Below are 537,555 nucleotides of genomic sequence, written 5' to 3' on the forward strand. Positions count from 1 at the left end.
GTTCAGTGGCTGGCCTAAAATGTAATTATATGACCAATCTGATACTTTGAGCCTATGAATATAAAAAGGAAGATTTAAACTTTGCAGCTTTCACCACATTTCTCTAAAGGCCAAGAGCAAAAGCACACATCTGACAACCTCAGACTGTGGTAAAGTTCAGTTCTTACACCTATCCAGACCCCCAAATCCTTGGCTCTTGCTCTTCTTTAGTTCTGCTGGGTTGTCATTATTTTACAGAAAAAAACCAGGTTTTAGAGTATTTTATAACAAAATCACTGCTTTTGAAGCCTGAATAAATACATGAAGAGAATACCTGAAGGAAATACAACATGTCATTTAAATGAAAGATATATGAAAACATGTAATGCCTATTAACGATAATATCTACTTGGAGAGCTGATAAGTTTATGGTGGTGTTTTACTACTCCAAGAACACTGAGGAACTCTCCTCCTGTACATTTTAATTAGTATCCTACTACCTATAAAACACAACGTTCAGTCTACCTTGCTATCTCTTTTTACTAGGCTGTGTAAGAGTTAGGGCCTGATATTCCCAGAACCTCCGTCACTTGTGAGGGATTCTCTTACTTAACTGTGTTTATCACTAGCTTTAAATAAACCTGTGAATGACATGAAACATGGCAATACAGCTCCACCGCCAACTCAGCCAAATGTAGTTTTCAAGTGGAATGGATCCCAGGACTTGATTTTAAAACACCTGCCTGGCTTTGGTTCGATGCTCACCCACTGCAGCTATCGTGGATGAGGCTAATGGCCCAACCCAGCTGTGAGCGAGCCCTTTGGGAGCCCATAGCTCCAGTTATCCCCAGAGGTTGCTGCATTGCAGCTGTCATACTGCTGAATTACAGTCTTCCATAGGAGGCTGCTTGGGCCTGCAGAGCTTTTATTCCCACTGTGGTGCTCTGCAGGTGCTACACACTGTGATGGGAAGGCGGTAGTGTGTCATATGCAACAGTAAGAGAGTAACATTAGGTTATGCCCTTATAGCGGCTTTTACCCAGAAGTGGGTGAATGTTTGACTTTTAAGGGGTTTATATTGTTCTGAGGTTTTTAGCCTAGCCTTTAGAAGGGAACTCTAAGAGAATGCTACACCTGAAGTTGCCTGCTGCTGTTGAGGAAAAAGCCCTCCTCTGCCTTCATAGACAGGCACTTGTGCAAAAGTCTGGTTCCTGAAAGTCACTGTCACATAGCACAGCTGAAAACCTGGGAAGGGCCAGAGACACGTGAAACGATGCTCTGTTACAGCCTGAAGGCCACAGAATGACACCAGCAGGGCACCAAGAAACAGCCCAGGGCTGTGCCAGCCCTGAGCGCAGGGAGCTCTGTTGGGGCTCCACTGGGGAGAGGAGCTGGGGCCGGCGGGCGCGGGGCACACCTCCCCGCTCTGGCCGAGCAGCGGCGGCGGAGCAGCAGCCCCACACCGCGGGGACGCCAGTGCCAGCCGGGGCTGCAGAGCACAACAGGCAGTGCAAGGCCAGGTCAGAGCATAATGCAGCTGTGAAAGTCTTTTTTTCTCCCTTCTCTTTTTAACCCAAACAGCTTTAGTTTGCACGCAAACATTACCGAACATTAAGTGTGAGATTTCACAATAGATAGCATCAAGTATCTAAAGCATCGTACTCACAGGGCTTGGCACTGGAGGTCTCCTTGACCACTGAGCACCCCTGACCATCACCTGGGAACAGCCTTTGACTGAAATGCCAAATACCTAAAGCACGACAAACCACCACAAGAGATCCACGCTGAAATGATAGTGTTTACACACATGTACACACCAGCAGAAATCAGAAACGTAAAACAGACTGGAAATACTCATCGCTTTACAGTGGTAAGAAAAGAGGCTTCAGGGGAGGGGAGACAAGATAGACCCAGGTTATTGGAGCTGCCAAAAAATTGAAGAAAATGTTTAATAGTCTTGGAATCTATTTATTGGGAAAACTCTCTTCATATACTGCATGAACGATATTCAGCTATTAAAAGACAACCTTCTCCTCTTCCTTAAACTGCTATGCCCAGGAGTCTGTTCGACTAACAGGCAGAGGAGCAGCTCAAAGCAGGTCCATCTCCACAGAGAATCAGAGTCCCCCTTCACAGCACCCCAAGGTTTAGTAAGATGGCAATTCAGCTCTGGGAGCTGATTTTGTTTCTGGAGCCTTCAGCCTTCTCACTTCAAATTTAATCAGTCAGAAATAATTGGCCCTTTTGAACAGCAGGAAACTTGGTTGCTGCTGAAGACGTGCTATGCTGCCAAGCTCTGCCTGTCCAGCGGGAGCTGCAGTCCCGCTGCATGGATGAGGCTCGCAGCCCTCTGGGACACCCTCCTCCTCCTTGGGGGGGATGCTGCTTGGCATCCCAACAGCCTCCTTGGGACCTGAAGGGAGAGCAGTGCCCACTTCCATTGCATTTAATTGGAAGAAAGGGTGACATGCAACAGGAGAACAACAGGAGAACGTCAGCTCATGTTGCATCAGCTCTGTAAGGGAGATCCCCCATATTGTGAAGTGCTGGGTATCAAAGGATGTCCCAGGCAGATCCTCAGGCTCTGAGAGGTGTCTTGTACCCTGACTCTAGTAGCTGTTTTAATGTGATGAACCCTGCATTAAACCACATAAAACGAGTGTGCCCTTCAAAAATTTTCACCGGAGATATTAAGCATGCTCGCACAGAGGGCAGGTGCTTGTGCACATGGCAAAGAATCACCGATGAAAGGCCATGGACTCTGACTTTAGACTGATGCCAGGGACGGTACCAGCCCTGCAGGAGGATATTGGTTTCCAGGAAAATACCAAGAGCCTTTCCCAAATATGAGCTTGCAATTAGGAGATGACAGGGAATGCCTTTCAAAATGATACATGGTGCTTTTGTACCAGCAATGGTCTTGTGCAAGAGATCTCAGTGTTGCAGAAATCACAGATAATGGGAAAGAGGATGAAAGGGAACTTGTGCAAACATTGTCTGGAGCACAGGAATGACAAATGCCCTGGGGAGGGATCCTTTAACCACTCCAGCAAACTCCATTATAATCAAGGTGTAGGCAAATAAAAGGCCATTGTATTCACGAGTGAATCAAAAGAACTTTTGAAATGCTAAGAGGATTTGAGGGGAAAAAAATAGAAAAATAGGAAATTTTAAGGGCAGGCAGGACATTCATTGCATATGGTTGACAACTAGCTTTTGTATTGGGAACAGAGACAGAAATTAGTTAATTTCTTAATGTGTCACTTCCAGTCAAACGTCATTGTCAAAGCCAGGATGCTTTGTTAGTAATATGGCACTAACATGGTAACTGCCCTGCCCCAAACTGCCCTAATAGTGAGGAGGTTCAGACATTTCCTGATATCAGAGGAACATAAAATATATCTGCAAGACACAGAGGAAAGACTTTAACATTCTGGGACAAAAAAAAATGTCTGCGAGAAAGGCGTGAGCCTCATATTTCTCTTTGCTTTTCCCAAGACCTGGCTCAGGCACCTCACTCTTGTGTGTGGTTGAGTTAGTTTGGCCAAAAAACCTGAGTGAAAATAAAATATACCAGCGCAGTCAAAGGAATAAAGGCAAATTATTTTCTCATCCCAGGAACTGGCCTTAATACACAGTTGAAGCTGGATAAAATGAGGTGGATGAGAGACCTAGGTACGTTACAACTTGCAGCAAACTAGCCACAAATGAACATTAGCTTAAAGATTAAAGCTATGTTAAAAAGTACTTTTTGTTCCACGCCTTAGAGTGTGCTTCTTTCGACTTGTCTTGTCAACTCCATTTCCATTTCTTGGCTAACATGACAAACTGTACAAACTGACAAAAACCTTATGACTGAAGCAACAGCCACAATTTTATGCTGTATAATTTTAACTTTGCATTGTTCACTGTGTCTTCATTGTGTTGTAACTTATCTGATATACATTGCAATTGCCTCTGGGCAGGGGCAATAATAAATTATGTACACATTCTGTAAGTACAAAGGACTCCAAAGGAACTAGTTAAATTAACAATATACAGCAAGCACAGTGTTCATTAATCCAAAGAAAAAGTACTAGTTGCTGTTCTTACAAAAAGTTCAAATTGTCAGAAAACATTTGCAAAATATTCCACTCTCAAATTGCTTTGGCAATTGCAATGGAAAATCTCCGGGGTCAGAGTCTCTGCTAAACTGGGCAGAGAAGCCAAGCCAAGGCAGCAACATACTTGAGGTTGGGATACGATCTTTTGACAATTCCTGTAAGGAACTATCCTTTTTTGCACAAGGGAACCTCCTGCAGTAGGATTTTGCAACAGTCCGTTTTCTTTAGACCTGAGTATCAGAAGGGGAGTCAAGCATATGGTGGAATGACTCTGCAACTGCAGCCTAAGACTGAACAACAGGTAATGTTTCTCAATTAGACATGCTAATCCTCCTTACAAAACCCAGACAAGTATGCTGTGCATTCATAGATTTAGCTGAAGGGCTTGCTACAGCAACCTTCTTATGGTGCATAGCTGAGACAACCCAGCTGTGTTCCGGCCTGAAGGGATCCTAGGTAATAAATGAAAAGTAATCCTTTTATATTCATACAGTGAGATTAGAGGTATGTAACCCCTGCAAGCCACTCGTTTCCACTAGAAGTGGTGGTACACCTGTAGTAGGATTGGTTAGTGTGTAAGATGAGAAAAACGGAGGTATTTAGCTTTTGCCAAAAGAAATGAAGACTGACAGGTAAGTGAGCCTGCTCTTAGACAGGAAGTAACAAATCCATTTGGGTCTTTATTGTTTAGAGGTGCTTCCCCATCCATTGCTCTCCTGTATTTAATAAGCCCAGGGCCAAATTTTAAATGTCATCCTATGCAACTCCACAAATATTGTGGGACAGGACAGACTGTGGAACAGAGCCAAGACACTGCAGCACTGGGAGCAGAGTCCAGAAGGTGAGCTAAACCCAGCCTGGATTTGGTTATGCTGGTAAAGGGAGAACTGAAGGAGCCCGGTGCCATTCTCCTTCACAGCTCACCATGGCTCCCTCGGCTGCATCCCTCTTCCCTACATCTTTCCAGCATGCTCTAGCCACCTCATCTTCACACGAGTTTGTGATGACAACCTGCTTCAATCAGACTTGCTGTACAACATTCAGAGAGCCTGGAAGGACAGCCTTTAGACTTTTATTCAGCCTAATTGCACCATTTTGCACTCACTGTCTTTTAAAGCTTTTTAGCAGCTGATAGGTCATCAAAATAAAATTCTTCTACACAGAAATAGTAATCAGCATTAAAACCCAGATTCTCTCTCAAAATCAAATTGCAGGAAAAGATTTGAATTAAGGGGTACATTTGAAAAAATATAGGAGCTTTTCACTGAACAATGCTAATAACAGGAGGCCTTTAAACCCTATTGAAACATAATTAAATACATGTTCACCTCAAAAATGATTTTAAAGAATTAAGCTTTCCTAAAGCCATTCAATAAAACCCCTTGGAACCCATTATGAATCCTTTCAATAACATTTTACAACTATTCAGTTTGGGGCTTTTTTTTTCTTCCTGTTGGCTTGCTACATTTTCTTGAGAGAAAAATGTCCTAGTGCCATTGTGTTGGCTTTAGGGAAAAAATCGAGTGCTATAAGCGAATGCAAACAGTCTTTTGTTTTCCCCTCATTACCCAATAGGATAAGAATAGGGGTGTAATTGAACAAGTGACCTCACATTTGGACACACATAGGAAAGAATGAAATGTATGTTACTGTAAGTTCTCCAGAGTCCACATAAGCAAACCTCTCCAGATATTGCGCTAAATGTCAGATCCTGCTTCTTATGAAGTCAGCAGGAGGTTTGCCATTGTCTTCTGTGTCAGCAGGATGGAGCCTCTAGTATTTGTCTTCAGATGTGGTGACTTGTCCATGTCTGCCAATGTCAGTAGAGCTCTGGCTACTTAGATTAGTTGAAGATCTGCCAAGACATGTTTATGCTCTATCGCTATTGAAATCACAGCATGCAGGAATTAAAAAAAAACCAAACCAAAACAAAAAAAAACAAACAGAAAACCAACCAACCAACCAACAGGCCAAACCTCTTTGCTGAAGGAAGTCCTGGAGCACTGTCCTGCACCTTTGGGAAGGGACTGCATGTGCACAGAGCTGAAGAACATGGAAAATATTCGGGTGCGGTAGCGGCCAGAACAGGGGAGCCGCTGCACAGAGCACGCATTTGATTTGCTTGCTCCTGGTAGCACACTAGCTGCAGCTCTTCACAGATGGATAGATGAGAGCTGGAGGGGACGATGCAGTGACCTCTTCTCCTTCTCCCAGGGCCCTGTGGGGCAGAGGCAGAAGGGGGCAGGTGTGAGCGCTGGGCATCAGCGAGGGACAGGGAACACCAGGGGACAGGGAATGCCAACTGTGCCTCGAGGGACAGAGAGACTGAGCCAAAATTCTTGCTACCAGCAAAACCACTGAGGTGGCTGGGAGCAGGGACTGGCTGGCAGGGACAGCATGGTCGGGGAAGGGAACTGCATACAAACCTTTCCATTTTGTCTTTTTTTTTTTCTTCCTGTTCTGTCTGCCCCGGTCACTTTGAGTTTTCTCTGTTTAAAAGCTTAAACATTCTCAAATTTAATTTTCTGTTTAAAAGCGTTCCAGTTCTCCTCAAGAAACAAACTGTAGGGCAAAGTCTTGGCAGATCTTCCTCAAATCTCTGGTCGTTGGAGTCCTGTCAGAAGTACCAAGAGATATCATCTGCAATGGTTCATGGAATTTAAGATTTTTTTGAGGCTGTTTTGTTTAAGCAAAGCCATTCCTCTTTCTATTACCTAAGCTGGATTGTAAACATAGTTTTTTTAAAATTTCAGTGCATCATTGTTTTGTTTGAATGTGGCTCTTTGGGAAAAAAAAAATCCTGCTGTTGTTTACATCTTGCTAAGCCTTTTTATTCAGTGCCAGACAAAAAGCAGATAGGGTGCAATGCTTAATAAGGACAATAACTACACTTTATTTTGGAGTCAGTCCACCACAGAGCAGAGATGAAGTCCAAACAGCTGTGATGAGATCCATATTCATAAGGATCTTCCAAAAATGTTTGCATTGCCATAATGCCATCTGCTTAAAGAATATGCTCAACACCCCAGTGAAGTAAAATAAAAATAATACTCGCAGTGGGAAAATGGAAATGTAGATAGTAAGTGGCTTTCCTGAGGTCACAGGACTTGCATGTGGTGCAGACACCAACCCAACCCTCCAGTCCAGGGCTTAACCAGAAGACCAAACTTCCCCATTAGCTGCTTAATCACTATATACATAATCACAGCACCAGCAACAGGGAAGTTGAGGACTGCTGTGACAACAGAATATGAAGCTGCTCACAACTAAAAGTGTTTCTGCTGACCCCTCAGACGAGAGTGAGCTGCTGACAAGCAGTGGCGCTGGATGCCAGAGCTGCCATCACCGGGATGATAATGGGATCAGCATTCATTGCCATCAATAAAGCCACTTCCTCAGAAATAGTAATAGCTTTAAACTTTGCTGTGTTATATCTCATTCCATGTAAAAACCCAAAGTGATAAGAGCTGAAATGTAACTAGCTCCACTGAAAACCATCTGTGACTTAGCTAATCTGCCACTGAAGCAATAGGGAGGGATAGAGGAAGTCCAAGAACTTCTGGCTGACCACAGGTGGAGAAGGGACACCCTGTCCACACCAGCTACCAAGGAGGAGACCGCATGTGTGTGCACCTGGGATGCTCCATGGTGATCAGCCAGGCAATTCACACATCTCCGCCTGGGGAGGACCGTCCATACCCTCTGGAGGTCTGAAGGAAGATAAAACCATTTCCCTACTCTGGGTACCCCAAGCCCTTGTAACTGTGACCCACTCGCAGGAACACATGTCACCTCTGGTAGCACAGGCGGTGGCCTTCCCACAGGCTCCTGTCCCAGCTGCCATGGTTGCACCTGTGCTCACCGCTGGCACTGTGGGAACCACTCCCCAAAGCAGAGCCAGCTCAGCGACTAACTCACTCAACAGGGACCTGTGTCCTAACAAAAAATGGGGACCTGGCAGACACAGAAGCAGCAATGTTTTCTTCCTCTGCAGAAGGGACCCAAAACAATGATGGCAGCGACCCAGACCATCATCAAGGAAAGCTGATGAGACTGCTGAGGGAACGACAGAGGACCTTGACTACACCAGGGCATATTCAGGACTATTGGGTCACAGGGTGAGCGTGTTACCCCAGCATCTCTAGCTTCAGCAAAAAGGGATTAAAGGCACAGAAAGAGAATATAAAGGCAAGGATATTGCTGTGACAAAGGACAGAGCTGAAATCAGGGAGAGACACAAAAACATGCATCAGCTTTCCTCGGATCGTCATTCAGTGAGCTCAATGCCTCGGCTGTGCCTGTATCATTTCTCCATTTTTTTCTTTTCTCATTCAGATGGTGGAGAACCTGCAATAACTGTTAAACAGGTTATTGTTAACAATGCGAGGGTGTTTCCTGCTCATACAGTAACTCATTGCCAGGCCAATAGACCCTGTGGCTTTTGGCCTCACAGGATTTATTTGCAGTGGATACCTGTGGGTTAAGACACTTCTGCAATTTTTGAGCACGAGGCAACTGATCTACTTGAGATTACTTTTTCCGAGCAAGATGCACTGTGTCTGCCCGCTGATTATACAGGGAGCTTCAAGTGAGCACGTCAGCCATGGCCATCCGTGCTCAGATGATGGACCCTGCCAAGGAGGAAAGATGGCTCTTGGTTTCCTGAGCCATCACTGACATTATTTCCACCTGGGGTAGAGAGGAGAAAAAAACCAAAGTCTGTCCTTTCAAGCTCACAGTGACTTCTGTGAGCCACGTTATTTTAAAAGCACCACCTGCTAGGCATAAGCCTTGTACTTAACCAAGTTCACAGATTTTTCCTGGAAAGGGAAATGAGTTGCTATTGCTCAGCATAACCACCAGGAAATGCAGAGATTCCTTTCCTAATTAATACCATCTTGAAGTAAACTTGAAGTAACGATTAGATAGGGTCTCAACCCCTCTGAGATAATTAGAAATATACCTACAGCTTCAGTGCTTTGCAATCTGATGTATAAAGGATTAATCCAAACATTGTACAGTATACTGCAGTGTCATCATAGTAATAATTTATAAATAACTGACTTCAGCTTTACGGGACAAAATGGTTGCAGTGCTATGAAACCTGTGCAGACACTAACTGTGCCATATTTGATTTGAACAGTTTATTACGGGTGGGCTGTTGTCTTCACTGGTACGGTTCATCTTTTGTTTGTTGTTAGCCCAAACTGTGAAGGGTTTTCTTAAATCATCTGAATCAATGCAGTGTTTTCCACCTGTTTCAGGGAGTCAATAGCTCTTAAACACCTTGGATCTACTGTTTGGATCCAGAGCTGCAAAATTTGCATGTGAATACCTCCAATGATCAATTAATTCAGGGCAGATTTTAGTTGGCTTAAACTCCCTTCCATTAAATGAAATGGCCCCATATAAATTGGTTTGATCATTTCATGCTTGCACCATTAAATGCACTGTTTCATAAGGAGCCAATCTTACTCATAGTCTTTGAGGTGAATTAGATTTTTTAAACCTTGCAAGCAGTACGTGTTCTTCCTACCAAAATATGTGCCTTTGCAAGGGCATGGACTCCTCCACTACTGGAGGAGTTGGTGCTTACAAATATCTTTGTGTCATTTTGCTGTACTTTGAAGAAGTTACTCCTGCAAAGCAAAGGCACTCAGTCGCATCAGAAACGTAAACAGCTGCCAAAAATATGCTTGTAATTAAGGTCCAGAGTCAGGAAAGCATCCCTGTGCAGAAAGGTTATTTAAGCATATGTTTAAATTTAAGCACATGTTTAAGTCACATGAAAGGAAGTTACGCTTCAGCATTTCTCCTTGCACTGACTGTTATACCCACTCTCTAGTGGAGAAATCAGTGGTTCATCCAATGAACTGAGTGCAGTGCCTGCATTTCCTGAGAAAAGGTGCCACATGCATTTAAATATTTTCCTAGGTAAGGGTGGGATTTCAGTATATGCTCCAGTGAGTTCCTAGGTCAAGGTCTAAAATCAGAAAAGATGATGAAATACGAATGAGTTGGCCATCATCCCCAAAGAAAAGACCCTTCTTTTGAACGCAACCCACATTTTTCAGGGAATCGCTGTTCTCTATAGTTCTGAAACAGCTGGGCTCCAGCTGGCAAGATTTAGTTTGAGTGAAGTCAGTGGCTGCCACCTGATAAAATACACTCATTTCCCAGGATGAAAAATTAGCAGGCTGCACAATATTGGGTTTGATGTAAATATAAGGGTATGCAATTTCAAAACTACATACTAATTTGTTTTAAATTGGTATAATTATAATTATGACAATGAAATAGCTCCTGGGTTTTGATAAAAACTAACTTTTTTTTTACTGCAGGCTCTATGTCTACCAGTATTTTTTTTTTAGATAAGCACATCCTCACTTAATTAGGGGTAGCAATTGCTTTGCTTTGTAAAAATGTAGTCCCATGATCAAATTTTGATGGATTACAATAATAAAGATCATGCTGTTTTATAAAGGACTTTCAATGATTCCAGTTTAGAGTCTGCTTTATAGTGTTGTTTGGTTAGCTCATAATCCTTCCCATAAAGTTTGTCTGCCCAAAACATTTATTTCTTTACTTCGTTTGTATTTAATTGCCATAAATCACTGAGCTGTAAGAATTCCAAAGATATAGGGATTGACTCCATTCACTTACCAACTTCATGCAACTGTGACTCCCCTAACTTTAGCTGTATTTAGTAGTTTAGCTGCACTAAATTTAGCGTTCGGTTCACCACCATACCCAGACATCCTTCTCTACCAACTTCAGAAATGTTTGAGAATTTTTTCTTCCATTTTGACCAAAATATGAGTAAATTTGAGAACAAAGTAAAAGTTTTCATGCAGTTTTTCTTTTCAAAATTGTCTGGTTTTTTTCACTAGAAGGGAGAAAAGACCTGTCTTATACAAATATGTCCTCTAAGTATGACAATTAGCTAATTATACAGTTGATTAGTTAATTTCATAGCTTTAATATTTGAAGAAAGAACATGAGTGAGAAGTTATTTCTGTATCCAGATTAATACTGTATTTTCACTTTGTTTGTCCCAAGGCTAAGAAAGTGAAACATAAAACACACATATGAGGTTTGCTCGGCACTATATTGTATCAACATCTGGTCTGAAAAATCCACATTCATGTAATTTGTACATACAGATGAAATAATAGACTAAGGCTCCCCCTGACACTTATGTCATGACTAAGAGAACACAGTCACAGATATACCAGCAAAGAAATAGCCCTGTATCAGCACCTTCTTTTGCAGCATGGCTTGCACACCTCGTCACATGGTGCATGAGCAGATTTAGAGACTGTCCCTCTCAGGACTGCCCTTGTTCCTATTCACTGTTAGGTCTTCTGTGCACAGCCCACAACTGTGTGGTTTCAGCAGTTTCTTGCAGCACCACCTGCAGCCCACCAGCATCCCAAAGGTGATTTGACCCCACTGGGCTGAAAGCTGAGAAGACACATACAGTGGGAGGAGGAAAGGAAATAAAGTGTCAGAAGCAGGCAGCTGATTTTTCTCATCAAGTACCAAAACCAGAGAGAAAGATAAAAAGCTGATAGGACAAATTATTTCCAAAAGAACAATCTGACCTGTTGCTGTTTCTTGCAGGGTTTTACTGGTGATAAATATGGCCTGGCAATTGCCACTGAGGGCAGAAGTCCCTGCAGGAACCTCTCTGCAGACATCTGGGTCTGATTATTGCAATCTCATCCTCTGATTTACAACCAAGGTGTTAAGTTTTCTCTGGAAGATGAACAATTTGTTTGCTCCTTGGAGTTTTGGTCTATGTTTAGACAGTAATTCAGCCCATACTTCTCTCCTTCAAAGCCAATCAGAATAATCTTTAATAACGAAAAAAATAAGGAAAAAAATCCAAGTCAAACTTATTTCCAAAGATCACTTTAATTTCATCTGCTGTGACTGGTGGTCAGATCAGCACTGCTCAGAGAAGGATGCACAAGCCTTGTAAATGGGAGTTAAGGATTTTTGCCTGAGCCAGCTCTTCCCAGATGCAGCATCTGGTTTTCAGCTTGTAAACAAATTTACAGTTTGGTTTATTAGAGCACAGGGAGGTCAAGTGACCTGCCAGAGGTCTCCCAGCGAGCGGTGTGTAGAAGTGGGTTTGAACCCAGGTTCCACCTGGTTCCCAAACTTCTACTGTCTTGTTTGGATGCTTCCCATCCATCAACCCTGCTCCTCCCTGCCCACTCCCCAACCAACAAACCAATCAAACCTTCTTCCAGACCAGGTTTACAGGTGTGGGTTTTTTTCAAGATGGATTCAGTAAAACCTGAATCTGTACTGAAACTGTGTTTTGAGTGCACTGGAGTGGGGGAGCAGTACCAAAGCCCCTTTTGTGATGCACCCTCCCCACTCAGCACTCTTACAGACACACTCATGAGCAGGAAAATCTCTGTAGTGCCTAACCAAGGAATACCCAGAGCTGGTAATGGCAAGAAGGATCACTGCCCCCCAAACATGCCGAGTCTGGGGTGAGCCAAAGCCCCAGCAAATGCTGGAGAAATATGTGTTTTCTGTTTCTCTGGGGCAACCTGCTTCCCTTGTTGCACTTTGAAACATTCATTAGCTGAATGCCTGCTTCTTGGAAGTGGCATCTCTCTGACCTGCCCATCACCACTCAGCTCTGACCTGTGTCCCAGTGTTTCCTCACCCCTCAAAGCCACGACTGAGCCCATCACAGGCCCAGGCTGAACTGCTTTTGAAATCAGTAAGAGATTTTAAAGTAGTAAATTCAAGGGGAGTAGAATGAGGAACAAAATAGTTTATGTTTATTATTATTATTATTAATAATAATTTGACAGTAAAATACACCTGCTCCCCCATCATACAGCCCAGTGGTCTTAACAGAGTTGTATTCTGGGGTTTTGCTCAGCTCAAAGCAATGCATTTCTCTCTGGAAATGTAGAAATCTTTTGCCACCTTGGCAGTGGACGTAGAATCAGACTGAGAATCAAAAAAGTCAAAACAAAATCCAAGGCTTCCCATTAAACCACTTTGCAGTATTGGATAATTCACAGCATTTCTCTGTGCTTCAGTTCCCTCTCCTGCAAAGTAGAGCTATTGAAAAGTACCTGCCTTCACCAAGCACTGGGTTTTCCAGGTAAGGAGGACCATACCAGTTATAATCCTTCTGAAGTTTACAGGGTTTGAAGCACTCCCTCAAAACTGAAATTATGTTCCGGCGTGGGGGGTGGGGGGATTGACCGTCTAATTAATGACTTGATTGTGTAGGTGCCCAGTAAGAAAAGCAAACTCAAATGTTAATAAAACGAGCCTGGGCATGAGCACAATAAAGAGATATTGTCCTTTGCACAGAGCAGTAGGGCATGAGGCCATGGACAGTCTTGCCTGGCCTCCACCTCCATCACTGTGGCTGTGTGTACAGCTGGGCTCTGACGCCGTCTGGGAGCTAAGCCAGCTTAAAAAACAAACCTATAGGTCCAGTTTTGCTAAAGAGTTCATTTGAGCCAGGAAACTCAAGACAGGAGTTTACCACAAAACAAAAGGACTGACATTTGCTAAATAACTGTGTTGTGCACCATATGGCTTTCTACTTAGCCTGAATCTTGTGAGGAGGGGTATTCAGAGCTGCCCTCCTGGGTGGGGATGAAAACTCATAGTGGAAACACCGGTGCCAGCTATTTTGCAAAATGCTGCCTGGGACCACCTTTGTGATTGCCAGTTGATTTGGAGTTTATCAAGGATGCACATGTGGCTTTGGAGATTCCTCCCAAAAAGTCACCACAGCGGCTATTAACGATCCCCTCCTGTTATTTGTGGTTGTGTTCACATTTTTGTCTAAAGCACCATCTAATAGATGCTATTTTACAAATGCTACACTGCAAAAGCAGAAAAGAAGACCTTAGGTCATTTCCACATCCTAGTATGACACTAGATCTAAGTGAAGCCTGTGACTCTAAGAGTGCCTGAGACAAACACTCTTCCTGCTCCAAGTGCCAAACAATTTACACCAACAAAACCTGTTTCTGACCGCAGCATACAGGACTGTGTCAGAGTGCTCTTTCCTCAACAATCCGCATTCAAAAGGGACTCTCAAGTGACAAATTATTAAGGCATGCAAACCATCTAATTCAGTCTATCCCTACTGAGCACAATTATTTTATTTAAAACAAAACAAAACAAAACAAACAATAAAACAAAACAAAAAACTAAAAATGAAATAAATTGTTGAGGTTTGTTTTGTTGGTTACACCCCACTACATTCACAACCAAAAGAAAGGTCTTGTTCTACTTTGTCATAAAGGATGTTCCAGCCCTTCAAGGTCACATAGCAATTACCACGTTTCTTAATCTCCCCCCCCCACCCCCAACATGACCTGTAGATCCCAGTAGAGCTCAGCCAGGTCAAGCCTCCTCCTGACCACCCTCTTCTCAGTCCCTGTGGTTCAGGCAGCCAGCCCTCTCCATATTGCAACATGCTCCCATCAGATTATTCAGGACAAAAGAATTCCTAATCTGGATTACATAGCAGGAAAAAAAAAGGGTGATTTCGTGGCAGCTTTCAAACTGGCACATGCCAGAACCCTGTGTGCAGAGGCAGCACTGCTCTGTTGACCCATGCTAGGAAGGTGGATGGCTGTGGCAGATGTGTCTTGTTAGCAGCAATGCACAGCGTTAAAAGGGGGTTGTGTCCTCCCTTTGAAATAAGCAAGTTTAAAGTGTAAAACATCTTGTAAAGTAAAGCCTTAGAAACAGAAAGTGCCTAAAAAGGCTTAGTGTTTGACATTGCTTAGTTTTAGATTATGAATAAAAAATTCAGGTCTCTCTCCAACTTAGAAAGCAGAAGCTTTGCACGTGCTTTTGCCTTTATCTCCATGTTTGCCCCATCAGGGCAGTTATGTGATGCATAGCCTCGCATTGCTCGTAACTGTCTTCTGCTTTAGTTTTAAACAACAAAAAAGAATAGGTACATTTCTCCTGAGTTTAGCTCTGGACTTTGAAATACAGATTTTGAGATGAGAAAGAAATACATTCTTTTCCTAACTACGCCATATTTTTTCTGTGGAGGAAGTGAACATTAGCCAAAAAGCAAAAATATAATCCACGAGTTCCTGTATTTTAACTGTCTCTCATCTTGAAGTAATAAACAAAGGTTAATCAAATACTTACTAGCTGAGTAAATATTTTTGCTCATATGTATAAACCAACCTAGGTCAGATTCTCATGATTTGGCTCTGCATTAATATGTCTTCGAAAAGCTTTTCAATGTTGTAGATTCAGAATTAGTTTCTTCTACCTTAACTCCATATGCTAAATCAAGGAACTATGCATATATACATACATACATATATACAGACACTCTATATACATTGTTTTTTACAGACCCTCCAAGAACTGTTTCTTTTTCCTCTAAACAAAGCCCATCAGTATGTTCATGAAAGTGTCCCTAAGGAACTCTGCAATAAAAAAATCAACATACATTTCCAGTCCACCTTACACATGGTGGGGACGTGCCAAAAGCTCCATTTAGGCAACATGCTCCAGTACAACCCCCCTTAACGTTCATGTTCACTCCTATCTGGCTCTCAGCAAGCCCAGGTCCTCTATCTCTCCTACCACAGGCCAGCACAACAGAGAGCCCTGTGCTGTAGACACTGTCAGAATTAATCATTTGCTCCAGCTCTGTGGAGGTTGTCATTTAAGCCCTCAACTTCATTTTATTCAGCATTTCAAAATTTTCCATTGCCTGAGAACTACAGTGAAGGCCCCAAAGGGCATGCCCCCACATTTTCACCAAAAGCTATGGAGAAGGGTATGGAGAAGTAACTGCCTGTTCCCTGAGGACCTCCCAAAGGAGACCTGACCTGCCAGAGAGCAGACACCCTGCCACTGCCCTACCTGGAGACAGCACCAGACAATGATAATGTCAAATAGCGTCTGCCAGCAAAATTATCTGTGCCTTCCAAAGCTGTGTTGCTCAGTCCTACAAAATCTGTGGCCATGCTTTGAAAGTTTTCCTTTCTAAGAGCAACAGTCTCAGGTTTATTCCAAGCTCTTTCCACGCTTTGGCAGGACCACATATATTGTGGTTGGGCCGAACTACTTTAAGCTAACAGTTCTGCTGTAAACTTTGCTTCAGACAAGTGATTGCTTTATGTCCTGAAAAATACGTATCAGGCCAGACATTACTTCTGGAAACCATATCTGCCTCCTGATCCTCTAAGACTCAGTTTCTTCATGGGAAAGAAAAGGGGGTGAGCACTCTTAGGCTGAAAAAAGAAGTCTTTCCTCTTCTCTGCAACCATTGCCAAGAGGTATATCAGTACTCTGGGTACCAATAGACTTCAGCATCCCTAGGAAGCAATGAAGCATGAAGCATGAAGCTCTGCTTAAACCTTTTTGTAGGGGAGGTGTTATACCGTGTATTCCCTGAATATGGTATGTGTTGTGGAAACTGCCACCATTTTCCCCAATTAAATTAGCTTGTTGAGGACCACAGCCTTGCAAACCAGCTCTGTCACTCTGTCAGCAAGTGGGTGGCTCTGGGCCATACCTGAACCAGAGATTTTGGATCCTGAAAGCGAACATGCACAGCGAGTGTTACCAGACCAGCCATCCACTCCCAGTCTGTAGACCAAACCTCTTGGTAAGCCATGTCAAATACAAGATCTTCTCATCTGCCTCTGCGGGGGGTACTGTACCAAATCCATGGATGCCAGATGGATCTGAGACTTTGGCATCTGAGACATGACCCCATGCGAAGGCTCCCCCAGATTGAGGAGGGACATTTCTTGTCCAGGAGCTAGCTATGCTCTTTTATTCTCAGTGAGGAGGAGAATGCATGTTTTGTTTCACAGACAAACTATTAAAACATTTTAAAATGGAAGGCTAGACCCAAGATAGTATTCTGGTGTTTATAAAATACAATATCAGGTAGATGAGACAAAACAGATTGATGAGAATCTCATTTTTTCCAATAATCATCAATAATTCGAGGCTAGGGTGAAAAGCTTGCACAGTTACCCCATTCCTCCCTCATCCATTATGCTCTGCTCCTCCTCCATGGGCCTCAGTGAATCCATTTGCCCCAAGGGACCCAGAAGCCAACTTTCCCTGCAGCTGTTTTTACTAGACTAACCTTTCATGGATCCAGGCCAGACCACAAGGAAGCAAGCCACGCCATCTGCCCATTTTATGCCTTATCGTGGAAAGATAGAACATTACAGGTCTTTGTCAGCAGTGGTCTAGCTTGGCTCTATCCCCAGCCTGGGATTTACCCAAAAGCCACTCCTGGGAAACCCTCACATGACTTCTCCTTACAGGATCTCAATTTGAGCCAGCTTTCCCTGGATTCCCACCCCCCACACCCCCTGCCCCTTATTTGTCCACCTATTGATTTGGGGAAATTTTTTTTAAGCCTTTTAATTTCCCACTTTGTGGCCATATTTTTAGGAGGACATGACTGCACCTTCTCAGTCATGAGAACTGACTTCTGACTGCCACCTTCTCTGCAGGGTTACCCTACCATTGAGACTGAATCTTCTCCCTCCTGTTACTCTTTTTGCAAGTTCCAACCCTAGTTCAGTCTGTAACCATAAGCCTATTTAAACAATCTATATGTACATGAATGATGTTCTAGCTGTTTCTTTGGGCATCCGTAAGTCAATCAGCAGCACAGCCTACGTGTAGAGCACTCTAACATGACCTTGGTGGTAAATAGGTCTAGAATGGACAAAATGAGTGATCAAAATGAAAAAATGAATGTGTATTGCCTTATCCTCCTTTCCTGGCTCCATATTCTCCTTCTCCCAAGCTCAGTCTCAGCTCTCTCCTCCCACTTGAAGCCTCCTGCTTCTCAGCTACAATTTCTGCCATTACAGCTCTCAAGGAGGGCAGCAGGGTTAGGACGATATCAGCTCTGCCTGCCATGAGTGAAACGGGCGTACAGGACCTTTCCCAGGCACTGTGACGGTGTGGGTCACAGTTCTTTGCCCACGTGTTGCAGGGAAGTGCTTCTGGCAGGTGTGCCTTGGGCAACCCTCAACCCCCACTCATAGAACACCATTACCGATCTCTTAGGAAGCAAGTCAACCATGCCATTTTTCCAGCTTTCCTACCCTTCTTGCAACTGGCAAGTAAACCACTTTTTTCTTACTGACTCGTTTGACTAATCTGGCTTTTTTTTCAGCTATGGTCACTTTATGGGAGAGTGTGGTTGCAGAGGGAGCCAGTCCCAGTGACTAAACCAGCTGCCACGGCTCAGCAGGAGAGCTTGTTTCTGACCTCTACACAGTCCCTCTGCAAGAACATCCCCTGCACACTAAGATCATAGGCCACTACTTTTTCTGTGAGCTGCATTTTCTCCAGTGGTTCTTCCAGCACTTTCTAAAGAAGCTGAGCTGCTATTAAAGACATAGCCCTTCAGGGAGATAGGCAACCAGCAGATGTTTGCAGTGGGAGAGTGTAACATTTTCAGAACAAACAAGCATCTATTAGCCAATGTTAATATATTTCTAGCAAGCCCATACCAGTCATGTTATTTCTCTCTCCTCAACAATGGCAAAAAAAATTATTTCTATCAATTTAATAAGCATGCAGTTTTCATTCTCCAGTCCTGACACTTCTGTCTGATTTCCTGTTCCAGTTATGTTATTTTAACTGTTTCTGAATCCCTTGGCTGGGAACGTGATGTGTGGCCATAGGTTTTCCACCGTAAACAAGTCAAAGGTCTCTGACCATTTACCACTTGACTTAGGCATGGGATCTCCACCAGATCCACCCAGCCAGCAGCTCTGGTGGATCCATGCAAGCCCCCATGGTGGAGCTGGTGTGCTGTCACCACACGGGTGCACAGTGTGGCAGCGTGGATGTAGGCAGGGGCAGTGCACAGCCTGCCAGCTCGCACACCCAGGCCATACCTCCCCTCGGCCTCCAGCAGCTCCTTTGGGAAGGTATTGCAGCTCCGCCACCCTGTTACAGATTCAGAGAGGAACCTGCTGTCCAGTGCTGCCATTTTTAACAGGGCTTGAACAACAAGATCAAGGACATGCTTTTAGACCAGCCTGGGGAGGCAAACAAAATACATTCATGTGCAGGAATGGCAGGGGTGGCAGGGGCTTGCTGGCTTGCAGTGTGGACAGGGGGCTTCTTTCTTTCGAGCTATTTGCCAGATTTGTGAAAGTTCGAAGACATAGTTTTTTGGAGAAAGCACAAAGACACCTTGTTCTCTGTCCCTCCTGGGTGCATTGTCCTCTCCACACCCATGAGAAGCCATGGTAACACCTCTCAGAATCAGTAACCATTGTGACTACGTCATCAAATGCAAGAGCTTCTGGTTAACTGGAAGGACATAGGTCTGGCTGAACACCTGGGTCCATCCACCTGACTGAGCTCTCAACACTGGAGGCTGAAGGTGCACTCAGCAGACAGATCCACTTCAAGCAGAGGGTCAAGGACACTTGGAAACTGTATGGTTCAGAAGCCCCATTTCCCTAGGAATCAAGAGACTTACCATGCATTTCCAGAGTTTCCATCAGTATGTGAATGACAGTCAGAACCACAAGCCCTGAATCAGAGGCCTTTGTGTATATATGTAGTGGGTTGACATTGGCTGGACAGCAGGTGCCCACCAAGCCACTCTATCACTCCCCTCCCCAGCAGGACTGGGGACAGGGAGGAGGGAAATAAAATAGAAAAAAACTCATGGGTCAAGATAAAGGCAGTTTAATAAAGCAAAAACAAAGGCCACAGGCAAAAGCAAAGATAAACGAAAGATTTATTCTCTGCTTCCCATCAGCAGGCGATGTCCAGCCACTTCTGGGGAAGTAGAGCTTCAGTTCGCATAGTGGTTCCTCCAGAAGACAAACTTTGTAATAACGAATGCTCTCCCCCGACTTCCTTTCTGTTAGCTTTTATTGTTGAGCAGATATCATATGGTATGGAATATCCCTTTGGTCAGTTTGGGTCAGCTGTCCCAGCTATGTCCCCTTCCAAGATCTTGCCCAGCCCCAGCCTGCTGGGTGAGGGGGGGGGGGGGGAATGTTGCAGAGACAGCCTTGATGCTGTGTGAGCAATGCTCAGCAGTACCCAAAACACTGGTGTGTTATCAACACCTTTCTAGCTACCAATACAAAGAACAGCACTATGAGGGTTGCTATGGGGAAAATTAACTCCATCTCAGCTAGACCAAATACAATATATCACCAAGTGTCCCTGTAAGGATGTATGTTCATTAGGTCTCTAAATCCATTGTATGCCCACAGCCCCTCTCTGGTCCTGGATGTCTGTCTTTCTCCTTTCCTGGCTTGGAAAAAAGAAGCCCTCCTCTGAGATTTGACAGGCAGTAGGAGCAGTTAGAGGAGTAGTTAGTAACTAAATTTGGATGTGCAAGAAAAGACTTATATCCAAGGCACCGACAGCAGCTGATTTCAGAATGCTTTCAGTTATGTGTTCAAAGTTATCTCCACAGGATCTCCTCTGAGTTTTACTGTATGGCTGAGAAGATTTTCTTCTGTTGCTGCTAATTAAAATGATAATCAACAGAAAGTTGTGTACAGTCCTGCAATTAAGCAGTTTATATCTGTTTCATCTAGAGATTTCCTGGGGCATGTTTTAGTTTAGATATCTCTCTGATAGTGAGGTGACACTTCTTCCCACAAAATCCCCTGACATATATCTCCTTTAATAAACCTCTTAGATCCTCTTCACCTTTCAGTTACTTGCCTTCATCCCTTGAAATTCCCTTTATATGCCCTCTTTAAGGAGGAATGTTTCCTGAAGCCACTAGAAGCCTTTTCTTGTCAGATACTGGCTTGGAACGGGGCAGTGTTCTTCACCTCAACAAGGTTTAGCATAGCCCTCCTTGCATTTCAGCTCCCGCTGTGGTGAGTGCAGAAGCCCCAGTCTCTTGACCCAGGTTGTAAGTGGGGTAGGTGGCATGCTGAGTAATAAAAGCCTTGTTTCCCCAGCTTTGCCTCTCACTCCCTCTTCCTTTCCACCACCCTCACCCAGCACAGCTTAGAGTTATGCCTACACAGGCTTGCACTAGACCCTAAACCCAGAGGGAGAGCTTCCAAAGGGCAACGCTGGCAAAACTGGTCTGTGCTCAGAACTGATGCATGCACATTCACTCTATTGAAATGCCTCAGTACCAGCATCTTTCACTTACTGTCAAAAAATGACATATTCTTTGAGGTTTGCAGTGATTAGTATGAAGCAGTATCAGCTTCTAAACAAATATTAAATCAATCTCGATACAGTGTTGAAAGTGAACAGAAATAATAGAACCAAGTTGTATCCAGCAGACACAAATAGCAGAACTCAACTTGGCTCTGCCTGATGCTCAAGATGGCTTTGCTTGACAATTTAGTCTGTAAACTAAGCACTGTCATTTGGCACATTCAGAGATGTTTTAGCCATAGAAAAGAGAACAGCAAGGACTGCTGTGAGAGCAAGGGACACAAATACCAAATAGAAAGCAATACCAATGTTGTATTCCTCTTTGGCCAGATATATTCCTGAGTCCTCGCCAGACAGCCAAACAAGATGCCATTTATCCTCTGCAAACATATGAATTATAAAGTTCTACAAGCAAGAAGTGCAATTATGGCTGGATTTTGCATACAGAGCGCAAGGGAGAGTGATGTGGTTTCCAACAGCTTCCCTTGTGCATTTCTGCTGGAATCAAGCCCATCCAGCCAGGAGACTACTGGGCGCAGCAGGAAGACACAGTCTATTTTGGTCAAGTAGGAGGTTCTGCCACCATTTCACAGGAAGGGATGGGGGCTGTGGCTGAGCTGTTCAGCTAGCAGCAATGGCCCATGCAGAAGGCAAAAACCCATGTGGGCTGCTACAACAGCCAGCTCCCAGGGGAGTTTCACTCCCAAGGAAGGAGGCAGCTGAAATGGCTTCTCGGCAGCTGGCGTGTGTCACCTTCAATGCACATATCAAAAAATATTCAACCTGCACCCAAAACACACCTTGCCTTTAAGACAGAGCAAAAAAATAAGTAATGGCACTGACACAAAGATGATCAAGATGATCTTTTTCAGAGACAGCTGTTCGATATGTAGGTCTGAATATAGCCATAGTCCATATCTATAGGGTTTAATCGAAGCCATGCAAAATCTATGCATCATGACTGACTCTCGAAAGATCATGTTCTGTAATTGTGTATGCACAACCACTGGAGAAGGGGTGAAGGCAAAGAAGACAATAGCTAGGAGGCAGCAAATGCCTCCTACAGAAATTAGGTCTGGAACAAAAGTGCCTTAGGAGTTATGCCTAGCAGCAATGAAGACAGATTAATGTACAGTAATTAATAAGCAGATAGGAAACACAGACAGATAAGAAAGAGGGAGAACTTGGAAAACACTGTTAGCATTGAAGCAAAGTGCCCTTTTAAGAGATGTTACAAAAAAAATACACAGTACACTTATATTTAGATACTACTTTGAAACGCTAGAGAGACATCTGCAAAACTGTAATAATAAAAAAACCCAAGTGTTTGAATTCATTGGCTTGGTTCTCAAAAATGTGTTTCATCGAAAACCACAAAGAAAGAAGAGCTATTAAAATAAGCTCTTCAGAGGGTCCTGCCCTAATAAAACAAATATGATAAGATGAGCAAGAGTTTATGACCCTTTTGGAATTTGATCATGATGTTCCAGGCTCACAGCGAGTATAAAGAAGTTGCATGTTAGATGATGCCCAAAGGATTATTCCTTCTAATGATAGCTGTAAACAGTATGTCTATTTGAAACCCTGAATAAGAGAGGGCAAAGCATACTGTGTGACTCAAACACACAGTGCTTGCTACAAAAAAACCATCAGCATTGTTATATCTAAAGCAAGCCCAGGCAGCTTGTGAAAAATACAACAGAGCGCGAGAACTTGCCCAACAGTCTGTCGTTAAAGTTGGAGTGCCCTGCCCCAAAAAGTCTGAGAAGATCCCCATCGAGATCCAAACCGGTCAGGCAGCTCCCACATCTACATGTCAGAGTCAAAACCCATGGCTCTGAATTGAGTTTTGAGAGAGATTGCATTTCGTAGTTTGGGTCCGGGATTTAGCTGCAGGGGGTCCCCACTGCTGCTGGGAAGTTCAGCTCAAAACCACACACCAAATCTGACATGAGAACGCGAGAGGAGAGAATGTGGGACCATCTTGGAGGATTACATATGATGGCAGCAAAACAGCAGTGGCAACCCTTTGTTGTGCACAGAAGCATGAGACCCATGATCCCGTGGTGCACAGGTCCCTGGGCACTGGGACTCCTGCTGCACCCCAGCACGAGCTGCCGCTGCCACCACCAACACCACCACTGTCACACACTCTGAAGTCATATTGATGCTGAAAGCACCACTGAGGCCAAAGCCAGGCCCCGGCACTGTCCTTAAAAAGCAGAATTAAAATAAGCCTGGGACTGAACCAGCTGCAGCGGGTGCACAGAAGCATCATCTAACTGGGGCTATTCAATTTGTTATTCCCAAAGGCTGCTGGGTAATTTTAAAGAGGCTCAGCTGCTTTTTTTTCCCTTTTCTTTTTCCCCTTGTTGGTTGGCTGTCAAAGTGGGTGACAGGAGCCAGACCAAGCTTGCTGGACCCAAGGCTGCCCCTCCGGCCAGTCCGCTCTGGAGCTTTCTTTGCCATGGGCTGCTGCAGGGTCCAGTACCCTGTGCTCCGCCTCTGAGCACATGCATGCCTCTGGTGCTGCATGGGCCCAGCATGTGAACATTGTGGGAGAAATAGGCAGTCCTAAGCCTTTTTTGCCCTAACTTTCTTACTTTTTGTAACAGGTTTAAAACTTTCACATTTTTTACAACTGAAATGCCTGGCTAGTGACTTTTTTAGCAACCAGTACTGCTCTTTTTTGATGTGCACTTTTCAGCTAATCTATTACTTTTGTTGTTGTTGTCCTTACCTTCTGCATGGTTACCTGGTCCCTGCTGATGCTGACTATTCAATCACAATTTCAGACCACTGTGTTGTCAGGTCTACTCTGTGTTACACTGGTAAACTCTCATTGCTCATCATACCGCCCTAACCCAGCCATACTCCTCACGTTTACAAGGGGAAAGACTAAAGAAACACAATTTTTTTCGAACTTTCTGTTTCACTTCTGGAAACGTGCAAAAAATGCGGAAGGAGCAGCAAAAGTTGCAAGAAGGAGGAGTTGAACAGAGGCCCAAGGAGCCCGCATGGAGGGGCAGGGCTGCAACACTGAGTGCCATTGCAACATCTCCGAACTGCCTTAATGAGGGGTCAGTTTATTTTTACAATAATACCTCAATGTAATTATTAAACACGCTACAACTGATACATCCCCTTCACACCTTCAGAGAAATCTGTCTGTCTACTTTTGATAATGGAAAGTAGCCAAGCAGATCCCTAAGCAGGTCTTTCTTGTGCATGGTGGAGCAGCGGGAGGACTCTTGCAGGGCTCCATGCCAGCTGGCAGTGCTTCAAACTAATAATCCCACACAGCACTTTCCTACAGTGCACTGCAGGGTGTTGTAAGGCTTCATTAGCTAAGGCTTGTAAAGCATTGTGAGTGCTTAAATAAAAGGGACTGGTTTAATGTTAAATATTATGAGGATGTTTTTTCACCACGCAAAACTTACAGTTCCAGCCCGGAGAAGTGAGCTCTTGCCCTCCCCTCAGCTCTGGTAAGGAGAGGCATCTGCCACCAGCAACAGTATCATCATCACTGTCTATGAATGGGATTGCCTGTGGTGGCCTGAAAGCACCAGTGGTACACTGGTTTCTTTCACAGCTAAAGAAATATTTCATTGATTTCTTAACAGAAATCTTAATTTTCTCTACTGGTAACACTATAGCAGCTAAAACTATTTGCAGGCCAGTCATGTTTTTACAAAAGACATTTTATTAAATTACATTTAAAACCTTTATAAAGAGCCATAAAAAAAAGTAACAAAAAGGAGGTAAGAAGGCTATATTTTAGTGTAAGTGAAAACTATTGCCATTACTATTAACAGAACAATTCACACTGCAGTAAGCTTTTACTGGTGCATTAAATAAATAAATGACAGTTTAAATTAAAACATTTAATCAAGTGCTAGCCTTTTCAAACCTTCCTGCACTTTGTCATCAAGGCTATATATCCACAGACAGCAAGGACCCTTTTTTGTCCAGAAAATCAGTTCTAGCAAGCAGAGGAAGCAGCCCACTAACTGTAACCCTAGCAAATGGTCATTCTGCATTGTACCCTCCAAAAAAAAATGAAGCCAGATTATTTACAGGAAGTAGACCTGGAAAATTAAGAGAATCATTCTGGCACCAAAGAAGAACCATTCATTCATTTAAATGTGTTGGAGATCACTACTATAAATTATAAGGGTCAGTTTTCTGCTTCGTTTTACCAACTTATGTTCATCCATTTCCCAATAGTCACCAAAGTACACTATCTTTTGCTTTCCATAATATAAAAACCTGTAAGCTTAGAAAGCCAGACTTATTATGGGGGTAGAGACAAGATCTTTCTCAGGAAGGAGGGATGACATGAGCAGGGCTGGACACCTGGGTTGGGCCAGGGAGCTGCAGGAGTAGGGCTGCTCTATGCTGAGGGGTACAAGCAAGGCACAGCATCATGTGCAGAGCGCTATTTTGGGGAGCAGAGGTGTGGCCACGTTCCTCTTCCCATGGTCCTCTCCCCTTCTTTGCCATTCCTCACTCCTCACGAGTAAATTGGCTTAATGACGTCTGCCATTAGCGGCAAGAGCTGATTTTCCTCTCCCCCTTTCAATACTCAGCAGCCCCTAAAGAGATCCAAAAACACCGATTCCCGATGAAGTTTACTGTAGCTGGCATTTCTGCTACCTCTGATATTCTTAACAACTTGTCCATCAAAGAGGAAAGAAACACCAGTTTGTTCATATTTCTGAACCACACAGCCATCCACACAGGATCTACCCATCAGCAGCCAGGATGGCTTCCCAAAAGCATAGTCTGGGATGGGTTAAGTCCAGACAAACTGTAAAGTCAGCCTCATAACCCAGGTTTTGGGAACATTCATGCAGCTGCTGAAAACACTGCCCACATTGTCTCCCTTTGTCTGTTGGGCTGCCTCTTTCTTCCTTGCAGACACTCAGACTTTTCACTTCATTTCACCCCAAACACTTTTATCATGGTTTTATGCAGCACAAGCATGTCAAACAGAGTAGTCATTACTTAATTACTCGATATCTAAATGAGAGAGTTTAGTCAAACATCTCAAGTTTTCTTAATTATAGCCAACTTTATATAAACATCTGCTAGCAAACACCAGGCTTGCAGGCTTGCAGGAAGTACACCACAAATGACGGGAAGGCTCGGGAGAACAACCTGGGGTAACAAAATAAACACAGTGGTTCATCTCAACTTGCTAATCTTCTGAATATTTTCATTCTTGAGTGATTTTGACAAGCATTTTTGAAATTTAACCAGAAGTCTATGTATCATTGGAGTGTTTCACTTTGCTCCTACAACAGACCAAGTACTGAGACAGTATTTTTATTTTGCATCTGGTTTCTCAAGGAATTCTGTCATCAGTGTTACACCAATTCCTTCTTCCATAAAGCATAGCTAGCAAGACCTAAGCATTTTAGTTTGGCCTCCTTTTCAGTCACAAAAGGCTCTCTTAGGTACAGGCAGGGCTAATTTTATAGAAGACTGCCCTATCAGAACTTTTTTCTGTTACACAATGTCCCTGACCATGTGTATCAGCCTCCAGGCACTTCCTCCAGACAAAATCAGGCTTTTTTAAATGGAAGAGGAACCTTGTCCTCTACCCTATCTCAGCTAGATGCTGAAGATCTCTACCAAGACTACACCCACCTCTTCCTTGCTGATTTTTCCTTCCAAAAACAGACCTTAGATCTCCAGCATAAGTAGGCATGGGTGGTAAAACTGTTCCTGACACATCCAGCCTCTGGAAAAGCTGGAATTCAAATGGTAAAAAGCTAAAGCATGGTCCCTCTCACATGCTTTGGTCACCACAGGACACCTATAAGGGAAGTGACCCACATAGCTGAAGTCCATGGTGCTGGGGAAACTGGGTGCCAGCACAGCAGTGGGGGACTGTGGGCAGAGCTCTCACTGGACTCATCAAATCTTTAGTAGAAGGGGCCATCAGAAATGTAGATGTCAATCTATTTTGCGATTTCTCTTTTCTCCCCCAATCGTCCTTGATGGCAGCTCTGTCACTCTGCAAAGTGCAGCCAGAACACAAAGTATATTACCAAGCTAATTTTTGTCTTATGTTGTACTTTCTAGCAGCAGCACTAGTAAAGAAATTATTTTATCAAAACCTTTCTCAGTGTATCCTCAAGCCTTTTTTTTTTTTTTTTTTCAGTAAGAGGATGCTGTAGAGCCTTAATCCATCTTTTTATTTTGAATCTCTGAAGGTTAGTGTCACCTCAGCTCCTTGTAGCTGATGACCCTGCAGTCAGCTGTGCTTCTTCTGAATGCACTGGCTGACATTTTTGCTTGTAGAACATGCACCCTGTGGAAACCCCTCATTCCTCATTTATGGCTCAATCCTGCCTCTCCTCAGGGGAACCCCTTCCTGCCTTTCCAGTGGCAACAGGAGGCAGCTATTGCTATACCTGCCAAATTTAGCATCAAATAGCCCTCTCATTAAATCTTCACCAGAGATAGCTATGGACATGAAGTGTTTCTACCCAGTGTAGGTGCCCATGTTCCTCGGAGAGCAGGATGGCCACTGTGTGTTTTGCCCAGACAGTGGGCCGTGGAATATTCACAAGACTGTCTCTGTGCCTAAGCAGGAGGAGAAGGAGACATGAGGTCCCTCATTGCTCCATGTCCTGACCAATTCCTATCCCATTATGTAAGTCTACATGAAATTAATTGGCTTTCTGCAACCTACATTGTTTACACTTGATAAAGATCCGTTAGAGTTACAGAAAAATATATGCGATCATACTTACTAAGCACATGAATGGCAATACACAGAGATATATAGTATATAACTGTGACATACCCAGCTGTTTCTAACAGCATTACATGCTGTCCCAAGGGACACTTGCAGCTACACATGCAATTCTCACTCTGGTGTAACCTGGCCCTGGTCACCATGGCAGGTAACTTCTCTTGGTATTTTGCCTGGTGGAATTACAGTATTAACAGTCTAGAAAACTATTAAAAACAAAAATAGCAAGGAAGCAGTCTTGACAGAGTAAAACCTGTGCCATTTCCCAGTGCTTCTGGAGTGTCTTAAATCACCCACAGAGAAGGAACTTTTTCTTGTTTGACCTGGCTTAATGATGGCCCCAGAAAAGAACTAATTAGCCTAATGCCAGGAAACTTAATGTGTAATATTGAGCATGACATTATTAGCTGTGCAAGTGCCAAAGAAGTCTTTTTTTTTCTTTTTCAAATTATTATGCGATTTTTGTTACTGTTGATCAAATTATGCTGAAAGATATTTGACCTACATCCATGATCTTATAAAATTGACATTTATATAGCTTCTTCCATGCTTGATCATCACCAAATACCTTAACAAAAGAATTCTTTACAGGGGAGGAGAGAGACATTTTTATACTCACATGGAAGGCAATCAAAATAGGTAAAAATCAAGCAAAATTTTAAATTCATTAGGTCTGTTATGTCCATAGTGCTTCAAGGTGAAAGAGAAATCAATTCAGTCTCCTAAACCTGCATGGACTCCATCTGCTGTGGATGGAGAGAGAAATTTTAGTATGGAAAGTAAGCAAACACATGAGAAAGAGTTGAGTATCTCCACTAAGGCACAATTTCACCCCTGCAGTCTCCTTTAATTGACTGAAGAGGCTTTGCCACATGGCTCCCTGCTATTACCTGCTGCTTAGAACATTGTCCTGAATAATTGAACCTCTAGATTCAATCATTGTGATGGACACATAAACACACATGCAGAGGAAGAGGAAGAATTACAAATACCCTCATAAAATTTATGTCTCCCATCTTGGGAATTCTTTAATGTTTCAAGGTTTTATCCCATTAGCACTGCATCAGAAATGTGAACCTAAGTGGCTTTCCCTCCCCCACAGTTAAAAAAATGATGGTAGCCAATTATTTTTTCTGTGAAACTTGCAAAACATTACTGCCAACTTGAGTTACACTCATGTAGGTAATGGTGGTAATCTCCTTTAAAACATTTATCAGCTTACTGTAAATTAGGTAACCTCCCTCTACAAAAAGTGACAAATTTATATTCAAGAGCTGATGTATGTGATACTTATAGAAATGTATAAGGTGGGTAAAGGCATGAGTCCAAAATGTGCTCAAGGAATTAATGATTGCAAAGCACATAAAATCCTTAAAGAATTTGTCTGGCCTCCATATTGTGAAGGACAGAAAGGCTAACTAGCTCTAAGCACTCTCCCTACTAAGAAAGGAAGACCTTTTCAACCTATGTTTTTTTTTTTTTTTTAATACTTTAGCATATTGATCGAGTGTTAAACTATTACCCACTGGTCAATAATTCATTACATTGGCTAATGCACTTAACCACTAAACTAGCTGTGGCAGACTCCTTGTACAGAGCATTAAAGCTCTGAAATTAAAAGGGAGTGGGGCTGCTGAATTCTGGTTGCATCAGAGGCCCAGAAGACCCAAGTTCCTTCCTGAATAAAAGTGTGTAAAGATATTACAGTCTAATCCTATTATTTTATATTTAATTAAAAAAATCTTGCAAGTGAGGTGCCTATCTAATTGCAACATGCAGAGGCTCAACCTACTTGGTGAAAAAAAAATTCTTGCAATAAAGCAGGGGAAAAAACCCAGTAAAATAAGAAAGAACTCTCACTCCCAAAACCCATCTTAAGGCCCAAATGTTCTGCTTTGCTCAGCCTAAGAGCAGACATAATCAGAGCCACCACCACAGCAAGTACTTTTGCCGCGGTGAGCCCCTACACAGTGAGGATGTCAGAGCATCAGCTGCCACGGAATGAGAGTAACATGTGGCTGTTCAAAACCAAAGTGCTCTCTGTCACGGTCATATTACATCTTGACATGAAAGGAAAACACTTTAAGTTTCATGTGACAGATCTTGGGAGAAAAAAAAAAAGACACAGGTCTGAAATGCAAAGCTAAGCTGTCTGGATTTTTTTTTTTTTTGTCTTTCTAGTTTAGGCAATGAACCTCCATGACCCCCTTCCTCCCCCAAATCAGTTATTCACACAGACTCACTCTTCCCCAGGAATTAATTTGTGGCAGTGAAAGGAGAGCAGATTGCTGTGCCTTTGGGTTAAGAGCCTCCTGCTATGTCAGGGACATTTAAGACAAGTTGCCAGTGACATCTTCAGACCTACATTTTATACTACATTTTTGTGAGCTTATATGGGGAACCTGGGGAGAAGACCATGCTGGATGTGGTTGGAGCGTCCTTTTGCTGACCTCCTCCAGAGCTGTATCACCTTGGGAAGTCTGGTCAGTGTAAGGATGTGCTTGGATGACTACAACTTCGATGAAAAGACGATTTTAAGAAATAGTTTCTTCTCATTAGTTTTCCCATTACCACTAAGATAAAGTTGCCTCTTGGTTTCTGATGCTCTTTCAGACCTCAAGTTCAGTTAGATACATACCCCTGAAAAATGAGGAAATGAAGAGAGGAAATCTATGCTATAGTTGCATCTTTTAACATCCATCCCTGTTTTAACAATGGCCTACCTCTAGCAATGGAGATTCCAATTACACTACGTATTTTCAAATCAGCTGGACAAAATTCTTCACCCAAAGTGGAAGGTCTCTTTGTATGAGTAAGGCTGATTATTAAATAAATATTAGAAAAACTCCAACTTTTAAGTGGAATATATTCAAGTGTAATTCCATTGCTTCAAAACAGAGAAAGTAGTTTTCCAATCTGACATTAGTTTGCCAGAGATTTTTCAGGATTTTATCAAAAAAGAGTTAGACTCTAGAAGAACAATGAATACCAGTCAGTGTGGTTTCATGGAGAATAGGTTCCATAAACACTTTTACTTCCAAAAAAATATATATTTTAACTAGTCTGTGTTGATGCAAATAATTTTCTTACTATCACACAACATTTTGACTAAAAAGCTTGCATTGTCTGGAATTAGCCAGTACTTTCTACTGATCTGAAAGTGTCTCACTGATAACTCTCTAAACTGTGATGTTAATGAAAAGATATCAAGAAGCAGGGCCATGAGAAAATAGATATTAAAAAAAAAAAAATGTCTTTGGTCCAACATTAGCTGACATTATCAGTGATCCAGGTGACCAGAATGGCAGGATAAAATTCTTGCCAAGTAAATATGCAAGCATCAGAAAGACTGGTGGGATGGCAAATAACAAGAATGGGTTGGTCTTCTGGACTCACCTGAATCACATCACTAAATGGTCTCTATACCATGTAAGGATAGCATTTTACAGCATTGCATCAAGAAAAATTATGAGAGAGATGGTCTGATAATTATGTGCCCAGCCAGGTGCTTCCTGGAAGAACAGAGAAAAAGCAAAGGAGAAGGGTTTACCTAGGCTTAAAATTCACAGATGGGAGCTGATAAATGTGACCTTGCAATAAGATACTGCTCCACAGCAGGGAGGGTAATTAAAAGGTAGAGAGGATTACTGGAAGAATCGGTAGACTTCCAGTCACTTAGTCTTTAAAATGAGATTCTCTGCTTTTCTAGAGGACTTGCATGCTTTAACCCTCTTCTCAAGAAATTAAATGGCCTCTATGCAAAGCAGGTCAAGAGTAAATAGCCATAGTTGCTCCTCAGGGCCTCACAGCCTGCGAATAATTTATTGACAAGTCAGATGTTAAGTTTACAACATGGCAGAGAGGAAAAAAGCCAGCTTGGCTTTGGGCAGCATCTGTAAAATGAACAGGCTGGCTTTAGACATCTCTGAACACCAGCTCAGGCCACCACCTCCCCCAAAACAGTCTCGCTAAAATAGAGTCCAGAGAGACACAACAAAAGCCATCCTGAGCAGGAGTGATTTTAGAGCAGAAATTCTGGTGTGTGACCAGATCAGACACAGTGCCACTATAATATCTTAAAGAGATCAGCACTAGGGTGATGCAGAAGTGTTTCAAGCACTTGAACTACAAGAAATACACTGTAATTAAGAAAAGCAAAATGTTAGGGACTTGTAGGTTTTGCTGTGGACTTGTAAAACTGACAGAAAAAGAAGTCCTGCATTTTGAGGACATGAACCCAATGGTTTAACAAGATTTCATGTTTAACTTGCTTAATAAATGCACCATTTACAGCATTTCCAAAGCCCCTGGATTTCAGCAGTGTGTCGTGCTCCCCGCATCACGCTGACAAGGGATCTGAGCATGGAGCACCCTCCTGTCCCTTGACATGCACTACACGTTACACCAGGTCATACTAATGAGTATGGCTACAGCCCCTGAATCCTCCTGCTCGCTGATATTGGAAATGCAAAGCGAGCTCATTGCCTCTGCACAGCCCGTAACAAACCAAATCTCCCAGGATAAATGACAGTCAAGGCAAAGCAGGGCCCTTTGAATGAGAGATACCATTCAAATTCAAAGTGTAAAAAAAGAAAAATAGAGGTTGATGTGCCACTGAAAGGGATGCAGAGGAATACAATACATGAGCCTTGAATAAAAATGAAAAATTAATCACATTATACTGAGGCTGTGGATAGAACGCTTCATCCTTTTTTTGTATTCTGATCACTCAGGCAGGCATAAAAATGACCTTTCTTGCATGCATGTTTTCAGAAACCTGTTTCAGGCAGATGTTTATTTTATCTGACTGGATCTCAGCTGGGCTTCAGCACAGATGATGCCATGTTTTCTATTTAAGGACTGTTCACTGAAAAGTTAAGCCGGGGCAGTGCAGCAGGTGTCTGTGTGCAAGCACTTCAGCTTCTGCGTCCCCGGGATCATTCGATGCTTTGTGACTCCAGCGGAGGCTGCCGGTGAGCAGGAAAACTGCCTGTTCCCTGGCTGCTGTTTGACATGTGTTGCCGGAGAGCTCTGGGTATGGTTTGAAGGGTCCTGTGCTGGTCCCAGGCCCCTGACAAGCAGCATCAGAGGGGCCCTCTGACAGCTTGTTGGTGTGGCCTTCCAGTGTCGGCACCACATAAGCCTTCAAACCATCTCTTTCTCCTACTAGAGTGAGGTTTCCTCAACAAGGAACAGGAGTTAAAACCAACAAAAGCGTTTCCTTCCTTTCAGCCCCACTTCAATGGACTCTAGACACCTTTTCTACTGTGTTTTGCCTGGAGTCCAAAAGCAGAGAAAGCTGTCTGATGAAAGTAAAAGGATAGAAGACCACCTCTTGCTATTTATCTTACCTCGTACAACATATGAAACCCCCTGAAATGGGCTGAAATACCAAAAGGCCTGTCTGGCTCAGTATCTCCTTTCCCACAGCGGCCAAAAGCAGGTGCCCATGAAAGGTGGCAGATAAGGATGCACCAACAGGATACTTCACCCAACTAATGTCCCAACATCTGGTAACATGTGGCTGAGGGCCACAGTGAGCCAGGGATGGTTTTTGTATATTGGGTAATCCCCAGTGCATTTATCTGTCATTAACATATTCAATCTCCACACATGAACTTGGGCATCTACAATATCCTGTGGCACAGAGTTCACAGTTGAGCTATACATCACAAGCAGATTAACAGTGAGCAGGGGAAGGTTCATGTTGTGGGAATCACCTCCTGTCTGGTTTACTCCCACCACCTGTTAACAAAGGGGTGTATGAAAGAAAGTTCTTGAAAAAGAGATGAATGTACACCAAAAGGTGGAATGCCACAAAGAAAAAAGGAGAAAATGAAGTATTGCCTTAATACATTGCTGGTCTCTTTCTTGCCTTTGGTCCTAAGAGGTATTGGAAAGCTAGAACAGTAACATTTGCATTTTGTTTGAGTTTTATTATTATTATTATTACTACTACTACAGCAAATATCTGCTTAGTTTGGATCAAAACCCTAGGACTTAACCATACTATGTATCCCAGCTACTATAATGTTATTTAGTTAGCTGGTATCTTGCACATTTTCTTGAAGAAACGGTACTCATTTTGTTAGGAAAGTTTAAGTTCAGGATTACAACATACAAGGAGGAAACAGGAAGACATTCAAAGGAAGCAAAGTGTTTGAAAATTGAGAACGATGGGCTAATCAAAGAAGAGAACATAAATTCCTAAAATCGTAAGGACATTGATGAAACGTGAAATGGGTCAGAGTTATCAGTGAAGCTGCTTCTTCTTTTGTACTTAAAAAGACCTTGACTACATCTTGCTGTAACTGCCTGCCTGGAGACCTGCAGCAGCCTCAGTGACAAAATCCCAGCAAGCGAAACGGTGGAATGAAAGGGGGGCTTTACTGACTTCTAATAAGTGAGTAGAAGAAGAGTGGTAGAGAGACATCTGCCAGTCCTAATCCACTTATCAGCCAGGATTTTGACTTTGAGGAGATTTCATAGTCTGGACAGACAGAGGAAAGAAAGTGAAGAATTAAAAGATGTCTGTTCACTCAATCGCTTTGTTATGAATCTAAAGGATTTGACTGGAGGAACTCATCTGGACTTAGATTTTTCCAATATAAGTACCTTGATTTGTTTGTGGAAAATTATAGAGCACAGTTCACAGAGCAGTCAAATTTCCTTGCATGTGTCGTTTGGGATTGTAAGGTTGTTTTCAAAACAATTGTAGCCCTCTGGAGTTTTCCAGCCACAACCCATGTCTTCATATAGTGAATCATTATTGCTGCCATATCTGAGAGCCTGTAGGCAAAACCAAGCACAGACTAATACAACCAGAGCCAGTTTGCACGCTTGCAAAGAAGGAGCATATATATGTACAGACAGATGCATAATCAAGGGGCAAAAATAACTCTGAAAAGACATCACTACTGTCCCTAAGAGGCAGTTGGCTCTTAAACAAGATCTTTTCACCAGTATATTCCAGGATTTAATTACATTACTATGGATGACAGGAAGTCATCTTCCTTCATCCATGTGGGGATACAAAGATTACTGAAGGATAGCTAGACAGCTGAGCGTATTTTAGCATTAAAACTGTTTTATGCCCAATTAATAAATGTAGTTTTAAGAGAATAAAAAGGAACACATTTGATTATACAGAGACAAAAAATATGTATCAATACTGAAAGATATTCAGCACTAAGGGGAACTCAGACAATTGAAAAAAAAAAAAAAAAAAGTAAAAGAAAGCAGGGAAACTATGTGATACAGTCTCAGTAAATACTGTGAAAGCAACCCAAATGCTTTTTCACATGATTTCTGTAAAACTTCTTTGGCTTGCAATATGCTACTGCATTTACCAGTTCTAGAAAGAAACCATATACTTTCACATCAACTACTAGATGTCAAAATAACTGGGGCAGTTGCATAACAGTTACTGCATCACAGGGGAAAAAAAAATCTAATTTTTTTGTACACACAATATGGAGCAGAAGGGCTATTTGTGTTTAATTTCTATAATATTGTGAAAGGGGTTTAGTGTTTCAATGTTTCAGAGTACTTTTTCCCAGTTTGTTAAGGATGCTTTTCTCCTTCCTGTGCTTTTTCCTGTATTTTGCTGACAGCTTAATTCTTAGGCAGATGGACCTCGATACAAGACCAGGGTCAAATTTCTTCTGATCAGCACTACGTCATGAGCCAGATGCAACAACTGCTTGGTTAGGAGCTGTGTCCCACATTCAGCAGGTCAGACTGGGAGTTGGATGGTCCCTTTTGGCCTGACCTGGAGGGTGTGATTAATGCAGCCCTCATAGCATACCTAGCTCAGGTCAGCTTCAGCTGAATATACGTTTTACTCTTGGCTTGCAAAGAGCACCTCTAACCTCCAAAACACCCTCAAAAGCAAGGCTAATGCCACAGACGTGCTTCACAAAGAGCTATCACATGCTAGTAATTTTATCCACCAATATTGCTATCCATGTTCAGCTGCTTATAACCCAAAGGTAAGAAGCAGCTTATTTCAGGCTCCTGGAGTAACATCCCATTCCCTAGAAATGTTACTTGCTGTACAGATTATTCACTGAATGAAACCACTGTGTTGACCTGCAGCATGTACGTGACTATTTCCACTCACCCTCTTCTGCACATAACATGCAGCAAGTCCAGAGTTTAAATTCCATTAAGAAGTTTACTCCAAAAGTGTGATCTGTTAATAGGATCATGAAAATGCTTAAAATACACAGTGAACTTTAGCATAAGAGAGCATGGCTTTTTTATACAGACACATTTTTATTATATTTCTTAACTTTTAAAAAGTTCTAAGGAGAAATTATAAATCTATGTCTACACTATCTAACAAGGCAATTTTAATCTTTATTTTAAAAATCAGATTTATCAAAGATAACAATGCTTGCTGGAAGTATCAAAGCACAGAATTACTTACATGTCTAGCTGCTGTGCCCTGAAAATAGGGCAGTAATCCCTGGTAATCCCTAGGTATTTAAGATTACCATGGAATAACACTAGAAATAGTTTAGCAAATGATTTAAGAATGCCTCAGACTGTAATTATGTGCAGATAAAGGTCACTGGGTAGAATATTCTTGGTGTGGTTTGGAGTTCATAAAACAGTGAGAGTCTTAGAATAAGGTACTTTTAATTCCATTCTGCATAATTGAGGTGGAAAAGTAGCAGCATGACAGTATCTGATTTAATGTCTAAGTAATTGGTATGCCTCTAATAGGCTTTTTCCACTGAACAATAGGACAGGCAGGCAGTATGTGATGCAAGGGTCAAGAAAAGAGAAAAAAAGAAAGTGAGAGTTCAGAAAGCTCAGAGGGAGAAGCACATCTCTAACTATTTGCTCCTTTTCAATAAATGAAGAAGGCAGAAACTTTTGCCAGACTGTGAGGAGACTTCTTTGTGCTCATCCTTTCCAAACATTTTCTCCTCTTACCCTGAGCCCTTCCCTCCTACAACATGTACCCACTGAAGAAGCTCCCTCTGGAAAATAAGTTCGAAACAGCTGCTCCCCTGCTTTGCAAAACCGAGGCTTGTCTCACTATTAAGTCACTGGCTGGGGACGCTGGGATTTTGTTTCTTTACGGACACCAGCTTCGTGCAAAGGCAAATCTGTGTGCAGACCCTACGCCCCCAGCTCAGAGATGGAGGCAAGGCTGCTGCCTTTGCCTGCTGCGTACCTACAGAGCATCACTGGTTCGGAGCGAGCGGGATCTCCGGCCCAATCCCCATGCGCAGCCGGCCCAGGCTGCAGCATGTTGGTGCACCTCTCGTAGCACCGTCTATCAGAGAGCAACAGCTTATGCTACGTAATGCATGGCAGCATACGCGGTTTTCCTTGCCTTTATGGGGTAGTGGTCACTGCGGGCTGTACGCCCATGCCGCAGGCTGGCGGGCACTCTCAGTGCCGAGCGGCTGCTCGCTCCCACCCCAGCACACCTCCTGTTATTGTCTATTCAAGCACATGTTGAGAAAAATCTGCACTTCTTTAACAAAAGTCCCGCATTAGCATGCAAAGATGGGATCTCTCACGCTAACAAAAACCTTTGCTGCTCGTTGTTAGTGGGCACGCTTTGGGGCTTCGGCAGGGTCCTGTTCACACCCCCAAGCACCCGCACCCCAGCACCAAGGCTAACTGACCACGCGCACGCCCTGCAAAGGCTGCAGGGGGAAGGTGAGCAACGCGCAGGCACCCGCGGTCTGAAAGTCCCCCACTAATGTCAGCCCCTTCCTCCCTCTCCCCACAATGAACACGGCACAAGAACCACGAGAGAAGCTTGCCTGCAAACTATTTATGAACCAAAAAAAGGTGAAAATATCAATGAACATGGTGTTCACAAATCAGCTGAACAAGCTTTAATTATTAGAAAACACCTACTGTCACTGTGATCAAGGTTTGGGATGAAGCTATAATTATAGCATTAGTTTTCATTCCCAAAAGACTAATGAATCAAGGAGCTGACATTTAGAGTGATATTTAATTTTTTTAAGAAATACAAAAGCAATGGCATACCGAATTTGCCTTTTTTCAAGTCACAGGAGTTTCACTAACATCCAGGGTTCCTCTGGAAAAGAAATAGATTAATCTGGATTTATTATAAGGAAAAGAATTCATTATAGTAAAAATAATGTTTGGAGAAATTACATGTAAATTATATTTTGCCAGGAAGCCAAAATGCCCTGAATAGTCATTATGGTAGCACAGATGTTCTCCTGCCACATTTCACTTCGACTCTTTCTATTCAAGTTGCTCTAAACCAGATAATTGAATAAGAGGCTATAACAGCAGGCTAAGACCTTTCTGTCTAACTCTGATTCACAGATCTTTCCTTTCCAGCTTTAGTCACAAACCTGTTATTGCTGGGCCATATTTCCTGGATATTGAACATAGCAAATGCTATTTTAAAAGAAATATGTTTTGCAGAAATACAAGCGCTGCAGCTGTTACAGTGCCTTTTTTTTAAGCCCTCTGCACTGCATACCATTAGCATTTCATAGAATTTGACTGAGAAGTTCAAAACGAGGGCAAATGTGCAGTTCTCAGAAGATCAACTAATTCAACAGCTTGGAAAGAGTAAGTGCTCCAAGAAATCATATTAAAAACTTATGAAAGTGCTGAGTCAACAGCAAACTGCATACAGAGTCTGTTAACTGGTTTCACAGAAAATTTATGCCTGTGTCTACAAAACCTTGCTTTTTGTTCACAAGAGCTATTAAGGATTTTCATTTCAAAAGGGACTTCAGAGATCAGACCTCTGCAGCCCTTCTGAAAGTGCCTGAGGGTCTGGTGCCATTATTTGCTTAGGGGTCATATGATTAACTGATTTTGTCAGTTTGCTGTGTTAACTCAAAGAAAAAACCCCAAAACAAAAAACCCCAAAAAACAAACAAACAAACAACCCCAAAACATCAGCTCCCTCAGCAAACCAAGAACTTGGAAAATATCATGGGCAATTGACAGAAGCATTTCCAATGGTCCAAGTTGGATGCTGCATTTTTAAAATTAAACACAAACAAATACCACAGCCAAGGGCTGCTTGCACCACTGCCATTAATATTTCATCCTTTTTCACACAAACCCTTCCATTCAAAACTATTTGACAACTCTGCAATTACCTTCAAATACAAATTGACCCCAAATTACTTTATTTTGCCAGCAAATCAGGCACCTGGCAAATTTTAACCATCTTACTTGGGGCCTTTTAGGAACAACCACCCCAAGTTCTGCCTCCATGTAGATATTGCCCTCAAATACTGCTTCAGGATAAAGCACGCTTATTTTACTTGGACTCTCAAAAACTTTTGTGACTGACAGAGCAGACCTTTACCCTTCCATGCTAGCAGAGCTTCATGCATATAAACCTCTTTACATGCTTCAAGCATGTAAACCCGGGACAGAAGTAAACTTCTGTCCTAAAAACAACACATGGCATAGTTCTCTGCCCCATCCCCTTGCACGCAACCCAAAAAGAGGGTGCAGCTCACCATGGCTGGGGGAGGGCAGGCAGATCCCCCAAGGTGTTGCACACCCCAGTCTTGCTTTCCACAGCCAGGTCAGGATTGAGCTCGTCCATTTATACCACAGACAGATAAATCGATAGGAGCGCCCTCGTTCACATGAAAGCACATTGCCCTGTGCTCAGTCAAGACCAACAAACGGAAAAGGCTGAATTTTGCACATACTGAAGCCACCCCATGTGAGCCAGACCTTACATCAGGAAATCAATACATTTGTGAGCAAACCATCCTCAGCATCGAGTTGTAGTCCGCAGAAATCACCTCCGTAGCTCCAGAAGTGCCAGACTGATGTGTGGTCCTACAGGGAGTTTTGCAATGAAACCTCGTTGGGGAGTACAGGTTGGGGCTGTTATTTCTGAGGGCTGCATATGGTGCATCTCCAATAATTTGTTCTCTATCTGCCAGACCTTTAAATGAGAAAAATCTCCTCTCCTTGCCCCAGTCACCTGTCATTTTGTGTTCAGATGTAGTCCTTTACTAAAATGCTCTCAGATTCATTATTTCTGCTCTTTCTTCCTTTAACTGGAGTAGCTCCTTGTGGCTGAAAGAAAACATTTGAGCTCAGGTGATTAAATGGAGTAGCATTTTACTTGCCAGCACTTCAGTTCAGAAAAAAAAGAAAGTGACACCAACAGAAGTTTGAAAAGCTAAACTATGCCATGGGTTGTTCTTAGGACAGAGGTTTACTTCTGAGCAGTTCCTGGTATTATATTTTACAAAATTTCACTCACAGCTGTTTAGTTAAATTGTTTTTTTACTTTCCTTCTGAGACACCCAAGTCCCAACATTGCCCTTTGTACTCAAGCAAGAAGCTCTGAGACACCAGCAGGCATCTTATCTGAGAAAAATTCAGTCTAAGTCCTAAAAAGCTCCTTTGGACCCTCCTTGCCCAAAAAGGAGAGCGTCTGAGGAGTCTGGCAGCAAACAAAGGAGGAGTTTGGGCCATAAGACACAATTCTTTTGGAAACAAGCTGCATCCTCTAAAAATAGTTGAGAGACATGTCATGCTGGACCTTGCTGGTACAGACTGAGCCTGCTTATCCTACACAACAAAAACATAATTTCCCTCAACTCTGTACTTGTAGTTTTCTGCTTTCTATAAAAGGATTCAAGAAGAGCTTCCCAAGCTGTGAGGCTGTGTTAGCTTTCCAATCTAAAGGACTTCTGGGCATAGATGGAGAATATTTTCCTATTTTTCTGTCTGAGAAATGTGCATGTACACAAATGGCTGATGTAAGGAGAGCAGTTCCTTATGCTTCCTCCTGTGATTTATGTCTCTAGATTTCCGTGGCGTGGCTAAGGGGCGCGTGGCTGAGGGTCTCGTGGCCGAGGGGCTTGTGGCGGAGGGGGTCATTGCTAGCAGCTACTTGTGAGCGCAGAGGACTGTGTACAGTGCTCCTCACTGCTTTTTGCCTGCAAGCTGCTGTGCTTTTTTAATATTTGCCAAAATGAGAATTTTGGGGGTTCTCCACAGCAGTGAGGCTGTCACATTCTGGCCCAAAGGTGTCTGATCCATGAGGCAGATAAGTGACCACTGTGCTGTTTTTCCTCTCACATTTCATTGCCAAACTACCTCCGGATACCACAATTCTCAGCACATTTCCTGCCAGAAATAACTGCAGCCCAGGCTTTCTAGAGTACCTAGGTATGTGCTTTTCTACCACCCATTTCAGCCTGTGCATCATTCAGGAAAGATACCAGGGAAGGACATGTCCAAAAAGTCTGTTTGCTACCTCAGTCCCTCCTTCCGCCTTATTTTATAACCTGGAGCTGCCACGAGAAACTTGCAAATCTGCATCTTTGCTGTGACTGGGAACCCTGTTTCCCAGCTTGAAGCATAACCACTGCAAAAGAGCTAGACTTTAGTTATTTCCCGCCCCCCAGTGCTGTCCTGCAGGAGCACTGTGAGACTTCAGGCTCTGGACCTCATCGCTGGCAGGGATAAGTTGCAGGATCTAGCAGCCACACGGGCATTAAATAAAGCCACCCTTCACCTTCCTGACCTGATTGTTAGGAGCGGCACTGGCCCACAGCAGGGACCAGCAGGGCTCAGGCAGCCCAGAGGAAGGCAAGGCAGAGAGCAGCACGTCCCCAGCGTGCAGCCTTGGCAGCCAGCAGCCGCTGGCGTCGGCCCTTCCTGAGCCGCAGCTCACGCCCAGGCTCTCGCATTTGCCTATCTATCTGCCATGGGCTTGAGTAACCCTTTTTGTGAACCCATTCATACCTTTGGCCTCACAAACATCCTGTGGCAACGAGTTCCCCAATTTAAGCGTCCATTGTGCAGAGAAGGACTTCCTCCTCTTTGTTTTAAACCCACTGCCTGGTATTTCCACCGGGTGCCTCTGACTGTGAGATCCCAGTGAATAGTCGTTCCCTGGTTATCTTCTCTATGCCGTTCATGGTTTTTTATTAACTTTTGTCATCTTTTTCAGGCCCCAGAGTTCCCTGCCATGCTGAACACAACTTACCTGGACCAGAGAAAAGCACTCCAAAGACTCAGTTCAGTTACACAGAAGCCCTCGCACTATTTTATTTCTGCTTTGTTCACACAGATTTCCTACTTATTCGTTGCCCTCAACTAAACACAACAAAGTTGAAAAATGGGAGGCCAGGAGTGCCACACTTGCAGCTTAACTGGATTAGCAGGACCGCTGCATGTGTAGCAAGTGGGACCAGGGATTTCCAAACTTAAGCCTGCTGAATCCCCATAAACACACACACAAGGACCATACTGCTCAGAAGCACTCAGCGCTCCCCTTTGGGACCAGATGTCCCAAAGGTCTGCTGCAGCTCAGACACCAGAAACCAGCAGCCACTTCCCCTCACCCCATGGCAGAGAAAAGACCCCACTCTGGAAAACTGAGCTTGGACTATTGCAACCAGAGTTTCTGCACCTGAGCACTTTGCCATCCAGACCTTATTCTAGTGCCTACCAACACAGCCAGCACCCTGAAACACTTGGTCCCAGCTATGCCTCCGGAAAAACAGACCCCATGATTTTAAAAAATCTGTCTGAACAGAATTGTCCATCAATGGTGAATTACAGCAGTATCACCATGGGGGTAAGCAGCAACTGAACAGTGATAACAGACACATCTCACCACAATGACAGGGCAGAAGGAGAGGAGTACTCCATCAAGCAGAAACAACAGGGGAGTTCACACAGATGTAGACTAGTTTGGAGACATTCCTGGTTTATATGAGAACCATCATAGGCTTTTTACTGCTAGGCATGTATTTGAAACTGAGCTTTGCAACTAGTTTCTCAGTTTCCTTTCTTCTGTTTGAATCTGTAGAAAAGTCAGGAGTATTCTGACTTCAATCACATTTTATGGGAATAAGTGCCATCAGAAACTTAGCATAGCTTTACCGCAAGAGCAAGACTGTGTGTGTTTGTATGTATGTATTAAGGTCAAGAGAGAAAAATCCATTTAAAATAATTTAAGATCCTTACAAATATCAAATAGCAAGAGAAAAATATTGTGTTCAGTGAACAGGATTTAAGCTCTAAGCAAAAAGTAGCAGACTATTTTCAAACTGTAACTGTGACATTTAGAACCCAACAAATCAAGGTGATATGCACAGTGCAGTTAAGCTAGACTGACTATTTAAACGCAGACGAGTAGTACATCTTGTGTTAATTGTTAAAGCGCAGCTCATTCAGCCATCACAAGATTTCCAGCCAGGAATCCCCAGCTGGTTTATTTCCCCTTTTTTGTATGTTCACCAGATCATTGCTGTACTCAGCACCACACTTCCCTCTCTCAAGGGCAAATCCTCCCTGAAAATAAGCATCAGCAATCCCCTGAACAGAGCTATTGGAGTCATTGAATTTGACACGTGAGGTTGGTGGCAATGCCATGGGGAGAAACCTCTGGTTCAGCTCCTGCCTGCAGTTCCAGCTGTGCTGCAGGGGTATTTCCTCAGGCCAGGACTGGAGGTGTTGGTGCTGGTAGGTACCAGCACTGCTGACAGCACCTCCAGCAAACATGCCTCTTGCCGCGTGCATGTCGCCAGTTTGCAGAACAGCCCCTCCAACACCTTGTCACCCATCACAGTGAGCTGCAGCAGAGGGAAGGAGACTTGTGTTTAATCAGCTTCCTGGAGAAAGGAACCATCAGTCTCTGTATTCTAGCAGACCCTGGATTATATTGAAATGGTATTTCGACATCAGGGCTGGCAGAAAAGGGATATGGTTTGGAAGAGCCCAGGCGCAGCCACGCAGTGCCCATTGCTGGCTGGGATGCCCTTGCTTATACATTGCCCGGAGCAGGGTCTTGCTGTGGAAGGCATCTGCCGAGCAGGGTCCCACAGGCAGGTCACAGACGGGTGATGAAACACCCACAGCAGCAGCAGGTTCTTATGGATCAGATTCATCGCAGCTACCTTAGGATCATGCATAGGCATTTATTTTGAAAGGGATTATCCTATGTTGCACCTGTATTACTTAATAATGACCTAGCTAAAGTTATGATGAATATGGCAAAGGTGAGAAGATCGCTATGCAGATCAGATACCCATCATTAACTTAGAGAGCAATAATGAGTAAGGTTAATAGCACTGGTGAGCTGACAGAGTTCAATGTGCTGAATATAGATGAGATAGGCAGCCAAAGTTCCCAACAATTTTGCTGGCAGATGTGCCTTTTCTTCACACACAGGAGACAGGAACCCACATCACAGCTCCGTACTGGATCCAGCTGAGCCCATCAGTAGGACAGTATTCTTCAGTTCAGACCCTTCCCCTTCTCTGCCCCTGAAGACTCCTACTCTGTGATCTCCAGGCACTGTCCTGTCCGCAACAGTTTTATAACACACACACAGTGGAAGCCCTTTAAACATTTCCCATTGCTTCAGTGCGCAGCAGAATAGATTAATCTCCCAAAGATAGGACTTGTAATGAAGCTAGCACACCAAGGTAATATAAATGCCAGAGTGATCAGGAGTAGGCGAAGGTGAATATCACAGTCTACTGATTTATGATTACACTGGTTGACCTTGCTAAAATTTTGTAGAAATATATGTTAGTTTAGGAAAATCTCAACCTGTCTTCTGGTCAAAATGTTCCTCACATGACAGCAGGTCTAAACAGGCATTATTTACTACTGTTTTTTTCCTAGTGAATCATTCGGTGTTATTTCCAAATGCTTACTAATAACGTGTTGGACCAAAGTAATAACTCCCTGTGGATACCAAGGAAATAAAGTGTTTTACAGTTCTATCCCACCTTCCACCCGGAGAGCACCTACCACTTTATGCACACATGAATTTACCCTCACTGCCTGTGAGACCTGGGGAGAAAAAAAATGTTGGAAAGATTCACCTCTAACACAAACCTGTAACTTCCTTGTAAAAATATAATATAAACATAATTTAAATCAGATTTTTTTTCCACAGGGATTTTCCATTACCATTTCTCTTATCACTAATTTTAATTGCAAAATATACTCCAGGTTGACAACATAAGTTTTAGTAGTGAAGAGGCTTAATAATACTCATCCTAACAGGGCCTTGTGTCACCTTGATCCTTCTCCAAAGATAGGGCATACTATATCTCAAGTAATATTCCTACTTACACAGTGTTTCTAGTTATTCACTGCAAAGCCATTAAAATAGTTGTATATAGCATACCGTGACATGAAACAGTAATTCTCCAGCATTTTAAACATAACCAGCCTCTCCTTCCAAGGAGAAACCATAGTTCATCTGCCTTTGGGTCAGCGAATGTCCCAAACATCTTAATATCCAAATGATGAGCACTATGGTTCAACAAAAAAAAAAAAACCCTCAGATAAAAACCTGTTTGCCTTCCAGTAGATGCCTGAGGGAGATTTAAATCATTCCTACCAAAGTGATCAGTATTCCACATGACACTTCACAAAGGAATTAAAGAAAATCAATTTCCTTCAGACCTTCCTATTTCTGAGCTTTTTTATGAGTCAACGACAGCTGAAGTGTTTGCATCATTAATGAGGTCTTTCAGCACATAATACCTCAAACGCTGCACAAGGGCTCTCTCGGGATGGATAAACCAAACTCACTAGTTCTGATGTCTGGACTTCAGAGCAAGAATCAGGAAGCGCAGCTGCATTACACCTCTCATACATACATACACATATATCCTTTTTAAACTAGCTTGTATTATGCAGGATAACATTTTTTGCTAGCTCTCTGAGCCCAGCTGCATTGATATGAAATAGCTCAGACACCATAGGAAACAAGAAAAGCAAAGGCACGACTACGTGCTAGACATTTTAAATCTTGGAGGCAGAGCCTGAAGGAATAAAGGTAGCTCTTCAATGTTTTACAGAAACACTGTGCGAACTGTAAAGTGCCTTATGGCCAATCTTTTCCTCTGTAGTAGCTACGTCTACCCCAAAATTGGAAGGTTTGGCTTGGGATGTCTCCAGCCTAAAAATGTAACACAGCAATTATTAGCAAATTTCTCAGCAGAGGTGTGCAGAAAAAAAAAAGATTTATGGAGAGACCATTACTCGTGCTCGCTGCCTCTTAGAATAACTAACCAATAACCCTGCTAAGAGGTTTCCCTTACTGTGGTACCCTGCCTTTTGGAAAACAGCGCGTGGTGGGACCACTGCCTGCGGGGCAGCCCTGCCTGCTCACCAGCATCTCCCACGGGCTGCAGGAGCCTCCTGCTGACTCACGGGCACAGAAGTCGCAGAGGTCTTCAAATTCCCTGTTTCTTACTGGGAGGAAACTACAGTTGTACTCACACGCCTCTGCAGCCTCCAGCTCTCTGTGGGTCGGGGATCGTCATCTTGCTTCTCGTGTCCGGCACACGGCTCCTCTCCTGTGATCTGCTCTTTCACCTCAGCTTTTGAAGACAGCTTGCTGTGTCCTGGATTAGTTTGCCAATCAAAAGTTCACTGTCGCACTCTTAGAAAACATACTTTTTCAGGTTTTCCTCCTTTCAAACATCTTAGTCTTTAAGAAGCCCTGAACCAACTTGGTGCTTTGTGCAATACCGGGGAAATTTCTAATATTTAAGCCTCAAGGCTCCAACAAAAATTCTTCCAACAACTTTACCTGTACTGCAGCTAGCCCACAGCTCTGCAACAGCTGCATGGTTTGCTCTGCTGGTAATTTTTCGTCCCACTCGCCAGCTGACTCGGTGGTGCCGGGCCCCCTCGCCCTGCTCCTTGGCACAGGGAGTGCATGGTAGGAGCATAGCACACAGGGCAGGAAGCGCTTCAACATGCAGAAAGTTCAAACAACATTCATCCCATGTACCTAAAAACTTGTCTGGCACAGGGATCCATCGCAGCGATCACAGCCCTGCTCTTGCTCCACCAAGCACAGCCATGGGACAGGTTCGCAGCAGGGCAGTCACCTGCAGGGTTGCACCAGTAACTCCCTTTGCAGGCTCTAGGCAGGTCCTGCTCTCTTGTCAGCTGGTTCCCTTGAATGAAGATTTCAGTCGAGTTTATCTTGTCTCAGCTGAACTCACCTTCTGTGCCTGATTCACCGCACTTTCATACCCCCATTATGGCAGAAAAATGCCACATAGATATGCAAAACTGGTGAAGAAAAAAGACCCTCCAGACCCAACAGTAATCAAGTCAGGGTGTGGTAGTATCACCTCTACCTCAATGTTTGGTGTTTGAATTGCTGTTTATGCAAACTGCAGAATTTAGTTGGGTTTTTTTTAAAGAAACATACAATGAAAGAATATTTGCGTAAATCCCATTTTACTGAAGGAAAGGCTGTCATCAATGGCTGCAGCAACAGCTGGCACACAACCATTCAACAGGAGCTTTACAACACAAATACTTTTTAGATAAATACCCCTGTTTGGGAAAAAGCCCTTGCTTGCTGATGCTTTAGCCAATGCACTTCATTACAGCAGCCTGAGCATCCCATTAATTGGCTCGATGATGCAGTCATTAAAATAAATGAGCTACAGTTCTGCACAGCTAGCAGTTGAGGAATCCATACTGCCCTATTATCTGACAGTGAATAACAAACTGTAAATAATGCAGACATGTAATTAAGCTGACTAAACATTAAAAGAAAAAAAGATTAATTCTAAGGATTCTCTTGGTTTTCCCCTTCTGCCAAAAGTTGTTACCTATCAGATATCCCACAGATTCCCCAACAAGCCCTCCAGAATGATTTGCATGAAACAAGTCTCTTGAACATCATAATTAGTTAGATTAAAGGTTTTAATGTTTTTTTCTTCATGAATTAACTAAATTAAAGGCACATCTAAGGGAACACAGATAATCCAGCACAAGAACTTCCTACCGTCTTTACAGTTTGATTATCATCTGGCTGCTGTAAAAAGGAGGTGAGGCAGGCTGGATACTTATAAGGCAGTCTATGTGATTTAAGCAATTCCAGACACTTATAATGTGTAGTGGAAGATGCAAACCTAACATAGATCTATAGTAAATTCAAAATGCAAAAATTAAGGTAGGGTCAAGTCTTAGTCTTGCACGGAGGTTAGTCAGAGCATGTACTAAAATTAAGCGTTCTGTGTACTCTGTGCAGGCTGGTCCAGCTGCAGGCACACAGATTCCCCCCTCCTCTACCCTGCAAAAAAGGATGTTCAGGTCTTTCTCTACAGGTACAATATCATCACTGAGGTAGAGCAAAGGCTAAGGGTGGGGAAATACTCTGTTCTTCATGGGGACATATTTGCATACCAGTTACACACCTGCTGGCATCAGGTAGGACCAACATGGGCTCAAATCACCAACTTCAGCCCCAAAGCCTACCACCCAAGCCAAAGGACTAAAGTGATCATTACTAGTTGGACTGTCCACCAAAGTATTTGAACTAGAGCTGGGTTTGAAGCATTTTATCAGGAAAATTTCACACAGTGAAGGAAACCTGACTGTAACCTAGTATGAACTCAGTTCAGGGAATATGACTCCAAGGAGAACATTGTCCAAGTCCAGGATTATCAAATACTCTGGTGAAGGTAAGAACCATCCTACAAAGCCATTGCCTGTGACTTCAAAATATCTTTCTGCTGCTGTTTTTTAGTTGGATCTACTACTAGCATTTCAGGATCCACTTTTTGTTGGTTGGTTGGTTGGTTTTTTGTCTATCAGTCAGGCTCATTAGTTGAAATTCACAATGATTTGTGTGAATGAGGAGAAGGGAGTTAGGGTCTCCTGTACAGAAAAGGATTTAAGAAATTCTTTTTCACTACTTCTTCAGAACTTGGCTCTGACCTCCTAATCCTGAACAAGCCTTTTCCTTCTTTTTAACCAAAGCACAGATCCAGGAGATATATGCTGTTTGGGTAGATCTGAGATATGTGTGCTCTTTGGCTAATAAAAAATTCTCTGGATGAAGCACTTGAGGCAACATGTGCATGACTAGGAAACAATGGGCAGGCATATAAATATGCATAAGTGTATATTCAGACTTCATTTCTCATATCCTGTGGCTGAGCATTACCAGCCGTGGGGCAGGAGGAGGAGGGGGAGGAGAGGGAATAAAACCAAGAAAACCCATGGGTCTGAGGATCCTTTTTGCTGCCCTGCTATTCAGTATCTCTCCTGCCCTGAAGGAGAGACATCCAGTCTGCATTCTAGGAAACACCTGATCCAAAGCCAGGAATAATGTATATATTTGAGAGCAATAACCCACCCTGAAATGTTCTTGCATCTCTTAATAAATGCCAATTATCCATACACTATGTATTGTAAATGAAAAAAAAGCCTACATAATGAGGCATGTAATACTCTCTATGGTTTGCTGGAAAAAAAAGTCTTCTGGGAAGTATCAGAAATACACAACATACCCCTGAATTCTGGGAAAATACATAAGTCTGATTTAGCTGAAATTTGTCTAATATATGGAGGCAAATACCTTACAATTGAAAGCACATTTGAAAGATCACAGGGACTTATTTATTCCAGCAGAGGTCAGGAACAAATTATATTCCAAAACATGTGCTCCCTACCTGCTTGTTTCATAGCTTATGGCTAGCTGACATGCAGAGCTAAAACCTCTCATTTCCAGTCAAAAGGAACCTCATTTACAGAGCAAACCTAATTTTAAGATCTTTAAGCACAAGCAAGTTGGACAAGCATGTCTCTGCCAATTTATTCTCTGGAAAGGCAACGATGTCCTGGAAGCTATACAAGATTTTATGCAGCAATTGCTGATCAATCCCTTAGACACGTAGAGTATGCCATTTTGATAGGGTTTGCTGAAAAATCCTAATGGCTGCCAGGAGAGGAATTTCAGAACCATAGACAATAACAGTCCTCATTAAAACACTGGATTTGCCATGCTCATTTTAGATTCAATTGAAGAAGCAATGAAACCACTTTCTATATAATAAAAAACATTTTAGAGCTGCCTCACAAGGCATCAAATTGCAAAAGAGGTCAGGGCTAAGCCATTTCACCTCAGAGTTTCCACTCATTGCGAAAGCAGAGGATGGAATATTAGTTTTGCAGGATTTGGACTTTGGAGACAATAAGTCAGGTGAAAGGGTTTGGAGAGGAAATTGGAGAGAGATGGGCTTTCTGAAAGCATAACTCCTTGGAGTTACAGTCTTTGGATATACTAAGAGCTGTACCCAGTGTGTACTTTTTCCATTTTGTTAAAGAAAATGTACATTTTTCATTAACTGAGAGGCTAATAACAACAAGCCCAATTCATAATCTCAGTCTCCATATGCATGATTCATAACCCTGTAAATTCTCTTCTTTACAGGTTGTATTTTCTCATTGGTTCCAGAATTTCTGAAGAAGTTGACTGGAGTTTCCAACTCTGCACAAAACAAAATCCCAGCACATCTAGGAACACAGAAAAATGTGACAATTATTACACTACAAAGAAACTCCAGCAATGATCCTGCAGGACTCCTGAGACTGTTGTTTATGACTTTGTCCCAGTTTTAAAAACGGGCACTGGGCAGTGTAAAGGCTGAAGAGAAAATGAAAAAGAGACTACCAGTAACTGATAGATTAGAAACCCTTGAGGATGAGAAGGCACAGTAAAGCTTCAGCGAGATGGAGGAAAAGTCTATTTACACAGAAAATATACATAAATATATACATTCCTGTTCTGGTGGGGCACACAAGTAATACTCAGGAAAAGTAAATCCATCTTTTAAATCAGGTCTCTGCTGATTTAGCAAAGTATCACACTCCTCTTGTGTAGTACTTGGGAACCAAGGAAAGGGATGGGAACAGATGGATAAACATCAGCTTTTGATTGTCTTCCACTGGAGCAGTACTGGACCATTGCTGCAATATGTAGTTCTTAAAAATAATAATTGAAAAAAGAAATATTAGCAAGATTTTAAAAGATGCATCCTTTTGATCCGAAGAAACCGCTCATCTTTGCTGTTTCTCTGTCCACCTATTCCCTGCTCCTCAAGGCTCAGAAGACGCATCATGGCCCATTCTTTTCCTCTCTCTTTGAATTGATGTTTTTTTCAAGAATTTATGTAGATTATGTATGAAGTGAGGTGTCCCCGGTTATTTTCATTGGCACTCTAAACCCTTCATGTTCCCCTTTGAAATCCCTGCCAGTTCATTTGCTCTCTGCTTTCCTATTTATAAATTCTTGTGCTGAATTTCTGGAATCTTCATTTGCATTTTGCATTTTGCATTTCAGGGCTTGGAGGATGAAGTGGGGATTCTTTTGGAGTGGTTTTCCTGTTTGTTTTCAAGACCAGAGAATACCCTGTATCTAGGTTATTTGTTGTTTTTCCACCAGATCCTTCTGTGCTTTTTGGCTTTTTTGGTTTCACCTATCTGAGAGGCTGCACTGCTCTGCTCTTGGACTGGAACATGCTATCATATTCCCTTCAAGAGCTTGTAAGAACATCTCAAGGTTAAGTTAGATGCTAGCCCAGGCAAGGACACTATTCATTTGCTGTGGTCACAGCTGGTAAGTAGTTATCAAGGATTCTTTCTTCCTTCTGTTTCAGGAAATATGTATTTCTGCTTTCAATATATCCTAATCATGTAAAGCTGCAACTTGAACAGATCTGCTCTGGGCATTTGCCCATTGCACTTTTGAATATCACCAAATAGTAGTCTGTGCACTCACTTGTAAAAACTTGGATTCTCAATCCATTCCATATGTGCAATAATAATAATGAAGTAGACAGTATTTTATATCAGACTGAATACATTTATGGAGCTATTGACAGAGGTCATCTCATTAAATGACATGTGGTCCCCAAATAATAAACCCAATCAACAGCTGAAGGTGTAGGTGCCCATAAACCTCAGGAGCCCTCTGGCTGAGTGTTTCTTATATGCAGGAGTTTCATTCCATGCACATTTTCTATATATTAACTATCCAGTTACCCAAATCTTAAAATGGGAGCATCCATAAGCCCTGATATACAAATATGGTAAGATTCAGACCTATGTAGCATCAATAATCAGTCTGTCATAATTCCACCTGCTGCACCAGAACATCATCTTCCCAAGAGGAATCATCCACCAGCTCAGGAAAAACGTAACACCAACTCCATCCAAAGAAAACAGTTCTGAGTCAGCTCTTTGCTGCACGCAGTGGCTGCGGCTTGTTCTTATTCTGAAACCCTCCCCTTGCCATGAAAAAGCCAAGGTAAAAAGAAAAGCCTCCATATGGTTGGGATACAGATTTGTGATCGTTAATGATATTTGGTCATGTCTTGAAGTGCCTTGTTTTTCACTGCTATTCAAATTGTGTTGCTCATTAGTCTCTGCAGGGCTATGGAATATGAGAATTAGAAAGACTAGATATGGTAGCTGCTTGGAAGAAGCAATTCACATCAGGTGCATAAGCATGCCCTCCGTGTAGCTGTTGTTTCTCCTGCTGGCCCTTTCTACTGCTCAGTCTTTGCAGTCTCAGTGGAATTGCTGCAGACCATCACACAGCCTGTGTGATCCAGGGACCCCACACAGCTGTCCGCAAAGAGTGGGAGAGACAGAAAGCACATAGTCTAAAATAACCACATTCAGTCTGACTTGTATGGGCTGAAGTGGTATCACTACTCATGAGTGCCTCAGTCACCACAACTGAACCACAAAAAGCTGCACTGATAGGAAAGTAACATAGATTTTAATGTAAATTATTATTCATAATAATAACACATAATAACAGTATAATAATAATATGAAGAATATGGATTAATTGTCATAGGCTTGCACTAAAATCCTCTAATTGGTAATACTTACTCCATTTTAAGTGGTCGCTGCTACACATTAAGGAAACAGACATTATACCACAGACCCCAGCTGGCCGTGATGCCAATGACCAAGACGAATGGCACGCAGACCGTCCACCCTCTGAAAAAGTAGTTAACCACACTACTCACTGAGTCTTAGCAGAAGATGTCTGGTCAGTCCCTCCATTAAACTGTCGGTGTCTGATAAAGGCAGAAAGCACAGAGGAGGTTAGAGCAGGCTCTGCTTTCTGCTAATGTTAATGTCTTCTCACCTCCTGCCAGTCCAAAACCTTCTTATACTTACTAGAAGACAGAGTCAAGGGTCCCAGACTTGCTGTCCTGCATCATTACCCTCACCAACTTCTTGAGCTCCCAGGACACCTGGGAAGTCAGTCCTGTGAGACTGGGGAGCAGCATGAAGTCTGCTGTATATTCAACATCACACGCAACAACTGAAAGCTCTGCATTTGCAAACAGGCTTCACTTCAGAAAAAAAAGAGTTGTATTCTCCCATTTTTAGACTATCTCCATGCTCAGTCTCAGCACACACACAGAGCTGTGGGGCATAGAAGTCTCCAGACAAGTCAGCTGGCAGACTAACATAGAGATCAAATTTACACCTAAGAATGATTGAAGAGAGAAGATTGTTGTAGTTTCACTGGGAATATCAGAAAGGCCTGGGGCAGCTCAAAATGTGAGATCAGAGCCATCAGGGAGCAATAATATAAGCCTAAGAAACTGGAGAAGGAAGACAGAAGTGGCTGAGGATGTACTTGAGGCAGTAGATCAAAGAGATGACTTGTGAATGAAAAAAGTCAGATCCAAAACTAATTGAGTAAAGGGAAGAGTAGACAGACACAAAGACTGAAGCAAGTCTGGTTTCCTTTACTATCTTCTGTTTGATCTGGACTGTGCTTACAGTAGTTACCATGATTATCCTGGGGATATTACGAGTAGGGCACTGGAGGAGATGGTGGCGTTAACAGACAGAATGATTATATCAGAGGTAACTGTTTACTAGACTAAGCTCTATCCTCTGCAATTGAAGTGGCACTGTTGCTACTTGCCTATTCTCTTTCCCCATTCAAATAATACTTAGGCAGGGATTATAACAGGAGGAGCCCAGGAGCTTTGAACCTGAGATGCTTTGCTTTGTCCTGTAGGCACGGAGTCGGAGGTCACTCCCTGGGGGCACTCAAAGGAAGATGTTCCACGGGACACTGAGCTGGAGAGGGGCCAGGGAGACTTCCAGACGCTTCACAACATAAAATTGTCTCTAAGATTTAAACCACTGAGGAGTGGGTCTCTGTAAAAGCAAAGCTGTTTCATCCAGATCTTTTCAGTTTTGACACATAGTTACATAAATCATGTCAAGAGATGAAGCAGCAGCCAATATCAGGGTCTCTTTTTTCCTCTAACTGTTACACCCAAGGAAGAAGGGGGGGAGGGGTGAACTAAGACCATTATTTTAGTTCCTAAAACATTTTTTTCCTCAATATCCTGTTCATGCCTTTCCCTAGTCATCTTTAATTGTGGTAGAGAAATCTTTTGTCTTAACTATCAGAAGAAAAGCCAAATTAAGAAGCAAACCATTTAGAAAACATAGCAATAAAACAGTGATAATAGGAATAAAATCTCAACAGCTTTCAATTTAGGCTAGACTGAATGAGATTTATAACAAGATCTGGTCCATCCATTCACAGCAGCAGAAGCTGAGGCTTCCACTACAGAAAACGCTTTAAGGAAGAAAAGACCCCCACAGACATCAAAAGCCTGCAAGAGAGAGACCACCCCTGCAAGGTTAGCTGCCAGACCAGGATGGCTGTGATCTTGCAGGTCCCTCCACACGAGTGAAGCATGTCGGTTAGACTTCTTAGGTACCTGAAATCAGGAACGTGCTTGCACACCTGGCTGAATGGAGCTGCTGGTGAGAATTACAGCTCTCAGAGCTATTGCCCCAACAAAATTGTAAGTTACTTCAGGGCCAGGTGTCACCCAGGCAGATTCATTGCAAAAACTGTAGCAACGGGTGAACATTACTGCACTGACTGCCCCAAACCAAGGAAGACAAAAGCAGGCAGCCTACACCATAGGCAGACTAGATTAGGAAACACCTTTTTTTCCACCTCACCATGTCTCCCTGTCTCCCTCCCCCAGCTCCGCAAAACACACTACTGCACAGACATCCTCCATTTGACATTTTCATCCATAAAAGTCCTAGGAGTTGATTGACAGGCTTCTCATATACCACACACCCTGCCCCAGCTCATCACAGCAGGAAGACAGAAATAGGTATGTCAGCGTGGCTGCATCTCAGCCCCATCAATCAACTCAGCAGTGATTTTTGCGCCAAATGAAGTCTTTCCACTCATTAGATTCCGGTGGTCTACGATGTGCCAAGAGTTTGACCGTAACTCCCTGGTGTATTTGGATGGCTTCTGTGATTCCCAGGTGGTCTCTCATCAAAACATAACCCAGGCCTGGGTCTGGTTAGCTTCCCAGAACAGATGAGACCGACACAGGCATGGTCTCCAAAGATAATTATCTGTTGAAGAACACACAGGTTTTGGTGTAGAAACAAAGGTTGGTAAACAGCCACCACCTGTGGAGTCAGAGATAAGAAGTCATAGCAAACTTGAAGAGATAGGAACAGCAGAAAAGGCTTCTATCGTCTTTTTTCTTAACGAAAAGAGTACTGTAAAAGTAAGACCTTAAAAAGCAATAATTTTATTTATTTGGAAATAAGAGATACTATCTCATATAACTTAATGCCCAGCACCTCTGCTCTCTCCCTCCCCTGTTCTGGCCATCTGTGCTCTGACACCCCTCAGGCCCAGGTGACTGCAGAATTAAGACAATAATTCTTATTGTGACAGTAAGATAAATCTCTGTTTTTTACAAAAGCCCCTTTTCAGTGGAATTTGATACCATTTTGTGATCTGATTCTGCAAGAAGAGCAGCCAGCTGAGGCCCGAATCAATACAGAATTCACTAAGGACCTGGGCACCGGCTTGATCTCTAGGCAGAAGAACAAGGTCTTTCTCTTTCCCTCCCTTGTTACCACACCACCAGCACAAAAAGGTATGAAGCATGCAGGGGAGATTTAATAAATCAGTAGAGGGACTTGTAGCTCTTCTTTTTTTTTTTTTTTTTTTTTCCTTATGGAAGGATGAAATGTAGGAAAAGGACCACAAGAAGCAGGGAGGGAGAACTAGGGAAAGGCAGCAGATGTTGTAAAAGATCTACTTTCATGTTCCCTGTGCACCAGAAATGTGCAGACGTATGTTGGCAGAGCTACAGTCAGAGTCCATAGCGAGGCTACATCTTACACATCTGGAAGCTATTTGGCAGGGTGTAGAGTTCAAATGTTTTCTGCTTCAGCTGGTTTCAGACACACCTTCCAGTGCCGGGCTGAGCTCGGGACAGCTCAACCTACAGGCCCATTAAAGAAGGCGTTCACTGCAGCTTCAGCACACTCGCTTCAGCTGTTGTCAGAAGAAGGCATGGGGCTGGGCTTTGCCCCCCCCCCCCCCCCCCCCCTTTGGCTACAGGGTGCCAGTAACGCTCAGCAATGAGAATGATAATAGAGAAACAGGGAGGAGAGCAAGGAGAAGAAAACGGCACCACAACTCAGCAAAGCCTGGCCTCATATCAAGAAACAAAATGTACTTGGACAAAATCCAGGGTGTGAGTTAACTTGAGAGCAGAGCAAGCCATTCAGGAAATAAGAAGGTCTGTGCTGCACAGGAACACGGAAGGGTCACATTAGAGCCCATGTGCTTTTTTGCAGAAATCCCTCCATTTTAAAAAATAAATAAATACAAGCAGAAAGGAAAGGTTTGGTCTCTCTGCCCTAGAAGAAAAGCCATCTTTAGCCAGCAGGAAAGAGGAGGCACATTGCTGAGTCCGGGGCTGCTGACACTGCACTGACCCAGCATGGGAGCTCCCAGCAGTCACCAGAGGTTAACTCTACTTTGGTAAGAAACGTTTCCCAGCAGAGATGCACTTCTGGGACCGCCCCAAATTCCACCTAGCATGATCCAGTGCCCGTGAGCTACCTGCCGTGCTGAGTGAGGAGAGGTGGTTACCAGTGTGGTGCGTGATTTCCCTCGTCAGGATGAGGCCCCTGGGTGCAGCACAACTTGCAGTGACCAGCCTACCTGGCAGGTCGCTGCGACCAGTTGATCGCCCCACTGCCCAAAGCCCGGCTGAGGATGGACACCCAGCAGGTGTGTAACAGAACATGGCAGAGTGAGGCTTTCCCCACCTCACGGCACAGGCCCCAGCTGTGCTGCTGTGGGAGCCAAGTCAGGGACATTTGGTGGTGAAGAAAGATGTCTTATGCGAAGAGGAGCCAGGGGCCAAGCTTCACCCTGTGAACTGACCTTCGACCACCCAGCCAATGTTTCCCCCATTTTCTCCCCTCTGAGTCTCAACCATGCTCAGAAACTTAAAAAGCAATACACTGATCCTTTCAATGCTTAGCACACTTCGGGCTTTCATATCTGCTTAATTTAGATGTAGAGTATCTTACATACCTCCAATTCTGCCTTCATTTTCTCTGTCCAGAGCCATCCTGGAATTAAGACAGGGAGAGAGGAGGAATGGGACGAAACAGCATCTAAAAGTAGCGTGCCAAGACATTATCACTGAACAACGCTGTCGGTGGCAGGAACATTTTGCAGCACAGCACTGGTCTTGCAACACCTCCACCTCCAGCTCCCCCTGCCCTCACCTCACTGTTTTTATTTGCACTCTGCGCTCTCTGATGGTGCACGCGCCTGGATGCAGGCGATGTCGCGCTTCTGCTTTCTTCAGTCCGCTTCGAGACTCGGAAAGCAGCAGTATTCATCCACTCATTTTGTGGCTAAGGGCATGGACGCTAGTGGGGGTGACCCAGACCACGTGGCAGAGGGACGAGGGGGCGGGAAGCCCCCTGTGCCGTGACATGTCCGCATGGCCACTGCGGTCATCTCTACCCCCAGTCCAGGTGCCCAGCCACATAGACCCAGTTTGGAAACATCCAGCGGCAGGGTCTGCCAGCTGGTCTCGTGCTCGGAGGGCACTGGTCATCTGCCAGCCCGGCCATCGAGTCCTGCACTGACATTTTCCCTGGGTTAGCGTTTCCAGATATTTTCTCAGCCTGACCCTACCGCTGCTCTCCCCCAGCCTCCTCCTTCCCTGACCTCCCCCATGCTATCGCTCCACAAACCCTGACAGCTTCTCCAAAACAAGCATCCACCCCCTCCCCATCCCTCGCCTGCCCGTGCCCTGTGCCCACTCACCCGCAGCCCTCCCACCCTGGTGTTGATGTGGAGGAGCTGTGCTATTTCTTTAGCTGACATAATGAGAAGGTCAGTCAGGGATGAAAAAAGCCCAAGAGAAACACTGAGATGTTTTATATCAACTTCAAATGAGCAGCAAGACAGGACTGTCAAACCCCTGGTCCCATATGTCAAAAATACAGCCAAGTCAGAGGAAGAACACACACTTGTGGCATAACAAAAATTGATTCCTGGAACAAAGTTAAAATATATCTGATTATGGTGGCTGGAAAATCCCAGCAGACTGTGACCCAGATAATTGGTCTTTTCCCCACAAATAGCTTTACCAGAAAATACACGTGAACCATAAATATCAAATTCACTTCTTTTTTCAACCTGGTGTACCTAGCTTAGCAATGTCAACATGACATGGTGCTGTGAAGCTGAACAGTCTGCAGCGGACTAGGTGTTTAACCATGACGTCCAGCTGCTCTGCCTCCGCACAGTAGCTCACCTGCACTATCCCCAGCCTAACGGAATAAAGGAAAATCGTTTTGAAATGGGAGAGCACCCACTGGAAGCACCTGCAGTACTTGTGTTGGGCTTATGTGTAAATGCTCTGAATTACAGAGCAAGATGCAGGTTGTCACCTGATGATTTTTCATCTAAAAGAAGCGAAAGCACCTGCAAACCAGGGAACAAGCACCAGTCCTCCAGCCTTGCAGGTATGGAAAGCCAGGTAGGAGAAAACAAACAAACATCTCAGTCCAAGCTGGGGCCAGGAGCCCTGGGACAAGGATGCAGCATGACCTCAGAAGTGTGCGACCTTTCCCAAAGCCCAGAAGGGGGAAAGGGGAGGGGCACTTTGGGCACTAGATCAGCTGTTTTCCTCAGGACAGCTTCAGAAAAACCATAACCCCAGCAGGCTGATGTGCCTGAGCTCTCAGTCACAGTACAAACAACAGAGTTACCCCAGCTTGGCAACGGTGGTGCTAGTAGCCATGGGGTGTAACGGTCTAAGAACATAAAGCAGCAAGGTCTGTGGACAGAGGGTAATATATTTTATTAGACCCACTAAAACAGTTGGGGAAAAAAACCAGACCAGCTTCCAGCACGCTAGCTTTTTCTCAGGTCTGAAATGGAAGTGCGTCATCCCAGGGGAGAGCCGTGACCCACAGGGAGCACAGAGCGTCTGAGAAAATAACTGGATGCTGAAAGTCAGTGGATTATTCACGCATATTTGAAATATTAAGTAGTGGGGTGACTGTTGACTAGCACAGCGCTTGGCCAGGGGAAGGGGGCACGCAGCTGCCTGCCAGGGTCTCTGCAAAAGCCAGCTGGAAGCAGCCCCACTGCGACGGGAAGGGCAAACCCTCCCGCAGCCAGTCAGGCTGGGGCTGGGGCTGGGAACCTGCGCGCCTGGGATGCCAACCAAACCAGAAGCTGAGGAGCAAGAGCTGCCCAGGTTCCCAGGCTCCGAGGGATTTCCCAACAACATGTCCATGACAGCACATAGCTTTGCTCGCACACCTGGTGGAGGTTATGTTTATCAGCAAAGCTGCCTGGCTTGGTGAAGCAACAAAGGCCAGTGCCTTGCTTGTGTTAAGGCTGATCTGGGAGCCTGTGAGGAGTTGCGGCTGCAAAGTCCGTGGCAATGGGGCCCTTTGTGGGTTTTAGAATTCTGCAAAAAAGAGGTTTGCAAGAGCTAATGCTGTTTTTTCCAGCTGTTGCTCTACAGGGCAACTTCTTTGAAAGGGTATGGAAGCCCTGTATCCAGTCTCAAGTACACCGAGAGAAATAAATGTTTTCTTCCCGCTGAGACAAAGGTCCAGTGGCACATGAAGAAAAGCGTATGCTCACTTGGAAAGATGACAAAACCCAGTGCATTACTATTGTTCTGTCTGTGTGGAGGCTGCTGCAGCTGCCCTGCCTCATTCTGAATTCTCTTTCTTGCAGCCTATACAAAGGGAAAAATGATGAAAGCGTAGCCCAGACCTGCTCCCACAGTCAAGAGGCAAACAAGAGTATGGAAGGAGAGCTTGTGCCTGATTTTGAACCCCTGTTTGCTGAGAAAGACAACTGAGTGTGACAAAAAGTTTGAAAATACTTGGTCTGGTAGAAATATGTAAGTATGCATCCTTCAGATCAGGGGATGAAACTAATCAGAGAAGGAAGAGAGGAGGCAGCAAGTGGTAGGGCTGAACAAATGCAAACTGAAATTTTTGCCATTGGCATTGAGCAGCTCCAGTTCCAGTACTGAATGGTGTTTTCTATCCTTCAGTAGCAAGAAACATCCCAAAATTAGAAAATCACAATACAGTCAGAAGTAATATCTGAAGTTCCAAGGAAATGCAGGAATATGGATTTTTTACTCATCAGGGGTCCTTGGAAAAGAAGGGAAAAAGCTATACTGAGTGAAAGATGGACTGTTGAGTTGCATGGCATAATCTTTACACATCTTGTCTCCACAATACGTTTTCTGCTGTAATGAAATCCCAGGAGCTGATGAAAAGGGAAGGCTGGCTGCCAAAACAAGTGACGTAATGTCATTGCAGAGTGGCCCGAAGTTCCCGTTGTTCAGTTGCACTTGTGAAGCTCAATATCTCAGGTAGGAATTATAGCTGACAGCTAGTTTTCTTTCATATATAAACCTTAAAAATAATCTTCCTCTGTTCAGTTCACCAGAAGCCAGTTTGCTGTTTTTTAAAAATTATGTATCTGGTGTTAACCAAATCAAAAATAGAACCACCAACCACCTTTAAGTCACAAGGCCTTCCTGGAAAACCAAAAGACATCAAATGATCATACTGTCTATCTTTTACCCTTTATCTTTCCTAGGATATTATCAGCTGCGATGCTCAGTGGCACGTCCTCCTCCAGAAGAAAAAAACTGCCTCAGACTCAGCTCAGTAAGAAAAGTGTCTGAAGTGCTACTGCAGATGCAACCATCCTCCTGCTTCATGAAATATCAAGGGGAGATTGGAGCACAGGTTTTGCTGCAGCCTTGCCTTCAGCAGTCAGCGCTCTGGCCAGCTGAGGCTCATCTTCAGGATTTTGTAGGCAAAGAGTGTTTTTCTGATAATGGAGCACTGACACCATGGAATTGATACCTGGTAATTTGCCATTGCTACACTCAGTGATTGCCCCAGAGAGAGATTGAGAAACAGGACACGTTACTTTTGTTGGTTGCCAAAATCCATATGGAAGAGAGATGTGGCTCTCTGCAGAGCTCAAAGATGGAGAGGAGATGCTTCTCCCAGCATGACATGAAAGTTTTCCCATCACAGCTGAGATGATGGAGCTGAGAGGTGTGCTGGGAGGAAAGGCAGCTGCGCCAAGATTCAGTTGCCCTTCAGCTCTGGTTTTGGCTGTTCTGCCCTCTTAGGCTCAATGAAATTTAGGGCAAGTTCCTCGCAGTCTCAACCCATGGTCACAACCTGACTTGAGTGACTGCCACAGAGGAGACCCCTTATATATGACTTCTAGTTTCAGTCTTGCTTCACATCCAGCGCAGTCCTGTTTGCCACAAAATTTTATCATCTTGCTTCAGACACGCTCAACCCTGTCCATTCCTGTTTGGAAAGAAACAGCCTGAGCTTGGATTTGAAGAGGAAGCATTGTCAGAAAGGGAAGTTTCCTTCACCATTAGACACTAATACCTAGGAAGATAACTAGAGAAAATGCAGGCTTCGAAAGCAAGTGTTCTTATTACCCACCATACCACAGATAGCTATTCTCACCTAGTAACCTAGCCCAGCGTTACAAACTAGCTGCAAAAGAGCACAGCATGTGCAATCCAGGCGAAGCCTGCCCAGCCCTGCCCGGTGCTGGGTGCTGGGTGCTGCGTCACAGGAGGGGCAGGACGTGGTGTCAAACCCATGGAGCAGCCCCGTGTGTCCTGTGCGCTCTTCTCATGGATGCCAGATATTGGCCGATGCTTTAAAGTTTATATATACTATGTTTGCCACACCATTTTCCTTGCAGTGCCATGGGAGCTGTTTCCATTTAAAGCATGGGTTGTTTTGCTATTGTTTAACCCATTCCTCTGTACTATTACATTTTTCTACTTTACATTATATTGGACCATCTTTACTGAAGCATAGAGGGAATCTTGCTGTTTTACCCCAATTGCTGACTATCATTTTACATAATACAGAGGATTTGCTTTGTAAAAGCATCTAGAGCAGCCAGAAAATTTGCTGTAGAAATACCTGAGGCATTGCCAAGGAGCGAGGACCACAAATCCTCCCTGAGACAGTGAAGCAGGATGACAGCAACACCAAGGCCTCATCTGGCTCAAAGAAAAATCTATACCTCTTTATATCATTTCTACAATGGAACCTCAACAGCATTGTAAATAATTGCAACCACTCTTGCCATAGGCAGTCCCATTGCTTTTTTGTTTCTGGACTTTTTTCTTTCAGAGACCACGGAAAAAGAGCTAATGGGTGCAAGGGGTAGTTACGAATAGAGCTGCAACAAAATAGGCAATTTCAGAGATGACCAAAATTCAGCTGTTCATAATTCAAGTCAAATAGTGTTAGCCTAGCAAAGGTGGGAGAGAATTTTTAAACAAACTGTTTCAGTGTTTTCCGAGTGTAAAAAATAGAATATTTAATTTGAGACAAAACTAATACACTTGGTAGCTCCAAGGTAAAATTTTCCTTTTTATTACATTTCACTGGAAAAAAAGGACATCCAAACCTGTTATTTTTTTCCTCCCTCCCCCTGCTCCTCCCACACTTGGCAGCTGAAACATAATTCAGTCCAGCCTTTCATTAGTCAGGCCTTTCATATTCCTTTCCCACTATTCATATTGTCCGCGTTAGTACTTTCACAACAGCTATCGTTTCTAATCAAGATGTAGGTTTCTCACCACATAAGCCTCAACAAATATATAAGACAAAAAGAAAGGACCATATCAAATTTGTTTTACTAATCAGCTTTATAAAACAGTGGGGAAAAGTGTAAAGAAATCAAGAAAGGGAGCACTGGCAGTTTTACTTATATATTCCATATGTGAATTATGACTTGATCATTTTATAATGTTTTATATGCAAGTCAATATCAGCTATGACCCCATTTGTCTTTATCATTATCTGATGACTGTGACCTCATAAATGGCTCAGAAGAGACAGTCTTCAAGAAGAGCTGCAACACATAGGGGTTCCTTCCAAAAGGGCACCACATGCTTTCATCTTCCCACCTTCTGGGTCTGCAAAATGGAGGCTCAGGTCTTTAGGAGCTGCAGAGAAGAGAGACTATGAAACCAAGGAGAAAAAAAGAAAAGGAAAAAAAAAGGGGGGGGGGGGGGGGGGGGGGGGGGGGCATGTTTTAGGAAGCAGAAGCTACAGAGAATTACCCTGCCTCATTAGCCATCAACACCTTTCCCTGACTGCATCATCTCTACTTGCAAAGGAGAGATAACAGGACTGTAACAAGCATGGAGGAGGATTTCTCTTTATCTGAAATGTTAATTACCGGCATGGAGCTCTCCGAGGGTCTGGTAGCTCACTCTCACCACAAAGCTGATCTATAAAGCCATGCCATGAACCACCTCCCTTGGGCAGCCAGCTAGAAATCCTATTCCATTAAAACATCAAACATTTTCATCCCATATCAGAATGAAAACTAGACCTACAACATTTCTGTGAGAAAAAGGCAGAATACTGCAGTCTGAACCTTTGCTTAAAATAATTACCAGAAAAGCAACCGGCTGAGGTTAAGTCTTGTTTCTGCCTCATTCAGAAAAGGGTCTGAAATCCAGATCTCCCACACCTTGAGTGAGCCCAGTGAGACACAAGCATACCAAGCTCCAGGCTTTGCAAGGAAACCCTGATGTGCAGACAAGAAATCCTGGTGTGACTGCTACTGTTGAGGGATCCAGGTTTCAGGGTGCCCTGCAGCAAGGATGGTGCCAAGATTATGGGGCACGCTGCAGGACAGATACAGCCATCATCCTGCTTAGCCTCTGTGAAGCTGAAGAGCTTCAGACAGGTATTCTTTGGGTGAGAGAGAGAGAGAGAGAGAGAGAGAGAGAGAGACTTTCCCCACTTTTTTTTTTCTTGCAAGAAAAAGATTTCACTAAAACAAAAAATAAACTATCAACCAGCTCTAGCTGCCACAGAGAGAAGCCTTGCCTCTTGCCTGCAGTACTAAGTCAGCCAGAGGGTTGTGGTCCACACCACAGGGTGTGCAGGTCTGAGTTCCTGTGTTTGAACACCTGGGACACCAGGGTGGAAGTGCTGCTGCAAAGGGAACCTACAGCTCCAGCTTGCAGCCCACTAGCATTCCTATACATCAAGGCTTCAGTCTTCAGAACTACCCTACAGCCTCCTTGTTCCTTCCCCTGGGGAATAACCTGACCCTACAATGGCCAACCCTGCTCAGGGAGCCTGGAAGCACCCCAGGAGATGCGCATTGACTTCCACATCTACCAGCCTACCCTGAAGCAAGGTGCTATGTTTAACCTGGGAGGTCGCAGGCAGCCAAAGGCCTCTGGAGGTTTCTGTTTTATCTGGAGTGGAATATATGGGAAGATATTAGCAGCATTAAACTTTCAGCCAGTAACACGGATATGGACAATACACAGGACAGGCTTATGAAGAAATAATTGGTCAGACCACTGCAGTTGCTTGATCAGCAGGACTGCAAGCCTAGTGGAATGTAGCAGATGTAACATGAAGGTACATCCTAAATTTGGCTTCAGTTCTTGGAGACAAACAGGGGACCCGCTTTGTCTTGTTTAATGTCTTCAGCATTCATTTGTCAGCAAATGGAAGCTGCAATCCCCAACTAAAGAGGGAAAGCAGTGCAAGAGAATTAGATCATTGTCTTCTAGGATTTAAATGCACTCACTTCAAATGCATGATGTGATGAAACGGTAACTGCATCAGCTCCACACAGCCCCTCTCTGATGGGAATCTATGGTCTGGAGATGATTCTGTGTTACCGGTGAATCAACTGAATTGTGCTTTCTTTTACCAATTTCACTGTAAATTCTTCTTAGGGAGGAGTTTGTGGTTGCAAATGAACAGTTCAGTTAGTAAAGATGAGGAAGAAGTGGAAATGACATGCCACAACTGTCAACTAATCCTCTTCTGTTATGGGACTGTTTTTTTCAGGTTTGGCAGCCCACACTGATCCCATCACTTGTCTGGGGAAGTGCTCTTTGAGCAGAGCGTGGCAACATGCTGAGCAACATCCACAACAGAAACTGCGCACAGCTCTTCTGCATTAAGCTCTGCACACAGCAGAGAAAAGGCACTGTGCAGACTCTACCACTTCAGGAACAGACATGTGAGAACAGAGGCCCATGCTGTGTCCGATAAAGTATTTTGGGGACCTGTGTTGCAGTCCTCCGCTGACCACTTCCAGTGAGCAAATGCAGGCAGTGGGGATGTCCCAGGGCAGTGCCAGAGGAACAGAGGAAACCTGGAGGTGGAACCTTGTTCTTTGGATGGAGCTAGTTGGTGGAGGCTTTGGGAAGCTTCTTGGCATTAGGCTTAGTTTCCTACCTATGTGGTTCAAAATCTGGCTTGCTAGGACAACTTTGGTTCCTCCCTTTGATCTTCTTGATGGGGAAAAGCCATGAAGTGAGGAAGCTTCCAAGTAGAGCTGTGCAAGACCTGTCTCTCCCCCATCAGGCTGGAGCACATCCTTCAAGTTACCACTTCTTGAACAAGGCAGGTTCTGCAGCAATATTTGGTTTCCAGTCATCAAAACATTCTGGAATCAACAAAATCAAAGCAACCCAATATTATTCTGACTTATATTTATTTTACTGTAATATACAGTGTTCAATTGGGGGAACAGTGGGGAGTTTGTTGGAATGCTCAAAAATAACTCAAGTATCTCACCAGAAAAATGTAAGCTCTTCTACTATTCTCCCTTCTTTGTGAAATTCCAGGAAAATCTACCTGATTTCATAGAACTCTTCAATTTTAATGGAAATGGTTGAAATTTCTTCTTCCAGCTGGATGTGTCCATGTCCCACGAAAAAATGTCTGAAACTTTTCAGCAGGAAACTCCAGAGAAATTGCACTAAGGCTGGAAGCATCATATTTCAGATGCTTATTTAACACTTTTGTCTTAGCCCTAGTAACTGCTTAAAATTTAATTATAGTACATATATAAGAGAAGCAGCACAAAAAAATATTATCTGAGAAGGTAATTCTTGCTTCAGCTAGAGTACAAAGTTGTCTTTGGTGGAAGAGCTAGCAAATCCAGTCTACATTTCCACAAGCCCAAACCACTAGATCCCACCTGGAATTTTCAAAACTCATTATCTCTCTCCCCTATACCTACCCACCTTTTCTTCCCTTTTACAGGCTACATCTTGCTCATCTGTCTCTTTACTAAGAAAAACCACCAAAGCCACATTCCTCCTACTATTCTTAGTTTTTTGTTTCCCCTGTAGGAGTCACAATTCGTATGTTACCACAAAACAGACTTACAGAAATTTAATTGCCAAGCCAAGCTGTAGCTTGAATGAAGTTCCCAACAAGTTGCATTTGATAGTTACATTTGTTTAGCCAGACTATATACTACAAAGCCTAGTATCACTTCAGCCAACAGACATACAAAAATGGGAAGCCGATGGGGAGCAGTGACGTTCAGAGCTCATGATAAAGCCACATTAGAAATGGTGAGATTCCAAACATTCAGCCCATGTCAGACTGCAGCCACAATTAATTGCAGAAGAAACTCCTCCCCAGCATGCAAGCTTCTTATTTTTTCTTGCATTTTGCACCACCATTCCTGAGAATGAGCCAAGACACCTATTGCTGTGACATGCAAAGATGTACCACCTGCCACAAAGCATACCAAGCAAGAGAAATCTGAAGCTGGGTTATGTTCTCTTTCAGTTTGCTCAGTGCAAAATGCTTTGAAATATTTGTGTGGTAGAATCGTAGAAGTATATAGCTCAAGAGGATTTGAAAAGCTATGAACTTCTTACCACTGTCCCAAGACAGAATCAGCTGCTCCAGTGTCATTACTGGGAGATGTTTCTCCCAATTGTTTTTAAAAACTGGCATCCTATTCCTACAGTTCACCATCATTACCATCAGAAAGTTTTCCCATTTTCAAACCAGAAACTTCTTCACTGCTGTTTGCAAACTGCCATTCCTCTACTCTGCAGCAGTGCTGCAGCATTGAAACATTACTCTCTTCCCTCATCAGTCTCCCATTCTTTGGGCCGAAAAGCCCTCAGTCTTTCACTATTAGCTGTTACTTGCTGCATCTCTCGGGACTCTTAATGCTCTTTTGTGGATTTTTTCCAGTTGGTGCCCAGCTTCTCTGCTGTTGACACAGCTCTTAAGCTGGCTTGTCCAGTCACAGGCTCAGCACATCCTCCTACAGCTTGTACCGCTATCCCTAATGGCACTTTCCCCCCCTCCCTGCAACTGGAGGATAACATTGCCTCATGTTCACCTTGTAACTAACTATACTCGCCAGATTCCTTTCTGCCAAACTCCAGCCCATTTAGCCCATCCCTACCTGTGCCCATTCATCTCATTGTTTCTAAGAAAGCAGAGCTTTGGACTTGTCTTTACTGAGTTACACCATCCTTTTTCAGCCCAAATCTTTAATTTGTTGAGATCCTTTAAAACTCAAATCCCTCCTGAGATGTGCTTACAGCACTCTCACCTTGGTGTCACCTACAAATTTAATAAATTGTCTCTACTTTATGAAAATGTTGAGTAGTAATGGACAAAAACCCACCTCAGCGAAACCTCTCACAACAGTCTTCACTTTTGATTCGCCAGTTTTACATCCTCCCTGTTGACTAGGGCTGGTTTATTGCTAATGACTTCACCTACACCTCCCCTCTGATCATAAAACCCCAGTCCGGTCTTTCATATTGACTTATGGTGAGTTAGAAATAAAGATATCACTAATGAGGGATGAGATTTTTCTCAAACATAAGCCATCATGCATAATTGGAGAGAGCTGCAAAGACCTGTGCCCAAGGAATTGCCAACCCAAATGAAGAAGCCTCACATTAAAATCAATCAGTAGCCACCGTTTCAACGTTCTTTCAGAGGTTTAGCAGATTTTGTCTTCAATACTTTTAATAAATCAAGTGCTAAGGTATTCATACAGTTCTTTCTTACAGCAAGGGAGAGAGACAAAAATCAAGCAAGGGGAAAGTAAAAGGTCAAGAAAAGGTAAGATATCCCCCAACCACTGTAACAAAGTCTAGAGATTAGTCTTCAGGGAAAATAGAGCTACTGGTGCTCTGTTGTTTGATATTTTCACTGTAAGCAGCATTTCTGGTTCAGCTTGGGCTTTTGCATTGTGCCAGGTATTTAAGACCTGGCTCTCTCACAACTGTTCCTCCCTAATTTAGCATTGCAACAGCTTCTTCACACAGTTTATTCCCTGAAGCATTAAACACAATTAAAAGTATTAAAAAGATCAAATGTACATTTCTAGGGTAATCTTCTGATATTTCTCCATTGGCTGTCTTATCTTTGGCTTTTGCTCATACTATTCTTTTTGTCTGTGTAAAATCTGACAATAACTGTATTTGAGAGTGTCTTGAAGATCAATGCCTCCACAGAGAATAATTGAATTTTTTCATGAACATACCCTTGGAGTGAAAACAATATGAAAGCTAAAGCTACAGATGTCTGATGATTCTATGAGGGGTTTTTTTCCTTTTTCTTTTTCTTTTTTTTTTTTCCCTTTCGTAATAGCAGATTCTTTCATGTCACTTGGCCGAGGCTTCTGGTCAATAACAGGTCACAGTGCTGGCCAGGCTGGCTCCCGACTGCTGCACAGGTGCCCCAAGCAGCTACTCCCCTGGCCATCAAGCGATCCAGATAAGCTGCTCAGGCAAACTCAGTCCCTGCCTGTGGCATGGCCACGGGTAAATTTCCCCACTCCAAGGGCAAATTTACCTATCCTTACAGTCAGCAGTGCAGTGTTCACCCATTTCCCACAGTCAAGACTGGGCCAGCAGATGAGGCAGTCAGTCTGTCCTCATTTACCACCGCACCACTGGTCTTTGCCCCAAAGGCTTTAAAGTCTACTTTGAAGCAAAGCATGAAAGAGCATAAACAAACGAGGGAAGGACAAATGGAGATCAAAGGCGACCAAGGCAATGAAGATCAACTGATGATGCATATCTGCCCTTGCCCAATTTAATAGTTACAAATCATCTTAAAAATCAGCTGACCTTCCAACAGGTTCAGGGTTAATTACATTGTGTGTGGTTTGGTTTTCCTATTTTTAATCAGATTTTTCTCTTTCCTCAGAGGTGTCCCAGTAGAAATAATTCTGAGTGGAAACTACCTGTAAAAGGCCAAACTTTTGACCTAGTTCAGGAAGGGAAGTCTGAAAACAGCACAGGGGCATTCAAGGGAGGAGTGGAGAAATGAGTCATTTAGGGTGCAAGCCCAAGGAAAGAGGGGAACAAAATCACAGAGGAGATCAGATTAGGAGCTGGTGGCCTAAGATACTTGGAGATCTGGGGATACAAATCCAATCCCAATTTGCTGGGCAAACAACACACTCTTGGGCCAGGGCTTCCCAGCTGCAAAAGGAAAGCAGAATTATCTGGTTTTTCTACTAGAGGTATATACAGAGAAACCAGAGAGATTAAAGAAAGTGATGTCTTCGAATATGGCGGTTGACAGCACAGTACAAGAGTAAGGGTAGGAGCCTGAGGAAGAGGGCTATCACCATGAATTTGCGAGCCCAGTACTGCATGGAGTCCACAGAGCTGTGCAGAGCTATAATAAATAACAAGCTGGAGACAAGGAAAGCTAGGAATTTAGAAAAGCCATAAAGTGACCCTGTCTGCTGTGACTCACCATTTAATAAAATTAAGATTTAACCTTTTCTGTAGTTTCATGTGGATAAGTCACAACCGTCTAATACAGATTCAGCTCAGCAGATCTCTACTATCATTTCTTGCTGTGAAATCATATTATTCCAAACGCTTGACCTCATTACTATGGCAGACAGATCACTGCTGTTACAGTACCTTTTTATGTATGATATGCACACCATTGCTTCTCTGCTCTGTTTACTATCCTTTTTCATTGTCTCCATCAGGCACAGAGTAACAAGAAACCCTACTGGTGTAATTTACTCTGCTCAGTATGCTATTTTGCTAAAATATTTTTCTTTTATACGGCACCCCCGAAAAATAAATAAATATGAGAATATTACTATGGTTGAAAAATCAAGCTAGTTAGGTAATGTCAAATTGGCAGACATTCAGCATCCTTCAATTACCCCCCTTGTACGTATGCATTCTGGCATAGCCTTTAATTAACGTGATCATACCATTTTTTTTCCAGTGAAAACATGTCATTAAGTACCCAGGGTGAGTAAGGACCCAGTACAGAGTATTCTGCTTTCTCCTTAATGTTTAACAGGCTTATTTTCTATAATCCTCAAAACTCCACTCTGAAGACAGACTAATTAATTTCTGCCTGTTTTTCTCCCATGCCACTACAGTACCTGAGTGCTTCAGAAACAACATGTTAATTTTCACAGCAGCCTGGGGAGGTGGGCAAGGGGTAAGGAGGTGTGGGAGGTAATAACTTTCATTTTACAAGCAGCAAGCCAAAACTGTGATCCTCAGTAGGGACCAGACTCAAAAACAGTCCCCCTATTCCCATCCCACCCCAGACTGGAGAAGCATAAATCATGCACTCCCAAGCCGGAGCACAGCACTGGGCTTCACAGGGATGGCACAAACTTTGGTCGGTGGCAGAGGCACCAAGACAGGCTGGTGCAAGTCCCAGGGCATGTGGCCCCACCAAGCCACCCTGAGGGATGCAGCGAGCCTGGGGAGCCCCAGGGAAGGTGTGCACCAGAATTTATGCACAGGATTTGTGCTCAAAAATGGCCAAGCTGTTTTGGCTGAAGTTTTCCAGCAAAATCAGCTTGACCCAGAAATCTGGTGAGGAAGTGCCCAACTCAGGGTCTCACTTTTTATCAAAAGTTACGAAGTGACTGAAAACAGAATTTGACAATCAGAAGCACCAGAGAACTGTAATAATAAGCTCTAATCCTCATGATGAGAAAAAAAAGTAGCATATCTGGCCATATCCAAAATTGAGATTGATTTTGACAGTCTGACAGCATAGCTTTAATTACTGTTTATAGCACAGCACTTTTGTGTACTCACATAATCAATTAGCAGAGCTGCCAGCAGTTAAACACAGCGTGTTCGCACACCAGCTCAGGGAGATGGACCGGGGCGGTCTCACCTGCTCTCGGCTGCAGACAGGCCAGCACTGCTCTGGCCATCGCCACCTCTGCCCAGAGCCACCTCCTGCCCTTACCAAAGTCAGGGGCACAACCACGAGGGTCACATTAACATACATATCCATATGCACTGGAAAACCTTGTCACAACAGCTCAGGGCCACATCCAGCGCCAGGGGCTTTCTGATGAAGAAATCAGTCTGTAGGAGTTCAGTAGGAGTCCTGAATCAGTCTGTAGGAGAAATTAGTAAAGGACTCCACTTTAATCTTGACAGGTGAGTGGAGCAATGTGGGTCCACCTTGTCCAGCTGGTGGCAAAGTGTGGCTGTGAGGTTGAAGGACCCTAGGCAGGATGCTCTTCCAGCCGTCATGTGTTTAAGCATCACAGTCTGCCACAATGAGACCCCCCCTTGGCACAGTGTGATTACTAAACAGCAGTAACAGTCAGAGACCCCGGGGCACAAATTATTTTCTGAAGCATTGGCATGACATTTTTACACAGCTACTGTGAATAGAACAGACATGATTAGGTCTGAAATACAACTGCTTAAAAAAAAAAAATTCGAAAGAATACATATGTGAAAAGCTGCCAGCTCAGGCACACAGTCAAGTGATCACCAGAGTCAACTATATGTGGCAGATCTGTGCTGTAGACCAAGTGCTGCAGTTGAAGGCCTCCCTGCTGAACCTGAGAGGCCTTACACTGAACATTAAAAATCCTGCATTGCATGACATTAATTCACTGCTACGACACTCAATGGCATCATAGAGTTGCACCACCACTGCCACTTTTTACTCTGATAGCCAAAGCCTGGAAAGCCTCTGCAACAAACCTTCATATGCCCATATCTCAGAAACCTTCATGATCACCTTGTTTAACCAAGTGGCAAAGTCTCCCCTCTTTTGCAGCCTCTCACCAGGCAAAGAAGGTGCCTTGAAGACATACTATACTTACTCTCAAAGAGAGGGAGGTCAGTATAGGCATCAAACAGCACCTCCTCCTTTCTTCCTGAAGCAGCACTGAAGCAGGGACACATCTTTCTCAAAGTCAATGGAAAACCAGACAGTCCCCAAAGTTAAAGATGTGCTTATAGGGCTGGAATGAAAAATATGCTTAGAAGTTTTTCAGAGTTAGAGCCAGAACCAATTCCCCCAATTCACCCCTTTCACTTGAGACTCATCACAGCAGCAGAGAGATGGCAGTTTTCATTAAATCCTTGTTATCAATGTGAGATTCAACACATCCTTAATTACAACACTCTGGCATCCCCACAATATTTTCAAGGAGAATGCAAAACCTTAATCCCCACAGGACCATACCAGCCCACAGCAAACAGCCCTGGGAATAGCACACAACACCCTGTGAGACACAGGTAAGACAAACTGTTCCACATTATAGCAAGCACCAGCATATTTTAATCTTGCTCCAAAACCAGATGAATGAGAGACATTCATTTGAAGGAATTAATGTAACTAATTAGATTCAAACACCAAGGCAATCCATCTGCAATTCTTACCCCAATTTGCTAGCTAGCAGGTGACTGCTTGTGCTCTAAGCAAGCACAGACTCTTGCTGAGCAAAAATAAGCAATTTTCTGATTATTCTCATGGTAAGCAATCATTTTAAATCTAAAGACAAAGTAGAGACTTTTCTTTAGAAGATCTGTCTGCCAAGCTCTCTGAACACATGTGGTTTTTAAGCAGGCTCGGACAAAATATTTTTTATATATTGATCAAGTGACACCAACAGGCTCAGTAAAGTCTTCTGCCTCTGTTTTTATGAGGTGAGAATAAAGAAAGTTACATTTTGGAGGAAAGGAGAGTAGCAAACCATGGCTACCAATATTCAAATGACAAAAATGTCTGAGTGAATTCCAGATGTCAGCCATGTGTTATGGTTTAATAGTTCAGCTCTGAGTCACAAGCACAAAAACCTGTTACGAAACACATCCCTGCCCATGTGTGTGTGTGTGTGTGTGCACACCAGTGTGAACTACTTAAAAAAGAAAAGTCATATTTTTGTGGCATTAGTAGCACTGGAGAAAAGCAGTCAATCATCTGAGTTGAGGTGGGAGAAAATTAGCAAAGTTTGTCCTATGCTATGGACCAAGGGTGTGATAATTTGTAGTTTTACCATTTACAAAGAATAACTTAAAACTGAAGAGAAATTAAACACCCACTTCACAAGCAAGTGTAATCCTTTCAAATCCTAAAAGTCCAATCACACACCGTGTCTTGAATAATCGCTAGCCTAAATCGCCCACACCCCTGCCATGTGAAACTCACGGAGGTCCAAGTAATTCCTAGAGCAGATCTTTCAAACAGTGATATTTATATTGTGGTTTATTAAATCCTTTTCCTACTTTTTTCTTCTACATAAAAGGAATAAATATCCACGGCACCGATGTTTAGCAAGAGTTTATCGTCTTTCTGGCGAAGAAACATAGAGGACAACCATTTATTGCTCTGTGCACTGTTTGTGGCCATGAGCAGGCACCCCTCCAGGGTGTTTTCAGCTCTGCCGGGCTCTGGGTGGTGGGCTTGCAGGGGAGCTGGCAAGAGAGATGCTCCCTCTCTGCTGTGCTCCAGCTTGGCTGCCTGCCCAAAGCAGGGACCTGCATGCAAGGGGAATAATCTACTTTGGCTCATCAATTTTTCACTCATCCCTTCCTCCTGGAACCAGCATTGCCTGTGCTGTGCTCCCACGCGCTGCAATCAGCCTGCTCCCTCCCTCCCTCCCTCTATCTGGGTGGCCCTCCCAGAGGCAGAATAAGTCAGGATCTTTGGGACCTGGACGAATTGGTCTTGGGGAATTTGCACAGCAGTGAAATCCATAAGGACCTATGGACACTTTGCCACCCCCGAGAATTACGTCCCTGAACACCCACAGGCAATTGCATATTGCATGTTTTCTTGGCCGATTTCAAATGCCCATTTGTATTTGGACATGCACATGGCAAGTCTACGCACCCACACAGCCACTCGCATGTGCAAACCTGAGCCAGATAGGCCAGCATGTCAACTGTACACATACGAGGTGCGCGGTAACTACATGCAAGGCATGCACAAATAGACACACATTTTTATCAAAATTAGGCCTTTAAAGCTGTGTTTAAATAAGCCATATTAGAGGATTTTAATGACTCCATGAGAGGACGAGTCAGGTAGCGGCAACAGATCGACCCAGGCAGAATCGCTTCAAAGAAGGTCATGCTGGTAGGCTGGAGAGCGGAAGAAAGATGAGCAAACTTTAGCCAGAGGAACCACAGCAAGGCGCTTCTCAGCAGCAGAGCCAGCTGATGGCTGCCTACTCCTTGGGGCCTCCCGGCTGCACCCCTCAGGTGCTGGAGAATGGTTGTCAGATTAAAGAAACTGAAGTTATGCTGATGCTGTCTCTGTCCTGGTCTTGAAAAGCGAGACAGACAGTGCTTGCTAAGTACCTGTGTGCCGACAGCATGTCAGAGGTTTCAGTCTTCCCCAAGGGTGCCTGCAAAGAGGACAACCCTCTGCTTGGGAGCTCACAAGAGGTTTTTATATTTCCTCCAAAGCTCCCTCCACTGTAAAGTGTGGGCTTAGGAGTGGGGAAGGAGGGATATTAAAGCACACTGGCAAAAAACAAACAAAAAAAAAAAACCCAGAAAAACAATCGCCAAACACATTTATGCTCCAGTCTTTGCAAATTAAGATTTCACACGGGAATTTGGACAGGTGCAGTGTTACCAGATCTGGCAAGGGCAGCCCCCTGCCCTATATAGCTGACCCTTATTTATCTTGCTGTGGTTTCGACTTAGCTAGGTCCCACAGCAGCGAGGATTTCAGACTCCGTCTAGCTGAGAAGTGGCAGCCGGCTCTCTGCTGTGGCAGGCACAGGGAGGAACCAGCCCCCAGCACCGGGCACTTGCTCGGGAGGGAAACCGCTGCCCACCGGCTCCGTGCATGGCCACACGCGCAGGGGCAGGCACATGTTGCCAGCGATGCCTCGTCACGGAGATACCGCTTATGTCCTGTGTGCAAACAGAGAGCACCAGCTTCTCGTGACAATGCCAGCACAGCCCTAAACAGCTCAAAATCCACGCAGCAAGCAAGAGGTTTTCAGGATACCCTCTTTTCAAGCATTACAAATATTGCATATAAACCTGGCCCTAATTTTGACAACTCCTGTAGAAACTCCCCAGGTAAAAGCCTGTCCCTGAGCTGCTGCTGTTTGTAGGGACTGCAGTGGGAAAGTATGCCCAAACGACAGGGACAGGAGGAGCTGGCTCCGTGGGCATGATCCGGTCAAAGGCCAGGTCATGCCATGGATTTTGCAGACGTACCTCACGGAACAACAGCATTTGCACAATTTTTTGTCTGCAGTGTGACTCAATGGGAAATGGGGCTGATAGGGGCGAAGCAGAGAGGGAACGAGTGGGTGCTGCAGCAGGGAGCAGGCAGCGTGTGGAAACAGACAAAACTAGATTAAAAAGGACAGAAGTGCTGCACGAGGGGGTCATCCCAGCTCGGCAAAGGCAGGCAGCTGCGCCAGTGGGCTGAGGTGTGCAGACCAGGGCTGTGGGCAAGGGCTGGTGGGCGTTGAAGGGCCACCCCCCCAGGCACATGCAGAGTGGGCCCCAGGGACACGGGGCATTGGAGGTTTCCTTAGCCATGGCAAAATAAGTCCTCTTGGAGAGGTGAGGCTGGATGCACCCCTAGGAGCAATTTTTGCAAGGAGCCTTTTAATGATGCAGCCCGGCAAAATGTGCATCGAGGTCCAGCAGGTTCTTTTGGGGTTTTTTTTGGATGATGATTTTTCATAAAAGCCTACCCACTTCAGAAATACAGTCATGGAAATAAAATAAAACATGCAGTAGCATACTGTTCTCAGGGGGCTGCTGTCAAAGCCATGTTAGAATAGCTCCATCTCGTGGAACTCAGCTGCAGGAGTGGGGGCAAACGACGAACCGGGAGAAAAGCTGTAGGAAAATGTTGGCAACTTGCTCCTTGGCTCTGTGTGCCAGCAGTGGCTTTGGTTCCCATCTGCAGGGGTTTCGCTAGTCCCGTCCCTCACTGAGTTTCACTCCAAGCTGCAGGTTTGAAAAAAATGAAAAATGTCTTTGTGCAAAGCCAACAGAAATGGTATATTTTAACTGACTTCTGACCTATAACTGTAATATTTGCATGGTTTCTGTATGATCATGCTCAGAGCTCATGGGAATGTCTGGGGCTGTGTGCTGGCTTCAGGCTCTGCCACACAGAGCTCCACTTCAGAACATCTTCCAAACAGACTCCTTCTCCCTCCATCACTCCCTACCTCCATCGGTTAATTTACAGCTGCATCTGCACCTTGCTCAGCATTTCTTTCTTGTCTCTGTCATCTAGTTTCCCCTTCTTGTTTTGCAGCTTGTTCCAGGAGTGTCTGTACCCCTGCGTGTGTACTCGTAAATCAGAGGGAACATCTGTACTGCAGAGCTCAAACACATTCCTGTCTTTGAAAAAGTTTCCAGTTTAGATAAGCAACCCTTTCAATCATGAATATGAAGCAAGTACACAGCATTAAATCAATGAGATTACGTTTTAAAATAATAATTACTCCCTCTTTCCTAATGTACTGTTGGATTTATTCTCCTGTTTATCCAGATTCTGAGTTTTACCCTTTCATAACAGAGGTTATCTTTCAAGTCTATTTAATCCATGTCCTGGGGGACAGGGGAGACAAGAAGTGGATTTCAGCATCAGGAATATGTCCTTTTGGTTTTGCACTGTTACAACCACTTACCACCATCTAGGAAAACACAAAATCTTTCAGGCTTAAGAGGTCTGACAAACATCCCATGAACTGCATAAGACATCAACAAGCCACCAGCGTAGATCACTGAACACAGATGCAACAATCTCCTCAGGTGAAACTGCACTCACCTGTAAGGTGCACAAACACATAAATAATGCTGAGAAGATTAATTACCCCTTGGACTTCAGGGGAGCTCTGCATTGCCTTGCCATGCTCAGGATATCCCAGAGTGCCTTAGCAAACGGTGCCCACTCAGCACATGGGCACAAGAGCTGGAGCTCACTGCCAGGAGATGCCAGCAGAAAGACACAGCATCTTGCACTGCAGAGAACCCATACCGCTGGCCGTGATGAGGTCCGGGCTGACGGCAGTCTAGAAATGGGACCTAGGAAAGAAAGGCCATGGAAAGTGCTGTTGAATGAAAATCTAGACACGGTCATGGTTAAAGGAAGGCTCCCCAGAGTAACTGGCCAGGTTTTCCTCTGGTAGTGGGTAACCCACTAAATCTGCTACAAACTCCAGCTCCTTCCCCTCCCCTCTGGCCTTTTCTCTCTGGGCAAGAACCTCTCTGAGCCCTTGTTTGCTCCAAAATGCCGGGCATGACTCCTCCACACCAGATAACAGAGGATTTGGCCCAGTAGCAAACCATATGTGGCTGTTTGTGCTGCTTAGGCAGCTGAAAACCAGAAGAGAGAAGAGGTAAAAAAAATAAAAGGATAATATGGGAGGTGAATTTTAGAAATCTCTGGATCACAAGAATTTCACTTTCTGCCATTGTTCACCCCACCACCTTCCTCCAAAGAGTTATTTCCACTCATGTAAAAAAAGACCATCTATATAGTACTACTGCCCCTCCTAGCCAGTGTCATTTAATCAGGCCACGCAAACCCTGGCCAGGGCAGGCTTAGCGCTCACAAACAGCAGCATATTGAAAGACACTGCTATTTCTGTCACACCAGCACAACTTCAGGAAGTGCCTCTTTGTTTATTAAAATGTAGGGCCAGTGCCCAGCCGCTTGCGTTTCTTTAAGACCCACTCTTCTGTGATCTAAGGAAAATAGACATCCCGTGGTGTGCTGCAGCTGACAGAGACGCATGTCTCTGCCCCCGGGTAGCACAGCTCGGATCGGCACGGCAGCGTGGCAAACTACAATTCACGCACCTGCTGGGAACACTTCTTTAAACACAGTTTTGTCTCCACGAGCTGGAGATGACAACCCCGACCAACAGCTGCCAGAGCCAAATGGGCAGCGAAGCAACACAGCGGAGGGGACGGGGGCTGCAGCACCAACAGCCTGCGGATGCTGCGGAGGATGTTAGGCAGAGGAAAGGGTCAGTTGTTCTGAACAGTCAACAGCAAAACAAGCAACGAGTTAAATTAGAGCAAGGAAAATACAGCTACACCAAGAGGAAGAAGCCTATAATTGACGGCAAGAGTGTGATTAGGCAACGGGCCCCGGTGCCAGAGGAAGCCTGACTATCAGCCAACACCACCCCAGAGAGACTTCGTCGTCATCGCCTGCAGGAGGATGGACCCCAGCCACGGGAATGAGCTGCGTGACCCATTGCTGGCTCCCTTCCTTTTGGGCTAGGGAGATTAGCCATGCCAGGCCTTCCCTGCTATGGGCCAAATAGTGGGGTGGTTGTTCAGCTGCTCCCAGCCACCCCAGGAGAGCACAGACCGCTGGGGTATGGTCTTTTGAGCATTTCACTGCTTTTTTTAAAGCTATTGCAAAAAGGAAGAGAAGGCTATTGCTTGCTTATGCTTTATTATGAAAGCAAATGGTATTCTGGAGGGGTGGTAATATGCACAGAATTAACACCAAGCCAAGCCGCAGTGTGAAGCTCTGATGTGCTTTCTCTGACGGCAATGAAACCTTGCCAAAGACTGAGTTGCCGAGTGAAACACTTTCAAAAGACTAATCACCAACCCGCAGACATTTACCACTGGCAATACTGCAGAACATTTGTCCAGCAATCTTTTAGAGGGCTGAAGAGTCAACCAGCCTGTCTCTGACCTGGATCTGACAAACTCATCAAGTCTAAACATTTGGCAAATTCTCCTTGCACATACCTTTGCAAATGGTGACTAGGTCATTGGTATATATATATAAAAAAAAAAAAAAAACACATGAAAGCAGATGTTAGAGCAGGTGGAATTTCTGGACCAAGTATCTGATGGAAGAAGCAAGCTGTGGCTCCAGGTCATTGATATCTGCCAAGGCCAGTGGGTGGAGGAGGCATGGCTCCAGCGAGAACTGCTATGGGATTGCTCTGCACACACGGGACTACTCGCCTCGTTGCCACATTGTTAGTCTGGCTGAGTGGTAAGAACTTCCCCTTTCAAAACCATCTGATAGAAACAGCTCATTAACAGCACCCAACCGCAGCCTTGGCTCCGAGCAGACACACTGAGAATGAAATCCTGAATTTTAGCAGTGAGGTTGGTTTGTTCTCCCATCAGCAAACTAGCTTGGTCAAGGATTCATGCTTGGCAAGAAAGGCAAGATTGCTGCAAGGATATGGACTTCAGAGCCATGTCTCTGAAGCATGGTGAGGACAAAGAAACAAATGTTACCCTGTGGCAAAATATATTTAGGGCATTGACATATTCCTGGCTGGAGCAGCATGCATTTTACCTTGTTACCTCACACATAGTCATAACCAGCATAAGATATTAGCTGGCAGCTGCATGGATGCTCATCAGGCAAAGACCATCAGTGCAAAATGAGCAGATAAGAATTTGTTAATATGAATGGGGGAGAAAGAGGAAATAAACTTGAGAAGCGAATTCAAGCAGTCAAAACTGTGCAGAAACATCATTTTAGGTTCCCAAGCCATCTGGCTGAGCAAGACCTACGTTTTTTTTCCTTGTCGTGGCGGTTTTGGGTGTCTCACCCGCCCTGACCAGAGGTGCAGCCTGCTGCTGCATTTCAGCACTCTCAGAAGCCCCAGGGGGAGGAGGAGAGGCGGCTCTCACCTGCCCACACACTGTCACCGGTGGCCACCCCCCACCAGAGGGCCACGGAAGCCCTCTCTCAGCCGGGACATGGCTTGGGACGCTTCCAACCCACTTTGGATGCAGCTATGGCACCTGGGTCACGGGTGCTCCTCACCAGCACTTCTTACTTGAAAGCGGGGGGAAGGTTTCTCTCCTCTCTTCCTGGAGCTCTATACGTGGCAATTAATGTCGGTTAGCAACAGGACTTCCTTTTAAGACGCTCTTTTGTCATTTCAAATCCTCTGTGCCAAAAATTCTTTAAATAGCCTGAACACACACCGGCTCCCTTAGTTTGGCTCTTTTTCCTTATCTCTGCCTGGTTTCCTCCTATTGCAAGGTTAATATCTGCAGCCGGCTGAAGCAAACCAAATCCAACAAAAATGCGACTCTCAGGGATCAGTCCACCCTCTCCGTGCAAGGGCTGGGAAGCTCCTTTTCCCCAAAGCCATGGCAAGCTACACCTGACAGAGACCAGCTGAGGAAAGGGGAAGCTTGGAAGGGTATTAATTCTGAGTTTTTTGCTTGCTACTCATGTCAGACTTACAGATGCAACCAGATTTCTTTCTTATCAGGCTAAAATCTGGTGTGCAAGACTTGCACAGCCCAGTTTGTCAGATTCTGTAATGTTCAGAGAGAGGAAGAACAGCTTGTTACTAATCATTGTAATCTGCATTTTATCTTGGCTTTGTGGTACTGATACAACCCATGGGGAGCAAGAATAGTGGGTATTTTTCTAGCTTAGCAGGGAACAGAGGCTGCCCTTCTGAGATAGGCAAAAGTCTTACAGTTGTTTCACAGAGTAGCAGGGGGTTCCAGCACTGAGATCCTCAAAAAGCCTTCTGAATTTTTGAAAAAATCACAAGCTACTAGAGGATAACACAACAACAGTAGTTATACAGAAACAGTATCTGCAGGGAGAGTACAGGAGACGTCCCCCTTCGCAGATGAAACGTGGACGTACAAGATGTCAGTAATTAATCAGTTGCTAATTCCCACCAGCAGTTTCCTTCCCGCATAGCGCCTTTGTCCTGACTATTTTCAGTTTGTGTTTGGTAGGACTTCACACAGCTTCACATGCCCCAGCCGTGGCCAACCCAGCTTCCTGGCCAGCAGGCAGGGCACAGGATGCAGGCGCAGGGGCCAGGAAGCCTGGCGTCCCCCTGGCCTCTAGAAAGCTGCGATCATCAGCTGAAAGTTTGTTCATCCTGCCTACTAAAAAAAATAGCACCGATGCCCCCCCAAAGCCAGGGGTTCCAGGACCTGGCGCAGCAGCAGCACCCTGGCTGAGCGCCCTGGCCATCAATCCTTTTGAAAGCTGCCTCAAATAAAATCCACATGAGAACATGACATCCATGGAGAGGTGGCCAAAGGAGCGCTCACTTTATTTATTTGGGATATTTCTATATACAGTGCTCACATCACGTCCCTGGTCACACCCTCCCTCTTTTTCAAGGGGCATCTAGGTCGCTACCTGTGCAGGTGGTTTGCGCGAGTCATGGAAATTTTGGGTTGAAGCTGTGGGGTGCTTTCAGCATTAACCTTAAACATCAGTGACAGAGGACAGAAGCTGGTGGTTTGGTCCTCCGCCAAGGAGCAGCGGCAAAGCTGATGAAGAAGAATCCCTGGGGTGGGGGGATGCTGCAGCCTGGCCCCTGGCTGCCCAAAATGCACACTGGACAGGCTGGCGCCCAGCTGGGGAGTGTGTCAGGGGCACAGTCCTGCAGCTCGTCCCCCTTGTGTTCCCATTACCCCTGAAGGCAGGTGAAGGGACACGGTTCACGTGCATGGAGAGTGTGGGCTGGAGAGCACATTTGGCGGCTGTCTCCTGCCCTCGTTTAGGGTTTCAGAAAGATCAATTGCAGCAGCACGAAGCAGAGTGGTTTCACATAAAGTCTTGTAAAGTCTGACATTTTTGATGGCAGCTTTTTCTCCCTGCAGGTGATTTATGCTCCTGCTGCACCACCTTGTTTTACGCTTTTCCTCGGAGCACAGCCTGAGCCTGCAGCACCTGCTGCACCACCAGCAGAGCCCACGCAGGCTTTCCTGCTGGAAAATGCGGGTTTGTGGCAGGTCAGGGCAGGTGGTCCCAGTCCTCCCCAGCTGCCATGTCTCCTGGTGGGGCACCGTGCAGCCGCAGTGGGGGAACAGGCACAGCCCAAATCCCACTGCCTCAAGGCAAATCCCGGTCCAGGTTCTTAACATCCAGCATTTAAAGCAACCATTTGGATACCTATCCTGTGTTTGTGGTAGCAAATAAAACAACAAGCAAGGAAAATCTTGAAATCCATACTTGAAGGAAATGACTGAAAATTATTTTAATCCTTTGATCCTGTATAAACAGGTATTTTGGAAGCCCTGCTCTGTTGAGTTGCCAATCCCTTCTTCTTCAGAGCCATGGAAGACCCAGAGACTGACATAATTCACCTCTTAAATAGGAGAGAATTAACACCTCATAGGAATTCTGAGGGTCCTAAAGTCATTTAATATATATACACAACTCATGGTACATTTTTCTTTTTTTTTAACGTCTTAGATTGATTCCCACTTACTCCTACAGTCATTACACATTTTTTGCAAGGCAGCCCTGGAAGTGGAGCAATTTCCTAGGTTCATCCCACCTGCAGCACCCCTCGGGAGCCAGGCTTTTTGGAGGTGCTTTGCTCAGTGCTCTGGCCGGGAGCCTTTCCCGACACGAGGCCCAGGCCTGGCGCGGGGCCAGCTGGGTGGATTTGACACCAGACAGGATTTCCCCTCGACCTGACCAGCCATCTTCCTGCCTGGGTGGAGAGGCTCCTGTAGGACCCAGGATCCCACCCAGAAACGGGACCCACTTTTCTTCAGCCGGGGTGGGAACTGGCATCCTGTGATTTCAGCATCGTGCCTACAGCCCACGTGATGCCCACGTCCATGCCTCTTGGCTGGGCTGAGGAACACGCCAGCACTTCACCATCGTGGTCCCCACTAGGACTGACAGCACACCGCTGGTGGTTTTTAAGTGGGGGAAAGGCCACCGCTCGTGGGTACACGCGGTGGGGGTGTCACCGTGTTTTGGTGAGCCTCATGAGCCATTCCTCCTGTCTAGCTCAGAAATCAGTTTAAAATGGAGAACCTGTGGGGGATGTACAGCCCTCTGCGGGGCACTTTTTGATTGCAGGGCAGAGCGGCTTGTTTGTGGGGTGGTGTGGGGCCAGAGGGGCAGCACAGGGGGAGTACCGTGCTTGGCCCCCAGCAGCGTTCAGCATCTCACAAGCGCTCAGTGACACACACTGTGGCACTAAAGCCAATTATTACCACTGGTGTTTGCATGCTCTTAAATTTCCCATGAGGAAAAGTAGACCAGGAAGAATTTCAACCAAGCACAGAGGAAGTAAAATTATCAGCAGATAAATACTCATGAGGGGACTCTCCCAGCGATGCCTGTGGTCTGACAGACCCCCTGAATGCCGTGATGGAGAAAGGATCCACCCGGCACTTCGGAACAGCAAACGCCAGCATGCAGCGAAGGAGTGCTCCCTGTTAAGCATGGGAGTTGAATCAGCCTGCAACAGCCCTGGTTCCTGCAGTCGCAGAGGGGCTGCAGCCTGCCCGAGCCTAAGCCCACAGCGGGTGCCCATAGCAAAGCCCCCTGCCAGCACTGAAACCCTCTCCTGCTACCTACTGCCATAAATTCTTACCCCTCCCCATTTCGCTTTAGAAGCACAAAGAGCTAAATTAATGAGATAGGTACACGTAATGAATAATTCAGATACCTCCAATCATTAGTCATTTTTACCAAGCTCAGCAATTGCTTGTGCACATGGATGAGAAGAGGAACTTCAGTCACCCAATACAATTTCATAATGAATTCTTCATATTATGAAATTGAGACAGGCCCTGGAATTCATTATTTGCATCATAAAGCTTCCCATTTCCTCAAAGAACACCCCCCACCCCCCAAAAAAATCTCTGGAGTTATTTCTACTTTCTTACATCACACATAAATTCTACGACACATAAGAATATGCTTCACTGCAGTACAGGAAGAGGCAGGATTAGCTTTGGCTGATATCCCCTCCTGATTCAGAGGACTCTTCTTACAAAACAACACATTCATCTTAAATTGGAGATTTCTGGTATGGGTGGTTTGAGGAAGAATACATGCCACCAGGGCTCGTAGCCTGCCAGAAACAAGACACAGGGTAAAAGCGTGAGTCCAAGCTGCTGCATGCCAGGAAAGCACAGTGGGGACGACAGGAACATGCCAAACCTTAGCCTTTGAGCATTAGCATGGAAAATGGCAAATGAACAAGGAGCAAACATCCCAAACAAATTCCTCTGAACTTTTCATTACCAGCTGCAGAGCGAGCAGGATTTCCAGCAAATGCAGAGCTGGCTGGGAAAGACGAAGAGCTGTTAGGGGGATGTGGAGTAAGCTTTTCAGGTTGTCATTCGGGTAAGTTATTTTCTTCTGTATTTTATAAATTAAGGAGGAGGAAAAACCCAGCTAAATCAGACCGGCACAGAAGCATCCTAGCAGCAGACAAATACAGCAGCAGGGCACTGGTGCCGTGGCCTCTCTGTGCCTGCCAGCCCCAACAGCCCAGCCAAGAGGTTTAGGCAAAGATGCAAAAGGGAGCGAGCCCTGCACTGGATTTTAAGCTTTGCTCCTGCCACGTTGACTGCTTCCCTCTCCGCAGCTGCCTGCAGGGATGAGCACAGCACAGCTCAGGTGAAACCCGACGGACACATCATCTCCAGCTACCAGTGCAGCCGTGGCATTCATACACTATTGCAGAGCTGAAGCTGCTGACTTCGTGCATGCCCTTGGCACCAGAGAAGCCCGTATATCTCCATCTTCACAGGTGTTGAGCTTGATGCTCTCCAGATGGCATCTTGATTCCTTGAAGCTTCACTGATCAAGTCACTGGGGCTGGATCAGCTCCCTGGTTCAGCCCACCTTGCCTCTACCCACCACGCCGGGGCACATTTGCCGAGCCTAGCATGTTTTCATCATGCCTTGCTCTACTAGGCGGTGAAGGAAGAGTACCACTTAAGCCTGATGAAAACAAAGTTGTCAAGCTAATAACTCAGCCATTTAAGAAAGGAAAAAAAAAAGGCGGGTTGAGATGTCCAGCTAGAGCCAGCGCTCAGCGCCATCCCAGGCTCTGAGGACCAGACAACCCTGTCCTGCTGGCATTGGATCCCCTCCTGCCTGCAGCTACCACACACGTACATGCCTATCCTAGAGATCCTTAGAAATATTATCCCTCTCCAGAAAACTGATCATTACCTGTAATCTAAATACAAGAGGAAGAGAGCTCATTTTCAGACAGAACTATTGCTTTTCAGCTTTACTGTTTCTATTGAGAAGCGTGTTTCAGCATTGCAATCCTTTTTGCAGCAATATAGGCACAGACCCTGTGCCTACATTTCAGTTGTTTTATAAGTTCTTGTGACTTTCGTAAGTGATGTATCAAATTTTGTTCAACTCAAACTTCCCCTTGCATTAAATTCCTGTTTGGTGGGACACTGCAGTCTCATCTGCCCTTTTCTTGCTCTACTTCCTATTTCACGCTGAACTACCCTGTAATTAGCAGAGACATTTCACTCTATATGAGCATCAAGACCAATTTCCCTCGGTTTCTGTTTTTCAAAAATCTGTTCTGCCACAGAAAAGTATCAGTGCACAGTAATTTGACTATGTTTAAAGCGGGGAAGTTCCTCTTTCACTTTGAAACTACTGTTTTTCTCACATTGAGCCTGAAATGTCCAGCAAGCATTTCTTTTCCTTCTGACCTGCTTTCTAGCCGACTCGCCCAGTTTGTCTGACCGTTGCTGTCCAGTCTCGCTTTCATTAAGAGAAGATAGCACAAGATCATCCATTTTAGCAACCCGCCTCTCGCCATAATGGCCCGTGATTTATACCTTTTGATTTTCACGGCACTCGCCTGTGTTAGCTGTGAAGCGTCCAGCACTGCAGAGACAATGTGCATAGAGGTGAGTGACAGCCGCCGGTCCCTCTCGAGACACAGGACCTGCGTATGGTCTCTGGTGAATACTTGCCTGCTGACACCTGACTCTTTTCAGCTCCCGAGGGGCTTCTCTCAGGGGGACCTGAAGGCCTTTATTAGAGAAGTAAGGCAGGTGTCTTGAGATGTGCTTAGCAACATCAGTCACTGTCCCTCCTCCTCCTGACACCCACTCATCTGTGCACCCTCATGCTCTCTCCTACCGCTGCTGGGGACTTCAGGAGCCTGTCAAACCAGCACTGCCCTTCACCTCCCAGAGAGCTCGAAGGACGAGAAAGTTTCACAGGAGTGTTTAGTAGATATCGGAGCTAGACAGAAGACAGATAAAAGGATTTTGCCTCTTGTGCTGCGCTCTCCATACAGGAATCTTGTACATAGTGGTGGGATGATGTTGTCTCTATTTGCCATTTGGTTGGTGTGCGGTAACACATGAGGGTTTTTCCAGGGACAGGAGAAAAGGCTGACCCATAAGATTTCTCTTTTCTCTTCTCTCTTCTCTTTTTCCCTTTTCTTCTCTCTTTTTTTTTTTTTCTCTTTTCTTTTCAGGAGACAAGGAAAAAAAAGGCAAGGATTTTGATTCAGGGGAGAAGCACCATGGAAACCCAGCACTATGCAGCGCACATTTGGGGCCAATAGCAGATTCCTTACTGAATTAAATGTACAAATCCCTGAGCACCCAGAGTTGTACAGCAGGATCCCCCAGGGGATGGTTTCTCCTTGGCTCCCTGTGAGAGCCACTCCATGCCCCTAAGTGTATAGAGAGAGCTCACTTACTCACTGTTTTATTTCAATGGTAAAACAGGCATTGTTCTCATTTATAGTGACAGCTAAATATTTTTTTATCTATCTAAACCACATGCCACAGCAGACAGCTCCACAGGTTCTTCTTTGCTTACCAGTACTGAAAGCATCAGCTTTTCTAAGTCTGTATTTTGCCATTTCTATAGTTACCAGCAGTGTACTATTTTGGTGCTTCTAGGCTGGACCTGAGTCCCCGTGCTACAGCCACATCTTGTCACAGCAGGTAACGGGCTGGATTCCAATCCCCCAGGTGGTGCCGAGTGCCCACATGTGGGGGGCTCAGCTGTGGGCAGCGCTGGCTCACCCCTCCCTGCTGCTGCCCCCCCCCCGGTGCCGTCCACCCGGCGCTGAGCTCCAGCCGGGAGCCAGGGGAGCAGGGCAGCGGAGGAGCCACGCTTCCCACCCACGCAGGGCATTTTGCTGGGACACTCCCTTTCCACTTCTCCCTCCCGGCTCCACCATGCTGCTGCCAGCCTCCCTCTGCCCCTGCCCACCGGGCTGCGCTGCCTGCAGCAGCGTGGGGCTGTGGCACTCCCCAGCACACACCGGTTGCCAGATTTGTGTTTAAAGGAAAGGAAGAAAGCATTCACCGTACCCAGCTTGTGGCTTGCAACAAATACTGCTCTTCTTCCCCCTCCAGTGAGGCTACCGAGTGCCATCACTGCCCACCTGCCTCTCCTAAGCCACAGGCAGGCAGAGACATGGTTTGGTCTAAAATACTCACAGTCCCACATGAACAGAAAGACCTAAACCCCATGCACTGTTCCCCAGGGTCCACGCACATGCCCCTCAACAAAGCCCCGGCGGGCCACACGTTTCGGCCCCACAGGGCACACACGTGCACCGTCCCCAGCTCATTGCGGACACCAGCCTCCAGCGCATTTCTCTCCAGACAACCTGCTGCCGCCTGTGCTTGCTTTCTTCTGGCTAGTAGAATAGCTTTGAATGCAACTAACCAGTCAGATTGGCCAACTGTGCGACACGTGCATTTACCTCCCTGCAAGCAGAACGTCTCCAGGCTTCCTGGCAGGATATTGCCAAAGCTGCCGCTCCCACGTGGCCCCGGGGACCCAGGCTGGGACCGTGACCATCCAGGACAGGCTGTCCCCTTGCCCTTTGGGAGCAGGGCTGGGCAAGGGGGAGGCTGACACTGTGCTGGCTGTGCCCGCGCTTCCCATTGCAGCTCGGCAGCTGGGACAAGCACAATGCTCTGAGCATCGGCACCACCTGGAGCAGCACAGCAGGCTATTTTGGGGCGGCACTTCCCTGTGTGCCATGGTCCCAGGCTCTGGCTGACTTTCATGCAATCACGAGGCAAAGGCAGGCCAGGCACATTTAATGAATTTCCCTGGTATCCACAGAGTAGACTTCTCTATATAAGAAATTGATTTACTTTCAGTTAAACTGAAAAGCCTTCATAGAAATTGTAAAGACTCGGCATATCAGATACAATATTTACCTAGTCTGATCTAAGCCTTCCCGCCATCCTCTCACTGCAGCGTGTAACTGCAGTTCAGATCCAATTAATTTGGACACATTCCTCCTAGAAACACTCCCAGACCTACTCTTTTTAACTTCCTCTCTGCAAGGTTTTTTTAAGACTTCTCTTAGAATAAGCTTTGTTACAAGACTCGTGAAATTCAGAATTTAAAACTACCTTGTGGGGATTCTTTCTTAAGGATTAATAGTTCATCTGGAAGAGTAAACAATCCTTATATGTGCTATCCTTGATAAGTACTACAGATGAGACACACGTCGAATTAGTACGAGAGAGATTCAAGGCATTTGTTTTAAAAACACACTCCACAAACCTCCAAGACTGTGCATTGCAAGTCTGCACTGAGGCCTCTTAGGATTCTGGCTGCCGCTTTTTCAAATAATGGAAAATTCTGTTTGGTTTTGGTTTGTTGCTTGGTTTTTGGTTGGTTGGTGGTGGTGGTCGTGGTTTTTTTGAAGAGCCGTAGTTTTCTCCTATTTATATTTGCAGTACATACTTCTTGCAGTTTCACTATGTATTTTCCACAGATTACAGTAAATAAAAGCTATAGCTGTGAAGGTTTAGGACTGAGGGAGGTTCCTGAAAAACTACCTGTCACAACAGAAATCCTCGACTTCAGCTTCAACATGCTCCCTTCCCTCCAGAATTCAACTTTCTCTGAGCTGAAGTCTCTCCTCTACTTGGACTTAACAAGGTACGGAAGTAGCATCCTTCCTTCTGCACATCACATTGGTGAAAGCCCCTGTCCCTGCTGGAGGCTTACTGGATCACACCACAGCAGCATCTCCCTGCCTTCACAGGGAAACCACCAGTAGCGCTTGCAGACAGGTGGTGAAATGTTTTGCTAAGCAGAGGTTGATCCCCTTGGGCAGTATCTAGGCTTCTTCTCTGATGACAATCATTTGCAGGACAGGGGGTGAAATATGCATTTTCCAGATATTACTGCTGCTAAGATGGTAGTGACAGCAAAGTCACCAGAGCAATTTTTTAATTCACTTTTCTATAAAGATATTGTTCCTAAAACCTAAAGAAAGACAGGTTTTGTCCTTGTAAATGCCGAACTTTTTCTATACAAAAAGAGATTTTCATTTTATTAAGCTGGACACTGAAAACCTCGTGTCTCCCTGACTTCCACAAATGCCTCCTCACGCCCATCATTTCAGGCCAGGTTTTTCTTCTCACCAGGATCCTGTATTTAACTGTGAACTTACAAGTACCAGGCAAGTGTTACTGGAAAAGACAGACACTTTTATCCTGGTGAAGGCAACTGATCATTAGTTTTTACAGATATGAAGTGCAGTTTGGGTTATCACATATACCGGGAGAGTTTTGCAAGACAGGTCACTGATGCTGGTTTCTGTTGCTTTCTGAAGGTGTCAGATCAACTGGGTGTATGACGGCGCTTTTCACAGCAACAGGCAGCTGAAGACAATTGTGCTGACTGGAAACCTGCTCTTGTTTCTGTCTGACACAGCGTTCGCTGGCCCATGGTCCCTGAAGCAACTTGACTTAACACAGACAGGAATAACCAGTATGTCCTTTATTCCAATGACAAATCTGCACAGCTTGGATACTCTCATCTTGGGCAGCAACCACATCTCTTCACTGCAGCTTCCTCCCAACTTTCCCACTCAAAACCTCAAATACCTTGACTTTCAAATGAACAACATAAGAGCAGTCACAGCAGAAGATGTCCGTGTTCTGCAGAAGACCAGCAATATAACTCTCATCTTTAAAGGCAATAACTTTATATACATTGAACCTGGAGCTTTGCAGTCTCATTTCTACAGTTTGGACTTCGGGGGCTGCACTGACATCCCCGGGGTCCTGACAGGGATACGGAACTCCACAGCTCAGATCCTTTGGCTGGGAACATTTCACGGTGTAGAAAAGGAGCCCTACATAAGCCCGAATGTTTTACAAGGCCTCTGTAATACCTCTGTCAAGGACCTTCATCTGCAGCTCCGGCACTTCAGAAACCTAAATGCTGACACGTTTCAGTGCTTGACCAGGCTCCGAAAGCTGGACCTAACTCAAACACACATCAGCGCGTTGCCCCCTGGCATTAGTGGCATGAGCTCGCTAGTGGAGTTAGTTCTCAACGCGAACTCCTTTGAGCACCTCTGCAACATCAGCTCTGCCGCCTTCCCCTCCCTCACCCATCTCCACATCAAGGGGAACTTGCAGGTCCTGCAGCTGGGCTCTGGCTGTTTGCAGAAACTGGCAAAGCTTCAACATCTCGATTTAAGTAAGAGTCATATTGAAAGCTTTGACTGCTGTAATGAAGCGCTGAGCGGTTTGAGCAGTCTTCAGTACCTGAATCTGAGCTATAACACAAAGCTCCATCTCCAAGACGTGCTTATTAAGGACAGTGCTAACCTGGAGCTGCTGGACCTAGCTTCCACTCCTCTTCACATCAACACTTCACAGGGTCCTTTCCGAAATTTGCATCTCTTGCAAGTACTGAATCTTTCCTCCTCCCACATTAATACTAGCATGCAGCATCTCTTTCAAGGCCTGGAAAACCTCATGCTCTTGGACCTTAGTCAAAATAACTTTGAGTCGGGGATCATGCCAAAGGACAAACTCTTCCAACAGCTATCCAATTTAGAGGTGCTAATTTTATCATCCTGTGAACTGACAGCAGTAGGTGGCAAAGCATTTCACAGCCTCAAGAAGTTACGGCATGTTGATCTGAGCCACAACAAACTTATTGCATTCAGCACAGATGCATTTTCAAACCTCAAGAGCATCTATCTCAATTATGCCCACAACAGGATCTGTATTGTACCACGTGACAAGCTAGTGTCCCTAGCTGGCCACTGCATAATCAATTTAAGTTACAACCCTCTGGACTGCACCTGCTCCAATATTGGCTTAATCACCTGGTACAAGCAGAATCTGGATAAAATTGAAGACTCTGAAGGAACAAGATGCTCTGAACCCAAATTGCTAGCTGGGGCTCAGCTGGCCACCATCTCACTCTCCTGTGGGATCAACACAGCAGGAATCATTGTGGTTGTCCTGGCTATTTTATCCTGTGGTGCCATCTTCATTTGGGGTGCTCTCTATTTCAAGCGAAATTACCAGCAAATATAAGTTTATGATGGAGATATAGAAAATACGTACAGCAATTGTATTAAGGTGAAAGACAACTCACTGTATTTGTTTGTGACCTGTATTTTCTTAACTTTTGTAATACCCTTTCCATTTGTATTATAACTTTCAGAAAAATAATGAAAAAATTTTATTTGAGAACTGGAAAAATAAACTATGACCTGAACCTTGAACATGAATAACTTCTCTTATAGCGAAATCCTACTTCAACTCGACATTAGACCTGGTGTCCCAGCTATTACGGCTAATGTACCTGTAAAGGGAAGATCCAAGGGTCAAAATGCAAACCTTGTTCTCTTTAAAAAAAACAGCAGCAAACCACCGCCACGACCATCACTCCCAACAAAAAAAAAACCCAAACCAACCAAACCCCCACCCTCTATCAAATGCCTTTGAAAAACAATGTCGTTTAAGAGCTGGCAGTAGTGTACCCTGCTCCACTAAAAAGACAAAAATACTTTCTGTGAAGAACAGATGCAACATTCATAATCACTTAAGACCAACTCCTGCAGGACTGACAGAAACAGTCTGTATCATTTCTCCAATTTCTTTAAAATATTTTTTGATCCTTAGGAAGTTTCTGGCCATTGAACCTCTATCTGTCCACCTCTCACCCCAGGGCAGGCCCTGTTCCTACTATTTACTAGACTCCATAGTAAGCAAGGACCAGCAACAATTTCAGCTTTAACCATAAAACTTGTAAATTTGTTCAAGAATCTGCAGGTGCTTGGCACTACACTTGCTTGCACAGGGCAAAAAAACAATGCCTATAGCTATGAGACTTTCCTGTGCCAGCCCAGAGTGGACTGTCTCTTCCAGCAGCAGCCCAGGAGAGAAAACTAGAAACTGCAAAGGGAGCAGCACAGTGGGGAGCAGCAATCTAGTCCCACAGGTGCTCCTGGTGCTGACAGCTACTGATGGGAGCTTGCCATGCCTACTCATCTGCCCCATGTTACCATAGCATGATCTACAGCACTCGTGCTTTAATATAACCCTTCTGTCTCTCTATAGAATCTTCATCTTACAAAAAAAAAAAAAAAATTATTAGGGTCTGTACCACGTGGAGTCTTGCCCTCCCCCAGCAAGGCTCCCTGGTGTGCTATGCCAGGAGCTGCGGTTGCTCACCGAGAGGAGTAAGGCAAGATCTCTCTCAACAATTTCCACGCTGGACTCCACATTCAGCTTCAGCTCCTGCCCCAAAGGCATTTTGTCGATGTTTCCTCTGTAACGTGCTGACTAACTAAGATTTCAAAGATCCCTGCTGCACTAGAAACTTTGTGCTTGTTTCTGAAGATGCTGTTGACAAGAATCCCTGCTTAGTCTTCTCAAGTAAGAAATACCTCTCATTTGAAAAGCCCCTTTTACTGCTAGCAGATCAGACTAACACAACATGGATTCTTGCAGCTTTCACATGCCTTCATGTCACGTATGCTGCCTGCCTTACCCCCAGCTTCTCCTCCTCTTGCCCATGTAGCCATGTGCTGCCCAAGGGCACGCAGGGAGAGATGTTTGATGTTTCTTCTCCAGTTCCCTATAAACACTCCCAGATATGGGGTACCAAAATGTTGCCTTTCCTCACAACTCTCCGTAGTGTTGACCGGTATTCCTTGTTTCTGTGGCCGCACACTCTGCACAGAAACCTCCTCCTGACCCCATCAGCAGGTGCTGTGCTCCAGCTGCCCAACTGCAGAACACCAGAGATGCATGGGCTGCCTGCGTTAGATGAGCCCTTCCAAAACGACTGGTCTAAGGGAGAGAAATGTCACCGAGCAAACCACGCTGCCTAAGGTGAGGACAAGGGAGCAAGGCAGAGATGCTCCTGAAGTCAGCCCAGGGTTCAAGGCGCATCTTCCCCTCCCTGTGCAAATCCGACTGGTTGAATGAGCAACCTCCGATAACTGCATTATCTAACAATCCAGCATGAATGCCAGTGCATGCACCACCCTAGAGAGATCTGCTTCTTCCCTCTTAAATTTGTGGGTTCAGGAAAGTGTTAGAGAAATAGTGAAGTTAAAAGTGAGAAGTTAAAAGGGAGCATGATGCAGTTCATAGCTTGGCATAGGTGCAAAAAAAATTGCTGTAAGTATCAGGTAGTAACTACGGGAGATTCACAAATACCAGCAACTTGAGGGGAAAACTGCATCTTAGGCTGATGCTTTCTGAAATGCCTGTGTTTGGAGAGAAGACCACAGATTCAAACACCACAAGTTTCTGAAATGCTACCCAGTGTCACAGGACTGAATCATGTAGACTTCAGTCAGTTAAAACTCAAAGATGGCTGAAAAGGCAAAAACGGTGAATGTGTTCCTGTCCAATATATATATCTGCACACAGAGTATTAAGTACAGACTTTCCTGTGACCCATCCCTTTGCCTCTACACAACTTGGTTTTGATGACCCTATGTTCATCTGTTGTCATTTTTATTTTCTCTTTGATTTACTTTACAGTGCCATCTCTGCTTTATTTGTCTGCAAAACACCATTCACAGGACACCACGTAAAACAACACTGCTGAACAGCATACAGTGTGTGTTTTAGGATACATGAATCCTAAATAGAGGGACTGATCATTCTGAAGGAAAATTTATATATGGCTATAATACACTAAAATGTCCAGATTATAACATTAGAACTTTTTGAAGTCCAATGATTTAGTCTTCTGGGATTACTTAGCAAGGATATAAATGGAAAGAGACAGTAGATTTATTTTTCTTTATAGAATTTGTTTACTCAGTCAAGCTCTGCTCTGATGCAGTCCTTGGTTTCCAGTCAGGCCTTTTATCTCTTGATTTTTTCAAATACAGCTGGGGAGCCAGCACAAAGAGAGAACAAGGGAATCGCCTGAGGTGAATGGTTCCTAATAGGATTGAACTCACCACCATCCTGGCTCCTGGGCCACAGATATCACTGAAGTCATGGTACAACACAAACTGCAAAACAGAACTTGTTATCAGTATTTACACAGAGAAGAAACTTGAGGAGATCTTAGCTAACGAGTCACGTTTCAGAGACTGGTAAGCACTTATCTTTATTCCAATTGGATAAACTAAAACTCAGAGCCAAGCCCTTCCTTCCACAACTGTACTTAAACAAGATACTGTCAGTTAGATGCAAGTCAATTTTGGAAAGGGTTTTACTCTGAACAGGATGGTTGAAGAGGCCAATTTCTAAATCTGTCATCTTACAAAAAAAAAAAAAAAAATCCCCTTGTCAATGATGCATCTTTTAAGAACTTTCTCATATTCAGTACTCATCTGTACCTGGAAAAGAGCAAGTGAGATGCCTTCCCAACCACTCACCCATACCATACCTCCTGGAAATTACTCTTCCCCAGGAACAGACTACATCCTTCAGCAAATCTCTCAGCCATCCTCTTGCCCCTGTATCCAATTCACACCTGCATTTTGAAGGGCTTGCTTTATGCTAGAACTCACCTATGTTGTTACTGTCTTCTTACTCTGCAGCCTTCTCTACTCTGCAGCCTTCTCTACTCTTCCTGATGCTCCCAACTCTTTGCAGCTTGAACCATAATCTCTAGCATCGCTTCCTACCCTCAGTTCATTCAAACCCATCCTTGGCAGGTGTCTTGGTAGATTGAGCTGGTCAGTGCTAATCAAACACTATGGTATAGATACAGTCAGCGGAAAGAAAAACTGTTGCTAACCCAAGCCATGAGCTGGGACATGCATCCGTATACCCTCTAGTATCCTCCTGTTCTGTGATTTATTCTTTCTGAGCTACCATCCAAATTCAAGCTTGACATCCCTGCTAAGTCTTGCAAACTACATAAGAGGAAAATATGCTAAGGGAGCGTATTTCTGAACTCCAAACTGGGAGTTCAGTGCTGGAAGGGAGCTCACATTTCCCTTTCAGACCATTAAAGTATTCCCATCCCAGGTGAGGTGCAGTCTCTTCTTACAACAGTAGAAGCAAGGATGACAGGCTGCTGTGGTTTAAGCCCAGCCAGCAACTAAGCACCACACAGCCACTCACTCACTTCACCCAGCCCAAATGCAATGGGCAGGAGAATGGGGGAAAAAAAAAAAAAAGCAGAACTCATGGGCTAAGAACTATTTAATAACTGAAGTAAAATAAAATACTAAGAATAATAAAAAAATAAAATTGTAATAAAAAGGAACATTAAAAAAAGGAGAAAAAAAATAAGACCAAAGAAAAGACAAGTGATGCACAATGCAATTGCTCACCACCCACTGACTGATGCCCAAACAGCGATCAGCCCCTCCCAGCCAACTCCCCCCAGTTCATATAGTGAGCATGACATTCTATGGTATGGAATATCCCTTTGGCTAGTTCAGATCAGCTGTCCTGGCCATGCTCCCTCCCAGCTTCTTGTATACCTGCTTGCTGGCAGAGCATGGGAAACTGAAAATCCTTAACTTAGGATAAGCGCTGCTTAGTAACAAGATTATTCTCACACTAAATACAAAACACAGCACTGAACCAGCTACTAAAAAGAAAATTTAACTCTATCCCAGCTGAAACCAGGACACAGGCCATACCAGATATACCCATGACCTTTCTCTCCCAACTTCTTCCTCAACACAACCCCCTTACACCAGCCCTTTCCTCTGGCCCTGACCACTATGGAGACTCACTCTGGGCACACAGGTTTCTATGTCTCCCCAGGCAGAGGTGACTGCTGCTGTTCACAGCCAGAGATGGCACAGCAGGCAGAGCAGTTAAAGTCAATCCTCAACTCCAGTCATTTCATTTCCCTGAGCTGCCAGAGCCTGCTCTCCTCATCACAGCCCCTGCCAGTACACCAGTTTCGCAGACTACCTGCCTTCTGCTGGGTTGCAGCAAGTTGGAAGGGTTGGGGGTGACCTGCAGCTTCCCCTCACCTATTGGTTTCAAACAGAGAGCAAAGCAGCAAAAGTGATGCTGTAACACTGCTGCACTTGGTTTTGTACAGAGGAAAAACAGAGAAAACAATGCAACAGTAAAACGTGAACAAAAATACCCCCACTGCCGGGCAGCTGTGCAGAGCTATCAGCAATGGAACAGTAAAGACACATGTATTTTAATAGACACTGCTCCTCTGCAAGAAGTGGAAAGATGAAAATCAGGGGAGCAAAAGTCCTGCCCTGTTGCTCCTTCTGCCAAAAGGATTTTTCTTCATCAAAGAAACCACCGGATACTAAGGTGTTCTGCTCCATCTCCCCCATCTGGTTCACTGCATCCATTTTATCTTCTGAGAAAAAAGAATAAAGGGACATTTTATGATATTCAAGGGGTAGAGATTTCAAAACTGAAGAAAACATTGCCCTTACACATGCTCCAGGAATTTGTTAAGGCTGAAACTTCAGCGCAAGTTAAAAAAACAATAAAGATTGGCTATTTTGAGAAGGTACTAAAAAACATACTGCCCTATTGTAATGAATGATGACGCGTTCTGGAGGAAAGATTTAAACATCATGTTACAGCCTACTGCTGTTGTTAGCTACCATCACTCCGTGCCTACCTACCCACCAGCACAGCAGTGGTTCCAGCCACTGCCTGAGATGAGATACCAGCTATGCAGATATACTCCATCCTCCATATACCTCCTCCATCTCCAGACTCAACTGCATTTCCTCATGCAAAATCCTTGGCCAGCATGTGCCTTAAGGGGTGCAATGAGTTGGCCCCAGAGAAAAAAAGAAAAACAAAACAACAGACAACTGCCCGCCTCTGAGTAGAGCAGAGATGTGCCTTAAGTTACAAGAGTGAAAGCAGTTCAAGGAAAAATGCTAACACAACAGTGTTTCATGCTGAATTTTTATTTCAATGTTATGCAACTGCATAAGTATAAATAATCGTGTTCAGTATACAACAATTATGACATCCATAAGGAGTTTCTTAGAGAAAATAAGACTGCAAACACTTTATTGCACAAACCCTAATAATTTTTTTCTTTCCTTTTTCTTTTTTGTAAGCTGAGGAATCTACAGCAGGAAGTCTACAAAAGAACACATCAGATCTACAATCACATAAAGACTGACCAAGCAGAACACAGGCAGGAGGATCTCTAACAGCTTACTGATAAGGTACACACCAACAAACAGGTACTACATAAACACAAGCTTAAGCACTATTACACTTCCAAAATGCAAAGAACTTATTTGTTAGAAGTGATAATGAATTATACAAAATATACATAAAGGTATACTGTAAACAAATAGCTAGGTGTGCTTTAAAGGAAACAAGAGGATAGTTGAAAAAACGCAGAAGACTGTAAACTAGGAAATACTTCCCAGACAGAAATGTTATTTCGAAGTGCATTAGCATTCATTTGTAGTAACTGCCAAAGCACAGATGAACTGTAAATGTCGAGACCATTTATCTGTAGAGCTGCTCAAAAAATATTATCCATTGCTCACTAGCTCCTCTGCAAACCCATCAAAGGCAGTATGAATGTTATAGTGCCACATGAAAAATCAGAAGGACTTGTTTGTGATATTATCTTTCCATGACAGGTCTGCTGTAATCCAACTCAACTAATCAGTATAATAAAGTTTTCACCAGAGGGAACTTAATTCTGCACACTGTCAGTTGCCATACAAACCTCCAAGTCAAGATTACACTGTGCTTTTATGAACAATTTTCTAGCTTTTGAGACAGAAAGACAATCCGTAAGAACTGATGAAACAGGTATGGGCCTAGCTCTACTGTGGGTACATATAACAGAAATAGGCAAAACCCCCATTCTGTTGATCCCAATCATTAAAATCACACATCTGCAAGGGTATTTTGTAGTGCTTCTGACATGTTTCAAATTTTACCTTTCATCCTTCAAAACAAACTAAATACCTCCACACTAAAATGATTGAAATCTACATGTTCCACAGTATATAAAATTTAAGTAAGGCTTAGCAAAAGTAAAAACACAGTCACATTCTAGCACCAAATAGCTCCAACAGGTTCCTTTGTTACAAAATGCTTCTTTTATAATTACAGTATTTACTTTTTTTTGCATACAAATAAAGATTATGTTATGAAATGTATGGAGCTACTCAATGCATTTAGAAATGAATGCGAAACCCAGAATTACTTGCTAAAAACAGCAAGTTAAGTCTACAACGTAAGGCCCCAGCTACGTATTAAAATGTATTGGATGTCCTGAACTTTTCTGAAGATATGATACTGAAACTGCTTTTTTCCCTTTTCCCCTTACTTGTCATAATGTAGGAAAAAAGCTACAGCTGTATGAAGCTAATGATGCAGACCTATATGCCATGATAATATGTATTCTCTATATGTATTAAAAAACAGGGATGAATGTACTAGTACTGCAAGTCATGTGCTTATACTTGTGCCTCACACTGTAAGGGTCCGAATTTAAAAAAGCTCAAGGAACTCAAGAGAGGACTGCAGCAAAAACTAGAGCACATGGCATGTGCTTCAGAGTCTCAGCCTTTTCTGAGGTGAAGGTCACAGAACACACTCCCAATAGACAAGACAAGAACCACCATTTCACCAGAGAACACGAGTCTTGCTGGGACACCCTGATAACCAACTGGTCCTCCCATAGCTTTAATGACACCTACTCTAAGAGGCTTTGTGCAGTAGGGAGATGCAGTTAGGTCTTGTGTTAGATCTGGTGAAGCAGTCAGCCACGTACAGTACTATCAAAATTGGATTATTAAAAATACATGTAAAAACTCACAATAAGTCACTGTATTTATTCTGTACTAGTATTTTTTTAACCTCTAGCTAGGATTTTTAGTAAGTAAAAATGTGGCCTGTTTTTGTTTTCCAGTCAGACCAATGCTTGTGCATGTCCACGGCAGGTCTGAGTTTTAATAATTCGGTTTCATATTCGAGTATGGCAAATAAGTGGCAAAGCAACTATCTTAAAAAAGGGGAGAGTAAACAACGCAATCAGCAGCAAAGTATATATGCTACATTCAAACCCCAAACACATCGCTAGGTATTTACAGAGGAAATCTTTTCTTCAACAGCTCTCAGCTATAAAGGTATTTTTGTACAAATACTATATGGTAACAGTTTTACCGGTTACAATTGGGAAGGCATTTTGAAAAAAAGTCCTCTCTTTATATATCCCCGGTCCTCTTTCTTTAGAGACATGAAAGCTTTGCCGCACAAAGACACGACACAGTGCTGGTTTAAAGGCAGTCTAATATATTGACATTGTTTCAGCTAGTCTTGAATTCACACCTGCCAGGTCTTACAGTTAACAGGATTTTTTGTGAGGACTGCTCCGTGAAGTTTCCTTTCCTCGCCGTTGCCGAGCTGAGTCTTTGTCATCAGAAAGTGCGTTAGGGCGGTCGGGTGTGGTTGCTGACCTGGCTAAATCTTTACCTACATTCTGTTTTCTTGAAGCAGACTGCTGAGCCTGAACGGCATCTTTTCCCTTTACATCCACAGTGTTAACAAAAAAAGACTTTTCTTGATTTCCAGGTTTCCCCCCAAGGTTTGAAGCAGGGTGGTGGGCTTCTACTACAACAGCAGCACTGTGCAAGGCCATCAGTGAAACACTTTTAGTCATTTCTGCCTTACCGCTCCCTGCAGAAGAGGTGCTTTTCTTATTTACTTCCTTGCAGGTTGCGGGAAGCTCAGGTGAGCCTGCTTTAACCTTTGCTGAAGGTGCATCACTCTTTGCCGAAGACAAAACAGATACTTCTTGTCTACATTCAGAGAAATTGGCTGAACAAGTCAGTGACTTTCCTGGTGTTGCAGCCACACGACAAAAACTCTGCCCGCTGGCAGCTAACAAATGTTTTATTGCGGTCTGCTTGTTTGCATCCTCTGGCTGTTTTTGATTAACTTGTCCTTTCCCTTTTGAATCTTGAGAGCTTTTGCTACTTGTAGTCGCTTTTTCTGCTCCTTTCCCTCTGGCATCACAGTTTGCAAGGCAAAGGGTAGGCTCTACTTTCCCACTGTCAAGCTGAACATAAAGTGCGTCAGTGCATATTTTTCCTTCCGGTCTTTTGTCTGCAGAGATCGTCTCATTACTAGGATTTCTGTCTGCCTGTTTGCTCAGCAAGAGACAGTCTTTCACAGTGGAAAACTTTGGAGACATGGTTTGTTTTTCACTGAGGTGAAGTTGCTTTAGATCAGCAGATTCCCTGAAGCCTGCTGGTTCTTGTCTCTGCATCTGCTTAGAACTCACTGGGCCTGCTGGTACTGGGCTGACAGCAGAGGATTTGGGTTTGGTGTCAGGAGTGATGCTGCTCATTTGGAGGGTGGCTACTGAGCCATGCTCCAAACTCACAGGCCTTTCAGCCTGCGTATGTTCACTGCTCATTTTTCTTAATGACCCTGAAATGGAGGAAAAGGGATCTAGCACATTTTTACTGGCATGTTTCCCATCTTTCCGGGAGCTGGTAGACACCTGAATAATAGCTTCTTTTTCTTTTACATTTGGAGTGCATGGTTTTTGTGACGTCTGCTTATCCAAGTACTTAGACTTAGAGGAACTCATATCAGATGCTGGCCTGTTTTTATTACTGCTGCTTTCCACATAGGTGGCAGCAGGCTTCACATGTTCTTGAACACCTACATGAACATCTACAGCACAGTTTCTGCTTACAGTGTCTCTCACAGCAGGGGAGCCTGAAGCATTAAGTTGCTGCCAAGGAACTTGGCTGGACTGCTCTTTCTCAGTAGTTTGAAGCCTTACGTCAGTGAACTGTTTCTGATCTTTCTTTCCTAAATCTTTGGCATTGTCCTTCTGCACACAGGAAACTGGTGCAGACTTCTCACTTTTAGGATCACAATCTATTGCTTGCATGGGCCGTTTGCATAGAAGAGCTTCACTCTTTGACTCTGCGATAACTTTCTTAGACTCGCTGAGAACTTTCTGCTTGGTTATGTCCCTTTCCACAAAACTACTAGCAACACTGCTGTCATCTTTGCCTAGCTGTTTCAGTGATTCTCTGCCATCCTTAGGTTGTGTCTTGAGGCCAGGTGCCTGCATTTTTCCTTGCAGCAGAGTTGGAATGGCAAAATCAGCACAATTTTTTTCATTGCTTTTGGAGTAGCTCTTTATCAGGACATCCGAGACAGATACCTTCAGAGATGACTCCCTGATCACCTCCACCTTTGCAGGGACAGGCTCACAACTTCTCTGGTCTACTGGTTGTTTGGCAGGCAACTCTTTTTGTATTTGCTTCTCTTTTCCTACAGCTTTTTCAGGAGTGCTTTGGACAGCAGAAAGTTTGGAGCACATTTGAGTAGTTTTGACACTCTGACTTTGAATAACACATGACTTCGCCTCCACTGAATTGTCCTTCTGTTTTGAAGGGGAGGTGTCCTTCTTTTGAACAGGTTCGATAACAGAAATACTGCCTTTAGTAGCTGGACTAGAAACCTTTTTCTCTGTCACTACTTCTGCAGCCACAGGGATGACTGGTGGATTTGGAGAACTCTTGCTTCTCTGCAGAACCTGAGGCTCCGATACGTTGACTTTGCCAGATTTTGAATAGCTTAACAACTGCTCTTTCTGACAGGCCACCTCTGCCTTCCCACCACTCCCTTGTGGTGCTGGGAGTTTAGGAGATCCCCCATCACTGCTGGTGCTCTGTCCTTCTGGCAGCATGCACAAAGGCAGTTCAGTTTTCGAAGCCTGCGGCCCAGAAAGTAAGGCAATGTCTAGTGTGCCTTCTATTGGCTTCAAACAAGAAACAGACCTCCCATCAAGTTTATATTCTGATGGACTTTTTCTGACAGGAGCCTCAGTGGAAATAAGGGCTGATTTTTCCACACTTATGTCTGCTCGGCCATTCAAGGTCTTGAGAGGAACAAAAGAAACTGAGTTGATCTGAGCAGCATGTGCACTGCCAATAAATGCTCTACCATCAGCACCTGCAGTGGAGTCCTGCTGTATGTTTATGGGTCTGCCTGTATTAAGTTGAAGGCATTCATGAACATTTGATGTCAGTTTGGGTTTTAGCACTGGACAGACACTGTCATCTTTTTCTTCAATGGACATTTTCTTTCTAAGGTAATCAATATTTGCAAGTTTACCATCTAATCTTTCAAATTTGACAAATTCTTTTGTTGGTACATTTTTATCTGTGTTTTCTCCCTTTCCATTTAGCATCCTGTCAGAGGACTGAGGTAGCACATCTTGCAGTGTACACGGAGGAGAAATTCTTTTGAAGTCATAAGAAATATGATTGGGTTCATTAGGTGGAGGTGCATGACACATCTGTGCATCTAAAGCAACACCATCATTTGATCGCAAGTTTGCATTCTTTTGAAGGGTGTCTTTCAGTATGCCACCAGCTGGCTGGGTCTCCAAAGCAACAATTTTTGTTTCAAACTGATTTGATCTTTCTAATACCTTCTGGAATGCTTTTTTGTCTCTTTCTTCCAATCTTACAGTATTGGGATTTTCTGATTCACTGCTAGGTTCATGTATAGCAGCATTTGCTTTTTCAGAAAAATCTTGCTTTTTCATAACTATCTTGACCTTCAGCTTCTCTCTGTCTAGCTCATCGATGGATTCTTGCCTACCTAATTTTCGGGAGACGGGTCGTTTCAAACAGCCCTGCTCTACAGGCCTGACTCGTGTGAGTGATGGCATGTCACATACATTCTCCTCCAAGCTCTGAAGAGTTACTTCCCTTTGGGACAACTCTCTGTTCACTTCTTCTTGGGTCACTTCGAGACTGTGTTTTCGTGAACATAAGTGTTTCTTATCACTGCCATAAGAGGGTGCAAGTTTCTCTTCAGACTGGACCCTCTTCAACAGTGGGGATCTTGGTGGCTCTGCACTCTTTGGCCTGACAATATGCCTTACGATAGTTGGAGGGGAGTGCATTTTGCTAGGAAAAGATTGAGCTATTTTTGTATTTCCAATTGAATGTCCTAGCAATGGTGACGGAGATCGCTGAGGGGATGTTGGCTGGGGTGTTGGAGAAGGTGTCCGTGCAAGAGGAGAGAGAGGAATACTGCCAGCTGATTTGCGTCTTCCTGATCTGTATCTTTGCCCACCAAGCTTTGGACCCAAGCCATGAAGAGTGCTGGGTCTTATGTGTCCTGAACCAGCTGGAGAATTGGGAGCACTTGAACTAGGAGAGCTACTCTGGGAAGAGTTAGTACCTACAAAAAGAACACACAAACATAAAATTAGCAAGATTTTTTTAATCTTGTCTAAATGCTCAGTGAGACACAGAACTTTCACTGTTCCAAAAGGCCTGCATGCTGCCAGCTGCCGCAATGTTCCAAAATTTGGAAGTTTTTGAGTGACTGGGCTGTAAAGCCCTCACCATTCCAATTACGTTGCTATTTCTCTCCTTCCCCCTCTGTTCCTTCATCCCCTTTGACTTATCACTTACTTCTATTTAAATAGAATAGCTAATGCTTTCTGCCACTTCAAAGCACTGATCAAGGCTTTCCAAATAATTTACCTTTGCCAAGGGATTGTACAACAGCAGTCGCTTTCAGTACACACTAAAATCATGACGGAAGTAAAACAGGAAAAAGGGACAGGCTTTTAGGAGCCAGAAAGATGCATACTTCAGCACCCAGCCAATCTTTTCAGCAATAAATCTGCATTCATGAGTGCCCATGCTAGTTCCATTCTGTAGCAACTTTTTCCTCAGTTTCATTCTTTTATCAATTAGCCTCTCCTAGGCAAGATTCTACCTTTTACCCCAACTTGGATTGTTTATTACTCAACTTATAGCCATTGGACTTGGATTTAAACTCTGGGACTAAACTAGCAGACAGTTCCCTTTTAGGAGCTTCTGTATCATGAAAACACCTTTGATTTTGCATCAGGAATCTTTTTCCCTTTTCCAGACAGAAACCAGCTGTTCATTGACTATGCTTGTCAGAGCTGACTATTGTTAGCAGTGAGTGGGGGGCTCACAAGAAGTAGAATACACTTCAAGTCCTTTTCTTCTGCCTGCCACACCTTCACACTCACCAGATGGAAAATCAGTAGTAGAGCGGTAGCTTGGCGTAGGTGATCTGGGAGATAAGCTGTGGGTTGGAGACCCAGGCAAGCTCTCCCCTGATGAAAGTGATCGGTTCAGACAGGAGAAACTTCTGCTTGTGTGAAGAAGAGGAGAGGGTTGCTTGGCCAGCTTTTTAAAGAGAGATCTTCTCCTAGCACAAGAAGAGCACAGCATTAATCAGAAGTTAAGCTGCACAGAAGATACTATTACCACAGGCAAAACTCTTGCTAGCTGACATTGCTTCCCTCTCCCATTACCCTCAGAAAAGCAAATATTAAATGTATGTTTACATGAAAGCAAACCACAATGCAGAGCGTGAAGTTTAGAAAATATCCTGATTTGCTAATAGGTGGGATAACTATTGTAACTAAATCTATGTGTACTAAAATTTAGTCACTGTATTTCAGAAGAATGGTTAGCTCCTTATGAGTATAAATCTTCATTTTCTTAATTTAAGAGCCCACCAAAACTGATGGCATATCTATAAAGCACTAGCAATATATTTACAAAACACACATAAACTTATGACCAAACTAAAAATGGCCCAAAACTTCGGACTAGAAAGTTTAATTAAACAAGTACAAAAAGATATACTTAAAACAGATTAAGATGCAATCTCAGTTATTCACTTTCTTCCCCATATCTATGTGTGTGCCGTGCAAAATTTTTAGGTGTTATGTTAACAGATCTAGTTTAGGCAAAACAGGATTGCAAGGATGTCACAACATAGGATCTCATAGAAGAATGTAAAAAGGTGAAGAAGATCAGAGAGAACTGTGTTACATTTATATTTTAAATTATTATGTATACACACACACACAAGGAAACATATTCACCATGAAACGAAAGGATTACTCACCTCTCTAAACTCTCTTTCTTTTTGGTTTTCTTACTGCGCCTGACCATTCTGCTCCTGTAGCTGTTTCGCCTGGCAGGTCCTGTCTTGATGGAAGTGTTTTCAAAAGGGGTTGTTGTTACCGAGACTTTGTTGCCACTCTGCCAAAATGGAGGAAGAACCTTTAGGTGTCAATAATACAACATGAACTTGCCTCAAATTGAAGCTACACTACAAATGCAAATACACTGAGACAGAACTCCAACACCAGAGTAAGAGCTGGCAGTGTAGGAAGCCCTATGCAGATGTTGCCAGGCTAATTTATGTCAGCTAAAAAATGATCCGAAAATTCTCAAATTCTGCCAAATTTCCTAAACTTCCTCCATTCCAGCATCGGGACAAGGAGAAATTCCAATAATTGCAGCTAGACAGGACGAGACCAAGGACTGACAAAGACTGCAATTTTCAAGATAAAAGCTTCTACAGAAACATCCTATTTTCCCACAAAGAACAGCTGTCACTGCACAGTGGTCCATTCACTGGCCATTCATGTCTCAGGATACCGACAGTTACAATGACGACATGGAGGAGAAAACTTAATCTTCATCATCAATCCCAAACAATCCTTTTATCTTGTTCAAAAGAGATAAAAAATATAATGAAGTTAAGCTTTTTGGGACTGTTTGCATGAACAGATGACTTAATAAATAAAACCAACTGGAAATATCTATATTATGTTTTAAAAATCCATACCTCCTGCCCAGCACTGTATACCACTACAGTGAACTTCTACTCAAAGGAATTCTAATAGCCCAAATTCATTTATAGTACAGCACATTTGGATAAACAACAATCTCTCATTTTGAGTTTGTTCTTGCAAGTAGTGTGCAGGGTTGTCATGTTTCTATTTTTCCTGTGTCTGACACAAAAAACAACTGCACAACCAACTGCCATAAGTTATGGAATTTTCTCTTATACATTTCTTGCAAAACTGGAAAACTTGGAAGTTCCTCTTGGTTTCAGAGAAGGAAAATAAGACTTAAGGAAAAGTGTATTTTGCATCTTTCCTCAGCTCTTTACATTTCCCCATTATTTCATTGCTTTCCGATCTTCTTTTATAACTAACTACTCCCTTTGACAGGCAAAGCTTTGCATGTAACACCAGAAATTGTTAGTAATATTGTAGAAGTAAACATACAGCTGTCTAAAATAACTCTGACCTACGTGAGTCTATGCTGAAAGATTAAAAAAAAACTACAATAAAATAAGCTACAGTGACAAGCTAAGACACTATCATTAATTAAAAAAAGTTGGGGTTTTTGTTTGTTTGTTTGTTTTTAAGGAAAAACTGTAATTTTCCAACAGGATAGGCCTTGGAAAACTCCACAAGAAAAAAACGTGATAGATTATTTATAAAACTCCAACTGCAGGATCAGAACTTCATTATGCAAAGCAGCTCTGTGGGACATGCCTGGCTATACGTGAGACAAAAACCTTTTAGGCCTTCAGATTATGAAAGGCAAGTTCATGTACAGTAGGCAAGAAAATATTTAATATTCTTTGTTTTCACTTTTCCTCACTGATTTCAATTTAAAAGGAGAAAATGAGAAGTAGCATCGTCATCAAAAGCCTGAATTACCTGATGAAAATGGGGGAGTTCAAGAAAGTGCTTGAAAATGTCAAATTTTTTGAGAGACAGTCATTTCTTTGTGTCAGTGCCTCGAATGTACTTTAGCTATCTCAGCAGAAGTGTCAGTTTATTGCAGAGAAACTAAACCCTTAGCAGGATACATGAAATCATTGACCTTCCGCCAGATCTGTGCAGTAGTAGCTTAGAATTTGTACTTGAACAACCACAAAAATCTGATAACTAAGCTCTGAGGGAAACAAACAACCCCTCAATCCTTGGTGAAAACAGCAAGCGCTTTTGTATCCCAGTTGTCCAAGAGTTACCTTTAACAACAACTCAATGACTTCTGTATGAACAAGACCATGCACTGGCTCTCCGTTGATATGAGTAATCAGGTCTCCAGCTTTTAAACCTGCTTGGTAAGCTGCACCTCCTTCTTCCACATTCTGGAAATCAGAGAGGGAGAGAATGGACTCCTGTTTAACCTTCATATTTTCAAGAGTAGGCTTTTTTTAGTGAACTCTTTCTATAAAACCAGTTGGCAATGAAAAAAACTTAAGAGATATTAAGTTATATAAAGGAAGAAAAGAAGATAAATCAGACCAGACATTTCACCATCAACTACTTACTCAAACTTTATACTTACACAGGGCCTGGAATGGTTTCAAAGCTCACTGAAACACTGCTTGTTGCCACTGGTATTAAGTAAGCTCTGCATAGCGGGGCAGTTTTCGTGCATGACAAAGAGGTGATTCACTCCCCATGGCAAAACTTCAGAACTGAACTGAGATTTTTAGCATCTGACACTGAGAAATACTGATGTAATTAAGGCAGTGGTCACATGCAGTACCCAAATAATGATAAAAATTAACTCCACCATGTAGTTAAGAATTGTTTTCATTTGGTTCAAATTCACCAGGCTGCTCATCAGAGGGAACAGTGCAGCACAAAGGTGATGAAGGACCAAAACAAACTGAATTGCAAATTATTTTGACAGTGGCTTAAATAATTTATTATATTTTAAAATAAGCTTTTGAAGAATTGTAATTCATGCAGCCACTACTGAAGCCTACAGTGCTTACAGAGCTAAAAAAACCCAACAAACCTATAGTATTTTAAAAAAAAGCCAAGGTTTCACTTTTACTGCAATGTACCATTTTCCTTCCTTCCTTTCACTGATGTGATGCTACACCAAATTTCTTTCTGGCAAGAAATCCAATTTTTTTACTTATTCCATTATCAATCAAATGTACTTCATTCTCCAGATTCAATGTTCTTGATGGATTAATAGGTCTGAGAGGTAAACAACATGAATGAAAAATCAGTAATACACTACCACATCAGTAGCCCTGCTACTTCAAAACCTACAATACATATTTAAAACAAAGCACTGTACAAAACTTCAAAGCTTTTGATATATTTGTAATCAGTTTTTGAAAATGATTTTAAGGTAGTTGAAATATTTTAGTTCATACACACGCACACACTATTTATGTGTGTATAAAATATAAATTATATAAAATGTAACTTGTTATCAACCTCAATTATAAAATAAATATAAACACATATATTTACATAAATATATATTTCTTTTACAATTAAGGAAGTTGATAACCAATTAAATGCAAGAACTGCTGTTTCTTCCTTTAGCCTGTCTCCCACTTCATTCAAATCAGTAGTGAACACAGGATGAAAAATACTTGATTTATTCAAGGCAGTCAGTCTTTTTCCTGTGCCATAGAATCCTCAAAGGTATTCACAATTCCAAATGATTTGCACATTTCTACACAGAAGAAAGTCAGTGCTTGAAATCAGCCTACTTGTGTCTAGTTAAACACTGTTAACTTTCAGGAATCCCTTAGCTGATGGAGTTTATTAAACTCCATGTATATTTCAACAATTTCTGTTTACAATCTCCTAGTTTTGCAGATCCTGCCCTCAATAAAAGAGGGGCTGCACCACCCCTTTGGTTTTCTAAGCTGCAGTACTCTGAACTTAGACATGGCTGTTCACAATTGCCAAACTTCCCAAAAGCGAAAGTGACCCATGCAGAAGGTCAACAACATATGTAGGTACCACCTCTGCCAAAGGTGGCTTGTGTCATCCCTACAGTCAACACTGGTCTTGTGTACAGGCACAAATTTCATTCTAAGAAAATTGTTTGGCACAACTTCACAATTTACACAGTAATTGTCAACCAACAGATACCACAGGTACAAAAATCAAAAGCAAATGCATCATTACTGTTTTCTTTGGCTGTATATAAGCAAAAAACCATATTATCTTACCCAAACAATATGGTGCACAGTGTAGATATCACTGTCACCCACATAAACCCTGATTGCTCGGATGGTGAAGCCATACTTTTTTCCTGAACTGTGAATTACTATTGGTTGATGAGGACTTGCAGCAGCAATCGATGAATCACGGCTGGGAGATGAATCTCGGGAGGATGAAGGATCAGATGACAGGGAATGAGGAGACATAGGACTTCCCAAAGGAGAAACACCAAACACATCTGGAAGAAAAAAAATCTGCCTATCAGAGTACATTCTGAGCACACACAAATACAGACACAGAACAGGGAACTGGCTTAATTTTATGACATCTCTTTGTCAAAATATATCATTGCCTTTGCACAAAACCTCTCTCCTCCTCAGTCAGTGTGTATCTTAGTGAATGAGAAGTTTAACCAATAACCAGATCTTAGAACTAAATTTCTTACCTTGTAGTGTAAACTATATGTTTCAATGCAAGAGTTAACTTATTAAATGTAGAATGCTTTTTCCTTTTAGATAGGAAACACACTCATTGTGAACTCTGAAAGAACAATTCTCAGCCTGTTCCTAACAAACACTCATGAAAAGAAAATCAGAGTCTGGTAGCAGATGGTATTGTGAGTACACCCAAAACCACCCCCCAAATCAACCAGCAGTGCTAAACAAAGTGCTAGTTGGTTTTTTTTGTTTTCAGTTTTATGTAGGTACAGATAAAGACTACTGTAATTAAACCACAATATCTAACTGGTACATAGGACAGGAACTTATTGTTGTACCAAGCCTCCCTTTCTACATTCTGCTACATCATGTAAGACCACAAGAATTTCTTGCAACAACAATATCCATTACAGCTTTGTTTCATTTCATTGTTTTGAAAGCACTATATGCTCATGTTTGTGCAAATGTAAACACAATTGCTGCAGCATAAATAAAACACGCTTTGATGACTGTAACAGGGTGACAGCTGTGCAAAGGAATGCAGCTCAGAAAGGTTCCAGGTTTGGTGTTCATGCCAAGCCATGTCATGCAAGGGCAGATATGCTTTGACAGCAGAGGTGCTACTCCCTGGATGTGAGTCACCAGAGGTTCCCAGAGACTGGTATCACTGGGTTAATGCTGAAATCCCACAGAATAGCCATGCCCTGAGGGGGCTGTCACTGTCACCCTCTGGCTCTGAAACATGCCCAGATTGTCCACTCATGTGCGACAAGTCCTGTGACTCTCAGCTAAATGACTCGGGTCAGGAACACTGGCCATGCGTTGCTATAGTTTATTTTATGGATAAGCATGAACAAGGTAGGTTTTTTGTACAGTATTAAGTACAGCTAACATACAGTATTTTGGTTGATATAGATACAATGACAGCATTTCTAGGTGTAGGCAAAGCTACGTTTGGATTTTATAGAATGATGCTGAGATTAAACTGAAAGAAAACCGTAGTTTAATAAGCGCGGTAACTCAGTCTATATCATCTCTGAACTTAGTGATTCTTACTCGACAGCTGTGAAAGAACTACTAGAATACAAATTGATGAATAACTCTTGAGTGTTACTTGGCTCTGTAATTACCTATGTGTGTATCATGCTCCTGTGATAGCCAATCTCAGTAATAAGCATGCACTACAGGTCCTCTACAAGCAGATAAAATAACCATAATGCTGTTACAGGGGTATACCACAAAAACACTTAAGACATTTGGGAGAGAAACATTATTTGGAAGAAAAGAGTCTACACAAGGAACAAGCCCAGAGTGTTTGCAAGCCACTTACAGTATTCAGTGTCAATACTGCCCTGAACAGGCTGAGCACATGGTCACTATCTTTCTCATTGTAAAAATAAAGTCACCTTCATCTCATGCATTTTGTCAGAATGATCATTCACATTCAGACAGCATCACAGAAATGCTAAGTATTCTTTTCATTGTCACCTAGTTGTCCTCCTTCAAGCAGGGGCAAAATATTCCTCTTTAACCAAGACCCAACGTTTTCCTCTTGACTTATCTCATTAAAAAATTCTCATGGCTAGGGGCTGGAATTACAGGTACTGCATGGGAAGCCTACGCTGTTCTTTAAACTGTATGGTGAAGAAGGGTAGAAAACATGAGGTGAATCAGAAATTCCTGCAGTAATAGGGATCAGGTGGGCCTTTCACCTCTCCAAGGGCTCCAAAACACATGCACAATAGCACATTGTTTGCTTATCAAAGTATTAAGGGGTACATGTGCTTTACAACCCAAGGACAGGTGAAGTCTAAGAGGAGAGCCAGAACCAACTCTTCAACACTATACAATTCTCCACTAGCCTGAGGACTCAAAGCAACCTGCTGAAGTTACTGTTAAAGCCACTTTGAACATATGGAACAAGTGTAGGGTTATGTTATCAGACCAGCAGATACTTAACTATTACTCCTAAGGTCTAAAAGCACTATGTGGCCAGTGTGTGAAGTTGAGATGTAATCCCACTTTCACAAAAAAAGTCCCTCAAAGTTTGGGAAATTTGGGCTTTGATTCTGAACCATTAAAAAGCAAAGCACCAATGCTTCATCTGGAAACACTCAATACTACTGTTTTACTTCCACCTACTTACAGCAATATTTCTGGCTTCAGATTTTGAGCACTCCATGTAAGTCAGTGTAGTACAACCAGGAGCCTACATTCTATTTCTACTTTTGTGACACTTCTCTCTGGGTTATCACCTTTCCTTACAGAGATGAGAGAGAACGAGTCAGGCTGCATGTGCTGCTGTAACAAACAGCTATTCTTGGAGCTGCACATACTGAGATACTTAAAATTTAAGCTACACTCCTACTGTAGGATAGGCCAAGGACTGAAGCTGGCATCCTGCCAGGCATACGCATGGTCAAACACAAAGTAGTCACTACTAAGCTACATTTTGCCTGTCAGAGAAGGTCCCTCAGCTGTAATGTGACCACTGTAAGTCACTGATGAGATTGCACCACCTAGTAACACATGTAAACAACAAGAGAAACAAAAAAGTGTGATGCAGAATCCATTCTGGACTCTCCAAAATCTTGCATTTATGACATAAACCATCAAGCATGCATAAATCATGACATTTCAAACAAAAAGATTTATCTCTACCTCCTGGGATCATGAGGGACAAAGCACTTGCAGAAAGGGACTTTGTGACTTTTCCAGAGATCTTCCTTTTCTCTGTGCTTTCTAACCGCTGACGAGCCATGTGAGATGCAACTTCACTGGGTGGCTTTGAGGAGTTATCTGTACTGTCCACACTCTCACTTCTTCCATTTATCTGATCTAAGTGCTCTGAAAAACTGCCAACTGTACAAAGAAGAATGGATAAACACATTGAGGGGAAACTGGGGGTTAGGGAGGGAAAACAGTACAATTGTGAGACAGGAATTTTTCTTTCTGTTAACAAGTTCATAAAAGAACACTACATAAATCTGAGTAATTCTTCCAGACTTACAGAATGCATAAATGTTAATAGATTGAACTGAAGCAACAGGTTTTTGTAGTCACTGACTAAACTAAATAAGAGACAAGGTTGAAGTAAGCCTGCATACATTTATTTTTCATGTGAACTCCTCCTAAAGTAAATGAAAGCCTCCAATCCTACATAAGTTGCTATCAGCTTAACAACTCTTCCAAAATCATTAAAACATGAAGTATAATTTTATTTTTTATTATTACCTTTTGCTTTTATTCTTTGGGTGGTTTTCCACCACACAGGAGAAAGATATCTGGCACCACTAAACTCAGTATTGCAATGACATTGGTCTTAGTCTATGACAGGTAATGAACTTCCACAATACTGAATGAAGGAAGGACAACAATGTTTCAAACAATTTTAAAAACCCATAAAGGCCTTGTGTCACATGAACAACATGCACAGGATTTCTTCAAAAATTTCAAAGATGTCACAGGAAATTTGTATGACCTTATGAAACAAGCACCAAGGGTAGGTCACTTATTTAAAGACATAGCAATAATTCCTAGTATTCCTTTAAGGTCACTGAATATCCTGTTGCTAATGGACCAGAGAAAAATGAAGTTACTCCTAAGTGTAATTGATAAGTGACAGAAGAGGATCAGATGCTTTGAGTTATCATTGTAACAGCTGTGCTAATGCCAACACCATAACACAGGGCTGGGGGAGTGAGCAAGACTTGGGATACAGCAGAGTCAAGGTTTCAGACAGGGGAAGGAGATGGCAATGGTTGTACAGCTGGATGAGCCTGAGGAAATTTATTTTCCCAGAGATCGAGAGGAGGAAGGGGAAGGAAAATGTGGACTACAAGGGAAATTAGGGGTATGGGATAAAGGGGTATCTTGAGAAAACTCAGTGGGGTCCAAAAGAGAAATAAGCTGAAGATAGGTAAATGCATAGAGAAGGTAACTGGAACCTATATATGGACAATCATGAGACTGATAAAGGCCTAGAGCTGTGTTAAGTATCAGGTCTTTCAACAGTTATACAAGACTCTCCTCAAAGTACAAAACCAGCAAGATGCTAGGGCCCTGGATCCTACTGAAACACATGCAAATACTTGAGCTAGGTGAGGGATGCATAAAGGAAATAAATTATTTAAGTAGGGAATGGTTTACAACACTCCCTCCTAGATTCCTAATGACAAAAGTGACTTCCACAAGTCAAAGAAAACCCTGCCAACTGTGAAACGCACACATCATTGAGATGTCTTAACTAAAAAACACACAATGGTGCAGCACAGAGTGGTAGAAAACAGCAATACAGATCAGCTGGAATGACTCCAGGATGATCAATCAAAAGATCACCAAATTCAGTCAGGGAAGATACAAAAATAGTGCTTTAAGCGCTCAAGGGATCTAAGACTCCTTTTCTCCACAAGAAGAATCTTGCAAAGGCTCTACGGTCAAGTTGGGGTCCTATTCACTTGCCTAGCAGCCCTCCAGAGTCAGTGGGGCAACATCAGATGTTGGCATTTCCAAAAACATTGAAGCTTTCCCATACGTATCTTCACAAGATTTTTATTAGCTTGAGCCTGAGCCCAAACCAGACCCCTCTTAGAATGGCTTTTTTTTAAAGCAGTTCTGAAATACAGGACTTCTAAATCCATGAATGCTACTGCTAAAGAAAGGAAGTCCACAACTTTTTCTAATGTCATCAGCCAAGAGACCCACTGAATTACCTGATAGCGTGGAGCTGCTGATCGTACTTGCTGGAGTGGTTACTTCAGGTTCATCTTGCACTACTTCCTCGCTCACAAATGCAGGCTTTTCCTGTTCATCCCGAGGTCCCACTAAGCCGGTGGAATTATCCTGTTCTCCTTCGGCTGATATGGCCAACTTCGGAAGCAAACCAGAACTGTGTCGCTGCCTGTTACTCTCAGCGTCAGAGGAGATGGATGCAGATATTTGTTGTCTGCATTAAAAATAAGCAAACTCTCATGCAGTAACTGAGAGGAGGAGGCCTGCTACCTGACAAGCAGGATGTGGACCACTTCCAGCACCTCCTTCTACTTACATTTCAGAATATTCTGAACTCCAGCTTAAAGATTCCACAGAAGGCAGTGTTACAGTTTTTGGTTTGTCTCCTGCATCTTCCTTTTCTTCACCTTGCGTTTGAGTGATTCGATCTATGCTACTAAAAACCTATTACAGACAAAACAAAACCCACAAAAAAACCCAACTTATCACTAGACATATATGATATAAAAAGACATGCAGGAAAACACATCTTGGGTTGTACTCTGCATGTTCTAAATGCTTATACAGTATTTCAGAGTGCAAACTTCAAACTTCTCGAGCTTTTTTTAAATTTCCAAGAGTTTGTGTTCTTAAAATGCTTTCCTATTTTGCTTTCTTGGCTTGTCACACACAGGGTCATGAATAACATCTCTTCTCATTACGAATTCATCAGCTTTCTCCCACTTTCACTGTGTGAACCAAGAGAGTACAAACAAAACCCACAGCCTTGGGGTTTCTAGGTCACAGGATATGGACATCTTGGATTAAATCACAACCATAAAGCCAATCAGGCTAAAAAAGCCCTAACCCTAAGATACTGACTTAGTATCTACCAGTCAGGTGTGGAAAGCAGAAAAATTAATCTGAATTAACTCTGAAGTTAAAAATAAATTACTTGGCTAAAGGATTTAGAAAAAATAAACTCTGATCATTAGAAGTCTGTTGTTTCCTTAGCTGACAAACAGTACACAGAAACTGTCAGTTCTATATTCTACAGCCTGAGACGCACAGGTAGAGATGCAATGGTGTAACATTAACAAACCAAACTACTCCTGTGGTACAGAGCTTTCAAACGGACAGAAGCTCACAGAATCGCAGAAGAAGGTTGGAAGGGACCTCTGCAGGTCATGTTGTCCAACCCCTCTGCTCCAGCAGGGTCACCTAGAGTTGCTTGGTCAGGATCACATCCAGTTGGCTTTTGACAGCCTCCAAGGACTGAGACTCCACAACCCCTCTGGATAGCCTGTGTCAGTGCTCGATCACCCTCAGAGTGAAAAAGTGTTTCCTTGTTTTCAGACAGAACTTCCTGTGTATCAGTTTGTGCTCATTGCCTCTTGTTCAAGTTACCCCCAAAGAGACCACGTCATTTACCAGTATCTGAATTTGAAACGTACCTCCAAGTCAAAACAAGGAGTTTACATAGAATAACTACATCCATGATTCCTGTCTCTGCTCTTCCATGCTATCACAGGTACAATATGTACGTGATACTGCAGAACCAGCATAAGATCCACCAATTCCTTAAAGCATAACCCAGGACAAACAAGAGAAACATAGAGTTTCCAAATGCCTTTTTAAACAGTTCCTAAAGTAGGTTAAAGAAACTTAAACAGAAAGCTTTTGAAAATCACTGCTGGATGCTATGTTAAGACTAAAAGCATGCTCATTAGGCATTCCACTTCCATTAGTTCCTGCCAATTTACCCTCCACAGTTATTTCCTGAGCGTGTCTACTCTGCTCCTACTAGTGTCCTTTGTCCAGCATTAATTAGCTCTCAACTACTCAAGTACACTACCCTTTGGACAGTCAGCTTTACCTTCAATTCACAGCATTCAAATAACTCTCTCAAATCCACTTCTCTCCTTGATCAAATCACATGCTAACCATGACTTTGCTTTTTCCCTTCAGTCTAATGTCATTTAATTAATAGCTACTATAGGCTAGTAGTGTAATCTTTGTTATGCCATCACCTGCAAGATACCTAGGACACAACTGGAGCAACATGCAAACTATGTACAAGGAAACCAATGTAAGAAACGTGCGTTAGCATTTAACAGAACAGTTTCCATATATTTTCTGTTATTCTATCATGAATTGTCTACAGAAAATACCAACCAATTTATACAATTTTCTATTACCTTCTTGAGGATTCAAGAAATTACTTTCCTACAGACTCTTCCCATGTTTTGATTTAATGGAATACAGTTAATTCTTACTCAATTTCAGTTAACATTTGTTGAAGAAACAATCCCCTATACATGTCTTCCATATCTAATATTTCCAAACTCTATAAAAATAGCAAAATGTTTATGTACACAATACATACTAATATTACAGCAATTTTTACTTACTTTTGAAAATCTGTGTGAACATGAGGAAAACTGTCTTATCTCCAAATTAAAGTCTTCATCATTGGTATCATCTTCTTCCTCAGTTTCCATATGGTGATATTTCTCAGAACGAGCTACAGTCAAGGGAAATAAACTATTTGAATTTATCAGGAAGAATGGGTACCAAGCATTAAAATTAACTAAAAGTGTAATTTTAATCTTAAGATTATTTCTGCTGAAATGTCAAACTACCAGGGAATGTGCAAGCTGCCAGTGGTTCTGATAAAGGAGATGTTCAAAGCAGTAAGCAAAAGTCAAAGGCAGTAATTATTTAAACAAGGCATTCATCACATTTTTTTAATACCATCAAACACCTACTGTCAAAATAACTTGTGTCATCTTCAGACTCCAATTGTGGAATAAATTCTGCTTTCTGCCTCAGCAGGCTGTTCCAGTCAAGGCTCCTGAAGAACTGATGCTGCTTTACTTCATATGCACCACCTGGGGGAGCCAGAGAAAAACACTGAGCGATCATACCAAATCCTCTGACATTAACTCAAGTAAACCCCGGCCAAAAAAATGCAAATTATCATGGAAAGGCGTAGTCATCCCTCTGGGCAGGAACATCTACTACCCATTTCCACTAGAATCTCCTAAACCTGTCAGAGCAATTCCCTGTCCCTGTTTCGTTGTTGCCATTTCTTTAACAGTGGCGGCATTGCATTATCATCTTCCCCCTCTTTCAACATTCCGATTTTTCTAGATATACTAATTATTATCTGTCACCTACACATTAGTCAGAATGCATCAGATGTAGTAATAATAGTCAAAAATGTGCACTAGATAAGTAAGTACAAGTTAGAAAGTAAGGAAGAATGATTCTTAGTAGTTGCTCAGTGTAAATACCATTACTGTCCAGGAGCTCCTTTTGGTGTTTTATGGCAGTAATACACAATTCTGTATGAAGTACCTTACCATTTATCTTATCGATTACTGCCTACTTTTTATAATGTGTGTAGAACAATTACACTAGTTTCAAGTTAAGAAACAACTATAAGAACACAATGAAATACTGGAATTTTTGTCCTAGGAAGGTGGGCGAGGATGTTAGTAAACATAAATCTAATTCTAAAAACTGAACAGGTAACCTGCAGCAGCAAGAGTTACTGCCAACTTGATTGTAGTGGGTTTACACTGTATGGTTTTGGTAGCAGCAGGGGCTGCAGGGGTGGCTTCTGTGAGAAGACGCCAGAAGCTTCCCCCCACGTCTGATAAATCCAATGCCAGTCAGCTCCAAGATAGACCCATTGCTGGCCAAGGCTAAGGCCATCAGTGACGTTGGTAGCGCCTCTGTGATAACATGTTTACAAAAGGGTAAAAAAAATGCTGCACAACAGCAGCTGGAGAGAGGAGTGAGAATATGTGAAAGAAAACAACCCTGCAGACACCAAGGTCAGTGAAGAAGGAGGGGGAGGAGGTGCTCCAGGCGCCAGAGCAGATTCCCCTGCGGCCCGTGGGGAAGACCGTGGTGAGGCAGGTTGTCCCCCTGCAGCCCATGGAGGTCCATGGTGGAGCAGATATCCACCTGCAGCCCATGGAGGACCCCACGCCAGAGCAGGTGGGTGCCCGAAGGAGGCTGCAACCCCGTGGGAAGCCCATGCTGGAGCAGGCTCCTGGCAGGACCTGCGGCCCTGTGGAGAGAGGAGCCCATGGAGCAGGTTTTCTGGCAGGACTTGTGACCCTGTGGGGAACCCACGCTGGAGCAGTCTGTGCCTGAAGGACTGTCTCCCGTGGGAGGGACCCCACACTGGAGCAGGGGAAGAGTGAGGAGTCCTCCCCCTGAGGAGGAAGGAGCAGCAGAGACACTGTGTGATGAACTGACCACAACCCCTATTCCCCATCCCCCTGTGCTGCTGGTGGGGAGGAGGTAGAGAAAATCAGGAGTAAAATTAAGCCCGAGAAGAAGGGAAGGGTGGGGGGAAGGTGTTTTTAGATTTGTTCTTATTTCTCATTATCCTACTCCATTGTTAATTGGCAAAAAATTAAATTCATTTCCCTGAGTTGAGTCTGTTTTGCCCGTGATGGTAATTGCTGAGTGATCTCTCCTCATCTTGACCCACAAGCCTTTCATTGTATCTTCTCTCCCCTGTCCAGCTAAGGAGGGGGAGTGATAGAGCAGCTTGGTGGGCACCTGGTGGTCAGCCAGGGTCAACCTACCACATGGATACAGCACAAACTTCCCTATGTCAAGGCCAAGTCAGGAGAGAGCCATAGAAGAAGTGTGAAGTATCCAGGATTGGTCTCTGAGTGTCAAGATTTCTATGTTGGGTTCTTTGCTTTTCTGACTGCACCAGGGAAAAATTCATAAAAGCCAAATCTTCCCAAAATCACATCTCATTGTAAGTCACTAGCCAAGGAGTGAACATTTCTCTGAGCACAGTAATGGGATATTACATCAGAATTGTGTAATTCTTGATTGGTATCAGACACTTCAAACCCAAAGAGGTCTTCTTTCTATCATTTTCCTTCTTCAAAACAAGTATAGTATCTATCTCTCTTCTTTCAACTTGACTATGCCACTCAGGTCTCCTGAGCAAATACACAATTACAATTTTCATGGAGTGTTACACAACTAGCTAATATGTATTAAACAGACAGGGCTGTCATTTGAAATGCATGGTGGAGCCTGAGATAAACTGTTATTTTCCAGTGCCCCTGTGGGACCTGTCACATTGCAGCCTCAGTTCCTATGAGTTGCTTCTGACACTTAAAAAACCCCCAACTTTGTTGCAGTTTCTAAACACCCCCCTGTGCTCAAATAAATGGCTGTCCAACTTCCTTCTTCAGACTGCCAGATCTTGAGACACCATGGACAAGTCAAATCAGCCTGTAAATGAGCTGCACAGATGCTCCATGTGGTGGCACTGACCATTACAGTAGTTAAGCCAGCCTCATTCTAGTCAATTTACTTTCTCAACCAGCTGTAGCAAAAGAGGCAGAATTTGCAATCTACTTCTGATCCAGCCTCTCACAAGGTGACGGTCTTGAATTAACACTGTGTTTACCAGGAAAAAGTATGCTGGCAATGAAACAACAATGTCTGAAAGGAGTATACGTAAAACAAGGGAATGGAACTAATTGTAGCTCTTCTGTTTTGCCTTTGGCAGTGGTGCCCTTTGCAGATGAAGCAGGCAGCAAGTGGAGAAGCTGACTGGGGCATGACACCTCCCTCACTCTTAACTTGTTCAACACAGGGCAAGGGAGAACAAACAACAAACTTTGCTGGATGCCACATACTCCAGACCATCAGCTAGAGAGAAGTCTAAGGGCTGTTCACACAGATCTCAGACGCTCAGGGAGCAAGGAACACACAGTTCACTCATCTCAGTCACGTCATCATGTCCCAAAGGAAGACCTGTCTTTTGGGACCACGTCAATAGTACTTTGGGTCTGGGTTATACTCACGTTCCCCCTGACTGGCTGTGACAAGGCCAGTTGTGAACTGATTCCTAAAGCTCCTTTTTACATTAACTCTAAAAATATGCAGCACAATCTGATCACTGGACTCAGTTTTGCCAGCAATTTTCCAAGTACTCTAATGCTGACTCAACCTGCCACTTGGTTTCTTTAGCATCCTCAATGTATTTATATTCATGGCATACACTGTCCACTATAAATAAAACTATACCTTTATGTTTGAGCTCTTTTATGTAGGAGGCCTTTTTTGCTGTGTTTACATAGTGCTTTGTCCAGCGGGATGGCAGACAGTGACTAGGGTTCCCATACGTTAACACCTTAAAAATCATGTGCAATATTCTTCATTACTGTCTCTCACCCAATTCCCAAATAAATCTGGCTCCATCAACTAACAAATAGACACTATTACATAAATGCACAGTGCTTTCATTAGCCTACACAGGCTCACTGCTCCTAATACCACATGCCAGGTTCTTCTCTTGAAATGGAATGACCACAGTGGCATAAGCTGGCAGCTTGTGTTCTTACAGATATCCATTTACTTCTTTAACATTCACACTTTTGGTTTTATTCTTTTTCATGCAAGGTAGTAGTGCTTGCTGAATGAGAATGACAAGACCTTTCACAACACAAGCTCAGACAGTCATTTCTGAATATTTAGTTCGAGTACTCATCACCCACCCTAATGCCTGGAGGAACTAATTTGCTAGGCTAAGACACTTCTGAAAACAGAAGCATCAGTTGTGTATTGATTCCCCTTCTCTGTTTCTGTGTTTAGTTACTTAACACTGTATTCACGAAGGAACCCCATCCAGTGGCTAACTGGGTCTTTGAGAAATTTCTGGTTTATTCATCAAATTAAGAGAAGAGTAAATGTGAATGCCCACATGTAAACTCTGAAAAAAGGACAGTCATTATTTTGTTAAGCTCATATTACTGGTCTGAATCTATAAAATACCCTCTGCTATAATAGCATGTTGTCATGCTACTTGCCCTGACAGATGTTTCCCAGGCAAAACAAATACGTGAACAAAAGCTCCCAATGCAGAATCTAGAAGCTATTTCTAGCACACTACTGATTTAAAATAGTGCCTTCTAACCTGTTCCCAGTCTTTCCAAAGGATTCTGCCTGAGCAGCAGGGTAATCAGATCCTGAGCATCTGGCGGCGGTGCTTCATCCTTTTCAGGCCAGTTGATTTCATCTAGCAAAACAGAAAGTTGTTTGTTATTACTGAAGTCTGATCCCAGTGTTCAGCAGAAACTGCGTGAAAGCTCTTGTAGTGAGCTAACAGTAAAGTCAGAGTAAAGGCAACTTTTTCAAGTTGCTCTCTGTTGCATACCAATTACTTCCTATTTTTATACTCTCTACATACAGACTCCATAAGCATATTGTTATGTTCCCATTTTCCTTGGAAGTATCCTTTAACCCAAAAGTGTTTAACGACAGAATACAGGAATGCTTGGCTCATGGAAAACTATTGCAAAATATTAGCACAATTTAGATTCTGTCCCTTCTCCCTGCTCCCCCAAAATCATGGTTTAAATTTTAGTTATGTTCATGGAAACTGCTGTTAAGATGGACACAGCTGACCTGACCCAGCAGTCACTGGTCACATCTGCAATCTTTCCCTAATATTAGTAGACTAACTGAAGTCATTAATCCCATGACTAAGGGCCGAGGTATCGGACTCTGCTCTGGAGAGATATACACCAATGGAGCTTTCTTCCAAGTGTCTCATACTTCAGAGGAAAACCACCTCGCTCTACTGACTCCTATACTACTAAGGCTTTTTGCACTTCATAGCAAGTTGGACCTAAATGATGTAATCAAGACAGTAAACCCTGCAGTATTCAGGTAAGGCTGAATAAAAATTCCACCAAACTTTCATTTAAATTAAACAATGGAAAACTGTGCCAGTTTCAGTATGCACATTAACTTTATAACAGCTTACACAGCAAGTTTTGTCTGATCTTTAGCTGAACCTGCCTCCACAAATGTAATATTTAGACAAAACTCTGCAGAAGTTTCTTGGGAGGTACAAGGATTTTGGTGTCAGAGAAACAATGCTAAGAGCTCAGGAAATACAGAAGGCTGTTAAGGATTTTGTCATCACTATATGATCCAGACTCTTCCTTCGAACTGATCATCACTAGAGAAATAACCATCAGAAGCTACACACAAGTTTAATCTTTGTATTTCAGAGTTTAAGGAAAGCTACTGGAATAAACAGGCATGAAATGTATCCTGTTTCTGGAGCATTATTTTTAACCCCAATCATTTTAGCCATCTAACTTAGTACACTGAGGCCTCCCACAATTGTACTCGCACAACTTGGGGGCAGAAAAGGCAACCTACAATGAAGAAGGAGGGAGGTAAAATGAGGGAGCAAGATTTTAAAGTAGATTTCCAAGTAGATGCAGATTTCACCCACAGAAACTGGAGTAAAAGTCTAGACTATAGTTTGGGTTCTTTAACATGGTTTTTACAGTTGAATACAAGGGCAGCATATATTTCAGCACAGGAAACTTAGCCAACAAAAGAGTTCTCCTGCAGATAGTGATAGCAGTAATGATTTCACTAAGTTAGGATATTTAAATTAAAAAAGAAACTGACAAGTCAACATCAAACCAAGAAACTAAGCTGACAAACAGACTTGGAGAGTGAGTGGGAATAGATCAGGTTTACAAACATACACTTCTACCGATAATTTCTGGAAGATAAATGGACACATTCAAACAGATAAAGTTATTTATGTAAGTATCAGCTAGATTGTAACCCATGACAATTTGTTTTACAAAACGTAAAATTAATGCCACATGCAAAATAAAGTCTAAAGTGCAAATTTTGTCATTAATTTTAGACTATTCCCTCCCCTTCTCCCAGAGAGCATAAAGATTAAAACACATGTGCATGTGTCTGGAAATGCAATAAAAACATGAGTTATTTCCATGTTTGCCTGCCTACAGCTTCCACTGCAGTTTAAATCTAATTTGGAAAATAAAGCATGAATATGCATTGCAGCCATGAGGCATCCAGAACAAAGCCAGCATTTGCTGCTTGTGTTAATTAAACAGTTGATTCTCCTTGCCACTCAGGCCTCAGCATATCACATCAGAAAACAACATGGTTATAAATGCATGAACAGCTAGGATGTTGTACAAAGAGGTCACATACTAGAGGCAACTCACAAATCCATTTCATTAAAGTTTACAAACAAGTCTGGCTTTCAGCTTCAGAGATGGAGGAAAGCAAGATGATGACAGAGTGTCTCCTTAAGTACAAGAGGGGATTTGTTGTATTCTCAGATAATAAAGAACCAGAGGTGCGGTTAATTTTGTTTCTGTTGGGTTTTTTGTATGCTTGGGTTTGGGTTTTTTTGTCTTAGGTACTAGAACTTTTAAGCAGACCGTAAAACAGACTGGGAAATACTCAGTAACAGAGGTGCCATTCTGTTAAACTTTTGGCATAAATAGAGGCCCTCTACATGTATGCATCTGGGTAATTTATGGAAACAGCAGGTAGGATAGTAAACAATTCTGTTTAATTATCATTCAGTTTTGCCACAAGCCACATAACAATACTTAGGGTCAGCTTGCAGGTTAAGATCTAAAAGGTTATTGAATTTTAAATGGAAGAACAACAGCTGCTACAGAAATAACATTACACTACAACAATCACCAATGAAATCATTAACAATCTGTGAATTGAATTTGTTTCCTTCTCTTTCTCATTATTTATTATTCGGGAGACATTTGTTTTAGGGTTTTATTACAACTTTGTTAATTTCTTTATTGTGCCATGAGGCATTTTCCCATTTATGCAAATTTATTTTAACCGTTTCTTCTCTGGTATAATTTCTTTAATAAAGACTGAAATTGCTGTGCTGTAGTGGTACTAGTTTTCTACCAACACTGCTTTTTTCAAACAGTGCAGCTTAACCACTGTGCTCTACCTTACTACATTTCTGTACTTAGCAACAGTATACAGTTTTTAATCCAAATTTATTCCTATTGCTTTGACAGCAAATTGTCTATTACAATATTAGAATAATGGTGGGTTTTTGAGCAAAACTGGTTTGAAAACCTAGTCTATCAGTAAACTTCTAAATATTTTTACTATTAACCGAAACTGAAATGTTTCACAGCAAGCTAAGAAATCTGGGGGGTTTTGTGATGATCCTCACCACTGATTACTTGTCCAAACAGCTCTTCTGGTGTATCTCCAAAGAATGGCACACACCCAACAAGAAATTCATAAAGGATAATTCCCATAGCCCACCAGTCCACTGGTTTTCCATAACCCTGTCTCAGTATCACTTCAGGAGCTATGTATTCCGGTGTACCACAGACCTAAAAGAAAGAAAAGAAGCATGATGGTAAAACAAGTCTAATTGGGCTATGTCACCTCATTTATAATTCTTGAAGTGTAAAATAATATGGAAACATGGAAAAATGCTTGCGTAACAGCTAATGTTTTTAGAACGACTAAGCTACATTTACAGGCAACATAATCAACATTTGCATATCTGTCATGCAAAGGACAGTTTGCGTTTCATACATGGGAGTCCATTATGGCAAATACCTTCCTTAACTTAAATATATCCTTATTTTTACAGGAAAGTTGTGATGGTTTTATCTTAAGTAACTTTTACAGTGAACAGATTGTGAGCAATGGTAATGAGGCATGCTTAAAGGGAAATGGGCCATAGCAAGGATTTTAGCACCCTTGGTTGTACAATGCATCATGAGCTCCACAAGTACTCTGCTGAGACTTCTGAATTCCTTATAAAAACAGTTTTCCATTTGTCTCTCTCACAGATTCACTTGCACACAATTAGGTTGTTCATCTTACTAATAGATCCTAATGTAGAAAGAAAGAAGCCTAGAATAATCTGCAGGGCATCAGTAAAAGTAACTGACATATGCAATTCAAACATCAATGCAGAAGTAACAACAGTTTATATAGTATTACGGTACATTCTGCTGGCAAAACTTCACTTCATTTGAACACTCAATGTAGAAATGAAAAAGGCTGTGTCTTACTTGTTTGTCAAGGAATTCTCTGGCATCCTTCTCAATGTGACCCTCATAGAGATTGGTCGTCAAACTCATTAGCCCCACCTTTGACAGGCCAAAGTCTGTAAGTTTTATATGGCCCATGGATGTTACCAATAAACTGAAAATTAGAATGATCTGAAGTTACTGTGATATAATTCAACATTATGTGCTTATCATTATTATACTTGGAGGAAAATGTTTCATTAGCACTGCAAAAAAATATAAAGACAACTTAAAAAGTAATTTCACCAGGTACAAAATAAACAGGTTAAAAATCTGAGTCTTACATGTTACTATTATTATCAGATGTAAACAAACGTTTTATATGCAGTAATACAACATCTTATAGAACCATAGAACTGTTGAGAGCTGAATGCTAGATGCTTTGAAGAAAAAGAAACAGTCATCATCTGAAAGACCAAGAATAGAATAAATGTTGCTTTTGAAGTGAGGTGAGCATTTTCTGTCTGTAACAAGCTAGGTCATTAATTTGACAAAAACCTCTGGTATTAAGTTAGTAACTAATACTACACTGGCCTGAGGTATTGTGCTATGAAGGTATTGTCATTCAACAGACATGACTGCAATTCTGTTTGGTTGGGGGGGGGGGGGCGGTGTTTGTTTGTTTTTTGATTTAAAATGTGAAACAGGAAAGAAGATTAATGGAGCTGCAACTGCCATACTTTTTACTGCAGCTACTTGCTGTAATGTTATTTACATGTACAGGAACAATATTGTATTTCTAAATATTGAAAAAAACAAACCCAAAACATGTAACAGGAAAGATTTCCAAATCTGGTCAATCTTGTCTTCATATATGCAAATATCTGCAAGTTGATGATACTTCGTATTAAACAGTGTTTTAAGCATACTTTGAAAGACCTTTTCCGTAATGACCAAAATGCATTTCCCTTCATTTCAGCCAGAAGAGTAAGTACTTTTTTTTTTTTTTTTTTTTTTAGCTACTCTAATAGCCTCTTCCATCCTAAAGATAGAAAATTTTAAAGACCTCTTTTGGAAAAAACACATTTTCTGTAACTGCAGGTAAAGAAAATTCAAATATTGTGCAGAAATTGTGAATCTATATAACATTCATTAAAAAAATAATTTCAAAAACATTCAAAGCAAGTTTACACCTTTCATGTTTTATCTAACCATTTCAAAGTCCTCTTTTGGTTATATTCTATATACATACTTGTCTGGTTTCAAATCCCTGTGTACAATTCCATAATTATGAAGGTATTCCAAGGCCAGAACAGTCTCTGCAAAGTACATCCTTGCCATGTCTACAGGTAAGGGACCCATATTCTTCATCAAAGTAGCACAGTCTCCACCTGTGAAAACAGGACAAATGTTCCAGATGACGCTATAAATTCTGAGGTGTCTCAGTATAATCCATATATGCTGCAGAAAGAGACACAAACTGTAGTCATAAACGTTTATTTTCCAGTCAGATGATTCAACTGAACAGGTAACCACACCAACAACTGTACTGGAAACACAGTGTGAAGCTGGGAGCAAGTAATACAAGGGTTCAGCTGGAAACCAATAAAGTCCGTGCTGCTACTTCCAAAAAAAAAAAAAAAAAAAGGGGGGGGGGGGGGGGCACAGATATCAAAACGAAAAAGCCCACACAACCACAGCCTGGGTATCTCATCTTGCACTGCCTCTGTCCACTGTTCTCCTTCAGCATCAGCACCTTTTCAAATTGATTCCTCTTCCTTCTTTCTTTGTAAAAATAACTATTACAAATATTACAAATACCCCAACATGCGCTAAAGAAAATCTGAACTCCAGAAAAGCAAACAGCATTTCCACATGAACTTTGAATGCCAGGACACTTATAATTACAGTCTATGAGGAACTTATTCAAAGAGCAGTTATTTCCCATTATAGCTGAAGCACAAGTGTTTTACAAACTCTCACTGGGAGATAATGACTGGGAAAATGACCATTGGATTTAGATACTAAATCTGTATTTGCCAGAGTACAGAGGACACACCGGAGGCCTTTCTAATGCAAGTACTACATGGGTTATTCTTCTTTCTTGGTGTAAGAAAACACATCTTCCTCTGTAAAACAGAATAAACATTTTTACCTTCTACATATTCCATGACCATGCATAAATGTCGTCTTGTTTCAAATGAGCAATACATGCTGACAACAAATGGATTTTCTGCAAATGTCAGGATATCACGCTCGACAAAGGCCTGTTGTATCTGGTTTCGGAGGATGAGGTTCTGCTTATTAATTTTCTTCATGGCAAATCTTTGTCTGGTTTCTTTGTGTCTCACAAAATAAACCGCACTGAGGAAGTTCAAGTGAGAGAGAAAAAGTCTGAGTAACTATTAAAAAGGTATTTTAAAATACTCTTTTTACAAATTAATATATTTTTAAAAAACTGCATATGTATTATATAAAATACTTGGGTTTAAAGTAGTTAGCCTGCCTTTCACATTAGAGGATGGCTACAAACCTCATTTTGTTTCGTAACCAGGATGAGTCTCAGTCAACACAAATTAGTACACAAACTTAAAACAACTCCCCCACCCCCCAAAGCAAACAACAGATACAGCAAATGCTGACCCGCCCCCCTGCCCCCCAGACACAGCAAATACTCTCAGCTCAGGCAGATTTGGGGCGTTTCCATCAACAAAGGATTATACACAAAATCCAGCTATGGCACAGTGTTATAAATCATTCCGACAAATGCTTATTCTGAAAGTGTGCTGTCAGATAATTATGACTCAGACTTTATCCAAGGGATTTAAAAACATGTCACAGGTTTCTCACGAAGGTTGCTCTGAAGTTGCTCGATGGGTTGGCTCCCTCATTGCCAGGTGCAAAATTTTCTGTTCTTGTTCAGTCCCTGACATCAGCATTGATTCATATCAGGGGTATGATCACCAGTAGGTAATCCAAAACAAAGATCACTGCATTATCTGCATGGTAACATGGGATTAAGATATACTTTGACATGCATAATTTCCACTGGGATACTGGGTACAAAATATCCTGTAAGCTTGGTTAGATAAGGTCAAAGCAGTGAGGGAAGCAAAGTGAAAGAAAACCTCACGTGGACAAGCCTTCTTTCTTTCAAGGCTCAGGAGAAGGAATCGCCCTGCTGTGAAACACTGACACAGGACATTACTGCTGCATTTTTCAATATCCCTCGAGGCAAATCCTGAAAATGTTTGCCTTCCTTGAAATCTACTTTGTACCATTTAATGCTTATAGCATCTCCAGTATATAATTACCACACTAGTGAGTGTTTATGGAAAGAAAGGACTAAAAGGAGAAAATAGGGGGAGGGGAAAATGGGACACAATTATGTGGTTTTTAAATTCAATTTGTTGTTCCCATGAGGTCCAATTATCAGCATACAATTATTTATTTAAACACAAAAAGCAATTCTTGCCTTACTATTTCTGTGAAAATCTTCCCACAGCTACCAAAGTTACAGGCACTGAAAAAATCAACATGTTTCGGCTTTCCTTTGTGGAGGAAAACTTTTTCTAGACAAGACAGTTTCTCTTACTGATTCCAAAGCTTTCATTAATCCCTTGTTCTTGCCTTAGTACAGGGCATGTAAAAGAGGTTATACTACACCATTATGAAAGCAGGGGAAAACCACCTTGGGCAAAACCCAAGACAAACCCCACCCTTCGTGCCTCCTACCAAGTCTCCCTCTCTTCTGCCCCTCCCAAGCTGGAATAAAGACAGAGTTAGTCAGCTCCAGTACTCCTCTCCGCTGGCTTCATGCCTTTTGTCCTCCTGCACCTCTTCCTACTGCTCTCCTCATGCTCACTTCTCTCTCTCTCCACCCCTTCATTACAACCATTTTCCTTTGTTTTATTTTTCCCTTACATTCTGGTTTTCCCTCTCTTTTTTTTGCTATCTCCTGTTAGTCAGTCTTAGCTTCTTAATCTCCTTTAATTTCGTCTTTTCCCTATTTCAGTCCCCTTGTGCACTCTTGGCACCTAGAAAAGCGAGACCTTCGGGTGCCTGAAGCTGCAATCCTTAAAAAAAAAAAAAAAAAGAACAATTTTTTAAAAATTGTATGAATGAACTGAGGATTGCCTGAGGACTTGGCATGCAGATCTTTCTCAGAGATTTAATTTGGACAGTGTGCCAAGGTGAACGCTTGAAAGACAGATAGTAACCAGGGCATATTATTATAGCACATTAATAAATCCCCTCTACAGATCATGTGGATCTGTAGGGTCATAACTACCATATTTAAAGATGAATAACCAGTAAGTTCTAAGGACTATCTAGTCCAGTAAATATCTGGGACATGGTGGCTACGTTTCCTCAGCTGTCTAAATTGCATTCTCCAGTCTTACAGTCACAGGCAGGTAATTGTATAACTTTCCACTAGCATTCAGTTATCTACAACTCCTCAGAAAAAAAGCTGTTTAGTTCAAGTGTACCAGACTCAGGAGACAACTGCAACGCGACTGCCTCTCTCACCTTCACACACATATACACTGTTTATGCTATATAAAGTGCTTTTAAATGATCTTCAACACATAAAAAAGTCTAACGTCACTCATTCATGTCCTCTGATCACAGTAACCCCAGCAAACAGCATTTATGCTTTACAAAGAAAACTATGCCCTAGCCAGCAGCATGTTATTCCTGCAGAAGACCTCCTGTCTTCCTCCAGGATGCTCCCAATTCACAGCAGTGATGCCATTTCCACAGCCTACCAGTACACTAAACTAAGCACACTGCAACAGCTGTGCCCAGGACTGCCTGTGACACTGGTGTTCTCAGCTCCCACAGTTCAACAGAGAGTATTAGAATTTGCTCAAATGTCAATAAAATGATAAATAGAAAACTACATCTTCCCAAAGAGAAACAGTTAAATAAAGATGTATAAATTGCCTGGACATTAAAAAAAAAAAGGGGGGGGGAAATAAACAGGAAGTCTTCCACGGTTTTGCACATAAATGGGGCTTCAACTTAATCTAAATGGAAAGCTTGGGTACACATCTGCTGAGACACAACTGTGAACTTTGAGGCAAAATGATGGGAACAGCCACAGTAAGTTCTAGCATATAACAACTTTGTCTTGGGTAATTTTGAACCCTGATTTGCCACCCTTGAGCTACGCTTCTGTTATTGTATAACAACTTATTACGTAGATTGTGATGGCCTTCTAGTTTCCATTCACTCTCCTCAGAGCTGTTGTCTTGCTACATTCTCCTAATCCTGGCATTGAACTTGCACCTTGTTTTCTCTCCCCACAGGCCCACCTTCCCTTCTCTATTCTTTATTTTTCAGAATGCTACAGCTGGAGCACTTAGATGGAAGTTTATCTTTGTTTTGTATGTGCTTTTAAGAGAGAGCACAGTATCTCACTCCTGGTTTCTTGTCCTTGACTACTAAATGCTGCTCATGATTTTCAGTATGTTATAAAGACAATTGTAAATTTGAGGATTCCTTTAACACAAAAGCAACGTATTAAGAACATCCAGACCATCCGATTGCCCTGTTGATCTGTTCAGTGACAGTGGTATGCCCTATTCTGCCTGCAAAGCCATAATCAGAGTAGCATTGTTGCAGCCTCCTATGGTTTCAAATGAAGAATTTGCTTTCCTACTTCCCACCTTTCTGTTTTCATAACATGGCAACAAGAGATTTCCAAAACATCCTCTGATTTCACTGTAGGGATCTCAACAGGTACACAAGTGCTCTGTATTTTATTGATGCTGCATTTCAACATATCAAGAAAAGTTTACTTTTCAAGAGAAGTAAGAAAATTCATGAACTTTGGCATTGCCCCAAACATTACCTTACTCCACTTCCAACACAAATCTCAGCTTGAAAAAGTATCTCTAAAATACCTTTAGCTAGGCACAAATACAAAACACTCTGCACGTGTATTAAGGTGACCAAAAACTGCTGAAATATTTAACTGGGTTCCTGAATTGCTCCTACCTATATATTATGCAGTCTATCCCTCCAATTTTACAACCAACATTCCTGTTTTTTCTCTAAATTACTTAAAGGCTTCAGCTCTTCAGTAACTTCAACTTTTAGAGCCATTTTAAAATCTAGTCTACATTCAGTGCTTGAGGCTAATGTAGCTGTGTTACTTGCTTTGACCCGATTCTCTAATTTGTCAAAGGACCTTGAACTCCTTGTGGAAACAGGTATTGTACTTTCTGCTTAAAATTTACAGCTGCTCACTAGGAGCTATGTTTCATTTTCACAAGCAATTTCCTGAGAAAAGAATGTTAAATTCTCTACTACCCTGGAATTATGTCTGGTGTTGCCTCCAGTGAAGAGGAGCTACTTGTGAGGCTGTAATTCATGTTACAGCAATATGGTTAAGTGTACAGATAGTTATTTAAGATAGAATTTACAAGCAGCCCTGTACCACCTCCTAGATAGGCAATGCCCATGAGCAGGTCAGATTTATTTGGGGGCGGGGGAAAATACTGCCTAAAGCACTGCAGCACTCCTAACATGAACATCCAGTGCGGTGTGGGTCTTCTGAGCCATGGGACAACACGCACAGCCTCCTCTCAGCAATATTTCAGATTTATCCTAGTCTGCATAGAAGCAAACGAGAAGCAGGTAATCTGAAGAAAACAACACAATGGCTGTGATACTTCTCTCAGAGCTGCTACTAGTCCTAGTTGTTCCAGTATGTCACAAATTTTGACTAATAAAACCTCCTCTGCATACCTAACAGTAGCAGTGCCTTCTATTTTTACGGCAACTAGTAAACATTGATGCAAAATGATGAAGCTGCTGTCCAGATTTCCTATGGGTAAAGTGTTCTGTATTTGCAAAAGAAACACGTGAGAAACTGAGCTCCTCACCCGTTTGTAGCATGCTGCACATACAGGAAGGACAGAATTCAAGACCTTCAACATGGTAACAACCTTTGTCTACCACTGAGACAACTGCATTAGCTGCCAATATTAGATCCCCACACATATATTAGCTACAGAAGAAAGATAAGGCACTTGGCCTGTGCTGTACTGAGAAGGGAGGCTCACTCGAGGGGAATGAAGTTCATGAGTTCGAAGTTCATCATTTTGAGTAAGTCCACAATGAATGATGAATATAAGATCCCTAGCATAGAAATTGCCAGCCTCTACTTTCTAAATTGTTCTTTAAAGCTATGGGCTTCATGGAATCAAAGCCTTTTACTCTGCATAGACCAGTCACCCACAGGGCTAAACAGAAAAGAAGGAAAAGAATACAGCTTATTAGACCTGTAGTCCTGTCCTGGTTTAACCCCAGCAACTAAGTACCATGTAGCCACTTGCTCACTTCCCCTCCCCACCAGCCTTCAGTGGGATGGGGGAGACACTTGGGGAAAAAAAGGTAAAACTTGTGGGTTGAGATAAGAACAGTTTAAGAGGACAGAAAGGAAGAAAATAATAATGACAATAATAATAAAATAATAAAATGACAACAACAACAATAATAATAGTAGGATCGGAATATACAAAACAAGGGATGCACAATGCAATTGCTTGCCACTCGCTGATTGATGCCCAGTTAGTTCACCAGCATCGACCCCCCCAGGTCAACCCCCCCCAGTTTATATACTGGACATGATGTCACATGGCATGGAATACCCCTTTGGACAGTTCGGGTCAGCTTCCCTGGCTGTGTCCCCTCCCAGCTTCTTGTGCCCCTCCGGCCTTCTTGCTGGCTGGGCATGAGCAGCTGAAAAATCCTTGATGTTAGACTAAATACAACTGAAAACATCAGTGTGTTACCAACATTTTTCTCACACTAAATCCAAAACACAACACTATACTAGCTACTAGAAAGAAAATTAACTGTATCCCAGGTGAAGCCAGGGCAAGTCCATTCAGAGCTGGTGCTACTGAAGTGAAACTACAAAGCCACACTTCCCCCTATCCCCTTCCACTTCTGAACTGGTGGCTACCAGGCTGATGATTAACCTGACTGACTGCAGCTGGGTGACTTTCTTAGTCCCATTTCCAATGCAACTACACATGAGCAAGTACTGTCAATCAAGTGGAGAAGGGACAGGAGTGAGTATTCACAGGTTAGGGGCAGCAGCTGCTCAAGCCAACACTGCCTCAGAATTTTAAATTTATCAAGCAACACTGTTAGCCAGTATGTCATGTACATATTGACATTACCATCTTTGTAGAAGTAAAAGCATTCCAGTCTGGCACAAAAGTGGTACCATGTATTTGCTTTAAGCAGATACAGGTATACATTAGTGAAGAGCAGCTGAATGAACATCACTTGCTTCCCTGAAATCAAATGTAATCTTCATTTTGTTGAGCTGGTTCAGGAAACCAGGCTGATGCCAACTTGAAGAGATGGACTATTACTACCTGCTACCTCTTGCAAGCTGGAATATGGAAAAAATGTCGCTGTGATTGCAGTGTAAGTTTAAAATTTGGGAAGTATGAAAAGAAAAGTTTTGGCTGGCTGAAAAAAGTCAGATAGACAGCTTGTGAAACCATTAATGACTTGGCCAGCATCCTACATGTTTACTGATTCACAGCTTGTTTAACTTCTTGTATATTCCTACCCATTCCCAAAAGCCTGATACACCTCATCTACTATACAGTCATTTAATTGCACTACAAATGAGTTTACCGAATCAATTAAAAGCAGAGAACTGCTAAGATATTTACTCAAACCTTCACAAAACCAATAGTTTATATTTAAACTCATCAAGTTTAACATATCTGACAAATCTCTGCTACAACATGCCAAGACCAACAATTACCCTGTCAAACAGTCAAAACTTCCCATTTCACTAATGAAGGCAAAACCACCACAGTAAAATCAAAGACAGTAGAATGTTTGTTTTTTTTTTAAATTGGTTCAGAATTAAACTCTCCATTATAGCCTCAAAATAAATAAAGTATTACAATAGCATATGGAATCTTTAATAAGTCAGAGCACAAAATATGCCCACTGACATATTTTTGAGAATAAACCAATGAAGCATAGGCAGAATTCACACATATTTAGGTTATTTCAAAAAATTAATGGCCTGGAAAAACATGGAAGGAAAAAAAAAATCCTTGTAGCATACCAACAATAACCTTTATTTCAGCTGTTTATACTTGTAAATAAACTGCAATAAATGCCTATGGGGCAGTTTATTGCCTTGTATTCACAGATGGAGCAGGTATTATTGCTTTATTACACTCCATTTTGTAAATGGGTTAAAGAGCATTTAGGCTATCGTGATGTGTTCCCCTTTAAACTTGACCGTAACTTTTGAGTAAATTAACCACCGAACATATTGGTGCCAACAGAAAAAACACTTAATGAAGATCAAAACATGGTCTGTCAATATTACAGTCCCACCTATCTGATCATACCACAGCAGAGATCTTCAAGCACACAGATAGTTTTGAAAAAGCGATATCCTAGAGAATTTAGGAGCGCAAGCCTCCTCAACTTAGAATAGTTGGGCGGGAAGTGACTAGATGCTAAAATCGCTTTTTGAAGTGAGTACTTTTCAAAGTTTATTGTCTCACCGTTCACTGTGTTCCTTTCCCTCTACATTAATTAGTAAGGGGCTGTACCTTTGTTTTCTTTCTTGTTCTTGATTTTTTTTTCTAATAAGTAACCATTTAAAAACAAAAGTCCAAACCAGCAAAATCTACTTTTTTATTGTTTGCTTAAGGATGGAAGTAATAACACTCTACTAAACTGATGAGATTTTCAGTTTCCACTTCTAATACTACCACAGTATAACCTGCCAGCCTACCCCTGTTTTAAAATTTGCTAAAGACAATAACGATTCATGCAGAATCTGGATACGCTCCAAGCTGTTCACCCTCTATCAGCTCCCCTTTTCCTCACAAATTTATCAGGGTCTCATCCAATTTTTACAACATTGATATTGTCAATTTAGCATATTACTGGCATGAAAAATGTTTCATAAGTATTGATTTTCCCTACCAGAAACATGAGGAGAAAAAAATCCTACATGCCTACATTGTATGTGTCATAGAAAGCCAGGGCTTTTCATCCTCTTTTCCAGCTTTTCAGATCCTTACTTGTCTCTGATTTCAAATGGACAGTTGTCTCCAGTCTGTATTTCTTAATGGCTCATCAAGGCTGCTTCTGACTGTAACACCTATGAGGCAAGATCCACAGGTCTACCAAACCTCTGACTTCAGGTGGCAGGCCTCACAGTGCTGGTTACAGCATGCCCTTCTGCAGCTGCTCCCTCCTCTCCCTATCCCTCAGCATCCTAAAACTGCTGGGAAGGTAGGCAGGTCTAGTGACTCAGACACCCTTTTCTCCAATGGGGACCCACCCCACACAGTTCTTCTTACCCTCCTCCAGTAAGACAGAGGAAATTGGGTAGGAGATTAAAGCTGGAATGAAGGGGACTAAGCATCTGCCAAAAGAAGGAGAAAGGGATGCAGCCAGGGAGGGGTGCAGCAGCTATTGCTAACTGCTGGAAGAAAGGCTTTTGAAGTCATGGGGTAATTGGGAGAAACTGGCATACAGCAAGTAAAGAGTTTGCCTAAGGAGAAATTCTGAGAAAATTAATTGTGCAGAGGTTGACTAGTGAGACATTGTATTTGGATATTTACATAACTTTAATGCAAATTATGCTATTTCCTTCAGGCTTTTTGCTGAGCTATGTAAGCAGGTCTGGACACAAGTAATAGCCTCCACACAAGCTGTCATGACCAACAGTACTAAATGCCTCCTGTCTCAGAGCTCAGGGTTACCTTTAACTAAATATGATCGGAGAGTATTACTGTGCCCATCAGCCTCAGGACATTAAAACAGCATGCAAAACTCCAGTGGGCACATTGCAGGTGCTTTCTCTTCTATGTCCAAGTTCTCTTCAAAGAGTGCTCAGTCCTATCAGGTCACTGCTGCTGCCTACCTGAAGCAGAGGTAGTGCAGGGTAGAGCCATTCTAATGGGGTCTGTGCTGGAGAACAGTACAGCCCTCTCCACTGCCGGGCTGTGACATGGTCTCATTTGGCAATGGGCTCCTCACCCCAAGAGGGAACCCCCTCTGTTTTGAGCCAATACATCCCTCCTGGTCCTGCAGGTTAAACAGACCAACAGTTCCTATCTTGGTACTTTTCAGTGCAGAGGAGGAGGAACCAGTCAAGGGTCTAATAGACAGTATCCGATCAGAAAAGGTGACTGAAGATAGACTTCTGCCTGCTGATAGACACAATCCCTGCATGGTACTTCCAGAAAACGTTTTTGTGTTCATTTAAGGTCCAGGCTAATATAATTTTCTCTTGATCTTCTAGAATATCTCCAGATGACTCACATACTACTGGGCAGTAAGCTGTGTACTTTCCAAGCACCCAGAAACTAACCAAGTAACAGCAATTCCTTAAAAGCTAATTGGTTAAAATTTGAGGATACAAGAGTGTCCACAGAGAAGCAACAAGAGAGTGCTGCACTACTTAAGGATATTTGTTTCTACTTTACCAATAATTTTAGGTCAAGTAAGCACTCATTTTTAACAATCTGTCTCCCTACAGATGCAGTTTTATACTGTTTCACATCTGCATAAACACAGGCTGTTTCCAGTATTATAAATCATAGAATCATAGAATCATTTAGGTTGGAAAAGTCCTTCAAGATCATCGAGTTCAACCATCAACCATGCCCACTAAACTAGGTGGCTTTAAGTGTGCTTTTTGATTTATTCAGATTTCATATTTGGCATTACATTTACTTCTGAAAAAATCTTTGTGATGTAATATTCAGTATTTTAATGTACTGCAGCACACAATAATTCATTATTGCCTAGCAGGCTTTCCAAAAAGCTTTTCATGTGAGCTTCAAATATTAGCAACAAAACAGGAAAGCAGAATGAAAAAAGCAGCAGTGCAAACAAACTCCCTCACATAAATATCCCTGCAATAAGAAATAATGGGAAGTTAAGCAAAAATAAAATGCAAAAGAGCTGGCGGACTCACGGATTACTCACCCATAAGCTCCATTACTAATCAGTTTAATTGTTTCAAAATCACTTTCCCGAGGTTTCCTCTGCAGCTTCAGTGAGGTATTGGAGTTCTTCAAAGTAAAAGAGGAAAAAGAACAAAGTTAATACAGTACTTTTTTCAAAATCAGGGAAAAATAAAAAACAAAAAACCCTCAACTATCACCAGGCTGTCACACCCTGATGAACCAGCTAAGAAACTCTGACCAGTTAGCCACCCAGCTAGCACAGAAAAGGACCAAAGGGACTCCTGAAGCAAAGCTGCTTTTTCATCAAAATGGTATCTGTTACACTGCAGCTATCTGTCCGCTTATCTACATGCACAGGTTACAGCAGACAGGCACAAAGGCTTCTGGTAAAGGAGTTACTGGCAATTCCTGTTCAGAGTTACGGACTTCTGTGAATCCCACCAGCCACTCATTAGCCATTGCCTTCCCTTTTTAGTAAATCTGACTCTGGTAGTACAGCTTGGTAGTAACAAAATGTAGATGAGCTCTCGTTCACTCAAACTTTTACACATTTTGAACTAATGTTAGGAGAGACTGTGATATAACTTTGGATAGACTGTGAAGAGATACACAAAATGAAAGAGAAAAATATGAAATACAAAAATGCAGTAATTCTACCTTTACAGAGGTCACTTTCACCTACTTGTATGCCAGAACATTTTCAAAATGGAGCTGTCCCAAGTACTGCACAACCTTTTTTCTAGCTTCAATTTTTAATCAGTCCTGAAGATTTAAGTGCGAATTAGAATTGGGGGGATGATGAGGGCATGGGACTCCAAATTCAGTATTCCAAACCCACAATATCCTTTTCAAGATGTTTTCCCAATCACCAAGAAGTTCTATCATCCCTATCCAGGCAGTTTGGTAATAGTTAAGGTTGAAAGTAGACCTGGCTGGAACATCTTCAATTAAATGCTGGCTAAAGAAAATCCATTGCAAGAAGGTTACTGAATATGTTAATAGAATGAACTACAAAGGAGCAGATAGAGATGATTTACTAAATTTTTTAGCCCACTTGCCTGCCAGTGTAGGATCCTTCCTAACTGCATATTTATGATGATTTTGAATGGTCCTGTACTTTAAAGTTGTGCTTCCTGTCACTTTCCATGTGTGTTTATTCCACTGCTACACTTTGAGAAAATGTTTCCAAATATTCACCCTGTATTTTTTCTTACTGATTTAATTTCATCACCTCCTTTACTTATGTTGCTTTATTATACTGCATTATCCTTCCCGTATTTCTTCAACATTTGCACAACAGAAATAACTTTACAATTAAAATTTCTTAGCTATTGCTAAGCCAGTTTGCACTTCAGATTCTCCTAAGCACTTCAGCACTGTCTTTAAGTCTTCTAGTTATTCCTTCTGACTTTTTTCCAATTTGTCAGTATCCTTGTACTAAATACTGCTTAGGTCTGATAGAGTATTTTAAATGCAGATGAACGAAAGCAGCAGAATAAGAAACACCCTTCATGTCACAACTCTGGAAGCCCTTGTAAGTGGCATTTTGCCAGAAAGTCAGAAATTATCTCTAGATAATATGACACATTCCAGAGGATGATGTCTTTTCTGTAGCGTATGAGAACTATTCAACAGATACCCCATACCTGTATTTTAAATTCTAACGTTTGTAAATACCTGTAAAGTACCACTGAATTACCTATGCATCCCCCAAAATTGCACTTGCTTTTTCAATCCACTTGCACTGAAAATCAACACCGAATTGTCAGAACTCCATCTACATCTACTCTGTTGACTGAAATCCAAGGTATAAGAACCAACTTCTAAAAATAAGACTTTAAATTGAGAGCATTTAAGCCCACAATATTCAGCCCAACCAACTCCTCCAACTTGTTTTTTCTTTTGCCAACTGAACAAACATCTGACAAAATGCCACATGTACTGTAAGATACCTATTATTGTAGACAAGTATTTTTGAACAAAGATTCAGAAAAACAATGCATAATCTTCCAGACTGCAAACTAACTTTCTGAATCCAAGCTATTTGCTAACTTGCTTATTTCTTCCTTGTCTCTTCACTGGATCTGTTCAAGAGTCTCTCAATTTGAACATTAGCTGCCTCTGTAAATGGACTGTTTTAAAATCTGTTTAAAAGACTTTATTTTTATGAAGTGGTTTAAAAGTCCTTCTAAAAGAAAAAGAAATACATTAATTAAACAGAAATAAAGGAAGCAGTGGTGGATTTTGTGGTACAACACTTGCCACATGGTGAACACTAACTTTGTGGAAGCCAAAGACACTGCAACATCTAGGAAAGTACGTAGAAAGTTTTGTTCTAGTATTTTCTGTAAGCCTTCTGTCTGCTGAGCACCATGGCATTACTCAGAGGATTAACCACTGTCCTAGTCAATCTGTTTACACATACAAGGAGAAAATAAAACGGGACAGGGCTGGGCGGAACACAACACATTTATTTTTCCTTGCAAAGATTCAGTAAAAGCAGCAACATAACAGGAAAACTTACATTTATTGATTCATCCACTTCCAGAGTTTCTGCTGTCCCACTGTCACAGTCAGCTAGCTGAGCTATTTCTGGAAACAAAGATTAGAAACTTCATTTTAAACTGTAGCAAATACAAAACTAAATTAAGTGCAGAAAACCTCGGAAGTGACACTTTTCTGGAATACTTAATAAACACGCTGTCCTATCTGTAGTACTTGCCAACTAACTTTGAGGGCATCTCCAAGCATATATAAAAAAAATCCCACCTGGAAATTGAAGACCTGCTATTCAACGCCTATGTAATCTTCCACTAAAGAATTCAAACAGCCACAAAGCAATGAAGAGCGATACTGTTATCACTGCAGAGACATGGGAATTCTGAGATACATGTGATCTCAGCATTAAAGGAAAGACAGCACTAATCTCCTAAAACTCCAGAGGATCTCAGCCCTTCAGGGGTTAATAGTAGGCCCCATCCTTGTTAGGCTCCTTCACAGTTAAAGCAAAAAGCTTCTAGTTTAGACAGAAATGGACTCCAAATGGTTTGTATCTTCTACACAGAAATGCTGATATGCCTAACAGAATAAGCTAAATGCCATTTTCTTGGAAGCTTACCACTTATGGGGTCACTAATACAGACAACTTCTCTGGGAAACTAAGATTTTGGGAGTCTACAACTTGACCTGGTTGTCTCTGCCAGAGTCAACCTATGCTGCAGAGCTCCTAAGCCTATACTGTTGTTCAGAGGCCCAGTAACTAAGAATTCATCTGGGTAATAAAAACTAAACAGGACAGCTGGTAGCTAAAAGACCCTGGGAAGCTTAGTATTACTTTAATCATGTACATAGTTAATTATATACTCCACATAGCCAAAGATGCACATTTTATCATAATTGTGTGCTGGGGATCAGAGATAAGATCACTTGAAATTTGTGAGGTGCATTTTTATCTCAGGACTGTTAACTGAATTTATGAATATGAAAAATAATTCAATATCCACACAGAATATCTGAACTGGATTTTTCTATATAATAGTGACTATTACAAGGGAAATTCTGCACAACACTTACTGTAATCATTAAGAGCAAATTAACCACACAGATAATTTTCTGTTGGAACTTTTAGCTGAAGATTTAAGGAGTAACTCTTATGTTATCACTATCCAAAACACATTGTTTGTAAAGTATAAGAATCAGAAGTAATGGAAATATCACTTCAAAAACCAAACAGATCTTTAAAGTGTTAGAGAAGCTAAAAACATTCCAAAAACATTCCAAAAATTCTGGATATGAAGTCAAGAAACAGTGAAAAACATCTCCACTGAGAACAAACAAATCTTTAAAAACAAAACAAAACAAAAACCAAAACCAAAACACCTAAGCTAAATTGATAGGCCAAACTCAAAACTGGAGTGGATTTCCCTGGCAAAAGTCACAGTTTTGTGAAAGTGGGGTTTTTATAATAGAAGTGCTGATGAAACCTTTACTGTACAGGTGAAAATGAAGCAAGCTACAATAATGTACTTTGACAGCCTTCTCAACTGAAATTATTCATAAATAGCAAATTAAAATGAGCCATTTTTAAAAGAACTTTTGCAAAATAACCATTATCTGAGAAACACATATTATTTGCAAGCAGGAGGTAATAACGGAATGGAACCAACAGTCAGGTTTTGAAATGGGGAGCTATGGAACCATTTTGCAATGCCTGAAGAGATTTTTAAAACTCATCTAAATACCATTAAACATCTGCCCTTTTTCTTTCATTGATTTAAACCATTTCTGAAGACTCATGATTCAAAAAGGTAAAGATGGTAATTTAAAAACCATAGGGAAAAATTTCTCCCTGGGGAACTCTTCAGAAATGTAGCCACCAGTCTCTGCTAAGTGATCAATCTGTTGTGGTATTGCTTACAGTACAGTATAAATTTATCTAGCATTATCTCCAAGTAATGCATCCATCATTTCATTTGAAGAGAGGACACTACAGCTATGGCAGCAAACAAAGGAGGTAAGTAGAGAGAGGTCTAAAGAACTAGGTTGCTTTTCTCTGCAGAAGTAGTAAAATCCTTTGCATGAACATTTATGAATATTACAGACATAATTTAACAGCTTAGTTGAAAATACAATTCCGTGTTTCAGGACAAGTGGTGTTACCGAGGTGGGTTCTGTTTGTTTGTTTTGAAAGATTTGGTTCTTATGCTATTTAAAAGTTTAAATATTTTCTATGTTTGTATACAAGGAATTTAAAGCTCTCAGGAGGATGATCTTCACTTTTTTTTTTTTTTTTTTTAAATAGCTATGAATACAGTGTTTCCAAATAATTGTCTTTGTAAATGATTAATTCCAGGGCATAAACTCATAGTGCCATTCTTTTATTTTTGCTTAGGAAATGTCCTTGTATATAGAGTCACCAATTTAAAACCAAAACCAAATCATTTAAGAAGTCATTGCACAGTGATTTATATTGCTTATAAATATCACTTTTTGTAGGGAGACAGGAAAGCATTAAGACAAATCAGATGGCCTGAATTATTTCACCACGAATCTACATACACATTAACCATTAAAATGATACATAAAATAATTCACTCGCCCAAATCTCCACATGAACCAAAGATCAGAAATCTATACATCATTCAGCCCTCAGTATTTACTGACAAACCACACAGCCCATTTTTCCCTCAGAAAAAAACATTTCAATTATCCTGAAATGCTTCAAAATTTATGTTGTATTCATTAATATTCAATTTTCGAAATGTAATTGTGTCCCAGATGAAGTACACTCACATAAAATAAATACTTAGTCTGAGAAAATAGTATCCCTTATTTGTAAATAGCCTGTGTCTCTAGACACCTCTCACAATAAACTGTTTTTAAAAAAAAATATTCAAAGCTATTACTAAACTTAGGTAGCATCAGATTCTTGACTCATGCTGAGGAACACTTCTATCGAAGTGGCCAGAAAGAGTCAATCAGTAAGATACGGTTCAAGTGGCAGAACCAGGGTCAATAATACTAAACCCTCAACCCACACTCCAAATTAAACCTTGCATACTTGATCAGTGAAGAATTCATGAACTGTCAGTCTAGGCGAGACCAACAGCTCTCCAAATCCAGCAGACACCTCTTTATCTTGCAGAGAATTAAGCTACTTCTTGATCTTTTCCAGTACCACATGGGTAACAATATTTATGTATATTTTATATTTTCCCAATTTGTCTGGCATACTTGCTGCACTCCAAATCCAAGCAAAAAGCATCAAAGCTCCTTTAATCTATATCTCAGATAAAAATAATACTAAATTTGGAGGAGGAAGTTCTTCTGTGAAGATAGGAAGCAGACTAATAAAAGGCTTGACTTTCTTAAAATCTGTTAATATAACAAATATCATCTATAACAATATCCAATCTAACTGAATTAGATCTAACCAAAATCCTGAAAACATCTGGCAGTGCTGAAGTTCATAAGCTGCTGAAGTTGAACAAAAAAGAGTTTTCTTTTAACACACAATATACTACTCCTTTGATTTAAGGAAATGTGATCTTGAATCACGAGAACTGGTAAAAAGAAAGTTTATCATAGTTTTTTTGCAATTATTTTGTGTTACCAAGTCCTCTCCCAGACATGCCCCTTGTCCTAGGTCATAACACAGAAGACAAGCTAAATGCCACTAGCTAGACTCATTTTCCATGATGGCACTTCTGCCAATTTCTTCCAAATTGCAGGACTAGCACTGAACACAATGAACCAATTTCCATCTATCACCAGTGACAGAACCTGGTCTCAGGATGGAAGAGAAGATGGTCTGGTTAGGAGACCGAAGTAATCTTAGTCTTCTCAACACTGTCCTTAAAAGAAGAATCAGGCAAACAAAAATTCCACAATGACAATACCTCCATTGGAACCCAAGTTGTTCCTACAAAAGCCCTCAACATGGACACATGAATTACCCAGAAAAACAAATCTTTGCAGTTTTAATAGGAAAGCATGATACTCTTCTCAGGGACTCCAAGATGTGGGAGCCTGGGGGCACTGAAGGGCAAGTAACAGCTCAGCCCAGTTTCATCTTATACCTATGGTTGGATAACAGTCGCCATTAAATTATACCAGTAAATTTCAGCTAGAGCTGAAATAAGAAAGTCGCATTGCCAAGCTGGAAGATGATAATGAGTATCATTGACACTGTCTATTTGTGAATGATATTCACAACAGAAAAATCTCAGATGACCTTTCTAATGCCTTTGAGCTTGTGAGTACTCTGAGGGTTACTGAATGTTTGTTCTGGTACCATCTTTACTTTGACCCTTTTCAGGTATGCACAGATTATCAGAATGATTAAACACATTGAGAAGGAAGAATTTAGGAGCCTATAGCTGGACCAGGAGATGCACTTACCTTCCAGAGGATCTTTATTTAAGCCCAGCTGGCTAATAATATATCGAGGAATGTCTGTTTTAATGCCTTGCCCCTCTTTAGCATGGCCTTCAGCTGCTTCCAAAAGATAGTAAAACTCTTCAGGATCAAATTCCTAGAAGAAAAATAATCACCATCATTCTCTCTGTACAAACTGAAGTCTTAAAGCCTAACATAAAAACTTTCTTTGCTTCTTCTATTGCAAATATTTGACATCTTCCTTATTAAAAACAATACCTCTTTATTCTATTACTAGTAGTCTATTACTCTGTTATGATCCTTACACAATGTAACATGCTGTAAGCAATGAAATTTCATACCATTATTTCAGAGCACTACTTTATAAGAATAGTAAGTTCTTCACCCTCAAAACTTCCCATAATATTCAGGGTGAAATGACATAACCAGCAGTGAAAAGATTTCACATACAGAAGACTATCTCCCTGCAGCTGCTTGCATATAAAAATCCACTACTGAAATAAAGAAACTATGTAAATATATTGCTCTCCACTTTTACTTCTAACTGAAATTTTGAAGTATTTTTAATCAATATATATGCACTATGTTTTACGGAAAACACATTAAATAAATCACTAACTTCAGAACAAAGCCAAAATTGTAAGTTGCTGAAAACAATACTTGAACTTCACTGATCCAATTGTTCAAACTCTAGAAATGAAACATCCTCCTTTAGGAACCAACTATATTACAACTATCATTTATACCATGCCTAAAAGGCAAGCCTCAAAGAGGAACAAAAAAATAGAAACTTGTAACCCTGCTTATCCCCCAAGTCCCTTGGAAATATATTTCTTTTACTACCTTGATAGATGATAAAAATAGGAAAGTATTGAAAGGAACAAGGAAGTTTATTAAAAGGTTTGGGTTTTTTAAATAGACTTTATCTACTGGTATGAATTCATACCAGAACATCTCTCACATAGCCATTACATTCTTCAAGATGTTCATGCCCACCGTAGATCACAACAGGTGCAATGCTTATGAGAGTGAGAGCCAGTCAATCATGAAACATTGATGTAACAAATCAGATTTTTTGCTGAGGTAAGTCAGTTCTGTCAAAAATATCTGTGGAAGCCAGGCAGGCTGCTGACCTAGTTAGCTTCCCTGCTGGTCATTTCGTGGCCTGCCATAACCCCATGGGGCTTTAGTCTGCATGCTGGGTCACAAGGCTCCTGTCCCAGCTCCTCAGGCTACCCAGGACTTGGAAACAAAACGTCCCAATCTGGAACATAGCTTGACAAATTAGGTATCGTGTTTCATCTTGGAAGCATTCAAACTGCTGCAGCTACCAGGAGTTGCAGTGCATCTGAAATGAAGTGTCTTTGGCATTTTCAGTCTTGTGGAAGAAGTCTTAGTTTTTCATTTGTCATGAAACAATTTTCATCGTCTTCAGCCTACTTCAAAGTGTTTACCACAAACCCATAAACTGCCCAAACTCTCTTATTTAGCTCAAAGTCTCACAATGGTGCTAAACTGCCTAAAAATCTGAATAGAGTAACTGAGCATTACATGCTGTTTTAGCCTTACTCTCCTCATCTGACATGCTGTACCCAGCTGTATCTCTTATATGTTACTCCTTGGCACTGAAGAACGTACCAACATGATGATGCACACCAAGATTTCCTATCTACCTTCATCATGAAAACATCATCATCTCCTTACCTGCTGCAGTGGCAGACACACAGCTTCTCCACTTGCTAGTAAGTCAAGGTAATTTCAAGACAGATACTTTTAATCATATGAATGTGTGTGTGTGCATATATATATATCTCTAAATATACACACACATGCATATATACATACACATGCATGAATAATTAGAAGCAACAAATTTATTTTCTGATATTTACTTCCAACTCATTTGTTCATGTTTCATTTTCCATGTACAAATGGAATAAAATCTTTCAATATTTGGCAGTAGCTCTTGGCACACATGAAACTGCAAAAGCTTTATTCATATGCTTATAAAGTGAATAAAAAAAGGAATTCACATACCACAAACACCTGAGCCAAGATCACCATCAGAAAACTGACAGCATTACTGCATGGTATCTGAAACTTCTCATGACAAAATTGCTGCATTTATTTCCTACAATGCTATGAACTTTCTTACAGAGGCTGAAGTTTTCCATACCTAGTTTCTATTTCAGACAGACATTCCAAAATATCAGCCAATATTACTCTAAAGTTTCCAGAGGGACACTATGGAAAAACAATATTGTTTCTGTAAGATTACACGATTCCAGTGACGTTTACGGAGTAGGCTTAACACCTTCTTTCATGAGAAATTTATTGTTTTGTGACAGTATGCATAAATTTGTTCAAGCTACCTGCTACAGAAACACACTGTGCAGAGTTGTTACATTCCAGCTTAAATCTTCCGTAGATCCCATCTGAAGTAATAACACTAAGGAAGCTGTGCTGGTTTTCTCTGCAATTGCTTCTCTGAAACTCTGAACTAAGAGATACAGTCATCTCCTGGCCTTGCAACATGCTCCTTCGACTTGCATCGGCAGACCGAGCAAAAGGAGGGATACAGCACGCACAACAACTCTGCTTGAAGCATGATAAGGAAAGCAAGTAGCCTAGAATAAAATACTAAGGGCAGAAACTGGGAGCTAAGCAAATGGAGATTTGGATTAGCTAGCTATAAAACTTGGTATTTTGGGAGAATGAACTAACGGGCAAATAGGTCACCAGGAGAGAACTTGAATTAAAAACCTAAAAGACAATGATGATACTGGGGGCAGGGGAAGGTGGTAGAGAGCCAGCAAGCATGGAAGGGAAGGACAAAGCATCATAAAGAAGCCTTGGTCTATCAGGCCACAGGATGTATTTAAGGGCATTTTTAGTTGTGTGATGATAGAGAAGGATGCAGACCAGAGGGAAAACAAGACATTGTACAAGAAATTGAGCGAAGAGGTGGAGAAAGGTTATGTGAACCCTGGGAACGGAGCAGGTAAGATCACACTAGATACAGAATGAGCATTTCAGGGTTCAGGGCGAAGGAGTACACAAGTTTGGATTCAATGGCACAAGCAGGACATGCTAAGGCGTCCTCTTAGGTAAAGCCTGCCCTTTTTTTTTTTTTTAAACATCTCTTTCATGCTGATTCAGAGCACATAGCTTATTTTAGATTCCTTCTGAACTGCAAATCATGAACAAACTGCAACTGGGAACACTGAGACATGGTGTTTCCAAAACAAAACACAGGCAGCTTTCAAAATGCCATGGCTGAATGAGCCAGGTTGTGGATTAACTGTGCCACAGATGAAGAGACACAGCACAGAGCCAAAATCAGGTTGGAAAGACTTACTAGCTCAGATTCAGTGCCATGCAAATGCAGTCATGACACTTTAAGGCATAACTTGAGTCTAGCAGCAGGTTAGTGACTCCCACACAAGCCTTGCCAGCCTCAAATAGCTGTATGCAGCATCCACACTGTGATCCCGGTATTGGCAAGCAGAGTGGCTCAACAAAGTCAACTTGGGCTGCCTGCCAGGCCTGTTGGGACTCAGGCTGGCTCTTACGTAGTATTTGGGTGTCTACGCTGTCCTCCTGAGTACACTGTGTTCTGCAAGGGTTTATAAGTTCCACTGAACAACTGAAGCACATTGGCACTGTGCATAGGAGGAACTTCCCACACCTGAGCCATCCCAGCTCCCACAGCATGGGCAGGCAAAGCAGAAACACACCCACATCGCCTCACACAAGCTAGCCCAGTTGGGCAACGTCAGTGCTATGCTCATGCATAAGTAAGTTAACTCTTCTGCTCCTTCTGGTCCCCAGTATAATTCCCAACTATCTGTATATCCAGATACCTTAATCCCTCTTGCTGCTGTTCCCCCCAGATCAGGTACTGCAGAGCTGACTGCAAGCTGCTTATAGCTCTGGCAGCTGTTGAGTGAAATGAAATTATTAAACTTGTAAGAAGAAGAAGAACAACAACAGGAGAACGACCAAGCAGTTATGATTCTGGAACAGTCTTCCCAAGGAATAGCAAAGTCTAACAAAACAACAGAAAAACCCAATTGGTTTCGAACTGGAGCTTCCTCCATTGACAAAAAGGATTCTATAACATAGTATTTGCAATAGCAGGGAACCAAACACAACTGCAGGAGGTCCCTGTCAGTCCCATGTTCCTGAAATAAAAGCAGAAAGGATCCCACCAACAATGAAGCCCTACCCCACTGTTTGACATGTTTCAAAAAACGATTGTAAAGGGGCTTGAATACTAAGCCAGAAACTTTCATACACTAACAAGAGTAAGCATGTTCTTACCAGGCATTCCAATAAACGAGCAGGACGAGCAATAACTATCAGGATTTTTCGAACAAGTTGCTTAATAAATGCCATTTCTCCACTCTCTGATCGCTCTTGAGCCTAAGAGATAAAAATAAAGCGATAATAAAACAAACCGCAGTCGATGCACTACTCAGGAAAGCATCTCTGATATCTGGGACACCTTTGAGGGTTTGAAGCATCTACTTGAGACAAACAGCACATCAATTTCAAGATGCCAGCAGAAATAACAAGGATTTGAGCAACGCTATAATTTCAAATTGAAGTAATCCCATTTGTGCAATTCTAACACTGTAACAACAAAAGTGCCTACAATGAACATAAACCTACTTTCTACTTTTTTTTTTTCCTCAACTTACACAGTATTATTACCATCAGTTTTGCAAAAGGGACTATATCTCAATACAACATTCACCCCTCTACACATACAGTTGTGTCTCAATTTGTTAATTTTAGGATGAAATGAAAACTGACCTACGGAATATTAATAAACATAAGCAACATCCATGCCAGATGATACTGATTTCTTATGGTCACGTGTCATACTAAAATGAAAATGACATATATATATATAAAAAAATATACTTGCAGAGAGGTTCCATATAAAGATACATGTAGAAAGGAAGACAATGAAAAATTGAGTTCTACAAAAGATTACAACAAAGGGCGGAAAATGCTATAAAAGAAAACATACGGAAAAAATACTTCCAGAAGGTTTGATACCATTTGCACAATGGGCTGAACTGCATTTCAAATTTCTTTCAAATGTTCCCCTCTAAGAACAAATTATATAATTTAAGGATTATAATGAATGCAAAGAAACCATATCATTCTCCTTCTGATTAAAATATACTAAAGGCCCTCCACTCAAATATCAAAGCATTTCTTTGTTCTGAACAGTAGAAATCACAGACTTAAGTTTTTCATCATCTCTTGCTTATTCAAAACCACAACAAGATTTAAGAAACTAACATTTAAAAAGTGATTAATATGGACAAATAAGTACTTTTCAAATAATAGATTTCTTACATTTTGGGAAGTTAAAAAAACATATGAAAATATAAAGCTACATATTGCTCTTAATATAAGCACTGACATTTTAAAAAACACCAAATATCTGAGAAGAATTAATCTGTAAAGTTTAAAGAAGGAAAATAGAAAAAGGTACGAATACCATCTAGCACTCTGCAACAGGTTTCGAAAGAACCTTAACTGGACACAAGCATTTGTGTTATGTACACTATCAACCAAGTCCAAAGAAAACTCTTTTGCAAACAAAACACCTGCCTATTTTAATCACCAGCAAAATTTAAAGCACCTTTGTACAGTTTTGTGAACACTCAGGTGTGTATGTGAACAACCAACTCGATACATGTTACGTTTAAAAGGGATGAAGCAAGAAAGCATTCAGGTCCACTTGACCTTGACCTTAGAATTACAAAAATGTTGGTTGAACCAAACTGCTCAAACCTCAAGGGAGTCTTCCCCTAGTTATGCAAAGTAATCGCAACATGCCAAGTAGTGGTAGGAGATGCGGCTTTCTACTGAACGTCGCAGCTGGGAATTGACAACAAATTAATTACATGAATGCAAAGCACAACTGAGTGCCCATAATCAAGTTGTATGAAGAGAAAGTTGTCTTACTGTCATATTATGCTATTAACAGGTATTATGCACTTGACTCAAAAGTTAAGTCTGAATATTTTAAGGTATTAAGTTTTTGCAGAACAGGAAATTTTTACATGACAAAGAATTAGCATCATAGAACATGACAAAATGACTGATTTGGTGCTTTTTTAATAATGCACTGCTTTATATGCAGATTGGAGAATACCTTGCTAGAGTGCGTTTTTTTAGTGGGTTTCAGGGGGGATGTTAGGTGAATGGGTGAACATGTACTCTAAACTTTACTTATTGTGTAGTAATTTTAAGGGATATATTGCTGACAGTGATTAACACTGTTAACAGTAGTTCACTGAATCTTAGCTTAGCCATGTTTCCTTGTATTTTGACATTATCACTACCATAACATAATTCATAGTCCGTTATCTCCAGTCAACTGGCCAATTCTGCCTGCACTTTGACATCATAAAAATGCAAGTATTTCACAAGAAGGTCACTAGTTCAAACTTCTTTTGACTAGTAAGCAAGCTCTATATATTTTCTCTGTTTAAAAAACAGGGTTTCAATAATCCAGAAATAAATCACTGATGTCTTAAGCTTTGCATTGCTTTATGATGAGAAAAAGTTCAAAATACGGTAATTGCAGAAAACCTATTTACAGAATAGAAGTTAACAAAAAAGCAGCATAGGGAAAAAAACCCCAAACCAACCAACCAAAACCTTTAGCAACTGCTCCTGCATTCAAAAGAAAGCAGAAAAAAGGACATAAATTAATACAGGCATGGTATCTTAACATCTCAGTTAGAAAATTTAAAGTCAATATCAAATCTGCTTGTCTATCACATTAACTTTGGCTCATAATGTGCTATCAAATCCCACACAAACAAATGAGTACATTACACGCTGTACTCGTTTTTAAAATGATGAACTCATAAACTGCAGTGACTTATGTCATAGCACATTTATTCTGTCAAGTTCCAAGTTCTTCTTAATTCATTTAGCTGATTATTCCATGGAAGTTTCAACACTTTTAGAAATGACATTATTTCTGTTAATAAACAATTTAATTATGAAAATATTATAAATATTTAAATAATTAAATAACCTCTAGCTAATGGAAAGCTAAGGGTTGCTGTCTGCTTTCTCAACACAGTAGGCAATTAGTAGGACTGATAAAGTGCAAAGTGTGTTATGTTTCCTCATTTATCCATAGTAAATGGAATAGCAAGCCTCCTAATTCAGGGCTTATGCACAAACTTCTGTAAGCAATTTGTAACTTGCACTGCATGACAAAATGCTGTCGTTTCTGAAATCTTTACAACCCATCTATTCCAGACTAGTACACCAGAATGCCTTATAGTCTTTGTAGTGGTCATAATGTAGACTAAAACTGCTATGAATAACACTTTGACGATTATTTGAGTGAACAGTCATGATTATTTCAAGATAACAACTCTTAGGCAAACATATTTAAACAGTTTTTCAAGCAAACATAACTGTAGTCTCATGGCTCATACCTCCTGTAGCAATTTGTCTAATTTCTGCTGTAATTCAAAGAAGTATCGTGATGTGATGAGGCCCTGGTGGGATTTATCCAAACAATCTCGAGCCAGTTCTGTGATCTGATGGTGGGTAAAACTAAGCACTCCATCTGCCAGGGGAAGGACATTCTCTGGAGAATGATTTGTTATAATGTCCTGAAGCCTCTCTTCCATCTGAGCTGTGGCCTATTGACAAATAGATACATGATACATTAAAACAGCTTTACATGAAACTAACAACCTCAAAGGTTATTTCTGATTCCACAACAATTCTGTACTGCCTAAGTTACATAGCTGGAATGCATGAAATGACTGAAGCAAAAAAGCAAGCAAATGGAAAGGCAAAGTGACAAGATGATGCTTCCCCGCATTACAAGTCCAGAAAAGCAATAGCCTTACTGTTCTACCATGCAGATCCTCCCCTTTGGCTGTCACTGGTGATGAACTGTGCACTAATCTTGTGATGATCACTAAACAGAACTAAAGGAACACCCATGTCCAAGTCAAAATAATAATTAAAAAAAAGAGAACTCACGGGGGTCTACTTTGTAATGCTAAAACTGCAGAACTACAGACCAGAATATCTTCCTTCCTTTCATATGGGTGATAACACAAAAATATTTCAATGGGCAGAGTTTGAATGAATATTGACTGATTAAAAGCACCACAGGCTCACTAGTCCTACCAGATGTGTCTGCAGGCTGCTTGATGTGTCTGTTCTACAGAACCAACTGTCTGGTTCTCACAAAACTGCAGATGCTTAAAAAAGCCTTAAAGATATTTTTATTAAAAAGTAATTTCACACCTCTTAGTTCCTGTCTCACTCATTAGAGTGGGTCGTTCCACAGTTCAGATTGCTGCTTAATCACTCTGCAAATACTGACAAATCTCACTTCATATTTCTATGAAGCAATATGAAGAAATTTCTTCTATTTTTAGGCACTTTTTGGAACAGTATCAGTTTTACCTTATTTTATTTTCCAGGGCTCATCAAAATCCTAGCAGCAACCAAGAGCACAGTGCTCCGAGCTACACACCTGCACCTAGGAACTCATTTGTGCCTCAGACCTCTGGACATGACAGCAACTGTCCTCATTTGGTATCTCATACTCAAACCCCCGTAACTATGTAATGATCTTCACAATTAAAATAAGTATATAATGAGTGTTTTGGAAAAGGAATAAATGCCACTTAAGGAAGGAATTTGCAGGTATTATCAGCAGATGCTGCACAAGACTTAGCAACAAAAACTAGTTTTGGTTTACTAATTCAGTATACATTTGCCCCAAGAACACACCACCTATTGAAATTGAATGTACCATCAGTTTCCAATCAGCAGAATATATTACCAGCATGATTCATTTCAAAACCAGTTCAGCAGCTCTGCCAAATGAATGTCCAGTTCTCAGCAGGGATTTTCTTTATTGTGATTTTATCTTCGTAATAAGAGCTTGGTGATGCTTTATGAAAGCCATTACAGTGTTGGACCATTAGTTCCCATAACAAAAACACCACTTACATTTAAGATACCCGGTATCTAAATTGATAGGCTACATAGGTTTTAAGTAATTCATTACCTTTGGGAACCTTTCTTTGTAGACATGGTTCATCATAATTATTTCATTGTCACAGCAGGCAGGAGAACGTCCAGGGCTGCAAGCAAAGCAAATTATCCCTTTAAACTTGTCTCAGCATGAACCACAATTAGTTATTATATTTTTGTACAGTTTATTTGCAAAAAAAAGCCAACGCAGGCTTCACTGAAAAGGTACATTCTCTCATCAGTGGCACACTTGGTTCCTTTGTGCTATTTCTGACCAGGCCCTAAAGATTATTCCATGTGCTTGACACCTAACGAACTATGTTATTTTCTTAGTTTGTAACTACACTTCAGGATACAGGCAGTTCTGCAAAACTTGTGAACATCACCTTTTTCTCAGAAGGCAAACAGAGATATATTTAACTGTTAATTATGGCTATACCTGCCCCTTTGAAGGTTACATACAATCAAAATAGCAAGACCTGACCAAGAACTCTGTTACCTGCAACTGAAAAACTTGACAAGAATGAGTCTTTTTTTTCCTTTTTCTTTTTTTAACAGATCATTAAAAAAAAAAAATCAAAACAATCTATTTTCAATCTGACCAGCAGGTAAAGGCAGCAACATCCTACATATGCATGGGTTCCATCAATGCTGGGGCACTGTGCCTGTAAAAAAAGCACAAGACTCGCAGGAAAACAATCCATAAATGGTACCTATGGCCTCGGCTAACCTACAAAACTGCTTTTTGCTATTATGAGCCTCATTGTCTGTTATAAATTCCTTGAAAAATCTCCATGTGGTTTTCCTGGGTGGGTGACACTGGCCCATTCAGTCTGGTCTAAAAGATGTGGAGTAGGAAAAAGACCCCACAAAGGGCATGCTATCCTCTAGGAGTGACTTTATCATAACATGTACATAGGGGTTTCTTGCATGAGCAGAAGAACTGGCTTTTGGCTTTCTAAAAGGGCAAAAATGAACACTAAAATTTGACCCAAGATATCACAATGGTGGGTCCTTTTAACTGATATGGACAATCTCTTTAGGGACATCCACTGGCAAATCCGCTGAGGACAGGGTAGGTACATAATTTCATCATAACAATTCTGCAGCATAATCCCCTCTCTGAAAATGCTTGGCTCTTGTTTCTTCCCTGGAGCATTTCTATACATTCTGTGAATTCAAATGGAAGATTTTAAGTTTTTTAAGTGCTAAAAGCATAACACAAATTGAAAAAAAATTAAATACGTGGCAATAAATACAATACAGTTTCAATCTGTAATCTTCTAATGAAGAAATTTTTTTTTCTAGTAATTGTTGTGCACTTTCATGTAGGTAATAACTCCATTTGTCACAACAGACTACACAGATTTTAAAATAAAATAATAAAAAAAAAGCAGAGTTAAAATATATTGCACTAAAAAACTCATTCCTTAAGATTTGTGTACCTGTGAAACTATTTTTAAACTTTTGAAAGGATCGATACAACAAGTAGAGATATAATACTTCTTTTTTTTTTTCCTTCCAGTTCTTGAAAACTTACCCATAAAATTCATCTGCATTTTCCAAACCTAAACTATTCAGACAGTTTAGAACTGATCTTGGATAAAACACATCTTACATAAACAGCCACTGCAAATGAAATGCAGAGGCCTAGACTTTGGGAAACAAGAAACTGAAGTTCACCTTCATTAAAGAAAATAAACAAGTGCATAACCCCCCACCCACCCACCCATTTGCTCTTTCACGTTTCTTTCCAGATAGTCCTAGGATATAAATACATTTTGAATTATTTTTGCAAATATAGACTTTATTCTGTGAACAGTTTGAACTCTGGAAGAGAACCAGTGCTACAGTCAGATCAATAATGAGCAACTCATCAAGACAGTTCATGCAGGCTAGTTGCCTTCATTAAGACCTAGGTTACAATGTTAAACCACTGAAGTAAGCCATGATCAAAAACAGGAGCAAGAATTTAAAAGGACTCTTTAATTCAGCCTCAGATGCATACTTCTTGTATTATACTTCAGCAATTTCACAAATAGTAAGTGCCCCCTATGTACAAAACCATGACACTCCACAGTATGTAAATTTAGATCCAACTCCTATTTCCAGATAGACAAACTCACCTGAGACTTCGGGACCGAGGGCGCATTGCAGTGGTCCTGCACCTGTTATCGCTGGCAATGCTCTCAGTGGTACAGAAATGTTTAGACAAAAAATGTAGTTCATCAGGTGTTGGTTGGTATGGTAACTGGTGTAGCTTCTCTTGGGATGAGCAGGATGACTACAAGAGCAGAACAGAACACAAGCTTCTATCAGAGTGAAAAGACATTTTCAAGACCATATTCAGTGCTCATGAATAAAGCCATTAAATTTAAAAGTTATAGTTACTGTTTCCCATACCTGATTACCAATTTAAAGATGAAAATAATTAGTCTTACTTAATGAGCTAAATATGGAGTAAATAAAAAAAAAAAAACCACACTACTTCAGTCCCAGAAGAAGCAGCCGTTGCATTTCAAAAGTTCAAATTTCCTCTAAGGCAGAGATGACATCTAAGTTCAGTAACACACATCAATACGTAAGAATAGTTAAAACAGGGTCTGCTGAAAATTAATTATTTGAGTAGGACAGCATAACTGTAGAGTACAACTTATTGCCACAACACAAACTGTAAATTTACATAATGAAGGTACTTCATTATCCATATCTAAGACATTATTGATGCTTTTTAAAATAAAATTAAATATAATCTAAATTCTCGCTGAAAAAAATTCATACGCTGTTTTCTTATAAAACCCTGTAAACTCAAAATGAAGTGAAAGAACTTAATACATTTATCAAGAAAGGTTCTATGCCTGACAAAAGTGAAAGGGATTACAGTATACAAGTGGTTTGTTTGAAAAGTGGAAGATACAGACAGGTATGAAATTGGATGTGCTACCACAACAACTAGGCTTGCAAAATATCATATTTTACTGTCTTTTAGGCAGCGCAGCAGGCTACCTAAGCCACACTAAATGTTTGGAAGTAGAACTTTGAAACTACTTCCCTGAGCCTGGATTTGATGTCCTTGTAAAGACTTGAGTGGTAAAGGCTGAATATACGCTAATTCCTAGGAACTCAAGAAAATACTACTTATCACACTAGATCTCATGATCTCATCTCTTAAAAGCAAAAAAAAAGAAAACCTACTGCTAGGAAAGTTTAACTCGCACAAGACTGGTCTAAGTAGGAAGGCTGTATCACATCAGAACAAATTTAGCAAGACTGCATTGCCTTGCTGCAGGCTAAGAAGCATGCACACCAAGAATTTACCACAGTTCACGTGATAGGTAGTAACTTGTCAAATCACAGTAACTCATTTATGAAATTCAGCCATAGCACATAACCAGGCATAATTCAGCACAGAGCATAGATAAGTTCTTTCTTATCTGACACTATGGCAGCTAGTTGCAGATAACCTCATGGCATACTTCCTACAGCCACACTCCATAAAATAAGATACTCTAGCACAACGCAATTTCCCAATACAGACCATCACAGATGGCTATTTCTATAAAATCAATCCTTACCTCTTCAGCTTCAGAGAATTCTGGGAAGATCAAGAGGACAATAACCCATATGACACTTTTCCTCATATAAGGTGCCACAGATTCTAGATGTAACAGGATTAAAGTGAGAATCTTCCTTTCACTAACAACTCTCAGTTCTATCAGGTCCATCGCAGGCACAGAGTGCATTTTCTCGGAGGCCTGAATTCTGATCTCTGTACGAATCCAAATTCTCATAGCAAAACTATTTAAAAAATCAGCTCTCCTGGCATTCTAGAATAGCTGCTCCAAAAATCATGTAAGATTTAACACATTTTTAATACGCACAACCACAGTGCACCACAGCAATGCAAATTGTTCTTCCAACACAGAAAGGTAAATTTGTAGCCAATACCAGCTAATGTAACCCCAAAGTCTCTTTCCTCATCTCCTTACCCTATTTCCCCATCCAAATAAGCTTCCAAGAATATAACCTACTGCCAAAAAAATGCAACCAAGTATTCTCTCACTTTATCATTTTTATAGGCTTTCTCTCCTAGAAGACACACATCATCTCAACTGTATCTCATAGCTGGCAAGATCTGATCCAACTTTGCTAGAATACAACACACAAAGAGTTTCTTTTCAATCAAATAATCTCAGCAGGAGATATTTTCATTTATTTCAACTTTGTTGTGAGAACTAGTATATGTGGTACTTGCACCACTTCTAAGCCCATGAGCTTCCATTAATTGGTAATTCCATCAATCTCTTCACTTTCAATATCAAAAAAAAAGAAAAAACAGGCTAACAAGAAATGGTTAGCTACACTCACCTGAGCTTAACTGTGATTACTACAGACCCTTCTGCCCCTGCTTTGACTTTCAGTTGCTTGTAAAGATCAAAGTTGTGCTCTACTGTGATGCGTAAAAACTGGTTCTGCTCTCCAGCTAATAAATCTCTGGATTAATGTGACTCTTATTTATCCAACACTGAAAAGGGAGCATTCTGTATGTAGGCTACTGTCTGTGAAGTGGTCTCTTGTTGCCTCTAAGAATTTTTAAGAATGTCGAGGAGGAGGTTGTACAGTGCTAGCTGTTTCAGATTCTGAAAAAGTACATTAAACCCATTAGATGGACACAGTTCCAGCTTTCATTTTCTGATTCACATGTGTCGTCCAGTGGGTAAAAAAAAACAAAACTGAAAAGCATCTCTACTAAGACACAAAGAAATAGTGACTAAATTTAAAATGCAGAGGTTATCCCACTGCTTTCACAGGGCTCATCAGCAGTAGAAGATTCTTGGGGAAGGAAAAAAAAACCCTAACCATAAGAAATATATGGCATGAATTCTCTACTGCTGGTTTCTTCAACAAAATTCAAACTTATTTATTAGGAAAAAAGGTTTCTTTCCACAAGTCAGGAATTGTTTGTTCAATGCTAGGGAAGACATCTATTTTGATATTTATACGATGTGATCTAGTCGGGAAATATTAAGGGAGAATTCAACAACAGTCTATTATGGAAGTTAAGATACCCAAGTCCATAAATGACAGCACTATATTTTTTTCATAAGAAATGTAAAAATTATGTAAAACTGCTCCACATTCCAGGATGCATACAGTAGTTAGTAAACTTAAGTGGGAAAGAAGTATATGACTAGAATTACCATTTTAAAATTGAAGATGTCAAAGAAAAAGCATATGAGTACAGACTGAAAATTAAAACTGTGTTTTGATATGTTTCTGACACAGCTTTTCATTTCCTTTCTAGCACAAGCCTGTTTCTTATAACCATGATGGGGTTGCTATCGCAATTACTTATTATCTGACATACACTGTACTCTTCACTTAAAAAATATTGACATAAAGGAGATTATCTGATCTAGTTCCAATGAGAGGCGTACAAACATGCACTAGGAAAAGTGGTTAGGGAATTAACGTGAAACCAAGCAATTTGCTTGGCAAAAGTAAGATCTACACAGAAAGGAAAGCAGAGGTGAAAAATCAGTGCTGCTGAGGAACAGTTCTTAAGATACCTGAAATCCCTCAACCTGGTTTGAAGTCAGCAAGTATTTATTTGACTTTCCAGATGCCTTTGTGGACAAAAATAAAATAAGAGTTGATCATAACATAAAATGATCATGTTTCATCAGTGTATAGGCTGTGGAACTCAAATATTTCACACTCAGGGGAAGAGAAATCTTACTTAAATTGCAAAAGAAACATTTTAAAAAAAAAATCAGATATCAGGTGACCAATAATATGTATCATTCATAAAACAGTACATTTGTTAATGATACAACCCTAAAGGTAAAAAACAAGGCTAAAGATACAAAACAATTTTTGAAAAGTCATAGTTGGATCTACAAGGACCAAGCCCTTTACTGCAGAAGATGTAATGTAACTTTCAAAATGCCAACTATTTGCTATTTCCAAGGCAGGCTTCCTCCACAGCTCTATCTCACCAGTCTCTCAGGTGTGACTATCACAACATACAGCTTAGTTCCAGGTTGTAACACGATGCAGTACTTCTCCCCAGTGTAGAGGTGTGCAAGATGTGCAAAAGTACAGATTCATACTTCTCCCACTATCTAGCTGTATTGGCTTTGTGTGGCAAGGTTTTGGTAGCAGGGTGGGGGGGGTTACAGGGGTGGATTCTGTGAGAAGACGCCAGAAGCTTCCCCTGTGTCTGACAGAGCCAATACCAGCCGGCTCTAAGACGGACCCACCGGTGGCCAAGGCCGAGCCCATCAGTGATAGTGGTAGCGCCTCTGTGATAACATATTTAAGAAGGAAAAAAAAGTTGCTGGGACAGACAGAAACGGCAGCTGGAGAGAGGAGTGAGAACACGGAAGAGAAACAACCCTGCAGACACCAAGGTCAGTGAAGAAGGAGGGGGAGGAGGTGCTCCAGGCGCCGGAGCAGAGATTCCCCTGCAGCCCGTGGGGAAGACCGTGGTGAGGCAGGCTGTCCCCCTGCAGCCCAGGGAGGTCCACGGTGGAGCAGATATCCACCTGCAGCCCGGGGAGGACCCCACGCCAGAGCAGGCGGGTGCCCAAAGGAGGCTGTGACCCCATGGGAGCCCTGCGCCGGAGCAGGCTCCTGGCAGGACCTGCGGATCTGTGGAGAGAGGAGCCCACGCCAGAGCAGGTTTTCTGGCAGGACTTGTGACCCCGGGGGGAACCCGCGCTGGAGCAGTCTGTGCCTGAAGGACTGCATGCCATGGAAGGGACCCATACTGGAGCAGTTCGTGAAGAACTGCAGCCTGTGGGAAGGACCCACGTTGGAGAAGTTCATGGAAGACTGTCTCCTGTGGGAGGGACCCCACGCTGGAGCAGGACTGATTCTTTCTGTTGCTAAATGTGTTGACCAATTAAGTATTAGTTGTGTTGACTTTTACTGTTGCCAGCTTGTATTGTTTACTCCTTTTAGCCTGTAACAGCATTGTTGATATTAAGCTATCCTTTTGGGGGTCTGGAGAAGGGCATTTGAGGAAGGGCTGAGACCAATTGTATGAGGTTCAACAGGGCCGAGTGCGGGTCCTGCACTTGGGTCACAACAACCCCATGCAGCGCTACAGGCTTGGGGCAGAGTGGCTGGAAAGCTGCCTGGCGGAAAAAGACCTGGGGGTGCTGGTCGACAGCCGGCTGAATGTGAGCCAGCAGTGTGCCCAGGTGGCCAAGAAGGCCAATAGCATCCTGGCTTGTATCAGAAATAGTGTGGCCAGCAGGAGCAGGGAAGTGATCGTCACCCTGTACTGGGCACTGGTGAGGCCGCACCTCCAGGACTGTGTTCAGTTTTGGGCCCCTCACTACAGGAAAGACATTGAGGTGTTGGAGCGTGTCCAAAGAAGAGCAACCAAGCTGGTGAAGAGTCTACAGCACAAGTCCTATGAGGAGCAGGTGAGGGAACTGGGGTTGTTTAGCCTGGAGAAAAAGAGGCCGAGGGGCCTTATCGCTCTGTACAACTATCTGAAAGGAGGCTGTAGTGAGGTGGTGCTGGTCTCTTCTATCAAGTAATTAGTGATAGGACAAGAGGAAACGGCCTCAAGTTGTGGCAGGGGAGGTTTAGATTGGATATTAGGAAAAAATTCTTTACTGAAAGGGTTGTCAGGCATTGGAACAGACTGCCCAGGGAAGTTGTGGTGTCGCCATCCTTGGAGGTATTCAAAAAACACGTAGACAAGGCACTTCAGGACATGGTTTAGTAGGGCATGGTTGATGGTTGGACTCGATGATCTTAAAGGTCTTTTCCAACCCAAACGATTCTATGATTCTATGAAGAGTGTGATGAGTCCTGCCCCTGAGGAGGATGAAGCGGCTGAGATAACGTGTGATGAACTGACTGTAAACCCCATTCCCTGTCCCCCTGTGCTGCTGGGGGGCGTAGGTAGAGAATCTGGGAGTGAAGTTGTGCCTGGGAAGAAGGGAGGGGTGGAGGGAAGGTGTTTTGAGATTTGGTTTTATTTCTCATTACCCTACTCTGGTTGACTGGTAATAAATTGAGTTAATTTTCCCCAAGCTAAGTCTGTTTTGCCCGTGACGGTAATTGGTGGGTGATCTCTCCTGTCCTTGTCTCGACCCACAAGCCCTTTGTCATATTTTCTTTGCCCTGTCCAGCTGAGGAGGGGGGAGTGATAGAACAGCTTTGGTGGGCAGGTTCTCATGCACTGCCATGGTAAACACCGCAAGTCAGGTGGTACATGCACGGCAGGGGGCTGACACAAGATCACATCAAAAGGATCGCTCTAACAGGCAAAAATTAACAAATTAGACTTATATTTCCTATTATGTATCCCAAATAATTCTTCTATTCTAATTATAGCCATCTAAAATGCTAAATATCTAACCTATTACCATGCACTAACATCTCACTATTGTCAAGGAAAAAAGACAGGCAAATGCATGATTCATCCCATCTTAAGATAGCAGTCTAACCTAGGATGGATGAATCATGTCAGACTGGTTTCTCTTTCTTTTCATTATCAAGGCAGCCTCACTTAAGACTTGATACCTAACTACCATAGTTAAAATAAGGCAGTATGTCTCCCTCCTACTGCCCCCACAGATCAAAAGGGTGCAGTTAAACACTACGCACTGCCAGAAAATATCTCTAAGCAAAGCACACTTTGCCTAAAGTTTTCTTCTATTTCAGTGAAGTAAAGCAGTTTCGTAACGCATGTTAATTCAAAGTCTATCAACAGTAACAAAACCTACATTGCCTTCTCCTAAGACAAGCAAGCTACAATGAGAAGATATGGCATGTAATAGAAATCTATCAGCACAGCAAAGTGGATACTTACAGAAACAGTTGAGCTGGGTGTATTTGTACCATAGCCAGAGGAAGGGAGAGAAGCCAAAGACCAGCGGCGACCATCAGTCCTGTTGTGAAACTGAGGTTAGTCAAATGAACATCACAGTATCGCAATACAGAAACATCTGTGGAAGTATGACTGTGTAAAACTGCATTCCAAAACCGTAATACAAACAGGGGTTTTAATAAAGAGTCAACTTTCACAGGGGACCACAATAAACAAGCATTCAGCAAGGATGACTTAGGCTTACAGGTTTATTTTCAAGTGTGTTTTTTCTAGTTAAAAATCTGTGAAATGAAACAACCAGAAAGTGAATGAACAGTCCACAGAACTGGTGTCTCACTAATAGACATAGAAATGGACCAGTTAGTCTTCACAACTTTCAGGTCCATTGGATGAAAATTAATGAGAAGCAAATTAAAAACTTGTGAACAAATGCAAACCACAATGCTCTGAACCACAGAACAACCACCACAGTCTGCTTGAAATACAAGGGTAGTGCTTTCTTAAGTGACTTCAGTACAGGATACCAGCAAACTAGCAGGCTAATGCCAAATAACTGCAAAGAATGATTAGGTAAAACAAACCTCCTAAATGTTAGATATGTAAATCAGGAAAAACAATTTTGCAACAAAAATCATGTTCACTCAGAATAATAATAATTAAAAAAAACCACAAAACCATAACCAAACTAATTTCTGTTCTTTACCACTTGAGGTGAGCTACACACACATACAACATGGAACTTGAACATTCCAAGTGACAAATCAAAAAACAACGATGGGAGCAGTGTTTGGATTTTTGAGAAGGTAACATTTACCTGTCATTTCGGTGCCCATGACTGGAGTACAATTGCATCAAGTATGTTAAGAAAAGCAAAACAATACATGAATAACAAAACAGGACAAGTTTTTATTAATAAACAGTATGATAGTGGGGGAAAGGAGAAAGGAGAATTGAAGCTCTGTTTTACAGCCAGTACAAAGATCATCTCTGAATTCTTTTTTACACAAAAAGTGTAATTCCACAGAAGAGAACTGAAGTCATGGCAAATCAGGAACCTTAAACCTCTTGATGCAGCTTCCCCACCCTTCAAGCTAACTGTCCAAAACAACCTCTGCTTCTCTCCATTCTAATGCTTTATTTTCTACTTCTATTTACCCATCCGTGAGCTACAACCCAAGTCTCTGGGACTTTGAATACAAATAGTGCAGGAAAAGAAACTACAGTACATAATTAGTGTTAATACATTAAGAGAACATGTGCTAGAGGGACTGCTGACTGTATCAAAGACTGAACTCTGGAAAAAACTTCCTCCTCCTCCATAATTTTGTTTTTAATTCATTAGTTCTCCTTCCTTCTCCCGTTCCCCCAGGTATGCATGAGCTACCTCCAGATGAATGAACAATTCCTAAAGGAGTTTTCTCTTCATTTTGGCTCAGCTGAGCAAGCTAAATATGTTCACAGTCGAAAGAACAAGAACTTGGAAGGTATTTAAACACGGGTAAGACCCATATATTCTGCAGCGGTGAGACAGAAAGTGCTTCCTTACTGAGTAACTCATATTGAACAAGGTTCCTGCATCACGCAGCAATTCTCACACAGAAAGGCCGTCTGGGCACCTGGGAAGCAAAGGTGGGAGAACAGGAGGCATCCATACGGGAATAAGGGAAAAAAGGGTACCAAGTCCCTACAGCATTTTCCCCTGGACTCTCATACACCGCTTGTCCCCGCCCTACAGCGTGGCTCTACCCACTTCCCAGCAGCAATGGAAAGCAGGATCTGTCACCTACCCGTGGGCTTGCAGATGCTGGATTTGCATGTCCCAGCAGAAGAGGCCTACCAGAGTGACTACCAGAGGCAAGTGTTATTCCCAGGCATTGACCACCCCACCAGACGTGGGCAGAGGAAGGCGACACTCCTTCTTGCTGCGGAGGGGCCTAGGGAAGGCTGTCTCCAGCCCGGCGCACCGCCTGGCAGCAGGGAGCTCCCTTTGCTGCACCACTGGATGGAGTAGCCAGCGACTGATGAGAAACAGCTACACTGGGAAGCCCTCCTTCCGCACAGGAGGCTTCCAAACCATTTCCTTTGCCTTTCCCTTCCTTCCTCACGCTTCCCCAGCTTTTTAGTATCCTCACTGCCTGGGGGGCTGTGGATGAAAAAGGAATATCCATACAACTATACCACCTCGCCTCTACTCCTTCAACCTGCTGTATCACACTCAGAAACACAAGCTGTCCTTCCCTTCCTTTGTGTCATCATTAAATTTACAAAACATAACAGAATAGGCATAGTCAGAAGTCTGAGAACAACTCTCATTAACCACAGATCATTTTACTACCGAAATGCATCCTATCACAGGTTATATGAAAACAACCACAACACACATACCAAAGTAATACAAAAATTTTACATTAATGCTGTTTTAAACTTAAGTATCATCAAGCATTTTCACTATAAACATAGAACAAAATCAGTTTCCATAGAAAGTTGCTCTAAAGAAGTTTCTTGAATCCCACTGAAGTGGTGAAATATTCTGAAGTCACAGAAACTTCTTAAATTCTTTCATTAAAGGAATACATTTGGAGCCCATTACAGGGCTCTAAAAATGGTCAAAATCCAAATGAAACTATTGGTAAACAAATTTACTTTTTTCCTCCTGAATTTAAGGTTTGCAGAACCATAATGATTTTAACTTTCTGTTGATTACGGGTGGGAAAGGAAAACTACTTCCTGCCCTGAATTTCTAAGTAACACTCGGTCTTTCACATCTGCTTTTTCCATTATAAGATATTTCTGGATTTAATGAATCTTTCTAAAAATATGCTCACAAACAACTGTAATCCATGAAGAGATAGCTTTCCTTTTTTTAAAGATACTATCAAGGGGAAGTAGCTTCAAATGAAATACTCAACTTTAAGGTGTTGATTGAAAAAGTGACATCATATGCTATTAGAAAGATTGACAAGATCTGCTGTCACAGATTAATTATATTCAGATAAAAGGAATAACACAAGTAAAGTTTTCTCCCCTTCACAGCTTTTAAAAACCATTAAGCTATTTCCTTGCACTTACTTTTGAGAGCTTCTGTGTGTTACTTTACTGAACTCCCAAAATAAAGGAAGTAAAACTATAGCAGCAAGTGCTGTCTCATCGCAAATGCAACAGTTACATGCCTGGCACTACTTGATGGTAAAGCAAGCCACAGCATTTCTATTTCATTTTTTGTGTACATACTCTTGGGTCAACATATAAACTCTGCCTACCCTCCCAGGCTCAGAGTTAATAAACATGTTATTTGAGGTAGGCTGACAAGGTGTTAACTGATAGGTAACCACACTGGCATGAACAGGCAGTCTCCCATGACATGCTATCAACTTCGGTTACGGTTCATTTAATCATAATTTACTTCATCGATCACTTCAAATTCACCTTAGATCTCAAAAAATTCTACTCGCATTAATTAATCCTCACAACACTCCTAGACAGAGCTGACTGTCTCAGTGGTACAGACAGTTGAACAGGTCAAGGTCAGGTATTAAAGGTATGGTGACTGTATTGCTGCTGCCAGTAAAATCAGGCCCTGAACTCAGAACCTCTATACTAGTGCTCTTATAAGCAATGCACTTCTTACATTGTTAAGAAAAAAAAAATAAGGAAAAACCTAGATGTAGCTTAAAATTTCCCCGTATCTCAATGGATGAGGAGATAGTGTCTGAACTGGATCCATTACAATTAAGTTTTGTTGTTTTTTTTTTTAATTCAAAAAGGTATGATTGCATTTTATCAGTCAACCAGTAGAAATTCATTGCAACTGAGGTTTAGGAGAGTTTACAGAATGACAAGTGTTATCTCACTTTTAAGTGATGGACTTCACAAATGTGTTTGCAATAATCTTTTAATATCTGGGGCCAACATTTCCTCTCTGCAAAATGCATGCTGCATACTACAAACTTCCTCTTACCTTCGTGCAAAAGAAAAGTGGGCTGAGGCACTGGGAGAGAAATTCCTAGGGCTATCTTGAGGACTGCTTCCTGTTGGGAGGGATACACACACAAAAAAATTATTAGGGGAACAGAAAAAAAAGAACACACTGAAAAACATTCAGACATACTAATCCAAGCATTTCCAGGCAGGTTAGAAACAAATTTCAGAACTTCTCTCACAGGCTCTGAGAAAATAGGCTCTGAACTAGAATGTTATTTCAACTCATATATTTCATTTATATTTGATTTTTAGTTATTGGATTTTATAACTCATAGAAAATCCTCTATTTAGCCCTTTAATTTGAGAAGTCTCAAATTAATTTGAGCATTGAAGTTTAAAAACCCCCAGCATATTAGCTTGAACGAAACATATTTTTAATGTCAGAAACAAGGCGGTTTTCTGAAATCAAACAAAACATTTGAAAGATAGAAAAATCATGATCGGCATGATTCAGCCCTTATACAAAGTCTCTACAGCATTTCCACAGGGGCTTTATTGTCATTTTTTCATTGTTCTGATTTTTTCTAGCTCCAAAACAAACAAGACAAGACACACTGAATGAAATGGTTTTTCCCTTAGTTCTGTTACACCAAGGCATGGAAAGGCGACCACCCTCTGTGATGAAAAGAAGCAACTGCACATTGTGAACAGGTTGTAACTTTAGGGTCTGTTACTTCTTCATATTAAAGCACCCAACCTCCTGCTGACCAGCATGAGTGCAGAAAGAAGGCAGCTTCTGAGAGCTGTTCCTGTCATCTGTGCCCCTCAGCACCTACAACTAGAGGAGACACAGTATCTGAAGAGGAAATAAAGATGACCCCTGAAAAACAAAACAAAACAAAAACCACAACAAAAGCTAAAAGGATTTGATTTAAAGTAGCACTGGCACATATCTAAAAGACAATCTTTCCTTAAATAGGGAACACAGTACAACAACAATATGTTAAAGTAATGTATTTATTGTAGCATTTTATTTTTGGACATAAATGAGACCACAACATTAAGCAACAGATTAAAAAAAAAAAGTTCCTGTGTACGCAGTTAGAATCAACATTTAATTTCTGAGGAGAAAATTACTACCTACATGTGAAAAGGCCAGTACAATAGATTAAGTCCTTAGAAGGACTTCAAGTGGCCTTGATTTCTACTTAAATTTTTGAATTAACATTGCATTTATCGTAGTGATGTGCTTAACAGATCCCATTAATTCTATACAAGAAAGCATAATCATGGATCCATTAGGTAGCAAACAAATGCAAAGAACACCCACTCCCCTACCTTTTTTTGGCTAGAAGCAGATACAAGATGCTTTTTGAGCTGTGCTTAAATCACATCTTCACAGCTGCTCTTCCCATGGCCCCAAGAGACAAGGATTCCACTCTCACTGGCCAATACCTCCAACTTTTTTTTTTGCCCATTTGTCTAGCACAGCTGAATTACGTTCTTCCAACATTCCCTCCTCCCCCTCAAGACCCCAGCTTCTTCATTACCCTTCAGACACTTCTGAGGGCCTTGATAATTTCAAGGTGGCAGGGATTTTCGTTCCCAGAAGGTGGGGAGGGAAGCACAGGGAATCTGAAGCCACACATATGGCACAGATTTCAATCTCTATTTGAGGATCAACACAATTTATTCTTGTCCTGCATGAACTGCAAACACCAAATTACTGAGAGCAACAGTTCATTTAATTTAACAGCTAACTGGGTTTCTTTTGTTGCTACCAGAGCTTATTTAATAAAGATAAGCTTAAAAAAAGTTTTGTTTTGGTTTTTTTTTTTTTAAATTGTAGCACTGTGCAGATAAAACATTGTCACAAACTTCAGCTACTGCACCAGAAAAAATCAGCAGTAATTTGGAGTGTGTCGTGGACTTAGGTAAGAGCAAGTAATAATAATTTAAAAAAAAAAAAAAAAAAAGACAAAGAAGCTACCTTAAACTCTGGCAGAAGAGCAGAGAATGAGGCTTAATGTGGTGAGACGTAAACAGCTTTTGACAGGAAATAATTTGACAAACCAGCATATAGGAATTTGTAAACTAATTCCTTTCCTCTGATAGCTATTTTAAAGTTATATATGGATATAGACACATATTTAACAGATATCAAGGACATGCCTAACCATCCATCAGTCAGTCAGAACATATTTGTAAACTTCACACAGAAGCAAAAAACCTGGTGGAAGAATGCAGTAATTTTATAGCCATTACAATGGATTTGAGGAGACAAAATGCTGCAAACCACCTCGCTAGAATCAACACACATCACTTCCTCACAGACAAAACCTGAAGAAGTCAAAGTCTTACTCAGGAAGAGCATCAGATCCTGTTATTAGGAAAATCAATTTGCAAGCACTATTTCCAATAGCAAATGAGCTTTTAGAATAACAAAACTGGTAAAGCTGTATACATAATACCTGGATACTAAATTCTGTGGGTTTATCTAGAAGTCTAAGAACTCAGACAAGCTTTGAAACAGAGAATGAAAATCCAAACCCCAGACGACTGGAGAAACAGCTAGTGCTATTGTGGGTTTAAGGTGTGGTGTTCCAGAAAAGCGAGACAGGTCAGAAGCAGAGTCCTATACGTGACCTTCATCCATCACAGCATTCATTCACCCATCTGCAAGTCAATACCTGGGAGACTTTCAAATAAAAACCAGTGCCAGTTAATTCTCTGTCCATATGTGCAGTGCTTGCTTATTAGTCAAATCCCGCTGTTCTCTGGGATCTGCTGGCTGTTACATGTTTTAGTCCTAGGGTATCTCTATGCTGTTGAGATTACTGTTGATGTTTCTGACCTGGTGAAGTAAACCTGACTGGTGGTCATGCATTAGGTAAGTAATTAACTCCAGCACCCTCTGGGAGACACAATGAATAGGCAATCAACATACCAAAACAATACTCTACCTCATGACAACACACAGGGTAGCTCATTTTGCAAGCAGCTATTGTTAAGAAAACTGTATTGAGACTAATTAAATTGTGATTGTTTTGTAACTAGCTTCAAGAAGTCCTGTGTCTCTGCCACAATGGGAAGATGTTTTAAATTTTTTAAAAAGGCATTTGTTACAGTCACTGTATATTATTAATGTATTTTTAATAGCTGTCTACTTACAAAACAAAGTTTCAGATGCAATGACTTTCTGTTAGTACTGAGGGAATAACAGATTAATGATAATTGTTATCCCAAATTCCTAATGGATCAAAGACAAATCCATCTTGAAGTCTTGATGTCATTATTTGATGGTCTTTTAAAATGAATCACAGTACATCAGCACCACAGTAATACAATATAACAATGGGTCATACATTCCTCCGTGTCAGTTTACTTGGTGGTGAACCTACACTGTGAAGTGAAAAATACAAGAAGTGATCCATCAACAGTTACAGGTCTGACTGTCATACCATAACAAACAGTGCCAGTCAGCAGTTGCTTTCCACTGAGATCCACTCACAGGTGAGGACCTCAAGCTACTTCAAAACATAGATTAATTATGCTTCACACCAGCAAATGACTTTCCCCAGTAACAGCAAGGAAGGTTTGAATAGCCCTTAAATCTGTTTGCCAGGATGCTTTGCATGTTCTGACCACTACTTAAAATACTGGCAGTGCTGTGTTTTAATGGGATTTAATTTAAAAGTCAGTTGTATCTGCGTGTAACTTACCACTTACACTTTCCTCTCCTGTTCCTAAACTAGTAGATGCTCTGAAGTTGCTATAACAGTTTTACTTTACCCAAAAGCAAGACTAAATAAGTTTTATATTAGCAAAACCATTTCTATTATTCTACGTGACAACAGTCAGAATTGAAATGTTGTATTATTTTCCTTTCTGTAAGTATCAGTTTTCTGTCAAAAAACGATATTTAGAACCCCACTTTAATCTTTAGCTTTCAGCATTCCCATACTTCACCATGAAAACACATTAGGCCTTTATTCATTTAGAAACCTTGTCCTCCTTTCCCCAAATTCCAGTCAATGCATACTATATATAGCTAAAGCAGAAGAGCACAGAAGCTGTGCATGAGAGAGATTCTTCTTTGCTTCAAATACACTGTAGTAAGCCAGTACTCATTATCACCTACATTGGACAAAACCCACAGGATTAAATTTAACAATCCAGGGAAACTAAATTTGATGCACACACACAAATGCCTCCAGTGTGATTCAAACCCTAACACAACTAAAATACCTGGTGCAAACAGCTTTGTTCATTACTATACTTCAATGTAACCAGCTGAAGTATGATGTCTAACGAACAAAATTATCTGATGCAAGCAGTAAGTCCTAATGTAGTGAAAGCAGAATATTAGCAGTCAGCACTCTAACAGTGTCTGCCTAGAAAAGTCTAAAAAAAAACGAGAAAAAGGATTACAAGTGGAGGTGAGACCTCCTTGGCCTTAAAATTTTGCTTTAGCCACTTGCATCATGTAATCCCATTCATAAAGTCATTGAATCCAACAGGAAAGGTCATGTTTGTCCCTGTCGTACTTAGTGGATGATTCTTCAGGAACCCTCATGTTCTGGTATATATAGCCAGCATGTATTTCTCTTCCCATTCCATGAAGAAGACACCTCTGGACTGATTTAGATAACAATACAGGCTTTTCAGTCTTCCTGTTGCTAAAGCAAGCAAGTAATAGTCTTTCAGTCTTACACAAAAAGTTCTCACATTCTATCCTACCAGCCTTTCTCCCCACATGATCCCATCTCAACATGTATGACCATAAAAGCATGCAGTATTCCAGATGAAATCTAACCAGTACATCGTACAGTGGCATGAAATCTTCCCAAATTCAATTAAAAATTACTTCCTTTACACATGTTCAGAGATTTGATTTTCAAAGCTATGCTAGACTGGTCCTTGCAAACATCATCTGATCTAGAAAATACAGTCAGGTCCTTCCCTAAATTCCTTACAATAGATGAGTCCACAGTTTACAGTAGACATTTCTGTTACTGGTCCTCCAGCACAAAATGCTGCATGTTGCTATGTAATTTCATAGTTTTTTTTATTTCAAGTCCTTGAGATCATTCAGTCACTTCAACGCAGTTTCCCAATGCTGTTTCATACTGGATGTCTTCCAAATTTACATCAGCTACAGTAATTTTATGCCAATGTCACTTATGAGAAAAATAAAATGTTTTGCCCACAAACCCAAAACCTGCGGACTCTACTGATAACCTCCACTCCCACTTTATAATATTTCTCATTTTAGCACAACCCGTCTTCTCCCCTTTAAACAATTTCCTACTTATCTTGCAATTCTTGTCCTAGTACTTGTCGTCTTAGTGGCACCACATGAAACATTTATGAAAATACAGACAAGTAAGATTTACAGCATTGCTCCTAACAGCTAAATCTTGTTCCTACAGCAGATACAATTAAACAGCACCACATGTGACTATTAATCTTTAGGGGTTAGTATCACCCACAGAACAAGCTCCTGCGACTATTGAGGTGGGGACACCTGAATGCCCTGACTTGCTGAGATTATAATCATTCACTTTGCAGGCTGGGTGGTGCAGATGACCTACCTACGCAGCAGCAGGCAGTCAGCTGGAAAAGCCTATTAATGACCAGGGCACCAGATGTTGTCCAAGCTGATGCTGCAACCCTTCGCTTCCCACAATTCTGAATGTACCCACAGTTCATGGAAAAATTAAAAGGATCTTTCAGCAGGTTTAACAGCTTCCAGCCCAGATACTAAAGGCAAAGGATGTCCAAACAACTAACCTAAGACAGTTGCTAATAATGATAAAGGTCTGAACCCAAAGAAGTGACTTGGTATAGATTTGTTTTCTATTTTCATAAGAAAAAGACTTTAAGTAGCAAAAGCTGAAATGCTTGAAATCTTTTATGATCTTTACACATATGCATAAGGCGTAGTGGGAGACTTCAGCTGCAAACTAAAATCCAACTTTCCACCAACACAAATTATCTCTGCAGGTAGCTACAGGTCCTACACAGAGGAAAAGGATATTATATGTATTGTATTAGTAATTAATGTCTATAACAGAGGTATTATATATCTGCTGGATACATTGTCTTTTTCCTACCCCCTTTTTAATCCTCAGTCTCAGACCTTGTACCTCTCTGTGTGCTCCCAAGCCTTGGATTACTTACTGCTCTAATAGCTCTTTACTACAGCCCACAAGCCCTCATGGTCGCTGTTGCTTACAAATGAAACTGTCCCTTCTTTGACAGGTGCTACTTGTGCACTATTTGCACCCTGCACAATATACTTACTTCATCAGCATGGTGCTCACTGGTCTCTCCCTCCCATCCTACCACATGAATCTGAGAATGACTGAGACGGTAAGGCTACCAAAAAACTTTACATAAGTATTCAGTGTTTGTCCAATACAGCTTGCATCTGTAAAGATTAACAACAGACTCCTGTGTAGGAACAATCCTCTATTATCCCCAGAGCAAGCAATGAAAATTGGGGAGCGGGAGGAGAAATTTGCTCGAGACCTCTATATGACTTTCTCATATGGGGCAATTATCGTCATCTTAAACTTGGGCCACTGCTCCTACTCAAAGGATGTCTTTCTAAATTAGAGAACAGCTGGTGCCTTCAGTTCAGACTGCATCGGGGACAAAAACAGGATTACAAGGAAGAACACTGGTATAAAAATGCACCTCAAAGAATTATGATTATGTTCAAGAGGCTCTTCTTCTAAAATAGAGCGATACTGCTCACATCCAATCTGTTACGGCCAACTCCAATCCACATTGTTATGATTACCCAGTAGTGACATGAGCTCTTGAGGAGGTCTGAAGTAATGGCACATTGTTTCCAAAGGTGCAGCCAGACCTCTAAATGATCGCTCTACAGATATCAAAGATGAAAACATTCTTGAGCAAAGCCAGAGATATTGCCATGAGTGCTAATGCAGTGCACTCTGACCAAGAGAGCTCTACCTTGAGATTCATAACATACCTTCATGCACCTTGCTTCAGCTGACACAGAGGATGCAGAGCATTTTTTTGCCCTCAGAGATGTGAGGTCTTGGGGGGGGGGGGGGGGGGGGGGAATCCCAAACAGGTAGCTTAAACTAGCAGTCCAAATAAAACTCATCTCAGGTATGAGATGCAAGCAAAGGTAACTAAGTATCTATTTTGCCTCTTCTCCCAACAAGCAATGAATTAACATAGAAAGGAACAGGTTGGTTGTAGATCCATGCAAGGGTTTCATCCAGAGGTCGGTGTCCTCACAAGGGATGAGAATACTGACTTCAGATACATCTGAGGCACTGAATTCCCAAGCAACAACAAGGATCTTATCAGGACTATACAAGAAAGGCCCAGGATAACACTGAATATTATCAAGATGATAATTAATAGAAATTGATCCTGGGTGGATTTTGAAGAGTCTGACAATCTTGATTACCTTCAGCTTTAATAGCCTATAATAAAGGGATAAGGACCTGCAATAACAACTAAGATGGTAGAAACATGAAGTCAAGAATCCAGTCCACTTCAATAATAGCATCTAATGGAATTATTTTCAGTAAGGGCAACTGAAGTCTCTCCGCAGAGATGGCTCGAGTAACCTGACAGTAAGGAGTACAGTAGTGGGATACAATACCCTAAAAGAAACAGATCTGACAGAAAAGCATTGCTAGTATGAAACCAGAAGCCAAAATGTTTTTTTTTTTTTTTAAAAAGGCATGAGCAGTCAGGGTCATGCGTAATCTGCCTATCTTTCCATTTGAATTACTCAAACCACAGCAGGTTATGTCCTTCATTTTCCTGTTTCATGGAATCAGGAAGGTACCCAACAAGGAACCTCTGGGCACTTCCTTTCCAAAACCAAAGCACAAGGACTTCAGAGTATGTCCAGACCTTGAAAGTGGCCTCAGAGATCTCTGTTCCAATCTCTTACCTTGAAGCAAATGTGATTGTTTTTAAAACAGGAAGATAGGCCCTGGCAGGGCAATCTGATGTTGGCCTGACATGCCAAGCCCAAGTTCAGATCACCTTCCAAGACATGAAAAGACAGTAAAATGTTATCTTGCAGCATATGAACAGAAATAATTGAGTATTATAATTTCTGGCCTAAAATGCTCTTAAGTATACATCACTATGTCCATGCATATTAAAATAAGTCCCAAACTTGCATTTCCAATCACATTTGAAAGAGAACCACGAGACAGACTTCTACTTGAACGAGGACCCAGCTGCCTGACAGATGAATGCGTTCTGACTCTCTATGCTAAAAATAGCTCATCTTCCTACTGAAGTACTACAAAGGACCTGTAAAGCACTATCTCTCCTCGCTCCAGAACCAGAAGAAAATTCTGTATTTTGAACAGGGTCCCTGAGGTCCCCAAGGAATGTGGAAGGTAAGAGAGGGGACTAGAGGATAGTAAAGTGGAACTCAGAGCCTGCGTGTCTTCACCAGTGCTTTTTATTTTTTTGAAGACTCACAGAAGCATGCTAGGCTTTTTCTAAAGGGGGAAGCAATGTAATGAGGACAGACACAACAGAAACAAAGACGACAAAAGTGGAAAGAGAATAGCTCTGAATGCATGAATAAAGATGCTGAGAAGATGAAATAGGACTTAAGAAGCTAGGAAAGCTGACAGTCTCGATCTCTCCAATGTCCATATTCTGCATAATCTTACTAGGATGGATTTGCCAAACATGCATGTTATTACCACGCTTCAGCCAAGGATAGTCTAATGAATAAACCTGTTTTTAGTGAATGCGAACACTGATACTTTGCTCCACATTTAGCTTGCTCCATCCTCCTCTAGGATTGGAAACGATCTTGTTTCACTCTTCCTCTTCTGCTTCTATTGTTTCCTCCTCCAACAGCAAACACTAATAAGAAAGATGTGAAGGTGTTAAAGAGGGTCATCTCCAGTCCTTCTGAAACTTGGAGCTTGTACTACATGCTCCTGGCAGAAGGTCTGGTACAGGCTGCAAAATAAACACTTATGATATAGAGAACTTTTCTAGTAGAATCTCACCATTCCCAGCTACTTTCCAGGCATAGTCAAAAAGACCCTAAAATCATCTAGCTGGACAGGAGATATACCAGGTTCTCTCAATGGAGTCAAGGAGGCCTCTGACTTGGAGCAATCCCTCCCAGCCAAGGACCGCCAAGAGGAATAAACCCAGCAGGCCGTACACCACTCACTGTCTCTTGTCACATCCCTCTGCTGCACTTCGCAAGAAACCAGGCCTCCAGCACAGGCCACCACAGAGAGCAGGGAGGTGAGCCGAGTGTGCAGATGCCAGTGCAGGTAAGACCTGGTGGCTCTGACAACACAAGAATGCAAGCACCACTAAAAATCCACAATGTCTCTTAAGACCAAGGTTACCAAGAATTTATGTACATTAAAGACTTGACACACTGAACCCCTTCTGTATATGTAGATGAAAATTTGTAACTTACATGGCTTTGCTGTGCTTTTAACCACAAAATTTGCATCTCTATTTGCATGAATTAGGATGGCATTCACAGTGATTCAAAGTACAAGTTTAAGAAAAAAAAATTTTTTGCCTATCAACTCAATTCCAGACAGTATCTTATTGATCACTACACAAAGCAGAAAACCCATCAAGGGTGACTCTGAGCACACTTCAACATCAAATTGCCGTTTCAGGGCACTAGTCTAGGCACACTAGCCAGCTGAGCTAGAAGCCAACGATTGTGCAAATATTTACTGTACTTAACTATACAGAGAGGCAAACTAATAACAGAGCTGGCCATCCACATGCAAATTTTCATCACATATATGTGTCCTAGTTTCAGCTGGGATAGAGTTAACTGTCTTCCTAGTAGCTGATATGGTGCTATGTTTTGAGTTCAGTATGTGAAGAATGTTGATAACACTGATGTTTTCAGTTGTTGCTCAGTAGTGTTTAGACTAACGTCAAGGATTTTTCAGCTTCTCATGCCCAGCCAGTGAGAAAGCTGGAGGGGCACAAGTTGGCACAGGACACAGCCAGGGCAGCTGACCCAAACTGGCCAACAGGGTATTCCATACCGTGTGACATCCCATCTAGTATAGGAACTGGGAAGGCGGGGCAGGGAATTGCCGCTCAGGGACTAGCTGGGTGTCAGTCAGCGGGTGGTGAGCAATTGCACTGCGCATCATTTGTACATTCCAATCCTTTCATTATTGCTGTTGTCATTTTATTAGTGTTACCATTATCATTATTAGTTTCTTCTTTTCTCTTCTATTAAACCATTCTTATCTCAACCCACAGGTTTTGCTTCTTTTTCCCGATTTTCTCCCCCATCCCACTGGGTGTGGGGGGGGGTGGTGAGTGAGCAGCTGTGTGGTGCTTAGTTGCTGTCTGAGGTTAAACCACGACAATATGAGATTTCCTAGAGCTGCTAAAGTGTTTGGCACACGTACCTTGGGAGAATGTATCGGCGTTAAGAGAACGTACTGTATCCTGGATAACTGGAGAAGTTGCCAAATTTCCACAACAGGTTTTTGAATACACAGTACATACTGTTTAAGTAAAAGAACAGCTTACACTTAACCTGTCTTAATCCTTATAGTATTAGTTTTCTATCTTCAAAGCCACTTGTCAACAGCTGTGACATCAGCAATATTACTCCCTTTTTATGGTTTGAGAAATCAATTCAAAAAAGATGAAGCAACTTGCTGAAAGTAGGAGCCCACTGCCAGACAGGAACTATTTGGCATTTATCAAATACACAACCTATATTCAGGTCCCATGTAATGCGTGCTGGTCACTCCATACTCATGAAGCCTGTTAGGCATTGCTGGTCTAAGACATCGGTTTCCAAACGGGTGGTATAGTCACTCATAGCAGCAGACATGCTAGTTCTCACAGCAAGCATTGCTATTGCTTTCATCACATCAGCACAGCACAACTAAAGCCTCTTTCTACAATGACCACAGATTCTGTGTTCCAAATGGCAATTTCTGCATTTGGGAGACCCAGAGAGGGATCCCAAACATGCCAACATTGCATTTTTCAGTTTTTAAAACTGCACTGTGTTTTTATCTGTTTGCTTGTTTTAAATGCTCTGCTGCCCTGAACTCTTCACAAATCTTCATGTTGTCTGGATTCCTGGTTGTGATAACCTGCTGCTCAGAGTGAAAACCACCACCGTATTTTCTCTAATAATGTTGCTTCCACAAGAGAACTGCAGATGCCTTACTAAACTCACCACCCTCTTCAAAAATTCAACTGGAACTCTGCACCTTCTCCTTTAGCATCCATTGGAGAACAGTTCTCCAAAGTATTCAGTGTCACTGCCTACACAAGGATTGGTGTAGGGCTTTCATTTAGGCGTGTAGTTTACAGCCAGTGCCCAAAAAACATGAAGAGACAACAAAACTCTGAGGAAATGTGTTTTGATATGCTAAAAATATTCCTTTTTAAAATGAAGACAATCATTATCAATGTAATATTTATTTATGGTCTTTCATTCAATCTTTAAGTGCTTCAGGGGCTTTAGAAGCAAAACAAAATGATCATCAATTTATTGCTGCATAAGTGAAGCACAGAAATTTCCAGCAATGTGCCTAACACCACAAATCCTAGGGAGCAAAAGCACTAGGAATAGAATGTAATACCCTACCCGTGACTCCACTACCTTTACCTTGTATGCAAGCTATTTTATATCCTTTTCACACTGAACTTGGCCCAGAAAGGGAAGGGTATGGGGGGAAGAAATGACATCAGAATGTCAGAATGCAAGGTGAGGAAATAAAAAATAGCTACATGATTCATGTTAGGTGTTTCTGGACCGCTTCTCATCATAACAGAGGATTTATGGATCTAAACATAACAGAAATTTGGATGGAATGATATGCAACTTTTTGATATTACAAACAGTGGAAAGAAGAGTAGTGGCATAGAGAATGTGTCTGTTTTCCTTTCCTCACATAAACATTTTAAGAATTTAATAATAGCGGTAGTAGCATAGTTATAAAATCACCTGCATGAGCTGAGAGTGGTGAATGAGGCCGAGGCAGAGCTGAAGACTGGCCATTGCCCATCAAACTCTTCCTGTTGCTTGTTCTACAACTGTGGGCAAAAAGAGAGGAAAGACAACATCAGCATCAGAAATACAGTATGTACCGAATATGGACATTTTGAGATTCTGCTACTTTGTTCCTTTACTTCCCAGTCTCCTATTAAAAATCAGAGTGATTGTTTTTGTAGGCATGTCCAGGAAGTCTAAGATCATACTGGATAATGGCAAAGACAGCCGTTTCCAAAGAAAATGCACCATGGATACTTCTCAGGCTTGCACGTTTGCTATTCTGTGCAAAGACCAGCACTCCCCTGTAGAGTCATTTACAAAATGTTCTTCCCTGACTGCAGCTCATTTCTCTGCCATATACTTTTTATAATACATAAAAATATACAAGCATAATGTGAAAAACAGTCTCAAGCTTAGAATCACCATTCAATGATTAAACCTAGTTCTGTTGCATGGACTGTAGTGCCAAATCACATGCTACAAAGAGCAATGATTTATCAATCTGAGAATGCTACAATAATTATAAACCTAATTATTGAGATAAATTTCACATCTGTGCCTTTTGTCAATGGAACAGATGATGCCTAAGAAGATGAATGCATTTTTTTACTCATGCATTTTTCATCTGCAAAGCCACTAATTTCCCATATCACAAGATCATTAGGCAAGATAAATAGTAAATTAATGCATCTATTAAACTTGGGAAAGGAGATATTTTTCTTGAATACATCATACAGTTTTTAAATATTTGTAGGCAGAATTGTTTTTCTTTTTTCCTCTTTCTACTATAATAAATATTCTCACAAACATAAATACCCAACACTGCAAACATTCATGCACAAGGAAAAGAGTATCTTGAAGTCAAAGAAACCATAACTGTGTATAAACTTAAGTGCACATGCTAATGTTTACAGCACTGCAACCAGAATTTTTTTCTGTAAAGGTTTAGAAAAACTCAAAACCACTAAAAGCAGAAAAATTCATACATAACACCATTTCATTAACACAGTAGGTTCCAAGAAGCAGATTCAGATCATATTTGCAGATGTCTCCAAAGATGAATTTTGTAACATTATGATCTCTATATAAACAGCCAGAAAGCATGACTGATTAGTCTTGATATGGTATAAGTTGAACAAAATGCAAAAGGAAGGACAGAGTCTAATAGCATAAACAGCTAAGTAAAACAGATTCAAAAGAAATCCAAAGCAATACTGAAAACAAGAAAAATAAAAAAGAAAAAGAGGAAATACTGAGTATGAAAGCAGTATAGAAGATACCTGCAATATGCAAAAAAAGTCAAACACTAAGACCAATCTCCCCTTGAAAAATGTTTTGTGAAGCAGCAAGAGTGCCATTCCCCACTGGTTTAATGGGTTAATGCAAAGTTCATTTGCATGAATTGCACAATGAATTGCCATATCAATTATTATAATCAATTAAACAATGAGTTAACGCATGAATATATACTTATCATTCCTGCAGATCTATGTAAGAAAAGAAAGCACAAAATAATTGCAAGATTCACATTTAGACCACTGGAAAAGTCAAAACTTATTTAAGACCTACACCACAATTTCTAAGCTGAACAAACAGGTAGAACTTTTTAAAAGTGAAATTATACACGTGTTTTTAGGAATCTGTCTAGATTAAGGCCAGCTTTTTACAAGTATTTTTAACATACTCAGCACTTAATCTACTTTTTACATGATGGAACTTGAGTAAATATTCCAAATTTCATTAGACAACAATTTCAAAGTCATATTGTTCCCCCAATCTTTAAATTTTGTCCAGCTGAAGAGTCATATTCAATTCTTCTCTTATCTAAGAACGGTCCACATTCTTCCTTTTGGCTTCATGCAATATCACTGTACTTTTTGTAACTTTTCTTGTATCATACTATGACAAGCCTCACTTTATCTGCTACGCTTGTTTTTAAAAGCTTGAGTAACTGTTCCTTTGCAATTCTCCAATCTAAAACTGGTCCCAGTGGCAACTTTTTGTATTCATTAGACCTTCATTAAAGGACACACAGATTGCGTCTATCCATGATGATGTGAGGATATCACTTCAGCATCTGTGGTGCAGGCTGGGGTTAAGAGACCCCATTACGGGACTTTAAAGTAGCTTTGCATGGCTGAAGTTTGGGATATAAAGGATCACCACGTCTCCTGTCACAAGGAGGGAATACATTTTAAGCATCTAATCCTTGGATATGTTCTCAGCAAAACAAACATTACTTTCAACAAATTCTAGGCACCCTTCACCGATTTTGCCACAAAGACAAATCCAGATACAGGTTTATCAGTATCATTTGCCCTTATCTGTAGAAATTGAGAGTTTAGCACTTTAGCCATAATTTCCTATGTAAATAAATGACTACCTTGTATTCACTGTTACATTAAAATTCAAACTTCACATTCTTCAGGTGAAGTTAGCGCAACACCTTTCACAAATCATTATCAAAGATATCTAATTCAAGTTATCTTGATTTTTGAGGTGTAATTTTTAAGAATTACTTCTGGGGAGTACGACAGCAGTACCTTCAGTATCAAGATCTTATGTAATGAGAAAACTTTCCCCCAACTGCCATTTCAAAAAAATCTTTGCTATTTGCTCAGACGCAGCTGCAGCTATATGGAGAATTTACCTTTTACCACACAAATGAACTGTTCTATTGAGAAATAGAAAATAAAAAATATGAAGTCTCCTCTATTTATCTTACCAGTAAGGTAAGATGCAAATCACTGCATGAAAGGACAAAATCTATCCTAGAACTCTTGCTGTAGCCTTGTCTTTTCAGTTCTGTTTCACAAAGATTCTGAAACAACATTATCCATCTTGTATAATCTGTGAAACACAACTCCTGCCCCAGAATAATACTATTACAGAAGAGGCTTTTTGTGGGTGGAAAAAAGAAAAATCTTCAGGGAACCTTGAAAGATGATCTAAGCTGCTAGAGTACCACAAATGGGAAGCAGGGTCACACTAAGGAAGTATCAAAGCATCACTTACTCTCCTGCATTTAACCTTGAAACAGCAATCTTCCATATACAAAAGAATCCCAGAAGTTAAAGCCATTCTGCAGACAAAATAGTTTTTCCTAGATCTCTAAACACATCAAGTAACTTTCCCTTTCTATTGTCTTCTTAAACTGTTCTCCCATTCAAATCTGACAAGATAAACCAACTGATAAGAGGCAGCCCTGAGAGAAAGCCTCTTTGTCTGCAGGAAAGTTACAGCAGTGCAGGAACAGTCTACAGGGATTTTAACTTAGGGAAACAAACCTTGGTAAACCACAGAGCGCTACACCCTCAAAATGCAATTCTCTTAACCATTGGATTTCATGTTGTGATCAGGTTGCATGGCACAGAGAAGAGACTAGCAAGACAGGCAGCAGATACGACACTGGGTTTAGAGCACTGAAAAGGAAGGAGAAAGAAAACCATCTTTTTCCAAGGAGAAAAAGAGAGTAGGGGAGAACAAAGGGGGAAAAAAAAAATCAGTCATGTTCAACAATAATCAAACTTTGGGGTGCACACAAACTTAAACAGAATAGAAAGTTTACAATTTTTGCCCTTCATCATCTTCTCTGCCCCAGGAAGATCCTTCCTGGACTTTAGTCTGTTGCCCACAACTTAAAGTGGCAGTCCTGGATGACTACCTATCTGGAAGTAGTTGGCATTACACTGTATCAGTGGAGACCTGGACTACTGGCACTGTTCCTTATCTTGGAATCCAACTTGTAATTTCCTATTTGGTTTCCAAATCGCCCCAGGACAGGTTCTGCCTTACCTCCTGCTCTCCACCACTGACACTCCTGCCTACTCACACCTCTCCTCCCTATCCTGACTTGTCACCACGTCTCACTGCTGGTGAATTCCTCCTTCATCCCAGCTCCAGTATCAGGCCCAACACACTAACCTCTGAGTCACTTCTCCTCCTCCATCTGCTACAGATGATCAATGCTTCCCATGAGAAGTACTCATGATAAAGCAAATAGAGGACACTACATAAGAAGTGCCTTGTGCTCAACTTTGTTAATCACAAAGCAAGGATGAACTACAGCTGCTGAAAGATGCAATCCAATTGCATGAATCTTGATTACCTTGCTCCTTAAATAGCCACAATTCTTCCCATACCAGACAAAAGCCATTGGGGCAGAGATGATGGGAACTGCTAGATTGAAACCAGCAAAGCACAAGATAAAAGTACTAGTATAGCCATTAAAATAGAGCTACACTCCACAAGCTCTTGGAAACACTAAATAGAATAAAAAGTTGAAGCAGAAATACAGTTCTTCTAGGACAGGGAGTACTTCATCCAGAGCTGAAATATTAAATGCAGGTTTCCTGATAGACTAATCAAGAAATGGTAAACACTGCAAGAGGTATGCACTGAAATGGAAATTTTCTTCCTCAGAACAAGGGCTAATATGTGAGCAAATTACTGGCAGTAAAGGTTAATTGCTCCCTCCCCCCCCCAAAAAAAAGTAGGGAAAGAAGGCTATTTTGACAGAGATTACCACTTGCCATGCTTTTCATGGGAAATTTGGCATCAGCTTTAATCATTTATAATGATTTCATTTCAACGTCCTCAATTATTAATATTTACACTTGTAATGAAGATGGATTTGGACTGTAAGCTCTTATGACAGTTCACCACCTTTCACAGGCTACGCTGAGCACAGCACTACTCCACAACACTGCTTAATTTTGCTATCAGTGTAACACAGTGGTTTAGCTGAAGGTAAAGATTAAAAAGGGACGACTCCTAGTTTAAGAGAGGCTGTAGACAAAATGTCTTATTTGCTAATACAAGTACAGAGAAATTAAACTATTGCCGTACCCAGAATGCAAAGCCTGACTACGTAGACACAAGAGAGACTAATAATGCAAGACAAGCACTCCCATAAACGCTCTAGGGATAGTAAGTGTGGTTATAATTTCTCTAGTGTTAAAATTGCATAGCTGAAAACTACCTCAGGAGGAACATGCTGTGCCTAGCAAGACTTGAGATGTGGCCTCTTTGTTTATACAGGAAAGTTAAATTTAAGTTATATTTCAGTTATATTTAACTTGTTATGAAGCAAGCTAACCTGTGACTTCATAGTTACTTATTATCTTCATGAACAGCAACACTGAAGAGTCAACAGTGCAAACAGCACTGACTTAAAAAAAAAAATTAAATCATTTAAAGTGAGGAATTTAGCTTGTTGTGTTTTGGGTTTTTTGGTTTTATTTTGTTTTTAAAGAAAAAGAATCCTTTTGCATTAAAAAGCAATTTGGTGAGTATTTGCCAGCTCTCCAGAATCCAGGCAAGTTCTGTGGGACATTAACTCGAACTAATGCAAAAATAAGCTGCCATGACAAGATGACGCACACTGATGCTGCAGCAGCTTCCTTGTCAAAAAGAGCCTTTAAGCTTGTATTTGATGAAGCATCTCCTGATCTAGAAAGTCAAAGTAACACACAGCCTGCAGTTAATGTTAGTTTCACACCTTGATCACTTTATAAAAGAAAATGAATCAACCAATAATGTTCTTCTCTGAATACTGTGGTATTAGGGTTACATAAGCAAAATCCACACACTCTATTCAGTGCTATTCAGGCTGAGAAGTTGGGGTTGTTCAGCCTGGAAAAAAGAAAGCTCTGGGGAAACCTTATAGCAGCCTTCCAGTACCTAAAGGGAGCCTACAGGAAAACCAGAGGGGGACTTTTTACAAGGGCAAGTAGTGACAGGACAAGGAGCAACGGCTTTAAACTGAAAGAGGGTAGATTTAGATTACATGTAAGGAAGCAGGTCTTCACTGTGGGGGTGGTGAGGCACTGGAACAGGTTGCCCAGAAAAGTTGTGGATGCCCCATCCCTCGAAGTGTTCAAGGCCAGGTTGGATGGGGCTTTGAGCAACCTGGTCTAGTGGAAGGTGTTCCTGTCCATGGCAGGGGGGGATGGAACTAGATGATCTTTCAGGTACCTTCCAGCCAAAACCATTCTATGATTGTATTTTCTGCTGCCCTGTTCTACCCTATAGCTAAGGGAGACTGAAGAGTAAAGAAGCAAAGGTTTACAATTTTGCAGAGATTATTTCCTAGACTCAAGTAGGTAAATTCTCGAGGTGCTACAATCATTGAGAGAAATATGCAAACCATCTGAATGCAAGTAAAACGTACCATCAGTAACAGTCGGAATTTTCTTTTTGTTCTTTCAGTGGCTTTCAATGCTCCACACCCATATCCATTTGGTATCACCTAGCATTATTTTCTGATATATTTTTACTAGGCTGTATGTCTGCATATACACTTTCCAAATTTGCTGCATGCATATAGATATGTATATAAGCATATACATATATACATTCATATTTACATGTATAAAATGTATATATGTCTTTTTATAAACGTATGTATATAATGCTAGATTTAAAACATTACACATACAGCCAAACATTCTATTTATTCACTCTGTGAGGAATTATTCCATATCAGTCTTTAATGAGCTGGGAAAAAAAAAAGCTCTTGGGATTTAAGTCTTAACTATTGTAATGTACGGGTTCAGGTTTTACTCTTCTATATTTAAAGTTTAGTCAACTTAAATGAGGCCAGTTTTAGTCTGAAGAAGTGAGAGTGCTGTCAAAACATAATAAACGACACACCAAGATGAAGTACAGAGCTGCTGGCAGCCCTAGTTTGGCAGAGTTTGTCCTGAATCTTTGCAACACTACAGTGAGCATTTCAGTTTGGCTACTGGCCAAGTATGCATGGACAGTAAGCTAAGGGTCTTCTAGGTACTCATGCATTTGTGTCCAACTCCTTTTTCCCTGCCATTACTACCACCTACCAGCATGCCACCAGAACTTCATCATTCCTCAACCATACGAAAAAAGAGACCTCAGTCTTTTCCTTCTTTTTTTCTAAGAAAATCTGCAGGGAAAATAAAACTTAAAATGCAGCCAACTGGATGCATGATCACCTTCTGCATGGACTGCCTGAAGGGCTTAAACGCATGCAAGACAGCATCATTGCAAAAATATCTGCCAAGAAAAATCAGAGAAATGCAAAACTATCTGCTAAATCTGTGCTGTTCGGACCTGAGACTGTCGCAAAGACAGACTTCTTACTCTGTAGAAGGCCTCTCAATCTCTACCCCTCTAGTGTACTACAAAACAAATAAACAGATCCTTAATTCGCCTTCTCAACTGTACTTGCTAGTTAGATATGTGTTCAGTGTATTTAACTCCAGTGACTGCTCTCACTTTTACTCTAAGCAATTTTGATCAATCATTTTTCTTCTTCTCACACAGGAGAAAAATCAGCAGTTTCAAGAAATCTGAATTTCTTCTGCAGAACTAAAATGGTGTATTTCTATCTGTTCTGTTCCTTCCTAAAACAACGAATTCAGTTTTAACTTGTTAAAGAGATAAATATTTAATTATGTAACATAAAAAGGAGTATTAAGCTAACTACTAACTCCATAGTTGCACAATATTCACAAAATAGCTGCATACAAGATAAAGTCTGTAACGCACACAAAGCCAGCGGGCGGCGGAGAGCAGACAAAAAGAACACACAGGATCATAAACCAGCCCACTGCGCAATTCTGCTTCATTATCCACAAAATGCAGTTTTTGCGTCTTCATATCATACAACCTATTGAGAACACGCTGATGGGATCATTTAAATCGCACTGCTTCTTGAATTTCTTTTTAAATCTTATTTGTGTTCTGGGAAGGGACATAAACCATTATGAGGTGAAGAGCACATTTGCTATAATACCGAGATATTTAACAAAATTCCTCGATGCACCAGTATTACTCTTTCAAAATAGAAAGGTAAATAGCAAGCTAGTACCAGAAGTAGAGGAAAACACACACAGGGCTGGCCTAAATCATCACTAAGTATGATTATCTTTATCCTACATAATTCAGGAGATGCAAAAAAAAAAAAAGGCAGAAACACCTCACTGGAAAGAAAATTAGTAATAATCAGGAACCACAGTGATGGGTTTATAATATTTAACAAGTGCTACCTTAAAAAAAAAGCTTCATACATTACACCTGTGAACATCAAAGCATCAATAGTTTGGAGATGTTAATGAAATGAAGTAGTGCCTTGACTTGGATAGTAGATAACCCTGCAGAAACCATTTGCATTAGACAGGAAATACCCTATTTACTGGAGCACATGCCTATCAAGGCTGCAGCACAGACAGGTGGTTTAAAACACAGGTCTCACTGTGCTCTTGGCCACCCCCAGAAGTTTCACACTAACACAGATCACTCCAGATTTTGAGACTACAAGCTTCTGGTGCATCCCTTGGGATAAGACAATGCAGCCAGACATTTCTTACCATGTTGTGGTGGTCAGGCTGGGGGCAGGATGTTTCTCACTCTGCCCCCTTGCTCGTAGTTAACAGCTTGAGAGAAACTGGGGAAGCGTGGGGAGCAGAGGGAGGCGAGTTGGGGCTGCTGGATACAATTCTCTGCTGCTCCTCCCTCCAGAGCCTCCACTCCACCTCAGGCTGGAGTGCTGTCTGCCAGGCTGTAGCATAGTCACCATCACAGGCGGTGCTTGCCTCTGGCTCTGTCCCCAGTTCGGGAGCTAGGCTGGTGCCCCGTGACTGCTGCTGCTGCTCACAACACCAAGAAGTCAGACTCGGGTGAGGAGGTAGCTGGGGGATATCCTCCTCACCCTTCCATCCCCAGATGAAGTTAAGGTATAGAGCAAGAGCCTTTTCCACGCTTACAAAGAACAGAGCAGCCCACCTACTGGCAATTTTGACCCAGTCCGGCCCTTCAAAAAAACCCGAACAAAACCAATAAACAGACAGGTCCTGTTCCAGCCATATTTCCTTTGAACAACATCCATCCAGACTCGAGGACTAACCAGGCCATTTCAGTACTGCAAGGGAGCCAAGCACATACCCTGAGCTTTCTGTAACTCTGGTTGAAACTGAGGCCGCCACAGTTCAGAATTAAGATAAAACATGGGAGTGTCTCCAAACTAGAGACAGAAGACCTGTTTATCCAGATACCTACCGCAGCGAAATCCTGTCTACCTTCTCCCCAGCTTTCTCATTCTGTTTTCCACTTAGACCTATGACCTCTTGGCTTGCTTTGCTTTTTCCTTGCTGGTGGCTGTTCCCAACACCCACAGCTCGGAGCACCACTGTTCGTAACTCATCATATATCATGGAATTAGTGGGCCATGATGATAAGCCAGACAGACCTCCTCATAACATTGAAAGCATTCCGCAAATAGCACAGAGAGTAGCTTTAGGGAGTGCTTCTCTTGGCCCAAAGAGTGTGCATGGGATTAACATTTGATAAAGTCTCAAAGGGTTAAAGTCTGCCTGGTACCTCAGTAGATGTCTAGGAGACACCTCAGAAACAACCACTCCATTTCCAATTGGGGGAAGGAAAGAATTAAGTCTGCTCTGCTTCTTGCTACAGAAGTTGTGCTTCATCTTCCTTTCAACCTCCTCAATTTGTCTGTACTCATCAAAATATTTATGTTGCCAAGGCTACTTTCACATAAAAAGAATCAGAGGGTTCTTAAAACAAAACTCTACACAGTACCCTTTATCACATGAAACACTCTCTGCTCTGCACTCCAAAGATTCTCCCCATGAGAACAGCCACTAAAAGACAAGCTCCTAGAAATATTTTTCCCTACATTATTTCATAATTTGTTAGGAGTTTTGAGCTTTTTTTTTCATTAGCCCTCCCCCAAAATAGTCACGAAGAAGTACAACTAAATTAATCCTAAAATTCAAGGGTAGGAAATTGGAAGCTGCCTAAAGTAGAGAGATTTTACATGGTTTCACTTTCAAACCCAATAGTTCTCTTCTGGTTTAACCCCTAAAATAATTTGTATTTATACCTGACTCCTTTCTCCTGCAATTAAATACTAACAATTCATTTTTACTCGAAAGAGTAGTGAGGCCAGACTGGACTGCCCCTTTCCTCCCTTGCCAAATTTGGTAGCTCTCAATCTCTCAAAACTGTAAGGGCACACATGATGATTAAATGTGTTGTCTTTAAATCTTTAGCAAATACTACCAAAGATTCACGGGGTGAATGGGTAAGACAATGCCAGAACAATGCACCTGACTGAAGAAAAACTAAATTTCCAGACCAAACCTACCAGGAACAAAAGTCTGAATTTTTTTATTCCTACTTGGGCAGGATCCTAAAGCTAAAAGACACTTTTTCGTATCAATGTTTATTTTGTGACTGAAACCTCCACCACCTGAAAAATCTCTTGTGAAATAAGAAGGTTCAAGAATACCAACCCAGCAAACCTTTAAGCCCCTTGCACCAAAACTCCTTTTTCTACAAACTTCACATCTTCAAGAGAAACACATAGTTATCAAAGAGATGACAACCTACACGTGCACAGGCATAAGCAGGGTTCACCTGTATTCACCAAAATCACTGTTAATCCCACCTAAATACATAAGGCCTGTCACCACTTAAGCAGCAAATGCTTCACACAGTTTTGAAACAGAAACAGGGACACTGAGTGCTTCCCAGCGAAGGCACATCTTCAAGCCTCCCCCTCTCATGTACTCCTGCCCAAATGCTGGGACCACACCGATCTTTAAAAACAGCTGGAATGATGGTGAAATAGTATAGCTGCACTAGCTACCACCTTAAGCAACATAATTCAGCAGAAAGTTTCTGAAAGGGATTTCTGGAACAGCAACAAAAACAGAATTCCTTTTGTTGCAGCCAGGGTGGGGGTGTGGGGAGCACTCAAAGATGTGAAGTCTCCAGCAGACACACTCTCCCAGTAAGAGTAGAAGGTCCTGAGCACTGCCATTATTTAATCTCTTGAGAACCAGAAATGAAGATACACATCCACAGACTGGAAAGCACTGCAACGATGAAGCACAGTTGCCTAGTGAGCATTTGACACACAAGGGCAATGAGCTTCATCCCTTCTACAGCACTTTGGCATTAACTACAGTGGTTTCTCTCTCTCCTTTCCTCATACACATATAAGAGTTGCCAAAATCTGCAATAAATGCCTAATTTTAAACTATGCAATGAGATAAATTTTAACCCTTTCTTTAAAGGAATTAATGCAAATAACAGGAAGATGGTCCTGTTCCCTTTTATTTCTGAACTTTTAGAAGAGGCAAGAGGCAATATTATACAACTAAAGTAGCACACCTTCCATACAAGTAATAAACATTTTGAAATTAGTATTCTGTACTGTCTTTTGCTTGGACATAAGTAGTCAGTAGTGCTTAAGCAGTTAATACACTGGAATTAAGGAAATGAAGAAAACACTTAAAAAAAAATAAATCACTGTTTAGTACAAAATACGGGTGTTTGAAAACTATGCCCTTTACTGGTTAGGAGCCTGCATATGAACAATTAAGCAGGAGGCATTCAACCTGAAAACTACGTCTGTTCCCATAAGACCTCTGGCAGCACAATCAGTGCCCCACATTTGAGTGTGCACACATTGACTGCAGTCCAGAAATTTAGTTTGCAAACAAAAGACCCCCTTCTCTTTACTGAGACCCACATTCTCCTTCCCTTCCACTGTCAGCTGACCAAAAGTTTTTTAATTAAATCATAATTAAGCATCTAGAAGCATTATTTTCCTGGGGGGAGGGGGGGTGGAGGGAGGGGGCACGGAGGAAATCCTTTCATTATGCCCATTCAGCTGTTGGTGTCTGTTGAGCCTGCCGAAGAGGGTGTCAATTAACGTCAGCTATGGCAGCTTTCATGAAGAGGCTGTTTGTTCAGTAGGAACTGGCCATCTGCAAAGTCATGCTGAAACGTAAGCAACCAAACACTCTATGGTCACAACGTTAAGACATCACTGGACACATACATGCAGCCAGCAAGGTGGCATTCCCCATCAGTCATATGGGGCTGTAACAAATCAGATTCTTTTTTCCCTTGGAGTTCCCAAACACAGCTACATCCCTTTAATAGCAAAACAACAAATAACCAATATAAAAAACCTGTACATCTGGTCTTTTTCCAGATGAAAACTGAGCTTATATAACTGGCATAACTGTTGATTATTATTTTTTATTTAACAAAGCTTCACAAAAAATTTAACAGAAAAAAGAGAAATCTGTGCTGGCACATAGCTGATACCATTTACAAAACTACAGAAACTACATCAATCACTTCTTGCCACCACAATTTTTTATTAGATATACAGTATCTACACTCAAGAGTTAGCTGTGTATCTATACTGGTATAATTATATATGCATATTCCCCCTTCTACAGATGTAGTTACATCATAGAGTAAAAGTCTTTTACTGGTTCAGATTCTCCCAGATGGAAATAAAGATGAACCATGAGAATACAAACTCTCTTCTTCAACTGTAATTGTGTACTAACAAAGCTACGTCAGCAAAATTAACTGACTAGCTATAGCTCAAACCATTACCCCTGTTTAAAACCCCGTGTGTAGGTCTGGAAGCAAACTTCAGCTCTACATGCCAGTACACCTACTGAGGAAAGCAATCTATTATACATGCAGATCACCCTGCTTTGCTGCAAAGTCACGGTGAGGTAATTGGGAACGTCTGAATAATCTCCCGTGAAGCAATTCAAACATATCCAGGCATAGTCATCAGCAGGGATGACAACACAAGGCTTTTGACATCCACTCATTCTCCGGTTTTTTTGGTTTTTTTTTTTTTTTTTTTTTTTTTTGGGGGGGGGGGGGGGGGGGGGGGGTGGGTGGTAAATGATTAATCATCAAGCACCACAGAAGCCAGGAAAGATCAGATGATTTATGTGTTTCAGTTTGCTGCCACAGACCTGGCACTTACATATACATGCGCATTTATACTATTAAAAATAGTATGCTCCAGTATTAAAAAAAGTTTCAGTGGTGTACGTTTCAAGTGACTGGATTACTCAAACAGTGAGGTCAGAAACAAATTATCTAGGCCGTCCCATATAAGTACTGATAAAGCATTCATGTTATACCACCAAGTGTTCCCTTCCCCCTGACATGCTGTATGTCACTTTAATGATCCAAGTGTCCAAATCTCTGAACCAGAAATACTGTATAACTTTAGAATCCCTTAAGCCTATCTAACATAGGTTTTCTGGAGATCAAAACACAATAGCGCAGGGTTGCAATCTCTCATACAGGCTCTGAGAAGAGATGACACATTATGCAGGAAGAGGGGAATTTTTCTTCTCTGCAATGGTATACTTCAAGCTCTTTCCCACAACTGGTGACCCAGCACAACTATAACACAATCTGACCTTAAATTTATCCACATGGTTACATCTAATGAAAATCCGCTGAGTGAAACTGGACAATGAGTAGCATTTTCCTAGCAAAAAACAACAGTAGGCATTCAACACTACAAGTCTTCAAGTAGAGCTCTAATGAAATGAAATTTACCTCCAGGGATTAATCTGGTCCACAAAATCCATCCATACTTTGTCTTTACCAAGACTTCTTTCTGTGAATAATGTTTTACAGAAACTTGGAATTTTCAGGACCAAGTAACCTTAATTTTTCATTTATAGCTCTCCCGATTCCCTTCAGTAGCCAGTAACACCCTATTTTCTCATGAAAATCCAAAACCACAGAAACAAGGCTAAATGACAATTTAAAATTAACTTTTATCCCTAGTATACTTTTCTATACAAGACTTAAATCTATACAATGATACAGTAACCCACAAGAATATAGAGAAAAGACTAAGTCCATCTTCAACACATCAGAGTATACAAGCAATTTATAAAAACAAATTTTGCATATACTTTGCCCTATCCATACCAGGAAAGAAGTATTTTACTACCAAAGTAATGTACTAATTGTTCATAAATAGAAGTAGGTCACAGAGGATTCATGAACGCAAATGCCAGTGACTCAGTGTAGAAGAAAGAAGAAAAGGAAGAAAACAAGTGCAAGGATATGATTTATAGTGTGCAAACGGCTATGAGCCAATACTGTGAAGAGGAACAATTTCACAACGAAGATTTTTTAATTCACCCTGGTGTGTCAAGAATGAAGCATCACATAAAACAACTAGTAAAGCAACATCCACTATTGAGACAAAAAAGCAAGCAGTGATAATTACAGTTAACATTTTAATTTTGGACAAATGGGTTAACTTACTCTCCACAGCTATGAAAGCCTACAACCTACCTGACCCAACAGCAGCAATAGCTTTAGGTGCCCGATCTAGCAGTGCTGCTGGCAGTAACAAGAACAACCTGAGATGCTATATGAGATGCTATAGGAAATACTGTCTGTCAAATTATGCAACACAGGCTGGCATACATCTCTATTAAACTTAACTGTTTAAACAATATCTACTCTAATACAAGCAGGATTGCAGGCAAACTAAAGGAGAGGAAACCAAAATGAGTGTGTTGTCAACTGTTACAGCTGTATGATGTAGTACATGCAGTTATTCTTGAAGTTCTAGCTTCTGGATTCATACAACGACTCGAGAACTCCAAGTATTCAGTGTTTGAGGGTAGGGTTTTGTTGTTGCTGGGTTTGGTTTTTTCTTTAGAGTTTGTTTGGCCATTTTCCTGGAAGTTCATGTTTCAAGCCATATTTTGGCAAAGGAGAGATTTAACATGAACCCTAAACATCTAAAACCAGACAAAACCTAACTTTTATCCATGAACACTTCAGCATTAGAAAAGACAGTGCTAAAATCTACACAGCAGTAATGAATTCCAAATAAAAAGGAACACTGGCTTGGACACACACAACAAAGTTGAACAGCACAATTCAGTGTACAGTCTGTCATCTTTACACATCAATCCCTGAAAGAATTCTAGCATTATATTGTTAAAAAAAAATCTCAAGACTTCATAATCCTGCAAGAACAAATCCATCTGGCTTTTTAACTTCAGTTAAAATCCCACCTCAGAGCAGCAATGTCAAGGACAGCAGACACATGATAGTGGAAAAAGTAAATTTGAAAGAGAATTTGTGTCAAAGCTGTCAAGGAGGAGAGTTGGAACTCTCCTACAAAAAGCAATTTTACATAATTCTTTGCTGTTTATAAATGATTAATTACACAAAAGCTGTTATCTCAGACATGAGCTTATGTACTTACAAGAAAAATTAGAAAAATTCTCACATTTTTTGCTTCCACAGATCCCAACTGTTCTGAATTACAATTTGCGCCTATGACTTTCATTGGATTTAGACCTAAGAAATGCTCAAATTGTCATTAAAACAGTACAATGGGATCCATAATGAGCAAATTTCCCCCTTTCCTCAACTATGTCTTAAAGTACTACCACATCACATTACATTCCTCAAATTCTCTAAGACATACTACTATGCTAGCAATTAAGTCTTATGTGAACAAGCTAAAACCAAGACTGTCCACACATTTCTGTAAGCTGTACTGCCACAAGGTTACACCGTCATCATTATTATTCTGAGATTCACGCCAGTGATTCCACCACAGAAAGCAGTCTTGCAGGTTACCAGTCATCTTAAGCAGTGTGGATGAAGAGAAATGGAAGTTGACTCTACAGTTTAAGATGAATTCAGTAGTTTTAACACACAACTAGTCTGTTCCACTGAAAACTTGCTTTGGCACGACTTCCACATACTGTCTGTTTGATGTAATGGAGACAGGTTCAATTGGAACTACAACACATAACATTCTGTGATCTTCTAACCTTCTCAGTAGTAAGGAAGAACATGCTGAGAGTTTGAATATTAATCCTTCATTTCCTGGATTTTGCAAAATAGAGGCCTCAAACCTCTAATTTGGTTCAGTGGTTTAATCAAACATTAGACTTTCTATTAACATAAGGTCTAGCTCAGCTTTTCAAATAATTATTACAAATGACCTCAAACAGACTATGTTCAGCTTGAAAGCCAAATGTAGGCATACATCTGAAAGACAAAACACTGTCAGCAAAAGCCACTCCCCAAATGTCTCGAATAAAAAGAGCAGAGACATTTGTTGGGATTATCCTTTCTTCAAAAAGTAACTGCAAAAATTACCACTACCCATATAAACAGATTTTACCTTTGAAGACGTAAATTAAATTATAAAGCATTCAGATAAATAAATGTTAACATAATCACATGCTTTTTAATAATCTCCCTTCTACAAATGCATAACTAAACATTAAATGAAGATTATTTTTCAGTCTTTCAAAACCTCAAGAAAGTCTGTGCAGGTAATGGTAGCACTCAGTTTAGAAGGGCTGGACAACTAGTTTGATGGACATATGGGTGTGTGACCAATTAAAAAGTGACTGTTTTATCAACCTAGCTTAAACTGATTATGGAGCTCTGACTTGTTTTTATGGGGTTGTATAATCTCCTGCCTCATTGTGACTAGCATAAATGTAGCTGATACAGGAAAGTAATGACAATTACATTTTAAAAAGTGACCAATAAAAAACTCCTCAAGAATCTAATTGGTAAACTGGCATTCAACAATTCATATTTCCTCCCACAATTTGGTGAAATAGCAATATAATCTGATCATCTCTTCCTTCCAAAGCGTTGCATTAGATTTTACATGACTGTGTTTACTGATTGACACAGATTCTTTATTTCTTCATATTCTTCAGAGAAATAGCATACCTTGCTCTCTTAATGCCCTACCTCTCCCCCCCCCCAGTAAACTCAAACACAAGACTAGCAGCTTCACACCTATTTAACATAGGAGAGGTACAGTATCATTTTGCAAAAATCTGCTAAACTCCCAAGAGTTTCCGTAAGCCTGAAGCTGGACTGAACATTACATTACTGATATTCATAGCTTTGATATCACAGCTCAGCAGATAGCCACTGACACATCACCCACTCAGAGCTCTAAAAACAAGTTATGGTAATAACTCCAGAAAATAATATTCTGCATTTAAATTCTGACCATTCAGTATGTTATATTAGCCATATCTTTAAAACAGATAATGTAGTCACTCTCTCCAAAGGACAAATTCTGGTATTCCTACACTAATGTCTCCCAGCACACTTTATCACTGTAGAAAAGTAGAAACATGTCATTCATCAGTAGTGGAGACAGGAATCATGCTGCAATGTGATACAAAGCTACACGTCATATCCTTTACAAGTCTAGCTTTAATAGTCAAAATGCCTGTAGCCATATCACCTCGTGCTGCGACTCTGTCACATCTCAGGCTACGCGGCATTAGGCTAACTAGCTGCTGCAGGAAATGATGATGATCTCAGTCAGAGCGAAGCACACACCCCAGTATGGTGCTGCAGGGCACAGTGCTGGTTTGCAGATGAATCTGGGCTGCCAACCACGTGAGATCATTAGAGATCACTGCTTTTGGTAAGCGTAAGGGTAGTCAAGCACGCACTTTTGAAAAAACCTACCGAACATTTGGAAACCCAGATCAACTGAGTGTGTTTTCTTCAGTCCTGGATTGCTCTTCAAGATCTCAACAAGCTAATTAAAGAAAAAATTCAATCATTTTGACGGCATATTTGTGCTAAGCAAAATCCTGGTTACCTGAAGGTTTTCTCTACCAATCCTTAATTTAAAATCCACATGTCTTCCAATGGAATTAAACTACTGAAAACCACCCAAACTAACAAAAAAAGGTCTGTTACAATAAAGTGCAATGAGGGTGTTCTGAGACTAAATTTAGCAATACACAATTATCCACTTCAACAAATCAAATTCTTATCAAATCACGGGCCATGTATAAAAAGTAGGTAAATTATACTGATAACCTCTTCAGAAGGTTATCACCACTGAGTATGCAAAGAGAAGCATGGAAGTTCACTGATTTTGTTGAGGCAAATAGGTGGGATGTGTGGCCACAGTACAGATTAGAAGTCAGATTTTCACATCCAAGCAACTAAATCATACCCTCAAGATACATACCAAAATTTTCAATAGAAAAAGTACTCAGCATAGTTCAATATTGTCATTTTATAAATTCACTGTGCTGGGAGAACAGAAGGAAAAAAAAAATCCAATAAGCCTTAAGCAAAACTATTGTCTTAGAGCGTTACAGTAAGGTGCCTTCCAGCTTACTTCAAACAGATCAAATCAACTGAAATTAATCATACATTATACATTAGACACTTGCTTGAAAATCTCGGTACCCACTAAACTCACCAAGTACATTAACGCTGTTGCATATTTTCTATTCCAATATTAAAATGCAGCAAGTATGTGAAACAATCTGCAGCTTTTGTTTTCTATATATCATTTTTCTTCTAGAAGGGCATATGAAAACAGAAAATTGTAGGTACTCCTGTGCATGTCCCTACAGCCATGTGGTATTCCTCCCAGCCAAAAAACCCAACTATGCCACTACAATGGTGCTTTTTGGTTGAAAAAGTCTTTGGAATAAATGATAATTTTTTTTAGATGTTCTTACTCTAGATTTTATCTAAAACTAAGTAATGACTGGATTTTTGTTGTTGTGCAAAAACGTACAATGATTTCAGACTGTAGCTCTTCCCCCTTTAGGCTGCAATGGAGTCAATTTGCAGACACTCTGGAAAACTGGAGTAGGTCAGCTTTGTTCCAAGACTTCTAAAGAAAAACTATTTTGATGGAAGAGCTGTCATAAAAGAGAAAACCCCAGATTTTCTACTCTCAAGAACAAAACCACTTGGTCCAACATGCAAAAAAGCCCAGTGGCAAGAAGCACTATTAGTCCTTATATATGTAACAGTGCTACGACTCATTGTTCTAGACATCATACAAACACAACAAATGACAGCCTCTGCTGGAAAGAGCTTACACAGTCCGAAAGCCCAGGCATAACAGGTAGATGAGACAAACATCTCTGACAGGTTAGAATAGGGTGTGGATGAAGTGAGGTGACAGAAAAGGGTGTGCTACAATTTTTGGCCATCAGGAAGAGTAATCACCTCACTACTCATCCGGCCCATTAGCCCATTAGCTAATTTAAGGTTTCTATTTGCATCACAGCAGAAGTATGCCCAAAGAAGTGATGTGCAGAAAGGATAAAACCACCATTTCTGCAGTTTTCCCTTTTGTTTGGAACATATGCCTTGTGAACGCCACTGTCACAGGATTCAAAAAAAGAAAAAAAATCTGGGACAGGTCCAAAATCTATTTCAGTCCCCTCATAGTTGTAGCCACGTCAAAGCCAGGAGCAAATTTACCTTCTATATCAGTTTCCCTTGTTCTGTAAGATTTTTATAAGGCAACAGTAGCCCTCACTTTTCACAGGACTTCTAAGAATCCATTGCCTAATAAATGCAGGAGTAAGTACATTAATTGGAGTTGTTCTCATAAAATAGTGACAATTAAAAAAAATGCCTTAAAAACAAAAAATCTGATACTGCACACTTCTTATCCTAAGAACATAAAGCACCACATTCCTTCCAAATCGTAATATAAAGAATTGTATTTTAACTACTTGGACTTCCACTGTATTTGAAGTGGAAGTCCTATACTTAACTTCCCTTCTCTTATGTTGAAAAGCTGTGTTGATAATATTTGCTGCCTTTGCCCTCAGGATGGCTATCGTCTAGTGGTAAGTGAAGTGATCCAATTGTGGTTTATGAGTGTTAAGTTTACAGAATCTTGGTGTCTATCAGAAAAGTGGTTTTGTAAAAATACCAAGTTTGCAGAAAAGAACAATAAATTATTTTTGACAGCACAAACTGTTCAGGTGAAATTTCTGTAAATATGTATGAAAACTAGAATGAAAACTGTGACTCCATCCTTGCTTTTGGTTGTGTGCCATTATGTGCCTCCAAAGAGGTCACTGCGTAATGAAGTTCTCAGATGTTAATCCCTCCTCTGACATTAGCAACGTCCACAACTAAAAAATGTTTTTTCATGTGTGCTTTTCTATAAAATAGGGTAATTACACTGACTTTCCTAATTTTGTATCTTCTTACATGCATGTTTAATACATGTATTTTTATTAGAATAGCAACACCTTTGTGTAAAAAAAGAATAATGCTTAAAATGTAACTTCAAATCATCTAAAACTTGGCAGATAGTCTAACATTCTACAGGCATACACTACCCCTGTATTAGAACTATGTTCAGCAACATCTCATTTCAATAGGGTGCTGGATTTCTAGCATGCACTGGGTGTTCCTGCCACATACGATATTCTTCTAGCTCCTGGACCCTGATCTTCTGCTTGTCTGTAGTGCATGTGCTTTACTTCATTCCTGTACTGTGTTTTGGAATGATCCAACTATCTAACTACAAGATGAAACCTGAGAGCAGCTCTATGGATCATTTCTTAGAGCCTACATGAACAAGGCCAGTGGGACACTTTTGCCTCCCACTGCACTACAGTCTTCCAACAGCACCTTTAGAGGACATGTTCCTTCATACAGCTCCCACACACTTCCATCTTTTCAGTCTAGCCCACCCAAGAGAGAAAAGCAGCACACAGCTTCCCGCCCACCCATGTCCTTACACACGCCCAACACTCCCACAGGGACCTGGGCCAAGCACTCCCAGCACAGACAGAAGCCACACTGTACTGTTGGCCTGTAGGCCACCTTCCTGGGGCAGGTGCCTTTTAGAAAACACAACATTATTGTTCCCTCAGTATGATCTGAAGAGAAAATTCATTTTTCCATACCAACTGAGGCAGAAAATGCAGACAGTCCTTAGGACCTCTCTTCAGATTGTTTCCTTCTATTAATATCCATCTGCTGATCCTTGGACTGGATTTAGTCAGTCATAGTTCTGAAGAACATATAGAACATTTTTATGTTTATAAAAAGACTGGCCCAGTATCTCCAAGGCCATTACCAAGGTTTGGGGGAGGGACAATAGCATCAGCAATGAATTAGTAGTGGTAAAACACAGCTCACTTAAGGAAAAACAAGAATCAAAACAAAGCTGGCAGAACAGTGGCAAACCTTCCAGATTTTCGCAAAACTTGTCAACGATTAAACAAACACGTTACCTTGCCTGGGAGGGCTGAATTACTAAATCTCTTAACACTGTTACACTGTGTCTTGTTTCCTGTAGACTGTCACAGAGTAGGTGAGCCTACTGGTTTCTTCTTGCCTTATAATTTATGAATCAGAAGAAGGAAACACATGATGGTTAAAAGGTATTAATTTATAGATAATGCTGAATGCTTAGGTCTGACCTACACAAACAATTTGCATATTTAATAAAATAACCTAGCATATTCATATACTCTAGTATGTTTTGTATTTCCTTTGAAACATTCCCTTTATAGAAGGGGGGGGGGGGGGGGGGAGCAGTTTGCTGTTCTAAGATTTGAGGAACACACATAAGAAAAAGTGTGAAGAAACTTAATTTTCAAACTTGAAAAAAAAAAAAAAAGGAAGAAGTTTCATCTTTTGGTTTTGAGGTTTTTTCCAGCAATAGGAATCAAAGCCTTGCAAAAGATAATATTTTGATATTTGGCAAGACAGAATAGCACATGAGACACAATCAAGCAGGAAGGAACAAAACTAGATAGAAGTGTATTTCCCAACAGAACTAATGTTCTCTCATTAATCACAGGTCACAGATGGGGAGCAGATGCCTCCAAACACAACAGTTCAATCGTCAAAACATGGCAGAAGGGCCAGGGAAGAAGCCATGTCACCAAGCCGCAGGTAAGAAAAAAAATAAAATACAAGCTTACTTACAAAATGTGTTACATATTTTCTTTGTCCATTATGTGGGGGAAGCAAAAGGAAGATGTTCTGGTAAGACTTGATGGTACAGTGAACTGACATAATCATCCTTTTGCGTGGGGTGTTTGTAGACAAGGTGAACAGAGCATATTGGACTTGTCTGACTGCCTTTGCTTCTACTATTACAGCAGTTATGGAAATTCCCTTGACATACCTATGCCTAAGAACAAGCTAGACAGGCCTAGACTCACTGAAAAAGCAAATCCATAAAACAAATGTACACAATCTACTTTTTATTAGTTAACTCCAACAGGGGTAACAGTATTATCACAAAGGATATTAGTTACTTATGTCTTCTAACTGAACAGCATAGTCAGATTAACGTTCAAGCATCCTCCTTCCAGTTTCCATAAAAGGGAATTAAAAAAAATCTGTGTGTTGATTTAAATTATGAAAACTGTCCTGACAACAAATTCTGGTAAACACCAAGGCATCTGTTGGTAGAAACGTAAGTCTGATTTATTCTTATCCTCAGTATCTAACTTCTGTTTCATCAAGGACTGGCTTATTATGTTTATGTTTGAACTATGTTAAATCTGTAAAGATGTATTTATCAACTAAAAATTCTGATAAACATTTTTGCCTTCTCTCAGTCAGCATTGACTGTAATCAACAGAAAACATCTATGACTGAAGGCAGAATTTCACTATAAATTGCTAGGCTTATTGATACTAAGCTATATATTGTTAAATTAAATGACACGTATCTGTTACAAATAATCTATCAAAAGAAGAGCCAGGGAAGCTCCATTTTCTAGTTTCACGTCCTCTCATTGAATCATAGCACTACATCTTCTACAACCCTCCTGCAAAATTTTCATCTCTCATGTTGCATTCACTCTCCGAACTGCCTTTGGGGTCACCTTCCCTCACTTTTGTTCAGCTATCAAGAGCGCAAGAGAAGCTTCTTTGCAGCCACTGCAATGCCATCTCTGGGACATTTAGCCAGAATGCCACCACCTCTTGGCTGGAAGAAAGTCCTGCCTCCCAGTTACAGAGACCTCTGTGTGTCCATCAGGCGCACCAACAAGTTCTCATGTTCCATTAGAGTTAGGTTTGGGTTTGAGGAGGGGAGGTTTCGGCGCTGAAGTACATACTTACAAAATATCCTATTCTTAGGACTACCTTTCCTTTGTTTTCTACTTTTGAGGTTTCTGTATATTTTTATGTAGGAATACCTTTCCAGAAAATTCCAGCAGCTCATCCAAGAAGTGAAAATACCAGTTGCCCAAAGAGAATTTTAAGAATAAGAAGAATTTAAATTAGAAGCTGATTCATTATACTCAGATTTATCAAAGGAAGCTCAGCTAGTTCAAACTACTGTACCCATCTCCCAGTAACAACTTCAGGATTTAAAACTGATGCATAAAAGCATCACATTTAAATGTATTTCAAAGACAAAGTACAGGCTTCTTACAGAAATCCATCTCTGATGAATAGCTTTAATAAACCAAGTAACTATTATATAAACTCCTCTCTCCCAGGTATGCATCAAGAAAAGCAAAGGGTCAAAAAAACACTGCAAGTTGTTCCACATGTGCACATCTATCTTTTGTGAGAAGTGGGATTCTATTCAGAAGCCTGTGCCAAATCTCGTACAGGATGGGGCCCCAGCAGCCCAGAGAGGGAAGACTGACTATGCAGTGTTCACAAGTGCATGCAGGAAAATAGCTGGGGAAAACAAACAAAAGTCTGTCTTCCACTACTGTTTCAGTTATGAACATCTTAAGTGCTACTTAAAACAACCACAGATAACGAGTACCAGCATTCAAATAAAGTAACTTTTAATTTATTAGCCCTCTCAAGTTGAGCTCCAGACGAAACTGATATCCACAGAATTACCTTAAAAAAAAAAAAAAAAAAAAAAAAACTATTAAGTGAATCCTTCTTCTCTTTCTTAAGGGAAAAAGAGATAGGTATCATGGTATTTCACAATTTAAATGCTGTACTAGTTTGAATTAGTCAAGCTCAAAAATTTCAAAGAAATAAACCAGCTTCTTCCAGTGGTGGAGCAGAGCCGAGAATCTTGTTAAATTTGGGAAGACAAGACACATTTCCCAGAAACAAGATTAGTAGTGGCTGCACTTTGGGAATTTTCAAAAGCTGTAGCATGAATGCACACTATAAACAGCATAAATACCCTCGTAGATGGAAAAAGTCTATCCTATTTATGCCTAGATGTGCCTTTGAATAAAGCATAAGTAAGAAAAATAAGTGCTTCCAATAGTTGAACTGACCTCATAGTATCAATCTCATTCAGCTTCTCAATAAGTATTATTTTACAGCTACTGCTTGAGTATTTACGTATACAAATGTCTATGCACCCTTATGTGCGTGTATTCATTTACAGTCTGTACAAGGGTATACATATGTACTGATACATATGAAAATAAACAACAATATCAATAACATTTCTTCTCCAACCTTGCAACAGGTTAAGTTTAAATTCATGCAAGTCCCCTGAAAACAAAAAATAAAAAGTTTTGTCAGACACATAAAAAAATGTTCATACTGATGTATTCCCTTATTGACACACACAAAAGGAACAGAGCTTGCTTTACAACCACCTTATTGCCTTAAGAGAAATAATGTTTTTTAAACTCTGCAATACAATACTACAATTAAGCACTAACAGGACTGAGCATATATACACTTATTATAGAAATATATTTTTATTAAACTAAATTATTTCCACATGTAATACTTTGCATTATTATTTGTTTCAGCAAATTAAGCAGCATTAGGAATGGTATTTCTTCAATAATCAACACCCTTGACTTTACACAGGACTACCTTAGTCTACGCATAATTAACACAGGTTTTTAAAGCTGCTTACATGTAAATGCTTACATAAACTAATTTTTTTTTTTAACTGAATATATGTATCCTTGATTTCCCTGTAATTTATCTGGATGTTAATAAGTGTGTTTTAAACCAGTCTATTTAGAAAAGACAGACACTTTGATCACATATAAATGGCCATTTTCCTACCAGTAAGCAGTGCCTAATTTGACATCACCATTTTTATGAGGGGAAAAAAAAAGATCCACTAGTGGGTAACCTTTTCACAATTTTTCTTTAATGTATGATTTTAAACCTAGGTTAAAGCCAAAGGACGGAGATCAAAATCAGGCTATTACATGCTAGAACATCTACATAATTACTGCATATGCAGAAAAAAGAACAGGTGGGATAAGGAAATTGCAGCAGTTTTTACTTTCTAATCAGCAAACTGAACATGCCAGTATTTCATGGGAATAACAGATTCTACTTAAATAATTATAATCTTTCAAGAACTACAGAGCATGACAGTTTTCCTTATTCCTAAACAATTATTTAGGGAAGACCATTCCTAACTGAAAGAAAGGGTGAAAAAGCTGATATATTTATTCTGGCATGATCCCTATATTTTTGTACTCATCTGTCAATGGCAGGAATACCAGCAGTGTGCAGTCTCTGGTTCTGAAGTCTCTCTATTGGGTAGATCAATCTGGGTATTGTTCTGGTTTACAGTACTTCTGAGATACGTTTATACTTAATGGGAGCCATGCCAAAAGGAGTTTTCTAGTTCGCTACTATTCAATTTGGCTTGAGAATTTTAAATAAAATGACAGAACTGACCTACCATGAGATTTAAGGTTGCACTGGAAGTGTTTTTTTTTAATCTCAGCTTTATTCAGGTGGAAGAGTCTACTGAAGTAGATCTAACTAATACTAATATGTATCAATAGTATATAGAATATGCACTGTTACGACAACAACGAAAAAGGACTGAAACGTTAGAGCTGAGAAGTATGTGGTCTCAGAAATGGACAGAAAAATGTTAAGTATATTAAGTGTGAGTGATCTCCTTAAATGTCTCTACCAGTATACATTTAAGTCACACAAAAAATTAAGTCAAGTAACCATGCAGTGTTATGCAGCAGACCCCCACATCAGATGAAAGTGGGAGCTCACTACTGAATCAGAATTCAATATATGACACTTGCATATTATGCCTAGATACAATTTTATGTATTAATACTACATATTTTGGGGGGTGCTTTAAAATTTAAGTTACTGCAGTTAATGAATTTGCAAAGGTTCAGAGGAAAAATCCTCTGAAAGGTTCCCAAGAGAAAATCCAGGAGCCGTCACTGAATGCAACACACCTGCTGAATAAGGCTGAATCAAAGATAAGTCAACTTTCTGGTTTTCCTCAGCTTGGGAAATACAGTACAGCACATATGAATCTGTCCTGGTGCCATCACAGTGTTCCTTCTAACAAATTTACCTCCTACTAAACCTTTTTCTAATGACAAATAACTTGACATCCTGATCCAGGTCTACAGCCTACAGATAACGTCGCAATATACACAGAAGAACTGCATGCAACACTGAATAGTTTTACACCACTATTAAATTAAATTAAGAGTGACACATTTAATAAGCTTCATCAAAAATGTTCAACCTAAAGCAGTTAGCAGTATCTTCATATGCTAAACACAGTGGCTCAAAATACTGAATGATTTCATGTCTCATAACTAACCAAATTGTTACCACTCATGTTTCCTACTTTGTAAGCCATGCACACTGACACGTAACAAATTCATGGGGAACCTACCCTGAAATCCACTTACCTGAGCACCATTCCAGCTTTGACAAAGAACCACCAGAGGCAACCCCATCAATCAGTATGTGGAGTCACACAAATAAGTACATAGCTTACTGCTACCAGGAGTTTGAAGCTCTGTGACAGAAGATGGAGCAGAAGAGGCAACTATGAACCACTGCATGAGTGAGCTCCTGTGTGCTTAAAAATTACATCTGAGAAGGAACAGTCAGCTTCTAATACAGCAAGAAATGTAATGGCTCTCTAGAACATCAATAGCAGATAAAAGCCAAATTCAATGGAGTGGAAGGACTGAATCTCTGTGTAATGTGCTCACATCATGTTATATGTCCCAACAACCAGAGCTCATGAAGCGATTTCTAGACCACTGTCCTTTTGATTCCCAGGGTAAGAAAGACAAAGACTATCTCCTACTGTGTAACAGCAAACATTAACCATGACAGTAAAAAAAAAAAATAAATATATATATATATTTACAAAAATCAATTACAGGTTCTTTCAGCATGTTCCAGTACTCTCCTAAGCACTAAGCTTCTTTTTTATTTTGCTCGTTTCCCATTTCCTTAAGTTTTCTACAGTAAGATCTTTGGTGAAATCCTAAAGATCTTGACTTAATTCTAACAAAACAGGATTTTTTCAGAATAAAAACTAAGCAAAAAAACAGGAATATCACCAGATGAATCCTCACCAGTCTGGCTGAAGCTAAGAAACAATGATGGCTCATTGGAGAAAACTGATCGTTGCCAACATTCAGACTGTAAGCAGAACTTGAAATACATTAATTGCTTGAACAAAAAGTTTGGCCAAGTAAACCAACCAGAATAAAACCAACATACTCACTTTGACAGTGAGACTGTAAGAGTATCCCGCTAACACACAGCCCTTACAGTGAATGAAAGGAAATACAATTACCAAGGTAAGATACATTAACACTTCACTATGAAGCATGGAAAGCAGTGGCATCATTAGTCCAACAGATTAACTTCTAACAAAACATATTCAATGGCACAGACAGCTGCATGGATGTATTTCTTACTCCCCCCAGTTTCAGGAAAACAACCTCCTCTCTGAACTTATTCAACACCTATCAGGGTTAATAGCTCCCCTCTCTCTTGCATGTAGGAATTAAGGTAAATGAAGAGGGTTGAAAGTAAGGAAGAGGTAAAGCTCTTCAAATCACCACACTCCAAAATATACATTAAAAACACAAATACAGCAAAAAGCAATCCTTTTCTAACTTTTAACTGATGTTTACGTCTATGTAACAAAAGTAAAATAACTCAAGTTGGAGCATGGACAGATTCAGCTGGCATCGACGCAACTGTACTTCATTTCTGTGGCTGCTTTTATGTTAGTAAGTGTGCTTCGTTTTCTTATGTCACTAACAGGACCACTTCTAATGCCTATTATTAAATAAAACAATCCATTTATAGTACACTTACACATAATACTATGTTGATAAAGGAAAAAAACAAGTTCTATACAAGAACAAACAGCAAGAGTTTACATCATAATTTTAAAATCACTGCAACTACTCAAACTACCAACTCAGAGAAGTTCAAAAAGCCTGCTCAGTATTGTCCAGGAAGCATGCTATCCCAAAACTAATAAAACTACACCAAAGTTTGACAACTTTATTCTCTGAGTTTCCAATAAAAGTTATAATTTTCCTTTGTTTTTAACATTTCAGGAATGGTTATGAACTGTTAGAATGTATGAATTATTACTTGATGATTGATGAGTATTTTAATCCTGTATCAGGAAAGTCTCCACACCACTTCAGTGACTGTACACAAATAACATGAAGTTTCAACACAAATCATCCAGGAGTCTACTTCGGCTGAGAAGCAATTGGGCAAGCATTCATAATTCCATGCCTTTGGAAAAAAAACAACACTCTGACTCAAAGGAAGAATGATTGTAATAACATTGTTTCAGTGCAATTACCACAAAGAAGCAAGAGAAAAGCACACACACAAGAAAAATGAATCACTGGTTTGTCAGTTTTGTAAAAGACACAGAGAAGATCAGAGACAGAAGAGAGAAAGTGGCAGGAGGTAACTAAATACATAGCATAGAATGAAGCAAAAAGTATTTACTGATTTTTCCATATGAAAGAAGTGTGTGTGTGCACAGCCACCCATATGTAAATCTACACATTGATCTATATAAATAAATGTATACACATACACAGGGACTCTCTCTCCCCCTCCCCGCCTTCTCTCCCTCTCTCCTCTCCCCCCCCCCGCTCTCTCTCTGCTCTCTCTCTCCTCTCCCCCTCGTTGTCTACTCCAGACGATGCCATTTCAGGCAGGAACCTGAAGTTAGTACTGTGAAGGGTCCACACGCCCACAGCAATAGAAAAATAAGTTAACACGTGGTGGTATACATGTTTCTTCTCTGTAAAACCACAATGGTGTAATCTGTGTCATTTATAGGGTCAGCGATTTGAATACCAAATGCCTCCAATTTATAATTGAAGAGAATTTTTCTACCCGCCAGTCCTGAAAACCTACTCCATGACTTGAAAGTCAGGCTGGGATATTTCTTGTTCAGGTACCACTTCCAGAAAGAGCTGCTGCAATTGAAATTCACCTAAGTCTACTGCTGGAAAACAGAAATAAAAAAATCTTAATGAAAGACTTCAGTCAGCAAATAAGACCACAAACTAAGTTTTATATCCATTTTATAACTTAGCTGCCAGGGTCAACGCTGCAACCTAAAGGAAAATAGACTGTCTTTTCATCCTTTATTTCTCAGAACCTCAGCAAAGAGAAATAAATGCCTACATCAACTAAATCTGTACAAAGAAACAAAATTCTTAGTACTAGCAGATAATTGTCATTATCCCTAATGCCAAGAAAGTAGGATAGTGCTTATAGAAAGGATAGGGCCTAGCAGGCCACAAGAATCCTGGTATTATAGGTAAAAGTAATTGAACAGGCAAAAGGAACATACCCAAGAGGCACAAATGCCCAATCAAAACATAAAATTAATGCTCTCATTGGCAAGGAGTCCCAAAGCCAAGTGTGGATACAACCAGAAAGAACAATGAACATCCCTCATAAAGTTTTCATGAAGCACCAAAGCTCGTCATTAGCTGGACAACAGTTTCATAGGCAGTGTTAATATTAGGAAAAAAACCTCTCTTGAATCAGTGGGCCAAAAACTTTCACTTAAGCACAGCCAGGAGATACAGATCACAGGAACTAGACACTCTTCAAGCCTACTCATAGGCCCTCTAAAATGCCTGGAAAGCTATACAAAACATGAGCAGCTACCACTACCCAGCAGCACTCTTTCAGAAAGGAAAGGCATCCTGTGGCAAGTAGGCAGCTATCCTTCTAGTCTTGTCATGTAACAGTTTGGTCTATGGCTGACTGTGAGCCTGTGAAGATAGTCCAGATGAGATGCAGCTCAGTACATGTGGACCTAGCTGGTATCTTAATTAACCCAAGGCCATTTCTGCAGCAGAGCCAGGAGAATCTGCATTGTCCACATTGTTTTTATTTCTTCTGACAGTTTTATCACTCTGGGATCTCCCATTTACATTAGTACATGAATTAAGACCATAGGATGCAGGGGACAGGTCCGCCTTTAAGAAAGGAGCTGAAGAAGTGGGCCGGTCAGCCTTCCCCTGGAAATGGCAGAGCAGCAGATGCTGAGCCCTCCATCCAGATGAAAGAACCAGCCTCAGAAAGGAGGGTGTCCGGGCCCATTAAGAGTAAGCAGCCTTTAAACTTCACTGCTGGCTTTTTAGTTTCACAATGCTGTGACATACTGATTTTGCTACAGAGAGGGCATTAAATATTGAATATCACCGTAATACATAAAACATAACTAAGTATATGGCATGTACTATTCACTGATATGCCATATATGTGATATGCTGAGACAGTATTCAATGCTGCTTTAAAAAATTCAAAAATTTCAACAAACCCAGTATAGTATTAAATGTGTTTGAAAGGCAGGAAGGCATCCAAATATTTAAAAAAAAAAAACACAAACAAGTGGTACACATGTGTTTCATGCTTCTTGTGAAGTCTACCAAGTCTCTCTCCTTGACCTGCCATGCAGCCATACACTTTATACAAGGTATTTTTAGGTCATCATACAGGTACAAACCTACTTGAGTAAGAAAAGTGAAGATGATTTGAAAAAGCCACAACACATTCATGTTGCCCTCTTTAAACACAGATACATTAGCAGCAGAAAAATGTGTAAGACCTGTTTGGACATTCAGTTGATGCTACGTAAAAGTAAAAAAATTACTTACCAGAAAGGGATAATAATTAATTATAACTCCGCACTTACAGCTACCCCCAGTTAGGCACATAAAGGATAGATATACAGTGGAGGAACAGTTTTGCATTGATGTTAAATAGGGCACTTGATTTTCTCATTTTAACTTTCTGCCATTCAACAGACAGACATTTTTTCCTTTTGAAAAATATCAGTACATAAATACTTATGTTAGAAATGGCCAGCTCTACTAAGCCTCTGTGCTCCTTGCTTTGTGCCACCTTTTCAGCCAGCAGAAGAAACATTTCATGTATGTTCTCCAAAGAGAATATATAAGCTAATATTCAAGGTAGTTTCACAGACGGAAGCATATCATAATTTAACATCACTACCAGTATGTCTCAAAACAGCATATGGAGTACTAGTGAACAAAGTTACAAACTTCTATAAGCTTTTGCTACTCCTTGTGACAGAGCTATATACTTAACTGCAAGGTATACCACAGCACAAAAAATGACCAAGATGTCAAAGCTTATCAGTCTTCTGTCCATTGATGGCACAACCCTTTAACTTTTACTTAACATTTATTATTTCCAAACCTTTTTTCCCTTCTGACAATAACAAAAATGCTACAAAAAGTCCATTCCTGTATTAACAAAAGTCAGCTGGCCTGTGTAAAAAAGTAGTTACACAAACCTGTCTCTTTAAGAACACCGATCAAAGTAGGCTATCCTGAGTTGTCCATATAAAGTATATCTCCTCCGGATAAAAGGTCAAATATGTGAAAGCAAGCTGAAAGCAAAAGGGGGGTGGGGGGGTGGGGTTGGAAGTCCAGGGGAAAACAAAAAAGTCTTACAAAAGGAGGCAGAGTAATAGGCGGCATTTGGTCTGTAAAAATACCAAACTAGAAGAACCCCAAGGGACGCGCAAGGCGAGTCTCGCAGCTCTCGCAGTTTCAGACCAGGAGAAGCCAGGAGGCCGGGAGTCCCGACTCCCTGCCAGGGGCTTTCACTGCCGCCCGCGCCGCTCACCTGGCCGCCCCCCCCCGCCCCAACCCCCAGCCCGCCTTACCTCTGCGTCCGGCGGAGACAGGCGCCGCTCCTCAGGTAGGGCAGCGTGAAGTTCGAAAGGAGCATCCAAAAATTGGGGTCCGACGCATCCATTTCCCTGCGTTCGAACTCCTAACAACTCAGTGCCATAATACCAGCGGGAGGAAAGGACAGCGCCCCCGACCGCTCTCGGGAGACGGACAACCCGCGGAGCGGGGAGAGAGAAAGGCAGAAGAAGAGAGAGAGGCAGGTAGCCTCCGGAACAAGAGAGAAGACGAGAGCAACTCGGACCGGCTGCAACTTTACCGTGCGGCTGCTCCCCGGGGCGCCGCCCCGCCCCGCCCCGCCCCGGCAGCGACCATTCGCGCCCGCGCAGGGGTCGCTCGCCGCCGCAGCAGCCTCCCTCTCCTCCGCTCCCTGCCCGCCCCGGCGGCGGCCGGCCGAGCAGCGGGCGGGCCTCCCCCTCCCGCCTGCCCGGCGGTGCGCGAGGCGGGAGCCGCCGCCGGGCCGGCAGCTGCCGCCTCCCTCCACCGGCGGCGCCAGGTGCGAGAGCCGCCGGCCCGGCCCGGCCCGCTTCTGAGCGGCGGCGAACGCGGGGCAGCGTCTCGCACAGAGAAAGACAGAGGCGCAAGAGGCGGAAGGTGCGGGCAGCGGATCGCTGCCAGACTGCCCGCGGCGGAGCCCACCCGCGACGCCGAGCGGGCGCGCGTTACTCTGCCGGAACTGGCAAGCGAAGACCCCGGACGTTCCGTTTCAAGGTGCAGCGTACACATGTCACTACTCTGACTTCGTGCCTAGCCCGGGAGAACCGACAGTGCAGACGCTTCATTACTCTTTCTCACATCGGCTCCCTGCCACTCCAGACCCCGGGCGTTCGCCGCAGCAAGCGGGGACACCTGCCGTCATGACCGGCTATCTCTTTTGAGAAAGCTGCCTTGAAATGCAGGCTGGCAAAAGAAGAGTACGGAAAGGCTTTGAGTACCTTTTCCACCCAAAACGGTGACCTAATCCCTCAGGTTCTTTGAGTCATTTCCTCCTCCGAACTTGCTCTCTTTGCCCTTCCCCAGCTGCCTCCCAGCTCAGCTGGTTTGCTTTCTTGACTTCCCCCCTATCACCCCACCTTCGCTTTACTTCTCACTTTAGCTGGCTGCTATCCTCAGTCTTTTCACTCCTAATCCCAGCACCACCCTCAAGCACTCTCTTCTCTCCCTCTGCAGCTCTGTCTAGACTAGCATTTTTCCTCAGACCTCTGCAGTACACAAATAAAAGTGTTTCTAAAATTACTACTATACTGCATTGTCATTCAGTAATGCCAAACTCCAGTTCTTGGAAGCAGTGGTGGTCAGGTATAGAAAAACAGTTACTGTGGCTTCAAAAATTTATGAGGTTTGTTTTAACATTCTAAAACTTCTATTTGCCTTTTTGTTTCTCTCAGGGTCACATTTAAGGGCCTTGGTCACATTTACGGTTATGGAAAGAATGCTGCAAGTTTTGTGCTGAGACTGTTTACTTATTTTACTGAAAGCAAGACTCCTGTCTAATCTCAACACTGAAGGAGCTGTATCTTAGAAAAACATTAACTACTGTGATAGCTGGCAGCACTGCACTCTCTGAGAGAAATTATGTAGCACTGTGGTTAAATCACCCTAGGTTGTCCGCAATAGGAGGAGGAAAACCATGGGAAACGAAGAAAAACCTGATGTAAATACAGACTAGTCTATCGGCTTGGGTGAAAGAAAACTTGTGGCGCTGAATGCTGCAGAGCAGAGCTGGAAAGGCTCACATGACACTCGGGATGAGAGAGCTCTCAGGATACCAGCTTGGCATTGCAATGTTAGCCCTCGCTTTGAAAAGCCTCCAGAACTACACATTGCAAAGAAGGCACTAGTGTCCTCTAACAAACTAAAACATGTTTATTTGTGGGGTGCACAGGAACATTTTGGGGGGAGAGTTTTACAAGTCACAGGTACAAACTTTATCTTATTCAGGAAAGAGGTTTAGACAGGCATTTAATACGGTGTTCACACAACAGTTACTACCAAAGGCCTTAGTACAAATGCCCAGCAGACACCATTTGCTGACAGGGCACTGTAAACAAGTGAGATTAACACTGACCAAACATAATAATCTAATACTTCTCCAAAGAAGTGTTAATTTTAATTAATTAATTTTAATTAATTTATTTATTTTAGAAGAGACCAATTCCATCTGAGAAGAAAGGAAAACAGGTCCATCTAGATCTCAGCCCAGATTTTCTTGTAAGAGGCTGAAATGGCCGCAGAAGCTGGTACTCAGGCCAATCTCTGCCTGTGCCCCTCACAAGGGCTCAGCAGGAGGGCCCTTCCCAGCCAGCCTGCACGGCTGCTCTTTCTATACCCCTCCACTAGGACGTAGAAGTAGTATTCACATCTACTCCAGCCAGTAACAGAAAACCTCTCCTCCATTTATTTTTGCTTTGAGGCACGCTTGCCCATACTGAGTGTGAAGTTTTAAAGGTTCATGTGAAGGCAAGCACAGCTGGCAACCCTCCTTTCTTAACAAGGAAATTCCCAAATCTCTGCATAAGCACTGAAAAACATCTCCTCCTCCACGTATTCCACTACCTCATCTTCTCTGCTATGTACACAAGTTTTTGCCTGTAAATCGGCATGTTTGGGGAAAGAACTGTACATAATCATGAAACCAAGGAATTTTACCTATCTGATGTTGTGAAGAACACTGGCTAAAGAATAACAACAGTCTTCCACCTATAATGCAGGAAAAGTTTCAGTGTCCCCATCGCCCTACAAGTTCTCCCTTCTCCTCACCCTTCCTAAGAGGCAGTTAAAGGAGTACCTTCCCTCTCTGATTAAAAAAAGCAGTTCGGTTTCCACAACTCAGCCAAGTGTATCACATGTGGGGTGATCATGGAATGTGTAGGTCAAAACTCATTTCATACCAAGGCCAAAAATTAGCAATCTTTTCTCCTGCAAGGCCAGGCTGTATGTAATTCAGCTCACGATTTGTTTGTGAAAATCTCTACCACTTCATCAACAGTGATGTGAAGGCTCCAATTCTGAAACATACCCTAAAAACTTTCAAAAATGAAACAGGACTAGCTTGTCATACTGTGGGCAAAGACCCACCCGAAAAAAGGTGATTGCTGCTTGCAAGTAGACAAATTCTAATAGAAAAGAAGTTTAATCCTTCTATGTACAACCAGAGAGATGATTATAGCAAAAGCCATTACACAGACCTGGCTACTGCAATATACATTTCACGATCTGACAAGTTGGATTTTTGCAAGAGCAGAAAGTAGTGAAGAAATTCTAGGATAAAGTTCCTGTCCATTTATATAGCAACAGAGGGTATAATAATCCCATCAGAATGTCATTCTACATTCAATACTGAACATCATTCACTTCAAACTGTGGCTTCTCATGGTCAAACCCCTTGCAATTCCATTTCCAGACCCTGCACAGACTATTCACAAGCAATAGCTCCCGAGTTACATGACCTGTGGATTCAAACACAGCTTCACCTTTGCTTTCTGCGCACAATTAGATGCACACATAGTCCTGCTAACTAGTCAGGCTGTTTCTAACATGGGCTCAAAAGCAAGGAGACTTGAATAATTACTTTTCCAAGGTGCTTGGTGGACATAATGCATATTAAGGCATTAGAGACTTTGACAAAGGCATGGAAATAAAGGGAGGACTTGTGAGAAGTCCAGCATAGTCCCACAGCAACCTTATATGAATTAATATGCTTCATAAAGGGAAACATGGGGCTTATCCTTAAGAGCACAACATGTAAATGATGGTGAAGACTTTGTAGTGCCTGTCAATAAACAACACAGCTTCCAAAACGGTGCCTGCAGTTTGTAACTTTCCATGCCACAGAAATGTCTGTAACTTTCCAATCACAGAAATGATTTCAAAGCAAACATCTCAAGACAGAGTGAGGTTTTGCAAGCTAATTAAGTGGGTACTACAAGGCTGCTAAGGGGCCACCTTCTCTCCCAATTTAGTGAGGTGAATCAGCTCAGTAAGGGACAGCCCAGGACCAGACCCAGTACAAGGGAAGCAAATGGAGCGAATGGTCAGGAAGAGAGGCAGGGGCAGAAGAACCATGTCTTTGGCAGCGGCTATCCCTTAAATTGGAGCCTCTCTCACTATCAATACTGATAGTGCTGCTTATCCTCTGAGAACACAGGCTCAACAGCCATATTTTGTCTTGCTTTGTAAGGCAGTGCAATTTACTCACCTCTGCCATATAAAACTGGACAAAAAAAATTGAACAATGCAGATGATACAGTGTTCCAAAACACTGTGTAAACCCACAATTATTAGGAACAGATCTACGGCATACTGATAAACGCATACTTTACAATTAGATATATTCCTTGCAACAAAATGTTATTGATATGTTCAGCCACTGTAAATAACTCTCCCTCAGTATCCAATTAAAAACACTGAATTCTGTCAAAAATAAATAAATAAAATACAACAGTTAAGAACCTGCGAACATGTCCTTACCAGCATTTGTTGCTTAAGTTTTCAGCTATACAGCCACTCCCAAAATAACAAGCAGCTCAGGCAACTTCATCACTTAGGAGATGCTTTACTGTGTAACTTGGATGATGAGTTTTATTTATCACAAAGCATTACATAAGGTAGAAGATAACAAAACAAGTGATAACGATCATTAAGTTTTCCCTTTTATATTCACTGGAAGATAAAAACATCACTCAAGTCAGAAAAGGTGACTAATCTACCCTTGCTTTGAAGAAAATTACACTTCCAAAGCCAAACTTATAAAAGCCATCCTTAGAAGAGTCCATTCAATACATAAGCAAAAAAAATTTCAAAATGTCAAAATTTACTTCCACTAATTAATATCAATAAAAATTCTTCCCCAGAAATATTTTAATTACATAAAATTGATTACTGATTTTAAGTACCACCATGAAATACTTCGGAAGTTGAACAGTGTATCTTTAAAACCAAAATGCAATACCAATAATAAATCAATATTTGGCACATAGTATTCCAATGCAAAAGTTATCTAACTTACCTTCTTCATGCTGATAATTACACTAATATGCATTGGAATTTTTCAAAACATACAAGAAAATGTTCTGGAGTCATTGTCCTAAAGCATTACAGAATGCTCAAGTCTTACAAATTTTATAGCAAGATGTACTCTGAATGCAGTTCACCAGCAACAGTACAGATAATAGTTCCTTAAAGATGCTAAGACTAGTAAAATCCTAATAGCATAGGCCTCATACTGAAAAAGGAGGGTAAATTTGTGAACCATGAAAGAAATAAGATTGCCTTAATGCATCTTTTCTATTTTTGTTGGAAAGGAATATTATGTACTCACAGCTTTTAGCAACAAAGAAATGCTTCTCATTCCATCAATATCTTGGAAGGACGTTAGATTAGAACTGAGTTTGCAGATGGGTTGAGAGTTTGTTTTGGTTTAGTTGAGCCTTTTCAGTCAGATCATTATTACCCAAAGAGTAACAAAGGAACTGGCTAAGCTGCTCATTAAATTATTGCTATTTTCAAAGTGTCTTGGAATATCCAGAAGTTCTAGAACAGTGAAACTAAGCTGTCATACCATAGCACTCCTTTAAAAAGACAAACACGATACTAGCTGCCATCAGGAACGAATTCAGGTATGGTAACGTACTTACTGTCACTAAAAACAGTTTTACACATATAATAGTCTGCCCAAACAGATCTTGGTGCAAATGAGACTTCAAGTCTGGTCAATAAACATCTCAGGTGACAATACACTGAGACATTTGTAAAACATTCAACCTAGGTCCTCACAATGTTTTCGTAACTTAACTAGCACAATACAAAAATTTATACATGATACAGGAAACATTAAAACTAACAGATTTGAAAAAGTAACTGCACATTAAATGTTTCTAGTCAATCACATAGAGTTATGTTCTTTGTTTAATACAATTCAATACTGCTACCAGTGATCTGGAAAAAAAATTATAACTTTTCTAGCAAACAACACAGAAGAGGTAAATAACAGGAACATGACAATTTATCATTGGATAAAGCAGCCTTGTTTGAACAATATGCATTCTAGTCTTGCTAGACATCAAGTCATATCAAAGCACAAAAAAACCCCACAGACATAATATACAGCAAGATTCTGGAAAGCAGGAACAATGCAAAGAATTTAGGTACTGTCACAGATAAACAGCTAAATAGGAGCTCTTAATGTGATGGTATAGCTAAAAGAATAAACATCCCTCAGATCTACAAGCAGGAAAATCTCTCATGGGAGTAAGGAAATGATACAACTGAGCATTGAGGGGCTGAAGTACAGTTAGTTGTGGCATTTCCCAAAGGTTACAGAAAAGTCAGGAGGAGCTCAAGAAAAAACAAATTATAATGAAAGCTGAACTATAGTGTGCAGCTTGAAAAGTTTAATTTATTCCATTTAGCCAAGGCTAAAGGAGTACCTTGGTTGTTCAGTATGTGTATCCCCAGCAGGAAGAGATTTTTGGGAGGAGATAAGTTGTAAGAATAGTGAATTCCATCCTATCCCTCCCTCACTCATAGTGGAGTTAGGGGTTCAAACTGCAGGATTCAGACGAAAAAGCAAAAAGTTTTAAATTCACCTTACCCATTGTAACACAGCGGATTTCTCATCACTGTAAATCTTATATGCCTTTCTACCTAAAAAATAATCACACTTCAAACAAGAGTTAAGAGGATTGATAAAAAAAATAGTAGACAAGGTTCTACAGCCTGTTTTATATAGGAAGTCAAAATAGAAGATCTTATTGAGCTATTCAGTCCTTAAAATGTACTGATTAATAATTGCTTTTTATATTACTCTTAATTACAATAATTGAGATCTTGCTCCCTCTAGCGGTTGATGTTGATGTTTATTACCTCCCTCTACTGACTTCACACGATTTTCACTGTGGTACAGTGTAAAAATAAGTCGAAGAAATCACAGAAGTATTTTGTGGGTGTACAGTGTGTATCTTCCAAATTTCTAAGTTTACTTAGGACTGTTTATAAATACACATAAACACTATTGCTCTAACCTGAAGCAATAGTGCAAAATTCTGAAGCAACGTGCAAAATTCAAATAATCCTCCCACTGCTCTAGTTTATTATATTATAGCTCATTTAATATAAACACATTTAGGAAAAGCAATGGTCCCAGCATCCTTCCCATTTCTGAAAGGTTCTAAATAGACACACAGTATTAATTGGAAGTTAAATATATTGTGTAGCCATCTGCATCAGGCATCAAAATTCACATCAGGCAACACTATTTTTAATCCAACATTTTGCTATCTGTAGTGGAGTGAGCCAACCATGCTAACAGCTATGCTACCTTTGCTCTGGTCCCAGAGATTAGCTTCTCCTTCTGAGCTAATTTAACAACCAGGCAGACTCATGAGAAAGTGTAAAAGAGTTATTTCCCATTTTTATCATTGAATTTACATTTATCTTGGCACGTAGAGAAAGCATTTCTACAGTTCAGAAGTGCTACTTTATGTGGTAAGCAAGTCCAGAAAGGGAGAGAATACAGAAAGCATCTGATAAAAATGTCATCATTTTCCAGATACTGTAGTGCTTGGACCCTGACTTCATTATCACAAATGCCAGAGGGGAAAAAAAAAATACTGTATTACATAGCTTAGTATTAACCTATTCTGCTTTGTTTTTCCAGTGCTTTTTTGTCAGCACTTAGCAGCATCCTAAGAGGATGACACCATTTTTTCAAATCAATAATTAACCATTTTTGTGGCTCCAGTAGCACTGGTACAAATGTGAAGGTGGATGTGTTGTCCAACAGATATGTAAAAAGCCGTAACGAATTTTTCCATGGTTTGGGGCATTCATGTGAAGCAATCATATGCTTCAGCGACTTATTTCACTGCACTGGCTCAGACCACTCTACATACTTAGAATTTCTCCTGACCTCACACATCTAGTCATATTTTACCATGCATCTTTTAAAATCAACAGCCATAGCCTATATGGCAAATGACATTATCTTTAAGGGTCAAAGTGAAATTCCTAAAAAATTTCTTAAGAAAATGCGGATAAAATCATTCTTCTAGAACAGTAGGTACTTAGCTGTTGTTATACATTCTGCATCATAGCTGCAGTCAACTAAGCCATATTTTTTGAGATTAATTCTTAATTCAACTGTAGAAATTTTTTTTAAATAGAAGTTTTGGGTTTTTTAAACTATAAACTTAAAATTGTGTTCTTTAAAGTTTAAAGCCAAATAATTCTGGTAGACCATATAAACATTACACACCGCATATAATCTTTCTGTACCTTTTTAAGATTAAAATATTTGTATTAGACTTTTTTTACTAGAGAAACTTATTGTTTAAAATAGAGCTTGAAATACATCTGTGAAAAAGACTGTTCAGCATTTTTCAGTTTTGGGTGGTTTTGTTTTGTTTTAATAACTTGTTAGCATATGGAAAAGAAAAATTCAAAACAAACTACCTTCAGAAGGAAGGACAGTTGAGTAGAACATTTTGTCATGCCGTCACAGCATTCTGTTTTGGAGAATCCCAAACAACATATTCCTACGAGAGGAATACTGCTCCTTATACAGAGCCATTTCTTCATGTTCAGCTCTGCGCCCAGCCAGCTCACTGCCATAGTCACCAGAGTAACAGACTTAAGGGATTCTCTATGCAAAAGTCAAATGAACTAGGGAAAGAAATCAAGCTCAATTCCTGTTTGATAGCATTCAACCCTGATAGGTTTGGGAAAGCTGTCATCATGAGTTGTAACTTCTCATTTTTAAGACACCTTTGGGGGTGGTGGGGAGGTTTAATGGACATCAGCACAGTGAAGCACTCAAGCCTGTCAATCAAAGTCTAAATAGATTGATTCCGGTGATACTGAATTTAAAAGCAGTTATTCAGTATAAATGCAGTCTTCAGTGAGACAGAAAACTTGATCAGCTGTAATACTTACACACTGAATGTCTTAAATTAATCAGCCAATCAGCACAAGACTGATGGCTATAGATCCATTGCAGGTCTCTGTCAGAGCAAGAAAATTAACTGCTCCTCCCCAACATTGGCAAGTACTGTGTTTATTTCAGCTATTTCGAACACACAATTTATTTTCAAATCCTGATTTAAATCACAGTGAATAAAAGTCAGGTGCTAAGAATTCAGAGCTTTGCAGTATATATACACCCAAGTAGTTGCATTTCCTGAGCTTTTCCCTGCACTCATCTGGCTTCATGCTTCAGCTGATCTGCGTGATGGATCTGTTGTCAGCAGAACAGTGTGAGATGGAGCACCTCATGCAGTGCAAGCCAGCAAATTGGAACTCGGGGACATAGGAAGTTAAAAGGGGAAACATTATGCTTAAAAGAACATTATGTGGACTGCCCATTAACATTACCCTTGGTATTTCAAACAATGAGCTGAGCATACAGCACTGCAAGTTGATAACATCCTTAAATCTCTTTACACAACACCCTGAATGCTCTTCTACTCAAAAGGCTAAATAATAGTAGTTCTGTTTCAGCGCACACCTGACAGTTTAAATCTGAATTTCTGAATAACCCTAATTACACTCAGCTCATACTCTTTACATCCGTGGGGTTTTCTGAACAGTTAAATACCCTGTCCCTCAGATGGTGCTGCAGCTGAATAATCCAAATTGTACGTGCAGATGATACGGTTGCTGAACGGAGCATCACTGGAAGCACTAGAACTAACTACAGAGAAAGAAGGTAATTTTACAGAAACAAAATGGAAAGCAAGCATCTAGAAGTACAAAAGTGGTAAAGATTATTTTAGTTAGTTACGCTTGTCAAAACATGAGAGAAAACCCTCAAAATGAAGGACAAAATACTAAAAATGATCTCTCATGGCTAAGATGCCTCAAGGTCTAAGACCTAGTGTTATCTAGTCATTTAATCTCTGTTTGTACTTCAGTTCTCCACCTGTAAAGCAAAGATAACAATGCCCCACTACTTCTTGGGAGTGGAGTGAAGATAATTCCATAATCATTTGCATTAAATGCTCAGATACTAAAAAAGGAGGAAAGAAAATGAGTGGACAATAGCAGGGAGATCTTATTGAGGCTGACCACTCTACGGATTCAGAGGTACTGCATGATTTCTACAATCCCCTCCTCCCTATAGGCAAAGATGGTACAAACATAAGTTAAGATGGACTCAGATGAGTTAAGAAACAGTCTTAAACCTCTCCCTCATGCAGGGAGAATGACAACAATCAGGGAGGATGATGTGACAAGTCACAGACTTCCACCTTCCACCCCCAAAGACAGGCAGACAGATTTCATTTTAGCTTTGTAGGACCGAGAGTGCACCTCAGTGTTCCGAAACATACAAACTTTGTTTCCATACATACAAATCAGCACCTCAACTGGCCCAATGCTCCATCAAAACCATGTAAAACAAGGCATGCAGGATCAGCACAACCCATGCTAGTTGTTTATACCTCCAGCATCCTGGAAAACTCTACCAGTCATAGTGAAAAAAGGGAATTAACTGCTCAGCTTTCAAGTAGCAGTTCAAACCACTAAGAGTCCTAATTTCACAGGTATCAGCCAACCTGGTTGTTCCACTCATGTAACCACACAGGATGTTAGTTTATGAAAATATCAATATCCTGATACAAAAGGGACTTAAAAACATTTATCATTACAAATATACATTCTTTGTATGCCAGAAATAAAAAATAAAATAAATTAAAAAAAAATCTCAAGACCCCTTCATCATTAAATCAGCCTCTCCTTTGACCATCTCCAGTCATGTCTGGACATGGCTTACCATGAATTTTATTGAGTCTGAACTATGTGTGTAAAATTATCTGTTTGTTTCTCTCAAACCAGCGTTCTCATTTATCTCGGTATTTTGAATTTTTTTTTAAGAGGGATTGGTTCTTTCAAAACTTATGCAACACTTCAATTCTGCAAAATTTACAAGAAACCATGCTTAATATTGGCAAAGGATTATCCCAACATATTCCATGTAAGGTATAGCCTATTCTCTATCCTGCTGTTCCTCAACACCCATGCTTGCACACTTCTATATATACACAAAAGAAGAGGATTTCATCAGTCCAGTGGCAGACAGCATGTGGAGAGCCTAAATGTTCTCCTGGCAAAGTATAGAGGTGAAGGAGGAACATACCAGACGGCCCATAATGAAAGAGACTGGCTTCCGTTGATACATATCTACACCAGCACTTCTTATGATCCCCTCCTCTCAGGTACTACAGCAGTTTTTAAAGACACTTCCAGGTTTTATCAGCCTGGGAGGTCACAGAGCATTAACCACCTTCCTAAACGCAACAGCATGTTTTCCAGTGTACTTGCCAACAGAACTACAGCAATCAGTCTACAACTTCTAAAATACGACAAGAACTTCTTACAGACTGTTGTGGCTGTACTTTGGGGTCTCACAGAGATGTCTTTTATAGTCTTTTTGTTATGTGAAAGTTTTAGGTCCATTTCTGGTCACTGTTTACTTCTCTATCAAATCACAAATTCACCTTCCTGACCAAGCAGCATCATGTCATCTCTCATCCAAGAACCCCTGTTGGAGCAATCCCCCTCTCAACTCCTTCAAGGTACACATTTTGGCTGTAAGACACACTAACTTTTTGCTAGGTAGCCCTGAGGCTCTCAACTCCCATTGGCTTTGCTCTACTGAAGTGTTACTGTGCTCGAGCCGGCAACTGCAAACCACCTCCGCTTTTCTAGCCCAAAGAGGGCCTTGCTGTTCTCTCCTACCAGCAGGTCCTGAAGAGCAGAAAAAACAGCCTCCACCACTCCTGGCATAAAGAGAGGACAAGCCATGCTTTTGCTCTAAGACAGCAGCTTTCTTCCTGCTATGAAAGAATTTTTTGCAGGCCTGGGTCATTCCCTCCCACAGTCTGTAAAGCTAACAGTCAGTCTGCTGCAGAGTACCCTGTGGATTTGGGCCCCTGATTGCTCTAGTACGAGCTCAGAAGGTCATACTGCTCATCAAAGCCAGACATCACAACATACACCCAAGACAACACAGTATCACATGAATACTGACACTATTGGCACGCACGCACAAGGAATGGTTACCACTGTGATGGATGCACTCGACCCCCCCATAACCAAACCAGCAGCAGTTTGGTACAGGCTCCAAAGGAGGTAAAAGCCTGAGCTGTACCCGGGGCAAGAACTCCTCTAGCAAACCCACAAAGGACCAGAGTGACACAGTGAAAGTTGTGGATACAAGGAGTCTCACGCCTACCTCTCCCATTGTATGCAATCTGACTACAAGTCAGCCACTTCATCTCATAAATATGACAGCCTAAGTGAGCCTTCTCTGAGCTCTCCCTGCTAGGCAGCGTGGCTCCATGTTGGTAGTCTCCAGCAATGAGATCTTTTACCACGACACATTGTTGGATAAGCCCCATTTGAATTCTCCCTGGACGGCAAATGGACTGCATGCCTGGCAACTTTCCCCTTGAGCAGGGATGCCTCTCAATATTAAGAGATATTAGTCATTTAGCTTAAATAAGTAAGTTTTAAATAGAATGAATCATTTAGGTTTATAATGTTGTGTGATATAGTACACTCTTTGTTTAGCTTTACTTACTTAGCATGAGTAGATTTGCTGAAGCCTTAGGCTGCAAGCTGTAAACTTGCACTTAGATTTACTGAACAGGTACCTACTTAGTCGAAACGGGCCTCCACAGCCAGGGTAAATCAGGAAGTAAGGAGGCTTCAAGGCTACAACCATCAACAGCACCTACAACAACCTGCAACAAGATAACGAACGGCCTGTCTGGAGACAGCGAAGGAATCCAGTAAGGAGTCAGAAGGCATCAGGCCAGAAACACTGTTGGACCAAAGGGCCTGTGGAAGACGTGCAAAGAGTGTGAAGAATGCGTGAGGGGCAGACAAATAGTCTGTATGGGCATAACTGCCCAGGGATTTCTTTGTTCGGGTCCTTCCTTCCTTCCCTTCCTCTCCTTCTCCTTCCCCCCTTCCTTCCACTGGTCCATCCCCAGAGGCACCCAGCTGGAGCTGATCCTGCTGCTGTAGCACTCTATTAAGTTACTTATTTTTATAAGACTCGATGCCCAAGAGTCTGTTTCAGGAAACCAAGGGCTTGAACTTCAGAGCGAACTAACACCGGACACCTGGACGGATCAGTAAGTGATTAATAGCATGCTAAACTTTGAAATCCTAGGTGATATAAAGGATTGATTGTGCACATACAACCTTTTGGACATAAACCATTGACCAAGTCTGAGACTAAGTCTGGATCCAGCTCCACCTAGACTCCTCTCTGAGAAGGAGTTTAGAAAGCAAGGGGTTCCTTTCTGAACCTCATGACTCAATAGGAGGTTTTCCTTACTCTTTTTAATCTCTTAGATATAAACTGTTGACCAGGTCTGAAACCAAGTTTGGATCTAGCCATACCTAAGCTCCATTAGGAGTTTAGAAAGCAAGAGGGTCCATTGTGAACCTCATGACTCAATGGGAGAGTCTCTTACCTTTTTGCATCTCCAATCTCTGTGCAAATCATTCAAAATCAATTCTAACTTGATTTTCCTTTGTATGTTTGTCCCACGCAGTAAGTAATAGAGTGAACCTTGCCATCAAACTCTGTTAAGTCGCACTTGTACAGATTATCTAAGGATCCTAAATCACTCATCCGTGACAAACCACATATTGACAAACACACTAGGCTTTGAAAGTGGGGTTACCAGGAGGTGGAGACAAGGACACACTCAAGTTGGTGTCATTCCAACATTAGGTTCCTCAACACCTCCTGCTTCCCAGCACCATGCTCTAGCCCAGGACTAGCTTCCAAGACCACCTAAGAAAACTGGTGTCACAGAAGTAGGCAGAATCACTTCCTCAGAGCTGTTCAGGACTACATTCACTACATTGGCTCTGGGACCATGCTGCACATTTACAATAGGCCAGTTGCATCTCATCTCATAGCAGAGGATGGAGTCACCAGGAGAGCTGATCAGTTTGTGCTCGAATCATGCCACCAGCTGTCCTTCCCCTGCAACATGCAGGGAGACCGCTCTCCTGTTGAAAGCCAAGAGACTATTTTGCTGAATGGCTCTTCTGATCAGGAGCACTAGCCATCCCTGCTCTAACCACTAACATATCTCGTAGATGAAGATGACAAACTAGCAAAACTGACACCAGGAAAAGGGCCGCTAAGTCTCAAATATAGCAGTTTGGTGACATTCTTCAGTTTTCTACATCTGCAAGGCACTGCCTCTAGGAACCTACATGTTCACTTTTCCTCTGAAATGGTTAGCAGCAAGCGAAAGGAGCAACAAGATATCTGACAAACACAAGGACTGAGAAGATTTCTACTTAGGGGGGGCTGGGTCTCATGCTTCTTCATTCCTATTTACCACTTTGTTTCCAAAACTTCCATTTTTAAAGGTTTTAGAACTTGCAGCTGTGAAGTTATCACTTTAGTAGTATTCAAGAATAAGCTAATACCAAAACAAGATACTTTCCCTAAGGGATCACCAACTTTCATTGCAAACCAATTCAGCCTGCACAGCAGTGAAAACAAGTTATGTTGTGTATAGCAGAAATAATGAAGCCCTCAAAAAAGGCCACTGCAGGGACAGCAGTGCTTTTCTGACACACACCTCCTTCTTCTGCATTCCTCACTTAAAGCACTGGGAGTCTCAAAGCATTTCTTCTGCTTGAATTGTGTGTCGTAGGGAAGGCTGATGCGTGCAGTGCTAATTTCTGTTCTGCATCTATTTTTACCAAGGTGCAATAAAATGATGCAGATGCAACATAATGCTGCAGCGTTGGCACGGAGCAAGGTTGAGAATTTCCAACCCAAGAATTTAGCCGCAGGATTGTTTCTTTGGCAACTCATACAAGGACCAGCTGAAATCAGTCACTGTGCTGCACAAAGACTTCAGAATGTCTTAATTTGGGATAACAGGAGTGGAATTACCTCATGAAATACCTCTCCTGGAAGAAGTGAGCCACTGACATCCCTACCAGACCAAACTTTCAAAGAAAAGTAAAGGATAACTGGCAGGCTAACCTAGCAGTCTCTCCATATCTGCAAGAATTGACTGGCAACAGACTACTGACAGTAGTCACACTTTGGACAATAAATGGATCTTGAATTCAAGATGTTTTAAATGCTTTCCTATTAAATCAGATGAAGCCAATTATGAGGCCATACTACAGAAGTCTGAATTTTACATGCAGGTTGAGACAACTGAGCCTCAGGACATTTACAGTCGTTACTAATAGATATGTCACTGTCTGACAAGCAAAGCCTCTAGGTCAACAGGTAAGCTCACTGCAGTGACTACTGATCACTGTTAGCAGGTAATTTGCATGTACGTGAAATTCTGTGGTATGACAGAGAAGGAAGAGACCAGACTGTCCATTTTCAAGTATATTTCAAGACCTGTCTAAAGGTATTTTCACATATACAATGTGGATCAGTTACTCAAATTTCAGCCACCTCCTTGGCTTAGAGTTATTTCTTAACACCACGCATGGAGTATTCAACTCACCTAGTCACTATGTGGCCCCAAGCAGAGCTCCATGCCATCCTCCCTCCCTTCCTCCAATTTTTGATTTAGGTATGTGTTGTGGTTTCAGCCCAGCTGGTAACAAAGGACCACACAGCCGCTCGCTCACTCCTCCCGCCCCCCTCCGGTGGGATAGGGGGAAGACGGAGGAGAGAAAAGAAAAAAAACCTGGAACCTCGAGGGTTGAGATAAGGGCAGTTTACTGGGACAATGCAAAAAAAAGTTACAACAACAACGACGGTACCAATGAAAGAGTATACAAAAAAGAGTGATGCACAGTGCAACTGCTCACCACCCGGGACCCGACGCTCCGACACTTCCCCCACCAAAAGTCGAGAGAGAGCCAGAGAGCCCTCCCCCCGGCCCACTCCCCATTTATATACTGGGCATGATGTCACATGGTATGGAATAGCTCCTTGGCTAGTTCAGGTCAGCTGCCCCGGCTATGCCCCCCCCACCTCCCAGGTTCCTGTAAAAATTAACTCTATCCCAGCTGAACCCAGGACATTATCCACCCCTTATTCTATACCATTTACATCATGCCCAGATCTTACATTTTCCAATCAACCACTACCACTTTCCTTGTCTTATATATATATATATATATATATGTATATGGACCCCCACACACACACAAACACAAATAGTATTCCCTTAGTCGATGGGTTATCCCTCCAATGTGTCCATCAATTTTATTTAGTCCATGACTTTGGGGCTCCATCTGTTGTAACACTTCTTCAGGATAAGAGAGATGGTGTGAGGTGTTGGGTTGTTGTATGCTGTCTCTGGAACTTCTGGCTGGTACATTTGGTGCCACCCACACCCTTGGTCTGCAGGTCGAAGATGTTGATCTTGAGGAAATTGTTGGGCGCCAGTTCAAGTTCTATCACTGTTGTACTTGGCTCAGTTTCAAAGTCCATCCTTCAGTCATTTGGGTAATTCTTACAGTAATACCCTTGATATGGCATATAGACACTATAGATACAATGACATACACTGGCAGGTTATTTAGCAGTTAAATATCATACAGCCTAGTTCACTGGCTATTCTTGCCCAAAATCAAATCTCCCTGAGGTACACATCGAACTTCCCCATCCTTCTGCATCACCCACCAGGTGTACCCAGGTCCCTGAGCAAAAACCACCCCTTGGATGGGTTTGTCTCTGCTTGAGGGAGGACTAACCCAGACTGTCTTCCCTAACATACTCCTCATGTGCACTACAGGAACTTTATCCCCTTCTACAGTATGTGGAAGTCTTGGTTGGGCGGGGCCCGCCCGATTGGTGGATCCTCTAGTATTAACTAACCAGGTGGCTTTTGTTAAATGTGTATCCCAATGTTTGAAAGTTCCACCCCCCCATTGCTCTCAATGTAGTTTTCAGCAGTCCATTGTATCGTTCGATTTTTCCGGAGGCTGGTGCGTGATAAGGGATGTGATATACCCACTCAATGCCATGTTCTTTGGCCCAGGTGTCTATGAGGTTGTTTCGGAAGTGAGTCCCGTTGTCTGACTCGATTCTTTCTGGGGTGCCGTGTTGCCATAAAACTTTCTCTTCAAGGCCCAGGATAGTGTTCTGGGCAGTGGCATGGGGCACAGGATATGTTTCCAGCCATCCAGTGGTTGCTTCCACCATTGTAAGCACATGGCATTTGCCTTGGCAGGTTCGTGGGAGTGTGATATAGTCAATCTGCCAGGCCTCCCACTGTTTATATTTCAGCCATCGCCCTCCATACGACAGGGGTTTCAGCCGCTTGGCTTGCTTAATTGCAGCACATGTTTCACATTCATGGATAACCTGTGCGATAGTGTCCATGGTTAAGTCCACCCCTCGATCACGAGCCCATCTATATGTTGCATCTCTTCCCTGATGGCCCGAGGTATCATGGGCCCATGGAGCCATAAATAGCTCACCCCTACGTTGCCAGTCCAGGTCCACCTGAGACACTTCAATCTTGGCGGCCTGATCTGCCTGCTGGTTGTTTTGATGTTCTTCAGTGGCCCGACTCTTGGGTACATGAGCATCTACGTGGCGTACTTTTACCACTAGCTTCTCTATCCGAACAGCAATATCTTGCCACAGTGCGGCAGCCCAGATGAGTTTACCTCTGCGCTGCCAACTGCTCTTCTTCCATTGCTGTAGCCACCCCCATAGGGCATTTGCCACCATCCATGAGTCGGTATAGAGATAGAGCACTGGCCACTTCTCTCTTTCAGCAATGTCTAACGCTAGCTGGATGGCTTTCACCTCTGCAAACTGGCTCGATTCACCTTCTCCTTCAGCAGTTTCTGCGACTTGTCATGTAGGACTCCATACAGCAGCCTTCCACCTCCGAAGTTTTCCCACAATGCGACAGGACCCATCAGTGAACAGAGCATATTGCCTCTCATTTTCTGGCAGTTTATTATACAGCGGGGCCTCTTCAGCCTGTGTCACCTCCTCCTCTGGCGACATTCCAAAATTTTTGCCTTCTGGCTAGTCCATGATCACTTCCACAATTCCTGGGTGACTGGGGTTTCCTATGCGAGCCCGTTGTGTGATCAGTGCGGCCCACTTACTCCACGTGGCATCAGTTGCATGATGTGTAGAGGAGACTTTCCCTTTGAACATCCAGCCTAGCACTGGCAGTAGGGGTGCTAAGAGGAGCTGTGTTTCAGGACCAACCACTTCTGAGGCGGCTCAAACTCCTTCATATGCTGCCAATATCTCTTTTTCAGTTGGAGTACAGCGAGCCTCGGATCCTCTGTATCCCCGACTCCAAAACCCCAGGGGTCAGCCTTGGGTCTCCCCAGGTGCTTTCTGCCAGAGGCTCCAGGTAGGGCCATTCTCCCCAGCTGCAGTGTAGAGCACATTTATAACATCTTGTCCTGCCCGGACTGGCCCAAGAGCTACTGCATGAACAATCTCCCGCTTAATTTGTTCAAAAGCTTGGCGTTGCTCAGGCCCCCATTTAAAATCATTCTTCTTCCGGGTAACTTGGTAGAGAGGACTTACAATTTGACTGTAATTTGGAATATGCATTCTCCAAAAGCCCACAACACCTAAGAAAGCTTGTGTTTCCTTTTTATTAGTCGGTGGGGACATAGCTGCTATTTTGTTGATCACATCCATAGGGATCTGACGACGCCCGTCTTGCCATTTTACTCCTAAGAACTGCATCTCCTGTGCAGGTCCCTTGACCTTACTTTCTTTTATGGCAAAACCAGCCTTCAAAAGGATTTGGATCATTTTCTTCCCTTTCTCAAAAACTTCTTCTGCTGTGTTGCCCCATACGATGATATCATCAATGTATTGCAGGTGCTCTGGAGCTTCACCTTTTTCCAGTGCAGCCTGGATCAGTCCATGGCAAATAGTGGGGCTGTGTTTCCACCCCTGGGGCAGTCAATTCCAGGTGTACTGGACACCCCTCCAAGTGAAGGCAAACTGTGGCCTGCACTCCGCTGCCAAAGGAATGGAAAAAAATGCATTAGCAATGTCAATTGTGGCATACCACTTAGCTGCCTTTGATTCCAGTTCATATTGAAGCTCTAACATATCTGGCACAGCAGCGCTCAGCGGTGGCGTGACTTCATTCAGCCCACGATAATCTACTGTTAGTCTCCATTCCCCATTAGATTTCCGCACGGGCCATATGGGACTATTAAAGGGTGAGTGAGTCTTGCTGATCACTCCTTGACTCTCCAAGTGGCAAATCAGCTTATGGATGGGGATCAGGGAATCTCGGTTGGTGCGATATTGCCGCCAGTGCACCGTCGTGGTAGCAATTGGCACCTGTACTTCTTCAACCTTCAGCAACCCCACAACCGAAGGGTCTTGAGAGAGACCAGGCAGGGTAGACAGCTGTTCAATCTCCTCCGTCTCCAATGCAGCTATACCAAAAGCCCAACGGTACCCTTTTGGGTCCTTGAAATACCCCATCCTGAGATAATCTATACCAAGGATGCATGGGGCCTCTGGGCCAGTTGCAATGGGGTGTTTATGCCACTCATTCCTGGTTAGACTCATTTCAGCTTCCAATACGGTTAGCTCTTGGGATCCCCCGTCACACCAGAGATACAGATGGATTCTGCCCCTTTATAACTTGATGAAATTAGGGTGCATTGTGCACCAGTGTCTACTAGAGCCTTATATTCCTGTGGGTCTGATGTGCCAGGCCATCGAATCCACACTGTCCAGTAGACTCAGTTGTCCCTCTCCTCCACCTGGCTGGAGGCAGGGCCCCTCTAATCCTGGTTAGAATATTCGTTACTCACTTTTCGCACACGTGAATCAGAAGTCCCTTCAAGAGGATCAGAAATGAGATCAGCCCATCTACTGCATCTGGGGGACTGCTCACAGGAAACTGGAGCAGCAGTTTTCCAAGAAGAATCCTCTTTTCTGGTTGCTTTTTCTCGCAACTCCCGTACCCGTGCATCCAGGACTGAGGTAGGTTTTCCATCCCACTTCCTCATGTCCTCTCCATGGTCACGCAGGTAAAACCACAGGTTAGCCCGTCGTGTGTACTTTCTCTCTCCTCTCTCTTGGGCAGAGGAATGCTTACTCCCAATAGCTGCGATGCGGGCCTGTACAGGTGGGGAGGAAGACATATCCACTTTGAATTGCTGGAACTCTCGGGACAGTTCCTCTACAGCCGAGACACAGGCCCGTAGGGAGGAAGAGAGACTTCCTTCGTATTGCCGGAGTTGGACAGCCAATTCATCCACCGTTTGTCCGTGGCCTTCTTTCCAGGACATTACTGCCAATGAGTTGGCATAGGTTGGTGGTGCACTTCGTAGAAACTTCCGCCACATGGGTTGTGTGCATTGGGCTTCATCTGGGTCTATGGGTGACGGCGCATTTTCTGGATCATTATAAATCACCTCCAGCACGGCTAATTCCCTCAGGTACTGGTTACCTCTCTCCATGGTGGTCCACTTGCCTTGGTGACATGTAACTTCATCCTTGAAGGGGTATCTTTCCTTTACACCTAACAGAAGTTGCCTCCAGAGGCTGAGGACTTGTGTTTTTCTCCCAATCGCCTTGTCAATGCCCCCTTCCCTAGACAGACATCCCAACTGCTTGGCTTCCTTACCCTCTAATTCCACACTACTAGCCCCATTATCCCAGCATCGGAGCAGACAGGTAACAATGTGCTCACCTGGGTGGCAGCTAAAATCTTTTCGCATGTCACGCAACTCACTCAGGGATAGAGATCGGGTGATTATTTCAGGTTCTGCCTCTTCCTCCTGTTCTCGTGATGACCCTGGTTCATCTTCATCTCTCACTGAGCGAACTGATTTCTTTGTGTGTTTCTTTTTCTGTACAGGGGCAACTGATACTGGCACAGGTTGGTTCTCTGGTTTAGCTGCAGTACCTGTCACCGGGGTTGGGGTAGCCACGGTGCCTGATACCGGGGTTGGGGTAGCCACGGTGCCTGTTGCCGGGGTAGGGGTAGCCACGGTGCCTGCTGTCGGGGTAGGGGTAGCCACGGTGCCTGCTGTCCTGTTTTCCATCTTTTCCCCCTTTTCTCCCTGAGGGTGCTGCCTAATATCAAGCAGTGTTTGGCAGATACTGGCCAGGGCCCAGCACAGTGCAGCGAGTTGTACGTCTTTGGAATAGCCACAGCATTTTTCTTTCAAATATTCTACCACTTCATGAGGGTTCTGTGGTTGTTCGGGAGTGAACTTCCAAGCCACTGGGGGTGAGAAGTTCTCCAGATACCTGCCCATATCCTCCCACATGCCGTGCCACCCATGAATATCCAGCTTGGGGGCAGATCTCTGGGTGGTACTCTTAAAGAGCCTTTTTGTAGCCCTAAACAAGACCTGAAACATATTCAGGAGGCATAGCACTAACAGCACACTGGCTTGTGCATCCCAAGGATATTCAAAGTTCTCAAAAGCTGTTGTAATTAGTCGGAAGAAGGGAGGCGAACGGACGGGGGGAAGTATCCCCCCCTAACTTCCCCATGGATTGGCTGTAATTACCAATAAAATCCGATAGAAGGTGCCCAAAGTATGGAAATGATATCACTGCCTCATACAGATACCAGCTTAACCTCATGACCAGTGATGTAATCATTTCACAAGTCAACATTGCCCAGTACAGCAAAATGATAATCCCAATCACTCTCCCAGAGGTGAGAAACGTAACTACAGGCAATACATAGAGCATATAAGAACTTACAAAACGCCACCATGTAAACAAATTAATCAACATTGTGACTAACATCTATTTATCTAATATAAGGAATGCGTATGACAAATTTGTTTCAACACGCTCTAGCCAGATCTGCCGTTATCTCAACCCTTCCGTGCCCCATGTTGGGCGCCAAAAAAGACTGTCGTGGTTTCAGCCCAGCCGGTAACAAAGGACCACGCAGCCGCTCGCTCACTCCTCCCGCCCCCCTCCGGTGGGATAGGGGGAAGACGGAGGAGAGAAAAGAAAAAAAACCTGGAACCTCGAGGGTTGAGATAAGGGCAGTTTACTGGGACAATGCAAAAAAAAGTTACAACAACAACGACGGTACCAATGAAAGAGTATACAAAAAAGAGTGATGCACAGTGCAACTGCTCACCACCCGGGACCCGACGCTCCGACACTTCCCCCACCAAAAGTCGAGAGAGAGCCAGAGAGCCCTCCCCCCGGCCCACTCCCCATTTATATACTGGGCATGATGTCACATGGTATGGAATAGCTCCTTGGCTAGTTCAGGTCAGCTGCCCCGGCTGTGCCCCCCCCCACCTCCCAGGTTCCTGTAAAAATTAACTCTATCCCAGCTGAACCCAGGACAGTATGGCATATTTTTTGCAAATATTACAAACATTCACTGTTTGGGTTTTTTAAATTGAAAACATGAAAAAAAAATTTTCCACAGAGCTCCTTTCTCCACATCTTGCTTTCATTTCACTCTTTCATCTTTCAAACAAGACAGAGGGAATGTAATTAAAAGCTCTTTATTATGGTATCACCTATAACAGTTAAGAGAAATCAAAATTTGACTCAAAAGTGAACAAAAATCTGCCCAAAAAGTAATGCCAGGTTTTGGTTTCAAAAGGGGACTATACCAGGTCATTTGTCTTTAAGAGCTGTATGGCAAAAAACATTCACAGATTAGCCAGTGAACACTTAAATATTTTAGGCTTCAAAACTAAGTAATCTGAGCAGCACATCAAATTAAGGTAAAAATTAATATTATGAGGCTGTATCTCATTGGAAAATACTTCTAGAAGATTTTTATTCTCTGCTTTAGAAAGTAGTAAAGCAGTTCAAGAAACATCCATTCAGGTCATTCCTATGACTGTGCAGCCTTTAAATATGGTAGAAAGATATCTTTTCAAATAATATTTTGAATTAAAAATGAAAACTCTTCACTGTCTCCAGACCCAGTGTTCCCATGCTACAGCACCACTCCACTATATTACAGTGATTTGCAAACTCAAATTCATATTACGTCCTCAAAATGCTTAGAAAGCCTACCATGCTAACTTCAAAATTTAACATTCAACAGTACATACAAAATACAACCCAAAAGGCCAAAATATTTAATAAAACTAGCACACAACTGCTTTGGGAGGATTTTTATGAGAGTTCAGGGAGAGGAGATCAACAAATCGGCATTTTAAATGATTCAGACAAGCTCTCTCCCACAAATGAAAAAGTAGCTTTCAGACTACCACAGCAAATAACTGTCACAAGAACTTTCCTTGATTTCCTAAGATGCACCTTACACATAAAGGAAAAACAAACAACACAGCACTACAGCAAAGAACTATATTTCTGGTAAGCTTTCTAAAATTGTTATCTATCCCTCTAAGTTGGAATACGCTGTAGAGAGAAGGGGCTGATGTTCTTGCTTTACTTGATCTAAAAATATATATAAATAAATCTTTCTTCTGAACAACATCAAGTAGCACAAGCCACAAACCAAATTGTGTTATTCCACATAACCTTTTCAAAGACATATACAAGAATGCAGTTTTCACCTGGGAGCTTTTAAAAATGTACTTAAAACTGAATCTTTATGATATCAGCAAATTAAGTTTTACTCTTATTCTACTCCAGAAGCTGTACAAAACATCACTGTAACAACACAGGCTTAGTGTCTCTGATTCTGCATCAGTGTGCGGCAAGTAAAATTGCACTTTCTTTAACGCCAGCCCCAAAAAACCCACATGGGATCAGAAATTCACATCCCCATATCCCTCCTGGATGGCAAACCAACAGTAAACATCCTCCAGGGGACCCATGCTCACAGATCACAGATATGCAGTTCCTGCATTTCTCAACTGGACCCTCATTTACACCTGTGCAACCCCATGAAGATACTAACAGGCTTATACAGAAGTAACTGTCTGTTGCTCAATAAAATACTGACAATTCACGAGCAAAAATAGAAACAGTATCTTCTCCTCTGCTGTGACTCTAAAGGGCTCAGAAAACTTAAAAGCTTTGAAAGTATTTCAAAAGCTGAAGTTGGTATAACATGTTTAAGTACACAAGAGATCAGACCTGCTGAGTAAGGGGCTGCTTTTACTTAATCACTCCTCAATACCCAGTTCTACACCACAAAAATCTTATACAAGCGACAAAGTTATTTCTCATTTTCCATTTTCTGAAGTTGCAACAGAAACTGCTCTCTCTTTGACCTGTCACAAGTCTTAATATGGGAGAGTATGGGAAATAGCTGAGGAAAATGTGTTTTGTGTCATTAAATAAATGCTCCCAGAAATAGTTAATAGAACAGCAAGGACATAACAACAACTTTGGAGTAGACAAACTACTTTTGGAGGAGAAAGCCAAAGATTAATTTATTTCACCTTGAGGAACTCGTGCTTTACGGAAGGTGTTCATGAATGCTAATCAGATTATTCTGAGAGATGAAACAGGATGTTTTCTCATTTTAAACAAAAGTGAATAATTTGGGAAAGAAATGGAGCCAAGTGATTCCTTACCTCATCCACGTCAGCTCTTCTCATGACCTTCCCGTTTCAGGGTAACAAATCAACAACTTCATCTTTCAGCACAACCTTAAGGTCAACGTACTTTGTACTGATCTCAGAAAGCAAAGGTGGGAATAAATCTTAAAGAACAATGTTTGCTTGAGCATCACTGGGTATGGCAGCTGTGGCACTGAGACACAGGGAAACGAGGCATCCTCTGACATACACTCTTCCTGTGTCTTTTATAAAAACTTACGAATCCATGAAGTAGCAGTCCTACAGTAGATTACAGAGAAGTAAAGAAACTACTCTGAGACCAGAAAGGACCAAATTTAATTCCTAACTCTTCTGTAAGAATTTTGCTCTACCTTTTCTACAGTATTCACTGTCTGGTCTGTCTAGACTATACGCTTACACCAGATTTAATGATTAACCAGTATGTACAACAGCTATCAACTTTGCTGTTGCTCAGGTCTGAGTGGGCAGCTTTTGGAGCTCCAGTGCAGTGCTGTCAAAGGAGGTACCCTCAAGTCGGTGGAGTGCCAGCCCAAGCACGCACTGCCACTGCCTCCCACAAGGCTGAAAACTGGCCCCTTGCTCTCTCCCCACTCCTCTCCTAAGACAGGCCTGTTCTCACTCGCAGTGAAGATTCAACTCAGGGTACAGCCACACTAACACAAGAGCTAAAACAAAAGAGGGCAGGAGCATGGTCGTGGTGACAGAGGCAAGGACAGGACTCATACGGGTTTCCATCCTCAGTTAGGCTGTGTGAGTCCCCAGGGGCAGTTTTGCCATAAGCAACTGCCATCCTGCAGCTGCCCGCCGCCAGCCCCACAGCTGCCCCAAGTGCCCCAGCCCACCTATCTCGCACCATGCTGCAGAACAAATGAAGACTGACCACACTGCTTTCCTCCCCACTGAAACACAGGAATACTGGTAAGTAAAAAAACCAATACTATTGCCTTCTGTAATGTAAAAGCCAAACAGCAAACTGAATTCCCACTGTCCACTACATTTTTCACATGGGTGCATATGCTCACATGCACACACAGCATCACGCAAAGCTAGAAAACATTTAAAAGCTCTTTAAACATGCTCACTTTCAGAACAACAACATTAAAAAATTACTAGAAACTTTCATGCCCATTTTTCTACAAGATCCATCCATTTCATTGAGGGTTTCATGAAACAGACCAATATAGTTGTTAGAAAGTAGCTATTTTAAGCTTTCTGTCTTTAGCTGATTCAGGGATACAGACAGGAATGTCAGGGGGAAAAAAAAAATAGATGCAGGCAGAGAAAGTGGAAGAACAGGAGGACACCGACTAGATTTTGATTTCTGTATCCAAGAATTTGGATATGAATTTAAACACCTTAAATATAGTTTCACGTAAAATTAAATATTTTTTATTTTTATAAAATTATAAAAAAATCTGATATTAATTCTTCCTTGGGCTTGTAATCGTTCCTCATTCATATTATATATTCAGGTGACATTTAATGAAAATGTGAGTGTCAACACTTTTTGGCAATTTCCAGATATAAAAACTTAATACTGAATACCAGCAAGTGGCTAAGAGCTCCAAGCTATCTGTGACACTGACATTTTTTTTTTCCTTTCAATTCAGTGCCATACGATGAAGTTTAATCCATGCCAGTTACACTTCTAATTGCTGCTTTTGGTAACACACATGTAATCAGCTCACAACATGACTCCATGTAAAATGCACTGATTAACACGGCACCCTCACAAGCTTTCCAAGAGAACAGACTACATTACCCAATCCTCATTTACCTTCCTGCCAACTCACAGTTTTAGATAAGGTGAGCTGAACTGGATTTTCCTGAAGAAATAGGACTGCCTATAAAAAAAAAATAAACCATAAAAAAATAAAAGTACAAGCTTGGGCTCTTTTACTTGCCACCTTCTTTTTCACGACTTCAGAACTAATCCTTTCAATCCCCTCACCAGGCTGAGAAGGTCTGTAACACTTGTGTCTGCACAGTACCTGACACTCATGAAATCCTCACTCTCCGAAGTCAAGGCTTTCGGAAACTTCACCACAATCTTTTTTCCTGAGAAACTAAGATCTTTATCTGTTGAAACCTTCTGCCTGACAATGAGGATGATTAGAAGTTCAAATTAGCTCTCTGTATGAAGGACTTTTTTCTGATCCTGCCTACAAGCATTAAATTCCTTTACATATTTGTAAATGTCCAAAGGCAGGAAAGAATCACAAACTAAACCAAGATAGCAGAGAGAAAACATCAGCCAGCACAAGTCCTATATTTGTCATGAAGAAGAGCTGGAGTACTCAAAGGCAGCAAACATGAATTCTTCCCCGGGACCCTCATTTCTTGTAGGCAGCAGCAGAAACTGCTGTCGTTATGACGTGCCCTGAGTCTTACAGACATTTTTCTTCCGAGGCCGGTATCAGTGGCATCAGTAAAGGAAAAGGTTGAGCAAAAAATTTCTTCTGTTGACAATCACCATCTCACTAATGAAGCTCAAATGCATGCTGTTCTACATTTTTTAATTTACTATTTCCACTTTCTTTATCCATTTTATTAGAAGCTCCTACAACTTCTCACACTTAGTGTTTCCTTCTAGTCTTCCAATACTTTCACCACTCCATTCCCCATTGCTATCATAAAGGACACCAAATCATCCAAAAAGCAAAGGAAAGCACATTCTAAAATTATGTTAGAAGCATGAGTATCTTAAATCGCTCAGTAGCTGTGCTCAGCTATTTACGTTACCTTCACTTTCCCTCTTTCCTTGCAAATCTGTTGCTTATATTAATTAGTACTAAAATAGTATAATAAACTTTTTTCCCCCACCGAAGTCAAAAGCTTCCAGGTGACCCAAACAGCAGATACAAAGTTGATGACAAGTGTGTGCCAGCTGCCTGAAATTTGAAAAACCTCTCCATCCCTCATTCTCTCCGAGAAGTATCAGTAAAATAAGGATAGCGTCACGTTGTACCAGGAGGCTCTGCTACCACAGGTACTGCTATTCACCCGATGGTACTGTTTATTTTGAAAAGATCTTCATCATCTAGCTGGCAGAAGGCTCCCTTTAGACTACTACTGTATGCGACAAATCCAATAAGCAGAACTTCAACAAAAACAACCACCCAAGGAGCAGCTGTGCAAGTCAAAGGCCAGGAGGGAGATGAGCCAGCACATTAGAGATGATACCACAGGAAAATCCTATCCATTCACTCTGGTAAGGCTCCCATGCTGCTAACATTTCTGAATATGAGCAAAGTAGTTGCACTGAAGTAATTCCTCTCCTCCCACATACGGGAGTACTCTGAGCTAACAGAACAGGAAATGCTAATTATTTATATACCCTAAAAACCAACACATATGTTCTTTCCTGTTAACATAGGTCAAGCTTGAACAGTAACTAATAACTAAAACATTTGCTGTTCAATACACCAGCAGTCCTCCACAGCTATAGCTACATACAGCACAAAGATTCAGAATGAATCAAACTTCTTATATTTCCATCCCAGGGAAAAATCAACCATTCTGGCACAGCTTTATATACATTTCAGGACAAAACAACAAAAGAAAAATCCCTAGGAATTATGACATTTTTCAGCAAGATCTGTGGAGGAGGCTTTACATTAAGCAGTATCAGTAATTTCCACTCCATTTCTTCAAAAAGCATCTGAAAAGTCTTCTCCCAGCATCCTTCAACATTGGATGGAAAGCTCAAACTCAGCATTGTTGGGAGCCTCTGCCCCCCAGGAAGAGGAAACAAAAGCCTCGAGGGTCCTGGTTCCAAAGACCATGAAAACACTGAAGTCTGTCTCCATAGTACAGTTTGCGTGGCAGGACATCCATGTGTCTGGAGATGCGGTTCAGCAGGTTATGCAAATTAAAAACTTTGTACACAGCTTTTTGATTCCACAAAAATGACGTTTTGAAAAGGAGCACTTCCTTCCCCATAAAGGGAAGTGATTTGTTCTAGCTGTATAAAATAAAGATCCAATTTGAAAATGCTAGTTTTTACCAAGTATTACCTACCAACAAGATAAACTCCACAGAATATACTGATTTTGCCGATAATTCATTAAACAAACATCACAAAAGTGTTTTCACTGAGAAAAAAACGTATGTTTAATTAAATCATACTGAAAAATGCACAAATGAGAGATTCTTATCCCATCTCTTCCCTAACAAAACAGTATATACAAAAAATTTACAGTATTTCTTCAGAAACACATAGCTCCATTTTTCACTGTCACATGAAGCCTTGACAGAACGACTCTTAATTATCAGTTTGTTTTTAACTTTAAAGTGTGCTGAAGCAGGTTAATGCATCCAAGCAACTCTCTCTTCTGCCATGCTACATTCAAGAGATGGCACCTAATAGGCACAAATGCACCTTATTACATCATTCAACAAGGTGGTAGTTCTCCAAGAGTCCTTTCTCCTCACAGTGAGGCATCAATAACTCATTAGTAACTCATTTCAGAAACTACTTTCTCTATGGAGCAGGACTTCAGTAACTCACACCTATGAGATCCCTGGCTTGCAATTTAATTTTCTGCATTAAAAAGAAAATAAAGAAGGCGAAAAATGTTTTCTGTATCAGAAACATCTTTCAATTATTTATTATGATAATTTTACCATAATAGCAAGTGTTACAGAGTACTTTTTAATCAATTAATTATTTTCTGATCTCATAAAAATACCTTTCTCACAAGTATCAAAATAATGATTTGGGGAGTAGGAGAAAGAAGAGAGTGAGAATGATGTTGTATGTAGCTGCTTCGTGCGCATCTAAAACATTACTGAATTAGAAGTAAGGCTTAAAATTCTCCAGTCCTGAAGAAGAAACAGTCCTACCAGGACTATACTACACAGGACTTTATGTTCTTCTAAATGGATATGCATCTTGGTTGGATACTCAACTCTCCTCGTATCTGACATCACTAAGCATACTACTACCTCTCAAATAAGCAAAAAATAACCATGTATTTCAGGAACCACCCTCATTTCTGAACGCACCTTAAACTTCTGACATAATAGAATACAGTTTGAAGTATGATCAAAGGAAGCAAGCTATAAAATTTCAATAGCAGATATATTCCTAAGCAAACAGTCAAAGCAACAAAGAATTATGCATCAGTATCTTGAATCTCTGTACTAGGTCTCAAAATAGGGATTACCCTCTATTTTTTCCATAAAATGCTTAACTTTAGAACAACAGCTGGTCACATATTTTGGATTGCAGAAACTTATTTCATTTTCTTCAAATTTCCCTTTGCAATATGTTTTGATTGTCAGGTTTTGGATGCAGAAGAAAATAGCAACAATGGAAGTTTACTCGCTTACCTCCAAAAATGAAAAGCGAACAGAGGACTGCATGGACTGCAGGGGCTTGTTGGGGTTGGGCTCAGGCTCCTTGGGGTGAGACTGCAAGTTAAAATAATGTCATCTCCAGTGAACAGAAGGTTTAGCAAGAGTCGCATGTTTTAGCGTAGGAGTTACGTAAGGAGTTTTGGTTAGACCCAAAGCATTACCATCCTCCTGAATGAAGTGACTGACAATAGCCACACAGTTTTTGACTTAAGACGAAACTGATTTAAATAAAAACAAACATGAAATCTGGTGCTGGTGTATGTACTTGGCTATGTTAAGACTCCCTCCATGAAAATACTTGTGTACAAAGTCCACAGACAGGGGAAAAAAAATGGTTACTTGTTTAAGACTTCAAAGCATTCTGTCTGAAACAGGATATGTAACTGGGACATTTTTTTCTTTTTAAAAGTCTCAGGGTTTTTTAAAGTTTTTGATATGCAAATCTGATTTATTAAAAACAAAAGGAAAACTAAAATTGATGATGAGCTTTCATCAGCAATAAGAAACTCGTAAGAAAGGTTTCCGATTTGAGACTCTAAAATTTGTGCACTAAAAATTAAAACTGCCCTAGCTAGGTAGCATCATTTTCCATCGATTTCACTAGGAAATGTTCCCTCACTAATATCAAGCCCTTTATGTAGGTAATCAAATACGGATATAAACAACTCATCCAAAAAAAATGTACTTGAGCATTTGGCTTCAAAGGTGCCTTCAAGAAGTTGCCTCAAGTGTATCTCCATTCAAAAGGTCTCTCAATAGAACAGTAGGCCACTGACAGATTTCACAGATTCTCTTTTAAAATATACTCATGCACTCACATGCACTTGTCCCCATAAAACTTGCAAGAAAGCTTTTTTTTAAAACATGTTTAATAGCATGCCTCTTGTTGCAATTAGCTGAAGCTACCTGTCCAAAAAACCACACAGCTCTGCCTTCTGTGCAGACTGAGTGAAGGCAGAAGCTTACAGGGAACTTCTTCCAGAACACCTTCATAAAGATTTGTTCTGCCACATACCAGACCCTTGCAGCCAGCCAACACTAGCACTCCTGTCCTTGTCCCCAGTGGAGATGCAGATGGCCAATATGCTAAGCACAGCTAGTTCCAACTCTAAACCCTTGTTTTCAATTGCACGACACTTGGCCAGATTTTAAAACATTCCCATCAAAACCTGTCAAGGTGGATATCTGATTCAGTTTTTTCTGAACACTTCAGCAGGAATAGTTCTACTGCTTCTAAAGCAGATTAGAGATGACATTTTTTTGACATTGTACATTCTTGCAACCTTTCCTTCTTGAGATACTTTGGAGACGACACAAAGTTTGGCAGGGGCATGCACAGTGAGTCAAGGGTGGGCCTACTGTTATGATCTGACAAGGCTACTGCATTAGGGCAATTTCCTCTGGCTGCTGGCTGTGCCTGCATAATCCCTGAACTAGGTGCACAGAAGAGCATGCTGCCAACACAGCCCAGCAGCTAGATATGAGCTAGCTTGATTTCAGTTGCAGACTAGCTGTGCTAGCACAACCGTATGTCTCAGCTAGTAAGCTCCATTAAGAGCCAACGGCTCAATATATCACTCTGAAAACGGCTAAACTGAACGCAGGCTCACATCAGTCAGCCTGTGCAGGCCTGCGGAAAAAGGTGTGGATTAACAGACTCAGATTTTTGCTGTTTCACTGGGGCACTCTCTGTTGCACTGCACTGACGTGCCGCAACATGCACTGGAAAGGTCTTTGTTTGTGTATGATCAGTACAGGCTTGTAAAAAGTTTTTTTGTGCTTCTAGCTGCACTATCTTTTATTCTCTGCTGCAGGTCTGCTGCAGCAGAGCTGGCAGTTTGTCCCCATTTGTTTGCTTGTGCATCCCTCCTCTGTTTGTCTGTGCGGCCCTCGCTGACTATAGGCTGGAAAACTCTCCTGTGCTGTACTATCAGTGCTCACACTGCTGCTCCTGGGGGTGCACAGCAAGGGTAGGGACAAAGGCAGGTGATACAGACAGCAACTAACTTCCAGCAATATCAGAAGCAGGGAGGGGAGCTGACACTGATCAAATGAGAATCCAGGCAGAGGGAGAAGGAGAACTGGCAGCAGCTGGCCAAAAGGCACAGGGCTTTGGCAGAGAGAGAGCATGGGGACTGCTGTGGAGTAACGACTCGGGGCAAGGAACCTACTAAAGCCAGAGTAGTGAAAAGGAGAGCAAAAACACAGGTCTGGCACTGAATGGGAAGAATATACTAACTTCACACCCCAGAATGAGATTCCTAAGTCACTTTCCTGTGAACAAATCCTAGTGACATCCCGTGGCAAAGCACATCTCCCTCCCTCTACTGGATGGCACATAGACAGCAGGTGGAAGTCCTACACCTGCTAGTAGTTACGCATATTCTTCCTCATTTTCATTACTGTAACACATCAGAGTCTCAGTCATGGAGCAGACTCTCAGGGCATTCAATATCAGATGTGCTTCTACTATGGATCTATAAATTCCCACCTAGTGATGACACTGGAGTGTCAATCCAGTTCTTCTATAGAACTTGCTTTTCATTTTTGCTTTTTTAAGACCTACAAATTACATGCAAAAACCTGTTAAAACAAACTGTCACAGTGCATATGCACGAGGCTGGCAGGCAGGCTCAATTCTTACATTTACTAAATTTGGAATGCTTCATTTTGGATCCTTAATATTCTTTGAAAGAGCTTTCTGCAAGTAATGAATATAAAGTAGACAGACTGTACTAATTTCTCAGAGAGACAACATAATTCTAGTCCCAACATTTAAACTTTATTGAAGGAAAATTCATGAGAATCAGTGTGCAAAGAATTGTTTAAAGGAATGAGTTGCATTCTGCCCCCCACAGATATGTGCTTGTACAGATGATTGAAAATAAGAATCTGGGAGACATGACTTAAGTCTGCATTGACTCCACTCTGACAAATCATGAGAGAATGACTCTATGGGAATCATTAAGTGCCAGCAACCAAAATATGATACTTTCTTTTCTCTACAAGCAAATTAAGTTTAGAAAGTAGTAAGTGTGATGGCAAAAGAAAGTCTGATATATGAAAAAATTAAATAAATCCAGACAACATTTTAGCAAAAACAATGATCAATGCAGAATTTAAAATATAATTATTAATTTTATCAGTATTAAATATTGTCAAAACATGGCAAAACAAGTGTAATTATGTTAGGTTACCATTAAAAAGGAGGAAGCAGGAAATGATTACCTCGTATTACAAAAACACATACATATGTTGAAAAAACAGTAACATGAATCATTTTTTGTCCTTTGCAGTTAGTGATGTTATTCTCATACTATGATTACATAATTAATTGAAGATTGATTTTAAAATATTTAAATTGCCACATCTCAAAAAGAGTATAATTATCAATTATTCATGCAAACCATTTTAATGAGGTCCCTGATAAGACTCCTCCTCCAAAATTCCTCAGAAATTAGCAATGCTATTTTTTTCAGAAAAATACCTAGAGCTTAGTCTGCTCACAGCTAACACACACTGCTCTCAGCAGAAGGTGCCAGATTGAAATGCAGAATTTCTCTCTGACATTTCACAAACGTAGTTCTGGGGAACCCAATATAACATCTACACTTGTTCCTTGGAATAAAGTGCTCTGTCACCTTCATGTGATTATTAGAATAAATTATTTGCTATGCTGCACAGTTACCTATAGCCCTCTCTTTAGAACATGGCAGATGTCAGAGATAATACCTTTCATAGCTAAATAACTTTACCGCAGGCATCTGCAGCATTCAGGGTTTTTTTCTCTTGCAAGAATGGGGAAGTCCCAGGGAATACTAAAGGCTCTGACGTAACCATATCTATTTGCCTAGATAAAATTAGCAAGTTCTCATGGTGACTATAATATGCATACATACATGCCTGACATGTCAATGTAGACTGTAGGTATGTATGTATAGAAATAAATATTTGGCTTTGACTAACGAATCTTGGCTAACCCTATGCTGGCATTTATGAATAAAAGACTATTCTTACTATCACTGTACATTAAAATTACATATTTTCATATAGTAACTCTCTAAATAGCTGACATCACGCAAATGAGTTAATCAGCTTCAAGCGAGTACCAAGTAAACACACTGCTAAATTAGGTAAACATACTTACTGCAGAGACTATCAGGAATCCTCCAGAATGTCGATACAGTTCATTAGTGTAGTTACGTATGTAAAATACGGCTCATTCCTGATGGATTTTCAGAAACAGCATTTCTATAATGCTTTAATCTCTTGCAGTGCTCTCTATTATTCAGCAGAGATAGAGGCCTTTCTAAAAGGCAGCACTGGGATAAACAACAGTAACAGAGAGCTGGAGAGAAAGACAGACACCATGGCCTACTGACAGATTCTTCCCCCTACAAGCTGACAGGATGCTCCATGCACTGAGATTCAGTAACTTTAAATATGCAGAAATGCTTTCTTTCCAAATGTACTGCAATATCCCGGCTCCAGGCTCGCACATTTGCTGAAACCAACTGCAATGCATTTAAAAAACGTGTTCCTTCAACCTGGAGCTGCAGTGCTCCCAGACTGTCAAGCACAAACATGTTAAACAGCTCCTGGTTGCACGAAAGTCGGCATCATGCAGAAACCATTAAAATATTAAAGACAGACAATACTTACTCCAAGGTCAGCCCTGGAATTTGTAGCCTTTCCCGCTGGGCTTTCATTGCTGTTATGTGTTACCACACTCTATTGTAATCATGACACACATTCACTGGCAGCATTCTGGCGATGACAGAGAGCCAAAATGAGCCACTATAAAGGAATGGACTAGCGATCTCTTGGGGGCGGGGGGAGGACCGCAAGTTTGGGTCCTTCCACCTCTAGCCGTCACGAAGAGCTGCTGGTTGCCTCTCTCAGGTTAGTGGCAGTGCACGCCGCGCTGATTTTGTGAAGCAAACGGCGCCTTCAGTTGTGCACGTCAAGTAATTCATCCCCGGTATTCTGCAGCACCAGCCGCCGCGCCGACACACACACGCACGCACACGTTGCACCTCAGAGGAAGGAGAGGTCCCCCTCACTACGCCAGCCCACAGCACAAAACAGCCTCTATGCTTAAGACAGTTTCTCTTGGCAAATGTCAAACATTCACCACCCCCTCTGATCCTGCCGAATAGGATTTAGCCATCTTGTTTAAGTCACATTATCCCTTTCCTTGGTAAACAGACAGGCAGTTTCTGCAGTAATAGAACAGCACATCGCTGAATGAAAAACAGGCTCGTCTCCTTTAACAGGGAAAATTAATTGCCAAGGCATATAAGAACAAATATATTCTTGTAACACTGAGGTTAATACAAAAGGAAAAGTTATCAGTCTGTTCTGTCATGACTGAACTTGAATTTTAAAGGGAAATTATCTAGAATTTTTACTAAGGGTGAGAGCCAGACCTAGAAATTGCAGAAAAGTTATAAATTTCAGGTTTAAAGGCAACTTCACTTAAAAGTAAACCAGTATACAACAGTTTATAAAGACAGTTTTAGATCAGTGCCGCTGTGTAGGGTGCTGGTTTTCATTTAATTATATTCCTTTCTTTATGTACTCTCTCTTAGTCTGAGATTATCCTTTTAATAAATAAATAAATATTGTGAATTGTTCCGTGAGGACTAGCATTTTTTTTTAATGCTCTATAAAACACCATGAAAAGCAAAGGCACTGTGCAAGTACTTATTTTTACTAATTTAAGAGCTAGAGTATTTTATCTCACCCGCATAGTTTTCCTGTATAATTCTTAATTTGTACCTCTTGCACAACATGATAATGTCAACCACATGATTTTATTTTTTGCCAGAGCTCTGGCCCTGCTCTAGGCATGGACAACTTCTACAGACTAGTCAGAGCACAGGACCAAATGAAGCTGCTGCTCATTTTTGGAAGAAATTAGTGAGTTTACAGGTACAGAGTCATGCATTTCAGAGACAGAGGGAAATCTCCTGGTTATGGAAACAGCTGAACTAGATTTGGTGAGCTAGATTGCTCTTTCAACCACACAGCAGAAAATAATGATTAAATTATCTCTTTTCTTTCTCCTACATGTATCTATTGGGAAGTACTTTAAATTTAACTGATGTATTACCTAGAGCCTTCATTTAAAGATATTGAAAACAAAACTGAAGGATACACAGAACTACGCATTTGAATTTCTAAAACATAACAGACATCTGCATTGTGATTACTAAGCTGAGGCCCCAGCAAGCGTTACTACGCCAAGGATCCTGCAAGTAATCCTTCTAAGGAAGTTCTAAATTCTCCTACCTCCCAAAGAAAAAGAAAGGATGAGTTCTAAGGGGTTAAATTCAAGATCACAAATCGCGATGGGTGAATTCACAGATTTGCAAGGGCACACCTACCAGGTAGATGCCCAACTCTGGCACTTTCAAAACATGTTCTTCAAATTTTACTCAGAATGCAGCAAAACATCAATTTTTTGAGATTTTCTTGAACGTGAAAAAAAACAGTACAAGAATCAACTAATAGTCAAACAGCTCCAACACTGAAACTATCAGGTGAAGCTGTCCATGCCTACAGGTTTTTTCACGATTTGAGTTTGGAGACAACATTTAGGAACAGAAATTTAACAACCGAGAAGCAGAATGTGAGGTACGACTACAGTCACAGGTCCCTGGCTCTCCCCTAGCTGCCAAGAACAGGCAGCTCCCTATTCCCGTTGCTCAGCACCTCTCAAACCAAGCTCTGTTCACTTAAAATTCCTCTGATAAAATCTCTTTTGTACTTAAGACTTCTTCAGTCGATGAAATATCCTGTTTCTGATGGAGATAGAAAATTTTGACAGGTAAACTGTGACTGTGTGCATACCACTCACAAACACATTTATGTAAACACATAAACACATTTATATAAAATGTTCAAAGGGCTTAACTTTGTGCATACTAGCCTTTAGTTAGGTCCTTCGTCCTGTTATCTATGTTCATATATGCACATATATGTAACACCAAAGTACTTGTTTTTTGTTGTATAAAACTGTTAAATTTCTACTGAAGGCACAGAGAGTAGGAGACAGCATAAAACCCCTAGCAGGACAGCCAGCTCCGCTGAATCAGGACAGTACCGCAATTATTTCCATACACAAACCAATAGACGGATTAGCTCAGAAGGAGAAGGTGTGCTTCCTTTGAAAGTGCAATACAAATTTTACATGTTATTCCCATAAGGCTAATTTTAATACTGGGGTGAATGGAAGAGACAAGTCCACAATCAAGGTGGGTTTTCTTCCACTGTTCTTGAGGCAGTGCAACAACAAGAAACACGTAAAAGAATAGTCCATTGCTACAGACTGCTTTAGTGTGAAACATAAAAATTAAGCAGTAGGTAGATTTTACCTGCAGGAGGACAAGACTGCCAGCTCGTCTTGCTTAAAGGAGAATTGAGTTGGACTGGCAATTGGGCACAACAGCTTAAACACAAGCAACTGCATAGAAGGGCTATTTTGAGACCATGAAAAATCAACCTCTTCCCTGAGCTAATTCATGCAGGCACTTCATGTCACATTAATGGTAAATTATTCTAAGCTGAGATTGAGCTTTGACTCTGAAAATCCTTCTTCTATGCATTCTGCCTGATCCAGACAGAAGTTTGGAAAGTCATGATTTACTGAAAAAGAGAGATGAATACATAGCAGAAGATCAAATTCTGCCTACCGTTACAGCCTTACAGTTTTTGCAGGAGTAAATGGGACTGCTTCACGTATCTGGGGGCAAAATATAGCACCAATTTAATTAGATAGAGCCTTGCAAGGGAAAGCTGACTTCAGTTTGATCAATACAATTGTTTGCTCTTCATTTCAGACTGCTTAGATTTCGTTCCACAAACACATAGTTGAGGAAGCAAGTGGAAGTTAAAAAGGAGGCTCATTGTACCACAAAAGATAAATGTCATTCATTCACTTGAAGTAACTATAGTTTATTCCTAGGATAAATAACATTCATTATACTTGCAAGGGCTACAGTAAGGTCACTGTCTCAAAGGTAGTGATTTCAGTGTTTTCTTCATCTTTGGCATCATCCCTAAGAATAGGTGTCATGAGTGCTACTTCATTGATGAAACCAATTCCATTAGTTTAACACAGCATTATTACCACAAAAGATTAAATTACCACAAATCCTGCAATACATATGGTAAGTAAAAAGTTTAATTTATCACTGGTTTGGGTTTGTGTGGCAGCGTTTTGGTAGTGGGGGAGGGGCCACAGGGTTGGCTCCTGTGAGAAGCTGCTAGAAGCTTCCCCAGCTCCAAGTCATACCCGCCTCTGGCCAAGGCTGAGCCCAACAGCGATGGTGGTAGTGCCTGTGGGAGAACAGATTTAGGAAGGGAAACCTGCAGCAGAGGAGGGCAGTGGGACGTGACAGAAACCCCTCTGCAGACAGCGAGGTCAGTGAGGAAGGAGGGGAGGAGGAGCGGGGGAGGAGGGGATGCCCCTGCAGCCCGTGGTGAGACGGCAGGCTGTCCCCCCCAGCCCATGGAGGGGAGCGGGGGAGCAGATGCCCACCTGCAGCCCGGGGAGGATCCCACGCCGGAGCAGAGGGATGCCCCCCAAGATGGCCGTGACTCTGTGGGAAAGCCCGTGCTGGAGCAGCCTGTGACTGAAGATTGGCCTGCAGAAAGGACCCACGGCCAGGGAAGCTCAGGAGGAACTGCAGCCCCTGGAAAGGACCCACACCAGGAAAGTTTGTGAGGAACTGCAGCCTGTGGAAAGGACCCACGTTGGAGGAGCTCGTGAAGGACCATATCCCATGGGATGGACCCCACGGTGGGGCAGGGGAAGAGTGAGGAGTCCTCCCCCTGAGGAGGAAGGAGCAGCAGAGACAAGGTGTGATGAACTGACCACAACCCCCATTCCCTGTCCCCCTGTGCTGCTGGTGGGGAGGAGGTAGAGAAAATCGGGAGTGGAGTTGAGCTGGGAAGGAGGGAGGGGTGGGGGTAAGGAGTTCTAAGACTTGGTTTTACTTCTCATTATCCTGTTCTGATTTGATTGGTAGTAAATTAAATTGATTTTGTTTTTTCCCCAAGTTGAGTGTCTTTTTTGCCCGTGACCATAATTGGTAAGTGATCCCTCCCTGTCCTTGTCTTGACCCAGGAGCATTTATTTGTATTTTCTCCTCCCGAATCCACCCAGGGCGGGGGGGAGGGATGGGACACCGGCAGGAGCGAGAGAGTGGCCTTGTGGTGCTTTGTTGCTGGCTGGGCTTAAACCACAACAATATGTCAGCCCATAGCATTGTAAACTCACAGGGAAGGGGGATGAGTGTTTGCTAGCCCATGACAGAAGGACATACTAGATGACCCCTTCCAGCCCTAAGTTCTGTAAGTCTCAACATCACGGCTCTATTGACATTTACAGGCATACCCATAAATCTGACACTGGTAAGCAATTTACAATAATGCATTTTATTAATGTGTCACTGGAGTACATGGTAAAAGCCCAGGTGGTCTTCCAGAAGACGTTGCCAGAGCCTATTTAGAGCTTTAAGCCTTACTATTCTGCAAGGGATTTGTTTTTAAATTATAGTTTTAAAAAGCACTCTATTAAATTCAAATGTATTTTTAGTAACTTTTTATAAATGAGTTGCGTATTCTGCTGATAGCTCTATGGTATTGTTCATATTACTAAACAAAGGAATAGATCAAAAGAACATGTTTATTAGCAATGTTAATTATCCATTAAAAAATAACAGAAACTGCTGCGTAGACCTCTGCTAGGTTAACCCAGCAACTGGTTGTCACATTAAACATCTTAACTAAAAACACTGATCCTAAAACACTGCAGACAAATGGAATCAATAATGTGCACCAGCCAAGATCTGGCAAAATCTCTCCACAACCTCACTCACTCCTACTCCTCTGCAGTGAGTTTCAACAGATCAGAAATGTTCCCTGCAGCCAGAATAGCCTCATTGTATGCAGAAGCAGATAATTTTAAGTTAAAGTGGGACTGATGCTGGCTGCTCCTGCAATACTGAGAGCTCAGAAGACAGATCAAAATAATGAAGGTATCTGGCCGAAAAGTGAAAAAGAGTAGCTCTTTACTCTTTGTCTAAATATCATTTGGATCGCTATTATAGATGACAGCAAAAAAACAGCAAGAGGTGCTATCTAATGCAATGCATTTAGATAGCCTTCCTCATATTCCACCACAGTCTCCCATCTCCCTTTATTAGGTAGCATCATTTCTGCATCTGCCTGTGAAAGCTCGAAAATAAGATTCATACAAAATCGAAAGCTCAGCCAATACAATGGCACACCTTTTGTCAAAATCTTTTCTTCTGGAAAAATCCCAGAGTAGCTACTTCAGATTTAGGGAACCTCCTAGCATATTTCACGTACTATAAGAATAAAAAAAAATTCCTAATCTGAAATTAGAAAGCAATAAAAATAGCTCAACTAATAAAGTCTCTCGTCAACAAACATCAAGCTACTATCAAAACTGTAAAAAGCTTGAGAAATCAGGCTTTAATAGTAATAATTGTCTCAATCTGCACTGCCTTTCAATACAAAAGGAACAGCATTAAAAAAACTAGAGGCAAAAATAGATCTACTTCTTGAAGAGTTCTACATTACATAGGGTTTAAACAGTTGGGTTTTTTTTAAATTCAAGAGCATTGTTACACGGTGATAACCCAAACCCAGGCTCTTGATGAGCATTTGTTTATCTGGTCCTTATTTAGGCTATATTTTAGTGCTAATTGACGCTGTTTAACTTTCCTGTATTTATTTTTCCATCAAAAGAAATACATTGAAAACATAAAAAATCTTCTATTGAATAATTTTGTAAGATCATGATGGTATCTGAGGATGTTCTTCAAAATGTTAAAGCACAAATAAATAATTTCATGATTCTACAATCTAGCCTGCAGCCCTTCTCTAAAACCCTACACCTGTCTATCAACAACTAATATGTACCTAGAGAGTTACTAAGCTCTGTTTTGGCTGATCAATTGATTGATAACTGATTCCTTATTAAGGCCCCTTCATGCACATGAATACATATATGCCTGCAGAAGCTTCTCCCCAACAGCTCTGTAATGCTACCACATATATGCCTGATTTTTTATTTTTTTTTAAATACACCTCCTGGTCCTCACTAGATAGTCATTAGACAAACAGGGGTAGGCAAGAGCTCTGAACAGAGACGAGCAGCAGAAATAGAGCAGTCAGTCTTTCACCAAAAAAACTCAAGAAGTTTGAAGTTCATTGTCTTTCTTAAATTTGTCTTATACTTACATAAAGCCCTATACACATTTAGACAGGGAATTCTGTCATTACAGACAAGCACAAATGAGTAATGCTGTCTGTTATGAGACAGTATTTTCTTCCATGAAAGCAGATACTTAAAATATGGCATCAAGTTTCAGCAGAAAGTTCTGGCAATTAATCCCATGAAAGTAATGATACATTATAAAGAGACCTAGAAGGAAGTCAAGAGATCATCTTCTCCCTCCCCAAGAGACGTCCATTATACTTATATTACCCCATCACTTCAGTCAGCTGTTTGTTTCCTCTGTTCTTAAAAGTTGATAGTCATTCCACAACACTCTCAGGTACTCCACTCCTCTGCTTCAGTATTCAGAGACAGTAAATGTTTCAATGGTGTCTAAGCTGAATCCCCCGTAACAATTTAAACACATTATGTCTTGCTTTACACCCCAGTAACATAGAAAACATTTTTATTTCCTGCTCATGGCAGCACACACTTGACGACTTCCACGATCACCCCTCAGCCTTCCCCTCTCCAGAGTAAATAACCCCAGCTTGGTAAATATTTTTCCATAGATCATGTCAAGTTTTCAAAGCAGCTGACAGTTGTTATTTGTTCTCCAGCTGATCCATCTCAACACACAGCAGTCAAACCTAAATGCAGCACTCCAGCATAAGGCCTTGCAAGTTCTGTGTGGGGTAGAATAATGCTGCATGCCTTGCAGCTCAAAACATCAGCTTCCCAGCATGATGTACCCTCTCCCCGCATTCCCCCCCCCCAAAAGCATCACACTGTGAAACCATTATACCTCTCAGATCCTCCTCTGCAAACTCATGCCTGTCCGTCTTGCATCTGAAAAGCTGAGTATTTTCTGCTGAAGCAAGAACTCTCAAGCTTGTCCTATTTTACTTTGTATATTTTTGCCAGGTTGTAAGAATGATTATGAAACCCCATACTATTCTTCAGTATACTTGCATTCTTCCCAGCTTGTTTCTGCTGCAAACTTAATAAATACCATCTATTCCATCATCTAGGTCACTAATAAAAAATAATGACTAAAGCAGTCATCCAGGTTTCTTACACCTGCAGCCCAGTGTAATTTCCTGCTTAGTGTTTCCACCCTACATTCAATATAGCAAAAGGTTCTCAAAAGTGACAATATCCCTACCTCATGCCCCTCCCTCCTCCCCCGCCCCAACAGATTTGCTGCTATGGCTTGTTGGTAGAACTTGGCTAAAAAAACCCAAACCAAAACATAGTTCAGATTTTCAGTAATCTGAAAGCTTTCTGGATTTAGATATATGTAGATATATTCTTGGTACTTCTGACAGACTCGTTTCAACCATAAAAAGAGCCATATTTTTAAATGTAAATGAAAACATTTTAAGTGTCTCCTAGCAGAATCTAGGAGAGAAGCATCCAGAAAGTATGACAACAATCTATAAAAACTCATCTTCAGCAGCATCTCAATGATACTAAGAAGAATCACAGAATAGTTAAGAATGGGTCTCAAGGCCATACGTACCCATGGATGTAGAACGTGCCTCGTTTAATCCCATTTCCATCATGTGCTGTGTTGAAGTGGAATGCACGTCTAGTCACCAGACTGCAAAATAGTACCATGTAGTAGAGGGGAAAAAAGCGTTCCCAACATCTCTGTTCCCTGCACAGCCTTTACAAAGGCACAGGAGAGCTTTTCCATTCAGGCTAGAAAGCAAGAACTTGTTTGTTTCCAGCAGCATGCTCAGCCCCGTGTTAGGGACACCTGGGATAGCATGTTTGTCTCAAATGTTATGCTTGCCTTCACTGCCTAGGGGCATGACCACACGAAACGTTCATGAGTGAAGCCACCGGGATATGAGGAAATGTGATTATATGCAATTACACTGCCTTTTGCACAGTGGCAACCAACACACAATGAATATAAAGTAAGAGACTGCCAAAACCTGTGTCAGCCTTTTAGACTGTCACTCACTCTCCCTGTGGCAGTTACCTGCCATTCCTTTCAGGCAAGCATGGCAATATTATGGATCCACTTATCCCCAGTACTCTTTCTGACCTTTTCACAGGCCTGTGAGAGCTGTCACAACACACCTCAGTAAACTTCACAGGTCTAAGCTTGACTGGCTTGCTAGGGAAAAACATGACAGAGAAGTGGAAACACTACAACATTTGGGAGAAAGGACAAGAGGACAGAGATGGCAGAGAACAACACATGGATCACAGGGAAGTATGCTAATGCCAGGTTAGCTGCTGCCATGACTCAGGGAGCAAAGACTTGTGAAAGACTGAAGAGGCAGAACTGGCTGATGTTCAGCCCTTGCAAAACAGAAGGGTATCCTGCCAAAGCAGCATTTTCCTTCTCCAAACCTACAAAAGAAGAGCTCTGTCCTGGTGCCATCCATCCGCCCCTTTCCTTTTCAGCCCACCACAGAAGCCACCCACCTTCCTGCTGCTCACGCTGTTGGCTGAAGTAACCTATTCAGTTTCTGCAACCTCCAGTCTCACAGTGAGCCATCAACCCCTCCCCAAGCAGTGCTCATGGTCCCTGCCCCTCATTTTAGTCCCAGGAGCCATCACCCATCCGCCCATAAACAAAGCACTTGGCAACCAGATTCTTGGCATGCCTATCCCCATAGGAAAACTACATTCACAGAGCCAGTCCTGCAAGCCTAAACCTGGCTCAGGATCCCTGCCCCAGCTCTCCACTGCTCTATCCCAGAGAACACACATGTAAGGAAGGCGCTGTGCTTCAGGCACAGGCTGAAAATATGAATGGATGGAAAACCTCCAGCAACACAGAAGTGTGCCAAGAACTGCATTCAGTCAAAAACTTTGTAAGAGGGTAAACATGACCCGTAACACCCATCGGAAGCAGGAGGCAGATACTAGGATGGAGGGGAGTCAACCGGGCCCAGAAGTTTTAGGCAGCGACATAAATTGTGGTAGAGGCAAAAATGGCCACGGCCACAAACATTATGCAGTATGTTCACAAGGCACTAACAAACAAGGAAGAGCCAATGTGACCTAACTACAGAGCAGACACCATTCCCAGCCTTGGACAATGGAGGCCCTGACAGTCAGCACAGGGTGCCTCCTGCTGCCACACTGCACTCTGGCTGCTTTAAAACTTAAAAGTCTGTCTCGGGACCATGGACACATACTCCTTCCCAAGATCAAACCAGCCTTCGCCCTCCTCGAACTCTTCCTGCAGCTGTCTCACGCGTTGTTGCCCAGGACTATAGCATAAAGCCTTCAGAGGAAGATGCATCACGATTGTTAGCATCTCCCAGTTTGTTAAAGATCTCTGCCAGTGAGGACATGCCTACTTTGCTGCTCCTCTGACATCCAGCTGTTGTTCCTAGTCCTCCAGAAGGAAGCGTTCACCTTCTGAAACTTCATGTGATTGCCAGTCCCTCTCACATCCAGCAGCAGCCTTCTGATACTGACAATGAAGTTAGCTTTTACTCTTCTTTCTCATGGCACAGGTTAACGAGCAGAATCCATCCAGGCTGGCATTTTTAGGAGGGCAAAGAATTGCTGGAAGGATAGTTTTAAGAACAAAAGGGGAAAGAAAGGGAGACAATCATGAAGAGCTAAAAGGTTCAGAAAGGGGCACATCATGGGGTGACTGACACAGAAAGTAGGTTGGGCATAAAAAAGACTAGTTGGATATGACAGCTTAGTGAAAGAGAAAGGTGAGAGCCAAGGATTATGGATCATGGATGACAGCCAGTATGAAGGCACAGATGCCATCCAGCTCTTGACATAGCAAAGGAAGCACGTGAAGACACTACATGAATTCAGTGATCCAAGAGCATTTTCCCAGTACAGATGTGCTCTGTACACACTCATTGTTTAGTCCCTTACCTCCCCATAAGGCTAGAAGTAAATCAGATTAACAGCTCACAGAGGATCTTCCAATTTGGCTTCATTCAAAATAAATCGCTAGGGTGCATGTGGCAGAACAGTACAGTATAAGAGAATGTAGTAGTACACTACTGCAAACTAAGAGGCTAATACTAGAAAGTATCTACACAGCTACTTTTTCAGGTGTTTTTTCCAGTATTTTTATCCCAAGCTATACAGCAACTAGGATGAAGATCTTGACTTGGAGTTCTGGGGGAAGCCAGCACATGGTAGCAGGTTTCATTTGCTCCTCGGAAAATACTGAAGTATTCTGCATAAACAGGAGTTTCCCAAATGCTTTATGCCAAGGCATGTAACGTTGTGGTAGTCCAGCTGAATGACAAAGAAACTGCAGATAACAAATACATGAATATCCTTTATGATAAGCAACAGTACTGGTTTAGAATACTGACAACAATAAAAAATGTTCAAATTTGCATTTCACAGGAAAGAGGAAGGGGGTAAAAAGACTTCCCTCCTCCTTTAAGACAAAACAGAAGTGGCTCATTGGGATTTCATGATCCTTATATCTCTAGAAAGTCAGCCTATACTTTACGTGATAGAATGGCAATAATACTGAAAATTCCGAGGGGAAAATCTGTAATGCCAGAATGCCTGCCAGAAGATGCAAGGCAGGTTAGATCCCTGATGTTCAGCAACTGTCTCTTTTACCTGAGAGCAGATATTTAGAATACAGGTGATATCATTGCTACCAGAGGAACAAATATATTGTGCAGAAACCCAAGTGCTTCTTTCCTTAAAATAAAACCAAACATATATTTGTAGATAATACCTCACCTTTAATCTCTACTGTATTTAGTTTGTGTGGCAGAGTTTTGGTAGCGGGGGAGGGGCTGCAGGGGTGGCTCCTGTGAGAAGCTGCTAGAAGCTCCTCTGGCTCCAAGTCATACCCGCCTCTGGCCAAGGCCGAGCCCATCAGCGATGGCGGTAGCGCCTCTGGGAGAACAGATTTAAGAGGGGAACCGGCAGTGAGCAGTGGGATTGGAATGTTAGAGGAACACCTCTGCAGACACCAAGGTCAGTGAGGAAGGAAGGGAAGGAGGTGCTCCAGGCGCCGGAGCAGAGATTCCCCTGCAGCCTGTGGTGAAGACCATGGTGAGGCAGGCTGTCCCCCTGCAGCCCATGGAGGTCCATGGTGGAGCAGATCCCCACCTGCGGCCCGTGGAGGACCCCACGCCAGAGCAGGTGGATGCTGGAGCAGGGGAAGAGTGAGGAGTCCTCCCTCTGAGGAGGAAGGTGTGGCAGGGACAATGTGTGATGAGCTGACCACAACCCCCATTCCCTGTCCCCCTGTGCTGCTGGGGGGAGGAGGTAGAGAAAATTGGGAGTGGAGCTGAGCCGGAAAGGGGGGCGGGGGGGGGAAGGGAAGGTGTTATAAGGTTTGGTTTTACTGCTCATTATCCTGTTTTGATTTGATTGGTAGTAAATTAAATTGATTTTGTTTTTTCCCCACGTTGAGTGTCTTTTTTGCCCGTGACCATAAGCAGTGAGTGGTCCCTCCCTGTCCTTGTCTTGACCCACGAGCTTTTCTTTCTATTTTCTCCTCTTCATCCTACCGCCAGGGAGAAGTGAGAAAGCAGCCTTGTGGTGCTTTGTTGCTGGCTGGGCTTAAACCATGACATACACCAAAAATAAAGGGGGTGGAAACCTATCATTAGAATTCTTTAAGCAGAGCACAGGTTCATCAAACAATCATATAATCTCCCCTGAGCCCCACCATGACCCCAATCCTACAGAGGCTAAATGTGTGCAAGCTAGAAATTGCACAGCCTCAGAAAGCTCTCTCTGTAGATTAAGAGATTATTCAAATCTTTGTAGCATCAGTCCTAAAAAAAAATCAATTCATCAATACAGCATGGGGCAGCCTGGATCATGCAATTCATGAGGACAGTACAACTCCTTTGTGACAATTCTTTTTGACAAACTTCGAATTTTCCTTAACTGAAGAAAACTGGACTTCCCAAAATTAATGCCACTGGGAAAAAACAAACAATGAACACGCTGTTTCAGTATGTCAGATTTTTGATGTTTACTATTTGAAATTCAAACTGAGCTGACTAGCAGTGATTACCCACATGATGTTCTTCTGCAGTCTTCTCACTCGGTAAGTACTTTCTCAGACAGCAGAATAAAACAGCTGGTTATATCATCATTTGTTCTTTTTGTTTATGTCATACAATTTTGAAGTTTTACTAGAACTAATATCAAAGACAAATAATCATTCTCACAATGCAACTTCTGTTCACAGAACATACGAGAGGACACAGCCAATGCTGATTTCAAAATACTTATAGCAAGTATCTTCCAAAATATTTTTGTTATTCAACATGCATCTATCAAATTTTTCACCGAAAGTCAGAATTTGATCACGTAATTATTGCGCTTGCAAACTAAGTTATCCCTAGACCCCAATCTGCTGCTCAGAGATCACTACTCCCTTGCCTCAGCAGCTCACCATTAAATTACCCTAGCATTTTCCCTCTGCTCTCGCTATATGCTTTGCTGCTTCTGTGCACATAGAAACACTGCAAACACCACAAACTGCCAATTCAAGAGGTAATGCAGGATAGAAGGACAGAACCAACAGAAACAGAGCAGTTCAGTGAAAAAGGGCACAAGCAGAAAAGGCTGCTCAGGGAAGCGGACTGTCACATGGGAAGAACAAGAACAGTAGGTTAGCCAGTTTGTCAGACCTCCATCCCATTACTCTTTTTTGCCTCATTTTGTCAATTCACTATTCAAGTTTTAGTAGTGAACTGATGAGGTCTTTTCTACTGCTACTTCTTTGTAGAGATTCAATTATTTTAACACCTCAGCACCTGCCTTCATATCACTAGCAATCCATTAGCCATGAGATCTGGTCCTCTAACATGTAGGCTGAACCTCATGTGCTATAAAAGAATTATCTGCAGGTACACAAATATTTTAAATATTTAACATTTCATATAAAATATTCTACTGCAAAAACATTTTTTAATTTAGGCAAAACACGAAGGCACCCAGATACTTGATTTTCTTCGCTTTCTCCAAGAATCATGTGATTCCCCCAACCTGGAATTCTGCAACATTCCTACAGGAAAACGACTTGACCCTAGAGGCTCATTTCATTTTGCTTCTTCCTTGAGGCCTAATCTGATCACAATTTTGATAAAGAATTACTTAAGATTATTTTTCATTCTTGACCCTGTCCTGTCCTTGCCTAAGTAACCAAAACAAAACTCCAGCAGGGCATAGCACACCCAGAGCATTGTGGAGAAGCATGATACCTGGTGAAGCGTGAGTCAGGTGCTAATTTACATTACTTAATGTCATGGTTTAAGCCCAGCCAGTAACAAAGCATCACAAAGCTGCTTGATCACTCCTCCCCGCCACTGGCCCCAGTGAGATGAGGAGAAAATACAAAGAAAAGCTCGTGGGTCAAGACAAGGACAGGGAGGGACCACTCACTACTTATGGTCACGGGCAAAAAAGACACTCAACTTGGGGAAAAAACTACCAATCAAATCAAAACAAGGATAATGAGAAGTAAAACCAAACCTTATAACACCTTCCCTTCCCCCCCCCCCCCCCCCCCCCCTTTCTGGCTCAGCTCCACTCCCAATTTTCTCTACCTCCTCCCCACCAGCAGCGCAGGGGGACAGGGAATGGGGGTTGTGGTCAGTTCATCACACCTTGTCTCTGCCGCTCCTTCCTCCTCAGGGGGAGGACTCCTCACTCATCCCCTGCCCCACCGTGGGGTCTCTCCCACAGAAGACAGTTCTCCACGAACTTCTCCAGTGTGGGTCCTTTGCATGGGCTGCAGTCCTTCAGTCACAGAACATTCCAGCGCGGGCTTTCCCACAGAGTCACGGCCATCTTGGGGGGCATCCCCCTGCTCCGGGGTGGGGCCCTCCCCGGGCTGCAGGTGGGCATCTGCTCCCCCGCTCCCCTCCATGGGCTGGGGGGGACAGCCTGCCGTCTCACCACGGGCTGCAGGGGCATCCCCTCCTGCCCCGCTCCTCCTCCCCCTCCTTCCTCACTGACCTCGCTGTCTGCAGAGCAGTTCTATCACATCCCACTGCCCTCCTCTGCTGCAGGTTTCCCTTCCTAAATATTTTCTCCCAGAGGTGCTACCGCCATTGCTGATGGGCTTGGCCTCGGCCAGAGGCAGGTCCGACTTGGAGCCGGGGAAGCTTCTAGCAGCTTCTCACAGGAGCCACCCCTCCAGCCCCTCCCCCACTACCAAAAAACCCCGCCACACAAACCCAAAACACCTAGACACCACAGCACTTACAGAACAACAGATAAATACCACGTTACAAAATTAAGCTTTAAAACCTGAACACCTCATTATCTGGACATCAATCTTCCAGGTAGCCATATTACTTCAAGAAATTTTGTGATGTTCTGGGCCTTGTAAACATATCTAGGTGATTAAAGAATATAATGGACAATGCTGGATGAACATATATGCCATTAATATAACAAAGAATAGTTTTAAAATACACAAAAATGTCATCACTATCTGACTTTTGCATGTTTACATAAAGACTGTGTGTGCATGCACACACACAAACAGATGAGCATGAATTTACCTGTAACGAGGTTTCACAAAGCTTTAAAATATCCTCAAGCAGTGTATTCATCTTTCACTGAAGAGAGACATGATGAATTACATTTAAAAAGATAGTTCCTTTCTCTTCCACGTGATGTGATAAATCGTAAAGAGAGGATGTCACTGTGTAAAACCCACACATATGCCAGTAAAACATGAGTCAAGAGACAACATGCAGAGATATGTAACAATATTAATATTATTATACAAATGAAGCAGGGATGCAAATGTGCATGTGAAAGCACCAAAAGAAACAATGCAACAAGATTAAACAGAATGGCCTATTCTGATAGCCATGGACACAACTAACATCCATAAAATACCAAGGGATGTGTTGTCAACATCAAAATCAGGCCTGTGCTCTCCACAGCATAAAGGACTTGTCTGCAGAAGACCCTGTGCTGAAAGCAGGAAGATGGCAACAAGGCTACACAGCACACTGCACGTGCCATTATCCTTCTCATTAGCTCAATACAACTTTAAAACAAGGAAACACAGACAATGGGCAGCAGACTTGTGTAAAATTTATGGAGGCTGAAGTAAGCAGGACTGCGAGGGAAAAGGATCGTGCTATGGTAACTGTTGGCTCCTAAAGCACACAAAAAACATGTCCAAAAATGAGCTTTTCATTGTCAATCACAAGGAACCCAAGAGATGCGATAAGGACCCAACAGCTCATGGCCCTTGTCCCCCATGTCATACACAAGTGACCAGCCCAGACACATAGACTTTGTGAGTATTTGAATTCCTTGTTCAGAATTTGCATCAAAATCTTGTCATGGTTTGTCTCAATAAAACATACATTAAGTACATTTAGAGTTCATTAACAGATCTCAAAAAAAGTTGTCAATGGAGGAATCTCCTTTGTACAAAGAGTTTTTGGGGTTTTTTTTATGAGTTTGTAAAATTTTATCATCTGGCTTGATGCTATTCAGCATTTTCATCAATGATAAGGAAATGAGATTTAAAGCCACTGCAGAAAGGTCAAAGGTGAAACATTGAATAAATGATAAATATTGAGGACAACAAGGTTATCCCATACAAAGTGACCTGGATCTCTTGGTAATTTGTGCTTTTTTAAACAAAAATGCATTTTAATGACAAATGCAATGTTAGGCATCTAGAAACTTAAAGAGGGTCTGCTGCACTTAGGAAGCCACCAAGAAAAATAACGTAGGGGTGCTTTAGAAGACATTGTTTTCCCAGTGTGTTGCTGTGACAAAAGGTGCCAATAGAAACAGTAACACAGAGCTGTAAAAAGGAGACAGGGATTTTTGTATCTACTCGTAGCAAGAGCAAAACACCACAAAACTAGACTTGCAGGAAAAAAAAATCCCCTCAGTGACAGCAGTAGAAAACCCCTGAAAGTTAAGGACTTGAATCTACTTAGTTTGTCAGAAAGACAGAAATATGTTTATTGAGCACCATACAGTATACTGACTACAGTACACTGCCACCAGGGAGAAAACCAGCTAAATGAGCATGTTCTCGCTTAACGCAGAAGCGCATACAGAAACAGTGCTAGTAACACTTAACACTAAAGCATACATATCTTAAGAATCAAACATGGGCTACGGAGAGTATCCATCTGAGCACAATCCACCCATATTAGAATTGAGAGATTCATTACCTGGCAACAATAATTAATCTACTTCATTTTTCAAATTTAAGATAATGGTAATCTCCCAAATAATTTAAAACGAAAAAGTGACTAGTTTTCTTTTCACGATTAATGCTTTGTTATTTATTGCAAAGGTCTAAGATTATTATATTGGACACAATCATTTGAAAGTCCGAAGTGGAGATTCAGCTTACTTTAAACTCAGATGAAGCTGAAGAAAATGAGTGGATAAAATGGAAATGAAAATTAAATGTAAGAAAAAAATAGCCAGTTCTACTCTCAGGGCTCTAAAGTGTAAGACCCTCTCAACCTTACCCACAGCTTCCACTCTTTCCAGAAAAGCCCTCTGTCTTTGACATACAGTTTAACAGTACTGTGTTACTTGCTGATATCAGAACAGTTATTCTTGACTGTGACACCAAAAAAGCCTTTTTTTTTTTTTTTTTGCTACAATGCCTGAAAAACCCTAAACATGGATGCAACTAACCCAACAGAAGAAAGTTACTCTTTTTTAGATATAATTTACGTCAGCAAACTAAGTCTATTGCTCGAACACACAGGCAAAGAGTGATGAAAGCATCTGATGCATACGTAATGGAAGCGCAACTTTAGGAATAGGTAGATTCACAGCTAAGCAAAGCTGTACCCACAGTAAAGACTGCACCACCCAAGCTATCCAAATCTGGATACAAAAAGGGCTAGCTCCTGCCAGTCCTGGCCCACAAGTCTTCTTGCTTACCTATTTTGCACCCTCCACTTCCTGCCAAAGGTGGAAGACACTACAAAGACATGCGACAAGGACTTTCCTGAGGGCAACCTTGCCCCACATCCCTGGTCCAGATACACTGAATTCCTTAAACTGCCATCAGAGCATTCTATCAGCACACACTAATTTGTAGTAAAAATTCCTGCCAACAGAAGATACATGAGCCACAGCTATAGAGGCAGACACTCTAAAGAACAAACTGATCTAAATCTCTGTATTTTCAGTGTAACAATGGTACTTATCAAAACACTCACCTCAGGTCAACTTGTTTACTTCACCTCTACACAAATATAAACAGCAATAGCAGCGAAGTATATACAGAAGAGAGCTACAGCAATACAAATTTCCAGTTCAACACTGTTTCATAGCATGAGGAACTCATTGCTCAGATTTAGGTGTAACTGCTCATGTGTGCTCTGCAGAAAGTTCTCTCATAAGTATTAGTTTCTCTCCTGTAATAATTTTAACGGGATATTGCACATTATTGTAACTTAAGGTGCTCAGTTTCTCTCAGTGAACACCAGATTGCAGAGGCCGTGCACTTTCAAAGAAAAAAAATCCAAACAAGCCCTAAAACTTGCATAAACAGAGAAACAGTTTTTATTTTAATTAGGAATACAAATTTTCAGTAACTTGAGTATCTCAAGACTGCATTTTGAATAGCTTTTATAATTAACATGGAAAATATTTCTCCAAAATCTAGTATTTTTATAGTGATCTGTCTAAAATTGTTTAGATAATATTTTCCAAAACTAATCACTATTTTCCAGCACTTAAATGAAGTTTCTGTCTTCAGCTATAATGAATCAAATTTGAATTTCTGTGCTTCGCAAATGATGTACCACAACACGAGCACTTTCAGCACAATAATGCACTTCTGCAAAAATACATTCAATGAAGAAAGCTGCAAAGCTGCATGTATAAGCATGGACACAGGTCCTGAAACATATCCACGTAAGACAATGGAAGTAACAATCTTTCTTACATGTTTTGGTGTGTTTGGAGGCTTTTGTTTGTGCTATTTTTCAATTCTTCAGTCACTCTAAATTAATTTCCTTGACTGTCTTTGACAGTTGTGTCCTTCAAGCCACAAAGAAGCCTACGCAATTAGAGAGATAAAACTCAGAGGTGGCTGTTGGGAGAGAATTAGGCTTGTACAATCAATGTATTTCAATTTTGAGGTTTCCTTTGGGTGCTCTGGCATCCAATCTCAACACTTTTCCTTATCACAGATCACCTATATACATAGACAATTTTTTTATAGATATATCTATCTGTAAACATACATATATACATGCATACAGAAACTGTCGAATTCCAGTTTTGTCCACCTACTTTTTTTTGTTTTAAGTATGGCTGGCATGATTTCATAATTCCATTCCACTCAATTTCTCATTCCCACTTTTTCCCTGGGGTTAACTGATAGTCCATATTTGTCATTGATAAAAACTTTCTTACAAAACTGTTATTAACTGTCTTGAAACTTATTTAATTAAGCCCCTAAGCAAGCAGTAGTTTTAACTACTGTTTCTCTTGAATTCTTGGCTGGTCACACTCTTATGTTGCTGTTATCCAGGATATCAGCTGCTTCACTGTAATGCATAAATGAATTTTATGAAAATTCAGTGACCAACTTTGACATTTCCACAGGTGCAAGTAGATTATATAATTGCTGCTACTAAACTAGAGTCCATATTTTATAATTACTGAAATTAGTTTCAGAAATGTCAAGAGAAGGACAGATGCAGCAAAAATGAATACATAAAAGTTATCTAGCTCTGCATTAAACTGAAATTGACAGATTAAACAAAAGAAAAAGGAAAGAGAACTGATTTTGTCTGGAAAGGTCAGGTATTTTACTTGTAGGGCAGGTGCTTTACCCACTGAAGCTCTAAAGAAAGGAGGAACCTCCTCTACCTACCTGCTTACTTCTTTTTAAGTATTACTGTTTCTGAAGGCTCCTCTCCACCTCACAGAAGCCTGTTGTTAATTCATTTTCAGAAGAAGGGGATTTTAAACCAGGGTGTAGCTACTTAAAGCTGAGGGTAATTTTCGTGCCACAGCCTTTGAGTTCATGCCCTGTCTCTCTGTAGTTCTCATTTTGCTATACTCTGTGGGTATGGGAAGGAAACAAAAGAGGATAAGGACATTGATGCCTAAAATGCAGGCTGGAATTCAGTGGAAACTCACCTGGTTAACGCACAACATACACTGAGAGATCTTCTCTGGCTACCTACTCCAGCTAGATACACTCTGAACGTGTAAAGGATAGGGATTTTTAGATGCAGTCAGGCATTCTCTGGTTCATCAGAGGATCTGCATGCTTCATACACCGACATTAGCAACACTTAACTGATCAAATTAAATCTGTATTTCTGGGTCTGGCTTAACATTAGGCACCAATGTCTCCCTTGATGTTTGGAAGTTTTGGGTGAAAATAATCAATAAAAATATCTTAACAACATATAAATAATCCATCCCTGTAGTGGCAGTGTGCAGAAATACACTTCAATATTATTTTCTGATAGAGTTGCAAGTGGGATAGTAACAGCCATGCAGGATTACAATCATGTTAAGTTTACATAAAGTCAGTTTTGCTGCTGGAGACAGCCCTAGAGAAAGCTCCAAGACATTCATTCTGCCTTCATGCCACCAGACCCTGCTGAGAGCAAGGCATTTGTGCAGCTGGACAGTCAGACACACCAAAGAACCTGCATTAAGCTAGCTGCAACCTGGATCAGTTCTGCCTGTGTCCACACAAGCACTTGCGCCAGCACAGCCAGGGGGTGCTCTGAGGATGGAAAAGCTCACTTCTTTCTCAACCAGAAGCCCTTATCTCAGTTTATGCCAACTATGCTAAATTTAACTTCAACCTTCTAACGTTTTTTTGTCTCCAATTCATTCTTTAGGAGTTGCTGTATAACAACTATGTAAAATCAGAATTGGCTTTAGTTGTAGGATGCCCACAGAAAGCTTAACTTCTTTCATGAGATCCAAAATGAGGCCCCACAGCCACAGACAATGTAGGGAAGAGTGCAAAAGTCAAGCCCTCTCCCTCTCCAAGTTTCCTTCACTTTATGTCCTCTATCCCCTCTCACCATTCCCCCTAAAGCACATAACATTCCCCATGCCTCCTTTCCCAACCCCTATAGATTGTTTCTTGATTTCTGCCACCACCATGGCCTTAATCTTTAGTCTTCTATTTCAAAACCAAGAAACAGTTTCATACTACCCTGCCCCTTACATCAGCTGAATCTCGTGTAACAAAAGGCAGGGAAGCTGCTGGTTTCCAGAGAAGTCTCTGTATTTGGACTAAGCAATGGTAACATAAATACGTCAGTGAAAATAGAGGGCATGTTTTTTAAGGGAAGCCAGTTGGGCTTTTAGGTTGACGGCCACAGAGCTAAATCAAAAGGTCAGCTACTAGGTGGAGTAACTCCACATACGGCAAGAACGTATGTGCCCAATGGCACAATCAGGGTACCCCTGGCAGACGAATGGCAGATGAGGTTCAACAAGTAAACAAGCATTGCTAACTTGAGGCAGGTAACACACTGTGTTGGAATGGATGCCACTGCTCATTAACTTGGAATAACAGCTACTGCACAGGTAGACTCCTCTGCTTATGGTTTTGCTGGCAGTAAGTCAGCATCACCCTCTTTCACTGCATATCTGATCAACTTAATAAAAGAAACACGAGTACCACTTCTGGCATCAAGTTAAGCACATAGTTAAGCAAGTCCAAGAGCTCTGATTGGTTCAGCAGAATAGGTAGGGAAAGGCTGGTATTCCGATTCAGTCAAACACCACTTGTTTTCAAATGATCTAGAGCAGATAGCTCTACTGCTAGAAATTAGCATGCTCCTGAATGTGGTTCAGCTCTTGTTTAAGGTTAAACCACGACAGTCCTTTTTGGCACCCAAGGTGGGACACGAAGGGTTGAGATAATGACAAACCTGATCAGAGCTTGTTAAAACAAGCATACTCAGTAACCTTCCTGCCAAATACCCACCTTTCCATATAACCCTATCATATATACCATATCCCATCCCATTGAGACATAATCAGCAGCCTCCTTTACGTTGTCAGAGAAGAAGTATTTAAAAATTATCTGCACATATGCAGAAAACAACCCTGTATGGTCAAGCTGGTAGCCTGTCTAAAATAGATATAAAAACCAATGCAACACATATAAAAGAAAGCTTAAATATTTTGCACACTAGCCCTTTGAAACATACACATGGCAAACCATAAGCAAGACACCTTTCCTCATGCATCCCTCTTTCCTCTCCTCCTCTGATTGTATCATATAAGAGAATAAGAGATCATTTCAAAGAAGGGGGGTGGAGCAGAGGAATCAGTACCAGTCATTCATCAACCCAAACCTCGCTTTCCAAGCTTCTCTACTTGACCACCCCTGAACCAGCTCTCCCTGGCCTGCTTAAAGCTGCGTCTTTGGCATGCCATTGGCTCTGAAGCTCCAGAAGACAAAGTGGCATGCCTGCCTGAAGCCATTCAGGACCTCTAGATGCTTATGGCAATAAAAACATAGGACCTCTCACATTTTGAAATTCAGTCTTCATGTCAACATGCATTTGACGTGCAAATAGAGCAGCCAACATGGCACACACACACAACCCCTGATGCTACAGCCCTTGCTAACCTCACCACTATGAGCCCTGTTAACTAAGATAGCAGTATTAAAAATATTTTAAAATACCATCTGCAGAATCCTAAGCACTTTAATAACTAGATATGACTATGCTGACAAGGGGCTATTCCTTTACTATACTTTATTAAAGTCTTAGCAACATTACAGAATATGCACTTACATCTCAGTGATCGACTATAAAAACATGTATACGAATGCAATTGGGGTGATTGCTTTGCAACTGTTTTTCAAACTTGGAGAAAAATATCTAGCAACTTTCAATGTCAAACATCATAGCAAGAATAAGCAAGGTCATGGCTATGGGCAAAGAAAGAGCCTCAAGAGCCACTTACTGCTCTGGCTGCAGTCAACAGGAGTTTAGCCATTAACTTCAACAGAGGGAGTCTTTTGCCCATACAACAGTTTCAGGTTAATATAAAGCAGCAAGTGCACCAAAAGAAGGCATCAAAAATAAATTCCCCTCAAGTGTTTTTCTCTCTATCATTGCAATAATCAAATACTTGATGTGAAATTAGTTTTATATTTTCTTGACTCTTCTTAAAAATTGGTTTCCTCACTATTTAGTATAAGATTTTTCATGTGTCAGAACATAAAACAAGAAAGTCTTTTCCAAGTCAGCAAATGTCCTATGATGTACAGACTTCTGGTATGCCATGTAAGTCAGAACAACAGAGCACTTAACAGCACTTTCCCTGCAATTACAGTTTCAGTTATTCACATACCTAACCTTACTATCACCAAAAGATACACAGCACTATCAAGTTGAAAACAAGTACAGAAAAATAAAACCAAATAACTGGCCTTTTGTGCAAGGGCTTAGGGTTTTATTCACGTGTTGTCACATTACCACAAGCTTATCCAAGTACAGTGATAGCCTTATAGTCCTAAGGTATTTTTTGAAAGAAAGTAGTAATTGAACAGAGTTTGTTTGTTAAGATATTCTGCCATGTTCTTATCCCAATACTTTCTCAATAAATTACTAATGAAGAACAAGAAATTAAACAGATACAAATAAAAATACAAGCTTTAAAACCAAACAGCTCAAAAACATGAGGAAAACAAAGCCAAGGTACAGAAATATGAGCAAAGCACAACTAAGTCACACATAATCTGAGTTCGTATTACTCTAACTCTGTAACAATTTATACAAGAATATACACTCTTTACTTCCAGTAATCAAAATAGTAGCTTAACAACCCTATAAATTTAGTTGAACTCACCTACCCTTTTTTCCTACCTTTTCATCCACAGGTCTGATCACAGAATTTCATAAGGAAACAGTTTTATTTACATGTCAAGTTTCAATTATATCATTCATGAAGAAACCAAATTTCTTTCTTGATTTTTAACAAGAGAAATCTTCAATACAAAACAAAAGTTTCAATATAAGAACTTCTTGTCACTTTGGAAATCCCTCATAATAGCTCCTCTAGAAGAGGGGGATGGGCATAAAAAAGGTCACTGCACAACCCATAGGTTTTCATTTACAATCTTAGTTTCTTTATATGTATTTTGAGGCAGGTCAGCTGCCACATTTAACCTTCATTTTAACTGCCCTGAAAAGAAGACTAGGCTACTCAAAAACTGTCAAAACTACATACTATATTGTGAGCACAATAGAAAAAACTTCATCTACTTACAAACTTCCTCTCCTTGGAAGGCTCAACTCCTTCTGCAACAGAAAAAAGTTACACTATATTAGGAATAAAACATTTTAAACGGAAGTGGCCTTTTTAAGACAAGTACTGTAATCCTCCCATCCAACCAGTAGCAGGGAGATAGAAGTGGGGTATTTGGACTACAATAAATAATACAGATTTTACATGCACCATTTTTTACTTGTTGCCTTCCGTGCTTATTTGAAATATTAACATTAGCAATGGGAAAAGTCTAGGCCTTTTTGTAGCAGCAATATTAAAATATTTCAAACAACAGAGGGATGTTTTAGAAAAGCCTTACAGTCAGAGCTATCATGCATTGCTAACAGTATTAAAATTTGCAAGAGCCAGTGACAAAGACATGCTAAGTGCAAGTAGATTATCTTCCATTGTATAAATCACAGAACAGCTGAGGCTGGAAGGGACCTCTGGAGATCCTCTGGTTCAACCTGCTCAAAGCAGGACCAATTACAGCAGGTTACTCAAGACCACATCCAGTTGGGTTTTGAACATCTGCAAAGATGGACACTCCACAACCTCTCTGGGCAATCTGTTCCAGTGTTCAACTACCCTCACTTTTTTCCAGTTCTCACATGAACTTATATTCTGAATGCTACATTAGTTAAGTCTTCTTTGCAGTCATGTCCACCAGGGAATACCACCTGTGTTTAAACAAAGGGACAACTTGTCTGACATGGAGAATACACAGACAGATATACATAAAGTTGAAGAGCATCACAAAAGACAAGGTTACATATGAGAATGATTCCAGTTATGTGGATGGATGTCTTTAGTCACTCAATTGCAGTATTTTATGTTTACTTTCAACGTCCACATGAAAGGCTGTTTTAAAGTATGTAACAGACACTCAGTTTCCATTCTAGAAGTTATCAAAGGGCATAATGACAAAATTCTGTTCAAAAAGTAAATATATATTTATATACACACATGTATGCTGTGTATGTGTGCACATGTGTCTATTTCATATAGCACATAAAGTTACAGGTATTGACCAGAAAATGCACATGAAAATACAATTGAATGGATAAAAATAGTTCAGCCAGGCACCTTAGAAAAGCCCATAAGGGAATGAATAATTACGTATTCTTTACAGACTTTTAAATGGTGTGCAGTAAATAAAGCCCAGGCTGCTAACTCAATGATAAGGATTAAAATATCAAGTAGCTGCTCCATTCCTGAGCACCACCCATCCTGTTCACTGAATGAGGCAGGAAAAAATAGTGTGAAACAATGTAATTAGAGATCATAACGCAAAGGCATAGGAGAGCAGAATTAGGGGCCTTGGTAACAAATTCTGGCACTTCCTAGGAAGTTCCAGCAACTGTTCAGAATTTGCAATTTAAAACAACACCTTTTAGCATAACATGCGCTTACATACAAAAGAAGTTACACCTGCATACAATGTTGCATTATGAAGCTGAGTAATTCCCCTAAATTTAAAATGTCACATTCATCATGAACAAAATGTAACTGCAATTTAGAACCCACGTACTTCCCTTTGTATGTTTTTTTTCTTTAATATTTACAATGCCATTGTGTTCTATTTCTAACATAAAACTTTACTTGTAATTCTAGGCACTGTCACACTGTAGCAGACAATGCCTGTGGAAAAACTGCCAAAATGTATGAGCAAGAATCATACTTGGTTTTGCATCCCATTTAACAGAGATGCAATATGTACTTCAAATCTTTTTCTTACGATTCAGGTAATTTGTTTCTTTTTTTTCTTTTTTTTTAAATCAGAGTGTTTTGGTTATAGATTATCATTATAACAGCACAGCAGATGACAGAGAGTGCCTTCTGTAGACACCTGAAGTCACATTAATCTCTTGGCCTATTTTCATGCATGCCATCCTGAAGCACTACTGACTACAGAATAAGAGATGATTCACTGTAACAACTTGCTGGTAAGTATGTTAAGAACTGCCAAGGTATCCCCATACAAAGTAAGAAATGAACCAAAACCTCAGGTATGTAATTTATAGAGGAAGATTTACAAAACGTTGCAAATAAAGCATTTGTAAGGCTTGATTTTAAAACAGTATACACAGAAACAAACAAAACGAGGAATGAAATAAAACAAATATCCTTTCTGAATAATATCTATAACCTCATTTTTCCTATATATCACAGCACTGATGTTAAAATGCAAGGTCACTTCTCTCATGCCTCTCCAGCTTGAGTATCTCCAAGACAAAAAAAAAAAAACCAAAACTTAGTAAATTGAAGCTTGTTTTTTCTGTCTTGGATTAGGCAGAATTTTTACACTCCTACATGATTTTTTAGTGTCACTTAGAACTCACCTGCCCCAAAGATTTTTGCACAGCCTGAAGAAAGTATGAGATTATCAGCTATGTCAATACAGACTTTCTTACTCCAGACAAGGCTCACCAGCTAGCTTTGTAATAGTACAGAGCTCCATGTACTCCAATAGTACAGTAGCAGAGCTCCACGGCTGGGTCTACACAAAGCAGGTGGGAAAAGTGTAAACAAGCTCTACATGGTTTATATAAGTTTATATAAGTTTTATAACAAGCTCTATATAAGCCTATAGCTTAGAGAAATTGCTTATCTCCTATGTACCTAAAAATCATCTGTACCATTCCAAAGCTAAAGATGCCATTTTTACTCTGCTTCTCCCAGCTGTTTTACTCACAGCCACTGAAAACAGGGAAGCACTGAATGATACCATACCAAAAATCACTCAGCTCTTCAGACTTGCAACCCTCCAGCTCAGATCTGTTACATTGCAAATGACCTGTAATGACTTCAGAGTTTTCTGCTATTACACTGCGTCCTTTCTGAAAGCCTCAACAAAACAGACTCAAAAGACCAGCTGTCCTAGTTCCGCTGCACAGCATCCAACACATATTGACTGCTGAAGGTAAAAACTTCATGGCGTCAAGACTTTCAGATCATGTACTTAGCAGGCAAGCCCCTGGAGTATTAAAAAGAGAAAAAGATGCCTTCACCACCACTCTGCATGGTTCTCAGGCACCAGCTCTGCCCCAGAGGACAACACTACGCTCTTTGCCCTTGCCCTACATGGAATCCTCCTCTGGCCAGTTTGAGTTGGGCTGGTTTTAGGGCTGTCTCATCCCACTGCAACAGCACAAAGAACACTTAATGGACCAGAGACTCTTGCCCTTGAAGCCCTTTGTGTCTCAAAAACCATGGTCTGAAGACATAATAAACCTTGCCTAAGGTTTAAGACATCTGTGCAAGCTGTGCCAAATTGCTGTGATGTTGCATTAAGACCCATGTGTACTAAATTTAATTGCAGCTATCACTAATCGGTTCAAACTCCACACTCTGTGCATTTTGCTATAAATAACATGGTTTTACAAGCACAGATGCTTTTTTATTATTTCAGTAATTATGCTTCTTCCTCTGGTCCTACACATCTATAAGACACTTCAGTATGGAAAAGTTCAGTCAATGCACCAGAGTGCAGATATTCAGCCTCATAAAAAAACCACACTGACCGAAAAAGCACACTGAACTTTATTATGGGTCAAAGTCTTCACCCCACTAACTAGAAACATGTTTTAAATAACAGAACCATATAAAAAGGTTTAAGCAACAGAGGTGACTTAGAAAACACTAACTTCATCTCATTTCTTGTAAATATTACCAGCAAATTACAAAAAAATTTAAAATATTGAATTTTCTCCCTTATATAGGAGGAAGAAAAGATACCATTAACTTATTGCTTGTTGCTGGGTTCAATTTTAAAGAATCAATAAAAAGCTGACACATCCATAAGCTGCTAAAGACGCATCTAATGTTGTCAATACGGGTTAATTTTAGAACCACAGTAAATTTGCTTCACCTTCCAACAACAATTGTGATGTTCAAATATTCAAAAAGTCTTATCTTTCACAGTTTTCAGTTGTCCATGAAGTAGCCTAAAAAAATGAACTGTTTCAAGACAAATTTCAGCAATGCTTTCTTCAGCTGCAGAAGTGTTCAGTCTGAGATTAATAAGAGACTTTTTTACATCATTGCTCTACTCACCCATTATAGGCTGTAAGGATCTGAGAGCTTTCTGGTAAAGTGTGTTAGATCTTAATACACTGCATTAAGAATAGGTTAACATTGCAACATCAACACTGCATTAGTAACAGTAGGAAGAAAAAAAAAAATCAGCACACAATTCACCTTCTTATAATCACTGACAGCAAGAGTAACTGCTTTGAAGGATAAACTGCAATGATTTTCTTCTTAAGCAATTACTATGGGTTTTGCTGAAGAAAAGCTGGGGGATGACAGCAGATCTTGCATTTGGATATGGGAATAAGGAAAAAAAGCAGGGCAAGTAACATAGTATAGGATTGTTTTGATCTATCAGGGAAAGGGGTTGCACTGTGCAAGAGGATTTTACAAGCTAATCTTGACCTCTTTATAAGATTAATGTATCAAGCCATTGTATCAATCCATTCTAAATACCTTCTAAGCGGGGCAGTGGCAGGTTATGCTTTTTATTTGATTGCTTCCAACTTCGCCAACATTCAGTTCTTCAGATTCACAGCACACATTACCGAGGGGCTCAGTGTGGAGACAGATCAATCACCTCAAATGCTGAGTGTTAGTGTCTCACACCAAATGTGTCTCTCCTGCTGTAATGTTGTCTCCCTGTCAGAACTGTCCTTTGTTTTTGCAACTTACAATATTTCCTGGTTCCAAGAATAGTAAGCCTCTGCCTCAGAAATGGTTTTCTGTTAACGCTAGGGTTGAATTTTAGGAGTGGCTATTGACTTTAAAATTTCCAGCTTAAGACAGGATTAACCGATTTTCAAAAAGGTGCAGAAAGGTGCTCAGCTCTTTCTTTGTCAGTCAAGGTGTTCTCACTCAGATCTGATTTCTTACAAATCAGTTATAACTATAAAATTTTTCTCCCTTCCAGATGACCCAAGTGACTTTGTGTTTGGACCACCTCTTTCTCAGCAATCCTAGTCTGAACTGGCTTCTCCAAGATGCAATTCTATATTCACTTTTCTCAGGAAAACTGTACTGATACCTTCTTCACTGGTAACATAAGTCCCAGTCAAGATCACTGTCTTTCCACACTGGCTGCCAAGAAGCTTGGCATTATTAATGCCTTACGGTAAAGTCTGATGTTCTGCCTTTCAGCTGAAGGCTTTCATATTCTTTCTAGTCATCCAGACACAGCCACCAGTTCACCAGGGTTTTTGCTTAGTGGGTACCTTCATCAATTAGGTCAAAGGTCATCTCTTCACAAGCATTTTCATGAACAAAAATCGCCACTTCTGCATGGGCAAGCTCTGGAAGGTAGTCACTGCTACTCAGGGAACACTCCATTCACAGTTCTCTCATGTCACCTGCAGAACACTCCTTGGCACAGAACACAGGGCTTCTTTTAAATATTTTTAACTGTGCATTTCAACGTACAAAGATGTTATTCTGCATGGTAACTTACCATCCTCACATCCCTAAACACTAAAAAAAACGTTGGAAATAATAATGAACTTGAAGTCACAACTTGGCAACAGCTACCGCAGATTTTAACAGGGGATATACTGTAAAAGTAAAGAGGCACTTAAGCTCAGATGTAACCAGAAAAGGTCACATTTTGTCTAATTCAATATTCTGTGTTCTATACAATTCATTTTTATCTCCTCAGTTAACTTCCCTGCTTTTGTTACAGGCAGTGCTGACTGTATCTTTCAAAGTAGAAACATATCTGTCCGTCAGCTCTACGGGTTCTGAAATGTGATGTAAAAGGAATACCCAGGTGCCTACTTAAAGCTAGGCGTTATCAATTTAAATGCAAATTAACTGGATCAAAAAGAATGCCTAACAGGCTACATATAAAAAACATACAATAAAAAGAAATCGATTGCTTTATCATGTATAATACAGAAGAAATTTAAATAATCTATTTGTATTTTCCTGAAGATGAACCAGACACAACATTAAGATTTATAACAGACTAGACTCAACTAAGTAAACAGCAGTTAAGTATGTTTTACTTTGCCTAGTATTCTTCTTCAAAACTCTCTAATAGCATTAAAAAACACCAATCTCTATGGAAGAAGGTGAAATATTTCAGTGATTCCATGCATTAACAGTAAGGATTTTCCTACAAACCACACTATAGTCTGAAGTCTTTCCAATTATGGGATCAGCAATAACATCAACCAAAAGAACTTGCTCAGAAATAATTACACTAAGAGATACAATACAAATGACACTCAACTAAATTTTGAAATAAATTAACAGAAATCAAAGAACAACTCCTACACCAGAATGCATAGGTTGTAAGTAGCTTTTTTTTTTTTACGTAGACAAAATACCACAATGGTTTCTTCAGAGACAGTAGTAAAATTCTAAATTAATGCCTGGTAGTCAAAAATACTCTCTGAAAAGAGAGGATACTACAGGAGTCAGTCACTGGAAGAAGTTTTGAGTATAATCTCTTTATTTACCTTGGAAAGACAAAAAAAAATAATCAAATTGACTTGGCTGGGGGGGGGGAAGAAACAAAATAATCAAAAGTGCTACAAACATACTCTTTATGGGAATAAAATCCACCAACACAGAAAATGAGAGGGAAAAATCCCAATTTAAAAAAAAAAAAGTCCTTATTGGCATGTCTAATCTATACCACCTGAATCCATGAATACTCAATGCTTTGGGGACATACAAACCAACAAAAAACCCTCACCAAATACTCTATCAGTAACCTACTGGTCAAATGAGAAAGAGTAATGCAGTTAAGAATTATTCAGACTATGCTTTATAACATTATCTCTGCTATATCTCAAGTTTTCAGCCAAAAGCAGCAATGGCAGAACACATAAACTCCACTTCCTTACAATAATGCTTATTTGGAAAGTAGCTACTATAATTAAAGGTGAAAACTCCCATAATAAGAAGCACAAACCCTTTTGAAAGAGAGCAATTTGCTGCCAACATTAACTCAGAAAATCTTTGTATTCTTTTTCTACTGGTCTGATCTTTACTTCTTTCAAATACTTCCTATTAAAATACCGTAGAAAAATACTACTTTAGGTTTTGTTTGTTGCCTACCATGTTACATTCTTAGCTCAACTTTTTAAAAATCAATAAATAACCATGTTTCTTTAACAAAAAAGTGTGAACATTCTGAATGAACTTTCCACCTCAAAGTACACAAAATCATTTCATCTAACACAGTGTTAGAAAATCCATGCTCCATTCTGACTTGCTGTCGTACAGTCTATTTCACCCCTTGGCAAAGTACCACATCACCACATGACTAATGGAGAAAATGCATGCACTGCAAAGTGTTTCAAACACCAACACTAAACAGATTCCAGCTACCAAGTTCACACGAATAGTCCCACCTTTAGAGTTTAAGAGTGCTATAAAAGGAGAAGGGAAAAAAAAAAAAAAAATCACACAAGACATAAATGCCAGCTGCCAGTACAACTGTTCAGCTGAACAAATATAAACAATAATACAGCTTACCAGAATTGGAAAACCCTGAATCCACTTCAGCTAAAGCCAAGGATTTCTCTAGGTTCTGTTTCATTCTCTAGGTTCTTTCATCAAACAGAAAGCAGTGGTTTTTTATAGGGGCATACCTACACAGGATTTTGCCTACTATTAAAAAGCAAAAGAAAAAAGCAACACCACAGCACACAGCGGCCAGCTTTGGCACTTCTTGACAATACTGTTACTGCAGACCGTTACGGCCACAGTAATCTAGTTGCCTTCCTTTTCCCAGCTGCAGACCATGTTTTGTATTATACAATGTTTCGTATTACACAGTAAGTATGTTCAGCAGCTGCTGCTAAACTTTGTTGAAATCGGTAACTAGAAGACAAAATGATTAAGCCTGCCTTCAGCAGAAGGAGACTTGCCTACATTTAGGCTTTGATTGCAACGGTTTTTGTTAGTCCTTTTGCACAGGATAGAAGGGGCTAAAAAAAGTTCAAATATATTTATTCTTTTTTCCAGGACTGATTACCACTAGCAAAACACAGGCCTTGCTCTACCTTGACACATTCACAATCATCAGATGGAAGAGACTATGTATGCTGAAAGGGAAAAATACACTGGAACAAAGTTCTAAGCCATGTTAACTTGAGGAATTGAGTCACAAGAGTCTCGCCAAGGCACTCTTGTGCCCATAATGCCCACTCTAGGACTCACAGAGCTCAGCTCTGCAGCTGCTCTTCACACACAAGGGTAAAGAAAAGATTTTAGGCAGGCAAGGATCGAAGGGTGCAAATAACTCACTTTTCCCCCCAGACAAAATCACATGGAACAGCAGTGGCAAAACACTACCTTTTTGCTTTCAGCAGACAACAGAAATATCTCTTTTGCAGAAAAAGGCTAATTTATATTTGCTCTGTTAATGATTGCAGATCTTCTGCCCCTTATGAAATTAAAGGCCTTAAAATTAGAGATTTTGCTTAATGTTGACATTTTAATCAGTATTTATAAATTCAAATTTGATTGGTTCAGCTGACCCCTCAGCTTACTGATAATATACTCCACTGATGTGGAAGAAAGGTTCCAGTTCTAGGGCAAGGGTCACACTGGAAAAATTGAGACTCTTTGGAGACCAGCAAGGTAAATATTAACCCCATTTATGAAAAAAGCTTAGTCAAAATGAACACTTTATTTTTTTACTTCAAAACTGCAGTCACATGTTTCTTTCACAAGCTGAAATTCGATTATTTCCTACAGGGCTTTAAATGCCCTGAAAATTTTCAAAGATCCACACTAGCATCTGCCACTCCCAAAATTCTAGCATAGGGAGCCACATTCTCATGATCTTTTGTCTTTGTCACTATTATAAACCTAAACATTGCTCTTCATCAGCCTTCTCAACATGTTTCCTACCTTGTCTCTTTCTTTGCCATGCTTGCTGCTGAACTGCAAAAGGCTACTGTCACTATTCCTCTTCCTATACGGTAGGCAAGAGGACACCCCCACCACCAGCTGTCACATGAATCTTCAATTACTAGTCAACACTCCAAAGGAAGAAAAATTTATTTCAACCTCTCCAAAGACAATATGGCAAAATTCCCATGAACCTTATTGATACTACACTGCTCTCCCTGCTGACATTATCCAGGTTCTCTAATTGGCTGCAATCTCAATTTTGAGTATCCACTGCAGGGAAGACAAGAAGGGAAAAGGTAATTTTTCTTTCAGGATTTGAATGCTTTTTTTTAAGTATTCCTTTCTTTATCAGAAAGGGACCATAACACAAACATTAGCAGTCTGCTATTTTTATTTTCATATGAAGGTCTCAAAATGTGTGCAACAACAGATATCTGCTGCATTAGTCACTGGCCTAAAAACTCTGATGCAGGCAGGAAGCAAAGACCACCTTGAGGCACAACCCCAGCTTCTTAATCCCAACAATTTCACTGGAAAAACCCTTGACAAAACAATGCAAATTACTAGACCAGTGCTGGACCACTGTGTATAAGAATTTGTGAACTCTTGACATGAAATAACTCACTGTTTCAGTCTAGGCAAGGTTTTCAGCTAAAAATCACAGTGGACAGACAATCCTTCTCACCTACAGAAAGCAAAAATGTAACAGTAATAAATCCTTTTCCACAATTTATACCTTTACTTGGTCTCTCTGTATCTGCTAGCAATAAAGTCAGGTATATTTTATAGTTTTTGTTTAGACGACTAACATTCTAGGTAAGTTGAGATTAGGACCCAGATAATCTTTTGGTTTATTGCCATTTTATAGCCAATTTCATCCCCCTCCTTGTCCAATATGGCAGATGGATTGTTCCAAGTCAAACTACAGTAAATCACATCAGAAACTGTATTAACTTTGTGCAAGTATTACATTTTTTAAATTCCCTTTTACCTTTGACTGATAATCCTATTTATACTGCCTTAATAAGGTCTAACAGGATAAGTGAAGGTTACTTGAATTTATAACTCTATCTAGTATGTTTGTCTGCAAGTTTCTGTCATGAAATATCTACTAATTAATGGGAAGAACTTTCCAAAGGCACAGAGGTTTCTTGTGTGACTAGTCTCAAGACCCACAAAAAACAAACAAACAAAAAAAAAGATAAAAAAAGGATTAGGACAAATACCATCAGTTATGCATCTATTCACCATGAAACAAAAGTTAAAGAGCAGCCCGCTATAGTTTCTTCTCTACACTTTCTAGCTGTTTTTAACCCAGTAGGAGGCAACCCAATCCTGAACAGAGTCTGCAATAGGGAACAGCATAAAAAATTCTTCCTAGTTCCTATACTGATTTACGTGAGTCATCTGGCAGGCTAATTCCAGCAGCTTTCACCTTTCCTGCAGTCACGTCACCAAGATACTCAAGTACAGGAAAGCACCAGTGTATTTTCTGTGGTAATTTCATTAGTGAAGATAAGTACATGCAGAATAAAATTGTTCTCGGGGGGAATAAAAACCCTTTTTGATGACACAAATATTATCTCAGTATGGTTGAAATACCTCCCAACACTGGTTTCCCCCCCACCCCAGTTCTTGTAAACATTTCAAATTCTAGCCCACAGTTTGGACCCACTCCACCCCTTTTTTTGTGCCCACACTACGCAGACGTCCCACAGCTAAATGAGGATGTATGTCCACTAATTTAACCATATCTTAAGACTAACTTTACATTTCTGTAATATTCTTTTACACACATACTAGCATTTATGCTAGCCAAACAATTTCCAATACTATTTCTACTACAGCTATTTCTATTTTTAATCAATTGGGAGGCATGCAAGCATCACTGAGATGGAGGCCACACATTTGAAGTAACAGCTGCAAACATCTAATTATAACTTGGTATTACCTTCTACAAAACTGAAGTTTTAGTAAGGAGAAAACTGAGTACTGTGCATTTATTTTTGTTTTGGTTTTATTTTGTTTGGGGTAGGTTATATCTAGTACAATGAATATTACACTACTGACTGACTTGTTCGGGAGGTTAATTTTATAAGGAAGACAACCTTAACTTGCCAAAGAGAGGCTCCATTTGTAATATCTGACTGCAAACGATCTTCTGCTTCTATTTATATGTCTGCCAGACTCTCTAACGTTTGGTAAACATAACTTTCTAGCAATCAATTGGCCATCAAATCAAACTTCTATCAGCTGTTGCCAGAGAGGAGTGCTAGGGAATGGTACGTCTTTCTCTGCACTCCCTTGACTACTGGATGATTTCTTCTTTAAATGAGCAGATCCTGTGATAAACAAATTACAGTAATATCCTGCTCTTGGAGTAGACTCTTCAATTTGTGTTGAGTTTACGGCAACAAGCAGTAAAATTCTAAGAATGCATGTGGGTTTAGAACATACTTAAGATGTAGCCTAGAAAGATATACAATGCATCTGATCCATCTAGCCATTTATTATTCATAGCCATAAGTAAATAATTATTTTTACTGAGGCTTCCCACCTATTTAAGACTTTCAGTCTAGGTTTAGCAGGTGCAGACAGTTCTCAACAGCAAACTACTTCTTTACGAGTCATGAGTCACTGAGGTAGGCAGAGAAGAGTTCTAGAAAATTTTTATCAGCTTAGAAAGTAGAACATGCACAGTAGTGACTACTGTAACTCCAGAAATTACTTCCTAAGCAAGAAAGTCTGTTTTTTTAAATCTTTCTTTACAGATGCTGCAGAAATTGTTCAGTATGAGTTGAGGAAAGATTACCATGCTGTATAACTAATTGATAAGGTACTGACACCAGAATGACTTAAAAACAAACAAACTCTATCTCTGCTGAAATGTCCTCTCTCTTCACAAACAGCTTGGAATTTTTCATTTGATTCATTCTACTATCAGTGTTTTTTCCAAGCTAACAAAATTCAAAGTAATCTTTATAACTGCTAGTGTTCCCTATTTATACTGGCAACCTATCTGGAATACAGCTTTATTCTTATTATGTATTGAAATACAACAAGAGTTTGAAAATAGTCTGAATGCTTTCCCTTATAACTCCTTCTCAACCTCCATGCTCCCATATCAAATTGATTTTTATTTGACTGTTACCTTCCCCAGCTTTATAAATGAGTATTTTATTTCGCCCTTCAGTTCATTACTCCTGCAGCACTTTCTTTAATGTTGCCTACCTGTGTTTGTATTTGTTACCCACAAGAAGTTCTAGCAAACAAATTACCCAGCAACCATTTAAATTAAGTTTCTATTTCAAGGCACCACCAAATAATGTAATACATACAGCAAAAGATATGTAGCGACTACATCTATACTGTTTTTATGTATGTCTGAGAACAAACCCTGCTTTGTGGCTCGAAGCAGACTAGTTAGAATCCACAATGTTTCGGCATCTTTTGTACCAACTATACTGTTTATCAGCTAGAAGATGCTATAGTGAAAAGGCCACTTGAGAGCTTTGCATCACCACAGAGCAGCAAGAGGCTAGCATGCAGCAAGCACCACATCCTTCGATCATAGAATAACAGGCTGGAAAGGATCTCTGGTCCAACTCTCCACTCAAAGCAGGGCTAACTTCAAAGTGAGATCAGGTTGCTCAAGGCCTTTGCCAGTCAAGTTTGGAATACCTTCAAGCATGGAGCCCTCTGGATAACTTGTTCCAACGCTTAAACACCTTCATTGAGAAAAATTTGTTCCGTCTATTCAGATTTTCCCTTCTGGCAACCTGTGAGTGTCTCCTCTCATCTTTTTGCAGTGCACCTCTGTGAATGATGCTCTGTATCCATCTATTAGGTAGTGAAAGACAGCCATTAAATCCCATCTCAGCCTTTGCAACACTGAACAAACCTAGCTCCTCAGCCCTTCCCTGTACATCATGAACTCCAGCATCTTTCTTGTACCAGAGGGCCAAATCTGGATGTAGTTATTTCAGATGCATCTCTTTAGTGTCAGTTAGAGGGCAATAATCATATCCCTCAACCTACTGGCTATGCTCTTTGATTTTACCTACTTTCTGCACACCCTGTGATTACACCAACAAATATATAAAGGTCCTATTCAAAGGTCCTTTTCAAAGGTCTTTCAGCAGCTGTTTAGCACTACTTAGGTAAGCATACTAAGTACTCCTGCCACTGCCTGTTGCTGCTCATTCTGCTGTCAAATGGTCACTTCCACGCCCAAAACATGACACAAGTCAAATCAGTACTGAATGGATGAAGGAAATATTTCTTCCAATACCTGGAGAAAACAAGAGTTCTCTCTCTCAAAACATTTTTATTACTTCCTCTCTCAGTCCCAACCCCTTCCAAGCTTGACCCAAAAAAGACTGAAGATATGAGGTTTCACAGATGGGACTAATCTAGGAACCTAGAACCATCACCAGCTGTAGGCCCTAAAATTGAGATCCAAAGAGAAATCTATAGAGAAGAGGCTCATCATCATTGTTTGAAGCGCAGCTCTCCCTGATTTGCATCAAATCGATAACCAATCACAAGGTTGGACACAAGCTCATAGTTGGCCAAGTTCACAGTAGTGTATCTTTAAAACTCCACAATCTTTTGCCAGGACAGGCCAAGATCCTCTTCCCTCAGGAAACATTAGTTTCCACATCAGAAGTCAACACAGCATGTCCCTTGCTGCTTTGAGTCACCTGAATCACTAACCCACAAATGCACTTCATCCGGGCCCAGGACAACCTGCAGAATGCGTGCCAAGATGCAGGTGAATCACCTATAGTCAGCTGACCATAGGTGGAGGATCTTCTGGGCAAGTTGTACCCCACTGTCCTCTGAATCACTGCTGCTGCTTTCATGAGATGCACTGCCTTGCTTCCAGGTCTCCCAAAACCAGTTGCTCTCCCATATCCATGAGTTTAGGAGCCAGATGCAGGAAACCCAGGGACCAGACATGCAGAATGAAACACTCCTACAAGTCCACCAGGATGCTTTGCTAAGCACAAAACCAGTATTCCTTTACAGGTCTTTGATGGTCTTCCCCCACCCCCAAACAGTGTCCCTGATAAAGGCAACAGTCTGCAAGCTGTGTAGCCTGGGCTTCCATAACATCCTGCCACCTGGGCAAACAGCTGCTGCACAGGAAGGCAGAAGCAATAAAAGAGATGCCACCAGTCTTTACAGAGCCAAGAGACAACATACCATTTCAAAGTAACAAGCTTGTTTGGTTTGGTTTTTTTTGTTGTTTGGGTTTTTTTGTTTTGTTGTGTTGTGTTTTTTTAAACTAGAAAGAGCTGAGTCAACGAGCTTTAAGTAAGGCATGTCAGCTTTGTTGATGACAATTTACCATCTTCAGTCTAAAAGCAGCAGGCAAAGTAGCTCCTGCGTTAGGATGGCAATAAGACCATGAGACTGGTGGCTTCTGTGCACCTACCCCTACCACAAGGAGCAACTGGCTGCTCTTCCTGAGCCAATAAATTCAGACCAAGGAGTGTGATAGGACAAGGTGCTAGAGAAGCTTTGCCAGTCCTGTTGCCTTTCTACAGCTTCCTACTCTGGAATTACCTGCACAGCTGACTCTCACCCCTGTCCTCCTAGTCTTGATCAGGAGAGCTTCCCTGGTCCCCAAGAATGGATGATCAATGCCCTGCGAGCCCGAGTGTTGGAGGGGGCTGCCAAGAGGGCAGTGCAGCAGGTGTGTCTGCGGAGGTACACAGAATATGCAGGTTAATTCTTTGGTAGGGCTTGGAGACAGGCTGCACTGCTGTTGCCTTTTGAGATGACTGGAGCCCAAGTTTTCCAGCTGGATGCACAACTTTGTAAGAGAAAGCTGTGGGCTTTCTTCATCAGCCGCATTGCAAATGGATTCCTTCAAGCAGAGTGCTGGTCAGGTTGTCACAGCAACTACTGGTAAGGGTCCCTAATGCCACACAACAGGAAGGAAGAAGAGTGACAGGACTCTGATGATACTCCTACAGACTTGCAGCAGTCTGCAGGTGAGTCTGCCAGAAAACTGTAGTTCATGAAGTGCAAGCAGGAGTACAAGGGAAAGACAAAGTTTGTCTCTCAGAGGCTCTGTGCTAAGAGCACTTCCCTACTCTGCTTTTACAGTGATCTGAATGGCAAATACTGAGAATCTCACACTGCCTGAAGTATGCCCTTGGAACATAGATGAGCCTTTGAAGAACACAGTGTATCACCCTTGCTTATTACACAACGCTGTGTGCCACACTTCTCCCCAGCCAAATCTGCTCAGGTAACCTTGGGCTACTCCTCCCACCAGCACACAACTAGCTGTAGCACCTGCTGCAGGACAGGTTTGTCTTCATCCCTTCTCTTGAGTAGCCTCAGTTCACAGAATAGTAGTACAGTACAGCCCCAAAAGTCCTGAGCCAAGGTGCTGAACACAGCCCTCTTGCTGCTCTCATGTCTGCTCCCAGGGCCTGTCTCATGCAAAGCAGCGACGTATGCCCCCCTTGTCCCAGAATCACAAGCCAGTACCCCTACTCCAAAAATTCCTTCTGAAGGACAGATGTTGAGCTGCCAAGGCCTATTGCAGATCCTACCTTCCATCAGCTGGGTCACTCTGACTGTGGTCTGATCATGGGTGAACATGATTTCCCAGACTTGAGACCTAAAGAAGTATGAGGCAAAAGCACATAGGCCAAGCCCCTGAGTTTAATCCAGGCACAAAAGAAGGGAAGGGCACATAGGAAGGAGTGGGAAACATGCAGAAATTATTACCTCAAGTTACCTCATCAGACCAGGAAAGTAGTCGTTTCAGCTGTAGCCGTTGATTCGAAGAACATAGCAAGGGTGATGGGCAAGAAAAAAAGGCATATATATCTAGGACATAAAGCATGGCAGCTATTCTTCACTGAGAATTGTGTACGGGAGATAAGGAAGGGAAGGGCTGTCAGCACAGATGGGTGCAGGTGCTGTCAGAATTAGTTTTATTGCATTGCCGTGTGGAAATACTACCCACTTAGTGAAAGGTTCTCAAAGAACAGGACTCAGAAGACTACTGTTCCAGGTTTTCACCATTCTCTTGCATGGACAGTGAGAAAAGGGATTAGGTCAGTGATCTGCAGGCTGGTCCATGCCCCTGGGAACATGAACTTGCAGTTTTTCTCTTCTGTCAGACCATATTAGCAATGAAGCAGTGCTTCTTGCTTGCCTCCTTTCTCTTCCCTACAGACACACTTTAATCAAAACAAAACACTCAACCAGAGCTATGTTCCTACTGTGTGCTAAAGAGTCTTTTCCAAGCAGATGGTCATTCTGAAGCTGCTGACAATGGTTGTAGGGGGAGACGTGAAGAATGATGTGGTCTGTGATAACAGTCCCTCTCTAGATGCTGGGCTGGTTATCCAGCAGCACTGAGCTGCCAACTGACTTGCTCCCAGTGCATCAGTATGTATTCCAAGCAGCAAAGACACTGACTAAAGAGCGGTGGCTAAGGGCCCTGGAAACACCAAGCAAGACCCTTTCTGGTCCTTCTGTCCCAAACAAAACAGAAGTACAAATACTGAGAAGGTTGCTCTGCAGCTACCAGATTGAGGTTTTGACAGCACACCTACCTTTTACAAGGTGCATGCAGGGTACAGTGGGGCACTGGGGTATGGTGGAAAACTGCTGGAAAACTAGATAAGAGGAGGGAGCAAAAGCTAGCACAGCTTATGTCCACAGAACTGCACTTCAGTATCCATTTTTCCTTTGGCCTTCCACACTGAGGTAACTACCTGGAGTGATTCTAGCATACATTAATGCACACAGAAAGTGGCTCTTCAAGAGAATGGGCTCCTTAAGAAACAGTACAGACTCACTTAACATTAATTTCTGCTCTTACTTAACTAATCCTTTTTTTTTTTTAATATATACTTCAATCACTTTTACATCTGTAACCCCCAAAATCATAGAATCATAGAATCGTTTGGGATGGAAAAGACCTTTAAGATCATCGAGTCCAACCATCAACCATGCCCACTAAACCATGTCTACGCCTTGTCTACGTGTTTTTTGAATACCTCCAAGGATGGCGACGCCACAACTTCCCTGGGCAGTCTGTTCCAATGCCTGACAACCCTTTCAGTAAAGAATTTTTTCCTAATATCCAATCTAAACCTCCCCTGCCACAACTTGAGGCCGTTTCCTCTTGTCCTATCACTAATTACTTGATAGAAGAGACCAGCACCACCTCACTACAGCCTCCTTTCAGATAGTTGTACAGAGCGATAAGGCCCCTCGGCCTCTTTTTCTCCAGGCTAAACAACCCCAGTTCCCTCACCTGCTCCTCATAGGACTTGTGCTGTAGACTCTTCACCAGCTTGGTTGCTCTTCTTTGGACACGCTCCAACACCTCAATGTCTTTCCTGTAGTGAGGGGCCCAAAACTGAACACAGTACTGGAGGTGCGGCCTCACCAGTGCCCAGTACAGGGTGACGATCACTTCCCTGCTCCTGCTGGCCACACTATTTCTGATACAAGCCAGGATGCTATTGGCCTTCTTGGCCACCTGGGCACACTGCTGGCTCACATTCAGCCGGCTGTCGACCAGCACCCCCAGGTCCTTTTCCGCCAGGCAGCTTTCCAGCCACTCTGCCCCAAGCCTGTAGCGCTGCATGGGGTTGTTGTGACCCAAGTGCAGGACCCGCACTCGGCCCTGTTGAACCTCATACAATTGGTCTCAGCCCTTCCTCAAATGCCCTTCTCCAGACCCCCAAAAGGATAGCTTAATATCAACAATGCTGTTACAGGCTAAAAGGAGTAAACAATACAAGCTGGCAACAGTAAAAGTCAACACAACTAATACTTAATTGGTCAACACATTTAGCAACAGAAAGAATCAGTCCCACAACCATGATTGGAGTCATAATTTAGAATGCAAGACAAGACAACATGTGTCTACTTTTTTTTCTTTCATAAAACCAGGGCTTTTCTTTCAAGATCAGGACTACTACCATTGATCTACTTCAACCTGTACCAAAGGCTGTATCTAAATATTGTGATCAATTCTGCAAGTATCTAAATCTAAAGGAAAAGTGGAGAATGGGATTTCTGGGAGGTGGCAGTAATGGATACACAGTTTCATTTTTGCTGGACTCTCACAAATAGTAGTAAAAACCAGATACAGTTGAACAGTTACTGATGCTCTAAAATATGCATTATAGTGCATTTTATTAGCCTAGAGAATAAAATTTCCATAGTAACACCACGCTCACTGAATACCTCAAGCTTTTTTGTGTACTGTTAACAAAAAACATATCTCTAATAAGGTGGAACAATCTTATGAACTAACCAGTACTGTTATTACTATCTGCTAATATCATCTTCTGATGCCAAAGTCGTCTTTTCTTTTTACTCTGAAACTTCATATCACAGCTTGATAATAGACTATTTGATTATTTTCCGTATCCCTGCCAAATTTTTTATTGTGAAAGCCTTTTAAGAATGAGACAAATGAATTGCACACGTTTAAGAAAACAGACATCACGCAAAGTTACAAAACCAAAGTAGAACACTTCATACAATTTCTATTTCACTTTGCAGATAAAAAAAAATCTCACCCCAACTTTTTAAAGGAAGTACAACAGCTGCACTTGAATATGAATCTCTCCAGTGCTGAAGTTCACCTTTAGAGACAGAGTGATTCTATCACTTGCAGATGAGTAATAGTAACTGTATCTCCCACCAAGCACATAGAAGAGCTTCTCTTTAGTAACAAATACTCTGCTGACACAACATTCCATTTTAAAAATGGTCCTTCAATAAAGGCACTCACTTTTGTAGCTGTTGGTTCCACTAGTCTCTGACGGTGGCGTGCTGAGCTGAAATGACTCTTCTGAGGCGTCCCTTCCTGACAGTGAATGGAGAAAGGGGAGGAAGAAGAACAGAGAAAAGGAGGGAAATGGATCGTGGAGGGGATGGAATGGAAGATGTTGGAGAAGGGAGAGGGAGAGTATTTAACTGAACTGTATTTTCACTAACTTTGTAAAAGCTTTATTAAATCAATTTCAATAATACCACTGTACAAATAGCACAAAAATGAAGCTTTTGCTAGAAGCAGCCTCATGATGCTTTTGTATATGTATTATTAATATGCATTTAATGACACCGTCTACAATAAACACACACACATGTACACATGCCTACTTCATTTCTAGATACACGTTAAAGTTAAAAACCCATTCACTTCACTCTTCCCAAGTATATACATTATCTTACATTTTCTGTACCAATTTAAGAAGTTACATACAAGAGAACCCAATCCACAAGCCATTCCACCCAGGTGGATTCACACTAACCCAAAGACCAGCATCTCCTCTAATAAAATACAACTTTTTACTTTCACATTCTCCATCCAGAGCTTCAACAGTCTATCAACCACCTTATGTTTTAGAGATTTTTACCTAGCAGAGACAAATACATTTTCCTGAGAAAACTTGAGAAATAGCAGCCTCACACATGTAAAACATAAGCATTTTCTCTTAGAAAGAGAAATTTGAAAGAGCATTCAATTGAAAAAATAGAAGCACAATAGTCTTCATCACATGTGCAAAATTATTTAGAACAATACCTCACTGCAGCCAGTCTTAAAACTACCTTGATTTGCTGGAGCTGCAAAGGGAGGACTGCCTCCTAGGCTTCAAACAGTGTACTACTTGGTTGTCTATTCTTGCTATTTCTTGTGGTTCCCGCTCACTGATTAAAATTGGTACCAAGCAACCTCTAGAACTGGGACCAGACTGCCCCTAACCTTCTCCTACATGGATGGAGCTGCTCACCTTTCAAGAAAAAAAAAATTACTTCCACATACCCAAACTGCTTTAGTACCAAAAAAAAAAAATTGAAACTAGAAACAAATATAAAGTTTAAGCAAAAACATATAATAATATATTTAATAACTATACTGTATAATCTGAAATTTTACAAAGCAAAAACTTAGTATTTTTATCTCCTTTTCCTACAATGACAGGAAAGAATACTACAGATTTCTATTTCTTTTGCTGGTCTTCCTGCCTCTCAGGCTTTCAGCAGAGCAGATTATTGGAGAAGTTTTGTTTCTCTTTCACATTCACACTTTCCCCTTCACTGAAATCTTATTGATACTCTTCAGACATCATAAAGCCATACTGAAGAGGTGTTAGTCTAACACATCTAAGAAAAATTCTGAATTTACCTACTAGGGTGAACAGCTTTTCTAGAAACTGATTCAACTTATCCCTACCTCTTGACAGCCTAAATACATACCTTCAATTAAACAGCCTTGCAATGTTTTAACCATCCAAAACAGTAGCACTTGTTCTGTTTGCTTTCAAAATTAAGAAAACTTCTAAGTTAATTTTCTGTATGAATTCTACCAAATATGGCATCTGAATCTTCAGGAGATAATTTGTCACAAACAGGACTGAAGATTAAGCATCTACTCCATCATTTCTAGAAACTCCAGGGGAACCACAAGAATTAACATGCTCATTAACTTCACAAACATTACAGAAGTACTATTAAGACAGGAAACAAGGATGGTTTAGGCAGATTGTTTAAGTCTTGGGAGGAAGGGATAACACACATAATAACTAAAATTAAAATATGTCAGAGCAAAAACCAAAAGACACCAAAAAAAACCCCTCCAATCCTTCCATCAGTACCATAAAACCTGAAGAACTCTTTATACATTAACAGGTGATAACCTGATAACAGTAACACTTCTACACACCATTGCTTCTGTTAGAATTCAGTGAGAGCATTTTCTACTAACATACACACAAAAAAAACCAAGGTAGTGCAGGAAGAAGTCCCAAAACACTAAGTTGTCTGAATAATTATGCCAACCAGCCAAAACTGAAGTAAATCTTGGGTTTGCCTGTAACTGCATTTTTTTTAAGCCAGTTTTAAAATACAGTACTGTTTCTGGTCAAAGAACTTGAATTAACCTGAAGAGTTTCTTTTTTTGGCTTTGTGCTCTCTTCACCACTTTTTAAGTACGTACAGAGGAAAGCAAAGTTTTAATTAATATGGAACATGAGCACTGTTATTGAAATCAGGAAGAAAAGAAGACAAAAGATACTTAGCCAATGCTGTCCGTATCCCACACAGCACAACAGTCAAAGATTTTTCCAGGATATGAAAGATACTGGTTCAAAATCCTCTACCTCCTGAATATCCAGTAGACAGAAGACCTGTCATTTAGTTTCTTCTCCAAGATACTTTACTCTGTCTCAGTGTCTCCACGAAGTTTCCAATTTCTACAGCCCCTCACTGCTGTACCGAGTATGAACTCTATAGTCAGCTACTTCAGATATGCATCTGATGGGGAGAAGGTATGGGTCAAAAGCCTACTCCAAATCACAGGAGGCAGAGGATGAAAATTCATGAGACTGTTTCCCTTTCTTTCTCACTTTCAGAAGCAGCACACAATTCCTTCTGGGAGTCTTCTCCAAAAAAAAGTCAGAATATTTTACAAATGCAAGATAGACTTGCTTGTATTTCTGAAAAGATATCCACAGGGTTCTTTAACTGAAAATACAATTCTACTCAAGTTGGCAAATATTTCTCAACATCTTAAGACTCTGCTTTTCAAAACTTCATTTTTACCCCTCCTTAACAAAACGGCTTCCACTCTCAGCAAGACACCATGCAGGGCCAGCTCTGTAACTCAAAAAGTTCTCATGGAAATCATCAGAGATTATAGCCACCTTGGGAAGATTACATCATATCCACCAAATCAAAGATAGGAGGAGTAGTGCAAACTAACCTTAATTAATAGAATCAGCATTACAGAAAAAGTAGTTATCTAACATTGTGTTTTGGGTTTGTGTGGCGGGGTTTTTTGGTAGCGGGGGAGGGGCTGGAGGGGTGGCTCCTGTGAGAAGCTGCTAGAAGCTTCCCCGGCTCCAAGTCGGACCTGCCTCGGCCGAGGCCGAGCCCATCAGCAATGGCGGTAGCACCTCTGGGAGAAAATATTTAGGAAGGGAAACCTGCAGCAGAGGAGGGCAGTGGGACGTGATAGAACTGCTCTGCAGACAGCGAGGTCAGTGAGGAAGGAGGGAGAGGAGGAGCGGGGCAGGAGGGGATGCCCCTGCAGCCCGTGGTGAGACAGCAGGCTGTCTCCCCCAGCCCATGGAGGGGAGCGGGGGAGCAGATGCCCACCTGCAGCCCGGGGAGGACACCACGCTGGAGCAGCATCTTCAGATGCCCCCGAAGATGGCCGTGACTCCATGGGAAAGCCCGGGCTGGAGCAGTCTATGACTGAAGGACTGCAGCCTGTGGAAAGGACCCACGCTGGAGCAGTTTGTGAAGAACTGCAGCCTGTGGGAAGGACTCACCTTGGAGAAGTTCATGGACTACTGTCTCCCGGGGGAGGGACCCCACACTGGAGCAGGCGAAGAGTGAGGAGTCCTCCCCCTGAGGAGGAAGGAGCAGCAGAGACAAGGTGTGATGAACTGACCACAACCCCCATGTCCCCCTGTACCGATGTGGGGGGAGAAGGTAGAGAAAATCGGGAGTGGCAATGAACCGGTAAGGACAGAGGGGGAGGGGAAGGTATTCTAAGGTTTGGTTTTACTTCTCAGTATCCTTGTTTTGATTTGATTGGTAGTAAATTAAATTGATTTTGGTTTTTCCCCAAGTTGAGCCTGTCTTTTGCCCGTGATTATAACTGGTTAGTGATCCCTCCCTGTCCTTGTCTTGACCCACGAGCTTTTCTTTCCTCCTCATCCCACTGCTAATGGGAGGAGCAAGAGTGCGGCTTCGTGGTGCTTTGTTAACCAGCTGGGCTTAAACTACGACAACTTGCATAAAACATTTGGCTACAGCTGCAGAAGGCTTTTCTGCTGGTGGTAATGTCTTTTGATAACACTCCATTAAACTACTGGTGTAACTGACTAAAATGAGCAGTAAGTACTATGGCTAGGCAACCTTACCACTTCTCCTTCTGGGAGATACTCTTGAAACCTTTAGTAATTTCTTTTTAAATCTCTCAATGCCCTTCCCATTATCATTTAACATAAACTTTAATATAGTTAAAAAATGGATGCTTGAAAAGGGTCTCCCTTCTATCACAGCTTGGAACCAATGGGAGGGTCAACTTAATCTTGACATTAGCTAGCAAAAGTGCTGATCTTCAGAGGCCCTGCCTTCTCTCTTCCTAAAGTTATTAACCCATGTAACATGAGATCCTGTACCAAACTGAGGAACTGGGAATTCTTTGCTGTTATTGGCAATTTTTTTTTCCTTCCTGTCTTCCCTTCAGAATGTATTTCAGGAGCAGTTAAGAACTGTGATAAACACAAGTTACACCTGGAAAAATCCCAATACAGCACAGATACCATTTCAGAAGCATAAAAGTATACCTAAATTGATGTGATTAGTCCTATGACAAAGTAAAAAGTCTTCTGACTATTAAAATACTTATGTGGGCTGTGCCTCCAATGACACTAGCCATGTTGGTACACCAGTATAAGACTCTGAATCAGAATGTATTAACAGTTCATTTTATTAGCACAAAATAATCAGATGGGTAGACGATGCAATACTGCCTTTTGGTGGGGTTAACATCAGCAGATACATGATACACTGCTGGATTACAGAGAATCCGTAGCAGTTTTGATACTAACAGGCAGTAGAACTCAAGACAGCTACCAGATTCATTATCCCCTGTGCGAAAAACAAAGGACATTTCAGTTATATTTTTAATCATAAATACATTCCACTCACTTTTGTGCTGCTAGTCACTTGGTAGCAGAGGCTTCACCTCCTCGCTTGGACAAGGAACATGTCTGGATGCAAGTCATGCCATGGCTTCCCACCATGAAGACTTCAGCAGTAACCAGATTCAGGAGCTCCTCTCTCCTCAGCTCTCCCACCAGCTCATTGCTGCCCTGAAGCCAGAGTTCACTACTCCCTCTACCATACCTGTACAATTGTGTGTGGTTCTATTCTGTAAACCCCAACACTGACATGATCCAGGTTAAACATAGCTGCTGTGGGAGCAGGAGAGTCATAGCCAGTCTGATGTCAGCCTTTCTGATGAACTCAGAGCTGGGCTGATGTGAAATGGGTCACTGAAGAGAACAGCTGGACTGGAGACTCTATATGCCACTCTGCTGCTAAAGCTCTTTATGGTGGAACTGCCAGCAAAGCCTAGTAGGCAAAGTCAAGTAGGGATGAAAGTTCATCACTGGGACATGTTAACATATGAAGAAAGCTACCTTGAAGGTGCAACTGAGATCAGCAAGAGATTAACAAAAGCTGCTGGGACACTGCATGCAAAAAATGTAACTGGAATTAGAGGTAAGAATAAAGATGAGAGTAAAGAGAAGCCCATTCTTTCACTACAGAAGAATTCAATATAGAGCATTTGAAGTATGCAGAGACATTAGACTGTATGTATACAGGTTTTTCATTACATCATAACCTTATGCCCCTTCGTATTGCATTCCAGCTGATAAAAAAAAAAAAACAACCCTTCTGCAAACATCAGCTGTATGTACTGCTCCAGAAACGATTGTCTAACAAGGGCAGACAAACCACAGAAAAAGAAAAGGCTAGGATCAGGGTCAGTGTCTCAGAGCTAGAACTATTTTTCATTTAAAAAGCAAAAAAGAAAAGAAAAGGAAAAAAAAGATCTACACACTGGAAAGGGTATGCATTCAGAGAAACTGCAGTTATTACCAGCAAAGCACATGCAGTGGATCCATGACACCCTTGCAGGGTGAATGTCCTTTCCAGAGGAATAGGTCAGTTGCAATTGTCAGCTAACAAAATAAAACGATAGTCAGAAAACTAGCTCTTTGCAAAGGCCAACATGATTCACATCAACAAGGAGAGCTGAAGGAAAAAAAAACAAAAGATCCTAAATTATTCTCATCTAAGGCAAGGTATTTTAGGCACATGGCATGCAGAAAACTGGCCAGGAAGCAGAAAGAGTCAGAGACTTATTTCATTTAACAGTTGAGTAGTCCAAGAAACAACCTTGGGGAAAACAGACATCTCTAAAGAAAAAAAAAAACAGAAACAAAAAAAAAACAACAACCAACAACAGAAATAAGGGGCATCAGGTATTGAGCATGTTACATAGTTTATTTCTGAAGGCACAGAAGCCTGAAAGCAGGTGTGAGGAGGAATCATGGTGTTGATTGCATAGGCTGGTAGCTAATTCAATGATGTACAGGCTTTAATATTGATACCAAAAGCAGTTTCCATACAATAGCAGTTACCATTAACAGCATAGTTGTTCTCGTGAAAACAGCAATATCTATAGACAAGCTAGTGAGAACATCAAGTGACACAAGCACGTGCTCTTATTTGAAGAGACTTCTACCTTTAGATTGAAGCAGCCACTGTCCTCTCTTTTTTTCTCTCCATTTTTATTAGCTGCCAGACCAAGATCAGAAGCAACAGTGGCAGTAATTCCATACAGAGATGAATTCACCAAACACCACAGCTGGCCCAACAGCTTTGCAAGTATTTAGCACCGAAGAAAAAAAATTCACAGCAACATCTCCATCCACATCAAGCTGGACAAATCCTAATGCTGGCAGGTCTATTTCAATGTTTTAATGTTATTAAGTGTCAGACTGAACAAAACCTCCTCACATATCCCCAGTCCATGATCTTTAAGCATGCTTCCTCCTCCAAGACTAGCCCTGTGCTATCTCCTCAAGATCTATCTGCACCCAAGATTTAAGTCCCTGCCACATCCTTCAGTGCCCTACACTCCAGCCTGAGCATCCTGGCATTTGCATCTAGCAAAAGCTGCAACAAAGCTCATGGCCAAGGGCTTCTGTCATGGTTAAGATTCCATCTTGAACATTCTTACACACTGCAATCCACCTCCTGCTCTATAGTGTCTCACGCTAGCTGCAGTTGTTCCACTCAATTACCTAACCAACTGTGCTCAGAGGGCAATGTCATAGAGTCAGTGAGACGCCACAGTGCTATGCTGCAGCCAGTATAAGACTGCATAACACAGTGCTGTACAACTGCCCCTGAAGTCTTAATTTCAAAGCACAGGTCAAGAATTAAGTCCCTTCCCTCTGTAATCTAAGTGTGTTAGAGGCACATCTAATAAATAGGTAAAAGGAGATTAGGAAACAGAAGCTACAGTAGATCACCTTTTTTCTTCCCGATACCAAAGTAGAATTGCTGGCTCTGCTGATGCTAATGACCAGATGAGATCAATGTGACTTAGCATTTTTATTTTTATATATATATGCACAAAATAAATAAATATATAAAGACCTAAAAAGCTTTATAATCCTACTGAATTGGACAGTAAGGCAAAGAAATGTGAAAAAAGTGGTTTATTCTGTAAGTCTGATCCTCAGTCCTTTCACTGTCCCTCTCCACGACCCATAGTTCTCAAAGTTTGGGTTTGTGTGGCAAGGTTTTGGTAGCAGGTGAAGGGCTGGAGGGGTGGTTCCTGTGAGAAGCTGCTAGAAGCTTCACCGGCTCCAAGTCAGACCCGCCTCTGGCCAAGGCCGAGCCCAACAGCGATGGTGGTAGCGCCTCTGGGAGAACGGATTTAAGAGGGGAAACCTGCAGCAGAGGGGGGAGTGGGATGTGAGAGAAACACCTCTGCAGGCAGCGAGGTCAGTGAGGAAGGAGGGGGACGAGGTGGAGAAAATCAGGAGTGGAGCTGAGTCAGGATGGAGGGAGGGGTGGATGGAAGGTGTTTTAAGATTTGGTTTTACTCCCCATTATCCTTGTTTTGATTTGATTGGTAGCAAATTAAATTGATTTTCCCCAAGTTGAGTCTGGTTTTTGCCCGTGATCATAATCAGTGAGTGATCCCTCCCTGTCCTTGTCTCGACCCATGAGCTTTTCTTTCCTCCTCATCCCACTGCTGATGGGAGGAGTGAGCAAGCAGTTTTGTGGTGCTTTTCTGTCAGCTGGGCTTAAACCATGACACACACATGTACCCTTCAGAGTGGAAACAAAGCTCTTCATCGGTATATTTACTTACTTCCTAGTAGCAGTCGTGATATTTACAAAAAGGGCTGGAAGGAGGATCCAGGAAACTACAAGCCTGTCAGTCTGACCTTGGTGCTGGGGAAGGTTATGGAGCAGATCACCTTGAGTGCCATCACATGGCACATACAGGACAACCAGGTGATCAGGCCCAGTCAGCACGCGTTTATGAAAGGCAGCTCCTGCTTGACTAACCTGATCTCCTCCTGTGACAAGGTAACCCGCTTAGTGGATGAGGGAAAGGCTGTGGATGTTGTCTACCTGGATTTTAGTAAAGCCTTTAACACCGTTTCCCACAGCATTCTCCTGGAGAAACTGGCTGCTTATGGCTTGGAGGTGTGTACTCTTTGCTGGGTGAAAAACTGGCCGGATGGCCAGGCCCCAAGAGTTTGGGTGAATGGCAGCTGGTCACAAGTGGTGTTCCCCAAGGCTCAGTATTAGGGCCAGTTCTGTTTAATATCATTATAAGTGATCTGGACGAGGGGATCGAGTGCACCCTCAGCAAGTTTGCAGATGACACCAAGTTGGGTGGGAGCGTTCATCTGCTTGATGGCAGGAATGCTCTACAGAGGGATCTGGACAGGCTGGACTGATGGGCCAAAGCCAACTGTATGAGATTCAACAAGGCCAAGTGCCAGGTCCTGCACTTGGGTCATAACAACACTACGCAACACTACAGGCTTGGGGAAGAGTGGCTGGAAAGCTGCTTGGTGGAAAAGGACCTGGGAGTACTGGCTGACAGCCAGCTGAATATGAGCCAACAGTGTACCCAGGTGGCCAAGAAGGCCAACAGCATCGTGGCCTGAATCAGAAATAGGGTGGCCAGCAGGAGCAGGGAAGAGATTGTTGCCCCCCCCCCCTGTACTGGGCACTGGTGAGGCTGCACCTCCAGTACTGTGTTCAGTTTTGCGCCCCTCACTACAAGAAAGGCACTGAGGTGCTGGAGCGCATCCAAAGAAGAGCAACAAAGCTGGTGAAGGGTCTAGAGAACAAGTCTTAGGACAAGCAGCTGAGGGAACCAAGGTTGTTTAGCCTGGAGAAAAGGAAGCTGAGGGGAGACCTTATCGCTCTCTACAGCTATCTGAAATGAGGTTGTAGTGAAGCGGGTGTTGGTCTCCTCTCCCAAGTAACAAGTGATAGGACAAGAGGAAATGGCCTCAAGTTGTGCCAAGGGAGGTTTAAATTGGATGTTGGCAAAAATTTCTTTACTGAAAGGGTTGTCAAGCACTGCAACAGGCTGCCCAGGAAAGTGTTTGAGTCGCCATCTCTGGAGGTATTAAGAAGATGTGCAGATGCGGTGCTTAGGGACATGGTTTAGCAGTGGATTTGGCAGTGCTAGGCTTAGAGCAGGACTCAATGATCTTAAGGGTCTTTTCCAACTTAAATGATTCTATATGCTTCATGATATACAGAAGGAATTATTCACACCCAATGGCTTTATACTTTCGGAAATAACACAAGACAACCAAGTGAAGTGTTACTTATTAAATCACCTTCTATGAGGAGAGCAAGTAGACAAGTTGCAAGATGTGCAGTTGATTACTGAGTATCTCAGAATTTCACTGTATTTACAAATGGATCTAAGGCTGTGGCTAATACCAGAGCTTAATGAAGCTTTACATGAGTTTAATGAAGTAAAATATACTTTTCCAGTTTTAGAAAAATAATGCTGAAATGTACCACTGAAAACTACAGAGTAGTAAAGCTGTCCTATTTTTATATCAGATATACAGCATTTGTAATCAAATGTGTAATTATAAAACTGAAGTTTAAAAAGTTTTTAAAAGTTTGTATCTTTAAATACATTTCCATTTTTCCCCAATTTACACAATAGAACGCTTCAACAAGTTCTACCTAAAAGGGTATTAACAAAGGTTGTAAACTTGGAAAGCAGTAAATTGGAAAAATCCATCTCCAGTACATTGCAACTTCAATTTCTTTTGTCAGTAACAGGTAGAATATTAAACTCTGGAAAGCTTTACTGTGTGCACAAATGTAAACTTAAGAAATCATGTAAGAACATCTAAACTTAAAAATTACAGAAGCCACCATTTACAACCTCTACCACTTATTCCAAAGCACCTCTTAAGAACTGCACTGTTACTTCTCTGATATGGTTTAGTAGACTGAAAATCACATCTGAGAGCTATTCATGATATTTTGTTTCTATTCAGATTGCAGAGCTATTGCAGCTAAAAGTGAAGCTGTATTTCATCCTGAAGCACATACCAAAACTGTAAGCTAACTGCTAGCTGGATAATGGGGTGGGACATGTGTGCAAGGTCAGAGAAACCACCTAGGGAAGGCAGACCAGCTGAGAAAGGCAGGCAAGCCCCAGTTGAGGTCAGTGACCTTCAACCAATGCACTCATGTCACTGAAGAGCACATCTGACAGGCCACCCCTCAGGCCCAAGGCACAGGACTCCCAGCTCACTGTCGACTACAGCTTCCAACCCAGTGCCTTAGAACCTGCACTTCTGGGTTTAGTCCCAGAGGTCTCATTTCCAGCCTCAAAATGATGACAGCACAGCTCATACCCACGCTGATACTCTAGGTGGCTACACTGCTCCTGTAAAGGGAACACACGTTGATTTCTTCATAAAGACAGACATGGAATCGTAACAGCATTTCACAAAGAAAGTTCAGCTTGGCACTTTGAAGTGACATAGAAACACCCAAATTTTCCTTAAAAAAAAAAAAATCAAGTTCAAGGGAAAGACTTTCCTTTTGATATTATATGACAATGTAGGTCTTATTATCTTGGAAAAATTTGTGAATACAAAGACTTTCCCCCTTTTCCCTCTCTGATAAAAGATTTGTTGTTCTTCGTTATTCATGCTAAAATAACTGGTCAGAAACATTTTGAAACAGTGTGCTGATAGAATATGTCAGTCTAGCAAAATAAAAATGGGTTGTGAAATTAGTCAATTTTACCAGAATTTTATCTTTAAACTGTTCCAAAGAACTATGAAGAATGCCATTAAACATTTTCTAAGTGAAACACAGGACTGTACTAACACACAAATAATATTTAAAAAGACAAAGCTTTAGTGAGACGAAATAGAAAGAGGAAGAAAGAAATATCAAACCACAACAATGCATATTTTTAAATGCTCCAAAGATTCGTAAACTTTTCTCCTTTATTCCAATGTAATAAAAAGTCAAAAGACAAAGTCCTTCACAAAGTTAAATTTCCACTGCCATTATTCATCTTTTTAGGAGAGTCAAAGAAAATACAACAAAGGGACAAATGAAATAAGAAATCTAGAAACAAAAGTTTTGTTTTAGAATGTGATGTTTGGTCTGATTTTTCTCCCTGTTGCCTCCCAAGGACTAAGACACCATAATGAAAGGACACCATTCAACTTCGGATAGTTTTAATATGTAGCAAAGGAAGAAGTAAATGTTGTGGGATAGATACAGAACCCAGTCATTCCACATTACTAAACATTTCAATAGTATCATTGCAACATTAATTCACCATATTATCCAGTTATGATTTTATTAATTATATGACAATTCAGAAAGTCAGCATACTAGATCAGCAATAACATTCCTTTATATATACAGCTTCCTGGCATTGGTTACCTGTTGAACAGATCTCTCAACGCTACCAAGACCATCTCTATCAAATAGATGTTTGATAAAAACAACTGGTGATTACATAAGGTCTGTCCAGGTATTACAGTCATTTCATACTTAGCACCATAAGTTCTTGGAGTGTATTAGAAGATAAATCTTTGACATCTCTGTATTATGTTATAGCTGATACGAAACAATATGGCCTGTTGTGAGGTTATGAGATCATGGTAACAAGAGACAACTAGGAAATTCAAGGTCACCAGCAGCCTTGCAGTCTTGAACAAATGAATTTCTCTGTGCCTCAACTTACCAAAGAGATAAGGAAATGCTATCCCTGTTTCAATGATAACAAGACACTGGGAAGGAAGAAAACAGAAAGATCTAGGGTGACTCAAAAAGGTAAATTACTTTCAAGTTTTTGGTGTTACAGCTGCAGATTGGTTATTCGGCTTTTTACTATTACGAAAAAAAGAAAAGGAATATTGTCTTTACAGGCAGTCTTCTTCCCATAAAGCTTAATTTACGGCATTAAAACAATTTGATTCTACATAGGCAGAAAGAGGTAGCTAGGATGTGCAGGGAGGGAGGAGATTGCATGCATTCTGTTCGCCCCTAAAATTTCACAAAACTAGATAGCAAAACATACTCTGCTTACATGAAACGATACTGAAAACCCACCAACATACAGTGCAGAAAAATCAAATTACGCAAGGTGACATGCAAGAATGCAACAGTTTGATGACAAAACTAAGAGGATTAATTTAGGCAGAGCCAGACAACTTTAGCAGAGGTTCAGAAGCTTGGAACTTACCTTTCTGACAATACGGTATACAATAAAAACATATGCAAGTCTTGCACTGGCATGAGAGGTAACAAACAATGTAGTATCTTCTCTCATTGTAGTCTCCATGACTTCAGAGTACTCTAAATTCAAATCACTTATTTTTGTAAAACAGACCAAGATCTTCAGACAGCAGGCAATTCACTGTGCCAAGTGTGGGGGCAGGACTAAGTTACAAATTTTTTACACACAGTTCTTCCCTCTCAGCTTTAGATTCAAGCAAGTGTAAAATGGTTTCGGATTTATTGGGGGGGGAGGGGTTGATTGGTTGGGGGTTTTTTTAACTATTAAGATGTTCATTTCTTGCTGATCTCCACTGCCTTAAATTTAGATCTTCAACGTAATACTTAACTAGGCTCTGTGCCAAGCTTTACAGGCTGATCAGGAAAGCTCTTTCTATTAGAGAACTATTCACAGCACAGCCAAAGCATAATAAGAAAGATAGATTTCTATCTAGTTATAGAATTTTTAAAAAAAGAAAAACGTAATGTGTTGTCAGTTATTTGACAAAGAATGTTGCATTATGGTACATGGGGCAATCCTCATAGCCAAGGCCAGAAATCAAGTCAATAAAAAACAACTTACACGTGTAGCTTCAATTTTAAACAGTAAGAAAACAAACCCTTGAAAGCTATCTCCCAAAGAGAACAGAAATCAAAGGCCAGGACTGCATCTTGCACCCATTACTCTGTCCAGCAACAGAAACTACTGGCAAAAGAAAAATTCATCTAAGGTAACCTTCTGTACCCCATTCTTGCAGCACAGCCATAGATGTTAAATTTTACGTAACAAAAATGTGTAACAGGTTTGCCCAAATTGCTCCGCAGTCTAACACATTAGCGTGCTGCGTACTCTCCCATTAGCACTTCTAGTTATGGCACTGCTCTCTTCTCCCTAACTGCATCCTGTTGAACACAGACAATCATTACAGTATTTGAACAAAGAACATTGGGCCATTCTTAAGGAGAAAAAGACAAGAATTAGTATCTGACAGGATTCTCATTGATTACTACATTTCCTCAGTGATGCTAGAGAGAAAACACATAAAAAATAGGTGCTTTAAATATGATATTTTTTCTAGAATAGCTCATTTGTGGAAACACATCCATTTAAAAGTGCCCAAATCGTCTCCCTGCATCTTCTTAGAGCCTGAAGACATGAACACACACTTCACATACCTATACGCCTAACCGGCTTTACTGGGATCAGCATCAGAAGAGCTTAGTATTGATTTGTCAGATAGACTCCATATCAGAGAGAAATGATATTGAAATAATTTAAGGTGTCTTTAGGGTGAAACAGGCAATCAAAAAGCATACACTACTATGCTTTGCAGCAGTGCTAAAAAACTAACTGGAATATTCCATTCTTACTGTTCAAACAAAGCAAAGGGCATAAGGTGCTACAGAAACAATTAAAAAAAAAACCATCAGTCCTGAACACAAACAAACAAATACATGGGAACTGATGGGGAGAAAAGAAAATGCACTGGTTGTTTTGTCATAATTCTATTTTAAAACCCCAAAACACCTTATGAAATGAGACATCACGATCAGTTCTTCCACAAACATGTCACAGATGGTCAAAAATAAGCAAGCCCTCAGCTGCCATCTCAATCAGAAAAGAATAGGGCTTTGCTGTGAGCTTAAACAGAATGTAAGAAAGCCAAAAGACAAACAGCAGAAAACCAAAGTTGCCATTACTGGCAGAGCAAATAGCAAGCAACATAAACAAACCAAAATCCAAAGACTCCTGAAAGAAATCTATGCTGAAAGATTAAGATCTATGCAGGGTCCTAAGAGAATAGACAGGAAAGTCAACCAAGTGCTATTTGAGAAATGAAACTGAACTAAGTCAGCAGTCAATGAAGATGTTACACTAGTTTAGCAGGCACAGTTCTCAAACTAAGGTAGAGACTGCTGTCTTCAGAAGATCAGGGAGAAACACAATGAGGTCTGTGCAGCCATCTCATACAAGTAGCTTTGTGAGAGTCAAATTTCTTATCACTACTGCAAAGCAGAGCACGAAAACACAGTAAGACCCGCTACCTAGTGGTAAACATTATATTGCTATACATTAGATCTTCTCCTCTGTTGCCAACCAACCCAAGAAAATTGTAGATTTTTGGCCACCTTGACCTAAGAACAATTTTGAACTGTAGCTTACAGACAAAAGCAAATATTCAGGGCAAAAGTGACAAAACAAGAAAATACTATTCAGCTTCATGCTTGAATGTTAAAATCTGCTGTTTATCATTGTCAAAAAGTCACAGATACAGTCTATGAAAACAACATACTTGATCACTGCTCTGCTTACACCAAATAAACTACAATAATGTTTTATGTTTAAACACAAACACAGTACTGTGTCTTGAGGAACCTAAAAAGGAAACAGCAAATGAACTAATAAAGAATTGGAGTACCATAAAATATAGCTTTTGCCCTAGTCATAAACATTTGCTCTTCCTAATTTTTCATTTCTATTACTCCTTCTTTCTTGCACTTCTCTACATTTACTAAAATCTTGAAAATTTTGAGGTAATTTAAAACAAGGAAACCACGTTCATAAGGGGCACTGGAGTCCTAAAATCAATTTTTCACTCATAACCTAAATTTTCCAGCTGTACCCGTGAGTGTTGTATTCAGAAAACGTAAGAGGATAGGGATTATTTTCAGGCTCTTCTGCACACAAATTCTGACTACTAAATTCCCTAATGTACCTGCAGAACTTGTGTACAATTAGGTTTTTTTAGAGCAACTGAAATGGTATCCTCCTTCTTGTGGCATAATTTAAAGCAAAGAGATAAAATACATTTAAAAACTTAACTCATCAAAAGAACACAAAACAGAAGTTAATGTAAGCACACATTTTATACACTTTTTAGCATGCTTCCCTTGCTTTTCACATAGGAAGAAAAAGTTACATTGTGGGACAGGAGAGGAATCTGCATTATATGAAAAGCATCTTCAGATATGTTTCTGTATTCCGTATAGCATCATTTATCTGTAGAGAACACCAAGAATATTCAAATACACAAAGCATATGCAAAAACATATGCACACTTGAAGTTCTAGCTTTCTAGGGCTAAAATACTATCAGAAGAATTGTGACGTGACATTTATCTCCACACAACATATTAATGCACTTCAGTGCATTGTACAAGCTAGGTATTCTAAAAAACTACCATGTTCCAGACAGCTGAAAATGAAATTCAGGAAAACATACATTGTTTAATAACAGGAACCACTAGTTACCAGTAATGCCACAAGCCCCATATTTTAACTAAGGGCCAGCTCTTAGTTTCTTTAAGATTGTGGTTTTGATAGCTTAAAACATTTCCTTGAAATTTGATCACCTGAATTTTTTTCTTTTACAGCACCTACACAAGAATGACATTTTTGCTATAGTGCTGCTAAATTAGATCTCTTATTTCTGACAGTAAAGCTTAAAAAAAACCCTTCTCATAATATTTTTCAATGCAGTTGTTCCCTTGCTTTGACACAGTGTCTCAGCTAGGGAAGATACCCAGGTGTCTATCCCTATGAAACAAAGCCAACTACCTATACAAAAGTAAGGAATTTCAAAAAGGACAAAGTACTCCAAACATAACATGCTCTGTAGAAACCCGGAGTTTAGCAACTAAAGTCTCTGAAGAGCCTGCTTTTTCTCAAGGGCACAGACACTGAGTGCAATTATCCTTTCTATCACTAATCCCAGTTGCTGCATGTCACTGTGGAGTGCTAAACTTGAGAACTAAAATCAAGGGGGACTTGAATGAAGAGGCAGGGGGAATCCAAGAGGAACACAACAGTAGAAAGTGAGAACAAGTAATTGAGTAAGATTACAGAGGACATGAGTGGCTGACAGGAAACAACGTTGTTCTGATTTACATCAGATGAAGCAAGGATCCTACAAAGAACAGAGTTAGGGTCACAGAAGAAGTTAGTGCTACATGTAAAGGGGAAAAACTAAAGCCAAGAAGACAAAATTTTTAAAAATTATGAAATTGCAGGTGTGAGTGTTTTCCTTTTTGATCATAACAATCATTTATGGATTTTTATGTAATTTTAATGCTCAGATGGATAATTGGCACTGCTATAAGCAAAAAAGTTTATTGATTTACTCTAATAGGAAAAGGAATTAATAGCATCTCAAAGTCTGTGGGCAATTTTGATAAAACCCCTAAATTAAGAAATGGAAAACTTAAGACTTTTAAAGCAAATGTAGTGTTTCAGCAGGTGAAAACAAACCTCAAATCATTATGCTAAACATGACACATGAAGCAGCATCACAGTCAAAACTGCATCAAATTTGAATGAAGCACCTTCTGAAAAATTGCAGAAACATGGAAAACTACTAGTTTCATTAGTTGTGACAAAGTGAGTAAAAACCAATGCTAATAAAACCATTTGTCAAACCAAGAACTACACATGGAATGGGGGGGGGGGGGAACAAAACAAAACCAAACCAACAAACCTGTTTCAATCGGAAGTTACTACCCTTCATGCAGCCATTATTCCTACTATTACTAACTAAGCAGGCAAAAAAAAAAACCACCCCAAAAAAAAAACCTTAAACAGATTTTGGGGATAAGCCAAGTGACTCAGAAACAGGAGCTAGCGAGTGCACAGAGGACTCCAAAGCTGGTTTTCTTTATGACTCTTAGAACACAAGCAAGCTCAGTTCAAATTATTATGGATTCCACCACTGAGCTCACCAAGGATTTGACATAAGGAACGTTAAGTTTACGCTTTGCCTTCCAAACCTAACACAAAAGAGTCAGTCAGCTTTGTGACAAATTGTAGACATTATCAAGAAATGTTACTGCAATTATCAGAAGGCATTAGTAAGAACTGCAATATGGGCTACAGACACCAAGTTTGGCCCCATGCCAAATATTTTAGCTCTGAATGCAGCAGAAGCCTTTATTTTTTCCTTCATTTTGATTTTAGACTCTGAAATAAAGTGACCACAACACCAAAAGAAGCAAAGACAGAAGAAAAGGTTAACCCTTTCAGAAAAAGCTTTCACAGCTCTAATAATAACAAAATATGTCTGACACAAAGCCTTTTAGAGGACCTGACAAACATGTAACAATGCATGAATGCCTGGAAAAGAGAGGTGAATTAACTTATCAAGAGATTGTACACTCTGTTAGGCTTGCAGAGGTGACAACTAATGAGGAGAGGAAAAGTGTTCTTCAGATCAGTGTCTCTCCCTTCTCTCAGAAGGCTGGTCCTTTGCTTTATAAAGGCAGCTTTCACTGCCTATCACTATTTAAGCAAAGAAAACATCTATTCTAACCTGCACATCCCTCCCCCTACAACAAAAATAGATTTAAAATGCCCTGTCTCCTATCATACTGTCTAGAATGACTTAAAAACAGACATAGCTCTATCAGGAAAAAATTTAATAATTTACCAAGAACATACAAAATTGGGGTGGTTTTTTTACATTTTACATCTATGTATGCTGCTCATGCAAACACCTCATAAAATGAAAGAGCAAGTGTCACAACTTAAGTAGTTCTGAGCATTACTGTGCAGATAGAGCCCCTGAAGAAATAATTTATCAGACAGGACTGGGCACAACTACTAAGCAGAGGATGAATAGAGCATGCAGTCACAAAGCTATTCCCACACAACACCGGAAGAAGACAATATATCCCATCTTCATCTCAGTTGATTAATCTGAATCTACTGGAAACTGCAAACTGTAGAGATTTTTCTATTAATTCTTCTCTGGTTCCATGCCCTCTACAGACTTTTTCTTCCACACACTCACCAAGAGGCAGATATACATCTCAGACCTGATTCACAGCTACGCAACTGTGAAGTTGAACTCCATACTGGAAATCGATTGCGACCAGTACAGAAACACCAGCAGAGAAAATGGATCAGGTCCCTCTTGCCTAGTGGGAGGGAGAACACCGTTGAACACAGCACTCAAGTCAGTGAAAATTAAGAACCTTTCAAGAACTTCATCTGTAAGACCAACTTTTCCACCCTTTCCCCTCAGTTTGCAACGGAGGCCAAGTCTAATTAATATTCTCCAGCTTTTATCATCATTTTTTCCTCAGCAAACCACCCCAAGAACACATTCCCAAGCATGAACTGCATCCACAGAAGACACAGTTACAGCCTCCCTATTTCCTTTCCTTTCCTATAGAGTGTGGCTTCCCAGCTGACACTCCTACTTCACACATCAATTTTCAGTATTTCAGAAAGAATTATTTTCATGAAACCTCCTACTCCAGAGAAATGGCACCTGTTTAGGAGCCATAAATAAGGTCATTTTTCCTCTGAAATTATTTCCTTTCTGTCCGATTTCTCAGAACGCATTTTTAGGTGAGCTAATAAGCAAGGACCTGGAAAAATCTGGTTTGGACACTTTATGTACCAGATTTCAAAATGTTTGCCTTCAAAAGCCAACAATTTTCCTGTACTGGAGGTGGAGGAAAGGAGTAGTCAAGGCTACGTAATGACTATGCCGCCCCTCACCACCTTTTCTAGAAATATCTAGAATTGGTATAAACTGACTCCTCAGTTCTGCCAAAATCGCAACACTCCATTTACACCACATTTTCATTTACACTGCCTGGTTCCATTTCTACAGCAATAAGTCAAAATTTTGAGATTAAATTCTTTTTACCTCACACCCCCTCAAATCAATGCATGAAGTACAGTATTAGACAATTTTCACTTGGAATTTTCCATGTTGGCTATAATCATATCTCAGCAAACTTAATGCAATGCCGGCATTCCAAATTTAAAGAAGCCTTAGATCCCCATGAAAATTTTCCAGCATTTACAAAAAAATATACCTAGAGACAAGAAAATAAACACAGCATTTTCTTTGACATTTGGGAGGTTTCACATATAGCTGATTTCTCTGCCATTGGTCAATTCCTCTGCAAGTCCAAAGAAGCTCATGTAATTACCCCAAGATTTACAAGACAGTGCTTACAAGCCACTTCGAGGCAGAACTGAAATTACCAAAAGGAAAAGGGAAGGCCCAAAGCATCTGTTCGACAAAGAGAAAGCTTCATCAGCTCTGAAAGCGTGACTGAAGCTGGCTGCATCTGGCAGTAAGATTTCTCCCACATTCCCATATCATTCTTAGAGATTGAAGGAAATACATGTTACCTGTATCCACCATTACATGGGTTTGGAGTCTTTAAGGTTTAAGGCAGTATAAAACACACTGCTCAGATGAACACCTCCTAGACAAATTCATGGAAGAAAGATGAAACATAGGCTGTCAGTAGAATGCAATCAATAACTGTGATGAAGAACACGGAAGTAGTTAGCTGTTTTCATTTTTTTTTAACTTATTCTCAAGAAGATACCTATTTCAATCAACACTAAATTATACTTGTCATTTTCAGAAGTTGAAAGAAATTGTCAATTTTCTCCTGATGTTTCTTACAAATAAGAAGTGTTCTTTGTAATTAAAGCTTCAGAATCTGCTCACCGAAAAGGAGTACATACTACAGATTCCAAAGATTTTATTTTTCTATGAATACAATCAATATAAGCAACTGGACATAAAGGAAGAGGTAGTAGTAAGATGAAATATGTGTATGTATTCAGGATGCCACAAATTAAAGGCTCGGTTTCTCTCTTAGAAGCCTGAGGACCAGAAAAACCTTCCACATATCAACCCAAAACAAGATTTATGCAAGTCTACGTATTTACTTAGGGCTTATATTTTGATTTTCAATTCAAGCTGCTTCCTGGCCTTTTTTAAACACAGCATGATGGTGCATGGTATTAAACACAAATACATCAGGTTCCCGTCTAAAAGGAAATGGTTTGTGTGTCCTGTAAATCAAGCTTTGAAGCAAATTGTGTACAAACACACAAAAAAAAAAAACCAGCACTTGCACCAATTTGGCTTTTAATTTAAGCATGTGCTGTTTCTTTTTATATGACTGGTTTAATTTAAATGCACCGTCACCTAAGAAGGCACACAGCTTTGAAGCAGATTTACCTGCTTCTATCATTTGTACCTCTAGCCAGAAGAACTGACAGTGATATGAAGTGAAGTTAGCTGACCTTTCATTAAAGATCATGGGTATTTCAGGACAGTCTTAACCCAGAACCTTTCCTTTTTCTTTTTCTTTTTTTTTTTTAAAATCCCTTTCAGAATATTCTCAATAGACTTTAAAGGAAAGTATCAATTACATATGAAAGAGAAGAGGGGACAAAAGATATATGGATTGCTCCCATAGAACAACATAATGGCAGGAGAATTATTTAAGTTTTTTTTAATGGTAAGAATATATACTACTACTGTATAATAACCAACTCATTACTTAGGGATGTACCATAAAAAGCAAATGTCAGCCAAGCAGACAACATGGAGACTTCATCTAATCGGTATTTACTAACAAGAATTAAACAGGGGCTACACTCCTTGTCACATGCCATATCATCTGCCTTCCAGCTCACGAATTCATCATACTAGCCTCTAGGCTAGTTGCACAGACAACAGATGAAGATAAAAACAGAGCAATAGAACAACGTAAGGGGAGTGAGAGGACAATATGAAGATAGATTCAGTTAAGCGTCTAATGAATACAACTTGAGTGTAAATAGGATTTCTCCGCCTCCATCTTTCTCTAGACGATAGCATGTCAACCTGAACAACTTTGACCATTGGCTACTTTTCTCCACCCTAGGACCAGATTCTAATGACAGTCATGAGGTACACCTCTCTAAAAACAATTTATTACTGCTTGCACTGCAAGTGTGAATTGGTCTTTCTGGTACTGCAATTATTCACTACATAGCTTCCAATACTCTCAAGTGACCATGTAAGCATATGCAGGAGCAAGCAAGTATTCTGTCAAATATGCTTGGTATTCATTCAAAATCACTTTGTTAAAGTTACAGAACATAAAACAAACAAACAAACAAACAAAAATCCATCAAAAATAACATTTACAGAACTCAACAATAGGCTTTCACATTAAGGTTTGTGCTATCCCTTAATCAGAACGGACTGCTGTTCAATTCTTGTTGAAAGGCAGAAATCCGGTTTACACGACTCAATGGATTACAGCAGGTTTAGCAGGAGGAAATCCGGTTTCACTGTGAAGATCTACCTCTCAAAACTTTTAAATCCTCTCCTTTAAAAGCTGTCATCAGCAGTCCCAAGCTGCAGCAGAGATTCTCTTTCCCACTTTACAATCAATTAATAGAAAAGATTTAGGATTTAAGGACTAGATAAAATCTCAGAATCTGTTTATAAAAGTTACTCACTTTCTACAGGCAAATGCTATCACACAAAAAATTAAAGAAAAGCTAACAGATTCTTAAAAGACTAAGAGGCCCCAGAGAGTTTTTAGGACCTCTCTATGCTACGTAACAAGCCCAGCTACAGATCCTACTTATTTTCATCCGTCTAATAGAAACAGTCACACCTGATCAGCACCAAGTTGAGAGCACTGATCAGAAAAGGCATCTTTCTGAAAAGTTCACAACTGTGCAAGTTCAGTGCATTTTAAACACTATAAGCAGCTTTACATTACTTAAGAATAACGATCCCAAATATAAGGAGGCTTTCCTCTTCACCCTCCTCCCATTGAAACATTGCGGATGTAAAGGAAAACAAAAGAAAGGAAGTACATTCATCGCTGAGGGCGACTTGAGCAAAGTGGCTTTCTAAACAATGGGCCTGAATGATGTAGTTTGAGGTGGTGCTCCATTTTGGTGAAATTGTGGAAAAGTAACTACACCCTATGCTCGATTTTTATCACGCGCTCTTTATTAATACGCCTTCCGCCAAAAAAAGAAATAGTTATTGGAGCGTTTAATACGTTATCCAAGAAGAGTACGCAGCTCGAGTCTTGAGTTTAGACCACATACGGTACCAACATTTTGCCATAGCCCACACTCCATTTGGGATACGTCATTTTCTTGAGTTTACGAACGCCAGCGGAAAAGTCAGCCAAAAGCTGACTGAAAACTGCAACGCTCCCGCCTCGCCGCCGTACAAAGTGTGCCGCAAACGCCCAGAAAGCCGTAAGCAGGCGAAACTTTCTCCCCCCGGTAATGGCCGTCTATTCCCGATCCTCAGAGCACTGCTAACGGGGAGCACACGCCCGCACCGCCACCGCCGCTCCTGCCTCGCCAGCTCGCCGGGAAGCGCCCGGCGCAGCGCAGAACTCCTCAGCGGCCGCCTGCCCGTTGGGGCCAACGGTCGCGCCGTTCCGTAGCCCGGACGACGCCGCGCCCCTGCCGCCCACAGGTATGTCGTGTCGTCCCGTCCCCCCCACCGCCGGGCCCGCCGGCACGCCTCACGGCAGGTGAGGGCAACTTCGAAACTGAGGGTAGGCGGGGGCCGCCCCCCGCCGGCACCGCCCGCCCGCCCGCCCCTACCTGCAGACCCCGTCTCCGCAGGATGCCCGGCTCGTCCATGGCGCCGCTCCGCCGCCCTCACGCCGCTGCGGCGCCTGGCCATGCCGGACTGCCCGGACCCCGCGCGCCGCTCCGCATCCCCGCAGCTGCTGAACGCTGACATCACGGCTGCGCCGATTGGCGCCGCCGGGGCACGTGACCGCGCGAGTTGTGCACCCCGGCAACTTCGGCGCGCGCCGGCGGGGCAGCGGCGCGCGCGCCCGCGCGCGCACGGGGCCCGAGCCGGGGCGGGGGACACGAGGGCACCGGCCGGGTCCGCCGCGGCGCCGCCCCCCGCCCCGGCCCGGCACCGCGCGCCACGTGAGGCCGAGGTGCCCCAGCCCCGCCTCGCCTCGGCCGGGGCGGGTCCGCCGGTCCCCCCGTGCCGCAGCCAGGTGCGGCCCCGTCCCCGAGGGGAAAAGGACGGAGCGCGCCGCCCCCGCCGCCGGGCCCGGCCCGCTCACCGGCACCGCCAGGCTGCCAGCCAGCCCGCCCCGGAGCATCGCGTCGCGGGCCGGTGTCACTCACGGCGCTACTCGCACCGGATCAAAACACGCCGCGGGAAAAATCGCTTAAACGCAGTCATGAGGTGGAGCGTGAACGCACGGCTTTAGGAGACGCAGTCAGAAAAGAGCGTTCCCGTCGCGTGTAAGTAATTTCAGTGTCTGTTTGAGCTTGTTTACCTCGCTCCGCCTCATCTTCGTTCGATTCAAGGCAGGCAAGAGACGAACAGCAAGTTTTCCTTTACTTCCAAAATGCGACTGTAGTAACACAGGGTAACAGCACTTAACAAGAAGTGACCCCTAACAGGACTTCCCATCTGACCCAGCGGAGAAACCGCGGAGAGAGGACAGGCTGCCTCGGGGGTGCAGAGAACCGCAGCCAGCAGGTCAGGCTGCCACCTTGGCCACGTCGCCCAGGCGCCTCGCATCAGCTCAGCTGACGGGACTGAAGCAAGGAAAACTCCCCTCCGACAAAAACTAGGTGCTGAATCTGAAAAGGTTACGTCTGGAAGCACAGATGCTAAGCAGGAAAAAGGTATGGACTTTTCTTATCAGCTAAGCTGCTGGTTAAACAAATTATTGATTTTTTTTTTTCCTTCCCAAAGCTGTCATCACACTATTAGCTATTCACCCATTAACAGTCTAAGATGAGGATTATGACAGTCACACCCTCAAATCTAGTATAAAAAAAAATAAAAAATATTGATTTCCTGTCAGATTGCATCATTTTGAGAAGTGGTCCATGTACATTCCATAGTAGTAAAACCTGCTAGGGGCAAAAGCATTTAGAACAAAAAATGAAGGATTACTGAAAGGATAACGCTGAGCAGTAACAGCTTATCTGAAGAAAAGAGGAAGAAAAGGCTGCTGTACTTGCCCCCCCCCCCCCCGCTCCCCACACCGCTATTCTTCATATGACTGAAATGCATTAACATTATTGGTTTACACTTTTTACAGTAAAAGAAAAAGGAAATTTCAGCACTCCCGCTAAGCTACATTTCTCTGAGACCTCCAACTATATTATTTTTAAAAACAGTCAATTTTTATCAGTGTTACCCAGCGACATTAACTGGACAAGTTTCCCCTTGTCTCTCCAGGTCTCCAGCTTCAAATGCATCCATAGCACCAGGTCAATGGCTTAAACTTAGCCATTACCAATTTCAGTTACAGGATCAGAGCTGTATTTCAGTTCAGAAAGAAATAAGAAGCTTGTACTGACCAAAAGTCCAGTTCCACAGGAGGGAGACAAGAAAAATCAAACACACTGATAGATTTATAGATTCATAGGCCTTAAGGAAGCATTGTGACTGTCAAGTCTGACCTCTGTTACAAAGGCTACTCAATTCTCCTGAATTAATTTATTTTTGAAGTATAACGTCTCTTCAAACAGCATGCTGAACCTGGGGAAAATTTTTTCACTTTACAGAATCAAACTTAAAAGTGACTAGATCCCTCACCTCTGTGAAACAAAGGGAAAATGGAGTTACATGAAGGATATACAGGTATCTCCTTTGGGTTCCTCCCAAACTCCTCTTTTCCCGTTTCCATTTCAAAATGTCATCTTTTCTTTCTTCTTTGTTAACACTTCAAAACTTTCTGCTGCTCAGTCACATCTATGTGCCCTCACATCCTACCTTTTCTATATTTCTCTGTTTCCAAAGAAGAAACAGGCAAATGAATCGCAATTTAAATGCTGCTGTTATGCCTCCAGCGAGGACAGCAAAAATGAATTTGAGGCAATAGCCAAAGATTGTCAGATTTCAAGGGTGAGAGGCAAAACCTTACCATTTCGTCTCTCATGACACACCACAGGTTTCAGCTGCAAGGCTGTTTGCATTTATATACCTAATCTAAATACATATTTACACAAGTTTTATTTTAATCACTGAAATACAAAACCTCCCAACACACAATTTATCAGTTCCTTTAAAATAATACTGAAGTGTAGTTGGTTTTGTTCCAACAATCATTCTAGCATATCCAACTAGCATAGATGTATGAATTAAAAGTGTTCTATCCCATCTAGCTGAGAGGTCTAAGACATGAAAAATTCTATGAATTCATTACTTGAACAACAACAGCAAAAAGAAGTCATACCACCAAGTAATGTATCACCGACAGGCACAGATGCAAAAGGTCCGCAACCTAACAAACCACCTCAAGTATCACAGAAGTTACAGTTGTGTACAAGGACAGTTTACATAAAGAATTACAAGCAGGCTAAGCAAAGATGTCACCTGCATGAAGAAACTTTCCAACTACAGACAAACAGCGTACAAGTATTACTTTGTTTCACAAGAAGCTAAAGATCATTGGCACAGCTACCTAAATAATACTGGAAGGCAGGAGAATGAAACAAAGAGAAGACTGCCTTCCAGTGGAAAATGAGATTAATCCCAAGTAGAAAAGTACAGAACTACCTTTCAGTGAAAAGTGTATTCACTGCCAATCCTAAAAGTGGCATTTTCCTAAGCTTAAGCTGCAATTTATAAAGGCATATCAGAAGGTATTGAAAGGCAGAGGTTTGCAACTAATGAGGCAAGCATCAATTGAATCTTCTCCCAATCTATGAATCTTTTTAGGTATTACCAAATGTGCATCTATGTGTTTAAAATAGCATAAAGCCTGCTATTTTTGTCTGGAGGCTTTCATGACTTCTCAGCTTATTATTTCAGTAATATTAACTATCAAAATCATGGCAGACAAGATCTTGGTATTGAAAAAAGGAAGGAAAGGAAGGAAAATCATGAAGTATAAACATGCTCTTTGGCACACTTTAACAATACTACTCTTATATACATATGAAATACAGCAAACTGCCTCACAGATACCTTGACATCACTTGTAGCAGAAAGGCACACTTCGGTTGTACACACACCACAAAATAGCACATGTATACAGAATATGAAGAAGGAAACTTCATTTTTTTCCCCATCAGGGAACGCAAAATTATTTTAAGAAAGACGATAAATAACCTCAACATTTTCCAAAATATTTCTCCCCTATAAATGCAGCATTTGACCTGATTAAATGTGAAGGATGTTTCAGATTTAGATACATACCCCTAAGTACATGTTTATTTAAAGCTGAAAAGAAACATGGTAGCAGATAGTTTTCAGGACAATTACACAAATTCAAAAAGTTTATTTCCTCATTCAACTGGGGTTATTTTGCATTACTCATATCACTTCACTTAGAAAAGAATATTGACTGACAGAACTAAGAGAATTTAGAAATTACTGATTACTGAAATCACCCAATTAAAAGATAAAACCTGAGCATATGAAAATATATATGAATATATAACTACAGTTTTACAATGCAGATTTAGTTTAATTTTATGCATACACATATCTCCTATGTGTGGCTGCCACTTCCATACTACACATGGTGGCAGCATATGACAAAGCAGATTTATTGTGCACCATGGAACAACTCACTTGTACTCTGCCCTCTAAATCTATCTGTGTCAGGGCTATTTCCTATACCTTAAATACTCTACAGCATCAAATCACCATCACTGAGTTTTTAAAATAATTTTTTTTCTTCCCAAGTGTGAAAAATCTAATGCTTACAGAACAAGCAATGCACTAATTGCCTTACATTCTGTTAACTTGCAATCCAAAAGAAGAGGAACTGGTTTTCTCCAGCCCTGGTAAAAAGGGAGCTTTTCATTGTATTTTTGTCTACTGATAAGCTATTCAAAAGTGACTGTTAGTAGAAAAATTAAAATATTTTAAAAGTGCCATAGTTTCAGAAGTCCAGGTAAGTCGACACACTATAACTACAGATACCTGGTTTTACAGGTACAGGAATGGAAAAATATGAAAGTGTTTAACACTAATTCCTATGCAGCCTTTCTCTAAGCACATCAGAGAAGAGAGAAACAATTAGAGCATACCAGAGTGTGCCCTGTTCAATGTTGTAGTTAAAATGGTTTTGAAACAAACTCATGCAAACACTGCTTTTGCATATGTGAACATGTCAAACAGAAGCAGTGCAAGTTACCTTGCCAACCACGAGTGTGCATGCAGCACAAAAACAAACGCTAAAATTCATGCATCAAACCAGACCTAACCTCCGTAGCTGAGTTAAAGATCTTCATCCACGTCTTTTCCATATATTGTTGTCTTCACATCACCGTGACTCAATCCACAATTACTATTTTATCATTCTAATCATTCAAGTTCAAACTTTAAGAACGAGCTTCCAATTTCTATAGGTCTCCTGCCAGCAGAATTGTGGCAACACATGATGCTGGATAAGGCTAATACACAACTAATAGAAAAAGAAGATAGAGGAGATAGCTTTTAGAAAAGTTATTACTGAAATTCAGCACTGAAGAAAGGTGGGAGAAAAATACGGTTCTCCCTTCACATACACACCCACCCCACCCCACCCCCCCTCCCCCCCCAAAAAAACAATTACAGCATTAAACAGGAGACCAAGTCAGAGTAAAGAAATTTATATTCCTTTTAACTGGTATCCCACCGACTCCCAGGCAGCAACTATGTTACTACACCACCAAAAAAGCCAAACAATTGACAACACATACTTTTTTGTTGGTTTACTTTTGCCAAACAGCAGCTACCAGCTAAGCTGCCTTAGTGGGTGTTAAGGGTTACTGTCCTAGAAGACTGAGTTGCAGTTTACATAACAGACTGCTGTTTCTCTCAGCAATGCTGCACAGTCCTAGCTTATCATTGTTTCAAATTTCAAAGTTTTCATACCTTTTAAGACAGCTTTGGATTCTAGAATGAAAAAGCTTAAACAAGATGATTTTTGTAACTCAGAAATGCCTCTTAAACATTTACTTTGCATACATTTCCATACCTCCTGTTTTCAGGTTTCTCAGTGCAACATCTTAACCTCATCAGGCAAAATACGAGCATGTTAAAAAAGTTGCAAAGGAGAACTGCACAAGGCTAGCTACAGAATTTAACAAAAGGAAAACTGAAACATCAGAGTGTGAACCATACTGGCATATGGCAAAAAAGCTTTTTATTTTAAAACTGAAATCCCAAGGCTGCATCAAGTTCAAATCTACCTAGAGCCTTCAAGTTCAATGAGCTTGTCTTCTTAGCGGAAGACTTTTAATCTGATCTCAGATTGAAGCACAAACATCCTAGCAGATTCTTAACACAGTTTATACAATGCATAGCAATGATGGACCATTCAAAATACAGTGTTCCTGTCTCACCACAAATGCAAAGGCTCACATAAAAGTAGCAGAGATTTCTAATATCCAAGCTTCAGTGGCCCAATAGTTCATCTTCCTCACTGCACATTTTTACTCTACAGGGGTATTTGGTGCTGCAAGTAGTAGACTGCAGCTCCAAGAAACACATTCAGTAGTATCCATTATAACCTGCTCACCATCCAAGGAAATAGTGTCTCTCCTTGCAATCTAAAGGCAAACACCAGGTTTAAAACTAAACAGAAAACACACAGACAAACAGAAAGCTCATCTCAAACAAAAATCTTTGTCACATGTATGTTCTTGATCACAAAGAAGATTTATTTCATCCATGCAACCATGGTGACTTGCAAACCCAGAATATCATCAGGTGTTCTAGCAATGATAGTTCAGAGCCAACTCTCTAAAGCCTTTCAGAGCCTATGGCAGTATAGCTTCCTATCCACTATGAATGAAACGTGCATCGAATTCTGGCAACGTCTTTCACCATCTCCCAGAGGTGGATCCCACTTTGATTATTTCTTCTCAAGACACACCATGGGTCTCAAAGTTTTCAAACACAAAAACTGTATATTGAAGCCTTTTGAAGTTACTTCTAAGGATAGATTATAGCATAAACTGTAAAGGGAAGGTGACATTACAATTCCACAAAGGAGCCCAAGGTTATCTTTCTGAATGGTCATAAGAGAAATTGAGCCACCTTTACGTGGCACATCAAAGTAATCATACTCTGCAGATGAGTAAGAAATCGTAACACAAAGATCACATTTCTGTTCTATAGTATTCTGAAAATAGTTTCAGTTCCTAAAGAATTTACCCACAATGTTTTACACTGAATTTGAAACACCCTACACAGACAGACTACATTTTTGTCTATTCCACACACACACACAAAAAAAACCCCCACAAATTCTGTAAAAACAACTATATCACCCAAACCTTTTCAACCCTCCTGTACATATATATCCACACAAAACCTTCCATACTGTCACTCTGCAATGCTGTGGAACAAAGGGATTTCATTAGAAATCATAACGGATACCAGATCATCGTCAAGTGAAGTTACAAAAGCATGAAAACCAAAGCCATGTATGATATTGGGAGCTGGAAGATGTGCACATATTTCATACATCAGTTTGAAAAATCACTGTGGAAATGAATCAAAACAAAGATAATATTTAAAGAATTTTATACAGATCAACACCTAGCCATCTTACATAAATCAGAAACTTACAGTATTACTACCTACTGTTCCATTCCCCAAGAGTTTTCTTTAATGCAATGCATTTAATGTTTTCCGAGGAAAAAAGGCTATGGAAACACACTATCCATCTGCCTCTTGTTCCTTCAAGTTCTGAAGCTCTGCTGCTGTGTGAAGTGTCACTGAAATCGGCTACAGTGTTGGAAGAGAGACGTTTCATCAAAATTAGCAGCCAAAACCAACAGACCCGCGCTTACACTGTGACTGAGATAAGGGACAGCTGTAGTGGACACAACTATAGCTCTACAATATATAAAGCAAGAATTTCCTCTTGTACAACCACAGGAAGGCTCGTTTGTTTCAATATTAACGGGAAAGCATGTTTAAGATATTCAGTCGGTGAGGAAATATAGGCCAGCTTTATCACAAACTATCTGAACGGGATAATGCGAATCCACCACTTGGTTTTCCTGATTTATTTTCCAAGATCTCATTTACCCATAGAAGCTATGCTGTGGTATCATATGAACTTGTACATTACTTCAGGGAACAGGGAAAGCAATTGTCCCATTTTAGAGTGTTAGGAGCTAAAGGTGCCTTGTTTAAAATTATGAGAACAATAAAGACAATTCATTAATAATTATTAACATACATTGCAATTCTGAGAAACTAATTCATTTAACAGAAGCAGGTAACATCCGTAACATTGTCACTACTAATAAGGCATAATAATTCATATACAATTTTATACACTGTAAACAACACATTTTAAATATTTAAACTGTAAAAGTATTTCACAGTATTTCATCTACATAGCCATTTATGCCCCTGTCTACGTTTGCCTAATCTCCCTTTCAAGGGCTTAGGAAAAGTATGGAATAAATGCTCCATGTGAAACTAACAGCTCCTTTTCAGGATTCAACATGATAACCAGTACCCCTCAGGAAAAGAAAACAGACATGCTTCACCAGCCAAATATTTTCAAGGCATTGCTTCCTACAAGTCCCCAGCTACAGCACGGAGAAGGCATTGCTGGCCTGACAACAAAATTGCGAGCTCTTAGCAGTATTTTCCTATATCCCCCCTTCAGTATTACAATCCTACCTCTGCACACAAAGCAAAACACATTGCTCCTTTTACACATCTTTCATATTTCAGAAGTAAAGACTTTCAGGCAATATACACTGCATGGATTGATAAGAGTGCTCTTCAATTTGTGTTCCCCTTCACCACACTACACAAAAAACATGTTCAGATGAGCCAGGCTGGTCTGCTGTGTATCCAGGAGAGCACTCCAGCTACTAGGTCCAGCAGTGTGTTAAGAGAGATTTTACTATTCTTCTGAGCCACTGTATATTACTAAGAATACACATCATGAGCAGGGAGAAGTTCAAGATTCCTTAGCAAAACTCTAATTCTCTTCTTCTAGAGCTGATAAATCTACAAAAGTGGCAAGCCACAGGTCAGTGTAGGGGTGAAACAATTTCTTACACAAAAAAGTACAGTTGACTATGGCTGTTTCTTGAAAAAAAGAAAATACTATTGGGTTTCTGATTATATCTTAAGGTTCTCGAAAATAAACTGCTTTTTCATACTAACGCACATATACCTTGCCAACTGTCTCAATTACTCAAGTAAGAATAGCCATGAGAAAAGGATGCACATTTCATGGACAGCGTAGGTACACACTGGGTTTTCATGCCACCTGCCGGACAAAATTCTACTTGCACCACCCCATTTCTGTTTTAGCCATTCAGAGGGCTTAGAAAGGTAATAAATCAGTCATGAAAATACGAGAAACAAAAAAAAATCGTTGCAGAAGGAAATTTGTTTTTCAAATAATTTTTCAATAAGTAAACAACCTCCCTTTCCATGACAGAACATATATGAGCACATTGGTTACAACAGACATTTCAACTTCAGTGATTCTGCCTTTTGCATCAAATACTGTGTTTCTCACTGCAGCAAAAAGCATAGATAAATCACAAATCCAACCAAGACAGCAAGCCCTCCGATTTTCCAAGTTTTCCATAATTATACAATAGCATTAAAGAAATTTATTTCTGAAAGCACAGGCACATCATAAGTACAGTCTGTTTCTCTCATGGACCTCTTTTCAACAAGAACTGAGAAATTACATACATACCAAAATGTTCTTCCTTTTTAAAAAAGCTGCTGAACTACTTGTCTCAGTATTTCCCCAAGGAATGCCAAACAACAAACATACAGGAGTTATGCCATTTTAAATCTGAAAGTTTGCAGTTCCACATATGTTTTCAGAGAACAAATAAAAAGAATCCTCTGAGTTGAGGCATTTTCTAACAATCAGCTCAACAGAGTATTTTAGAATATATGGAATATGTATATGTATATATATGTATATGGAAAAGGAAGCAAATTCTTAAAAAATTCTCATGGTAAAACAATAACAATTACATTCTGAATAATCCCTCCTAGATACTTAGAAGTTTGGTTCTTATGTGAAAACAGTAATAGGCAAGCTGTATTCCAACCACAATTACTAAATTCTGGAAGGATTCAAATTATTGTTTTGTTTTTAAATCACTCTGAACAATGATGCACCTAGTCTCCTTTATTTTGATGCCCCATTTTCCTTTTTAGAAGCATTTAATCTCAACATTTGCAGTATTTTCTCAATGAGATAACATTAATGTACGTTCCCTTAAAGATGTATAATTGTTCTTAATGTGTTTTGGCTGTTCCTTCCAGTATACGTTTCAACACTTCCCACTACATGGTCATCTTTCTTCACATGAGCACCCTCCTTCGTTAGAGAGCAGTATTTAAGTGTTTCACCATTCAAATTAATTCAGAAGGTAGTTCACCTTGCTGAAGTCTTGACTCTCCATGGACCTAAGATCCATCACAAACCAGACAAACTACAGAAGTTTGGAATAAAAGGGAATGCTCTCCTACTGATCACTAGTTTTAAGTTGTCCCATGGTTGGCAAGACCAGCACGTATAACAAGCATACCAAGAAACATTTATTCACAGTTAGAGGTTTCTGGAAAAGGAGCATCATGCTAGGGAAGTTTGGTCAGGATATGCTTTTACTGGCCACAAAATCAATGAAACACACTAAGATCCAACTCCACTTTAGTTGTAGGTTAGTTTTCTTAGTTAATTTGAGCTCACTCTCTTTTCTCCCTTGTTTGCAACAGACAATGTCATAATTCAATTTTGTTTCTTACTACCAACTTTCATCCTTTTTCGAATAGATAACCTAATACAGAGAATTAGAAATCCGTGATCAGCCAAGTGTATATTACTATCAAGTTATTCGGTGCATTACAAAGTCAATCATCATTTCTGGATTTAACTGACCACATACTGAGTATCTTCCACCGCACCACGTAATTGCAGATACTCAGCAATGATCAAGAGGTTAAATGTATTCATGAGAGAGTAGCAGTTAACCAATCTCCTGCTGATTATTGCATCTTTTACTCAACTGATACTAGGTCAACTTGAGCCCTTACCTAGGTTTCTTAATCTCTACATGATGAAAGACAATTCTTAATAGATGCAATGATCTTACTGTACTATTGCTTTACTAAAAGTATGATGGAACTTGATATAGACATCTGCTCCACAATAGGGCATATTGTGATAAAAGAAAAAAGCAAGTAGAACGTTTTCTAGCTTTTCTGAGATTAAAACAGAGTTGCTAAAAATCATCAGTCCACTGTGACAGTGTACAGAAGAGTGGAACAAACATGGTGACTGCATCTCACCAGTGAAGTCAGAACAATTTAAATAGCTGTTACCTCAGCCCAAGGGAGAGCTTGCAGGAATATTAACAGGTAATGTAAGGTTAAAAATATCAAAGTCCACATTCCCACCTGCTTTCACAGGACACAAGCACAATTTACAACAGGGCATCTGGTTCCACATGAATGTACAAAAAAGTCTGACTAAAACCCAGAGGTACAAATACCCAGAAGCATGTTCCAAGGCTAAACTGTGGCAGTCAACCCACTTAAAGTTTTAAGTCAGTAATACTGCATCTGCTTTTAAACCTAGAAACATAAGAGATTAGAGGTAGCAGTGCATCATCCAACACAAAATAGGCTCTGCAGTATGTTCTCAAATTGAAAAATGCCTGCAGAAAAATCCCTGCTATACACTTTTGCTTGTTTGGAATTAAGAAAAATCAAAGAGGAGAAATTCCCATTCCCACCAGAGGGATCTGGATAAACTACATTTCCCCTCCCCACTCCAGCGCCTCTAAGTCAGCCGTGTCATTCAACTCAGTTTGAGTTTCTTTATTTTGAGAGTTATAGCCATCATCAAAACCATGGGACTACTTCAGCTTGAGGGATGAGTGTTATTGTTCCCACACTGTCTGCTTCCATCCTCTGCTATATTACAATCACTTTGCAAGTACCATAGGCATGAGAACATGTTGACATACTGAGAGGAAAACAAAAATGTTACTTCATCAATTTTAAAACGTTCCCTATCTAGTTATCTCTTAACATAAGGATACTGCCCCACAGCAAAAAACTGAGCAGAAAGGAATATACTTCATCAGCTTCCAAGCAAAGTCCACCATTTTAGGCCAAACTTCACTAGGAAGTTCAAAGAGTTTCAGTATTTGCATTTCTGTTGATTGAAACTGCCACAGCAGAAATCAAGTTTTCTACAGTGATAATTACTCTTAAGCTGCATCAGGAAGAATATTTCTACAATGCTCAAGATTAAGTTTCTTGACAATATATAGTTTCACTATTAAAATTCAGATCAGTGGAGCAGGATCTTATCCTCTACAGCATTTTTTTTTAATTAATCATCCTAATTATGCATAGGTACCAAATTCCTAAGACTGCTAAGAACAGTCAGAGAGGTTGTAACTGCCCCATAAGAACTCCAAGTGACACCCTAACATTACTGCTACCCACCTAGGCAACACAGGGAGCACTCACTTTGAGGTTATCAACACCTCTTACTGTGCCTTCAGATCCTGAATGTAGACAGAAGAAGTGTAGACAATGATTTTTCTACACTTATAATGATATTCCCCCATGGCTACTTTATCTCATCTATTTTAAAGTCAGAGCTGAGTGACATTAGTTTAAAATTTTATCATATACTTCCAAGAGTAGAAATCAGACCATCAACAGCAGATTTGTACATCAACACACACTCCTCAAGCAAAGGAGAACTTCCTTGCAACTTGTTATTAAATATTTTCTCATTAAATGTTAAAAACTGTAGATGAATCAGTGTTTGAATTAACATGTTAACTGACTAGACAATGAAATCACAGTAGTCAGTTTTCTCCTGCTTTTTGTGATGGGGTCCAGGAGCCAGCATTATAGCTAAATGTTCCTAAATCCCTCCCTGTGCCAGACATTTTTCCAGTCTCTTCGCTTCCTGCTTTCCATGTCCTTTTTACCCTCTTTATCCCCCTCCCATTTCCACCCGTATAAATCCTTTAAGGGATTGCAGAAGCTTTTGATCTAAGGCCAGAAAAGCCCATCACTATATTCCTGAGTCTTATCCCTTGTTAATCACAGATTATAACATTTTATTCAGTTATCCTCTAAGCAAAGTCCAACAACAAGCTGAGAAAGGTTGTATTCCCAGAAAGGCATCTAAACTTTAAACACTATAAATGACTACACATCAATTTCTTCTGGTTGTATAGTTCATTGCCAAACCACCATTACTCCCTTGTTTCTCATGTGGCTAATTTTAGGAACATGAAAGTTCATGGCCTCACTTTTGTAACACTTTCCACTTTTTCCACTTTTTGCTTTTTAAGGGATATTGGCAACACAATTCTAGATGACATTTCAAGATAACCATCACTACCACCACACACACACACACAGAGAACTCAAATATCACAGCAGACAAGCAGAATAAGCCCTTATTCAGTCACTACTAACATACCATCAGAAACTTCAGTTCTAGGGATGAAGCACTACATTTAACCTAGCTTACTGATCTCAACTGTGCAGGTTCTGCAGACCAAATTAAAACCTAAAAGAATAAGGCATGCTCAGCTGACAGCACAGGCTAAGTAAGGTAATTTTAACAGCCCTAGCTTCTTCATTATCTAGAAGTAGAAACTGGTCCTAGTGAGCCTCTTCTCTGTTTGGGGAAAGTGTCTCATGAGGGAGGAAGATCATTATATGGGATGCCTGGAAAATAGGAGCATGGTGTTGATGTGCAAAATAGGGATGTATTGCTAGCTCCTACACACATTTGATCTCTACTGGTTTTGTACCATTAATAGGATACAGAAGAGGATTATACCTACATTCAGTTCTAACAAACTGTGCAAAGTACTTAGAGTAACATCTCCTTTCAGTTCCAGAATATGCTCAAACACATCCTGTCAGCTGGAAGCTAACTGAAGCTGATGGGAGGAGACCTACTTCACCACAAAGTGGGTGTGTTTGGAAGATAAGTTGGATATGCTTGCAAGACTTTTTAACCTAGGTCAGTCTTCTATGAGAGATTTTTTTCTTTTTACCTACTTTTCTGTTTATTCTTTAACTAATGATACTCTGAAGCATGAGATGTGTTCTCAATTCTGAGAAATCGAAAGCTCTCTATGGGACGAGAGTTAACCCTGGCCATCTCCACTTCCGTATTTCATCCACCAAGAACGAGCAAGAAAAAGCATCAAAATTAATAAAACCATTAATTTTAATCAGACAATTTAGGAAAGTAGTCAAACATCTGGAATTCTGTCAAGCAATTGAATCTACAAATGTGTCTTCAATCCAAATGTGCAATGACTATTTTAAAAACAATGATATAGACAAATAGAGATATATCTATATTGTGAAACAGAGCACCCAGTCATCAACTTCTTGCATCAGTTTGTCAGAAAATATAACAGTTTCATGGCTCTAGACCAGGTCTACTCCAGCCTTTTGCTGTGTACGAGTATAAAGGAGTGCTTATGTAGATGGATGTTCATTTCCCTCCCTCTACTACTAAATTAGAACTAACTACTGAATTAAAACTGCAATTAAGAATTTGTTAGAAGGCAAATACAGACAAAGAAATGTGAATGCAAATACATATTCATGGGTAAGGAGTTACTGAAATAAAATACACAAGGGAGAACAACTCTCTAGTCTTAAAAGCTAGAAGCAATCAAAGCATGGAAAACCTGCTACCATTACTCGGCAATTGTAGCATTTCATAGGAATAAATACTTTACATTTTAAAAAGATTCTCAGCTATTAGTCTTGGATATTGAACTGATTTTAAATCAAACAAGAACATGGCATTCAAATTTATACAATGGCTTAGCATTCAAATAATCTCCTCAGTTCAGACTCAGTATTTCTGAAATGTAGCTAACTATTTGGGGGAGATTTGAGAGACAGGCCCAAGATTAGGTATTTAGGCAATTTCTATTGTATCTTCTTTGTGTTTCTCACAAGTGCCATCCTCGTACATGCTCATTAACTTACAGATTATTAAACAGCTGCTCATGGACACAACCAACAATCTTAGGCATCGAAGACCTAAATTCCTGGACAGAAAGAGCTAAAATGTAAAGCAACCCAAGTTTCAGACTCTTGCTCTCTAATAAGTTTATTTTAAAATAAATTCAGCTATGCCTGATACTCATTAGATAAAACTGAATACAGGCAACTAATGATTTGAAAAATTCCCTATAATTCTAAAACAAAACATTTAAATAAAGGCCTTTTTTTAAATTATGTTGTTTGCCCAAGCACAATTGATACTGTCATTCACTTATCTAACCAATTAGTGTTTCTAAAGAATGTGTTTTATTTGTTTGCAATCATTTATTATCTAAGCTATAATTTTCTAGCTTCTCAGGCAACAAATGGCTGCCTTGCATCTGGGGAATAAAACACACAAAGGGTGTTGGTGTGCTGTTTGAATACATGCAATTACTAGTAGTTACATTCTAATTAGCATAATTAGTTTTGAAACAGTTCTTATAATAACTGTCAACATTATGTCAATTTAGCTGAAGTTAATGGCATATTTAACAAAGACACACTTACTCATTTTCAATATTATACTATTTAAAAGAAAGGAGGAGGCAAAGCCCTTTCTGAAGTAAAACTGCTTTTCATAGACACTGAACATTTCTTATTTTGTTTCCTTTCAGCAATCCATCTTATAAAACAGCACTTTATATAATTACCACCCTCCAGCTTCCATAAGACCATTCTTACAAATTAACACTGATAAAGTGGCAATAAAACGCAAGCATACCAAAGTACAGATGTTTACAAATTCAATCTTCCATTGTTTTGGGAAAGGCAACAATATTTTAGCAGTTGATGAGGAGGAGAAAGTTGGGGGGGGGGGGGGGGGGGGGGTCAAGAGGTAAATCTTGAAAAAACTAAAGAGTTAGAGTATGCTAAAAAGTAGCAAATGCTTCTATAGTCATACCTAGACAAAACATGCCTTCGCTGCTTACTAGGGAAGGGTACAAGCCATTCATAAAGGCCAGTTTTACCCTTTTTCCAGTTTTGATACATTACTAGATACTATTCAGTAGTAGTCAAAGATGTTCCATTATTAAGCCAAGTAAAAATTTAGTCATTTCACTGACATCTTACAAGTTTCCAAGAAGAAACAACATGCCTTTCAGAGTTTGCTTTACTTCACACCATCAATGTCCATCTTCCACAACAGAAAAGAACAGCCAACCTATGCTCAGTACTTGCCATAAAACTGAAGTTACACAATCAGCCTTGACTGAATTTAAAAGCCAAGTGTATTACAATGTACATGTTTCATTTGACGATCTTGTTGACAGTGTATTTTTATTATGTGGGCATTTCAAAGAGCAAGTTACCATTGAGTAGTCATGAAATATGCTGTCTTAAAAAGGTCTCTGGACTGTGAGAAGTCTTTGTTGTGTTTCTTTAATTTATATGAAACAGATAAACAAAATGAAAGACTTCATGCTCCTTAAAGTAGGAGATTACTTTTTTATTAAAAATCACAAACAAAAAAACAGAACAGGAGTTTGGTATTAATCCATGGTGAAGAAAAAGCAAATCTACAGAAGTTTTAGCCAATTAATTTGGACAAATTTCTTTCATCTACGCATTTACCATCATGTATCATAAAGGCACCTTATGTTCAAGTTTCTACTGTTTTTATCTAAGCAGCTATCCAGAAAAAGTTAAAATCAGGAACCTCATTCAATCCATGCCACTGAGAAACAAAGTATCTTTCTGCCAATAAATGGTAAGTAATTGCTCAGACATTTTCAGACTCCTCATCATAATTTTAAGCACATCAGCTTATAACAATGAAATACTAACAAAAATGGCTTTATTTCAGTTTATTTTGAACTATTTTCCCAAAATTCTACTAGCAGTAATAGAAATGGACAAGACAAAACAGTAACTAGTAATGGTATTTGTAAACACTTGTGGAGTGGCAGTGGGGCTAGGAGAGAATAAGAGAATTACTCCCAAGCTTTGGATGCTGAATGAGGCAGCAACTCCAAGTTAACTGCCAAACCACTTCAGTAGAAAAGAAGCACTTTCAGGGGCTGATTCATACTACCCTGAAATAAATGCCTGACATCAGGCAAGATGACTGTCAGCCTACAGGGCAAGGAGAGCTAAGCTAGCTCTACTGCAGTTTCCCTACACTTCTGCAAAAATCAGCACTGAGACGCACACTCCGAATTGTCTTCCAGGAGCATGTATCGCTCTCCACTGACGATGCAGAGGAAGAGACTGACCAGACCAACACATGACCTGCGAGAACATCCTAAAGCAGAACTGCTCCACACCTCAGCTTCACCTTTCTATGTAGTGCTGAAGATATTCTGTATTATATTCTTAATGTTTCTAAGTCCACATTAATATTCTCCAGACTCTCATCGTCTGTGTGACCACCACAGAATCTGTCTGTTCTGGACAGCTCAATGTGCTCCTGCCAGAAGTAGAAGAGTAACAAGACTATCACTTAGCTACCTCTGAATTAAAAGCCCCCAACAAATCCAATACACTGCCCATTTTCCTGAAATCAGCGTTCCCCATATGCATTTTTACCCACTTAAATGGTTCTATACAGAAACTCTATTTTTAATTTATAGTCCAACTGCCTGTATTACAGGAGTGAATCATGCATAGCTATTGAACTCAATCTAAAGCAACACCTGCAGCCCATTTTAATCAATATTCCATAACTCACTTAATCTATAATTTTCCACAGAAAGAATTTACATCTGCGACACAATAAGTAATCTAGGGCAGTTTTTACAAATTATTGACAGAAAAAGGGAAAAGTAAGTCTTTCATACCCCATTTGCAATTCCACTAAACACTAGTATGTATCTTTGAGCTCTTCACTTGTCATTCTTGTCTATACTGGCACATAATCACTGCTCACAGTCAGGTCCACATCAGCTGGGTATCAACCCCAGCGAGAATGATCAGTCCTAGCAGAGGAACTCATAACGGACTAATAATTTTCCAGATGAGTGAGACATTACATTTAAAATCACTTCAACTCAGACTGTCAACAGCTATATGGAAATTCTTTATACAATCTCTTCTACGTAAGATCAAACTCTTTCCTAGATATAATTAAAAGCTCCCATTACTACAACATAACAATAGGCCTCCCAAACTCAACTCTGTCAAAGCACAGAACCAAGACCAAAAAAAGGGGAGGGAGTGACCCCTAACATACAGCTCCTATTAAGCAAAGACCAGAGTCTTTCAGAAGTCTAACAGCAAAGTATTATCAAAAGGAGGCTTGAGAAGAGCTCTGCCTATGTGACAATGTAACATTCACCTCCTTAGGAGGCAAGTCTGATCGGCAGTTCCAGCTAAGAAATATATAATTCTGAGGCACCTGCATCTCTACCCCAAGCACAATCTGCTCCGACCTGCGTAGAAGGCTCTCACCTGCTTTTGCACCAGCATGAAAGAAGCTGCAGTCAGGCACGGATAAAAGATGTGGAGAGATAGGAAGGAAGAAGTCTGTGGCAGACAAATATGCCATAAAACTCGACAGGTGATAAGTGAAAGGCCCTTAAGGAAGCATGGCTCACTGAATTTTTCATTAGCGTATTGTTTTATGACCATTTAAAATACTTTTTGTCAAAATGCTGCTGAATCTTCCTCTTCCTATAGTTTAAGCATTACACCAAAACAAAAGCACAATGTTGCTAGTAGCATGACACCTAATAGTTGTGCAAACAGAAACAGAGAATCGAATAGCAACACAGCACTTTTTAAATTTAGTTAATTTAGATAATTAGAATAAATGCATTTTTAAGCCCCATTACAGAAAAGAAGGAAAAAAATATACAGTTTTGATGTGATTTAAATTGATTTCTGGCCACTCATCTACTTTCCTTTAAATCTCAACTATACATTATCGAAATACTTCCTTCACAATAAGCTGTGTTTCTCCTAACAAACTAGAAAATAAAATTACACAGGTTGATACTTAGTTCCCTGAAAAATATTAGGGCTCAAAGCACAGAACTTCCAAAAGAATCAACTGTTTGTAGTAAGCATGGAGTCCAATAAACCACATCTGCCCCAAAGAGCCACTAACAATTAACACCACCACTAAGCAGAAATAATGATTACATTTTTAAGTACAGATTTTTTGCACTTGAAGTGAAATACTATTTCAGATAGATTCATGGAGAAGCCAGACGTCTACATACCAATATGACATGAAAAACTGGCATGGTGTTACCTGTTCAGCATTGTCTGATCATAGCTTCCTTTAACCTGAACATTGTGTAAAAACAAAAGCAAGTTTCCCCTAGAAAGTAGACATGGATCAGTAAAGTTTTAATAACCAGCCAGAAGGCAGAAGGGGAAGGGGAAAACATTAATAAAGCTCTTCTGCTTTTTTATACAACATGAAATATATTCATTAAAGTAATTCTTTGAAGAAAAGTATAGGCTGATATATGGGGTCCTGCATTAAATTTCAACACTTCTTAAGATCTTAATATACAGAAGCACAAAGCACCATAATGGATGCTTGAAAACAAAAAGCTGAAGGTTCAAGTGTATGAGGCATTTCTTCCCCTTTCTCCTTCCTTATCACTTTATCCAAAAGACTTAATTAAGCTCATGCTTCATACACCCATGTTCTCCTGAGGACAGAGTCCTGTAGAAAGTGGAAACAAAGACACTGACAAAAAAGAATGCTCACGAGAAAGGACAGTAACTTTCTATTGCTGTCTTAAAAAGCACGCCTTTTGGTTTTGGGGGGTTTTTGGGTGGGGGGAAAGAAACCATTTAAATGCAAACAGCTATACTAATGCAACATTCAGCTCAAAGTTTATGCAAAATCCAGTAGCCCAATTCAGAGTTACTGCTACCATTAACATTATTCAGCTGCACTCAACATATTAAGTAAAGTTGTATGAAGGAATGAATGCATTAGGTGCTTTAAAAATGCAGCCTAAGGATGGAAGGTTGATGTGGAAATAGTTTGATCCCCATCCTCCCACCAATAGATATAGGGTTGCAATAGATTTTTTTTCTGTACGCTCCTAGCTTTGAAAAAAATTACTCACCAAACTAGCAGTAAGTGAAGGTGCTGACTGCCCAAGTGCTTGGTAGCGCATGCGAACAAGATTAGAGGTTTCTGCAGGTTGCCATAGCTGCTGTCCAGTTGCACTGGGAAGCAGATACTTGCCTGTCAAGTTAAGAAGAAGTGCATTAAGATATGAGATGTTGCAGATGAGGCAATGCAATGGACAGAGTTTACTGTAAGATAACACTCTTACCATTCTAAAACATTTGATTCTTTCACTATAGCCCTGACCAGAGGGGATTCCATCAGAACAGAATTCCTGCTATTCACTTGCTAGCCCTTCACATCACCGTTCCACAAGCTACACTTCTCTTAGGCAAATTCAGTTTTGCCATGTTGTCACAACTGTACCTTTTTCCTACCTAGAAACACAATTAATGCAATGACAGATGCAAACATCCAGAATGGCGGGTCTGAACCAAAGAAACCTAAATTCTGAAGGCTAGCAAAAAATAAAAATAAATAAAAATAAAAATATGCTGCTATCTACGCCTTGAAGGAATAAGGTTCCGAGGCACAAAGTGAGCTTTATTGGAATAAGGCACTTACCATGTGGATAAAAATTGCACCACCCTGCGAGTGGAGAATATTCTGCTTCTGTTCCAAAATTCCTTATAATCTATCTAATAGGTATCACTCAATCTCCAAGAAAGTATCCGTACCCAGCATCACAAGTAAGAGGAGATCACCAAGGCGCAGGCCAGCCATTCCTCATGAGCGCTCACATCAGGCTCTCACGGAGCGGTTGATATACCCCTCCTTGGTGTTTGCTGTGCTCACTGCCCAGCAGTGTCATTTTGCTGTGGCCAGGCAAGCTCTGGCCCAGTGCAACAGAAGGTCAGACCCCCAATCAAAGCACTGACACTTCCTCTGGATCGTCTCCCCACAGGTACTAATTAGGCAGAAAGCATTGCTGGCTCAGGAAGACCCTGAGCGGCAAACCAGCAGCAGGGAGAATACTCAGGGAATTATAGTAAGAGGACAAGCATGTAATGATACTGTTCCTTTTTGCTTACTTTCAGCCACTGTCAAGAAACAGGACAAGAGGCTATATACTGGTCTTAGCAAATACGTCCACCTTAAGTTCTTAGTTATCTCTGAAAACTATGCAAAAGTGAGACAATCACACTCATAAAACAACTGACTTTCCTTAGAAGACCAACAAGCTGATGCAAAGCCACAATTCAAAAGATTTTTTTTTTTAATCAAATCTAGGTTCAAAAACACAATGCAAGATTTTCATTGAGCAGCTCAAGTGAAAAGCATCTTCCAAACCACACGTCCTAAACATTTGTTTCCTGAAATTACTAACTCCCACCTCATTAATCTCATCACCTCAGAGAACTATGGAGTGGGTATGTACATGACCACTGACACAGGATTTGCACCCTGGTAGGTGGGCACAGGTTTGCCAGAAAATCAAAGGCCCCAGTTTCATAACCTTATTTTTAACAGCAGATCCACAGAGAGTTGCTGAGGTCTCTGGAAACCGCCTTTGAAGCTAGAAAGCTCCCAAGCAGCAGCACAGGATAGTCTTTTGAATGCTTCCCAATTAGTCTTCAAAATGTGCTATTGTTCTTTGTTACACTGCTAAAGCAGAACCCATAGACATTTTTTACCCAATTTGCTAACAGCTTGCCTGAGACTAGAAGAAAAATGTACAACAAAGCTGTGGTTTCTTGCCCAATTATCCAGGATAACAATTTTCCAGAACTGGAAAAACTGAATTAATTTCCCATCTGCTCTCTCTGCCTGTTTCTATCAAATTCTGGTTACCTTTTTACATAGGCTCCCACCACCCTCAACAGAAAGGATGCCATAAAAAGCTTAAGGCATTGATTGCAACGTCCACATCTTTGATATTCCATTGGTGTCAATCCTGGAATATACCAGTGACATATACAGTCAGTTACAACTTCTATCTATCACCTCAAAAGGTTAATTCCTTCTCATCTAGGTAGGAAAAAGATAATTAAAAAGTGAGTGGAAAAAACTAAGTTATACATACCTTGCATTTAAATGGGTATGTTCTATTTCTTTAATGCTTTCCACATCAAAAGAGGTCTAAGCATTTTCTTTACTTTCTTTTTGACTCTGCTCCTGATAGTCAATGGTAAGATGAGGTTCTTGGGGTGAAACCAGGCATTTCCTAGTGCTGGGTCCCCCGACTAGAAACATCTCTCCAGGCTAGAATGCAGACTACAAACACTGTAATGAAACTCTGCAAGAAGGCTCCTAAAATTCCAGCCAAGTCAAGACAGCTCCGAACAAGACATCATATCACTGATGTAACACCAGTAAAATGCTTTGGCAACACCTATTTTGTTAAGTAGGCATACATTACACAAATCCCCCTTAGAAACTCTGTATTAACCTACTCTAGAAGCCATCAGGAAAATTACATTAAACAATTTGCAACTTGATCACTGTAGCATACTCCTAATGCATTTTATCATCATAGGAATCAATACTTGGAAAGCAATAGTTTTCCTCTGATCTTCAGAACAAAGAAGAATGCAAGCAAGAAATAGATCTGTTTTAATAATGCTTGTTTCTAAAACTGGGGAAGAGCTTCACACTCTGGTCAATCAATGCACTTCCTAGTAGGGGTTTGAAACCAGCCTCAAAATCCATTGTCAGACACTAGGCCTTTCCCAGATTGCACAAATTTTCATTTCAGATGAATTCCACTGAGCTTCCCAAGAAAAAAAATGGAAAGCAATCATTTGTATTTTGTCCACAAATTAATCTAGTTTTGTTTAGGTTTGAATCCCAAGCCAAAAAGGTTTAAATAACAAGTCAATGAAGTCTAGCAGAAGAAAGGCATATGAGAAATAAGTGCTATTATTAATGCTTATACTCACTTTTTGTTTCAAATGGGAGCCAGACCCAAAAACATGGACAGCTAATATTGTGATTCCTATTCATGTCAGTGACGCAGCAGAGTAGAGCACTCTGTACCTTACCATGTGCAGGGCTACGCTAACACAGAACATCTCTAATAGCTACCTTTTCTCTTTGTCTATTACAGGCATCTGTATTTTACTGGTTTTATCTTGCTCAAACATCTGAAAGAAAGTCTATGATATTTTGGTACAGAGGCTAAAGGAGAGGCAATCCTACTCTTTATGACAACAAAATCTTGTACTAAGCCCTTCCTTCAACTCTAAGATTTTGCCTGACTGACAAGAAAGCAGAGTAGATTAACTCAGCATCAGGGCCAGTGTCTGCACTGTAAGAATTCACTTAATACTCCATTATTTCTCTTGCATGATTAACCTCTAGAAATATTTAAAATAACATTGGAGGGCCCGGGGAGCAGCTAATTAGGCATCTGACACTATCAAAATTGCCAGTGAAATCATGAGCATGTGTGATGGCTGGAATGATCTCTCCTCCCATCCTTAACCCAAACAGGAGACTTGAGGGCACCACAGATTTCACAACATACTGAAAATAAGGCAAAGCACAGCAGACCGCCTAGAATTCCAGCTCTTCTTTTCACAGCACATCCATATATGCTTGTAAACACAGAAATGGCATATAATAAATATGCTTTCTATAGAAGCAAAAATAGCCATGGCTTATGCAAAAAGATGGTAACAGAGAATCTCATCTGTGAATAGCACTAACCTTTATACAGAGAGATACTACCAGGAGATTAGCAGTTACCAACAAGAAGGCCAACTGCAACAAAATATCCAGAAAATAACAACTGTACTTTTAATACTATGCGTATTAAAATAAGAAAAGTTGGACATACTTTACAGGAATGCAATGAGGCTTTTACATTTCCAAAAGCAAATGGAACATCAACATTTTTTATAGAAAAAAATTTCTTCCAAAACTCATTCCGCTTTCTTTGAGGCATTAGGGTGCCACTGTGTTAAACCACCACACAACAGAACAGTCCCTGCCCACAATGAGTTAGTCAGCAACTCTCCCTGGATTCCTCCATTAAAAAAAAAAAAAAAATCAATAATCCCCTCAGACTACCCTCTCCTCCTTTTTCTTGCCGCTATAGTAGTACTACGTTTTTTCCTGCTACAGTTTCATTCATAATTGTATGCATTTTCCCCTTTTACATCTTCTTTAAAAACCCTTTGAATTTACACATATCCACACTTGCCCTCGCTGTTAAGTGATTTAAATAGCAGCTTTACACATAAAACTTGAGCTGAAATGCATTATTGATTTTCACACTGCATTCATTTCTGCCTTCAAGTTTAATGCTCCAAGCAGCTACTTTCCTTTTTGAGTGAACTGACTTCTGGGGGACAGAGAGGAAGACTTCACCTCAACTCCACCTCATCCCTTCCATCTTAATTCGACATTTTGGCAGTGTTCTGATGATAGAGATGAGTCATCTACTGATACAGGTCCCCTACAGCTGTCCCATTCAGTCCCAAGACGGCCTTTGACTTCCTCCCATTGCCTTCTGCAGAGGCTTTGCTGGCATCTCTGCTACACCTCCTGTGCCTGAAACCATGAAGACAGCCTAAAGTCACCACACTGTTTGTAACCAATGGCACCTCTTCCCTCATCTGAATGCAATCCTCGTTAGTCCAGCACATTTATCAAAACACATTTCAATGAAAGTTGACTTAAGTTGATTACATAATGGTAATAACTTAGCATTGTTTAATGGCATTACATAATCGTTGCTGGACATCAGGAATACATCACTGGAGTTCAGTGTCATTTTCCCCTTGAACTTGCCTCTCATATCTCTAGCTTCCTTTATAATGCGTATTTGTAGAAAGTCCAAACAGAATCTTTGTTACTTCTTACTTCTATTGCATCCTGTGTGTGCATACTTGTGTGCCTTACTGTGTAAGGCCAAAAGAGACTAAAAAAATGCATACACTTCCTCAAAGATCAGTCACAGAATGTGGACTTTGCTTTATTCCAGTTAGAAAAATCTTTGCTACTGCTAAAGCATTGCTCTCCTTCCTCTCTCCCTCTCAAATCCATATCCCAATGGCATGGCTGAGAATTACTAAGTGAGCTCAAATCTGGTGTCTATAAATCTTCCATTTTTAGTTCAAATTTAGAAACTACTTGTCTCAAATCTTCAGCAATCTCGCGTTTTAACAACTGCATATGATAGAGGAAACCTTTTGGCATCCAAGTAAGTTTTTGCCTTTACAAAAGTACTTAGGACAGTGTAGATTGCACTGCTGGAAAGTCTGTTTTGCAATGAGTCAAAATGCAAAGCTAAATACAGAGGAAGCATCTTGAAAGTTTTTGATGGAGATATTTTTTAATGAAAATATTAAAACCAGTTCTCCATTACACAACTGTAAATGGAAGACAGGTATGTACTTTGCTATGGACACAATTAGTCCAAAGTGGAAGTTGTGCATATGATTACAGTGTACTACAGACTGAACTGAAACATCAATGTGTTCATGTTAGCTGCTGTGAAATAACAGCCTTCAAAATAGCCTCTTGCCATCCTGACATCTTTAAGGCAAGGGCCAATAAATACTTATTTCACTTAATTGTTTTGATAAATCAATTATACATATTTATGACAGAAGTGCAGATTATTTAAAAAACAATTCAGAAAGCTAGATTCTTGTCCCTTACTACTTTGAAGTAAAAAAATAACTGATCTTATCTCAAGAACTGACTTCTGCGGTCAAGACAGATTCACCAAGCACAGTTTCAAGTGGGTTGCTCACTCCACACGTCTCTTTGGGGGAGCCTTATGAGTGTGAGCTACCTTAGGGGAACAGGAACAAGCCATGGTGGCAGACAAAACTGCACCCTACTGCAGATCGCTCTGGGTCATAGAAATGCACTGAAAGAAAACACAGTTGGGTACTTCTCTCTCTTCCTACTCCTTATGCTTTTCTCCCAAAAAACAGACAGAACAGTTCATTGACAGGTCTCTCTGTGAATGGAGGAAAGACTGAAGCCACCCCCCTGCCAACCTGGGCTCCCCAGCAGCCGTGGCAGCCCCAGCACATCGCAGAGCAGCCAGGGCCACACACAAACGGCCTGGGCAGTGGGAGCAGTGGGAAGTGGAAACCAAAGCTGGAGGCAACATACCATCACTTTCAGTCCCACAGATATGTGAAGTGTCACTACAGCTTCAGAAACCTGCCAGGTGAAAGGCTAACAGCCTCCCACATTAGTATTTTCCCATCAGGTTAGGGCACTCTGCTTTATTGCTTCAAATTTAACTGTTGCAGGCAGCCCAGCTGTAGTAAATGATGTAGACACTGTAAATTTTAGCGTCTATTCTCATATCAGTGTAGGGGGGAATTAAAGCCTGTAATTCCCATTAGCAGTAATTGGAAAGTAGAATAGTGGAAGGATTTAAAGCCATCATTAGGAAACTTTTCAATATTTTGCCTTATTTTACTGTAGCTGCATTGACAAACTTTACCCAAATTTCAAATGACTACCAGCAGGCAAAAAAGAGTTACTATTTTATTCATGTCTCACTTATCGCCCACAACTTAAGAAAATTAGCACATTTTGCATATTATTAAGCTGCACGTGGTTGAAGTTAATAGACAATGCCAATATCCCAGTCTGATGCAAGAGATGAAATTTTTCTTTCAACCAATCTGTCCACTAAACATAACATTATTCAGTCAAGCCTACAATTACAACTGACTCAACTATAATTTCATTGTTACTGCACAAGAAGCCCTTGTAAAAGATCCTTATACACTCATTATAGATTTTTCACTTTTTGATGCACTACAAAATCTCCTTAAAATGCTCTATCTTGGTTTCACTTTCTAAAATTAAATGAAAAAGTGGTATCTGGTCATGCATGAAAAATGCGGCCCAACAAAGGCAAAATTTTGGGGTGAGATTATGATCTTAAAAAAAAGCAATAGATCTGTCTTAAAATTTCATCAATATGAAAGGAAAATGACACATCCAGTTTTGGACCAGAAAGTAGTAAGATGCAGGTTTAGATCTGTGTCTAAAATATATATTAAAAAAAATAAAAATCAAGCTTCCATTAACTACAAAGGGATTCAGAATCAAGACTGTTTATAAGTCCATTATTACTAAGAGTAAGTTGTCACATACAGTTACCTTTACTCCCAGAAAGAAATATAATTTCCATGCTTTGAACAAATTTCTCTCACTGAAAGACACTTAAAAGACAATACAGAATTTTGCTCATCTGGAAATTACTCAAAGTTCCTCTGCTAACAGATACTCACTGAATTTACATTTATATTTTGATGATTTGCAATCTATTACTGAAGTGCTGTGACAGCAACAAAATATTTGAAAGGCATTTGGGATTACCAACAAATCTCTCTAGTTTTATTTAGATTTGGGGGGTGAGGGCAGTGTTTGGGTTTGGGATTTTGTTTGGCTGGGCTTTTTTGGTTTTGGGTTTGTTTGGGTTTGGGGGTTTTGTTTTGTTTTTTAAGTTTTCCATACGAAAAATGTCTACCGCGATAGCAGTGTTAGCCAACCAGTGACACTGATATCTATATGATAAAAAACCCCTACAGCCTGAAATTATCATTTACAACTCTACTTCCCCACCCCCAAATTCTATTGAAATACAACTCAAAATTATTTTATCAGTGAGCTCAGAGATGGGCACATTCTGCTGCTTCCTTTTCTTTATCTTACTAACAAATAGAGCCTTTTTCCCATACTTCTAACATGTAGCTCCAAAACTTACAGACTGCCAGTCCGTTCTACAACATAACCCTAATACACAGATATTCTTGCTTCCCTTTCACCCTTTTTTCCAGTTTACACCCGTTCTAGAAAAATTTGAAGGTCCAGTTCTGAAAATCTGATAATAGGAGAAAAAACAGGAATTTAAGGTTCAGGCTGAATGCATGATGCTACCAAAAGCACACTAAATTGGACTACATCTCAGCGATGATGAGACAGTTGTTGCTCCTTCTGATATACAGTCAATTTTGCTAAAATAAGAATCCTGCACACCAAGAGCTCAGAGATAGCTCTTATCTGCAACTTTAAATACCAGCAGACTTGCAAGCAAGTCGTACCTAGAATACACATGCTCTAATTTTAAGAACTTGAGAAAATTCACTGTTGCTCAGTTCAACCACCATGTGAACAGCTACTTCAGCCCAGCTGCCTATATTCTTGGCTCCCAACTCTCTACCATGTCAACATTTGGTTTTTTGCTACCTACTTCACAGAAATGATGATAAGATACAAAACAAACGTCTTCCATTGCACTATGAAGAAAATACCCAGTTACTCTATTACAAATGACAAGCATGAAGTGATGTGTCAACACGCTACTTTCTCTGCAGTCCCTACAATGACTTTTTTGTTCCTACAATGAATTTTTGTTTCACATATACATTGCTAAGCCACATAATTAAAGAAATTACTTGTAACTATATACTTATAGTCATTTTTCAAAAGGTGAAGTTTCCTAATAGAAAAGCCTGCCCCTGTTTTCACTGGAAAATATCAATAACTTTTCCATTCAAGCCTTCAACCTTCATTGTAAGGATTAAGCATAGAAAGTGCTTTTCCCTCATCTAAAACGTTTCTCAAGCTGTACATTCAACTTAAGTTAAAGTATCCATCTTGGAGCAACCAGGTACAATTTCCCTCCACACATGGTCAGACCATTGGTTTCACAACATCCACTCAAGACAGTCCATGGGTGAAGAAGGAAGACTTAAGCCTCTAGGAGTACAGACAATGCAGTCTTGATGTGCAATTGTAATTTATTTATAAATACACTACAGAGACAGTTTTGCACTAATGAGCTCAGGTACTAGCAACAATAGGACTGCAGCCTCACAGAGCTCAGATGTAGGTAATCAGCTAGTTAAACCCAAGCATTTAACCAAGTCCAGGCAAGTTCTTTCATGTGTGCTTCTACAGTTGCACTGCTAAGCACACTTAAGCCAGCTAATTCAACAGCTCTTGAGGTATTTCTTAAGAAGCTACAACGTAAACTTCAGAAATTTAATATGCATATTAATTTTCTCCACATTTTATTTTTCCACTATGACAAATGACTCTTAGCAACTTTCAAGCTGCTTTTACAAGCGTCCCAAAGAGGGTTAAACTCTACTTCTCCACCCTTCAAAACAGGCAACTTGCAAATGCACCTGCTAATTAGGCTCTCTACTGCTACAGTTTGCTTTGATCTCAACAACAATCAGCTTCTCATGTTCTGATGATACAAGCATGATTAAGCAGCAATCGAGGAGTTAAAGGCAAAATAATGAGACAGGAATACAGTATCTTCTGTTCTCATCTCAGACTATTACATGATGCAGACTCCAGACATGTCAAAGTATATGGAAATTATCTTGCTAGGCGCACAGGGAAGTAAAAATCAACTCAACTACGCAGGTTGATTGAAGCCTTAAATAATGAAGGTAACTGACAATGACAAATATAACCTAATGTCATCTCAACCACCAGTGCACCAAGAACCATTTAAAAATGCGTATTTCATAGCAGAATATATTTACTTCATCTGTAGGAGACAGCTTTATACTGCATGTTTTAAAAAAACATTTTCTCAGGTCATAATTATAGAATAGCTTGCTTCTATCTCTTTCTACTAATTCTAGAAGAAATTTAACACATGGTATGGTGCTTTAAGGAAGCCTTTGAGTAAGGCAGTGATAAGACTCCAGGACATCCTCTGAGTAGGCAGTGCTACTGAATGAAGCACGTGCCTGTCATCACCCCCACCTGGCAGTTGAACTTTCCCACCTTTTGTACGCAGGAACCAAGTGGTGTTAGCAACAGTGCTGGCCTTCGACCCTCCTCTGCTGCTGTCCAGGAGAGCCCTCAGGCAGCTGCAGCTGAAAAGACTTTCTGAGTACATCCAGTCCTGTCATGCATCACAGAGATGAAAGCAATTCTGAAACATACTTCTGCTCTGATATGTGAGGGGAAGAAAACGCAGGAAGTAAAATTTCCCACAAAATGGCACGTCTGATAGAGCTTCAGCACTGGCAGCCATTCTTCCCCGACATCCCCAGCTTCCAGAGCCAGAGACGGGCCAAGAGAGCCCACCAAACTGTATCCCCAGAGACAGCTATGAAGTCACCGGGCTTTTTATGGAGTGGTGCATGCATAATGAATTAGTCCCATAACTTGTAGGCAGTAAACAATACTGATATTGCACAGAGGAAATAGGGAACACTTCCCCTTATCTACACCCATCGGCCATCATTAATAAAAATTAGCTTTTAAAAACATTGCCACTAAAATAATCGCATCATAGTTATGATAAGCATTTGTACAGAATGGGAAGATACCATTTCCAAAGAGGTTTCTAGGTACAAGTCACATGATTTTATGCCCAACTTTCCCCATCCATCAAGTTCTATCAAATATTTGATGCTGTAAGGCCTAATGAGCTAATCTGCATTTTCAACAATATTAATGGAAAAACAAAATTCTACAGCATGTTTTGTGAAAACTCTGGATTTCTACCACTGCCAACTGCTCCCCTGCATGAACAGGGAAAACCTCCCCTTCCAAGTCCTGCCAGCACATGCCAACCCATGGATAAGAGAACAGCTTGTTCTTCATGGCCCATAAAGCTGTTGATCTTTCTGCTAATTAGTGTTAGTAGAGTGATGAATCTCTGATGCAAAAACCAGCCTGAGAATCTCCAAATTCATTTCAAATCAACCACAGATTAGTTACATGGGAATAGCAATAATTGCTAAGCATATTTGGATGACTGATCGACTCAGAGGTGGAAAGCTGATCAAAGCAGGAATATTAGAGAAGAAAAAATATATACATCCCAAGATTTCTCAGTTTTTAACTCTTTACTAGATCATGAGGTAACTTCATTAATGTGAAGTGCTTTAGGATCTTTGGATTAAAGATTCTATAAAATTAAATCTGTAGGTGTCATGTCACCAATATTTGTATAAGATCAATTTAAGGTTAGCAAGATAACAGCCCTACCACAATTAGAGACAATTAGCCCAGCAGGAAGTCTGTTTCCAGGCAGTTATTGATGAGATAACAGGAGGCAAGATAAGCATTTCAAACTATAGGTAACAAAGTGTGGGTTTTTTTCTTTATATCTAGCTGTGGAGCTTATCAGTAAAGTATAGAGACAAATGAGCTAGCCGCAGCACTTTGCAAAATAACAAACTCTTCCCAGCAATATGCTCTCATACCTTTCAGAAGTAGAAAGGGAGATAGCAATCTCCAAATGCTGCACCAGAGCAGCTGAGGAGACCCAACAGAGCTGCACCGCACACCACGGTGCAAACGGAAGAGCAGCAATGGGACATGAAGGCAAGGCCAATTCAATTTGCTTGTCCAAGTGATTTGCTAGGTTAACCCCCTCCACAGTAAAAGCTCATTTAATTTCTCAGCCTTTCACATTACTTTCTGCCATGAATTCTATTTAAGCATCTCTGAACACAGAAAACTAAAATCTGTAGACAATTTAAGCCAAAAACCCTCTGACTATAGACAGCCCTTTGAAGTTTGTGGAGATCAAGAAAACCAGCCACCACAGAAAAGCAGCTTTTTAATTAAACATCTTTTCTCCTGTTTAAAGGCCCAGTCTGTGCACAGTTAGGAATCCTTAAGAAGGGAATGTAAGGCTACGGCGAGAGGCATTTAAATACAGGTGTACGCACAGAAGTCTATTGTCCCAAGAAGAACAGAACTGACCTCACTTGACCATGCTTTGCTCTCAGTCTGTCCAGTGCTCCTCCAACACCCCTGCACGCCAAGGGCACCAGCGTCCTTCTGAAACAATGATCTTTTTCCCCTCTGTGTTCGACCTAGGGCTATTAAACGAGTAGCTACAGCTCAGCTTTGTGACAGGGCTTATTCCACAGTTGAACAAACTGCGCAAGGATTGTGGGTTTATACCACCTGTGGCACAAGCAGAACTTTTAAAGCTCCAGTTTACTTCCCAGGTAAAGGATGTTGCAAGTGCTGTTACGGGAATGTGTGCATGCAGGGAAGGGGGAAGATGGGGCAGGAGAGAGGTTACGATGCAGAAGCAGCAGAAGAGGAGAAAGGCAAATACTGATTATTGTATAAGTGGTTTTGCTACCCAAAACTTTATAATCCTTCGGAAGCACATTTTAAGTTAAAAGAGGAACTGGTCATAAATTTCTTTCAAATACTTTTACTCTGAAGTTGTTTTCTCTCACGAATGCTTATGTTTAGCAACCCCCATTATGAAATATTATTTTTCATCCTTTCTTTCTATTAAGCAGTACTTGCTAGCACTTCACACCAAGAATTATTAAAGTAGATCTGCTACACTAATAGCAGGCCACATCCAATATAGTCTTTTCATTCCAAATTCAGTCTCACTTTCTCCAGAAGTCTTCCTCCTCTCCCTCCTTGGGGATGAGGATTAAGGAAAGCAATACTGTCGCAACAATTAGACTGAAGTGACTTTTCCAAAAATATAATAGCATGGTGTCTCCAGGAAGCAGTATTCATTTCTTTTCTTGGCCAAACTTTATTTACTATCAGTGGTTCCCTAGCAATTTTCAGCAGGAAGCAATAGTAGGTTTATTCTCAAAAACATTGATTTAATTTTCTTCAACTCTGAAGAGCATTCTTTGCCTGTCACTGAAAACGTGTTGTTGCCAGGTTGCTTAAAACTGGGCAATTCAAGAAAAAAAAAAATCTGAGTTCCAGTTTGCCTGAAGCTGTGTAGAATGTAAGTTCAGTTTCTATCCCACCTCTCCAAGTTTCCAAGCCTCCTCTCCCTTGTGTTGATTTCCCACTGGAAAGACTCTGTACATCATTCTCAATTTTTCTCACATTCCTATATAAAGAGTTTTGTAATTTACTCTAGCCAATTCAGAGTAGTAGGTTCTCAGTAACTGTAATCCTTCAGGTTTTATAAGTCTCATTCAATCTATTGCAACAATATAGATTTTATTTCTTCTCGTATGTCATGCATAACATTATTCCCTCTTGTAAAGCCCAATAAACTCATTTATTTGCGATCTATTCCCAGAGATAAAAACTCTATCTATTTACCTCTATTGGTATTCAGCCTTGCAGGATTTGAACTATCCTGTTTTACGTAAACAAATTAAATTTTTATTTTTGTTTTTATTGTTAATACTACTTATGCTTTATGGCTCAATGATATTGTGTTTTTAACACCAAAGGGAAAATCAAAGTAACACACAAAGCATAATTCACTTATTTTCTAACATTTAGAGTGAGCAACAAGCATCAGCATAGGAATACTCTGCAAATTTGTAAGCTAGGAGTCTTCTCTCTTGCTTTACTTACTCCCACTTAATGTATTTCTAGGAGTTAAAGGTAACATTTTTGAACAACAGAGGTAGAGGCTATACCTTAAACAATTTTAAAAATACCTTTCTGAACTATTTTACAATGGACTGATACCCATTGTTAAGCTAGCACTTAAGTTAAAAAGTATCAAAAGCCACAAAACAAAAGTAAGAATAGAAGAAGACAGTAATCAGTGTAAAGTGATATTGAAGATCAAGTACTTTTCCAAATGACAGGTCTCCAAATATTTTTTCCCCCTTATGGACCATGAGTATCTTTGCAGAAACATTAAGACTCAAATAGAAATTAGGGAGGGGATGTGTGAGCATAGACGTAAACCCAAACTAAGTACATGTCAGCTCACTCATTTTAATGGAAGACCGCCTCAGCCCCCCTGCCTTTTTTTTTTTTTTTTTAAGTTATATTGTGATTCTTGTAGTTTCAAGCCAGAACATTGAGCCAATGATAAGCATTAAAGAAACTTAAAAAAACCCCAAACAGACAAACAAAAAAAACCCCAAAAACCTTAAGTATGTAAAAAAAAGGTAGGTAAATACAAGTCCAAGGTAACACTGAAATGAATAACTTCAGATTACTGAGCATTTTAAAAAATTCTAGAAAATAGTTGTCTATCTGCAGTGGTTTCTTTAAAATCAATTTAAAAAAAAAAAAATCCCAAAAGAATATTAAGAACCTTCTGTCATCAGAATGACTTTGATTAATTTAATCAATATCATGAAAGCTGTTAAGATATTTAAACTACTTTAAGATACCAAAGCCTTAGAGTATTCAGGTTCATTTAAAGTGCATTAGTAATAAAGCAGTTTAACATCGTTGCACACTATATTCCCAAATCCTGACATGAAGCCCTGCACAACACATTGCAAGCAGACAAAAAGCATATCAATTTCCGTTTAGAAAGACCTTAAGCAATAATTCAAGAATAGAGATAAAGACCAGAGACTACAGCAGCAGAGCACACTTGTTTCATTTGTTTTTGATTAAGCTGCTTTCTCCCTCTTTATCTGGAGGGCTTATACAGGAAAGTTCAGTTTTTAAAGGCCACCACCCTACTTGAAAGTTAAACAAAAACAAAATTAAAAACCCACACCAACTCCTGCTGAAATAATAAGTAGTGTGCTGGCAATTTTTAGTTTCAGTAAAACACTAGTTTGGTCTAACACTTCAAATTTTTAGAGTAGTAACATTCCAGAGAAGCCAGATAGTTCACCGGTATGGTTAGCAAAATTGACACTTCAGACTGCTGTAAGTCACTTATCTTTCATGAAAGCCCATACAGATGACAAATACTTTTACATTGTTTCTGATATCCTCATAATACAACTCTTCATAAAAAAGAAGTTGCAAGGGAAACAGCACATCTTACCCTAGTGACACTAAAAATCACAGCAACGATTATGTGCTGATATAACACAAGAAGTTCCTGTAGCAGTATCTGTCCTTCCTTCACATAAAGTATGAGACAGTTTAATTTTTTAAGTTACTCAGGTAAAAAAAAAAAATTATTTGTCCCTCATTAGAAGCGCTGTAGGTGATTCTGAGCTGCTGATTACAAAGAGAATTGCAATAGCTTCTTGGGGCTTCTTCCAGCATAAGGACAGCTAAAGGAAGTGAGAAGTGAGAAGGAAGGAAGTGAGAAAAGCAAATACTTTAAAAGCACTTCCCAGGCACTTATAGCAGAAGAGTCAGCTCTAGCCATTGTGGCACCATTTTTTATCCCCAAGCAAAAACACCTCTGAACACTGTACAGAATTTAGAGACAGAAGGCAGACACATCAAGTAAATGCCATTTCAGCTTTCTCTAACCTGAATTTCAGCTGTTTGATTTTGATATCAATCAACATCACTTGAACAGATAAACCAAGATGTTGAGTCTCAAATTTATTCCTTCCACTAAATTCACTGAAATCTATTGTCCCCCTCACCAAGTACTCAATATCCTGTTCTTCATAAGAAATTCTTCAAACTGTTAGAAATTGTAAACTTCAGGAATATATTTAATTGCCAAATTCTAGTGAATTTAAAAATTCCCTTCTTGAAATACACAAAGCAAGTGCCAGTTAACCTGTTCCAATGCTTTCACATTGATTTTACTCCACACTCAAACAACTGCTCTTCAGTGAGCACCGCAGTCATACAGCTCCCAGAACACAATCGCAATTTCAGCATCTGGCATCTTCCACAGACACTATCAGGGCAGGGAGGACTTGAGCCCTTCTCAAGCATCCTGCGACCTCTGCATGGCTCCACTGAGAAGTTGCGGTCCACAGCCAGCATCTAGCTGGTAATGGCCCTCCTCCCCTGCAAAGACTCCACCAGATAAATGAGGCCAAATTGCTTTTTTCTTTAATGAAATCAAGTCTAAAGGGACCATCTGTGCACTTTAGCTCCTTGGGGAAACAAGATGTATGTGATCCCATAGATGAATGCATGCTAGCACATCTCAAACAACCCTTAAAGCACCAAACTAAGTCACCAAGATAAATGCCACATTTCTGAAGATTTCAAGAAATGGATCATTTTCAGGCTGTGCTTGGCAATTTATCAGCACCCCATGGGGGCAGAGCCTCAAACATGAGCTCACCCCACTGACAACCAGGGAACCCATGTGGAAGAGACTTTACAGAAACTCCAGGTGGAGCTCACACCTCCCCCAAAGAGTTCAGTCACAAGTCAAACACCAGGGCTCAAGGTGCTATCAGCTCCACAGCTGCTAAACCTCCAGGTGATGTTACATACACCACAAACTCACCAGTCAGAGCTCCTCCAAGGCTTCCTCTTCTGAGCTGTCTCCCATCTTCACTCAGCTGCCTCTTAAATTTAGAAGACTTTCCAGGGCCAGAAGAGACTTCAGGACTGCTGGATTTTCGAAAAGGCATAGGTGGAGGCGACAATATGTGATCAAGCTGCAAAGAAACAGAGAAAAAAAAAATATGTAAATATACTGTTTAAATGCTTACCTTCACTGAAAAATATCTAAGTTACTTTTACCTAAATATTATGACAGCATTTGGGAAAAATAAAAGTGTTTACAAAGATCTTAAGGTAATTAAATTGCTAACTGAAACTGAAAATTTTTCAAGTGCCAGCTTTGTGGCTGGCTGTGTAAGAAAGCCATCCTCCTTTTATATAGCTCACACCACCTCCAACCACACTCTCACACAAGGAGCAATTTTTGCAGTGGCCCCATCTCAAGGTACAAGGGATCTGACTTCAGCTTACTCGACCTTCCATAAAGCAGCCTTTTTGCAGTTGTGAACCATCTGACCTTTCAACCAATGAGATCTGCTCTTGCCATCAATTTTCCTTGGCAATTTCTCCCCAGCTTCATGTGAGCAGTCACTAGATGGCACTGTACTATCAAAATGCAAGCCACTGCCCAGTCTAGGGAAACACTGACAGACAGACCAGTGGGAAGAAAAAAAAAACCAACAAAATTTAATTATCCTGTTTATAAAACAGGCATTCATTTACACTGACTTTGAAATAAGTGTAAATACAGAGCCCCATTCTTCAAATTCTGTTCCTGTCATCATTCCTACTCAACATTTTACCCCTCTGGTTTTGACAATGCATTTAATGTCTCAGTAGTTGATTAAATTCATAAAAACAAAACAAAAAGCAAGTAAGCAAATACAGGCAAAGGAAGAAAGAGCACGGATGCAAGTAAGCAAAGCAGAAAGAGTTTTACAAGCATCCTTCCCCTTAAACTGATGCAGTCACATGGTGTCACTATTTTGCAAACCACTCAAATGTTTTTCTATAACATTTAAACCCTGATTCTTACCAGAATTTTTTAGGAAGCCAAGCACAGTCTTTCAGATTTTTACAGTTCATGTACTGAGACTTATCAGCCAATAATCTACATATCACCTGCATACCCGACTGCTTCATCCTCTCCTTCTACTGAAAGGAAGGAGTCAAGGTCACCATAGTCACTGATGAAGATGCACAGTGAAGTCCATTTTTGCTTACAGTTAGTCCCACAGCAAAGCACTGTATGCCCCACAAAGCACTGTATGCCCCACAAAGCACTGTATGCCCCACAAAGCATTTTGAATCCCACGTTTAGAGTTTCTTTTGTATTTAGTATTTCAGGTTAGTTAGTGGTTTGGGTTTTGTTTTTTTTTAATTAAATCTGCACCTTATTGAAGTGTTTACAGACATACAGTTCATCAAGAAACACAGTGGTTTCTGAATCTGCTTCTTCAACATATTAAGACTCATTCATGTTCATGACAGACTGAAGTAACTGATGAACTCACAGCCCATGCCTTCAGCAATTTCCTAAATTAGGAGGTTTTGGGGTCACAAAGAATATTTAATTGACCACTGTTACCATTTATCTTTCACAAACACAGGTGTGTCACATATTTCTATTTCCAAGTGCTAAGATACCTCACAAGGTGAATTTAAAAATCAGTTAAAAAGGCAATGACTGACAACAGCTGGCTTCTAAGAACATTCTTTTGAGACTCCTTCACTTAAGTCTATGAGCAAATACTCTGACTGCTCATTGACTGATGGACGGCAACCATTGCTCAATGCCCCACTCTGAATGCCTCCAACCATCTAACAACAGCATGATCAGATCAAGGCTTTAGGTGAGTTATTGGCAAAAATTCATGCACTTTCTTAAAACAGGTTCACATCTCAAAGCAATCAACCCCATTTTAAATCTTTTTCCTGGCATGAGGTTCATCAAAACTTTATAAACAGCAAAAAGACAAAAAAGAAAAAAAATCATCAACAAATCCACTAAGCTCCCTGCATATTAGCACTTAAGTCTACCCAACAGAATTAGCATCTTCCACCCTACCACCTTTTCCCCTTATAAGCAGGTATACAACCTTCATGGCTGCTCAACTCACTCCCACAGTGAACAGACTTGTGCATTCCACAACATGCAGTCTAATTACAACAGTCATTATTTCCAATTAAGCTGTGCTCCTTTTCCACAGTTTTCAGGGTTTCAGAAGAAACTTTAAGATGGGGCTATAGTACAGAGCAGCACAGTATCGTCCAGGTCCTCAATTCATATTTAAGATGCTTTTCCTCTGTCCAAACTGGCAGCTTCAGAAAAGTATAATGTTTGAAATCTAAGACAGTTTAAATATCAACCCCCATTAGCTCATCATTTTAACACCAATGCCCTGCCAGCATTCTCTTGCAAAGGTACCTCCTTGCTGCTAAGTGACTACCACAACTAAAATTTCTGTTTGATACAATTCCAGCACCAACTTTGGGCATGCAAGCTCTCAACAATACAAACTTCTTCAAGGACTTGCACAGAAATGCAGGAGACCCTGCACAGCCGGGGACTGAAGCTACCAGCCAGGAGGAAGTAATTTTAACCCCACATGAACTGGCTATGCCTGTGATCCTACATGTTGAGGATCTTGGCAACAGGACTGGGGAAGAAAAAAAGGGAGGGGAAAGAGGGGAGACATCCTTCCCACCAACACTTTTCAACATGATGTCCTCAATTTGAAAGTCCATATGCAATCCTCTGACATGAGAAACACAGGAATGAAATGCAGTTTCTGAAGTTTTCCATTTTTAAGCACAACAGGGTGAAATTCAGATTCTGTTGAAGGAGAACATGATTCTATTACACGGCGATAACAAAAATAAGCATTCTTGCATATGATAAATTAAGGCCCAAAATATCACAACAATATTAGGTTTCACCAAGTGTTTCTCGGGAGGAGAAGTTCTTTTTAATACAGGAACAGTCAAATTTAATATAGTAGACAACACTTACACAGATCTGTCAGCTGGTTTTCAGCTGGATCTACAGTGGAATAGTGTCTCATCACCTGAAGCAAGTATACCAAAAGACATATGGTCTAGCACTACAAAGAAACAAAATGGAAATACAAGATTTAACTTTTTCATATTGATGGCCAACTTCTGCTTTATGGAAACAATTACACATATATCAACAAAGCATCTCTTGAAGCTATCCAAAGGCTTGCTTTTGCTTCTATAGGGCAAAATAAGATCTACAGAACATACAGTGTGTATTTGAAAGGAGTCTGTACATTGTAACTGCTGTTGTACTAGACCGAGAAGAATAGATGAGGACATACCCTTTAAGAGCATTAACATAACAACTCTGGATGCTGGGGAAACATGAGAGAAATAGACTGCAGAAAGTAGCCAGGCTTGCAAGCTCCCCCTGAATAACTTCTTGTGCTAGATGAACCGATTCAACTCAGAGAGGCTTTCTAGTCCCCCTTCAGACCTTACTACAAGAAGCAGATGAAGAGGCTTTCTGTCCTCTACAAAACAGCCTTCCCTCCTGCCAGGCAGAGCATTCAAGTCCAAGTAAGTGAAACTAATAGAACATTTTATCAGGTCCTGCTTCCTTGGAACACACAGCTGATTCTGAAGAGGTGTAACATGGCACATATTCAAATCACAAAGTGGTTAATTCAGCCAAAATGACACTATAATTGTTCAGCAAGAAGATTGTAACAAGCTTAAATAAATAAGTAATAGCAAGACCTATCCAAACTTGCTAACACTTGTTTGAAAGACCTCCTGGGAACCTGAACACTATGGAAGTTCAGGCTGTGTGTCTTATCAGTTACAGATTGGACATTGCTCTCCGCAAGACAACACCAAAGCAAATACGTTGAGGAATGAGGGCTGTTAAAATTCTGCCAGAGATACTTTGAACAATTTCATTCAAGCTGCTTCTACTCAGCACATCAAATAGTTTTGCCCAGCCACAATCATCACTCTATTGGTATTTACTTAATGCTTACTAGCTATATGGACATGTGTCGATGTTGTACGGCATACAAGCACAACAGGAGAACCAGGGTTTGGATGGCTGCATTGCTTTTTTTTTTCTTCAGTGAAACTTGCTTGACAGCAAGTTGCAAGAAATACAATAGCTGTATCCATGCAGGCAGTTCTCAACTGACAGACATTCATGTTATTCTTTGAGGTTTTGGCTATCCCATGCTCTGCCCACTGTCTTATTACTGCACTCAGGCTACAAGCATACACTTCTCTCCACACTCTTTTTAAAGAAATGTTAGTGACTCAGGGAGCAATGGGATAACGGTGGGCAGTTTTTCCACTTGTCTATGGAATTGCAGGGCAGGGGAATAAAAGAATTTGAGAAGTTACTTCAGAAAGTCACTACTTCAAAAAGACCCATAACAGCTAAGATAACATACATGTAAACAAGTATATTTGACTGTCCTGTATCTATAGTACAAAGGGAGTTAAGTCAGCCATTGAGTGCGTACAGGTTGCTTACAGAGGGATTTTTAATCAGCACACATCTCGCCACCAGTCTCTGCTGTTAATATTCACAAAGCATGGAGAGTTAACTTATGTAAAAACTCTCCCTCCCCCAACATTAAATACTGAATAATTCCTTTCTGACAAAGGCACTTTGAAAGATAGAAAACACATGGCAAACTCCAAGCTATGCAGAATGTACTGTTCTACAAAATTAATTTCTTTCAATCCATTTTTTCATACATTCCATAAAAAAATCTGCCTGTTTCTGTTGTAGGTATGATGAATTTCTACAGAAGCACTGTAAAATTTAGATAACACCTTTCACAAAACCCTATTTACACTCCCTCCCTCCCATGAACCTTCCAAAAAAAGGAACAGACAGTATCATTAGAGGAGAATGGCTTAAAAATTACATAGAATAGAATCATCTAAATATCCTTACCATAGACTTCTACATGTAGATTTAAAAATCCTATAGAAACATGGATGGAATTTGAGTGACAGTCTCCTCCAGTTATACAGGAATTTCCTCCAGGGAATCAGGACTGAATCAATTTGTCCTGAAATAATTTTTTTTTTCCATATTTTGAAGCTATTCATTTTCTGTGTGAATAGAATCAGCTACATTCTTCTAAAGAAAATTATTCTCACACTCTACTAGCCATGGACTTTTAACAGCTCACCTACTCAGAAAGGATTATCTTCATGTTTTAAAAAAACCCAGGAGCATTATATCCAGCTGTCTACCATCATGTATTTATTCTACAGATAGAATGAATTCTCTGCTTGATGATTTTATCATCAAGTAGTCACATCAAGTATGTCAGCCCACATATCCTTATGAAAATTAAGGACATGACAACTGGTTCAAAATAAGACCTAGCATCAGTGTTTAGAAGTACAATTTGAGCCGAGTACATAATGAGATGCGAGGCAGCCAGAAAGAAAATAATGGATTTCAGGAGAGGAAATCCGTGGTACAAGAAGGTGAATGAAGCTAAGGTAACACAATCACACTGATAACATTAGGACAAGGAAAATAAGCTATTCTGAGCTGCTGAGATTTGTTGGAACATGGGGTGGGGTTTTTTCCCCAATAAAAATTAAATTGAAATGAGAACTGAACTCATCTGCTCAGCTTCACCTTTTCTTGAAACACCCAGTATGGTTTTATTGTCCAAAATACTTCACCCCCAACCTCCCCTAATCAATCCATAGGCAATATTCCTATTTTTCACAGAAACTGGGAAATACAGGTCAAGTATTTAGTCTTAAAAATATGAACAAAGATATTCTATTAAGCATTTTAATTTATTCCTCTTGAATGCTGCACAACTCCACTCTACCTCAGGTCATGTCATATATGCACATTAAATCCTAAAGTTTCCATAAAATGGCTGTGTGCTGTCACCCATTTTAAGCCTCCCCCAGTCAGGCACCAATCCAAGAGAGATACATCACCTGAAAACTCTCACATATAGTGCACTGAAAGCAGAAAATATCTAGCATATTTTTACTGCTTAGTTTTTTTCATTATCAACTACGAGTCCCAAAATAAAATTCTACTCCTAAGTACGTTGTCATCAAATATGCCAAATCACGTCATACCTATCCTGATGTTTAAAGAAGCAAGAATGGAAAGCATCATGTTCCAGTCCCATGCAGACAAAAGTATAGGAGTCTACCTGGTGGTAAAAAGATATTCAGTTGTTCCATAAAAACTCTCATCTTTATAAAGCTAAATGCTTAAGTGGAGCATGGCTTCACAAACCTAACACACCCCTCCCATCTGTTGCATCTCCAGATATAAGCCATGCCAGAAGCAAGCATGCTTCTGAGGCCAGTTAAGACCCACCACTAGTTCAACAGTGATTGACCCTTTGTAGCAAAGCAGACTGCTAGGAACATAGATCAACCTGTTTCTTCCCATTATTTACACTGGGTTTCTCTCAGCATTCTGCCTCTCTGTCTGGCTCCTTTGCAAGCGTTTTAAGCATAACAGCCCAGCAAAGCACTTTTTTTGAGGTCAACTATACGAACTTACTTCAGCTGGGTATGTGGGAGAAGTATGTTCTTATCACTTAAATATTCTCCCTAAGTCTAATTAAATTTGGCACAGATACATGAGTTTTGATTAGCTGCACTGACACAGAGAGCAACACTGAATATGATCTTATTAGATTATCAGATTAGGACTGTATCTTCCAAAAGCCAAAAGGCATCTTAGAATTTGATAAAAAAGACATTTTAGCCAATTAAGAGCACAGTGCACTTTAATTACTCCAGATGCTTGACAAGAATTCAGTAGAACCAAATTAGACTTGAAGAGGAGACACTACAATGGGATAGTGTAGATGCCCAAGAGGTCTGTCCTGCAGTACCATCACAAGCAGAGGTGAAAACAAATTTCCAGCAGATATCCTACAGTAACTCACATCTGTGAGGAGCAGCTCCACTGCTTTTGGTCACAACAACATCAGCTTTTGAAGGATCCTGCATGGGGGTACAATCTGGGGGTACACAGGAGTCTCCACTAACCTGCATCAAACCCAATAGCTGAATGAGATCATTAGCAGTTCCAATTAAATCAGCTGATGGTTGGAATCTTCTACATTGCCTTTGCCCACAAGCAGTATCAACCCACCTCAGTTTTGAGTAGGGTTTATAGACCTGTGCAATTATTCCGAATATTCACAGCTCTTAGAGCAGCCTCTGCTTTGCAGAACAGAGAATCACAAATAACCTAATTCTGCACAGAGATAAAAGGAAATACTTCTCAAAAAACTAGCACCCCTTCTGTCATGGCTTAAGTCCACCCGGCAACAAAGCACCACGAAGCCGCTTGCTTACTACCCCCACCCTGAGATGAGGAGGAGAAAATACGAAGAACAGCTCATGGGTTGAGACAAGGACAGGGAGGGATCACTCACCACTTTCAGTCATTGGCAAAAAACAGATTCAACTTGGGGAAGAAACAGAACCAATTTAATTTACTACCACTCAAATAAAAAAAAAAAAAAGGATAATGGGAAGTAAAACCAAATCTTAAAACACCTTCCCCTCACCCCTCTCTCCTTCCCCGGCTTAACTCCACTCCCAATTTTCTCTACCTTCTCCCCCCACATCGGTACAGGGGGACATGGGGGTTGTGGTCAGTTCATCACACCTTGTCTCTGCTGCTCCTTCCTCCTCAGAGGGAGGACTCCTCACTCTTCCCCTGCTCCACTGTGGGGTCTCTCCCACAGGAGACAGTTCTCCACAAACTTCTCCAATGTGAGCCCTTCCCCCCGGCTGCAGTTCTCCATGAACTGCTCCAGCATGGGTCCTTTCCACGGGCTGCAGTCCTTCAGGCATAGTCTGCTCCAGCACAGGCTTTCCCACAGAGTCATGGTCGTCTTCGGGGGCATCTACCTGCTCTGGCATGGGGTTCTCCACGGGCTGCAGGTGGGCATCTGCTCCACTGTTCACCTCCATGGGCTGCAGGGGGACAGCCTACCATGGGCTGCAGGGGCATCGCCTCCTCTGGCACTGTGGAATGATTGCTGGAGGTGACTTATTGGTATGTCCCCCCCCTCTTAAGGGAAGGTGAACCTCCAAGGTGGAATGCAGTGGATATGCAAGGAATCTGTTCCATAACAATTCCCTAAGCAACATAACCTGCAACCTTAGATGTTAGCAACACCAGGGGAGCTTGGTATGCTGACTCTAAGAGAAACAACACAGAGGGTAGAGCAGAGTGGAAGCACCACAGCCAGGCTCTGTGATCACTGCAGGGATGGGGAACTTGAACTACTGGAACAAGAATGGAAGGTCCCTGCATTAAATGCACTGAAGCAAGGAGGTGAAACAATGGTGTTCAGTCAACACTATTGTCTCACTTCTGATATATACCATAAGTGCCCAGTTCTGGAGTAGTGACACACTAAATCGTGTTCTCTGGGTGAACTTTGCTCGTGATAATCTCATTATAATACCAAAACACACCTCCATCCCAAAAGCTACCTGCCTCCAAGGTGCGACCAGCCCTCAACTGAGCATGCACTCTGAATTTTCTCTAGCATGTACCTTTAAAAGTAAAGCGAGGAGATTTTACACCAATCTTAATAAAGGTATGTATGACTAGAGTCACTCAAGCTCCATCTAAAAATAAGAAAATATAAAAGGGCTTAAGAGAGGGGGAATGCTAGGGAAGATAGCATCATAGACAAATTGGGAGGACATCACATTATTGATTTTACATCCTACCTATACATACAAACACAATGCTTAAAACTCAAGTCACTGTTCAAAATTGTCTAGTGTATTATGCTGAATATATGATGTTGTATAAATAAACAGAATCCATGACCAAAGTTCATGATGCTCTTCTGTAGCATGTTCCTACCTATCATAGCCTGGGTAGTACAGGAATATTTTAAGAATTCTGCTAAGGATCAATAGAGATATATCCACATTATTTTGCTACCCACTTCACATCCATTCTAGAAATGCAAATTTGCCTTAAAACAGTTGCATTTTTCTTGAAAACAAATCTGACCTCTGGCCAATTGAAAGTAAAAAAATAAATACAACTCAGAGGAATACGAAGAATCAGCTATATGTTCTGGTGGTACTTGCAGATGGTACTGCAAGACAGCTCATGTTAAAAAAAAAAATCAACTTGCATCCAACGCTTTTTCACAAACACATTTACACATGATTGCGCAGAAGATGAAGCATGGCTTTCACAGTATTGTACAAGGCCAAGAAGTGGCCTATAAATATGCATACACCCTGCTGTCTGAGCCAATTATTACTTTACCCTGGTTAAGATGGAACAGTTTTATTACAGTATGATCAAGTCCTTCAGTTCTTGAAAGACTCCTGCGTGCCAGCTCTGTACACACAGATGGACGGACAGACTGCTCCCCTTCCAGGGAGCACTGCTGCCAACAACTCAGCCTGCCCTAAGTCTCCTTGGATTTACTCACCCGGCTTTAATGAACATTAAGAAAACTATTAACAAATAGCAGGTTCTATAGATCTCTTATAAGGCACTACAACAAGAGCCAAAAATCAGAACATAGTTCTAAATAAATATATTATATAAATACAGCTCAACTCGTGGTTAAAGGGGATCACATAGGGCACTTGCTGCTAGTGTCAAGACTTTCTTTTTAGTCTGACAGTCATACAGGTATCTTCTCAGGAACGCATATGATGTACAATACAAAGGCCTTTGCTTCTGACAAAAAAAAAAAAACAAAAAAAACAAAAAAACCCAAAACATCACTTCATTTCCGACCTAAGGAAAACTGCCAACACTCTTGAAAAGCAAGAGAAGTCAAAGCATCGCACGCAGGTTGCTATCAGGTTGCTATCAGCAGGTTGCTTCACCAGTGTGAAGCTGCAGCAGCTTAATAGGTCAGCCTACTAGGAAGGACACAGAGGGATTAGACTCAACATAGCAGGTTCTGTAAGAAAGTTTGTTTGATAATTTAATCCAAAAAAACCACAGAAACAGAGAGTAGGGTTCGAGGGGTCTGTCCAACACACTCAACTCTGTTCTAAGTATACCATCGAGAAAAAATTCCCCCTTCTGTAGGGGTACAACTCCTGAGCACTGCCTGAGCATCAGGAAGCATGCTCACATTTCACCTTCACTTCCAGAGTTTTAAAAGGCATCTGAAAAAAAGAAGATAAAAAAAAGAAAACCTACCCTTCGCTGCCCAGATGTGCAGCAGTGCGTGCCACCACTATGCAGCAGGAAGGATACTCCCTTCCTGTCCCCGACATGCTGGCCATCTTGGCAGGAAAAAATGTTTCGGTGTGTTGAAATTTGCTGTCAGTGACTACTGCCACATCTGCCTGCTGCAAAAGAATCAGTGAGTAGCCAGGAGGCAGCAAGAAAAAGCCAGCAGAAAGCTGCTCAAACACCCCTGCTTGAGTTAGTGAGGAAACCAGGGGCACAACCCAAATCCCAACCCTGGTGGGCAGCTGCCAGGGTCTGGAAAACCATCTTTGCTGGGGCAAAGGGACAACAACTGGAAACCTGCATGCTTGCAGTGTTAAAGAAGGAGAAACACCCATACACACAACAACATTTCAGGAATGACAAGACGCTGCAGGTTTAAAGCATAGGCATTGGCACAAGCACTTCAGCAGTGCTGCTCCTTCCAGCAGGTCCATGGATGCTGAGGAGCAGTGGTGGCTGACCTCTGCTGTGTCCCCACGCAGACACAACTTCGCAGGGCATGGTGGAGTACACTGCAAAAATCACATCTTCCTAACACAAAGCACACACTTCAGGGGGCTTGTTTTGGTTTCCCTGATTTACCTACTCCTAAGAAGTGGAAGAGAACAAAGACAACCAAGTTTTCAACTGAAACGCTAGGAACCAAATATCAACAAGTTTAAATGAAAGTTATCAACATCATGCATTACTAAAAAAAAATTACATGACCCAAAGTAGTATTTTCTCACCTTCCCTTGCATAAAGCCTCTTTTTTGGAAGATTTTTGTTCTTTAATATTCTATGGCTATATTCATTTTCTTACTACCATATGCAGAGCTATTAGTAGCATTAGCAATGCTATGCACTATGGTCTGCTGTAAAGAAAAATATCAAACTAGCCACACTGAGTATTTCTTTAACTTCTCAATGAAAGGAGAAATTAGCTACACAGCAAAACAGAAAAGAACTTTGATATTTCTAGACACCACAGGCAGAATTTTCACCCTTAATTATTTTAATGATGCTTTTTACAGCACAAGAAAGCCATGACAAACGCACAGAAATATGTATTTATACTCCGTGTATATGCAGGCATCCACATGCACACCTTACTTCAAACATTTCCAATGCTGCTGCTCATACACAGGTTTTTAAGAAAGATTTCTCCTGGCTCTTTAACTAGGAGGATGAAAATTCAATAAAACTAACCTTCAAAGTCACTTTCAATTGCAAAAAAAAAAAAAAAAAAAATTGATATCATAAGAAAGAGACCTATTCATCTTCATCAGCTGTTGACACCATCATCATTCGTCTTGTGAAAAAAAATAATTCAGAGGAGAATATATATCTCTGGAAAGAGGGGGTTATTTTTGTTATACCATGAATACTAATGAAGTGAAAGCAGTTTCGTTCTTTATAAAATCTATTTCCATTCACATTCACCAATGAGCTCCTAGACGACCTATAAAGGCTTCATTTATTCTATCACATTGGAGGCCTCAGAAAACTAATTGTTTATTCAAGTCTATCTGCTCCATCCATGCTCAATTAGGTCTCACTTCTCCCTCAGTTATAGCGAAATTAAAAATAAAAATGCAAGGTGAAACATTCCTCATTCCACTGACCAGCTCCCCGTAACAAGCCACTCTGAACAATCGCCACTCCAAGCACAGTGAGAGCATCTTGACCATCATGCAGCATTTGAGGGACCTACTCAGCCACTTTCAGAATTCCTACTCATGAACTTATACCTCTGACTAATGGAAAACACATTTGTAATGCAGCTTTCTAATAAGCACTACCAAGCACTGTTAAGTGTAACCATGCATTCCAGCGACAGCAATTCACAAGTACTTCAGTTTTAAGAATGGGAGACATAACCTTTACACACAATAAGAAAAAAAAATTATTCTTCTTGATTTATTATTCATTATTTAGACCATTAAAACATTAAATAATCAATTTCGCCATATAAAGCTTCAAATCCAGCATCACCTTCATTAGAAGTAACATATCAAAGGGAATCACAACACATGTATGCAAGGCAGGTACAAAACAAAAGAGAGAAACTCATGACGAAATGAGCTTGGTATAAAAGGTTCTCAGCATGTAATGGAGCTGAAGTTGATCCATAAATCAATGTGAGATGAAAGCAAGATTATTTATGTGAAGGGGTTGCATTGTTAATTTCCAGTCTGATTTAGAAAAGAAACACTTTACTTGATCAAGGTACCAGTGATGTGCATGTGTGTACTTGAGCACAAATTAGTAATAATTACCAGTAGGTGTATCTCCTCATATTTTTTAATTAACCTTAACAACCAGCATATACAGTTCCAGAAAATGCAGGTTTTCCCCGAGTTTGCCTTTAACACGCTCCTAAGTTTTTAAATAATGCAGCCTCACCACAAGAGACCTTGCAGACAAGGGCTTTTTGATCTCTTTCTTCCCGTTCAGTGCTGAGAAAGATGCTATGCGCAGTTATTGAACAATAGCTGCCATGAAAAACCCTTTTCCTGAACTGTTTTGAAAGTCAACTAGAATAAGGCATTTGATAGCTTTATAGTTTTACCCTAGACGTCTAACACAGAATTCAGAGATTGAGATGCTTCTCCTTTAGTCTCGCCAACACAATTAGCAAAAAAATATCAGAAGGGCAGGCGTATCTGGGGAAGTGGAGAGCACAACCCAATTTGCATTTGGCAGAGATTTGTAGTTAAGGACAAAATCAAGAACCACGTTTGTAATTTTAAGTGCCTCTACTGCATTTCACATCTTCTGTCAGCTGCCATTTGCCAGTCTCAGACAATTTACCTAGGTCTATCATTACCAGAAGTGTTTATTAACACTATCTGGCTTAAGGAAGACTTTTTTTTTTAGCCTGAAGACTTCAAGAAGTATTACAATTAAGAAAAACCACAAAGACCATGTGAGAATATAACCAGAAAGGTGACAAGGGATGATTTTAAATACTCCACCCCTCTATTTAATTCTTTGTCTAATCTAAGCAAGCAACTGCCCATACATTCTAAATACCCTCATTGTAAAACCTACACTTATTAAGTGGACTTATCCTCGCTCATCCTGGTCTTTTTATCCAGGCTTTTCCAATTAAACAGGTAGCTATTTAATACAATTACACTGATGAGTGGGAGAAGGAAAGATCCCTACTTAGGTTAAAACATTAAGTCCCATTAGGCAGGGAAATGATAGCAGAATGTATCACATTATATCTGAAAGAACAGACATCAGTATGTATACGTGGAAGAGCACAAAACAGACAGGCATGTAAAAAGCATCCAAATCAAAACAATGACTGCGTTTGTCTTTACAGTTTAGAGCTGCTCTGGTTTCTTCATCCTCATACAGAAAACCTAAAATTAACAGCAAAAGAAGATTTAGCTGTATGGCTTTTAGAGTTTTATTTATAGACCATTTCACCTCAGAGATTTACACACACTTTCTTCAAAGTTCAGTATGACTTAGAACTCTCTAAATTACAAGGATTAGTCGTATACTAAGTTGTAGCAGTTGATTACTTTGATATCACCATGAATCTCTTGAGTATAAGCAATTTAGTGACAGTTTCATTAAAATGGCTAGAGTGTAGAACTTAGCACAGAAGCACTACAATGTCTGCAACATGGCAGTAACCTTTGAATTAGAAGGGTTTTCCAATAATATTTTGCTAAAGTAACCTGATTTGATAAAAAACAAAGTACAATTCTACCCATGATGTTTCACAACGTGTTATTTCAACTTTTTTCCACTTTCCACTAGTGAAACGGGAGTGCTATCAAAAGCAGGACAACCACCATAAACACACCTCTGTTATCAGGGTCTACTAGGATTCCTCATGTCTATAAGGCAGCATGGACTGTGTACCTATTAATCAACTTGTAAATCAGCACTGTGCCCTCACTTCAAGTGAGCAACATACCACATCCTGTATTCTCAGGGTTATGTCCTCTTACTCAAAATAATGGGACCCTGGATCTTTCATAAAACAAAAGTTGTTTAAGTCAATGTTGAAAATTTGAAATCACACATAGTCCTTTTACCTGTGTCCACTTACAGGCAGAGATTATGGACTAGTGCAATTCCACACTGGTAGCTTCAAAATACGGAAGTATTTTTACCGCTTCAAAAGCTGGAAACAAACTATAGCTATTAGGAGGCAAAGATACTGCCATTTCTATGGTTTAGAAATCTGTCAGTTTATAGAAATCTAAAGTCTCTAAAAGACAAAACAGCACAGATTTTAAAATGGACATTTTATTCAAAAGTACTCAAGACCAGAGTAAGGGATGAGAAGTGTAAGTCAAAGTTGTCTGGAAACCAACACTTTTCCATTCAAACAGTTGACATGCTGGCATCAACCGTATGTCATACATACAAAGAAAGGCTGAAGACAACTTCCTTAAGTCACACAATCTAATTTTTCAGGCTCTCTCAAGTATAGGCAGAAGCAGTTTGTTAGTATCTAACATGAAATCAGGGACACTTCATTAGTTTCATTCATATATACAAATAGCATCTTGTTTGACTATATCTGTATTACCTACAGTAAAATTTCACTTCATTTTAGTTGATTTCTTTTATTCTGATAGATGGCAGACTGTAATCCAGGAAACCACAGCCTAAATTGCAAATAAAACAATCTTGCTAAGCCATACTAACGAGAGTCCACAAGGAAAAACACGCAGTGCTAAAAGCTTTGAAATTTATGACTTGTGTGACTACATACCACCGTGGGAGTTAACCTAGTTTTAATTGATGTTCAACTGCTCTATTAACTGGACATTTTTAATACTGAATGTAAAAGTTATTTAATAAAACTATTTCACAAGAAGAAAAACATTGAAACATTTTAAGCCAAAGCCCAGGTTTAACCCCCAAAATACCTCTGCAGCATTGAAGTCAGTATATCCCTCCATAAACCTACCCTTCAGCTGGATCAAGAGAGTATTTAAACTTGTTTCATCTTAGAACAAAGTAAGAGAGGCAAGGCTAGGAATGGGGAAATTCAAGTTCTAGTTTTATCATTTGGCTATTGGAGCACTATTTATTTAAAAAAAAAAAAAAAAAAAAACCAAACAGGAGGATGCACTTCTAAGGTTTTTCCCTCAACACTCTATGTTCAAAAACATACTTTCCCAGAAGGACCCCAGCAGTCCTGTATGTTTTACCAGTAAAATTCCAAAAGAGTAAAAATGGCCAACAGGGTCTTCTCCTCCAACACACTAAGAGGATCAGTAGCTATAAAGATTCTTCAGACTTGTTTCTTTCACTAAGAGGGCTGCACTCGCCTCTTGGAGTTTAGAATAAAGATATAGCAAAAGTTGTTAAGGAAAAGCAGAGCAACTGGGATACACAAATTGGTTTCTTAGTGACCTTGTCTTTATTTGCATAGCAGCTTCAGAAAATGATTGGTAACAGTCAGCCTCAGTAAGTAGCGTACAGACAGGACAGCAAACAACTCTGAATCTCAAAGCTACCCCACAATTACTTGTACTTCAGTATTCACTAAGCTTCCTTTGGTTAAGACTTAAATGTTTCCTCACTTACACGCACTAGTTAGTGGTTTCCAAGATAAGACCCATTTGGGAAAGAAAGACCATATTTTGTATGTTAAAAAAATAATAATAATGTTTAAGTATGTAATTTCAAGAGAATAAAGACTTGGCAGAGTTTAGCTTTAATATTTGGTTTTTCTGAAGACTCCCAGCATCTAATCGATCAGCAGCATACCCTACCAAAGTTACTCAGCTGGGAGTAACTCCACGGAATATTTCTGCAGCACATTCCTCCCCAGGAAGACGCCAATCCCAAACACTTTAAGGCCCCTTTTATAAAGCCCAACTCTTCCATAAACCAAGGAATCCAGACTTCAGGTAGGGATCTACTCTGTAGGACTACCACTTCCACAGTGCTTAGAGCTCCTGCCCATCCAGGGAATATAGGATCCAGAATTCTTTCCTATTAACAAGTACACACTTCGCTGTCCAAAGACAATAAAATGACCAACCTTGGCAAGGTTTTCCAACAAAGGAAATACAGTTTGCATGCATGCTCTCATTTTACAAAATGATACAGGAACTAGCACAATTAGCATTATCTATTTAATAAGAAATGTAACCACACTAAATTGTCCTTTATATTTAGGCAAACAGCCTAGACTCCCAAAGCCATCCTCTCACCAGTAATACTACTGCTGCATCCATTTTTGTAGGTACAAAGGTGTAGAACTGTATGCATGCAGCAAGACCTAGAGCGTCACACATTTGTTCATGCCCCATACAAAGGCTGTCAGTTAAACTGCCTTTCCTACAGCTTCACGTTTCACATTGCCGGCATACCTGGAGTTCACGGAAGAGTAACATAAAACAATGGGCTCTCCAGGAGTGACTACTGAAGAACGTGAAAGAAATAAATCTCTTCCAGGCTACTACCATGCTGTAGTTGCAAACACACATTATAGCCTCATTAAGAAATACAGCACTGTCAGAAATTCTGACTCAACAGCAAGCCAAAACTAACGCAATTATTTTCTCTGCAACAGCATTTCATAAAAATAGTAACCTTTAGAAGTTCCTAACACCTTAGCTCAGGCTCCTGGTTCAGAGTTCCCATACTCATACCTTCCCCAAAATGGCAGGGAGGGGAGAAACTGCACAGGTGTTGGAGGAAGCAGGGAGGAAGCAATGAAGGGAGGGAAAAGGCAATTCCCTCCCTACCAGACTGCTTGACTTGAGGCCATTTATCCCCCTTTTCAGGCAGCTGAGTTTGTCAGGATCCTCCATTGCATCCAAGCTCTCTGGCACATGTCTTCACAAGTGCCTTCTGTGCTTCCATGGAGGATGCTCTTTTCTGTGACTACAGAAATTAAACTAATTTACTAGAAGTGGCCTAAGTACAAGAAAGGAAGCAGCTTGCGGCCAGTGTTAGGCGAAGAAGAACCAGGAATGAAGCAATGCAAACCTCAGTGTCTAATACTTTTTTTTTTTCTTCACTTTCACCTTACCATTTGAGTCTTCACTGGTCTCTAGTTTGTATTGCAGATATGCTTCTCTTTACTGCTCTCATAAGACTACTGGCACTGTCAGGTGTTTTATCTCCGGAACAATGACCTCAGGGCATGCAGCTCCTGATGCACAGCCTGTAAGCCACTTATTTTTATAATGAAGCACAAGATAGAAATCTGATCTCAGATTTCTTTTCCATTCTGCTCATTTAGTTGAAGTTCTAGAAATATTCAGGAACAGACTGCTGAAAGATATCCTGAGATGTTTGACATGAAGCCCAGTGAGGGTGCAGTCCCTGCCAGCCAGCAGACGGACGTGTGTCTTCACAACAGCAGTTAAGTGGAGTTAGCATCACTACTGAGAGAACAGTCCCTTAAGTCAGAACACAGTCCAGTCAGAAAAACAATCATCTGTTGAGATGAATGTTGACAGAAAATCTCAAAGTGCCTGATCATCAGAGTGTCTGCATTAAACTCAGCACCATAACCTTTGCTGAATCATGAGCTTGAGGGTCCTGAGATTGTCTCAGTTGACAGTTATCCTCTGCCTGATTAATCTAAAAGATAACTGCTCAAACACCAGCATGCTATTCCAGTCGCATCTGTCTTGCAAAGCCATCTGACTCCAGAGAAGGAAAGCATTCCAGCTTCTGCAGACAAGACGGAAGAGTCATGAAAAATGACAGATTGGACACAAGTGACATCTTACTAGTTGCTCAGCCTGTACGTGTTCACCAAGTCACTTAACAGCCTGTCACAACTGAGATTATTGGAGAAAGGCAGATCCCTCCCTCCCTTCTAATTCTGTGGGAGCAGAGCAGGAAAACCAAGCCCAGAGAGTACACTAACCAGACAGCTGCATGCCCCAAGATGTAAAGACTTGAAGGATTGAAAGAAAAAAAGATAAAATGTTCAACCTATTCACTCACTTCCTCCTCTCATTTCAAGCCAACATTTAACTACAGGAGAAATCTACACTGTTAAGTTGCCTGTCAAAAATCCAGATCAAGAGAGGCACATTCACACCCCCAGGCTCTGGACTACCTTAGAGTCTGCTCCACCAGATCTTTGCAGGACCTGCCCGCATCCCTCCCAGAGAAAAGGCATGTGGTGCAAACAGAAGGGGGACACCTGTGTTGCTGTCAGGTCCTACCTCAAGATCAGAGATGTCACCAAGACTCTTCAGAAGACTGTGTCAGGGAAAGCCAGAGATCACAGTAAGAGAAAGGTAATACTTAAGGATATTATCAAAAGAAATGAGGGGGTTTTGGTAGCCTTGGGAACATGAAAAGATGATCTTTAAAATTCAGCAAGGCTCCTTTTCCCATACCTTGAAGGTATTCACTTCTTCCTTTCAATGCCAAAGTCCTAAATCCCACTCAAAAGAAACCTCGGGGGAAAGTTTACAAGGTGCTGGGAGAAATAATTGTTTCTTAAACTTTATTCTTAGACGTGTTTTTCTTCTGCCTTCCAAGCACAACCCACTTTTGTGAGGGTTCCTCTGAAGTTTCTCTAGGGAAGAGGAACCACTGCACTCTTCCATTCCACATTATCTGAAAACATCCTGGCATTTAGACAGCATATTCTGGGGTCAGTCTCCCTCCTAGGTTCACATCAGTTCCAAAACCACAACATTCAGGGCTTCATTTATTAAGAAGTAGCTCAACTAGCAATTTTAGATTTGCTGTCAGGCACACAAAGTACAACTTTCTAGACAGACCAAGCTTTACCGTTAAGTGCACCACAAACCAAAAAGTATAGTAGACTTCAGGGGCTTTTACAACTTCCCATTACAGTCAAGAAAAATTATACTGATCCAACTGTGCTTGTCTAGTAACATGACCCTGTATTAGTCCCACTATCATACAAGCTTAAGTAGTGCCAACGGTTTATCCCTACATATTCAGAAATCCCTACATATTTCAGTATATATTAAGACCCAACTTCTTGCAATTATTCCATCACTTGTATACAGTCTTGAAACACTAGATTTATGTATCAGAGTCAAACCTTCGGTGGAAGGTTTCTACAGTGCTCTCTTGCATTACTGAAAGTGAATTTCCTAATAATTCCTATCCTACCTCTAGTAGGAGCTTGTTTAAAAGGTGAAGCAGAGAAGCTGCAAGCTCTCTTTTGCTAACAACTGCAACCTCTTTCATGAGTCAGACCTAGGTTGTTTGCTTTCCAGGTGAATCAGAAACTCACCTGCTCTTATCAACCCCTGCTCAAAAATCATTAAGAGGAAAGCCCACATTGTGCAGATGACAAAGAGCTCCCAAAATTTGTATTTAAAAGTCCACTCTGCAGATGATTTAACACAGTGCCCAGAGACTGCTCTTGGAGTAGGCCATTAAAGCACTAGTATCTCAAAACACCACTACCCATTTATTATTAGGACCTTCACTGGCAGAATAGGGAAAGTTCTTCCTGCACTTTCCCCTTTGGCTTCAGTCTGATTTGGTCAAAAAATTAGACACGCAAATACCTAGGAATCGTATGCCAGGACCTGATCCCAGCATTCCCGGACAAGAGGTCCACTGAAAGTGCCTGACAAGAGTTACTGGGTTAGATAGCATTGCTGGGGTTACAAAGGGGGTTTATGATTTATAATGGTGACTCCTACTTCTGTAGGCTTCTGTGTTAACAGACCATGGACTGATACGCGTAGCCACACTGGGCATGGCAAGCACCTGCACAGGTACAGAGCATCAAAGAAGGAAAAAAAAAACCCAAAATGTTCCCTACAAGAAAAGAGGCCGGAATACTTAGACAAAAAGAGTGAAAAGTGAAAAAAGATCAGACTGTAACCTGCACACACAGAATTTTCTTCTATCCTTCAAAACTCCCCTCCTTTCACGCTGCAAAGAGCTGGCATTCTTTGACCATCATTCAAAATTGAAGTTTAGTCCTTCAAAGGTTTAAGAGCTAATGCACAAAACTTGAAATGCCCAAGGTGAAAGGATTCTGGCACAGATCTGAACACTTGCAAATATATAATCTTAAGCTCAAAATCCAGTTGACATTGGAGCCTCAAGCGAACAAAACATCCCATGTCACTACCAGAACTATGAAGACAACCTTTTGCTCAAGCAATTACACTCTGCAGTCTTACACTGAAAGATGGAAGTGAGATTAGCTCAGAAATTATTATTAAAAAAAGTCTTCAAAAAGAATCAGTACTACCTTGTTGATGTACAGCATAAAGCAGAGTTATATGAAGCACAGAAGTTTCATAAAATATTTTTCTTCTACTTTAATCAATATTTACTTGTTTCCAATCAAAGTCAAAGAAGCAACACAGCCCCTGGAAGCAGCTAATTTCCATATACACTTAGGTAAAATAAGTTTACATCATAAGCACCCCTAAAAATGGCCCAGATTTGTGCATGAGGTTCAAGCACCTTTAGCACATCTTTACTATTACATCTTTACTTTACATTACTTTACTATTACTGAGTTTTAATCATGGAAACAGTGAAATTATTCATTATTTGAAAACACGGCCACACTTGCAGATTAATCCAGTTACAGTTAATCACCCATTCCTTACTCCTTCATATATGTATCCTGGGTAAAAGGAGACATTCATCCAGCATACCAAAATATGAAGGTTCAGATTTCACTTCTCTGACATTTTTGCCTTTTTTTTTTTTCTTTTTTAATTCTTCTGTCAACAAGGAGTTGGGGGCAGAGGGAAGCTTTCAATTATATATGTATACATCTCAAATATGTATCTACACATATTGAGCAAGCATGGGTTAAGAGGAAGAAAAGAAAATTAGAGAAAAAAAAATCACACCTTTGCAGATCACATAAGACAATGAATCACAGAGAGAGAGCAGGTTTCGAATTGCTGTTACTAGCACAATTGAAACTAATGTGCATCTAGGGGATGCATTTTGCTTTGCATTTGCCATTCCATAACATTATGGATTTATAAAAGCAGAGCCTCAGAAAGAAAGATCAATGTACAACAGTTCTCTTTGATCTCTTGGTTTACTTACTTCTGCAAGTGAGATCAGATTTAAAAAGCCACAGGAATTTACCACTTTGAAGTATTTTAACTTTTCATTAACCGGAACAGTGGTACCCGATTACAAGACAAATTCAGAAGGTAGAGCTTATTTTATTTTTTGCAGACTTAAGCTTGTTGCACAACTAATAAGAAATCCAGCACTTAATTCAATTTTCAGGTATGTGATTTGTTAGCAATGTGGGAGTTGTGGGAAAGAAAAGGATACTTCAAGAGAGATGACCTATTTTGCTCTGGAATGAGTAGTCCAGCATCCCCTCTCAAACTCCAAGAAAAGCCACTAGGAGATAAAATATATTTTCCTTTGCATGTTTATTCAGCTGACAAGTATGACCCTGAGCACTGACCAAATTAATGAGGACCACTTTGGCCATTCTCAAACAAATTAAGACTAGCTAATGATGACAGAAAAGGAAGACTGAACTGTTTACTATGAATAAAGTTGGTGGCTCTTGATACTGGCATTCTTTAATGTCCTTAAAATGACAACTAAGCATAAATACAGTGGAAGTGCCTAAAGCTAACATATGTGTAGCTTTTTTTAAACAGTTAACTTGGAAGTACATCTACTACTCTGCAGATAATATGCTATGAACTCAGTTTCCTGAATAGGAAATATAAATTTATATAATGTAAACTGAATTTTTGAATATTTATTTTGAAAGATTTAAACTGTGACTCTGAGCCAAAATAGGAAGGGGGACCTTACAAAGCTGCCTTTTTTTTTGTTTACTGCTTTTGGGGCAATCTATGTATGATTTATTACTTCTACTTAAGATTTGATCATAGTATCTAGAAGGCAAGATGGCAGAGAAAGCTGGAGATTGAAAATTAACAAATGTACTCTGGCTAAAAAGGTTTCTCCAAGAAGAGAAATACAAAACTTCACTGGATGACCACAAGTCTGTACATGAAGTTATTGTTTATTTTTCCTTTTTGGGGGGAAAATCTTGGCAATCAGAAGAATAAGAGAAGAATAAAAAATGACTTGCCGTGTTGTTTTTTAAATAAGCAAGTAGTCCTGTAGTTCTGGTGTCAAACTGTCTTGTGTGCATAAATGGAGCAGGGCTGGGGGGGAACAGCAATGGAACAGATGTGCTTGAATTGGTAACCATGGAAAGGAAAAAAACACAAGTACCATAGTAATGCTCTTTTCAGATTTACTTATGAAAACAATGCATACACTGAAAGGTAAAACTGTAATAACGACACTGACAGGACCAGTGACACTAGGGTTAACTAGAGGAGTATGAGACCTCTAGGAACATCTACCAAGAAACAGCTCCACAACAACTGACAAATTATGAAGTTGTCTTTGCCTATTTATACTCAATTTCTATTTCTGCCCAGATAATCAATCCACACACAAGTTTACCAAATATGATCTGAGATTTCCATTTTATCATCTGGACACTCACACACATGCTAAGGAAAGGAACAGGCTTCGCTGTTTTCTTATAAACTGGTCGCTTCTTTGTTACCCAAAATAAATATATCCCTTTTTCCCCAGATAAAAGCTTACTGTTCGTAAAATCAGTGTTCTCCATGAAGAAGTTGGATCTGAATAACAGAGCCTCCAAAGAAGTAACAAGGAGATGAAGTACTAAAGCAACTTTCCAAAGACAAACCCTGTTGACTCACACAGGGGCAGCTTGAAACCAAAGCACCGGCTCATGGCAGAAGGAACTTTCTTGATCAAAAGACAGCCAAAACCTGGGCCAATGTAGGGCTTAACTAGTGAGGTATCAAACTGCACAGGAGCAGTGACTGAACCCTGGCAAATCCTGAAATTCCCAGAAAAACAGTCACAGCCAAAAGGGACACCAGGAGCAGCAAATGACAGAAGGTACTTTTCTACTTTACGCTACTGAAAAGAACTGCATTAGAAGCCATTTGTCAGCTATCAATCGTCTTGATCACTCATTGCCCAAGGAAAGAAAAGAGGGAAGGAGACCACAGGATCACTGTACAAAGGATCTCCATACATTGTTCCAGGGCTTTGCACTCCAGCAACATGGCGAGGGCCCCAAAGCCAGCACAGGAATGCGCACAGGTCCAGGTTGGACATGCAGTCACAGCAGCCCTCCCACTTCCCAAAGATGCTACTGACAAGGCACATGACAATCCCCAGTCACAACAGACTTTTTCCCAGCACACGGTCACAAGTCACAAGCCACATAATGCAACAGGAAGGGATGACAAGAAACTTTGTTTACACAGCAGACAGTTACTTTAAAAAATGATGAAAAAAAAACCCATGCAGCTCTCCATCCCCTCTCATTCCCCAGGGAGCAGCTGTACAGAGCAGCAGTATAGAGTCTGTCTTCTCTAGCATCTATGAGAAAAAACAGAGATTATAAATGCTACTAAGGAAATAGCTTTAAGACAATCTTGTGGGAGAAGAAAGCTCATTTTAAACTATTACTACGCTTTCTGCAGACAGGGCTGAAGAGCTGAGCAGCAAATTGGGAAGTAGTCAGAGACCCTGCTCTTCAGTAAAAGCAGGAATATTCATCTTGGTGGTACCTCTCCTAGAGGCAGCACAGGGAATCCAGCTGAATGTGTACCAAGCAGCAGGAGAGTCAGTCTGAGTAAAAACACAGAGGTGGTGCTAAAGCAGATACCACAATGAGTTGTGTTAATTAAGTTTGCATAGTTTAATTTTAGACGCAAAACCCTGCTTTACAGATGAGTCCCAATATAAGACAAGCCTAGGTGCACTCACTCAGACCCAGGAGTGGCAGAGCATACCTTACACACCCATGGGCACATCCAGTTTTGCACAAAGTGCACTGCTTTTCCTATGTTTTAATCATTTATACAAACTGTTGGTTGATTTTCAAACACCTACATCATTAACTAACAAACAGGACTGCAATTACATCCAACTTTTTAAGTGGCAGCCACAAAGAATGTAATTAGGTCTTCCTTATGTATACTTAGAATGTTTCAGTTTTCTAAAGTCTGTATATACCACAGTTATAAATACCTTTTGGACAAAGTCCATTTTCTTCCCACAGTTTCAGATGAATAACATTTACTGTTAGCCTTCAAAATGAACTGTTTCATGGTTGCACACTAATATTCATAGTAATATAATTCATTACATACGATAGCTGTATTACTTAAAAGGAATTTATTTCCATTTTCTGAATGATCGGGTATTACAGGTTGGGATATCAGGTGTTCTTGTCTACTGAGAGGACTGTCCTACTTTAATTATTATGAAGTCTAGTAGAAAATATCTTTTCCTGCCCCACCTTTAGAAGCGGAAAGGGAGGTGGGGGATGACCAAAACCTTTCTGCATGGATTATTTCTTTGCCCCAGTTCTGCCCTCTTCCTATTACTCATAAGAAAGCTTGCATTTCCTGCCTGTGTCAAGGAAATGAGAAGGCAGCATGGCCTATGTGGCATGAAGACAGCAGAGCAGTGGGAGCAGCAGGAAAATAGAAAATGACAAAGAAAAAAAAAAAAAATACACCAGGCTGGAAGGTACCTCTCAGGTCATCCAGCCCTGCCTCCTGCTTCCACGATCTCCACCATCACTCAACCATTGCTCAGCAAAGGCAGCTCTCAAAGAGTCCACTCAGGACTGACTCCCCACTAAAACTGCCTGTCCGGTCTTCCAGCCTGCACAGCAACTGTGCATGTAAATGGCCCCTCAAGCAGAGAAATTTTTGAAGCTGCTGTGAACCATTTCCCCAAGGGCAATTTCTCCAGTGTGCAACGCAACGCATCCCACGTTAAGCCCCATGCTTGGTGGGGACACTACACCAGCCCCCACTGCTTCCCAACCACTGCCCACCTTCCCAGGGCTCTCAGGAGCATTGAGGGACCTCCCAATGTCCACAGAGCCATCACAGACCTTGCTTCCTAGGGAAAAAAGGCTCAGGACAGAGACTTGGGCTGAGTTCAGATAAATTCTAGAAAGTTTGCAGGTGACCAGAAAACCACAGCATAATGAACAATTTGTTTTGAAGCTTAGCTCAGAGAAGACACCGTGGAGTAGCACCTTCCCAGGCAGGCTCCCCCATTGCTGACTGTTTTATGGTGATAGTTTTAGAACTTGAAGTAGTTCTAAACACACATTTATGACAAATCTGAAATAACCGCTAAATATGTCAACATTTGCCTCATGTCAGAAACTGAAAGCACACCTTCTTCATAACTGCTGATTAACTTCTTACCAAGTTGGCTTTTAAAACAGCTATGGCAACATCTTAAGTTACTTACCTCTCATGGCAGGCTCCTGTCAGCCAAGTGGTACCTGCAATAACCTCAGCTTTTCTTTTCTCTTTTTTTTTTAAATTTTTTTTTTTTTTTTAGGGGGGCACAGGGGCAAGAGAAGGAATAAAGAAACACACAAAGCTAAGGTCAGCATGTCAGTAGGAAAAAACTCCCTAGTTTGATCAAAGAAAGCATTAAAAGCTACCATAACCTTCCAACTAAAGGCTTTTTAAACTCTTTGGTTAAATACTATTTACTCAAACATCAACTACTTGTAAACAAGCTGCTTCAGGCTAATCAGGAATGTTACTTTTTGATGCTAGCTAGTGATCCACTGCATACCCTTAGGAAATCTGTTTATTTTACAGCACTGAGATGCAGAATGTAAGTGATAAGAAAAACACATTTTTTCAAGTCACCAGTGTGCCCACATTGAATCATTACGACTTGGAAAAGACTTTGCAAACCCCCTTTTACTCACTAGTGCACTAAAAATTAAGTAAACCTGGTACAAAGATCATAGACTATGTTCAATAATTTCATTTTTCTCCTTCCGTGCAATATTTAGAAGTTTTCCATAAAGACAACCATTAACAATAATGTTTAATGACAGCTAATTTGAGTTCTTTGAAAACATGTAACTACTTTCTTCAGAAAAACTACAATATTAGTCACCAACATTACCTAAGATGGAAAGCGAGGCCTAACACATGGAGAAAGCATGACTTGTTTGCAGCCAAGAGAGAAAATACCTACTGCAATACAAATGATCTGAAGCCAGTTGCACTTTTATAAGTGAATTTGTTCCTTAATAGACTCAGAGTGTATAATGTTAAAAAAAAAATCCTTCTTAAATTTCAACAACTGAAAGTTCAGCTTGTGCACACTATAAAATGTACAGGTAACTTCATTAATATAACAGACAAGACAACTAGCTTGTCTGCATCTCTGGGTAGCAGAATCTACACTCTTTATTGAATTTACTACTAAAATGTCACATGAATGATGCAAGTTTATCAGATGCAGCTTCCTGAGTGTCTTGAGCTCCAGTCACATTAAAAGAGCAGTTTCTCTTCTCTAACTTGTTAACAAACTGTACCAAAATCAGAACAATGTTGAGAGATCTCAAATCAACACTATGTGATTCAACTGATATTTGCTTTTAGTCAAGCACACAATCTGACAGCTACCATGGTGATGTGAACATACAACTATCATTTTGCAGTTGTCCAAAGGACGCGAAGAACATCAAGATGAAACTATTGACTTCACTCTTGATCTAGCACACAGAGGTGATTCATTAGGTAGCTGGGCTGAAGAAACACTTTTCAACAGCGTACACTAAGAGTCTTATGTAAAGAAGATTGCCTTTAAGTGTGTTCAGACAGGAATGACATTTAGCTCATTTTCAGGAAAAACAGCTACAAATTTGTTTTCACATTTGGAGTTACCCTTAAACACTTGATGCAGGCAGTATTCCAGGGAAATTCATACTTCCTGCAATGACCTGAGAAAGTGTAAGTCTTGCTTTAAAAAAAAAAAAACAAACTAATTTACCTTCACATACCAAAACAACTGAATTACATGGGAAGGTGCATGGAAATGCAGGTCAAAAATGAATTTGCCCTCTCATAACATTTGGAAAGTCAAACTGATTTCAAGCATAAATCGTCTGCCAGTACTTCAGGGCAAAGTTTTACCAAAATCTCTGATGTTATATTCTGACCCTTCTTGCAACTTCCCCATCAACGCTGTAACACAGAAGGCCAATTTCTTTTTTTTTTTAATGAAAAAAATTGTTCAGCAATGTAAGTATTACTTTAGTAATTTATTTGGTATTCCTTTCCATCAATACAGCAAAATTCAAATATTCAAAATTACATATGTGAATTTTCCCAATCTCCGGAAATTATTATTTTTTACCAGGAGGATTAGGAGCAACGTATTTCTAAAATTTTACTAAAAAAAAAAAAAATCCCTAGCAAATTAATCAAGACACTAATCACCAAAAAAAGGAAGCATTCTCCAGTTAGATTTTATGAAACTATAGTGTCCATAAATTCTGGGTCCACAAAAGCTATATTGAGAGCAAATCTCTCAACTTGCCCTGGGGGACTTCTCCAGAGCTATTTGCTCAAGAATGCAAATCCACCTTGAGTCAAACTAACACCATCCATAAGCTCAGAGGAAGGGAGCAGGAGAAGGCAGCTACATACAGTCCAGCTGAAACTTAATGGCACATTTAGATAGCTGTATATATATAGTATTGGCATTCAAAAGGCTAATTGCAGACAAGAGTAGTTCAACCACAGCAAAGGGGCACAGTCCAGATCGATTTATTCAAGTCATCAAGCTACTTGCACCAGCCTATTCAATCAATTAACAAACATTCAACTGGAAGCATCAAAGATTATTTAAAATATAAAGGAAACCATGACTAATGAGTAGACTTCTATGGTTGAACAGCTATACTCTGTGTGCTGCTGTATAATCAGCAACACTTCAGAGTATCACTCTTCCTATGGAAGGTACCCTGTAACGAGGCTGGCATCAAGCTGTATTCATGAAAGGAGAAGTAAAAGGTCCCTATTAGTAGGAAAGCCAGACTTAAGAGGAAAAAGCTAACAATAATCATCTCAAACCTTGTTATAGCTCACTAAGAATCAATATAGTTTAACTTACATCTCTCCTTGTGCTGGTTTAACACAGCCAACTTTGTGGTTTTGTTGTCTTATATTACCCTAGGCAAGAAGCTCATTTCCTTTTAAAAGCAAACAGATAAAATGTTTTTAATACTGTTCACTCCCTGCTTAGTATAGCTTTTCTGGAAAAAGAAACAGTTGCCTTATGAGAAGCCTATCAGAAACAGCAATGTATGTTAATGACCTGTATCTTCTCACCAAAACAGGTAATTCTGCAAGTTTCCATTTAGAAACAAGTATCTTTTTTTCTATAATCTGTGGCAAATAGCCATAACATGACTAATATGGCATACTAATGCAGCCAATTATGGAACACAATCAGTAGAAAAAAGTAAACCCAATGCACTCCAGTAATATGTGTACCATGTAATGAAGGACCTTTTCATCTTCATGCATACTTTCTTGTGTGCAAGCGGTAAGGAGTGCTTGCTGGGGCACGAAGGCAGGTTGGAAATCAAGGCACTCTAGAAGGCACAGATTCACTCTCCATTCTTTGTGATTGAGCAAGAATTCCAACTCTCTCCATTTATATCTAATTACTTCTTTTTGCTTTACACACAATCTAATATGCTGTTCTATACCACACATTCAAGCTAAGGATTTGATCTCTGACAATGACTGTGTTTTTGTAAGGATTGTCATCAGCTTCATGCATACACTCAAACCAACTAAACAACATTTATTTCATCTTGAATTGGCTTGGGTTTTTTCCTGGTTTTAAGTCCCAAGTTTTAAAGCCTGAAAATGTTTAATTCCTCATGAACGGTAATTAGCCATTGGTACTTTTTGCTCATGTAAAAGAAAAATGTATAAAGAAAGGACTTTTTAAATAATTAAACTCCCTTCCTGAGAAATAGAAGAAATAACTGATTCCCAAATATATTTAATTGAACCTACTGCTGTTTCAAATTCATTTTTTCTTTAATTGGTAACTGCAGTACGTGTGAATTATTAACTAGCAATCCCTGAGAACAGGATGTAAAAAGCAAAAAGGCTTCCAATGTAGCTCGAAGATAAACTCATGTTTCTCAAGACACTCTGTAGAATTCTCCCCCTGTGCTGCTTTTTTTATTACCATCTACCTGAAGTTCTGCTGGAAGGTTTCCTCTAAGGAGCCTACAGAAATCAGCTTGAGGATGACAGTATTATGGGACTTGCCTTCTCTGAAATGTTAAAGATTTTTAGAAGAGCTACAGGCACAAGAATTTGTACTGTGACTTCTAAAGAAGTTGAAGAGTAAGCAAGAACTTTTTAAAGGTACCTCTGCTCACGTGTGTAAGTGTGCAGCCAAGAAGTGTTTCCCCATTAATCCAGTAGACAGACGAGAACCAGTCGGAGATGCTCCAAGAAGCCACACAGCAATGAACACAACCACTTAACACCAACAGCGCAAAGCACGCAGTGTATCTGCATAAGCACATCCTCGAACAGCAAGTGACAACTATTCTCCTACATTTTTGCATGCTATGTTCTTAAGATGCCTACAGTTCTTTCAGCTTTCTTGTGTTTAAACAAGGTTATTACCCCCACTTACCAGCACAATCACATTAACTGCAGTCAGCATTACAAGCTCTTATTTTATTCCAAATCTTACACCACTCGTAATTTACCCAAAAATATTGATGAAAAGACATCTTACTTGGGCAGCTGCCAGCCTTTGTTTCAGAAATACACCAGCCTTCTTTGCAGAGCAGAGCTCTAAAACGCCAAATGACCAAGGTACATCTGGTACCATATAATTTTTTTTACTTCTATTTTTTTAAACTAAAGTCCACTGGATAAGAGGAGCTGGCATCTCAGCTCTGCTGGGTGAGGATCACCTCAGCTGAGATCACACAAGTCCATGAAGAACATGCAAAAAAGCATGTTAGTGGCAAAAGGACCGCTCCATAGGTCCAACAATATCCTAACCCCCAACACTCAGAATTCTCCCCAATTGCCAGAAAGGTGTGAATTTCTCCTACTCTTTGGAAGGAAGGAGTCCCCCAGCCAAAGAAATGCACATCCAAAACTTCAGATAAGAAAGCCTGAGACCCAGGCATATGCATCAACTTAGTGTTCATCTCCTCAGCAGACACACATCCTCTGAGCATCAATCCACCTTCCTGAGCAGCAGCACTGCTAGTACCTGCTGCGGCCACTACGGTTCCTCAGCAATTCACTTGGTTAAGCCTGCATACCACACCACAGAAGAAGGTATGCCATTTGGTACTAGAAGAAAATGTGAGCACAAAGATGCCTTTTCCTATGTACTCATAAAAAAAAAATACAGGAAAACTGTAGTAAAAAGACTAGTAGCAGAGGCAAAGCAGGCAGGGATTGCTCTATAGAGGAAGACACAGTTAATCCTTTGCAGGGAGCAGCTAATGCAGAAAAATAACCTGGTTTCCCAGAGAGACTTGGGAGCTGTCACATTAAGCTGAAGCATTATGAACATGCCACGCTAAGAGAGTTGCCCACCACAGAGTAAGCCAAACACAGGGCCAATCCAGCCGGGCACCAGAGGCAGCCAAAGCAGCTGCCAGCAGTCCCAGCAAACATCCGCTGCAGAGTGGCAGAAGCAACCAGACAGTGTCTGGGCAGAAGGCACGGCATGAAATCATGCTTGACTAACACCTACCTCAGGCACAGAAGAAATTATCCTCCATACTCCCATCTATTTCATAAAAAGACTTCTCCTGATTAGGAGAAAGGGAAGCACACCCTTCCTGGATATCAAGTGAAAACATTTTTAATTAGATAAAATGTTGGAATGTCTTAAGTTCAAGACTTTAAATTTACTTCCTATCTTGAGAAGCAAGTATCCTGTGAGGAGATTCCTCTTCCTCTCCTACTTCCTCTGAGAAACGTTCATCTTCTAAAGCAACAGGAAATTTTTAATACTTAGATAAATCTTTTCTGATTATTTTTTTAGTTCAGCTCAGACGCAATTTGCAGGACCACAGCAGTTACTGATGTCTCACCAGATAGCACTGACATAGGGAAGTTGTGCTAGAAGAGCACATTTTAGTCAATGAAGAAACACAGAAACTCACTTGATTAAGAACCCAAAATCTGATTCTTCCACAATTTTGATGAGATTTATTTTCTAGAAATTGCCAGCCTGCATTTAGTGATCTATTTAAGATTTTTTTTTTTTTCCTTGCACCAATCCAGCACCAGCTTTCAGAACTTTATTTCTTCACATAACCGAATTGGAAAAAGTAAATCCTTGCTTTTCAAAAAAGATGTGCTGTTACTCAAAAGGAAAACCATTCAAGAAAGCCCTGTATTCTCTGTTACATAGCAGGTCAGGTGGTATCACTTTCTCATGCTTTAATCTGCAACTATACCAAAAAATTTGCCAAAACAAACTTCATAAAAGTTTTGTACAGATTTGTCAAGTAAAACATCTGTCTCCCATTACAGGAAACATCAAGCTTGCTTGCAGTACTAAAATAGCAATAAAATAACTGCAATACAGTCTTGTGCACTAAGTCTTACGAAGATTGCCCAAACTACTTTTGCCTCTGTTAGGACACAGCTACACACGTGCACTAGTGCACTCAGGGGCAGAAGCACTGAGACAAAGTGTGTGTGTAATTCTTCAGCGAATCCACAGAGCAGTACTTGCAACTGTCAGCCAAACATAGCTGTGCAAATAAAAGTCAAGGATCCTGTACTACAGTCCTCAGGAGATGGCCTCAGCTGCCACACAGGAAGAGTAAATACAGATAAAATAATGTGCCTACATTATATGCCTACGGGTCAGCCCTGGAGAAGGTATTGCTGATTTCCCAAAAGGGCCCATAAATTCTGTCCTGGACATGGGGGTTTCTGTTACTGCCCCATCTCCCAATTAAATTGGAAGTTTTTAAATAAATAATGCAGTTCAGAAAGTAATGAACTTTTCTCAAAAAGTTGCATGCAAGACACCCATTTGACACTTGCTGGTCAGAAAAAAAAAATCCCTTTCCCATGTTATTTATAAAAAATGAGAACCATTTCATCTCCACCATATATTTAAAATAACCATCTGAATGTATATCCCCACAAGCACAGGACCTCAAGGGTTTTACCCACAAGCCTGTTCTCAGTTTACCTGCCCTCTAAAAGACGGCAGGTTTCACTGTCCACTAAATTCCCCGTTATGGGTCTTCAGTGCAGACACAGGAGAACACAAAAGCATGTTAACGTGAGAGGGGAGGGAAGGGACAGGACAGAGTCAGTGCAGTGCCCTCAGGAAGAGGGCCACACTCTAAAACTGCATCTGCTTTGAACTGAACTTTGGCAATTCAATTAGAGAAGCATCACTTGACTTTCAGAGTAGATCATCTTCCTGCGCAGGAGAAAAATCTCAGTTATCTTTGGATTACAATCGAGGAGAGACAGAGGTCACATGCTTGATGGTAAAAAGCCACTCTGCTGGACAGTTTTGAATTTGGAAGAGAAGGGTAATACAATGAAGGCATGGCCACTCCACAGGAGACTGCTCCCACTTTTTCCATTCAGAAATCCACAGTGTGATTTCTGGAGATCTGAGGAACAGGAAAATAGGATGTCTTTTGAGGTTAAATTCATGAAACTCCTGTACCTAAGCTTTTGAAGTGATGCTGTATTCAGCCATAAACAGCACTAATATTTTACTGAGAATGGAATTTATGCAGACTAATTTCCACCATCAGTCACATCCCAGATTTAGAAGGCATGGGAGTTACAATTTTTGCTCTTTACAATGCTCATGTAGGATACTATTTCTAAAGGGGTCTTTGTAGTTTTCACTTTAACTGCAAAACTCCAGGAAACTTCAAAACCATCCTTTAGAGTATGTACATAAATATATTTTAAAGCTAAAAAATTACATCTACACATATGAATCACTGTATCATTTTCTAGTATGAATCACTGTTTTACAAAATTACAACCAGATGTTTTCCTGAAACTCTGTCATCATGTATGGATTACACATTGGTCATTCAAGTACCTTTTGTCTTAATTTTATAACCCTTGAGTGGTACATGGAGAAAACTCTAAATATACACTGCATGTTTTTTTCAGTTCCAGTAATTTAACGAGCTTTGTGCCTTCCAGGTAAAAACCAGATGAATATTTTCATTGACCACAATAATCATCCCATAATTTCCTACAAAAATTCTGTATCCTGCATTATTTACCCCATGAAATTCTTGTAAGTTACTTAGCTCTGCTGAAAATTCAAAAGGTTACATTTAACTGCTGCTCAGTATGCACTGAACAGTATTTTGGTATGTGACCACCTATTGTGCCCAACTAAGCATCACAGAAATAGTCTTGCTTGATTCAATAGGAAGTTATAACTTGGGCTAATTCTTTGCCAGCTATATGAAAACATGATGGTTTTAGAAATCTATTCAGTCAATCAGTGAAGAAAAAAAAAATATGGCCAGATCTGGAATAAGAGGCTGTAACAAAAGAAATTAATCAGCTGTAGGAGCCCATAGGATGCAAGTTGCTTAAAGACACCTGAACGTGTTCAGACTAAAGACAGATATTCCAAAATTGCTCTGTTACATAAAATTAGCCTAAGAGAAGAGAGTGGTGATCAGGGAAAGAAAAAAATAAATTACTTTTTTACTGCATCACTTCAACAGCTCTCAACATTAAAATATGCCCACTGCCCATTGCAGTGTCTTAATTACACAAAATGAAGTCCTATCATCAAGCTTTTTGTAAAGGATTTCCAAACTTTATGAAATTCTTACAGTAACTAAACCAAATGTATAACAAATCAGTATGGCACAATATCACATGGAGTATGTACTAGGCTACTGCGTTGGTATATTTGCAATTTGAAGGAGGAAGCAACCTCGTTTACCATCTATTCCAACTAAACAGGCACTGAAGCATATGTTTAAAATTGGTTTGCAAGTTCTCACCTTTCTCCAGTTTAGACAGCATAGGGAATATATAGAAATATTGCTATCTGCATGCTTCTGCTTCTCTCTCAGTACTAAAGTCTTCTTCATTATTTAGACTTTGAGAGCCTTACAGCCTCTCTCATCTTCGCTCTCTCCTTTTCCATCAGAGCACAAGTTCAATGTTTTCACTTTTCAGCTTTGGTCTCTTCACTTCCCCACCTAGCAACACAGTAAAAGGCCCCCTCCCTTCTCTCACCATCATCATCTTCACTCACCACTCAAGAGAAGCATCCCAAGAAACACCCGCGAGGCTGCTCACCTTCACATCAGGAGTTGCACGCAGGCAAGCCACTTCCTTTTGTGCATGTGTGAAGTTTAACGACCTGTGAGTACTAGCTCCGTGCCCCACAGACGCAGAATTGCATCTCAAGACTAAAAAGAAAGGCAGGTGACAGGTGAGACCCCATTCAAAGCAGATCATGCAGTTAAATCAGACTCCCCCCATCAGACAGGGGTCTTAAGTCACACGTAAGCAGCTCCCCAAATCACTCCACTCCTGTGTTTGTGCTCCGCTGTAAGATGTTTCACAAACGAGTACATTTAGCTTCTCCCTGCTTTTTACAAGATGAATCGAACTATTCAATAGATAATCCTTGCTTGACTCTGAGTTCTTTCACATTAGAAAAATGGTAAGAGGAGAGGGTACAGCCAAGTCTTCATACACCGTAAGTCATCTAAATACACAGGAGACTGATGTTAACTATTTTACTAATACTCCTTCCAAAAGAGCAGACAAACCCCTCGGTTTTATTTGTCTGAACAGCAAAACATGTCAAACCTTGTATCTGCTATACCTGAAGAAAATCATAGCAACAACTCAAATGCTACACAACCAGTAACCAAATAATACCTGAAGTTAACATGCAATTCTGTAACCAACATTGCACTGGATCATCAGACAAAACTGAAAGAGTACATAACTCCTAAGAACCAACACCCCATGTTAACCGAAAACAAGACTGCTATTACAGACTGCTATTTAAAAATAAAATAAAGACTGAAGTATTTAACACAGAATAACTCAAATTCATAGAAGTCCTGAAAAGCATTAAAAGCTTCATACAAAACTGCTTCACCTTACATATTACCCACTGACAGGAATCATCCTATAGAAACACTTTCCATTTCCCAAATTTAACACTGGACATGTGCTGCTCCTCTTCAACTATATACACTTTCCAAACACACAAACTAAAATAGCAAGAGACAATGTTGCTGGGAAGATAAGGTCAAAGTACCTCCAACATGTTCACATCCCATATTAAAATTTAAGTCAAACTTAAGCCAGTGTATCGAGGTTTTACCTCCCTGAAGCTATAGGCACCAAAGCTAACAGGGTCAGCCCAGGCCTACCTCATAGCAAGCAGTAACAATTTCATGGTTCCTTCACATAGCTGTATCTCATGAAAACATGGCCTTTTCTTATCTACATGTCCACAAAAAAGCATGGGGTATTTTGCAGTCATACGTACTTCCACAGGTGGCATTCACAGAACCATAGAATCATTTAGGTTGGAAAAGACCTTTAAGATCATCGAGTCCAACTATCAACCATGCCCACTAAACCATGTCCTGAAGTGCCTTGTCTACATGCTTTTTGAATACCGCCAGGGATGGTGACTCCACCACTTACCTGGGCAGCCTGTTCCGCTGCCTGACAACCCTTTCAGTAAAGAAATTTTTCCTAATATCCAATCTAAACCTCCCCTGCCACAACTTGAGGCCATTTCCTCTCATCCTATCACTAGTTACTCGATAGAAGAGACCAGCACCACCTCACTACAGCCCCCTTTCAGGCAGTTGTAGAGAGCGATAAGGTCTCCCCTCAGCTTCCTTTTCTCCAGGCTAAACAGCCCCAGCTCCCTCAGCCGCTCCTCATAAGACTTGTGCTCCAGGCCCCTCACCAGCTTGGTTGCCCTTCTCTGGACATGCTCCAGCACCTCAATGTCTTTCCTGTAGTGAGGGGCCCAAAACTGAACACAGTCCTGGAGGTGCGGCCTCACCAGTGCCCAGTACAGGGTGACGATCACTTCCCTGCTCCTGCTGGCCACACTATTTCTGATACAGGCCAGGATGCCGTTGGCCTTCTTGGCCACCTGGGCACACTGCTGGCTCACATTCAGCCGGCTGTCAACCAGCACCCCCAGGTCCTTTTCCGCCAGGCAGCTTTCCAGCCACTCTGCCCCAAGCCTGTAGCGCTGCATGGGGTTGTTGTGACCCAAGTGCAGGACCCGGCACTCGGCCTTGTTGAACCTCATACAATTGGCCTCAGCCCATCGATCCAGCCTGTCCAGGTCCCTCTGTAGAGCCTTCCTACCCTCGAGCAGATCAACCCTCCCTCCCAACTTGGTGTCATCTGCAAACTTACTGAGGGTGCACTCAACCCCCTCATCTAGATCACTGATAAAGATATTAAACAGAACTGGCCCCAATACTGAGCCCTGGGGAACACCACTTGTGACCTGCCGCCAACTGGATTTAACTCCATTCACCACAAAACAGCCTCTCCTTTCAGTGTCACGGGACACACATCAGGCTTCACTGCTTGCCTTTCTACACATTCACAGTATTAAGAAATTATCTTTATTACTATAGCAACCACCATTTTATCACTACAGATAAAGACAGCAAAACAATTTGGCCAGAATTTCTAGGTGTAGTTGAGCTTCCAAGAGCTAATCTGAATGACAGCTTCAGTAAAATCTACATTAGAAACTTAAGAATCAAAGCAGGACTTTCTCCAGTTCCAAAGAAACACTTAATCATAAGTATCTGTTTAAAGAATCACTAAGCAATAAAAAGATTAAAAGAATTTACTACAAACTTAATTCTTCACGCCTTCTTTTAACAAGTCTGTCCAAGAGATGGAATCAAAATGTTTTTCACTTCATTAGCAGTAAGACAGAATTCATTTAAAAAGGAAAAACCATTTTCAGGGCCTATTTTCTCTTTAATGCCAGAAAATAATTTGCACTGATAATGCAAATCACTCTCTGACCTTACTCCAACTTAAGCACAATGGGAGAGCATCACATTGCAGCAAAGTATTTGTTCTTTCTCCCATTCCCCATCTCCCATGCACTAGGCAAACACTGCCTAGCAAGAACGAACTGAAAGTAATACTTATTTTACAAAGGCAGCCTCTTCGGCACATTGTGGTGAAGAGAAGAATAACATTAAATCATAGTAGGTTTGGGGTTTTTAATTAGGTCCTATAGATGAGATATCAACTGCCCTGGAAATGCTTTGAATGCCAGCATAAAGTTTACTAAGGCAACTTTTACTACTTCCTTGAGAAATTTCATATACGTCGCCTCTACAATTAAGATTTAGATTTTGTATACAATCTAATTTGTTAAAAATTTGAACAGCTATTTCACAAAATTTAGTCTGCTCCAATCTTAATGATGGGCAAGGGAAGCTAACTGGAGACTGCTTATACACGTTGTCTGCAGCAACGGGTAGATGACCAAATGGATGTCCAATTTTCTGACCGCTCCATCAGACTTGTTTCTACATGGATTTTTCACAGAAGGAAGAGACAGACACAACTGAAATGAATGCTTGGTTTCCTGACACAATTTTAATTTGTCTAAACCAAGGAAGTGACAGCACCAGAAACCTCATGATGGCAGTAACAATAACTGCCAATTACTGCCCTCCAGAGCCTTAGCTTCGTTCTTAGAATTAAGTAAGAAAGATTATTTCCTTCCAAGAGTTATATTAAACAACTTGTTCTACCCATGAATGCCTTCATCTAAGTTATTAAGAGTTAGAGACAAGAAATCAGGTACAGTATGAAGTGAGTCCAGAAGTTCAGTTTCACTCACAAAGCTGACAAGGTTTTATCACTAGATTACAGTTCTATTCTGGTACAATCCCTTGATCTCATCCCCTTAGCCTGAAAGCAGAACATTTGATTAAAAAGGAAGATAACTGAATTGAATTGTAGAAGAGAGAACTAAAGATGCCTGAAAGTTCACCTAGCTAGGAAAAGATTTTTTTTTAAGTTTACATCAACAATTTCCACATTTTATTCAGCTTTTTAAATAAAGAGTTTAAAACAAGAAGCTTCTTTGGCCTTTCCTAAGTTACCCAATATTTCCAGTGTTACTAGCAAATACAGATGCCTAGGTAAGAGCTGCAGTACATGATTAAACCATCACCATGATAATATGTTTAGCCCTGCACTGTAATAATTATCAGAAAAAATAATTACCCCAAGGTGAAACAATTCCACCTGTTAATTTTTATATACAAGCTTTTAAGCTGCATGCACAATTCAGCTGTGCAAGAGGTATGAGACATCCACAGATGAATTCAGCTTGCTAGAAGGAATATACTTATGAATATTACTCAGGGTTGAGGGGATTTTTTATAAAATAAAGATTCCCTGCAAAACAAGGCATTAGCAGATTGTATAGATGAAACCTTTTGAGCAACACCTATTACTTAGTACTGAGCAACCATATTCCAACATGGAAAAAAAGAGTAGCAGAAGCATTCCTAAGGCATGTGCCAAAAGCAGAGCAGGGGCGGGGGGTGTGGGCTGTGCTTCTCATACACATACAAATTTTTTAAAAATTAATATTAATCCAAGCACATATATTGCCAGAGGTGAACTACAGACTTACTAGTTCTGTAAACCTCAGCTTTGAGTCACTGCAGATTTGGGGGTACAGCTTCTGAATGTTTACTACCTGGAAATAGCATGATGAAGCCATAGCAGCAGCATTACAAAGCAGGGATTTACAGCATTCAGTCCTGCTGCAATGACCACACTGCCCTGTGCTCTGACTTGACACTACACCCTCACAGCCACAAATTATACTGGTTCTTTGGAAGGAGGATTTCTTCGGCCTTCACGTTACCAGAATATGCCCTTGTGGCATTTCTCGCAGCTTGATCAAAGACTTGTCCCCTTCAAGTGGCAGAGAAACTCATCTCAGAAACTATGACCTCAGCCCTGCCAGGCTGTCCAATCTTTTCAACAAACTTCCAGTCACTGAATAATTTGATAGTTCACATGTTAAAAACTATACTAAGATTTAACTTCATATTTAAAGGCCTTCAAGGCTTGCACAAAACGCTTCAGAATACCAGATTATGTGAGTCCCTCTCTGTCCGGCTTAGTGAACACTCGACTGGATGCTGCACACACAACAGCTACAACCACACACAAACAGTTACAGTCCCTTGTCCCAGCATAGGGAAGTGGCCCCATGGACTAAGCAGAACACCCAGGATTTCAGTTTCCTGTCTGAATCAAGCAAAGCAAAGCAATGCAGAACCAGACCTGTCACAACCCTACCACACACAACCCCAGTGCTTGGCTACTGCATGGACAGAGGCATATCGGATGCTTTTTGGAAGAAGGAATTCTCTCCTGAATCAGAAAGAAATACTCATTAACAGTATTACTAAGAGTCTGCTGCTGCAAACATCTCAACTTCATTTCTCAACAGAAGATCAGTTTGGGAAAAGACTCCAGAACAGAACAGTGCAACAAGGCCTACGCAAAATAATAGCTAGGAGTTAGCATCATTCCTTTTTCCTTTGGTCCACTCCAATTCAGTAAGTAATTACCACAGCATTCCTTTCATTAAGGATGTTCAAGAATTCAGTAGCAACCTTCCTAACTGAAACTCCACAAGCTCACAGTATGTGCTCCTTACAGAGGGCATCTTCTACCAAAGCCTGCCAACCAAAAACTTCATATGTCGATGTTTCCAAGGTTGGGTGACCTTTTTTGTGTGTGTTTAAATTTTCTATTTAAATCTTTAAATCACATGACCACACCGTCAAATGTCTTAGTTGGAGGCAATAAAGATTAAAATGTCAGGTGATTCTCTCTGATTATCCCTGCCATAAAAATGAGTCTTTTTGTAGGTTTATTTTTTCATTAATCTCAATGACTATACGTTTGGATTTTTTGGATGTGAGACAGCAGGTCTATTGATCTAAACAGAGATCCAGCGTTACGACAATTCAATGAGCAGGCGTTATACTGCACATCTTCTGCTGTTTCCTGGTTTGAGCAGTGGGTTCTTTATTATTACTAGAGATCATTAAAGAAACAGAGGGATCACTTACTTTCATCTCAAAAAGCACAAGCCCAACTTTCTACTTAAGTAATAAGTGTGCAGTAACTACACCTCAGCACAACACAGCAGATGAATTTCTGCATCTGACCTGTCACTGCAGTAATTATTCTCCCCAAAATGTGACTGCTGTCCTCAGGCACAGGAATAGCTTTTTTTTGATCTGTGATTCTGTAAACAACATGAAGTGACTTAAAGTAGACAGTGGTATATGAAGTTTATCTAATGCATATAAATACTATTTCAGTGTTCATTACCAAGACAGAAAGTACTTAAAGTACTATCTTTTTAAAAGGACTACAACATGTTAGGAAAAAAAACGTAAAACGCCATACCATATTTTGATACTAGTATGCATGCCTTCATTTGGACAAAGATACATACAAACAGGAAGACACATTCATAAAGTCATTAATAAAGTCATTTATGGTTTAGCATTATGGCAAGAAATTACACGCACTAATAAGCACCAGGCTTGCTTCCAAGAGCAACATCTTTCCATGAGAAGAGGAACATTCCATTCAACCAGCGTAATCCTAAGCCCAGCCAAGCAGATGAAAACTGGAAACACCTAACAGCTCCACAAGTCTCACTCACCTCTTCCCACTTCCTTAATGAAAACAAGGGAGGAAGAGATTGACGGTTATGCACTGTCAGTAACAAGCACCTGAAGCACTCAGAGTGCAGTGTCATGGCAGCCTGGATCACCAAGCACAGGCCAGTCTGAGGACAGCTACAAAACAAAATTAAGTTCAGGATTAAGATACACACTAAAGGAACAGCTTCAGGTGTTAAATACACTTGAGACAGTCTGGATGGAACACGTACAGCAAATTATAATTGATGTAAGCAGCAGTGTGAACCACATGAGTATTATGCTAACAGATTCAGATACTCCTAATTACTTTAACAATTCAGGCAAGTGTGTTAATGGAATATCTTAAAAGTGTCTAAAAAGCAGCATTGGTACACCATTCCAAAAAGCAGTGTCATAAATGCAGAATTCAATACTGATGAGACTGCAAGCCCTGTAAAAGTTACAGCAAAAATAGTAATTTATACTGAAGTATTTCACGATGTGAGAACTCAAGTTTTTTAAAAAGCTGAACAGGCTATCTGACAGACTTTCATTAGTGGTGTAATCAAGTGCCAACAGATTTTTACTACAATAACAACTCACAAAGCATGTGGGACAATACATCTCAATTATGAAGACCCAGGCTAAACATCTGCTGTTACAAATTCACTTGGGGGGAGGGGGAGGATCAAATCAGGTTGGACTACAGAAATTTAAAGCAGAGAGGTCTCAGAAAGCTTATTTTCCATTTACACTGTCAGATCAGAGGCAAAGAGTGCAGGTTAAAACGTTCAGTAAAAATTTTGCTTTCTGCTACTAGCTTTTTATACGATTCTCAAAAATTCGAAGAACCAACCCAGAAACCAAACTCTTACATGGCCCACAAAAAGGGTTCCACATAAATTATTTGACTAGCATTCATCTTTACCTTATTTATAACATACAATTCTATAAGTGAAAAGCTATGTTATAGATTAGCTAGGCATGTTATGCTTGATCTCCTTCTGTAAGTCTTCTGATCTAGTGTTGCCTTGCAGCATAATATAAGCATTCACAGTAATTTCCTCTATTTCTGTGTTGTGATCATATTTTCTCCTAGATAATGGTCAAGAGGATGTAATTTCAAGTAAGTTTCCTGTTCCTAACTACTGATAGATTAAAAAGCGAGAGTTTTCTACTATATTTGGAACCATTAATTTTTTAGGCTATTAGAATGTCTCAACTTAAAACAGCTCTATGCTTGTTAAGGTAGAGCTACAGCTTGCGTAAAAATTAAATGGCTAACCTTTCAGTACATTCATAAACAGGTTACAGAAAGAGGCACATAATATTTAACTGCTTTGGAGCAGCAACCACGCCAGTGAAGCCTGGAGATGTCTGTGGAATAGTGCGGGTTAAAGAAAAAAAATTAGAAGTCACTAAGACTACTAAGCTGCATTTCTTTACAAAAATTTGGGTGTTTTGATGTTTCTTCTGCTTGTTCCTGGATAATCAGCCTTACCATACTGAAGTCTTGAGTTTCTTCCTTAATAGTAGTGTTGTTTTTCTGTCTTCTCTCCCCTCTTAAGCCTCCCATCATTAGAATGATAAATACATATAACGAGTAACAAATCATCATCAAAAGAAGAAAAAAGTCACAACATATATCTACATGCTACTTCAATGCCAGGGAAACAATCTCCTAATCTAACTTTGAATACACACAGCTTTCTATTTGTGGATTTGGCTTTGTTTTATACAAAATATACACCAAGAGTTTTCTAACATCATATATCAGGCAGGTGTGCAACACATTTAATCATTAATTTTAACACTATAATAGCTAACGAATCATTAAGAGTTCATATACAATGCAAAGAGAAACAGGATAACCAATTTACCTTTTGACATTAATCATCAAGAAGGGGAGATATTTGTGTGGCTCCACCACTAGAATTACTCATGTTTTTTTCTAACTGAAGAAGATAAATGTGTTAACAAAGTGGTCATGACATTTCTGATGTCACGTGCTGCTGCAGAGAGACCAACAAAGCATGAACTTCAACTTGACAGATCAAGAGAAGCCAATTTTCAAGCGTTGCAGCTCAAAATTTGCACATCTTAAAAATATAGTTTAAATACTTGCTGTTAACACAAACTCGCAGGCCTCCTGCATTTGTTCATATAGTATAATCCATCATGCAGGCAATCCAGTTAACTTCCATGTGGTTACATTGCCTGCAGGATTATTCTACATATACTGTAGACTCTGGACCAAACCATTCCTCAGTGCCCAAAACTTACTCAAAAATACCCATCTTCTCTTCCATGCAACTTATCCTCAAGTGAAGTATCTAGCAACCTTTTCAGCAAGTTTTAACTTTAGAGCAATATAATATGCAACAGCATAACACTGCAAGGGGAAAAAAGGCAAAAAAATGCTGAGTTTTTTGCATTTGTGGAAACTCAAGGTTTAAACAGATAATTAAAGGTGTAAGACTGAAGTCTTGCTGATGCCTGCTCTTAGGGCTTTAAAAGAAAAATATTTTAATGCTGTCACTGCTATGTTTGAGAAGCCTGCCACTAGCAGCATACCTTGAAACACTTCAGCTTCAGAATTATTTACTTCCAAAAAAAAGCGTGCAGAGCTGTATCTTCCCCCCACCAGTGACTTAATGATCAAACAAATTCCTCATAGGCAGATGCAATATGACAACAAGTACAATGGCTTAGAATATTTAATAGGAATCTAATGTACTGTATCAAAACAGACACAAGAAACTACGAATAGTAAATCATACAATTTCCTATGGCATTCCAATTAAGCTAGACAAATACTAACAAGGTTATTTTGCTAACATTTGTCTAGAAAAATCCAGATTATTGGATTCTAGCTATGTTTTCTTGACTCTCCTCCCCCCCAATATAAAAGGAAAGTAATTGCAGCTTTAAAATCTTGTCAGCATAAATTGCTTCATAGGGCCACATGGGACTGAGTCTTTTCAGTAGCCATGTCTATAGATGTTTCCAGTCTTCCAGTTTAAAGCCCTTCCAGCATTTAAAAATCAGTTTCTCCTTCACTGATGCAGTACCAACCTAACACCTGTACTTGCATAATCTGTCTGTACCTGATCTAAAGCATGCAGTCAAGATGCTCCCATCCAGACTTGAAATCCCTGTGTCTCAACTTACATGTTACCAAGTCTGAATGAAGTTTCTGATCATGGCACCGCTAATCAGCTAGAAGCCTGAAAGGTGAACAAAAATCTACACCTGTATCTGCAGCAGCCTGTGATGAGCAACATCAGTAGGGGGCTACACACAATATATATTCTGCCTTCCATTTGGAAGGCTGTCCTGGAAGTCAGTGGGAAGCAGGACTGGGCTCCTGCAAGTCTATCACACACCTGTCCAACACACACATGAAGGGAAGTGGAATACACAGCAGAGACTTTATCACGTCTATAATTACTGGTCACAGCCTGGACATGCTGGGCCATCACCATTACCCTCAGGGGGTACACTAATGACACGCTGTCCATAGTTCAACTTCCCCTGCACAGGAGAGGCTCCACTACAGTGGTTCTGTCTACCAGGATACACAAAGATTTAAGATTTTGCAAAATCTTAAAATGAGAGAGTGGGATGCTATGCAGAGATTAATCATCTTTCCAAGCTCCAGGATTTTCACGTGCATTCATAATCCCTCCAAAACCTAAACTTTAATTTCTAAGCAGCACTCACAACAGATTTGTTGTAAAGATAGAAGAGATTAAAGAAATTCCTTTTTCTTTCACTTTTCTGAATCTAGCTATCCTGTCCACCCTGGAAACATAGTGCCATCTTCAATTTTCTTGTCAATCAGTAATTCACCAAAGGGTAGACAATCTGAACCACGACATCTCAGATGAAGTGGCCTGATTATTGAGACAAATCCACAACACCGCAATTTGGCTCAGTTCTGTCTTAGGTAATGATAGGGTAGGAACCTGTCACAAGGCTTTTTAACTTCAAACGTTAATTCGTTTTAAGAATTCTCATCTGTGGTGAGGCAAGAGATAACTTTGCACATTTCACCAGAAACAGACAGATTAGAGTTTTATTCCAAGAATATCACTGTTCCATTAGCCAGCCATGCTTATGAACACATATGAATCTGTTCCATCTGCTTAGGTGCATCACTAAGTGCTTTATGAAAAGAGGTTAGCACTAGGTGTAGAACAGATGGCAGCAGTTTGCACAAATAGCAGGTTGGCCCCACTGTGAAGTTTGCACACTTACCATTTGTTAGATAAACAGTGATGCTGAGACGTGCATTCCATACACAGCCATACACTACCTTTCAGTGTGCATATAAGGAGACAAGTACCACCATCCCAAACCTCAGGTGACATACATACTGGGCGAGTCTAAACATAAGCATACTGAACAAAGACAACTAGAAAAGAAAACAATTAATGTATCTGGGCAGGCAGAGAACAGACATAGAAGGAAGAAAAGCAAAAGCTCAAAGTCAGTGGGCATCAATATACCTTCTCAAATGGTGAGACTAAATTTGGCAAGGTAATCAAGCTGAGAACTCAGAAATTTTGTAAGCTGCCTTCCCCCCACACCCTCCACCGCTTCTTTTAGAGGTATTCTCTTTGCAATGCAAAAGAGAAGCTCCTGGAAAAATCTTCAACTCCACTGTTGGCTTGACAGATGCCCAATGTCTCAAATAACCAAAGTGTCTCCTCAGCTAGAAACAGCTTGAACAGATAAAATTGTGCATCAAACTACTTTCCATTTCTTGTGACAGTCTTGAGGGCACTGCACAGATGTCCAACCAACAATCCTTGCAAGAGAATTCTAGGAATTCCTGCAGTTAGTTCACATAAAATGGACAGATTTTTCCCTCTTCCCTTTTTAACTCTTGCAGTCAAAAACCAGTGACAATAGTAAATAATCTTCAAGTAACAGAAACCCAGTGTAGCAGCAGTACCAGAGTACTGGTACTCAGCAGTACAAAAGGTTACTTCAGTACATTCTTGCAGGAGCAGCCCAGAGTCACTATTTGGGGTCACCATAATCCCATTCATACAGTGGACTTTTAGTGCACATACTTTTTACCACGTTATTCTTACTCTCAAGAACAGTATGTCCTTACAGTAACAAGATGGTTACTCCATCTGGTTATGCTAAAAAACTTGGATGTTGCATTTAGACACTAGTATCAACTGACCCTTCCTCAGGAGCTTTCCTCAACTACATTAACTGAAGAAAAATAGTTACCAGCTGTCAGCAAATTTTTATTGGTAGTTTCCTATGCTCTCCTATGCCCTATTTTCAATGAAAGCATAACTTGTCAGAGCAAAAAAACAGCAGCATAGATTTCAATATCTGTATTGTTACCAAGTACTAAAACTTGACTGACTTGCATTCAAAATCCATCACCCTCTTGTAGCACAGTGAATATAGATAATTAATGCATTCCTCCATGGTCTACACACCACATAACCACTGCTAGGGAGAAAGGAGAACATGTTTTGATCCAGACCATGAGACTAGAGGAGAATGAAAAAGCGTTATGGTTTAAGCTCAGCTGGTAACAAGGCACCAGGAAGCCGCTCGCTCACTCCTCCCCCCAGGTGGGATGGGGAGGAGAAAATATAAAGAAACACTCCTGGGTCAAGATAAGGACAGGGAAGGATCACTCACCCATTATGGTCATGGGCAAAAAAGCAGACTCAACTTGGGGAAAAAACAAAATCAATTTAATTTACTACCAATCAAAAAAAAAAAAAAAAGGATAATGGGAAGTAAAACCAAACCTTAAAAACACTTTCACGCCACCCCTCCCTCCTTCCCAGCTCAACTCCACTCCCAATTTTTCTCTACCTCCTCCCCACCAGCAGCACAGGCGGATGGGAAATGGGGGTTGGGGTCAGTTCATCACACAGTGTCTCTGCTGCTCCTTCCTCCTCAGGGGAAGGACTCCTCACTCTTCCCCTACTCCAGTGTGGGGTCCCTCCCCCGGGAGACAGTTCTTCATGAACTTCTCCAACGTGGGTCCTTTGCATGGGCTGCAGTCCTTCAAGCACAGACTGCTCCAGCGCGGGCTTTCCCACAGAGTCACAGCCATCTTGTGGAGCATCCCCCTGCTCTGGCGGGGGGTCCTCCCTGGGCTGCAGGTGGGCATCTGCTCCCCCGCTCCCCTCCATGGGCTGGGGGGGACAGCCTGCCGTCTCAGCACGGGCTGCAGGGGCATCCCCTCCTCCCCCTCTTTCCTCACTGACCTCGCTGTCTGCAGAGGGGTTTCTCTCACATTCCACTCCCCTCTCCGCTGCAGATTTCCCCTTCTTAAATATGTTTGGGTTGACCTTGGCCAGAGGCGGGTCCAACTTGGAGCCAGGGAAGCTTCTAGCAGCTTCTCACAGGAGCCACCACTGCAGCCCCCTCCCAAAACCCTGCCACACAAACCCAAAACAAAAAGGTCTCCCTAGAAGTGTAATGCCACTATGAAAAGACTTGTATGCATGGCAACTCTTAAGCAAATGAAATTACTAATATAGAGGTGTTATGCTGATCCACATCCTGGAAAGTAATTATGCAGTGCACAAGATAGCTCCAAAAATTAATAAAAAAAAACAACCCCCCCCCCCAAAAAAGCAAAACCAACAACCCTTTTCAAACTCCCATGCTTTGTTAAAAGTCACTGCTACACCCACACAGACACGCAGCTTTAAACAGTTCGAAAGCAAAATGTCTGCTAGCTCCAGCATTTCTTCTGCTCAAAGATCTACTTTATGGGTATGTATGTAAGAACTCGCTACTGACATTGCAGGTAAAGTAGCAGTGTTCCATGGAAATCATTAAATTAGGCCAATGCAAATAAGCCAACTATTCTTTTTCCTCTCTATTTTTAAGTAGTCAGGCTACCTCTTAATTTACTTGCAAAACCACTTCACCTGTACAGTATCTTTTAAACAAAGGCATCCAACTGAACACACACCTCTGGAATAGAAGCCTCATTACAAGAATATTATTGCTTAGAAAAGACCTTACACAATTCTTCTAAAGCAACATGCATTGGTGGCTGAACTAAGGCAAGAGCCACCACCCATAAAAGAGGAAAGTAGCAACAACTGGTTTGGGGAAAATAAACTAAATATACAAGGGAGAAGAAAAGCCATCTCTACAAAACCAATTCTGTACAGTCTTAAACCTATACAAGGGCCATAACACAGCTGATAAATCAGCTATGCTAATAAGCACTTGAGACTGAAGCCAGTCACACACAGAGTAACAAAATGAAGGCAGCAAATCACAACTCCAGGTGCATGGCTGCATATATTCATCATGCCACATGAACATGGAATCGAGCCATCAAACTGGACAACCTCAGGCCAGCGTGCCGCACACCACCACAGATAACCTCAATACCAGTCCCACATTGCAGATCTCTTAGCTTACCAGTGTAATATTCTTTCAAACCTGCCCCCGCCCTTGTGCAGACAGACCGTTTTATAATCAACAGAACAATGGAAAAAGAGATGGGTTTCTTGTGCTTTTCCTGAGAGTGCACCTGTTGGGGGGGGGGAAATACCTTAATCCAATTAGTCCCAGAATTTTCAATCTTTTATATAAAACAACAGCATGATTCCAGCCTCCATGCAACTCAAATCCTAAACTCACACAGCTATTCATTAAAGAGACTGAATGATTTAAGATGACCAAAAGGTTTTAAAACCTTGGCAATTAGAAGACCAGTGAATCCAGCATCAGAACAGACAAATCCTCAACTTCTAATTTATTAAAGGCTTTTTCTTGGCAATCTTCCTTCATAAAGCTAAAAATACTGTTAAAAAAAAAAAAGTTTTCATTAATGTTATGTTTCCCTGCCACATATTCCTACTCTTAAGATATTTATTTATAACATCCACCTTTGAAAAATTCCACATATTTTTACAAAAATATTTGTTGAAATAAAAGGGTGCACTATAAATATTGATTTGATTTTTAAAGACTTCTCAGCTGACTCCATTTACTAAGCTAATCTTGTTCCCTCATAGTAGAAAAAGAATTTACACCTCTACCTAGATAAGCAACCAGGCAGCAGTGAGGCTGCAGTAGTAACTGGGAGAGTAGATCATGTCAGATCTGTGACACACCTCTGTGATAACATATTTAAGAAGGGAAAAAAAGGTGCTGTGGAACAGAAACTGCAGCTGGAGAGAAGAGTGAGAACATGTGACAGAAACCCCTCTGCAGACAGCGAGGTCAGTGAGGAGGGAGGGGAGGAGGAGCGGGGCAGGAGGGGATGCCCCTGCAGCCCATGCTGAGACGGCAGGCTGTCCCCCCCACAGCCCATGGAGGGGAGCAGGGAAGCAGATGACCACCTGCAGCCCAGGGAGGACGCCACCCTGGAGCAGGGGGATGCCCCCCAAGATGGCCGTGACTCCATGGGAAAGCCCGCGCTGGAGCAGTCTGTGCCTGAAGGACTGCAGCCCGTGGAAAGGACCCACACTGGAGCAGTTTGTGAAGAACTGCAGCCTGCGGGAAGGACTCACCTTGGAGAAGTTCATGGACTACTGTCTCCCAGGGGAGGGACCCCACACTGGAGCAGGGGAAGAGTGAGGAGTCCTCCCCCTGAGGAGGAAGGAGCAGCAGAGACACTGTGTGATGAACTGACCACAACCCCCATTTCCCATCCCCCTGCACTGCTGGTGGGGAGGAGGTAGAGAAAAATTGGGAGTGGAGTTGAGCTGGGAAGGAGGGAGGGGTGGGGTGAAAGTGTTTTTAAGATTTTATTTGATTGATTTGTCATTACCCTACTCTGGTTTGATTGGTAATAAATTAAGTTAATTTTCCCCAAGTTGAGTCTGTTTTGCCCATGACAGTAATTGGTGAGTGATCTCTCCCTGTCCTTATCTCAACCTATGAGCCTTTTGTTATATTCTCCCTCCCCTGTCCAGTTGAGAGGGGAAGTGATAGAGCAGCTTTGGTGGGCACCTGGCATCCAGCCAAGGTCAACCCACCACAGTTATCCATAGACTTATTTTATCCTGTCTCTAAATAAAATCAAACAGTCTTACCTTTTGTCCTGGGTTCAGCTGGGATAGAGTTAATTTTTACAGGAACCTGGGAGGTGGGGGGGCACAGGCGGGGCAGCTGACCTGAACTAGCCAAGGAGCTATTCCATACCATGCGACATCATGCTCAGTATATAAATGGGGAGCAGGCTGGGGGGAGGTTTCTCTCGACTCTCGGTGGGGGAAGTGACGGAGCGTCGGGTCCCGGGTGGTGAGCAGTTGCACTGTGCATCACTCTTTTTGTATACTCTTTCATTAGTACCGTTGTTGTTGTTGTAACTTTTTTTGTGTTGTCCCAGTAAACTGCCCTTATCTCAACCCTCGAGGTTCCAGGTTTTTTTCCTTTTCTCTCCTCCGATTCTCCTCCCTATCCCACCGGAGGGGGGCGGGAGGAGTGAGCGAGCGGCTGCGTGGTCCTTTGTTACCGGCTGGGCTGAAACCACGACACCTTTCCACAGAGTAAACCCGCTTTGGAGACACACACAGTTCAAACGTAACTCTTTGTATTATGAAATCAGTACCAGTGTTACTGTTTACACTTAACAGTTTTCAAATGACAGACTTTTCTTCTTATGAGATGACAACTGACAGATATACATACCCTGTAGTGCTACAGGGATAGCTGTTAAAGCTCCATACCTGAACTCACTTATGTTCAGCTCTACAGACCTCAGCAGCAGCACCACCCACTTCCCTGTGGGGGGATATACATTCAGGGACTTCAGGAGGAAAAGAGCTAGAAAAACATTTTATGCATAACTTCAGTGCTCTTCTAAAAATACTGTTGCATAAAGAAATCATGTACAGCTTTTACCCAAAGGAGCAGTGATATCATTGCATACCTATTGCAAATACAGACCCACTCCATATTCCAATGGAAGAACTGGGTTCATCTGGAAACCAACATCAACAGCCACTTCCAACAGCTCTGCAGAAAAGACAACACCTCATTTCAACTTCACTGTTCATAACGTAAGCAGCTATTACTACGAGTTTAAATTAATCTCTAGGCATTGTTATGCGGCAAGACCACCAGGCACATTTAGAGAAAAAGTAAGGCTATAGCTGAGAAGCCAAGAGCCCAGCATCAGTTACCAGAGGTGATGTTTGAAGTGTTAAATGCACTTAACTGTAAACCCAGCATGAGCTTATAGAGCTGCATTCACAAAGAAAAAAAAAATTTCACTTGCAAACTGAGCAGAGTTCCCACTGCCAGCCTGCGTCACCTACAACTGCACAGAGCTATTCTACCTAAACACACGTAACAACTATTTTTCAGACACTTTCCTTTTAGAAAGTTTTTGAAAATCATTATATACACAAAGGACTGTGGTGGCCTTGGCCACCTGCTGGCCACCTGCCCAGCCGCTCTCTCACTCCCCCTCTTCAACAGGATGTGGGAGAAAATAAGATTGAAAAGCTTGTGGGTCAAGTTAAAGACAGGGAGATCCCTCACCAATTACCATCACGGGCAAAACAGGCTCAACTTGGGGAAAATTAATTTAATTTACTGCCAATTAAAATAGAGTTGGCTAGTGAGAAACAAAGACTAATTAAAACCACCCCTTCCCTCTTCCCAAGTTCAACTTCACTCCTTCATTCTCAACTCCTCTACCTCTTTCCCCCTGAGCAGTGCAAGGGGATGGGGAGTGGAGGTTGCAGTCAAACTATAACAGCTCCTCTCTGCCACTCCTTCCTCCTCACACTTTTCCCCTGCTCCAGTGTGGGTCTTCCCACAGAGCACTGTCCTTCGCACACTGTGCCAGCATGGGTCCCCTCCACATGCTGCAGTCCTTCAGGATAAACCTGCTCCAGCATGGGCTCTCCATGGACTTCAGCTTCCTTCAGGAAATACCCACCTGCTCCAGCACAGGGTCCTCCCCAGGCTGCAGGGTAGATACCTGTTCCACTGTGATCTCCCCCAGGGGAATCTCTGCTCCAGTGCCTGGAGCACCTTCTTTGCCTCCGCTTTCTCCCACCTTGCTGTTTCTCACACATTTTTTCCTCTACATTCCTCACTGCCATCCAGCATTTTGCCCTTTCTTAAATACACTTTCCTCAAGGTGCCACTGTCTTGGCTGAGGGGCTCAGCTGTGCCCTGCAGTGGGTCCACTGGAGCCAGCTGCATCTGGCACAGGGCACCCTGGCCCCTCCTCACAGAGAACAGCCCTGCAGCCCACCGCTGCCAGCACCTGGCCACCCACAGCCAGTACAACTGTACTTGCTGAAGGGAAAAAAAAAGGACATCTGAGAATGACTTTGCTGAGAAAAGATGCACTTATGAAACCGCACCAAATACGATGGATTTACACAGGTGTTCATGAGCCCCAAATCTGGATTCCAGCTTTAGAGAGCCAAGGAAGGCAGACAGTCACCATTTTGCAAGGTGAGACAGATTTTTGTTTATAGACGCTCTCAGCAAACTGGGCCTGTAGCCATCGAGACCAGACTCTGCAAAGCCACCCTTCAGTCACTAATGGTGCAAGGCAGGGAAGGAGAGAAAAAACAGAACTTGATTTCTTTTGACAACTTCAGCCAAATTCAATGAAGCTTCAAAAACACCAGTGTTACATCTATGTGCAACCAAGAGCCAAGTAACAAAGGCTTGACTCAGCTGTGCTATCTACGTCCAACACTGGGTTTGCCTCATGACATTTTACATGGGCTTACATTTTATGTCTGCACATACACACGAAAACACTTAAAGGATAATTGTCACTGGGTAAGAATACTCGAGCAATGCATGATGAGTACAATATAGTAAAACAGACAATGATAGTTTTGATAAAGTCTGATTATAAAAGCTCTCCAGGTCCTTTAGTGATTAGTGGTGTAGTGCTGTGCTACAACTCCAAACACCCAGGAAGTGCGCTGAAGCGATCGGCAATGTATTGGACACCTCTCAGAGAGTTTAGAAGGCCTTCTACCACATCACCTGCAAATGCAGTCACCAGAATTATTTTAAGTGCTGTGTCTGTAGGGAAAAGCCTTCGAATTTAACTCCCCCACACTTCTACTTATATTATTTGGATCTTTTAAAAATGTGTTTGTTTATGCTTATAAAAATCTTGCAGGAAGAGTCATAACTCTCCTAACACTAAAGGGAAATGAAGACAGCTATACATTTTTACATACAACTTCTGACAATATACACTCTGTAATATCAAAAACAAATTCAAGAAGCTTTTGCTGAAGGTTTCTGGTACATAAGTATCATTAACCCGCTGAAGACCAAATATCTCCTACACACATGCACTAAAACTGCATGGTTTCAGTGGAGTCCTTAAACCTTGGGACCTAGTTTTAAATTTAAACAAGTATCTATTGTTATGGGAATATCTTTTCCCCACAGGTTTATTTAAGCAGCTTAACTGGTTTTATTTGGATGCTATCTGAACAAGTACAGACATTGCACAGTTATCAATATCAAACTGCAGGAGGCATCTGTTAGCAGTACCATCAGAGACAAAAACAGGCCAAGCCATTCTACTTGTCCACACCTCCTAAAGTATAGGGAAGACTATGTATTTTTTCTGTGCTTGTTTATGTATGTATAACATCTTTAAGGATTAAAATCATGCGCAATGGTATTGCTTTGTCTCCTAGGAGACCAGCAAATCTGTTTATAAGCAACTATACCTAGACATAAGGAAGAAGCTGCCAAGGAGTAACTGCATGTAGGAAGAAAGTTCCTATTCAAAAAAATTAAGGCAGACAGAAATCACAGCCTTAGACAGGCAAGACATCTAGGAGGTGGATTACCAAACTCAAATCTAAACAGAAAGGATTAACACACCAACCACCTGTTAATTCTCTCATGAGTACTGCAGATTAACTCAACAATAATCCATGAGGACAGAGGGATTAATGACTAATGAAAACACCACACCCAGCCAGAAATTTTAACTGAAATGATTTTATGTTTACAGTATAACCAAAACTGCAACTACAGCTCTTGCAGACACACTCAGCTTAAGCTTATCCAGAAAAAACAGTTCATGAATCAACAGCTGCATGAAGCTCAACACATACTAGAAAAACCTGACCAGGCACCAACCAAGAACTTCAGGTGGCTACAATGGGCTGATCTGGGGGCAACACCATCAGTGTCCAAGCCAGCAAGGCTCCCACTGCCCTTCTGACAAGCCCTGAAGCATACTCAGCTCCTGTGCAATTGGTAGTATACCAGGTCACCGCCCCTTGGGATCAGACTAGAGCTGATCTGAAGTCAGTTCCCCCAAAACACATACAATGTGAACACTGTCCTCAACACCAGCCATTTCATCCCGCAAATCCATTCCCCTTGCACTGTGCTACTTGCTTATGTAGGCAAGGCTCTTTCTGCTGCCTCGTTCATTTTGTAGGAACGAGATTTCTGTGAAAATTCTTTCTTCATATCAGGCTCATCAGAGAAGTATAGGATCCTTTTTCCAGAAGCTGCACACAAGAAGTTTTAGTGTCAAAATAACTTTCCTGCAACACAATCTATTAAAGCTTCCAAACAGAAAGAATTAAAGGAAAGGTATTAATGTAATTACAGGTAGATCACTAGCATTGAAGTAATTTGTTTATAAAAATAGCAGGGGTTTTTGTTTGTTTTAAAGAAATTTAAAAAGCATGCAAGATTTCAGTAACTGCAGCTAGCTACAGGCGAGACACTAGCACACACTTACTTTGAAAAATGTTCCCAACTTCTCCTGGATTAGAGCCCAAGTCCTCAGAGACGTTTAGTTTGCTAATTCCAATTCTGTCTTTGTTTTCCAGTGACACATCTATGACTTAATATATCTACATTTGTTATCTGCAGTTTCTACAATTTACTTTCTTCTTAATTTAATTACCATGCCAAAAACCACTACTTATGAGTGTCATTTTGGGAAAGCAGACCTGGAATGAAAGTGCTTTAGCTCCTACAGCTATAAAACCTGTCTCTACCTGCTTGTAAGTCACCAGGGCGGATATAGCTGTAAGGCTATTCCTCTGCTGCACACAAGGTACAATGCCACAGTTCCAGGTATAGCTGCTCTCTTGGGCAGCATGCAGGTGAGATAATGCAGGGCTGTAACAGCAGGGCTTGTGCCTCCCAGCTGTTTGAGTCGTTACCAACATACCAAAGTTCAGATGTACTTCTTTTCCTCACTCACAAACAAGCTTACACCTAAAGTGCCTGATGGTGTGGCTTTTAAGTTTTTATGCATTTTTAACATACTTCTTCCTTCATTTTGTGTCTAATGGCCCTGTTAACACAATGCAAAGAGTAACAGAAGCATAAAGGTTATTGAACACTATGTTCAGAAGATTTTCCCCTAGTACACCTCATCATACCTTAACTGAACCTCTCTCCTCCTCCTCCTTTCACACCCTTAGCCTACCTGTAACTCTTCTACTTTAAGTGTAGGACCACTGCTGTCTGAATGTAAGTAACCCTTAAAGTTTCAGCCACTAGTTATTACCTCTGATGAGAATTTAAAACTAAGCATGCTGAGTTTGGATAGAAGCAAACCAGGGGAGACCACAAAAACAGGTGCCAGGAGGGAAGATAATAGCATAGAGTGATAGCACTGTAAACCACTATTAATATTCTTTAACTCACGTCTTCTTTTTGAGAGACCAGATGCCATGCAACTACCTTAACACATACTCATTGTGAACATATATACGGTCTCTCAGCAGAATTCAGTGCAACCCTGAGCCCACACTATAATTTCAAAACACTGTCTGTGGTTCAGCAAACTCAAGAACTCAATGAAACTCAAGAAAGTCAATGACTGTCACCACTCTGCAATGACCAGTAAGTGATATGCCCAAGTTTACCTCCTTGCTGTTTCAGCTAATCAGTCTGTAATGTAGACCCATATTTTCTAAAAGTATGTACAGCCAACCCAATATGCAGTACTCTGCTGTGGAGCTGCACCAAGGAAATCAATGGATTTAACTTTGGAACATATCCTCCAGTAGTGTAATGTGTTAACATCACCAGTATTTGAACAAACAGGAAGGGGAAGGAACCACTGATAACAGGTTAAAACACAGCCAGAAGGTTTACATTAGCCCATCTACTTATCAAAACTATAAAGACCCAGTTGAGCTAAAGGATTTCCCTGTGACATTTTGTAAACCACCTATTCTGATAGCTAGCTCAGAACAAAATATACCAGGCACAATTCGCCCTGCCCTTCCCTGTCACGTACTATGCACAAAACCTGAAACACAGCATGAAAGACATCTGAGACATTTTTGTTATATGGCCTGAATAACAGCTTTACAATGAAAGCATCCACTGAGCCATAGCTACAGCATTATTACATTCTAGTAAAAGTTTCCTGAGGTAACAATGAAAATCAAATTAGCATTTTAGTGCAGTAGTTCATCTGCTTCATTCATGCACAGCTCTCTTCCTTAGGAAGAGAATGGGATCATTAATAGTCCAGGTGCAATTAACTATCTAGTCCTACTAGCACGGCAGCATGGCCTCACAAAGGAATTTTGTCACTCCACATATAAGCACTACTCTCTAGGAATTAAAATTAAATAAATAAAAAGGATATAATGAGATATACGTAGCTATACAACAAAACACTGCAAAATCTGTCTAATACACAAGTTTCTCTGCCAGGCAACAGGGAATTAATCTTTCTTGACTACACAGGTTCCCATTCTATAATCAGTTATTTTCATCCACACATAATTTAGGAAGAGGTTTTTGTAGCTTGCATATGGCTTCTTTCCTTTTTTGCTTCTCTTGGAAGTCACTTCCAGAGCTGTTTGATCAGAAAAGCAAAAAAAAAAATTTCTCTTTTTCTAGTTCAAGACTGTAGGTGGTATCCATTAAGAAAGAAAAAAGTATTGCATTCATCCCTGGTTCCCACTTGAAATGTAGAGGCACTCAGTAAAGAAACCTGTGGCAAGGGCCACCAGGCTATTTATACAGCAGAACACTTGAGCTTTAACCCTTGACATACTTGTAACTAACTCATCTCTGAACGGCACAAATTCATCACCTTGGTTACATTTGTAAAGGAGTGCAAAGTATTCATCCCACTGTAGCTGGAGCAGGACAGTCTTTCAGCTGGGAAGTCTGATGAGAGCACCCCTTTCAGCTAGGAAAGGATAAGTAAAACTTTACTTGGCTCAGTAAACCCAAAAGCTAAGACAGGTTCCTGGCTTGATTTCAAAGCAGAGTTTGTTTGCCAGCACTCCCCCACATTTTTCACCTTTTCAGCTAGCTTGTCCTCAAGTAGTGTGGTGGGTTGACCCTGGCTGGATGCCAGGTGCCCACCAAAGCCGTTCTATCACTCCCCCTCCTCAGCTGGACAGGGGAGAGAGGATATAACAAAGGGCTTGTGGGTCAAGATAAGGACAGGAGAGATCACTCACCAATTACTATCACAGGCAAAACAGACTTAGCTTGGGGAAAATTAACTCAATTTATTACCAATCAACCAGAGTAGGGTAACGAGAAATAAAACCAAATCTCAAAACACCTTCCCTCCACCTCTCCCTTCTTCCCAGACACAACTTCACTCCCAGATTCTCTACCTACCCACCACAGCAGCATAGGGGAATGGGGTTTACAGTCAGTTCATCACACGTTATTTCTGCCGCTTCATCCTCCTCAGGGGCAGGGCTCATCACATTCTTCCCCTGCTCCAGCATGGGGTCCCTCCCACAGGAGACAGTCCTCCACGAACTTCTCCAACGTGGGTCCTTCCTACAGGCTGCAGTTCTTCACGAACTGCTCCAGCGCGGGTCCCTTCCATGGGCTGCAGTCCTTCAGGCACAGACTGCTCCAGTGTGGGTCCCCCGTGTGGTCACAAGTCCTGTCAGAAAACCTGCTCCAGCGTGGGCTCCTCTCTCCATGGGTCCACAGGTCCTGCCAGGAGCCTGCTCCAGTGTGGGCTTCCCAAGGGGTCACAGCCTCCTTCGGGCACCCGCCTGCTCCAGCGTGGGGTCCTCCACGGGCTGCAGGTGGATACCTGCTCCACCGTGGACCTCCGTGGGCTGCAGGGGGACAACCTGCCTCACCATGGTCTTCTCCATGGGCTGCAAGGGAATCTCTGCTCTGGTGCCTGGAGCACCTCCTACCCCTCCTTCTTCACTGACCTTGGTGTCTGCAGAGTTGTTTCTCTCACATATTCTCACTCCTCTCTCCGGCTGCCGTTTCTGTCTGTCCCAGCAACTTTTTTTTCCTTCTTAAATATGTTATCACAGAGGCACTACCACTATTGCTGATAGGCTCGGCCTTGGCCACCAGCAGGTCCGTCTTAGAGCTGGCTGGTATTGGAAGCTTCCCCTGTGTCTGACAGAGCCAGCAGCTTCTCACAGACACCACCCTTGTAACGCTCCCCCCCCCCCCCCCCCCCCCGCTACCAAAACCTTGCCACACAAAGCCAATACAAGTAGCTGCACCTTTTTTCCTTTCCCCTCTATCATTGCACAAAGGGCTACCAGCATTTCATGATTTTAAGCACAAGTCTCTCATCAGTCATATATATTAAAACTCAATACCACCCAACTACTAAAACCATGTTTCAAAAAGAATTTTAAACTCCACAGCTGCAAGAGAAGAGCTGAAAAAAACACAAATCTGAAGGCTGAAGCAACAAATTATAAAAATTTGGGGGGTGGGACTGCGAAGTATTTGAGGCCCACACCACTGTTTTTAAAGGGGCTTAGCAATAACATGGACAGTACTGCTTGTGATACCGTTAACAATGAGAAGCTCCCAAGACAAGCTAGAATGCCACTGTGCTTTGTACCGTACAAAACAAACAAAAAAAAGAGACAAAAAAAACAAAAAATATTTGTTCTTCATCCTTTTCTCTTTCACTTGTCAAGCTGTTAAAAAGACTGGTGTTTCTCTTGAGTCAGAGCCTGAACAGGTCATTTCCCAACCCAGCAGCAGAACAGGCAGAACCTGCCTCACTGAAGATCTTAGTAACAGGCATCTGCTTCACCGTATTGGGCATGAGAGAAAGCCTTCAGCCTGGTGTCAGAGCAATTCTGCCTAAGGAAGCGTTAACAGAAAACTTTAAGGACTTTGTTCACATCAATCTTCTGAGATTCATCACAACCCTTTTCATAGGTCCCCAAATTCTGCATTTTAGGGTTTTGCCTCTAAAATAAGGGCAATTATCTTCTTCTCATGCCTTGTACAGAAGAGCATTGCTGGTTAATGTTTGCCAGCTCCAGGTAACCCAAATAGCAAGATTGGAAACCAAGTAATTGATATGTATTAATGCTTCAACATGACAGTCTTTGAGATCACAGTTGTGCTTTGGGGGTAGGGGGAAAGAGTGCATAATATGCAACAAAACCAAGAGGAAAGTTACCCCATTACATGGATTGTTGCAGTAACAGGCTGTCTGGCTGCTCAGCTTGCTAGCTCGAGGATCTTCTCACTTGCACTGCACTTGACAGTGCTCGTATTTTATCCCTCTAGACTTAAGACTCTTTATCCCTTTGTGTAAACTCAACTTTACATAAGCTGTTACTGCTAGCAGAGCAGCCCCATCATACGGAGCTTCCTCATAGTACAGGAGTAGCACCACATTGTTATGTTTACTGACATTCAGTTCAAAGCAGCTTACATCTAGCCAAAATGCTGTCAAAGGCAGCAGACTATGCTGGACTTGGGCTGTCCTCCTTCTACAGAGCTGCAGCTTTTCAGAAAAGATGTTTCTCTACATTTGATTACACAGTTGAATATACAGATACTAAGGGCTCCTGAAGATTAGCCTCAGGACTATGTCCTCCTGCCTGTAAAATTTAAAGGGTGCAAAAGGCCCACTCAAACATTTTTGCAAATGCATTCAAATTTTGGTTTTAAGATTAATTATGAGGTCCTCACCCACCTCCTTCCAGGAGACTTTAAGTAGCTAAATAGTTCTGGGACATGAAAACAGATACGCAACTCAGTGTATGAACCTGCTTCTTCAGCTTTCACTTACTCCAAGTGAGAAGGGAGATGCTTTACTTACAGGCTTATTTATACCCACCAAACATCTTGAAAAGAAGCTCCAGAGAGCTGCAAACATTACTATTGTACAGATAATCTAAAACCTCAAGCAACAGCACACAGCTGTATTAGATAAAGCCCTCAACCACGTGTGTCTCCTTGTCCCAGTTTATTTCTGAGATAAGCATGCATGTCAAGCATGTACCTTAAAGGCCTATCCTGCACACAGGAAGTTTAAAGTAGGAGACAAACACACATTTTTTCATACTAAAAGCAAATCAAGAAAATGTTTTACATGACTGTTGAGACAGCCCTACACACTTAAAGGGTAAAGTATTTAACTTTATAGGTAATTTATCACAAACATACCTAAAAAGTAAAAGCAATGCTGTTTCTCTGGCTCATGTGACACAAGAACAGTTTTGTGGCTGCTCTAGGCTAGATGAGTGTTTATTTAATCCCACTGCAATCATTTTAATCCTGAGAAGTATGCATTTTATGACTGCATTACTATTCCTTAGGATGGTCTAAGGATCACACTCTAGCAATTAGGCAATTCATCTTTAGGTAGCTGTAACATTCAGGGTGTACTACAACAGGGAATGATTCATCACTGTCAGAGACAAAAAAGTCTGAAACAATTAAAAGAAAAATCTGTGCTATCTCCCACATGGTCTAAGCATGTCCCACAGTTAGTACTTCAGCAGGACAAGCAGGAGGGGAAAGAGAAAGGTAACAAAACCACTACTAGTTAGGTCATAGTGACACTTCGACAGAACTAACACTATCTCCATTATACATGGATGCACATGTAAACATTGCCATCACTTCACACACTCTTTGCTTACTTTATCCCAAAGCATTTTGATTTCCACCCCTCCCCCAAGTTACACTATGGGTTTGTTGGGGTGAAGATCTGGCTGACAATCTGTAACACTGGAGATACTGTAGCTCTCTAGTGGACATATGCTTAAGGACAAATGTGTGGAAGAGCAGCTTTTAGAGCAATACTTTCTTTATCACCCTCTTCACCTTGCTATGAGTACTTTCATGACAGAATCTTAGCTTCCCAGTAATTAATTCTCACCATACAGTCCTCCTGAAGCCACAACAGATTGCAACATAAACAGCAAGAAGGCAGATTCAGAAGGAGTTAGCAACAACAGAAAAAGCTTTTGTACTTCTCACTCCGTACAGTGAAGTACCATTTTTAATACAGGATACACATCAACTAGAGATTAGGAGAAAATGTACAATAATCAGCTTCAAAGGTCAGTGGACATTTTTCATGAGAAATACTGTCTTTTCATGCTGTTCATCATCCTTTCAGCACGGTATCAACTCTGATAGCCACTTCAGTGCCAAACACTTAATTTACAGAGCACGAACTGAAATTATGAGAAAAAAATACCTTATCTTCCCCTTTTTTTTTTGTGGGTGGTTTTATTTGAGGGTTTTTTTTAAAACATCTAAAATAATGAAGAGGACTCATTATGGTAATTCGGAACTGGCAGGTTCAGAAGCTTTTGGATCCATTTGAGACCAAAACAGTTGTGCTGTATCGCAAAGCAGTATTCTCTCTGAAAGACTACTCATCTTGGTTTGCTGCTCTGCTCTGGTAAGCAATCAGTATTCCCAGTTACTGTGACAAAGTTTGTAGAAAGATAAGCTCTTTCAGTAGGTCAGCTGACAGAGGTGGAAAAGAGAGACAACTCTAAGACACACAATTTAACCTTCAGATCCTTGGGATTACTGTTGTAGTTAAAGAATCCATAGCTTGCCTTCATCCTCTTCTTAAGAAACAAGATTAACCCAGGTGAGCTCTCACCTGCCTCGTAAAACACTAAGATTTGGAAGCCACCATCAAAAAAAGCATATCCCATGCTGGACTGAAAGACTGTAAAATATTTTGAATGGGAGAGACTAATGCAGCCAATGACATTTGGCACCATTTGCCCCAATAAACCTCATAAAACATGTTTCCTGTTCACAGTCACTTTTTTTGCCAAAAGGAAGACTATGGTAGAGAAGATAGAAACACAATAGAAAGGAAAATGGGAAAATCCTGGGGGTTTTTTGCATTTATCCCTTTCCCCATAATCCTGGTCTGGTACTGACTACCCACAGAATGTAGAAGCAGCCAGATTACAACAGAAAACATGCTGTTGCCCAGCCTTGACTCCTCCCTTTACAGTCTGGAAAACACTCTTTCCAAGAAGAGCTGTAAAGAGAATACAGACTAATCCTTAAAAAACTAAACAACGATGCTGTGTCAGGAAAGTGGTGAACTGTTCTCTATGCAGTGTTTGCCTTTAGTGCCCTTCACCATCCAATCCCATCCTGCCTGATTCTGTCAGCAGCCAGCCACTCACCTCACAAGAGCATAGGCAAATAATCTGCTCCAATTCATTTGAATTTCAGGTGTTTACTATCCACAGCGCTACAATGCACTGATGTTCCAAAGCAAAGTACTTCCCACGTGAAGTTAAAGCCATGTTTAATTCTCATGTGTCTAAGATCTCAGAGTAAGACGTCAAAAACACTTCAGTAACTGATGGCCCTAATCTTGTAAACCATCATTTGTTCTAGCTTACATGAAATGAGAGACTGCTTTTCTTTGCTTATTGGGGGGGGGGGGGGGAATAAGGTGAAGTTTATGGAACAGTAGGATGAAGGAATGATAATAGGAAAAAAAAAAGTTATGTGCCTTCTTTTCCCACCTTGACAGTCCCTTCCCCATTCACCTCCAGAAATTAACTCTTTCAGATGTGATACTCTGAAAACGAGTTATCAAGTTTTCAGTTCTACTCTTTTTGGTAGAGTAGAAATGTTCACATCGTTCTCAGAAAAAGACATAAAACTCGTAATGGACTACAAACCATAAAAGAGCGGCCTGGGCTATGTAAACAGTAACACCACTCAAGAGACCTCTGAAATAATCCTTCCGTTCTAGTCAGCTCTGGCAAGGCCTAAATTTGAGTATGGCATCCTGGTTTTTGATGTCATGCTTCAAGACAGATGTGACCAGCTGGAAAGAGTCCACAAGACAGCAATGAGAATGATCAGATGTCTGGAAACGCAGTCTATAGGGGAAAGCCTTATAGAATTGATTAAAGCCACTGCTGTTGTTTAGTCTAAAGAAGAGGTCCAGGAGGAGACAAGATCAGAGTTGTCAAGTATGTCATATACAATGTCACCGGAGAACAAATAGTTCTACTGGACTACCACATAAAGTATTAACACATATGGGAAAATATACATGTTTTATAATTACCCATTCATAGATTTAGTTTGAAAATATGTTTTATGTCATGGCTTTGAAGAATTTACTGAAAACTAAGGTAGCAGCAAGAGAGGTATCAGGACAAGCTGTTTCACTGCTGTCTAAAGGATACAGAACAGCCATGACAACAGATTCAATTTTGCTATGTTGCCAACAGAAACAAGGACAGGGCAAGAGGAGAAATGAAACCTGGAAGAGCAGGATCAAGCACTGGGGATCCCTAAAACCAAAAGAACTCAGAAACAGAACACTGCAGAGAACATAAAAATTTTCATTATTTGACAGTAATTAGATGGGATGTCAATGTGAAAATGGTATCTTTAAGCACTTCTCTCAATGTTACACTTTTGGCAGGTAGCAAGTAAAGAAAGCCTGAAATCATCTGTATGTTCATCTCGGACCTTAGTCTTCCCTTTTTCCACTACCCTTGAAGGTTTCAGTGTGCAAGTAACATAGATGCTCTCTCAGTTTTAAATTAACATGCATTCATTTATGTCTGCACTCTAATGCATTGTGGTGTCCTTGCACAAAAAAAATTATGATTATACAGGTGGATTTGTCAGGTGGCTCTGCAGGCAGGCAGGAATTCAGCTGCAAGCACTAACTACAAGAAAAAGGAAGGATGGGCAAAACCAAAGCACAAAACACACAGACAAAAAAGACTGGTTTCAAATACCGAAGGAATCTAGCAGGGGGGAATAAATGGGAGGGAAGAAGGCTGCATATTCTAAGCAATCTTTCACACTGCATTAAAATGAGTTTATGCCTCTAGCATTACTAACTGCAGGTGAGGCATCAGATTGCCCATGTAGAATTTCCAAATTCCAATGAATGCAATGTTGACTTCTTTTGGGCTTACCTTCCCTGTACTTTCAACTCAAAAAGTGCCTGTAATTCATCTCCAAAGCACACACAGAAATAACCAGCCTTAACCAGAAGTTAACTGGTCTGCCAATAGCTGTGACTTCAGCTAACTGAACAGACATCCTTTGTGTATTTCTACACAGTATTTTGCAGGCTTACCAAGCGAGCACCAAACCAACTAGACACCACGTAGCTGTGGTAAGCACAGCCCCCAGCCCACACACATAAGACCTGCCAAGAAGCAGGATATATTAATTACCTACCAGTGAGCACCATGCTAACAGCAGCTACAGAGCTCCTACTCAGTTCAGTGAATAAAGCAAGTTCACATCTCTATAAAAAAAATAAATTATGTGGATATATCCACATTCATTCTAATACTATCATAAATGCACTTTGCTGTAAATACATTCCACCCTTTGTGGGGTCATGGAATCGAAACAGACCAGGAACCTAGTCCAAGGTTGAGTATTCAAAGAAAAAAAAAAAAGGGGGGGGGAGGGGGTAGAGAAAGTTATATTTAGATCCAATTCACCATGCTGTCCTACAGTTCTATCAATTCAACGGAGGAGGCACCAGGGAATGAAGGGGAAAACAGGAGCTATATAAACAGCCATTACTGTGGAGGCAAACATTCCTGGCAACCACAGCTTAACTAGTCACAAATAACTTCAGCCAGCGCTTCACAGATATTCCTTTAAAAGTGCCAGGGTCTTCAAAAAAAACCTTTGCGCATCCAGCCGCATAAAGGCAAAGAATAAAGAACCACCACCTAAAGGCAAATTTAAAAGTTGACCACAACAAAAAGCAAGTCAGCCACTGAACTAAGACATACAGGATATTATGTACAGAGCCGAAGTAAAGCAGCAGCCAGACACAAGAATGTGCTTGGTTTGGGGGTCACGGCAAGAAACACCTTTACGGAGTGCGAACCATGCAACAAGGTGGAGGGGGAATCGGTCTCAGACACAAAAGGGTCACTTTGCTGTAACACAGTGGGGGGTTTGTTTTGTTTTTCAGAGTGCCGTTAGAAGGTATTGCAGACAGATCTGGAGGGGAGGGAACAGCATGCATATCCGCGTATCACGCTACAGATGTATCACCCACAGAGCTCCTCCATAATCCACAGCCTCTCGTTAGCTCTCCCAAGAGGATTAGTGTACTTCAGGGGCTTGCCCATCACTTCCGTCTGACGTTGAAGAGTTTGCTTTAGAACAACGCTACTCAGAGGTGACACGCTACAAAAAACAAGGCTTCGTGAAACAAAAAATACCCCCTCCATACAAAAACCCTCAACATCGGCAGCGAGAAGGGGCGAGAGCCGGGGCAGCAGGAACAAGAACGCCCCGGGGTTACCAGGCGAGGTGACGCGAGGGGCCGCACCCTGGCGGGCACGAAGCCGCTCCGCGCCGCGGGGGGCACCTCCGCCTCCCGCCCCGGGCGGGGGCTCCCGGCGCGCCCCCGGTGCCTCCGGGCGGGAGAAGCAAGCGCCGCCGCCCCGGCCCCGCGCACCTCCTCATCCCGCTCCTCCAGCGAGGCGTCGTCCTCCGCCCGCCCGCCGGGGCTCGCCCGCTCCTCGCCCGGCCGCCGCCGCAGACGCCCCGCCGCTGCCGCCGCCGCCGCGCCGCCGGGGGCCGCCGCTAGCCCGCCGCCGCCAGGCTCCCCCTCCTCGGAGAGAGTTTCCGAGCCGGAGGAGGAGCCGGAGCAAGAGGAGCCGACGTGGCCGGCGCCCCGCGGCCGCTCCGGGGCCGCCGAAACTTTCTCAGCCATGGCCGGGGGCTCAGAGCCGCGCCGCCCGCATGCCCCGCCGCCGGTAGCCCCGCTCTCCCCACCCCGCCCCGCAAAGCGCAGCGTCGCGACGGCGACGGCGATCCCCGGGCCGGGCCGGCTACCGCGCTCCCGGGCGGCGGGTGGTGCCTGCGGGCGGGGCGGGGCCGGGCCGGGCCGGGCGGAGCCAATGGCGCGGGGAGGGGGGCGGGCCCGGCGCGGAGCGCCGAGGGAGGATGGCAGGTAACGGGGCGGGAAGGGGAGGGGAGGGGAAGGGAAGGGAAGGGGCTGCCGCCGCGGGGACCCGGCGGCTCCGGTGGCGGAGCGGTGTTAGGGCGGCGCGGGCCGCAGCGGGCTGGGTCCGCCTGCGGGCGAAGGGAGGGTGCGAGGGACGGGGGATCCCTCAGGCTGCCCCTCGCCGCGAGCGGAGGCAGGCGGTCGGGGAGAAGCCGCGACGCCCCGGGGCTGCCGGTCCCTGTCCCCGGCAGCCCGGTCCCGCCGCCTGCCGCGGTCGAGGGAGGCGGCCGGCGGCAGCCCGCGGTGCGGAGAGGGCAGCGGCGTCTGCCAGAGGCCGCGGGCGGCCGGGGTCGGCGCGGCGGGCAAGGTGCGCCTCGGCGCGGCGGGGGCGGGGGCAGGGGCACGGCGCGCCCTGCTGCGCTCCGCGGCGGGGCGGTGCCGGGGGTTAAGTAGGGGCAGGGGTTTCGTGTGACGGTAGGGTTTTCTACGCCTCTCTTCCTTCAAAAAGGAGCTATCGGCAGTTTATCGCAGCGACTGTGCCAGCTTCGTGTCGTGTGCGAAAGGCTACAGACGCCTGGTTATGATCTTGCAGCAAACCGAGTCCCTTCGGGTGTTTGACTTTGAAAGGCGCACTGACATTGGGATTTGTGGCCAGGCTTTCAGAGGCGTTGCAACCAAAGCAGATCACAGGAGTTAGCACCCGAAAGCTTTTGCAAATCCTCCTAGACAACTCCTTCATCTTTAAGGACCTAAATGGCTTTTAAACCTAGTTGCTCTGTCAATTTTTAAAATATTCTTTTAAAGTATTCTCTTGTTTGGTTTTTTTTTTTTGTCCTGAGGTATCAGTAATGATAACTGGTATTATATATAAATATGTAACTGTATACAACAGAGCCTTATTTGCTTATGCCTGTACAGCCCAGGGTCCCCTGGGCTAATCCAATTGTGGAATCAAAACAGATTAAGCGCTTTGGTAATGAATAAAGTCCCACAGTATCACTACAGAGTAGATACCATCTCCATTTCATAGAAGAAGAAATGTGAGCACAGACCAGTTATTGATGTGCTCTAATTAACACAGTACGTAGATAATGAAAGTAGGAACCAGAATGCAAGTCTCCCATTTTTCAGATTTGTAATTTGACCAGTTTATCCAGTATTCCCAGATGGTAAAAGGGAAAAAACTTAATTTTTTTTTAATGTTACAATGACTATATGGATTATCAGATTAACAGTGGAAGTAAAAGTAACTACATAACATTCTCCAAAGCGCAGTCCTTCCCTGCTTTGAGTGAGCTATTAAAGCTGGATATTAAGTTGTAACAATGCTGATTGATAGTTCTCTGTGGTTTCTTGTCAGTACTTAGATCAGGCCCTTAAAACAGCTAGAAGTTAATTTATTGGGGAAGAGGATTATAATAGTCACTAGGGACAGAATTTGACCCAGAAATTTGCCTATAACAACATTTAATGATAAGGAAACTTGAGGTATATGCAGAAACACAAAAACTAATTTTGGCTAAATGAATTATACACATAATACTACTCCAAAGCTAACTATAATAATTTTAACTAATCAGAGAAAAGAGTTCCTCCTCAGTACTCCAGGCTCTGCAGACAAGCTCTTGTATCTCCAAAACCTGGATTTACTCGTAATTCCTGAGTCCATGGATCTTAAAGCCAAACCTCCTCCAGCCAGATTCTGCCTCTAGTTTAGTGTCATTCTCACAGCAGAACAACTGGCTTAATTTCCTACCTGGGAATTCACAATGTGTAAGAAAATTGCCAGGTGGTGAAAAGTAACACTGCAGATCTTTGTCACTTCCTTTTCTTTCTCTTACTGCCTGAGATGAGACTGGAGAAAATAGAGCTTAGCCAAAGTGCTCCTACACTTCACTTATTATCAGCTGCCAGAACAGCCCCTGTAATCTGGGGGCAGCAAGGCGCATATTAGAATAGTCTCTAAACTGCTCTAATTTATGCCATAAATTGAAATCTGAGAAGGCACTCAAGATTTATTATATCACCCCAGAGTTACAGAAAACAAGTGACAGTATTGTTCTGCTCTGCCCTATAGACTATGCCAGATCACGTGCTCTGCTAACATTATCTAACACAAACAGAAGAGGCTATGCTGCCTATAGTTGCTAAAAGGGAGCTGAAGCTAAAAGCAGCAAAGATAGAAGTTTACATTATTTTCCATCCTGGGAAAATGGCCATTGCTTGCACTTCACCATCACAAACCAGTGATGTACTTTGTGGCAAAACACTGAATATCTGGCATGAGTTGAGAAGCTCATTTTGAAAACATTTTTTAAGAAGATGTCCATATTTAATAAGCTTTGAGCACCTCCTGTTAGGCATTGGATTCATTTGGTGGAGAGTAGGGAGAGAACTGTGTAGCTCAGAGTGGTCCAACCTCAGCTACGGCAGGAGCCAGGCTCAGCTTTGGGAACATTCACCCACTCACATGCTTTTTTTCCACCTGTACGTTTACAAGCAGCCATCCCCTGATCTGCTCAGCTTTCCCTTTCTGTCCTCCCCAAGTACACACAGCAGTCACCCACTCTGCGCTGCACAGCCGCAGCAGGCTACTCCTACCCCACTGCTGCTCTTTCCCTCTCCAGCCTCCACACCTCAGGCAAGGAAATGTCCCTTTCCTCCCTTTCCTTCCAGTAGTATCATACTTCCTCTCCACAAGTTGTGTTCATCACTGCACAAATAGAAAGTAAAACACAATCTTTGCATAATTTATAATTAAGGAAAATAGTCCTATGGTTTGGTACAGCTCTTCACTATGTGCACTACTCAGTGCTCCAATGTCAGCTAACTGAAAAGAAAATACAAGAAAAGAAATAAAACGCATCTCAAAATTCCCTGATTACATACCTGCTTGTTAATGCTTGGGAAATGCTTACACTTTGTGTGGTCTTGAAGGACTGGAAGAATGACTGGCTAACAGATTTATTGACAAGTTTGGCACAAGGGAAACACTGCAAAAAAGCATGAAGAGTTGTAGAAAAATGGTCAGTAAATCATACCTATACATGAGACGGCATGAAAAGACTCGTAAGAAGGTAATGATTGGTTTTGTAATTGGCCTTGAAGATAAAGATCAGGGTCTTTACCAAGAAATGATAGCGAGGAATCAAAGGAGCAGATATATGGTAAAAATGACAGGCAAAGAAAGTGAACATTGCAGCAGTGCATTGAATAAACCAGAGAAAAGTCAGAGGGAAAGACTATGCAACTCAAGACAAAATTAAAAGAGGTGGAACAATGGCTTTAGCAGGGCAAACATCTGTCCCATGCTATAGCTTTAATGGATCAAATGCAAAAAGTCGAGTTTTGTAGTAGCTATTGCATCAGGTTTATGACATTAGTTGTCTTCAAATTATTGCCTTTTCGAATTAGGCGGTGTTCCATCAAATTCTGTTTTATACTGCTTTGAATGTTCTTCCCCTTTGATTCTGCATATTTAGGCAAAAGTCAACATCTGCAAGAAGCAGTTTTCAAAACACACTGATAGAGTGGGGTTAGCACCTGAGAAAATCCCTAGACAAGGCTGACAGACCTGGCAAATGCAAGGCTCTCCAAATAATACAGTTACACTACCGGCAGCAACAGCGCTCTGCTTCCCTTTCTGCATAGTAAATGTTCATTAAGCCTGACCTGGAAGAACCACTTCTTTGGATGAATAAGTCTCCATGCTTACTCAGTTCTTGCCCTCCCTGTTGAGACTGCCAACAGCATTGCCAATTAGTGCCAATCCTGAATGCAAATTGTAATATGAATAGGCCTTTCAATTTTTAATTCCAGACTTTTGCACTGGTGGTGTATAAATGTTTCATTAGCACACTCCTTTCTGTAAGAGGTGGTTCATTCACTCATATTTCTGCCTTACCTCTGGGAAAAAAAGCTATCTACCTGAAGTACTAGCAGAAAACGGGCAAACAGGAATGTGTACTTTGGAGTGCTTCTCCCAGCTCTAGCAGTAAATTCTGGAATCAGAGTTCTTTTCTTGGGAATCTGGATTTATTGAAAATACATCTTACAGTGCCATGAAGACCACCTTAAATTTTTACCTGATGTGCTTTATCTCTACATACTTGCTCTCAAGCATTATCCGAGATCAGGAGTTCAAAAGCTTTTATTTGGTGGGGTGCAACCCATTGGTGTCAGTGGCAGGAATGCCTGCTAATGCCAACTGCAGTGATAGGTTGGAAGTGGGTAGAAAAATGTATAGTGGCAACTCTCATCTCTCAGCTGGGGCAGGCACCACCGAACATACAGCATGGTTTAGAGGTCCTTTCTTCTTATCTCTGAGGGTGTCCTTAGACCTCAGGATAGGATGAATTTCCTACTTCAGAGTAAGCAGAACCCACTTCATTCCTTTCCAAGAGAATTAATTCTGTCTCTCTCTCACCATTAAAGAGCATTTTTTTACAATGAATGTGAAGCACGATTTACTTTCCATAGCACTTGCAGAGCATGAAGCAAGGGCATTTGAACATGCTGATTAGCTTCAGATCATCTCAGAAGGCATTAACAGGCTGGTCATATTACATTATAAATCCTAGCAACACTAGGTGTATGCATGAACAGAAATATCCCATTCAAGTCAGTGGAACATGTAATAAACCTGAGAAAACTATAACATGATCTATTAATTGAATATGTTACCAGTTGTAAGGTGTCTCTGCCAGGGGAGGAAAAACTGCTAATGTAGGCCTCCACCTGCTGCAGGTGCTTTTATCAAGTCCAAGCAGTGCCACCATGCTGTCAGGTAGAGATGATGTGATCAGGAGTAAACAGCGTAATTGCTGAAGACACTTTTCCTGATTACTGGCACTTGAGGAGCTGCATGAACACTTCATGAATCACTGTCGAGAGACCTGCGGAAAATCACACTTAGAGGAAACCTCTGGTAAATGTTTACACTCTGACATTTACATTTCTGATATCTTCAGGGTAAAAACCAAGAATTCTGCCCAAGACTCTTCAGGCCTTTGTATGTCAGAGAGCATCTGGAGGTTGTACAGGAAGAGGTGGAAACATAACCCACTGATCCCCTTTTCAGGTCTCCCTCAAGGCATTGCTGTGGGATTATACCACTGTGACTAAACATCAGGAACCCCTGCCCTCAGTTTCAGGCAGATTCAGGGAGGTTGTGAGGCTGTGTGCTGGCAGGGACAAGTAGAAGTGATACCGTCTTAATTTGGCTTCAGGCACGGAAGTGTACTGCCAGCACATGGTGCAGTTTTTGCTGACAGAGGTGCTAGGTTTCTTGATGCATAACCCTTGAGCAAGGAGCCTCCCACAAATTCTCCCTCACCTTCACAACATCTGTGTATCAGGGACATACAGTGATGTGCCGGCAGCAGGGAAGAGCAGTGTGAGCTTGGCACAGGCCTCTTACCAACTGGCATACAATAGGAAGGTTACTCATTCCGAGAGCTCTGGTCCCCAATGCACATTCTGCTTTATGAGGTCTGTTTTTTATAAAAAATTCTAAGTCAGTGTTACGACTCTCATAAATTATGGAGAAACTGTTGCTTCTCACAACACATTTTAACAAAGGTTATCACTGTTCCTTCACAGTGCTGTAACAGGAGAAGGAGGAGATGATAACTTTTCATTTTACGATGCAGTATCCTAGTGCCCAGTCATGGGCTCTTACAGTTCATGAGGAAGAGATGGTCCAGACTCAAGATGGAAATTGGAGATAACCAAAGCTCCAGCTGCAGATAGAGTGGGGAGACGAGAGGAGCTCTGAGACCCTTCTTGCACTGTGGTTATGTAGCCAGCCTCATGGTCTAGCTGAGAGGTGTGGTCAGCTATGGACTGCCAAATATAATCTAGACCTGTGTGGCTGCATCCTGTGGTGTATTCTGGTCACTATTTTTAGCATTCCCAAACCACGTTTTAACCTTCAGCTCAACAGAGAGAAAGTAAACCTAATTTACACCTGCACCCTGACAGATGCTGGATTTTCCAGGCTCCATGGGGCAGTGGACTTACCTGGACAAGCTTAGATGCTCTCAGTTGTCTACGCAGCATCCTTTCCTTAAATGTTAAGGCCCTAGTTGACAGTGTTAGTATGGGCTGCAAAGTTTGTGGAGAGAGATCCTCCCCAGCAAATGTTAGCCAGAGCCTCTTTGAAAAACAACATGAAAATGGGAAGCGAATATGAAATCCAGTGATTACCCTGATTTGTCAAACTCTACAAAGCTCTATGGCAACAACTGAGGCAGAAACAGGTTTGAGGCAGCCCACAAGGTTTCTGTAAGCTCTGCCTGCCCCTATCCCAGGCCTCACAGTTCCTAAATAGAGCAGGAACAGTGTTTGAGGAAAAGCTGTGATTTTCTCTGAGAAATCAGCTATTGTGTGGGAGCCCTAAAATGTTGCCACAGTATGTACATGCTATAGTTTTGTTTGTGCAGACATTCTTGCTCACAGAAAGAGTAAAAGCTAAGTCTCTGTTGTACATGTAAATAGGATTAATATTCTGAGTTTCACTCTGTTCTGCTCTCTCTCCCATTAGTAAGTAGGGTAATCTCCCAAATTCAAAATGTCATGACTCTAAAGCTAGGAAGACGTTACATGCTTAAGGAGATGCATTCAATTTTGAGTGTATATACCTTATGTGTAAAGTAAAAATGACATCTTTTGTGGCCTACTTCCCATTTTCAAAGTAAAATCATATGACATAAGGACTTAGTTTTCTTTATTCTATTGTTCTCATTTTTCATTGAATATATTTGTGTCCTACCTTAAATCAAAACTGAGTTCTGTATTTGCGGGTGGAGACTGAATAGGGAGGAAATTCATTGTTGTAACCATCATCCTTGCTATGATACAAGCACTTATGTGAGAGGAAGGTTTCTTAAACCTTAAACCGGTGACTGAATTCTCCATTTACTTTATCTCCACTGGAAGCTTGTTCCTGTCAAGAGGGATGCTTGGCCTCCAGATCTTAGATATCTTTGCCCAGGCTTTATGCATGGCATGAGGTAAGGGGTAAGTACAAATTCAGTGGATTCTACATCAAAATTTGTTCTTTGTTTCATCTGTGGCCTGATAGACTAATTACCTCAGTAGTACTATTCTGTGACCATTGGTATACTTTGCTGAAAATATTACCTAAAGCATAAAATTTTCAACTTTTATTCTATGTTGTATTTGTCTGATGGGCAATTTCATACTAGGACAGTTAGGTCTAAAAATAAGTATTTTACAGTAGTGTTTTGGGAGCTGAAGTTGACAAATCCATATTCTTGGATTTACATACTGCCAAAATTTTGGTGCTATTTATACCAATAACTGCTAGTTTAAAAGAAAAATTCCACTTAATATGGATCTAGGAAACCCTCAACTTATCCAAACATTGCATGTTTAAAATTCAAACATTTCATTTTTATGTTCCAGATTGGAGACAGTGGTCAACACTTAAAAAAGTAAATGCCTGAAGTCACATTCTTAAACACGTACAAAGGATCCTTAAAGACCACTTACAAATCTGAAACCAGGTTAATTTTATGTAGGGAGTTAATCTGAGGCAGCTAGCTGTGAAAATAATAGACATTGTTGCTCATCTGGCCAATATGAGTTGTGGAAAAGATTAAGGGCAAGTGCCACATGGCTTCCTAGCCAAGGAGATCATTCTAGATTCTGGAAACCCACCCAAACTGTCAAATGTATTAAGGAAACAAGTTTTTCTCCCAGGCAAAAATTAGTAAGAGCTTCAAAATGATGATGATGATGATGATGATGATAATAATAACATGTTTTGATAATAATAAAGTATTTTGAAGTAATGCAAAATTTTTCTGTATAAATGCAGTTTTCTACAGTTGATTTAATAATTCAGCAGTTTTGATATCAACAGCACAGAGCAAATTTGCACCTTCTCAATAAATTATTCTCTCTTTCCCAAGCAACTCTCTCTAAATATTGGGTTTTGTGCTCCAAATTATCTTTGCATATGTGACATTTCATCTTTCTAGCCTGTTTATGGCAACAAAGTAATAAACTTGAAGTGCTTAAGCAAACTTGTCTTAATTTATTAAGTGTAGAGAGATTATGCTTCTCCAGTGATAGCTTTTCTCTGTTGTAACTAATGAGTATGATAGGGGATGCAGTGTTTCCTAGACCTCAGAGATGCAGTAAAAATATTCAGATTGAAAAATATAATCATACACATTAATAGAAAAGCCGCCTGTATGAATCACTGTCCCAGCCGAAGCTTTGCCAACACAAACAATTTAAGAAGTGTATCAAAATTAGGGACATGTATTGAAAGAATGATCCACTTTTCATACTAGACTGAAATGTGGTAGTGGTGTCGTGCAACGCTTTCAGTATCACAAGAGTCTGTCTTGGGCTGCTTATAATTATGCAAAATTGCACTCATTCAAGCTGAAGTTTTCTATGATGAGAATTTAGTTGAGATTGTGATCAACCACATGTTTTCTCTGTTGTTATTGATGTGGCCATTTTATTTTACCTTTTTTTTTTTTTTTCTTCCCATTTGTGGAATTTTCAACCAAAACAATTCAGCCATTTCCAAGAATACATTAGAGGAAGTACACTGTCTAATCACTGTAAAATTCTCACAGCTATTCAAAACAAAGGTCCTGTGCTTTTATGTTTTAGAACCAGAACCAAAATTTGGTGGGAGGATCACCTTGCTGTCAGGGATGTGATTTTACCATCCTTATGAGAATCTAGCCTAATTTGATGATGGACCTATCTTAGTTCGTATAGGACCAGTAGAAACATCTTTGTGTACAACAGATAAATCACCCAAATTTTGTCTGAAATGAGCCTGATATTCACCCATTTAAAAGAGAGAGTCATAAAGCCCAAAAGGGGCTTTTAATGACACCACTTTTCAAAATGCTGAAAATTGTCGTGGGTTGTCTTCCCTGTGCTTTCATAGCCTTTCCTACTGAATCCATGTAGCAAAGGGCATGAAGAGCCAGAATGGAGGGAAGTGAAAGGAGCAGGAGCACAGGAAGAATGGAGATCAGACACCAGAGACAGGAAGGAGAAGAGCAGAAGGTGGGTCAGAGCAAGCATGTGGAAGCGTGGCAGGTGCAATGAGCGTGTGCCGAAACTGTTGGAAAGAAGGAAGAGCAGGATCTCAGGGAAGAAGAAAAAGAACGGGGCCAAAAATGCTACAGGCCATAGGAGACAGGGACAGGAGAGTCGAGACCCCCTTGGGCATAACCTGCGCTGGCACCTGCGGGCAATCCCAAAATCTCACACCCTCTGTTCATGCTTCTTGTCAAACAGCTGGGGTGAAACCTTACAACTGGGTTGAGACCAAACAGCTGTAGCGAATCCTTTGTGTAAGGAGTGCATTTCTTCCATGCTGGTGGTTCATCCACATAAGAGGTAACAAACAGGCTCGTGCTTGTGGTGGGTTGGCCCCGGCTGGCAGCCACCCCCTCCCCACAGCGGGACAGGGGTAAGAGCAGCAAGAACCTGAGTGAGAAAGCTCGTGGGTTGAGATGCAGGCAGAAGGGTCGCTTGCCGGTTGCTGTCGTGGGCAAAATAGACCTGACTTTGGGTAATTTGACTTAATTTATTGCCAATTAATATAAATAGTTAATTACTGATTCGGGAACTGGGAAACAAAAAGAGAGGAAAGAAGTAGATGTTAAAACACCTTTCCTCCGCCTCTGACCTCAGTGTCCCCTCTGCTGTTTCTCACTCCTTTTCTTCCCTCCCCCTCTGCCCGTAAGGCATTTCTGCCCTTTCTTACGTACCTTTTCGTAGAGGCACAGCAGCGTGGCCGATGTGGTCAGCAGCGTCTTGCCGTGTGTCCGTTGTGAAGCCGCTTCGAACCGGCTGGAACCGGCTGCCACTGTCCATGTCCGGCACAGGGCAACCGCAGCCTGTCCTCCTCACAGGGGCCAGCCCCACAGCCGCCCGCCGCCAGCCCCCCACCACCCGCACCCCGTACCCTGCTGGTTTCAGTAACTGTATGAATTCAAGTGAGCGAAGACTGCACGGTGGAGCCCGGCGACCGGCACACTAGCTCTACGAGAAGCCATGGAGATGGAGATTGAGAACGGAGAAAGCGAGGGTTTGGGGTGGGCCGGCTGGGTTGGTTTTCCGTAACGCAACCTGTGGGCGACAGCAGCGTGGCTGCGTACGAAAGCACCCCAAATTTAGGAAATATCTGAGTTGAGCTTTCCCTGGTAACCTTAGCTTGCCTCTGTCACTGCGCATGTGCTTTACGGTGATCTTTAAGGATGTGTTCAACATCCAGCCTTTTCAAAAAGACTCAGCCCGATTCAATGCGCCATGAGACGTTAATCTGGGAATTAACTGGCCTGAGGCGGGGGATGAGACAATCGTGCAGGTGCCTCTTCTCCGAGTTGCGGTAGAAGCTGGAAAGTGTGTCCTGAACGGTAAGGGGGCAACGAAACAGCGCACTGGAGAGAAGGCAGGCAGGCACTGAGGGTCTCTCATCAAAACTCTTAGAGCCAGGCAACAGCGGCAGTCGTACTGGGTGAAAAGGACAGAAATTCCCGTGCAGCTATTAAAATACAAATACATTTTTCTTTCTGTTCCTGTACTGCTTTGTGTTACTTAAGCAACAAAAATCTGTACTTTGCTTTATTACTGTGCTTTACTACATGAAGGTATTTCAAAACCATTCAAATACAACTTTATAAAGATACCTGGAAACAAAATAATTGCAAAATTAGAAATTGAATCAGAATATCCTGGAGAAATGTAACATATTCTTTCTTTTTCTTTTTTATTTCTTTCTAAAAGACAAAGTTTCATTTCAATCAAAACTGTTAAAAAGACATTGAATTGGAAAAATCCACTGGAAATTTTTAAGTAAGCCTTACGGAGCACTTACTTTGAAAAATTGGCCTGTTGCATCTTCACCCAATCTCACCCAATCAGTGTGTCTCTAGCAGCTGAAACTCCTGTTCATCCTGAATAAAGATAAAATCTTTTTCACTCACAGAACTGTTGCAATAAGAAACTAATTCATTTACAAAACACTCCTGTATTACACCAATCAGTGTCACAGAAAACACCAGGCAAAATTAATAATTCTATGATGTTCGTCGTAAGGGCTGGGGTTTATAAGGTATGTCAGGCCTGAGGTCACCCATGAGGCAAGGGAATATAAAGAAATATGAAAAAGATACCCCCTCAACAAGCACTTGACATGTACACTATAACACATTTCTGTTTTTTAATACTATAATAATGCATCTGATTGTGTACAATTACCCAGGAAACCTTGATTCTGACCTATTAAAAATTAGTTGGCTTATTTAGTGATTTTAAAGTCCTTTTAATGTTGTAGGTATACAGCACAAAAAATTCTGAAGTAAACTCATGAGATGCTAAGGTGAGTAAACTGTCTTAACCACCCCTTTAAAATGAAAATAAGCAATTATTTCCAATAATGCAATCAACAATTGAGCAAAAAAGGGTTTGATGACTTCTTAAATAGCAGTTTAAAAAGCTCTTTCAACAGCCACACTTTATTCTTTCAAAAAGAATGTTTTCAACTTTTCAAAACCATTTATAATCATTTTGATGTGCTACATTTTTTCTGTCATTGCAGTGCATTTAATGTGATAATTAGAACTGCTGGCAAATATAGGGGAACTTTATAGGGATATTAAATCACTCTAACACAGCTTTAGGTCCTGATGGATTTAGTAATGACTTCTAAAATGAGATTCCAGACAAATCAAAAAATTAAATGCTTGATCCAGTCAAAAAAAAAAAAAAAAAATATATATATATATATATAGTCAATGACATAAAAGCTAAAGGAGTCTTGGAAAGGATAATATGTACATATCTCTCAACTCTGTGTTGTGATAATTTCTTGAATTAAAAATTTACCCAAAGCACATAAGCTATTTTTCTGTTCAGCTGTTATGGTAGGATTTAGGGAGTTAACAATAATAAGTTCTCTTATCCCTGCAGCATTTTATTCTGGCTCCAGGAGGGTCAAAGCCATAATTATTTTCCATAGGGAAATTATCCTGCTATTAACCCACCATTATATTTTATGTAGCACAGTTAATGCAAACACGCTATAGTGTTGTATAACTAAAGCATAATTCATTAAATGAATTCAAATTTAAAGTAAGACAAGTAAAGTAATGCTTTGGCTTTTCTAACATTTAGAAAACTGATGTCAGAAAGTTTGTTGGGCACCAGAGGGTCAGTACAAGTGGAGAGTGTCTGCCCTTCACTGACTGCTTGTGGGAGGCTGGTACTGTGGGAAGATATTGGCAGGAGCTCGGGCTGGCCAGCTGTGATACTGCACCTCTGTCCCCTGTGACAAGTCTCCGTGCAAGCGTGAGGAAGTGAGATACATACATAGGTATGCCTGCTGTGACAGACATTGACATTTATAGTAACGTAAACTACTGAAGGCTCATGGAAATACTTATGCATGTCTGTAAAAAAACCAAAAAAACCAACCAAAACCAAAACAAAACACTCGATGCATAATCAGTGTTTTTATCTACAAAATAATTGCTACTAGTGAAACAGTAATTTTTTAGGTGACAAATGTTCTTTTAAGAGTCACGGTATGTATTTGGATCTGTAGTTGGGTAAATACACTAAAATATACCTAATTACCATTTGTCTCACTTGACATAATTTTTTCATTTTGATTTGCCAAACTATTTTGGCTAAGTAAATGGGCCAGTGTGATATTTAAAACCCATAAATATGATCAAGAGATCTGAATGTGCACTAAGCTTGTAAGTTACAGAGAAAAGTTAAAGAGAAAGTTTGTCTTTCTTTATGTTTTATGGAGAATATGTACATGTAAATATTAACATATATTTTGGGACAATATTCAGTTCTGAATACTGAAAATTTTATATATTAGACCAGTGATTTTTAAGTATGCAATGCCATATCACATTAATAAATAGTATGACTTGAAAACACAAATCTCGAACAAATTATGAGTTACTCTGCCACAGAACCCAAGTTGACTAAGGGGTTTTTAAAAAAGAAACAAAATTAAAAATGAAAGGTTAAAGCACCTGAGTCCAGGAGAGGACTGGAAGGCAGTCAACCATCTGGAAACAAGCACGCCTTTCTTTGGCTGTCTGTCAGGTCTCAGGGCCTCGGGGAAGAACAGGGTTTATTCTCTGCATTTCTAAATAGCTACATCTGAGCTGAGTGTTAGGCTCAGGGTCTCAGTTCTCCAACTATCCAGTCTGTGAACTTGGATGACTGCACTCCAGCTTCTTTTAGGACCAAGTGCTCAGGATTCCTTCCAGCAGAAACCATGACAGGTTTCTAGGGTGTGAAGAAACAAGGGTGTACACAGTGATCTCACCCAAACATACAGCTGGGACAGAGCCAGGGCACATACCTGGACCTGGGAACTGGGAACGGCTATCAGCTCCCACAGTAGCTTTAATATCACAATTACACCTAAGGACTGCCACGGGTATAGGCTCTATTTCCATGCAGTATGTTAGACAGATAGAAGAGATGCTAGCATGGTCACTGAAAAGAGTGGACAGTTCAGCATTCGTGCAATATTAAGTTCTTTGGGAAAAACATAAAAACTAGAATTGTAAGTATGTTGCATATAATATGTACAATGACATTAATGTATGCATATATGTCATAAACCTTTATAAAGTTTGCAAACTTTCTCTTTATTTCTTGCTGTGTTCTGTGCACATCTCAGTGTTGTAAAGCAGGGAGTGAGAAAGCCAGTCATTTCTGATATCCTAGGAAAAGAGTTCAAGGATTAGATGTGACTCTCCTCATAAACTGGAAAGAGACTTGGAGGTTAAGTGCTATGTTGTATCTGTGGAAGCTAGATCTCTTCAGACCACTTTGGTACAAATTTATATAGATAGATAGAGTGCCTGTAGCCAGGCCACGTTTCAGACTGTGTCTCTTATAATCTGCCTTACTCATGTTTAAGAGAGTCTATTTTGGCATTGTTTCTGCGGTAGGAAGTCAAATGGGTGTCAGAAATGTTATATACACATATGTATTCGTATAAGGAATTTCAATACATTATGCTTAGAAATCATCCAGTTTTGCATTTGTACCAAGAAAGTAACTGTGGATATAGCACAGGATTCAAGAAAAGGAAAAGAGACAGAACAAGGAAGAAGAAGGGGGAAAGAAAAATGGAAATAAGAAGAATTTTCTGAAGTTCCCACATATATTGACAATTTTCTTCTTGTTGCTCTTTTTTTTGGCCACCAGGTCACCACTCCATCTAGACTATCTGTACCCCGTTGGAAAGCAACATGGCTGTGAGCCCTCTTACTTTCAAAGACTCAGGTGTCTCAAGTATCAACTTTTCTCTATCTGTTCAAGTAGATGTCAAGGCATTTACTTCCTGGCAATATCTATTTTTAATCTACCATTCGTTGTGGTTAATCAAACTCAGGCAAAATTATAGTGAACCACAGAGTTAACTTTGGGTTTGTCCTGGAAAAGAAAAACGAGGTATCTTGATACCTGTGTTTGCTAGTGTCATGGAAGGGCTGAGAACCAAAACCGAGGTATAAAAGCCAAACATCACAGAATCAGGCTTAAGCCATTCAGCTTCTCATTTCAGCAGGCTGCCTTGCAAGAACACAAGTGATTCCTGCTATCACTTCACAACCTCAAGGCACCCTAGAGGCAGATTGAGTGGTAACAGACAGTACATAACACTTTAAATCACAGCCTAACCCCCCAAGCAACCCTCAGCTAAAGGCTGGGAGTTGCAGTGGTATCAAAGCAGTATTTTTAACACTACTAACTTTAACACTACTAATGACTAAGAGAAAACAAAGAGTGAAGGCTCACAGTTGTTATTTCATACAGAAAATTGCATAGCAACATCTCAGTTTTAAAGTGTGATCTTACCATAGGAACCTTGCCACCTGGTATTTATGGCAAACTCCCCCTCAAGTGAAAAGCAGTTGCACATCCAACCTAGCTAAAATGAACAACAGTGAATCCAGAGAAAGAAGTTTACCTATTTTTCAGCAATGTTTGTTTTTTTAACAAGTAAAATTTCTCTAGGGCATGCAGATCCAAAACCATATCTTTGCAAACCAGCATGTCTAACCAGTGGCAGCACCTTTCCTCTTCTTTGCATGTAGCAAGCACAGAAGAAGAAAAAAAAAAATTTTACTACTTTCAGCAAGTTGTCATTCATATTTTGAGAAACATACAGTGCTAAATTGTGTGTCTCTTCCAAGTATGTCCTACAGTTGCATCCATAGAAACCCACAATTATCACCCAGATCTTGCCAGTTTCTATTCTCTTTCTTTCAGTAATAAGAGTTTTCCAGGCAAGGGCTTCTGAGTCAAACTTATTTACATCCAAACACAAATCAGACATTCTGCTCAATGCTGTTATTTTAGAAATGGACCCTTTTTCTACTGACGTTTATAGAATTTTATGTTATTTTTCTTCAACATGAGCAGATGTAACCAATAAAAATGTTTTGACAAACACTTCGACTTTGCAGATTTTTCTGATGTATGAACATGACTGACTTGCTAAGAGAGAGGCTTTCTGGCCAACTCAGTGCTTAGTACAGTGGTAAGATTTTATTTTTGTATTTTTACATCTGGGGCTGCAGGAAGAGTCTGAGGACTTTTTCTGCTACTTGGGTTTTAAAGTATTTAGAAATAAGTGCTGTGCTTAAAAGAGACTGTGTAGAAAGACAGAGGAGTAGGCTGCTTTCCAGATAAACCCTTGGCTGAAATTCTTTGTTTCAAGCTGAAAAAAGTATATATTTTAACATAGTTTCATGGCTTTTTAAAATTTATTTCTATTACTGTAATTCATTTCACCAGCTTTACTGGCATAAACAGTGCTCTTATTGAACTATGATGTGGCATCCTGTACAATGCAATACAGCTACCAGAAGCTTAAAAGGCAGACAAGAGCTGAGACAAGTGAAATATTAAAAAGTTTTGAGCTATTAGATCAGGTCATTGTAGTGTGCATGTACTTCTAGCTCACTTTGTATTTATGAAAGTAATTTTTAGCTCTAATAAATAATTTGTGTGTTTTGACAGTGCTAGTGAGAAAGCATGATAACTGGAAGAGGGCAGAGTGGCTCTTTTCCACAATGTATTTCAAAATTTGTTACAATAAACCCACATGCTTCTCTAGACAGAAGATTAATATCCATCCATTTCGTTGACGGCCTGTACTAGGTGTTTACACTTGTCATCACGCAAAGGAGCAAAATCCTTGTAGTCCTGCACTTTCATAACCTCTGTACCAAAAAGAATTAAAGGAACATATGAAGATTAAGCAATGAAGGTTACTAGTTCAGACTATGTAGTGCACAGAGGTCAATTTGATTCACAGCAGGCTCAGCGGAAACATGGTATTTGCTGTACCTACTGCAGGGAAGTAAACTCTTCTTCCATAAAGAGTGTTTAAACTGTCAAAATATGAAACAACAGTAAAAATTCTAAGTTATTCAGTCTCTTCAAAAAGAAGAATGCAAAGAATTTACAGAAACCACTTTCCAGAAACCACAATCACTAGAATACTTACTGACTTTTGGGGCATAACTAATTGTAGTTAACTCCAAAGAACCATGACAAACATGGAACTTTTTGGCTTCTATCATGATTTGGCACTTAGACCAAAGCATAACTGGAGCAAGCTGTTTCAATGCCATCACTAAAAAGCGCTGAATTCTACTCCATGTGAGACTGTGTAGAGCTACAGAAGTGGGTAAGCACTTTCCTAGTCTAACTGCCTGAGATGGAGAGATGTAGGTGGCCCTGTCTTTTCCAGGTACATTACCTCTCCATGCAGTGCTGCATTTCTTCTGAAGTCAAAGCCCAGCTAGGCAAAATAACATCTCCACTGTGGAAAATTAAGTATCACCCACCAGATGCACATCTATAATACGTGTATAATTCTATAATCAGAAGTTGTTGTGCCAGAAGCATTGAGATGGTGTTTGTCTTGAAATATGCACTTAGGTTTGCCTATCGAATCACACAGCCCTAGAAATGCTGGTTCAGTATACAGTTTTTAGTAGAAATGAAACACTGTGGTATATAGTTCCTACATTGCCTATTTGAATTCTTAAATAAAGTGTGATCAATAATTATTCAACTTTCTTGCTTTATGCAGGGCAGGCTGAATTATACCTGCAGCAGGTTGTAGCTACAGTTCAAGCTTACAAATTATCCATGTGCCATAGCATGCAAGAACAATCTTAGTTTTCTGCAAGACAAAGTGGCACACAGCAACTATTGACAATGAATTACAGTTTTTTATGAATATGCTGCTTGAGTAAGTGTCAAGCAGCTTTTGCACAGCAAGTTTTAAGCATGTGTTATAGAATGGGGGCTTGGCACCAAGCTGAGTAGGGGAGTGGGTAAAGAACCTAGGTGAACAAAGCGTCTTGCTTTTGGATGTAGTGTTTCTACACAAGTCCTGGTTCCTCCACCTCTCTCAAATGAACTTGACTGGAATTTAAAAACTAGCTTATGTCTCCTGGAGACCTGATTTTGGTAGATGTTTTCTCAGCTTATTTAATGAGCAGGTAGGCTCAGGCTCCCATAGAATACAGCTATTGCAGCTTTCTTTCCAAAGGCAGCAACAGTACTCCTCCTCTCCCCTGATTCTTTGATAAAACAGCTGGAAGGCTAAAGCATTCATCCAGGAATCAAGAAAGCAAGATTACCACCTCAATCAGATAGGAGAAAAATGTATGTGTCCCGACAATGTCTCCTTCTGCTTGCTGCCAGTGGGCACACCTCACTCACCTCCATGTCTGAAGCTGTGCTGTTAAGCAACAAGGAGTTCAAGACGCATGAGGAGAGTCAGGAAGAGAAAGAAGCAGCCGAGCTCCACAGCCAGGTATTTAGACCACCCTACAGAGATGAGGAAGATGCAGCTTTTGGCCACTCCAGCGGCCATTTTGCTTTAAACTTTCTTTAGGCATAATTTAGACACTGATCAACAGTCAGCATACAAATTTCATCCTTCCATGGAAATTGCCCTAGACATTAGCTTTATCTTATAGAGGCAGACTTTCAAGAGAAAAGGCTTCTCTGGAGAGACAGAAACAGATATACTTCCAGAAAAAACAGGTTAGAAAGAGGAAAGTGAGTCCTACTTCTCTGGCCCCTTCTTGAGGGTGGCTTTGGGGTGTAGATCTCAAATGGTAACAGTTTCCTGCTTACTACCTCAACATCTGGAGAAGAGACAGGGTGAAAACATGCCTGGGTGTCAGCTAGTTACTGGCTGGCTACCTTTACTGAGTTTCCTTTGCACCTAGGAGGTGTTTAAGGGAAGTGCCTCACTTTACTAGGCATTGTATGAGAAAGCAACACATCTAGATCAGCAAAGCACGTTAGTGCAATTGGTGTAACACAGATCGCACTTCAGTGTACAGTATTTCAGCTGTGTATTTCTCTTTCACCACCAGACTGGCCAGTAGCTTTTCATCCTCTCCTTTTTAAACTAGTGTGGTATAGCAGAGGGTTTAGTAAGACAAAGATGCGGGGCACTGTAACATCTACCTTTCAAATCTCGACATCTTTGGCACTAGCCCAGGGTAAATATGCAATCCTTATTCTTTGACAACATTGTTCAAATACTGAATTAATATTTGCCAACTGCATTAGATTGACTCTATCCAAAAAAGTACATAGCTGCTATCCACAGGACATACAGCGTAAGTGCAGGCTGATGAATGAATCTTATTTAACTCTAATCCCCAAAGTGTCATTTCCTTTTAGGTCTCCATTTCACTTCTGGAATTACAAACAAAAGTGCTGGTTCTGACTGATAGCTTTGGCCACATGTTCATGTGCCCCCCTCTTGCACACTCAGAAATTATCTCGGCACCACCTGCCTGGTCTGTCTGATGTCTCTCAACAAAAAGTTGGACTGAAAGCTCACAAGATCATGTTATATTTATACAGTATCTTGATGAAGAAACAGGCTAAAATCTGGCACCTTGCCAGCTCAGCTCTATACACATACACACATGCAGACACACACACCTATTGCTGCTGTAAGGTGCCCCTGGCTTAGCTACCAGCATCCATACACTATAAAGGCACTTGAGATCAGGCCACCAACAAATCCAGTCTACTGTTATGGCAGGAAAGTTCAGGAGCCATGTGGGCAAGGGCAGGTGGGTTCCTTGATGGCACTTGCAAGTACATTACTGCTCTGGTGCATGCTAAGGGATAGTCAGGGTTTAAATTTTCTCCATGGCCTTCTCTTAAAGTCACCTCAACAGTATTTACAGCCCTTTAGAAACAGAATGAGATTAGATTTATGTAAAGCCTCAGCCTTGCATTTAAAATGCAGTTGATATGCTATGTTTGTATATCATGTTTAACACAAAAGGGGTAAGACGACCTGTGGATACTCCCACATTATGTGTAATTGATGATAGATCACTGTTATCTGATATCAGTAGTTTTCTGGTAACAGTTAAATAACTGTGGACTAGGAAAGAATTGATGCCAGAATCCTGAACTAGGAAATTCTGGGTTTTTCTGGACTGAGGAAACCTGAGCATCTTATATGTTCAGTTATGAGGTTTGTAGCCAAGAGGAAGAAAATGTATGTTGGTTGCCTTATTCAGGTCACAAGCAGCACCTACTTTTCAGCAAGATCCTGCTGTAGGCCAGGTTTTATTGAATTATTTACACTTAAATTTCAGGTATGAGATGAACTGAATTTATATACCACAACCAGAATAAGTCATGCACATCTTTCATGTACAAACATAATCTATACAACTCAAACAGGTTGGACCGACTGCAGTCATTATCTCTACACAGGTGAGGAACCCCTAAACAAGCCTTGAGTAAGTTACCAGTTACAGAGCAGTGGTAACTCGAGATACATGTTAGAAATATCTGGGGGTCAAAAAGAAATGGCCAAAGTCAGACGCAATTCCTCCTGAAAAGTTCTACTTCCTACCACTTCTCAGCTTCTGGCATTTTCAGTATCAGACTCAGATTATCAAAAGGATGAATTCCCAAATGCACAACTGGCTCTACTCCCTCCTTCCCCCTCACTGCTTCATGTACACAAACAAACCAGTGGTACCCACTAATGAAGCAGCAGCTTTGTAAAGTTGGTTCCAACTCCTCATTTTGATTGCTTATTCTAGGAAGCAATTAAATGCAAGCAGCAAAATTAACCATATCCTGTTAATTCACTCTGACAATGTTTCCTGGGAAGGTGACAGAATATGACATGTACAGCTGTATGACAGACAGAGGCCTGATTTGTAATAATTTATAATAATTAAATAATATGTAATCTATTTTATTTTTACTAAACTGTTTACTGTGTGCATTCAAATTACTTCAGCTGCTGATTCATCAGGAAATGAAGACAGGAAGGAACAATTGCAGAAGTATCAGGCTATCAGCAAACATTCAGCACCATTGACTTTAGTGTAACCTGTGTTGATTCTGCTAAACTACCCAACCTGTTTTAACCCAGCTTCAGAAACCACACCAGAATAAGATTTCAGCACCTTTAATAGGTGGTGCCAAAAGGTCAACTGAGCAGACATGTAAGACAAATAAAATGCAAGACACACAGAGTTTATAGCTAGAGTAAAAGATCAATACTGACTGACAATAAAAGGAAATGTTATTAAATCAACTCAACAAGCCCATTTTCTGTTAGCCTCTTTTCTTATTAAAATTAAGTCATATTTTGAACAGAGAAAGGCACCCTTTTTCAGTTCACATTCAGAGGGATGCCTTTGCAAGCATGAAATCTCAAAACTTGTAGCTTACAAGAGTTGCACTAGATTGAGTTTCTTACACACTGCTGTATTGAAGCCAGGTCTTTTGAGAATTTCAGTGGGTGTCTTCTAGCAAAAGCAGTAACTCCATCAGACTTCTTGCTTAATAAGACTCAAACAACAAAATAGCAGCTCTTCATCTGTACTGGCACATTTTGTGCTTTTAGTTACAAACAGCTTAACAGAAATTCTTCCTCATATTTGCTCCCCACTGGTGTGCCACTTTTTTCCCAAAATGGCTGTGTGAATAATGTGCCACCAGTACTGGCATTTAATTTAATGGAAATGACTTAGGAAAATAAAAATATCACAGCTAAAAAAATAAATAAATGTTTTAAATATTCTTCTTAGTTTACATTATTTAGGGAACCTGAATTTCCATTTTCCTATCATTTATTCTTCATTCAAAATCATAACATTTTTGCTTTATGACATCACAGTTGATTGCTGTGGAAAAGTCCATTATGTCACAAGCATAATATTTAATGATTGTAGAGTAATGAGAATGGGACCCAGAAAACTTTTAACATCAACAATATTGACAGTAAAGATAAAAGGAGAAACTAACAAGGGTAATAATAGGGTATGTTGAAAGAAATGCCACTTATGAAATATTTAGGCTAGACATTTAGATATAACAGATGTAGATAATGTTTTCAGTTGTGCAAGACTGTTTCCCTTAAAATTTACTTGTATTAAAAACAAACTGAAGGAGGGAACTATATTGAATGCCTCTGATTTCTAATTTTATTTTTTTTTGCAGAGTTTTATGCACACAAGTACCTTAACAGTGGCAACTGGAATCACGAAATTCTCACCTGTGTCATATAACTAGTCAGATTTTATAACCCTGATGTTTAGAATAGAATAAGTTTTCATCATAAAAAAATTACTTCATTCCTTGCAAGTTAAATGAGAAAAATGAAACCTTGTGTAGAACTCTCAGACTAGTAGTCTTTGAGACAAATTCTGGCTTCCAGCTCCCTGGCTAAGACTACAAAACCTGTCTGTAGTGTAACAAGTAATCTTCTTTATTTTGCTGTCAGAAAGTCCTCCACATATTGAGGTGCAATCAACAGACTAATCAATTATTGACAGTAGGTTTGTCCTGTCAGTCTGTTTCTCCTAATATCTTTAATAATATTTACTTTTTAGATACATCTAATTTTAATTTTGACCAGCTTAGCGATTGTCTTCGCCCTCTGTAGCCCTCTGCTTTCTTGCTAAGTGGAACAATTTTCTGGCTGCTTGTGCAAAAGGACTGAAAACACTTCATATTCACATTTCCTTTAATTTCCATGTATCACCATCCACTATATTATGAGTGGTCTGAGACAGCTTTTTTAACATTTAAAAGAATCCCCGCTATGTCTTCTCTCCAGCTTGGTTAGCAATATAACCTTTCCATTTCTTTTCTTTAACTGTTGTCCTGACAAAGACTGTTAATTTACAAGGGAAGCCTCAGTTAAACTGGCATTCAATCCCACATTTCTTGAGGACATCTTCTAGTTACCAATGTCTTTGAAACAGTTACAGAGTAATGATAACAAGGCATTTGCTTTTGCTAGTTGCTGATTTTTACCCAAAAGCTTTTCTGAGAAATGTAGCAGCACAGGGTCTCATTTTTCTCTGGCAAACTGTAATGGATAATGTTCTAATGCATTTCTTCCCACAGCTTTTCCCTGCTGTATTGCATTTGCCTTTATTGTATAGGCACAGCTGAGCCTGAGTTATCATTCGCATAGCTTCAGCTTGCTTTGAGATTATTCTCACGTGGCTTGGTTTAATTATTTTCTGATTTTCATTTTATGTCTTTGAACCAGTAGCTCAATTTATCTAATTTTCGCTAGCTTTTTTACCTGAAAATCAGATAAAATAGCTCAAGATTTTCAAAACTGTATATGGAATTATACATTTATATTATTAAAAAAAACCCCAGCCCTTCAGCCAAACAAACAAAATCCCCTAACCAGTAATTGTTCTTTTTCATATTCTATTCAGTTTGAAATGTACCAATGTTTTGTGGTTTTGTGGGGCATATTTTTTTTGTTTGGTTGGTTTTTTTAACATGGAATTTGGAGCTTTCCTGCTCTATGCAAACATTTTCCCCCATAACTCATCTGGTGCAATATCACATTACTTTGTTTACTAAATCTACAAGTATGACCTTATTAGCTTTCCTGTTAAGCCATTTTTTTATATCTCCTTATATTTTGCTTTCTCTGGTCCTTCTTGAAGGGTATCAGATTATTTAATTTTAAGAAATAGACTATTAGGTGATAACATGGTCCAGTGTATTGTACCTGGCTAGGAATCAAGTTCTCTTTTCCTGCTTTCAGTAGTGCTTCATCACAGTGGATAAAACTGTGCCTTTTATTTTCCTTTTTCTTTTCCCTTTACATTAAATATTTTGAGGGAAGATTATATACTTGTATAATGTGGCTCAGATCTTCACTGACATCTAAGAACACTAACACAAATTATTCAAAATAATTTAGAAGGAAGACTAAGACATATTCAAGCAGTTTGTGACCATAACTTAGCTCATACAAAACATGTAATTTTCTGTTTCCTCAGACAAAAAGCAAGGCAAAGCAAAGCAAGGAAGCCATCCCACCTCCTGAGGGTATATTAAAAGGGACAGGAGAGTAATGCTGACCCTTAAGAACCAGTAAAATAAGCAACTACACAGACTTCCCCATTTTTAGAAACAAGTTGTTGTAATTTTTGCTTGTCCCTAATCTTCAAACCACTGATCCAAGTTTTAGAACAAAAGGTCTTGTAGCATAGAGAAGTTTGCCTAACCATATCTCATTAATATACTGCTACACAATAGCAATGAAAGCAATAAAAAGAATTCTCCCCAAAAGCTACCACCATTCACCATATCTTGCCAGAAACCAGATGAAACAGTCAGAAGGTCTGGTCCCCAGGATGCAGGATCTCCACCCCTGCTTTAAAGCCTTAGTCATGACATCCCCTTGTCCCAGCAAACAGCAAGAGCATTTCAAAGGAGGCCACTTGTCTACCAGAACATTCAAAGTCATGATGCAAACCATGGAACCGAAGCACATACCTGAACTGAATCCAAAGGAGAGTCCATCAAACAAAACAAATAGATGTACTTAAAAAAGGCACCTCATGTAGGGCTACAAACAAAGCTGTAACTTGTGATAGCAGCAGGTAGGAAAACAGAGGTAACAGCAGGGAGTTGGGAGGAACTTTCTGGAGGTACCATGAAAAATCACCTGTCTACGAAAATTACAGTGAAACAGCATGCTTCTGAATTTCAGCAAGATTTTTATGCAGATGGGGATTTACTTTTTCTGCACCTGCTGTCAGTATGCATTAGACCATAAACATCAGCAAACATTGATTAAGCATATTGCTCAAATGAAACATTAGGCAAAGAAGGAAGGAAGCATCTCAGAAACTCTATATCATCAAAGACAAATGACTTATTCTGCAGCACTTTAAGGCAGAGTAGAGTCATTGCTGCTTATCAAACTCAAGTGAGTTGCAAGTTTTGTAGATTTTTTTTTTAGTAAATGTAACCCAAATTTATTATTTAACAACTCCCAGAGATCAGTAGTCATCAACCCAACAAAACTATGGAAATCAGATTACTGGTCAGCTGCATGAAGGGGTAGTTCTTATACTGCATCTCTCTGGAGAAAGTATGCAAAAAAGCACTTCCCTGGTAGCAGGGACTGGAAGTATGGCAGAAGAAAGACCAGCGGAAGGCTCTTTTGACCCTGCAATCAATAGGCTAAAATGTGACTCCTCTACTTCTTGCCTAAATGTTTCCTGCTTGGAAGTGTTTCAGGACAATACAAGCATCAGGAATCTAACTGTCCCCTGCACTCTTGTCTCATTATTGAGCATAAGCAGCCAGAATCTGGTCAGTAGTATTTAAAGCAGTGTGGCAGAGATAAAGGCATGAAAGTTACAGGTAAGCATGAAAAATCTGAGCATCCATACAGTCTCTTTCTGCTGGTGGGACAGACTTACGCAAAACTAGACCTCTAGTATTCAGTGACCATTTTCTCTCCAGTATCATAAATGCTTCATGAATAATTGCAAGATGTGTGGGTCATTTTTTGGCATGATTTAATCCATGTTCCAGCTGTTTCTTCCAACAGCCTGAAGCACTGTAGGTAAAGGTTACCTATAACATATTGAAAGGCTTGTTTTTGCATGTTAACAACATATTGCAGGAGGTTTTTATTATGCAGACTTGCTTAGTTACAGATGAGCTTCAATAAATGATAAAAATGTTAATGTATGGCTCCAATAAATAAAATGCATGTCATATCAGGCTTGATTGCTGAATGCCTGTATGACTACAGAGAATCTTGAAGTTATTGCCATTTACAGAGATCAGACCTGTTCTGTTTCCTGAGGGCGGAGATCCTGATCTGGCAGTGAGGCCCACCTTATCTGTATGTCACACTCAGGCAGTTCAATTGAATACACTCTCTCCTGTGCTACGACAGGTGCTCCAAATATCATACTACAACCTGCTAACTATCCGCAGTCATTGTGAGGCTTGATGAGCCTGGGCAGATGAACTAGCCATCCACATCTGTGTATGCCTGACTTACCAGTGATCACGGACTGCTCTTCAGGCTGAGCTTTAATGGATCTTCACATGTAATTCCAACATAGTTTTCATCCATCTCAGCTGATCCATAACAAAGCAATAACAATGCTGGAAATCCTTTAAACTCCTCAGAGCAGATTCCTCCTAGGCCACATATAAAGGTTGGAAAATGTTTAACCTTAAAGGTCAACTGGAAATTTTGGGGAAGGAAAACTGCCAATGTAGGGAGTTCATAGTAAAATGGGAAGGAGAAAAAAGTTCTATTTTGACTTTTAAACCTTATTATGTACTGATGAAGCGTGTAACTTTTAAATCACATTTGTAATTCCCTGCAAAGCTGACTAATGTACTATGGATCTTTGTAAACTTGAAGACAGCATCTTAGCTGAGCATTTAGTTTTGCAGTATTTTAATGTCTTTTCACACTACATACTGAACATGAAGCTTACCTATCACCAATGCTTCAGTTCTGTCTTCTCATATGCAGACACATTTTATACACCAATCACTTTGCTACCCAGCTTTGTTTGCAGAAAGCAAGAAGAGAAGTAATATTTAGCATAGTAATTATGCTTTTAGCCAGGTCATTTTTCTCTTGAAAATAGGATCTCAAGCACCTACTGCAATTCCGTTACTAGAGTATGTCACAGACGAGCACCAGGTCTTACTAGACTTATTCAGGGTAAATGTCATTTGATAAGCCTTTAGAGGAAAATGAATTATATACATTGATGCACTGAATTTGATTTTATTTTAGTTCACCTAACTCATAACTAAGAATATATTCTGCTTTTCTTTTTGCATTGTGAAAGCTTTGATAGGCAATATTGTGAGGTTCCAGTAACTGGGTATTATTAAGGAGAGCACATTACCTCTGTGTTCAAATGGCAGGCATTCATTTCAGTGCTCATAGTAATATCAGGTGGTCTGATGCTTAGGAACTTGACCATCAACTTATTAAAAAGCAAAATAAATCGGGTTTCTTTTGTTTGAGTTTTTTGTTCTGTTTTTCTGTCAATGTGAACTGGTAGTACTTATTTTGTTCCAAAGCAGGGATAAAATAAATATTGAAGTGCAAGTACCCAGGAGCAAGGAGATAAAGTCCAGCCAATGGTAACTTTTTAAAAAGTATATTTTGAAGTAAAAAAGCTGAGGCATTTTTACAACTATTGATCTCCTCCTTAAATAGCCAGAGGGAAGTCTGGATGTATATACTACAGGACCAGCTATTCCAAGCAAAAAAACTTGGTACTCAAAAAACCTTACCAGCCCTCCGGGGGCACTACTTTGACAGTAGTTGGAAACTCACCACTGCCTAAGAAAGCCGATCAATTCTCATAGCAAGAGACTTTTTAGGTAAAGGCAGAGCCAATTTACTCAGTGCTGTTGCGCACCTGGTTTTAAATAATAACCCTTGTGACAAGGGCTGTAACTTCTGTGTTCCAGAGAGCACTGAGGATGCCCCTGGGACTCAGCAAGGAAGGAGAGGAATATATAGGGCCCTCAGCTCCAGCTATGTCACTGAGCATAGAGGGTACTCTCAATACAGATACGACTCTTACTTATTCAAAATTATACACTGCCTATACCCTCTGATAGGAATCTACTGTTTTTACTCATCCACAAAGCAACCTTCACAACTTCTTGCAAATTCAGAAGGAGAAACACAACAGGCTTTTAAAGCATTATTATCTTCCAGGCAGCCCTATATTTCACACGTTTGCAGTGCAATACCACAGCTCCTCACTGTTGCTGCAAGATCCATGACCAAGGACCAGCAGGAAAGCTGCTGTTCTTCAGTGAGGGAAAAAAAGAAGGTGGTAAGCCCTTGTGCCACCCAGTTCCCTAGCACTGGGAGAATGCGATAGAGGGAATAGGGACCTGGAAAAAACACTTTTAAGCCTGTGCTGGTTTTGGCTGGGATAGACTTGATTTTCTTCATAGTAGCTGCTATGGGGCTATATTTTGGATTTGTGCTGGAAACAGTGTTGATAACACAGGGAGGTTTTAGTTACTGCTGAGCAGTGCTTGCACAGAGCTGAAGCCTTTTCTGCTTCTCAACCCACCTCACCAGCGAGGAGGCTGGGGGTGCACAAGAAGCTGGGAGGGGACACAGCCGGGACAGCTGACCCCAACTGACCAAAGGGATAATCCATACCGTATGACATCAGGCTCAACATATAAAGCTGGGAGAAGAAAAAGAAAGGAGGGGACATTGGGAGTGATGGCATTTGTCTTCCCAAGTAACCATTACGTGTGATGGAGTCCTCCTTTCCTGGAGATGGCTGAACACCTGTCTGCCCATGGGAAGTGGTGAATGAATTCCTTGTTTTGCTTTGCTTGCGCGTGCGTGGCTTTTGCTTTATGTGTTAAACTGTCTTTATCTGAGCTCATAAGTTTTCTCACTTTTACCCTTCTGATTCTCTTCCCCATGCCACTGAGGAGGATTGAGCGAGTGGCTGTGTGGGGCTTAGTTGCTGGCTGGGGTTAAACCACGACAGAGCCCACATATTTGTATTGGTAATAGAGATTCTTTAGTCTGTAAACAAAGATCATAGTTCAGAATAGCTGAGGCCAATGAATTCTATGTACCTCAGTGTTTTGTCATATTTTACTGTTATAAAACATGAAAAATACAAGAGAAGTATTAACCAAAAAATGCGTGGAAGTGGAAGCGGACACAGAAAGAAGCTAGAGAGAATCATAAGGAAGGGAAGAGAGAAATCAAAGCTGCTTACAGACACTTGCACTTTTTAAATCCAGCTCTGGAAAGTGGGGAAAGAAAGGAGGTTTAGGCCAGAGACATATAAATCCAAGTAAGAACAGGAAGGAAGTTTTAACAAGGAGAGATGAGAGAGAACAGACAAACTTCAACAGCCCTGAATCTGATTTAGGAGAGGTCAGCCCTAACAGCTGGGGACTAAGCTGACAGTTTCCTAAACTAAGTCGCTGGTGCTTAGCTAGGAAAAATCTTGTCATTAAATCTTATGTACACCTATCTGTAAATGTTTTTCTTTTGCAACTGTGTTTGCAAACCCTTATGACAGCAGTCCAGACAAAATAATACAGGCGTCAGTGCATCAGACTGTAATCCCAAGGAAGATTAAGAGCTCTCTGGCACTGTGACAGATTGTATTGGTTAAGTCACATTGTCAGTGTCACTTAAAGTAGCTACACTTGACCACAGGTGTGCTCATGCCTACAGGAATGACATCTCATTCCTGACCTAAGACTCCCCAGCTTCATACCGCTGAGCTTCCTGGTCCCTGCTGTGGAACTGTGACATGGAGACTGAAAATCCTGGGATCTGATGTTTCCCCTGACCTTCCAGAGTGGCAAGACTCACCTTTGCAGGGCAACCCACTGCTGATTGCTCCAGATGCTGAGGATGGTGAAGTCACATGAGGAGGTGCTGATCTCTTTTCTCCAGTCCTGAAAAATCACTGAAAGACAGAAGGAACATGACTGTGACCACAGTCAGATATAACCATCATGATATATGTAATATGCTGTATGTTTGGAGTCCCACCCCTCAGCAGCACTTTCAGTGTCAAGGATTGGATAGGGGGACAGAAGAACCACTTGGCCCTCCATCCTCCAGGGTACCCAACGTGGTACAGTTTGCACAGGAAGATCTAAACCTGTTTTCTTGGGCCTGCTCCCACTCTGCTCGTGTGTCTCTCCAGCAGCAAGAAGGAAGCAACACAGCTGTCCAGGAAGTTCAGGGTGCTGCGTGCTAATTGACTTAAGAAAGGCAAGCCTTTTTTATTAATATCTCATCCTGGAAAGTCATAGGTTGTGAGCAATGCATAATGACCTGGAATAGACGTATTTGCAACAAGTACTTGGTATAGAGAGGCGCAGAGGCAGATGGCATAACTTACCAGCTCCTCTGTGCTCCTGCCAAAATACAGTATAAACATGACCAGCCTGAGGCTGAAAGCAAATGAAGTCAGAGGCCCAAAGAGAAGGCTATGGCAGAGCTCAGCCTTCCTGTGGCCTGGGGATGACAGGAATGCTCAGGGGTAGCAAATGGAGAAAACAGACAAATGTTATTATGTAAAAATATATTCTCTTAAACTTAGACTCTGTTTCCTCACCGTTGCATTCCTCAGAGGTCTGATCTGCCTCAAACATTGGATCCCTTGAGTCTAGAGAGACTAGAGATACTCCCTATGTTGAGAGCTGTGGGATACACACAACAGCCAGCCACAGCTCCTCCCTGCACAGCAGCAGATCCAGCGGGTTATGGAGACCTTTGATGCTTCATGTGCAAACATGGGCTGGTGCCATTCAAAACCCCAAATTTCCATTGAGCCACCAAGAGCAAGACTGATGCAAACAGCAACGGTGCACTTGTTTGTCCTGGACCAAGGGCAAAAGGCTTTGGTATAAACCTCCCTAGCCAGTTATTCAAAGCACTACAGTTCCTCATTTTATGCTGTTTGCTCAATATTTGCAAATCTGTGCATCCACGCTTTTAGGAAAGAAAGATTTTTGTGCTGTTGAATAACTAGTTTGGAGGCTTTTCACTTATTCTGCAGCCAAGCATTTCTCTAAAGCCATGCCTAGCGTCCTCTATTTCAAAAATCCTACACAGACATAAGAGCTTATATAAAAAAATCTCCCATACCGGGAGACCCTGACCTCTTCTTTGCACTCCCTTCCCTCTGCCACAGGAAGGCTCTCGCACTGAAGTAGCTAATGCCATAAATACATGCACTTTTCATAGTGCATTTGAAGAACTTGGAAGGATTTACCCCAAATGTGACACCCTTATACAAAGTTTCTTTTGCACATTGCTTCCCCCAAGGCATGTACCAGCTCTGACAGACCCTGTACAGCAGCTTCATATCCACTGTTCTATGTAATATTAATGAAAGCTTGGGACGCTCGTTATGCAGATGCAGCATAGCCCAGCAGTCTCTGGCACTCTGCCAGCGCTGCCCTACACCCCAGATCATCACAAGGAACTTAAAGGGTTATGCTAAGTATATATCCAAAATAAAGCATCTCACTTCAAAGAAACTGCTTTCCCCTCTTCCCCACAAGCCCCATTCATTTCCTAGGAACGAGCCGGCTGAAAAGCAGGCTGTGCGGTATTTGGATGCAGTTGCAACGTAGCTTACACTGGAGACATGCACTACGCTTTTTCACCCAGCACCTCCTTCAGTGCTGTCTTTAAATTTTTAATAAAAACCATGTTGAGGGTACATGCTTCCCCATTCTGAATCTAAAATATATTTATCATTTTGTAGTGGATGGAGTTAGAATATGGATGTACATCTGCTACTTCTCCAAAAAATACACTGGCATGAAGATGTGTAAATATTATTCCTGCCTGGAGAGACCAGAGAAGGCACAAAAGCGTTCTTTTCGTGGTAGTGTTGGTTACCCTGAAATGACCCTCTGAGACCTCTTCTCCTAAACACACGGGGACCTAGCATAGTCCAGTACTTTGTGTAATCTTTTAAACAGTAGCAAAATGGGGATAAAACATTGTCAAATCTGAATAATAGCATTTTACATACACTCTACCCAGGTATAATTGATTGCAGAAAGGGCAGGTTGATTAATACAATTCTCTGTAATTTTAATCAAGTAAAATTACAGAGGCATGAACATGAATCAGCACCATATGCTGATAAATTTTTGTTATTTCATTAGAAGCCAGATGTTTCTGCCTCTGCATAATATCTATTATGAGACCATTTTAGCATTCTTTTTTCAGAAAAATAAAAATTGTCATTTTCAGGAGGTTATAGGAGAGCTCTAGTTATAAGCTTAATTTATTCTTCCAACTGTGTAAAGTTCCTAACCAATAAAAATTTGGAAGAACCAATCCAAGTATGAGGGATCGCATTTTGGGAGCAACAAAAATGCAAAAGCAGCCTCTCATTGAGCCTGTAGATTTGCTATGATCCCTGCAAAGGATGGGACTGAAATATAGGCTGGACTGCAACCAAAATTGATTATAGAAGTCACCTAACTGCACAAACACTATTTTAGCTTAATTGACTTGAAAGTGAATACACAAGTTGAAAATTTTCTTGTCTGCAGGAGGAGCTACTGATACAAACCACTTTTTTAAACTGATGTGACGTATGCACATATACATCTGCAGGTACTGAAGTATCTCTACTTGTGCACCAACACATAAACTCATCTAATCTCATTGTAGACCAAGTTCTGGGGTATTCAGAGGTTTCCATTCAAGCAGGAAAGTTGGCTGAAAATTTGATTTGCTCATTTTGCAGATTAGCTCTTTTTTTCCTTAGGAACTCAGTTCGATTAAGTTTCTGATTCAAGTTCATACTTACAGACTCTTGCAAAAACTCAGTTAACTCTCTCTGGTGATAAATTTCACCAAGTTTTTTTTTTTTCTGATGAGTTGTTTGCATCAAATAGTGGTGGAACACCCTCCCCATCTCAGCCTTCATACTGTTTGCCAACAAACCCTTTCCCTTCATTCCCTTCTGACCCCAGACTTGTCTTGCTCCTTTTTTTGTACTCTCCTCTGAGAATTTAACTAATTCTCCCACTTAAAAAAGACCCTAATAATCCATCCTACCATTCTGTATCCTTATAGCTCTTCTTATTCTGTCTTTTTGGACTGCAGGCTCAGTGGGACACCGATTATATTTGTACAGAAACCATCATTCTATGACTTGGTGCTACAAATACAACAAACAGTACATTTTTGCTCAAGTTAAGACCAAAGATTGGTGCTGTCTTCCTTGATACTGACTAATGAAGCACTTGAACATGCATAGCCATTTAGAATAGAGTAGCACTCAGAACAATTTAAGTACCTTAGACCTGACTATCCATGGCTAATTACCAGGATGGGAATTAAAGTGTGCAGGTGTAAATTGAGTGTACTAAAACCCATCTGGAGTTCATTGTTCACTGGTTTGGATAAACGCAACATTAAAAATCATATAAATCCCTAAGCACCATAAATCAAAAGTGCTATGCCTAATTTGACAGATAAAAGGACTGTAGTACTCTTTTCAATATTTTTGTGAGATATATCTAGAGGAATCAAATTTCAGGATGTCTAGAAACATATTTTTAAGACTTCACACTTCCTTCTTTGAAAACTTTTTCTCCTTTCCTCTACCCAAGCTTATGTTACTATGGAGTAGCCTGGGAATTAATCCTTTCATGCAATACAGTTTTACTTGAGCTACTTTAAACAGAGCAAATATCAACCACCATCAGTACCATAAACTCAAAGTATATAACCAGTATCTGGTGATGAGAACTGAGCACTTAACTGTAACTTAGTGTTATTGCATATGGAAAGCAAAGACAATTTCTAAAATATTGTGGGAAGAGAACAGAATTATACCTTTAGTGGATGAAGTGTGACTATTAACAAGTAAGTACTTTGTATCAGAAAACTCCACCACTCTTGCCAAAAAATTAAATGAAGCCCTGGTTGGGGCCAACAGCTGAGTTTAAAGGCAGAAGTATAGAGCACAGTTTGAATGAGCTGAGAGGGACAGTAAGCTTGCAACAGGCGATAAGGCATGCTTTTCTTAATTCTCTACTACAGGTTTCAGTCAAATGTGACATTAAACTTTATTCAAAAGCTGAATCTGACTGATAAAGATATTTTTTATTAGATCTTTTCATCATGATTTCAAAAGGCACCTGATGTATCTGTCATATATATGAACTAAATTACATGTTCTGCACAGCACATTTACCACTAAAATAGGCATTTTAGGCCCAGTCAATCATCCTCAAGACAGAATGGTACATTTTCAGGAACTGTTGACAAAACTACTAAAAACCAAGCAAATATGGTTTAACACAGAAGTTATTTAGCAGAAAACTAAGGCAATTCCATAATTACAACTGTTTGTTCAAAATTATTTTGTCTCCTAAGGCATATGTAGTCTTTAATTATCCAATCACACACCGTGTTCCCCACTAGCAATCTTAATTCTGGCTTTTCTATCTTTTGAATATGAGTTGTCAATACCAATAACAATCTCTTAACAAATTTGTAATGTAAATATATAGAACACAGGAATAGCTTGCACAACCCAAAATAATGCAGGTTAAATAAATAACCTGTACCATAGTATCCTTTCAGATTCTAAATGACAACACATTAGCTGCTTGTGTTTAAAATCCCATGAGTGGGGAGCTTGAAAGGGTTTATAAAGCTGGCTTGTGCCTTTTTACCACCATCCTTAGTCAAATAACTCCAGCTGCAGTATTGCTGAGGTTATGTCATGTACATGTCTGTGTGTAAATAACTGAATAAACACAGGAAAGGTCTTTCTTGATCCTCCATTCTTTCCATTAAAAAAAATCATTTGGTGCCATCCATCATTTAATCTGGTCACCCAAAATGAGGTATGAAGCCTTTTTTAAGCTTTGCTGCCAGAGAAGATACCTAAATACATGGTTGGACACATAAATAGCAGTCTGATAGCTCTAAAATGTCAACATGTCTTCAGCTTCAAAGGACAGCTGGAATATTTAGGTTATTTTTTACTGAAATTTACCATCTAAAAATGCAAACTTTCATATAATTGATCAAAATCACTTAATATGAAATCTAACAAAACCAAACATATTAATAGCTTTTGCACTTATGCACACATCAAATGCTTGGTCCTAAAAATATTTAATTTGATTAACAGGAGTAGTCCCTTCACATCATCTAGTATCTTCCTCAGATGAATCATCTTATTCACCTTACTTAATTTTCACCTTTTTCAGGATCAGCCCCAACATGTCACATTTCATCTTCCCTTCCTGTAGCTCTGTTGAAAACCATGGAGATACATTTCATTTTCCCACCATTTTCACAAGTATTTACCCTGTCTCCACATCCTGGGGTTCAAAAATACCTCAGGGGATTTTCAAACAGAACAAATATTGTCGTAGGCTTTGACTTCACCTTTTTTCATTGCTATCACACAGGAAAATAAACATGTTCCATGCTGAAATTAATCAAATTCAGCTATCTTTTGACAGTAGTGCTCTAGCTTCTTCTTTCAATGCTTCATCAATCACACATAAATCATGTTGGCTGGTGAGGTACCAGAGGACTGACATGGCAGTATGTCAATATCTGTAGCTGAAGTATTGTTGTTGCCTTGTAAATTATTAGCAGGGGGGATTGTTGACTGAGCAGCAATTCCCCAGAAGTTCGGAGTCGTTAGGGCACATTACTTTCAAAGCCCATTGGCCTCAGAAGACTATAACAACAGTTTAACCTTAGCAAGGGTATAACATTTGGCCTGGGCTGTCCATACCCATGTCCAGGTCCTGACCATACTCATCGATAGGCGTGAAGCTTTCGGCTATCTCTCAGCATGCAGCTGGGGAACCATCACCAAGTAGTCAAGTTACTAATGTAGTTCCCCAGGGAACCTATGGCCCTAGGACAGGTCACATTTTTTAATCAATGACTTGGAAAAAACCAAAGTCATTACAGATAATATTTCCAATGGTCACAAAGACTGATGGAAGGCCAAGTAAGAGAACAGGTCCTTAACCCCATGTAATTTTAATGCCTGGAAGCTAGGCACAGACAGTGCATTTAATAAAGCTAAATGTAAAGTCACACAGTATCCAAGTGATGATTGATCTCCCTTGTGCCCATTAGCACCCCAATGTGATTATTTGCTATCATTTTTGGGTTGCAAACAACAGCTAGTATTGAGCCATATGCAGTCATACAGTTATGTAAGGTGTGACGGACAGAAGACAGGTTTTCTAAGTCCTATAGATTCAGTGACTGAAAAGGCTTTATGCAGGACTGGAATACAAGGCTACTCAGATAGAAAGCACTCAAGCAGTGATTTATTTGGGGGCAATCATTAATTGGTCACATTAAGGTCATGCTGGGAGACATCAGTGCCTGGCCAATCAATTAGGATGTGAAATGATCGGTTATTCAAAGCAAGGCTGATTGTGTATAGTTTCCCTATAGTTTTAGTTTCCTTATCCTGTTGATGTTGGGAGTGTACAAAATGAGAGTCCTTTCTCATGTGGTCAGGTCACACTGTTTGCCAGACACAAAGTAGGAGAGAACTATCTGGCCTTAGAATAAGCAGAGATTGTATGGCTGTCCTATTTCTGATACCTGTAATTGAATCATCTGTCAGGGATTTCACAAATGAATACTCGAGTTTTCTCTAGCCTTAGCATGGCTGAAGCTAAGGGCATTTCCACAGTATCTGCTGAATGCTCACTGAATACTCAAACATTCAATTTCTCAGACTGTGATGGTACATACTTTGCAGTACCTTACACCACAAAACATGGCTCCAGCATTTCCATCCACATTTGTGAGTTGATTCAAGAGTTAGCAATGTAAGAAACTGCATTTTCACATTTTACAAGTGATCTGTATAAGAAGAAAAATCTTCTGGTGGCATTCACCAATTCATTGAGCTTTTGCTCACAGTACAGCAATAGAGATTTATTCCTGCTCCTCCTGGGAAGCATGTAATCGTACACCAAAGAACATAGGTGTGCAATATCTAGAGAAATATGGTTTGGCTACCAATAATTGAGTGAGAGTTCCAAGAGCCAATGAGAAGCATTAAATATTGAAAAGCTTGGCCTATTTTGATAGATTAGTAATGTGTCAATCCATTTTAACTAGACACAGAAAAGGGTCACAGGCAACTTGATTGTACTGTGTAAGTACTCACATGCGCCACAGCAATAGGATAATAGAGACCTTGTCCATCCATCAGACAAATCTATCACAAGATCAGATAGCTGGAAGCTGAAGTGAGGCAGTTCAAACTAGTAATAAAATGTTATTATTGCTTTAAATAGGAATTATTAATTAAGGAATAATTGCAAAGATTGTGTTGTGATATGACCTATCACTGACAACTTTCAATTAAAGTTTCAATGTTTTTGTGGGAAAGGCACTGTAGTTAGGCAAGAATTTGGTTAATTAGTCATACAGCCTGTGCTGTAGACCTCAAGCTAAATAACCACAGATTGATCCATTCTAGCTTGATAATCTAAGCCTCTATAACATAAACATTTCTTTAGTCTCCATAAACAGGAAAAAGAGTATTTTTTTTTCCAGGTGGAAAATATAAATTCCAAATCTTATAACATATCACTAAAAAGTAACCATATTTCTGCTGCTGAATCTCAGTGTTTCTTGGAGATTATGATCTGCAGATGCTTTAAATTTAGAGGGGCATTTTGTTTGTTTGTTTGTTGGGGTTTTTTTTTCCTGAATGAAAATGTTTCTGTTCCTTCAGAGTAGCTTGGTTTTAGCTAAGAAAACTGTCATTTCTCCTTATCAGAAAACACAAGCCCATTGTGGTCCACCGTGCTCTGTATCCATTCCATCAGGCTTTGTTTCTCTGCTCCACTACCTTGATTTTAATGAAACCTGTCCTTGTGCTTCTGCTCACTTTGAATTAGCTATTCTTCACCCAGTCGGATTGATTGACTTTTTTATCTCATGACTGCCCAAGTATGGAACAAAGTTCTTTCACAACCATCTATACCACTTACTTACAAATTGTTTTCTGTTTTATTTCCATTTATTCTTGTAAACACTAAAGCACAAGATACTGAATGCTTCAAACTCTAGCATCATTTTACTTAAGAAAATTGCTGAATTCCATGGTTGTTCCATCATAGTCAAGACCTCGCTTTTTCATTTTACTGCTTCAACTGTTTATGCAAAACAGGATCCTCTTTGGGCCAAGTTGATAAAACATACTGAAGGATTGTTCTACTTTGGGGTTTTTTTCACTGCATGTTATTCTTGAGGGAAAAATACTCTGTAATCACTAAATCACATAAAGTGTACTCTTCAATTTTGCTTAAATTAAGAAAATTCACAGTATTTTTTGTGGATTATTTAGAAATCTGTTAAAATATAATGGCCAGATGCTGTATTTAAGTATTTTGCAACAAATGACAGGTGTGTGAGATTTGGTAATTTTACAGCTGGAGTTTTGTTATGGTGTTAAGTACTACCTCCACGTTTTATATGTCATATTAGGAATGGATAAACTACAATCCATAAAGGTGAATCAACATTTAAGAATCAGGACCAGGAAGTTTAGTGTAAATGCACCTCTCACATTTAGAGTTAGTAGACTTGATTTTCTAATTTTTGTGTCTTTGGTTACTTCCGTTACTGAAATCAGAACTGTAGAATTTTTTACATCCCTCCATCAAGATGTATTTTATATCCAATAACTCTCTGGAGGCACAGGACTGGAGGGAACCTCAAGATGTCATTAAGTTTATTATTGCTTTGCTCCAGCAAAAACAATTATACCAGTGTCATTTCTGATAGATATTTCACTAGTTTGTTCTTAAGGACTTTAAAAGATGGAGATGCCACCAATTCTCTAGGCAATTTGTTCCCGTGCTTCACTCTCCTACCAATTAAGCTGCAGTTTATACCCATTATTTCTAGGCATAGAACATGAAGAATGGATTATTCCTTCTCTTTGCAACCACCTTTTATGTATTTGAAGATTGTTTTGTTCCTGCAGTCCTCTCCTTTCCAGGTTAAATAACACAATTTGTTCAATCGTTTTTCATAGGTCACATTTTTAGACTCCCGAACATTCTCATTTTTCTCTACTGAATTCTCTTCAACTGGTCCACATATAATTGGAAAATTGCTCTGAGTGAAGCCTTTAAATGCTGAATCAATAGGAAGAATTCCTTCATGTCTTGCAGGCTACACTTGGGGTTATAAATTCCATTTGATCCCAAAGAGCTCTGGGGTTTTTTTCATCAATATGACATTGTTGAATCATGTTGAGCTAGTCCACTGTATGGCCAGCTTTAACCCCTACGTCCTTTCCTTCAGAACTGCTCTTTAAATTACTTTTATCCATCCTGTCCACAAAACAGACAACTCCTGGCTAATGGATGTATTCTCATTGAAGAGTATCTGATTATTTTCAGATCAAATCTCCAATTTGTCAAGATCAGTTTAAATTGTTATACCGTTCTCAGTATATTCATCCGCAGCTTGGCTCTATCTGCAAATTTAATAACCATACTCTGTAGTCCATCATCCCAGTTACTAATGAAACTATTGAACAGCATATGGATTAGAAACGGATGTTACTCTATGAATCCTTCTATTTTGACGGTGACCCATTGACAAATACTCTTTCAGTATTGTTTTCAAACCAGTTCTGGATCTAGATTCACACAAGCCACGATGTTTCGTTAGCTAGGATATAACATTGTCATTGGAGAATCCCAAAAACCTTTCTAAAATCAAGGTACACTATGTGTGCATGCTCTTGGTCTACAAAGACTCTTTTCCTGTCACTGAAGGAAATTCATCTAACAGCTTACTGAAAATATCACATGTAATTGGTGCAAGACAAAATGCAAAGCCTGACTGGCTGAAATCCTTGCAATGGGTTGTGATTCCCAAATTGTGATTCTCCTCCCACAGACAAGTTGCCTACCCTCACAATTTGTTTTTATTTTCTCTAGACTGCACAGTGTCTTGGGAATCTGAAGCACTGAATCTGTAAAAAACTGATAAGGGAAGCTAAAGATGACTGAAGACTCTGTGGATGGCAGGACTGAGTCCAATAAAAAATTGCCTTTGAAGTCTATTTTGACCAAGTGAAATTCTAACAATGTTATAGGCTCGTTGCTCAACAGAGATGGTAGATTTATTCACAATAGTGCAGAAGTAGAAGTCTTTATTAAACATTTCCATGCTGTGTTTGAAATGAAGAGAGATCACAGAAGGATGATTCTTGCATGATGAAGTACTTTCTAGGCTATTCGTGACAAAGGACATTATACAGCTACTGCATTTAATAATTTTAAATGAACAGGCAGGGAAAACTTGCATCTAATTCCTAAAAGCACCATTTGAGGAACTCTCTGGCTCACTTATATTAACACTTATTAAATCCTGAGCTACCTAGGAAATTCCAGAAGATTGAAAGAATTATAATGTTGTGCCAAGAGTCCAAGGGGGCAAGTAGGATGAGCAGGATAAATGCAGGTGCAGAAGATCTACTAGAGAGGCAACATATGGTTTTAATAGATAAAATTTCATAGTGTAACAGATTTGCAACAGATTTATCAAAATTACTTTAAAAATATAGAAAAATCTGAATTTTTGCCCAGTTAAAACAGATGGCAGGCACTGCAGTGTTTCCAGACACCAGCTTCAAGTTTTGAAGGAGGCTCAAAATGAGGTAAAACAAAAAATTAATTGAGCTGTCTGACATCTTCTCTAGTAAACAATTATTCATACCAAACAACTTGTCACAGCTCCATCAGTAATATGAGGTACAGACCGGGATTGTCAGGATGTAATTGGCAGCAATTACAATACTTCAGCAAATTGGAGAAAATGCATATCCTCCTGCTGATCTATGTTTGGTTACGTATTGCATTCTCGTGTTTATGCTTTTGTGAACACTGTCATTCAGCAGCTGCCTTCAAGATAATGTGCTCCACACAAGCATTCATTTTGTATTATCATCACACTTGTGCTCCTACCTCTACTGAGACATGCAAATTTAAGATTTCTCTTAATTTCTTAAAATCTATCAGAAAAGCTTGATCATATCAATGCCCAACCAGTTTGCATGACAAGAGCTGATGCCGGGCCAGGGCAAAGGCCATTGTTCTCTGAAAGTCCCATTGACAATGCTCCAAACCAAGAACAGAGACATCAGAACTGACCATTCCCGAAACTTTGGCAATCAGCTTTGATCATCTGAGACACTCAGCTTGCTAAACTTTGAGTTCAGCTGGAAATAGGACAGGAATAGACATCAGGAGTTAAAGCAAAGCCCAACCCAAATTACTTTCAGAAACAAAACCAAACAACTCAGGAACTCAAAGCCAACTATTGAGCATTCAGCCCAAAGGACTTGGACGAGAGTTTTTGTGGATTTAGTGTGTGGCAGCTATCTTTGCTTGCCTCAGGTTTTTTTCCTTTTTTTTTTTTTTTTTTAATCCATACATTATGTCTCTTGAAGCTAGCTGTTCCATCCCTCAAAGCCAATGTTACAAACATGTGGCTTCTTACATTTTTGCAAAAATGCATCCTTGGAGGATAGGGACAGAACATTGAGACTGTGATTCATCTCAGCCCAGAGGCATTGCTAGGGCATGATTCATGTAGTCCTAAAGCAGGCATCTGAGCTAGGTGAGACGAATCAAGACTTAAACCCCCTATTTCTCTGTCTTTTCTATAAACAGAAATAGGTGACCCACCAGAAGTCAGTGTCTTTATTGTGGATATCTAAATGCAGGAGACAAAAGTGCAAAACTTATGCTATCACAAAGTAGAAAGAGCCTATGTGATTTCATTTTATTACCATTTCCCCATCTCTAACAACCTCATGAATACAAGCAGCTCTTTAGTTTTCTAGATCTGTTTGCAAGGACTTTTCTCATAATATCAGTCTATTACTTTAAAGGTCTGAAGTCTGGGTCAGTATACTTGTATGCATATAGCTTTCCCACATCCCAAAGCTTTAAGCACTTGTTTACTAACCACAGCAAGAGTCTCTAGACACCTGTGTAAATAGGTCTATTAGTTGCAGTTTTAACTCAAGGTGGATCAACATTTATGCACTTTGCAGCTTTCTGTACAAGAGCAATTCTAATTCCTCTGCACTAACATCTAAACCATGTTTGGCTCTGTTCCATATCCTATTTTAAGTCTCATTGTCCTCACAGTCATAAATGAAGGACATAATACTTTTTTTCACTTGTAAGTGTCAAGAGGTGTAGCATTATCATCTATGTTACCAGCAGCACTAATAACATTGCAGACTAGACTGCTCTATCTTCATCAAAGGCTATGCATCAGTTGAGACACAGTGCTGATGATAACCTGAGTCAGCTATCAGTGAAAAGAGCTCTTTACTATGTAGGGTCACTACCAGGGTTCATTTCATCAAACACCTGCAAATCGCACTTCACCAGAAAAAAGATCTTCTTCTTGGCAAAAAAACTTAAAAGCCAAGTGCAGAGAAGACACATGAATGTACTCATATCCTCATGCCTTAAGTATGCACACAAGAAGCTCTTGGCAGCTTGCTTAGTATTTGTATAACCCCTCTCCTCCCATAATTTTGGTTTATTTTTGCATTGATTTTTTCAGACTGTTTCCAAACCACACTTCCACTCTACCTATTGAGAGGCCATAAGAAAGACAGCAGATCAAAACCTGCCAGACACATCATTAAAGCAGTATAAACATGTTGATATCTATGCCAGCAACAAGTAGACTACATAAAAAGACCTGAACTCCAAGCATGGTTGTACTGGAAAGAAATTCCTGCATGTTAGCACAGTCAAAAACTCTTGTATTCATCCTCAGTTAACATCTGTCCTAGACAGCTATTCAGAGGAAAATTGCATGTTGGAGGGAAGAGTGCTGTGAATGACCAGCTAGGTTCACCAGTCATTCAAGTACAGGTTTTCCTCATTGTCTGCAGAGTCTTAAATTAATCCGCAATTTTTAGATTAATATTAAAATAAATTTACACTAATTCTTACACTAATCTGCAATGAATCGGCTTTTTATTTCCTTCACCATAATTAGTGGACTGGGAAGTTTAAGAAAAAGAGCTCCGAAGTATTTCTCAACACTGAAATCTAATTAGCTCAGTACAACTCATACTCACAACTAGTATGTTTAAATAATGCATCCCACTTCTGTTTGTCTACCATGGCTGCTGCTGTGGAATTTTTCTATCTATTCTTCATATTCAAGGGAGGATGCATTTAGGGCACCTACATGTTTATATGTACTTAAATTACACACTTTAGTATAAATTAATGTCCATTAAAATTATTTTTGTGTATTAAGTGAACCTTCCCCACTGGAATCCCCTTGCTCTGTTTTTTCATAAGCAGATAAATAAAAGAAATATCTTGAGCTACCATGCACTATCTGGGTAAATGTCAGCTATATCCCTTCCTAGAGGGTTTGGGGTTTATTTCTCAAGAGGGTGGGTGTTGGGTTTGCTTTTCTTGCCTACAGTTTGCACAGCTGAATAATTTAAAAAGGACTCAGTGCTGAAAGATGAAATGAAGATGGAGTATATTGTTTCTGGCTACAATCCCCAGTGCTGTAGGTGGCATTTTCTGCTAATAAAGCTTGCAGTAGTATTACTAACAAAACCAGAAATTTGAATCATCATAATTAAGGCTGTGTCAAATGGGATTTTTCTTTGAAAAAAATACATATATAAATAATACTAAGCACATGTGTCACCAGTATATTTTTAATCTATATATCAGTTATATCCCTAAAAGAATTATTTGGTCTTTCAGAGAGCCCAATATAATTCCTGGGTCCTAAATATGAGACCAAAATAGCAACTAGAGAACTGTTCTATGAGAAATGTTCTGTGCAAACATTTATTGCCTTTGAAACATGGCATTTTTCCCCATAATTAGTGAGCTGGCAAAAGGTATCAAACCTCAAATTCTCTTCCCATCAGTACAATAAAAGCTATGTGTAGCAGGGCTGACATTGATGAGATTCCATTGCAATAGATGCAGTGTAAGCATATAATATGGGGCTTTGTCAAAATCAAAGCATTTGCAGCATAAATAAGAGAAACAGAAGTTTGGAAAGGTCAAAGTGAAGAAGTAATTTGCCCAAGGCTGTACACCAATTAAGTCCTACAGCTCCAAATTGACTCAAGATCCCTGGCCTAGCTAAATGATGTGCCTTCTGTTTGTGTGACAGTGTAGGGGAAGGTGTCTTTTTTGAAGAAATGCCATGAATCTGCACCAGGTGCTAATCGCTGAACTTGTCTAATGGGGATTTGCTCCTGCCTGCACTCCAATTCTGTGTGCAACTCAACTCTGATTTTTTCTATGCAAAATTCAATCTCTGGCAAAAAGAGCTGCATGTGTGCAGCTGCACACTATTGTTCTTCAGCATGTGTCTTCCTGGCCTGTATGTAGGGCTTTATTAACAGTGACAGTATTTTGTAATTGAATATTCAGATAAATTCTGCATCAGGTCAAAATGGTTTATCTACGATCAATCTCCGATTGATTTGCCTGTACAGCTGAAGTATTTGCATATCTCCTCAAACACTGAGATGAGAACTCACTGAGCAGCACAGTGAAGCATCCCTGAAGAGCCAGTAGTTACAGAAGGTTCAAGGTGAGGGTCAATACAATACCCGCTAAAGCAGCAGTGAAGTCATCATTTTGAATTTATTCTTATCTGAGGGACAACCTCATTTGCTCCTGTGTATTGAGGGAGGACAGAAGAAGGGAAGAAAGAAGGCATAGGTGGAAATGATAAAAAGGGCAGGCAAAAAACAGACTTTTGGAAAGAGGGAAGATACAGAAGGAACTGTGTAAGAAAAGTGGTAAAGAAATCCCTCCAAAAGCAATGTATTCTGCAGGAACGTCAAGAACCAGCAGCTCAATTGCTCTTTGCTATCTGAGTTCTTTTCCTGCCTTCATCTCCCAAAGGCATGGCTTATGCTGGGGCTGGAAGAAACCTCAGGAAACCATCCAAATCACCCCTCTACCTGAACAAAGATCAGCTACATCTGTGTCTCTGTCATTCCTGGCAGATGTTCATCTAACCTGCCCTTAAAGATGTCCCCAGATAGAGACTGCACATCATTCCCAGGCAGCTTGCTCCAAACCATTACAAACAGCTTCCAGTCTCTAATTTGGTGGGTTTAAACATTTTCCTTGCAAAAATACCTTTAGACATTTCCTATTGCAGGTGCAGGATCTAGTCAAATGAAACCACACACCACAGCTTGCTTTTCTTAATTACTTGTCACAAATCATTTTAAGGCAATCCACATAGCAACTTTTGACATATGTGAAGACTAAAACCAATTAATTTAACCTATTTCCTCTTAAGTAAAATTTTCTAGACCATCCAACATTTTAATCCTTCTGAATCCTCTGTACCCCCACTTCAAACGTTTTATTGGACTGAGGCAATACTCCAGTGGGATACAGCAGTCCAGCTGAGGCATTGCTGGTCCCAAGGAAAGATGGAGTATAACTTTGCACATCCCCACAGGCTGAAGTTTACATTATTAGCTGCAGGATATCTGTTCTTGGGTTTGTTTGGGAGAGGGGGAAAGGCAGGACACAATGTTGTTGACTTGCGCTTAGTTTGTGAGCCATAAAACCTACTAATAAGGATCTGCTACCTAAATAGTTCCCGTCTTTTATTTGTGTGGCTGATTATTCCTGCCCAAACGCAGTTCCTTGTATGTATGCCCAGTAAATAGCATCCTGTTTATTTCAGACCATACCTTCAATTTGTCAAGATCCCTTTAAATTCTAATCCTATCCTCCAACATACTCACAGTCCCTTGCAGATTAGTGTCATTAGCAAACCTAATAAGCATGCTCTCATTTCTTTCATTTTTAGAGATCCCCTGAGATTATGACACTTTTATGACCTTGCTAAATTGTAGGGTTAAGACACATACTTTTCTGCAACACTTTAAAACAGCAACAAACAATCAAATGGACTTTGAGGGTATTTGTCCTTAAGAATTCAGTACAGGTCTCCAGGAAGACAGGGTATGTCCATACTGCTTTTGAAGGAAATCCCAAGGCCAGTGTCTCAGTGTTTTGTTCAGCTCCCTTACTGAGCCTCCCTCACAACCCCAAGCATGCCCAGCCACTGACACTCACTTCTCATACCAGTAAAGTCCATCAGGAAGGGGTGTGCAAGGAGCTCACCTGCCGTTTCTCTTCGGATATGCACCAGCTGCCTTCGAAGCCCCTTTGCAAACAGCCTTCTCTAGTGGGGAAGGTGCAGCAAATCAGACACAGCAGGGAGCTAAACCTCTAACAGAGTAAGAGAATTTAAGGACGCTTGCCACACACCACAAAAAGGGCTGGGGCTGTCTGCTGGCTGCAGAGGTTACCAAAGATGCCAGACATAACCGTCTCTGGAGTCACCAGTTCCACCAGGGCTGGGAGAGAACCCAGCTCCCTGCCAGGAGCACAGAGAGCCTGTGGTTTGGGGAAGCGCTCCTGCACTGATTGATTAAAATTTAATCTGATTCTGACTGCAACAGCAAGCTACAGATCCGGTCTGCCACCAGCCCTGAGAGAAAGCAGGAACTGGAACAAGACCTGCTCATGGTGCCTTCCCCACTCCCCATCAGAGCAATGGAGAATCAGGGAGTCACTCTGCAGAGAAATGCCAGCTTTTTAGGCTGTCAGAGGCTGGTTAACATAACTGCTCAGTGCTACAGGCAACCTCAGTATTGCTGAATCCCATTCCTTCTCCTTCTGGGCCTGGAAATGCTCAGCTTTTAAAAAAAAATCGAATCCCCAATCATTTTTCTTCAACTGATATGATTCCTAAGTTTAGAGAAATGTGATCTCAGATGGAATTTAACTCATTGAAAGGTGTCTATTGTATTTAGGTGTTTATGGGTTTAGTAGATGTTTATTTGGAGAAAAGGAACAGACAACTTTATTTCCAAATAGCAAACTTACAGCTGTTCCCAACACCTCCAGCTACTTCATCTACTTCAGTTTAAACAGTTGTTTGAGAAAAAGTGTTATTTTCATAACACAGGAGAAACAGCCCCCACAAAAAAAAAAAGTCTTTATCTGAAAGATTTCTGTAACCCTCAACACCAACACCAAAATGGGAATCGTGCAAATGCTGAAAGATCCTGGTAACACTTAAAAGAAAAAACACCTCACAAAACAAGTGAATGATGTATAGACTTGCTTGACACATTCAAATAAACATCCTTGAACAACAGCTGCTATAAGCTAAATGTGCTGCAAATAGACTGTTCAAAATTGCTGAGGAGGATAAGCTAATTAGACATTTAGGACCCTATCCCCTTCTTTCATTTTCCAGTTAATCAACTGAGCAATGCGAAGGGTCAGAATAACTCCCTCATACGTACACTAAGCGGAGGAACAGGAGGCTCTTGTTAGGCTCCTGATATAGGAAATTAGCTGATGACTTTTTGATAGAAGGAGATGGATTTCCTTTGCTGGAAATAGAGGGAAGTCATATTAGCATTAATAGATCTGTTCATGGAAAGGCCCATCATAATTAGTGATCATCATTTATCATCATCACAATTTCACCAAGAGATTCTAATCACTCCTTCCCTCAATTACTCACAGAAAAAGAGTGGTATGTTAAAGTGTTGAATGCAGGAGACCACCTTATGCCTGGTAGAAGACATAGGATACCTGTGGCAGGTTTAGACAATTAATTTTACTTTTCCTTAGGTTTAGCGTAAGAAAAAAAATAATGCCCATTTTGCCTTTTAAATCACTGCAGTGTAAAGACACAGTTTTTGAAAGAAACTTAAATGGGACTCTTGTAAGTGCAGAAACTGGGGGAAAAATAGTTTACCTGTTCTCTGTATTTGTCTTTTCCTTCCCTTCACCCACATCTCCCAAATTCCAAAATCTTTTCTTAACACTGGATGTATTTCTCATGATATATTTACTACATGAGATTAACTGCTCCCTCCTCAATCTAGTTCAGCTATAGCCAGCTGGCAAGAGAGGTAGAGTATGTGCAGATGAGTGCTATACAGCTCCCAGGCTGGTACCACCAGCACCTGAGGTGAATCAGAGTTGGCACACCAGACATGATACCCACTCATGCCATTTTCTCTTTCTTCTATCCCTCTGCCTGGGACTGTAACATAGAGCTGCAGTTCCTCCCTCCTAGAGAAAGTCGCAGGCTCCCAGAACAGCTGGGGTTGGAGGGGACATCTGGGGGTCATCTTGTCCAAAGTCCTGGATTGGAACCCCACATTTCTTGCTGCTTTAAGCCAATGAAACAGGAGAGAGGAAAAAAAAAAGCATTCTTGCGGCAACAGATCTCTTTGTTATAGATTACTTTAAATGATGAGAAAGGAGATACGTTTATTCATCACATTTATTCATGCCTCCTATCTCATGTAAGTTTAAATTGTCTTTGCTCTGCATCCTTTGTACAGTGCAGACTGCTGGGCATTAGCCAGCTGGGAGAGGGGAAGGGGGTCAGCTCTGTGGATTATTCCTATCACCTTGTTGCTACCTGTGAAATCCTCCCTTGTCCCTTCAGTCAGTGGGGTACACTGAATGCAGGAGGACTGAGTAAGAAAAGTGCAAAGTTCATAAATATGTTTATATATGTTTTTATTGCCAATAAAAGCTGACCCATTTGTAAGCAAGTTAAGGAGTACATTATAAAGTTTGGGGTGCCTAACTGCCTGCTAGACTAAATAGTGAGCTCCAAAAGGAGATTATAATGTACTGCGTGTGTCACATCTGAAAATAAAGACGACCATTACTTTAAATTAAGAGACCAGGGTGTCACCAAGCTCTCTTCTCAGCGTTCATCTCACACCACCACATTGCAGAAGGCTTAGTTACATTAAATATTTTCACCTACAACTCTTTTATATGGATTTTATACCAGATGGTCAGACAATGTTTTACGTGCTCTGGCTCATGTGTCCTTTACCATCCTAACAGGTTTTTTTGAGCTTGTGGATCTTTTATTCCTAGTATTCTTTCCATGCATGTATTGCCTTGGATTTGCAATTTCTGCCATTTATTGCCAGTATTTTCAACAAATTTACTTCCATCCTTTACAGGAATATATACTCAGAGATTTTTCTGTTAGTTAGCACAAACTAGGAAAGTGAATCAACATCCTTTATTACAAAAAGTGATAAACAACTACATAATTCACAGATCATTGCATGACTATCTTTGCAGTATGATGTGCAATTGCTTAAATCTTGTCTGATTAGCAGAACAAAAGATTAAATACCCTTCAGAATTGAAACAGGAACATAGTTTGTATGTATGGTGTCACCACCTCTTCTTATTCTATAGAATAAAATCATGTAAACGTTATTTGGATGCAGTAACATGTAGTCCCCTGTGTTTGTTCTAATGAATTTATTATTTCCTTTCAGTTTTAGCAGTGATCTTGTGTTAGAACACATAGCCTGTGTTTTCGTTTAATTTTCTGCAGGCCTTTTTTGTTTGGCTCATTTATCTTTCCTTATCCCTTGAAACCATCTACAGTAATTCAGTTCACTACAGCTAGACCTTCTGACAGAGCCAGAAATAATCAGCTCCAGGCACTGCTGATTCCAAAGTCAGCTAACAAGTATCTCATGATTTTTATCATTTTATGCTCTTTAGGTTAATGGAGACTTTTGGACAGCATTTCTTTCTCCTTTGTCCTGTCAAAAAGTTCCTCCTTCCTCTTCCATTTCTACTGAAACTCAGTTTGAGTAGTGGTACAAAACCAAATCACACAGAGATATAATGAAATAAAATTCTCAAGCTGTTGTTCCTGGTACTAGTTAATGTCTCTCAAAACCTTTTCTTCCAAAGTAGAGTAGTGTTATAGAATATTTCAATATAGAACAATTTGTTAGTTAAAACCTTTTAAAGCATACGACAAACTTGTGTAAATACAATATCCATTCTCCTTAAGCTTGATTAAAGAAACAAATGGTTCTTAAAAGTTATATTGTGGTTTACAGTTATGTTAGTGTACTTAATGTAAGTGATTAGAATAATTTCTCTTTTCCTACCAAAGGCAGCATTCGTGAAAATTTCCCAAGTAACAGGTATACAACCTTGGTAGTCACAGTCCAAGCTCTCCATGCTGTCTAGTAGTGCATTACAGGTCTGTTTTGCAGTACCATTTTAGATAGGGAAGCCCTTTGCCTAGTCCTAGGATAAGACACTGTCCTCAGAGTTTTTTCTTATCTAAACACAAGGATAGTGTTTTGTTCATAACACCTGGCTGGTATTTCTGTTGAACAGGGAACCTAACTCATAAACTGACATTCCTTTTGCCCCATCCAACTTGACCTTGAATGTTTCCAGGGATGGGGCATCTACCACCTCTCTGGGCAATCTGTTCCAGTGTTTCACTACCTTCGTCATAAAAAATTTCTTCCTTATGTTTAGTCTGAATCTACCCTCTTTTAGTTTAAAACCATTACCCCTTGTCCTATCACAACAGGCCCTGCTAAAAACTTTGTCCCCATCTTTCTTATAAGCCCCCTGTAAGTATTCAAAGGCTGCAATAAGGTATCCCCAGAGTCTTCTCTTCTCAAGGCTGAGCAACCCCAACTCTCTCAGCCTTTCCTCACAGGAGAGGTGTTCCACCCCTCTGATCATTTCTGTGGCCCTCCTCTGGACCCGCTCCAACAGGTCCATGTCTTTCCTGTACTGAGGACTCCAGAGCTGGACGCAGTACTGCAGGTGGGGTCTCACCAGAGCAGAGTAGAGGGGCAGAATCACCTCCCTCAACCTGCTGGCCACACTTCTTTTGATGCAGCCCAGGATACAGTTGGCTTTCTGGGCCGTGAGCGCACATTGCCCAGTCACATCCAGCTTTTCATCCACCAGTACCCCTAAGTCCTTCTCAGCAGGGCTGCTCTCAATCTCTTAATCCCCGAGCCTGTATTGACGTCAGGGGTTACCCTGATCCAGGTGCAGGACCTTGCACTTGTCCTTGTTGAACCTCCTGAGGTTCACATGGGCCCACTTCTCAAGCTAGTCCAGGTCCCTCTGGATGGCATCCCATCCCTCGGGCATGTCAACTGCACCGCTGAGCTTGGTGTCATCTGCAAACTTGCTGAGGCTGCACTCGATCTCACTGTCTGTGTCATTGATAAAGATATTAAACAGTACTGGTCCCAATATGAACCCCTGAGGAACACCACTCATCACCGATCTCCATCTCGATATTGAACTGTTGACCAGTGCTCTCTGGATGCAACCATCCAACCAATTCCTTATCCACTTAACAGTCCATCCATCAAATCCATCTCTCTCTAAGTTATAAAGAATGTTGTTGTGGGGGACTATGTCAAAGGCATTACAGAAGTGCAGGTAGATGGCATCCATAGCTCTTCCCTCCTCCACTAATGTAGTCACTCCATCATATAATGCCACTAGGTTGGTCAGGCAGGACTTGTCCCTGGTGAAGCCATGCTGGCTGCCTCGAATCACCCCCCGGTCCTCCATGTGCTTTAGCATGGCTTCTAGGAGGATCTGTTCCATGATCTTTCCAGGCACAGAGGTGAGTCTGACAGGTTGGTAGTTCCCTGGGTCCTCCTTTCTACCCTTTTTAAAAATGGGTGCAATGTTTGCCTTTTTCCAGTCTCTGGGGACTTCATCTGACTGCCACGACTTTTCAAGTATCATGGAGAGTGGCTTGGTAACTACATCAGCCAATTCCCTCAGGTCTCTGGAATGCATCTTATCAGGTCCCATAGACTTATGCATGCGCAGGTTCCTCAGGTGGTCACAAAACTGGTGTTCTCTTACAGTGGGAGGGACTTTGCTCCCCCAGTCCCCATCTTGCAGTCCATCCACTCAAGAGGTGTGGGAAGACAGATTGCCAGTGAAGGCTGAGGCAAAAAAGTTGTTGAGTACCTCAGTCTTCTCCTCTTCTGTTGTTACCAGTTTGCCAGTCTTGCTCATTGCGGGGGTACACGTTCTTTGACCTTCCTTTTCTGGCTGATGTACCTGTAGAAGCCCTTATTATTATTCTTTGCGTTCCTTGCCAGGTTCAGCTCCAGCTGTGCCTTGGCCTTCCTGACCTCATCCCTACATAACCAGGCAGCATCCTTATACTCTTCCCAGGATACCTGTCCCTGCTTCCACTGCCTGTGCATTTCCTTCTTGCTGTTTAGTTTGACCAGCAGGTCTCAAGTCATCCATGCCGGTCTCTTGCCTCTCTTTCCTGATTTCTTACACCTGGGGATCAAGAGCTCTCACAGTCTACGGAAGGTGTCCGTAAAGATCTGCCAGCTCTTTTCTGCTCCCTTGTCCCTGAGGTCACTTTCCCAGGGGGTCCTATTGACTAAATCCTTGAACAGCTGGAATTTTGCTTTTCTAAAATTCAGGGTCTTGACTTTACTCTTCACCTGACCCGTATCCCTCAGGACTGCAAACTCCACATGATTAGTGCATGATTACTGCAGCCCAGGCTGCCTCCAATCTTGATGTCACCAATTAGCTCACTTGTGTTGGTGACCATCAGGTCCAGTACCGCATCCCCTCTGGTAAGGCTGTTTTTTACCTGCTTTAAAAAGTTATCTTCAGTGCATTCCAGGAGTCTCCTGGATTGCTACAGCTAGCCATGCTACTTCTCCAGCAGATGTTGGGGTGGTTGAAGTCCCCTAGCAGGACAAGAGCCTGCAAGCGTGATGCCTCCTGTAGCTGGAGTAAGAAGGCTTCATCAGTCAGGTGGCCTGCACTAGACACCAACCACAAGGTTCCCTTTGTTGCCTCGGTCTCTAATTCTTACCCATAAGCTTTGAACCCACTCGTGGATATCCTTCAGAGACAGCTCTTCACACTTGTGGTTTAACCCCAGCCAGCAACTAAGCACCACACAGCTGCTCACTCACTCCTCCTCCCCATCCCTGGTGGGATGGAAAGGAGAATCAAAAACAAATAAAAATCATAGGTTGAGATAAGAAGAGTTTAATAATTGAAATTAACAAATATATGTTATAATAATAATAATTGTAATGAAAAGGAAGATAAAAAAAAGATAGTGAAATATAATCCAAGAAAGACAAGTGAGGCACAAGGCAATTGCTCACCACCCACTGTCTGACACTCAGCCGGTCCCTGAGCAGTGATCCACCCCTCCTGGCCAGCTCCCCCCACTTTATATACTGGAGATACACATTTAGCAAAAGCCACCTGTTTAGTACAGTACGGACGTAAAAGTGTTGACTAGGCAGGCCAGCCCGATTGACTGGACATGATATCACATGGTATGGAATACCCCTTTGGCCAGTTTGGTCAGCTGCCCTGGCTGTGTCCCCTCCCAACTGCTTGTGCCCCTACAGCCTTCTTGCTGGCTGGGCATGAGAGGCTGAAAAATCCCTGACTTGGTATAAACCCGACTTAGCAACAACTGAAAACATCAGTGTGTTATCAACATTCTTCTCATACTAAATTTGAAACACAACATTATAGCAGATAGTAGGAAGAAAATTAACTCTACCCCAGCAAAAATCAAGACAACACTCTTTCCCTTTCTTGATGTAGAGGGCAACATCTCCACCCCTTCTTCCTCACCTGTCCCTTCTGAACAGCCTGTAGCCATCAATGGCTGCACTCCAGTCATGGGGTTCATCCCACCAAGTTTCAGGAATGGCAACTATCTTCAAGATGTATTACAAAATTAAACTAATAAAACATAGCTTCAGACAGAAACATTCAGTGCAAAATGCTTCTTTCTGATTTTGACCTTTCAAAATTCGTTTGGAATCAATATTATTCAATTTAATTTTGGCCTGATAATTGCCACCAATTACCAAGTGAAGAATGAAATACAGGCACAAGATCTTCTTTTTATTTTTGGTCTGATACTTGTTAACATCACTCCTTGCTCTGCATTTCTCCATTACTTTTTCTCTATTTCAACAAAGATAAACTGTTTGTCCTCATCTTCAATGTTCCTCATGGACAATCACAACCCTATTACCATTCTGTGTTGAGGAGTTAGCTCCCATCACCAAATGGCCCACATTGTCCTCCCAGTCTTTAAATGTTTTCTTCCTTCTCTTTTTATGTTCCACATTTGCAGAAGTATCAAATCATTCCCATTCAGATTCCTTCTTCAAACTTACTGGAAAACTTTCAATGAATGAAAGAATTATTTGGCTTTTTTGTGTGTTGATATTGCTGGCTATCAATCTGACTAATAATGTTTCATTACTTTCTTTTTACCCCCTCATCTGGCTGTATTCATACATAGTTTTGACACCACCTGGGATAGTTCCTGTCTTTTTAATTTTGTCTGGGTGATACCTAACAAAATGAAGTCCAAATCTATGCAGAGGTGCCCATATACAATTTGTAGAGTAAAGACAGAATGAAAGACAACAGTAATCCAGCAGCACTGCGCTTACTGTATGGAATATTTTGAAGTATCAGATACACTGCTTAGTGAATCTACTATGTCTATAAATTTTCCATGGATTTCTTTAGTATTTGCCCTGATGCATTAAAAAGAAATTTACATGGATTGACTACAACTAACTCTTAATAACAATATTTTAAATCCTTTATTTTTGTGTGTTGGACACTATAAACTTGTTGTGGCATTAAGGTTAAAATTTTGTAATAAAGGGTTACCTGCTGAGCTATGAGATTGTGCAGCCAGGGAAACAAATTATATTCTAGTTCACATCCCTCTGTAAAGTAGATGTCATTTAGGAGAAGCCCTTAAAAAGAGATTTCTTAATTGGAAAAACATCCTTTTCAGTCACAAGTGGCTGAGCTGAAGTGTGTCCTCAGAATATCAATATGAGCTGAAGCTATTAAAATGTCATGGTTAACCTTTTTAAAAAGCCTAATTTAATTAGAAAATAATAATCAGAGTATTCTTACTGGTAAGAAATGCCTGCCTCAGATGAACATTCTGTAAACTCTCAATTTCAATGGATAACACTCTACTGGAAAAGATTCAGCATATGAACAATGAGATTGAGTTTGCAAATACTGTGATTAACTTACAGGTTTTGCTATTGGAGGTAATTGCTGCACCATGCTGGAGGGCAGGGACAATTTACTTCCTGATCACACCTAATAAAATGTTTTTGCACATGTCAGCAGCTCTTAAACATAAGATAAAAAAAAAATCATCAGACCAATCAATGTTCTTATATGCAGTGTAGTTTCCTTGCTTTTCCTGAAATCAATGAGAGCAGAGACCTCATGAACTGAAGGAAAAAGGCAGCATGGCACCTTACAGGGTATTTCTTGATTTTAAACCTCTGTGAGTTAGACCCTCCCTCTAGCTAGCATTTTGCAGGCATATTTTCACCCAAATGAAAATATTACATCCTATGTCAGGGCTGGAGAGATGCTTCCTTTTAGTGCAGGGGCTGCGGGAATAAAAGCAGTCATATTAAATGGAACTAGACTATCTGAGGCAAATTGTGGGTCTAGGACATACCTATGGTGGCATTCTAACCTGTGCAGTATCTGGAGATCAGCTGATGTAACATCTTGGAAAGATTACTCAACAGCTTCCATACTTAGAAATAAATATCCAAAAGACCCCCACTGGATGTGGGTCCGGAGAATCACTGTTTGGGAAAAACAACACAGGAATGTTGTGACAGAACACTTAGGACCAATGTTTTTAAAAAGACACTTTTAAGACACAGAAGGACATTTCTACTTCTGTTTGCTAGCCAGGGCCAGTAAGATCACCAAAGCCAGTCTGCATGGGACGGTAGCAGGCTACAGTAGTAGTTAATTTACTTGAAATGTGTCCTTTGTCCACATTCAGATTGTTTGTAATTGGATTGACTCTTGGTTGTGAAGTTATCCTGACTGGATCTCATCTGTCTAATCATGGTGGGCAGCCAGAAGTGTCCCTTTCAGTAATGACCATTTTGGCTCCTCATATTCCCTGACAGAGGACTTGGCCTTTATTTCATACTTCATAATCAGACTTGGTAGGAGAAGAGACTTGGGAAAATATATCACACTCAACCCTTTTCCCCCAGGAACTCAGTTTCTCACTTCGGACGTTTCATGGGGTTTCACCAGAAGGGGAGTCGTTGGAAGAACCAACAAATTTACACCCCGGAGATCTGGGTGCTGCTCTAAAACCCTGTGAAAATGGCCACACCAGCTCTGCTGTGGAGGACAGTGTAATGCATCTTATTACAAGTCAAGGAGGGAAGGAAGGGTGTGGGCTGGGTTGTCCCAATCTAAGTATGGCAGAGCTAAGATTTTCTCTCTGCCTGAATATCACTGGCCTCCCTTCACACAACACAGCTGGTTTAGGAATTTCTTCACTGAATTTCTCTGTAGTGTGAAATTCCATGGGCACTGCCTGCTTTTGTCAACCAGCTCCTTCCTGTGTTACTCTCAGGCTTGCCGTCCTTTCTCACTTCAGCAGGCTCCATACAACTACAAAATGCTGGCACCAGATGGGTTAAAAAATAAAATGCAGTCAGATCTTTATACCTCTACACAGAGACACACATTGTGCATTTTGCCTTCAGGTACAGAAAGCTTTAAAAAAAAGACTGATAGAAAAGATACCCTAACTTACAGCATTGAGAGTGCACTCAACCTTCCCTAAAGTTGAGATTTCAAGAAATAAATGGCTCAAATCAGGCTACGGAGACATGTCAGAAATCACAGCTCTTTTAAGGCACGATTGTGTACTCACCTCTGTAACAATTGCTACAGAGTGCTACTAATTTTGCAGCTCTCTTTATGCTGATTTATAAGTATTATATGAAAGAAATTGGAGCAAAAAGAGGCTTTTAATTCTAGCCTGGACTTGTATAGCAAAGCAATGTACTCAGGACTGCCATGGTGGCTGCTATCTCCTTCTCTTTCTATGCCACTTGGGAAGACCCTGAATGGTAGCACTGCGTATCTCCCTGGTTCACCCCTTGCCTTTTTGAACAGGTGACTTCTGCAGCTCGGTGGCCATTTACAACCTGTCCAGGTGTACGGGTACTGCCCTCACCTCCTCCGCACTCTGCCAGCTGCCCGGCACAGGCAGCACGTAGGCAGGGGCCCCTGCGGCCAGCCAGCCTGCAGCAACAGCCCTTTCCTCATCTGATCAAGGTGGGGGAGCCAAGGCTTCGTCAGCTGTGAACCCAGCTGGCATTTGACCGTGTGGTTGGGTACCTGAAGCAGCCTCCAACACCAGAAGCTGCTCTGTGCTGTTCGCTTTGCCACTCAGTATTGCTCCAGATTCTTGCTCCTTCCTCCTAAATACTTCCAAGCACTCCAGATAGGATTTATTCCCACCATGTCTCATTCTCTGTCCTAAACTTCATTTTGTAGTGGCATTTTCTAATATCCTGACTTTTAAAACAGACTCTAATCACAGTCTCATCTATCTTTAGTGTTTCATAGTCTTAATGCTGTTGCCTTGACAGCAGTTGCTATATCTAACCCTAGTCCAGTCTAGATCTAATCACTGAGTTGTATAACAAGGTTGTGTAAAACACAAGCACATTAGACTCCTCCAAAATTACTGACCACCCCACACTAAAAAGAAAATGCAGTTTCAGCTTCAAATATACAGCCCTTGCTACAGGGCACGTGTGCTAGGGGTCACTCAAGGGGAAGAGTAGGCTTAAAACAGAGCAGGGAATAGCATCCTTGAAAGGTGGAAAGGAAATATGTGGAGATGCAACACACCTTTAACAGCAGAATAACCCCAGGAGCTGATCTCTCAGCCAGAAACTCTTGAGTATTACCTGACTGCTCCTGGGTGCTGCGTGTTTCCAGGTAGTGGCTGCAGCTAGAGAAGGGGAGCTCTCGTATCAGTGACCATCACTGCAGCTCCGTGAAGATTTTTAGAAAAATTGCTTCTGTCTTCCCACAGCTTGGCTGCCCTTGCTTATTAGCACATTCCTGTGAACATACCCTGTCCTGCCAGTCCCTGCTGGCTGTGTGCCGGCATATGTGGTTGGACTGCTGAGTAGTTCTTTCAAACAAGGCCAAAGATATATAAATGTCATTATTAACCATAAACTGGCATAACAAAATGATATGAAGTACACATCAGTTCAAGATAGCTGAAGCGTTGCTCTTAGAGCAGATAAATGAATTGATGCTTCTCCACTGTGCAAACAGAGCCTGAGAGGAGGAACAATTTCTCAGGTGCATCAGCTTAAAAAGCTTCTCTAAGCAGCGACATTTCGAACAAGGCTGCACCACAGTAACTACCACATAGTGTAGTCATATCTCAATCAGTTTTATAGCAGATCATTCAGCTTCTTGTGGCAGAGAGCTTAGCAAAGGATATAAAATCCACCTATGAGATCAGAGAAGTACTTGGATGATTAGCTATACTGCTAGCACTTCCAAGCTCATTAATTTAAAGCTGTCTTGGGTATATCTGTGCTGTAATACAGTCACAGAAGCAATTACACACCTTGCATCAGCTATATGCAACTGGCCTGGTCTTGTAAGGTGTGGATAAGTAGCAGTTAAATTCTACATCTCTGTCTTCCTAGATTACAAACAGATCACAATTATAGTTCCCCCAAACAGTTGTGCAATTTTATGCATGTCTATGCCTCCGCTGAAGACTATAGAATATTATACAATATTATTAAGCATCAAATTTTACCTTATTGTGACAAAATAGGGGTTCCAAAATTCATGAGCTGGCTCTGCACTGCTTAGCACTTGCCAACAGAGCACCAATTTAATAAGATTTCCCCCTTGTCCTAGCACTTGACAATATCAGTCCCCAGATTGTTTCTAGCTCTGTGGAAAACGCAGTCCCAAAGACTTTTCATCACATTCAATGTTAAAATGTGTATGCAGCAACTTGTTCCTCTGTCCATGCCCCTGTGCCATAGGAATATGAAGCTCTTTACCAAATGTGGCTGTGAAAACTCACTCTTCTTCTTCCCTTGCTTTCTGAAAATCAGCTTCTTCCCTCTGTGTGCTTCTCTGGGTTGAGTTGCAAAATGCAGCTATGGCTAGCAGGGTACTTAGCTCTCCCTAAGGGCTTTTCTGAGATTACAGTCCTACCATATTCTGTATTTCCAGATTACATGGACCCTCTGGGGACTGCATTATTTTCAAGGCTGTCACAGTATTTTATACATTGAATACAATAAAATGTATTTGCCATACAGTCACTTATCAATCTTGTAATCTCTTGGTCACCTCCAGCTCTTGTTGCAGACCATCCATGATATTAATACCACAGAAGACAGATTTAGTAGAAGACATACTAAGTCCGTCCTTCCCAGACAACTTGTGTCAGCATTAGCAGTACCTGCTGCCCCAGTTATGCATATGCTTAAAATCCTTTGTTCACCTCATGCCTCTGTGCTGCAGTTTCCTCTCCGTCTGATGGTCTTTCCCTAATGCTCTCAAGACTGTACTTTCATCTTTCTTTAATGCAAAGCAGGTCATTACCTTGAAAAGCATTAAGGGTCACTTGAACACACTGCGCAACTGACCACATATGGGTGCAGGGTGCTGGCAAATCACTGGGGTAAAAAAATAGTTGTGAGACTATACTGCACAGCCTGAAGCAAAAGGTTTAGCAACATGGCACTATTCACAAATGAAAGAGCTATTTTTACCTGGAGATAATGTCTCTTCTGCTTCTACCCTGGAGATAGTTCACATTACTTAGCCACCATTTGGGTTTTTGGTTTTTTGGTTGGTTTTTTTTGGGGGGGGGGGGGGGGGGGGGGGTGGGGTATATTCCATGCTCCTGGGATCATGAGGATTTGGATACTTGAACACTGCTCTGCACAAAACACTATTCCAGAAGTTCTGATGCACAAACCCACACAGTTCAGGAGCACTTTATGCAGTTATTTACCCTGTACATGGATTCAGACAGAACACAGGCTATTGAACAGTAAGTCTGGAGCTCTTGGATATTTTTCTTTTTGCAGAAGAGGTTCAGATAGCCAATTGTCTTTTTTAAAGACATCTCTTTTAAAGAGCGTTTGTGTGTATCAGACATGGAGAATGCTATTGCAACTGTCTTGTTATGCTTGTCACAGAAAACACAGCTGTAGTGCGCCTCAGCAAGAACACAGAACTCCACTGCTTGGAAAGGAAATGTAAAACTGCAGTTGGTGGGTTTGAATAAGCAACACAGACCTACAAAGCTCCCACAACTGCTGCTTCAGTTTCATGTTGGAAATTACTAGTGTGGCAGAAGACCAGAGGACCCCAAATCAAGGACTAGACCCTACCATCAGGGGGGTTGTGGAAGTAGCAATTAAGAACCGAAGCAGTCACTGCCTTATCATCATCTTTGTGAAAAGTGAAGATCACAGTGAAAACAAGGGGATGTTGATTCACACATGTGCACAGCGATAACATCTGCAATGAAAGGCTGTTTTTTAAACAGATCTTAGAGAAGCATGTGGATTCCTTTGTTAAAAGCAACAAATCAAAACTATCTTTTTACAAAACCTATCCTTGAAAATATAGGTACACCTGCTTGTTACAATGGGGTATTTTTTTCCACATTGTGAATCATATACAAGCTATTCTATTTCCTTGGTATGTGATTGCCTACTTCAACCCATTTTCAGAATTAACTAACATAACAAGATCCAGGATAAGTGCTGGAACACAAGGTTTTATTTTTGCAGCTGAAGACTAATACATGATAATACATACAGAACCCGCACCAGCTCACACTGCAGGGCCCTGGAAAATAGGATCTTCCAAACAGAAATGCTAGCATAGTGCAGCTCTCAATATATTATAACTTGCATTGTGATTCTAAGTGGGAAATCCCTGATGGCTCTCTGAAAGAATACATATAATGAATTCAACACATTATTTATGTAAAAATCTATCCTGTTGAATATTCTGGTCTTAGAAGACATGGCTTTCAAAATTAGATTTGCCAATAAAATTCCTTTCCTTCATTGTTAATCAGCAGAGTATCCCAGTCATTCCCTTCAATTTATTCATGAACATGGTGGAGAAGGAGGTCTACTATGGAGTAATCTCTGCTCCACAGGATCAGTTAGGGAAATCCATTCAAGGGAAAGAAAGAAAAAGGGATTATGTCATGTGCACATAAATTAGAGATAAGACAAATACTACTTACACTTGAGAATTTGCTAAACAAAATAATCATTGTTTGAAAGTTAAAGAAAGGCAATGAACAGGCAGGCTTGGGCCATTTTTGAGCATCACTAAATTAACAGCAGTGCTAAAGCATGGGTTTCCTGTAATCTTGCTTACCTAGAATCCCTTCTGATGAGATCAAACTGGATACCATTACATTGGCAGATGCTCATGCAGTGACCTCTCTTCCTTCTTCAGAAGGGTAGATATTAGCCTGGTTACGTAGAGTAAATATTACGACTCCACTGACATTTTTATCTTTTGAGATGTAAGCTAGGGGACATGCCACTAGAAGAATCTTCTAGATCCATTTAGTGTAAGTAGCCAGGAATTGCTCAATACAGTTGTATTTACCAAGACAGAGATTCCCTGTTTTGTTATTGGTCTTGGGACCACTACTGTTTAATATTTTCATCAATGACACAGACAGTGAGATCGAGTGCAGCCTCAGCAAGTTTGCAGATGACACCAAGCTCAGCGGTGCAGTTGACATGCCCGAGGGATGGGATGCCATCCAGAGGGACCTGGACTAGCTTGAGAAGTGGGCCCATGTGAACCTCAGGAGGTTCAACAAGGACAAGTGCAAGGTCCTGCACCTGGATCGGGGTAACCCCTGATGTCAATACAGGCTCGGGGATTAATAGATTGAGAGCAGCCCTGCTGAGAAGGACTTAGGGGTACTGGTGGATGAAAAGCTGGATGTGACCGGGCAATGTGCGCTCACGGCCCAGAAAGCCAACTGTATCCTGGGCTGCATCGAAAGAAGTGTGGCCAGCAGGTCGATGGAGGTGATTCTGCCCCTCTACTCTGCTCTGGTGAGACCCCACCTGCAGTACTGCGTCCAGCTCTGGAGTCCTCAGTACAGGAAAGACATGGACCTGTTGGAGCGGGTCCAGAGGAGGGCCACCGAAATGATCAGAGGGATGGAACACCTCTCCTGTGAGGAAAGGCTGAGAGAGTTGGGGTTGCTCAGCCTTGAGAAGAGAAGACTCTGGGGATACCTTATTGCAGCCTTTGAATACTTACAGGGGGCTTATAAGAAAGATGGGGACAAAGTTTTTAGCAGGGCCTGTTGTGATAGGACAAGGGGTAATGGTTTTAAACTAAAAGAGGGTAGATTCAGACTAAACATAAGGAAGAAATTTTTTATGACGAAGGTAGTGAAACACTGGAACAGATTGCCCAGAGAGGTGGTAGATGCCCCATCCCTGGAAACATTCAAGGTCAGGCTGGACAGGGATCTGAGCAACCTGATCTCATTGAAGATGTCCCTGATCACTGCAGGGGGGGTAGGACTAGATGACCTTTAAAGGTCCCTTCCAACCCAAACCATTCTATGATTCTATTATTCTATGGTTATGAATCTGTTTCTCTGCAGTCAAAGGTGTGAGGGCAGCTGCTTCAGGTACCAAAATCAACTGAGCTGTTGTTGCATGGATCTCAGCTTTGGTGCCACATGGATCATTAGCAGAATCATCCTATGCAAGTTTTGCTGTCAAGGCTACCTCAGCCTCCACTTAATAAATAGTCTGCTTACAGAGCATCCTTTTAATAATTCAGTAATGAACTTTAAGTGCAGAACTAATTCCATACCTCTTCTGCAAAGCACTTTAATGTGCATTGAGACTCTACTGACTTCAGAAAGACCCAAGCACATGCTTACGTGACTCCTGAGCTGTAGCAGGCCCTCCCATTTCTGATCACGCCAAGTCCACAGAATGTGGCTCAGAGCTGTTAGCAATGTGAAAGCTCCAAAGGCACAGTATGGCACAGCAATGACAGCAAGCCCAGCTGTGACACTTGTTTACCAGAGGAAATCTCACTGGTGAGGAATTGCCATGAGATGAGAGCTACAGGACTGTGTCTCCCTGGAAGGGTGGCTCAGCAGGGCTAAATCTTTTCTAAGACGGCAAGTGCAGTGTGTTTCAGCACTTACACTTCCTAATAAAGGCAGTACAGAAGAAGGATTTAAAATCATCAGCATTTCTGGTGCACTCATTTGCTTATGCAACTTATTTAATTAAATTTCATATGTTAAACTGCAGTTTTACTGAAACTTCAGAAAAAAATTATTTTTTCCCCAGATAGCAATTAGGAATTAGTGACTGAAGCCTGCCTGTTACATGCTTTATGATGTTTTTCTAATATGTGTCTCTGCAGTGGTTCCTTATTACAAATTGCTTTGCTCTGTTGCCTAGTACCCTGTGAGAGGTACATGGATCAGCCACAGCAGATCAAAGATATATTTTAAAATTTCCAGAGCATGTATAGCAGTTTATCGGGATAATCTATCATATAGTGGTGTTTTGCAAAGACAGGGGGGTTTTCAGAAACAAATGCAGCCAGAGAGGTCTAATACTATTTGTTTATTTATTTAGATGGCACTGCAAGTTTTGTCAAAGTTACAGCTGAAGTTACGTAGGCCAAAGTGACCCTCCAGGCCTGTCTGCACTACAAAAAATAATCATGGTCTTTACAGAATATAGAGCAGTTAGACAGCAACTTATTCACCTGATTAATCTGATTCAGATTAACAGATCTGACTATTAACCTTACGTCTCTGACTGGCTGAAAGTTAGGCAAAAAAAAATTATGACCCCAAAGGATTAAGGTGAAGACACTTGTTTGTATTCTGCAAAAGAAGGCAAAATGTTCTGTACCGTGAGATATGCATTAGCCTAAGCATCGCTTAGGTAACCAGCACTGGATGCACACAAGGGACTTACTCATTCCCTGTCTCAGCTATTATTTCTGAGCAAGCTGTTGATTTAATACTACATGAAGAAGGCAAGACTAATATTCAGTAACTGTGGTGCAAATTAGCTGCATCTTTCTGAAAGTCTAATGATTGCAGAAACTCTCTTGTTTTATTCAAGCAATTGTCAATATCCTGGCTGCATTACAAAGTTGGGTTTTCAGTCCATTTGCTTGTGTCAGCTGGATCAGCTTGCAGGAGCAAGCAGAGCTGATCCATTCAAATCATTGTGTCAGGGTACTTCCTTGACAGTGTTTTTCAGAATGCGGATTTTGCACAATAACTTTGTACATTGAACGAAACTGTCAATAGCAGTAATATGTGAAGGCTCCTTTATTTGTTTGCAATACCTTCTTTCCATCCGTACTTGCTAAGGTCCAGGTGCTTGCTGGCATGCAAATATGCAAAGATACAAAAGACCCTAGTCACATCCACAGCAACAATTCACAGGCAGCAACAACATAATGAAAACAGAGACATCATGGCTACAAGTTCAAAATATTCCATCTGTTTGTATGGATGAAAGAGTCGTTGAGCACAGAAATGCACACAGACTTAGCACTTTCTCAAGATCACATCACTCTGATCTGTGTCACTCTCTGTGCTGCTCAGTCCATGGCCTGTGAACGGCTACCCTCCTGCAGCAGGTCAGGGGATGCACAGCTGCACACTTTGATTAGAAAAAAGGCCAAAACATACACATTCCCATGCAGTTAGCTCCTTTTCAACAGAGTCTGCTGTTAAACATCATGAAGAACCGATTCCTGAATTCTGTCAGCATCTCATCAAGTTGTTTGCAATTAAAATAGTGAAATCATTATGGTTTTGTAACTAGTGTCCTTTCATTTACCTTTCTTTACAGTTATATGTCTATTACCTCTTTCTCATCTACCAAATACAACACAAGATAGTCTATGAGGGCTGGAGGATTTCCATAGAGAATGTTTCCTTCTTGCAGAGCAATGCAAGGGCAGCCATTCAGCTCTTTCACTGCTGCACAGAAATCAGTCTGCCAGTCCTGCGTTTTGTTTGCAATATGCTGTGTTATTCAGGAAGGTAGGATGTGGGTAAGATGTATGCAGAGGAAAGAGGACAAACAACATCTGAGGTACAAAGAGGCAGAGGGACTTGCAGCAGGGACACACACATGAATTTCCTTTTTTAGAATAAATTAGGATCTTACCCATATCTTATCTGGCCTTGGAATTTGCACAGTTCAGGCATACAGCAGTCCGATGGGTCAGGTTCTTTGGGAAGATGTGTCACCTGTCAGGAGTAGAGTGCTACAGCAGAGAATTCTTTGTTGCGGAGTGGGAAGGTACCATGTGAGCCATAAAAGGCATTGATGCTGATATTGAATATCCCTCTGGATAAACAGGGAATAAATCGCAGGCAGAAGCAGAAACATGTGTCAGTCTGAGACAGCTCATGTGGTCACTGGGATGTGCTTTCTGTACTAACATCAATGGGGAAAGCTTGTCAGATATCCTGTTCATGAAGCAGGAGGTAGCATTTTGCTCTGAGGGCAACTTCAAAAGGAGCAAAAATGTTGGACTTTCTTTTCTTTCAGTAAAAGAAACTGGTTAGAACAGAAAAAAGGCTGAGTTTTCCCACTGGAGAAAGAACACTGACAACCAAGTGATGCTTAGAAAAACAAAGAATCCTGTTGGAAAACTATGTTTCTCTGGGTTTGGCAAAACATGACTCTGTGTCTGGCTCTGAGAGCAGGACCGAGTGCACAGGCTGGTCTGTTCAACCAGAGAGAGGTAGGGAGTGGTAGAGAGAGCAGGGGTATTCCTTCTGAAATAAAGTCCACAGCCTAACTGCAATTCAGCACTAGCTCTTTCTGGGGCTGATTTTACCTCAACGCATAAAAACCTTTATTGAATGCCACTTAACAGACATATGCATCATTTAAGACAAACAAACAAACAAATAAAAAAATTTTTTTTTCAATATCCCACTCTTCTGACTCCTGGCAATCTCTAAGACAATACTACTCAAGCTGTGGTCCATGGGCTGGCACAGCCCTGCAAGACATCACAAGAGTCAGCATTTTCTTTTATGAAAAACAAAAAACTAACACTACATACACATATTCCCGTGCAGCAGGCATGTGACTGTGCCTACTGGTAGGTATAGTCAATGCCCAGCTCTCCCCCAGAATTTCAGGAATTAATTGCAGTTCACTCACCACTTAATCTTCAAAAGTAGCCTCCAATTTTCCACGAGAAACTATAATTGATGGACAAAGCTATTTTTAAAGTTAATCATTGTCGTGGTTTAGCCCCAGCTGGCAACTAAGCACCACGCAGCCACTCACTCACCTCCCTCACAGTGGGTGGGGTAAAGAATCAGAAGGGTAAAAGTGAGAAAAATTTGTGGGCTGAGATAAAGAGTTTAACAGGTAAAGCAAAAACTGCATGCACAAGCAAGGCAAAATATGGAATTCATTTGCTACTTTCCATCAGCAGGCAGGTGTTCAGCCACCTCCAGGAAAGCAGGGCTCCATCACACATAACGGTTACTTGGGAAGACGAATGCCATCACTCCTGATGTCCCCTCCTTCCTTCTTCTCCCAGCTTTATATGTTGAGCATGATGTCATATGGTATGGAATACCCCTTTGGTCAGTTGGGGTCAGCTGTCCCAGCTGTGTCCCCTCCCAACCTCTTGTGCCCCCCCAGTCTCCTCGCTGGTGGGGTGGTGTGAGAAGCAGAAAAGGCCTGGACTCTGGGTAAGCACTGCTCAGCAGTAACTGAAACATCTCGGCATTATCAACACTGTCTTCAGCACAAATCCAAAACACAGCCCTGTACCAGCTACTGTGAAGAAAATTAACTCTATCCCAGCCAAAACCAGCACAATCATCCATCAAGGAAAAAAAAAAAAATATTGAAGACAACTAAAAGCATGCTTACATTGTATGCAAGAAAGGTGAAATGACAGAGACCTATATGAAAGATAGCAACCTTGTTGGCTCATCACATTTGACTGTAAAACAGCACATTACCAAAATTCTGGCAAAGGAATGTTACAGATTAGTTCCATACATGTTAGTTCCATACAAGTCCTTATCTTCTGGTCACCTTCACAGAGTCCAAGAAGCCTCAGACACATTGCATTAGGCGATAATGCCTCCTGTGTTTATTCTCTCACTCTCCCTCCAGAGCCACGTAGCCTTCATTGCAAACCACAGAAGAATAGATAGCATCTTATTAAAAATAAATACAAATAAGTTCTCAAATCTTTTTATAACTAAATAATGAAGATGGTAAATCCACCATATTGCTTAGTTACTATACATGTTCCTTGTAGTTTTTATTCTGCAAGGATAAATCTAAAATTATTGTTAAGTAACATTATTAATCAAAAAATTCCCTTTGGTGTCTTTATCTCAGATTCTGTGGAAAACACAAAATTGTGATTCTGTTTATTTTAGCATATTATGGTTTGGATAAAGATAAAAATCTGTAATATAAACATATTTGCCAATGTCATGACAGCAGGTAAAGAAGTGTTTCATATTAAAGATTTACCTTTCATCTGACAGTCACAGTTTCGGTGGTGCTGATCTCTTTATTCTCTTTTCTCTTTTTTGGTGAAATTCCATTCCTTAAAATAACAGCCTCCTTTTTTGAGATGACTGTGTTATCATTACCTTGGTAATCTCACTTTGAGATTTCACACTATTCATTTGAACACCAATTCCAATCTGCCTTTTGATATTCTTCTTCTCCTCTGTTCAAACAGGCTTCTGATTACCCTGGCTCATCACTGAGGGGGCTAACGCTGAAGACAAAACCAGCTGACATCCCACAATGTCATTCAGCAAACGACGTGCTCCTCTCTAGCAACAGCAACTGTCAAGGAGGTTGGGAAGCGGTCACAACATCTCACTGTTAAACTCTTCCAGCCATTATCTGCGTCCTATTTTTAATCTGTACTTTGTGTGAAAACATAGTAGTTTTGACATAGAAAGGGAAGCTGTAAATCTTTTCAGATCTCAGGCCCCTGTGTATGAGTATTGTTTAGAACCAGAAGAGAATGTCTTTTTGCTTCCCTATTTGTAGCTGCTGGTTTGTGCCTTTATAGTGCAAAACGTTCTTCTCCAAGCATGATTTACTTTTTCTATTTTAACAGCTGATTATATGTTTCATAGCTGTGCCTTTGATTTCATGGTTTCTTTGTGATTTGGCTTAATAAGAGGTACTGTGGTTTCACAATCAATCTTCAATGAACCTATAGGAGTGCTACTCAAAAATGTATTTTCTATCTTATTCTTGTCTATTGTCAAAAACTCTGTTGATAACAACATATGCTCAGGAGCTCCTTTGTAGGTTTTAAGGAAATTTTGTTTGCATTATAAAAGTGCTGCATACTGGGAACATGATATGCTTGCTCTTCACGCCTTAAACCATACAGGAAAGAGGGAGAAAGTAATCTAGCGCATATTTAAGCAGTATCAGCTTCCTTATGCTGTGCTTTTGTCCCAGTTAGGATTCAGTTTCAGCAGGGGCTTATATACAAAGAGATGATGCAGTTTACACAAAAAGCTTCCATACTAGCATTGCTGTGTAGGGGTCAACAGCTCTCTTCACCCTTTTCTCTCTTGCTGTCAGTCCCTCTGCCTTTAAATCTCCTTCAGAGATTTTCAACAGTATGTGAAAGGTTACTCACAATAAAAACAAGCACTAAATTTATCTCCATTGCCACATTTCTTGATATCTTTGCTTTGCCAAAGAAATGAAGCAGTGTGGTGAGAACTCATTTGAGGTTGCAGTATGCATAGGCTCTTGCCATGTACCTGGGAGCAGTGAGCCATCCAGATGCCACACAACGGAGCAGGCTAACACAGGCACGTCTGCTCACTGCAGTAGCCAGTTCTCACGCTCTGTGCTTGAAGACATCATGGACATGCAGTAGCGATCAGTAGATGTACAGGCATGCTTCTATAGCTCTTTTCATCTTTCAAGTACTTTATAAACACTCATTTATGACACCTCAGCATACTATTCTGGGCTATCCTTGTCTAAGTCAGCTGGCATGAAAAAGGAGAACTGTTAGGCATCAGAACAAAGGGAAGAACCTATTACAGAGCAGTTCAGTTATAAACTTGGTTGCACGATAGACTGTTTATGGGTTTAGAATTTGCTTAACTATTTTACCTTACATTGGTGTTTGAAACTTTTCTTCCCCTTTCATGATGCTGCACTTTAGTTATTTTTGTAGGTCATTAGGACACTACTACTTGTCCGTATACAGGGCTCAACTTTGCAAGCCTTCCCTGCCATGGGAGTCCATTCCAGGTGCAGGGGGTCTCACTTCGCTCTGTGCTTATGGCCTGCACAGCTACCTAGCACACCATGTGACACTAGCTGGGCAAAGGCAGTCAATCAGGAGCCAAAGAGCTATTTGCACTTAGCAGTTCTGCTGAGACAGTTCCACATCACTCCTTACACAGATCTTTGTTTTGCAGCGTACCTCAACCCTAACCAAAAAAGGAATATAAAGGAAAAACAGCCACAACAACAAAACCAAAAGAAAGAAAAATAAAACAGGGTGTACACAGAAAAATAGAGGATGCCCATATCCCTTATAGGTGGAACCCAAGGAAATGGTTTTTCACCCCTTCCTTTCAATTATAGGTTTTCAGTTTAGAACCGATTTTTGTGAATTTATCATTCACAGTTGCTATGGAAAATCCTTAATGCTCCTCCAGGATAGGTAGCAGATGAAAGTGAGAGTGTCAAAACTCAAGTCATTTGATTGGAAGCTCAGTGGGGCAGTGCTTTTCCTCTCTGCCTACCTGGAGAGTTTTGGTAATGCTTATGGGCTCTGTGCAAATATTAACAAATCAGCTGAGGATTTCTGAGCTAGCTGGAAAATGAAGAACAATGCAAATAAGCAGCAGGGGAGGTGGAAAATGCATGCAAATCAACCTATACTTTCTGGTCCATAGGTCCCAAGCCTCATTACCTTTGAAACTTTTGCTTGAGCTTAAGCAGCACTCTAGCTTCTTTCTCAAACATGGAAGCAGGGTCTGCCATCCACAATTTAATGAGCCTCAAGGAGATCAAAAGAACCAAGCGAGAGATTCCAATTGTCATCTTAAAATAAATTACTTCTGTATTTTTTATTTATAATTCTTTATCTTCTTTATCTTATAATTATTTTTCTTCCTGTTTTATAGATATATTTTTGATGGATGTCTAGGAAAGGACAGCATTCCTGCTTATTTGAGAGATGAGGAAAAGCACTAACATGCCTTTTATGATCAAAGTAGTATAAAGTAATGTTTATCATATATTGCTTTTCATCTTCAATATGTTCTGCAAACATGCATGTATTAAACCTTAGAACATTCTCATGAGGTACATAAGAAAATATCATCTTAATTTTCTATGTGGAAAAAAACTGTGCCAGAGAGAATTTTACTGCTTTGTGCATGAGAAGACTACATTGAAGATCAAAATTAGCAACAGTTTGTATGAGTGGGGAAGAGAAGTACAGGCAAGCTCAATGATCATAGCAGTGAGAGGCTTATTCTTATTATTCCCTGTCAGTGAAAATTGTAATTATAAAATCTGGGGTGCTAGAGGGGGTATTTTTTTCCTCAGAGGAGGAGAGGTTGAACTGAATCTATATATTGAAAGAATTATTAAAAGAAGTGTACATTTGGCAAAGGAAAAATTCAGAGAATATTCCTATCATGTGACAAAGAACAAAACTTGAGCAAGTAGACTCAGCGCAGTTTCCTTGCATGCATTATGAAGCAGTCATTACCAGTAGGCACAAATGCTACTTTTTATTCTGCAGAGCTTCTTTTCCTTCAGTAGAAGGAATGGTTATTCACTGTTCACTTCGTTATTTCCTTCTCCAACCTATACTTCCATCCTACCTTTGGTGCCAAATTTTTGACCGACGAAATACAAATACCTTCAGGGGTTTTCCCAGGAGGTCTTCAGCACTGCCAGTTTAAGGATGCTGTGTCTTACAGAGCTACACCTGGGGCCATGGGTCAGACCCCAGCATCAGTAGCTCCAGCACAGACCCCTGTCACTTAACACACTTTGCAGATGCTGTTGGCAGAGGCAGCTACATACTCTGCAGCTGTAGCTGTGCTGTGGAACAACCCTTAGTCCTGCTCTCTGGGCATGCCTTATTATGTCCTGACTCTTCATCCGTCCTTTCTGAAGAAAGACCAGACACTGGGGCAGGGAAGGAAAGAGAGTTTGCATTAAGAGGTTGCTGGAAGACCTCTGATCCACCTCTCAAAATCAGCTCAGCCACTGTACTCAAAACCTTCTTCCTCTCTGTGCCCTCCCACACCCCCAAAGGAAAAGACGACTCAGTCTGAGACAGAAACCATACTTAGAAAAAAAATGTTCCACATGATGCTTGATCTACAAATTAGAGGAGGGTTGGACAAAGCTGAGGTTGAAGCTACATTGCAGCATCAGTTCTAACACTTGTATACAGTCTGAATGTGCATATACAAGAAGTATTCTAAAAGCAAATACAGTTGGGGCAGCTTTTACTTTGTCTACATCAGATGATAAGAGTTCCACTGAGTACAACCTCACTGAACACACACAGCAGGAAAACCACATGTGAAACGCCACCATTATTTTAATCCTGAGACCAAAGTAGCTCCTCTCAAATGCAAACATGTATAATATAACAGCTTCTACAGACCAAGAATATTTCACCCACATTGTACATAAAATAAGCTATATCCATTAAATTAGAAAGCTGAGTCTTTATGCATGCTACTTGGAAGCCAGAAGTATTTCCCAAAACAAATGCAGATCTTGCTAAAAGCTAAAATGACCTCACACTTTGGTCATTGCAAAAAGCCATAGTTACAAACCAAGCACATCTATGAAATACGCACAGTGCTACCGCTTTCATGTACGTCCTGCGAGACCAGTGCTGGTAATTCCTGGCATTTAGTGACACCTAGTGGTATTTTCTTGAGTAGGAAAAGCCCATCCACTACTAAATGTTGGAGGAATGGCTCCTCTGAATGCCCTGTGGCAGATTTCATCCCTACCTTCCTTCCTCTTTCTGAATCCAACAGGAAGCTGACATAGTCCACAAGGACTGCCGTTGAGAACTACACACTTTATAAGTGAAATAACAGTTTCATAAAATATAAGAATGGGAGAAAAATGGTTGTTCCGTCCACAGATCACCCCACACACACACATATCTGGGAGAGGACTTCAGCATCCTCGGAAATCACTGTGCAGAGGAATGCAGAGCGTTCCTCTGAGGGTTTGTCTGGGACCCAAGTGGTGCCAGACTTTAGATGTAAAACTGCGGTCAATCATTTCATGTCTTTAGGAATATGCAACAGGCTGCTTTACGGGGTTGTGGTGGTTCTAAGAAATTTTTTTAATACTCTTCTGGTATTTTTCACTTGCGCTGGTCTTTTCTGTGATCCTTGCCACACGTAATGTCCTGTTTCTGGCATCCAGTTAATGTTTAATTCATGCTAAAAATGCATCTTCCCTGCCTAAATGAAGGTCCTTTTCCAGCAGGAGTCACTGTGAGGTAATAAACACAAAATGGAAGACCCTCACTGAAGTGTGGGGAGCTGGGTGGGATGCAGGTCACCCCTAGCCTGGCCAGGCAAAAGGCCTGTGGCTTGGCGCCCTCAAGGTGAGGAACCCTGGCTGGTTCCTCACCCTGACGCACACCACAGGCTGCCAAAAAAGTGTGTGGGAAGAAGCAGCCATAGGCCTTGTCCAGCAGCTGGTAGAGAAGGCTTGTAGGGTTTGCCTCATCTTGGCCATGCCCTCACCCTCCAGCAGCTCCATGAGCTGGGCAGCATGGGTGGATGGGGCCATTCAAAATTCATCAGCAATGGAGCACCTGCTTTTCAGTGTGAAATACATAAAAAGTCCTACACAGGATGAATTCTTGCAGGCTTTGGTAGCAGAATCTACATTTTCAAGCTTAGGCTTCTGCAGTGTCATGAAGTCCTAAATCTGACAACTGTAGGACTGATTTTCTGAAGCAAGAAGTCATTCAAGGCTGTGACTGTATAGCTGTCTACCTAAGGACTGGGTGCCTGGGGTCAGGAAGCCAGATTTGAAAATGTCAGCATAATTTCATGTTTGTTGTGGCCAAATTGAAAAAATTTGGTTGGCTGCAGAACTCCAGCTCAGGTTTGATAGCTTTACTAATCTTTGTAGTGGTTTTATGTTTTTGCTGTTACAACAATTCAATATCTATGTGTCTGGGAAATTCAGTCATAATAGCCTTTACGAGTGATTCGATTATGTAAATTACTATGTTATTTTTATACAATATAAACCACAAGTAGATTTAGGTACAGAAATGGGTGAGGAATTTTTGACAGCACTTTTCCTCTGAAAAATGTTAACACATAAGAACATTTTGTGGAACTATACCAGCTTTGCCTAATGTTCCTTAGAAGGGAGTGAAGGAAGACAGGAGCACAAAAACCAAGAGTGTCTGAAAGCAGATGAGGAGGGCACTCTGCTGGGCTCTGTGTGACTTGGTCTTTACTCGAAACCACACTTGACAGGCTCTTGGCTGACACTTTTCAAATTGCCAGGACTATAAAGTTCCTCTGGGCTGGAGCATTTTTTCATTTTAAGTTTTTCATAAGAATTTTCAAACGCTCTTTCTTTTGTACTGGTTATTTTAAAAAAAGGGGAACATTTCTGTGAATATAAATAATTTCCCATTCATCTCTACTTAAAAAGCAAGTATGTTTTTATTTAAGGAAGTATGTGTTAGAAAAGTCTAGGTGTTTATTGTATTCTATTTCAATAAATTATTTTCTAGTAGACATTATAGTAAGAGAAGCTTAATGTAATTTTTCCTATAAAAAAAGAACTACTGTCAAGTAGCTCTTCAACCTACACAGTCTGTCAAGTTCGACAGCATTATGTGGACATAAGGGTTACACACACACAACTGGCAGATAAAACAATTTCAGATAAGCACAAGGTGTTTAAACTGTAACTTGACAATTCAAACCACTGCTGGTTCCTATAGCTGCTGCTGTGAGTTACGGCCTGTTACATGCAATGGGAATCAAGTGCCTTTATTTACCAGCAGCAGTTGAAATCACACAACTACTTTGTGCAGTACTCTCTGAAAAGGCATTCTCAAACAACAAATTTCTGGGGTTTGTCAGTAACTTAGAAATGGCCCCGTAGCTTTTGCCCTTTTGTCACGGGTTAATAATAAATAGGAACACTTCCTTGGTATGATTTGCATATTTGAAGCTACAGTGAATTTCAATTCTTGCACCCTGTACCTCTACTTTCACAATGACAATGCTGGCTCCATCAAACTCTCTAAAGCCCCTAAAGAAATATTTCAAGACAAGCATCAGAATCTCCTTCAACTTTAAGTTTTGCTCTTTAAAGCATGGAAGGTGACATGAGAGAACCTATTTCTGAGTCTGACTTTTGTCTTTCGATCTCTGAAGATAAACTTCCTTGAGGTGAGAAGATTAACTACTACAGGATGCACATGAATTGCTTCTGGCCTGCACTAAAATTTTCACTTTTTAAATTACTTTTAATGAAAAACCCTCTCCTTTAAATAAGTTGTAAGAAAGTAATGTAAAGAAATGTGACCTTTTTTTGGATTTTCCCCCTATTAACTGCTTTTCTTGTGCTAAGCTTATCCAGTACGATGAGTGAGAACTTGATGTACAAAGATGTACAAAGCCTACACAACACTACTCAGAAACTTATCGAAGTTTCAGATCTGTGATGTGTGTGTTATTTTTTTCTTACTTTTCATGATTCAGAAACTCAGTTAAGAAAAAAGGCATTACTGGATTTGTGTCACCATGAGGCAGTCTTCACAAAACTCATAGCCAGGTTTTGTATGGAAAAAAATCAGTGAAGGGGAAGATAGTTGGACAAGATCTACTTTTCACCCAAGGAGGGATCACTGCAGAAGGGCTTTGACCTGTCAGCAACACCCCAGTTCCACCACTAGCCCATGCGTAGTGCTTGGAGCATGGCTTTTTAGACCCAGCTGGCAATACTCCATCCCATTCACTGTGGCTTGCACAGAACCATGGGCATTGCTTGAATCATGTTTAGTTTTAATGCTAATGATTTCCTAGTCAGTGGAAAATTCTAGGTACTTTGATAACCGCAGATTGGGAGGGACTGAGGAAAACAGTGAACAGAGAGCCAGCAAGAGCCGGTATGAACTATTGGACTTAAGTTAGATTTTGCATTTCACTTCCTATATATGCTTACTGACGACGAGATATCATTAAAGACCAGTACACCTAGTAAAAGTTACATAATTGTGAATGCCTCTTGTGCTATATATTTCTGATGCCACTTGTAATGTATTATAATAAAATTAAGAAAATCCAGACCTTCTTTATTGAGCTGTGCAATGGAATGATTGTGTCAAAGGATGCTTCACGTTCTTTTTGTCATATAGAGAGTCTGTTGTGTTTGGAGACAATATTGTTAACCTCCAAGCTGCCATTAAACATGGAACTAGAGGGCCATTGCCACAATGACTCCAAAGACAAGGGATTAAACATAGCAGTGTCTTGCAAGATTGTATTCCCCCCTAATGAATACTAGAAAGGAAGAACAAAAAGTGATTTGTAGTATTCCTTTGTAATTCTGCCTCCAAATTATTCCAAAAGGGAAACCAAAATAGACATTCAGATGCTTTCTCCCAAATAGCTCTGAGAGATGCACGGTTCTGGAACAGCTTTCCACAAGGAGTAATGGGAATCAGAAACAACCAATTTTAACTTGGAGCCTGACTAATTTACAAACAGGCTGACTGCAAATGGCTTCAACAGGACTGGAACTGGTGTCTCAGAAGCTCCCTTCCTTCATTAAAGAGCCTGAGGCAGAAGGGATAAATGAAATAAAGACTGTTCTGTTTGCTGCAGTGTTGTTCCTTCCTGTAAGAGAGAGCTTTTCACTTTGTTTCACTTCAAGAAAGCTGAATTTATGGCTAAACATGGAATTAGTTCTCCACCTTCTTATACTACTGAAGTGATGCTCACAGCAAGGTGGGTCAAACAAGCCAGGCCACAGCTTCTCTCTTTTAGAAGCAAAGCAAGGTAGCTTTCATAAACTATCTCTAGCTTTCCACCATTCAGAGTCAATGTGTCTCCTTCCCACAGCAGTGTAAGCTCCCATGTTAGGTGGGGCAGAACACCACAAGGCTGTTTATATACCCCGACGCTAACTGATGGTCAGCGGCTGCATTTCCCAGTTGTCAGGCACACTCCCCTGTTCGTCCAGGCCCTGCTTTTCTGAAAAACAGGGTGATATACTGAGATATCAGATTGCATTCACATCCTCTTATAACCACACTGCCAAAGCAAACCTCTCAAACAAATATATCTTGAGTATGATTGTCCCTTGCCTTGAACCACTGCAAAGTGTATCACCCCAGAGTGGCAGCACTTGCTTTGCCTGTGTATACAGACATACACCACAGAGAATTGGATCCTTTAATACTTCCATTGTTTTACAGGGAAAATATATCTCTTTTCTGTGTGCTTAGACTTCATGTTTAATATCTATCTACCTCCAAGCATTCAGAAAGAATGGAAAGATGAAGTAAGAGACCCACAGGCAGTCTAGCTCATTGCTCGCTCTAGCTCTTACTTTGCCAAATAGTCCAGGTCTGGGAGTTGCAAACTGCAATTAAGCATTTTCTCTTGAGTGCAGTTCCACTTCATCTTGCAGCAATCCCTTTTGTAACCTGGAAGGCCTATCCTTCAGATATTCCTCATACCCTCCTCAGCTGAGTGCTGGAGTCTGCATATTGACCAGATACTGTTTTGTTGCCAAAATCCAGTGCCTGAAGAGGAAACTGAGCACTAAACCATTGATGTCAATTCGTTATGTAAATGAGAAAAAGCCACAAAGATTAGATCCAAACTTCCCCAGTTTCAGGGTTGCTTATACCCTCTTCAGTTCAGCTTTACTCTTTGGCATGTCATTTGACTCTTAATATGATTCCTATTTTCCTGTCATGCTCCCTCCATGGCTTTACCCTCCCTTCATGAAAAAAGGAGCTTGCAATCATGGTAATTATGCAGACTTTCACTGTCTGATGCAGCCATGTTCACCTCAGGTCCACTATCACATTGCTTTAAGGTTCTTGCTGAGAATTCATTAAGTAAACCCACCACCATTTGACAGATCTAAATTCATGGGGTTTGCCTCAGAAAACAGAAGAAAACCCTATATGTAAATTTTTAAAGTAAACATTTTTAACTGGAGAGAGCTAAGTAGGTTTTGCATTCTTCAAAACGGGAGAGGGAAATCTGCAGAGGGCAGTTTGGCATTACTATATATCATAAGGAATCATTGGTAGTTTTGCTTGAAATGTTTCTTTTTTAACAAAGATATCCCTTAAGATTTTTATCATGTTTCTTATCTTTTTAATCACAATGCATTTTATATACATGGGTTAAACAGCAGGGCTATGCCTGCACCATTTTGTTAGAGTTCATTCTGCAACTGCACCACAGAGGCATCGTCATACTCCATGCTCTAGGCTTGCAAGTGGAGGATGTTCACACTGCAAAATGCCCTGTGCCCATGCAAGCCCTCTCTCCTCCCCAGGTCCTTGCCACACACCTGCAGACAAGCCCAAATTATGACCTCTCGGTGCCATTCCACTCTACAGTATCGAAATCAGCCTCTTTGTGATGGTATGTCATAAAATTTTAAAAATAAAAAAAACCGGCCAGTTTGGACCCAGGCTGTCACACACCTTGGCTGACCACTGAATCACACTTCACCAACTCAGAAATGAAAGCATGACGCTTTGTGGTCAGCAGGAAGAGACTTCACCCTGACAGCACCCCTAGCCAAAGGGAGACAAAATAAAGGCAACAGCAGCAACAGTCCAAGCAAGTGTTTTTCTTTGGTACTATTTCATTAGCAGTAAAATCTCAGAGAATCAGACTGCACAGAGAAAGACTAATGAGGTAACTGGGAAAATGTAATATTTTTCATGTAATAATAGACTAAAAAAGAATTACTTGTTTAAACCTAGCAAAACACAGGCTGATAATCAGTATGGGAGATGCAATAATATATTTAAAGTAGGCACAAAAACTTAGAAATATAATCCGGCCAGGATTATAAAGCTGGAAGCTAGAAGGAAGTCTCACCAGGGATTGCTAAATTCAGGAACAGCCTCCAGTAAGAGGGATGAGGATAAAAAAACCCACTACTCTTAAGATGGAACTACTTCAGTTCACAATAGAAACTGTGAGAAGTTGTTACCCTTGATAGCATGGCAGAAACAGGAGGCAGCCACAATACCCCTGGTACTTCTGTATTCCTAGCAGCAAACCTAAGCTGGAGGCTAAGAGTGACTGTGAACATTCACACTGTGTTATAAAAAAAGCCAAGAAATCCGAAGGTTCACAGAGTTTATGGACAGAGAGGCTTTTTCTTCAAACGGGCTGTAATCAGGGATGTGCGAGTAATCTATTGGCAGTCAAATCAAAAAACAAAAGTTGCAAAAAATTTTTGGTTAAGGTCTGTATTCTTATCCAGGCATACAAGAAATCTGGATTTCTCAGCTGCCAGAAGAATGCCCTAACTACTATGATAGCTAGGTATTTTCGGTAGGGGCAGTCTTTGGTCACTCTTGCTGTAATGTGATACTCTAGGTTGACAGTTAAAATGCTTAAATGGGATGTGACTCACTAGATACTAATCCTTGCTCAAGGGATTTTTGCAAATTATTATTGATATAAAGCAGAATAATCTTGAAGGGGAGATTCAAAACAGACCATGCCAGGATGTCTTAAAGCACAGTGTTTAGTCCCTTGTGCAAAGCCCTCATGCAGTCAAAGTAAGTTTAACTGATCCCACCTTCTGAGCAATCATTCCAATCACTGAGCTCTGGAAGATACAGGGGATAATGAAAATCATGACACTGTTACTCCAGTTTAGCAAACCTAGCCCCTCCCTGGCTTTCTGTTCTACACAGGAATGGCAAAGAGCTATTTGTGAATTATTTTAAGATAACCAAAGTAACTTTTGATAAAGCTAATTAAATGATCTCTCAAAAAAAAATTTTCCCCAGGTTATCTATTGGATAATAATTGGGGAAGGAAAAAGAAAATGGCCAAGAGTAATAGAGCCACAAGTGAGCATGTATACAAACCCTGGTGACTCAGTTAATCATAATAACTATTTTTAAATCACTTTGTTCCAAGACAGGAAAGACGCTTGAAAAGATTCGAATTAAGAAAAGGTAATGACTTTGCAGCCAAGTAACGCTAGATCAAATTCTGAGAGAAAAAATACCACGGAGAAAAGCTGACTGTGAAAGAATTACAGTAACAGCACAAATACATTCACTGTTACTGAAGTGGAAAGGGCAGGATAATATACCCTGAACACAGAACAATATGTTAAAAAAGTTCACCTTCTGCCTTGTACTAAGTAAGCTTCTTCATACTCCTTTCTTGGGCTTTCTCCAAACATGCTTTTGACAATAGTTGTGTTTCACTAGAAAGCATTTCTTTGTCCAGGAGCAATCCCAGGTAGAAAAAACAGAGGAGAAAAAAAGTGACTCAGATATTTGTGTCTCCTCCCACTTGCCTCAGGGATAAAAAAACCAGGCATTAAAAAAGCAAATAAAAAAGCCAACCTTTCCTGTAGACTTCAAAAAGGTAAAGCTTACTCCCACAAGTGTGTATGGGGAGAACATACACAAGCTTTTGTCAAATTCTCTTTGTTTCCACATCACATATCCCAAAATAACTCCCTGCAGCAGATGCAGGCCCACTGGGTAAGCCAAACAGGGTGGCAAGGAAGAAGGCTTATTTTCTTCCTCATCTGCTTGTGTATTAAAAGCACTATGTTCCCTTTAATAAAGTCTTAAATGTGATGAAGAAAGTTAAGGATGATCCTTGATTCTTCTCTTGGCTGCACAGGAAGACATAATGAACACAAATCTAAGCTCTTACATTATATTTTCAGAGCAGTCAGAGACTACAACTTAGTATAACTGATAAGTAAGCTGTGCTCAAAGGTGATCTAGCAAAGGTAAAGATCTTGTTTCCAATTCAAATCACAATACTTAATACTGGTTCTGCACACAGATCAACCAACACGTGTCTGTTGAACTCTGTTTTCAAACCACTGGTCTGAGCTACCCCAGGGAGAATTTCTTCCCATCATCCCACAAACAAGCCTGTAGCACTAACTGTCGTTCTGCACTAAAGAGAAGTTTCCTGTCTCATCTAATCATACTGCCTCAACTCTTATAAATATTCTAGCTAACACACTAGGCAAAACTCTGCAGCCACACTTAGGGAGATCTAGCATCACATCACTGTCAGATCTACTCTAGTATAAGCAGAATTTAGTCCACATTTGGTCTTAAGGAAATCAATTTAGTTTCCTCCATTTTTTTTCTTCAGAACTGTCTTCACACAAATACATAAATCTCTGGTTCTTCTGCATTCTGCATTGGCTGTCTAGTTTATTCAGTGACATTTATGTTTCACCTGTACCTGGATTTTTTTTAAACCTTCAGGGCAAGTCTCTTATATAAACTTTTTGATGGTCTCTGTGCAGCCAATGTGTTACGGTGAAGATTGTGATTTTCATTAAGATAGCATAGAACTGTTCGAATGATAAGCTGCTTCATGAGGTAACTTGAACTCAGAAAGGGTGAAAGTGTGTGGTGGAGACTCTCCCCATCACAGCAAATTTCCCCCAGGGAGCGTGGCTGAGGGCTGAGTGGGATTTTTTTAATTCCCCCCCCCCCCCCCCAAGACAATATGAGAATTGCTCTTTGAATTCAGATACCCATGTATTTTTCTGGCAAAAAAATCACTCTGTAAGAATCTGTCAGATCTTTTACAGACCTGGAGGTCTGCTTATCAGAAGCATAATTATGAGAAATAACTTGTGAAAAATAGTGCGGCTCTACTTTAGATCCATAGAGGAAAAATAGAGGACTTCAGCATGTACTATTAATAGGCCAAAATTGAATGTGAATTTGCTACAATATTGAATTTGTTACAACATGCCTGAAACAGATCAACTGTAGTCAACTGGCACTGAACTTTCCACCAGAGAAACAGCAAGCTAGCAAAAATACACACAGATTGAACCAGAGAAAATGAAGACCTCAACTATTTGCACTTCAGACAAGGTAAGACTTCAAATAGAAATGCAATATTCCTCTCCTGATGCCTTATCTCTGCAGTCTACATTCTGCGTCAGCTGCCCACCGGGTTCTGAGTGCGCTTTAACAAGGCTGCTGATCCCACATAACCCAAACTGTCTTGGGACATATTTAGGTCTCTGAGCAAGCAAGATTTCAGAGCCCTTCAGTTTCATTACCATTCATGGTCACAAGGGTCACCTGCAAAAAAATGTACTCACAAGCTCACGGTCCAACCAGTCCTCCAGTGATGTGCAAGGCTACAAGAGGTGGAGCTCCACAGGTAAGGAGCAGGACGAGGGGGCTGGCAGCATGTTCCTCGCTGTGCCTGCCTGTCTTCAGAGGTTATTTTTCCTTTGAAGTAACAGTTAACAGATGAAGTTGGGGCAGGGAACAGAGGAGGATGCTGTGGGTTTTCTATTAATTTACATGATGCAATCCAGTCTACAATAGAAGAGTTCATTTATTTCAAGATTGCATTCTGGGGAGACCAAGAGCCTGCTGTGTCTTCTACTGCAGAACTTAAATAAGCAAGTGACAAGGAAAAGCATTCAGAGAAAACCACATCTATAATAGTGCATAAACTTAGGTCTGAGAAACTTAGTTCACAAATGAAGAAAAGTTGGTGGTATCCTCCAGTCATTCTGCTCTTTTGAGCATAGAAGATAGCATAATTTATCCTCATCTGAATAACAGAAAAACCTCAGGCATTTACAATCCTGATACAAGTCCATAGTAGTGAAACAGCTGAAATATAAAACATTTGAAAAAGTGGTTCTATGCAAAATTTACCTAAAAAATAATAATTCCGTTTTTGTTATACATTAAAATGTTACTATGGCAACTTGATAGCTGAACTATATTAAAAATGGGTTCTTACTACTATGACAAATTCCAGTTTTCGAGATTCTATCTCCTCTGCTATTTTGATTGCCAATGTATTTTCTGTACTTGCTACAATTGACTTTTTGCTTCAAATGACAGTAACATTTGTACTGAGACCTAGAGCTCCAGCAAAGATAATAGGGACTTGCCTTATTGGGTTTATTTCTCTACAGTATGCTCTTCCCTAATTCTGTGCACACTGAATCCAGTTTCCTGCTCTTGCATTGAGTTATCTACACTGTTTCCATTTGGGGTAGGTTATTTTAAATGTGATTATCCTGACCACGTCAAACCAATACATATAGTTCATATAGTTTTCTCCATCTCTTGATTTCTATGCTACTCTGAGTCTCTAACTCTTCAAACCCCCACTGTTAAAATCTCTGTCACATACGACTTGCATTTCCTCTTTGTCAGTTTTTCCCTACTGCTTATAAATTAACACTATCGTCTTGGCTATTCTTTGTGGGAAGCATTGTCAAGGCTGATTTTTGGGTCACTCAGATAAGAGCGGTTTTGAACCTGCACGCACACACAGTATCCACCACCCTTCAGCATTTTGGAGCTTACTCCCAAGCCTGAACAATTTCATTACTAGGAACCCCCCTGTAACACTCAGTAGAATTCCTTGTTCACTTGCATTTCATGACTGTGCCCTTCAGAAAATCTGATAAGATACATGTTGGTGCATTAGTCACCCACTCCTACTGTAGACCAGGCTCAGAAGCATGCCCGTAACTGTCTCTCTTTAAGAAAGTGATTCATTTTAAACAGATTTTTTTTTTTTTTGCTATTCAATACTCAACTTGAAATATACCATGGTTGCCAAGATAAGTTAATAATTTGCCTATCACCAGGTAGGTCTGAATCCAGTCTCTGATTGTAGCTGTCTAAGCCCAGAAAGGAAATTTCCCACAGTACTGAAATTTTCTGAAAATTTTCCTTTACTGCTTTAGCAGCAACAGCTATTGTGGTTCTGGCAGCTTCTGTGCCCAGAGTTACTTTAAGTGTTCTCTGCCAGAACTAATGGATGTGGATTTTATAGTCACACCTGATTTACAGCTATGGTGATTTTTTACTCCATTAGGGCTCCCAGTGTTGGTACCAACAACGTAGATACAGCATCTTTGCAGTGGTGAAATTACTTTGAACAGGGGAAGTCAGAGGGTGAAGATGGGCAGGGTCTTCTGCTGCTATTATTTCTATACTAGCCAAGCATTTTTATTAGAGTAAGCCAAACACCTTGACTTACTTTTTACTGATATCAGTTTGTCTAATTCACATTGACATTTAGGGCAGGATTTTCAAAGGAGTTTGAAGTACCTATATAAGCTTAATTCTTTTTGCACTGCTGATGTCTCAGACACCGTTAAGAATCTCACGGTGACTTCTTGCAAACACCAAGGGGGAAAGTTTCTGTTTTTCAGAAGGGTTGTCAGGATTTTGTTAAGTATAGAGCTCAAGTGTCCCTCACGTTGCCATTAATAAACCTATTACTTGTGTTCAGCCAGTAACAGCATAGGTAGTGGAATGAATAGGAAGTTTGAAGAGGAAGTGTGAAAAAATAGACTGAAGACAGTGTACTGTTGATGGTAATCATTATGCTTCTTTACAGAGAAGATGAAGAACTCTCTGCTCGCAGCTATCTTTTTATTTGCAACGGGTGAGTTTTCATTTGCTGCATAACTTGCTACTGCTCATAAAGAGCAAAAATTCATCACATTACTCAAAGGCGAGGCCGTACGACCAAAAGCATGACTGAATTAAGTTCTGCGGGTGGGAGAAACAGCAGACAGTAACCTTCCCCGTCCCCCCCCACCCCCGTTTCTTTTTACAGCTGTCTTGTTAAACGATTCCTTTTCATTCCCCAGATTCCTGCAACTGCACAAGGTGGAATTTTCCGTTTTGCCAGCAGCTCCCAGGTGGGTAAATATTTCTCACGTACGACCGACTCGATGGCAAAGGCCGACGTCGCCGCTGAAGGAACACCCGCCAGTCCGCGGGAAAAGCCGGCGCGCGGCCCATCCCCTCCCTCTGGCTCGCGGCAGCTGCCGCCGGTCGCTGAGCGGCCGCGGCCCCGGCCCCGGCCCCGGCCCCGGCCCCGGCCCCGGCCCCGGCCCCGGCCCCGGCCCCGGCCCCGGCCCCGGCCCCTCCCGGTGCGCAGGCGCCGCCTGGCGGCCGCCGAGCGCCGCCCCGCCGCGGGGTGCCCCCGCCCCGCGCCCCGCGCCCCGCTCCTTTCCCCTGGTGCCGGCGGGAGGTCCCCGCCCCGCCTGCGAGGGGCCAGGGCCGCGCAAGGAGAGGTTTTATCTCAAAAGAAACGTCTGCGGTTTTCTGAAGGGAAAACCCGCCCAAGACAGCGCAGGCAGGTGTGTCCCTGTGGCGGTAAGAGCGTTTACGGCTGCGCAGAGGTAGGTAATCAACAAGCCGGGAATAAACCCCCTCTGCTGTGTGGTCTCTGGACAAATTGCCGTGATTTCAAAAGACAACAGAGTCTGTAATGCTTATGTGTGGCAATTATTTGTGCTTTACATTTAACTGAAAAATTACGGTTAATGGCGAAAAGGACCAGACCGATGCGTTTCAGCAGAGGTTATTGCACACCAGCTGGCGGTCATCTGATGTACTTCATGCTGAATTTATTGTCGGCAGGAATATCCTTCTTGATAAGAGCCACAGCAGAGAAGACAGGTTTTCGAGTACGTGCTGGCACTGGCTAAGACATCATCAGGAGGACTATATTTTTCCGAAATTAGCCACAGATAATGTTCTAGTCCTTGCTTGTAGCCAACCAGACTTAATTCTACTGAAGCATTACTGAGAACAACACCAGGTGCACAAGAAGAAAAACAAAAAGTTCTAGAGTGAAAAAAGTAAGCTGGTTTTGGTTTTTTTTCCTTCCCCCAAGGAGAAATTGAGTTATGATGTCTTTAGAACAGAGAAAAAAAACATATGTGTTTTTCTTCGCATTGCTCTTGGAGCCCAGTCATGGTACAGGACTAGTACTATTCTAGGGCTGGGAAGAACTAATAGTACACATGTTCTTTAAGGGGAAGTGGTACAGTAAAACAAAAAAGCACTAGGATAAAATTGAATGTGCATGTGGACACTAATACCCACAAATAGGACAAGCAAGCAAAAAAAAAAGTGGGTAACATCCGTTGTGTTCATCTGGAGAAAGTAACATAGAACTTCGATATATTGGCAGCAGGGTGGTGCATTGGGGTATTAGTTGAGCTAATATGCTATTTCCACGTGTAAAATCTACTATTTTTTCTTTGTCTGTTCTAATACCATCATCTCGCAGAGAAAGCCAGAGGTTTTTTGTAAGACTCAGAGCATGAGGAACAATACAACACCCTGATCTTCTATATGCAGAGACAGGTCTGCAATGCTGTGGTCACCACTTGGACCTCAATTAATAGAAATTATGTGGGGAAGAAGTTAGTAGAAATTCAGTAAAGGAGTAAAACGTTTCCTTCTCGTCACTCTCTCCAGAACTGTTGTTATTTCACATAGTTTCAGGAGCAGTATGTTACAAACATATTGACATGAAGTTTTACAGCAGTTCCAAAAAAGTTTTGTTTTCAGGTGTTTCTTTAAAACAAAAACAACAAAAAAGAAACACCAAGTAAATTAAATGCTTAATTCAGAGTAAAAGAGGAGAAGAATGTGAGAGCAATTGCTGCTTTCTCCAGTTGTTAGAGCACCGTGTCCATGGGTGAGGTGGCCAAGATTTGGTTTGGTCGTCAGACTAGGAAAGCAAAGAGTTCAATAATTATTCACATTGCTATAGAAACAAGGAAGACCCGATTTCCACCTTCCTGAAAGGAAGCTGCACACACCTAAACTGATGCAGCATAACTTTATTAGAAAAGCAAATTTCTTTTAGTAGGAGAGAGGAAGTGTCATAGGGTGAGGGTATTAAAGTCTGAGCTATACTCATCTGACAGACTTTTTGGTCCAAATCAACTTTTAACTTAAATGTACAGCTGCCATCTGAATGATGAAAAGAATACTGAGGATATTCCGTAATGTAGGAAGAAATGGCTCTGAATGAGGAAAAGAGGAGGACTGATCTTTTATCTCATAACTTAGGTTACGAGGTACCATAACCATACTGTAACACCAACTCCAGAGATACACATATTTACTTACCAAATAGCAAAACATTTCTTATTCAAGTTTGATAGCCCTATTGGCAACTCGTTAATCCTAATAGATATAAAGAACATGTGACTCTACTCACCAGGAAAAATTCATTTTTATCAAATTAAGCATCCTGTACCTGTCAGGAACCTTATCTACATTTCTGAAGAGGGAAAAAAAAATTCTGAGTCTTTTCTTAAAAGTGTGGGTGGTACTTTGAGACATCATGGCTGATTCTTCTGAACTAATAGTTCAGACAGCAAGACACAAAGCAAAAGGAGAACAGTCATATTTTATCACTACCATTTCTGATAAGAGATTTTTTAAATACTGAAATAAGCTTAACCACTAGAGGCTAAAAATTAATTCTTTTAAGAATATCATCAGTGTTTAGTTTCCCTCCAGCTGAAAAATGTATGTGTTCAGTTGCAAAAAAACCCCGTATTTTTCTTTCCAAAAATTAAGCATGAGTCATGTTGTACATAAACTTATGCTCCTTCTACTTTATAATGTGATCTTTATGAAGCTGGTAATATAAGCGGCATATTGTTTTTCTCCAGCAGTAGTGCATTATTCTGAACTCAGATGACTGATGGTTTTGGAGTAATTCTGAGTCTAGTCAATTGGGTCCACTGTTGATAATTAGCCCTATACTGCAGTGTGTAATGCTTTGCAAGGAAATCCACAGTAATTCTTTTCCAGTTGGAAATTATGGAAACATCACATTGGCCCTTGGTGTTATTAAAATACAATCCCTCTCTCCTTTTTTCCCCCAACTTAATTGCATGGCGTTCATTTCTAAGATGTTTCACAAAGGTGCATGTAGTCAGTTCTGGCCTATACTTTCAAAGGTGTCTATAAATTTGTGTTTAACAGTTGATAAGCTGCTCCAGGCAGAGCTGTTGCCAACTCTGGTTTATAATCCTGCGCATGAACAGTGCCTCCCTCCTATGCAAGGCAGGTGCTTCTGGTTCTCCAGGGTTCCCAAGTCACAGCGACTCCCCCAGGGAAGGGGCTTGCTCCTCAGATCCAGAGCAACCCACCAGAAGCCAATGCTTTGTACGGATTTCAGCAAACAAGTGAGGGCTTCCAGAAACACAGTGGCAAGACAGGCACTGTCTGTCAGATGGGAATGGTGTGAAACCAAAGCAGAGCTGGGAGATAAAAATCTAAGGTCTCTTAGGGCAGAGGTTCACAGTAATTTTGTCATCTGGTTTAAGGAGATTAGCTTACAATAGCTTTCCTCAAAGCAGAGGGCCAAAAGCTAGTAATGCTTCCTTGAATATATGCAGTTTGTTTCTGCAATTTCTGTGTCAAAGAATGCAGCAGCATTTCCAGAAGTATAAAAGATATTTCATTCAGAATTGGGAAGAAAAAATAAAATTAAACTTTAAATAAGTGCAGAGGCAAGCAGCAAGCAAGATGTCACTATTATAGGAGAGAAACACAGTTCAAAAGTGTAACGATACCAAAGCTGTAGGTAAAACCATAGCAAGCATTTCAGCACTATGTTGTTGGGTACATAACAGCTGGCAATGGCATCATAAAACACAGGAAGAATTATCCTTTCCTACCTTCATGTAGGGAAACTAGGTTTTACCTGGAAACATTGGATTACCTGGAAACACAGGACTGATAAGGTTTCATCTTTCTAAATGTCTCTGTTCCTTGTTCGAAATGTTAGTGAATTACTTGCTTTGAGAGTAAACGTGGTGTAAGGACTCACATAGCTAGCTCTTATTTTGTTGCACAAAAGGGTATAGCCTGTTTTGTATTTGGTTTTGCTTCTCATAGTCACCTCACAATTGTTAATGGTAAACAGTTGCCTGTGATGGGTCTTTTCCAGTCCACATGTTTTCATCTTGCAGATTGGGACAATGAATTAGTATGCTACAAAGAAGTAAATGAGGATCTAACCTGTACCTGGCTGCCAGTACCCAGTGCTCCGAATATGGTTAATTATACCGTATTCTTAAAATGGTAAGTCTAAAAGTAATTTCAGAAAATGAAAAGCTGTCATTGCTGTTTGGCATGATTCCTACCTGCCAGAGTTTTACTATGTATTTCATCACAGGTGCCCACAAAGCTGCTCTATCACTCCCCTCCTCAGCTGGGCAGGAGAGAGAAAATAATAACAAAAGGCTCCTAGGTTGAGATAAGGGCCAGGAGATTGCTCAGTAATTACCATCAAGTGTAAAATAGACTTGACTTAGGGAAAAAATTAGTTTAATTTATTACCAATCAAATCAGAGTAAGATAATGAGAAACAAAACTTAAAAAAATCTTAACAACACTATCCCACTACCCCTCCGTTCTTCCTGGTCTTAACTTTACTCCTGATTTTCTCTACCTCCTCCCCCACAGTGGCACAGGGGGATAGGGAATGGGGGTTGCGGTCAGTACATCACACATTTCTGCTGCTCCTTCCTCCTCAGGGGGAGGACTCCTCACTCTTCCTCTGCTCCAGCGTGGGGTCCCTCCCATGGGAGACAGTCCTTCACGAACTTTTCCAGCGTGGGTCCTTCCCACAGGCTGCAGTTCTTCATGAACTTCCCTGGCATGGGTCCTTTCTGCAGGCCAATCTTCAGTTACAGGCCACTCCAGCACAGGCTTTCCCACAGAGTCACGGCCATCTTGGGGTCATCCCCCTGCTCCGGTGTGGGCTCCTCCCCAGGCTGCAGGTGGGCATCTGCTCCCCCGCTCCCCTCCATGGGCTGGGGGGGACAGCCTGCCGTCTCACCACGGGCTGCAGGGGCATCCCCTCCTGCCCCGCTCCTCCTCCCCTCCTTCCTCACTGACCTCGCTGTCTGCAGAGGGGTTCCCCTCACATCCCACTCCCCTCTCCGCTGCAGGTTTCCCTTCTTAAATCTGTTATCGCAGAGAGACTACCACCATCGCTGATGGGATCGGCCTTGGCCAGCAGCGGGTCTGTCTTGGAGCCGACTGGCATTGGCTCTGTAGGACATGAGGGAAGCTTCTAGCAGCTTCTCACAGAAGCCACCCTGTCACCCCCCACTAGCAAAACCTTGCCATGCAAACTCAATACAAAGAGTCATTGTACATCTTTCCGTGCCTCCAGCCCACTGTTTGAAACACTATTGCCAAAGATCACCTTAATCAATTACTTTTATTTGCATCTATTGACTTGCATTGAATATTCAACACTAATGCATTCAAAGTAAAAACAAAAAACAAAAAACCAACAAACAGACAATAAGCTGGTTTTTATTATACATTATTTTATACCATGTATCCAAGGAGATGTCAGATGTGGCACATAAGAAGAATAGATTTTTAAGTATTTTCTTGCAACTAACCCCAGCCAGCAACTAAGCATCAGGCAGCCGCTCACTCACTTCCCCCCAACCCAGTGGGATGGAGGAGGGAATCGGGGAAAAAAAAGTAAAACTTGTGGGTTGAGATAAGAACAGTTTAATAGAACAGAAAAGAAGAAACTAATAATGATAACACTAATAAAATGACAATAGTAATAATAAAAGGATTGGAATATGCAAGTAATGTACAATGCAATTGCTCACCACCTGCTGACCGATGCCCAGTTAGTCCCCGAGTGGCGATCCCCCTACCCCCGCTCCCCCCAGTTCATATTCTAGATGTGACATCACATGGTATGGAATACCCCTTTGGCTAGTTTGGTCAGGTGCCCTGGCTGTGTCCCCTCCCAACTTCTTGTGCCCCTCCAGCCTTCTCACTTGCTGGGCATGAGAAGCTGAAGAATCCTTGACTTCATCTAAACATTACTTAGCAACAACTGAAAACATCAGTGTTACCAACTTTCTTCTCATACTGAACTCAAAAACATAGCACTATACCAGCTACTGGGAAGACAATTAACTCTATCCCAGCTGAAACCAGGACATTAAGTATTGGTTTAATAGACGGAATGAACTTGCAGGGCTAATCTTAAACTGATTACCTTAAATTATGGGTGTCTTCAGTTGTGCCTTTTTTGAGAAAGCTAAAACAAAGAAGCCAGGTAAAGTGTAGACAGACAGATTAAATCAACATCTGCCCATTGGTTTGTTAAAAAAAAAAAAAAAAAAAAAATTAAGCAGATATGTGTCTCAGTACCTGCATTACAAAATGGAATTTCCTCATTTTATATTTACATATTTGGGATCTCCCATGAGGTTATGGGTATATTTAGAAAGAGAGAAGTGAGATCAGAAGACATGATCTTTGCCATGAGACCATATCATGTGGTACACAGGGTACAACACTGTATGCTGTTGGCAAATTCTGATACTCATTGCTGATTATTTTGCTGCATAACCCACCACTCTGCTTTAAAAAAGAGCTGTGGTTAGGAGCATCTCCTAAAGCTAAGGAAATGTCAATACATTGGGAAATTCCCCGGGGTGATCTGCACATTGTGGAGGAGCAAAGCAACCACCTCAGGGCTGAGATTACTCCCCCAATCACCTTCAGTATTTTCCCACTGGAGGTAGCAGCAGGTGCCAACTTGGAATAAGCACCAAACCCCACTGCATTTGCTCTGTCACCTTGTGGGTCTTCTGGAAGCCCTAATTTCTTGGAAGGGGAGAAGCTCCAGTGAAATGGCTCTGCTTCTGTAGAGATGCTATCAGCTGTTGCTAGTTGCTCTTAGAGTCCTCAGCCAAAATCATACTGTGCTGTTCCTAGGCTGCAGGGTTGATGTTATGAACAGAGAAGGCAGAAAAAAGAGTGAAAGAGGAGGTGGGTGGGAAAGAGGGAGGCAATTGCCTCACAAAGATGTTGATTTTCCCAAGACAGAGCCAGGACTTGAACTTCAGTCTCCTAGGCTTCAACCCAGTGGTCTTAAAGAAAAACTTCCTTTGTTCTTTTTTATTGGGTTAAAAGAAAAGCAAAAAACATTTGAAAGGGCTTTTTGCTTGTCTAGAAAAGGACATCACCCCCTTCTGTAAGTAACATCAGTTTGACATTGAAATTTTCCTTATCCTTGTTCCTTATGATTTAGTTGTCAGGAAGAAAAGGATTAAAGAAAAACACTCCCACAGAGAAATTCCAACCCAGCATTCGAAATCATGCTTTGAAATATTAATGGCTGAGTCACAACTAGTCTGAAGCAGAAGACAGGGGAACCTTCAAGTGGTTTTGTTCAGTTATTAAATATTGTATCATGATCAGCACATTTAATAATCGAAATATGTAGGTAGGCAATTAGTATGCCTGCCCATTTCTTTAAGAACATTGAACTGGCACAGTTCTAACCTTGAAAAAAATCTGTCCTGTGTGTGGCAGAGAGTAAATGAAAGACAGATGGGGAAAAAAACCTAGGCAGAACAGGAACAGCCTCCTATGTAAGGCCTTAAACCTCTTGGACCTTCTGTGCCGTGTCCATTAGGTATACCAGAAGTCTACAGGGCTGAGGACTGAGGTGGTATTTAAACATGTCTGTCAAACTCTGATGCTTTGCAGGAACAAAAGTCAGAAGACAGGCATATAACTTGTAAGAGGTTTTTCATACCTTTGTGGTAATTTAGATTCAGGTAACTGGGAAATTTTGCAGTTCAAAAGGAATTTAGGTGCTCATATGGCAGACGGGAAGTAGACTTTATGAAGTAATTTCTAACCTAATTTTACACCTTCTAAATACTTCTTATATCCCACTGTAAGTACAAAAGAAGACCATGCGGATTTTGTCTTGTATCATGCTGTGCCTTACAAGTTTAGAGAATTTAACAGTTCTCCACCATGCAACAAGGATTTGCATGTTTAAATTTGCTAGAGTACTAGAATTACACTTGCTGTTTCAAGCTGCAACCAAGCTGGTGAGGGGCCTGGAGCACAAGTCTTATGAGGAGCGGCTGAGGGAACTGGGGTTGTTTAGCCTGGAGAAAAGGAGGCTGAGGGGAGACCTTATCATTCTCTACAACTGCCTGAAAGGGGGCTGTAGTGAGGTGGTGCTGGTCTCTTCTATCTAGTAACTAGTGATAGGATGAGAGGAAATGGCTTCAAGTTGCACCAGGGGAGGTTTAGATTGGATATTAGGAAAAATTTCTTTACTGAAAGGGTTGTCAGGCATTGGAACAGGCTGCCCAGGGAAGTGGTTGAGTCACCATCCCTGGAGGTATTAAAAAAACACGTGGACGATGCACTTCAAGACATGGTTTAGTGAGCATGGTGGTGTTGCGGGCATGGTGGTGTTGCGTTGACAGTTGGATTTGATGATCTTAAAGGTCTTTTCCAACCTAAACGATTCTATGATTCTATGCTCAGTTTTGTATGTAGGTACCTGGAAAACTATCAGTTGCTGTAATGATGCTTTCTGGGGTAGGGGGAGGAAAGAGTAACTATAATCCAATAAAATGTTTGTTTTTCATTCTGCTTCCTTTTCTCCAAAGGGACAGAATACCAAAACTTTTTCAACGAAACACATCATCGTCTTCCATCACAATAGAAAGAAAGGATCTCTACATGAAGCGATCGGCATCTATTTGGATAGCAGTGAATTACGCCCATGACAGCTGTGTGAAAGGAAAGAACATCTCAGTTACACCGAGCAAAGCAGGTACAGTGTCTTCACGAGTTGTGTTACTACAGTGCCCAGCTGAAGCAGGGGTAGCAATTTCTTAAAGATTATTTCCAAAATTCTAACTCCCAATATATACTTTTTACTTTCACTGATTCAGAGAGCTAAGCTGCAGTTCAGCTTCCTTGGATGTAATCTTTACTGAAGTCAATCGCAGAAGTCTATCAGCTTTTAAGGGAGAAGGGTTTTACTTTAAATCATTTGCTAGACTATAAAATAGTCATATCCAGAAGAAGATACAGTGACATTTGTGTACAGTATTTAACCAGCTTCCTGTGCTCTCTTTGATGGTTTTCTGTACTTCTTTATTGGTTTACAAAGAGCAGGTTTTCTCAGTACCATGCACTTAAGGAATCCTTGTTATAGAGCATGAGAATTTTGAGAAACCTTTTCAAAGTTCAACTCTTTTCAAAAGCCACTTATCCATTGCGCAGTGCTGCAGGGGAGACATGAAAAAAGAAATCATATTAACTATGTTCTTTAGAGGTTTATTCAAAGATTCCCTACCATATCTAATCACTGAGATAATTTTAAGAGTTTCCCAAAACTTCACCTTCTTAGAGTAATCATGGTCCAAGAAAAAACAGTGCTTCTCACTCCTGGGGGCACTACCAACGTAACCCAAATTATCACTATGACCTCCTCTGGGGAGCTGTTGGCCACATTGTGTTTATTGGAGGGAAAGGCAAAAATGTATTTGCACTTACAATTATATAGCTAAACACAGTTGCTGAAATTGGAAGACGTTCTGGAAATTTTCTGTACAATTCACAGTTATAGGTACGCTTAACATTTTGATTTTGCCTTTCAGACTCACTCAGAATAGCACCTGCTTAGAAAAAGGGTGGTCTTGAAATCAGTAGAAGCATTCACAAAAGAAAGGCAAGAGGAACAACCCGATTTTGTTGATACTATAAAGATTTCGTAATTATTTATTTCCAGCCTTTTTACAGTCTTTCAGTGTTCAGTATTCTGTGCCAAGTGTTTTATTTTTTATAAACCACACCTGACAGACATAATTATCAAAGGTTTCCAGCTTCACTTGCATTTATAACAGCTGCATGTTCCCCATTTTAGGGAAGTGCTTGACACCATCTAACATAAATGCTCATCAGATCACAAACCAATTGATAATAAAGTGGGACTTGCCTGCAACTCCTACACCATATGAGCTGAGATACAGAGAGGCACTCACAGAATCCACTTGGTGGACGCTGGTAAGTACTTCCAGATGACAATCACTTGAGAACATGAGGTGCCTTACTAACAGCTCAGCAGTGCATGGCACGTAACGCAGGACAGCAATAGGATGCAACTGAAAAGGACACACAACATGGATAGCAAGGAGGCACAGCCATGCAGACAATTTGTAGGCAAATCTTACAAAGGTTTCTTAGTTTTGTCTAACAGATCCTAAGCTCTTTGGGAAAGAAAGATTAATAGTTTTATACAGAAGACAGAAGGGAATGTCAGCTGGTTCATTAACATGTCAATGAGACACTACAGCTATCAGCGATGCAAAAGCTGAAGAGGATATCAGAAATGCCATACAAACTCAAATCCTGATTACATTTTAAGTGATGGGCAATATTACTCTTTCTGCTGGTATCATTAAGTTTTCAAACTGACTAGAGATCAGGTTGCTGTGATTTTTAAGGTAATAATTCATACCTTACACAATTCTGTTTTGCATCAGTTTTCCAGATTTCCTTCTTTGACAAGAAGGGAAATAATTTTTCTGTGGTACAAGATCAGTTCCAGATGCATTTTAGGACATGCAACAGTGAGAATATGGTGCAGCAAGAAGACAATACCTAAAACTAAATGGACTAAGAAAGAGGTGGAAAAACAGTCATAATATCAATAAGATCTGCATGCAGCAGCAATGGCTGTTTGTCCTGCCCCTTGCCATCCAGCATATCATGCAAAGGCTTCACCAGCAGGCATGCACATATGCATGATTTGTATCACTGAGTCCCTGAAATTGTCTGTTTTTCAAGCTCTGTTATCTGTAGTTGAATGAAGAATATGTGTTTATCAGGTAGAACAGGACCCCAAGAAGAAAACTGTCTAAAAAAGCAACTGTTCCCACTTCTTGGGCTTCTCTGCTCTCCTAGGAGTCTCTTCACTTCTTTTGTGCCACCAGAATCTCCCGTGTTCTTCCCTTTATATCAGAAGACTTATGTTATTTTTTCCATTTCTCTCATAGCTGGGTGCCACTTTGTTTAGCCATAGCCACTTCAGAAGTACTATGAGAAGCCCGTGTAAGAAAGGTTTCATCTCAGTACAAAGAACATGCAAGTCTTGGAAGGGTCCCCTTGTTCATTGACATACAAGTCCTAGACCATTCTAGGACAGCCAGATACCCAAGCATACTCCACCCAATAGTGCAATAGGTAGATAACCATGTGCAGACGGTCTGGTACACAGCATGTGGAAGAACAGAGAGTTAAGAGCAATAAAAATGCATGTCCTACAGGTTCTGGAGACAGGGGAGATAGGAGATTCAAGTTAGTAATGTGAAGGACTGGTAGAGACAGCCACACTGCATGATTAGAATGACCGAGTACTGAAAGACTACAGCTCATGAATATTCATTATCTCCCATGTCCCAGCTGATCCTGTGAACTTAGGCTGTAAACTGTTCATTATCACATGAATGTAGGCTGTATTTACAGATGCGACTGGAGGGAAAGGATGAGTGCGGGTGTACAAGAACAGAGGATATATAAAGCTAGCTGAGAAATAGTGTTTATCAAGAGTAGGATTAATGTACATGTAATGTAATTTAACACTTGGATCTTAAATCCATTTCACTTCCCTCTTGTTCAGTAGGAGATTTGGAGTCTTTCTGTAATACTGTGTGTTGTGGGGGTTTTTTTGTGACCAAGTTAGTTTTATTAGCAAAAGTATCCGAAGTTAATTAATTAACTTTAATAAAAAAAATAAAGCACTGCAGAAAACCAAAAAGAAGAGCTGCTGACCTAATAGTGGGGGATTTGGGTGGGGGTTTGTTGGTTTTGGTTTGGGTTTTGGTTGGGGTTTTTTTAGGAAATATATATAATTAAGAAAAAACTTCACGGCAGACGAATGCTAAAACTAAAACAAATATTTCAGTCTGCAATAACAGTTCTGCCAAACACATCCTAACACCTGGAACTGATCAGACCAAAGGTCCATTTAATGCAGGGTACTGTGCTCCAGTCGCATCCACCAATGGACACCTGGAGAAGAGTGTAAAATAGTTCAAGCCCATAGCAACAGTTTTCTATCATATTTTGTCCTACAGTTTTCAGCTCAGAGATTTCCTTAGACACGGGTGGTGTCTTTATTTCAAGAAAATCTCCATTCCCTGTACAGTCACTGGAGCTCCAGTGCCATCATCAGCTGCAGATGCACATTACTTCTGTGGTGTTAAGGCATAGGCAGCCACAAGTTCAGTCTAGCCACGCTCCTTACCGCATCAATCACATGGGTCTATTTAGACATACTGTAACATTTGAGAATAAAGGGATTTTATTTTTTAAAAATATTTAATTTGACCTTGACATCTTGTTCTTCAGAATGCCAACAAGGATCAGAGTTAAGTAAGTGATTATTTTTCAGTATATATAATCACAGAATAAGCTAGGCTGGAAGAGACCTTTAAGATCAAGTCCAACTGTAAAACTAGCACTGCCAAGTCTACCACTAAACCATGTCCCTAAGCCTGTATCTACATGTCTTTTAAAGACCTCCAGGGATGGTGACTCAACCACTTCCCTGGCAGCCTGTTCCAGTGCTTGACAACCTTTTTGGTGAAGAAATTTTTCCTAATATCCAATCTAAACCTCCCCTGGCGCAACTTGAGGCCATTTCTTCTTGTCCTATCACTTGTTACTTGGGAGAAGAGACCAGCACCACCTCACTACAACCTCCTTTCAGGCAGTTGTGGAGAGCGATAAGGTCTCCCCTCAGCCTCCTTTTCTCCAGGCTAAACAACCCCGGTTCCCTCAGCTGCTCCTCACAGGACTTGTTCTCTAGACCCACCAGTTTCATTGCCCTTCTCTGGACACGATGCAGCACCTCAATGTCTTTCTTGTAGTGAGGGGCCCAAAACTGAACACAATACTGGAGGTGCTGCCTCACCAGTGCCCAGTACAGGGTGACGATCACTTCCCTGCTCCTGCTGGCCACCCTATTTCTGATACAAGCCGGGATGCCATTGGCCTTCTTGGCCACCTGGGCACACTGCTGGCTCACATTCAGCCGGCTGTTGACCAGCACCCCCAGGTCGTTTTCCACCAGGCAGCTTTCCAGCCACTCTTCCCCAAGCCTGTAGCTTTGCATGGGGTTGTGAGCCAGGTGCATTGCGTGGGGTTGCATTGTTGTGACCCGAGTGCAGGACCTGGCACTTGGCCATGTTGAATCTCATACAGTTGGCTTTGGCCCATCAGTCCAGCCTGTCCAGATCCCTCTGTAGAGCATTCCTGCCATCAAGCAGATGAACGCTCCCACCCAACTTGGTGTCATCTGCAAACTTGCTGAGGGTGCACTCGATCCCCTCGTCCAGATCACTTATAATGATATTAAACAGAACTGGCCCTAATACTGAGCCTTGGGGAACACCACTTGTGACCAGCTGCCATTCACCCAAACTCTTGGGGCCTGGCCATCCGGCCAGTTTTTCACCCAGCAAAGAGTACACACCTCCAAGCCATAAGCAGCCAGTTTCTCCAGGAGAATGCTGTGGGAAACGGTGTTAAAGGCTTTACTAAAATCCAGGTAGACAACATCCACAGCCTTTCCCTCATCCACTGTCATGGTTTAACCCCAGCCAGCAACTAAGCACCACGCAGCCGCTCACTCACTTCCCCCCCACCCAGTGGGATGGGGGAGAAAATCGAGAAAAAGAAGCAAAACCCACGGGTTGAGATAAGAACAGTTTAATAGAACAGAAAAGAAGAAACGAATAATGATAATGATGACACTAATAAAATGACAACAGCAATAATGAAAGGATTGGAATGTACAAATGATGCGCAGTGCAATTGCTCACCACCCGCTGATTGACACCCAGCTAGTCCCCGAGCGGCGATTCCCCACCCCCACTTCCCAGTTCCTATACTGGATGGGACGTCATATGGTATGGAATACCCTGTTGGTCAGTTTGGGTCAGGTGCCCTGGCTGTGTCCTGTGCCAACTTCTTGTGCCCCTCCAGCTTTCTCGCTGGCTGGGCATGAGAAGCTGAAAAATCCTTGACATTAGTCTAAACACTGCTAGCAGCAACTGAAAACATCAGTGTTATCAACATTCTTCTCATACTGAACTCCAAACATAGCACCGTACCAGGTACTAGGAAGACAGTTAACTCTATCCCAGCTGAAACTAGGACATCCACTAAGCGGGTTACCTTGTCACAGGAGGAGATCAGGTTAGTCAAGCAGGAGCTGCCTTTCATAAACGTGTGCTGACTGGGCCTGATCACCTGGTTGTCCTGTATGTGCCATGTGATGGCACTCAAGGTGATCTGCTCCATAACCTTCCCCAGCACCAAGGTCAGACTGACAGGCCTGTAGTTCCCAGGATCCTCCTTCTTGTAGATGGGTGTCATTTGCTAACCTCCAGTCAACTGGGACTTCCCCAGTTAGCCAGGAATGGTGGTAAATGATGGAAAGTGGCTTGGTGAGCACTTCCACCAGCTCCCCCAGTACCCTTGGGTGGATCCCACCCAGCCCCATAGACTTGTGTCTAAGTGGTGTAGCAGGTCACTAACCATTTCCCCTTGGATTATGGGAGCTTCATTCTGCTCCCCATCCCTGTTTTCCAGCTCAGGGGGCTGGGTACCTGGAGAACAACTGGTCTTACTATTAAAGTCTGAGCAAAGAAGGCATTAAGTACCTCAGCCTTTTCCTCATCCTTTGTCACTATGTTTCCCCCACATGCAATAAAGGATGGAGATTCTCTTTAGCCCTCCTTTTGTTGCTAATGTATTTATAGAAATGGTCTTTATTGTCTTTTATGGCAGTAGCCAGAATAAGTTCTAGCTGGGCTTTGGCCCTTCTAATTTTCTCCCTGCATAACCTCACGACATCCTTGTAGTCCTCCTGAGTTGCCTGCTCCTTCTTCCAAAGGTCATGAACTCTTTTTTTTATTTTTCCTGAGTTCCAGCCAAAGCTCCCTGTTCAGCCAGGCTGGTCTTCTTCCCCACTGGCTCATCTTTCAGCACATGGGGATGGCCTGCTCCTACACCTTTAGGATTTCCTTCTTGAAGAACGTCCAGCATACCTGGACTCCTTTGCCCTTCAGGACTATGTCCCAAGGGACTCTGTCAACCAGTCTCCTAAACAGACCACAGTCTGCGCTTTGGAATTCCAAGGTGACGGTTCTGCTGACCCCTGTCCTTACTTCTCTAAGAATCAAAACCTATCATCTCATGATTGCTGTATGCCTAATTGATTTTAAAAGCAATATTTAGACCTAAACTGTTGTTTACATGTCCTGACTGAGTGGAATGAGTTCATGAAAGAGAATGTATTGCCTTGGAAGAATGAAAAGACATTGACTAAAATGTGTAGTAATTCCTCTTTTATGATAGGAACCCCTACTTTCAGCTGCAGTCAGAAGACTGGTCCTTGGCTGAGAAAACAGTTAATATAAGATTATGTTTTATTGCTGCCACATAAATTAAACATAATTTGTTTTTAGGTGCCTGTAGAAAGCAGTGCTGTCAATGTCACCATTTCGAATTTAAATGCTATGTCTTCATACATTATTCAGCTCAGATGCATAGCCAAGGATGGTCTCCACTGTGTTTGCATTTGGAGTAAAGAGATTTTGGTCCCTCACAGTAAGTGAAATATAGTTTTGTCTTACTGGGAATAAGCATGAATGTAAAAGCCTTTTCAAATCTTGTATCATATGAAATAGCATTGTCAGATACTGGTGAAAATACAAAGATCAAACTGATTCAGATGATGGCATGTCTCCATCTTTTTCCATGTTTACCAGAACTCACGAACATGCCAAGAATATCATATAATGCAACTACAGAAATCTCTCCAGGCAGAAGAAGTGTTCTTCTGAAGTGGGAGGTAATGTTCACTTTGAGTCTGGGTACCTTCTGTTATATCTGTGCTATTAATTTATTACTCTATAGGAAAAAATAGACTTTCTCATTGTATTGAGAATACACTGTATAAGCAAAAGGCATTGTATATTGTACCCTTGTTTCAGGATTCACTGCATTTGTATGGTGGTGTTTTGGGTGCTAGAAACTAGCAAGGAAAAACTTCACCAATTTATAAAGTTGAGAAATTATTAAAACAGCAATCTCTGGGCTCAAAATCATTGACTAGAATAAAGATTCTTTACAGCTTGCATTAAAAATTGGTGTGCCTCAAGTTTGTCTCTTAGAATTAAGCTTTCCCTGAAGGGTCCTCACAAGTCTTTAGCACATACAAGTGACGCACATTGTGTTGCATGTGTTCCTAAGGAGCATTCATATTCTTGAGACACCAAAACCTTTTAGAAAAGCTTGGTAAATCTACTAATTTACTAATTCAGAAATGCAAAGTCATTATAATCAGGACAGAAAAAGAGCCTCTGGCTTAGAAGAACAGCAGCTAGCTGCATGCTTCCCATAATGACATTTAAAGTTCAAACCTACGTGTCAGAGGCATCCCCTCTTCTGCAGCAGGAGTCATTATGAGATGACTGACTGTAGCAGATCAGTCAGTTTTACCAGCTGAAGTTCTTTTGGTAAGAAATGGACAACTGACAGTCTTGAATGTGTAGTTGAGGGCCCCACAGGCAATTTCAATGAGCAAGGTGTTACTAGAGGTGTTTGCATGGAAACTAATTAATTCTATATGGATTCTGAGAGAAGGACCATCTACAAACTCGAAGAAGTTTGCCATAGGGGACATCTCTGGCAGAAAGGACAGAGACTGGCAGACTTTTGAAACATCAGAAGATGTGGAAAGTCTTGTAGTTACCCCATGCATTTTTGTTAAGGGAAAGAAAAGACAGCAGAATAAATGGACACCTCATCTCCTGATAAGGATGGGAGATCCCCCTTTTCCCTTATCTCCTGAGAAGTAGGCAAAGCTGCATGGTAAATGATTCATTTTGTGATAAAGCAATAGACCATACATGCCAATTTAAATGTTAAGCTAAGAGAAGAAATTATTCTCCATCTAAATGCTTTAGTTAAAAAAAAGTAATATTGAATATAGTATCAGGGCTAGGACCTTCACTCAGGATAACACACTAGTTTATTATACGAAATAAGGTTCAAGTTCAGATGGCTTCAGCAAACATCGAAGGGGCAGAGGGAAGGAGTGCACTCAACAATTAACATGTTAAATGTAGGGAAGAAAAAAAAAATCTTCGGCTTTGCTGCCATACTTGTTTAAGCCAATCTGAAACAAAGTAAAAAAGCTTAAAGGTGTTAGAGGCTAGACATAGCTCCTCTGCTTTTGCTAATGTTCAGTGAGTAACCTCTACACAGTTCACATCAACAGGCACAAGATAGCTGGCTTCAGCTCTAAACACCCAACCAGGCAACATGTATCGCTCTCATGGCTGTAAATAACACAGGATCTCCTGCAGGACTGCACAAGATAGAGCAGTGCTAGCCTTTTCCAGTCTCATTTTGCTAAGCTAAGAAAGCTAAATTCTACAAGTTTCTTCTTGTGCAATAGACCTCATATTTCACATATCCTAGCAATTATTTCTCCTACACAGACGCCTTTTCCAGTTTCAAAGCCTGGTGAAAGAACCATAACGCTATTCCCCCAGCACCTTTACCAGAGCTTCAAATAATGGTACTAATTCTTCCCTCCCTATCCTGGGAAAAACACATTTCCATCTTAAGAGCTTCCAGCTTTACCAGAAATGCCTCTCAACACATGTGTCTCTGCCTTTTGAATTACTGAACATCATCCTGTCTATGTTATGCTGAGAGTATCCAGTTATTTCATGAAGATAACCCAATCTCCCAGCTTTGTGGTATCTTTACACTATTAATTTTGTGCCAAGAAATAACAGACAGGCTTGACATCAGAAGTAATCCTTGCAGAATTCACAGGCCTTCATGTATGGAGTTCAGCTTCTATCTAGATTGCAGTAATTTCCATTGCTGTGCAGTGCAGTCATTTTTTAATCTCTCATGAAGATTAGTACAGTAAAATAACGAGTGAACCATCACCACCTGAAGATTTGTATCAATGGATATATAACATGTTCCAAAGTTGTAGTATAATTACAAGCATTTATCCTCAGAGAGACCAGATGCCTAACAGAGCCTAGTAGATGAAGATTCCCAGAGGCATAAATTGCAATTAAACACCTCTCATTAACTTTCAAGTTCCTAATTATGAGGGGTATGTTCCAGTGAAATGTAGAGAATGTTACAGCTGCTTCACTGCTGTTATTACTAATTGGATACACATAACTAAGATCTCAATTAAGCAAAACACTTAATCCTGTGCTTAAATCCTCTCAATTTAAGCATGCTCTTAATTTTAAGGAAATGTTTTGCTTCATTGATTCCTAATAACCTAATTAAAAGTGTGATTTTATCCCCATCATTAAAGGTGACATTTTGTTTATACAATTTAATTCCTCTTGATTTTCTGCACAGGATGTAATAACATTTATAGAAAATAATCTTTTTCCTCTTACTAGATAACACAAAGTGAGAACATCCTTGGATACTACGTTAATGTGGAAAGAATACCTAACAGTTGCAGGGATTCACCAAATCGCTTCTTTCTAAAGGACAGAAAAGTTCTTCTAAACCTCTCCATGGCTTATTATAGAATTAATATTTCTGCCTATAACAAAGCAGGAGAATCTCCACAAGCCACCTACATTGTCTCAGACTCCTCTGCAACAGGTACTCACCTTATCATTCATTCGTTAGAGCGGTGGAGAAGTTTTATGAGCAATCTCTAGGCTACCTTTTGGCAGTTTGGGATAGCGTTAAGCTTTCTCTTGAATATTTATTAGGCTGATATTTTTGCATAGTGAGAGACAGTATTGTTTCTTAAGAAACAATTTTGATAGAAGTTAACTAACAGACTAAGCAATTTAATATTCCACTGAGCACTTCTTGTTTTCTCAAGCTAGAGAAATAACTATGTGCTAGATCTACCTATCAAAAGCGCTTATGGAGTGTACTCAAAGATAAGTAGATGCCAACAGTTGAAAAACAGTTCACAGAATTATGTGCAAATCTAAGGCTTTTGAGCTAAGTAACTATTAAGAGACCTGCTACTGTCCTTTGTTTCAGTATTACCCCTACTGGCACATGGGAGGAGGAATAGGTAGGATGCACATGTCATATTCCAATGAAGATTAAAGCCTTTTTGATGCCTAAATACACATTTTTTTCATTTAAACAATAAAACTATTTAACAATGGTTTTCTTACAATATAAGCTAGTTTCATTTGTTATATTCTTGAGGTATAGTTATTGCAATATCTGCTAATTATGATTTATTTTTGTTAATTAAGCTATAGCATGCATAAGTAAAAAGTGTGCAAGTACCCTTGTTGATCTCCAGACAGCTGCAACTAATTTGTTTTCCAGGATTTTCTAACACACTCCCCTCATTCTGTTCTCCTTTGCCTTGCAAAGGCTTAACAATTTGGTTTTGCCTTTACATTTGACTGCTTTAGTTCTCTTCTGATGAAATATATACTACCACCTCAAGCCATCTTTTAACTGACAGCTACTTGTTTACTTAACTTCTCAGCCTGTTTTTCATGGCTTTCTCCAGACTCCTGTTTCAGATTTGGTTGTGCTTCTGTGCAGGTTCTCTGTATCTATAATGAATTACTGGGAAGACACTTGTGTTAAGTGTGTTGCCAAGATAAATTCCTTCTCAGCATGCACAACTTTTCCTCAGTTAGTACAGCCATTTTCTTTAATTTGACTTTATTATATTGGTTTTCAGACAGGAGATGATATGGAGAATTTTGTCTGTCTGCTGCAAGACCCACTTCTTAGCCCAAAATGACAGGTTGCTCTTCTCCCCCCTTAGTTTCAGTCAGAAGGTGTTTCCTAGTTTGATAATCTGTCTTTAAAAATGTCAAAATGTTTAAGATCCTTGCAGATAATGCAAAGTATATGAAATATGAAAATATATAGCTATAATCCATAATTAGCCCCTTCTCCTCATTCCCCAGGTAAGCACCATCTCACAGTTGCTCTAGGTATAGCAGTTAATAGCAGCTCACAGGGGGTTATTTAGCAACATCAGGCTTCCTCTTCCAGAGGCTTGGGACAGCCGTTTCCCCTTTTCTGATTGTGGGAAATTAAAGGTCATGAACAGCAATTAACACTGAAGCTCCCAGAGACCATTGCAAAATATTAGATGCTAAGTTTCCTTCACTGACTTATTAGTGTAAACCTTCCTATATACTGGTCACCTGCAATGATAACTACTTAATGAATCATCTTTGAAAAAGAGCAAAAGAGAGAAAACAAGCAAGAGAGGAGAAAACTGCTTTCCTGTATATTGATCTCTAATGGTACATTTGTTCACAGACTTGCCTGGCCAAATCCATGTCAGACACCAGGGGACTAATGCAGTTGTCACCTGGACTCCAGAATACAATCCAAAATGTTTTGTGGTTGACTGGGGCACTGGTAAAGACGATATGCGCATGAAAATAATAACTACAACTACTGGAAATTTCATGCTAGGTAAGAGCAACCACTGCATCTAATTATGCGGGCACCATTTCATTTATTGGTTATTTTTGATTGGGGAGGGTAGGATTTTCATCCTGTTTTTAAGAGCAAACTGAAGATCCAGATAAGTGCAACTCTTATCTTTGTCCAGCGCTGAGACGTCATCTAATTGTTAGCAACACCAAGGCAGATAAAAAGCAGAGTTTTTAGTAGGATTCTTCTGGTCACAGCTGCGCAAGAAATGCAGCTAAGCTGCTGTTGCCAGTCTGATATCTCTCCTTGCCCACATTCCAGGCAGACCTATACACTACTGGCTTGTATTGACCCTTGTCCCTAGGTAAACTTAACTTTAAATATAAACTTCTCTGTTACAGTCTCCCTTAGATTATTTTTTTTATCCCAATGGCTGTCCTTGTCAGAGCCTAAGTTCTCAACTCTACTATTACTCTTAACAAGCTAGGCATGTTGAGCTGCAGCCAGGGATCACTTTTACAGGACAGTAATCAAAAATCTTGATTAAATTCATATAGGTAACTCGTGCAAAGGCCGTTCAGGAGTGGCTTTTCTGTACAGTAGAGAACATTTAGCTTCAGAGTTCTGTAAATGAATGCACTTTTTTCCTTGGTCCTTCTGCAGCATCTGCACTGCCACATTACATCTAGTTGTTTTGCTTGTTTTTAAATATGCTAGCCGAGGGGGAAATATCTGTCCTTGACTAAGGAACACCTACAGCCGTTTCAGTTCCCTACTTCTCCTTCAGCAGCTCAAGCCTTCCAGAGGGAAACTATAAGCAGATCTGGCATCTTTTAAAAGCAAACCCGTGTTATGTCTTGTTCTGCTTTTGAAATAGTTTGTATTAAGCATCTAGAGACAATGAGGAAGGATGCACGTATTTTGTACTCAGTGTAAAGCACTGTAAACTTACACTATGCTTTGAATTTCAGAAAGTAAAAACTATACAGAAAAGCTATAATGTTGTCTCTCCTCCCCTTTTTTATAATTTATAACTTTTCAGTAAACCCTGATGTACCTTTATTTGTTTTCCAGACAATTTTCAGCCATATAAGTTGTACAAAATAATGGTACATGCATCTGATGTGTGTCAGTGTGAAAGTTTCACAAGACATGAAAAGACTTTTGGAGTGACCCACTTTTACTCAGTTGAAGGAGGTATTCCTCCCCTTTATATAACCTCATGCCTTATATTTCTTCTTGTTTCCTATCTGCAGCAATAAAAGGAATCCTACACAGTTTCTTTTGAAGGTGACTTAACAGCAGTCTCCCGTTAGCATTGCCTTTGGTCCTAGCAGTTACGCACTGGCAGGGAATGACCTGAATGTTGTTCCTTACTGACAAGTCCACAGAAATATTGTTATTACATGTGACATTACCAAAATAACAGAAAGAGGGTCTCAGAGTTACTACTCCGTGTAGCTCAAATTTAACTGTGGCCGAAGTCAGGTTTTCTAATCCTAATTTGGTAGAGTCTTATATTGCCAGTTGCAATAAGTACAGCTGTGGCTATTGGAGTAAAAGTGTTTGTAATGAGACAGTCACGATTTCTACCTACTTTGGTATTGCTTAAGATGAGGGGTTTTTACTCTATGGGATTTCTCCTTTCTCTTCGATCCTTTATGTTATATTTATGACAATTAGAATCAGGCAAGGAGCTCTCTAGGAAGCAGCTAGGTTTAAGTCTTGTATGTCTGTTGCATAAGTATTGATGCAGAACTTGAATTACTATCTGATTTTTAAGTTCCTAGGACAGGTCCCGCCAATGTGACAATTCTCAATATCACAAAGCATTCTGCACTTGTGAAGTGGACCGAAATAGCTGCCAAAGACTGTTTGGGCGTTCTCCAGGGATACAGAATCAGCTACACAGATTCATCGAGGAAGAAGTCTCTGGGTAAGTCACTGTTGCTCAGAACAAAGCAGCAGCTTAAGGCCACAACAGAAGGGCTTCACACAGACCATTAAGTGCTGTTGCAGCACACTACTAAGTTACTTAGATTTCTGTGAGAACTGAGCGCTCTCAAAGGTCAGGTCCTGGTTAGAGTTTTAATGCTCTAGATGGTCCTATGAATACCTAGAATTTTCCGGGTATCATGTCAAATTAAATACTGATAAGAAAATATTTCCTTAAAACTTATAGTTCTAAGACTACTGCAGAATTCTCTAGTAATACTGAAAGGAAGATGTATGCTTTCAGTATTTCTGAGGTATTAAGATTTCAGTCACAGTACTTTTATGTTTCATTGCAACTCAGCCAAGCTTGACTCTGAGCCTTTCTATAGGACTTAAGAAATTATATATTTCTTTTCTGAACTCAATTAGCAGGGAATACAGTTTGTATTTCTTACCTGTTTTCAAAGACACTATTATTAATTTCATTTTTAGAAACATTTTCTTAAATTGATAGCTTTTGTGTTTAACTACAAAGGAGGTGCCCTCTACACAGTGAAATAAATGAAGTTGTGAGCACAAAACACTTCAGTTTTCAAAAAAAATCCCCATACTTCTTTTGATAAACATTTTTCTTTTGGTCTGCAGTGGAAATTCTTCTTGCCATAAATATTAATAAATTAACTGTGCACACACTGACTTTCAAATAAAATTAAAGACGTGTTATAGAAGACAAATATTACCTAAGACCTGACAAAGGAGAATAGCACGGGTTCTATAGTTCATGTTGGCCTATGCCTTTACAGGACCATAAAAAGTAACAAAAGCTTCAAGTACACAGCATTAGCAGGAGGTTTGGCACCATCTTCAGGGGGCTCTATTCCACCCCAAATACCTATCAGCACAAGAGGAGACAGAAGAGGAGTGTCCAGGACTGGTCTTAATTTTTTTTTTTTAATTTTTTTTTTTTTTTCCCCTCTGCCCTAATCAGTCAGTGCAACGGTGACACGACACCCGATTGCCATGTTTTCCAGGCAGGAAGAATAATTTTATTGGAGAATCTAGGGGAAGGAAGCCTATAGGCTGCAGCACCATTTCCACTTCTATGAAGATCTTGAATTCTCAGTGGCAAACTTGAAAAGTAATTTCTGCCCCGTTAAAGGCATACTACAGCATCATTGGTTGCATTATTCTGGCCAGGGGAAAAGTCACTGCACCATCAGAAAAGAAAGGTTGAGCTGAAAGTAGGCGAAGCAGAATGCATGGCCCTTTTTCTGCACTGAGCGATGAGTAATAGCACTGGTATTAATTGAGGTGAATAACTACTGACTACTGTAGTGAGGGTAAAGCATGTGACAGGGTCTAGCCCTTATGTCAGCTGTTACAGCCAGCATGAAAATCACTGTTCAGCCTGTTAGGTGTATTTTCCTGTCATGCAGTATACATAGCCTTCTGCACCTACCACTGAAACATCCTTGGTGTGTTAAAAGCTCATGCTTTTTAACTCTGGATTTAAAATGTACATAAGTATTTTGGAGAAATCTTGTACCCATCCAGAGAACATCTGCACGGTGTGGCTTCCTCCAGGTGTGGATTAGGGCACAGAAATTTTGCCTTTTCCGCAGCCAGCTACACTGATACAGACTCAGCCATAAGAGTTTGTCTAATAGTCTCCTCCCCCAAACCCTCTTGCATTTCAGCTGTTACTCTCAATTCTTCTACCACAAGTTACCATCTTACTGGACTGAAGGAAAAAACCATCTACCGTGTACAGATTTCAGGATTCACTAAAGCTGGCGAAGGACCTCCAACTCTTTCACAGCCTTTCAGCACTCCAAAATACGGTACTGTGGAAGCTCTATGCATCTGTGTTACCCAGCATCAATCCTTGCACTATATATGGTATTATTCTCTACCATTTCCTGATTTTCAAGGAGTAACAAAGTGCTCATGCACAAGATTTATTATTCAATCCTTACTTACTGATAGCAAACGCACAAAATTGTTCCTTTGTTAGAGGTAAACTATGCATCATAGAACAGCTCTGCCTGTATTTCATTACCTAACATGCAGGGAAGACTTAGCTAGGGCTCCTCATCTCTGAAACATTTTCTGACCTTCTTATGTTAGCTACATGCACATATATTTATTTATTGCTGAGTCCTATCATAGATTTCAGCAGTTTAAATATTCTGCCTGTGACTAGTTAAGTTCAGTACTCTTTGCTCTGGGCAAAATCCTGAGCAATCATGTAAAACCAGTTTCCAGTTAGACCCCTGAGCTATTAACTGTAAAAAAAAAAAAAAAAAAAGTCTCTTTCAGTTGCTCCTATTGTGGGTGACAGCTAATCAAAGTATCTTTCGTTTTCTAATAGTTTAAGTAGATTTTATGTAACAGGTCCTAGAGTTCGCTGGTAAAAGCTTGGTTTTTTCAAAGGTGTCTGGATAGGCTAAGAAGGTCAATACAGTTACATTTATAAAGTCTCATATATTGTAATCATATAGGGTTGGCTAAACATGGTCTCCCAACCATTTTTAGCACCTTATCAGTTAAACTAAATCTAACACTGCAGTAGACCCTTTTTTGGTTTGTCCACAGCTTCACTCAATTGAAGCTTTCTAAATAAAAAAAGAAAAGAACAGGCTAAGATAGTATCAGCCACAGGAAAAGTAACCTGTGAAATTGAGAGACAGAAGTATGCAAAAGGCTTCTCCCCACTACAGCTTTTTTGTATTAATTGAAGGAGTTATAAACACAAACAACTGAATAGTCAAAAGCATGAATCAGAGAGAAAAAGGAAAGAAATTAAAAATCTTCCTTGAAATCCTTGGATAGGATTGAATTTTTCAGGAAAATAACAAAAATGCAGAGTTAATTTAATGCAAAATTTTAAAAAATCAAGTAATTACATTGAATTTAAACATTACATTTACTATTTCTCCCCTCTGCAGCATTTCACAGGTTACTTAATCCATTAGGAGAACCTCAGGTTTCTTTGTCATAAAAGCCTTTTTCAGCAGCAAAGCAATTTGCAGCTTTTCAAATACCTTTTTAAGCAAAATCAAGTAGCTGTCTGTTTTTAAAAAAAATAATTTTTTATTGGCAGGTGGGTAGGAAAAGAAAAAGCAAGCCTTTTTGCAAATATGGTTTGTCAGTATCAGCAACACAATCATGTACTGACCACACTTTCCTGGCGCTATTTTGAAACTTTTGATTCAGCTATCTTTAAAGAACACCTCAACCCCGACCCACACTTCACATCACAGACTGCTTTGGTTCCTGTGTTAGCAGCACTGCTCCCACTGCCTGAGCACTTTATCAACCTTCATTAACCTTTCAAGCACTCTATCTCCTTCGGGGGGTTGGGAGGGTGGCTGCGGTGGTGGTGGCGGTGGCAGTGGTGGTAAGTATCTCAAGCAGGTGTTAATGTAGATTCGCAGCAAGAGTTGACAAATGGCTGACTGCAGATAAAATTGTCCTAATGTTCCTAACAGGTGAAGCATGGCATCTACCAAATACACAAACCATATTATTGTTTTCAGGACCAGGTGGGATCTCACCAGAAGAAAACCAAACCCTACTAGTAAAACCCAAAACAGATTAAAAGCCACTTTCACACAAATGGTTTTGTATGAAGTCAGACCTGCATCAGGGTCCTGATCCATTAAACAAGCTAGAGCTCACATAATAGCATGGGGAGTAGGAATACTTCTTTTGTTATAAAGTGTTTATCTTTGGGTGGTGGAGTTAAGAATTCAGCGTGTATATCTAGATATCTTAAAAATACAAACCTGAAAGCCTCAGAACCCCCCAGAAATCCCAGGTCTTGTTTCTACTAGATTTCACTTACAGGAATCCCAGAACATGTGTAAATTTTGACTTGACTTCTGTTTGAAATGTTTCTCTTGTAGAGACAATATTGCCTTTCTATACTTGATACCATAAGTCTGATTCAGTCTCTCTGTTTCCCATCAGATGAAGGAGAATTTGAAGGTCTTGTGACTGGCCTTTGCTTCAGCATGATGTTCATTCTGGTTTTTGCACCTCTCACTTGTTCTCTGGTGCTTAAAAGGTAAGAAGGTAATATTGGCTGAAACTGTTAGCAGCACTTCCGTTTTGTTTAACCCTGAGATTCATAACACTGGGCCTTTTTTGGCATTAAAAGCAACGCAACTCAAAAAGCACACAACACAAAAGCCACCCCACTCATTTACACAGTGAGAGCAATTACAAACCACTATAAACTGATCAAAGTAGTTTGTCAAGAATCTATAATATTTTGCTTTTGATACAGTTATCTGACTACCTCCTGTCTCAAACACCCTTGAAGAGGGCAAGGACCATTTCTTACAGTAGAAAATAGGTTATATATACAGAAAAAGCATGCATTTGATTATTTTGCTCTTTCATTCCCAACTGATAATCATGTCTCTTCTATTGAAATACAAAAATAAATTCTAGCAGCATACACAAATTGATGTTGCCATCAAAGCAGATTCCTGCAAGGACATTTGGATGTTAACTGTATAAATTATGCACATAAGCACATAATGAGAAGGAGTAATGAATGGATGAGTAGGAAGAAGAGAGAATAACAAGGGTGCCTGTAAGATATCGATGAGGTCCTGTTATTTTAGGAGAAATTGTTCTCTGCAGTAGTAAAGCACACCCGCCTCAAATTAATCTGAGGTACAATGTTAGGGGCATACACTACCACTAAAAGAAAAATGGCTTGCATATTAATGAGTTCTAATATTCATTTTCTGATAAACCTAGTTGCATACAACCATTCATATTACTATTATAATATCCTAGAACACTACCCTCCTTTCTTCTCCTTTTTACAAAGCACCAGTCTCAGAAGCTGAAAGCACAGCTGCTAAAGAACAGAACAGACCATACAACCCATGACTTGAAAGCCGTACAGCGTGACATAGTTGTCTTTAGCTTATGCATCAGGCTAACCTCCTGCCCTTGCCATTGGGAAACAGACCACACTCCACATTAAGTCTCCTGTGCATTTTACTTTTCAGATTTTACTTTAAGTTGTTCTTTATCTGATCCAGCCTTTTTGATAAGAACTTCTGAGACCTACACAGAAGTTTTGGCCTAGAGCAAACTTCATTGTGTTAAACATAAGATCATACTTCATTGTCTGGGCCCATTAGGAAAGAATTTTTTGAGAACTGAAAAAACAGCACACAGAAGCCCAGTGTAGCACTACAAAACAGCCATTAAATATGTAGTAGTACTGAACATCTGGAACAGAGATGAAGGTTCCCAAGGATCCCCTCATCTCAATTGCCCGTGTCATTTGTAAAAAAGGACTCCCCAGCCAGCCAAACACCTATCTTCATAGGAGCAGCAAGGAGACCCAATAAATCTACAGCCCCAGGCTTCACCTCAAACCACAGCCTAAACAGAGACAAAGTACCTTACAGCTAATGAAGTCTAGATTTAATTTGAAAACCAGACAACACAGAAACCAACACTAAGGCAGAGTAATGGGCTACATAACCTCCCACAGTCTCTCACAGCTGTGTTGAGGTTTTTTCCTATGGAGGTGAGTCATTGCCCAAAGCTCACCAGCGGGTGCTCTGAGAGCAGCTGCTGATAGGGAGCTGATCAGTTCAAAAATGCCAAGAGACAGTCTCCCTCTCCTCCCCCAGGAGCCAGTGATGAGTAGTCAGGGGTGACTGATGCCAGTAGGATCAGTCAGCTCAGCAGAAACTCCTTTTGAAATTTCCATCCCACCCCACTACTGCCCCTCCACAGGGAAATCACAGCTGGCCACTGCCAGCCTGGGGCTAGCACCAGCATCCCAGGGTGGCAGGAGTGACAGGCAAGCCACCATTACAGGCTGCCTTCTTGGGAAGGGCCAGGGAGGACAATGGCTGAGGTGGTGCCCATGGTGGTGGTGGCCCAGAGAGACTGGAGAGCATAGCAGCTTGTTGCCTGTTTTGTTGTTTCCGAGCCCCTGGGTGCGAGGAAGAAGCTTGAAAAAAGGGACTCTGAGGAGAGGTCTGTGGACCTGTGGTCTGTTTTGTTCAGTTAAAGAAACTGATCTGCTTACTAGTCAGCTGAAACCCATTTGAACAGCTCAATTAGCAAACTCAGCTCTACATTACAAACCCCTTCCACTACAGCAGAAACAGCTGGTGTGAGTTTTTAGCAAAGGTGTGTTCAGGCTCACGTCAGGTGAAACAGTGAGGTACTGTATATAATAGCTCCCAGAAAGAACCAAACTCAAAACAATTGGGAAAGAGCAGGAGCTGTGTTGTACCCCCTGTTCTGGTCTGCAGGTCCCAGGGAGCACCTTCCAGGCCACCAGTGTCATTGCACAGAAGCTAAATACGGCAATAGCTTGCTCTTTGAGGGAAAGTAAACTTCTAGATAAAAGCCCAGGAGCAAATACTTACTAAAACAAACTTTCTCCTATGTGTCCAAGAGTCCTCAAGGAAGATGGAGGGTTTGTGGAAATGGTAGTGAATTAGGAGTATGCAATGATTAAACATAGAGAAAGAGACAACATTACCAGCTCCTGTCACAGCTCCTTTGTCCTTAAACAAATATGCTAATCATCTCTAACTCAGCATTTCAGTGTAGACTACCAAGCTTGGTCTTCAGTTTTTGATTGGCATTATGCTTCATAGCCATTGTAGAATGTCTTGTTTTGATCGTCATGAAAATACCAAGAAAATGTTATGTATAAATGGTAGTTAATTTAAATGCATAGAAAATGTCAGTCATTTAACCTGACAATAAATTTAGAATATTTCTTTACAGGCTGAAAATATCATGCTGGCCCAGTGTACCAAGTCCAAGAAACAGCAGTGCACTCCAAGATATGGCAAGTAATCTTCTGATGGTGTGAAAAAATAGACAAGGGAGATCTTTCCTACTGATCAGTAGGAATCAGTAATGCTAGTTATTAGTCTTTTCACACTTCACCCTAGTAAATGTGTAGTATCAACAGCTCGGAAGCTAGGGTAACATTAGAAATATAAAATGGGGAAGGGTTGTTGTTTAGGCAGAGACTATATACACTTTTTAATTTAACAAGGGTTCTCAGACTTTTCTGAGAATATTATAGAGTGAATTTAAAGGTATGGTTGTTAAAAGAACAAAGCAAAGTTAAATCGGGGTAGATGGAGTCTGAAGAGAGAAATTTTTATATCCAGTCAGTTTTCACCAACTGGAACTGATTATTAAGTACAAGTTACTCAAAATACAAAGTAACACATCGTGGCCTAACTCCACAGAAGTCTCATGATGGAGGCCATGTGTATGGTGTTTTCTGAAATCCGCTCCTCACCCCTCAGTCTCTACCCATCTCCAGAGCAATCCAGGGTCTCTGGCTGGTCAGCTGGTAGCTGGCTGAGGAGTATCCACTAGTCAACAGGCACCAAGGTTCAGCAGCACGTTCAGATCTTGCCCACGGCTTTCCCATATGCATTGGTAAGGATACCTGAATTTCAGGACGGAAGAAGCGCCTGGAAATCAGGTGTTAGAAGGAGGCTGCTGGGGACCATGTTATTCACTTTTGCCTATTAGTGGACTTATTTGCATCTTTGTCCCCTTACCTCCCTGCTTTTAAACAAGATTCTGCTGCAGTTTTGCTGACACCTGATACCAAAAGTCCTTCCTCTAGGACACATCAGTTTATCTCCCAAGTGTCAGACTGCCAACCATCGCGTTTTTGGAGCAGGAACTTGTACTGCTTTCTTTTTTAAATCGCTTTGATTTTTCTGGCAGACCTGAACTTAATTTGTTACTCATAGACCTAGTTTCTCAAGCCAACTTGTGATCTTTAACAAAGCAGACTTCTATTTATTTAATCAAAGATCAGGCATAAGCTGGAAGGTATCTACAAGCCAGACACTGTCCAAATCTAGGACACAGAATGAAGTCATCAGCAATGACATGTCAGAAGACACTGGCAGGCTGCTGGTGGTAATCAAAGGTTTTGCTGAACATCAGCATTGCTTCCTTCAACAGAAAAAGTATGAACTTTCATATTCCAGATGAGGACTTCCTTGCTTGCTTTCTTCCACCTAAATGTAGATAAAGAAGTGGTGAGCTCAGAGGTAGTATCAGATAGTCATTTTACCAAAGCCAGATAGTGCTGAACAAAGGAGGATCAGATGTACAAATGTACAGCTGTACAAAGTCAGAGTTTCAAAAGTGATGCTGTTAGAAGATTGCAGTTTCACTGCTTTGTTCAGTTAAAGAAATTGATCTGCTTACTAGCACCAGGCAACTTCCAGTTGTCAGTGCTGGGATTCAGATGTCCCTCACTGACCACTTCAGTAAAAATAACTCCACCTAATCCTCTTGCTTCTTCTCCACCATGCATTTAGAAAGTGGGACATCTGCAGATTCAATACTTGTTTGAAGTAAGACTTCTTAAAGGCAAAAAAGGAATCTAGTATATTCAGCATTTGGGGAATTTCTGCCTTAAAGAAAGCACAAGACCTGAAGCTGTTTTGATGTAATAATAAGCTTAGGTGGAGTTGAACTGCAGGATAGGAGTTCAGCAAGAAAGGAGTGAGAACTACCAGCCAAATAACCTAATAAGTTCAAAGAATAATTTGCATTGTGAAGAAGTGCAAGTGAAATACATTGAGGCTACATGTTATAGAAAGGACAAATAGGTTCTATGAACTAGAGTGCCACTTTGACATAAATACTTCAAAAGCAAAATATAACTGTTTAAAATGGCATTTAACTGTTTCTGCAGGGGCAAAGCAACTATAAAAGGAAATGAAGCCTGTATTAGCCAAGCCTGGTAGACAAAACCTGTAATGTTGATAACATGGCAGAAATGGAAATAACAGATGTCAGATAAGGGTTTTGGGGAAGGCAGAAAAAACCTCCATGTGAACAGACAGTACACTGAAGCAGTTACCATATATATTGCCTAGAAGTAATCTGATATTATGAACAGTTCATGAAATGTGGAGAAAGGTATTCCCCAAATGAGCACTGTAAAACGGAGGCAAGGAGTAAATCTTACTATATTCCATATATTTATTCTATTTGTAGGTTTCAAGACTGAACCCCATCAGGTTAGCTGAGTGATGTAGCAGCTCTTGACAGAAATACATATATAGTCCAGATAGGTGGCCCGAGAATTTGTACTTTAAATCCAGACAGAGCATTCTTTATTACAACCTAAGGCAATAATACATCCCATGGTGCAGAGCAGCAGGAAGAACTGGAGACACTCTCGATTCAGTCAGCACACAGAGGCCACAAAAATGAACTATGGAGACTAACATGACCAGCCAACCACACCATCAGTGTCCTGTTCTTCACATTTAGACAAGATTCTTCAAAGATGCTGCTGCTTCTTTACCTATTAGTGCCTCTTTCAGACAGAAGCTCATATAGAGCTTATTTTAGATTTGGTAGGTGTAGATTTGGTTAGGCTGCTGTTCATAATAAATATGATAATGGAGGTACATATCACAGAGATCTTTATTCAAAAGAAGGCAAAAGCTGACCATGCAGAGGCATCTACTCATCCCATTACAAGAGAAAACTAGAGGTATTTTATGCAGGGTTGCTGAGATTTCGAAGAATAGCATACTCATTTCCAAGTCAGAACACAAATTGTAAGAAAGAAAAAACAATACACACTTATTTATTTCTTGCAAAAGAACCATAACAGTTTAAACAAATTTAGAGCAACTGAGGAGAGGGAAAAAAAGGAAAAAAAAAAGCTAATAGTTATACCAGAGAACATACCAACCTCACCATAATTTAAAATATTGGTAAAAGTGGGCAAATCCAGCAGAACAATTTAAGTGGAATAGAAGGATGCTTGAAGTTACAAACTGTTCTCCATTTAATCACCCAGAATTTGCAAAAACTTGTAACCCAAGGTATACTTAGATCACAACATGGCATTAAGTTGAATAAGAAACTGCTTGCAGCAGCTGATAGCTAAAACTTGTTTGGCTGCTATTCAATTCAAGCTGCTGCCTTTTTATAGTAACACATTTGTTAAACTTTTTGAAAGCTGTGGGTCTCAGAATAGCACATAGTGAAGCCTACATTTTAGCACCACTATGTTTTGTCCCGTTCACACATAAAAGCAAGAAAAAACTTTGCTTAAATACTGTGGGAGGGGAGAAGATGGCCCTCTGAATTAGGGAAATAAATACTTTCATTGATGTTTCTAACACCAATGAAGTTGAGATAAAATAGACTAGTTAGCATATTATATAGGCAGGACCAGGCTGCCTGACTCCTACCTTTATTTTTTTGTTATTTATTTCAGTAAATTGGCAATTGCACTTTGCAAAAGTATGATGCTAAAATTATTCTTTCTCCTTGTTTTGTCTTGCAGACTAATTGGAAACCCATTTCAAGGTCACTGCTTCAAGCCCTGTCAGACAATGATACCACCAGCCTTTATGTCATAGAGCATGAGTCAAAGGCTCCTTTGAAGATAGATCTCTTTACAAATGGTGGAGAAGACAGCAAGTGTGACGCTTGCCAGTCAGAAGAACCTACCAATAACATAGACATAAGCCTAAGGCATGAAGAAATCCCTGAAGGAGTTACAAGTGAAGAAGAAGGAATCATTTCCATTACAATACCACTCTTGAGTGACTACACCAGCATGGAGTTCAGCCAGAAAGCCCTGATGAGTCCAACACTGAAGCTGCCTGCAAGAGCTGCTCGTCCTCATCTGGAAATGGAACTAAGCAGTAAGCCAGCACAAACTAAGCATCAGGTTTTGTTTGCTCCCCAAGACTACCTCAAACAAAGCCAAGTAGTATTTTTGCCATCTGGACCAACTTTGATGGGACAAGTCAATTCGAACTGAAGCATCTTCATAATTTCCCATACCATAAAATCAAGTTCCAAAACCTCTGATGCTTGAATGGAGCCATTAAGACCACATAGGACAGTAAGCTTGTGCCAGTAGTTAGTCTCTGCTTCAATAAGCTTCCTTGGTGAAATAGATTGATTATATAATTAGATTAGCTATTTCACCACATTCATTCTGTGGAAAGTCCTACTGTCTTCACACAGGCAAAACTTTCAGGGAACTGTATGAGAAACCCTTCCAGTTAGGTACCTCTTGCTCTTGATTTTCAGATCTGATAATTAAGTTCTTCAGTAAAAATTCCAGCAAAAGTGTCTACCACTCCAAAGAAGCTCTCCAGTTGGTCAAAGCTGGCCAAAGAGAAGAGTGAAAAGCCTTGAATTTAGGAATAGAAAATGATGCTTATCCATCTATGTAAAGCACTATCAAGTGCTTATACATCTTAGATCTTTACACCTTTATTCATCATAGATGAATATTGCTGTGTAAATGAAGATGATAATAAGTATCATTACTAGTACTGGAGTTTTTACTTGCATTAAATTAAGGCTATTTCTTCCTACATTTATCTACACAGACATAGAAATCCATTCATGTTCTGTTATGAGATGTAGTTCCAGGTATGATGTCATACTGCACACAATTACAATATCTGTTGAACAGACTTCAAGAGGTGGATAGTTCAGTTAGTCATCCCTCCAAAGCTTGCATAGAGGAGGAATCATTGGACTATAGGGGATAAAATGGTCTTCATTAATATGCTGTCTGTGCGACTCCATTATGTATCTACACAGTGCAAGGAGTCTGAACTGGTTTTCTAGCGCACAGCAGCTTCTCACCCATGAACTCTCTAGGCATTAATGGTTTGCAGTTATTGTAGAAGACCCAGTTTATTGTTGTCTCTAGTTTATGAAGCATTTTATTAAAATTATTTTGTGGAGAAATTGTTCAACTGAACTGTAAGCACCAGAGGCTCCTTAGATGGACATCTTTTAAAATTCTCTCATTAAAAGTGAAGGATGATTCACATTCACACAAATATTTCCATGCATATTAGGCAGTATGAATTATAGAATAGCCATGCTTACAAAAAGCTCAAAGAAATTGCATATCCCGCCCTTGATGGATTTAGTAAGGCCCCATAACAAAACCTCTTTTATGCAGTTTCCTTATTTATATTCACTTTCTCTTTATTTATATCTCTCTATGTCTGTTAGGACTGGCAGGAACCAATCTGCATTTCACTGTGGGTTTTGCAGTGTTTTTATTTAGCACTTACTTAAAATGCATTGTTTTGCCACAAAGCAATGTACCTGTTACCACTCACCCTTGTTATCTCTGCTCATTGAAAGAGGGGGTAACAGGAGCACTGCCTGGACCACCTGTCATGCTTTAAGTCCAGCTGGTAACAAAATGCCACGAAGCGACTCGCTCACTCTTCCCCCCGGCCCCAGCCCCTGTGGGATGAGGAGGAGAAAATATAAAGAAAAGCTTGTGGGTTGAGACAAGGACAGGGAGGGATCACTCACCAATTATGGTCACGGGCAAAAAACAGACTCAACTTGGGGAAAAACCAAAATCAATTTCATTTACTATCACTAAAATCAAAACAGGATAATAAGTAAAACCAAATTTTAAAACACCTTCCCCCCTTCCCAGCTCAACTCCACTCCCGATTTTCTCTACCTCCTCCCCACCAGCAGCACAGGGGGACAGGGAATGGGGGTTGTGGTCAGTTCATCACACGTTGTCTCTGCCGCTCCTTCCTCCTCAGGGGGAGGACTCCTCACTCTTCCTCTGCTCCAGCATGGGGTCCCTCCCACAGGAGACAGTCCTCCGTGAACGCCTCCAATGTGGGTCCTTCCCACAGGCTGCAGTTCTTCATGAACTTCTCTAGTGTGGGTCTTTTCCACGGGCTGCAGTCCTTCAGGCACAGACTGCTCCAGCACGGGCTTTCCCACAGAGTCACGGCCATCTTGGGGTCATCCCCCTGCTCTGGCGTGGGGTCCTCCCTGGGCTGCAGGTGGGCATCTGCTCCCCCGCTCCCCTCCATGGGCTGGGGGGGACAGCCTGCCGTCTCACCACGGGCTGCAGGGGCATCCCCTCCTCCCCCGCTCCTCCACCCCTCCTTCACTGACCTCGCTGTCTGCAGAGGGGTTTCTCTCACGTCCCACTCCCCTCACTCACTGCCGGTTCCCCTTCTTAAATCTGTTCTCCCAGAGACGCTACCACCATCGCTGACGGGCTCAGCCTCGGCCAGAGGCAGGTCCGACTTGGAGCCAGGGAAGCTTCTAGCAGCTTCTCACAGGAACCACCCCTCCAGCCCCTCCCCCACCACCAAAACCCTGCCACACAAACCCAAAACACCACCTGAAGGGTTTGAACAGTCTTAAATCTCTTTCTTCATGTTCTTAACTTCAGTCAGGTGACTTTGCCTGATTTGAATTTATGAGAATACAAATGATCCTGCTATTAGCAGAGCTGTCACTACTTGCAATATCTAGTAGAGGGACTGAAATGAAAAGGTGTTATGGACAATAAAGTCCTCAAAAGATATAAAATCATTATCAAGTAGTCATGTGAACACAGCCTAGTTTGTCCATTTGCCAAATATAAGAATTATCTGTGCCTCTTATGTACAATGTTTATTTCACTTCTGGTCAGAGTGACTTATTTTCCTGGTGCAGTTGGCACCTTCAGTAACTTTCTCATCCTTGTAAACATTGAATTCATTTTTTCTTACTCTGCACCTGCCAAACCAGTACATACTATTTATGTTACGTATAACGTATAAAGTAAGTAAGTAGAATCAAACCAATGGCTTGTGAGCAGTTTCAGTATATGAAGTAGCCTTCATACCTGAAACTCAAAAGACAGTCTGGGCTTTTGACCCCGTGAGTATTGCCTCCATGATATTAGCCATTGGCTGACATCCTGCTATGGAAAATCCATTTATCAGGCCAGGAGAATTGCCCTAGAAGTACACATGAACCTATTTGCCTCAAATAGAAGGGGTAGATGTGTTCCACTTCCAGTCAGAAAGCTCACAGTATATGTAATTCTTAATTGATCTCATTAGAGCAATACCACACTCTGTTTGTATAATGGCTGTAAATGGTACATTTGGGAGAATGAATGATACATGAAAAATCCTGCTATGGAGATTAGATATAAATGAAGAATTCATCCCATCATGATGTATCCTTTGAGAGAAAAGAAAGAACCTTTTATGTGGAGAGAAATAGAAGAGTACACTTGCTGAACAGTTTCATCCAGCCAAAAAGGAGGCTTTGGTGGAATGATGTACTTACTCAGAGACACAGGACTAGGAGACACGTAGTGCTCAGGTCTTCAGATTAGGGGCAACTAGTTTTTTCTGGTGGTTTGCTTTTTTTGTTTATTTGGTTGGTTCTTTTAGGTGGATTTTTAGTTCAGTTGGAAGGGACCGACAACAATCATCTAGTCCAACTGCCTGACCAATTCAGGCAGTTTAAAAAAGTGTGTGTATATACAGATGTATAACAACTGCAGAAGCCTACCTCTACTAATAAATGTGTAAGATATTTCATTTCATGTGCTATAGTACTGTTCAAGTGGTTTCAGTAGTGCTCTTAGCTTCAATATTCTTAGCTTCAATATGTGTTAAGAGTGAAATTGCAATTATGAAGGCTCAAGACCACAAAAGCCAAAGCATTTTTAAATTTCCTTTTTTCTTTTCCCAGTCAACATAGCTCTAGATGACCACTGTTAGCATTAGTGAGAATTTAGACACTGTAAAAGCTTAGACACTTAACTGTCGGCCTGGAAGCACATAAGCATAGTGATTTATAGCATGCGGTATTATACTGCAGGTCACTGTTTTAGCATTTTATATTTACAGAGAAAGTAATGTAATATTCAGTCTCTAGTATGGCCTCTAAAAACATGCACAAAGCAAAGTTAGTGCATACCTATTTTTTCTGGTATCCAGAGTAGATGTTTTTTCTTGCATACTTTAATGTAGTATGGACATGGAAATTTTTTTTTTTTTTACACTTTTTTTTAACACTTAATGACAGACTACAGTGCAGTAGCTAGACAGCACTGAAAAGTATCACAGTGTTTCAGAGGCAAGATAAACAGCTACTCAGCCTGGAACAGGAGATTGCAGCAACCACAGTATTCCAGAGGTTTTTTGCACTCTGTATTAACTAGCAAATAGAATAATAACTACTACAGAATATCTACAAATCCCCTAAAATTCTAAGCCTTTGGGATACTTTGGCAACCTTAAAAGCCACCTTTATGGCACAATGGCATCTGCACTTGAGAAGAGTCCTCCTGAAAGCAGAGAGCACAAGGGCATCCTGTCAATCTGAGTCAACCCCAGTTACTGCTGGAAAAATTGTAAAATAATGAAGCACTTCATTAAAGCCCTCTACTTACAGAAGATACTTGTCTCAGAGCTCTTAACTTTGTGTCACAGGCTCTTGGTTTGCCTTTTTCTCCCTCTTTTCATGGCACTGTGTGTCTGCTGCCTGAATGATGTTAACTGTGTCCTGGTACTGCATTGGTGGGATCTGTATGAATGTGGGTAATAAAACTCAGGACAGCTTACATCAGTCACTTCTGAGCACTGTTTACAGAAGACTGCTGCTAAGACAAATCACTCCATGCCAATGGGGGGGGGATAAACTTATCCCCATATCTATTTTATTTCTACAGCAGAACCAGTTTGATTATAAGACTGAAAACAACCTGCCATGCTAGAAACAGTCATTTGCATCGCCCATCCTCAGAGACCCCTTCAGTGCTTCATAGAATCACAGAATAGGATCACAGAATCATTAGGTTGGAAAAGACCTTTAAGATCATTGAGTCCAGCTGTTAACCTAGCACTGCCAAGTCCACCACTAAACCATGTCCTGAGGTGCCACGTCTACACAGTTTTTGAACACCTCCAGGGACGGTGACTCAACCACTTCCCTGGCAGCCTGTTCCAATGCCTGACAACCCTTTCAGTAAAGAATTTTTTTCTAATATCCAATCTAAACCTCCCCTGCCACAACTTGAGGCCATTTGCTCTTGTCCTATCACTTGTTACTTGATAGAAGAGACCAGCACCCACCTCACTGCAACCTCCTTTCAGGCAGTTGTAGAGCGCGATAAGGTCTCCCCTCAGCCTCCTTTTCTCCAGGCTAAACAACCCCAGTTCCCTCAACCGCTTCTCATGGGAGTTGTTCTCTAACTTCATCACACAAAGCCTTCCCTGGGCCAGGGCAGAAATTTCACAGAAACAAACTAACCAAGGAAGTAATCTGGATTTGTTGAAGTGGTAGACACAGGCAGGACAAAGGAAAATCCTGAGGAACAATAAGCACAGCAACAGCCAGCACTGCCAGGGAACTTGTGATGAAACAGGTTCAGGTCCATGCTGGAGACACTGGAGTCTAGGCAGGCCAGAGAGTAGTGGACATACTACTTTACCTGAAAAATTGTAGGCTGCAGCCAGTTTTTGACAGATTGCTAGTACGGAAATGAATAGCAGAACCATAAAGCTTTTATGGGTATTCTCTGACCTTTCCCAACAGTAACTGCTACTGTTGAGCTTTGCTGGTAGTGGTTCAAGCCAAGGTACTCAGCTATTGGCAACCTTCACCTTTTTTGTGAGTTGCAATTAAATAACCATTCTGGCATTCATTTCAAGTGTATGGTTAGTGGGTATCACCAGAATTAGGATCTGTTATGCTCTGTAATTGCATTTTGGTAGAACACCTGTGGCTCTGCATTCAGTATCTGGATGGCTTTGGTGGGTTACCTCTATCTTGAAATGAATGCAGCCACTGTGACTTCTGTGTGTTATACTCAAGTGCTACATACTCGGTTCTGGATAGGAGACTACCTGTGTTTCTTTGATTTTTAATTATCGTAGCTGTGTCAAACCAGTTGTAATTGCCAATGCCCATTAAATTTACATAGATGAACTATTTATCTATGCACAGAGTGTACTGTAGCTTCTCAACACCATATGGGTTCGTACCTCATAGCAAAAACAGCAATAGCACATAGTCACACTGAAGTTCTAATTTGTTACCTCTGGTTATGCTCAGTCATACAAATGTCCTTCCAATCCTATAGAGCATTTGTGGAAAAGTTAAGAGAAAATTTACATGGAATACATTGTCTCAATGAAAATTAACATTGCTAGTAAAGATTCCACCAGGGAAAATAAAAATATTGCCACTACTAACATAAGGGATTTTGTGGATGCAGGGAAAAGCCCTAGCTCCAAAAACAGTTAAAACACAGTCCAGTGGTACATGACTCTGTTCACCCTATTTCAGTGTTCATTCAGCCTTAGTCAGAAGACCCTCAGGATTTCACAAAACATAAATAAGAAAAGCAAAGCTACAGCAGTATACTTAAATTCACCATATCTAGGCCATACCTCCATTGGAATGATTGAGGAGTCTGCAATTCCAGAAAGGGTTGTGTGTGTACTCGTAAACCCATTATACAATTGCTTTGATGCTATTTGCTGTGAGAGTTTTTCTTACTCTTACATTTCTTCAAGCATCAGAGTTTCTCCTCTCTGTTTCCATATGTGTGTGTTTGAAGTTGCAGGGTTGCAGTTAACTTTAAATCCTGTGTCCATCAAATATTTTATTGGCAAATAGTCAATCTATTTTTTTTTGTAATACTGTAAGTGACTGTTTCTGCTCTCCAGATCTGATGAAAAGGTGTGCTGATCGTAGCACATGGAGAAGCAACACTAGAGAGCTAGTTACAAGCATAATAGAATACTACTTTTTCAGCTTCTAAGGACAGTTGTGTTTTGGTTTTGGTTTGTTTGTTGGGTTTTTTTACTGGTTGGTTATTGGAAAGCTTCAAGGAACAAAAGGGAAGGTTTGGATGCAATGAACAAGTTGACTGACAGAGCTCTAAGCACTAGGAACAAAATGGAAGATACACTGTTTATTTTTCCCTATACACCTATGCTTGCATAGTCTGTCCTTCCAGCAGTCCCAATATGTCTTGGACCTGGAACAAGCCATGCTGCCTGGGAGGCCCAGTATTTCATACTGGCACCACAGTACTCTGTCCAAAGCCACGTCAGCAGAATACAACCTTACAGTTCCCATGTCTTTTCTACACTGGCAAAACTCTCATTGCAGTCATAGACTGAGTAAGGACTACAGATTTACTTCATTTTCTTTTGATTTAGATTAAACGAAAGCACCTTCCTGCTCCCAAGCATTTTAAATTACCTTTCACCCCAAAAAAGAAACAGTTCAAACAAATACATTTCATCAGCTAATTAGCTGCATGCAAGCAAATGAAAACCTCCAACATACATCAGCCTCAGTCCCCTAGTGTTGGTCCAAGGGACCAGGTGATGAACTGGGCACATCCTCAGAGTCAAAATGAAGCTATTTCAGATATGACTAAAAAGGCCCTGTAACCCATACACAGAGTATCTCCTATTAAAGTATAAGTAGGTACATCACATTCCAGTGCATTTTAGCAGATTACTACAGCACTAGGGTACTAAAATAGCAGTGGTAGGGTACTAAAAATAGTGGTGCTCTGCAGTAGGCTTGTAACAAAGCCTGTAGCGCACTGTATGTCTAAATACGCAGTATTTCAAACGATATCTGAAATGTTACTGCAATAGCTCAAAAGGGAGTGCTCTAGCATTGAATTGCATACTGCAGTGCAGCATAGGGTAGCTTGAAGAAGATGCTCTTCCTACACCAGCTATCACCCTTATACTTTTTGAAATTCCAGGACAGATTCTGGCTTTAACATTTCTGTTTCTCCACTGTAATTCCCTCAACAAGCCTTAAGGGGTTTGAATATTTCCTGGAGATTTCTCTCTCAGGACATACAATCAGCCTGAGTTTGCAGCAATGAAGGGCAACATTTTCAAAACAAGGTATTGCTACAGCAAATCCCAGACTGCAATTTGCAAAGTCAACCTAAGTGATACACAGAACCATATTAAAAAAGGAAGGTTTCCATCTATTGATTCAATGTATCATGCTGGAAAGGGTATATTGCCAACACTAGTGCAGTGATTCAAAAGCAGGAACACCACATGCTTTCTGGAAAGCTGGTGTTGAAGGTTACCAAATCATAGTGGCAAAGCCAAGCTTCTGGGGAAGTCCAAAATCAGCATCCTGCCTAAGTACCCATCTAACAGCAGAGCCTCATTGCAAACTACCTTCATTTCTGTCTCACACTGCAACCAACCCACTCCCAGGCATGCAGTACTTTTCAACCAGTACAGCCATTCATCGGTCATGATTTACACACCTGGTCTTCCACCATCTCAAAGTTACCTCAATTCATAGTTCATAGTACACAAGTTCACACCTTTGTAATACAAAAAGGAATAAGGAGACTGAATCATACATAGTTCTCACCCCCGCCCCCAAGCCCAAAACCCCACCTCCACCCAAACATTTTCACAGCTTCCAATTAGCTAAGCACCAAACAGCAGCAATGGTTTACATGGTATAAATAATCATATTAACACAGCCAGAGATCTTTGATCACTAATGTTAGGCATTTTACATCTCATATATGTGCCTGTAAGTCAGAACCAGCAGGCTTGGACAGTTAACCATTACGCTCTTCTAAAGTTGGGGGAGACAGGGGACAGGAATGATGCTTGACTGCTTTTATAAAGCTCTTGAGAACTATGATCTGGAAGGCTGATATAGCCTCTAAAATAATACTTTTTGCCTTTATGCTCTTTATAGATCTCTATTTGTCCCTCTCTATCAAGAGCATAAAGGCAAAAATTTCTTACAGGCAGAGGATGACACAGAAGCCATGAAACATTATCACTTCAAAAGGGATATACTACTCTTTCCAATTGCAGCTATGAGCTACTATTGGAATAGAGTTACACATCTGACAGAAGAAAGTTCTTAAATAAAAGAAATAAGATTTCTATGTTTTATTGTCATCTACTGAATTACTACAGTCCTTATAACTATAAATTACCACAGGTAAAAATGATCAAGGGGAATCTGATTTATTAGAATGAATTAACTTAGGCAATACTTGGCTACCATCTTTCATCTAGCCATCAAAGTACAGTAAATGTCCATTTCTAATGCATTCAGTGCAATGCAATGACCCGGGTCTAACACTTTCTTCCATCAAAAGATTCTGAAGTATAGTTTAAACTAATAAATTCAGCATTGCCACACTTTGGTTGAACACAGCAAGTACTTTAAGTCCTGTTATAAAATTAGAAGAGTGAAGAACAGACTATTTCAGTGACTTACTGCGTGTCTCACATTATCTGAGAAATGGCACTATAAAGCAGTCTCCAGCTCTCACAGGGTCACACCATAAATGTACAGCTGTCATCTTTCCATCCTCTTTGGAAATAAAGCAACAGAACAAACATATCACAGCTCTAAGGATCTTTAACAGATCAAAGGATCTCCTTGCTGGTACAAATGAAAGTTGGACAGATCAAACACCACATTACAATTAACATCACAAATAGCCAGCTGACATCTTTTGTAGAGGTCAGCTCCTCTTCTATGTATTCCAATAAACCCTTTAATAACATGTATACCCAAAATCTCCTCTGGCTAGAAGAGAATTCAACTGGGCACGCCAAAACAAACCAAAAAGCACTGCATATTTGTTCCCGGTTAATATATACCATCTCATAACATCTTTCTATTTATTCTGTACTGTGGTTCGTTCAGAAATACTGGTCATTTTGCTTGAGGCTGATCTGTGGCATGGGATAGTACAATTTACAGCATGGTTCAGACAAGGCTAGTCCTGACTAGATACCTAGACTTGACGAGACCAGCCAGGATGACTGGGATGCATAAGAGTTGAATACTTGTGAGGAAAATGCCAAGCTAGTAGAAAGATAAGTATTTAACAGCTCAGAGGACTTACTAAGTGAGTCTTAGTAAAATAAGAAGAGTATCTCCTCAAAACTGAACAAAGCAGAGGAGCAATTGTGGAAAATGTTACCTCACCACAGTAAGACAAATCCGATGAAGATGATGATTATACATTTGTTTAATGTTCACATTTCATGTGGACCAACGCATCTGCTTTGAAATTCTAAATCCAGTAATCTGAATCAACCCCTTAAAATATTACTTCAATAAAAATTAAAGGTTTTCTTTAATCTCTATCTTTAAAAAGAAATGTAAGATTTGCAGAGAGAAAAACACAAACAGAGTCTTCCCCAGGTTTGATACTAAAGCATCACACTTAACAAAAGACTAGTACTAACTCATATTTGCCTGTTTTCTTAAAACAAGTAGGCAAAACAAGCCATGTACACACAAAATTTTGATTTTAAAAGACCGTCACTTTTTTAGTCAATTTTCAATCAACTCCTCTAAAAACAATTTCTTTTTAGTGAATAATTACTTAAGGAAATTAGGTAGTATGTTATATAAATAGGTAATACATGTTTTTGAACCATTGCTAAGACATCTCAAAATATTTCTCAGATCTCTCTTTCCTTTTCACATTCAGAGGAGCAGCAAGGTGAAATGCAGTTATCCAGACCAGATGTGTTCACTAAATCACCTGACCAGGAGGAGTTAAAACAGCCACAAGTCTCATTACAGACGTGACTGCTCTCAAAAATTACAAGATCCCTACTGAGCAAGTTAAAGTCTGTTGAGAAG

General features: G+C 41.0%; 3 protein-coding genes across 17 annotated transcripts; 2 read left to right on the forward strand and 1 right to left on the reverse strand.

Annotated features, from left to right (window-relative positions):
• The first annotated feature begins 85,549 nt into the window (after window positions 1–85,549).
• On the forward strand, window positions 85,550–91,561 carry CD180 (CD180 molecule). The gene is made up of 3 exons (XM_030005898.2): window positions 85,550–85,940; window positions 88,799–88,965; window positions 89,645–91,561. Exons 1-3 carry the CDS (start codon window positions 85,851–85,853, stop codon window positions 91,368–91,370), a joined length of 1,983 nt encoding a protein of 660 aa, XP_029861758.1. The 5' UTR covers window positions 85,550–85,850; the 3' UTR covers window positions 91,371–91,561.
• A 5,591-nt stretch (window positions 91,562–97,152) lies between these two features.
• MAST4 (microtubule associated serine/threonine kinase family member 4) lies at window positions 97,153–410,715 on the reverse strand. 15 transcript variants are annotated; one of them, XM_030004197.2, is made up of 31 exons: window positions 410,404–410,713; window positions 344,912–345,065; window positions 328,865–328,986; window positions 286,401–286,475; window positions 267,716–267,747; window positions 177,786–177,874; window positions 165,825–165,894; window positions 162,681–162,701; window positions 161,849–161,927; window positions 155,139–155,296; window positions 153,047–153,122; window positions 151,446–151,655; window positions 148,285–148,386; window positions 143,965–144,097; window positions 139,589–139,656; window positions 137,084–137,169; window positions 127,233–127,441; window positions 126,330–126,468; window positions 125,120–125,252; window positions 124,261–124,426; window positions 121,177–121,278; window positions 116,978–117,100; window positions 116,621–116,733; window positions 114,547–114,674; window positions 114,212–114,444; window positions 112,161–112,361; window positions 109,071–109,300; window positions 107,106–107,228; window positions 105,177–105,313; window positions 104,287–104,468; window positions 97,153–103,457 (listed from the first exon to the last, which is right to left on the reverse strand). In XM_030004197.2, exons 1-31 carry the CDS (start codon window positions 410,659–410,661, stop codon window positions 99,583–99,585), a joined length of 7,827 nt encoding a protein of 2,608 aa, XP_029860057.1. In that variant the 5' UTR covers window positions 410,662–410,713; the 3' UTR covers window positions 97,153–99,582. The 15 variants fall into 15 exon arrangements, with proteins under 15 accessions (XP_029860057.1, XP_040976803.1, XP_029860061.1 ...); XM_041120869.1 differs by lacking the exon at window positions 162,681–162,701 and adding an exon at window positions 239,215–239,295; XM_030004201.2 differs by lacking the exon at window positions 112,161–112,361 and having other exon boundaries at window positions 410,404–410,715.
• Window positions 410,716–492,847: 82,132 nt separating this feature from the next.
• On the forward strand, window positions 492,848–527,618 carry LOC115336506 (interleukin-31 receptor subunit alpha-like). Its single transcript, XM_030003582.2, has 15 exons — window positions 492,848–493,426; window positions 493,635–493,685; window positions 497,778–497,889; window positions 502,275–502,441; window positions 503,540–503,679; window positions 509,151–509,292; window positions 509,454–509,536; window positions 512,133–512,343; window positions 514,000–514,158; window positions 515,194–515,316; window positions 515,903–516,055; window positions 517,752–517,895; window positions 520,027–520,123; window positions 522,838–522,901; window positions 526,406–527,618. The coding sequence occupies exons 1-15, from the start codon at window positions 493,384–493,386 to the stop codon at window positions 526,886–526,888; spliced, it is 2,172 nt and encodes a 723-aa protein (XP_029859442.1). The 5' UTR covers window positions 492,848–493,383; the 3' UTR covers window positions 526,889–527,618.
• Window positions 527,619–537,555: the final 9,937 nt, after the last annotated feature.

Source organism: Aquila chrysaetos, chromosome Z (assembly GCF_900496995.4).
Source record: "Aquila chrysaetos chrysaetos chromosome Z, bAquChr1.4, whole genome shotgun sequence".
Lineage (NCBI taxonomy): Eukaryota > Metazoa > Chordata > Aves > Accipitriformes > Accipitridae > Aquila > Aquila chrysaetos.

Bases quoted from the DNA above. Each gene is read 5' to 3' on its own strand.
- CD180 (XM_030005898.2), top strand. From the start codon at position 85,851: ATGGCCCGTGATTTATACCTTTTGATTTTCACGGCACTCGCCTGTGTT. The intron at 85,941-88,798 runs GTGAGTGACAGC...TATTTTCCACAG, and splicing joins CAGAGACAATGTGCATAGAG to ATTACAGTAAATAAAAGCTA. The intron at 88,966-89,644 runs GTACGGAAGTAG...TGCTTTCTGAAG, and splicing joins CTCTACTTGGACTTAACAAG to GTGTCAGATCAACTGGGTGT.
- MAST4 (XM_041120869.1), bottom strand. From the start codon at position 410,661: ATGGCTGAGAAAGTTTCGGCGGCCCCGGAGCGGCCGCGGGGCGCCGGC. The intron at 144,098-148,284 runs GTAAGAACATGC...TTTTTCTTCTAG, and splicing joins CTCGTTTATTGGAATGCCTG to GAATTTGATCCTGAAGAGTT. The intron at 105,314-107,105 runs GTAACTCTTGGA...CCATTTTGGCAG, and splicing joins TCATTGAGTTGTTGTTAAAG to AGTGGCAACAAAGTCTCGGT.
- LOC115336506 (XM_030003582.2), top strand. From the start codon at position 493,384: ATGAAGAACTCTCTGCTCGCAGCTATCTTTTTATTTGCAACGG. The intron at 514,159-515,193 runs GTAAGAGCAACC...TTTGTTTTCCAG, and splicing joins TACTGGAAATTTCATGCTAG to ACAATTTTCAGCCATATAAG. The intron at 516,056-517,751 runs GTAAGTCACTGT...CTTGCATTTCAG, and splicing joins ATCGAGGAAGAAGTCTCTGG to CTGTTACTCTCAATTCTTCT.